Source organism: Rhinatrema bivittatum, chromosome 5 (assembly GCF_901001135.1).
Source record: "Rhinatrema bivittatum chromosome 5, aRhiBiv1.1, whole genome shotgun sequence".
Lineage (NCBI taxonomy): Eukaryota > Metazoa > Chordata > Amphibia > Gymnophiona > Rhinatrematidae > Rhinatrema > Rhinatrema bivittatum.
The window spans coordinates 1,481,346-1,949,923 of record NC_042619.1 but is presented as its reverse complement, the minus strand read 5'-3'; the positions used below and the strand labels follow the sequence as shown (position 1 = coordinate 1,949,923).

The window sequence follows — 468,578 nt, the reverse complement described above, 5'->3', positions numbered from 1 at the left end:
ACCCAGTCACCTCTCCCATTCACACCCGACGGGACACTCTCCCCACCACCCAGTCACCCTCTCCCATTCACACCCGACGGGACCCTCTCCCCACCATCCAGTCACCTCTCCCATTCACACCCAAGGGGAACCTCCCCCCACCACCCAGTCACCTCTCCCATTCACACCCGACGGGACCCTCTCCCCACCACCCAGTCACCACTCCCATTCACACCCAAGGGGAACCTCCCCCCACCACCCAATCACCTCTCCCATTCACACCCGACGGGACCCTCTCCCCACCACCCAGTCACCTCTCTCATTCACACCCGACGGGACCCTCTCCCCACCACCCAGTCACCTCTCCCATTCACACCCGACGGGACCCTCTCCCCACCACCCAGTCACCTCTCTCATTCACACCCGACGGGAACCTCCCCCCCACCACCCAGTCACCTCTCCCATTCACACCCGACGGGAACCTCCCCCCACCACCCAGTCACCTCTCCCATTCACACCCAAGGGGAGCCTCCCCCCACCACCCAGTCACCTCTCCCATTCACAGCCGACGGGAACCTCCCTCCACCACCCAGTCACCTCTCCCATTCACACCCGACGGGACCCTCTCCCCACCATCCAGTCACCTCTCCCATTCACACCCGACGGGACCCTCTCCCCACCACCCAGTCACCTCTCCCATTCACACCCGACGGGACCCTCACCCCACCATCCAGTCACCTCTCCCATTCACACCCAAGGGGAACCTCCCCCCACCACCCAGTCACCTCTCCCATTCACACCCGACGGGACCCTCTCCCCACCACCCAGTCACCACTCCCATTCACAGCCGACGGGAACCTCCCTCCACCACCCAGTCACCTCTCCCATTCACACCCAACGGGACCCTCTCCCCACCACCCAGTCACCACTCCCATTCACACCCGACGGGAACCTCCCCCCACCACCCAGTCACCTCTCCCATTCACACCCAACAGGACCCTCTCCCCACCACCCAGTCACCTCTCCCATGTTACACAGCACATTCACACCCAAAGGGAACCTCACCCCACCATCCAGTCACCTCTCCCATGTTACACAGAACATTCACACCCAACGGGAACCTCACCCCACCATCCAGTCACCTCTCCCATTCACACCCAACGGGAACCTCCCCCCACCACCCAGTCACCTCTCCCATTCACACCCAACGGGACCCTCTCCCCACCACCCTGTCACCTCTCCCATTCACACCCAAGGGGAACCTCCCCCCACCACCCAGTCACCTCTCCCATTCACACCCAAGGGGAACCTCTCCCCACCATCCAGTCACCTCTCCCATTCACACCCGACGGGAACCTCCCCCCACCACCCAGTCACCTCTCCCATTCACACCCGACGGGACCCTCTCCCCACCACCCAGTCACCTCTCCCATTCACACCCGACGGGACCCTCTCCCCACCATCCAGTCACCTCTCCCATTCACACCCAAGGGGAACCTCCCCCCACCACCCAGTCACCTCTCCCATTCACACCCAACGGGACCCTCTCCCCACCACCCAGTCACCACTCCCATTCACAGCCGACGGGAACCTCCCTCCACCACCCAGTCACCTCTCCCATTCACACCCAACGGGACCCTCTCCCCACCACCCAGTCACCACTCCCATTCACACCCAACAGGACCCTCTCCCCACCACCCAGTCACCTCTCCCATGTTACACAGCACATTCACACCCAAAGGGAACCTCACCCCACCATCCAGTCACCTCTCCCATGTTACACAGAACATTCACACCCAACGGGAACCTCACCCCACCATCCAGTCACCTCTCCCATTCACACCCAACGGGAACCTCCCCCCACCACCCAGTCACCTCTCCCATTCACACCCAAGGGGAACCTCTCCCCACCATCCAGTCACCTCTCCCACATTACACAGCACATTCACACCCAAAGGAACCTCTCCCCACCACCCAGTCACCTCTCCCATGTTACACAGCACATTCACACCCAACGGGACCCTCTCCCCACCACCCAGTCACCTCTCCCATGTTACACAGCACATTCACACCCAACGGGAACCTCTCCCCACCACCCAGTCACCTCTCCCATGTTACACAGCACATTCACACCCAACGGGAACCTCTCCCCACCACCCAGTCACCTCTCCCATGTTACACAGCACATTCACACCCAACGGGAACCTCTCCCCACCATCCAGTCACCTCTCCCATGTTACACAGCACATTCACACCCTACGGGAACCTCTCCCCACCACCCAGTCACCTCTCCCATGTTACACAGCACATTCACACCCAACGGGAACCTCTCCCCACCACCCAGTCACCTCTCCCATGTTACACAGCACATTCACACCCAACGGGAACCTCTCCCCACCACCCAGTCACCTCTCCCATGTTACACAGCACATTCACACCCAACGGGAACCTCTCCCCACCACCCAGTCACCTCTCCCATGTTACACAGCACATTCACACCCAACGGGAACCTCTCCCCACCCACCCAGTCACCTCTCCCATGTTACACAGCACATTCACACCCAACGGGAACCTCTCCCCACCACCCAGTCACCTCTCCCATGTTACACAGCACATTCACACTCAACGGGAACCTCTCCCCACCATACAGTCACCTCTCCCATGTTACACAGCACATTCACACCCAATGGGAACTTCACCCCACCATCCAGTCACCTCTGCCATGTTACACAGCACATTCACAACCTCTCCCCACCACCCAGTCACCTATCCCATGTTACACAGCACATTCACACCCAACGGGAACCTCTCCCCACCATCCAGTCACCTCTCCCATGTTACACAGCACATTCACACCCAACGGGAACCTCTCCCCACCACCCAGTCACCTCTCCCATGTTACACAGCACATTCACACCCAACGGGAACCTCTCCCCACCACCCAGTCACCTCTCCCATGTTACACAGCACATTCACACCCAACGGGAACCTCTCCCCACCACCCAGTCACCTCTCCCATGTTACACAACACATTCACACCCAACGGGAACCTCTCCCCACCACCCAGTCACCTCTCCCATGTTACACAGCACATTCACACTCAACAGGAACCTCTCCCCACCATACAGTCACCTCTCCCATGTTACACAGCACATTCACACCCAATGGGAACTTCACCCTACCATCCAGTCACCTCTGCCATGTTACACAGCACATTCACAACCTCTCCCCACCACCCAGTCACCTATCCCATGTTACACAGCACATTCACACCCAACGGGAACCTCTCCCCACCACCCAGTCACCTCTCCCATGTTACACAGCACATTCACACCCAACGGGAACCTCTCCCCACCATCCATTCACCTCTCCCATGTTACACAGCACATTCACACCCAATGGGAACCTCTCCCCACCATCCAGTCACCTCTCCCATGTTACACTGCACATTCACACCCAAAGGGAACCTTCCCCCACCATCCAGTCACCTCTCCCATGTTACACAGCACATTCACACCCAACGGGAACCTCTCCCCACCACCCAGTCACCTCTCCCATGTTACACAGCACATTCACACCCAACGGGAACCTCTCCCCACCACCCAGTCACCTCTCTCATGTTACACAGCACATTCACACCCAATGGGAACCTTTCCCCACCACCCAGTCACCTCTCTCATGTTACACTGCACACTCACACTCAACGGGAACCTCTCCCCACCATCCAGTCACCTCTCCCATGTTACACTGCACATTCACACCCAAAGGGAACCTCCCCCCACCATCCAGTCACCTCTCCCATGATACACAGCACATTCACACCAAATGGGAACCTCTCCCCACCACCCATTTACCCCTCCCATGTTATACAACACATTCACACCCAATGGGAAACTCTCCCCACCACCCAGTCATTTCTCCCATGTTACACAGCACATTCACACCCAATAGGAACCTCCCCCCACCATCCATTCACCTCTCCCATGTTACACAGCACATTCACACCCAATGGGAACCTCTCCCCACCATCCAGTCACCTCTCCCATGTTACACTGCACATTCACACCCAAAGGGAACCTTCCCCCACCATCCAGTCACCTCTCCCATGTTACACAGCACATTCACACCAAGTGGGAACCTCTCCCCACCACCCATGTTATACAACACATTCACACCCAATGGGAACCTCTCCCCACCACCCAGTCACCCTCTCCCCACCACCCAGTCACCTCTCCCATGTTACACAGCACATTCACACCCAATAGGAACCTCCCCCCACCATCCATTCACCTCTCCCATGTTTCACAGCGCATTCACACCCAATGGGAACCTCTCCTGCCAGCCAATCACCCGTTTTAAAGAGTACAGTCAAATCCAACTGGAACCTCTCTGTCATTGACATTGTAACCCCATTCATTATATAGCCACCTTTATGTCCAAAGAAGTTCTTCCCATATGATAATGAGGTTCATAGAATTTTCTACTTTAATTTTGACTAATTTTTGTCATAGAACTCTACCTGTCTCATCTACTGTGGAAGAACTCTTTTGCATATCACTGGAATCTGAGTCTTCTCTTTCTTCTCTTTCTTCTATTGTTTCTTTGCTTTCTTTTCCATTAGTAGATGGTACAAGCTACAAGTGACCAAGAAAGTGTTATAGTTCCATCTGCTACATATGTTATATGAAGATTTGTAGGCAGAATCATTGCTGGGTATGAAAAATTACTGTGTTGCCCCTATTTGTTTGTATATAGTGTATCTCCATACAATAATATGCACTGACCACAGTGCCAGCTGGCACCATCTTTGCATACTAGCAGGCAAGACAGGAGCATTTGGGGAATACTTATGCCCCATTCAGGAATTATGGACCTGTATATGGGAGTAAGATGAGCTTGGAGGATGAAGGGGGTGGGTGTAGGGCTGCTTCAGGGATATTAGGAACCTTAAGTAAACCTTACCCTTTCTCACATGACCCTTTCTACACATAATGAAATATCATGCATTTTACATAAAAAAGGAAATTCAAAAGTATAACCTTCTGAGGTAAAGATATCAATTAAACAACATGTATTTTAAGAACATAAGAACATGCCATACTGAGTCAGATCAAAAGTGCATCAAGCCCAGTATCCTGTTTCCAAAAGTGGCCAATCCAGGTCAGAAGTACCTGTCAGGATCCCAAGAGGTAGAGAGATCCCAAGCTGCTTATCCCAAGAATAAGCAGTGGATTTCTGCAACTCCATCTTAATAATGGTTTATGAACTTTTCTTCCAGGAAGTTGTACAAGCCTTTTTAAACCTAGTTACACTAACAATTTTCACTATATGCTCTGGCTAAAAATTCCAGAGTTTAATTATGCATTGAGTAAAAAAAAAATATTTTCTCCTATTTGACTTAATTGCATCACATAGTAACGTCACTGAATGTCCCCCAGTCTTTGCAGTTTTTGAAAGAGTAAACAACTGATTTACATTTACCCTTTCTACTCCAGACATGATTTTATAGACCTCTATTATATCTCCCCTCAGCAGTCTCTTGTCTAAGATGAAGAATACTAAATTCTTTAGCCTTGATTCATAGGGAGATCGTTCCATCTCCTTTATCAATTTGGTCATCCTTTTCTGTACCTTTGCTAATTCCACTGTATCTTTTTTTAGATGTGGTGACCAGAATTGCACACAAAACTCAAGGTGCAGCCATACCATGGTACAATACAGAGACATTATGATATTCTTTGTTTTATTCTCCATTCCTTTCCTAATAATCCCCAGCATTCTGTGTGTGTATGATATATGAACACAAGATGAGGATGCACCATGGAGTGATACAGAGACATTATGATATTCTCTGTTTTATTCTCCTTCCTTTCCTAATAATCCCCAGCATTCTGTTTGTGTATGATATATGAACACAAGATGAGGATGCACCATGGAGTGATACAGAGACATTATGATATTCTCTGTTTTATTCTCCATTCCTTCCCTAATAATCCCCAGCATTCTGTTTGTGTATGATATATGAACACAAGATGAGGATGCACCATGGAGTGATACAGAGACATTATGATATTCTCTGTTTTATTCTCCATTTCTTTCCTAATAATCCCCAGCATTCTGTTTGTGTATGATATATGAACACAAGATGAGGATGCACCATGGAGTGATACAGAGAGATTATGATATTCTCTGTTTTATTCTCCATTCCTTTCCTAATAATCCCCAGCATTCTGTTTGTGTATGATATATGAACACAAGATGAGGATGCACCATGGAGTGATACAGAGGCATTATGATATTCTCTGTTTTATTCTCCATTTCTTTCCTAATAATCCCCAGCATTCTGTTTGTGTATGATATATGAACACAAGATGAGGATGCACCATGGAGTGATACAGAGACATTATGATATTCTCTGTTTTATTCTCCATTCCTTTCCTAATAATCCCCAGCATTCTGTTTGTGTATGATATATGAACACAAGATGAGGATGCACCATGGAGTGATACAGAGGCATTATCATATTCTCTGTTTTATTCTCCATTCCTTTCCTAATAATCCCCAGCATTCTGTTTGTGTATGATATATGAACACAAGATGAGGATGCACCATGGAGTGATAAAGAGGCATTATGATATTCTCTGTTTTATTCTCCTTCCTTTCCTAATAATCCCCAGCATTCTGTTTGTGTATGATATATGAACACAAGATGAGGATGCACCATGGAGTGATACAGAGGCATTATGATATTCTCTGTTTTATTCTCCTTCCTTTCCTAATAATCCCCAGCATTCTGTTTGTGTATGATATATGAACACAAGATGAGGATGCACCATGGAGTGATACAGAGGCATTATGATATTCTCTGTTTTATTCTCCATTCCTTTCCTAATAAGCCCCAGCATTCTGTTTGTGTATGATATATGAACACAAGATGAGGATGCACCATGGAGTGATACAGAGGCATTATGATATTCTCTGTTTTATTCTCCATTCCTTTCCTAATAATCCCCAGCATTCTGTTTGTGTATGATATATGAACACAAGATGAGGATGCACCTTGGTTTGGGTACAGGTCAATACTGAGGGACTGCAGGTGGCACCTTGGGTTATGTACTGTGTCAGTGAAACTTTCTCTGTCTCCATCTGCCAGCAGGGAGGCAAAACCAAAGACTCTGGACTGATCTGTGGTACTAACAGGAATGAAAATTAGCAGGTAAGAATCAATTTTCCTATATTTCAAATACCTAACATTATCCCCAGGTTAGATAGACTATTTATCCCTAGTAAATGGCCTAATACAGCTTTGTGAATGAGCCCCTCTGGAAATAGGGAAATACTTGCAGTATCTGAATGTAATACACTTTGAAGTACTGGAAAGGTGGAATAAAAATGAAATAAATAAATAAACAAAAACCCAACAGCATCTTCATATAAGTTCCGAATCAAAGTTCAACTCAAGTTGCACATCCAGAATGTGCAAAGCTTCTACAGTCAAAGGAGAAAAGGGGTCACATGGGAGTAACTGTGCCTGCTTCGACAGCAAGGCTTGCCCAGGATGTAGCACTACTGGCTCTGCAGCAAGAGCAGCTTTCATCAGACCCTAACTTCAGAGCAGACCTTTATTTTTCTCCCTTGTGCACTGCCTGACTGCAGCCAGCCCGCAGACATAAGGCCTCATTTTCAAAAGCATTTCCATGCTTGAAATCGGGTTATACACGTAAACATGCACATTACTCAAGTAAGTGGGCTTTTGAGAATTGCTACAATATCTGTCCATAGGTTTTATCAACATAAAGTGCCTTTATTCGGGTAAATGGCTTTTGAAAATTGCTACAATGGTATGTTAAATTTACATGTGCAACTCCTTTGAAAATTCACCTGATAGTGTGCACAAGTAACATCACATAGCTCAGTCCTATCCTGATAAACACAGAGATGATCTGTCCTTGCGTTCCCTCAGCTACTCACCTGCACAACTGAGCGTAGCGCAGAGTCCAGAGCACTGCACAGGCAGTCTTGCACGAGCTGACCGGAGGGAACAAGGACCAACTGTCTGTCAGAGTCAAACACAAGACTCACTTTCAAGAAAGCTTCTCGTTCAGGGGATACTGTCTGAACAATGGAAGAGAAAAAGGAGAGCACTGCAGTCAGAATTGTGGAACAAGAGTTCACTAGAAAGACGAGGGAGAGAGAGGATAGACATAGAGAGCTAACACTGATGGATAGAAGAAAGAGAAGATCTCACCTGTATGACTTTGTAGACAAAAGTTGTAACCTCTTCTTGCATGATGCTGACCAAGCTCTGGCAGACCATGTGATTTACCAGGTGAGCTAGGTTTCCAAGTCTCTGCATGCAGAATTGGGCTTTACGTAGCTTCTTCTCCATTTCAACCTGCAGAATTCTCTGTAGATGAAGTGGCTCATTTACTACCAACGGCCTGGGATTTTGCACCTGCTTCTGTAGGATCTCTACTATCTTGTAACTGTCATCTCGGAGCTGTGGGTAAAACAGCAAAGGTTTAGTGAGCAAGTGGGCTTTCCATTCCCCTAAGTAAACCCACAGATTATAAAGGTAAAAGGAATAGTTAGCAACTGAATGTCCTGATGCCAGACCAGAACAAACAATGACAGAGAGCCAATAGGGGTGAAAGAAGCTACTTTTGCTCATCCTGTAGGTCAACCAGCCTGATCATGTGAATTTGTCCCATCTCACAACCCAACTCAGTGTTTCTCAACCTTTTCATGACCAAAGCATACCTATAATTAACCAAATGTTGTATGGCACACCTGCCTCCATGGCCCAGGTAGTGTGGACAAGGAGAGGACTCATATGGTCAAAAGAACTTGAGAAGTACAGAAAGCCTCACTAAGGGAAGGGACACAGTTACACCCATCACAGTGGCCCAGCTCACTCTATATACAAGTGCAGGAGAAAGGAGTGTGGTGCGGGCAGCTGGCTCAATTAGTTACCTTGGCTGCCAGAGCTCCTCCACAGCTAATGCTGCTACCAGCACTCACAGTGGGTCACATCCAATGCTCAGTGTATGCTCTCCTCATCTTACTCCGCCTGGGGATGAGAGAGAGGCTGGAAGGACTCACAGGAGGAAGTTCTGTGCGCAATGTGTGCTATTAAGTTCACCTAGAGAATAGCCACTGCCATTAGCAGTGGTAACATGGAATAGACTTAGTTTTTGGGTACTTGCCAGGTTCTTGTGGCCTGGATTGGCCACTGTTGGAAACAGGATGCTGGGCTTGATGGACCCTTGGTCTGACCCAGTATGGCATTTTCTTATTGCGCAAAGCAGGACCCAGTTATCTATGCCTTGCATACTTCCTATTAATTAGCACACTCTGGGACTGATGCTGTAGCTAGGAAGAAGATGCAAGCATGAATACACATTTTTCAGAAAGGAGCTTCTACAGCTTTAAGAGCTACTGCTGGTGTCTCTTGTTGCTGCACCTCAGCAGTAGGCAGTGGTGACTTTTTGATGGCTGGTCTAACCCTGAGAGTTTGCTCTCTTCCTAATTTGCTCTCACCAGTTTGAGTATTGCAGTGCAGAAGCTGAGGAATTTCTTCAGCGTGATTCTTGCTTGTTCATTCTGGCTCGTCAGTGCCTGCTGGAGCTCCAAGAAAGTGAAGCAGTGGGAGTGGATATGGGGGAACCAGTGCACAGAGCTTAGCTCTTGCAGGAGTCTGCAGATGTAGGACAGAAGAAGAAAGTGAGTGCAAAAAGGGAGAGTCCCTTCTATCCTGACTGTATTCTCACCATATTACAAGATCTCACGCCAAAGAGCACATCACAAGCCATGAACTTTCAATTCACAAGAAATACAGACCTGGAGAGACACTGCAGGAGTATACACTCAGTTACTCATCTTAATAACTGGTTTCTATTTGTATTGCTATGTTTGATGAATCTACACTGTTTTGGATGACTCTACCAAGGAGGCGATTTAGAAATTCAATAAATAAAAGAAATGGTGTGACTGAGAAATACCCACCGGGTACCCACCCAGGGCACATGCAGTGGCCACAGAAAGGACAGAAAGTGAGTGGGAGTTCTAGAGGGAAACAGAGAGGCGAAGGGATCAGCTATGCAGAGCAAAATGGCTGCTTCCTCTGCACTTAGGCAGGCCAATCCACACCAGTGGGTTATGCACTCCTACCAGCAGATGGAGACAGAGCAAACTAACGTCACAGTATATATACTCCTGCAGTGACATCAGCCCCCCAGTATTCTCCATCTCCAGCAGATGGTGGACATGCATCTTCCTACTGGGGATTGCTTGTAGTAAAAAAAAAAAAAAAATAGAACAGAGAAGACTAAAGGAAGATTCAGACGCACTGCTTGAGCTCCTGAGGTTAGGAGAGGATTCAGACGCACAGCTTGAGTGCCTGAGGTTAGGAAACGGTATGGTTTAATATCACAAAAAGGATACGGAAAAGAAGCACAAAGACCCAAGTTTTGCAGTTCAAAAACACGGACTTTGCTGAAATGGGGAAGTATCTGGAGGAAGAACGAGAGAGATGTGGATCAACAGTGGACCAATCTAAAAGGAGCAATTACCAAAGGCAACTAATCTATATGTTAGAAAAGTAAAGAAAAGCAAAAGAAAAATGAAACCTATCTGGTTCTCAAAGGAGGTGGCTGACAAAATAAAGGCTAAAAGAACAGCGTTCAAGAAATATAAAAGATCCCAAAGGGAAGAGCACAAAGAAGAATATCTGGTAGAACTGAGGGAGACGAAGAAATTAATCAAGACAGCAAAACGTCAAGCGGAAGAGAGGATTGCCAAGGAGGTAAAGAGAGGTAACAAAACATTTTTCAGATACATCAGTGAAAAGAGAAAAGTTCAAAGTGGTATAGTGAAATTGAAAGGTGGAAAGGATCAATGAGTGGAGAGAGACGAAGAAATGGCAGAAATATTAAACGAATATTTCAGTTCTGTGTTCACTAAAGAGGACCCTGGAGAAGGACGTCGCTAGTTAACAAGAAACTGGAGGGGTGTGGAGTAGATGTAACTCCATTTACAGTAGAAAATGTATGGGAAGAGCTGGAGAAACTGAAAGTGGACAAAGCCATGGGGCCTGATGAAGTTCATCCCAGGATACTGAGGGAGCTCAGAGATGTGCTGGAGGGTCTGCTGTGTGACCTGTTCCATAGATCCCTAGAAACAGGAGTGGTGCCGAGTGATTGGAGAAGAGCGGTGGTGGTCCTGCTTCACAAAAGTGGGAACAGAGAAGAGGCTGGTAACTACAGACCAGTTAGCCTCACTTTGGTGGTGGGAAAAGTAATGGAGTCACTGTTGAAAGAGAGAATAGTAAACTATCTACAGTCGGGAGAATTGCTGGACCAGAGACAGCATGGATTCACCAGGGGAAGATCCTGTCAGACAAATCTGATTGACTTTTTTGACTGGGTAACCAAGGAATTGGATCAAGGAAGAGCAGTCGATGTCATCTACTTGGATTTCAGCAAAGCTTTTGATACAGTCCCGCACAGGAAACTGGTGAATAAAATGAGAAGCTTAGGAGTGAGTGCCGAGTTAGTGGCCTGGATTGCAATGCAAACTGGTTGACAGACAGAAGACAAAGTGTGATGGTAAATGGAACTCTCTCTGAAGAGAGAGCAGTTTTAAGCGGTGTACCGCAAGGATCGGTGTTAGGACCGGTCCTGTTCAATATCTTTGTGAGCGACATTGTGGACGGGATAGAAGGTAAGGTTTGTCTTTTTGTGGAAGACACTAAGATCTGCAACAGAGTGGACATGCCAGAAGGAGTGGAGAGAATGAGATGGGATTTAAGGAAGCTGGAAGAGTGGTCGAAGATATGGCAGCTGAGATTCAATGCCAAGAAGTGCAGAGTCATACATATGGGGTGTGGAAATCCGAATGAACTGTATTCAATGGGGGGAGAAAGGCTGATGTGCACGGAACAGGAGAGAGACCTTAGGGTGATAGTGTCTAATGATCTGAAGTCAGCGAAACAATGTGACAAGGCGATAGCTAAAGCCAGGAGAATGCTGGGCTGCATAGAGAGAGGAATATCGAGTAAGAAAAGGTAAGTAATTATCCCCTTGTACAGGTCCTTGGTGAGGCCTCACCTGGAGTACTGTGTTCAGTTCTGGAGACCATATCTCCAAAGAGACAGAGACAAGATGGAGGCGGTCCAGAGAAGGGTGACCAAAAAGGTAGATGGTCTTCATCAAATGACTTATGAGGACAGATTGAAGAATCTAAATATGTATACCCTGGAGGAAAGGAGAAGCAGAGGTGATATGATACAGACTTTCAGATACCTGAAAGGTTTTAATGATCCAAAGATAACGACAAACCTTTTCTGTCAGAAAAAAATCAGCAGAACCGGGGGTCACGATTTGAAGCTCCAGGGAGGAAGACTCAAAATCAATGTCAGGAAGTATTTCTTCACGGAGAGGGTGGTGGATGCCTGGAATGCCCTTCCGGAGGAAGTGGTGAAGACCAGAACTGTGAAGGACTTCAAAGGGGCATGGGATAAACACTGTGGATCCATAAAGTCTAGAGGACGTGAATGAAGAGTGGGTGGCTCATGGGAACGACGGCTACTACCTGGTGATAATACCCTTATTCAATAAACATACACACGGTTAATGCAACTCCAACATTGCACTAAGCTTCAACGGCAAGTGGAAATGTTGAAAAAAGGATTTGCATTCACAAAAAAGTGGGGAGTAGCTTGCTTGTTACGGCGGTTACTACCCCAAACCAAATAAGCCTGATACTTCACTTTCAATGCATATCCAGCATAGCTCTCTGCTTCAACGGCAGGAGAGAAAGACTCATACTTCACGCATATCCAGCATAGCTCTCTGCTTCAACGGCAGGGGAGAAAATCTGATACTTCACTTTCAATGCATATCCAGCATAGCTCTCTGCTTCAACGGCAGGGGGAATGAAGAAAAGTGGATCTATATACAGACAACCACCAACAAGGACTGAATTACATAGTCTGGGTAAACAAATAAGCATGGGTGTAGCTTGCTTATTGCGGCGGTTACTACCCCTAACTAATTAAGCTGGATATTTCACTTAGATGCAGTTCCAACACTGCTCTCTACATTAATGGTGGGGGTGAAAGGGAAATAGAACCAAAAGATTACTAGTCTGGAAGCCTGACCAGGCATAGGCTTAAAAAAAAAGCAGGAAAAAGGACTAGGGAGTGCAGTGAAACGATTGTGCTCTCAGCCAGGGAGGGCAGAGCTCAGGTTAATATAAAAACAATAGTAGGGAAATTTTAAGTTCCCTCTTTTTCCTTACTCGTTCCTTCTTCCCTCTGAATTTTCCTCTGCGTCTCTTACCCCCTTTTCCCTCTCACTTCTCTTGAGAAATAATGTAGAATGGAGGTGGCTAGGCCTTGGCGGGTTGAGCAGCTTTTTTGCTAAGTCCTGCTTCTCAGACTCAATTCAGTCAGCCGTGGCAGCATTTTTTTCCTGTGTGCTTAGGCATGTGCGCGCGCATTCTCGCTTTGTGGCAGTGTCCTGATGTGGGCGTGCACATGTACGGGTACTTGTGCACGTAAGGCTGCAGCCTAAATTTGAGTGCATATTTGTGCGAGTATACCCAGGCATTGTTGAGTGCACACAGGAGGTCACCTAGAGCCAAGTGCAGGAAAACTATGATGCCGGGAACAAAAAAGTCTAAATGCCTTGCTATCTGTGAAGCTTGCCATATAAGGGCAATCCAGCCATCACTCTCTCTATGCTTGTGTCATAGCTGTTTAGATGCTCAAGGCAATTTGGCTACTACAGATTTTGCTGATGGGATATCCCTTAGCCTATGGTGGCTCTGGAGGGGAATGGGGCAGGAGGTGACACAGAGGTCAATTCCCCTCCCCCTTGTTCCCCTTCCCGAGAGAGGGGTCATAGACTGCCATGATTGGCCTTGGGCCCCGATATGGATCCATCCTACTTCTCCTGGGGAGAATTTTTCCAGGGCCTACAGGCTTTTCTGCAGTAATGCCCAGTGGAAGTGAAGCAACCTACTAAGACGGGATCACATGCTTGGGTCTCCCACTTGTCAGCCACTGCAGGCAAACATCACAGGGAGGCTATCCTTTGAGATGTTCATGAGAACGTGGATCATGAAACATCAGATGACTCCAATGGGGACTTGGTTTTCTCCCCCCTTCAAGAGAGAGAAATTACACTTAATTTGGAGCCACATCAGACTCTACTCTGGTTTTTTCACAAAGATGAGTTGCTGAGTCTGTTGACTCAGACCCTGAAGATACTCAGTGTGGTCAGGGGTGATGTTATGGACATACAAAAGAAAGATCCCATATTGGTCACTTTACGCAAAGTGTCCTGTTTCTTTTCTCTCCTGTGTCCAATTCAAGAGTTAACTGACCTTGAGTGGAATGCCCTGGAGGCAACTTTTAATGGGGAGGGGGTACGCTTTAGCGGGTTTGTACCGCTTGGATCTGAAGGCAAGGGAACAGTTGTGATTCCTGAAAGTGGATGTCTTTGTATGCACTGTTACCAAGCAAAGCACTATTTTAGTAGGAGGAGGGGCAGCAATGAAAGATGCTCAGGATAGGAGGATTGAGGCTATCCTTATACAGGCCTTTGAGGCCATGGCAATGAATTTGCAAATTGCTTTTTGCTGCTGCCTGGTGGCTCGGATTGGTTTGCTTCTCTTTCAAGAGATGCAAGGAGTGGGTCCAATGGTAGGTTGGTAATGGAACCGGGAGCTGCTTTCTTAGTCGATGTGGGCTGTGACTTGGTGCAGACAGCCGATAGAAGAGTGGCTTCCGTGATAGCAACTAGGTGCCACTTATGGATGCAAAATTGGTCAGCAGACACTATTTCCAATTCCAATCTCACAGAGTTACCCTTTAAGGGTTCTCTTTTATTTGGAAGTGAGATGGAGAAGATGGAAAATAGCTGGGACAAATCCAATGTTCCTCGATTGCCAAAGGACAAGAAGGCGGCATTGCATCCTTTTGGGGTGAAAGCCACTTCAGGGATTCCCATTAGTTTCATCCTTACAGAGGAGCAACTACTCAAAGGACTAGTCCCTTCAGAAGATCTCAATCCTTTTGGCCTAAGAAGCCTTGTAAGGATACAGGCTCCAGGGAGCACCTCGATCTTCACAATGAAAGTGTGAGGGCTCACCTATGGGATCAGGATATAAGTGGGCTCGCTCTGCGACGCATGTGGCCTCTTTGGCGAGCTACTGGGCAGAGGCGTGGAACATGGATATATCTACTTCTTATCTGCTTTCCTGTTTTAAGCTTATGCCCAAAAGCCTACCAGACCTCTCTCTTCAGGAATTACAATTCAAGATTTTGCACCACATCTTTTGTGATGATGTTCAGAGTAGTTAAATCACAAGCAGATTGTGATAAATTGCAGGAAGACCTTGTGAGACTGGAAAATTGGGCATCCAAATGGCAGATGAAATTTAATGTGGATAAGTGCAAGGTGATGCATATAGGGAAAAATAACCCATGCTATAATTACACAATGTTGGGTTCCATATTAGGTGCTACAACCCAAGAAAGAGATCTAGGTGTCATAGTGGATAACACATTGAAATCGTCGGTGCAGTGTGCTGCGGCAGTCAAAAAAGCAAACAGAATGTTGGGAATTATTAGAAAAGGAATGGTGAATAAAACGGAAAATGTCATAATGCCTCTGTATCGCTCCATGGTGAGACCGCACCTTGAATACTGTATACAAATCTGGTCGCCGCATCTCAAAAAAGATATAATTGCGATGGAGAAGGTACAGAGAAGGGCTACCAAAATGATAAGGGGAATGGAACAACTCCCCTATGAGGAAAGACTAAAGAGGTTAGGACTTTTCAGCTTGGAGAAGAGACGACTGAGGGGGGATATGATAGAGGTGTTTAAAATCATGAGAGGTCTAGAACGGGTAGATGTGAATCGGTTATTTACTCTTTCGGATAGTAGAAAGACTAGGGGGCACTCCATGAAGTTAGCATGGGGCACATTTAAAACTAATCGGAGAAAGTTCTTTTTTACTCAACGCACAATTAAACTCTGGAATTTGTTGCCAGAGAATGTGTTTAGTGCAGTTAGTATAGCTGTGTTTAAAAAAGGATTGGATAAGTTCTTGGAGGAGAAGTCCATTACCTGCTATTAAGTTCACTTAGAGAATAGCCACTGACATTAGCAATGGTAAAATGGAATAGACTTAGTTTTTGGGTACTTGCCAGGTTCTTATGGCCTGGATTGGCCACTGTTGGAAACATGCTGGGCTTGATGGACCCTTGGTCTGACCCAGTATGGCATTTTCTTATGTTCTTATGGAGTGAGACCCCTGTGGCAGGGAATATCATGGCATTCCGGGCATGCTCAGTAGCCTCAGGCAGCCAGTCAAAAGATTATAGAAACTTTGACAGAAGTTTTCCCGCGTTCGGGCTCCATCGGTGACGTCACCCATATGTGAGGACTAGCATCCTGCTTGTCCTGGGATAATGAGAAATACACACCTGGAAATATAGTGCAGGAGAAGAGTGTATACTTATGCAGTGCATTTAGCTACACATCTTAATAATAATGAGAAATACACTGCTGGAGATATGATGCAGGACAAGATTATATACTTGGGCAGTGTGTGTATAGTTACACATCTTAAAAACAATGAGAAATACACTGCTGGAGTTATAGTGCAGGACAAATGTGTATACTGATGCAATGCATACAGTTGCAAACTTAATAATAATGAGAAATACACTGCTGGAGATATGCTGCAGGACAAGATTGTATACTTATGCAGTGCATACAGTTACACATCTTAATAATAATGAGAAATACACTGCTGGAAATATGCTGCAGGACAAGAAAGTATATGTATGTAGTGCATACCGTTACACATCTTAATAATAATCTGAAGGCTGAGGGCTGAAGGCGGGTGGGCGCCTTTTCGGCGCCCACCCGCCTTCAGCCACCACCTTACTTCTGTCGGGGCTCGCGCGATCGGCGTGGCCTATTTGGGGCAAGAGCCCGCTCACCCCGCGTGAGCCGAGCAGAGACGAAAGCAGCGCAAATTCAATTAAATTGAGGCGGAAGGGAAGCAAAACTAAACAGAAAACAACCACCCCGAAGCAGAGAAACTACGCGGTGAGTCTGAAACCGCGCCCCTAGGTTAGTCGGCCTATCAGCACGCGGCTAGAGCCCTTTAAACTTTCGCGCTTCCCAGTGGCCTTCCCTTTTCGGCGCCCACCCGCCTTCAGCCACCACCTTACCTCTGTCGGGGCTCGCGCGATCGGCGTGGCCTATTCGGGGCAAGAGCCCGCTCACCCCGCGTGAGCCGAGCAGAGACGAAAGCAGCGCAAATTCAATTAAATTGAGGCGGAAGGGAAGCAAAACTAAACAGAAAACAACCACCCCAAAGCAGAGAAACTACGCGGTGAGTCTGAAACCGCGCCCCCAGAGCACCCGGCCAATCAGAGGGCAGAGGGAAGCCCTTTATATTTTAGACCGCACGGACGGCGTCGTGCGCCGGGCGTCGCGCGCCCAAAGGGGCGCGACCTGGACCCAAGACATTCAGCCTACCTCGATAATCCACACATCTCCTCTTCTCCAAGCCTAACCGAAGACCCCTAGCGAAAACAACAACCATCATCTCAACATTTACCCCAACATTCAGGTTCTCACTCAGCCAACCACCTCAGCATTCAACTTACAGCCTCAGCACTCAGCCAACCACCTCAGCATTCAACTTACAGCCTCAGCATTCAACCTACAGCCTCAGCACTCAGCCAACCACCTCAGCATTCAACCTACAGCCTCAGCACTCAGCCAACCACCTCAGCATTCAACTTACAGCCTCAGCACTCAGCCAACCACCTCAGCATTCAACCTACAGCCTCAGCACTCAGCCAACCACCTCAGCATTCAACCTACAGCCTCAGCACTCAGCCAACCACCTCAGCATTCATCTTACAGCCTCAGCACTCAGCCAACCACCTCAGCATTCAACCTACAGCCTCAGCACTCAGCCAACCACCTCAGCATTCAACCTACAGTCTCAGCACTCAGCCAACCACCTCAGCATTCAACTTACAGCCTCAGCATTCAACCTACAGCCTCAGCACTCAGCCAACCACCTCAGCATTCAACTTACAGCCTCAGCACTCAGCCAACCACCTCAGCATTCAACCTACAGTCTCAGCACTCAGCCAACCACCTCAGCATTCAACCTACAGCCTCAGCACTCAGCCAACCACCTCAGTATTCAACTTACAGCCTCAGCACTCAGCCAACCACCTCAGCATTCAACTTACAGCCTCAGCATTCAACCTACAGCCTCAGCACTCAGCCAACCACCTCAGCATTCAACTTACAGCCTCAGCACTCAGCCAACCACCTCAGCATTCAACCTACAGCCTCAGCACTCAGCCAACCACCTCAGCATTCAACTTACAGCCTCAGCATTCAACCTATAGCCTCAGCACTCAGCCAACCACCTCAGCATTCAACCTACAGCCTCAGCACTCAGCCAACCACCTCAGCATTCAACTTACAGCCTCAGCACTCAGCCAACCACCTCAGCATTCAACCTACAGCCTCAGCACTCAGCCAACCACCTCAGCATTCAACTTACAGCCTCAGCATTCAACCTACAGCCTCAGCACTCATCCAGCAAAAGATTAACACAACCAAACATAATAGTCAGACCTCCTCAAAGATCACTTCCACAATCCATTACCGACACAACTTCACAGGACACCTGGTACTGACAATCCCATCTAAAACCATCTCCCTAGTACAACCATGTTACTAGGGCACCCAATACATATTATACATCACAACTCCGGCCTCAAGATGAAGTCCACGCCTAGATACCAACCTATAACTCGTAGAAATCTAACCCCTGTAATGACCTCACCAGTTACACAACTACTTGGACTGGCTCTATTCACCTTATCACTCTTCAATGCCCAGTCAATCACAAAAAAAACCCACATCCTTAATGACCATTTGCTAGATACCGGACCTGACATCTGTGCCATCACAGAGACCTGGTTAAAACCCTCAGATACAGTCCTAATAAATCAATTGCCTACACAAACATATGATGTCTTCTCCTTACCCAGAAAGAAAAAAAAAGGAGGAGGTCTCCTAATAGCGGCAAAAAAACTTTTTAACCTCACGCAACAACATATCTATACTATACCCAAACTTGAGGTAGGCTTATTCAAGTCTAAGTCGCTTCAAATCCTCCTCACCTATGCTCCTCCCGGACTTTTAGATCAAGATGCCTCCCCTATGGTAGAAGTTATAGCCAAATACTTAAAACTAGATTCTCCTGCCATAATCATTGGAGATTTTAACCTCCACATTGATGCCAAACCTCGATCGACCAACTGTGATGCATTCTTATCAGCCCTCTCGGACATGGGCTTCAAACAGCATATTAATCAACCAACACATAAAGCAGGTCACACTCTTGACCTTATCTTTACAAATGCTATTCTCACTCCACTCTCTCCTCCCTTATGCCTCCCAGTCCCATGGTCTGATCATTTCATGATCAATTCCACCTTCAGGTCATCGACAGGATTGACCACACCTCATCATCCTACCACCCTACACTACAGGAAAACGTGTCCTTCAGAAGATCTTGGCAGATCCCTGATCAGAAAACTTCCTAACTTGGATCTTTCCAATCCTAACTCAGCTATCACCTCATGGCGCAACATTACTGAAATGATAGCCAACGATTTATGCCCACTGTCAAAAAAGAATATAAATCCTTCTCAAAAAAATAAGCAACCGTGGTTCTCAAATAAACTCCGCACTCAGAAGCAAAATCTAAGACGAAAAGAAAAAGAATGGAGGAAGAATCCCAATCCCCTCTCTCTTTCCATATACAAAACTACTCTCCACCAGTACAGATCAGCAACACTTCGAACAAAAAGAGATTTCTATGCACACCGCATCCATGATAGGCTGTATGATGCGAAGGCCCTCTTCTCTTATGTTTCAGAACTTACCAAAACGGTTCCTCCTAATATCCCGGACGATACAGCTCAATCGAAGGCCAACGACCTGGCCTTATTCTTTCAAAACAAAATCACCAATACCCTCGCCAGATTACCTACCAGCACAAACCCTCTTCTTCTGGACACAGTTCTGCTACCAAACACTGACATAAGATTGGACTCTTTTGATCCTACCCATACTTTAGAGGTAGAATCCTTGATAAAAAGAATGAAACCGTCGTCCCACCCGCTGGACCAAATTCCTTCCAAGTTACTGATTCTCATACCAGAATACATATCCAAATTTCTGGCTGATATCATCAATTGTTCCCTTTCACAAGGAACCTTCCCGGACGCTCTCAAATTGGCCACGCTCAAACCCATACTCAAAAAATCCAACCTGGACCCAGAAGACCTCAATAACTACCGCCCCATATCAAATCTCCCATTTGTAGCTAAAATCATGGAGAAAATTGTAAATAAGCAACTTTCAAATTACCTAGAAGACCACAATATACTTCACACGTCTCAATATGGTTTCCGAAAAGAACATAATACTGAAACCCTCCTCACCTCTCTCCTGGATCAACTATATATTGGTTTTGATAAAGGACAATCATTCCTCTTAGCTCTCCTCGACATCTCCGCAGCTTTTGATACGGTAAATCACAATATCCTTCTAAACCGGCTTTCAGACATAGGAATCACAGGTTCAGCCCTCAGATGGTTCGAATCCTTCCTTAGCAATAGAGGCTATAAGGTAAAAATTAAAAACAAGGAATCACCACATACTAATGCTCCCTTCGGCGTCCCCCAGGGCTCCTCCTTATCACCCACCCTGTTTAATATCTACATACTCCCCCTCTGTCATCTACTCTCAAACCTCAAACTCAAATTTTATATTTACGCAGATGACGTTCAAATTGTAATCCCTATATCCAACTCACTGGACTCAACACTCAGGTTATGGAACTCACATCTACAAACTATAAACCATTACTTATCCAGCCTCAACCTCGTGCTCAACACTTCTAAAACCGAACTCTTGCTAATTACTCCAGAAGGCAGTCCCATACTACTCCAATCACAAAATATTCTACATACATCACACGCCAGAGATCTAGGAGTCTTGATCGACAGTCACCTGAACCTAAAGCATTTTATAAAACACACTACCAAGGAGTGCTTCTACAAGTTACAAGTACTCAAAAAACTCAAACCGCTCTTATTCCACTACGACTTCAGATCCGTCATCCAAGCCATTCTATTCTCCAAGATCGACTATTGCAATTCCATTCTGCATGGTCTTCCAGCCTCAACTATTAAACCTCTCCAGTTGCTACAAAATGCAACGGCAAGAATTTTGACAAATACCAATCGGAGAGAGCATATCTCACCTATTCTAAAAGATCTCCACTGGCTCCCAGTAAACTTCCGGATCCTTCACAAATCTCTCACAATCATTCATAAAAATATCCACCATCAGACCCCTCTTGATCTGCTTCATCCTCTCAGATTGCATTCGACGGCCAGGCCTTTGAGAGATGCCTACAAGGGTTCCTTACACGTTCCTCCAATCAAATTAGTGCACCACGCAAATATCAGAGACAGGTCATTTTCTACAGCAGGCCCTTCCATTTGGAACGCCATGCCCCCAGACCTCAGACTGGAGACCTGTCTAACAACTTTTAAAAAGAAACTAAAGACATGGCTGTTTAGCCAAGCCTTCCCCACTACAAACCCCACTGCCTGATTTAGAATTGTCCACCACCCACATATGTAAATAAATTTTCAATTTTCTCATACATAGTATCTATTAAAGAGGTTGGCTCCTTGCCCCCTCTTCTGTATATAGTATTTATTTTAATTTAATTATTTACTTTCCGTTCACCCCTTCTTTATTTTCTTATTCCAAGTTAAGGCTTCCTTGTTATAATGTAACTGTATGCTCCGTACCTCTTGTTGATTGGTTAATTATATTTTTTGCTTAGTTCATTGTAAACCGAGTTGATTTGATTTGTATCAAGAAAGTCGGTATATAAAAGCCTTTAATAAATAAAATAATAAATAAATAATCAAAAATACATACCTGGAGATGTAGTGCAGGACAAGAGTATATACTTATGCAGTGCATACAGTTACACATCTTAATAATAATGAGAAATACACTGCTGGAGATATGCTGCAGGACAAGAAACTATATGTATGCAGTGCATACAGTTACACATCTTAATAATAATGAGAAATACACACCTGGAGATATAGTGCAGGACAAGAGTATATACTTATGCAGTGCATACAGTTACACATCTTAATAATAATGAGACATACACTGCTGGAGATATAGTGCAGGGCAAGAGTGTATACTGTAACTAAAAACTCACCTGAGCTAAAAAATTCTAACTTATCCATATCAACTAAAAAGCAGTATGAAAATACAAACAAAAAACAAACTTTGAAATGTTTGTATGCTAATGCCAGAAGTCTAAGAAGTAAGATGGGAGAATTAGAATGTATAGCAGTAAATGATGACAGACTTAATTGGCATCTCAGAGACATGGCGGAAAGAGGATAACCAATGGGACAGTGCTATACCGGGGTACAAATTATATCACAATGACAGAGAGGAGCACTCGGGAGGAGATGTGGCACTTTATGTCCGGGATGGCATAGAGTCCAACAGGATAAACATCCTGCATGAGACTAAATACAAAATTGAATCTTTATGGGTAGAAATCCCTTGTGTGTCGGGGAAGACTATAGTGATAGGGGTATACTACCATCTACCTGGTCAAGATGGTGAGACGGACAATGAAATGCTAAGAGAAATTAGGGAAGCTAACCAAATTGGTAATGCAGTAATAATGGGAGACTTCAATTACCCCAATATAGACTGGGTAAATGTATCATCAGGTCACGCTAGAGAGATAACGTTCCTGGATGGAATAAATGATAGCTTTATGGAGCAATTGGTTCAGGAACCGACGAGAGAGGGAGCAATTTTAGATCTAATTCTCAGTGGAGCACAGGACTTGTTGGGAGAGGTAACGGTGGTGGGGCCGCTTGGCAATAGTGATCATAATATGATCAAATTTGATTTAATGACTGGAAAAGGAACACTGTGCAAATCCAAGGCTCTTGTGCTAAACTTTCAAAAGGGAAACTTTGATAAAATGAGAAAAATTGTTAGAAAAAAACTGAAAGGAGCAGCTACAACAGTAAAAAAGGTCCAAGAGGCATGGTCATTGTTAAAAAATACCATTCTAGAAGCACAGTCCAGATGTATTCCACACATTAAGAAAGGTGGAAAGAAGGCAAAACGATTACCGGCATGGTTAAAAGGGGAGGTGAAAGAAGCTATTTTAGCCAAAAGATCTTCATTCAAAAATTGGAAGAAGGATCCAACAGAAGAAAATAGGATAATGCATAAACATTGGCAAGTTAAATGTAAGACATTGATAAGACAGGCTAAGAGAGAATTTGAAAAGAAGTTGGCTGTAGAGGCAAAAACTTTTTAAAATATATCCGAAGCAGAAAGCCTGTGAGGGAGTCAGTTGGACCGTTAGATGATCGAGGGGTTAAAGGGGCACTTAGAGAAGATAAGGTCATTGCGGAAAGATTAAATGATTTCTTTGCTTCGGTGTTTACTGAAGAGGATGTTGGGGAGGTACCCGTAATGGAGAAGGTTTTCATGGGTAATGATTCAGATGGACTGAATCAAATCATGGTGAACCTAGAAGATGTGGTAGGCCTGATTGACAAACTGAAGAGTAGAAAATCACCTGGACCGGATGGTATACACCCCAGAGTTCTGAAGGAACTAAAAAATGAAATTTCAGACCTATTAGTAAAAATGTGTAACTTATCATTAAAATCATCCATTGTACCTGAAGACTGGAGGATAGCAAATGTAACCCCAATATTTAAGAAGGGCTCCAGGGGCGATCCGGCAAACTACAGACCGGTTAGCCTGACTTCAGTGCCAGTAAAAATAGTGGAAAGTGTTCTAAACATCAAAATCACAGAACATATAGAAAGACATGGTTTAATGGAACAAAGTCAGCATGGCTTTACCCAGGGCAAGTCTTGCCTCACAAATCTGCTTCACTTTTTTGAAGGAGTTAATAAACATGTGGATAAAGGTGAACTGGTAGATATAGTATACTTGGATTTTCAGAAGGTGTTTGACAAAGTTCCTCATGAGAGGCTTCTAGGCAAAGTAAAAAGTCATGGGATAGGTGGCGATGTCCTTTTGTGGATTGCAAACTGGCTAAAAGACAGGAAACAGAGAGTAGGATTAAATGGGCAATTTTCTCAGTGGACGGGAGTGGACAGTGGAGTGCCTCAGGGATCTGTATTGGGACCCTTACTTTTCAATATATTTATAAATGATCTGGAAAGAAATACAAGTGAGATAATCAAATTTGCAGATGACACAAAATTGTTCAGAGTAGTTAAATCACAAGCAGATTGTGATAAATTGCAGGAAGACTTTGTGAGACGGGAAAATTGGGCATCCAAATGGCAGATGAAATTTAATGTGGATAAGTGCAAGGTGATGCATATAGGGAAAAATAACCCATGCATTAGTTACACAATGTTGGGTTCCATATTAGGTGCTACAACCCAAGAAAGAGATCTAGGTGTCATAGTCCCTACCATGAAGGTCGGTATAGAAAAAAAAAGTGTTAAATAGTAGATAACACATTGAAATCGTCGGTACAGTGTGCTGCGGCAGTCAAAAAAGCAAACAGAATGTTGGGAATTATTAGAAAGGGAATGGTGAATAAAACGGAAAATGTCATAATGCCTCTGTATCGCTCCATGGTGAGACCGCACCTTGAATACTGTGTACAATTCTGGTCGCCGCATCTCAAAAAATGCCTACAAGGGATCCTTACATGTTCCCCCAATCAAATTTGTACAACACGCTAACATCAGAGACAGGACATTCTCTACCGCAGGACCCTCCATCTGGAACGCTATACCCCCGGACCTCAGACAGGAAACCTGTCTACTAACTTTTAAAAAGAAACTGAAAACATGGCTATTCTGCCGAGCCTTCCCTGCCAATAGCCCAACAGCCTGATTTAGAATTATCATGCCTCCCTCCCTTTCTCCATTGTAAATAGTATTTTATTTATTGTATATAGTAATCTATCTTCGTTCTCCCCCTCTTTTTTTCCTTCTCCCAGTTAAGGCAACCTTGTTAGAATGTAACTTTTATGCTCCTTCAAATTGTCTCTTGTTATATGGTTGGTTATAGTTCTGCTTCGTTCGATGTAAACCGAGTTGATTTGATCTGTATCAAGAAAGTCGGTATATAAAAGCCTTAAATAAATAAATAAATAAATAAAAAAGATATAATTGCGATGGAGAAGGTACAGAGAAGGGCTACCAAAATGATAAGGGGAATGGAACAACTCCCCTATGAGGAAAGACTGAAGAGGTTAGGACTTTTCAGCTTGGAGAAGAGACGACTGAGGGGGGATATGATAGAGGTGTTTAAAATCATGAGAGGTCTAGAACGGGTAGATGTGAATCGGTTATTTACTCTTTCGGATAGTAGAAAGACTAGGGGGCACTCCATGAAGTTAGCATGGGGCACATTTAAAACTAATCGGAGAAAGTTCTTTTTTACTCAATGTACAATTAAACTCTGGAATTTGTTGCCAGAGGATGTGGTTAGTGCAGTTAGTATAGCTGTGTTTAAAAAAGGATTGGATAAGTTCTTGGAGGAGAAGTCCATTACCTGCTATTAAGTTCACTTAGAGAATAGCCACTGCCATTAGCAATGGTAACATGGAATAGACTTAGTTTTTGGGTACTTGCCAGGTTCTTATGGCCTGGATTGGCCACTGTTGGAAACAGGATGCTGGGCTTGAAGGACCCTTGGTCTGACCCAGTATGGCATTTTCTTATGTTCTTATGTTATACTTATGCAGTGCATACAGTTACACATCTTAATAATAATGAGAAATACACACCTGGAGATATAGTGCAGGACAAGATTGTATACTTATGCAGTGCATACAGTTACATATCTTAATAATAATGAGAAATACACACCTGGAGATATAGTGCAGGACAAGTGTGTATACTTATGCAGTGCATACAGTTACACATCTTAATAATAATGAGAAATACACACCTGGAGATATAGTGCAGGACAAGTGTGTATACTTATGCAGTTCATACAGTTACACATCTTAATAATAATGAGAAATACACACCTGGAGATATAGTGCAGGACAAGTGTGTATACTTATGCAGTGCATACAGTTACACAACTTAATAATAATGAGAAATGCACACCTGGAGATATAGTGCAGGACAAGAGTGTATACTTATGCAGTGCATACAGTTACATATCTTAATAATAATGAGAAATAGACACCTGGAGATATAGTGCAGGACAAGTGTGTATACTTATGCAGTGCATACAGTTACACATCTTAATAATAATGAGAAATACACACCTGGAGATATAGTGCAGGACAAGAGTGTATACTTATGCAGTGCATACGGTTACACATCTTAATAATAATGAGAAATAGACACCTGGAGATATAGTGCAGGACAAGTGTGTATACTTATGCAGTGCATACAGTTACACATCTTAATAATAATGAGAAATACACACCTGGAGATATAGTGCAGGACAAGAGTGTATACTTATGCAGTGCATACGGTTACACATCTTAATAATAATGAGAAATACACACCTGGACATATAGTGCAGGACAAGTGTGTATACTTATGCAGTGCATACGGTTACACATCTTAATAATAATGAGAAATACACACCTGGAGATATAGTGCAGGACAAGTGTGTATACTTATGCAGTGCATACGGTTACACATCTTAATAATAATGAGAAATACACACCTGGAGATATAGTTCAGGACAAGTGTGTATACTTATGCAGTGCATACAGTTACACATCTTAATAATAATGAGAAATACACACCTGGAGATATAGTGCAGGACAAGAGTGTATACTTATGCAGTGCATACAGTTACACATCTTACTAATAATGAGAAATACACACCTGGAGATATAGTGCAGGACAAGAGTGTATACTTATGCAGTGCATACAGTTACATATCTTAATAATAATGAGAAATACACACCTGGAGATATAGTGCAGGACAAGTGTGTATACTTATGCAGTGCATACAGTTACATATCTTAATAATAATGAGAAATACACACCTGGAGATATAGTGCAGGACAAGAGTGTATACTTATGCAGTGCATACGGTTACACATCTTAATAATAATGAGAAATACACACCTGGAGATATAGTGCAGGACAAGTGTGTATACTTATGCAGTGCATACAGTTACACATCTTAATAATAATGAGAAATACACACCTGGAGATGTGCTGCAGGATGGTCCCAAAGTGTGGAACTGCTGCAAGTAGATGGTTTCCAAGAACTTCCACCTTTCTAAGTATCTTCAGTTTTTTCACCTTCTTAAGCCAGCTGAGGAGAATGAATGAGGAAGTAAAAGTGCTTGTTAGAGGGCACTGATCAGTCAGTCAGAGGGTTCAGAGTGTGATCAGCCATTTGCAATCAGATGAATCCTCCATGCTCCTTAAATTCCTCTGCCGAGCTAGGAGAGGTGGCATTTCTTCTCACTGAGCAAGAAGGACTCTCTTGGAAAGCCTCTCTCACATTTGCATTTCTAGAAATACCATCAGAACATTTATTTTCTGACTCTTCCAGCTGAATACAATGCTACATGTCATCAAATAATTGGCTATGTTTGAAGATAACTGTTATAATGTACTTTCCACTCCTTTTGTTAAAATGTGAACCGGTATGATGTTTCTTACTAATACCGGTATATAAAAGCCTTTAAATAAATAAATAAATAAATAAATAAATTAGATGTTCAGCTTTGTGTAGTCGAATAACTTGCTACTTATCCAGGATAATTTTGAAAATATATCCGGGTTAGTAGTGCAGAAAAATAGAAAAAGAAGAAGTAATAAAGGGACCTTTCTCCATTTTTCTCAGTTTGTCAATCTGGCCTACTACATCTTCCAGGTTCACAGTGATTTCGTTCAGTTCGTCTGACTCATCACCCCTGAAAACCATCTCCGGAACTGGTATCTCCCCAACATCCTCATTAGTAAACACAGAAGTAAAGAATTCATTTAGTCTTTCTGCAATGGCCTTATCTTCCCTAAGAGCCCCTTTAACCCCTCGGTCATCTAATGGTCCAATCTACTCCCTCACAGGTTTCTTGCTTTGAATATATTTTAAAAGGTTTTTATTATGAGTTTTTGCCTCTATGGCCAACTTCAATTCAAATTCTCTCTTCGCCTGTCTTATCAATGTTTTACACTTAACTTGACAATGCTTATGTTTTATCCTATTTTCTTCAGATGGCTCCTTCTTCCAATTTTTGAAGGATGTTTTTTTGGCTAAAATATCCTCTTTCATTTCATCTTTTAACCATGATGGTAATCGTTTTGCCTTCCTTCCACCTTTCTTAATGCGCGGAATACATATGGACTGCGCCTCTAGGATTGTATTTTTAAACAATGTCCAAGCCTGTTGAACACTTTTAACCTTTGCAGCTGCACCTTTCAGTTTTTTTTCTAACTATTTTCCTCATTTTATCAAAGTTTCCCTTTTGAAAGTTTAGTGTTAGAGCTGCAGATTTACTTATTGTCCCCCTTCCAGTTATTAGTTTAAATTTGATCATGTTATGATCACTGTTGCCAAGTGGCCCCACCACCGTTACCTCTCTCACCAAATCCTGCGTTCCACTAAGAATTAAATCTAAAATAGCTCCCTCTCTTGTTGGTTCCTGAACCAATTGCTCCATGAAGCTATCATTTATTACATCCAGGAGCTTTATGTCTCTAGCAAGTCCTGATGTTACATTTACCCAGTCAATACTGGGGTAATTGAAATCTCCCATTATTATTGCACTGCCAAATTGGTTTGCTTCCCTGATTTCCCTTAGCATTTCATCATCTGTCTGACCATTTTGTCCAGGTGGATGGTAGTATACTCCTATCACTATACTCTTATCCAACACGCATGGGATTTCTACCCATATAGATTCTACTGAGCATTTAGTCTCTTGTATGATCTTTATCCTGTTGGACTCTATACCCTCCTGGACATAAAGTGCCATACCCCCACCAAGTTGATCGTCCCTATCATTGCGATATAATTTGTACCCTGATATAGCACTGTCCCATTGGTTATCCTCCTTCCACCAAGTCTCTGTGATGTCAATTATGTCAATCTCATCATTTGCTGCTATATACTCCTAACTCTCCCATCTTACTTCTTAGACTTCTGGCATTGGCATACAGACATTTCAAAGAGTGGTTTTTGTTTGTATTAACAACCTGCTTTTCAGTTACTAGGGATAATTCGGAAATCATTAGCTTCAGTGATTTTTTACATATAGGCCCATGGACTATGTTTGCTTTTAATGGAACCTTTCTGTTGGGATGCCCTAACTCTCTTGTTTCATTAGTATCCTTCAAGGATACATTTCTCCAAACCATGCACTGCTGAGTGATTGTCCGCTTTCCCCCTTGTTCTAGTTTAAAAGCTGCTCTATCTCCTTTTTGAAAGTTAGTGCCAGCAGCTTGGTTCCACTCTGGTTAAGGTGGAGCCCATCCTTTCGGAAAAGTCTCCCCTTTCCCCAAAAGTTTCCCCAGTTCCTATTAAAGCTGAATCCCTCTTCCCTGCACCATCGTCTCATCCACACATTGAAATTCTGGAGCTCTGCCTGCCTCTGGGGACCTGCACGTGGAACAGGAAGCATTTCAGAGAATGCCACCCTGGAGGTTCCGGATTTCAGCTTCCTACCTAAAATCCTAAATTTGGCTTTCAGAACCTCTCTCCCACATTTTCCTATGTCATTGGTGCCCACATGTACCACAACAGCCGGCTCCTCACCAGCACTGTCTATAATCCTATCTAGGTGACGTGTGAGGTCTGCCACCTTCGCACCAGGCGGCATGTTACCAGGCGGTCCTCACGTCCACCAGTCACCCTACTATCTACATTTCTAATAATCGAATCACCAACTATGATGGCCGACCTAACCTTTCCCTCCTGGGCAGTAGCCCTGGGAGACTTGTCCTCAGTAAGAGAGGACAATACATCACCTGGAGAGCAGGTCCTTGCTAAAGGATCACTTCCTGATACACCAGGGTGATGTTCTCCTATTGGGAGACATTTCTGATCTAAGGAAGGGGGCGGGACCTCTGGAAGCTGGGGCTGTGGACGTCAATACCTGGATCGCTTGCGGTGACTTCCGGACTCCTCTACTGCAAAACCACTACCCTGGTTTTTTTTATAATGATCCAGTTAAAAAGCTGTTTGTTTGTTTTTTTTTGTGTGTAAGAAATTTGAGATCAGGACCGCAGGTTATGCCTCTCAGTCTGCTGGTAGGGAGGCATAACCCAGCAGTCTGGACTGATCCTGGTATGTACAGGGAACTTTACCCTTCAATCCCCCACAGCTAAGGATCCTTTGTGCTTATCCCAGACTTTTCAGAAGGCGTTTGACAAAGTTCCTCATGAGAGGCTTCTAGGAAAAGTAAAAAGTCATGGGATAGGTGGCGATGTCCTTTCGTGGATTACAAACTGGCTAAAAGACAGGAAACAGAGAGTAGGATTAAATGGACAATTTTCTCAGTGGAAGGGAGTGGGCAGTGGAGTGCCTCAGGGATCTGTATTGGGACCCATACTTTTCAATATATTTATAAATGATCTGGAAAGAAATACGACAAGTGAGGTAATCAAATCTGCAGATGATACAAAATTGTTCAGAGTAGTTAAATCACAAGCAGATTGTGATAAATTGCAGGAAGACCTTCTGAGACTGGAAAATTGGGCATCCAAATAGTAGATGAAATTTAATGTGGATAAGTGCAAGGTGATGCAAATAGGGAAAAATAACCCATGCTATAGTTACACAATGTTAGCTCCTAATATGGAACCTATCACCCAAGAAAGAGATCTAGGCGTCATAGTGGATAACATTGAAATCGTCGGTGCAGTGTGCTGCGGCAGTCAAAAAAGCAAACACAATGTTGAGAATTATTAGAAAGGGAATGGTGGAGGAAGTGACGTCACCCCGTGGGTATGGTGGCTTGAATGCTCGGCTCGCGGTAGCAGAGGGAGGAAAACAACATGTAACCGTGGCGAAATTGAACCCCGAAGCCTGAAACGAGCAGGGGAAGCTGGGGGAACTGCTTGGCGGCAATTTGAAAAAATTCCGGGTTCCCAGCGAGTGTCAGCAGCCGGAGAACGGTGGGTGAAACGAGACGCCCTGGGGGGGGGGAGGAAGAGGACAACATGGCGCCGGAGCACGCGGTGGAGACCAAGTATACGGAGAAATAACTCCCCAGCACATCAAATGAGCAAAGAGCAAAAGGAGGACTTCCCTGGCCCCCGGTAACGCAATCTCGGGGGAAATCAGCGCTGGTGTACAGCGAGTGCGGGGTGACGGAGCAGGGAACCCCTTGAGAGGAGAAAGCAATTAAAATGGCGCTGGAGCAAGTTGCAGAGCCAGCGGCAGCGCTGAAACGGTGCCCCAGGGCATAACGGGAGCAGAATAGCACAAGGGAGGGGAATGGCTGCTAGAAGAAAAATATTGATTTATCGGAGTTTGCCTATAACGAGAGCTTGGGAGCAGAGAAGGGAGCCCCTCGGGGGGACGAAGAAGAGAGCATGGCAACAGAGATGGAAGCAGCCAGTAGCTCACACACAGCGAAGCACAGTGAGGCCAGCCCCACCAAGCAGGAGCTGCAGTCGTGGTTGCAGGACATGAAACAGGAAATTATTCAAACCTTAAAACTGGAGATAAAAGAAAATATGGGAGCGCTCAGAAGGGAGGTGGAAGAAATTGGTGAGCGAATCCACGTGGTGGAGCAGAGTGTGGATGAACAAGCCACAGCCATAGGACAGCAATCTAAGGACATTCAAATACTCCAACAAACCACGGAGGATTTATTGAATAAAATAGAAGATTTGGAAAATAGGCAAAGACGATGTAACATCAGGATCAGAGGCGTGCCAGAGGGAGAGGAAACTATAGATTATGGGAAGGTGGTGCAAAACATCTGCAAGGCCATATTAAGTATGGAAGCTGAGAAACCGTATGGGCAGCCAATTTTAATTGATAGAGCACACCGAGCGCTGGGCAAGCCCCTAAATAATAAACCGAGGGACATCGTGGCCTGCCTGCATAACTTTCCCACTAAAGAACTGATCATGAACAAAGCGCGAAGTCTGGGGCGCATAGAGTGGAAAGGCTCCGAGATACAAATATTTAATGACGTATCTGCAGTTACTCTACAAAAGAGAAGGGCGATGAAAAATATCACTGAGACTTTGAGAGCGGAGAATGTGCGATATCGGTGGCTGTATCCCTTCGGGATCATGTTTAATATAAGTGGGACTGCCTGTGTAGCAAAAAATCCGGAGGCTGCGGAAAAGTTTCTGCGGCAACAGGGTATAGAGGTGAAAACACACCCGGCAGGACCACCGCAAATGAGAGAGGGACTCACGCCTAGATGGCAACGCATGGGAAAAGGTGGAAAGCGGCTGCGGCGCCAGGAGACTGCCAAGGAGGGCATGGGACCCAACGAGAGATGAAGAATTAATTTAGATACCCTTGGATAACAGATGCATTCCAGAATGGGGTGGTAATCCCGGAGTAGGCTTGACGGGCCTGAGCTGGGAAAAGTATAAAGAATGAGGGAATTGGTATCACTAGGATACAGTGGGTATGAGACTAATACAGGGGTAAAAGTACAATGTGTTGGGTGTTAAATCTAAAGTTGGCTAAGTTGGGGGGTATTTGATGTTGTAATACTATATGTTACATGACAGAGTTAAAGTTTGTGCATGGTCGCTACATGGGATGAGGTCATTCCTCCTGAGAGGTGGGTGAGGATGGGTACCTCACGGATGAAAGTAGGGGAAGGGGAAGGTGGGGGGGGGGGGGGGGGGGGATGGGGGCTGAGGGAGAGTCACAATGGCGGCTAGGGAAAAAGGATGTCTGTAGTATTTGTCACATTCTCAACAGCGGTATTACTGAGGGCCATAATAATGGCTAATTTGAATATTGTATCCTTAAATGTGAAAGGTCTGAACCATCCCAGGAAGAGGCAATTGTTATTTAAGGATGCCAAGGCGCAGAGAGCGCAGATATACTTTGTACAAGAGACTCATCTATTGAAAAGAGACGAACGGCTGTTGAGGGACAAGGACTACCCGCATGTCTTTCTGGCTTCTAACTGTGAGGAGAGGAAGACATGTGGTGTGGGAATATTGCTAAGAAAAGAGTTGAGAGTCGAGATCTTGGCTCTTAAAAAAGATCGAAAGGGCAGATTTATTGCTATAGTATTGAAAATCGATAATACCTTGATGACATTAATTAATGTGTATGCACCAAATCAAAATCAAGGGATGTTTTTTGTGCAATTGGAGCAATCCCTGAGTGATTTCATACAGGGACCAGTATTAGTGGGTGGGGACTTCAATACTACCCTGAATGCCAATCTAGATCATAGTACTGGTCAGGGGGGAGGTAAAGGGCATCGAGAACGGCTAAAAATATTAATGGAACATTGGGGACTTTTTGATATTTGGCGTAAGCAATACCCCAGGGACAGAGATTATACTTTTTTCTCTAGAGTACATGGGATTTACTCTCGCATAGACATGTGGCTAGGGAGTAAACAATGGGTGGTGGATTGTGTAGAATCCAAGATAGGCCACATTGTGTGGTCTGACCATGCTCCCATTCAGGGGTCCTTTCGCTTGATGCAGGAAGACAGGGGGGTCACATACTGGCGGCGCAATAATAAAATATTGACGGACGCGCAAATGTGTGAGTCTTTACACTTAGATATCATGGATTATTTTGAGAGAAATGATAATGGGAAAGTCTCATCCCGAGTGGTATGGGACTGCTTTAAAGCAGTGATCCGGGGACGGGTGATAGCGAAAGAAGCGATGAGAGTGAGAGAGGCGAGGCAATATAAGCAGGAGTTGAATAAAATAATTGGGCAATTGGAAACGAAACATAAGCGGGGAGGGGGATGGCGTGTTTTGCGTGCCCTGGACCAGAAACGTACTGAACTGCGTACCTTGTTGGATGGGGAGATTTTGGATAAGCTGGATCATAGAAGGGGGATCCGCTTCTTAGAGGGTAATAAGCCGGGCAAGTGGTTGGCCGGACAATTGAAACAACAAATAGCACAAAGCACTATCCTAAAAATCAAAGACCCCACAGGCAATTTTATCATGGAAAATAAAGAAATTAGGAACAGGTTTGCTCAATTTTATCAAGGGCTATATACTGAGGAGCTCCACATCACAACAGAACAAATTGATGCTTTCCTGGGGGAGATAACCCTGCCATGCTTAGGGGACGATCAAGCTAGGATTCTGGATATGCCCATTACCAGGGGGGAGATTTCCGATGCTATCTCTACTTTGAAAATACATAAGGCCCCGGGGGTTGGACGGATTTACTGGGCTATTTTATAAAAAATATAAGGATCTACTCATTCCACACTTGCAAGGGGTCTATAACGATCTCTTAGAGACGTCTACCTTACCCGAGTCCATGAGCATGGCGGGAATTACGGTACTGCCCAAGCCGGGCAAGGATAAATCGCTCTGTGGATCATATAGGCCAATATCCTTGCTTAATGTAGACTTAAAGATCTTATCTAAAGTCTTGGCATGCAGATTAAATATGGTGTTGCCTTCCCTTATTCACCCTGATCAAGCGGGATTCATTCCGGGCAGACAGGCAGGGGACAATATAAGAAAAGTGGTGGATTTGATGTGGGCTGCTAGAGAAAAGAATGTTCCCTTGGTGTTAATGGCGGTAGATGCCGAAAAGGCTTTCAACAGGGTGCACTGGGGGTTTCTGTTTGGGGTTCTGCGAAAGGTGGGGTTAGGTCACAATTTTCAACAATGGCTTCGGACAATGTACTCCAAACCCACGGCCTGCATTAAAGTGAATGGCTCCTATTCCGATCCGTTCGAACTGGGGAGGGGAACCAGACAGGGGTGTCCCCTCTCACCCCTTTTATTTGCACTGTTTATGGAGCCCTTTGCGGCTATTATTCGCCAAAATGGGGAAATAAGGGGCATGGATATTGGGGGAGGCCAATCTAAGATCACACTATTTGCAGATGATCTTCTGTTTACTGTAGCATACCCACAGAGTACATTACCTGTTTTGGTTAAAGAAATGGACAGGTTCAGCTCGGTATCCGGGTTCAAGGTGAACTTAGCGAAAACCGAGATTCTGAATGTATCTCTGGCCAAATCGCAGATCCCCGAAGTGCAAGATAAATTTCCCTTTAAATGGGCTTTGAAGGGGATAAAATATTTGGGGATTAAGATGACAGCGAACTGGAGACAGCTCTTTAGCCTTATTTACACCCCACTGATGGAGCAAATGACTAGAGACCTAGACATCTGGTTTCCATATAAGCTATCATGGCTGGGGAGAATCGCAGTGATAAAAATGAATGTTTTACCAAGATGGTTGTATCTATTTCAGACGTTGCTGATAGAGGTGCCCTCTACATTCCTGCGCTCACTGCAGACCAAAGTATTTCATTTCATTTGGCGAAAGAGGCCTCCGCGCATAGCGAGGAGGGTGTTGTATAGACCTAGAGCGGAAGGGGGGCTTGCAATTCCCAATTTTCTTAAGTATTACCAAGCAGCTCAACTTCGGGTAATACCGGAATGGACAGCAGGGAGAATCTTGAAAAACCTTGGGCTCAATTGGAGCAAGAACTGGGGGGAGGAATGCCTTTATGTCACAGGGTATGGGGGCTATTGCCGAAAGGGACAAATAAGGAAGTAGAGAACCCCTTTACACAGGCAACGCTGAAAATTTGGCGTCAGTGTCGCATGAGGCTGACGGGGAGAGAGATGGTGACGCCCTTGTTACCTATTGGGCTTTACAAGCAACGACGCTGGGTTTATGAGGGGGGAACTGGTTTGGACAGGTGGAGTAAATGGGGGTTACTGAGGTATGGACAACTATTTCAGGACTCTCATATAGCTACATTTGAGGAATTGCAACGTAAATTTGGTCTCCCCAGTGGGGAGAACTTCCATTATCTGCAGATCAGACATTGTCTTCAAGATCCATACATTAAAGAGAATGTGAGCCGACAGAGCTCGGCTTTTGAAAGCTTGTGTTGCCACACAGACGAGTTGAAAGGTAAAATTTCCAATATTTATGTGTGGTTATCTGAACTGGACTTGACCCTACACCGTTTTCAGCAGGCGTGGGCAAAGGACTTACAATCAAAATGGACGGTGACACGTTGGAATACCTGTTTCCTTCAAGCATCCCAAGGAGTTATTTCCACAAGCATTATGGAAACCAATTATAAAGTGATGTCACGGTGGTACCTTACGCCAGCTAAATTACACGCCATGTACCCAGCACAGGATGAGAAATGTTGGAAGAACTGTACACAGACGGGTACATATTTGCATATCTGGTGGGAATGTACCAAGATAGTGCCGCTCTGGCAATGGGTTCGGCAGTTGGTTTCCCAAATGCTACATATTAAGGTGCCCTTTACTCCGGAGTTTTTTCTCCTGTCGGACTTTCCAGGGATGTGGCCAAAAAAGCTGAGGGCATTGGTGCATCATGTGCTTAGTGCGGCCCGACAGGAATTGGCGGCACACTGGAGACAGGACAGACCACCAGCAGCAGAGACTGTTATTCAGAGATTGTGGCTTATGCATTCGTGGTACTATATAATGGCTCAACAGCAGGACGCAGTGGCAAAACATGTTCTAATCTGGGAGCCCTTCTTGCATTGGTACAAAGAGCATTGAGAGGAGGGAGTTTACTTGCGCACAGAAAAATCACAAGGGATGTTAGCCTCGGACTGGATGCAATCCTAGGATTTCAAGAACCTTATAGGTTAGGAATCGGCGAAATGCAGACTGACAATTACTTGACTCACACAAACAAGAACAGTTATATCTCAAGGAGAAAGATAAGGGGAGGGGGGTGGGAAAGGGGAGGAAGGGGGGAAGGGGGGGGAAATGAAAAAGCATTTTATTGAAAGTATCATTTGTTTGTATTTGTGGCTGATATGGCTATGTTACTGTTGAGGTTGCCAATAAAATTTAACTAAAAAAAAAAAAAAAGAAAGGGAATGGTGAATAAAACGGAAAATGTCATAATGCCTCTGTATCGCTCCATGGTGAGACCACACCTTGAATACTGTACACAATTCTGGTCGCTGCATCTTAAAAAAGATATAGTTGCAATGGAGAAGGTACAGAGAAGAGTGACCAAAATGATAAAGGGAATGGAACAGCTCCCCTATGAGGAAAGACTAAAGAGGTTAGGACTTTTCAGCTTGGAGAAGAGATGGCTGGAGGGGATAAGATAGAGGTGTTTAAAATCATGAGAGGTCTAGAACGGGTTAATGTGAATCAGTTATTTATTCTTTCAGATAATAGAAAGACTAGGGGGCACTCCATGAAGTTAGCATGTGGCACATTTAAAACTAATCTATGCTTATAGTTATGTACCATATCTTATCATATTATGCAACCAATTGTTCCACTGTTACTTATTTATTTATTTATTTAACATTTTTATATACCGAGGTTCTGGTAACAATGTTACTAATCACTTCGGTTTACATATATAATTAGGATGACTAAACGTATGAGTCTTACATAGAACAGGCGAGTGAACTTGGACAAAATTGAATTAAAAATAAGGCATAATAAGACAACAAATAATTAACAACAATCTTATGGACAGGCAATAAGAAAGAATCAATTGAGTATCTAGTATTTGAAACTTGTCTAGATGGATATGCAATTGGTTCTAGTATTATTGAATAAAGTAGTATGAAATGAACTTGTCCAGGAAGGGGGATATTGTGAAGATCAGCTCAGATGTATGCTTGAGAGAAAAGCCAAGTTTTAAGTCTTTTTTTGAAAGTGATGGGGCATTGTTCAAGCCTAAGATCTGATGGTAGAGAGTTCCAGTGGAAAGGACCTGCTGTGGATAGGGCTCTTTTGTTTGACGAAATTTTGAGTGGAGGGGTTTTTAGAGAGCCTTTTTGCGCTGATCTCAATGGGCGGGAGGATGAATGTAGCTGGAATGGGATCCTGAGGTCGAGGTGTGAGACTTTGTAAATGGATTTATGGATGGATGAGAGGGTTTTGTAGAGGATCCTATATTTTATAGGGAGCCAGTGAAGATTCTTCAAGTTTGGAGTTATGTGGTCCCTTTTTTTTGCTTTGGTTAAAATCCTAGCAGTGGCATTTTGGAGCATTTGCAGAGGTTTTAGGGAGATAGCTGGGAGCCCAAGTAACAGAGAGTTGCAGTAATCAATTTTGGAAAATATGATTGCTTGCAAGACCGATCTGAAATCCTGGGGGTGTAGTAAAGGTCTGAGTCTTTTTAGAACCTGGAGTTTGAAGAAGCATTCTTTTACGGTGTTACTGATAAAGCTTTTGAAATTCAGATGGTTATCCATAGTGACTCCTAGGTTTCTGACCTGGGGAGATAGAGTAGGTGATGCCAAAGGAAGAGTGTTAGCGAGTTGGTAGTTGCCTTCTTGGGTGATTAGGAGGAATTCAGTTTTATTGGAATTGAGAATTAGGCAGAGATCAGCGAGGAGATTTGATATGGAGAGGAAGCATGAATTCCAAAAGTGAAGAGTTTCTTGCAAGGATTTGGTGATAGGGATGAGAATTTGGACATCGTCGGCGTAAAGGTAATGGATTAGGTTTAGCTTGGAAAGTAGGTTGCAGAGAGGGAGTAAGTATATGTTAAATAAGGTCGGAGACAATGAGGATCCTTGAGGGACACCAAGGTTAGAACTGATCGGTTGAGATTCATAGTTGTTGATCTTAACTTTATAGAACCTGTCTTGTAAGAAGGATTTAAACCAACTGAATGCGGTGTTTTTGATACCAATCTCTGCTAGTCGGTCTAAAAGGATATTGTGGTTTACAGTGTCAAATGCCGCTGATAGATCAAGGAGGATCAGAAGGCACGGTTGTTTTTTCTCTAGGTTGAAAAGAATGTTGTCGGATAGAGAGCAGAGAAGGGATTCAGTGCTTCAGGATTTGCGGAAGCCAAATTGTGCTGTGGCGAGAATGTTGTTGTCGTCTAAGAATTCGCAAAGTTGATGGTTGACTAATCTTTCCAAGATTTTAGCTATAAAAGAGAGATTGGCTATTGGCCGAAAGTTGGCTGGATTTTCCGGAGAGAGATTTGGCTTTTTTAGAAGGGGTTTTAGGATAGCGAGTTTGAGTGGAGATGGCACTAAGCCCTGTGTAAGGGAGGCATTGATGATTTGAGCAATAGGCTTTACAATAGCTTTGGCACAAGCTATGAGCAGATTAGCAGGAATCGAATCAAGTGGGTAGGATGCAGGTTTAAGTTTTTTTAGAATATTTTTAATCTCTAGAGAGGATGCTGGATCGAAGGCTTCCAGGCTTGAAGTCTGAAGATGTTGCGAGAGGTAGTTGGGTGGAAGTTTTTTTATGATTAAGGAGTGGTTTCAGAAGGTTGGATATTTTCTCCTTGAAGAAGATTGCAAGTTCCTCGGCTTTGTTTGCAGATTTTTCATCCGGAATGATGGTAGTGGGTGGTTTAGTGAGGGATGAGACCAGTGAGAAAAGGGCTTTTGGATCATAGATGAAGTGGTGGATTTTTTGAGAGTAGAAATCTTTTTTTTTTCTGTAGGATGGCGATCCGGTATTGGTGCATGCTGTTTTTGAATGCTAAGTTGTTTTCTGAAGTGGGATTTTTTCTCCAGGTGTGTTCTTTGTTTCTCAGTTCCCGTTTTAAATGTCTAAGTTCAGGGGTAAACCATGGCTTTTTCTTATCTTTATTAGAGTTGATGGATTTGGAAATAAGAGGGCATGTCTGATCTGCAACTTTTTTAGTTATAGAGGACCAGGATGCGAGGGCTGAGTCAGCGTCAGAAATGTTAATGTGTTTTAGTTCCTCAGATAGATGAGTAATGAGGGTTTCCTGGTTGCATAGTTTTCTGAATTGAACCGATGTTTTTATTATTTATTTACTTATTATTTATTTACTTATTATTATTTAACTACACTGTTCCATGTAAACCGATACGATGTGCAAATGGTTATCGATATATAAAAACCTTCAAATAAATAAATAGTCGGAGAAATTTTTTTTTCACTCAACGCACAATTAAACTCTGGAATTTGTTGCCAGAAGATGTGCTTAGTGCAGTTAGTGTAGCTGTTTTTAAAAAAGGATTGGATAAGTTCTTGGAGGAGAAATCCATTACCTGCTATTAATTAAGTTAACTTAGAAAATAGCCACTGCTATTACTAGCAACAGTAGCATGGAATAGACTTAGTTTTTGAGTACTTGCCATGTTCTTATTGCCTGGATTGGCCACTTTTGGAAACAGGATGCTGGGCTTGATGTACCCTTGGTCTGACCCAGTATGGCATTTTGTTATGTGAAATTCCTAGCCATGGGGTTCCGTAACCTCCAGATGTCTATCAGCCCATGATCGGCAGTAACGTTTTTAATGATCGCCTATGTTTTTCGATCCCCCAACCCCAGCCCCAGTGTTGTCTAGATATGGGGATCTCGAGAAGTTGTAATCACGCCCAACAATAAGGTGACCCTCCGCATGTCATCAGGAGTGTTGATATAGTGTCTAGTGGCCCTTGTTCCGAGTTTGGAGCATATAGGTTGAGCATAATATATAACACATCACCAATCAAAACTTTAAGAAGAATATATCTGCCCTCAACATCCCGCACAACAGCTCGCTCATCCACCACTAATGCTAGTGAGAACAGTATACCCACCCAGCAATATTTACTGCCCTTAGTGGTAGATGAAATATATTGCTGTGGGAAGGCTTTCTGCCACAACAGATGTTCTTTGCATTTGGGTAAATGGGTTTCCTGACAGAATATCAGATGTGCTCTAGTCGCATGCATATCTTGAATGAATAGTCTTCTTTTAATGGGAGAGTTCAGACCTTTGGTGTTAATAGACACAATCATCAAACCCCCCTGCCTTCGCATATAATCCCCTCCCTTCACTATCATTTATTTATTTATTTATTTTTAGATTTTTATATACCGGTGTTCCTATATGAAATAAAGATCACATCGGTTTACATTGAAACAGAACATGAAAATTGCCAAAAGGCATTACATAGAACAAGGTTATGAAACTTGGAACAGTGTACATAAGTTCAAAATTTAACAATAACGTTGTAACATTGATGACCAAAAGATAAAGGAGAAAAAAAAAAAAAAAAAAAAAGACTTAAACAATTAAGTTGACAGGTCTTATTGAGCAAAAAATTATAACGTATAAGTGAGAAAGTCTCAAGTGTCCTGCAGCAAGAGATTAGATACCGAAGTAGGTAGTGGTATGGAAAATGGGGGTTTGTGAAGAAGATATGTTCTCCCAGGAGAACCACACAACCAGTCACCATCCCCCACTATCCCATCCCAGAAAACTCGCCTCTCCCCTCCCACCCCCCCCAGCCCAAAACTCATCTACTGACACTCTTCATAGACACCCCCTCCAAGGAGTAGTGAAATCATCACCCCAGAATCCATCCCATCAATTCCCCTCCCAAATCTGCAACTTAAACAGATGTAGCAAAACAAAATGAAACTACTTCACCGATCCCAAACCATAGAAACAGCAATAAACTTAGATATGGCTAAGTTCCCAGCCAATCTTGAACCAAGTAGTACACATGTGAAACAACATAGTTCCATGTTGGATCCAACCGCTCAGCTTGGAGCCTCTTTGGATGAGGCCAGGCCACTCGATTGGTAACGCAGCTGTCTGCCACCTTTACGCACAGGTTGATATCTTGGTGGTGTTCCGCGTAACATGTCACTCTCAGGGACCTGTACCGCCATGCTGGTCTGCTGGACCTCTATCCCAGCTGCTCTCATAATTTACATTGCTTCTGAGACAGTCTTGACCATCGAGGTTACCCTGCTGATGGTAAAACTCAGACTGAAGGGGAATTCCCAACGGTATCTTATATTATGATTGTGAAACTGGCTGATTAGGTCCTGGAATTCCCTCCTCTTGAGGATAGTGGTGAGAGCCAGATCCTGATAAATCTCAATCTTATGGCCTTTCCAAGTTATGGACCCTAACTCTCTTGCAGCATTAGCCACTTTCTCTTTCTGCTGGAAACTGTGGAAACAAGCAATGATATCCTGCACATGACTGGGATGCACCTGGCCCAAAGAGTGATGAGCCCTCCACAATTTAATTACAGACGCTCTGCAGCCTCCTCACTCAGGCCCAGCACTGCCATACATATACTGATCACAACCTGAAAACAGTCTGTAAATTCTTCTGGCACGCCTCGGAATCACAAGTTTGTCCTCCTTAGCTTGCAGCAGTTCTTTCTGTAGCTCCCGCCACAGAGTGATATCAGCCACCTGCTCATACAGCTGTCCTTCGGACTCCTCAAGCCGACAGCCCAGATCAGCAACATCACTGCGGAGTTCTATCACGGGATCTCCTATTTCTCTCAAGTCCTGCCATATCGCTGCGTGTATCGGTACACCAAACATTGATGAGGAGTTGCAATCATGGCTTACCTCCACCTCCTCATGGTCTGCCAATTCTTCTTCAGGCCCAATCACTCCAGCCGCTGCCATGGTTGTGAAAGGAAACTGCTTCAAATTGATTCATTTCTTCTGCGTGACCATGCTGACCACTGATTCCGATAAAAGCAGCTGTCTGACACGCTGCAGGGTATGCGAACACACGATGGCAGATTCAGGAGGGGAGCCCCAGACTTAGGCAGCCATCCTAGCAGGGAAGCTAACCAATTTGGCAGTGCAATAATAATGGGAGATTTCAATTACCGAGGTACACTGGTGTAGGACAAAAACTTGTCACCACCAAAAAATTTTTTTATAAGGCACTTTATTATAATTCCAACAGGAAACAGTGTATCAATGTAGAAACGGCAACTCCGTGAATCAAATGGCAGAGTTGTTATAGCGGTCCCCCGACACGGTCCCGTGTTTCGCTAGGCTGCATCGGGAGGGACCAGAGGAACAAGTATAATCTAAAATATCAAACAAATACAAATCACTATACAGAAGTGGTGGAGAGGCTACAAAAATATACAACAGTACTACACATACCTTTAACAGTGGTAACCGGAGCGCAAAGCGCCCTCTCAATTGACAAACATTTAAAGGTGGAAAAAGGCGCGAAAGCAGTCAATCTCGCGAGAGCTGTCAAAGTGAATCACGGTGGCGAAGTCATCCAGTCAGTCAAAAAGATACCACTCGATATCCTTGTTGAGTCCTTTCGGAGAAACAGTGTCCAGGGTGAAAATCCATTTCTGTTCCTTCCGACCCAGGATCTCGGGGAAATCACCTCCCCGTGGTGGACGGTGAACCACCTCGATCACTGTGAAGGAGAGGTCAGAAATAGAATGGCCGCGGCAGGTTGGATGTAGAAGGAGCTGGGAATATATTGGAAACAAGTTCTGTAAGACAGATTGTCTAAAGGCCAAATCTTGTCATTCTTCTTTGCCCAAGCAATAATGAGCTGCAAAGATGTGAAGAGAACTCCATGTGGCTGCTCTGATATCCGGCCAGTTGGAAAACTGGGAGGTGTCCAACTGGAGGGGTTGATGTAATTTGGATATCAGGTAAGCTCCCATGGGAGTGAGAGCGGTAAAGTCTTACCCGCATTTCTGAGTGCTGTACAAGGAGACATCGAGACCTGTATCAGGCTTCGAGGTGGACTTGTAGTTGAGGCAGCATGTGCTGGATCTCGTGTTTAGCAGAACAGCGAATGCACCTGGAACTTTGGTACTGAAACAGGAACCAAAAGCTAGAGCATTAATCAGTACAGAGCCACATTGCTGAAAAGGGAGGAAGCCCTGATGCAATCCCAAAGAAAAGAAAGAGAGGTTCTCCTGGTATTGTGGCTGACACAGCTGGCATAGCAATATGTGACACTAATACAGTTCTTGGAAAGTACATGACCTAGAACTTTTCTAACCATGTGGCTAGAATTAGAGAACACATCTCAATGGGAATGCCGCAGAAGCGGGTGCTTACCATCCGACGTGAACCGTCGAAGGACGAGCCGGTGAAAATTGCTGGCTCCGTGGATTTCCGGAGTCCTCGAGGGGTAGCCTGTGGACGTCAACGTCCGTCTCAACTCTGATACCTGGTATGGTGGCACAGGTATAGAGGAGACAAGGCTGGGCATGGCTGGCGCTTAGACCGGAATGAGCGGAGGGTTTGAATCCATCACCGATGTCGGTGGGGCACGCCTGGGAACAGGGGAGCCGATTAACGAACTCATGAACCCAACCACTGTCGCAGCGGCTCGATGTCTCTTGACGCCAGTGCAGAATTCTGTGGATCTCGATCCGGTGTTTCTGGAGCAGGAAGGACTGCCAAAACTGTGCGGAACAGTGCCAATGGCAGTGGTGATGTTGCTCGGCCTGAGCATCGTCTAGCATCGAGAAGGATAGCAGCAATGTGTTGGATGGCGTCGGTGGCAGACGGTCATCGTGTCGATGACAATGAATGCCACGGTGCTCGACCTGGAAGCCCTTGCTGTCCTGGATGGTGATCGATGACGGACTGTCAGCATGCCTGCTCTGCTCCTGATACGGGGCTTTAATAAGGACCCAAAGCATGAAGCACTGTGTTCAGACGAGGGCATTATGTGGCGGTGTTATGTCGGCATTGACGGTAATCGAAAATATCGCTGGTTTCGTAAAAAATGATATGGGCATTGATGGAGTCAATGACCGCATCCATAAAAACATAGAAGATGCCGATGGGAACGACGTGGGTGTCGAGATCATCAAAGTATGGAGGCGGGCGCCGACAATATCTGCGGTATGGCCACGGGCATCGACGGTATCGAGTGGATCGACTCGGGCAACAATGACGTCCATGGCATTTATGCCACGGACATGGGCAGCAATGAAATCAATGTTGACATGGATTTCATCGATGGATTTGGCATTGGCATGGATGCCATGCAAGGAAATGGCATTGGCATCAATGTCATGCAAGGAAATGGCATTGGCATGGATGCCCATCAATGGAAAACAGCCTGGCATCGATGGAATAGCCTGGCATGGGTGCCCATCGATGGAAAACAGCCTGGCATTGATGGAAACAGCCTGGCATCGATGCCATGCATGGAAAAACAGCCTTGCATCGATGGAAACAGCCTGGCATCGATGGAAAAGCCTTGCACCGATGCCATGCATGGAAAACAGCCTGGCATCGATGGAAAACAGCCTAGCATCGATGGAAAACAGCCTGGCATCGATGCCATGCATGGAAAACAGCCTGGCATCGATGGCATCCATAATAAAAAGGGTGGCATTGATGGAAATGTGCCTCGGGTAGCGGTGGCATCGACCAGATTATGGATGTCAGCGACGAGACATGGTGTCCGTCGATGGCATCCACCCGGGCAACGATAGCACCGATAAAAGTTAAGGAAATAAATCAGTGCCATGGATAAAACATAGATGGCACTGCTAGATACTATGTAGAGAGGATGGCATCAGGGTACCGCAGGGGGAGGGGTACCTGTGGCATCTAAAAACGCAGGGTGGCCTGAAGGGGGTACCGATGGTAGCGATGGGGTATCTACTGCGCAAAGGTAGCGAGGAAAATAAAGGACCTGAATCTACTGGGGCAGTGACGGCACCGGCAATCGTGGAAGTCCCTGTCCCACTAGCGCTAATTGCCAAGCAGAGTGTCACAGAGGGACACTTGCAGGCTATGTGTGACTAACTGAAAAATAGGGGGAGGGGAGACTGCAGTCGGTTGGCAGCCAGAAAGGTGACAGGAACCGACCGAAAAAATATGACATAGTACTCACCGAACGTTGAATTTAGTCAACGTGGAGGGAGACCCGTGCAGGGAAAGGTGTTTGTGAAGAAAAAATGTAAATCTTTTATGAGGAAAAAAGTGTTAGGATTTCTCACAGAGCTCCAACCGCTATGCTTACAGCAGAGCGGAAAAAAGAAGACTGAAGGAAAACCCTTGTGGATGGCAGGGATCATAGCATGCTGAGCATGCTCAGTGCACTCAGTGTGCCAGTGTCAATCAAAGCTTTTTAGAAACTTTGACAGAAAGTTTTCCGTTTTACCGATGTCACCCATATGTGAGGACTACCATCCTGCTTGTCCTGGGATAAAACACAATTCTGACAAAAACACCAACTGATACTTCTAACTACACCAAGATTTAATTGAAAAGATTGCTTAGAATCACGGCATGCACAAATGAAAAGAAAATGATAAAACTTCCAAACATCGTAAAGGACTCTAATACCTAGAGCAGTCAAGAGAAGAAAGACTGAAAAGGGCCCATTTGACACCAAAACAAAAAACATGTGCATGAGAACTGAGAAGTATGCCTGAACAGAAAACCAACATGGAGAAGGAAATCCCCAGAAGCCTCTGCGTGTCTTTGGCCTGCCTGGGCTGAATGGACTGAGTGACTTTCTGAGCATGGATATCTGCAGGCAAGCTGGCACCAGACAGGTGATGTCTATTCATAGAGTCACCACAGGGGAGCTTCAGGCAATATTCTCAGGAGTTTGTAATCCACACAGTTACAGACGTGTTGATTGCCTTTACCAGTAAGAGTTTAACAGAACAAAGAAAGTCATGGGAAATGGGCTACACATCCTGGGAAGCCAATCACGGATAGTTAGGGATGATTTAATCATGCATTTGACATCACAACTTATGTAAATGATTCTTTGGGCAGTCACGCAAGTCTAGAAGCTTCCACAATATTGTATGTTATCTATAAAAGAAGGATCACTTCCTGTATACAAGGAGATGCTGGTCAGTTTGTAAGACTAAGGGCATCCAGTACCCAGCATCTCCCGAGAACACTTATATTGATTAATAAAAATACATTATACTTTTACTGAGTCTAAGTGTTCTTGTGTCCCTGGCCATAAGCATAGAGTAAGCTTTACATTATTGCATAGTGACTCCTAGGAACAGAGGTTTCTGATTTCTGGATGACTGGTTATTGAAACAGTAGTACCTGGAAGAAAACAAAAGTAGTACCCGGAAGATGTGAGTACACCCCATGGGAAGACAGATCTGTAAGTAGTTAATCATGCCTACATAATTAATTTGCAAATGTAATTTTCTAGGTAAGTAAAATATTTCTTTTTGGCCAATTGCAAACAACAGTGCACTATTTTTTTTTTTATCTACTTTGGGGACGCCTATTGTAGACCATTATATTTAAGGAGTACTTATTAAGAGTGATTGTGAATTATTTGTCTGTATATTTGTTAATAAAATGTGTACTGGAAAAATAACAATAGTATAAGTTGTAAGTCGAAGTGTTGGGAAAGTATAATTTGCCCTCTGGTTTTTTTATTTTATGTCTGATTGTTATGGCAGTTTCAGCACTTGAAAGGCCACTGGGAGCTGGAGAGTTAACTGGGTTGGCAGATAAAGAGAAAGCGGGAGGATGTAAAGCTCCAGGCCATTCATATGGGTAACAGGACACAGCGGGGGAAAACTGATTTACCTGACTGGCTTTTGTTTAAAAGGTGTAAACAGACAATGGAGGAATTAAAGTTGTGGACAGTAAGTGAATTTAATTTAGTAGATTCTTTTACAAAGTTTGGTTTCATCAGCTTTCTCTGGCTGGCTAACTTTGAATTTGGGTAGACGCTCATAATATTGGGTTTGCAAACACTAAACTTAAAAGATTTTAGAGCAGACATAAAAGATATATTGCACTTTTTTTCTTCCATTCGCTGATAGGGAGTCACCTAGTAGATAATAGAAAAGCTCATGGAAACCAACTCTCTTGTTAAATTGGTTTAAGTATGTGAAAGAACAGTCGTTAGATAAACATTTGCAAGTCTTTGATCTATGGTATAGACAAAGATTCTGTTTCTGATGATACTGAATAGAGTAAACTGCCCCACACTATGCTCCTGCTATGGCTGCTCTGAATTCCTATCTTTTCAGGTGACCCTAGTGCTGATATCCAGCTTTGCTGCATGCTTGTAGTCAGCTAGGTCAAATTACTTAGACATCTTAAAAGGCAGCCCTGCTAGTGGAAATGAATTGACATTAACTGCAGAAGACTCAGAAATCATACAGGATCTAGCACAGTCAGTATTGAATGCATATAGTTTGGCTCTTATTGAGGTAAGTTATGAGATTGATTTGTGGTTATATCATGGGTCTGAAGGATGGGCAGTGGCTGCTTCTCAGCATAACAATATAACCTCCATGACTTATTTCTCTGGTACTTTGGTGTGATAGAACAGGGGTTTTCAGAATTAGGGGTTGTGATATGTACGGAAGCTATCTGTAAATTGCAAGCACATGTACCAGGGATTTTAATTGTCTTACATACTTCCCATGAAGTTAGAATACTTTTATTTGGTAAATATTCAGCCATATTATTGACTTCCATAGTATCCTATTAGACAATTACAATTAATTCCAAATTTAATTTTCTTATGAGACATCAATATCCCTTAGCCAGAGAAGCACAGAAAGGTATTGCTTCACTGCATAATACAATCTAGTGGGTCACCTTACAAATACTCCCTTGTTCCCAGTTTTAAAACCTTCTGGGGAGTGGTGATTAGTGCAAGACTTAAGTGCACTAAGTGAATTGGTATTAGCTGAATACTATAATGTTACAAATCCAGCTACAATTCTTAAAACAGAGTCTTTGGGCAACTAGTGTACAGTTTTAGATTTGGCTAATGAATATTATTGTGTGCCTCTAGCTTTTCAGTATGATAAAAAACTAAAAAATACTTCTCACTTTCAATTGAAAAAATTGGAGTACATTTTTCCCCTGTAACATGCTTAGATTTATTTATTAGATACCAGTGATTCTGGGAGCTACATTTACCATTATAAGATTAAATCACACTTGCATAGAGCCTCACAATAATCTCATCTTAAAAATGCATGAGACCACTTGCACAACTTTAGCACTACTCACATTTGTGCTCCTTAATTGTAGAATAGGAAGAAGATGTGGCTCTAGGAAGCTGGAAGGCAGGAATGTATTTCTACTCCATGCTCTGTATTCTCAAAGTATGCTTACCACATACGAGAACAAGCTTTTAGTAATTAGAGTCATTTGTTTGGGTAGTGAAAGATAGTGCTTGTTTTAAGGTCCAGAGGTCTGAGGGTGGAACAAAAATATTAAGCGTCTCTTTTTCTAAGGACCTGGGCAGAGAGCTTATAAGAGAGAGACAACAAATGAATACGATATTGCAACCTGTGTTCATAGGTTTACAAATTGACATTGCCGCTAAAACCCATTTTGTCCTTTATTGGTACAGTATTTAAACATTTGGCGATCCTGCATTAAAAGATCTTTTGGTTTGGGATAATAGTATTTAAGACTTCCAGAGATGTAGGTGTGGTATTCTGTGGTAGCAGGAGTGACTCTGAGGCTGGTGGCATCTTCTAGACTAATGCCTCAATAAAAGTTTTTAAATAGATCAATAAATCAGTTTGTCTATAAGATGTCAGCTACCTTGGTATCATTTTTTGGTATTTAAGAAGTATTGTGCTGTGGCTTCTAATCCTGAGTACTACAGTTAGATTATGAAATACTCAATCAGGATATAAGCTTAATACATCAGGGACCCAATTATGTACCTGAACTAGTCAACCAAATTATCTGATATAGCCTTTTCTAACAAATAACATTAGAGCTGCATATTACCTGCATAAAATGTTTTAGTTGATCCCTAAAGATTTTTAAATTATAGATGTAAAGCAAGTTGAGGAAACTAACACATGCTGAGTAGGGCTTCATAGGAGTAATAAAATAATTGCCTTTAAGATTTTCAAATATGGCAGAAGGTAGGCTAGGTACTGTATAATGATTTCAGGTCAGGGTGTACACCTAAGAAAATGGAATAGGAGGAATATCCCTCTTACATTTGCAGACTTTGCAGCACAAGAGATTACTAAACAAGCTTGTTAATTAGCAGTTAAGGAATGTGTACAAACTAGAGCACAAAGGGTAACAAGATTATGAACAGTGCAGCAGCTGCATGAATTTGTGGGGAAATAGAAGCTGTGTACACCCAGCTGGTATTATCTGTTATGCTTTACATTTTTAAATTTGATATTGCATGGGTCTCATTGGCCTATGCCCAGCATGTGGGTTCCAAATCTACAGACATTTTGTTCTTTGTAATCAGGGCTGGTAAATAAACTATGGCTAGAAATGTTTCTCATTTTTTGCCATTGTATGCCAGAGAAAAGAGTAAAAGAGCTGAAGATTTAACTGAACTCCCAATTAAGTTATATTCTAGGCCAGTGATGGCCAACCTTTTGAGCTCAGTGTGTCAAAATTCATAAAAAAACCGAGCATAACTCGGGTGGTGTGTCACTTCTAGAAAAATCCATAATTGTGATATTTGTAGCTCTAATTAATAACAAGAAGTTAATTTTAATATATGTACTGTATTTATTAATAAAGCAAAAACAAATAATTCTTTACCTTGCCTGCTTAGTGACTTTTTTGTTGCTGAATTTCGTCGGCTAAATCTTCAATTAAAACACTCTCTCCCCCTCCACCCAAACTCTTACTCCCCTGGATTTTCTCATACACACTCATGCTCTCACACTCACTGGCTCCCTCACATACACACAAACACACACACCCAGGCAGGCTCCCATTCATTTTCACACCACTCCCGCTCCATCCTCCAGGCAGGCACCAATTCATTCTCACACACACAGACCCCCCAGGCAGGCACCCATTCATACACATGCACACACTAAAGGCAGACCCCCCTCTCTTTTGCCAGCAACCTCGGAACCTCTCTCATTCCTCTGCTGCCACTGTCACTGCTGCCACATGACTATTGGGGATGTTGCTATTCTTGCACATTCCCAAAGATTACATGTGCCAATCACTAAAAATATATATATTTTTTTAACCTTTGCTGTCTGATCTTAGTTTTCTAATTGGTTGGTCACAGGCTTTTTTTTTCCACCTTCCCTTTATTTTTTTTTGCCAATTCCTTTTATATTGTCTTTTTTTCTGTTTCTTTTCTCTCCATCTTCTTCCCTCAAACACACAGTCAGGTTCTCATTCTCACATGCATTTCTCTCTCTCACTCACACACACAGGCTCTCACTGGCACATACTCTCTCTCATACAATCATTCATACACACAGGCTCTCACTGTCACACGCTCTCTCTCATACAATCATTCATACACACAGGCTCTCACTGGCACACGCTCTCTCTCATACAATCATTCATACACACAGGCTCTCACTGGCACACGCTCTCTCTCATACAATCATTCATACACACAGGCTCTCACTGGCACACGCTCTCTCTCATACAATCATTCATACACACAGGCTCTCACTGGCACACGCTCTCTCTCATACAATCATTCATACACACAGGCTCTCACTGGCACACGCTCTCTCTCATACAATCATTCATACACACAGGCTCTCACTGGCACACGCTCTCTCTCATACAATCATTCATACACACAGGCTCTCAATGGCACACGCTCTCTCATACAATCATTCATACACACAGGCTCTCACTGGCACATGCTCTCTCTCAATCAATCATTCATACACACAGGCTCTCACTGGCACACGCTCTCTCTCAATCAATCATTCATACACACAGGCTCTCACTGGCACACGCTCTCTCTCATACAATCATTCATACACACAGGCTCTCACTGGCACATGCTCTCTCTCATACAATCATTCATACACACAGGCTCTCACTGGCACATGCTCTCTCAATCAATCATTCATACACACAGGCTCTCACTGTCACATGCTCTCTCTCATACAACCATTCATACACACAGTCTCTCACTAGCACATGCTGTCTGACTCTCACACACAGGCTCTCTCTCACTCCCACATGCTGTCTTGCTCAAGCACATGCAGTCTCTGCAAACATTCAGGTCCTCACACACAATCTCTCAACTCATCTCATACACTCGCGCACACACACACCCACCCACCCTCTACAGACCCTCAGCCTCTCTCTCACCTCTGGGCCTCCTCTTCGCGGGTCGCCGCAGGATGGGCTCTGCAGCGGCCCTGCTATCGGGCTTCTTCCTCTTCTCGGGCTGCTGCAATTTGAGATTTGCAGCGGCCCATAAGCGCAAGCGATGCTCCTCTTCTGCACGCGCTGATACTTCACCTCCTTCCTGCCCACGCGGCTCCGGCAACGTTTACTTCCGGGGCCGCACAGGCAGGAAGGAGGAGGAGCATCAGCGCGTTCAACAGGATCTTTTTCTTTGGGCTGTGGTGACGTGAGCCTCACCACGGCCCTGCCTATCTGCCTGTCGCTGCGCCGCATACGCCTCCCTGCGCCCGGGGGCATTGGGGGGGGGGGGGGGGGCTGGAGGGATACTAAAAAACTAAAAAACTAATTTTAAAGGGTTGGCGCAGCCGATAAAAAAAAAAAAAAGGCTCGGCACAGCCGATAAAAAAAACAAAAAAAAACAGATAGTCCCGAAACGCTACGCGTGTCAGCAAAAACAGCTCGGCGTGTCATAGGTTAGCCATCACTGTTCTAGGCAAATGGAGGAATTACATAAGCAGAAAGAGGGAAAAGTGTTTCTAGATAGAATAAATGCTGAGAAAGTATCTGGGGTAAACAGGTTTCAGATGATGTGGAATATAGAACCAGTGGAAGTGATGCTTGGTATTCCCAGAATTAATTAATAGGTGCAGTAATCTAGAAGGATGGGAAGTATTAGAAAAAGGATAAATGGCAGAGGTGTTTAGCCCTTCATAAGGAGTTAGTTTTGATCCTGACAGGAGCACAGGTATTGAATGTTGGTATTCATTTTGCACATAAATATAGAGCAAACCCTGAAAGAAACCCCCCATATAGCAGAATTGGTGGGAAAGGCAGACCAGGAAGATTTCCCGAGATTTGGAGATATAGAGCAGGGAATGGATATTCATGTCGTCTGTTGGGAGTGGTGCAAATCAGGGCAGGAGCAGAAGAACCCATATTGACTGTATATATTAATAAGCAACCTTGCACATTTTTTTGTATTCTGGGGCGACTTCTTCAGTGTTAACAACACTTCCAAAGGGAGTTGAATTATCAGATGAAACCATACAAACTATTGGATTTGAAGGACAGAATAAGCTGGTGCATAGGACAGCTAAGATAGCATACAGTTACAATGAAAAGAAGTAACAAGTCAGTTTTTATATATGCACCAGATTATCCAGTAAATTTGTTAGGCAGGGATTTGTTACAAGCCACAGAAATAGAGCTTTCTTTTGCATCAATCTCCAAAGTTGTGCATTCAGCCAGACAGTTTGTTACTTTCACATACAGACAGGAACAGTTTCTATAGGTGCCTGGTTAAATTGAAGCCCTTCTATTTTTTAAACCTTGTCCAAGACCTTCAGACTTCCAACTGATGCATCTGTGATTATCTAAACGATCTATTAAGTACAGTATTTACAGGATCTATGTGCAAGGCACCCTACAGAACTACTTATATAAACAGCATAGAAAGGAAATAAAATAAATTCTACCAAAGTACAAAATTGTCTGTCCCAGGTTTCATTTTTAGGAATTAAGCTAGGAGTTGATGGTACAAGTGTTGATGGTGCATTTGCAGGACCATTAACAAAGGTGGCAGATTTTCAATCTTTGAATTACAAAGCACTACCATTATCACCTTAAGAAAAGGAACACAAAGAGTTTTAAATCCCAGATGGAGAACAGTTCACTCACCACACCTTGTGTACTATTTCCCAGTTACTTAACAAAAGAAACAAGAAATTTGCTTGACTGCTATTTGCTAAATTAAGATATATCATAATGTTAATTTCAATAATTCTGCAATTTCACTTTAACTATAACCTTACTTTATTGTATGCCAGAGTTTATATCTTTTCAGATTGAAAAAGAAAACACCTTCCTTGCCATTTGAGCTGTAAAGCTTGAAGATTATATTTTTCCTCAGTTTGATTTTCTCATTTTTAAATAGATCATTTTAATTTTAATTTTTGTTTTATTCTGGATCGATACATATACTTTTTGGTCTACATTTTGAGCTCAAATATGTTACTTGTTATCTGTATTTTTTGTGTTATGTGTGTGTCATGACACCTGAAGAATGCAATGAATGAATCTGTGTGTCAGTTTAGTGAAATGCATGTGTCTGTGTAATGTCTGAGCACTTACGGTGTTTGTGGTCCTGACTATTGCATATTACCTAATTATAAAGAAGGATTATTATAGCAGATGTAGGGATTACCAGATAGAGGGAGCTAAGGCCATGACAGAATTTGTCTCATTGATTAATTTGAATTTGTTTTGCTTGTTATATTAGGCTTTAAATAACATATACATCTAATACTGATTTAAGAGGCTATGCTCGGATGTCAGAAATCCACCCAGCTGAGAGATCTGCATACGTCAAATGTCATTGATTTCAGAAATCATCCCATCCTATGCACAGAAATCATTGTGCACTTATCATATGGACATTAATTTCATATGTGATAACTGATTGTCAATAACAAAAAATATGAAATGATACACCTAGTCAATATTTTAGTTATGTACACATTTAAAATTGTCACTATTTTAGATTTTAAGTTAATACCAGAGTCTGAATTGAAGCAGTCTTTAGTAGCCTTACAGTTCCAGTATTTTGTAGCATTATGCAGTCCTACACCTTATAATGAGTATATGCATTTACTTGCTGAGTCAGTGACATGATTATTTGATATGTTCTTTTTTACTTTAATCTATGAAAGCTAATCTGATCACACTAACCAAACACCCAGACCCACTGCTGGCCAATTGACAGTGTGATATGTCTTGGTATAAATCAAATATTCCCTTGAGGTAAATTCTGCTCTGTTGCTGCTTCTGCACAAGTATTTTTCTGTACCCAATATACTGAATTTAGTGAGCCCCTTCTATTTTTCCCTATATACCTTTTTGAGCATTTCTTTCTACCTATTGGTTTCTTTACCTAGAGTTTAGTCACAAGCGCTCACAGATGTGCTCTTGTAGTGTGACACTTCTGTTCACCTAGGCCCATTTCTGTCTATGACCAGAACATGTCTTATTTTTTGCAACACTTTTATAACTTGTCCCACAGGATGTATGCACAACACAGTATGAGTCCTTATGCTGTCCTTCACATTTCTGGTAACGTGCATTGATTATATCCCTGCTTGCCATTGTAATGAATATTATCCTGGGTAGTTATTTATTTATTTTGGATTTTTATATACCGACCTTCTTGTAAAAATTACAAATCAGACCGGTTTACAATGAACACAACAATGCAAAAGAGCGTTACATGGAACATTGCAAGAGTACAAATGATTGAAAAGGAAAAACCGGGGCTATTAACTTGCCCAATGTAAAACCGAACTAACTCTAGATAGTTTAAAACATGGATAAATACATAAATAGATAAATAGATAGTTACATTCTAACAAGGCATTGATTAGACTTAATGATTTGAGGATACCAAGGAGCGACTATGGAATGGTTCGGGGGAGGACGGTTTGAGCATAGAGAGTTATGATTCTGGGAATGCTAGTTTAAACAGCCAGGTTTTCAGTTTTTTCTTGAATGACAGATGACATGGGTCTTGTCGGAGGTCTGGTGGGAGAGCATTCCATTGAGAGGGTCCTGCTATGGAGAGGGCTCGTTTTTTAAAAGATGTTTTTGCTAGGGGAATGTGAAGTTTACCTTTATAGGCTCCTCTGGTTGGTCTGATAGAGGTGTGTGGACGAAGCTGGATGGTAAGTTCGATAGGCGAGATGTGGTTTAAGGATTTATGGATTATAGTGAGGACTTTGTAGAGAATTCTGTATTTGATGGGAAGCCAGTGTAGATTGTAGAGGATAGGGGAGATGTGATCTCTTTTTTTAGTATTTGTCAGGATCCTGGCCGCTGAGTTCTGCAACATCTGAAGAGGTTTGATGGTGTTCGCTGGAAGGCCGAAAAGCAGGGAATTGCAGTAATCGATTAGTTGTTTACAATAACAGTATTCCTTGTAAAGACTTGCCCAGTATATCTAGTATTATATGAGAAACATAATATTTTCATACTAGTCTCTCTTTGTTTTCCTTACCTTTACCTGTTACACCACTATTGTATAATTAGTTGACTCTGAAAAATAACATATGTGGTCTTGCTATTATAAATTAGGTCCTTTTTATAACGCAGGTATCCTTATAGCTCAATCATAGAGCTAATGGCTACCTAGTGAAACTTAGTTATTCTGTTATTATTTGTCAATTAGAGAGTGCATGTCTGCCTATGAGTCTCATTTACTTTAGGGGGGGATCTAGAGGGATTACACACACAAGGTTAGCTTAGCTTACACATTTAGCCCATTTGCCATAATGACTTCATCAGTTCTGTCCTCCAAACTGGTACTTGGGTGTGCCACTTTGCCATTTGTAAGTGGCACAAGAGGGAAATGAGAAGTATGCCTGAACACAAAACCAACATGGAGAAGGAAATCCCCAGAAGCCTCTGCGTGTCTTTGGCCTGCCTGGGCTGAATGGACTGAGTGACTTTCTGAGCATGGATATCTGCAGGCAAGCTGGCACCAGACAGGTGATGTCTATTCATAGAGTCACCACAGGGGAGCTTCAGGCAATATTCTCAGGAGTTTGTAATCCACACAGTTACAGACGTGTTGATTGCCTTTACCAGTAAGAGTTTAACAGAACAAAGAAAGTCATGGGAAATGGGCTACACATCCTGGGAAGCCAATCAGGGATAGTTAGGGATGATTTAATCATGCATTTGACATCACAACTTATGTAAATGATTCTTTGGGCAGTCACGCAAGTCTAGAAGCTTCCACAATATTGTATGTTATCTATAAAAGAAGGATCACTTCCTGTATACAAGGAGATGCTGGTCAGTTTGTAAGACTAAGGGCATCCAGTACCCAGCATCTCCCGAGAACACTTATATTGACTAATAAAAATACATTATACTTTTACTGAGTCTAAGTGTTCTTGTGTCCCTGACCATAAGCATAGAGTAAGCTTTACAGAACCCTGGTGAAATGATTTCCATTCCTGGGATTGGCTATTCTGCTTGTCCTTGGAGAAATCGAAACTCTTCATCTTTGCGTCAGTTCTCCAGTTTTACAATGAATTTTGCTTGTACACCATAAACTGTCTTTCCCTTTGGCAGGCACAGGTAGCATCTCAGTAAAGGTCGCATTTCTCAACATCTAAGACCTCTGCCTAATTTGCAAAACTGCTCTGGTGTTACACTGACATGGTCCTCAGCCAGACTATTTGCACCCTTTCCTTCTCTCTGCTCCAGCAATCCTAAAAATACACTTTCTATCTTTGCTAGCTGTAGATCCTGGTCATTACTTAACTATTTTGGTGGTAATTTTCTAAGCCATTTATGAACATCAAATGGACAAACACAAAGTGTATAATTCTGTGCATGTATGGTGGCATTGGCTCTCCGCACACCTGCAAATTATTAGTGCAAAATCCACTTTGAAAATTCAGGCTAAAAAGTACCCGCAGACTTTAGCTTATGGGATGTTTGAAAATGACCCTCCCTATGTCCAATTATGTCCTGGGAACGTCAAGGCTGGGATGAGAGGCTGTAAGATCAGCGAGCATGAAGGACTTGCATGCAGCCTCAAACCTAGGCCTGCAAAACTCACCCTAAGGAACCAGATTGGTCTTCAGTACTTACATTGTTCCCAGCAAGTCAAAGGTTGGAGGGCCAAGCTGAGTGAACCTAGAGGAGACCAGCGAGTTCCTTAAACATAGAAATTAATGTGTTCTATGTCTGTGGCAGTGAAGTATGGAAGTGTTGTATAACTGGATAACCTGACTTAGACCACATTTTGGATTGTGATTATTATATCTGACTTTGAGTCTGAAACCTCTTATGGTTATTGAAGCAAATAACTGTGGTTGCCATCTGTCCTAGAAAGTCTCACGCGTAAGGACAAGGTTTCTCTGGCAAGAGAAGGTCTACCTCGATCCTGTTACCCAAGATGTCTCTTACCTGAAGAATACTCTCCTTATTTGGAACTGTTTGAAAAAGGGAATGTCCTGCAATAGCTCCCAAAGCACAGCCTCTCGATGCCACTCTTCTAGTCTCATGGCATCAGCACCCTGCTCCGGGTGCACATGGAGAATTCCAAACGGGGAGAAAATGTAGTGCTCTGCATCCAATAAGACTTTAGGGACAACCACTAAATCATATGGCCTGGAAAGCAAAGCATGTAAAACACATTAGAATGTCAAAATCATATCAAGTGTTCTCCACCCATAAACCACACCAACTCCAGTTAAAAGATCCCCTGCTCTCCCACACAGTTTCAGCAAACCACATCAATACAGCTACAATCCCTTTCTTTGATACGCTCTTCCCAAGCCACCCCAACCACAAGTATAAGCCCCCTCCACACCACACACTGACTTCAGGGAAATATCCCCCTCCTCCCACTGCCTGAAAAGATATAATGGTCACTTCCTAATCTTATAATCACATCTAGCCTGCCTGCTTCTTATCCAGCTCTTACATTAGTGGCCCTTCCCTACTACCAATGTCCTGATAAAGGGATGGTCCTTTCAACACCATTTCCATATATAAAACATGGGCTCATGCACATAAATGACTTGTAAAGAAAATTACTGTCCTAAAGGAAGCAATGCTAATGGCAGCCACAGTGGGCCTCTCGGGGTCCCAACAGATCTTTAGCAATACAAAGAGGAACTGCAGAAGTGCGGAATGCTGATCAAGTGAATACCTTTCCGTTCATTCTTATGCCTTTCTCAGACTCTCGTCTTGAAGAATATAAGGGAAGTGTTTTTATTTGCATAACAGAAAATTAAAAATGGGTAAGCCCAGAATACTAAAACTGTTGCTAATAAGCTGTTACGCCCACCGGCTGTGGACACTCACGGCTGGCTCAGCTCACCTCATGTCATGCTTGGCCCTTTACTCCCGGTACTCTCGCAACTGCAGCCAGTCACTGCCGCCGCGTTCCTCCTGGCTCCCTGTGCTCCACGTGGTGGCTGGGACGCCGCCGATAGCGTTCCGACCCTGGGCCTCCCTAGGCGCGCGCAACATCTGTCCTCCCTTTAAAGGACCAATGGCGGGAACTTCAGGCTCGTCCCCCGGCTGATGACATCACCGGCCCAGGATATTTAAGGACTACCTCCAGCCACCACTAACTGACTTGGCACGAGTTCCCTGGTTCCTAACTGGTCCTTGCTCCAGTTCTCCAGACCTGTTGTTCCTGTTCTACGGATCCCTGCTCTACTCGTCAGAATCCTGTCTCTGTGCTCCTGCTCCTCAGGTCCTGGCTCAGCACTTCCACATCTGGGACCCTGTCTCTGCGCTCCCGCTCCTCGGGTCCAGGCTCAGCCCTTCTACACCTGGGACTCTGTCTCTGCGCTTCCCGCTCCTCGGGGCCTGGCTCAGCACTTCTACACGTGGGACCCTGTCTCTGCACTCCTGCTCCTCGGGGCCTGGCTCAGCACTTCTACACCTGGGACCCTGCCTCTGCGCTCTCGCTCCTCGGGTCCTGGCTCAGCGCTTCCACACCTGGGACCCTGCCTCTGCACCCTGCTCCTCGGGGCCTGGCTCAGCGCTTCCACACCTGGGACCCTGCCTCTGCGCTCGCGCTCCTCAGGGCCTGGCTCAGCACTTCTACATGTGGGACCCTGTCTCTGCACCCTGCTCCTCGGGGCCTGGCTCAGCACTTCCACATCTGGGACCCTTTCTCTGCGCTCCCGCTCCTCAGGGCCTGGCTCAGCACTTCTACATGTGGGACCCTGTCTCTGCACCCTGCTCCTCGGGTCCTGGCTCAGCACTTCCACATCTGGGACCCTTTCTCTGCGCTCCCGCTCCTCAGGGCCTGGCTCAGCACTTCTACATGTGGGACCCTGCCTCTGCACTCCTGCTCCTCGGGGCCTGGCTCAGCACTTCTACATGTGGGACCCTGTCTCTGCACCCTGCTCCTCGGGGCCTGGCTCAGCACTTCCACATCTGGGACCCTTTCTCTGCGCTCCCGCTCCTCAGGGCCTGGCTCAGCACTTCTACATGTGGGACCCTGTCTCTGCACCCTGCTCCTCGGGTCCTGGCTCAGCACTTCCACATCTGGGACCCTTTCTCTGCGCTCCCGCTCCTCGGGGCCTGGCTCAGCATTTCGACATGTGGGACCCTGCCTCTGCACTCCTGCTCCTCGGGGCCTGGCTCAGCACTTCTACATGTGGGACCCTGTCTCTGCACCCTGCTCCTCGGGGCCTGGCTCAGCACTTCCACATCTGGGACCCTTTCTCTGCGCTCCCGCTCCTCAGGGCCTGGCTCAGCACTTCTACATGTGGGACCCTGTCTCTGCACCCTGCTCCTCGGGGCCTGGCTCAGCACTTCCACATCTGGGACCCTTTCTCTGCGCTCCCGCTCCTCGGGGCCTGGCTCAGCATTTCGACATGTGGGACCCTGTCTCTGCGCTTCCCGCTCCTCGGGGCCTGGCTCAGCACTTCTACATGTGGGACCCTGCCTCTGCACCCTGCTCCTCGGGGCCTGGCTCAGCGCTTCCACACCTGGGACCCTGCCTCTGCGCTCGCGCTCCTCGGGTCCTGGCTCAGCGCTTCCACACCTGGGACCCTGCCTCTGCGCTCGCGCTCCTCGGGTCCTGGCTCAGCACTTCTACATTTGGGACCCTGTCTCGGCACTTCCCGCTCCTCGGGGCCTGGCTCAGCACTTCTACATGTGGGACCCTGTCTCTGCACTCCCGCTCCTCGGGGCCTGGCTCAGCACTTCTACATGTGGGACCCTGTCTCTGCGCCAAAAGGTTACTAAGGGCCAAGAGTAACAGATAAGTATGAGAAAAAAAAAAGTGCGAAGGCTTGCTGGGCAGACTGGATGGGCCATTGGTCTTCTTCTGCCATCATTTCTATGTGGTCTTTATGATCTGCCCATGGAAGAGGAGGGAAATCCACAGACAGGAAAAAAAGAACCGTGGCGGCACAGTTTTGATGAAGTGCCCTCAGAATTGCCACCCCCCCCCCCCCCCAATGGGCAGAAGAACCGAAGTCACACAATTTTGATAATGTGCCTGTTCCCAACCCCATGGATAGGAAGAAGAGCTCAGCAAAGAGAAGGAGAGCCAAAGCATGCCAGTGAAAGGGAAGGGAAGGGGAAAGGGGTGAGTGAGAGGGAAGGGAAGGGAGGGGGGAGTGAGTGAAAGTACATGTCAGTGAGAGGGAGGGAAAAGAAAGAGGTGATGTGAGAGGGAAGAGAGAAGATGTGAATGAGAGGGAAGGCGGTTGAGCAAGAGGGAAGAGGTTAAGGGGAGGGGTGAGGGGGAAGGAAAGAGAAAAGGGGGAGGGGAAGGAAGAGAAGAGATGAGTGAAAGGGAAATGAGAGAGGGGAGAGAAAGAAAGGGAAGGAGTTATGAGTGAGGTGGAAGTGAGAGGAAAAGGGTGGGAAGTAGAGAGGGAGCAAAAATATATGGGGGAGTGTGGGTGGGAGAGAATGCAGGGCCAGTAGAAGAACTAGGTGGCTGCCTAGAATGCCACAGTTTTGGAGGTTACACACAGCACTGCAGGTCTGCGACAATTGTGACTCCTTGTTCTTCCCGCCAACATAGGCCCAGGGGAAGAAGTTGTGTTGCATGGGTGGGAAGAAGGAGGCGCAATCACTGCATCCAGAAGAAGGGGTGGCCCATGTGGCCAGAAGACAGGAGCAGGAGCCATGTCAGTCTTTGCTCCAAGAGGAAAGAGGAGTAGTCCCATTGGCTGCATGGGCTGAAGGTGAAGGATGCTGCAGAGAGGGAGAAGAGTGTGCATGTATGTGTGAGAATGAACATGTGTGTTTATGTGTGTATATGAGAGAAACAGAGGACAAGGTTGGGTGCAGCCCCCTTCCCCCCAGTAATGCACATCAATCTCAGGGTGACTGGAAATCAAAAGTTATCATTTATGAAGAGCAAGGAATTTCTTTTATCCTAATTACTTTTAGTTATTGGGCGTTATTTTGATGTGTCTGTTATTTTGAGATATTTTATTGATTTCTAGGAATTTAAACATTTTTATATGAGTTTAATTATTGAATGTGTTGCACTCAGCGGTCTGTGGACAAGCCCATGAACCACTGCCCCTACCTGCACCCCCAAGCTGCTCCAACTTAGCTCTGATGCTGGGGTCGAGCCCTAAAAGACCGCGGCTGACGGCTGAGTCCCATGGCCTGCCATGTCTGCTACTCCGACGCTGCCTCCAACACCACAAACACTCGGACTCTCCCTAGGCACACGCGTTCCTATCCCCTTTGAAGGGCCAGTGGCAGGAAGGAATGTGCAGCCCCTGCTGATGATGCCTCTACTAGGGGACTATATAAGGCCACAGCTCCAGTAGCCCAGTGCATCGGCAATAGGTTGACTCCATTGGAGAAGTGTGTTTCCTCCGCATGTTCTTGATCCTAGTTACTGATTTCTGATTCCTGTTGTCCTCTGTTCCTGTTTCCGGTTCCATGTGGCAGTCTGATCTGTGCTTTTGAGTTTTGCATTCTTCCTGGTCAGTTTTCCCCCTTATCTGCCTTCTGCATCTATACCTGCTTGTGTTCCTCCTCATCCTCCTTCCTCCTCCATCTCTCCGAATGGACCTCTAGCTTTGACCTTGATGCTGCTAGACCTCCGCCTACCACTGACCACTGCTTGCTTACCGTTTCTGACTGAACTCCATGCCTCCTACCTCTGCCTGAACCTAGACACTGCGTGAACTCCACTTGCCTCTGACCACAGCCTGAACTTGAACACTTACCGCCAGCCCTGACTGCTGCTAGAATCCGACTTTGCACCTCCTCCATACTGCTGGCCTGCAACATCTTCAACTCAACGGATCTTCATCTCCACAGAGGCCCATGCCTATGTCCAGCCAGCCCTGGTACTCAAGGGCTCAAGCTAAGGGGAATGTGGGCTGGTATTGGTGAAGCTCCAGTTGGGCCTCTGCTTCAGCCAGCTCTGCCTGCTGATGGTGGGGACCTCCAGGACTCCTCCCTGCAGGTTGCGCCTTCACCTCGGCCCAAGGGTCCATGCCTGCAACAGATTGCTGAGGCCATGGACCAGCAGATGCCTCAGGTTTCCAAGCCATTCCAGGCCTAGAACAGAGGATTCTAAAGAAGCAGTGCTTTCTGGAACTCCTGGCATATGGAGTGACTCAGCACTCACTTAGACGCGATGGCTGCTCCTGTACTACCTGCAGTTGTCACACCACCTCCAGCTGCACTAACTCAACCCACTCTGCGGATGCTGGCTTCAACCCAGTATACAGGGGATCCGTAACAGTGTCGAGGATTCCTGAACCAATGCTATACATATTTCTCTCTCCAATCGACACTGTTCCCCACTGATTCCATAAAGACCACTTTTGTGCTTTCCCTTCTGGATGGCTTTGACCTGGGCCTCCTCATTATAAGAACAAGCAGATCCCTTCCTGCAGGATCTACAGCAATTCATGAAGGCATTCATGCTTGTTTTCAGTGAACCCGGCTGGCTAGCCACAGTGGGCTCAGATCTCCTCCATTTGCACCACGGCAACCAAACTTTAATGGACTATGCAACTGAATTCCAGACCATGGATATGGAACTTAACTGGGGAGAGGATAGCCTCTGCAGCATCTTCCTGGAGGGTCTGTCCTTCCAAATCAAGAATGAACTGGCCATCCATGAGCTTCCAGAATCCCTGGATGCTCTCATCGACCTAGCAGGGAGGATCGACCGCCACCTCCAACAATGGGCAAGGGAGCTCCGCCTGCCGCGCAGGCCCATTGCACTGGCTCCCCATTTCCTACACTAACTCTCTCCCCCACAGACGTCATTGTCTACTCCCACACACCTCAAGGAACCTATGCAGCTCACCAGGGTCGCCTCACTGTTATGAATCAGCGCTGCCCGTGGGTTCCCCCGTGAGCAGGCCACTTACCCTCGCTGCCTGTCTTCGCCGACACGGCAGGACGCCGCCATCGGCCTGCCCACGCGGCCCGGAGGCCGCCTGCATCTCTCCTCCGTTCCGCGGCCGGAGCCACGGTCTCCCTCGGGGCTGGGAGTGCCCCTGTCATCATCCACATTTTCGCCGCTGGAGACCGCAAAAGCCACGGGCTGGAGTAGTGGCAGGAGCTGCCCCCGGGGCCTCCGGCAGCGGCTGGAGCCGCTGCCAATGTTGGAACCTGCGTTCAGGCCAGCCCTGCCTTCTCTGATGTCTTCTGCACAGACAATGTGCAGCCGCTGGCCATGGTCCTGCACAGCCCCTATTTCCTGCTTCCTAGGCGCGCGGCCGCGTCTTCTCTCAGGATTTAAAGGGCCAGACACAGGAAGTGTCTTGGCCCACCCTGGTGACTGTTTCCTGCTTCAGCCCTATAAAGGGCTGCTCCGTCTGTTGTTCTGGGCCTTGCATCGTCGTGAGTCTTCGCTCTGGAGGCTCCGGCCTGCCAGAGTCCATGTAAGGTCTGCCAGTCTTCAAGGAGCTCCTTGTTTCATCCAGCTGTTCTATGTCAAGTCTCCGTGCCTGAGGTCCATGTCCAGGTGTCTTCGTGATCCCCTTCGTCCTGGTGTTCCTGCCTTCCATGATGTTCTCTCCTTCATCTCGCCTCGTCTTCGCTCTCGAGCCTTCTGGTACTGGTAGGCCGGGGGTCCCTCAGATGCAGTATTCCTGGGTGGACTAGCCTGCCGGTGGGCGGTTGTCCTGTGCTCCTGAGCCGTCAAGTCCCGGATGTGTGTTCCTGTGCTGTCCCGCTCCCGTCGTGGTCCGTGACCAGTCTGCCAGGGCTGTGTAGGGCGTGTAAAGGACAGGGTGGTCCGTGACTCAGTCCTGCGGGTGGCCTGAGTAGGGCGCCCTGAGAGACAGTGCCAATGTCCATGCCTCGTGTTGCCTTTGTGGATGTCAAGAGTCTCGTCCCTGGATGCCGTTGCATCAGCCATGTGTCTCCGTCCCTGGATGCCGTTGCATCAGCCATGTGTCTTCGTCTGGATGCCATCGCATCACTCCATAGTCATGTCTTCATGTCAAGGCCCGTCTGCCCTCAACCTCAGGTCAGGCCTGCTGCTCCATGCTGCTCGCAGCAGGTCCGAAAGGGCCCGGAATGGTCGGAGGACCATTCACCTTCCAACATCCTTGGATGTTGGCCATGGGAGCTTGCCGGCCTGGCGGAGGGTAGACTGTCAGCCATGTGGGGCCACCATCAACCCTTGGCTCGGTTCCGAAGGTCGGGGTCGGGCTGAGGCCCATGGGCACACTAAACCACCAGAACATAACACTCGCCTGCAAGAAGAGGCTTTGCCAACGTCAGCTGGGACTTTGTCTTTACTGTGCCAGGAATGGGCATCGGCTCACACAATGTCCAGTGAAGCCGGGAAACTACAGAGCCTAGGATCAGGAGGAGAGGTGATCCTAGACTTCACAATTCCAGCTCCTCAACTAACACTCCTGGTGATTATTCCAGTAAATGATAAGGAATTTACCAACCAAGCCTTAATCAATTCCAGCTCTGGGGGGAACTTTGTGATGAAAGCCCTTGTTGACCATCTGCAGCTTCCTATGCTCCCCAGGAAAACTTGCAAATCATGACTTCTATTAATGGTGACCTGTTGCCTGGCCAAATCACTCTCTCCACAGCACCCTTGACTATTCGCACTGGCCTTCTGCATGTGGTGAGCCTGGTTTTCCATGTTATTGACAGAGTGGTTCATCCTATGATTACATAGAAACATATAGAAATGACGGCAGAAGAAGACCAAACGGCCCATCCAGTCTGCCCAGCAAGCTTCACACATTTTTTCTCTCATACTTATCTGTTTCTCTTAGCTCTTGGTTCTATTTACCTTCCTCCCCCACCATTGAAATATCTAGCTTAATTAGTTAGGGGTAGTAGGGGTAGTAACCGCCGCAATAAGCAAGCTACACCCATGCTTATTTGTTTTACCCAGACTATGTTATACAGTCCTTATTGGTTGTTTTTCTTCTCCCCTGCTGTTGAAGCAGGGAGCTATGCTGGAAATGCGTGATGTATCAGTCTTCTCCCATGCCGTTGAAGCAGAGAGCCATGCTGGATATGCATCGAAAGTGAAGTATCAGACACATTTGGTTGGGGTAGTAACCGCCGTAACAAGCCAGCTACTCCCCGCTTTGTGAGTGCGAACCCTTTTTTCTTCTCCCCTGTCGTTGAAGCAGAGAACTATGCTGTATATGCATTGATGGTGAAGTATCAGGCTTATTTGGTTTGGGGTAGTAACCGCCGTAACAAGCCAGCTACTCCCCTCTTTGTGAGTGTAAATCCATTTTTCCACATTTCCTCTTGCTGTTGAAGCTTAGAGCGATGTTGGAGTCACAGTAAGCATGTGTATGTTTATTGAATAAGGGTATTGTCTCCAGGCAGTAGCTGTCATTCTGGTGAGTCACCCACTCTTCATTGGCGGCCTCTTGACTTTATGGATCCACAGTGTTTATCCCACGCCCCTTTGAAGTCCTTCACAGTTCTGGTCTTCACCACATCCTCCGGAAGGGCATTCCAGGCGTCCACCACCCTCTCCGTGAAGAAATACTTCCTGACATTGGTTCTGAATCTTCCTCCCTGGAGCTTCAAATCGTGACCCCTGGTTACAACCCCACTCGCCACAATTCAACTGGCCCCTCACTGCTACAACTCCTGTTTGCAATGGGTGGCGCCACCGTGCATACCATTGGTGACCACTCTAGTGGGTCTTTCCTCACACTACATTGACTATGTCGATGTCTTCTCTAAGAAGAAAGCTGAGACCTGCCCTCTCATAGTGTGTATGACTGTGCCATTGACCTGTGGCCTGACGCAGAATCGCCAAATAGCAGGGCGTACCTTCTATCCATTCCCGAGACCAAGACGATGTCCAAATATATCAAGGAAAGCCTGGAACAAAGTTTTATCCAGCTTTCCACCTCTTCAGCTGGAGCAAGCTTCTTCTTTGATTCCAAAAATAACGGGTCACTAAGACCCTGCATTGACTATCAATGTTTAAATGCAATTACTAAAAAGGACAGATACCCCTTGCTGCTGATCGCCAAGTTATTTGACCGCCTCCAAGGGGCAAGATTATTCACGAAGCTGGACCTCTGGGAGGGCTAATAACCTAATTCACATTCGTTCTGGAGATGAATGGAAGATGGCATTCAATACAAAGGACGGGCACTATAGTTAAGAACTCCTTTCTCCTTAACTGAGTATCCTGGGCTATATCAGGAAATATACTGATACACTGGCCATGAAACTTTGATTTTTGATATTTAAAATAAAATCTAAGAACAGAATCTCTCTCGGAAGTAAATGCAAATTGAACTATCAATATAGCCCGAGTTTTAATATCAAGTTCAGAAGATTTTTCCAGAAAATCAGAAAGGTTCAAAACACGCTCTTTAGATGTTTCTTGCACTTGATCTACACTATTTCCAGATTTCTGAGTTTGAGAAATATAATAAATCCTGGATATAACAGGAATAGCAGTTTCTGTATATTTCAAAACATTAATTAAATAACTTTTAAATAACTCCTTAGGAGAAATTAAATGAGTCTTAGGAAAATTCAATACCCTTAAGTTAGATTTTCTAATTTGATTCTCCAATTGCTCTAATTTATCTGAGTATAGCCTTTCTGATTTAATTAAATTGAACTAAACTTTTTCAATATCATCCACTCTTTTTCCCAACATATTAACAAAAGCATCTACTTTTTCAACTTTCGTTTGCAAAATCTTATTATTATTCAAAGCATCCTGAACTGTTGTTGCCAGGCTATTTATAGATTTCTGCATGGAAATTATCATAGTTCCTATTTCTTCCAAGGTAAATTTCTTTGGTGTAATTTGAGGTATATCAATCATCGACCTTCCCTGAATTCCTTCCATTCCCTTCTTCATATGAGTGTTACCAGAATGAGCCTGAGGTAAAGCCAAATTACCAGAATGCTCTCCAGAACCCTGAATTTCAGATCTACAGAACAGATCAAAATTGAGATGAAGGCAGCAGTCCAGCAGCAAGAGGGGGGCTTCCTAGTCTTTTGCATAGAGTGTCACATGTATGATTTTTTACCCACCGGTGAGAAATTGTACATGTGCATGCGATGAAAAGAGCTCCTGGCTCTCAGAGAACGAGTCCGATCTCTGGCGGCTAGAGTGGCAGACCTGGAGGAGCTGAGGCAGACAGAGAGGTATATAGATGAGACCTTCAGGGACACAATAGTCAAGTCCCAACTTCAGACTGGCAGCCCTGGTGCTGCCTTGGAGGAAGAAGGTCTCATGATGGGAGAGCACCAACCAGGTGCAGCAGGAAAGGATCCTGTAGCAAGGACCTGCTCTCCAGGTGATGCATTGTCCTTTCGCACTGAGGATATCTCCCCAAGGCCTACTGCCCAGGAGGGAAGGGTTAGGTCGACCGTCATAGTTGATGATTCAATATTTAGGAATATAGATAGCTGGGTGGCTGGTGGGCGTGAGGATCACCTGGTAACATGCCTAACTGGTGCGAAGGTGGCGAACCTCACGCATCACCTAGATAGGATTTTAGACAGTGCTGGGGAGGAACCGGCTGTCGTGGTACATGTGGGCACCAATGACATAGGAAAATGTGGGAGGGAGGTTCTGGAAGCCAAATTTAGGCTCTTAGGTAGAAAGCTTAAATCCAGAACCTCCAGGGTAGCATTCTCTGAAATGCTCCCTGTTCCACGCGCAGGTCACCAGAGGCAGGCAGAGCTCCGGAGTCTCAATGCGTGGATGAGACGATGGTGCAAGGAAGAGGGATTCAGTTTTGTTAGGAACTGGGGAACCTTTTGGGGAAGGGGGAATCTCTTCCGAAGGGATGGGCTCCACCTTAACCAGGGTGGAACCAGACTGCTGGCGTTAACCTTATAAAGGAGATACAGCAGCTTTTAAACTAGAACAAAGGGGAAAGCAGACAGTCGCTCAGCAGCGCATGGTTCGGAGAGAGGTATCTTTAAAGGATACTAATGATGCATTAGAATTAGGGCATCCTGACAGTGAGGTTCCAATAATTAGAAAAGCAGTCCAAGTGCCTGTAACTAAAAACTCACCTGAGCTAAAAAATTCTAACTTATCCCTATCAATTAAAAAGCAGAATGAAAATACAAACAAAAAACAAACTTTGAAATGTTTGTATGCTAATGCCAGAAGTCTAAGAAGTAAGATGGGAGAATTAGAATGTATAGCAGTGAATGATGACATCGACTTAATTGGCATCTCAGAGACATGGTGGAAAGAGGATAATCAATGGTACAGTGCTATACCGGGGTACAAATTATATCGCAATGACAAAGAGGAGCACTCGGGAGGAGGTGTGGCACTTTATGTCCGGGATGGCATAGAGTCCAACAGGATAAACATCCTGCATGAGACTAAACACAAATTTGAATCTTTATGGGTAGAAATCCCTTGTGTGTCGGGGAAGACTATAGAGATAGGGGTATACTACCGACCACCTGGTCAAGATGGTGAGACGGACAGTGAAATGCTAAGAGAAATTAGGGAAGCTAACTAAATTGGTAGCACAGTAATAATGGGAGACTTCAATTACCACACACTAGAAACAGTTATGATGAAACACAATGAATACAAATCTTCTCTAAAAAGACGTCATGTAAATATAATTTTACTTAATGTGCTGATTACTTACAGAGCCATCATAACACCTGCAGGCATACCAGCGTTTTTTACTCTGAGGTCTTGCCACTTCAGGTCACATTTAATCATTGGCTCTAGTCCTTTATTCTACGACGTATTTTTTAAGTTTTTGCATTTTTCATAAAATTCTGTATCGGGGTTGAATCTTCCTTAAAGTGACTCAAAATGTCAAAATCACAAATCAGTCCGACGCGCGTTTCGCATCGCTGCATCAGGGACTGAAACACTCTCCGCTTCAATTTTTTACGGATTGCCCCGTTTTACTCAGATTACTTGCCGGCGTCTGGTCAGACGCCGGCAAGAGGAAATGGCGGCAAGGTTGGAAAATTAATAGCCAAGCAAGTAATCTGAGTAAAACGGGGCAATCCGTAAAAAATTTGAAGCGGAGAGTGTTTCAGTCCCTGATGCAGCGATGCGAAACGCGCGTCGGACTGATTTGTGATTTTGACATTTTGAGTCACTTTAAGGAAGATTCAACCCCGATACAGAATTTTATGAAAAATGCAAAAACTTAAAAAATACGTCGTAGAATAAAGGACTAGAGCCAATGATTAAATGTGACCTGAAGTGGCAAGACCTCAAAGCAAAAAACGCTGGTATGCCTGCAGGTGTTATGATGGCTCTGTAAGTAATCAGCACATTAAGTAAAATTATATTTACAAGACTTCAATTACCCCAATATTGACTGGGTAAATGTATCATCGGGTCATGCTAGAGAGATAACTGTCCTGGATGGAATAAATGATAGCTTTATGGAGCAATTGGTTCAGGAACCGACGAGAGAGGGAGCAATTTTAGATCTAATTCTCAGTGGAGCATAGGATTTGGTGAGAGAGGTAACGGTGGTGGGGCCGCTTGGCAATAGTGATCATAATATGATCCACTCATTAAATCAAATTTGAAGAGGACCAGTGTGCAAATCCACAGCTCTCGTGCTAAACTTTCAAAAGGGAAACTTTGATAAAATGAGAAAAATTGTTAGAAAAAAAACTGAAAGGAGCAGCTACAAAAGTAAAAAATGTCCAACAGGCGTGGTCATTGTTAAAAATACCATTCTAGAAGCACAGTCCAGATGTATTCCACACATTAAGAAAGGTGGAAAGAAGACAAAAACGATTACCGGCATGGTTAAAAGGGGAGGTGAAAGAAGCTATTTTAGCCAAAGATCTTCATTCAAAAATTGGAAGAAGGATCCAACAGAAGAAAATAGGATAAAGCATAAACATTGGCAAGTTAAATGTAAAACATTGATAAGACAGGCTAAGAGAGAATTTGAAAAGAAGTTGGCTGTAGAGGCAAAAACTCACAGTAAAAACTTTTTAAAATATATCCGAAGCAGAAAGCCTGTGAGGGAGTCAGTTGGACCGTTAGATGATCGAGGGGTTAAAGGGGCACTTAGAGAAGATAAGGCCATCGCGGAAAGATTAAATGATTTCTTTGCTTCGGTGTTTACTGAAGAGGATGTTGGGGAGGTACCCGTAATGGAGAAGGTTTTCATGGGTAAAGATTCAGATGGACTGAATCAAATCACGGTGAACCTAGAAGATGTGGTAGGTCTGATTGACAAACTGAAGAGTAGTAAATCACCCGGACCGGATGGTATACACCCCAGAGTTCTGAAGGAACTAAAAAATGAAATTTCAGACCTATTAGTAAAAATTTGTAACTTATCATTAAAATCATCCATTGTACCTGAAGACTGGAGGATAGCAAATGTAACCCCAATATTTAAAAAGGGCTCCAGGGGTGATCCGGGAAACTACAGACTGGTTAGCCTGACTTCAGTGCCAGGAAAAATAGTGAAAAGTGTTCTAAACATAAAAATCATAGAACATATAGAAAGACATGGTTTAATGGAACAAAGTTAGCATGGCTTTACCCAGGGCAAGTCTTGCCTCACAAATCTTGCGGGCACATAACTTCAAGAGACCGGGCTTTCTCGACCACAGGGCCCGCACTCTGGAACTCCATCCCCTCAAGTCTGCGCCAAGAACCCTGCCTACCAACGTTCCGGAAAAGATTGAAAACTTCGTTATTTAAGCAAGCCTTCCCAGACAACTCGTAACCACCTCCAGTTCCACCCAACAATGTAACCTCAATATATCCTCCTGGCACTGTAAATAATGCAGCCTCCTGGCATTGTAAATAATTAACTGATGTCAACCTGGCATTGTATATAATTAACTTATGTTAACCTACACTGCCCTCCTCTTCTTCTCCCAGTTTCTATTACCTTGTTCATTGTAACTGCAACCCTCATGCACCAGTTTATAGTTTTATTGTTACATGCAGCCCCTGTTCGAATGTAAACCGACATGATGTGACCTGTTCATGAATGCCGGTATAGTAAAAAAACCTAAATAAAATAAATAAATAAATAAATAAATCTGCTTCACTTTTTTGAAGGAGTTAATAAACATGTGGATAAAGGTGAACCGGTAGATATAGTATACTTGGATTTTCAGAAGGCGTTTGACAAGGTTCCTCATGAGAGGCTTCTAGGAAAAGTAAAAAGTCATGGGATAGGTGGCAATGTCCTTTCATAGATTGCAAACTGGCTAAAAGACAGGAAACAGAGAGTAGGATTAAATGGACAATTTTCTCAGTGGAAGGGAGTGGACAGTGGAGTGCCTCAGGGATCTGTATTGGGACCCTTACTGTTCAATATATTTATAAATGATCTGGAAAGAAATACGACGAGTGAGATAATCAAATTTGCAGATGACACAAAATTGTTCAGAGTAGTTAAATCACAAGCAGATTGTGATAAATTGCAGGAAGACCTTGTGAGACTGGAAAATTGGGCATCCAAATGGCAGATGAAATTTAATGTGGATAAGTGCAAGGTGATGCATATAGGGAAAAATAACCCATGCTATAATTTATTTATTTTTTTATTTTGCTATTTTGCTATTTTCTATACCGGCTTTCACGACCAGGGGTCGCATCAAACCGGTTTACATTTAACAAGTCGTGTGTTGAACAGAGAACTTAAGCAACTAAACAGGTGCAGGAATTGTAGTTACAATAAACAAGGAAGAATACAACTGGGAGAATAGGAAGAAGAAGAAGAAAGTGGGACAATTGATAAAAACACATTTACAAAGGATCTTTACATAATATACAATATAAAGCCAAGTTTAAATGAAGTCATGGGCTGAGTTAAGTCGAAGATGCATAAGATAATAAAGTGATGTCTTAATACTGGAATTATGGGATGCCGTTAACTAGGGATGACTAAATTAAGGGATGGTATTAACATGGGTCAGTCCTTAATCTGGAAGGCTTTTTTAAAAAGCCAGGTTTTTAGCCTTTTCCTAAAAGTTAGTAGGCACGGTTCCTGGCGCAGCTCGGATGGGATGGAGTTCCATAAACGTGGTCCTGCTGTTGATAGTGCTCTGTCTTAGAGTGATTTGTGTTGGAAGGTTTTTGCATGTGGAACCTGTAATGCTTCTTTGTAACATTCCCTAGTTGGTCTGACAGTGGTGTGTTTTTCGAGGGGAATTTGAAGAATTAATGGTGCGTGATGCTGGATGACTTTGAAAATGGTGGTAATGGACTTGTACATAATTCTGTATTGAATCGGTAGCCAGTGGAGAGTTTTCAGGATCGGGGTGATGTGGTTGAATCTCCTGGAGTTGGTCAGAATTCTGGCGGCTGTGTTCTGCACCATCTGTAAAGGTTTTGTATGAGAAGCAGGGAGGCCTAGTAGAATAGAATTACAATAATCCAGCTTAGAAAAAATAATTGCTTGAAGAATTGTTCTAAAGTCGTGGGAGTGGAAGAGTGGTCTGATTCTTTTGAGGATGTATAATTTGTGGAAACAGTCCTTGGTCGTTTGGTTAATAAATGGTTTTAGGTTTAGGCGGTTATCGATGATAGCACCTAGGTCTCTTACGTGTGTGGTTTGCAGGTTGGATGGTGGGTTTGTGGTGATACTGTTGTTTTCATGGGCTAAGATGAGGAATTCCGTTTTAGAAGCATTGAGAATTAAGTTCAGACTGTTAAGGAGGAGTTTAATCTCAGTTAGGCAGCTCTCCCAGAATTCTAATGTGTTTGTAATGGATTCTTTTATGGGGATTACGATCTGAACGTCGTCTGCAAATAGGAAGTGTTTCAAGTGTAGTTTAGTAAGAAGGTGGCAGAGTGGGAGCAGGTAAATATTAAAAAGGGTGGGTGAAAGGGAGGAGCCCTGTGGAACCCCTAGCGAAGATGGCTGGTAATGAGATTCTTTGTTATGGATTTTTACCTTGTATCCTCTGTTCTCCAGGAAGGTTTTGAACCAGGTATGTGCAGTGCCTGAAACTCCGATGTTTGCTAGTCGGTTTAGTAGGATGTGATGGTTGACCGTATCGAATGCCGCCGAAAAGTCAAGTAGAATTAGAAGGAATGCGTGTCCTTTGTCAATGCCGGCTAGGAGGAAGTCTGTGAGGGAGAGTAGTAGCGTTTCCGTGTTTGCTGCTCTGCGGAATCCAAATTGGTTGGGCGATAGTATTTGGTGATCCTCAAGGTAGTTAGCTAATTGTGTATTAACCAGTTTTTCCATGATTTTTGATATGAACGGGAGATTGGAGATGGGGCGGAAATTGCCTGGATCGTTGGTGTTAAGGTTTGGTTTTTTGAGTAGTGGTTTGATTGATGCCGTTTTCAGGTCATCTGGGTAGATACCCTGAGCTAGGGAGCAATTTATAATGTCGGCTAAAGTATTAGAAATGGTATCCGGAATTAGTAAGAGTATTTTGGTAGGGATTTGGTCGAATGGGTGTGATGATGGTTTCATTTTCTTCAGGATCGTTAGTATGTCAGCAGTAGAGATGGGTTCGAAAGAGTTGAGAGCGATGTCTTTGTTTGGATGAAGATATGTAGTGTAGGAGGATCCATTTGCGTTAGGTGTCAGCTTATTAAGGAGGTCAGAGATTTTTCTGTTGAAGTAGAGAGCCAGTTTATCTGCTTTAGACTGTGCTAGGTCCTCTGGGATGGCTGGAATGATGGTTCTTGTGAGACTAGACACGTAGTTGAATAGAGCTTTCGAGTCAAATATAAGGTGATGGATCTTGTGGGCGTAATAGTCTCTTTTACACAATGTTGGGTTCCATATTAGGTGCTACAACCCAAGAAAGAGATATAGGTGACATAGTGGATAACACATTGAAATCGTCAGTTCAGTGTGCTGCGGCAGTCAAAAAAGCAAACAGAATGTTGGGAATTATTAGAAAGGGAATGGTGAATAAAACGGAAAATGTCATAATGCCTCTGTATCGCTCCATGGTGAGACCGCACCTTGAATACTGTGTACAATTCTGGTCGCCGCATCTCAAAAAAGATATAATTGCGATGGAGAAGGTACAGAGAAGGGCTACCAAAATGATAAGGGGAATGGAACAACTTCCCTACGAGGAAAGACTAAAGAGGTTAGGACTTTTCAGCTTGGAGAAGAGACGACTGAGGGGCGATATGATAGAGGTGTTTAAAATCATGAGAGGTCTAGAACGGGTAGATGTGAATCGATTTACTCTTTCAGATAGTAGAAAGACTAGGGGGCACTCCATGAAGTTAGCATGGGGCACATTTAAAACTAATCGGAGAAAGTTCTTTTTTACTCAACGCACAATTAAACTCTGGAATTTGTTACCAGAGGATGTGGTCAGTGCAGTTAATATAACTGTGTTTAAAAAAGGATTGGATAAGTTCTTGGAGGAGAAGTCCATTACCTGCTATTAAGTTCACTTAGAGAATAGCCACTGACATTAGCAATGGTGACATGGAATAGACTTAGTTTTTGGGTACTTGCCAGGTTCTTATGGCCTGGATTGGCCACTGTTGGAAACAGGATGCTGGGCTTGATGGACCCTTGGTCTGACCCAGTATGGCATTTTCTTATGTTCTTACAGGATCTACCCCCATCTGATTGCAGACTGGCATAGAGACCATATCTAACTTGGGATCCTCAAACATAAGTTCTCCCCTTATCTTTCCGGTAGGGGGCTCGGGTGTTGCTGGGGCACCAGGGCTCAAGGATGTTTCATAAGTCTGGAGAATTTGGCCCTGCTCCTGGCCTATATCTCCTGCAACTTCACATCCCGGTATCATCATGGGGGCCCTTGCAAAACAGTCTTGGATGGATGGCTGATTAGTATTCAAAGTTGGAGTTGAAGAAATTACTCTCATTCCAGCTTTCCTCTTGGTATGTGGCATTACCAAGAGGAAAATAAGCCACGTAATAATCAGGAAAAAATATAAAAAGTACCTTTAATTATATGACTTCTTGCAAATGACACAAATGTTCCTTTGTCTTCCTAATTCCTTGGCCACCACAAACTCAGAAGCAAATATTCCTTCACAGGTCTCACAAAACCTGCCTCAGCCTGGCTAAGCCGGGCAAAGCTGCGCACCCCTTAGGCGCGCAGCTTTGGTGGTGCGCCGATGGCGGCAGTGTGCCGTAGAGATGCCGATTTTAAGGGCGTCAGGCGCAGCTCCTCCCTCCGACGTCAGGTCCGGCAGGAAATCCAAAGGCAAAGTTAGTGAAATGAGCTTATACCGGCAAAACTCTCAGGAAATGGTAGCGGCAATAATGCGCCGTAGAGATGCCAATTTTAAGGGCGGCAGGCGCAGCTCCTCCCTCCTCCCTCCGACGTTGGGTCCGGAGGGAAATCCAAAGGCAAAGTTAGTGAAATGAGCTTATACCGGCAAAACTCTCAGGAAATGGTAGCGACCGTCAGGCCTAGATCTGATAGGCTCCAGTGGTTCACCAGGAGCAGAAAGGCCTCATCCACCAGCTCCCATATTCCTAGGGCCAAGTTTTTCCTGAAAAGGAGATTGATTCTGAAGTTGTTCTTTCCAGCTATGAGAAGGCAGATATGCTTAGGAGAAGCTGCTCTAGCCACTTGGTTGAATCAGCGGCACGTCAACCAAACTGCTCGTGCTTCCACTACCACTCTGCTGCATTCCAGCACCCTTGCAGCTACAACTAACAGTGAGCCCCCTCGCAGGCCCAGAGGCTCGCATCTGTCATGAGCACCAAACAATCTGGTGTCATCAGGAAAATTCCTTTCCAAAGATGACCCACCTGTAACCACCAGTCCAACTGGGATCTCACCTTTAAGAGAAGAAAGAGTCTCACCGCATAGTTCTTCGACTGCTGACTCCAACAGGAGATCAATGGGCGCTGAAAAGGGCACATATGTGCCCTCTCCCCGGGAACCACTTCCAATGCGGAAGCCATCAACCCCCAGACCTGTAGATAAAACCCACAGTTGGACAAACAGGGCTCTGCAGGGATCGAACTTGTAGCATCAATGTGTGGAACAGAGACTGTAGCAGGAATACTCTACCCCGCCTTGAATCAAACCGAAACTCAAGATTCTCCAGGCTCTGAGGTGGCTGCAAATCACTCTAGGCCAGATTCACCCCCAAGCCTAGTTCCTGTGGCAAGGAATCACCCTGCGGGAAGTGGGAAGACTCACTTCCATGGTTTTGGTTTGAATCAACAAGTCATCCAGATAGGGGTGAACTAGAATGTCCTCCTTGTAGAGGACATTCTAGTTCCTCTACCGCCACCATGACCTAGTAAAAAGGTCCTGGGCACCGCAGCTAGCCCAAAAGGCAAGGCCTGAAACTGGTAAGGATAATCCGGAATAGCAAAACAGAATGCTGAAGTTCCCAATGGATGGGAATATGCATCCAGTATGGGCTGAAACAACCCTCTTTCTTGGGCATGACCAAATAATTGGAATAATGGTCCGTATATCTCTGAAATTCAGAAAAGGGAATCACCACTTTCAGGGTCAACCTCTGTTGTAATGTCACTTCCATTTCTGCCCTCTGCTGACAGGAATTAGAGAGAACATGAAGGCATCCGGAGGAATGTGAAAAAATTCTATAGCAAACCCGTCCCAAAAAGCTTCGAGAACATGAGCACTATCCAATGTAACTGCTGTGGAGCCTTTATTCTGAGGGAAAGCATCTGGAAACTTAGAGCTTGCCCAATCTGTGCACAACTCTCTTTGAAAAAGGAGCTGACTGAGGTTAAAGCTCAATTAGCTTCAATTAAAAGTATTACAACCACATTGCATTACTCAGAAAATAATTCCCCAATACCACAGAATAACCAGGAGTCAATAAAAAGAAATACAGTAGGCTCAGGTAGAATAACACATGTGTCCCACAGTCACCCATTCTTGACAGATGGGCAGTCAACAAGTACACCCCCCCCACTCAAACAGGTCATTAAGGAATTCATTAAAAACCAGGATTACAGTAGGCTCTGGTAGAATTAGACCTGTGACATGGAGACACACACAGTATCAAGTGCAACAAGAACAAAAAGCCTTCCCTATATTAATAACTGAAGAAGTTCTAGAGAAAAACATTGAAGTGTTACCAGAAAAGAGAAAAAAAACCAATGCATGCAGAACTTCAAAATCCATAACCAAAGAATAAAGCTAATTGAGATGGATGACTCTGTCATCAGTGGCAAAACTGCAAAAGGAAAGCGTGAAGTGAATAACAAATCTCAACTAAAGTCTCATAAGGAGTCCAGGAAAAGCAATAACCTTAAAGAGAGAACCTGGAAAGCTATGACCACAAATGCTCATAGTTTGGGAAATAAAATCCCAGATCTGCAGGCCCTAATGACAGAGGCAAATTTGGACATTGTTGCTATCACAGAAACATGGTTCACAGAATCTCATGATTGGGATACAGCAATACCAGGCTACAACTTGTTAAGGAAGGACAGAGTGGATAGAAAAGGGGGTGGTGTGGCTCTTTATGTCAGAAACAATATCCAAGCATCTGAGCTGCAAGGAAGCTGGGGCAATGAAGAAGCACTATGGGTCGACCTAAAAAAAAGATGACGGAGCATCCATTTATATTGGAGTGGTTTACAGGCCTCCAAACCAAAAGGAAGAGCTGGACAGAGACCTGGTTGAAGACATCCATAAGATAGGTAAGAAGGGAGAAGTGGTGATCGTTGGTGACTTTAATATGCCAGATGCAGACTAGAAAATCCCATCTGCAGAATCTAAAAATAGTAGAGCGATAGTGGATGCCATGCAAGTAACTTTGTTCAAACAAATGGTAATGGAACCCACGAGAGAAGGAGCTATACTCGACTTAGTGCTCACTAATGGAGATAATGTCTCTGATGTTCAGGTGGGCGCTCACCTCAGCACCAGTGATCAAACAGTATGGTTTAATATCACTAAAAGAATATGGAAAAGAAGCACAAAGACCCGAGTTTTACAGTTCAAAAACACGGACTTTGAAGAAATGGGGAAATACCTAGAGGAAGAACTAAAAGGCTGGGAGAACGAGAGAGATGTGGATCAGCAGTGGACCAATCTAAAAGGAGCAATTACCAAGGCAACCAATCTATATGTTAGAAAAGTAAAGAAATGCAAAAGAAAAATGAAACCTATCTGGTTCTCAAAGGAGGTGGCTGACAAAATTAAAGCTAAAAGAACAGCATTCAAGAATTATAAAAGATCCCAAAGGGAGGAGCACAAAGAACAATATTTGATTCAACTGAGGGAGACAAAGAAATTAATCAAGATAAAAAAAGTCAAGCAGAAGAGAGGATTGCCAAGGAGATAAAGAATGGTAACAAAACATTTTTCAGATACATCAGTGAAAAGAGAAAAGTTCAAAGTGGTATAGTGAAATTGAAAGGTGGAAATGATCAATGCGTGGAGAAAGATGAAGAAATGGCAGATATATTAAACGAATACTTCAGTTCTGTGTTCACTAAAGACGACCCTGGAGAAGGACCATCTCTACACAACAAGAAACTGGAAGGAAGTGGAACAGACGAAAACCCTTTTACAGTAGAAAATGTATGGGAAGAGCTAAAGAATCTGAAAGTGGACAAAGCCATGGGACCTGATGGGATTCATCCAAGGATACTGAGGGAGCTCAGAGATGTGCTGGCGGGTCCGATGTGTGACCTGTTCAATAGATCCCTAGAAACGGGAGTGGTGCCGAGTGATTGGAGAAGAGCGGTGGTGGTTCCGCTTCACAAGAGTGGGAACAGAGAGGAGGCTGGTAACTACAGACTGGTTAGCCTCACTTCAGTGGTGGGAAAAGTAATGGAGTCACTGTTGAAAGAGAGAATAGTGAACTATCTACAGTCCGGAGAATTGATGGACCAGCGGCAGCATGGATTCACCAGGGGAAGATCCTGTCAGACAAATCTGATTGACTTTTTTGACTGGGTAACCAAGGAATTGGATCGAGGAAGAGCGCTTGATGTCATCTACTTAGATTTCAGCAAAGCTTTTGATACGGTTCCACACAGGAGACTGGTGAATAAAACGAGAAGCTTAGGAGCGAGTGCCGAGTTGGTGACCTGGATTGCAAACTGGTTGACGGACAGAAGACAATGTGTGATGGTAAATGGAACTTTCTCTGAAGAGAGAGCGGTTTTAAGTGGTGTACCGCAAGGATCGGTGTTGGGACCGGTCCTGTTCAATATCTTTGTGAGCGACATTGTGGACGGGATAGAAGGTAAGGTTTGTCTTTTTGTGGACGACACTAAGATCTGCAACACAGTGGACACGCCGGAAGGAGTGGAGAGAATGAGACGGGATTTAAGGAAACTGGAAGAGTGGTCGAAGATATGGCAGCTGAGATTCAATGCCAAGAAGTGCAAAGTCATGCATATGGGGAGTGGAAATCCTAATGAACTGTATTCGATGGGGGGGGGGAAGGCTGATCTGCACGGAGCAGGAGAGAGACCTTGGGGTTATAGTGTCTAATGATATGAAGTGTGCGAAACAATGCGACAAGGCGATAGCAAAAGCCAGAAGAATGCTGGGCTGCATAGAGAGAGGCATATCGAGTAAGAAAAGGGAAGTGATTATCCCCTTGTACAGGTCCTTGGTGAGACCTCACCTGGAGTACTGTGTTCAGTTCTGGAGACCATATCTTCAAAGAGACAGAGACAAGATTGAAGCGGTACAGAGAAGGGCGACCAGAAAGGTGGAGGGTCTTCATCGGATGTCATACGAGGAGAGATTGAAGAATCTAAATATGTACACCCTGGAGGAAAGGAGGAGCAGGGGTGATATGATTCAGACTTTCAGATACTTGAAAAACTTTAACGATCCAAAGACAACAACAAACCTTTTCCGTCAGAAAAAAATCAGCAGAACCAGAGGTCACGAGCTGAGGCTCCAAGGAGGAAGACTAAGAACCAATGTCAGGAAGTATTTCTTCATGGAGAGAGTGGTGGATGCCTGGAATGCCCTTCTGGAGGAAGTGGTGAAGTCAAAGGGGCGTGGGACAAACATTGTGGATCCATCAGGTCTAGAGGACGTGTATAAAGAGTAGGCAACAAAACACTGCACGGAGCGGCAGTAGCCACAGAGGCATTCACGGAGCGGGATGCCAGTGGCCAGTGGTTGGTGTTCCACCTTCATGGAGCGGAAGGATGGAGGGCTGCCATCTCCCAATTAAAAAAAACAAAAAAAACCAAAACAAAACAGGGATGGGTTTATGGGCTATAGGTATTACCAATTATTAGGCTTATTCAATTACCAATTATTAAGCTTTTCAATATTTGATGATAGTTAATGTGACTTTCAAGGCATACTTCACTTTCAATGCATATCCAGCATAGCTCCCTGCTTCAACAGCAGGGGAGAAGAAAAACTAATACTTCACGCATATCCAGCATTGCTCTCTGCTTCAACGGCAGAGAGCTATGCTGCCGCTTACCCAACTAATCAAACTTAATATTTCACTTGGAAGCAGCTCCATCACTGCTCTCTACATTAATAGTGGGGGTGAAAGGGAAATAGAACCTAAGGTTATTAAGAGCCAAGAGAAACAGATAAGTTTGAGAAAAAATAGTGGGGGTGAAAGGGAAATAGAACCTAAGGTTAGCAAATGTTGCTTACCTGATGTAACAGGTGTTCTCACAGGACAGCAGGATGTTAGTCCTCACAAATGGGTGACATCGAGGATGGAGCCCACCACGGAAAACTTCTGTCAAAGTTTAAACAGAACTTTGACTGGCCCCTACTGGGCATGCCCAGCAAGGCACTGACCCTGCAGCCAGCAGGGGTCTCCCTTCAGTCTGATTTTCAAAGCTACAGGCAGTGCCTAGAAAGTAAAAACAAAACGAACCCAACACCGCGGGGTGGCGGGCGGGTTTCGTGAGGACTAACATCCTGCTGTCCTGTGAGAACACCTGTTACATCAGGTAAGCAACATTTGCTTTCTCACAGGACAAGCAGGATGGTTGTCCTCACAAATGGGTGAGTACCGAGCTGAGGATGTCCTGACTTGCACCAAATGCACCCAACGACGTGCAACAGGCACTACAAGTGGGGTGGAATTTGGGAAAGGGCATCCGCACCCTACCGGGAAGGTGGAAGGGTGTTGGTACATCAGGTTGGAAAAAGGTTACGCAAGACAGATTGGCCGAAGATGGAGTCCTGTCTTCCAGCTTTGTCCAAACAATAGTGGGCTGCAAAGGTATGGAGAGAACTCCAGGTTGCAGCCCTGCAGATGTCAGGAAGCGGCACCGATCGAAGGTGTGCCACTGACGTAGCCATGGCCCTCACAGAGTGTGCTTTGACACGGTCTTGGAAAGGAATGCCAGCCTGCTCATAGCAGAAAGAAATGCAGTCCGCCAACCAGGAGGAAAGAGCCTGCTTACCCACAGGTTGTCCTAACTTGTTAGGATGGAAAGAGACGAATAATTGAGTGCTCTTCCTGTGAGAAACTGTACGGTCTAGGTAAAAGGCTAGAGCTCGTTTACAGTCTAGGGTATGCAGGGTCTGTTCTCCAGAGTTGGAGTGGGGCCTGGGAAAAAAGATAGGTAGTATGATGGATTGATTAATATGAAACTCAGAAACTACCTTAGGTAAAAATTTAGGGTGAGTGCGGAGTACCGCCCTGTCTTGCAGGAGCTTAGTGTAAGGCGGATAGGTAACTAGGGCCTGTAACTCACTAACCCTGCGAGCTGAAGTGATAGCCAAAAGGAATAACACTTTCCATGTGAGATACTTTAACTCACAGGAGTGCAGAGGTTCGAAAGGAGGTTTCATTAGACGACCAAGAACCAGATTAAGGTCCCAGGATGGGGCCGGAGGTCGTAAGGGTGGCTTCAGATGGAGCAAGCCTTTAAGAAAACGTGTTACTAGAGGTTGTACTGAAATAGGGACACCCTGTACACCTTTGTGGAAGGCGGCTACCGCACTGACATGCATCCTAATGGAAGAGGTCTTTAGACCGGATTCTGATAGGTGCCATAAATAGTCCAAGAACTTAGAGATTGGACAGGAAAGGGGATCAAGGGACTGAGAAGTGCACCATGATGTGTACCTTTTCCATTTGTATGAGTAAGACTTTCTTGTGGAAGGCTTTCGTGAAGCTATCAGGACTCGAGAAACGGAATCTGAAAGGTTGAAAGGTTGAAGAACTAACCTTTCAACATCCATGCCGTCAGGGACAAGGCTTGGAGGTTGGGATGGAGGAGGCATCCGTCGTTTTGAGTGAGCAGATGCGGGTCCTTTCCCAGAGGAATGTGCCTGCGGATGGAGAGATCCTGGAGTATTGGAAACCATACTTGGCGTGGCCAGTAAGGTGCTATCAGGATCATGGTTCCTCCGTCCTGGCGTAGCTTCACGAGAGTCCTTGACACAAGAGGAAGTGGGGGGAATGCGTAGAGCAGACCGGTTGTCCACTTGAGGGAGAATGCATCTCTCGGCCGAGAGTGCTGGCTCCGAATGAGAGAGCAGTAATCGTCCACTTTGTGGTTCTGAGGGGACGCAAAGAGGTCTATGCGGGGAGAACCCCACTTGTGAAACAGAGAGGTCACTATCAGAGGATCGAGTGACCACTCGTGCGGTCGGAAGACACGGCTCAGCCGGTCTGCCAATACATTGTCTACTCCCGGCAGGTAAGTGGCCCTGAGGTACATAGAGTGGGAGAGGGCTTCCGCCCAGATCTGCGCAGCCTCCTGACACAGAAGGAAGGAGCCTGTGCCTCCCTGCTTGTTTATGTACCACATGGCCACTTGGTTGTCCGTCTGGATTAAGATTATCTGATGAGAGAGATGATCTTTGAAAGTGCGGAGCGCATAGCGGATTGCTCGAAGTTCCAGGAAATTGATCTGGTGTTCGGCTTCCTCGTTGGACCATAACCCTTGGGTTTGAAAATTGTCCACATGGGCCCCCCAACCGATGTGGGAAGCGTCGGTGGTTAGGATAACTTGCGGATCCGGTGGAAGAAAGGGTAAGCCCTGAAGGAGGTTGACCTGAGTCGTCCACCAAGTTAAGGATAGGCGCAGCGCTTGTGTGACTGTGATTATGGAGGACAGAGGCTGAAAAGCTTGAATCCATTGTTGTCGTAGAGTCCATTGTGTTACCCTCATGGCTAGTCTGGTCATGGGAGTGACTTGAACCGAGGATGCCATGTGTCCTAGGAGAATGAGGAACTGGCGCGCTGTGGCCGTGTCTTGAGACTGGAGCTGGTGAGCTAGGGACATGAGAGTTTGGACCCGTTGTAGCGGAAGGTAGGCCTTTGCCTGTAAGGTGTCCAAGTCTGCCCCAATGAAAGATAAGGTTTGAGATGGGACGAAGCAAGATTTCTCGTAATTGACAAGAAACCCTAAGGAAAGGAGTGTGTTGATTGTCAATTGTAGGGAGGACCGGGCAATCTGAGGGGTGGAGGCCCTGATCAGCCAGTCGTCCAGATAGGGGTATACGTGGACACCTTCCTTCCTGAGGAATGCTGCTACAACTACGAGGCATTTGGTGAAGACCCGTGGAGCAGATGCCAGACCGAAAGGCAGTACTCGGTATTGATAATGGTCGCGGCCTACGAGAAACCGCAGATATTTGCGATGGGATTGTGTTATCGCAATATGGGTATAAGCTTCCTTGAGGTCGAGGGAGCATAGCCAATCCCCTTTCTGCAGCAGAGGGAGTAACGTGCCCAGGGTTACCATCTTGAATTTTTCTTTTTGAAGGTACTTGTTGAGGGCTCGAAGGTCTAAAATTGGACGTAGCCCTCCTGATTTCTTTGGAATTAGGAAGTATCTGGAATAGAATCCCTTGCCTCGTTGAGAGGGAGGAACGGGTTCTATAGCATTTGATTGCAGAAGAAGAGATACTTCCTGTTGTAATTGAGCCAAATGGCTGGATAGACTCCACGCTTGAAGAGGCGGGGAGTCTGCCGGAAGAGTTATGAAATTGAGGTGGTAACCCTGTGCGATAATCGCCAGCACCCACTGGTCTGAGGTAATCCGTATCCAATGCTGTAGAAAGTGGCACAGACGACCCCCTACAGGGATGTGGGGGAGTGGGATATGGCATGTGCTCCGAGTCGGGAAGTCAAAGGCCTGCCGCAGGCCCGGGGGGTGGGGCTACAGCAGGTCTTTGTTTCCGAGGTTGGCGTGGCTGAGGTCTGGTGGAGGATCGAGCCGGACGAGGCCTAGTCGACGGAGGGTAATAACGACGTGGCCGAAAGAATGACTTTTTGGAGTCCTTCTTAGGTGGTGGTTTGGAGGATACCTCAGATGGAACAGACGAAAGTTGTTTCAACGTCTCGTGGTGATCCTTCAATTCCGCCACAATTTGTTGAATCTGTTCTCCGAACAGATTATCCCCTAAGCAGGGTAAATCGGCTAGACGATCCTGAACCTCTGGGCGAAGGTTGGATGATTTTAACCAAGCCCAACGTCTGGCTGAGATGGCAGTAGCTGAGACTTTCGTGGAAGCATCGAAGATATCGTAGGCCGTTCGGATCTCGTGCTTCCCAGCTTCAAATCCTTTGTGAAGGAGGGCTTGAAGCTGTGGCTGGTATTGGTCCGGTAAGGTGTCAGCGTAGTCCTGCATTTGTTTAAGGATAGCTCTGTTGTACTGAGTCATATAAAGTTGGTATGAAGCTATACGAGATATCAACATAGCCCCATGATACACTTTCCTTCCCACACTATCAAGAAATTGGTTGTCCTTGATAGGGGGAGTGGAAGAGTGTGGCTTTAAACGCTTGGCTTTCTTTTGCGCAGACTCAACTACAACAGAGCGATGATCCAGTTGAGACTTCTGAAATCCTGGTGCTGACTGAACGAGGTAGGTTGAGTCAGCTTTTTTATTGACTGGTGACACAGATGAAGGTGATTCCCAGTTTTTCTTTAAAAGATCCAGAAATACTTGGTGAATGGGGATGGAAGCGATGATCTTGGGGGCATCCAGAAATTGGAGCAGCTCCATCATTTGGTGCCTGTCATCGGTCTCAGATTGCAGCTGAAAAGGCACAACTTCTGACATCTCCTTTACAAAATTTATAAAGGAGAGATCTTCAGGAGGAGATCGTTTTCTACTCTCTGTAGGAGATGGTGGGGATGGTAAATCTGTATCTGAAGATGAATCATCACCCCAGGTATCATAAGGATCATGTAAGGTTTGCTGTCCTGAAGGACCTGGTAGAGGATCCAAAGGCATCGATGGAACCGGTGCTGCAAGCGGAACAGTGAACGGCATCGAGGGCTTCGGGGCCACCGATGGAATCGGTGCCGATCTTGGAATCGATGGAGCCGAAGGATAAATCGGTGGAAAGGTATGTGAAGGCACCGATGGAACGACACCGGACGGAGGAATCCGGAACGGTGTTTCTCCTGTCGATGAATGTCCTTCCGGAGATGATGGTGTAGTCGGTGCTAATGAAATCACCGATGGAAGGGCGCGCATAAGTGCCTCCATACGATTTAGTATCGGTGCCAACGCTTCCACTATAGGCTCGGTGGTCGGTTCCATCCTCGGTGGCAGAGTCGGTGCTGAGGTCGGTGCCTGAGGCGGTGCCGGAATCGGTGCCGGAGGCGGTGCCGGTGGAGGCTGGAATCTTCGCATCGCATTCTCGATGGCCTCCTGGACCAGCCGGTCCAGTTCTGCCCGGAGACCAGGGGTAAGCATACCCGGCTCGACGGGAGAGGGAGGCTGAGGCAGGGCCGGAGGGACCACCGTAACCGGTGGGATCACGGCCCCCGCACCCCGGGAGGGTGAGGGTTTCCTCGGTGCCTGCGAACGAGACGTGGACGGTGCCAGGTCCGACCGAGGCTTTTTCTTCGGTGGCTCGGCCTGTTCAGAGGTCGATGGTTGCGGATCCTCGACGGGCCGAGACTTGTGCCGTCGATGGCGATGCTTATCCTTTCGATCTCCTTGGTCATCCGGGGAGGGGACAGGAGTCGACGGCCGAGAAGTCATCGATGGTGGACGGTCACCGGCGGGTTGGCGATGGTGGTGCAACTTCGACGGTGCCGGTTCCGATGACGTCGATGCTATCGATGGCGTTGGGGTGGGTGCATGGAAGAGGAGCCCCATCTTCTCCATCCTGGCCTTGCGACCCTTAGGTGTCATTAAGGCACATTTGGTGCAAGTCAGGACATCATGCTCACTACCCAAACATAAAACACAAACCCTATGGGGGTCAGTGATGGACATAGTCCGGGTACAATCCGGACATCGACGGAACCCCGTCGCCATGGCTTAAGGCCAAATTTAGGTGCGGGCTCAGTAAGTTCCCACAGGCCTCAAGGGCCAAAATCGACGGCCGCCGATTAAAAAAGGGAAAAAACTTACCGGTTTCCGCGAAAGTGACAAAAATTTGTCGAAGGGAGACCCCTGAGGGGCAAATTTTCTTCGGATAGAAAAATACCGAATTCCTGTCAGGAACGTGGTAAGAGAGCTCCTTTCACCGCGTGGCAACTGCTGCGCGGAAAAAAGAAGACTGAAGGGAGACCCCTGCTGGCTGCAGGGTCAGTGCCTTGCTGGGCATGCCCAGTAGGGGCCAGTCAAAGTTCTGTTTAAACTTTGACAGAAGTTTTCCGTGGTGGGCTCCATCCTCGATGTCACCCATTTGTGAGGACAACCATCCTGCTTGTCCTGTGAGAAACTAAGAGCCAAGAGAAACAGATAAGTATGAGAAAAAAAGAAGTGTAAAGCTTGCTGGGCAGACTGGATGGACCGATTGGTCTTCTTCTGCCGTCATTTCTATGTTTCTATGTAACATTGATCCGAAGTAATCTGGCCCCACTTGGGGTAAAAACGGGATAGATGCCACCTATCTCCTGATCCAACAGGTGAGCCTGCCGGGCTTCACTGGCAGACTGAGGGGCTCCACCTCCAGAGTCCATATCCTTTCGAGGTCCTCGTGGGCGAAGGACTGAGATCTGCGGAAGGGATGGGACCTCTGGGAAGAACCTCCCCCATAAGCTCGAAAGCACCTCAAAGGCTTTGCTTTAGGATAGTCTTAATCCTCCAATCCTGAGCATCCTTCACTGACGCACCTCCCTATACCGGGATAGTGGTACGGTTCACGAAAGAACACACCAATGCATCCACCCTAGGAAAACGCAACCATTCTCTGGTCTGAAGATCCAAAGGGTATAAACCCACCAAGATGCGTTTTCCTTTAAAAAAAACCACCCCTGGTGCACTCCATTCCAGAAGATAACTCCTGGAATGTAACCTGGAGGGGAAAGAAGCAAGAAGCCTTGTGTACGGTGACCAAAATAGGAACTTTCTTCTTCCTTTCCAAGGAGTAAGTCCCAGCCGCTCCAAAGGTCTTCAGTGCCAAAGAGACCAAACTCGGCAACTCATCTCTAAGAAAAACATGGAGTAGAGTTCGATTAGTCTCCAAAGGTAGGGAAATGTTCCCCATCCCCATAGACATCATCAGTATCATTGAATGCAGGTGAATCATTTGATTCACCTGCATTCAAGCTTAGTCAGGCCGCATTGTGCCTCAGTGCTTGGCCGTGAAGCCAGGCATAGGAGCACTTGGAACGCACGGACCAACCTTAGTAGATACTGGCGATTCAGAAGACCAACCCTATAGAAACATTTACCAACCCTGGAAAAATCCTAGGATGGTTCCATTCCAGGTCCCACAGTAATAGCCACTGCTATTATTGGCATTAATATCATGGGATCTACTTAATGTTTTGGGTACTTGCCAGGTACTTGTAACCTGGATTGGCCATTGTTGGAAATAGGGTGCTGGACTTCATAGACTCTTGGTCTGGACCAGTATGGCAACTTCTTATGTTCACAGGGTCGAACCTGACATCCTAAGAGCTAGGAGCTCATGAGGACTTGGCATATAGATCAAGCAAAGGAGAGAATACCCTCGAGTCACCCTCGGTTCCAGTCCCCACAGACTGCAGAGATGGACTATCACCGGCAAAATCAGAAGGGGGTAAATCGCCCCAAGTATCCAGGCAGCACTGACACAGGCTTAAAGAAAGCTGCAGCTGAAAGACCCTGAAGTAGCATGCAGCACAATAGATAAGTGCTTAGACTTCCTCGCTGCAGGCACCATAGTTGTAAGCATGCAGAATGGTTAAACCTTGTGCCTGGAATATGTGCATATAAAACACGCACCCAAAATGGGCACCCAAAAAAGTGTGCGCACACGTATACATGCAAGTATACATGCCCAGGCTGCATGCCCAACTAGGCACCCAATTTGGGTGCCCAGTAAACCAAGGTGCCTAAGACAGGATGCACAAATGCATGCACAGACGCACGCTGAGTGACCCACAGCACAAAAATGCGTGCAAACACCTCGGGGCCTACCATGCACTCAAAAAGGAAGAAGCCCGAGAGTGGGGCTTAGCCAAAAGGCTGCTCAACCCATGTCTGAACTACCTCCTCAGCTCACGGAATTCCCCAGAGACATGAGCAGGCTAGCCTATGGGGGGTTTTTTTTCTTTTAAATGAGAAATATATTTACCTGAGCTCTGTCCTTCATGGCTGAGAGCAGGAATGGGTCCCAGCTATGCAGGGAGAGAGCTAAACCCTCACCACTGAGCCTCTCTTGGCCTGCAACTGCTAATCACATTTTAGGTCCAGGCCCCTCAAGGCTACCAGATTGAAGCACTCTACTGAGGGAGGGACCACATGGTATTCCTCAGGAGGCAAGCGGTGTCCCAAAAAAGATGTCAAACTTGGGTGCACAACTGGGAGCGCAGGAGCACACCGATGCCTACAGTGAAAAAGGTGCAAAATCACCTTGCGACCTATCACGTGCTACAGAAAGCTGGGTCCAGCCAAACGGCTGCTCAACGTGCTGCACCTGCACTACCTCCTCACCTCACCGAACTCCCCAGAGAAATGAGCGGGACAGGTGACCCTTTTCTCCTGCTTTCCTCTTGTTACTGTGTTATATTTTATAATGCAAAAAGCTTTTACATGAACTCAGCCTTCCCGGCCATGGGGCGAGAGGACTAAAGCCTTCACCACTTAGCTTCTCTTGGAAACAGGTTCCGGTAATGGGGGGAGAGGGCTAAGGCCTTCACCGCCGAGTCTTTCCCGGCTTGCAACCACTATTGGAATTTCTGGTCCATGGCAGGCAAGGGTACGGATTGAAGACACTCTACTGAGGGAGGGACCGCATGCTTTCACCTCAGGAAGCAAACGGTGCTATAGAGACATCTCATCTTTCTATTATCTCCTTTTGATTCCTTCTTTTCTTCTTTTTTTTATTCAGGCAGTCCCCTGAAGGGAAATGCATGTTCACCATCTGCTGGAGATGGAGAATACTGGCGGGCTGATGTCGAGGTGGGACTATATGGCCATGACGTCAGCTTTTTGCTCTGTCTCCATCTGCTGGCAAAGGTGCATAACCCACTCGTTGGGATTGACCTACTCGAATGCTAAGGAATTGTGATTAGTTGATGCAAGAGCAGTGTTTGAATTTTCTTTTTGATTATGTTTTCCTTGCTCTGTAATTTTGAACAATAAAACTTCTTTACAAAAAACTTCCTGTTTGTCTGGAACACAAACTGTCATGCACATTAGTTTTGTGATGGGTGTCCTCAGCCTGGTTTGGCCCTGCAAGTTTATCCAGCTCCTAGCCCATAGCCTAAGAGACTTGTGTGTTTCCGCACTTTGGAAGGGCTAGACAATAGCGCCCCAGGGCTTGGAAAGTGAGGGGGAAAAGGGTTTAGGTACTTGCCAGGTACTTGAGACTTGGATTGGCCACTGTTGGAAACAGGATACTGGACTTGATGGATCCTCGGTCTGACCCAGTATGGCATATCTTATGTTCTAATGGTTACACTCACATGCAAGCTTTTGAAAATTGCATTCGTGCTTATTTGATTATTGTTTAATTTGAATTGTACACCTTCCTGGGCTTCAGTAATGGGGATATATAAATGAATGAAATGAAATCTTAAAGTTCCCATCTCCAGAATTTGGTGGTACTTTCAGAATTTGTTCCTACACTTCCTGCCTCCCCTCTCTAGATCCTGAATCGAAGGTGTGGTTTACCTATAGTGCCTATTACGGGCAATATTGAGATATAAGAAAGTAATCTTCTGCTGATATCTGTATTTCATGCACAGTTCAATGGCACTCCTGCCTGTCATGGGCTCATACTCTGACCGTTCAGATATCCCATCTTTCGATGAAGGTGAAAGCTGCAGGTCTCTCTTTTTATCATCCGGAGCCCTGGAAGAAAAGGAACAGATAGGATGAGAGATAGGTTTTCCACCCCAACCCTTACTTCTTTAGAATGCATTCTCTTCTTCTGGATGCTGGCCTGCACTCTGGAATGCTTAGCTTCCTTCTGAATCTCATCCAACCCCACCTTTTTCTTCTCCTGGCAATGGCCTAGATGCTAGAATACTTGTCTTTTCTCTGTATGTCATTCAACCCTACTGCTTTCTTCTACTAGATGCTGGCCTGGACTCCGGAAGGCCTGTCTTTTTTATGTATCTCATGCTGATTCTTTGGCTCGTTACTTTTGGATGTCCCCCTATCCATTAGAGACAATCAAAATAATCTAGGTTCTGGAGATCTAAGGCCACCAGAAGTGCTTTAAATTTAGATGCTATGAGAAGTAATCAGAGAAGCTTCAAATATTTTTCACCTCTAGTGAAATCTAGATCACTTAAACACTCCTGGGGGGAATTTACATCCAATTAATACAATTCTGGGCATAGTAATTTTTTTTTTAATTAAAGCAAAATCAAACATCAAAATTGCTTACATATAACTGGTATTCTTTCTGGACATCAGGATACATCAGTCACATAGGTGGTAATGACACAACAATGCAGAGACAGAACATAATAACAAAGTAAAATTGTAAATGACCAAAATGGTCTATCCAGTCTGCCCCATGCCATTTAAGGTTGTAACCACCACTTTGTACAGGTCACCACAATGCGTTCCTAGCTCACAAAGCAGTCATACTACTGCTGTTATGGGCTGAACTGACATTCTGTGCAAGTTACCCAGTTTTCATTACCACCCTCTGTGCTTATCCCACTATTTCTTTTAATGTTTTCCTAGCTAGAACTAGAAAGATCTAAGCCTTTGAAGTTATGCATAGCTGACCATGCACAGCTGCAGGCCTTGAGACCTTTTTTTTGAACCCCAAGAGGAGGTGGAAGGGTATGTGTGACTGATTTGTCCAAGCAGAATACTAGCTACAGGTAAAAAAAACTTTGCTTTCTCCAAGGACAAGCAGGATGAAATCAGTCACACATGGGGACTCCCAAGCTAAGGGTTCGTTTTAAGGTCCCTTATCCATAATGGAGTAGTCGTCTAGTGGTTATAAATGCAGGCTGAGACCCGGGGAAATCAGAAGTCATATCCTTCTTCTCACTGACATTACTTGTGACTTTGAGCAAACCACTTCATCCTCCATTGTCACAGGGACAAACCGATCTGTAAGTCTTCTGGGGCAGAGCACAATCTACTCTACTGATACCTCACTTTCACCTTTAGGTTAGAAAGACAAACAATACAATTCAAAATCCACACTCTTTCAGCAACCCGTATAAATGGGAATTTGGCAGAAAGGAACTGAACAATTTTTAAAGACTTCTTAATGGAGACTGACTAAATTTACTGTCATGGCAAGCGTCAGTGTTAAGTAGTAGTGAGAGGACAATGCAAGCACTGAACTTCAATAGAGGTAGAACCAAGATGCTGCCATTGACCGTACACTGTGCACTTTTAGCTAGCATTTAAAGAGGAGCATTATTTGGCATAGCAAAAGATACAGTTCAAAATCCAATTTGCAATTAAATGTTTTGTGATTTCTAGTCAAGGTCTGTTAGGGTCAAATGAGACAAACTGCAGGGTGGATTTTTTAACATCTTCAGTTCTGTCAATGGAAAAAGATAGTGCTTTTTTTCAGTCTAAGGTATGTAAGGTTAATTTAGTTCTCTGAATGTGAGGACTGCAAAATATTGTGAGATCTATATTCAGACAAAGTCTGGAAAGCTAAGTTAGCTGGATAAACTTATCCAGCTAATTTTGCAGGCATACTCAACATTGCAGCCACACTAATGAATATAGCCGGCTGTCTTAATTAGTTAGCCAGCTAACTATAGGATAGCTCTTTGACTTGACCAGACTTAGCCAGCTAAATCATCTGGTTAACTCTGGAGTTAGCTGATTAAGGGCCTCATTTTCTAAAGTATCACAGGCCTGCGATACTTTAGAAGATGAGGGGCGGGGAGCCGAAACGGGGGGAGGGCCTGCGCTAGCCGGCAGCGATCGCACCATCGCGGTGCGATCGCTGCCGGTTTCGCACCCAATAGCGCCACCATAGGAGGTGTAGCTATTGGGAGCGAAAGCTGCCGCGAAAAGGCTCTTACCTTTTCGCTGTTCACAGCGTCGGCGCAGAGTCGGCCCCGGTGACGCCCCACCTCCTCCTCTTCCAAGGCCGACTCCGCCCCGACTCCACCCCCATCCTGGTATTGCACGCGATAAGGGACTTTTCTCGTGCGAAAGGTCCCTTATCGTGTGCGAGCGGCGTGGAAAATGAGGCCCTAAGTTAGCTAGCTAACTCAACTTCTCCCGGTTACGCCCCTGGACTGCCCCTAACTTATCCAGCTAAGTTCTAGCCCCCTAACTTATTAGCCAGATAAAGGCTGAATATAGCTGGGTAAACCATTTAGACGGTTAACTATTGAATTATCAGTCAAATAGGCTTCTGAATATGCACCTCAATAAATAGAACAACAGACATTAATATGGAATTCAGAGACTATTTTAGAAAAAAATCAGGTACTGGGAAGGATGCAGTACTTCTAAATACTTCTCTTAGCTCAGGGTGCGATAGTGGTCAAAAACCAATCAAAATGCTTGGAATTATTTGGCAAGGAATACCAACTAAAACTGAGAATCTTTTAATTGTTTGGATAGGTCTTTGAAGCAAATACATCTTAAATAGTGTGTTCAATTCTTGTCACCCCATCTCAAAAAAGATATTGCAGAATTAGAAAAGGTACAGAAAAAAAACCCAACAAAAATGCTGAAGGGAATGGAAAGGCTCTTTTATGAGAAAAGGCTAAACAGGGTAGGGCTCTTCAGCTTGGACAAGAGAAGACTGAAAGGAGATTTGATAGAGGTTTATAAAATCAAGAGCAGGATGGAAAAGATAAATGAGAAACAATATTTATCCTTTCAGATAATATTAGGACTAGGGTACAGTAACACGTGGTAGATTTCAAACAAATTGAAGAAATGTTTTTTTCACTCAACGTACAATTAAGCTACATAAGAACATGCCATACTGGGTCAGATCAAGGGTCCATCAAGCCCAGCATCCTGTTTCCAACAGAGGGCAAACCAGGCCATAAGAACCTGGCAAGTACCCAAAAACTAAGTCTATTCCATGTTACCGTTGCTAGTAATAGCAGTGGCTACTTTCTAAGTCAACTTAATTAATAGCAGGTAATGGACTTCTCTTCCAAGAACTTATCCAATCTTCTTAGTGTTTGGGTACTTGCCAGGTTCTTGTGGCCTGGATTGGCCACTGTTGGAAACAGGATGCTGGGCTTGATGGACCCTTGGTCTGACCCAGCATGGCAATTTCTTTTTTTTTTTTTCAATTTACTATTTATTAAGTTTTTCAATGATAATTACATACATTGAATGGAAAATATAGCATATTACAGAATAACATTCAAAACAAAATATTATATATAACTAACATTAATTATACTATAACAAGCCCTCAACTTGGGGGAGTCCAGCAATAAAAGACGACTTTGTTTTATAAAGGCAAAAAAAATACAATGATAAATCGCTGTTAAGAGGGATATTTTCACTTTTTAAACGGACTAGATCCTATATAAGGTCCAAACATACCCAGTTTAAAACTTTAACATCTACATTTTCTGCTTCCTTATTACTTAGAAATTGCCTCAACTGGGAGGGCAAAAAGAAAGTATATGTAACATCTCTAATTTTTATAATACATTTGCAAGGAAATTTGATAAAAATTTGTGCTCCCATTTTCAAAACCCTAGGCTTGAGCTCTAAAAACTCCTTTCTTTTCAACTGTATTTCCCTCGCCAAGTCTGGAAACACCTGAACTCTAAACCCTAAAAAGGGTTCCCGCTGGCTACGAAAGAAAGCTTTTAAAGCCCAGTCTCTATCCGAGTCTAAAAGAAATGATATAATCAAGGTTGCTGGTTGTGGAATTTCCTCTGAAGATGTTTCAAGAAACTCAGTTACATTTAAGTTTGCTGGGGAGAGCTGTTGCATTCCAGAATTTTCACAGGGAATTTTTTTTCTTATAGGTAAATAATATATGCGTGAAATCGGCGGTAAAACTTCTTTTACAATCTTCAAATTTTCCACTGCGCACTTATTCCATAGTTCAGTTGGAGACGTTGTCAGTTTCTTGGGAAAATTAATTAATCTGATATTTTCCCCCCTCTGTTGATTTTCCAAACTCTCTATTTTTCTAAGGAGGTATAGATTATCTTTCGCCATTTCTTGATATTGATTTTTCAAAGAAAATACATCTGTCTTAACAGATTTCATTTCTTTTTTCACTTCCATTTGCTTCCCTTTCATTTTTTAATCTGAACATTCATCTGTCCCATTTTACTTGCAACATCATCCAGCTGAATAGTCAAATTTTTATTAAGGGTTTCTATGGCAGTCCAAATAACTTCTAAAGTAAACTGCTCCGGTCTTACCAGTTGAAGTAATTCACATGGTTTCTCCTGTAACGGTTCTTCTTCATCTTCTTCGGATTGCCATTGCAAACGTTCATCTGGGAATTGTTCTTCTCCTCTTCGGTCTCTTTCCCCTTCTACCCGGCAATTCGCGTGCTCCACTCTGCATCTAGAATTCCTTCCACATGCCGTGCCGGCTCGTCCCTGGTGCCTTCCGGGGTCCTCTCCGTCAGGGCCTGGGTAGCTGTCCTCTCAATTGCCCGGTTTTCGGAGGGTGTCCGTTCCACCGGGGACAGAGAAGTTAACGAGTCAGGGAAGTTGTCCGATGTTAACGCGTCTCCTTGGGCAGCTTCCAGCGACTCTCCTCCCGGCTCCAAAATCCCTCAGCATGGCAATTTCTTATGTTCTTATATCACATCGGTTTACATAAAACTGAGTGAATAGGGCAAGGTCTGCCCTATTTTACATTGTAACAAGGTAACTTATCTATGATCTAAAGAAATGGGTGGAAATAGTAACAAATATGATATATTAAGAGGATAGCATTTAAAATAACATTAATATTACTTTGTAATGAGGTAATTTGTATCTTATAACTTTTTACATTGTAACGAGGTCACTTATATTAGGGCTAGGGAGAAACATTTCAAATTGATATGATGACATTGCTTGGGAGAGTAGGATTGGCTGGGGGATTTGGTAGAGGCTTCGGGAGGTTAGCTGGGGGAGGCAGGGGTGGGGAGGGACGAATAAAGAGAGGTAGTGGGGAGTTACCTAGGTGGGGTGTGGGCCAGTGTGAATGGGTGTGCCGGAATGAGTGAGGGTAGGGAGGGAGATTTAATTAGGGGTAAGGGTTGATACTGGGGAGGGAGCTAAGTGTCTGGCGGGGAGGTTTCCTTTTTTTAGGGAAGTGTTGAGCTCAGGGAGTGGGTTAAGTATCTGGTGGGAAGGCTTTTCTGAATAGCCATGTTTTGAGTTTTTTTTTGAATGCTTGAGTGGAAGGTTCATTTCTGAGAGGGGGTGGGAGTGAGTTCCACAGTGTTGGGCCTGCTACTGATATGGCTCGTTTGCGGGCCATATCAGTATCAATTGGCAGTCTAAAATATAATTACATAATTTCTACATGTCATAAAATCTTTTAAATAAACAACTAAAATCAATACTAAAATTAAATCATTAAAAACATATAAAAATAAAATCCAGAAGTCATTACTGAAAGGCTTGGTTAAAAAGCCACGTTTTAACTCCTTTTTTTTTTTTTTTTTTAAAGGCTTTAATGTCGGATTCCATCCTCAAATGCGGTGGCAGGGAATTCCGTAGGTTAGGCCCGGCGATGGATAATGCTGTTTCACGGACAGTGTTCAGGTGGGTGGATTTCAGTGACAGTATTGGAAGGAGACCAGTATTAGTTGATCTTGTCATTCATGATGGAATATAAAAGTCTAAGGCTGCATTTAGCCATTCGACCTTATCATTTTAGAGTGATTTATGGATTAGAAGAGTGCTTTATGCTGAGATCTTGTTATGATATAAGAACATAAGAAAATGCCATACTGTGTCAGACCAAGGGTCCATCAAGCCCAGCATCCTGTTTCCAACAGTGGCCAATCCAGGCCATAAGAACCTGGCAAGTACCCAAAAACTAAGTCTATTCCATGTTATCTCCGCCTCCTCTCAGTAGCCAATCACAAGGAAGGCGCCACTGTGACTATAATCAGCTGTGACAGCGCCGAGACTTAAATTGCTCACTTCCTCCCGGCGTCGCGCGCCGAGCGTCGCGCGCCGAAGGAGCGCGTCAAAGGGGCCTGCCCCTTTGAGCGCCCCTTCGAGCGGCCTGCAAGGCGGCACTGCTTCAAGCCACTAACTGCCCTCCGCAGGCCAGTTCCCTCAGCACCTACAAGAGTGCGAGACCCATACTCTGGACAGTCCCCTCGGCGTCGTTGCCCAGCCGTAAGCAAAGAACATAGTGGCACATTGTAGGAAGCATCTTTCCAGTATTTACCCCTCTTATCCTGGTGCGCTAGCTGCCACTCTCACAGGGAGCAAACGTCTGGTGTGCTTCCACCCTGTGCTATACCGTTTGTTCATGCCCTATCCCTGCCATCTCGACTACTGTACTTGACAATTGCTATATTCTTGATAACCACTGTATTTGATATTTGCTGGGCATTTGATATCTACCTGTACTGTAATTGATAATTACTGTGCACCTCTCTGTCCCCGGTGGAACGGACACCCTATCAACTGCTGTGTACCCATATATCTCCTCGTCCATGCCCTCTATACTTTGGAACTTGTTCCATTAAATATTTCCTTTCCCCTCTCACTCCCCCTTTTTACACACTCACCAGTTTCTCCCTTCTGCCTCAGTGCATTCCACAACCTGAATGACAAGAACCCCCTCTTATTTCTCTTATCACCCACACCCAATTCCATTCACACACTACATCCTAACACCCATTCAATATGCATCAACACCAGATCACCATTATCAAATACAACAAATGCAGGCCCAACTCGCCCCTTTACCCACGACACCACTCACATCTAAGAACCATCCTCCCTTCCATGATCTCCCCCCCACTCACCCAAATCATTGGTCTTACCGCTCTCTCTCTTATTCTCCTCAATGCCCAGTCACTAAATAAAAAAACCCCTCTACTCAGCGACCTACTCATAGACCAAAATCCGGATATCTGTGCCATAACAGAGTCCTGGCTAAAGGAATCTGATACAGTTCTCCTTAATCAGCTTCCATCCGATACATACGACATTTTTTCTATCCCCAGGCCAAAAAAGAAAGGAGGTGGTCTACTTTTAACCATCAAGAAAAAATTCAATATGATACTCCACCCCATCCCTCCCCCACCCAAAATTGAAATAGGACTTTTCAAGTCCCCATCTTTACAAATCTGTCTCGTCTATGCCCCCCCAGGAATCTTACATAGCAATCCGTCAACCCTTATAGAATACATCGCTAAGAACATCTCTATTGACACCCCAGCAATCATATTAGGTGATTTCAATTTGCATGTCGATAGCTCCCCCCGGACCCCATCATGTGACGCTATACTCGACTCCCTAAATGCTCTAGGATACAAACAATCCATTGATTTCCCTACACACAAGGCAGGCCATACCCTCGATCTCCTCTTCACTAATGCCCTCATTCAAATTGACCCTCCCTCCCACACACCCATCCCTTGGTCAGATCATCACCTTATCAATGCTTCTCTCTCCATCAACATTCCCACATGCCACGATAACATAAATAAAACTATCCACTACAGAAAAAATTGTACCAGAGATGACCTTATCTCAGCGGTTTCAAACAATCTTGATCACTTAGACCTCTCCAATGCAGACACAGCACTTGCCTCATGGTACGACATCACAAATAATATTGCCAATTCTACATGCCCCCTACAAGCCAAACTCATCTCCTCACAAAGCAACAACAAAAAGAAACCCTGGTATTCCCACGAACTAAAAAATCTTAAACAACAACTTCGAAAATCCGAAAAGATCTGGCGCTATGACCCATCACATAAACACTTGGCACAATTTAAATCCTCCCTACATCTGTATAAAGAAAAACTTAACAATACAAAACGAGATTTCTTCGCTAACAAAATACACCAATTCCAATACAATCCTAAAGTGCTATACGAGTACGTTAATTCTCTTACCAAGTCAGCAGCTTCTGACGTCCCAGATGACGTAGCCAAATCTAAATGTGAAGAACTTGCCACATTTTTCCAAACCAAAATAGACAAGTTGATATCCAAGTTCACCAATGCATCATCCACACCCATCCAACAATTTGAACCCGACTGCAATCAAATCAAGACTAGAAACAACACTAACATTCTATCTTCTCTAGAATGCACCTCTACACTAGAAATAGAAATTCCTATTAAAAAAGCCAAACCCTCCACCCATCCAACTGATACAATACCCACCAAATATCTTCTCTCAATACCTAACCTTATTGCCAAACCCTTAACAAACATCATCAACCTGTCCATTAATTCTGGACAGGTACCTGTCCCCCTCAAACAGGCAATCGTCAAACCTATTCTAAAAAAACCCAAACTAGACCCCTCTGATCTAGCCAATTACCGCCCCATCTCCAATCTCCCTTTCATCTCCAAACTCCTCGAAAAAACCATTAACAAACAACTCACTGAATACCTCGATGACAACCACATTCTTGCACCTGCTCAGTACGGTTTTCGGAAATCTCACAGCACTGAGACTCTTCTACTCTCTCTGTCAGACCATATACTCAAAGGCTTCGAGAAAGGACATTCTTATATTCTTGCCTTTCTTGATATCTCCTCTGCATTTGATACCATCAGCCACTCCATTCTCCTACAGCGATTAACTGAAATCGGCATCACAGGGGTTGCCCTCAATTGGTTCAACTCCTACCTCAGTAACAGAAATTTCAAAATTCAGCTAGGAAACCATGTTTCCAAGGCTATACCCCTCAAGCAAGGTGTCCCACAAGGTTCATCCCTCTCCTCAACCCTTTTCAATATCTACATCTTACCCCTCTGTCACCTCCTCTCCAGCCTCAACCTCCCTCACTATATATACGCTGACAATGTTCAGTTGCTCATCCCCATTACTGACTCTCTTTCGAAAACCATGGATATCTGGAAAGATACTCTCCAATCCATAAACAATCTCCTATCTTCCATCCACCTAGCTCTTAATACCACTAAAACCGAAATCATGCTTATCTCACCACAAAACCAACTTAACTCCTCCCCCCTACCACACATCCCATTTGCTCAACAAGTCCGTGATCTGGGAATCTTTCTCGATGGTCACTTCACACTGAAGAAATTCATCAGTAATATACTAAAGGATGGATTCTTTAAACTTCACACCCTTAAGAAACTTAAGCCTCTTCTTCATCCCCCTGACTTCCGTACGGTCCTACAAACTATTATCTTTGCCAAAACAGACTATTGTAATTCCCTCCTCCTCGGACTACCGAATAACGCCATCCACCCCCTCCAAATACTACAAAATACAACAGCCCGGATTTTGAACAACACACACAGACACGATCACATCACACCTGTCCTAAAAGATCTACATTGGCTCCCCATAGCCTCACGTATACAATATAAGGCTCTCTCTCTCGTTCATAAGGCCTTGTACAATCCCGAAATGAATTGGTTTAATGACACCTTCCGATTTCACCAATCTAATAAACCCACTAGACACATTCATCTTGCCACCATGCCCACCACCTCGCCCAAACTCTACAAATTAACCTCCACGAGAGCCCGTGCGCTATCGATCGCCGGGCCTATCCTCTGGAACACAATGCCAGTCGAACTTCGCCAAGAAGAATGCTCAAAAACATTCAAGCGAAAGCTTAAGACCTGGCTCTTCACCAAAGCATACACTTAAATTCTCCTTGCTCTCATCTATGTTCCCCCCTTCTCTGTTCCCCCCTCGACCTTGCTTTTACTAATAGTGGGTGAGTCTCCACTCTCGTCCTGGCTTTTCACTAAAGCATACACCCAACCTCCCCTCCCTCCCTTCTGTGTTACCCTACCCCCCCTCCTATCTCTCCTCCCCCCCCTTCTCCTCTCCTTCTCCCCCTCCCTGCACAATTGTTAAATTATGTTATTCCCTATAATTGTACATATTGTATATATCTGCAAACTTTGCCTACAATAATTTATTAACCTAACTTTTTTCTTCTGTCACTTTCCCCCCTCCTTGTTTCCTCTTTTACCCTTTTGTAAATATGTTATTTTAATTTTAGTTTAAATCTTTATTTCCCCTACCTTTCCTTTACTCCCTAGTTATAATGTTTCAATATGTTTCAATTGTATTATGTTAAACATGTTCGATGTAAAGCGCCGCCACAGGCACTAGTTTCATGTTACGCTGTGAACCGATGTGATATCATTGATGAATGTCGGTATATAAAACTTTTAAATAAATAAATAAATAATGGCAGTGGCTATTCTCTAAGTGAACTTAATAGCAGGTAATGGACTTCTCCTCCAAGAACTTATCCAATCCTTTTTTAAACACAGCTATACTAACTACACTAACCACATCCTCTGGCAACAAATTCCAGAGTTTAATTGTGCGTTGAGTAAAAAAGAACTTTCTCCGATTAGTTTTAAATGTGCCCCATGCTAACTTCATGGAGTGCCCCCTAGTCTTTCTACTCTCCGAAAGAGTAAATAACCGATTCACATCTATCCGTTCTAGACCTCTCATGATTTTAAACATCTCTATCATATCCCCTCTCAGTCGTCTCTTCTCCAAGCTGAAAAGTCCTAACCTCTTTAGTCTTTCCTCATAGGGGAGCTGTTCCATTTCCCTTATTTTGGTAGCCCTTCTCTGTACCTTCTCCATCGCAATTATATCTTTTTTGAGATGCGGCGACCAGAATTGTACACAGTATTCAAGGTGCGGTCTCACCATGGAGCGATACAGAGGCATTATGACATTTTCCAAGGTGTTTGGTGGATTCTCAGGGGCAACAGTGATGGTATCTCCTACGGGGAAAAGCCCCGAAGGGAACTGAAGCACCGGGCTAGACTCAGATGCACAAACACAGAGAATGTATCTTTTATTATACAGCTAGAGTGGTCCACCAGAGGTGGCAGTAGAGAGTAGATCAGATAGCAACAGTCTGTAATCCTTGGCGTAGGAGACCCGTCCCACAATGGTGGTGTAAGGCCCCAATGCAGATGTCCAGTAAGGCACTGTAGGAGAGACAGACTGGCAGATGTTATAACACACTCCCTGGTAGCTAAGTAGTTAGAGTTCCCAATGAGCACTAGAGAGAGGATAGGTATTAACAGACTGTAATCCTCGGCAGAGGAGACCCGTTCCACAATGGTGGTGTAGGGCCCGATATAGATGAGCAGCGAGGAGCTGTAGATGGACAGACTGAGAGAAGTTGTACTCACTCTCTGTAGCTGATAGTTAGTGTTCCAGCAGGTTGAAGAATTAGTAGCAGACACCAGGATAGACACACAGGCCCTCAAGGAGCGAGTACCTGTATATAGGATAGGCACCTGGAAATAAGCAAAGGGCCCTCAAGGAGCGGGAACCCAGGTTAGTAGAACCCTGGAGGGTGAAGGTGGCTTCCAGCAGAGTGAAGAGGCAGAGCAGCTTCAGACTGGAATGAATCCAATACATTGCTAACTCGGCGAGAGTCAGCAAATGGGCAATCTTTTGAATACGGAAGCAGTGAATTCACTTGAGGGGGGACGCCCCCGAGGTTCACGCCAACACTGCTACAAGACATGGGTCGTGTGCGCGAGCCCTAGGAGGCCTCAGGTCAACATGGTGGGACGCCCGCCAGAGCCGCTCCAGGGAAGCCAGAGGGTGCGGCAAGGAGACGCTACAGACGCCATTCTCCCGAGGCTGGTGGAGAAGGCTGAAATAGAGGTGAGGCATGTTGGGCAAAGCTGTCTGAGACCGATGGATGCAAAAGATCTATAACCAATGGGCAGCCAGTGAAGATCTTTCAGTATGGGCTTAATATGATCAGGTTTTCGTGTTAGTTAAAAGTCTGGCAGCCGGTTTATTGCAGTTGGGACATTGTCAAGTATCAGGGAGGTGTTAATGATATCAGCTAAAGGTTTGGCTAATAAATTTGGTATAGCTTTTAAGGATTTTACTGGGATTGCATCTGCTGGGTTTATCTTTTTTATGAGGGTCTCTATTTCTGTTAAGGAAGTACTTTCAAATGAATCCCAGATGGCGTCTGTATTTTTTGGGAGGTCGATGTTATTTGTGTTGGTCTTGGGGAATTTTGCCATTAGGTTTGCAATTTTATCTCTGAAGAAGTGTATGAGATCGTTGCACTTTGTTTCGGGATCTTTCTCGGATGTTGGTGGAGGAGATATCTGTTGCGACCATCGCTGCTCAATATCTCCACTCCACCCTCCTCACCTCTTTGGCGACTCCCTCTTGCTCAACTGGAAAGTTGGCTGCCGCGGCGTCCTTCGGCCATCTTCCTCTGGCGTCCCCGGAGCGGCTCGACGCTGCATTCCGCCATGATTCACAGGAGCCTAGGGGCGCGGCGTGGCCCCAACTAATGTACCAGCAGTGGCGCGAACCTCAGAGGCGTCCCCTTGAGATGACGTCATCCGTTCCAGATATATAAGGTCTCTGTAATTGCTAACTTATCGAGTTACCAAGAATTGTATTGGGTTACTATCCAAGCTACTCTGCCTCCTCGGACTTTCCAGGGGTACTCGCTCCTCGGGGGCCTCGCTCTCTCTCTGTTTTTCAGGTCAGTCAGGAACCGGTACTCGCTCCTCGAGGGCCCATGTTCCCGGACTGGTTACTGAACACCTCTTCTGCCTGGAAGTCATCGCTGCCTACAACACCAGTGAGTCACCATCTCTCTCTCTCAGAGCTTTCCCTGGAACCAGGAACTCGCTCCTCGAGGGCCTACATAATACATAATCGGAGAAAATTCGTTTTTTACTCAATGCACAATAAAGCTCTGGAATTTGTTGCCAGAGAATATGGTTAGTGCAGTTAGTGTAGCTGGGATCAAAAAAGGTTTGGATAAGTTCTTGGAGGAGAAGTCCATTAACTGCTGTTAATCAAGTTGACTTAGGGAATAGCCACTGCTATTAATTGCATCAGTAGTGTTGGTTCTTATTAGTGTTTGGGTAATTGCCAGGTTCTTGTGGCCTGGTTTGGCCTCTGTTGGAAACAGGATGCTGGGCTTGATGAACCCTTGGTCTGACCCAGCATGGCAATTTCTTATGTTCTTATGTTCTTATTCCAGCTACTGGGCTGCTTTATGAGACTAGTGTGAGTGTTACCATCAAGGTTCTGTTCCTGAACTCTGCATACTCTGCCTACTCACTATATTCAGTTTCTCTATAGCTCAGTATCCAGGATCGCAGTTCCAGTATCAGAGATACTACTGCCCAGCCAGGCACTTCCAGCTCACTACTGCCACCTCTGGCGGTTCAATATACTGTTTAATAAAAGAACTAGTGTATGCCTGTCTCCATACCCTGAGCCTAACCGGTGGTCCCTCTCGGGATCTTCCCCCGGGGGCGTGGTCATCTGCCACCGGCCCAAGGATCCACCCACAACTACACCAGAGTGCTAACTCCCACCACAGATACTACAATATCTTTGTTAAATCAATTACATAGGAGAAGAGTGCTTTTGAGTTGAATTTATAATCGTGAATTTTTTTTGAGAAAAAGTCATGTTTGGTTTTGAGAATTGTTTTTCTGTAATTGTGTAAGATATTTTTATAAGGGGTTAGAAGACTGGGAGTGCGGTTTATTCGCCATTTCTTTTCAGCATTTCTGAGGGCGTGTTTTAGTTTTTTTTAGTTCATGGGAGTACCATGGGTTTTTGTTTTTTTGGAATGAATTAAATTTTTTAGTTATTAAAGGGCAGCATTTGTTGGCTATGTCGTTTGTGATGGTGTTCCAGGTTGAAAAGGCAGATTCTGTGCTCGTTATATCTAAGTTATTTAGTGCATCTGGAAGTGTTTCAATCAGGTTTTCTGTTTTGCAAGCTTTTCTGAATTGAATTGTGGGGCAGGGGCTCGGTGGTGGGTTAACTGATTTTTTTTATGGAGAGAATGTCTTTTATCAGAGTGTGGTCAGACCATGGGACAGGTATACATGAGGGCGAGTCTGGGTTATGTATGTGTGAAATTATGAAGAAGATTAAATCCAGGATGTGGCCAGCTTTGTGGGTAGGGCGGTCTATGATTTGTTTAAATCCTATGGCGTTCAATGTGGTTAGAAAGGCTTCACAGTTAGGGGTTAGAGGAGAACATCATAAGACCATAAGAAAATGCCATACTGGGTCAGACCAATTGTCCATCAAGCTCAGCATCCTGTTTCCAACAGTGGCCAATCTAGGCCATAAGAACCTGGCAAGTACCCAAAAACTAAGTCTATTCCATGTTACCGTTGCTAGTAATAGCAGTGGCTATTTTCTAAGTCAACTTAATTAATAGCAGGTGATGGACTTCTCCTCCAAGAACTTATCCAATCCTTTTTTAAATACAGCTATACTAACTGCACTAACCTTTTGGGTAGGCGCTAATTTCTGAAAGTAAAAATGTGCGGCTTGGCTGCACATTTTACTTACTGAATCGCGCGGGAATACCTAATAGGGCCCTCAACATATATTTACATGTTGCGGGCGCTATTAGTTTCGGGGGGGTTGGCCACGCATTTTCGACGCGCTATTACCCCTTACTGAATAAGGGGTAAAGCTAGTGTGTCGAAAACGCGCGTCCAAGCGCGGGTTAACAGTGCGCTCCACCGGAGCGCACTATACTGTATCGGCCTGCAAGTGGGAATAGGCTCAAGATCTGAGGTGGGGGAACTTAGGAATGTCACAATTTTATTACTCTCAAGAGGATGTCTCCCTAAAGGAAATAAACCTACTCACAGGGACAATCTTGCCAGATTTAGAATAGCTGGAAACATCTTCCTCAGAAATTAGTCCCATTGACTTAGCCACCACAGGCCCCATTAGCCTCTTCGTTTCCTTCCCCTTCACCTCAGAGTGCCACTTTTGCAATTCCTCCTGTCTCTAACATATCTGAAAAAAGACTTGTCCCCCATTTTACCGTTTTGCTATTTTTTGTTGGTGCCTCTTTGCCTTCACTCAGTGCTCTGCATCAGTTTCCCTCAATGTTACTGAAGCAGAATCCTTTGCTTCTCTGATAGGTGGAGCTCGACAATGGCCTATCTCCTATGGCATCTATCACTGCTTGACATCAATGAAGTCCATTGCTTCCTCCATGTCAATGCAGCTCCTGGGTTCTTCAATGTCTATGCCTCCAATGCTAATGCAGTTGACCAGACTTATCTGACCCAAACCGCTTTTTCATAAACTCTAATTGGGATCAATAACCTGTGAGAATCATCTCTTTACACATGGAGCATCCTGAGATGTCGTGGTCAGCCCCCAGGCAAAGTACACATTTGTCATGGAAATCTGTAACAGATATGGAATGTTACCACTGGGGATACATTTAAAATGCTGCTGGTCTTCTCCTCCAAAGACATCAGATCAAAAATAGCTGTGAAATGAAATGACTCCATTTTGAACACAAATCTCCACAGCTGCCATTTGATGAACCAATTTCGATGCAATATACAGCTACACAAAAAATAAAATTAGAATCTTGATGATTTTTAAAACGCTGCTCGTGCAAAAATGCCGATATAAGTGACTATATGGGCCACCGTGAGAAATGCAGATTTTTAAAGCCGCAATTTACACATTTATATGTACGTGCATAAACTAAAAATAAGTGGGTAGAAAAGGGGTGGGGCATGGGCATTCCGGAGTAGGGCCAATTGTTATTCACATAACTTTGTATTTTAAAACTGGAGGCCGCAGCGTACGACAGTTTGTTAGCCGCATAAAACTTTACTGCTGCTCCTAATGAGGAGCAAGTTTGCAGATCTCACTTTTTAGGGCTTACATGACACGGGGTCCGGGTCAACTGGGGGGCAGAAGGGTCTGGATGACTTCAGATGGACTAACTGGAAAACTGGAAATGTGCCTCACGCAAGCATATTTTAAAATATGCTTAAATATGCGCGTTAAAGCTGGCAAAGTCCTATAGAAGATATGTGAAGTAGGTTTGCTCAATTAATCTCTTAAAATTAGGAGCATACTTACGTGTGATAGGTGTGTTTTAAATCATACATGTGCAAGGGCACACATGATTTTAAATTTAAGTGGGTCTCCACTTGTGCGCAGATGTACACATGAAGGGGCGCATGTGCACTTGTTTTAAAATTAGCCTGCTAGGATCTAAATAGGTTAGTGAGAGGCTCAACTGATGTGGAAAAAGCAGTTCTGAGGTGAGTTAACAAAAGTGTTTTCATCTGAAATGTTGTGACCACAGAAAAAAGTAGAAACTGAGGGCCCTGAGGGATGGCCTGCACATGCTCATTAAAGCCTTAGAAGCTATGCGATCACAGCAACCCAAGCTCTCTCGTAGGATGACGCCCCATCTTTGAAGACAGATTATCCTGTTCCTCAGAGAATGCTTGGGACAGATAGAGAGGGTGGTGCTAGGAGCAGGACTAAAAGACTAAGTAAAAGAGACGGTGGGAGCTGGCACTGGTTTTAGTACAGGAGAGGAAAGGAAATTGGGTAGTCTGGAGGAGCCCGCTGGTCCTCATCTGCCATTCTCTATTATATTACTGTGTCTCTAATGCACAGTGACAAGAGCTAATGCTTTCATGTTTCATCCCACTCACAAGTATAACATTGTGCCAATTTATTTCCTTGTCACGTGACTGTAAGCATATACCTTTAGACTCCTCCTCTTCTTAAAGACATTCCCTGGACATGCTGAGGGGGTGTTCCGGAGAAGGGGCTTAAATTTATCAAGGTAGCACTGATAGAAACATGGAAATGTGACAGCAGAAAAAGGCCATATGGCCTATCCAGTCTGCCCATTCACGCCTTACAATCCCTCCCATCCCTCAGAGATCCTCTGTGCTTACCCCATGCACCTGGTCTCCCGCACCTTCACAGGGAGACTGGACCTGGAATGGTTTAGAGTCTGAAGATTATGATGTGGAATTGACTGGATATTAAATTAAGAGCCTGAGGAGATATGACAAGGGCGAGTGGTTTACCCAGCTCCAATAAGTGATGTATGGTTTAAGTTTCTTTTTTTTCTGCTGCTGTGCTGGAAAACCCGATGGGGATATATTTTTATTGCAGTAACTTGAGTTTTGAAGCGAATCAATGGTAAATAATCTAGATGGACAACTGTTTTATATGCAATATTTGAAAACAAAAAAAAAATCTATGTTAGGTGGTTTACCTGGCTTCACTGGAGTGCCAGAATCACACCTGTTTCGATGCCAGCCTTCTAACAATTTAATCTTGTTTAATGGTGGTGGACTGTGAGTGAAGTGAAAAAAAAAAAGACTATAAGAAAAATCACTTACCACCTGTTTGTTGTGTGTGCCATGCATCTACCAGCTTCTCTGTAGATTTCTCCTCTTTCACCTTCATCCCATGACCCCTCGTCATGTTCAGCACCAGTCGGATAATTTTATCTGGAGAAGACTGGTCGTTTTCCAGAGTTTACCCAGATGACTTCAAGCACAACTGGGTTTATTCAGTATATAGCTGGTTGAGTTAAAAATCCACAGGCCAGCAGTGACCCAAGACTTCTCTCCCCTCCCCCACCAAGTTAAAAAAGAAAAAAAAAAGGACCCATGAGGCTGTAGTACCATTTTACCTTGTAACAAGTAAGCTGAAGAAATAGAATTCTTCAGCCATCTAGCTATCGAAGAATTTGAAGCCGATTCCCCCTTATGTGGACCACAAAAAAGAACAAATAACCTTTCAGACTTTTGAAAATTTTAGTATTCTCAAGGTAAAATCTTAAGCAAAAGCAAGTTTGCTTACCGTAAACGGTGTTTCCGTAGATAGCAGGATGAATTAGCCATGCTGTCATGGGAACTGCCATTCAGGGCCCAGGAGGCGGAGCTTTACCAAGCAGAGGCTAGAGTGTTGCTCTCTGCGGCTGCGCACTTGTTCCCGCGCAGGAAAGTAACAGATTCTCCTCAGTCTGTGATTAAGCTTCAACGTAGTCGAATAGGCAGCGACTGCCAAGGAGGAGGGAGGGTCAGCATGGCTAATTCATCCTATCTACGGAAACATTGTTTACGGTAAGCAAACTTGCTTTTTCCCCGTTGATAGCAGGGCTGAATTAGCCATGCTGTCATGAGAGTCCCAAGTTCCTGATCACACTGTCCGTGATGTGTATACGTTTGCGTGATCCATTTAGCGTGGCAGTCATCATGACAGGAGGATAGAGACTGCAGGATTGCTTGCCCTGTCTTTGGATCAGTGGCTGCTTGTTGATCAAGGCAGTAGTGGGACGTGAAGGTATGGAGCGATGGCCATGTAGCTGCTTTACAAATGTCTACAGGTTACACATTCTTGAGATGCGCCAAGGAGGCAGCAACTGCCCTGACTTGGTGAGCTTTTGGAACAGAATGTAGATGTAGTTCCTGTTTGTCGTAGCAGAATTTGATGCACTGTGCTATCTAGCTGGAGATGGTGCATTTAGCCACTGGTAGACCAGGTGCTTTCAGGTTGAAAGAGACAAATAGTTGAGAAACACGGGAGTCAGAATGTGTTCTCTCTTTGTAGTATGCTAACGCTCTTTTGCAGTCCAGTGTATGCAGTAGTTTTTCCCTATCATTAAAATGAGGTTTAGGGAAAAAGATGGGTAGTTTTATGGCTTGATTTAGATGGAATTGGGAAACCACCTTTGGGAGGAAGGATGGGTGAGTCCTGAGAACTACCTTTTGGTGATAAAAGTGTAAATATGGTGCATAGTGGACTAAGGCTTGCAATTCACTGACTCGGCGCGCGGATGTTACTGCTACCAGGAATACTACTTTCCATGTAAGGTATTTCATGTGTGCCGAGTCCATAGGTTCAAACGGGGAAAGCATGAGCTGTTCTAGAACTATGTTGAGGTTCCATGGAACTGGAGGTTTAGAGATCAAAGGACGAAGGTGAGTTAGCCCTTTAATGAAACGAGAGAGCAAGGGGTGATTGGAGATAGGAATATTGTTAACTGGCCTATGATATGCCCCTATGGCACAAAGATGAACCATAATGGATGACGTTGCTAGACCAGCTATGTATAGGGTATGAAGGTAGTCCATGAGTAGCTCTGGCGAGCAGTCCAATGGTGCTATGCCATTGGAAATGCACCAGGTAGAGTAGTGCTTCCATTTATAGCTATAATTCTTTCTAGTTGAGAGTTTCCTGGATTCTAACAAGATGAATTGTATTGAAATGGAAACTCCTTGTTCCGTTAATAGGAGCTGTTCAATCTCCATGCTGTCAAATGAAGAGATGAGTGCAGCGGATGCAGGAACGTCCCTTGTTCTTGGAACAGCAGATCTGGTCGATTTGGTAGTCGAATTGGACAGTCGTAGAAGGAAACTGTACCACGGCTGTCTGGGCCAGGCTGGGGCTATGAGTATCAGTTGAGCCCTGTCTGCTATGCACTTTTGAATTGTCCTGGTAATGAGTAGTATGGGAGGAAAGGCATACAGGAGGCCTTTTGTCCATGGAATGAGGAAGGCATCCTGAGTGGGCTGGGTCTTATTGAGCAGAAGCTGGAAACTTGAGCATTTATTTCTGTTGCAAAGAGATCTATCGAGGGTGTCCCTCATTGCATGAAGATGTTGTGGGCTACGTCCGAATTGAGTGCCCATTCATGGGGATAAAAGATGCGACTTAGCCTGTCCGCCCTTGTATTTGCTACTCCCAGTAGGTAAGTTGCTTGCAAATGTATGCAGTGTCGGTGAGCGTGTTTGAAGATTATCAGGGTATCCTTGCATAGGGACCATGAACCGGACCATCCTTGTTTGTTGATCTAAAACATCGCCACCTGACTATCAGTGTAGATCATGACTCTGCGGCCCTTCAGGTGGTCTTGAAATACTTGGAGTGCATTTCGAATCACTCTGAGTTCCAATAAATTTATTTGCAAGGTCTGTTCGGACACTGTCCATAAACCTTGTGTTTCGTAAATTTCAAGATGTTCTCCCCATCCCTTGCGGGATGCATTGGTGGTCAATACTGCATTGTGAGGAGGAGGGCTGAACAACGCTCCCTTGGAAAGGGTGGAGTCCAGGAGCCACCACGTTATGTCCCTCCTCATCTCGGATGTCAATGATAGATGTTGTGTCAATGATTGTTAGTGTTGCTTTCATTGACGTTTTAAGCCCCACTGCAGGCGTCGCATATGTAGCCTGGTATTTGGGACAGTGAAAATAGCTGATGCCATGTGCCCTAGTACAATTAAAACTTGTCTCGCCAAAGGTCTCAGTATGAGGTTCAGCGAATGAAGGAGTTTACACATTTGTATTGCCCTGTCTTTCAGAAGGTATGCTCGGTAGGGATGTGAATCGTGTGCCCTATCGTCTTAACGATCAAAATAGTCTGGCAGGAGAAGAAAATTGTGTTTGGCACGATTTTTTAGTTAAAAAATCGTTTTTTCCGATTAGTGCGCACTAACGGGAGTTAGTGCGCACTAACCGAAAATGATACAATTTGACACTTTTCAGGTCAGTTAAGGTCAGTTTAGGAATGAATATGTATTCCTATTGGCTGCCCTCTTATTTATTCATGTTACCAAGGTTCCCACTGACAGTATATGGGGGATGGGAAATGGAACAGTTGGTAGCTTGACAAAAAAAGTAATGTGATCAGTCAATGTGACTAGAACTTGTGCCCTAACCCTGATACCAGGGGTGTTGTGATCTTCCTGCACACAGTGCCCTAACCCTGGCACCAGGGGTGTTGTGATCTTCATGTACACAGTGCCCTATCCCTATTAATACCAGGAGTGTTGTGATCTTCCTGCACACAGTGCCCTAACCCTGACACCAGGGGTGTTGTGATCTTCCTGCACACAGTGCCCTATCCCTATTAATACCAGGAGTGTTGTGATCTTCCTGCACATAGTGCCCTAACCCTGATACCAGGGGTGTTGTGATCTTCCTGCACAATGTGTGCAGTAAAGGAGACCTGCCTTTTCCACATGCTGGAGTCAGTGTGTGCAGTAAAGGAGACCTGCCTTGTCCCCAAGCTGGAGTCAGTGTGCTGTAAAGGAGACCTGCCTTTTCCACAAGCTGGAGTCAATGTGTGCAGTAAAGGAGACCTGCCTTATCCCCAAGCTGGAATCAATGTGTGCAGTAAAGGAGACCTGCCTTGTCCCCAAGCTGGAGTCAATGTGTGCACATAATGCAATGCACAGGAAGCAATGATGTGACTGCTGGAGTGGTGCAGTGCCTGCCTACCTAGGCTTGAATATATTAATGCTGCAGTACTAATAAAAATAAATTATAATTCTGCTAAAATGCCACTAGCCTCACCAGTGACACTAGGCTAGTAGCCTAGTCAGACATTCACCACCACCTAATAATAATTAATTATTAATTCAGTGATATAATAAATCATTTAAAAAAAATTGAGTAGGTTAATATAATAGATGACTGTAGTAGATTGAATAAAGATCTGATGTTTCTGCTCTCCTCACACCAAACAAAAGCAACACACAAGCAGAGAAGCCCTTCTTATAAAGCTGAGCTAGTGAGTTAAGTAGGAGGAAAAGTAAACATACTGGTGGCCAGTGTGGCTACTTAAAAAATACACTTACCAACAATCAATTACCACATATATTTGAACTGTGTAGTTCCAGCCAGGACCACCTTTCTAAAATGCACAGTGATTGGCAAATTCAACATGCACTAGCATTTCACGTGCCTGCTAACAAAAATAATAAACAAACAAGTTCTAGTCACATGAGTGATGATCATCACATTACTTTTTTTGTCAAGCTTCCAACTGTTTCCATTTCACATCCCCCCAACCATTACCTCAGTGGGAACCTTGGTAACATCAATAGATAAGAGGGCAGCCAGCCAATAGGAATACATATTCATTCCTAACTGACCTTCACTGACCTGGAAAGTGTCAATTTGTATCATTTTCTGTTAGTGCGCACTAACTCCCATTAGTGCGCACTAACACGATTTAACGATTTTTAACGATAAATCGTTAGAATTTCTATTGTATTGTGTTCTATAACGATTTAAGACGATATTAAAATTATCGGACGATAATTTTAATCGTTGAAAAACGATTCACATCCCTAATGCTCAGTTCCATGTCGTGTCTAGACAAGCTCCGATGAATTGCAGAGTTTGTGTTGGCTGTAGATGCGATTTCTGGAAATTGATCACCAGCCCCAATTCTTGTAAGGACTCTATCACCCGTCGGAGGTGGTTGATCAAGATGTCCAGAGTCGAGGCTATTATCAACCAATCGTCCAGATATGGAAAGATTGTCATACCCTGTTGTCTGAGATGAGCCACCACCACTACCATGCATTTGGTGAAAACTCTGGGTGCAGCTAAGAGTCCAAAGGGGAGAACCTTGTACTGGTAGTGTTGATGCCTGTAGCAAAAGCATAGGTATCGCCAAGAGGATGGGTGGATTGGAATGTGTGTGTAAGCAACCTTCAGATCTATTGAGCACATCCAATTGTTGGGTTGAATCAGAGGTAGAATGGATTTCAATGATACCATTTTGAATGTCTCTTTCATCATGAATTTGTTCATCGCTCGAAGATCCAGTATGGGGCAAAGGCCTCCAGATGTCTTGGGAATGAAGAAAAATGGGGAATAAAACCCGGAGTTTCAGGCTTTCTGGGAAACTAGTTTTATTGCTTGTTGTTAGTGAAGTAAGGGAATCTCCTCCCCAAGTTGTGTTTGGGACCTCTGAGGCATTTGAATTGCAAGGTGGGGCAATGTGGGTTTCGTTGTAAATTGGAGTTGGTAACCGTGCCGTACGATCTCTAAAACCCATTGATCTGATGTTATACTCTTCCAGGTTGCTAGGCAAGAATGGATTCTGCTGGGTGGTGCTTGGTGCTGTGGTGGCGGCTGAGGTACTAAAAAGATTGTGTTGACCTTACCGGTGCTGCCAGTTGTTGGGCAGGTTGTCTCTGGTTTCGTGGTTTACCTCTTCGCTGATGTGGAATCTGCTGTTGCATTTGTGGACGCTGATATGACTGGTAGGAAGGTGTCCGGTATAATTGGTAAGACCTATATGGTCTGCGGGCATATGATTGCCTAGATTAGAGCCGAAATAACGGCGTGGGGACAAAAATCGTGATTGCGCTGTTAAGGATTGAACCGCATTAGCTTCCTCTTAATTTACTGTTTCTTGGAAGCGTTCTCCAAATAAATTGTCTCCTGTGCATGGGAGGTTAGCAAGTTTTTCATGTAAATCCTCCCTTATGGCACTGAATCGAAGGCATGCCATTCTGCGGGCTGCAATGGCCATAGCAGACGCCCTGGAATATGTCTCAAACCCTTCATATACAGCCCGTAAAAGGTGTCTAGAACACTCTTCCATATCATGGAGAGGTGGTGGTACCTGTTCTCCAGTCGATGTAAGAATATCTTTCGTTGCTTCTATGCACTCATACATATCCCAGAGTTCTGAAGGAACTAAAAAATGAAATTTCAGACCTATTAGTAAAAATTTATAAACTATCATTCAAATCATCCATTGTACCTGAAGACTGGAGGATGGCTAATGTAACCCCAATATTTAAAAAGGGCTCCAGGGGCAATCCAGGAAACTATAGACCGGTTAGCCTGACTTCAGTGCCAGGAAAAATAGTGGAAAGTGTTCTAAACATCAAAATCACAGAACATATAGAAAGGCATGGTTTAATGGAACAAAGTCAGCATGGCTTTACCCAAGGCAAGTCTTGCCTCACAAATCTGCTTCACTTTTTTGAAGGAGTTAATAAACATGTGGATAAAGGTGAACCAGTAGATGTAGTGTACTTGGATTTTCAGAAGGCGTTTGACAAAGTTCCTCATGAGAGGCTTCTAGGAAAAGTAAAAAGTCATAGGATAGGTGGCGATGTCCTTTCGTGGATTGCAAACTGGCTAAAAGACATTTATTTTATTTATTTATTTAACGGTTTTATATACCGACATTCATCAAAGATATCACATCGGTTCACAGCGTAACAAGAAACTAGTGCCAGTGACGGCGCTTTACATCGAACAGGTTTAACATAATACAATTAAAAAATATTGGAACATAATAACTAGAGCAAGAGGAAAGGAAGGGGAAATAAAACATTAAACTAAAATTAGAATAACATGATTACAAGATAGTAAAGGCAGAGAAAAAAGGGGGGAAGAAGTGACAGAAGAATAAAATTAGATTAGTAAATTATTGTAAGCGAAGATTGCAGGTATATACAAAATGTACAATTATAGGGAATAATATAAAATAACAATAGTTCAGAGAGAAACAGAGAGTAGGATTAAATGGACAATTTTCTCAGTGGAAGGGAGTGGGCAGTGGAGTGCCTCAGGGATCTGTATTGGGACCCTTTCTTTTCAATATATTTATAAATGATCTAGAAAGAAATATGACGAGTGAAATAATCAAATTTCCAGGATGATACAAAATTGTTCAGAGTAGTTAAATCACAAGCAGATTGTGTTAAATTGCAGGAAGACCTTGTGAGATGGAAAATTGGGCATCCAAATGGCAGATGAAATTTAATGTGGATAAGTGCAAGGTGATGCATATAAGGAAAAATAACCCATGCTATAATTACACAATGTTGGATTCCATATTAGGTGCTACAACCCAAGAAAGAGATCTAGGTGTCATAGTGGATAACACATTGAAATCGTCGGTTCAGTGTGCTGCGGCAGTCAAAAAAGCAAACAGAATGTTGGGAATTATTAGAAAGGGAATGGTGAATAAAACGGAAAATGTCATAATGCCTCTGTATCGCTCCATGGTGAGACCACACCTTGAATACTGTGTACAATTCTAGTCGCCGCATCTCAAAAAAGATATAATTGCGATGGAGAAAGTACAGAGAAGGGCTACCAAAATGATAAGGGGAATGGAACAACTTCCCTACGACGAAAGACTAAAGAGGTTAGGACTTTTCAGCTTGGAGAAGAGACGACTGAGGGGGGATATGATAGAGGTGTTTAAAATCATGAGAGGTCTAGAACGGGTAGATGTGAATCAGTTATTTACTCTTTCGGATAGTAGAAAGACTAGGGGGCACTCCATGAAGTTAGCATGGGGCACATTTAAAACTAATCGGAGAAAGTTCTTTTTTACTCAACGCACAATTAAACTATGGAATTTGTTACCAGAGGATGTGGTCAGTGCAGTTAGTATAGCTGTGTTTAAAAAAGGATTGGATAAGTTCTTGGAGGAGAAGTCCATTACGTGCTATTAATTAAGTTGACTTAGAAAATAGCCACTGCTATTACTAGCAACGGTAACTTGAAATAGACTTAGTTTTTGGGTACTTGCCAGGTTCTTCTGGCCTGGATTGGCCACTGTTGGAAACAGGATGCTGGGCTTGATGGACCCTTGGTCTGACCCAGTATGGCATGTTCTTATCCCCTACCCCTCGATGGTAAGCCGCAGTGGCATTCAGGTGAACCCGGATGAAGGTAATTTGCAGACCAGACTCCGAAAGGTGCCAGAGGTAGTCCAGGAGCCTCAGCGTGCAGCAGGAGAAGGGATCAAGACTTTTTTTGTGTGCATCACGAGAAGAAGGTAAAAATCCAGAATAAAGAATCATCACGCCATGACTCGACCATCGGAGTCCCACAAGGTTCCTCTTTATCCCCTACACTCTTTAATATTTACCTCCTACCACTATGTCAACTCCTCATCAACCTCAAGTTAATACACTTTCTCTATGCAGATGACATCCAGATCCTGATCCCCATCAAAGAATCATACGCAAAAACCCTTGAATACTGGGAATCCTGTCACCTAGAAATCAAAAACCTCCTCAACAGCCTCAATCTGGTACTAAACTCCGCCAAAACTGAAGTATTACTCATAACTCCTGATAACAATCTCACAACCTCTCTGCCAAACAACCTACAAACCACTCATGTAAGAGATCTAGGTGTGCTAATCGACAATAAACTAAACTTCAAAGCCCACATCAATAAAACCACCAAAGACTGTTTCTATAAACTGCAAGTTTTAAAAAGGATAAGACCACTCTTCCATGCCAAAGACTTCAGAACCATCCTCCAAGCCCTCATTTTCTCAAAATTGGACTACTGCTGCTCCACTTTACTTGGCCTCCCCTCCTCATACACAAAACCGCTCCAAATGGTCCAAAACGCAGCAGCCCGTCTACTGACAAACACTAAGAAAAGAGACCATATCTCCCCAGTGCTACAAGACCTCCACTGGTTACCAATTCATTTCAGAGTCATTTATAAATCCATCACCTTGATATACAAAATCATTCACCAACATACCACAATCGATCTACAAATTCCTCCCCGCTTCCACAAATCCACAAGACCGACCAGGGAAGCCTACAGAGGATGCCTCATTGTTCCACCCACGAAAACCACTAATCACAGCACCTTAAGAGACCGAGCCCTTTCCACCGCAGGCCCACAGTTATGGAACTCCATCCCTCCAGAACTCAGAAACGAACCATGTCTCCTAACCTTTAGGAAAAGACTCAAGACATGGCTTTTCAGGCAAGCCTTCTCGAACTCCACCTAAGATGCACCATAAACAAACTCTCTACTCAGAGACTGTACATATGAGACACCATATTTATATTGAACTTTTGTATATAATTATTCTCCTCTATCTCTTTCTATTTCTTACATTCCCAGTTCATTAGCCCTTGTTAATTGTAACTGCTTCTCTTCATCACGTTATTTATGTTTTTTGGTTGTATTATCCGCACCCCTGTTTTCTGTAAACCGACATGATGTGAACGAGTTCATGAATGCCGGTATAAAAAAACCTTAAATAAATAAATAAATAAGAATCTCTTCCACTTGGACCGATAAGACTTCTGCATAGAAGGCTTTCGTGAAGCTACTAGGACCTTTGAGACATTAGTAGAAAGATCGAGGGGTCGTAGAACTAACCTTTCAACTTCCAGGCTGTCAGGGACTGGAGGTTCAGATGGCGTAATTTTCCTTGATTTTGTGTGATGAGGTCGGGCGCCATGCCCAGGCAAATGGGCTCCTGGACAGAGAAGTCGCGGAGTATGGGAATCCAGATTTGACGCGGCCAGTATGGAGCTATGAGGATCATTGAGCCTCAGTCCTGTTGTAGCTTCACAAGAGTCTTGCTTATGAGTGGAATCGAAGGGTACGCACATAGCAGGCCCACACTCCAGGAGTGGGCAAAGGCATCCACAACTGGTTTCCCTTTGTCCTTTTGTAGGGAGCAGAATCGGTCCACTTTGCCGTTGTGGTAGGACACAAAGAGATCGATGTCCGGCTGACCCCACCAGTGGAAGATCCTGCTCGCTACAGAGGGATCTAGGGACCATTTGTGAGGCTGGAAAGTCCAGCTGAGGCGGTCCACCATCACATTCTTTGTGCCTGCCAAGAAGGTGGCTCGCAGTAGCATGGAATGCAACAGGGCCCAGGCCCAAATCTGTGCTGCCTCTTGGCAGAGCATGTAATAGCCCATGCTCCCCTGCTTGTTCAGATACCAATGGCTACCTGGTTGTCCGTCTGGATGAAAATGACCTTGTTGGACATTGGACAGGCAGTCCTAGAATACGTAGAGGGCATACCGCATCGCCCGGAGTTCCAGGAAATTGATCTGGCAGGCCGCTTCAGCACTGGACCACACCCCTTGCGTTTGCAGGTCGTTGACATGGGCTCCCCAGCCTAGATTGGAGGCATCCGTAGTCAAGGTCACCTGAGTAGCCGGTAGTTGGAAGGGAAGCCCCCTGGCAAGTTGGACTCGTGCGTCCACCAAGCGAAGGATAGTCAAAGCTGGTCGGTTATTTGGACAACTGCTGAGAGTTTCTGTGTGGCTTGATTCCACTGAAACCTCAGGGTCCACTATGTGACCCTCATGGCTAAGCGGGCCATTGGGGTGATGTGGACTGTTGATGCCATATGGCCTAACAATGTGAGGAACAGGCGAGCGGAAGCTGTCCGCTGGCGGCGGATGGAGCTGGCCAAGTTGGGTAGTGTGGTTGAGCGTTCGCTGGAGAGGAATGCCTTGGCCACGGTGGTTTTTAGGTCTGCTCCGATGAAGAAAAGTTGGTGGGACGGAGTCAAGTGGGATTTCGGGTAATTTACCAGAAAACCCAGTGACTGGATGAGCCAATCGTCCAGATACGGGAATACATGTACGCCCCTGTGGCGCAACTGTGCTACTACAACTGGCAGGCACTTGGTGAACACTTGGGGCGCCAAGGCAAGACTGAATGGCAGTACGCTGTACTGGAAGTGCCGGTATCCCACTACAAATCGCAGATATTTGCGATGGGGAGGAAAGATCGCGATAAGGGCGTAAGCGTCTTGTAGATCCAGAGAGCAGAGCCAATCCCCTTGTTGTAGAAGCAGCAGCATGGTGCCCAAGGACACCATTTTGAACCGCTCCCTGTGGAGGAACCTGTTTAAGGCTCAAAGATCGAGGATAGGACGGAGGCCGTCGATCTTCTTTGGGATAAGAAAATAGCAGGAGTAGAACCCCCTTCCCCACTTAGCCTTGGGAACCAGTTCTACGGCTCTGGCTTGCAGTAAGGCTGACTCAAGGAGTGCTGTGTAATCACTCAGGCTCCACGCCGGGGCGGCGGGAAGTCTGGGGGCACAGCGAGGAAATTTAGGTGGTAACCGTGGGTGATGATGGACAACACCCATTGGTCGGTGGTGATTGGGCACCAATTGACTGCAAAGTGGCACAGGCGGCTTCCCACTGGTGAATTGGGTGGTGTAGTCAAGGGGGGGTGGCTGCTGCACTCTGGATGCGAGTCAAAGACCCGCTGCAGGTCCAGCTTGGGGAGCTGGCTGCACTCTAGGGGCCGTCTGCTGACGAGGCTGGGGTCTCTGAGAGGGCCGGGCTGTATGAGCACGAGATGCAGGAGGGTAATACCTCCGTGGCCTGGAGAATTGTTTCCTGGTGTCCCTACAGGCTGCGGAAAGGGTGTCCAAGGTGGTAATGAATAGTTGACGCAGGGTTTCGTGATGGTCCTTGAGCTGGGCCACTGCATCTTGAATCTTGTCCCCAAACAGGTTTTCTCCTGTACAGGGGAGATCAGCCAATTTGTCCTGCACCTCTGGGTGTAGGTCCGAGGCCTTGAGCCAGGCCCAGCGACTGGCACTAATGCCCACTGCCAAGATTCTGGATGCTGTCTCGAAAGAGTCATAGGCTGCTCTGACCTCATATTTTCAAGCTTCTAATCCTTTCTGGAGGTTGGAGGCCAAACCATCCTGGAACTGCTGTGGCAGGGCCTCTGAGAATTCCTGGACTTGTTTCCAGAGATTCCTATTGTATTGGGTCATGTAAAGTTGGTATGCTGCTTTGCAAGCAATTAACACAGACCTTTGGAATACCCTGTGGCCTAAGGCATCCAACGCCTTCTGGTCCTTTCCAGGAGGGGCAGAGGAGTGAGGATGGGTCCTTTTAGCCTTCTTCTGGGCTGATTCCACAACCACAGATTGGTGGGGTAATTGGCTCTTTTGAAACCCCAAGGCTTGTTGTACGAGGTAGGTTGCATCGGTCTTCTTGTTGACTGAAGGCACCGTACCTGGGTGTTCCCAGAGGCGGTGCAAGAGGTTGAGGAGAACTTCGTGCACTGGGATTGGCATAACCTCTTTTGGGGCATCCACCAACTGTAGGACCTCTAACATTTTGTGTCTAGCGTCCTCCTGTGTTAGAAGTTTGAATGGAATAGTCTCAGACATCTCCCTGACAAACTGGTAAAGGAGAGGTCCTCTGGAGAGGAGCACCACCTCTCTTTATTGAGTTTTATATACCGTCGTTCAGTTTTGCCATCACAACAGTTTACAAGTTTCAATCTAGTAAACAGTCTTGGAAACATGGTACAAACATTGTAATAAAAGTGAAATAATGGTACAATTCACAATAAAATTAGCGTAACAAAATAAGCGTAAACAAATGTTGGAATGTACAGGTGCACACAGCTGAGCTAATTGAGAATGTTATGGTTCTGTAAAAGGAGTGAGGGGGAGATATTGGAGTGTCATTGTGTGTCTTGATAGGCTTTGGTAAACAGCCAGGTTTTCAAGTCCTTCTTAAATGTTTTCAGGTTGGGTTGTAGTCTTAATTTGGTTGGTAGTGTGTTCCAGAGTTCGGGGCTGGCGAGGGAGATTGCGCGTTCGCAGACTGAGGTAAAATGTGCGGAGCAACAGGAGGGAATTGTCAAGAGTCCTTTGTTGGCTGATCAAAGATTTCTGTTTGGTATGTGGTGTTTGATTGCCTCGCCTAACCAATCAGTTTGTTCCTCATGTATTAGTTTGTGTAAAATAGTCAGTATTTTGTAGTCTATTCAGAATTTTATTGGAAGACAGTGTAGGGATATAAGAATTGGGGTTATATGATCGAATTTTTTAGTACCTGTTAATATTCTGGTTGCCGTATTTTGTAGGATTTGAAGGGAACGAATAGTGGAGAGTGGTAATCCAAATAGTAAGGAATTGCAATAGTCCAGATTGGAGAAAATGAGCAGTTGTAATACTGTTCTGAAGTCCTCTGAGGTTAAAAATGGTTTCAGAAGTCTGTTAGTAATTTGTGGTATCCTTCTCTTATTTTTGTTGCGATATGATTTTTAAAAGATAATTCACTATCAATGATGACTCCTAAATTGCGTGCATGTGTGATCGGGGAGATTGCGGCTATATGATTCTCTAGTTTGAGGGGTGGTGGAGGTGATGGTCTGGTTTTTCTTTCAAGAATTATCATTTCTGTCTTTTCAATGTTTATTATAAGTTTCATCTTGGTTAACAGTTTTTTGATTGCAGTGAGATAGGTCGCTGTTTTCTTGTAAGTTTCAGCCAGTGATTTTTGAATTGGGATTAGTATTTGGATGTCGTCTGCGTAAAAAAAGTGTGTTAGGCCAAGTCTGGCTAGTAAATGACATATTGGGAGTAGGTAAATGTTAAAGAGGGTTGCGGATAAGCAGAGCCTTGAGAAACTCCGGTTTTTTGGTGTATTTTTTTTTAGAAAGAACGTTGTTAATTATTACTTGGCAGGTTCTGTTTGATAAATAGGATGAGAACCAGAGCAGGGTTTTGGCGGTTAACCCTATTTCTGTTAGATGATCAAGAAGAATTGAGTGGTTTACTGTGTCAAACTCTGCTGACAAGTCTAAAAGGATTAGTAGGAAGCTTTGTCCATTGTCGAAACCTTTGAGCACGGTGTCATTGAGGGAGAGAAGTAGTGATTCAGTGCTGAGGTGTTTCCTGAAGCCAAACTGTGTGGGATATAGTATGTTGTTCTTTTCTAAGTGATCAGTGAGTTGCAAGTGGACGACCTTTTCAATGATTTTGGCGATGAATGGTAGGTTTGAGATAGGACGATAGTTTGTAGGTTCTCTGGATCCAGGTTGTTCTTTTTTACGATGGGTTTAATTATTGCTGATTTTAGGCAGTTTGGCTTTAAAGAATTCCGCAAATTCACTGCATTTGTTTTTGGTTTGTGGTATTTTATATTCATTTGGGGTTTCAGTAAGGTTTTGTACAATGGTGAATAACATTCTAGGGTTATGTTGAAACTTATTGATTTTATTTGTGAAGAATTCTTTTTTTGGCGTTATTAATACGATTTTTGTAGTAGGATAAGTAGGTTCAATAGGCAGTTAGGGATGAGATTGATTTATTCTTACGCCATGTTTTTTCTTTTTTCCTGAGCTCTCATTTGGCAGATCTTATGTTGACATTGTACCATTGGTTCTGATGGTAGGGGGTAAAGGCTCCAACAGAAGTTCCTCAGAAGCCTGTGAGGATTGATCAGAGGCGGCATTGTCCCATGGATCATAGGAAGGCTCCCCTTCATCCACCGGACATCCAGATGGAGAGAAAGAGCCAAACCCGAGAGAATGGGAAGACAGCACCGATGGACGGTGAAGAGGCACCGAGGCAGCTGGCACAGGCACCAAAGCAGGCGGCGCTGGCACAGAGGGCACCAGGGTCAGGAAGGGGCACAGAGGCACTGGTACTCCTGACCATCGGTGGGTCCTGTGCAGGGGATGGGCCAGGGGCCACATCTTCTTCCTCCGAGGAACCCGGAATCGGAATTGAGACCGGGGGAGGCATCGGTGGTTGGCTCGGTATCAAAGGACCCGATGGAACAGGTTGCGATGGTAGGGCACTGATGAGGGTGTCCAAGCGCTAGGAGAGTGGTGCCAACACCGATGGCACTGGTTCCGGTGCCGGTATGGGAGCCGGTGCCGGTGGCAACTGGAAGCCTTGAAGAGCATTCAGCACTGCCTGTTGGACTACACAGTCCAACTCTTCCCTAAAGGCTACCTTCTACCCCAGGTGCCGTGGATAACACGGCACCTGGGGTAGAAGGCAGGCTAGGCATCACTGGAGCTTCCACGGGAGTCCGTGGAGGCTCAGTGCCTGGCACCGATGTCGGTGGGGAATGCCTCGGGGTCCCGGGTCCAGAGGAGGAAGGAGGCTCCTCTCCCCGGGCCCTTTTCGGAAGCGGCTCGGCCGAGGCTGATTCCGTTCCGGTGTTAGTGCCAAACCAGATGGCGAAGCACGTTGGTGCCGGTGGTGATGTTTTCCACAATGCTTTGCCTGGTCCTTCTCCAGCACCGAGGAAGATGATGCAGAGGCCTTGGAGTGGGTCGATGCCGGGGATGGGCGGTCTCCCGCTCCTGTCGCCACTACCGCTTCTGCTGCCGCATGTAGGAAGGAGGCCTGCGCGATCGGCGCCCAGACCCGTCGGGGTAAGGCCTTTTAATCCCTTCCCCCCGGCGAGCCTGGACCGCGATCACACAGAAAGATATAGTTACCATTTGACGCACGGCCTGAAAACACTCCCCGCAGTTTCACCAACCAATAGGGGAAAGGAGAGAGACATTTAAATTTAATCCCCTCCGGCGCCGCAGGAGCGCGACAAAGGGGCCTGCCCCTTTGTGCACCCCTTCGTGCGGCCTTCGAGGACGAGACAGATTGGAAATAGCTGATGCCTAAAGCTTCATCATTTATATAAAAAAAAACAAAAAAAAACATTGCAACAATAGACTGGAGGTAACAAAAAAACCAAATAATTTGAAATAAATTAAAAAGAAATCGTTGGCTAGTCAATCCCAATCCTAACCTAAACACACACTGCTCTTCTAATCTACAATCACATCACAACTCCCTCACAAGCTCATACTACATAACCTAACTTTACCAACTCTCTTTGGCACCTTCTTACACCTTCTTAAACCACCAGTGTACAGCAATCGATAAAATTTCGCAATCTCTACAATTATTCCCTTAGAAATCACTTTACATAATTTGACATACATCAAAATTCACTGAGATTTAAGCTTAAAATCCTTAAACCACAATGGATCACCACGACTCCTACAAAAAGTAAAAAAAAACCACCTAATAAATATCCCACTGCTCAAACAAGCCAAAAACCTTCTATACATCACTTTCCTCTTGATAAACGCTCAATCACTAACAAAGAAACTAATGATCATCTCAGACTTGATAAACAGAAAAAACCCTGACTTCTTTGCGATAACTGAATCGTGGCTTAAAGAAACAGACACGGTTCTCACAAACCAACTATCTAATAATGATTATGACTTATTCTCAATTCCACGAAAATCCCGCAGAGGCGGCAGATTACTACTCCTTATAAAAAAAACATTTTAATATGAAACTGATTCCTCAAAACCTCCCCTCAAAATTTGAAATTGCATTACTTGAATCTGATTTTCTTCAAATCTGTCTATTATATTGCCCCCCAAAACTACTTGACAATGAGATCTCCACACTGATTGAATTTCTTATAACCAACATAAATGTTAAAAAACCTTCAATTATACTTGGAGACTTCAACCTCCATAACAATAACTCACCTAGATCCCAAAATTATCAAACGCTACTTGACATGCTTTCCAGCCTCAACATGAACCAAATTATAAACAAACCCCACTCACAGAGCTGGTAACACCCTAGATCTAATTTTCACCAACCATTACTTTTATAATCCCACAATATCTACTAAACCTGTTCCTTGGTCTGATCACTTTCTTATTAAATGTAGTGCCCAAGTAATCACAGACAAAATTTATGAATACAAAACGCCACTATCTTTCAAATACAGACCCCTCTTAAACAAGAATTGGGTAAACAACTCACAAACCTAGATTTATCCAATATCCATAATGCTACCCAGTCCTGGTTTAATCTCACAAAACAAACTGCAAATAACATAAATCCAGAGAAAACAAAAATTATAAAACACAAGAGAGCAAAAAACAATCCCTGGTTCAACTTTGAACTTTATAATTTGAAATCTAACCTCAGAAAGTTAGAAAAAGAATGGCGCAAATCCAAATGCCAAGTAACCATTCAAAGATATCGCTCAAAACTCGCTGAATACAAGAAAGCAATCCTAAATGCCAAATGTGAATACTATAGTCTAAAGATCAAAAACGCCACAAATAAATCAAATTCCCTATTCAACATAGTGAAGAACCTAATAGAATGCAGCTACATAGGCAAACCAACCTCCAATACGAATAATCTGAGTCAAGACCTCGCAAAGTTCTTTAAAAACAAAATTGACAAAATCACAAACTCTTTTAACAACACTCCTACTTTTAATATACCTCAAACTACATCATCATCAACTTCCTGGTCAAAATTCGAATCAATTTCTAGCATTGAACTAGAAAAGATACTTAAAAAAATAAACCCAGCACGACATGAGCTCGACACTATTCCCACTCGAATTCTAAAGGAAATATCACATATTATTGCTCCTACGTTAGCCGCAATTATAAACAAGTCACTTGAAGAAGGCTTCCTCCCAACCAACCTGAAAACTGCAACCATTACTCCGATCCCTAAGAAAAAAAACCTTGATCCCAATGATCTAAATAACTATCGTCCAATTTCCAACCTTCCTTTACTAGCCAAACTGATTGAGAAAACTGCTCTGTTTCAATTAAATGAGCACCTTGAAAACAACATAATTCACCCCGCTCAACATGGTTTCAGAAAGAACCGCAGCACTGAAACCCTTCTGATAAATCTAACTAACAAATTAACAAGAGGATTTGATAACAAACTGAATCTCTTATTAATTCTGCTTGATCTATCCGCTGCCTTTGATACAGTAGACCATAATCTACTAATATCAAGCCTTGCCAACATAGGCCTAGCTGGAAATACCCTTGATTGGTTCACATCATTTCTAAAAGACAGGTTTTTCAAAGTCACCTTTAATAACTTCTCATTTGATCCCTACCCACTTGAAACAGGAGTGCCACAAGGATCTGCCCTGTCTGCCACCCTCTTTAATATTTATCTTCTACCACTCTGCCACTTCATTTCTAATCTAGGCATCACTTTCTTCCTCTATGTCGATGACATCCAACTACTAATCCCTATAACATCTACTATTGAAGAAGCCATATGCCTAACAGTAAAAATACCTCAAATCAATCCAAATTTTTCTCAACCAACTAAAACTATGTTTAAATATGAATAAAACCGAATGGATCCTAATAAAAAGAAACTCCTTAGTTCAACCCTCACAAATACCCTACATTCAAATTGATAACTCCAATATCCAAATGAAGAATCCAATAAAGGATCTTGGCATCTGGATAGATAATGACCTGAGCCTAAAGAATTGTATAGCTATAAAAACAAGAGAAGGCTTTCATAAACTCCAGATTCTCAAACACCTCAAACCTCTTTTGTACCCAAACAACTTCAGAACAATTCTTCAAACCCTCATTTTCTCAAGCCTGGATTATTGTAACGCAATTTTCTTAGGGCTACCCAAATCTACTCTAAAACCACTACAATTACTGCAAAATGCAGCTGCACGAATGCTCACTGGCAAAAGGAAGTTTGATCACATCTCTCCAACCCTAAAAAACCTTCATTGGCTACCTATTTCACAAAGAATTAAATACAAGTCATTAACCATTCTTCATAACGAAATTTACAAAGACAACAATTCCTCTCTGGACAACATGATCACAATTCACAAATCACCCCGTGTTTCAAGATCTTCTGACAAACTACTTCTAATCATTCCCCCCCTGTCATCTGCGAAACTATCTGCTACTAGAGATAGAGCCTTCTCGAAAGCAGGACCGATAGTATGGAACTCTATCCCAGGCTACCTAAGCTCTATCAGAGACTCCAAAACCTTCAAAAAAGAACTAAAAACATGGTTGTTTAGACAATCATTCACAGACTGATATGATAAATCTTAGTTTTCATCGTGAATCCTACTTCTTGCTTTCTTTAACAAGTATTTTCTAATTAAGTTATAATTTGTCTCCTGATAACTTGTTCTACTCTGCTCTTTGCCGAGATGTTATATTTATATTATCTGTAATTGCTTTCAACTTATAACTCGTTCTCTGTATGAAGTTGTTTCACTGTAAACCAGGGTGAAGGCACTCAGCTATACTTCGGTATATAAAAGAATATAAATAAATAAATAAATAAATAAGATGGACCCATACAACTCGGCGGACCCTGTACCGGGGTCGATGGAGCAGAGCGCTTGGATCCAAACAAGTGCTCCATCTTCTCCAGTCGGGCACGCCAGCCTTTGGGGGTCATCTGGGTGCAACTCGGACACCAACGGACGTCATGGGAAGGCCTGAGGCACAAGACACAAACGTTGTGCGGGTCCGTTATGGACATCGTCCGCAGGCACTTAGGGCACTTCCGAAAACCGGCTGCCATGTTTGAGAAAAAAGGGGCGGTGTGCGGTCAGTGTCAGTTGGTCACCGAAGGTAGATCACTGGGAACTGACCACAGAAAAACACGGAACAGACTTACCGAGCACTGGAGTCGTCGGTGCATGATGGGGGACCCCAGGATGGGGTAGGAATTGAAGATAAACTTCAAAAATTTCCGTGAAGGAAAGTGTGAGAAAAAACTCTCACAGAGCTCCAGTAACTGTGAGGCAACTGCTGCGTGGAAAAAAAAAAAAAAAAAGAGAGACTGAAGGGGGACCTCATGTGGCCACAGGATTAGTGGCATGCTGGGCATGCTCAGTGTGCCAGTCAAAGTTCTAGAAACTTTGACAAAAATGTTCCGTGACAGGGCTCCATCTGATAAGGTCACCCATCTGTGAGGACTAACATCCTGTTTGTCCTGGGAGAATCACTAGTCTCTGGTAATGTAGATCCACTTTTTGTGAAACAAACATTTGTTCTCCGTTTTCTGGCACTCTCTGTAAGCTCTAATATTTAACCTATCCTCAAGAAGCCTCTAGAGTTTGGATTCATCTTGACTCAAGACTAGTCTTTCACATATCTCACCAAATTCTCTCTCTTTGCAAGGCATTTGCAGAGAAGCAATTTGAAGTAAAAACCAGCAACCTAACGTAAAGGGCTAGTGATCTTGAAGAACTAACAAATTTATTACCTTGACAAAATGCTAGGCAACTGTGGAACCAAGCTGTGCAATCCATCAAAACGCTGTCATCCGCACAGAAAAAGAAAGTGAAGCATAATTTCTAACATGCAGCACCTCCTGCCACAAGGATAGATGATTTCCTGCTCAGTGGTGAGAATCTGGCAGCAACCTGTGTCTTTTAGAACTGAGTTACTTTACCTTAGGGAAGGTCATTCTGAAAGTAGTTTAATCTTCAGTTCTGCATAGAGTGGAATGGCTATGGATGCCTTCTGTGTCTCTCTCAGAACTGATTCTCAGTTGGCAGAATTTTTCATACCTAAATTTCAACTTAGTGAAACAGATTGTTGAGACCTCCTTTTTTTTTTTTTTTTAAGACTGAAAAGCTTTATTTAGAAATCAAAGATCTGGGGGCGAAACCCCCCAGCAGCAGGACTGCTGCAATAATCACTTTGTCCCAGTACTTGGAGAGTTAAACAGCAGAGTCCTTGTTTTAATCATATGTGGCTGTGCAGAGCTGTCAAGATGGCAGCATTGCAGACACAATGGGAGAAACTGCCCTTAGAAGCGCTCTCTGGGAATATCCCGGCACTGGAAGAGTTAAATCTGTGCAGCTGTACAGAGCCTGTAACTGCTGAGCACTCACAAGATGGCAGCATTGCAGACACAATGGGAGAAACTGCCCTTAGAAGCGCTCTCTGGGAATATCCCGGCACTGGAAGAGTTAAATCTGTGCAGCTGTACAGAGCCTGTAACTGCTGAGCGTTCACAAGATGGCAGCATTGCAGACACAATGGGAGAAACCCTTAGCTGCTCTCTCCTCTCTGGGAATGTCTCTGTGAGTTTAAAATATACTTATGCACTAGGTTCAGGCTGGGAGAACTCCAGATTGTAAGCTTACTCTGTAGTTTGCAAACTGAACACTGCTGCCTTTTACTGATCACAGAGAGTGCAGCACTCAGACATATGAACTAGCTCATGGAAATCCTCAGAAAATGTCTCCTAGCCTTACAAAACCATTCCCAATACAAACTTAAACTCTCTTCTTTTCCCTTTCCTTTTTCTATTATATTTTATTTTTAAATCACAGCCTATATGACTTACCTTAGCCAGCTGAAAGCTCTGGTTCTTTTTCTGCCTTGAAAAAGGTTAAAGGCAGTTTGAATAATAAGAGTGTTACCTTCTCTTATCAACTCTCTTTTATTGCTCAGTCTATCACGGATGGAAGCCCTGGGCTTGCTTTGACTCCTGACAAGAGGTGGTGAGCTTTCAAACTGTTAATGGCACACTTCACTGCAAGGCTTATCAATTGCAGTAGCTTGGCCTCCACAAGCATTTCACCTCAGACAGTAAGCAGACGGTCCCTTTTTTGAAAAGAGCTGCTCAAACTACACAGGTAGTGCTCTCCCAGAGAAAACAAACCCCATCAGATGAGTAGTGAGCTGCGCTGCTGTCCTGCAGAACATAATCCACAGGGGTTTGGCCCATTAAGATAAATCTGACTCAAAACAAGTTAAAGGGCTAAATCGCAACCATGAAATAACCATAAAAATTCTCTTCGTTTCTAGTTCAGGCATTTCAGCTTTATTGTGGCACAGAGAGCATAAGGATCCGTCAGCGGAATTACACTTTGCCCCAAAACCACTGCAAGGATGGACCTTCTCCGACACGCGACTCACTCTCAGCTGTGGCAGGACACCTGAATTCCCTGCTGAAGCGCAGGTAACTGGATCTAAATCCCCAAATAATGGCTGATTTAGATAGTAGAGACTTCTCCTCCTTACAATGCAAACAAAAAAGTAGTGAATAAATTAATCTCTAGGGCTCGCCTCCCTGCAGGAGAACGGTCCGCAGGAGCATGGCCACAATTTAAGGCACTTTGACACTAGTAAAGGTGCTAAAAGTAAAAAATAATAAATCCTCTTCTTAATCAGCTTCTTAATCATTCAAAAAATAAACCCAGCCATCCACCCCCTCAACCACATCCCCATCAAGATACTCAAACTCATCCCAGAACTCATCCCAAACCTATTGCTGGCATAATAAATACATCACTTGAACAAGGCATCTTCCCTGAAGCCCTGAAATGTGCCATAATCAAACCTATTCTCAAAAAAAAACAAAAACAACACATCTAAACCCCTCTAACCCTGCCAACTACAGACCCATCTCAAATCTCTCATTCATATCCAAGATCATAGAGAAACATGTGAACCTCCAAGTCTCGGAACATCTGGAAAACCACAATATTCTGTACCCCACCCAACACGGATTCAGGAAATCCCTCAGCATCGAGACTCTCCTCTAATCCCTCACAGACCCAGCCCTAAGAGGCATCGACACCGGTCACTCCTACCTTCTGATACTTCTGGACATCTCTGCTGCCTTCGACACCATAAACCATGACATTCTACTAACCCGATTAAAGGAGATTGAGCTAGGTGAAACACACCCTTAAATGGTTTAGCTCCTACCTAGCTAACAGATCCCACAAAGTTCACCTCAACAACTACGAATCAAAACAATTCCCACTCCCCCACGGTGTACCTCAAGGCTCCTCACTCTCTTCCACCCTGTTCAATATATATATGCTCCCCCTCTGCAAACTCCTCTCCAGCCTGGACTTCACATATTACATCTACGCAGACGACATCCAAATTCTACTCCCCATCAAAGAAAACATACCAAACACCATCTCATTATGGGAATCCCTCTCCATCCAAATAAAAAACCTCCTCAATCAAATTTCACTCACCCTCAACCACAACAAAACTGAAATACTACACATCTCAAACAAACCCACCACAAAGAACATCCAAAACATCACGTCCACACAATCAAACATCAAACTCTCCAACGAAGTAAAAGACCTTGGCATCACTCTGGACTCTGAACTCAGCATGAAGAAACATATCAACTTGACAATCAAAGAGGGCTATTACAAACTCCCAAGTCCTCAAAAAGCTCAAACCTCTACTATTCAACCAAGATTACCGCACTGTACTACAGTCCCTCATATTCTCCAAACTGGACTACTGTAACTCCCTCCTCCTCCACCAAACCTCTCCAACTTCTGAAAAACACAGCAGCCAGATCTCTTACAAACAGCAAGGGCTCCTCACACATCACCCCATACTAAAAGAACTCCATTGGCTCCCCATAACGTACAGGTCACAATACAAAGTCCTCACACTCCTGCACAAAACCAATAACAATGATAAACTCAAATGGCTAAAGGACTCTCCCCACCTTCATGACTACCAGAGAAACCTGCGGTCCCAAAACACAGGCCTGCTTGCCATACCTCACCCAAAACTAGCTCACCTCACCTCCGCGAAAGAACGCTCCATCTCAGTAGTGGGCCCCTCCCTCTGGAACAAGCTACCCACCCAACTAAGACTGGAACCCTCTACCCAATCATTCAAAAAATACTTGAAAACCTGGCTATTCCAAAAAGCCTACCAACACACAGACTAACTCTCCCCCCCATACCCCCCGCCCCTTTCAAACCCACCCAACCCCCCCCCCCCACATGCCCTCAAACACTTCCCTCACCCTTCCACTCAGCAAACACAGAAACCTTCTCATCCTGTTCTCTATTTTTCACTGTTCCGATGTTCTTCAATGTTTTTAAATGTTTTAAATGTTTTGCAATGAAGCAATGTTACTATGAATCAATAGTAAGCCACCTCACTCACAAGTTATAATGATTATATGTTATAATGTATTAATTCATAAGTCACCTTAGCCTTAAGTTTCTATGTCAAAAATGTTAAGATTATCAATAAGACAGTCTTATTATTCCACTAGTTATAATGTAAACCGATGTGATATACTCCAATGAATGTCGGTATATAAAAACAATTAAATAAATAAGTAAAATAAAGAGCAAAAACCCTAAACTCCCATCCAACGGCTGGAGGCAGAGAACACTATTTGAATGTATTCTAATTATCACGTATATTCTAACGATGTCATTAAAAAAAAAAAAAAAAAGTTGAAACTCTGCCTCCATTTGCGCTGGATTTGGGACTGGTGGAGCAGAAGGTAATGGAATGGTGCATTATCCATAGAACAGTGGGAATTATGATATAGGCAAAGAGCAGGACCTGAAAACGGTATTTTTTCTGACAGATTGGTAAAATTGTGTATAGAAGCATGGAAATGATTACCCGTCTCCTTCAGAAACTTGAGGCAGCTTGGAATCCATGCTCAGGAAATCCACAGGCAGATCAGTTCCGAGTGCTAACAATGTGAAACCAAGGCTGGACTTCCAGAGAGCCTCAAGCTGTACCAGCTCTGGTCCTACCACTGCCACGCCCTTCTGTAAATCCTTCAGCATCATGGGGGCAGGCTTGAAGACATCCTCTGGCTTTTCTGTGGGTCGTTCCAAGACAAATGGGTAAGGCTGTCCAGAGAAGGCTGGGCTAGGGTTAAGCTGGATGCTCTCCATCAAAGACTTTAACTGAGGAGGATGAGTTCTCAGGGACTGTTGAAAAGAGGAGTGGACATTTCCGTACAGAAAGGATAAGTCCTTTGGAAAAGCCTTGTCCATGGCCCCCAGTATGTCTAGATCAGATACTAAGGCCTGGTTATTCTGATACTGGGAATATATCTTTTCCAGGTATGGCAAGAGCTCCTTTTTGCCATACAGATGGCTTTGGTACGTGTGGAGAAGTTGAAAGACCTCATGTAGGAAGAGCCATGAGCTTCTGTTATTTTTCTGCAATACTGTTACAAAGACATTGATAAGTTCTGCTACCAAAAGCTCCAGGTCCTGCTGGTTGACCTTCCCTGTGTCCTTCAGCTGAGCGTTGATTCGTTGGCGAATGCTGCAGGCCCAGCTGTTAGCCTTCGACTTGCTCTCCTTTGTACCTAGGAAAGATCCAAATTTGATGAGCAGAATGAAGCTCGTAATTTCCATACATATTACAGTCTACTCTGGGGCAAAATGCACAGGGCCTTAGACCAAGTTACACAGACAGAAGGTGGTCAGTCTTTCCCTTTGACACTTGCAAAAGGTTGTGCCTGCTCTTTGTGTTGGTTTCGTTTGTACATCAAATAGGACATGTAAGGGCTTAATTAGTAAAGAAAACTCTCGCAATTTAGTAAATCCTGTGGGAGTTTTCCAACCATGTGTTTCTAGTTATGACAATGTGCGATGGTGGCCTCCCATTCCAGAGTCATCAACTTTTAAAGGGCCACAAGATCTTGAAAGAATCCTTCTCGCCCCTTTCTCCCACATAAAAAATTCCATGATGATCCATGGGGTAATTCCCCACATGCCAACTTGGCCCCTAAATACCCTCCAAAGAAAGTGCTGCCTCCTTCACCACCAGCGAGAAATCGCAGGCTTATCCAACAATTGCTGGTGGTCTTAAGGGTCAGGAGCCATCCCCACTTGCTCCTGTTATGCCAGCACCATCATGCAAACTGGCATGAGCTGTGCAAGGCAAAGGCGTGCCCAAGGTTAACCAGCTCCAATCTCCTAAAGACCACCAGCAATTGTGGGATAAGTTTATGGAGGGTCCAGGGGTAAGGAGTGCCCAAGGTTAACCAGCTCCAATCTCCTAAAGACCACCAGCAATTGTGGGATAAGTTTATGGAGGGTCCAGGGGTAAGGAGTGCCCAAGGTTAACCAGCTCCAATCTCCTAAAGACCACCAGCAATTGTGGGATAAGTTTATGGAGGGTCCAGGGGTAAGGAGTGGACTCTCAAAAGGGAGAGAGGGATGAGCCACTTTAAGGGGGTGGGGCTCAAAGCCTGAGGTTGGGGCCTAAGAGCATCTAAGGGAATAATATTCAGTCAATGGCTGGCTAACTTTGGAGATGCAGCACACTAGTGGACTTACCTCATGGACCACAAAGGAATGTTACACAGAGTTGGGGGGCACCTTGTGAGGCCCATTTAAATCAGCACCCCGTGAACATTGCCTAGTATCATAGTCTGGTGATATTCCTGGAGGGGAGGTTTACTTTCCTGTACTTATTTCACAAGCTATGCTATTGATTGACATGACAATGAGCTGCTTTACATGCAACTGAGTTCATTACAATGGCCACGTTGTGCCTGATTTAGGGGCTGGCAAATACAATCACAAATTCCATACATAACTTGCATTTACCTTGTGATAGTGCATTTTATCAAGATGAAACACTGTTTACCATGCACTAACACATTATCATAGTTTAGTAAACATGAAAATGCATTTTCCAGTCCTGCACAAAACACTCCCTGGGAATGCCTCCCCTGCACAGGAAAACACTTCATGCTTTTAGCTAAACTTTCAAAAGGGAAACTTTGATAAAATGAGAAAAATTGTTAGAAAAAAACTGAAAGGAACAAGTACAAAGGTAAAAAGTGTGCAAGAGGCGTGGTCATTGTTAAAAAATACAATCCTAGAAGCACAGTCCAGATGTATCCCACACATTAAGAAAGGTGGAAAGAAGGCAAAACAATTACCGGCATGGTTAAAAGGGGAGGTGAAAGAAGCTATTTTAGCCAAGATCTTCATTCAAAAATTGGAAGAAGGATCCAACACAAGAAAATAGGATAAAATAAATAAAATTATTTAGTGCTTTTTTATACCAGCATTCATGATACAATCATATCATGTCGGTTTACAAGGAACTGGGGTACAAAAACCTTAAACATTAACATAGCGAAGAGAGGCAAAAGTTACAATGAAAACAGGGGTAATGGAACTGGGGGAAGAAGACGACAAAGCAGAAAGTAACTCAATGACCATAACAATTATTTACAGTGTGCTGAATGATCTGTGATGATAGCTATGGCGGATCGGTGAATTTAGGGAAAGGCTTGTTTAAATAGCCAAGTCTTAAGCCTTTTTCTAAATGTCAACAGGCAAGGTTCAGGGGGGATAGCATTCCAAATGGTTGGTCCCACCGTAGAGAAGGCCCTTTCTTTGGTGGCTAGATGATGGGTGGATTTGGTTGGGGGGGGCATGCAGGGATCCTCTGTAGGCTTCTCTGATAGCTCTGGACGAGGTGTGTAGTCTGATTTGGAATTGAAGGTTAAGAGGGGCTTGTTATGGATGGTTTTGTGGATGATGCTGAGGGACTTGTGCAGAATTCTGAAACTTATTGGTAGCCAGTGTAGATTTCTGAGGATGGGTGTGATGTGGTCTCTTCTGCAAGTGTTTGTTAGGATTCTGGCCGCCGCATTTTGAAGCACCTGCAGAGGTTTGATGGAGGAGGCGGGGAGACCTAGCAAAATAGAATTGCAGTATATGTTGGAGAATAGAAAGGCTTGGAGGACAGTTCTGAAATCTTGAAGGCGTAGAAGTGGTTTAATTCTTTTTAGTACCTGCAGTTTATAGAAGCAGTCCTTGGTTGTGTGGTTGATGAATGTTTTTAAATTCAGACGGTTGTCAATTAATACTCCCAGGTCTCTTGCTTGGGTGACAAAGGTGTTAGTGAGTGACCTTTGAGGGGTATCGCTGTCATCCGGGGAAATGAGAAGGAGTTCAGTCTTAGCTGAATTGAGTATCAGGTTTAGGTTAGTGAGGAGGAGGTTGATCACTCAGAGGCAATTTTCACAGTACTTGAGTGTTTTTGTAATGGATTCTGTTATGGGGATCAGGATTTGCACGTCGTCAGCGTAAAGGAAGTGTTTTAGTTTTAGGTTAGTTAGCAGCTGGCACAGGGGAAGGAGGTATATATTGAAGAGAGAGTGGGGGACAAGGAGGAACCCTGTGGAACTCCTAGTGAGGAACTGATGCGAGGGGACTCTTTATTGTTGATTCTGACTTTATAGCCTCTGTTACTGAGGAATGATTTGAACCATCTGAAGGCAGTTCCTGTTATTCCGATGTCAGATAGTCAGTTGAGGAGGTTGGAATGGTTTATGGTGTCGAAAGCTGCCGAGAGGTCAAGAAGAATTAGTAAGAAGGATTGTCCTTTGTCCAATCCCATGATGAGGTGGTCTGTTAGAGAGATGAGGAGGGTTTCGGTGCTTAGTGCCTTACGGAATCCGTATTGGGAAGGGTGCAGTGTTTTGTGGTCTTCAAGATAATCTGAAAGTTGAGAGTTGACTAATTTTTCCATGATCTTGGCTACAAAAGGTAGATTAGAGATAGGACGGAAATTGTTGGGTTCCTTTGGATCTAAGTTCGGTTTTTTGAGAAGAGGTTTAAGAGAGGCGAGTTTTAGGGTGTCTAGAAGATTCCTTGTGATGCATAAGCGTTGGCAAGTTAAATGTAAGACGTTGATAAGACAGGCTAAGAGAAAATTTGAAAAGAAGTTAGCTGTAGAGGCAAAAACTCACAGTAAAAACATTCTTAAATATATGCAAAGCAGAAAGCCTGTGAGGGAGTCAGTTGGACTATTAGATGATAGAGGGGTTAAAGGGGCACTTAGAGAAGATAAGGCCATCGTGGAAAGCTTAAATGATTTCTTTGCTTCTGTGTTTACTGAAGAGGATGTTGGGGAGGTACCCGTACCAGAGAAGGTTTTCATGGGTAATGATTCAGATGGACTGAACCAAATCACAGTGAACCTAGAAGATGTGGTAGGCCTGATTGACAAACTGAAGAGTAGTAAGTCACCTGGACCGGATGGTATACACCCCAGAGTTCTGAAGGAACTGAAAAATGAGATTTCAGACCTATTAGTAAAAATTTGTAACCTATCATTACAATCATCCATTCTACCTGAAGACTAGAGGATAGCTAATGTAACCCCAATATTTAAAAAGGGCTCCAGGGGCGATCCGGGAAACTACAGACTGGTTAGCCTGACTTCAATGCCAGGAAAAATAGTGGAAAGTGTTCTAAATATCAAAATCACAGAACATATAGAAAGACATGGTTTAATGGAACAAAGTCAACATGGCTTTACCCAAGGCAAGCCTTGCCTCACAAATCTGCTTCATGTTTTTGAAGGAGTTAATAAACATGTGGATAAAGGTGAACCTGTAGATGTAGTGTACTTGGATTTTCAGAAGGCATTTGACAAAGTTCCTCATGAGAGGCTTCTGGGAAAAATAAAAAGTCATGGGATAGGTGGCGATGTCCTTTCGTGGAGTACAAACTGGCTAAAAGACAGGAAACAGAGAGTAGGATTAAATGGACAATTTTCTCAGTGGAAGGGTGTGGGCAGTGGAGTGCCTCAGGGATCTGTATTGGGACCCTTACTTTTCTATATATTTATAAATGATCTGGAAAGAAATATGACAAGTGAGGTAATCAAATTTACAGATGATACAAAATTGTTCAGAGTAGTTAAATCACAAGCAGATTGTGATAAATTGCAGGAAGACCTTCTGAGGCTGGAAAATTGGGCATCAAAATGGCAGATGAAATTTAATGTGGACAATTGCAAGGTGATGCATATAGGGAAAAATAACCCATGCTATAGTTACACAATGTTAGGTTCCATATTAGGTGCTACTACCCAAGAAAGATCTAGGCGTCATAGTGGATAACACATTGAAATCGTCGGTTCAGTGTGCTGCGGCAGTCAAAAATGCAAACAGAATGTTGGGAATTATTAGAAAGGGAATGGTGAATAAAACGGAAAATGTCATAATGCCTCTGTATCGCTCCATGGTGATACCGCACCTTGAATACTGTGTACAATTCTGGTTGCCGCATCTCAAAAAAGATATAATTGCGATGGAGAAGGTACAGAGAAGGGCGACCAAAATGATAAAGGGAATGGAACAGCTCCCCTATGAGGAAAGACTAAAGAAGTTATGACTTTTCAGCTTAGAGAAGAGACGGCTGAGGGGGGATATGATAGAGGTGTTTAATATCATGAGAGGTCTAGAACGGGTAGATGTGAATCAGTTTTTTACTCTTTCGGATAGTAGAAAGACTAGGGGGCACTCCATGAAGTTAGCATGTGGCACATTTAAAACTAATCGGAGAAAGTTCTTTTAAATTCAACGCATAATTAAACTCTGGAATTTGTTGCCAGAAGATGTGGTTAGTGCAGTTAGTATAGCTGTGTTTAAAAAAGGATTGGATAAGTTCTTGGAGGAGAAGTCCATTACCTGCTGTTAATTAAGTTGACTTAGAAAATAGCCACTGTTATTACTAGCAACAGTAAAATGGAATAGACTTAGTTTTGGGGTACTTGCCAGGTTCTTCTGGCCTGGATTGGCCACTGTTGGAAACAGGATGCTGGGCTTGATGGACCCTTGGTCCGACCCAGTATGGCATGTTCTTATGTTCTCTATAGCATGCGAGAGCTGCCACCTGCACGTTCAGGGTATTTAGGGCCAAGCCCTTAATCAATCCTTCCTGTAAAAATTCCAAAATTGGTGGGATCTCTACTCTGAGAGTGTGAGAACCTCTCACCCCACACTAGTTCTCAACTACTCTCCAAACCCTAATATAATTCAGAGATGTAGAAAACTTTGTAGAATGAAGCTATGGGGATATCACTGCTGAAGAATAACCACGCTTCAGCAGATGAGCCCTCTAAGGGCCAAACCATAAGAAAGAAGTGACCCAGATTTTCATGCACAATCAGCCCCTGATGCACAAGATCTTCCCTGACCAGCAATCTCATAGGATTGCCCACTAGGAGACCGTGAAGGTCAGTGTACCATGGTCTCCATGGCCAATCAAGAGCCACCAGAAGCACAATCTTCCGAAATACCCTGCTGATCATCGGCCAGGGAAGGAAAACATAACACCCCGTTCTGTGGTCACTGTTGGACAAGAGCATAGATTCCCAAAGCTCTTGGATCTTTTCTGTAGAACCAGGGCACTTTTGCATTGCTGTAACTTGCCATTAAATCCAGATACGGATGCCCCCATGGAGAAACTAGGAGCTGAAAGGCATTGTCTGCCAGCTCCCACTCTCCTGGGTCTAAGGCCTGCCTGCTGAGAAAACTGGCCCTCACATTGTCCTTCCCAGCAATGTGAAAGGCAGATAATGCCTGAAGATGGTGCTCTGTCCATATCATGAAAGCATCTATCTCCAATTACATCTGATGACTTCTGGTTCCACCCTGATGATTTATGTAGACAACTGTCATAGCATTGTCTGACATTACTCTCACCACTTGACCTGCCAAGCGCTCAGCAAAGCATAGATACGTCAAGCGAACTGCACGGGCTTCCATACAATTGATGGCCCACTGTCATTCCTCAGCATGCCACTAACCTTATGCCATCAATTCTTGACAGTGAGCACTCCAACCCAGGAGGCTCGCATCTGTCATGAGCACCAACCAATCCAGTATCTCCAAGGGCACTCCTTTCCTGAGGTGGTCCCTTTGCAACCACTGCAACTTTCATTCACTTCCATCAGCAAGTGGAGCTGTTGCGTCCGGTCTCAGATGGCTTTGACCTCTGTGCCTCACCTTTCCTCCTTCTCTTTCCTCAAGCCTTGGGAAGCTGGCTGCCACCGCGTCTACATGCCGCTCTCACCGGCGTCCCCGGGTCGGCAACGGCGACTGTGTTTGCCATGTTTTTGCTAAAGGCCTCCTAGGGTGCGCGTGCACACGCCACCCATGTCTTTATCTATGTCATGGCGGGAATCTCGGGGGCGTCCCTTCCGAGTGACGTCAGCACATCCTGGTATTAGCCTGCCCTTCATTTGCTAATAAACTGACTTAGCAAGGACTGGAATCGCTCCGGTCTAAGCTGCTCTGCTGCTTCTCAGCAGCCACTGGAAGCTCTCTCTCTGCCCTTCGGGGTAATTCATCGCTAACCTGGGTACCCGCTCCTCGGGGGCCCTTCTTCTCTCTTTCAGGTACCTATCTGGGAAACCGGGTACTCGCTCCTCGAGGACCTGCGTTCCATATTCTGGTGCCTGCCGGGATCTTCTTCAATACAGTCAACTACTCAGTGAGTATTAACACTCTCAGTCTGTCTCACCTTCAGCTTCAGCGCTTGGAGTCTACATCTGGGTCCTTCCTCTGCTATCCTGCGCTGCCTTTCATCTATCAAGTGTGGGACTGGTCTCCTCTGCCGAGGATCTCTGGACTGCTTCTACTGAGTACCTTCACTGCTGTCCAACCCGGGCAGTACCATCAAGCTGTATAATAAATACAAATTCTTTGTGTCTGCGTGTATAGAGTCTAGCCTAGTACTGTGGTTCCTCATGGGGCTCCTCCCTGTGGGAGTGGCAATCACCGCAGTACCCAAGAATCTACTTCAACACCTCAAAATGATAACAGGAGCCTTACTGTATAATCCTATGATTGCAGATTCCGCCATATAAACATCGCACACTGAAGTGGCCACATATGCACCCTTCCCAGCGTACTGCTGCCAACGTAGCCGCCACGGACCCCAAGACCTGCAGATAAGTCCACACCATTACCATCCTCAAAGAGTCACCAACTTCTGGATGTGTTTCTCTGGCAGGAACACTCTGCCCTGTTCTGTATCAAATCACACTGTGTCTGCTATAAACACAAGTTTATAGCAGACACAGACCCTGGAACAAGGTGTTCCAGGGTCTGTGTCTGCTATAAACTGCTTTTGGCTAAATTCATCAACCAGCCTAGTTCCTGAAGGAGGCATATCACTTTGCGAGATGCCAGTTGACTCTCTTCTGCATGCTTGGCTCAAATCAACCAGTCATCCAGGATGGACTAGAATGCCCTTCTTGCACAGAGATACGCTTCTACCACCATGGCATTGGAGAAGGTTCTGGGTGCCATAACCAGACCGAACAGTAGTGCTTGAAACTGATAATGATGCTCTAGAAAGGTAAAATGAAGAAACTGCTGATGCTCCAGTCAAATGGGGATATGTAGACAGGCTTCTATTAGATCGAGACATGAAGAACTCCCCTTTTTGTTCTGCCATAATTACAGAGTGTAAGGTTTGCATTCTAAAGTGAGTCATGAGCAAATGCCGGTTGACTCTCTTCAGATCCTATAATCGGTCGAAAGGAACCCTCTTCCTTCTTGGAATGACAAAATAAATAGAATATCACCCTATATTTTCCTGCGATCCAGGAACTGGAATTACAGCCCTGAGGTCTATCAGCCTTCTCAACATAGCCTCCACTGCTGCTCTTTTCGCTAGAGAGTTGCATGGAGAGATCAGAAAGGCATCCGAAGGAATTTAGAGAAATTCTGGAGTATAGCCATGTCTTATTACATCCAGGACCCACTGGTCCATTATGCTTTGGGCCCATCTGTGATAAAAGTGAGATGGACATCCACCTATCTCCGTAACTGTAGGTAAGCCCCTGCACCTTTATTGCAAAGATCAAGATCCTCCGGTCCCAGAGCCAGTTTCCTTATATGGCTTGTTAGGATGAAAGGAATGGGACCTTATTTATTTATTTTATTCTTTTCTATACTGACATTCATGATACCAATCATATATCGGTTTACAAGGAACAAGGGGGTTATAACATTAGCATTAACATTGAAGCTAGGTTTAACGAAGTAAGCTTAACAAGAGTATATTGGAAGTGCCTTGAGACATATATGGAGTGTTCTGTGTAAGTGGCACTTATAAATGAACCGTAAACAATTGCGAAAGCGACGCAGAGTCAAAAAGGGGGGGGGGGGATAGGAGGGAGGGAAGGGGAGGCTTGTTGAAACAGCCAGGTCTTGAGTTTTTTCTTAAATGTCAACAGGCAGGGTTCCAGTCTGAGATCTGGAGGAATGGCATTCCAGAAGACTGGTCCCACTGTCGAGAAGGCCCGTTTTCTGGTGGCTGTACGAAGGGTGGATTTGGTTATGGGGGTGTGCAAGGTTCCTTTGTAAGCTTCTTTGATGGGTCTTGTAGCGGTGTGGAGTCTAAACAGGATCTGAAGGTCGAGAGGGAGCTGACTGTGAATGGTTTTGTGGATGATAGTGAGGGACTTGTGTAGGATTCTAAAATTTATTGGGAGCCAATACAGGTTCCTGAGGATGGGTGTGATGTGATCTCCACGGTTGGTTTTTGTCAAGATTCTGGCAGCCGCGTTCTGGAGCATCTGAAGTGGTTTGGTGGTGGAGGCAGGGAGACCCAGTAGGAGGGCATTACAGTAGTCTATCTTGGCAAAAAGCGTGGCTTGGAGGACTGTCCTGAAGTCATGGAAATGGAAGAGTGGTTTAAGTCTTTTTACAACTTGTAATTTGTAGAAGCAGTCCTTGGTTGTGTGATTGACAAATTTCTTTAAATTCAGACAGTTGTCGAGTATCACTCCGAGGTCTCTTACTTGAGTGACCATGGTGTTGGGAGGGGTCTGCGGAGGCGGATCAGTGTGGTCAGAGGAGATGAGGAATTCCATCTTGGCTGAGTTGAGGACAAGATTTAGACTGGTGAGGAGATTGATAGACTGGAGGCAGTTTTCCCAGAACTTGAGTGTTTTCGTTAGAGATTCTGTTATAGGGATCAGAATCTGTACGTCATCGGCGTAAAGATAATGTTTTAATTTTAGGTTTGTTAGCAGCTGGCAAAGGGGTAGGAGGTAGATATTGAAGAGGGTGGGAGACAGTGATGAGCCTTGGGGTACTCCTAGTGATGATTTGATGCTAGGGGATTCTTTGTGAAGAGACGCTTCTTCTGATTCGCCATACCTCTGTAAGTGCGAAAATGATGGGAGTACCTGGAGCGGCTTCTCGCCCCAAAAGAATGCAATGCCGCTTTCTTGTCCTCCAGCAATCGTGGAATCTTGGATCCACCCCATCTATTTGCCATCTTCTCCATCTGACTTCCAAACAAGAGAGAACCCTTAAAGGGTAATCTTGTCAAATTTGATTTAGAAATTGTATCTGCTGATCATTTCCGCATCTTGCTGCTATCATGGAAGCTACACCTTTAGCTGCTGTATGCACGAAGTCACAGCCCACATACACTAAAAATGCAGCTTCTCGCTCCATCGCTGGCGCACTATCAGCTCCCACTCCTTGAGCCTCCTAAGAGAGACACATAATAAGAACATAAGAAGACACAAACTTGCTTAGACCACCAAGCAGCAGCAAGAAGCTATTTGCAAATTCATAGCCATCGCTTCAAATGCCTGCTTGAGGACAACCTCAATCCTTCTATCGTTGGCAACCTTCGGAGCTGCTCCCCCTTTGACTGGGATGGTGGTTCGCTTTGTGACAGCACATTCCAGAGCATCACCCTTTGGGAATCGCAACCTTTTCCTTGCCTTTGGATCCAAGGGGTACAAGTCTGTCAAGGAATGTCCACCTTTAAAACTTGCTTCCGGACATTCCACTCAAAGTCAATCATCTCCTGCACTGGTTCCAGGAGCAGAAAGAAACCGATCAACTTGCGCAAGGTGACAAGATGGGGTCTTTCCTCTGTACTCCCGTAGCATCACAGTCTACTCCGAGAGTTTTCAGAGTCTGAATGAACAGACCTGGTAACTCCATCCCCCGATTAAAAAAGAAAGGTGGAGGCATTCTCTTAGCCACCAACAAACGACTCAAACTCACACTCCAACCCATCCCCCCCCCAGCTAAATTAGAAATTGGCCTGTTCAAAGCCCCTTCTCTACAAATTTGCCTTATTTACGCTCCCCCTGGAACTCTTAACAATAACCCTTCGTCTCTCATCGAATATATAGCTAAAAATATTTCCATCGGCTCCCCAGCTATTATCCTAGGAGACTTTAATTTCCATGTCAACACAACACCCCTTACACCTAGTTGCTCCTCCTTCCTGGAAGCCATGAAATCACTAGGATTCAAGCAAATTATAAACATGCCCACACATAAAGCTGGTCACTCACTTGACCTCATTTTTACCAACCATCACATCGTAACTGATTCCTTATCATGCACACCTATCCCATGGTCTGACCACTATATCATAAGAACATCTAACACTCTACAAAGACCTCCATCCCCCCCAATTAGCTCTACTACTTTTCAATACCGAAAAACTTGCAATAGAGATGAGCTCACCACTGCTCTATCCAACACTCAGCTTAATCTTAATCTTTCAAATGCTGACACTGCTTTAACATCATGGAATGAATACACTCTCTCAGTTGCTAATACCATTTGCCCCCTCATTACAAAAAAACTCTCCTCTCAGAAAAATACAAAAAAACCCTGGTACACTCCCACACTAAAAGACTTAAAACAAGCCCTTAGAAAAGCTGAAAAAAATTGGCGTAAAGAACCCACACCAATTCTACTCGCACGATACAAAACTTCGCTGCAAAACTATAGTGAAATGATCAATAATGCTAAAAAGAACTACTACGCAGGTAAAATACACCAATATCAATTCAATCCAAAAGTGCTGTTCGAATATGTCACCTCACTTACTAACCTCACTCCAAACATCATTCCAGAAGAAGAAGCCAAAATAAAATGTGAACAGCTCGCTTCATATTTTCAGGACAAAATTAACAATATTATGTCACGCTTCCCACACAATTCCCACACGCCCCAATCCTATAATCTCTGTCACACAAAAGAATCTGCACCTCAGCTAACAACCTTTGAAAATACAGCAACAACTGAAATTGAATCCCTACTCAAAAAAGCCAGACCCTCATCTCATCCATCTGATACCATCCCCACAAAACTCCTCCTCACTGTCCCTGATCTAATATCCAGCCCTATCTCTAACATTATCAATGCATCCATCGAACTTGGGCAAGTGCCCAACTCTCTTAAATTTGCCATCCTTAAACCCACTTTAAAAAAACCTAAGCTAGACCCATTAGACCTTGCTAATTACCGCCCCATTTCTAACCTCCCATTTATTGCTAAAATCCTAGAAAAAACTATCAACCGTCAACTTAGTGACTATTTAGAAGAACACCATATCCTCTCTTCCTCACAATATGGATTTCGCAAATTACATAGCACTGAAACTCTTCTCCTATCCTTGAATGATTACCTTCTCAAAAGCCTAGATAGAAATCAACCTCAGCTGCTAGTAATTCTAGATATCTCAGCGGCTTTTGATACCGTTAACCACCAAGTTCTTCTCCAACGCCTACATGAGATTGGAATAACTGGTACTGCTCATAACTGGTTTACTTCCTACTTGTCCAACCGTAACTATAAAGTCAAAATTGGCAATCACTTATCTAAAGAAATCCCTTTAAAGCAAGGAGTCCCGCAAGGATCTTCACTCTCATCTACCCTTTTTAATATCTATCTTCTACCGCTTTGCCATCTCCTCGCCAACCTTAAGCTTCCACACTTTTTGTACGCTGATGATGTACAAATTCTTATTCCAGTAACGGAATCCATATCTAAAGCCCTTGAAATCTGGGACACTACTCTTGCTTCTATCAATAATCTCTTAACCTCCTTACAACTTGCCCTCAATTCCACTAAAACTGAACTCATGATCATTTCTCCTCCCACCCCATTACATGCTTCTCCCACCTCACCTATAACATCAACGCACATACATTTCTCCCACCAAGTCCGAGACCTAGGAGTCATTATTGATGACCAAATAACCCTCAAAAAATTTATCAGTACAATCCTTAAAGAGTGCTTTTTTCAAATTACATACACTCAAAAAATTGAAACCTTTGCTTCATGCATCTGATTTCCGGACAGTTCTACAAGCCATGCTGTTTTCCAAAACAGATTATTGTAATTCACTCCTCCTAGGCCTACCTAAAAATGCCATCCGCCCCTTACAAATCCTGCAAAACACTGCAGCCCGTATCCTTACTAACACAAACTCAAAGGAACATATTACGCCAGTTTTGAAGGAATTACACTGGCTCCCCATTCAATCCCGCATACACTACAAGACTCTAACACTTATCCATAAAGCCCTCCACAATCCTGAAATGAAATGGTTTAATAAATCAATACAACTTCAATCTTCTATTAAACCCACCAGAAATCAATACCTCGCCACATTACAAACCCCTTCACCTAAATTATATAACCATGTTTCCACCAAAGCACGAGCGTTCTCTTTTGCTGGCCCTTTGTTATGGAATACTATGCCCACTGAACTGCGCCTTGAGCCATCTCCCAAAACATTCAAGCAAAAACTCAAGACATGGTTATTCACACATGCCTATACGTGAAATATATATGTTGATCCTCTCCCATTTTCTCACTGCCTTCTCTACCCTTCTCCCCCTGTCTAGACACCATCTCTAATTCTCCTACCTCTGTTCCCACTGTAAATACCTCTCTTTACAATTGCTATTAACTACTTTTGAAATGCTTTCTCCCCCCTCTTACTACATCTAATGTAGAACTACATCTCCTCTTAACCCTTTTCCCTTACCTCAGCCCCAATTTACTAGAATCCCGTTGCTACATCTCCTCCTAACCCTTTTCCCTTACCTCAGCCCCAATTTACTAGAATCCCTTTGCTCCCTAGTTCTGTTTAACTTACCTCAACTAATATACCCCCAAAGTATAGTTCTGTGTTTTTTAATAGATTCTACTTTTATTATATTTAAATATTTATATACATACTTTCGTTTAATATATAACTTGTTAAATATATAATCTGTTAAATGTACAATCTGTTAAATGTATAACGCTCCGGCGTAAGTTAAATCTGTTAAATCTGTTAAATGTATAACGCTCCGGCGTAAGTTCCTGTTCATTGTACACCGACGTGATATCTTTGATGAGCGGCGGTATATAAAAAATTATAAATAAATAAATAAATAAAACTCATTCTTGTAAAAAAAAAAAAAAAAAAAAAAATGGAGTAGAGTCCTCTATGGCTCCAAGTCAGGTGGAATTTCCCCCTCTTCTAGAGGTTCCAAATCACCACCATAATCATCTGACAGTTCATGATCCTCATCCTCTACATGGTGCTTCACCAATTTGGTTGCCAAGTGGGAAGACCTATGACACGTCCCCTCCTTAAGACTGCATATCCTCCGCTGGACACCTTTTCAGAAAGGCCTGTAACCCATGGAAAAACTCCGCCCAGGAGAAGGAAGCCAAATCCATACCAGGACCCAAAGGACTGAACCTGGCATTCTCCAAGCCCTCCCCCAGAATGTCCTTCTCATTGGGAACAAGGGAGGGGGGGTGGGAACTGTCCATTGTGTCTTCTCCTTTGCCCCCGTCCACAGAGTCCTCCATAGGTAGGGGTGGATGCCCAACAGAGGCAAAATCCTTGGGAGGTAAATGGCCTTGACCCTCCAGACAGTACTGACATAGGCGAAGTGAGAGCAATGGCTGGATTGCCCTTAAATGGCAATCTGCGCAAATACAAAGATGCTTAGACTTTTTATTCTCCGGTGCTATTATCCTTCACCAAAAGACCACTCTCCTGCCCATGTGATCCCCTGCATAAACCCCAACGCGCACAGAGATGTACCTGAGCAATTACATGCTCAAGTCTAGATTGTGGGCTTGTACGCATATACGCATATACGCACCCATACGTGCACTACAATTCTAGGCTACAGCCCCACTATGCGTACTCGGCGCACATGCCTGAGCGCATGGGAAAAAATTGCACATTTCATAGCAGCCTAGGCACTCGCCACACGGCCAACAAAACCTGCAACATGGGGCCTAGGAGTGAACGCTGCACTATCGATCTGCGCTGCCAGACGCCGCTTACCTCTGCTCTCCACTAACTCTCTGGAGGTGTGGCTGGGGGGATTAGCACTGAGGGGAAGTAACAACCTGGCAGGAAAGAGATCCTTTCTTTTAACTGAGCTCAGCCCTCCCCAGCTGGAAGTATGATCAGCCAGCGGTTGTGAGGAAGAGGGCACAAGCCTTTACCCCTGAGTTCCCCCTTGTCCTCAGACAATCTTTAGAGCCTAAACCTGGCCAGGCATTTATTTAACATTTTTCTATACCGTCGTTCAGTGGGTACTGTCACAACGGTTTACATTAAAGCACATAAAAATAATGCTAAAGTATATTAAGTTACACAGGTGCCATTAAGGCTCAACCACTCAACTAAGGGAGGGGTCAGCCTGATGTCAACTCAGGAGCTCAACCTATTCTCTTTCCTTCTTTTTTTTTTTTTTTAAACATGAGCGATCCCCATTAGGGAGATGCATGTCTACCATTTGTTGGAGATGGAGAATACTGGAAGGCTGACGTAGGGGCAGGGCTATATGTTGGTGATGCCAGCAAGTCAGTTTACTCCGTCTCCATCTGTATAACCCACCGGTGTAAATTGGCCTGCCTGCATGCAGAGGAATAGTGGAATAGATTAAGAACAAACATGCACTTGCGATTCTTCGAAAAGCTTTTCTTCAGTGAGCAACCCAGGAAGAAAGGTGGAACAGTGAGTTGAGTTGAAGCCATCATATAAAGAAACTATTTAGAACCACCTTACTTGTCTTTTCTAGGGAAGTGAATGTGCATATGGAAACCCAAATTTCAGCATTCCAGATCTCCTCTATGGAAGCTGAATGGAGATGAGCCCCTGATATGCACTTTCACAATGCTCTTATGGGGAGGGGTGTAAACTGTATGTGTTAATTATGTACTGAGTAGACAGACCACTAATGTGCACTTTCACAATGCTCTTATGGGGAGGGGTGTAAACTGTATGTGTTAATTATGTACGGAGTAGACAGGCCACTAATGTGCACTTTCACAATGCTCTTATGGGGAGGGGTGTAAACTGTATGTGTTAATTATGTACGGAGTAGACAGACCACTAATGTGCACTTTCACAATGCTCTTATGGGGAGGGGTGTAAACTGTATGTGTTAATTATGTACTGAGTAGACAGACCACTAATGTGCATACTTTGCACTACTGTTGAACTGTAGAACATGCCAATATGGCACACTGTATTTGAATATCTTTTGGATTTGTGAGGGCTGAAAAGTACATTTGTACATTTCCAGCTAGTCACCCTGCTGAAAAGTTTTCCTGTATTTTTTTTTTTTTTTAAGTATAAAGACATAATTATATGCAACCTTAAAACACAATGTAACACATGAGGAGCCCCAGCAAGGCCTCTAGAACTGTGGGTATTGGCCATTTTAGAGTGCCAGAGTAGACGTGTGCTCTTCTGCTACTTGCAGGCACAACGGAGAGAAGCTCCTTGATTCACAGCCATGAAAGCATACTGCACTAGGACTGTATGAGAAAAGAAAACATTTAAACTGAGCTTTATCTATCATAGCGTTGGTTCTTCATGCCTTGTGTGAAAATAAAAGCGACAGTTTTTTTCCACTGCCAATGTAGAAGATGCTTTCCCAGATAGCAGATAAGAAAACATAGACCAGTCGATTAAGTTCTTGATGAATATTTATTAGGGAGATTTAATTCATAAAGAAAAAGTATTCAAATTGCCCAACTCTGGCCGAGTTTCGCCTATCACATGGGCTGCATCTGCCATGTTTATACATGTTCCACCATCAGTGGTCCATTTATGGTGCCAAAATAACTGATGAGTATGAGAAGTACATTCTACACTTTCAATTAATGGTGGTGCTTCATTATCACAGTCTCGAAAATTAGGGCATTTTATTAGTTTAGTTATCGTACTCAGCCAGAGTCGGGCAATTTGAATACTTTTTCTTTCTGCATGAATTAGATCTACCTAATAAATATTAAACAAGAACTTAATCGACTGATCTACATTTTCTTATCTGCTACCTGGCTTTCACAGACCGTCTTCCGTGTTGTCTTTTGGGAAGATGCTATCCCATACACACCGTATTCAGGAGAAGAGTAACCCTGAAACCTGCTCTCTCGTGTTACTTCAAGATGAGTTGGCTTAGTAGTCCAAAACATCTATGGATTCTCAGAAAGAAGGAGGTCCTCTAGTGCTGGGGCCTATCTGTCCCTTGGGCAGGTGAGTGGGATCTTACCTGAGGCAGCATCCACTGCATCTCCCACAATCACAAGGGCTGGAAGTCTCGGCTGGGAAGTAGTTGTAAAATTTTGGGATGAAGCCATGCTTAATTAGTAAGAGCTTGTCTTCTAGCCATCAGGATGAGCTGAAAAGAATACATTAGAGGGCATATGAAGACCAGTTTGTGTATTTCCTATATCATAGACAGATATATATCTAGAAAGAGAGAGAGAGAGAGAGACATACCAGTCCAGCTATAAAGATCAGTCTGCATGATTCCTATGCCAGATATATGGCTGAACCCTGGTCAGTCCAATTTCAGACAAGGCCATGGAACAGAAACAGTCTTTGTCACTCTACTGGACGATCTCTTTAGATACTGTGATAGAAGCCAGCCTGCGATGCTAGTGCTACTGGATTTCTCAGCAGTTTTTGACACCCCACATTACACTATCATGCTATCACAGCTAACAAAAGCCATCCTAAGTGACAAGGTCCTAAGCTGGTTTACCTCCTTTCTATCTGACAGTCAACAATCTACATTTTGCTGATAACTTATCAACACCCTGGGTTTTAACCAGTTCAACATTTACCTCAGATCTCTAGCACAGCTGATCCAAACTTTTGACCTGTTATAAATTAGTGAGGTTTGGGTGGACCCTTGGACACTGTGGCAGATGACCATGCCCACAGGGGGGACGTCCCGGGAGGGGCCACAGGTCAGGCTCAGCTCTGGGGACACACACACACACACACACACACACACTTCTTTATTTAGACAGTTTGAGGAGGCACCAGAGGTGGCAGTAGTGAGTAGAAGATGGAGCACGGCTGGGCTGGTATTCCCCAGGGCGCTGGAACAGCGGTTCCTCCGGTAGCAGTGCTGTGGTGGAAAGAACTGAGAAAGTGAGTACAATAGAACATTCACAGAGTCCCAAATATGGAGAAGCCCCGAGATAGGGAGATCTGGCCCTCGAGGAGGGAGTACCAGATCCCTGGGAGCAGAGAGACTCGTTGGCAAAGTACTCACACAGCGGTTCCACGTAGGAGATGGCACTGGCGCTGGAACGGAGGCAGGCCCTCGAGGAGCGAGTACCTGGTTCCAGGGAGACAGCTCTGAGGAGTGGATGATAGTAGTACTCACTGATGGTGCTGTAGCAAATTCTTCCAAGTAGAAGAGGAGATAGATGCAGGCAGCAGGTCAGGGAACATGGGCCCTTGAGGAGCGAGTACCGGTTAACTGATAGCGCCCTGAAAGAAGCAAAAAAGAGTCCCCCAAGGAGCGGGTACCCCGTTAACGAAAGAGTCCAATGGAGGTTGGAGAGGCAGAGTAGCTGGGTACGGACAGTGAATCCCATCTGTAAGAATTACCTTGCTAACTCCATGGCTAGCAATAAACAGTAGGCTTAAATATCCGGGCAGCGTGACGTCATCACAGGGGGACGCCCCTGAGGAACGCGCCAATGAGGAAATAAGAATGAGGGCAGTGCGGCGCGCGCACCCTAAGGTATCTGAAGAACATGGCGGGAGGCAGCGCCCAAGCCATGTCCAGGGACGCTGGAGAGGACGGCAGGTGGTCGCCACGGCAGCCAAGCGTCCGTGAAGAGCAGGAGGAGCCGCAAAAAAGGAAAAGTAGGCGGAGTGAAGCCGTCGGGAAGTGGCGGCCGCAACATGACCTAAAATATTACATCTATGCGGCTGGTGTTCAGTTCACACTACCAATGAACCCAGATACATCAACAATTATAAAAAGCTAACCACATGTGTCACAGCCATCCAACAGTGGACAAAAAAGAACAAAGTTCATTTAAACCCTAATAAAATGGAGATTCTCCGATACAAAATACGAGTGGGCTGGTCTATGATTTGAAAATCCCACTTGGAAAAAATGAGTTCCCTCTGAAAACACAGGACAAAAGCCCTGGAGTTCTGCTGGACCCAGAATCAGGACAGTCATCGTGGCTTCCCTCCTTCCACTGGTGCTTCAGCTGTTTTCTGCCACTGCCCCAGTCTTGTTTTCTTCCTGTCACTTCCCAGTTCCAGCACCTGTCCTCTTCCTTCACGCCTCTAGAGATACAGAGCCCCATGGTTCTCTCTGGAGGAGATAGGATACAGATCTTCAGATGCCTGAAAGGTTTTAATGATGCACAATCAACAACAAACCTTTTCCTCTGGAGAGAAAACAATAGAACTAGGGGTCACGAAATGAAACAGGGAGGATGACTCAGAACCAAATGTCAGGAAATATTTCTTCACGGAGAGGGTGGTGAATGCCTGGAATGCCCTTCCGGAGAAGGTGGGGAAGACTAAAACAGTAAAAGAATTTAAAGGAGCAAGAGATAAACACTGTGGGTCCCTAAAGGCTTGAGGAAAGGAATGAAGAAAAGAGCACATGGGGATAAATTGCTGGTACGGCAGTTACTACCCTTTGGATGCAACTCCAACACTGCTCTCTGCTTCAACTGCAAGAGTTGACAGAGAATTGGACTCAAACAGCAACCAACTAGAGCCCTGACTTTTACGGTCTGGGAAACTGATAAGTTAAGGGGGTGACCTGAAGGCACAGCAGATACTGCCAGAAGCTTGCTGAGCAAACTGAATGGACCATTTGGTCCTTTTCTGCCATCATTTCTATATTTTTATTCAACTGCACAGCCACACCTCAAAGGAAGTGGTATTGGCACCTGGACAGAATGACCTGCTTTACAAACACTGAACGAGCCACAGTAATAGAAAAGAGAGAGGTGCAGCTGCAGCCAAAGAAAAATGGCTTATCAAAATCCCAGGGGTGGAAAGGGAACAGACAAAGGACTTACGGGACCATGTCCCAGATCTTTTGTGTATCTAGCAACGCCTCTGCTCAGTACTAACCATGCTCTCACAAATCCAGGCACTGTTAACGAGCTGCCTTTCCAATTATGTAAACTGCATAGACTGTTACGCTCGCCGCCCGCAGCAGCCTCGCGGTGCAGCCCTCTCACCTTTCTACACAAGCTTCAGGCTCCAGCTCCTCGTCACTGGCGGCCCTGCTCCACTTACTGGGACCTCCAGCCAGGATGCCTCCATCTGTCAGGCCTCTCCGCGGGGTTTGCGAAGAGATGCCGCCGGCAGTGCCGTGCCCCTCCCTAGGCGCGCGCACACCAGGAAAAACTTTAATAGCCCTGCAGCAGGAACCTGGCCACAGACCCCGGATGCTGACATCAGATCCTTCAGCGTATAAAAGCTCAGGCAGCGCTCCTCAGTGTTGCCTTTACAACAGTTCTCCTTGGTCTCCTGTTCCATGTTTCCTTGTGCTAGTTGCTTCTCCGTGAGCCTTGATTGTCTTCCTGTGTTTCCAAGTTCCTGGTTCCTGTTCTGTGTTCATCTCGTCTTCATGCTGATTAACTTCCCAGTTCTGACCACTGCTACGCCTGACCTCGCCTGCCTTCTCCAAGCCTGACCACTGCTACGCCTGACCTTTCCTGCCTTCTCCAAGCCTGACCACTGCCACGCCTGAGCTCGCTTGCCTTCTCCAAGCCTGACCACTGCCACGCCTGACCACGCTTGCCTTCTCTGTGCCTTGACCACTGCTACGTCTGACCATGCCTCCCTTCTCCGTGCCTTAATCATTGCTATGAACGACCTCGCTTCAGACTCCTTGAGTCCAGAGTTCCACATTGCTTGCTACACCTTCCAAGTTCTGCCTGCTTCCATCCCAGTTTGACAGTGACGCCTCTGTCCCTATCCTCTGGACATGGACTATTAAGGCTTCGGCCTCTCTTTGCTCAAGCACCTTCAGTTCCCACTTGTTCTGTGGTGCTTGAGTTCCTGATCCGCATCCTGTCCGAGGTAGGACTACACTACCTGCTGGCTGCTGTCTCTGGGCTGAACCCACTACCACCTGTAATCAAACTTGAGGCCCGTTTGCCGGCCCCAGCACACAAAGGCTCAATCTGAGGGGAACGTGGGCTGATATAGGTGAAGCTCCAGTGGCCTCTAGCTTCAGCCCACTCCACCTGCTGATGGTGAGGACCCATAGGCCCTCGCCTAAGGGTTGCGTCAACCCCACCTCAGCCCAAGGATCCACCTCCTACACAACATAGACTTGGCCTTCTGTTGAAAAAATGAACCTACTCAGGGTAGTCCAGGCCATGGAAACCTCATGGTTAGACTACTGTAACACACTATATAAAGGATTACCAGAAAAGTCCCTTCATAAACTTCAGCCCAGATGATGGGTCATCCAGAATGGCACCGCTCTCTCTCAAAACAGACACAGCAGAACTAGAAAAGGTATAGAGAAGGGCAACAAAAATGATAAAGGGGATGGAAGTTCCCTTATGGATAAAGCCTATACAGTTTAGGACTCTAGCTTGCAGAAGAGATACGTGATTGAGATTTACAAAATCATGAGTGGGAAGGAATAGATAAATAGGGAAAGATTATTTACCCTTTCAGGGGACACGCCATTAAACCTGCAATTGGCATATTGAAAACAAATTGTAGGAAGTATTTTTTCACTCAGCGCACAATCATAAGAATATAAGAAAATGCCATACTGAGTCAGACCAAGGGTCCATCAAGCCCAGCATCCTGTTTCCAACAGTGGCCAATCCAGGCCATAAGAACCTGGCAAGTACCCAAAAACTAAGTCTATTCCATGTTACCATTGCTAATGGCAGTGGCTATTCTCTAAGGGGCGGATTCTAAAAGGCCCGCACGCGCCGGCGCGCCTATTTTGCATAGGCCGCCGGCGCGCGTAAAGCCCCGGGATGCGCGTAAGTCCCGGGGCTTTCGAAAAAGGGAGGGAGGGGACGTGTCCGGGGGCGTTCCCAAAACGATGCGGCATTTCGGGGGCAGGCCCCAGCATTTCGGGGGCGGGCCCGGGGGCGTGGTCGAGGCCTCCGGAGCAGCCCCCGGAACCGGAGGACGGAGCGGGGCTGCCGGCGACAGGCGTAACTTTGCCGACAAAGGTAAGGGGGGGGGGGTGGGCGAAGAAAAGTTCCCTCCGAGGCCGCTTCGAAATCGGAGCGGCCTTGGAGGGAACATGCAGCTCGCGCTGGGCTCGGCGTGCGCAGGTTGCACAAATGTGCACCCCCTTGCGCGCGCCGACCCCGGATTTTATAAGATACGTGCGGCTATGCACGTATCTTATAAAATCCAGCGTAATTTTTAAAAATCTGCCCCTAAGTGAACTTAATAGCAGGTAATGGACTTCTCCTAGAAGAACTTCTTCAATCCTTTTTTTAAACACCGCTATACTAACTGCACTAACCACATCCTCTGGCAACAAATTCCAGAGTTTATTGTGCGTTGAGTAAAAAAGAAATTTATCCGATTAGTTTTAAATGTGCCCCATGCTAACTTCATGGAGTGCTCCCTAGTCTTTCTACTATCCAAAAGAGTAAATAACCGATTCACATCTACCCGTTCTAGGCCTCTCATAATTTTAAACATCTCTATCATATCTCTTCTCCAAGCTGAAAAGTCCTAACCTCTTTAGTCTTTCCTCATAGGGGAGCTGTTCCATTCCCCTTATCATTTTGGTTGCCCTTCTCTGTACCTTCTCCATCGCAATTATATCTTTTTTGAGATGCGGCGACCAGAATTGTACACAGTATTCAAGGTGCGGTCTCACCATGGAGCGATACAGATGCATTATGACATTTTCCGTTTTATTCACCATTCCCTTCCTAATAATTCCTAACATTCTGTTTGCTTTTTTGACTGCCGCAGCACACGGAACAGACGATTTCAATGTGTTATCCACTATGACACCTAGATCTCTTTCTTGGGTTGTAGCACCTAATATGGAACCTAACATTGTGTTACTATAGCATGGGTTATTTTTCCCTATATGCATCACCTTGCACTTATCCACATTAAATTTCATCTGCCATTTGGATGCCCAATTTTCCAGTCTCACAAGGTCTTCCTGCAATTTATCACAATCTGCTTGTGATTTAACTACTCTGAACAATTTTGAGTCATCTGCAAATTTGATTATCTCACTCGTCGTATTTCTTTCCAGATCATTTATAAATATATTGAAAAGTAAGGGTCCCAATACAGATCCCTGAGGCTCTCCACTGTCCACTCTCTTCCACTGAGAAAATTGTCCATTTAATCCTACTCTTCCTGTCTTTTAGCGAGTTTGCAATCCACGAAAGGACATCGCCACCTATCCCATGACTTTTTACTTTTCCTAGAAGCCTCTCATGAGGAACTTTGTCAAACGCCTTCTGAAAATCCAAGTATACTATATCTACCGGTTCACCTTTATCCACTCCTTCAAAAAAGTGAAGCAGATTTGTGAGGCAAGACTTGCCCTGGGTAAAGCCATGCTGACTTTGTTCCATTAAACCATGTCTTTCTATATGTTCTGTGATTTTGAGGTTTAGAACACTTTCCACTATTTTTCCTGGCACTGAAGTCAGGCTAACCGGTCTGTAGTTTCCTGGTTTGCCCCTGGAGCCCTTTTTAAATATTGGGGTTACATTTGCTATCCTCCAGTCTTCAGGTACAATGGATGATTTTAATAATAGGTTACAAATTTTTACTAATAGATCTGAAATTTCGTTTTTTAGTTCCTTCAGAACTCTGGGGTGTATACCATCCGGTCCAGGTGATTTACTACTCTTCAGTTTGTCAATCAGGCCTACCACATCTTCTAGGTTCACCGTGATTTGATTCAGTCCATCTGAATCATTACCCATGAAAATCTATGGAAAGCTATGGAATATGTTGCACAGCATGTGGTGAAGGCAACTAATCCTCAAAAAAGAGTATTGGACAAGTTCCTGAAAGAAAAGTCCATAAACGATTGTTAGCCAGAAAATGGTTATTAGACAGGGAAAACCAGCGCCTATCCCTGGGAGAGAGATACAAGAAATAGATCAACTATTGGGGATCTGCAAGGTGTTTGCGATCCAGACTGGCCACTATTGGAGACATGCTGCTAAGCATGATGGATCTTGGACTGACCCATGATGGCACTTCTTATGTTCTTATAAAAGATACAAACCACATGACCATTTCACATCCACCCTAAAGAACTACACTGGCAAGCAACCTCCTATAGAACCAAATTCATAACTCTAGTGTTGATCTTCAAGTTTGTAAGAACAACTGGATCAAGTTACATACCTTCCAGACTCCCAAGATCAGAACTTCTCTGATCACTTTGGGCCCAATATTCAGAATTATTCAGCTATGTAAATTAACCAGAAAGGTCTTATCTGGCTAACTTACAAGGAATATACAGCAATACAGCTACGCTTCTGAATAACCTCGTATTTGGTGCTACTTAGTCAGATAAGTTATATCCGGATAAGTTAGACCTGCTCTATGGAGATCTAACTTATCTGATTAACGTAATCGGACAAGACTGAATATTGGCACTTATCTGGTTAAGCTATCTAGCTAATTAGTGCTGCTCCATTACGCCCCCTTGCCTGCCCACCGGATATCTACTGAGCTGGTTAAGAGGCTTATTCAGCTAAGTGGCAGCTGCTAAACAAACAGTCAGATATTCAGTGGTTGCCACTTAACTGGATAAGTCAATACTTATCTGGCAAATAGTGCTGAATATCGTCCTCTTTGTCAACAAAAGAAATCAAAAGAATGGATACCCATCAACAAACTTTCTCAGGAGTTGCACCTGCCCTCTGGAACTCTCTCCCAGAAGAGCTCTGCCAAACTTAGGAGTAAGTATATGCTAAATCCATAACTACCTCCACCCTGAAAACCAGATAAAAACTGCCTTCTCTCCATACCCCCAGGAATGATGTTTGCATGCTACTGATCTCTGCGTACGTGACCTCATGATGCAGTTATAAAGTGACCTCCCCTGACTCAAATGGACCACAAGAATGCCATCTGCATGCTACTGATCTCTGCGTACGTGACCTCATGATGCAGTTATAAAGTGACCTCCCCTTGCTCACATGGACCCCAGGAATGCATCTGCATGCTACTGATCTCTGCGTACGTGACCTCATGATGCAGTTATAAAGTGACCTCCCCTTGCTCACATGGACCCCAGGAATGCATCTGCATGCTACTGATCTCTGCGTACGTGACTTCATGATGCAGTTATAAAGTGACCTCCCCTTGCTCACATGGACCCCAGGAATGCATCTGCATGCTACTGATCTCTGCATACGTGACCTCATGATGCAGTTATAAAGTGACCTCCCCTGACTCACATGGACCCCAGGAATGCATCTGCATGCTACTGATCTCTGCGTACGTGACCTCATGATGCAGTTATAAAGTGACCTCCCCTTGCTCACATGGACCCCAGGAATGCATCTGCATGCTACTGATCTCTGCATACGTGACCTCATGATGCAGTTATAAAGTGACCTCCCCTGACTCACATGGACCCCAGGAATGCATCTGCATGCTACTGATCTCTGCGTACGTGACCTCATGATGCAGTTATAAAGTGACCTCCCCTGACTCACATGGACCCCAGGAATGCATCTGCATGCTACTGATCTCTGCGTACGTGACCTCATGATGCAGTTATAAAGTGACCTCCCCTTGCTCACATGGACCCCAGGAATGCATCTGCATGCTACTGATCTCTGCGTACGTGACCTCATGATGCAGTTATAAAGTGACCTCCCCCGACTCACATGGACCCCAGGAATGCATCTGCATGCTACTGATCTCTGCGTACGTGACCTCATGATGCAGTTATAAAGTGACCTCCCCTTGCTCACATGGACCCCAGGAATGCATCTGCATGCTACTGATCTCTGCGTACGTGACCTCATGATGCAGTTATAAAGTGACCTCCCCTGACTCACATGGACCCCAGGATTCTGACTGAGTGCTTTAGTTGGATGGATATGTTGTCGATTTGTATGGAGTGGTTGACGTTTAATCCTGTTTTTTCTCTCTCTCTATCAGTATGCACTCGGTTTTGCTCATGTTTAGACATAGCTTCAAGTGGTTTAGCATGTTTCTTATTGATTCGAGGTAGGAGGCTGCGAGTATCATTGTATCTTCGATGGTGGTAGTTATTGGTATGAGTAGTTGGATATCGTCGGCATACATGTAGTATGTGACGCCGAGGCCTGAGATGAGGTGGCAGAGAGGAAGTAGGTAAATTTTAAAGACTGTGGCCGAGAGTGCGGACCCTTGAGGTACTCCAGTTTCAAGGGGAATGGCTTCTGAGGAGTGGTTGTTGAAGTTAACTTTGACGTATCTGTTTTTGAGGAAGGATGTAAATCAGTCAAGTGTTTTGCCGGAGAGACCGATGTTGGCTAGTCTGGATATTAGACGTTTGTGGTCCACCGTGTTAAATGTGGCGGAGAGGTCTAGTAGTATGAGTATATGACTTAGGTTGTTGTCAAAACCTCTTAATATGTTGTTTGTTTAAAAAGGAGATAGAGCAGCTTTTAAACTAGAACAAAGGGGAAAGCCGACAGTCGCTCAGCAGCACATGGTTCGGAGAGAGGTATCTTTAAAGGATACTAATGATGCATTAGAATTAGGGCATCCCGACAGTGAGGTTCCAATAAATAGAAAAGTAGTCCAAGTGCCTGTAACTAAAAACTCACCTGAGCTAAAAAATTCTAACTTATCCCTATCAATTAAAAAGCAGAATAAAAATACAAAGAAAAAACAAACTTTGAAATGTTTGTATGCTAATGCCAGAAGTCTAAGAAGTAAGATGGGAGAATTAGAATGTATAGCAGTGAATGATGACAGACTTAATTGGCATCTCAGAGACATGGTGGAAAGAGGATAACCAAAGGGACAGTGCTATACCGGGGTACAAATTATATCGCAATGACAGAGAGGAGCAGTCGGGAGGAGGTGTGGCGCTTTATGTCCGGGAAGGCATAGAGTCCAACAGGATAAACATCCTGCATGAGACTAAATACAAAACTGAATCTTTATAGGTAGAAATCCCTTGTGTGTCAGGGAAGACTACAGTGATAGGGATATACTACCGTCCACCTGGTGAAGATGGTGAGACGGACAGTGAAATGCTAAGAGAAATTAGGGAAGCTAACCAAATTGGTAGTGCAGTAATAATGGGAGACTTCAATTACCAAACAAACAAAGCAAAGGCTGCACTACAGAATAATCAAAAACACAAAGTGCAGAACATAGAACTTTTAGTCCTGATCACAAGTAAGTTCCAATCAGTTCATGAAGAAATAAATTCAAATAAATTTTTATTGCGGCAACTCCACTGCATCAGTTCAATAAAGCACACATTTTACAAGGTGCCCCAACACGGAACCGTGTTTCGCCAAAGGCTGCATCGGGGGGACCAACAGGAGTTCAGTCAAATCTGCAATGTTAGAATAGTTTAAAATGCCTGGTTGTGCTAAGGGTAAATGCACTCCCTGTTACTTTTTGAATACTGCACCAAGGTATGTTCTATTTCACTGTTTTAATTATACATCGGTATTAGTCCATTATTTGTTGTCCTGATTTTTAAACTATTCTAACATTGCAGATTTGACTGAACTCCTGTTGGTCCCCCCGATGCAGCCTTTGGCGAAACACGGTTCCGTGTTGGGGCACCTTGTAAAATGTGTGCTTTATTGAACTGATGCAGTGGAGTTGCCGCAATAAAAATTTATTTGAATTTATTTCTTCATGAACTGATTGGAACTTACTTGTGATCAGGACTAAAAGTTCTATGTTCTGCACTTTGTGTTTTTGAGACTTCAATTACCCCAATATAGACTGGGTAAATGTATCATCGGGTCACACTAGAGAGATAACGTTCCTGGATGGAATAAATGATAGCTTTATGGAGCAATTGGTTCAGGAACCGACGAGAGAGGGAGCAATTTTAGATCTAATTCTCAGTGGAGCACAGGACTTGGTGAGAGAGGTAACGGTGGTGGGGCCGCTTGGCAATAGTGATCATAATATGATCAAATTTGATTTAATGACTGGAAAAGGAACAGTGTGCAAATCCAAGGCTCTCGTGCTAAACTTTCAAAAGGGAAACTTTGATAAAATGAGAAAAATTGTTAGAAAAAAACTGAAAGGAGCAGCTACAAAAGTAAAAAATGTCCAAGAGGCGTGGTCATTGTTAAAAAATACCATTCTAGAAGCACAGTCCAGATGTATTCCACACATTAAGAAAGGTGGAAAGAAGGCAAAACGATTACCGGCATGGTTAAAAGGGGAGGTGAAAGAAGCTATTTTAGCCAAAAGATCTTCATTCAAAAATTGGAAGAAGGATCCAACAGAAGAAAATAGGATAAAGCATAAACATTGGCAAGTTAAATGTAAGACATTGATAAGACAGGCTAAGAGAGAATTTGAAAAGAAGTTGGCTGTAGAGGCAAAAACTCACAGTAAAAACTTTTTTAAATATATCCGAAGCAGAAAGCCTGTGAGGGAGTCAGTTGGACAGTTAGATGATCGAGGGGTTAAAGGGACACTTAGAGAAGATAAGGCCATCGCGGAAAGATTAAATGATTTCTTTGCTTCGGTGTTTACTGAAGAGGATGTTGGGGAGGTACCCCTAATGGAGAAGGTTTTCATGGGTAATGATTCAGATGGACTGAATCAAATCACGGTGAACCTAGAAGATGTGGTAGGCCTGATTGACAAACTGAAGAGTAGTAAATCACCTGGACCGGATGGTATACACCCCAGAGTTAGAAGGAACTAAAAAATGAAATTTCAGACCTATTAGTAAAAATTTGTAACTTATCATTAAAATCATCCATTGTACCTGAAGACTGGAGGATAGCAAATGCAACCCCAATATTTAAAAAGGGCTCCAGGGGAGATCCGGGAAACTACAGACCGGTTAGCCTGACTTCAGTGCCAGGAAAAATAGTGGAAAGTGTTCTAAACATCAAAATCACAGAACATATAGAAAGACATGGTTTAATGGAACAAAGTCAGCATGGCTTTACCCAGGGCAAGTCTTGCCTCACAAATCTGCTTCACTTTTTTGAAGGAGTTAATAAACATGTGGATAAAGGTGAACCGGTAGATATAGTATACTTGGATTTTCAGAAGGCGTTTGACAAAGTTCCTCATGAGAGGCTTCTAGGAAAAGTAAAAAAGTCATGGGATAGGTGGCGATGTCCTTTCGTGGATTGCAAACTGGCTAAAAGACAGGAAACAGAGAGTAGGATTGAATGGGCAATTTTCTCAGTGGAAGGGAGTGGACAGTGGAGTGCCTCAGGGATCTGTATTGGGACCCTTACTTTTCAATATATTTATAAATGATCTGGAAAGAAATACGACGAGTGAGATAATCAAATTTGCAGATGACACAAAATTGTTCAGAGTAGTTAAATCACAAGCAGATTGTGATAAATTGCAGGAAGACCTTGTGAGACTGGAAAATTGGGCATCCAAATGGCAGATGAAATTTAATGTGGATAAGTGCAAGGTGATGCATATAGGGAAAAATAACCCATGCTATAATTACACAATGTTGGGTTCCATTTTAGGTGCTACAACCCAAGAAAGAGATCTAGGTGTCATAGTGGATAACACATTGAAATCGTCGGTGCAGTGTGCTGCGGCAGTCAAAAAAGCAAACAGAATGTTGGGAATTATTAGAAAAGGAATGATGAATAAAACGGAAAATGTCATAATGCCTCCGTATCGCTCCATGGTGAGACCGCACCTTGAATACTGTGTACAATTCTGGTCGCCGCATCTCAAAAAAGATATAATTGCGATGGAGAAGGTACAGAGAAGGGCTACCAAAATGATAAGGGGAATGGAACAACTTCCCTATGAGGAAAGACTAAAGAGGTTAGGACTTTTCAGCTTGGAGAAGAGACGACTGAGGGGGGATATGATAGAGGTGTTTAAAATCATGAGAGGTCTAGAATGGGTAGATGTGAATCGGTTATTTACTCTTTCGGATAGTAGAAAGACTAGGGGGCACTCCATGAAGTTAGCATGGGGCACATTTAAAACTAATCGGAGAAAGTTCTTTTTTACTCAACGCACAATTAAACTATGGAATTTGTTACCAGAGGATGTGGTCAGTGCAGTTAGTATAGCTGTGTTTAAAAAAGGATTGGATAAGTTCTTGGAGGAGAAGTCCATTACCTGCTATTAAGTTCACTTAGAGAATAGCCACTGCCATTAGCAATGGTTACATGGAATAGACTTAGTGTTTGGGTACTTGCCAGGTTCTTATGGCCTGGATTGGCCACTGTTGGAAACAGGATGCTGGGCTTGATGGACCCTTGGTCTGACCCAGTATGGCATTTTCTTATGTTCTTATGAGTAGCAGGGTTTCAGTGCTGTGATTTTTCCTGAAACCTTGTTGGGCAGGATGTAAGATGTTGTTGGTTTCGAGATGTTCATTGAGTTGCTTCAAGGCCGCTTTCTCTGTCATTTTAGCGAGTAGGGGTAGATTAGAGATTGGAAGGTAGTTGTTCAGATCATCTGGGTTGAGGTTCTTTTTTTTTTAAATTATTGGTTTGATCGCTGCAGTTTTTAATTTGTCTGGTACCTCACCTTCTTCGAGAGATTTATTTATGATTGCTGCGATGGTTGGAGCGACGGTATGAGCTATTTCCTTTAGATCACGTGTTGGGGATTGTGTCTAGATCATGGCGGGCTGGGTTGATTTTTCTTAGAAGTTTCCCTGTTTCGGTGGTTGAGATTGGATCGAATTTAGACCATGGTATTATGTTTTTGAACGATAGTTGGTCATCTGTGATCGTGGATTTATTGATGTTCCTGTTATTTTGTTGATTTTGTTTTTGAAGAACATGACGAGGTGTTAGCTTAAGTTTTTGGTTTGTGATGTGGGATTGTTGTTGTTTTCTGATATGAGGTTGTTTACTATGTGGTATAGGGATTTGGAGTTGTTAGTGGAGTTTTTAATTTTTTGACTATAGTAGTAGTCATGTTTGGTGTTATTGATCATTTTTTTTTATATGAAGCGAGTTGCATGCGGTACCTTTCCAGTGTCAAGGGACATTTGTTTTTTTGCCATTCCTTTTCTTTTTTCCTAAGGTTGGATTTTGTGACTTTTAGTTGGGTGTTGAACCATGGGTTATTTTTTTCTCTATTGTTCTTTATCTGTTTTGTTCTTTCCGGGTTTATGTTGTTGGCAGTATCTGCTGTAAGTTGGAACCAAGAATGTATGGCTTTGTTTATGTTGGAGAGATCCAGATTTATTAGTTGTTTTCTGAGTTCTTGTTGAAGGATGTTGGTTTGGAAGGGTAATCGGTATTTGAAGGCGAATGGTTCATTTGTTTTGGTCGTGTTGTTGATGTTTGCTTGTGTCTTGCAGTATAGGAGGTAGTGATCAGACCATGGGACTGGTTTATATTTATTTATTTATTTTTAATTTTTATATACCGACATTCTTACATCCGATGTAAATCATACCGGTTTACATTAAACAGAATAGCAGGAAATACATTTCCATAGTCTAATACAAAGAACATTTCTAATTAAAATTATTAACAAGCGAAAAAAAAGGTAAAGAATATATGATATTGATGTATCTGAAAAGAGGCGATTTGTGAAAATCAGATCCAGTGCGTGGCCAGCTTTGTGTGTTGGGTTGTTCACTTGTTGATTAAGGTTTAAGTTGATAGCACGTCAAGCATGGTTTGGCAGTTTTGAGATCGGGAGCTGGCGTCTATGTGGATGTTGAAGTCTCCAAGTATGATTGTGGGTTTTTTCATACTGATGTTTGTTATTAAAAATTCTAAAAGGGGGGATATTTTGTTGTCCAGAAGTTTGGGGGGCAGTATACTAAGCAAATTTGCAGATTTTCTGAGTCGAAGAGGGTTATTTCGTATTGTTGCAGGAGAGAGCGTGGGATCGGTTTCATTGTGAAATGTTTTTTTATGATTAATAGTAATCCCCCTCCTCTGCGGGACTTCCGGGAGATTGAGAATAGGTCGGATGCATTGTTATTTAGTTGGTTTGTTATTACATGGTCGGTATTTTTAAACCAGGTTTCGGTTATGGCAATGAAGTCGGGGGTTTTTTTTCCTGTATAATGTCTGATATCTAGGTAAATATATACAGAGGTTACTGGATAGCAAGGTAATTATATATAGAGTAAGACGTTATCAGGTTAGCCAGATTATATAAAGGTACTTGTATATAAAGTTATATATATATATAGATATCTATCTATCTATCTATATATATATATATATATATATAGGACTTGTTCTATTTTCCTAATAGGAGATGTATTGGTGACATATGATGGCTGGTTGGTATTTACTCTATGTGGTACATGTAAACTGAATGTGTAAGTTGTTTGTTTTTAATTTTTGTATTTGATATTTTATTATGTATGTTGGTATTGGAAATTGTCCTGGTGGCTTTGGCTAATTTGTACAGTATAATAAATTTTAAATAAAAAAATTAAGTAAATAAATAAATTGGTGTCTTAGGGCCTAGAGTAATATTTGCAGTACTGCCTTTTCATAGGTAGAGTTGTTAATGTTTTAGTCTGGCAATTAATATTATGGTATGACAGGTTTCCTATATGTTCTGAGTACATTTTTTGCAGGATTTTGTATTATATAATGTTCCTAGTAGTGGAGGGAATTTGTGTTGCTGTTACTGAGGTGACACCAGAATTTACATAAAGAAACATAGTATTGTCGCAGAAAAAGACCAAATGGTCCATCCAGTTTGCCCAGCAAGCTTCCCATTATAGCAATTGCAGGTTACCCCCAAGTGTCCACCAAGGGCAGTAACTGCGGCTCCATTTAGGTTACCCCCATGCTTTATGTGAAGGATAGTAATACTTACAAGCAAAACCAAGCAACTGACAAACCCATAACAAAATTCCTGCCACATTTTTATGTGGTGAGCAGCGAACGATGCTTGAATGTCCATTGCTTTTGGACTTGGCTGTAGAAGCTTTATCCCCAATTTCAGTGCTGGCTGCCTTCAGAATCCATTGCCCTTTATTTTTCCATTGTCCTAGTTCTGCTCTGCACCCTTTGTTGGGAGACTTACTGTGAACGCAGGGTACTGTGGAACTTGAGTTGCAAGCTTTATATTAGGATACTGTCCTATCCTATATAGAGCGCAAGAGAAGAACTTTACTGACTGCTGCTCTTGGATAATGATAGTGCTTGAAATTGGCCAGGAGTTTCTTTTTTGCATAGAAGAGCCTTCTGTCTAGAGCACTTTACGATAATGGTGTAAAATGTTTGCAGTGGTGCCTTCTCCTTTAAAAGTATGGGACGTCCTATCTCCTATGGAGGGAGATAAGAGACAGCTGTGGAGAGAGCCGCGGGAACAAACTGAGTGCTTTCCCTGTCAGGGGCCATATAGGATGATTCACTAGGCATGTGCATCATTTTGTTTTATTGGTTTAGGATTCATTTTCAGGCCTCCGTGGGAAATTTCAGAGTTGTGGTTTTTGTGGGGGGAGGTCCAATTTTTGTGTTAGTGTGCACTAACGGGAGTTAGCGTGCCCTAACATATATGCCAGGCACATAGCGTGCCTGGCATATATGTTATATATATTTAAACCCCTGCTTCTTTTCTCTGATCCAAGTTATATTACTCCCTTGTTTTATTGTAACTGCATTCCTTACCCTTCTCTTGTTTAACGTTTTTTACTACTATTACTATTATTTTATTATTATTATTACTTAGATCAATGTTATTTATTGCCTTTTGTTCCCTATCTACTTGTTAATTGTAAACCGACATGATGCGATATTTATCGCGAATGCCGGTATAGAAAAACTTTAAATAAATAAATAAATAAATAAATAAACATGAACTATGAATTTTTCCAAAATTTCAGAAAAATTCAGTTTGTTTTTCGGTGCCCCTGAACCATGACGGATAGTGTCTAATTCGTGAAAAACGAATGCTCATCTCTACAGTTGCATGGGAATGTAGATCATTTGAAATTTGAATATATAAAATTGTTATGTCCAATTATGTGTTTCGAATCCCAAAGTAATGTGTGGCACTACATTATAAACTATTCAATATATAAATTAATTGCTTTATTTGTTTGACGTCCAACAGGAAAGAAACACTCCGACATGGGCTTAAATAAGTGTTCTTCCTGTTGGCCTTCAAAAAAATAAAGCAATTAATTTATGTATTGAACACTTTATAATGTACTTTGGGATTCATATTTATGTGTATGTGTGTGCTATTTACTCCGCATTTCTGCTGCGCATCCGCCCAAATATGTTTTTACAGAATTCCGTTTTTTTTTGGGGGGGGGGGGGGGGAAAGCTGCTGAGCATGAGTGAGTTGATGATCATAGTTATACAGTAAGATGATAAGAACACAAGACCTATCCAGTCTGCCCAGCAATTATCAAAATGTCACCAGGAGTCATGGGAATGGGTCAGTACCCCAGGTCTTCTAGGTAGCACTGTCACTCCTGGTCCCTGCCCCGAATCTCACTCCCCGAGGGTCCCCCTCCCCTGCCCAGAATCTCACTCCCCCCGGGTCCCCCTCCCCCGCCCAGAATCTCACTCCCCCCGGGTCCCCCCTCCCCTGCCCAGAATCTCACTCCCCCCGGGTCCCCCCTCCCCTGCCCAGAATCTCACTCCCCCCGGGTCCCCCCTCCCCTGCCCAGAATCTCACTCCCCGAGGGTCCCCCTCCCCTGCCCAGAATCTCACTCCCCCCGGGTCCCCCCTCCCCTGCCCAGAATCTCACTCCCCCCGGGTCCCCCTCCCCTGCCCAGAATCTCACTCCCCCCGGGTCCCCCTCCCCTGCCCAGAATCTCACTCCCCCCGGGTCCCCCTCCCCTGCCCAGAATCTCACTCCCCCCGGGTCCCCCTCCCCCGCCCAGAATCTCACTCCCCCCGGGTCCCCCTCCCCCGCCCAGAATCTCACTCCCCCCCGGGTCCCCCTCCCCTGCCCAGAATCTCACTCCCCGTGGGTCCCCCTCCCCTGCCCAGAATCTCACTCCCCGAGGGTCCCCCTCCCCTCCCCAGCCCAGCCCAGAATCTCACTCCCCCTGGGTCCCCCTCCCCCGCCCAGAATCTCACTCCCCCTGGGTCCCCCTCCCCTGCCCAGAATCTCACTCCCCCTGGGTCCCCCCTCCCCTGCCCAGAATCTCACTCCCCGAGGGTCCCCCTCCCCTGCCCAGAATCTCACTCCCCCTGGGTCCCCCCTCCCCTGCCCAGAATCTCACTCCCCCCGGGTCCCCCTCCCCCGCCCAGAATCTCACTCCCCCCGGGTCCCCCCCCCCCGCCCAGAATCTCACCCCCCCCCGGGTCCCCCTCCCCTGCCCAGAATCTCACTCCCCGTGGGTCCCCCTCCCCTGCCCAGAATCTCACTCCCCGAGGGTCCCCCTCCCCTCCCCAGCCCAGCCCAGAATCTCACTCCCCCTGGGTCCCCCTCCCCTGCCCAGAATCTCCCTCCCCCTGGGTCCCCCTCCCCTGCCCAGAATCTCACTCCCCCTGGGTCCCCCTCCCCTGCCCAGAATCTCACTCCCCGAGGGTCCCCCTCCCCTGCCCAGAATCTCACTCCCCCTGGGTCCCCCCTCCCCTGCCCAGAATCTCACTCCCCCCGGGTCCCCCTCCCCTGCCCAGAATCTCACTCCCCCCGGGTCCCCCTCCCCTGCCCAGAATCTCACTCCCCCTGGGTCCCCCCTCCCCTGCCCAGAATCTCACTCCCCCTGGGTCCCCCTCCCCTGCCCAGAATCTCACTCCCCCTGGGTCCCCCTCCCCTGCCCAGAATCTCACTCCCCGTGGGTCCCCCTCCCCTGCCCAGAATCTCACTCCCCCTGGGTCCCCCTCCCCTGCCCAGAATCTCACTCCCCGAGGGTCCCCCTCCCCTCCCCAGCCCAGCCCAGAATCTCACTCCCCCCGGGTCCCCCTCCCCTGCCCAGAATCTCACTCCCCCTGGGTCCCCCCCTCCCCTGCCCAGAATCTCACTCCCCCTGGGTCCCCCTCCCCTGCCCAGAATCTCACTCCCCCTGGGTCCCCCTCCCCTCCCCAGCCCAGCCCAGAATCTCACTCCCCCCGGGTCCCCCTCCCCTGCCCAGAATCTCACTCCCCCTGGGTCCCCCTCCCCTGCCCAGAATCTCACTCCCCGTGGGTCCCCCTCCCCTGCCCAGAATCTCACTCCCCCTGGGTCCCCCTCCCCTCCCCAGCCCAGCCCAGAATCTCACTCCCCTGGGTCCCCCCCTCCCCTGCCCAGAATCTCCCTCCCCGTGGGCCCCCCTCCCCTGCCCAGAATCTCACTCCCCCTGGGTCCCCCTCCCCTGCCCAGAATCTCACTCCCCGAGGGTCCCCCTCCCCTCCCCAGCCCAGCCCAGAATCTCACTCCCCCTGGGTCCCCCCTCCCCTGCCCAGAATCTCACTCCCCCTGGGTCCCCCTCCCCTGCCCAGAATCTCACTCCCCGTGGGTCCCCCTCCCCTGCCCAGAATCTCACTCCCCCTGGGTCCCCCTCCCCTGCCCAGAATCTCACTCCCCGAGGGTCCCCCTCCCCTCCCCAGCCCAGAATCTCACTCCCCCCGGGTCCCCCTCCCCTGCCCAGAATCTCACTCCCCCTGGGTCCCCCCTCCCCTGCCCAGAATCTCACTCCCCGAGGGTCCCCCTCCCCTGCCCAGAATCTCACTCCCCCTGGGTCCCCCCTCCCCTGCCCAGAATCTCACTCCCCCCGGGTCCCCCTCCCCTGCCCAGAATCTCACTCCCCCTGGGTCCCACTCCCCTGCCCAGAATCTCACTCCCCGAGGGTCCCCCTCCCCTGCCCTGCCCAGCCCAGCCCAGCCCAGCCCAGAATCTCATCCCCGGTCGGTACTGGTGTCAGTCCCGGATCCCCTGCTCCGGCTCTCACCGCTTGCAGGTCCCTTCCTCTTGTCCGGGTTCCACCGCCTCCCTCTCGGGCTGTTTGCGTGGTTACCAAGGACTCGCACGGTTCCCATGCGACGGCGGGCAGCAGAGGCCAAACTAAGCTCAACGTCCGAGCGCGCGGAAGGGACAAGTGAGACGCACAGAGCTGCGCCTGCGTAGCCCTCCCGACGCACGTTGGAAAGCAGATTTTAAACTCCCTCCACTGCAGCAGAAGCAGTCGTCACTCACAGCCCACTTCCCGATGACGTCAAATTCTAGCCACCAATCAAATCAGAGAATGGCTCTGATGTGTACACAGAGGTGGAGCTCAGCAAATGGAGAATCGCCGTTGTCATCTTGCTCCTTTCGGAGGTCTCAAAAGTGGGCGCTGGTACTTAAAGGGACTGCGGCGGGAAACCACCTCACGGCACCCTTTGATGACATCACAGGCTCTCAACGTAGAAGGCTTCCCAAAACACTGCCTCGTGCCCTTAGCATCGTGGTTCCTATTGTCTTCTATGCCTGATTCCTGCCTCATCCAACCTTACCTTGTCCTATCCGTCCCTCTCGTCCACCCTTGGCCTGACTTCTGGATTCTTACCTCTTGCTTGGATCTGATCACAATTGCCTGTTGCCTGGCTTCTGGAACTGATCTCATCCCTGTACCTGACCTCCCCTGTCACCTAGCTCGAGCTTGCTCTGTCTCAGACTCCTTCAGTCTGCTGCCTGCCCTTGGAGTCTTATCTGAATGCCCTAGGGACCCACCTCAGCCCTGTTGGTCACCAGAACCCAGGGGCTCACTCTGCGGGCGAGGCAGCAGGTTTAAGTGAAGCTCCAGCCTGGCCTGGTACAGGATGCATTCACCAGCTGTCGCTTATGAGGTTGCATCGACTGCGCCACAGCAACAAGTGCTCCACTACTACTTTGAGGAGATCTGATTACATGTTGTCCTGTATAGTGCAGTGCAGAAAGGTAAGGTGGCTTCTAGAGCTACAGCAGGGCCGGTGCAAGGATATTAGGCACCCTAGGTGAAACTTCTGCTTGCGCCTACCTCCCTCCCTCCCCCTCCTCATTCCAGGGTCTGGCCCTGACCTTATTCATTCAAATAGGTCCCCTCTCTTACACACAGTTAGGTTTCTTGTCTCCTTCAAACACACACACACCCGCCCTCCCTCTCTCTCTCCCCCCTTCAGACACACACCCGCCCTCCCTCTCTCTCTCACTAACACTATTTTTCTCTCGTACACACACACAAACAGAAGCGCTGCTCATGGCCCAGCAAGACTCTTCTTCTCTCAGCCGCAAGCATAAGAACATAAGAAAATGCCATACTGGGTCAGACCAAGGGTCCATTAAGCCCAGCATCCTGTTTCCAACAGTGGCCAATCCAGGCCATAAGAACCTGGCAAGTACCCAAACACTAAGGAGCAGATTTTTTAAAAGTACACCGGATTTTAAAAGATACGCACGTAGCCGCGCGTATCTTAAAATCCGGGTTTGGTGCGTGCAAGGCTGCGCAAAATCGGCAGCCTGCACGCACCGAGCCGCGCAGCCTGCCTCGGAGGGAACTTTTTTTTTTTTTAACCCCCCCCTTTCACTCCTGTTGCGTACAGGCGGAGCTGTGGACCCTAGGGCCGGCCTGGAGGTTATAAAAAGGGAGGCCGGGAGGCGGAGCTGGGGAGGAGTAGCAAAAGACTTCACCCACGCGGTGCGGTACCCCCCAGGAGGCGCCCGTAGGGACCGACCGCAGGGACTAAGGCGTGAGAAGTTCAGGAGTGGCTCGTACAAAGTGGAACAAGAGCAAAGGACAACCAGCAACTGGAGTTCAGAGTAGTCCACGAGCAGGACCAGGGCCGGATGGAGAATCGGGCCCAGGCTGGCAGCGGAGGCAGGCGAGCGTGCCAAGCCTAGAACTCAAGGTCCAGCAGGCCCAGGGTAGCAGGAAAGTTAGGAGCAATCCGGGGTCGAAACCCAGGAATCAGCAGCAAGACTGGAGTCCAAAGTCAGTAGCCAGACTGAGGTCGGGGCAGGTAGCAAGCAGGAGTGTCAGGAAGAAGCCGGAGTCGAAAACCAAGAATCAGCAGCAGACTGGAGTCTACTCCTAAGTCTATCCCATGCTACTGATGCAATTAATAGCAGTGGCTATTTTCTAAGAAAACTTGATTAATAGCAGGTAATGGACTTCTCCTCCAAGAACTTATCCAATCCTTTTTTTAAACACAGCTACACTAACTGCACTAACCACATCCCCTGGCAACAAATTCCAGAGCTTTATTGTGCGTTGAGTGGAAAAGAATTTTCTCCTATTAGTTTTAAAATGTGCCCTATGCTAACTTCATGGAGTGCCCCCTAGTCTTTCTATTATCCAAAAGAGTAAATAACCGATTCACATTTACCCATTCCAGACCTCTCATGATTTTAAACACCTCTATCATATCCCCCCTCAGTCGTCTCTTTTTCAAGCTGAAAAGCCCTAACCTCTTCAGCCTTTCCTCATAAGGGAGCTGTTCCATCCCCTTTATCATGTTGGTCACCCTTCTCTGTACCTTCTCCATCGCAATTATATCTTTTTTGAGATGTGGCGACCAGAATTGTACATGGTATTCAAGTTGCGGTCTCACCATGAAGCGATACAGAGGCATTATGACATTTTCTGTTTTAGTCACCATTCCCTTCCTAATAATTCCTAACATTTTGTTTGCTTTTTTTGACTGCTGCGACACACTGAGCCGACGATTTCAATGTGTTATCCACTATGATGCCTAGATCTCTTTCTTGGGTGGTAGCTCCTAATATGGAACCTAACATCGTGTAACTATAGCATGGGTTATTTTTCTCTATATGCATCACCTTGCATTTATCCACATTAAATTTCATCTGCCATTAGGCTGCCCAATTTTCCAGTTTCACAAGGTCCTCCTGCAATTTATCACAATCCACTTGTGATTTAACTACTCTGAATAATTTTGTATCACCTGCAAATTTGATTATCTCACTCAGATTGGCGATGCTTGCAGCCCGCAGAGTGTGTGCATTTCTCAGCCGCGAGCAGGATGGGTGCCAGCAGATGGAGACAGAGCAAGCTGACATCACAGTATATATACTCCTGCAGTGACCCCACCATGCCAGTATTCTCCGTCTCCAGCAGATGGTGGACATGCATCTGCCTATGGGTATTGCTTCAGATTTTGGAAGGAGAATTTCAAATTTCCTAGCATATAGCCAGATGGACTCAGGACCAATGGGTATAGCAAATGGGAGACGGAGTCAGATTTCAAAGCTGACATCAGCCTACATACACCCGTGCAGGAAGCTTAGCTCTTCAGTATTTCTCTGTCTCCTAAGCAGCTAGGGACACTACACACACTAGAATAGTGTTAGAAATTTTAAAACAAAGAAGAAATAAAACTTACCTCTACAAGACGAGTCCCGCTCTCCTGCAGTGAAAGCTAAGGGTCCCTCCCCCAGTTGAGAATTCCTGAGGTGATTTCCGAGATCCCTCAGAGGCAAGCCTCGGTCTGGTAGCCGGTTCCTGGCATGGACCTAGCTCCCAGGGTGGCTGAGAGGCAGCGAGTGCAGAATCGAGCGTGGTGGTGAAGGTAATTCCCTCTTCCCCTGCAGCCGGAGACCGCCTGGCCCGAGACCAGGAAATGCTGAGACCAGGTAAGGTAGAAACCTCTCTTAAAGTCTCCGGTCTCCGAGGCTCAAATAGCTGCACAGATCGTCCCTTCTAGTGTCTGTTAAATCGAGTTGAGCAGCCCCATCGGGGCTAGACCCCGATCTGGTGCGAGAAGTGGCCTCCTCCCTATGCCAGCAGTGCGAAGAGCCTCAGGTGGAACCAAAGCAAGGTCCCTCACAGCCAATAGAGGGATCCGGATCCACTAATGATAGTACCCCAGACCTCTATCTCCAACTCGGCTTCTGCAGAGGAAGACACCTCCGGGGCCTCCACTATAACGCCCCCTGGAATCAACTTGGACCCAGGGACTTTTTCCTGGGTGGAATTCTTCAAAGGACTACAAACCTTTGTCCAAGCGCACTCAGTACCGACTGCGACCCAGTCCCAGTCACCACTAGAAACGCAATACATTCCAATCACCTCTCGCACGCATCAAGCCATGCCTTTCCTAAGCAAGAGCCTCTCTACCGGGGATACAGACACCTCGGAGGACGAGGGTGACTCGCTGGAGGAAGGCGAAAATCCCCCCAGGGATGGAACCATGCCGAACCATGCTGTGATTCTTCTCCAAAGACGAGTTACCAGCTCTCGTGTCCCAGACCCTGAAGACACTGGACATTCCAGGCACGGACACCACAGCGGAACCAAAGATAAACCCCATCTTGGTCTCCCTCCGTCAGGCCTCATGCTATTTTCCAATGTTGCAAGCGGTACAGCAACTGATTGACCTGGAATGGAATGCCCCAGAGGCCAGCTTCAAAGGAGGATGGGCCCTAGAAGCCCTATATCCCTTGGAACCTGCAGCTAAGGAACACCTGCGGTTCCCAAAGGTGGACGCCCTGGTCTGCGCAACCTCCAAGCGCACGACCATTTCCGTCGAGGGAGGAGCGGCACTAAAGGATGCCCAGGACAGGCGACTGGAATCCATTCTTAAACAGTCCTTTGATGTAGCAGCAATGACTCTTCAGATCACTTCCTGCTGTGCCGTGGTGGCACGTTCTTGCTTGCTCCTCTCCAGAGATGCAACCATGCCTGTTGAGACAATGGAACCTGCGGTATCATTCCTCACGGATGCGACCTCAGACCTAGTGCGCACCTCTAACAGGAACGTCGCCTCAGCAGTGGCAGCCAGAAGACATCTATGTTCCGAAACTGGTCAGCAGACACGACATCCAAAGCGAACCTCATGAGGATGCCCTTTAAAGGAGATCTCTTGTTCGAAAGCGAATTGGAGAAGCTAGCCAACAAATGGGGCAAATCTCCAGTACCTAGTCTACTGAAGGACAGGAACAAAAGAAACCAGCGCTCCTCCCCCCGAAGAACCAAGGGCAGAGGAGCTCATCGCTTTAGACCGTACAAGAACACACACTACCAAGCACCTCGCCCCACAGGCAGGGCTCATTCCTTTCGGAACAGACACAACTAGAGGGGAGCAGGCTCAGGGACAGGCCCTGGCTGCACCCCACAATGAGAATCAACAGACCCATCCACCGGAAGAAGTCATAGGGGGCAGACTTACCCTCTTCTACCAAAGATGGGTTGAGATAACGTCGGACATGTGGGTCCTAACCGTCATTCGAGAGGAATACTATCTGGACTTCCACAGCATCCTGCCAAATTTGTGAGATCACCGTGCCACACCCTCTCCAAGAGGATGGCAGTGGAAACCACACTGACGAAACTACTCAGCCTAAAGGCAATAACTCAGGTGCCCACGCACCAACAAAATACTGGTCACTATTCCATCTATTTTATTGTTCCCAAGAAAGAAGGAACGTTCTGGCCCATCCTGGACCTCAAGTCCATCAATTGTTATCTGAGGGTACCACACTTCCGCATGGAAACCCTGCGCTCAGTCATAAGGGCAGTACAGCTGGGAGAAATCCTGACCTCACTGGATCTATCCGAAGCCTATCTCCACATCCCGGTCCATTAAGACCATCAGCGCTTCCTACGCTTTGCGATACTGGACCATCATTACCAGTTCCGAGTGCTACCCTTCGGACTAGCCACCGCCCCTCGGACCTTCACCAAAATCATGGTGGTAGTGGCAGCAACACCGAGGAAAGAAGGAATCCTCATACATCCTTACCTGGACAATTGGCTAATCAGGGCAAAATCTCCAGAGGAAAGTCACCAGGCGACCACCAGAGTCAAGAATCTGCTGCAGAATCTCGGGTGGGTCGTCAACACAGCCAAGAGCTGCCTGCAGCCCTCCCAATCGCTAGAGTACCTGGGAGTCCAGTTCGACACCAAGCAAGAAAAGATTGTCCTTCCTCCTCCAAGGAGAAGGAAACTGATGGGTCAGCTGCGAAAACTGTTGAACTATGCTCGCCACAAGGTATGGGACTACCACCAAGTCCTCGGTAGTATGGTAGTATGGTAGTATGGGACTACCACCAAGTAGTATGGTACCATACTACTTGGTGGTACCATATGGTAGTATGGGACTCCCATACTACCATACTACCATACTACCGTCAGACCCATCAGGGAATACTACAAAGAGTCACTCCAAATTCCAAAACCTTCCAACATAAATCCTTGAGTCTCAGAGCCTTCTCTTCAGCAGGTCCAGCTCTCTGGAACTCTATCCCACCAGATTTGAGACAGGAGCCATGCTCTCTAACATTTAGGAAAAGACTAAAAACTTGGCTTTTCAAAAAAGCATTTCCAAGCCCTGAATAAAACCTTCACGCAACAGCACAATTGGATCTAAATTCTGTGTCATATTTATTCATATTCTGTGTCATACTTAGCCTTCTGGTTACGTATGTTCCATCTCACAGTGGTGTACCGCCACATTTATTCGCATAGTCTTATTTACTCATCTTGCTACTTTTTACTTTAATTGGCTGAAATGTAAATATTGCTCTGTTCTTTTCTCCCCTCTTCCAGTTCCAAGTTAATTTTTCCTTGTTTTATTGTAACTTTCTCACATCCTTTTTCTGATTCCCTGTATTTAAAGTTCAAGGTTTTTATTGAGAATATTGTTTACTACGCTACGTTATGCTTTCACACTTTGTTAATTGTAAACCGGGTTGATGTGATGCCTGTCATGAAACTCGGTATAACAATCAATCAATCAATCAATAAATAAATAAATAAATAAATGACATCAACTCTGGAAGTCGTTCCATGGGCAAGGGCCCACATGCGCCCACTACAACGTTCCCTACTGTCACGATGGAAACAGACGTCCCAGAACTACTCCATTCACCTCCAGCTACCAGCAGAGGTTCGGACCCAGCTCCAATGGTGGCTAAAGGAAGACCATCTGAGCAAGGAAGTAAAACTATCCCCACCGGACTGGATCTTGTTCACCACGGATGCGAGCCTGCGAGGGTGTGGAGCACACTGTCAGGAACTGACGGCCCAGGGACAATGGGACAAGGAAGAGACGAGATGGAACATAAACAGACTGGAAACCTGAGCAGTCAGACTAGCCTGCCTACGATTCATTCACAGACTCCGGGGTGAGTCCGTCAGAGTCATGTCGGACAACACCACAATAGTTGCCTACATCAATCGCCAGGGAGGAACCAGAAGCCAATAGGTGTCCCTGGAGATAGACCCCCTCATGCCGTGGGCGGAAACAAATCTGCAAGGGATCTCAGCCGCCCACATCGCGGGAAAAGACAACATCTCTGTGGACTACATCAGCAGAGTCTAGACCCAGAGGAATGGACGCTGTCATCCACAGCCTTCCAGTTGATAGTAAACCACTGGGGAACCCCAGCCATGGATCTCCTGGCAACCCGGTCCAAAGCCCAAGTTCCCATGTTCTTCAGCTGCAGACGAGAACCGCAATCCTGGGGAATATACGCCTTCGTCCAGAACTGGCCACAGGAAGACCTGCTGTACGCCTTTCCCCCATGGCCACTACTGGGCAGTATCATCCGCATGATAGAACACCACAGGGGACTAGTACTTCTAGTGGCCCCGGACTGGCCAAGAAGGCCATGGTACGCAGATATGCGAAGACTTCTTGCGGGGAACCCTCTGTGCCTACCTCCACACAGGGACCTTCTCTGGCAAGGACCGATCCTCCATGAAGACCTGACTTGATGCTATTTTACGGTCTGGCCCTTGAGAGGACTCGCCTGAAGAAAAGTGGATACTCTAAGGCAGTGATTGACACCTTGCTTCAAGCACGCAAGTTCTCCACATTACTAGCTTACATACGAATATGGAGAGTATTCGAAGCCTGGTGTGAGGATCACGAGAACCTTCCGCGGACAGTCAAAATCCCCATGATCCAGGAATTTCTGCAGGACGGCTTGAAGAAGGGATTGTCTCTCAACTCCCTCAAGGTTCAGGTGGCTGCTCTGGCCTGCTTTAGAGCCAAAGTGGACGGCATCAGCCTATCAACCCATCCAGATGTTTCCTGTGAGGGGTCAAACAAATCCGCCCACCCCTAAAGTGGCCGGTACCCCTATGGAATCTCAATCTAGTACTAGACTTCCTCACAGGAACTTCCTTCAGACCAACACGCGGTCTGTCACTAGGGCTCCTGACATTGAAGACTGCATCCCTAGTGGCAATATATTCAGCCCTTCGCATCTCCGAGCTTCAAGCACTATCCTGTCTGGAACCGTTCCTCAGGTTCACACCGGGAGCCATACAACTACGCACTGTCCGCTCCTTCCTACCGAAAGTGGTTTCTCAATTTAATCTAAACCAAACCATCTCACTACCATCTCCAGATGAACATAAGGACGCGGAAGACTCACGCCTTCTTCGCCATTTTAACGTCGGCAGACTCCTAGTCCAAAAGATCCTGGAAAGATCAGAATCTGTGCGAAAGACGGACCACCTATTAGCCCTTCACAGCGGGAAGAAACAGGGGGAAGCGGCCTCGCAGGCAACCATAGCCTGCTGGATCAAAGAAGTAATCAAGGCGGCCTACATAGAGGCAGGGAAGCCTCCACCTCTGCGAGTCAAGACCCATTCAACAAGGGCCCAGGCAGTGTCCTGGGTGGAAACCAAGATGCTGTCACCCGCCGAGATCTGTCAGGCGGCTACGTGGTCCTCCATACACACCTTCTCCAGGTTCTACCGCCTGGATGTCCAGGCCCGGGAGGACACAACCTTTGCAAGGGCAGTAACTAAGTGGGCCACAGGCAGCCTCGCACCCTGTTCGGGAGTAGCTTTTGTACATCCCATTGGTCCTGAGTCCAACTGGCTACACACTAGGAAATGGAGAAATTACTTACCTGATAATTTCGTTTTCCTTAGTGTATTTATTTTTATTTTATTTTATTTAAAAGTCTTATATACCGCAACAATGGGTAGGTAAACTATCCGTCTAGGCGGTTCACATATTTGAACATACATAATTTAGTCACATTTTAAAACATACTTACATAATTACAATACTTAATACGTAACAAGTTTTAACAAAGTGAAGCTATAAGTTGTGTAAAGATTTTAATATAAATTATATGCACTAGAAAAAAGATGAGTTTTTAATAACTTCTTAAATTCTGAGCGAGTGGCTGTCAGTCGAATCTGTTCTGGAAGTGAATTCCACATTTTTGGACCTGCTACAGAAAATGCTCGATTGCGGGTTAACGATAAGGCAGCAGATTTTATTGTTGGTATTTCTAAGATACATTTATCTAAGGAACGGAGTTGCCTAGTCGGTCTATAGATTCTTAAAAGTGAGCATAGCCAGATAGAATTAGGATTATAGAGCAGATTATGTATTGTGGATAGAACTTTGTACGTTATTCGATATGAAATAGGAAGCCAATGTAAATATTGCAAAACAGGTGAAATATGGTCTCGTCGAGAAACATTACACAACATTCGGGCTGCGGTATTCTGTATTAGCTGCAAAGGTTGAATAGTTGATTGTGGTAAGCCGAGATATAATGAATTGCAATAATCTAGTGAAGATAGAATTAAAGCTTGAGTAACCGAGCGGAAATCATTTGGAAGAAGAAGTGGTTTCAGTTTTTTTAACATAAATATTTTGTAGAATGATTTTTTTACAACATCCGATATATGATTTGTCATAGCGAGTCTGGAATCGATGAGTATGCCCAAATTTTTTGCATATGATTTTATAGCAATAGTTTGATTCTGAAAAATGAAATTTGAAGGTGGTTGAAGGGTTGAATCTGGTACAGTTGATAAGTAAATTAATTCTGTCTTACTTGTGTTTAATTTGAGTCTATTGTGTGAAAGCCATGTTTTTATAGTAGATAAATATAAATCTAGTAGTGAAAAGGTTTTGGACCAGGATTCCGTAAATGGTATAGTAAACTGTATATCGTCTGCGTAGATTTTAAAGTTGAGATTCAGTCCTGCAAGGAGACGACAAAGAGGTAACAAATAGAGGTTAAACAGTAAGGGTGACAGCGCTGAGCCTTGTGGAACACCTGTATCAGTGGCGTACCAATCCGAGTGGTATTGACCAACTGTGATTTTCTGTTTACGTTTTGATAAGAATGAAGAAAACCATTGTAAAACAGACCCTGTGATGCCAATCTGTGATAAAATTGAAAGATTTCATGATTTAGCGTATCAAACGCAGCGGAGATGTCAAGTAATACCAGTATATAATTTGTATTAGAATCAAAGCCTCTGATAACTGTGTCGAAGGATGATATGAGTAAAGATTCTGTACTATGTCCCTTTCTGAACCCATGTTGGTTATTGTGTAGAATGTTGTTTTCATCAATATATTCTGATAACTGGTGTAATGCTACGGATTCTATAATTTTCACAATAGATGGTATTGAAGCAATTGGACAATAATTTGTTAAATCAGTAGGGTCTTGATTTTTCTTTTTGGGAATTGGTAAAATAGAAGTTTGTTTTAGAACATCTGGAAAAGTGCCTTGTGTAGACAGATGGACTCAGCATCCCGCCCACGGCTGCCCTGGAATCCGGAAAACTTGGGTGACAAACACCGAGAACAAGACAAGCATGGGTATGCCAGGTATTACCCCTAGTTCAAGACACCCTAGTTGCCGGGTGTCGGTGTTATTCGGTTGAGTGCACTGGCAGTCTCCAATTTGGAAATCAGTTGAACCAGCCCTAGTTAACCAAGTTAATCAAGTTATTATAGCACTTGATTAAAAAGCAGCCATGGTTCTCTAAGGAGCTCCGTACCCTGAAGCAAAACCTAAGACGGAAAGAAAAAGAATGGAGGAAGAACCCCAATCCCCATTCTCTAACCATATACAAAGCCGCCCTCCACCATTACAGAACGACAACGCTTCAAACTAAAAGAGATTTCTATGCCCACCGTATCCACGATATGATATTAGACGCGAAGGCTCTTTTCTCGTACGTATCGGAACTCACCAAAACTGCTCCCTCTACTATCCCAGATGATACAGCCCAATCGAAAGCCAATGATCTGGCCTTATTCTTTCAGTCACTAGGGCTCCTGACGTTGAAGACTGCATCCCTGGCTAGATTACCTACCAGCCCAAACTCACTATCTCTGGATACCCTCCACCTACCGAACACAGACATAAGCTTGGAATCCTTTGATCCTACACACATTACAGAAGTGGAAAATCTGATAAAAAGAATGAAACCTTCCACCCACCCTCTGGACCAAATTCCCTCCAAATTTCTGATTCTCATACCAGAATACATCTCCAAATATCTAGCCGATATTATCAATTGTTCCCTTTCACAAGGAATATTCCCAGATGCTCTCAAATCGGCTACCCTCAAACCTATACTCAAAAAACCGAACCTTGACCCGAACGACCTCAATTACCGCCCCATTTCAAATCTGTCATTTGTAGCAAAGATCATGGAGAAAATCGTAAATAAGCAACTTTCAAATTACCTAGAAGACCATAACATTCTACACCAGTCACAATACGGTTTCCGTAAAGAACACAATACCGAAACCCTCCTCACCTCACTCCTTGATCAAATATACATTGGCTTTGATAAAGGACAATCATTCCTCCTAGCCCTTCTCGACATCTCTGCAGCTTTCGATACCGTAAATCATAATACCCTTCTAAACTGGCTATCAAATATAGGAATTACAGGATCAGCTCTCAGATGGTTCGACTCCTTCCTTAGCAATAGAGGCTATAAGGTTAAAATCAATAATAAGGAATCCTCTCACACTAACGCCCCATTCTGAGTCCCGCAGGGCTCCTCCTTATCGCCCACCCTGTTCAATATCTACATACTCCCTCTCTGCCACATACTCTCAAATCTAAAACTTAAGTTCTATATATTCGCAGACGATGTCCAAATTTTAATCCCCATATCCAAGTCACTGGACTCAACACTCAAATTATGGAACTCTCACCTGCAAACGATCAACCATCACCTGTCAAGCCTCAACCTGGTTCTCAACACTTCCAAGACAGAACTATTGCTAATTACCCCATCACCAATTGCAATCTAACATACAAATATCCCACGCTAGAGATCTTGGAGTCATAATTGATAGTCACTTGAACCTAAAGCAATTTATAAAACACACCACAAAGGAGTGCTTCCACAAGCTACAAGTACTTAAAAAACTCAAACCGCTCCTTTTCCATTACGATTTCAGATCTGTCCTTCAAGCCATTCTGTTCTCCAAGATTGACTACTGCAATTCCATCTTGCAAGGTTTCCCGGCTTCTATCACAAAACCCCTCCAGCTCCTCCAAAATGCAGCGGCGAGAATTTTGACGAATACTAATCGGAGAGTGCATATCTCTCCCATTTTAAAAGATCTTCACTGGCTCCCAGTAAACTTCAGGATTCTCCATAAATCATTGACAATTATCCACAAAAATATTCACCATCAGACCCCACTCAATTTTCTACACCCTCAAATTGCACTCGACGACCAGACCCTTAAGAGATGCCTACAAGGGATCCTTACATGTTCCTCCAATCAAAATTGTACACCACTCAAATATCAGAGACAGAACATTCTCTATCACAGGTCCCTCCATCTGGAACGCCATGCCTCTGGACCTCAGACAGGAAACTTGTCTTACAACTTTCAAAAAGAAACTAAAGACATGGCTGTTCTGCCGTGCCTTCCCCGCCACTAGCCCAACAGTCTGACCTAGATCTGTTTTATCTCTTATGTAAATAAACAAACGACCTAGAACTGTTTCATCACTTATGTAAATAAACAAACGCTAATTACGCTCACAAGTCATCATGAGGTCGGCCCCTTGCCTCCCTCCCATACTCCATTGTATTTAGTACTTTATCTTGTTCCCCCTCTTTTTTTCCTACTCCCAGTTAAGGCTTCCTTGTTATTATGTAACTTTATGCTCCTTTAATTTATCTCTTGTTGATTGGTTGGTTATAGTTACTGCTTTGTTCGATGTAAACCGAGTTGATTTGATTTGTATCAAGAAAGTCGGTATATAAAAGCCTTTAATAAATAAATAAATATATATATCCACGGTTGCTTTTCGAGAATACTGAAGAGCTAAGCTTCTTGCACGGGTATATGTAGGCTGATGTCAGCTTTGAAATCTGACTCCATCTCCCATCTGCTATCAGGAGTACACTATACCCATTGGTCCTGAGTCCATCTGTCTACACTAAGGTAATTTCTCCATTCAATAAAGAAAAGCCCCAGTCTCCTGTGGTGACACCAAGTGGTCCCTCCCCCATTTGAGAATTCCTGAGGTGATTTCTGTGGTCCCTCAGAGGTGTGCCTTGGTCTGGTAGCTGGGTTTCCCGGCATGGACTTAGCTGATTGTACATCTCAAAGGCAGAAGGTGCAATAGGCTGAGCACGATGGTGACAGCAGATGCCCTTTCCCCCCGCAGCCGGAGACTGTCTCTGTACTCAGCCGGTAAGCGCTGAGCTCAGGTAATTTATTCTGTAATAGGATTAGTACATAAGGCAGTATATATTCCAAAATTCTACCAGAAAACCCAAGAGCTCACAGACTCTCAAAGAGATTGGGCCATACCACTCAGTCAAGGGGCTTCTCGGCATCACAACTCACAAGCAACTGATCAGTAATAGCAGATGAATCCAGAACAAGTGGGTTATGCACTTCTACCAGCAGATGGAGACAGAGCAAACTGACTTCACACCCATGTAATAATTGTACTGTTTGTATATCTTCTATGACAATATCTAACAAACTTGTGTTACCTTCGGGTTATACAATTTTTTTGAAGTATGTGACTTCTTATTTGTCCACAATGGTTGTTTACCTTATTCGCTGTCCTTGCGATTTGATATATATTGGAAAGACTAAGCGGGTCCTGAAGACACATATGATCAAACATCAGTCTAACAATAAGAATGTACGCGTTGATGAACCCCTGGTGACACATTGTGCTGCATTTGCTCATTGTTTTGAAGATTTATCTTTTTGTGCCATTGATCACATACCGGAGCACTGGCACGGTGGTGATCGTGAACAACAGCTTTTACGATCTGAACAAAGATGGATTTACCGACTTGATACTGTGAGCCCCCCAAAGGGCTAAATACTGAGCTTGATTTGCGTGTCTTTCTCTGATACAATCTGACACACTGTTTTTTCATTTTGAAGGTAAATAATACATTGAAGATTTGCATTTTAGTGACATCACACCGTGAGTATATAACGAGACGTTTCACATCAGCCTCGTTTCCTCTCTCCTGAGAAGATGACTACAGAGACCTTGAGTCCATCTTGAAAGCCGTAGCCTCCGGTGTTCAGATAAGTAATCTTTTTGATTCTCCGAATTATAACAAATTTACTGAATGCACTATTCTTGGTCTTGCAGGCAAAGACTCTTGCAATAATATTCTCATATGCCCCTGAAGAAGCAATTTATTGCGAAACACCGGCCGTGTTGGGCTGTGTATTGTTTTATAAAAGAGACTGCCATTCATATATCTCTCTCATGGATGAGAGTTGAGTACTTTTTAAGAAAATTGAAAAAATATATAACAAAAAAATCTTTTCTGAAATTTAATAAAGAAAATAATGATAGTGAATGATTGAGAAGACCGGTTGGGTTTTTCGTCAAAACCACAACGACAGGCTTGCTGACACCGTCATTTAGGCTTGTGGTAAAAAGCAATTTTTTGGCCCCTTTTCTTGCTAAAGGTAATTGAAGTCTCCCATTATTACTGCACTACCAATTTGGTTAGCTTGTAATTCTGAAATTTGCCTGGCCAAGCAAATGGCAACCAAAAAGACAGTCTTCAAGGTAAGGACCTTTAAAGACGCGCGACCCAACGGTTCAAAGGGAGCCTCACCAAGAACCCGCAACACTGAATTGAGATTGCACTCCGGACACACATTCCATACAGGGGGATGCAGATGCTTATCGCCCTTCAGGAAATGACTGACGTCGGGATGAGAGGCCAAAGGCCTGTATCTTCCCTCAGAGACAACCCAAAGCGAGCTATAAGCCAACCCTTTGGGCAGGCCCTCATGTAGAAAAGACAAAATGTGCGGGACCAAAACCAGCAACGGATCTAAACCCTGTTGACCACACTAAGATTCAAAAACCTTCCACACCCTGGAATAAGGAATGGAAGTAGCAGGACGTCTAGCCTGAAGAAGAGTAGCAATAACTGGCTCCAAATAACCCTTCAGGGCAACTGCCGCCTCTCAAAAGCTAGGCTTTTGAGAGGCGGGAGTTGCCTGCCCGATCCTAAATATGGGTCGTTGGCAAAAGCAACCCCTGTAAGTGAGCCAGCCACAGATGCTTATCCACTGCCAGATAAAACAGGTCGGTGAACCACAGATGTTGCAGCCACTCCGGTGCCACAAGAATCACCGAACCTGGATGCACTTCTGAGGACTTGCACTATGAGGGGCCATGGAGGTAAATACATAGAGAAGGATCGCTGTTGGCCACAGGCACACTAGAGCATTGAGGCCCACCACCCCAGTCTCTCGCCTGTGACTGAAGAACCTGTCTTGGTATTGGCCTATGTCGCCTTGAAGTCCAGTTGAGGGGTCCCCCAGCGGGCACAAATGTGATTCCAGGCTTACAGGTACAGTTTCCACTCCCCTGGATCCAACTGTTGTTGGCTAAGATAGTCTGCTTATACTTTTGTGTACTCCTGTGACATGGGAGGTTGCATTGGCCTCAAGATGAAGCTCTGCCCATACAAACAAGAGCTGAGCCTTGCGAGCCTACCACGGGACTCTTGGTTCCTCCTTGGTGGTTGATGTATGCTACTGTTGTCGCATTATCCGAAAATACGCTCACCCTCCAACCATGAACCAAGGGTAGAAACACCTGAAGGGCCCTGCGCACCACCCTGGTCTCCAACAGATTGATGGACCAATTCTGCTCAGACGCTGACCAACGGCCCCGGGCTAACTTGCCTAGACACATCGGCTCCCAGTCTCTGAGACTGGCATCAGTGGTGACCACCACACTTTCTGGGACTTCGAGGGGCATTCCTTTCTCCAAACTGCTCCCCAAAACCACCATGCTAGAGTGGATCTGGCCTCTCGCAAAAGAGGCAGTAGAAGAATGTACTGTTCAGGCAGGGGGCTCCATCGGGACAATAACGCCTACTGCAGCGGGCACATATGAGCGAACGCCCAAGGAACCATCTCCAACGTCGAGGCCATTGAGCCCAGAACCTGCAAGTAAACCCAGATCTTTGGAATAGGGAGGCGGAGCAGGCGGGATATCTGAGGCTGGAGCTTGGCCACCCTGTCGGCTGTGAGAAATATTCTGCCCAGTCGAATATGGAACAGGGCCCCCCAAGTACTCCAGAGACTGAGAAGGCACCAGATGACTTAGCCAAATTGATGACCTAGCCCAGCAACTCCAGTAGAGACTGCATTCTGTGGAATGAATGCGAACACTTCTCCTGTCTTCGCCTGGATGAGCCAGCCATCTAGATAGGGGTGTAACAATACTCTGTCCCTTCGCAGGGCTGCAGCGACCATCATCCTCACCTTTGTGAAGGTTCGAGGAGCCATGGCTAGCCCAAAGTGCCCGAAACTAAAAATGCTGACCCAGCACCTTGAACTGAAGAAACATCTGGTGGTCCTGCCAAATAGGGATGAGAAGGTAGGCCTCAGTGAGGTCCAGAAACGCAAAAACTCTCCTTTTCAGACTACCAAAATCACGGTACACAAGATCTCCATCCGGAAGCGCGACACCTTCAAACTCTGATTCACCTTCTGTAGGTCCAAAATGGGGTGAAAGGTGCCCTCCCCTTCTTTGGAACCACAAAATAAACAGAGCACCTTCCCTGCCCTTACTCGGACAGCGGAACCGGGACTATAGCCTCTAGTTTTATCAATCTTTGTAACTTCTCCTTTATGGCCACTCGCTTGCTTTGGGAAAGACAGCGCGACTCCAGAAAGACCTGTGTGAGCCGATAAGAAAACTAAGTCATAACTTTCCCTGACAACCTCCAGAACCCACTGATTGGAGGTGATCTTGGTCCACTCATAAAAGCAAGACACCCTGCTTCAGATTGCTGACTGTGAGGAGTGGACCGACCTGACTTCATTGGGAAGATTTGGTTCCTCCCATTCCCTTAGCAGGCCCGCCTCTACGCTTTCCCGAACCCCTAAAGGACTGCTGTCTACCTGAGGTCTGCCTTGGCACTGAGGTCCAGTGCTCCTCCTGGAGCGAAACCTCCTCAGCTCATGAAACCAGGGCCGGGAAGAGAAGGATTTCTTCGGTGTTTTCTTATCCTCCGGTAGCCTGTTCCTTTGGTTTCTCCCAAGGACTTCATAAGCTGGTCAAGGTCCTCCAGGAACAGAAACTTGCCTTTGAAAGGAAGGTTGATTAAATGAGACTTGGATGAGAGATCTGCTGATCAGTTACACAACCACAACAGCCGTCTTGCTGCCACAGGAAACATACTCCATGCCATGGTAGGCACGAGATCATACAAGGCATCTGCCACCTATGCAAACCCCACCTCAAGACAGCAGGCCATCCAGAACCAGATTGACACCCTCGCTATCCAATTCCTCCAAGGAGATTTTGACCCCCAAATCCTCCAATACCTGGGGGATAAGAGGCCGCAATTCCTCCCTCTTGAAAAGGCAGTCTACCCTAGGATCATCGCCCTCCACCACAGGCCCCTCGACCAAGATCTGATCGTCCCTAGGTCCATGCGGATGCTGGGACTGCTCCTCATACATGTCCACATCTATATCCGCCGCTGGAGAGAAGCTACCCTCATTCTGAGGGTCAGAGTCCTCCAGATCCCTTGGGTCTAAATCCAGGATCCCAGAGACCGCCCCCCCATGGGCCCACAGGTCTCCCAAGGTCTTTTGGCAGAGTCCGAAGGACTATCCTTAAACCTATGCTTTCCTGCTTCTTGGGCCAGGAAAGCCTCGTGCAGGATGACAAATTCAGGCGAAAATCCCCTTGGGCCCCCCCCAGACTACTAAGTCCTGAGCCAGGTCCCTCCTCCTTGTGCTGCTGAATTGTGGGGGGTGAAGGTCCCCGGGTAGACTGTGCCCCCTTACTCAATTTTCCATTGGGTAGTGAAGCACTGCAGCCCCCAAAGGCCTGCAAGGCTTAACATTTTTGAGGGAGGCTCCCTCCCCCCCCCCCCCACAAGATGTACAGGGAGAGAGAATTGAGAAAGGCGGACCGCCGCAGGCCCAGCAGGGCTCCATACGTGGCTTATCTGCCCTCAGAGCTGAAACTGATCACACACAAGGGAAAAACTCTGAATTCTCAGGGGGAGGGGTTTACCATACACCCGCCCCTGCCAGGCTAATGAAAGGAGTACGCTGGCGCAAAAAAACAAAGCCAGCCGCCATGGGAAACGCACACACCGACCTCTGCTCCGAAACAGGCGCTCTGAGTCATTCTCCCCCCCCCCCCCCCCCCCGAAATCTCTTGCTCTGTGCCCAAAGCAGTTTTCCCCCCTGCACCTTCGGATACCTCCATATCCGACCGCTGTCGGCACTGCTGCACGTCTGGCTGCTTAGCACTACTCCTGTGCTCTCGCTACTGCACCCAGGAACCTGGCACCTCGGGGAGCAACTAATCTCCACAACTCCAGATCAGTCAGGACTGCAGGTTTTACACTTCTACCATCTGCTGGAGGCAGAGAAATACTGAGGGACTGCAGGTGGCAGTGTCTGGACTGATCGGGGTATGTTCAGGAACATTACTGTGCTGATTGTATTTCATACATAGGATTATACAACTAGGAGGAAAAGCGTGCGCTAATAATTTTCAATTAAAAAAAAAAGCAGCAGTGGTCCTAGAACAGATCCCTGGGGCACTCCACTTCACCTTTTTCCATTGGGAAAATTTACCATTTGGCCCTATTCTGTTCTCTATCTTTTAATCATTTAGCAATGCACAATAGGACCCTGCCACCTATCTCATGACTTTCTAATTACCTAAGAAATCTCACATGAGGGACTGTCAAATGCTTTCTGGTAATTCAAATTCCCTATAATCAACTGGCTCAACTTTATCAATGTTTATGTCCTCAAATTTTCTATTTTTTTTTTTTTTATGAGACAAACCCTCCCTTGGCTAAATCCATATTGACTTTGTCCCATTAAACTAAGCTTATCTATATGTTCAGGAATTTAGTTCTTTATGATAGTTTCTACCATTCTGCCTGGCACAGATCTCAGACTTGCTGTTCTGTAGTTTCCTCGTTCATCCCTTGATCCCGTTTTTAAAACTGGTGTTACATTGCCACCCTCCAGCCTTCAGGTCCCATAGAAGATATTGGTAGTTTACAAAATTTCCAATAGCAGGTGTGCAATTTCATTTCTCAGTTCTTTCAGCACTCTGGGGTGCATAGCATCTGGGCCAGGTGATTTGCCACACTTTAGTTCTCAATTTGCCTTAGTACATCTTCCAGGTTCACTGAGAGTGGTTTTAATTCATTGCTGTAGAAATGTTGAGTAGTAGCAGCAGCAGTAATATAAATAAAGTAGAGTTTCAATTCACTCATGCTGTTAAAGTATTATATGAACATCCAAAACAGAAGATTCATGCACTTAAAAAGGAAGAAGATAGGCAAACAATATAAAAAGTAAGCACTCATCTGATCTGTGCATGATCCTTTAACAACGAAGGATGGACATCAGAAAATGCAGCTTTCCATAAAACAATCCCTCCCCAGCCAAAGGCTGATACTATTTAAATATCTAATCTTGTAAAAAAAAAAAAAAAAACAACAAACAAACCAAAAAGCCAGCATTTAAAAGCAAAGAAATATTTTCCTTTCATGCATAATTTCAGTAAATAGCAATATACAGACATATAACACCCTGCAGCAGAATATGAAGCATGAATACAGGGCAGACATCTAAATGCATATAGTACTTGAATGTAATCCGCTTTCAAGTGCCGAAAAGCAGGAATATAAAAATCCAAAATAAATAAATAAATGAGCGCATCTTCATGAGAGCCCTGTGCAGGTGTCACAGATATGCACAGCAGAAGTACAACACAAACAGCTTAAGAAAAATAATGCTCAGAACTCCATGCAGGCGTCACGCCAATTCATGTAAAGCATGAATACAGCAGACAGCTGAAAACAGAGTTCAGAAGATGCTATAAAAAAAACAAAACAGGAAACAATTCTAAACATCTTTCCAGTAAAATGTTAGAAAAAAACCAAAAATAAAAGTAATTATTTGCAGCTGTGTGCTGCTGGCTTTGGCAGAGATTAGGTAGCAAATAGCAGAGCCGGCACTGTTCATGAGCCCTTCAGTCTCTACATAGCCCAGGTACTAAACACTCGTTCAGAACGTGCAGTGGGAGAGAAGGGGAGTGTAGAAGGCAGGATATTGGTTATTGGTATATGCCACACAGAATTGTAAAAAATTTGCAAGTATGTTAGGATAGGGCAGGGAGAGAACAGTAAGGAAGATGATGCAATCTTCTATCAGAATAAAACAGGGGGCAGGGTCAATAGGCAGGGGGGAAATAGAACAATGAGTTTTTCAATACATTTTTATTCTGATCCTAATTTAAAAGAAGAAGCCACAATCCTCTTAACACCCCTAGTCCAATGCTGGCTCTCAGTCCTTAGACAGGAGCTCGTTAGAAGGACCCGGACTGGCAGGGAGTGGTGATCAACTTCCATCACTGGCTGTATTTAGTGCCTATTGCCAGTAAGAGCCCGACTGAACTCGCTGCTGGAGCCTGGAATCCCTGCCTCGCACTGCTGTCAGCTCGCTAGGTGAGCCCTGCTGTTTTTGACTCGTAGTCCATGACCCTGCGCTGTACGATGGTTGGCATTAGTTCTACGTAGGCAGCCATCAGGCGGTGGTTGGAACGGATAAGCTTCACTGCACAGCTGTCCAGGCATTGCTCCTGCAACAGGACAACATAATCCAATAAGAACACGTGAGCAGGGCCCAGCAAAATTAAGACAAAGGCTACAGCAAGCTCACCACTGCCCACCAATAAACTTTCACAGATTTATTTGGAGTTAGAAAATGGGAAGATATGTAATAAAAAAAAATAAAATAAAAAGTTAAGCTGAACAGTGTTTGGGGACAGTTCTAATGATTACCAATTAAACACAGTGGGAAGATACGCCAACCTCCAATTCTTATTGGTAAAGAGATTATTAGTATTTTCTGATTTTCTCTTCAATACCATGTTATTCTTTACTAGAGAGGCAGAGAGATGAATGAGGAAGGCACACAAGGTCATCTCAGAAATTTGATTTGAAAAGCCCAACTTCTTCCTCAAACCGGACCACAACCGCATGCTGTAGTTCAATTTCTACCACAACCAATCAATCAATCTAGAAAAGGCTGCTAGCAAAAATATGAAGCAGTTAAGTCCTTCTTCCCTGACAGAATATCTTTTTCTAGGTATCAGAATCTAGTAATTGCCTCAGCAGCCCCTTCCAGAGCATCAGATAGGTAAACAGTAATCCAGTGCTATCAAGAATCATCAGAAATTTGGGAATAAGAACTGGAGAAATTACTTACCTGATAATTTCGTTTTCCTTAGTGTAGAAAGATGGACTCAGGACCAATGGGAATTGTGTACTCCTGCTAGCAGTTGGAGACGGATCAGATTTCAATCTGACGTCAGCCCTAGTACATATACTCCTGCAGGAAGTGCAGCTCTTCAGTATTTTCCTCGAAAAGCATTGTGGATATATTTATTTATTTATTTATTTATCTGCGGCCTGTCTCTATATGTGTGATTGACTAATTTGAATAACTTCATAACTTGAATAACTTGATTAATTTGAACTGGTTGAATTGGTTATAGCTGGAGACCGCCAATGCCCTCAACCGTGAAACGTCAAACACCTGGTAGGATGGGTGTCCTAGATGAAGGAAAGCATGGCTTACCCATGAATCACTCGCTCCCGGGGATGTCCCCCGAGAATTCCATGAGTAACGGCAGCCGTGGATGGAATGCTGAGTCCATCTGTCTACACTAAGGAAAACAAAATTATCAGGTAAGTAATTTCTCCATTTCTTAGCGTGTAGCAGATGGACTCAGGACCAATGGGATGTATAAAAGTTACTCCCGAACCGGGTGGAAGGCTGCCCGTGACCCACTTAGTACTGCCCTTGCAAATGTTGTGACCTCCCAAGCCTGAACATCCAGGCAGGAAAACCTGGAGAAGGTGTGGATGGAGGACCATGTCACCGCCCTGCAGATCTCGGCGGGTGACAGCAGCTTGGTTTCCACCCAGGACACTGCCTGGGCTCTAGTAGAATGGCCTTGACTTGTAGAGGCGGCAGCTTGCCTGCTTCTACGTAGGCCACCTTGATGACTTCTTTGATCCAGCGGGCTATGATTGCTCGCGAGGCCGCTTCCCTTTGCCTCTTCCCGCTGTGAAGGATGAATAGGTGGTCCATTTTTCATATGGGTTCCAACATTTCCAGGTATCTGGATAGGAGTCTGCCGATGTTGAGCTGGCGTAGACTTCGAGCCTCTTCCGCATTCTTATACTCATCTGGCGATGGTAGCGAGATGGTTTGGTTGAGATGGAAGTGAGACACCACTTTGGGGAGGAACGAGGGAACCGTGCGTTAACTGGATGGTTCCCGGGGCGAGCCTGAGAAACGGCTCACGGCAGGACAGTGCTTGTAGCTCGGATATATGACGGGCTGAACAAACTGCCAGCAGGAAGGCTGTCTTCAATGTTAATAGTCAGAGAGACAGGCCGCAGAGAGGTCTGAAGGAGGCTCCTGCTAAGAAATCTAGGACCAGGTTGAGGTTCCAAAGAGGTACCGGCCACTTTAGGAGTGGTCGGATTGCTTGACTCCTTTCAGGAAGCGGGAAACATCCGGGTGAGAGGCTATGCTGTCGCTCTCGCTCTTGGTTCTGTAGCATGACAATGCGGCCACCTGTACCTTGATGGAGTTGAGGGACAATCCCGTCTGTAGGCCATTCTGTAGGAATTCAAAGATCGCAGGAATTTTTTACTGAGCGTTGTATGATGTCATGGTCCTCGCACCAGGCTTAGAATACTCTCCAAATCCTTATGTATGTTAGAGATGTGGAGAACTTGCATGCTCGGAGTAGGGTGTCAATTACAGCCCCCGAGTATCCACTCTTCCTCAGGCGAGTCCTCTCAATGGCCAGACCGTAAGAGAGAATCGAGCTGGATCCTTGTGGAGGATGGGCTCTTGTTGGAGCAGGTCTCTGTGTGGAGGTAGTGGCAGGGGGGGCCCCTGTCAGAAGTCTTCGCATGTCTGCGTACCACGGTCTTCTTGGCCAGTCCGGGGCCACAAGAAGTACTGGTCCCCTGTGTTGTGCTATCTTGTGAATGATTGCGCCCAATAGGGGCCACAGCGGGAAGGCGTATAACAGAGTCTCCTGTGGCCAGGTCTGTACCAGGGTATCGATTCCCTGGGACTGAGGTTCCCGCCTGCGGCTGAAGAAACTGGGCACTTGGGCGTTGGACCGGTTTGCCAGAAGGTCCATGGTTGGTGTTCCCCAACGGTTCACTATCAGTTGGAACACTGCGGTCGACAGCTTCCATTCTCCTGGGTATAGACTTTCTCTGCTGAGGTAATCTGCCGTGATGTTGTCTTTCCCGGCGATGTGGACGGCCAAGATCTCCTGGAGATTCACTTCCACCCACGACATTAGGAGGTCTATTTCCAGAGATACCTGTTGGCTTCTGGTGCCTCCCTGATGGTTGATGTAGGCCACTGTTATGGCGTTGTCAGACATTACTCTGACCGCTTTGTCTCGGAGTCTGTGACCGAACCATAGGCAGGCTAGTCTGACTGCCCAGGCTTATAGGTGATTGATGTTCCAACCCGACTCTTCTGTGTTCCACTGCCCTTGGGCGGTTAGCTCTTCGCAGTGTGCTCCCCATCGTCGTAGGCTGGCATCCATGGTGAGTAGGATCCAGGTCGGTGAGGATAGTCTTGTTCCCTGGCTCAGGTGGCCATCTTGTAGCCACCATTGTAGTTGGGTCCAAATTCTGCCCGGGAGCTGTAGACGTTCGGTGTAGTTCTGGGACAGTGGATTCCATCGCGATAGAAGTGAGTGCTGTAGGGGTCTCATGTGAGCTTGTGCCCATGGCACTACTTCCAGTATGGATGCCATGAGACTGAGGACTTGAGGGTAATCCCATGCTGTGGGGCGAGGTTCGCTCAGCAAGGTTTACAACTGGGTAATCAGTTTTGATCTCCTTGTCGGTGTCAGGATGACCTTGTCTTGTTTGGTGTCGAATCGGACTCCTAAGTATTCTAGAGACTGTGAGGGTTGCAGACAGCTCTTGTTTGTGTTGACCACCCATCCGAGGCTCTCCAGTAGAGTTTTGGCTCTGTTGGTTGCCTGGTGACTTTCCTCTGGGGATTTCATCCTGATCAGCCAATCGTCTAGGTAAGGATGTACGAGGATCCCTTCCCTTCCTCAGTGTTGCCGCCACCACCATGATTTTGGTGAACGTCCGGGGTGCTGTGGCTAACCCAAAGGGTAGTGCCCGGAACTGGTAGTGACGGTCCAGGATTTTGAAGCGTAGGAAGTGCTGATGTTCCTGATGGATCGGAATGTGTAGGTAGGCTTCCGACAGATCCAGGGATGTGAGAAACTCTCCCAGTTGTATTGCCCTTATTATAGGGCGTAGGGTTTCCATGCAGGAGCGGGGAATCTTTAGGTGACGGTTGACCGACTTGAGGTCTAGGATGGGTCTGAACGTTCCCTCTTTCTTGAGGATGATAAAATAAATGGAATAATGCCCAGTATTTATTTGTTGTGGAGGCACTGGTATTATGGCCTCTAGGGCTAGCAATCTGGTCAGTGTAGCTTCCACTGCCACCCTCGAGGGGTCGTGGCAGGGGGATTCCACGAACTTGTCTGTGTTACTCCGATAAAGTGGAACCAGTTCGAAGTGCGCTTACCTCGTGCAGGAGTGTTCTCCGGGACAGGATATAGACAGTATGAGCCCAAGACAGTCCGAGTCAGGGTCGGCAGCAAGTGGGTTATCCAGGTAGACAGTCCCGAGTCAGGGCAGGCAGCAGACGCAGGAACCAAGCAGACAAGTCCAGTAGGCAGGCAGCACAGCAGGGTAATCCAATAAGCAGTCCAGGTCAGGGCAGGCAGCAGATGGAGGAATCAAGCAGATAAGTCCAGAAGGCAGGCAGCACAGCAGGGTAATCCGAAAGGCAGTCCAAGATCAGGGCAGGCAGCAGACGCAGGAACCAAGCAGACAAGTCCAGTAGGCCGGCAGCAGAGCAGGGTAATCCAATAGGCAGTCCAAGGTCAGGTAGGCAGAAGACACAAGAGAGTAAACTCAGCAGCAAGCACGAATCCAAACACTGTAGTGGCCGAAGCAGTGAGCGTGGGAGAAGGCTCTGAATAAGAAGCCAATCTCCCGCACAATCTGACCTCAGTCGGCGTCTGACATCCCGGGGGCGTGTCCAAGCCCCGATAGCGCGGGGAATCGCTGCCAGCATCGGGGAGGGAACCCCCGACGTCATTAGGAGCAAACCACTCCCTATTTGGCACGTCCGTGCGTCGACGTCGGGGGATGAAGCATGAGGCCCTCCGGAACGGCAACGCCCCGCTTCGCGCGGGGCCGGGCAGTCGACATCAGGGAAGGAGCCCCAACTCCATTGGCAAAGGTAACAGTCCGGAGGGGTTCAGAGGAAATCCAGGTAGTACCCCTCTCGAATGATGGTTAGGACCCACTTGTCCAGTTATCTCGACCCATCTTTGGTAGAATAGGGCAAGTCTGCCCCCTATGGCTTCTTCCTTTGGACGGGTCGGCTGATTCTCATTGTGGGGTGCGGCTGGGGCCTGGTCCCGAGCTGGTTCCCCTTTTGTTGTGCTTGTTCCGAAAGGACTGATTCCTGCCTGTAGGACGAGGTGCTTGATAAGTGTTTCTGTATGGGTTGAAGTGCTGTGAGCCTCTGTCCCTGGAAGATCGGAGGAAGGGTCGCTGGTTTCTCTTATTCCTGTCCTCCGGTAGCCGTGGCAGTGGGGACTTGCCCCATTTGTTAGCAAGTTTCTCTAGTTCGCTTCTGAACAGGAGGGATCCCTTGAAGGGCATCCTTGTGAGTCTCATTTTGGAAGATGCGTCAGCAGACAGCTTCAGAGCCAGTTGCCTCCTGGCTGCCACTGCTGATGACACTCCTCTAGCTGCGGTGCGCACCAGATCGGAAGCAGCATCCGCGAGGAATGATACTGCTGGTTCCACGGCTTCCCCAGGAGTGTTGCTCCTGGTCTGTGATAGGCAGGTGCGTGTCACTACAACACAGCAGGCCGCTATCTGTAGGGACATAGTGGCGACATCAAAGGACTGTTTGAGGATGGATTCCAGACATCTGTCTTGAGCATCTTTGAATGCTGCACCTCCCTCCACTGGGATAGTAGTGCCCTTTGAGACCGCACACACCATGGCATCCATTTTTGGGCATGTCAGAAGGTCTTTGGCCGCCAGATCCAGAGAGTACATGGCTGCCAGAGCCCGCCCCCTTTGAATGTAGACTCTGGGGCAATCCATTCCAGGTCAATTAGCTGTTGGACGGCTTGTAACAGAGGGAAATGGCAGGAAGTCTGACAGATTTCCTCTAGCAGGGGATTCGTCTTAGGTTCCCCCGAGGCACTTGTGCTCGGGATAGCAAGCTCCTTCAGGCTGTGGGTGACCAGGTCTGGAAGCTCGTCCTTGATGAAAAAGCGCCTCATGGTCCGGTGAGGCTCTGTCCCCAGAGGGAGTTCCCCCTCCTCCAGGGGCTCTGATTCCTCCTCAGATTTGTCCGTGTCCCCATAGGTGGGGCTTCTGGGCGGTGGATTCACTTCTCTGGACCTAGAGGAGCCCGGGGCATAAAGGTCCTCTGGTGGAGGCTGTGGCTGTGTTATCGGAGGCTCCGTCTGCATGTGAACAAAGGTGTGCAGGCCTTTGAAGAATTCCACCCAGGAGATAGACGCTGGGTCCAAGCTAGGAGGCGGTGTCCCTGGGGGGTCCCATTTGAGAGGGGGTCCCACTGGGGTTCACTAGGTCCGGGGTACTTATTGAGGAGCCCGAACCCAGACCCGGCTAGGGCTGGCCTCTTCGTGTTGTGCGGCTCTGATGTGGCATGCTGGGCAGAGGCAAAGAGTCTTGAGCTCCTTTTCCGGTGGTGCCATGGGTATAGGCGCATAAAATCTGTTATGCGCACTGGTGAGTCGAAGATGTGCGCATAGATTGGGTGTGCGCGCTGGTGTGCGTACAAATCGCAGTTATGCGCCCAGCAAGCGCGTGTTATGCGCGTATATTGTGCGCACGGTACTTGAACGTGTGATGTTGTGCGCACAAGGAATTTGTGCGCACGGATCGAAGCGGTGAACCGGGCAGCGAGCCGAGCAAAATGGTGCTGGCGACCACGCGGACAATATGGCGACCACCACAGGGGTCTCCATGTGGGAGGACCCTCGGATCTAACCGGGGTCTAGCCCTGCTAGGGCGGATCAACCTAGTGGCACTGGTCCCAGCCGGCGACCTGTGAGATTCCTCAAGCTTCGGAGACCGGATTCTTTAAGGAAGATTTCTACCTTACCTTGTCTCGGCGCTTCCCGGTTTTGTTCCAGGCGGTCTCCGGCTGTGGGGGGAGAGGAGAAATACCTTCACCGCCACGCTTGAGGTTGCACCCGCTGCCTCTCAGCCGTACCCGAAATCGGGGGCTAGGTCCCCGTCGAGGGTCGGCCGCCGGAGCGAGGCTTACCTCCGAGGGATCACGGAAATCACCTTGGGAATTCTCAACTGGGGGAGGGACCCGAGGTTGTCACCACAGGAGAGCGGAGCTCATCTGCAGAGGTAAGATTTCTTCTTATTTTGGGTTTTCTCCGGTAAATTTACTCTAACGCTGTGAGAGCGTGCAGGTAGTCCCTAACTGCTATGGAGACGAAAAATACTGAAGAGCTGCACTTCCTGCAGGGGTATATGTACTAGGAGCTGACGTCAGATTGAAATCTGATCCGTCTCCAACTGCTATCAGGAGTACACTATACCCATTGGTCCTGAGTCCATCTGCTACATGCTAGGAAATTTCCCTTTTCTTCCATCTGGACCAGAGCAGACGCCTGGGTTATGCTCACCAACCAGCAATTACAGACAGGGTTCAAAAGGTTTGCCTTTGTGATGACGTACACAGCATCACCTCAGTCTTCAGGAGATGGCAGGCGAGCATATCCTGTGCTGGCTCCTGAGGCCAGGCTCAGATTCCCTCCCTTGGTGAGCATTACCTGCAGCAGGGGGGGTCCCACTTCTTCTCAGGCTCTATTTGAATTGCCCTCCCCTTTCCCCACCTGCATTTCCTTCACCGCAGGCCCTCCTCCATGACTAATAGAGTAAAGAAATCATTTTCTGCAAGACTTCCTTCCTATGTTTTCCTTTTATCTTAGCCTTTTCCTATTTTGGGGAGAGATTTAATGTTAACAAAAAAAAAAAAAAAAAGCCATAAAAGAACAAGACAAGAGGAAGGAAATTCTTGTGTTCACAGGAGCTGGCTGCATTTTCTGCAGCGAACAACTGGAGTGGAAATTTCTCTTTAGATCTGGACTCCTGGCCAAGGTGCAGGACAGGAAGGAGAAGGGGTGGGGGGAGTTTGTTTGTAGGGTTATGGAAGAGAAGTGCTTTACGTACCATGTACAGTTCATGACAGCAGGAAGCCTCTGCAGCATGTATGGGGAGGAAGGGGAAGAGGGAACAGAGAGCAGATTTAGCCATCCTGGGGGGGGGGGGGTGTGTGTGCATGTGAGCAGGGTCAGCTAGCCAGCATGGAGACTGATCTGGACCCTGCAGCAGGACCCTCTGGGATTGTCCTTGCATTTGCAGAAAAGTGTCTCCATCCCGATCCTCTATAAAATCGACTGACCCATACAGAAATCCTGGTGAAGATACTTTAAAAATTCAGAGGATAGCACCTGGAGTTCTTCCTGCAGTACCCTCCCCACAGGAAATATTTCATGGGGGATCAGGTAGAGGTCAAGAAAATGAGGATGTGGACTTGAGAGAAGGGTCCTCTAGGTTGGATGGCTCCTTTTTAAACCAGAGAGATTGAAGAGGTAGTGTCAGTGATGGAAAATTAGAAGAGGGGGTGTTCTCCAGAGGACAAAGATGATTTTTCTATGGTTTAGCGGTTCCACAAGGAGGAGTTATCCTCAAGTTCCCAAACCTTGTGGATCCTCAAGTTTACTGAAGAAAAGGGAGATGAGGTTCTCAGCTCAGGGAGGATCCCATCATGACAAGCTTGAGAAACCATCTAGGTCCTCCCAATTGCAAAGGTCGGTCAAGGATTTGATCTCCTTGGAAAGGGCTTCTCCTGAGGCTAATTTTAAAGAAGGAAGGTCTTTGGTGAAACTATATCCTATTTTTGCCTAGGAGAGAGAAAAACTGAAATTTCTTAGGCTGGATACACTGGTTTGTGCAGTCAAGAAGAGGACCACTATTCCTGTGGAGGAGGGTGCTGCCTATAAGGATGCACAGGAGTTCATTCTTGATTAGGTTATTAAGAAGATGTAGTAGGCCAGATTGACAAACTAAAGAGTAGAAAATCACCTGGACCGGATGGTATGCATCCTAGGGTACTGAAGGAACTAAAAAAATGAAATTTCTGATCTATTAGTTAAAATGTGTAACCCCTCATTAAAATCATCTATTGTACCTGAAGACTGGAGAGTTGCCAATGTAACCCCAATATTTAAAAAGGGCTCTAGGGGCAATCCTGGAAACTATAGGCCAGTGAGCCTAACTTCAGTGCCAGGAAAAATAGAGGAAACTATTCACAAGATCAAAATCGTAGAGCATATAGAAAGACATGATTTAATGGAACATAGTCAACATAGATTTATTCATGGGAAGTCTTGCCTAACAAATCTACTTCATTTTTTTGAAGGGGTTAATAAACATGTGGATAAAGGTAAATCAGTAGATGTAGTGTATTTGGATTTTCAGAAGGCATTTGACAAAGTCCCTCATGAGAGGCTTCTAAGAAAACTAATGAGTCATGGGATAGGAGGAGATGTATTTTGTGGATTACAAACTGGTTAAAAGACAAGAAACAGAGAGTAGGATTAAATGGACAATTTTCTCAGTGGAAGGGTGTGGGCAGTGGAGTGCCTCAGGGATCTGCACTGGGACCCTTACTTTTCAATATATTTATAAATGATCTGGAAAGAAATAAGACAAGTGAGGTAATCAAATTTGCAGATGATACAAAATTGTTCAGAGTAATTAAATTGTTAATTTAAAAAAAATTGTTCAAAGTAATTAAATTGTTCAAAGTAAACAATACCACAAAGGACTGCTTTTACAAACTGCAAGTCCTCAAAAAACTTAAACCCCTCCTTTTCTTCTCCGACTTCAGGCTAGTACTACAATCCATCATTCTTTCTAAGCTTGACTATTGCAACTCCCTGCTTCTAGGTATACCCGCCAACACCATCAAACCATTACAGATGGTACAGAATTCAGCTGCTAGAATTCTAACTAGCACCAACAAAAAAGATCACATCACCCCAATCCTTCAGAACTTACATTGGCTTCCCATTAAACAAAGGATACTCTATAAGGTACTCACTACCATCCACAAAGTGACAAACAAACTAGCTCCCATCACATTAAGCTCTCAACTCCAACTGCACACTTCTTCCAGACCAATCAGAAGCGCATACAGAGGAACACTGCATGCTCCGCAATTAAAATCATCTCCCACCACCCTTTCCCTCCCTATCACTACCTTCCTCCCACACATCCCTTCCTCTCCCCTCCCCCCTCTACACTCCCTGCTCTCCTTACCATAATTTATCCTCATCAACAAGCCATTTATGTACATATGTTATATACTATAGTCTAATGTTCCATGTACTCCTGTTAGTTCTGTTACAACTTGTTATATTTATTACCATGTTATAATGTAAAATATTCTTGTTATATTTATTACCATGTTATAATGTAAAATATTCTTATATCTATTTAATACCATGTTATAATGTAAAATAGGGCTGTTACCACCCTATTCCTTTAGTTATCTGGAAACCGAGGTGATATCTCGATCGAATGTCGGTATACAAAAGAAATAAATAAATAAATAAAATAAATCATTGAGCAAACGAGCGCTATCCTCAGCAGGCCCACACCAGTGGAACACGCTTCCCCCAGATCTTAGACTAGAACCCAGCCATCAAGAATTCAAAAAGACTGAAGACTTTTCTCTTCCAACAAGCTTTCCCTGACTCTTAATCTTACTGTGACTGACAGACTTCCTTATCACTAGGTATCCCTTTAATTATGGACACTGTACCAAGTACAACTTTTAAGAACCTGCAACAGGACAACTATCTTTGAGTTCAAAATTCACTTTATCTCATATATATATCTGGCTTTGGTTAATATTTATTTCTACGTTAAATAGTTATACTGCTTATATTAAATAATATAATTCTTTATTTATTACCAGTTAAACTATTATTTTAAGTTATCATTATGTTAAATTGTCTACCAGTTATACTGTTCCATATGTTCTACAGTTCCATGTAAAGCTCCGCTCTCTGTTGAGCAGTTCTTTGTTCTATGTAAACCGGAGTGATTTGTAGTCCCTACAAGAACTTCGGTATATAAAAAATTAAAATAAATAAATAAATAAATAAATCACAAGCAGATTGTGATAAATTGCAGGAAGACCTTCTGAGACTGGAAAATTGGGCCTCCAAATGGCAGATGAAATTTAATGTGGATAAGTGCAAGGTGATGCATATAGGGAAAAATAACCCATGCTATAGTTACACAATGTTAGGTTCCATATTAGGTGCTACAACCCAAGAAAGAGATCTGGGTGTCATAGTGGATAACACATTGAAATCGTCGGTTCAGTGTGCTGCGGCAGTCAAAAAAGCAAACAGAGGAGGATCACGTGATGTGCTGAGCGGGTGAGACGCGTTCTCGCTGGCTCCGGGACCCACTCTGCCCATCGCGCTACATCGTACCGCGTCTAGCCTGTTAAATTTGGTTCGAGTTCCAGCCAGGGACAGAGCTCATGTTGGGCACCCGATCGCTACAAAAATCTGGTTTGGTGATGTCCGTGAAGGGAGGAAAGAAGGAAAAAGAAAAAACAAGAGCTCCCGATTCCAAGATGGCGGCCGCCGGTGACAACGATGCCCCTGCCTCCCCCACAGCTGTTACGATCGCGGACATCAAGGAAGTGATTCGCGAGGCACTGGACAAAAAACTAGCTCAAATCACTTCACAATTAGGGGAGGTAAGGGAGCACTTATCTACTCTACAACCCCGGCTTGAGCAGGTAGAATCGCGGATTTCCGGGTTGGAGGATGGTGCGGCCGCGTGTTCAGCGAGCATGGTTGCCCGGGATAAAAATATTCAAGCGCTCCAAAACAAAGTGGATGAGCTAGAAAACCGAGCCCGGCGAGACAACCTTAGATTTATGGGGTTCCCTGAAGATATTGAGGAACGCTCACTTTGTCGGTTATTATCTGATTGGCTACCGGAGGAATTGGCCCTCCCTCACTTACAGGGGACGCTCGTTGTTGAAAGGGCCCACCGGCTTGGGGCGCGGAACGCGGGTTCGGGGCGTCCTGGGCTAGTGATTGCAAAAATCCTCAACTCAGCACATAAGTCAGAAATCTGGCGAGCCTCGAGAACCAAACCAGACCTGCAATATCACGGCAAACCCATACGGGTCTTTCAAGACTTTTCTGCTGCCGTATCTGCGGCCCGGCGAAGCTTTGCTCCCCTCTGCACCACGTTACACAATAAGGGAGTAAAGTTCTCCCTGTTGTTTCCTGCACGCTTGCAGATCTGGCAGGGGGACAGGCCACATCTCTTCGAGTCTCCGGAGCTGGCGCAGGCATTCATGGATAAGATGGACAAGTGAGTGTCATAGCAAGTGCCACGGCTGTTTTCTTGCGCTCATCCGGGCCATGTGGTACCTTCGTTTGCCATGAGTTTAATTTTTCTTCTCTGCCCCTGGATTTGGAGGTGGGTTTGTTCGCAGCGGAGAGCGCGGTTTACTGAAGTTGGCAAGACCGTTGGTTTTTTTGGTCTCTTTGCAGTTCTCAATTGTGGGGCTTTTTGCTCTACAGGACCAATCTAGATTCCTTTATTTTTTCTAGGGCCAGGCTGCACTTCTAAAGCCTGGGTCTGTTATGACTGTGCACACCGTTCCCGGGCTATTTCTGCTCTCAAAGTTTATAATATTTGAGTGGAGCATGAAGCAATGATGAAGCGGGGAACTGCACTATATGGACACACAGGGATCCACTACCATGGCTTGAAGTTTCCCCCTGGGAGTTTCACTCCTTTCCTTTCCTTCAGTTTTTTTTCTTCTTATACCATAGTTGTGGACATGCTAACTTCACTTTTATTTTTTGGACTGGATTTTGTTTTTTGCTTCAGGGTTCTTGACAATGTTTTAGTCCTTGAATCCGGGGATAGCTGACTTGTTGCATTGGACCCTTTGCGGGGGAGTGCTTTATTTCTTGTTGGTTTGAGATACCCGATTCCTGAGGATATCTCAAATAGTGATGAACCATGTTGGTTTTTTTTTGCTATCACAACTCTCATACCTATCGTTAGAGTGGGGTCCTAGACACATCAATACTGGATCCTTCTGGCCTCCTTAGTAGGAGGACCACGTCAGAAGATTGAGGGGGGGGGGGAAGAGATGCGAGTGGGCGGGGATGGGGTTATAGGATGGTGAGAGGGAGGGTTAATGTTTGTATGGGACAGGAGTGGACGGATGGCTGGGTAAGGTTTGTTGTAGATCAAAAATGCAGGTTTAGGTCGTCTTGGGACATGTGGTGTGTAGTGGGGGCCTCAGCTGGGAGGGTCGCCACTGCCAATATCAGTTCAAAATGTGGCACTACTCCCTATTTTATCTTATGGTATGAGTAATTCTACAAGGCTTGTATCGTGGAATGTATGTGGCCTCAATTCCCCAATCAAGCGTACTAAAGTGCTTTCTCTCTTACGAAAGCAGTCGCCAGCAGTTGCTTTCTTACAAGAAACACACCTTACTGACAAAGAACATGAGAAGCTTAGACGCGCCTGGGTGGGGGAGGTGCGGTACGTGTCGGCAACCTCTAAATCTGCAGGGGTGGCGATTTTGCTCCGTAAACAACTCCCTATCACTATAAGCAAGGAAATCAAAGATCCTCAGGGGCGATATTTAATCTTGGTTACTAAACTTTTCAATCACACAGTAGTGTTTTGTAATGTGTATGCCCCCATTATTTATAACTCTCGTTTCTATCGGGGCTTGTACTCTCACTTATTGCCCTATCTGTCGGACATGTTAATTGTGGGGGGAGGCTTCAACACCATTAGGGACCCTCAACTGGACGCTTCCCAAAGCCGCAGCTGGGATGCGGGCAGGGGTAGGGGCCCGGCTATGCTGGAATCCCAACTACACTTACTTGATGTGTGGAGGACCTTGCACCCCACAGAATGTGACTTCACACATCTCTCTAGAGCTCATGCTTCCTTCTCGCGGATTGATTACTTTCTTATGAGTAACCATGCCTTTCACCAGGTATTGGATGCGGGTATTGACAATATTGTGATTTCTGACCACGCTCCGGTGTGGGTGGACATTGGGCTGTCGGCTCCCTCTGCTACACCAAAAATTTGGCGCTACCCCTATTTCCTGGTTCAGGATGAAAAATTTAAAGAATTCCTCATGGTAAAATGGAAAGAATATGTGGCCAATAATCAGAATCATGTCTTACAACCAATTTTATTTTGGAATGCTGCTAAGGCGGTATTACGGGGCGAAATAATTTCCTATGTTTCCCACCGGCAGAAAGCTTTGGATCATCGCATCCTGCTGTTGAGCTCTCAGGTGAGCCAGGCTCGGGCCCACTTATCTCGATTACGAACGAAGGAAGCACGAGACTCTTACATGTCCAAACACGCTCTCAACTCCCTCATACACCAACGGGCCAAAAAGAGTTACCTTTATTACCAATTCAAACTTTATCAGCACAGCAACAAGGCAGGGAAAATGCTGTCCAACCTAATTAAATCCTCCAGGACCAGTAGGTTCATCCCGGCGGTGCGTAGGTCCCCTACCGAGGTGGTTAGAGACACACCTTCTATTCTCAAAAGCTTTCGGGACTTCTACTCCTCTCGCTATGCTTCAGGGGGGTGGAATCCAGAGGGCTGCCAAAGGTTCTGCGAGAACTTGTCCCTCCCCCATTTGACACAGAGCCAGAGGGAAATGCTAAATGCTCCCATTTCGGAGACAGAGGTGTGTCTCACTATTCACCACTCTAAGAACTTTAAAGCCCCGGGGCCCGATGGCTTTACGGCGGAATTTTTCAAAGTATTAGAGGGCCAAGTGACACAGCCATTGGCCTCTATGTTTTCGGTGCTGGTGGCCCAAGGGTCCTTTCCTGATCATTCTAATCTGGCACACATCATTTTAATACCCAAGGCTGGTAGGGACCCCCACCTGCCAGAGTCCTACCGCCCAATTTCTCTTCTTAATTACGATCATAAGCTATTGGCCAAAATACTGGCGGACAGGTTGGCGGTTCAGTTGCCAACACTGATTGGGGCCCACCAGGCAGGCTTTGTCCGCCAACGCTACGCGCTCGCCAATATCTGAAAAATTCTAACGGCAATGACGATGAGCCAACAGATGTCTCATCCATACCTGGCCATCAGTTTCGACGCGGAGAAGGCGTTTGATAGGGTGGAGTGGAATTACCTTTTCTTTGTGTTGGGATGTTTGGGCTTCGAGGGTTTCTTTCTCCAGGCTCTCCAGCTCCTTTATTCCGCGCCGCGGGCGTGCATAGTAGCTAACGGCTCCCAATCAGACTCATTCCTAGTGGAACGAGGCACCCGACAGGGCTGTCCTCTTTCCCCCCTATTATTTCTACTACAATTGGAACCCCTGCTGCACGCTATAAATGACACCCCGGAGATTCGAGGTATTCGCATGGGCCCCGATATCTTTAAGTACGTCGCTTTTGCAGACGACTTACTAGTTTTTATCTCCAATCCCCACTCCTCATTACCTCCGCTCCTGCGATTAATCGGGACCTTTGGGACATTCTCAGGGCTGAAACTCAACGAATCCAAGTCCTCAGTGCTGGCCTATCCGCCGGCCTTGAGGGACGCTTGGCCGGCCCAGTTCCCCTTACAGTGGGCGGGCGACAGCCTTCGCTATCTGGGGGTTTACTTTCCAGCGGACCCGGAAGCTGTATACCAGGCCAATATACCACGCTTACTTCGTCAGACCCAGGAGACCTTGGCTCACTGGAGGTCCTTGCCACTTTCGGTCGCGGGGCGTGTCGCGCTATTTAAGATGACTTTGCTCCCGAAATGGCTATACCTCCTGCAAAACTTACCCTTACTGCTAAGAAGGAAGGATCTTGCTGCCCTAGAAGGCGCATTGCGCAGATTCTTGTGGCGGGGCGGGAGGGCTCGACTTCCCTTAAAATGGTTACAGAATAACTGGAGGACAGGAGTTTTGGGAGTCCCTGACCTCGTGCGCTATAATTTGGCCTGCAACATGCGGATTCTTCGTAACTGGCTCTTGGGTACCTCCCACTATGCTTCTTTGTCGGTAGACCAAGCCCTCATGTTTCCCATGACCCCTCCTTATGTGGTGCAGGCGGGCTCTAGTCACCTCTCTTCGTTCCTTACTCAAACAGCACTCATCAGACCCTTGCGACAGACCTGGGTGCGCCTCACAAAATTATTACAGGTCCCTCCAATATGTGCTTATTTCCTTCCGCTTCGGGGGAATACTGAATTTCCCTTGGGCTCCCAATCTGCCATGTTCTGGGGATGGGAGACCAAGGGCATCACACACTTGGGTCATTTGTGGACTCGGGAGGGGGTCTTCATGCAGTTTTCGGACTCCGCACCCTTTATCACTTAGGTGTTAATCAAGTCTTCCCCTATCTACAAGTGCGCCATTATGCACAAGCTCTGCCTGAGGCCTCTAAGAATATAACCCAGTTTCAATCATTGGACAGCATATTCCACTTTGCTAGTGCTCGTATCCCCTCCCTTTCAAGTTATTACAGGGCTCTGCAATGACGGACGGAGGTAGATGTTAATTCGTGCCTTGTAGCCCGCTGGAACCGGGATGGGGACTTTTGCCTTACCAGTCTTATCTTACGTACATGTTTTAGGCGCATAACCAGGATCTCTACTAACATGTACTTTCAGGAAATGCAATTTAAATTTTTGAGCCGGGCATACGTGTCTCCCCAATTGGCCTATAAACGGACTATTGCCCCCTCACCATTGTGTACCCGCTGCCTGGGGACCGTGGGCACTCTCTCACGTTTTTTGGACATGTCCCTTAGTTCATGGATTTTGGCACAGGGTGGTTGACTATATGGCAGACCTACTAGACATAGTGTTACCTGTCTCTCCCATGTGGTTCTTATTTGGCTGCATCTCCCCGATCAGAGTTCGAGATCGTGGTTCACGCCTGCTGTTACAGAAGGCGAGCCTCGTGGGGAAGAAAACTATTCTGCTGGTTTGGCGGTCCCCGGATGCCCCATCCTTTTGGGCTTGGAGGAACCATTTGCACACGATGATGACGATGGAGAGCATGGCGGCGCGAGGCTCTACACGTCGGCAACGTCTCTTCTTAAGTACCTGGAATCCATACCTTCAACAACTTTCCCACCGGGCGCGGAGTCTTGTGCTGAACGATTAAAAGGTCGCATGCACTAAATGACCTGGCTACCCTTGGTGCCCTACAGGAATGGCCTCTCTCATTTGTCTACTCATTACTGTGACTCATTATAAGAGGGGGAAGGGGGGAAAATGCTGTACTTGTTAAGGATCTGTTGTGGGGGAGGGATCTGAAACCACCCTCCCCACAAATGTTTTTTTTATGGAAAACCCAATAAAATTGTTTAAACATAAAAAAGCAAACAGAATGTTGGGAATTATTAGAAAGGAAATGGTGAATAAAATGGAAAATGTCATAATGCCTCTGTATCGCTCCATGGTGAGACCACACCTTGAATACTGCAATTCTGGTCGCCGCATCTCAAAAAAGATATAATTGCGATGGAGAAGGTACAGAGAAGGGCTACCAAAATGATAAGGGGAATGGAACAGCTCCCCTATGAGGAAAGACTAAAGAGGTTAGGACTTTTCAGCTTGGAGAAGAGACGACTGAGGGGGGATATGATAGAGGTGTTTAAAATCATGAGAGGTCTAGAACGGGTAGATGTGAATCGGTTATTTACTCTTTCAGATAATAGAAGGACTAGGGGGCACTCCATGAAGTTAGCATGGGGCACATTTAAAACTAATCGGAGAAAGTTCTTTTTCACTCAACGCACAATTAAACTCTGGAATTTGTTGCCAGAGGATGTGGTTAGTGCAGTTAGTATAGCTGTGTTTAAAAAAGGATTGGATAAGTTCTTGGAGGAGAAGTCCATTACCTGCTATTAAGTTCACTTAGAGAATAGCCACTGCCATTAAAAATGGTTACATGGAATAGACTTAGTGTTTGGGTAATTGCCAGGTTCTTATGGCCTGGATTGGCCACTGTTGGAAACAGGATGCTGGGCTTGATGGACCCTTGGTCTGACCCAGTATGGAAAAAAAAAAGGCTTCTATTATGGCTTTGCAAGCAGCAGAGTGCACCTGTATTGTGGCAAAGGCAGGTTTGCTTGTCTCAGCAAGTCCAGAAGACTGCTCTACAGAATGGACCAGTTAGACCAAGCCTCTCACCATGGAGCCGGGGGCAGCCTTTTTGGAAGATGCCTCCTTTGACATCGTTCGGTCATCTGCTAAGAGCATGGCTTCCATTGTGGCAGCTAGGCGTTTGCTTTGGTTGTGAAACTAGTCAGCAGATTCTATTTCCAAAACTAAGTTGACCTATTTACCTTTTAAAGGGACTCTACTGTTTGGGGAGGATCTCTAGAAGATGGCAAAGGTAGGGGAGAATCTAAGATTCCCAGACTAGCTGAAGACAAACTGAGGAGGATTTTACTTTTGGGGACCGCCTAGGAATACGTTTCAGGATTCTAAGCAGATTAAGTCAGGAAGGACTATGAGTGGTCAGCATTCTCAACCTTTTGGCAGATTCCAGTCCTTTCAGAATTACAAGAAAAGAGGTAAGGATGGAAACTCTGGCCACTCCGGGGCCTCCCACTGAATATGTAGGAAGCCATTCTCCAGTGCAGGAGAGAGGTGGCCACCAGTGGGCAGAGCCACTAGAGATCTGCAGAGCAGCAACCTGGTCACCCCTTTCAGTTTCAAAGTATTATTGACTAGGTTCCTGAGCTGGGGAAGAGGCTTCCTTTGGTTCAAGGGTACTGAGAGCAGGTTTGGCAGTGTCCTGCCTGTAAGAGGAGCAGCTTAGGTACATCCCATGTATCTGGACTGGTTGGCTTGCAAGAAGAAGAAGGAGAACATTTGTTTTTACCTGAATTTCCTTTCCTTGAAATCCAGCCAGACCATTCCAGGACCTCCCTATTCTGCCTATGGATTATCCTCAAATATTATTATTCCTTTAGGTAGAGTGTCGATGCTACTGTGCTTTATTATTAGGTAACATATTACTTGCTGTATTTTTTTTTTTAAGTAGTTTGTCATGAGTATCCTTTATAATTTTGTCCTGTAAGCCCTCTGGTGGGGAGGGGAGGGAGAGTATGGGTTTGTATTTTCTTAGCTTGTGGTGAGAGTCCAAGACTTCAGGAAAACTAACTTTCTTAAAATGAGGGGATTACCTCAAGGAGTCGTTAGCTGGATGGGAAAATCGAGGGGAAATAGAAGGGCAGTGGGCAAAACTAAACTAAAGGAGATAGGAGGGCAACAAAAATGTTTGTTAGGAAAGAGGCCATTACAGTTTTCTAGAGAAGTAGAGGAAAAGGTAGAGAGAAGACTTTAGCATTCATGAACTACAAGAGATCACAGAAAGAGGAAGACAGGTGAGAATGCAAACATTCAAAAAAAAAATATGTTAGTGATAGAAGGAAATGCAGAAGTGTTATTGTGAGACTCAGAGGTGAAGGGGAGGGATGTGTAGAGGCTGAAGAGGAAAAAGCAGAATTGCTTAAGAAATATTTCTGTTCAGTGTTCACTGTGGAAGGGCTTGGAGCAGGACCACATGAAATAAACAAATAAGATTGGAAGTCAGGTAAACCTCAATTGATTTTCAGAGCAGTGAGCTCGTAAGGAGGTAACTAAACTTGAAGTAGATCAGGTGATGGGGCCGGATGGGACACATCTGAGGGTACTAAGGGAACTTAGAGATGTCCTGGCAGCCCCACTGATGACCTTCTCACTGCTTCCTTAGAGCTGGAGCACTCCCAGAGGACTGGAAAAGGGAGGATGTGGATCCTGTTCATAAAAGTGGAGGTAAGGTGGAGGCTGGGAATCACAGGTCAGTTAATCTGACCTCTGTGGTGAGCAAACTAATGGAGTCGCTGCTAAAACAGAGGAATCCAATGGATTGCAAGCAGCCTGGATTTACCAGAGGTAAATCTTGTCAGATGAATCTGATCAATTTCTTCCATTGGGTGACCAAAGAGTTGGATCATGGGAGAGCGCTAGACGTAGTGCACTTGGATTTCAGTGAGGTCTTTGAAACGGTTCCGCACAGAAGACTTATAAATAATTTGTGCACCCTTGGTATGGATCCTAGGCTGACTGGCAACAAAGTATAGTGGTAAATGAAGATTTCTCTGAGGAGGGGGATGTTACTAGCGGTGTGCATCAGGGATTGGTCTTTAGACCAATTCTTTTCAACATTTTTGTGAGCAACATAACGCAAGGATTGTCAGGAAAAGTTTGTCATTTTGCCGATGATACAAACATTTGTAACAGGGTGGACAGATGGGAAGGTGTGGAAAACACAAGAAGGGATCCTGCAAAAAATCAAGGAATGGTCAAAGGTCTGGCAGTTCAGAATTAATGCTAAAAAATGCAGAGTAATAAGTTTAGGATGCAAAAAAAGGTACAGTATTAGAGGGGAAATTATTCTAAGCACAAAGGAAGAGCAGGATCTGGGGATGACTCTATCTGATGATCTTAAGGTAGATAAAGTGATGGTAAAAGCCAGAAAGCTGCTTGGCTGCACAGGGAGAGGACTTGTCAGCAGAGAAAGGGAGGTGATATTGCCCCTGTATAGGTCCCAGTATTCCCAGTGAGGTGAGACCTCACTGGGAATACTGAGTACAATTCTGGAGACCCCACCTTCAAAAGGATAGAAACAGGATGGAGTCGCTCCAGGGGGAGGCTGCTGACATGGTCAGTGGTCTTCATTCTGAAGCACATGGGGAGAGACTTAAAAATCTAAAGATGAATACCTAGAGGAAAGGGGAGATAGGATAGAGACAGTCAAATATCTCAAAAGGTTTCCATGCACAGGGGATGAGCCTTTTTCAAAGGAAAGGAGACTCTAGAATGAGGGGTCATGGGATGAGAGTGAAAGGGGGCAGACTCAGGAGTAATCTTAGGAAATATTTCTTTACAGAGAGGGTGGTGGATGTGTGAAACAGCCTCCCAGTGGAAGTGGTGGAGACAAAAATAGCATCTGAATTCAGGAGAGCACGGGATCTCTAAGAAGTGATGGGAATTATAATGCAGAATTAATTGGATGGGTAGACTGGATGGGCCATATGGTCTTTTTCTGCAGTCCTGTTTCTATGCTCTATAACCCTAATTTTAAAACGAGCACGTGTGCCCATACGCATATGGGTGTGTAAGCGGAGATACGCTGGAATCCCTAACACCCTCCCACCCCCCAAAAAAAAGCAGCTTACTTCAGCTTCCAATTTGAAGTAACATCCACCTGCCGGCTCGCTACCAGCATGCTCTTCCCCAGGACAACGTGTAATGGCGATGTCGCGGCCCGTCCCCGCCCCTTTCCGATGGCCTGGCACTTCTGCGCATACCGGGGTTACACTCATGGCCGGGCCCGGCCACAAATGTAACCTCTGGTATTTGCACGCTTGGGCCATCGAGAATTCAGCCATATGCCTTGCACAAGTATACTCCTAATTTTCAGAGGTCCTGGTAGATGCCCATCTGAGCACCCGTGATCAGATGCTATGGTTGATATTGCAAATAAGGTACAGACACAAGCCACACGAAGATCCGAGTTTTGAATTTAAAAAATGGGGGCTTTACCTGGAAGAAGAACTACTGGAATCCTAGGAGAAAGCGGGTGAGGTGGAAGAGTGGGCAGAGTTACAAAGGCAACAACTTTGAGTCAGGCAGATTCAGTAAAAGTTGCGGGAGAGTCGGCGAGCACCCGCTCTCCTGTGCACGCGATTCAGGAGGGAACAACATGCAAATGAGGGCCTGTGGTAAAAGGAGGCACTAGGGACACTAGCGCCTGCTTTTTGACAGCCGACGCTCAATTTTACCAGTGTCGGTTCTCGAACCCGCTGACAGCTACGGGTTCAGAAAATGGATGCTGGCAAAACTGAGCGTCCGTCTTCCGACCCGCGGGCAGATTTTTAATTTTTTTTTTAATTTTTACTTTTGGGGCCTCTGACTTAATATTGCTATGATATGGTTGGCCGCGCGTTTACAGTGTGCTCCGGCATGTATGTTAGAAAAAGGGGATTTAAATCGCGGCGAAGAGAACAGAGGCGCCGCGCGCCAGTGGCGCGCACCAAAGGGGCACAACAAAGGGGCATGCCCCTTCGTACACCCGGAGCAGGAAAGTACTGACTGACTGTACAAACAACTCTGGAGGAAACAAGACCTGAAACACACTCAATCCACGTGTGCCTCAAAGGAGGTAAATATGGCTACAACTCCATAAAGAAACCCAAAGAACACCACACTACAAGAAAGATAAGGCACCAGGATTTAAATAATAAGAACTCAAATAATCTCATTCAGACTGAAAGAACCAATTGCACAAATATGAATAAACTGTTATTGATTACATTCTTACTAGTCAATGCCCAATCAGTATCCAAGAAATTTCCCATCACAGATCTAATCTACGACACTAAACCTAGTTTCATTGCAATCACAGTATTATGGCTAAAAATCAGATACGGTACTAAAAAACCATATCGTGCATAAAAATGATGACTTTTTTCAATTCCAGAATAAATAGACGAGGTGGTAGTTTATACTAATAAAACTGAAAAAAAATTTAAATGCAAACTGTTAACAACCACACCTCCAAAAAATCATGAAATTGCAATATTCGAAACAAGCTAAATACAAATCTGTCTTATCTACTGCCCACCAAGTCTTCTCGAATTAAACAATTCCTTACAATACACATAAATACATCTAAACCTACCATCATACTCGGCGATTTCAACCTGCACATGGACACACAACCATTATCAAATACATGCCTGACACCAAAAGACATAATGAAGGCACTAGGTTTTAAACTAATAGACAGTGCATAAGTTATCCTAGGGACGAGTACCAACTTTATCGTATCAAGCGTTCCCCACCAGGTCAAATGTAAAAGGGACCGCTGTACAGTGGCAATCGCGAATTTGCTGCAGTATCGTTGATTCACATTGAGCTATCGTGGTTAGGGGATCCACATGAAATCTAATGCCCAAATACTTAAGGCCAGTAGTTACCTGTCGGAGAGACCCTAGAGAATTCAAAGGAAGCATCTCAGTTTTATGCCAATTGATCTTATAGAAGAGTAAGAAGAGATTACAGTAAATAAATGCAAGAGAGAGAACTCAGGATTAAACAACTCAGAACCAAGATCACAGAGAGGGTGGTGGCACACGTTTGGTTTTAGTATGTGGAGCACAATTACAGAATTTGGTGCCAGGAAAGAGGTGAAGGCCTGGGGTTTTTTCCACTGTGAGAGGGTCTTGTCGCCTGGGTTGGTAGAAGGTGCTCTTTCTGATGAATAAGTAATGGGAAGGACTTGATCTGAATGGGGAGTTTTAAAGGAATGCTTGTTACACTGATAGTAATTTTAAATTGTGTTGTATTTATGAACCACTCTGGCCAGATCTGGTATCCGTTGCGTGGTATATAGGAAACAAGCCGTTAAGCCCGTTAAAACGGGCTACATCCCTCTGTCTCTCACCTCCCCCTCATTCTCTCTCCCTCACTCTTCACCACCCCCCTCCCCCACCCACTCCTCTCCACCCTCCCTCTCCTCTCACTCAGTCCCTCCCTCCCTCTCTCCCCCCTCTCCCTCACTTCCTCCTCTCCCTCACTCCCCCCTCTCTCTCCCTCCCACTCACTCAGTCCCCCCTCTCCCTCCCACTCACTCAGTCCCCCCTCTCCCTCCCACTCACTCAGTCCCCCTCTCCCTCCCTCCCTCCCACTCAGTCCCTCCCTTCACCCGCCTCCATTTCCTTCCGACGCCGTACTCGCAACTCCTTGCAGCCCACCCCCACCTCCATTTCCTCCCGGCGCCGTAAGTGCGACTTCCCGCAACCCTCACCCGGCTCCATTAACTCCTCCCGCTCCTGCCGGCAGATCTCGGGGGGGGGGGGGGGGGTGTCACTCCCGCGCGCGCGGCAGTGACCCCCCCCCCCCCCAAGATCTGCCGGCAGATCTGGGGAGGAGATGTCACGTCTTCAGCGGCCAATTGTACTCTTTCCCCGTGCAGGCGGCCATCTTGTCGGGAGGAGCTATCGGAGCCAGATCTTCGCGTTCCTGCTCGTGGCTCATGGCTGCAAAACAGCAAGTTTTGCCGGTGTCCGGGCTGGGGGAAAGCTTCGCCGCTGTCAGTGTCCCCCCCCCCCCTCCCGGAGCAAGGCTGCTTTTCGCGCCCTGCTCCGAGAGGGGGGGGGGACACTGAAAAGTCGTTTGGCCGTTGCTTCTGCGTTGCTTCGCCGCCGTCAGTGTCCCCCCCCCCTCCCGGAGCAAGGCTGCTTTTCGCTCCCTGCTCCGAGAGGAGGGGGGGGGGGGGGACACTGACAGCGGCGAAGCAACTTACTTTTGCACCCGATCGGACCAGACTTCCTGGTATCTGTCATTTCAAATGACATTTGAAATGACAGATACCAGCGTGGCGTGAAGCCTTAGGCCCGCGCACCCAGGATCCTGTATAGACGCTCTATCCAGTATCCTGGGTTGCGCGGGACTAAGGCTTTTCGGACGCGGCTTACATTTACATATAATTAGGCTTCAGGATCGCGCGGTAGGTGAGCTGCACTGTGCGGGCAGTAACCGCGGGTGCCGTAGGCACTAACGCAGCTCTTCCTACCGCTCCGTACTGGATCACCCTGACTATAAGGCTTGCACAGCGTGGCAGTTACTACCATAAGAAGCTTGCAGGGCAGACTGGATGGACCATTTGGTCTTTTTCTGCCGTCATTTCTATGTTACATGCACGATGCCAGACATTTGTAATAAATCTTAATTGCCAAGCATTAGATCCTGTCACATGCTGTCTACTACTTGGGGGTTATCCACGCTGCAAAAAAGATAAACTTTTCATTCTAAGCCCTATGCCAAATTACTCACCAAGACAGTGAAAAGAGCCAGCGCCAGGACCGAGCACTGAGGCACTTTCTCTCCTGAGTGAATCCCATTTACCACCACCCTCGGCTGGGCCTCACCTTGCCCGGCTTCTTCCGCTGCAGGAGCTCCTTGTGTCCTCCATAGCTGAAGCCATGACCTCCCTTCTCTCCCTCTCAGATGAAGCTATGACCACCCCCCTTTTACCCTCTCAGCGCCACAGGGACTTCTTACCTCTTCCATGGTGAGGATCCTGTAGTTGAGGTTGCTGACACATCTGCTGAAGCAGATTTCTGTCATTTTGTTATAAACAAGCAAGAAATCTCGCAGCTGAAAAGAAAAAGAACATTTTAAACTGGCTATTAAAAAAAACCAAAACAAAACGCTACAAGAAAAAGTTTTAAAGGACCCTCATCCAGTGTTGAGCCTCCAGTGAAATTACTATTAGAAATATATCTTATAGTATCATTCAACTAAAATCCTCTTAATATGGGAGCAAGGTCTGGGATCTGTCATTAATCCTGAACTAGAGAGAATGGGAAAGAACCGTGACAGAAAGCCTGCACCTCCAGTTCTGTGAAGAGACACGGAGTTCAGACAAATTACAGCACGACTAAGAACATAAGAACATGCCATGCTGGGTCAGACCAAGGGTCCATCAAGCCCAGCATCCTGTTTCCAACAGTGGCCAAACCAGGCCATAAGAACCTGGCAAGTATCCAAAAACAGTAAATAGAAGCATCCCGGCTCTATTTTATTTCTTTAATTTATATTCCACCGTTCAGAACTTCAAAGCGGATTACATTCAGGTACTGTACGTAGGTCCCTCTCCCTGATGCACGAAGATTTTTTCACAGACACAGAATGCCCCTAGTTTGTACCTGAGACCATGGAGAGTAAATGACTTCCCAAGGTCACAAGGAGCTGCGCAAAAAATATCTTCAAATGTTTGTGTCATCTCAGTAATAGCAACACTAGCCCTCTCCACCTCTAGGCGATCTGCGATATAAGGAAAAACTGCAAGCCCACACCTAGGACCTATGTAAGAAACCTGCCGGACTGTGACAGCAGTAAATCTCCAGGTCTGAAACAGAAGAACATAAATGTCATGCTGAGCCAGATCACGTCCGTGGTTAGTCCAGGTCCCAAGAACTAGAGCAATTTCTTGTTGCTCACCCCCAGGAACAAGTGCTGGCTCTCCCAAATCTACCAGGCAAATAAGCGTTTAATATCTTTTCTTCCAGGTACCTGGCCAAGTCTCTTAAATCCTGCTCTGCTCGTCACCTTGACCAATTCCTCTGGCAACAGATTCCAGAGCTTGACTGCGCTCTGAATGTGTATTTGTGTGCGTGTGTAAGGGGAGAAACACCAGAGCGTGTATTTGTGTGTGTGGCATGGGATGCACACCAGAGCGTGTATTTGTGTGTGTGGCAGGGGAGAAACACCAGAGCGTGTATTTGTGTGTGTGGCATGGGATGCACACCAGAACGTGTATTTGTGTGTGTGGCAGGGGGTGCACAGTAAAGTGTGCATTTGTATGGATGTGTACGTGTGTCAGGCTGAGGAGGCTTATGCATAAGACAGACGGTGTTTACCTGCAGCCGCCGTCTCTCCTCCCGCTGTCTCTGTCTCTCATTGGTAAACATTTTTATTTTATTTTTTATTTATTATTTTTATTATTGATGTGATATGATTCTTCATGTTGATTTCACTGTCAATGAGTACACCGAGATCTCTGGCTGAGGAGGTTATTCTGTTGTCATTTGCAGGTGCCAGGTTGTGGTTTTTGAGAGTTGAGATGGTCTTGTTGTTGATGTGAAGTATTTCAGTTTTGTTGTGGTTGAGGGATATTTGAGATCGTAATTGTGTTATCTTCGAGAGGAGGTTGTCCCAGGTTTTTAGTGTGTTTGTGATAGTTTCTTTTATGGAGAGGAGAATCGGAACATCATCTGTGTATAGGAAGTAGGTTAGATTTAGTCCAGTTAGAAGTGTACAAAGGGGGAGGATGCAGATGTTGAAGAGGGTGGAGGAGAGGGATGAGCCTTGAGGTACGCCATGTGTAAGGGGGATTTGTTTGGATTCGGCAGAGTTAAGTCTGACTTTGTAAGACCGGTTTGTCAGGTATGATTTCAACCACTTGAGTGTGGTGTTGCATAGATCGATGTCACTTAGTCTGTTTAGTAGGGTTTCATGGCTAACAGCTTCAAAGGCGGCAGAGATGTCGAGTAGGATGAGGAGGTATGATTGGCCGCGGTCCAGGTCTCTGAGGATGTGGTCTGTGAGGGAAAGGAGGAGCATTTTGGTGTTGAAGTTGTTTTCTGAATCCGTGTTTGGATGGGGATAGGATGTTGTGATTTTCCAGGTGTGCTGAGAGTTGACGGTTGACGATTTTTTCAAGGATCTTGGCGAGGAAGGGAAGGTTGGAAATGGGTTGGTAATTGGATGGATTGGCTTTGTTGAGTTGTGGTTTTTTGAGGATTGGTTTGATGCTGGCATACTTGAGAGATTCAGGGAAAGTGCCTTGTTTGAGTGATATATTAACTATGTCTGCTATGGGTCTGGCTATGGTGTTTGCTTTAGGAGTTTTATAGGAATGGGGTCGATGGGGTGGGTAGCTGGGTTTAGTGTTTGAATTATCAATTCTACTTCGGTTGAGGCAATTGTTTCAAATTGGGTCCAAGATGGTGTGAAGAGATGTGCTAAGTTGGGTGCAGACTGGTTGGTGAGCGGATTGGTGGCGATTATTTTAGTAATTTTGTCGTTGAAGTAGTCGGCGAGTTCTTCACAATTTCTGGTGGAGTATTCTTGATGAGGTGTGTCGGTGGTAGGTTGTATCAGGTCTGAGACGTATGCATATAAGGTTTTGGGGTTAAATTGGTGGTCATGGATCTTTTTGGAGTAGTAATCTCTTTTGGCCTTTTCAATGTCTGTTCTGTAGATGTATAGTATGGTTCTGTATCTGTCTTTTAGTTGAGGGGATGGATCTTTTCTCGTCGTAAGGATCACATCGTAAGGATCACATCACACCAATCCTTAAAATCCTACACTGGCTACCCATCCAATACAGAATACTCTTCAAGGCTCTCACCATCATCCACAAATCCGTCTACCAACAATCCACACTCCAACTCGCCATCCCTCTCGAACTACATACTTCAGCAAGGCTGACCAGAACCGCCTACAAAGGTTCGCTCAAGGTCCCCCCCAAAACATCCTCGGTCCACAACTCTATTCACAAGCGAGCATTTTCAACAGCAGGTCCGCTCCATTGGAATTCGCTTCCCCCAGATATTCGCCAAGAACAATGCCATCTCTCCTTCAGAAAGAAACTGAAAACTTGGTTGTTCCTACAAGCTTACCGTTGAAGGAACCTCTATCCACCAACAATGACTCTCACACGTCGATTCTTCCCTAAACCCTCCCCCCTCCCCGTTTCCAGTCCCTGCCCTGACACCACCCCCCCTTCTCTCCTCCTCCCACAGGATTTATTATGTCATTAATCGCATAGGGCAAATCTCTGTTTAAGTCTCACTACCCTATAGTTTTAGTTGATTATTTAATTTTTTGTATTCGACTATTTTTTATCAATCTCCAGTTGTTATTGTTTAAAATCTTTTCCTGTCTTCCATCTCCCATGTTTTCACTTCCTGTTTAATGTAACTTTTCCTTCTACTTGTTAATTGGTTTCCCCTGTTTTATTGTAAACCGGTACGATAAGACCTCGTCTTGAGTATCGGTATAGTAAAAGAATTTAAATAAATAAAATAAATAAATTTTCTTTCTGATTGTCTTACAAAGTGCTTGATGTTTTTTAGTTCAGGCGTGTACCAGGGTGTTTTGTGTTTGTTAGCGGTCTTGATTACTTTTTTGATGGTTGGGCATTTGATCTTTGCAACTTCTGTGTTGATGGCTGTCCAAGAGTTTGTGGTGGTGTTTGCGTCGTTCATGTCGAGATCTTTTAGTTTAATTGGTAGGATTTCGGTGAGTGGGCATAGTTTGGTGAATTCGATGAGTTTATTGGTTCAGTTTGCTTCTGTGGGTGGGTGATTTAGTTGTAGGTTGGTGTGTATGAGTTTATGGTCTGACCAGGGGATGATGGTGGCTGATGGGGGCTGAGAGTGGTCTATGAGAGTCTATGAGAGTGGTTCTATGTTCTATGAGACCACTCTCATAGAACATAGAGAGTGGTCTATGAGAGTGGTTCTAAGTTCTATGAGAGTGGTTCTATGAGAGTCTATGAGAGTGGTTCCATGTAAACCGCCTCCCCGGCGATAGTTATTTCTGTTAAATGTGAACCGGAGTGATATGTATTGTATACAGGAACTTCCGGTATATAAAAACCAAAAATAAATAAATAAATAAATGAGATTATTGATGAATATTAGGTCAAGGGTGTGTCCAGAGTTATGGGTGGGGGTGTTGATTATTTATTGAAACCAATGGCTGTTATGGTTTCTAGGAGGAGTTCGCTGGTTGGTGAGAGTGGGGTAGATTGAAGTCCCCTAGAACAATAGCAGGTAAGGTCATGTTGATGCTGGTGGCGATGGTTTCAATTAGGGCGGATATATTGTGTTGAAGTGTTCCTGGAGGGGCATATAGTAGGATAATTTGTAGGGCTTTGGATTTGAAAAGGCTGATTTCAATGGGGGGTGGATGGTTGATGGTTTGACAGTATATAAAATGTCTAAATAAAGCACCCCAACACCTTCAGCCATCTTTTTTCCCAAGCTGAAGAACTTTAAACAGTATTATTTATTTATTATAGTCTCTCCTCATAGGGGAGCTGTTCCATCCCCTTTTGGAGACAGGGCGACCAGGTGTGCACACAATACTCAAACAGGCCAATACAGAACAGTGCGCTCAGCCAAGCACACCATTAGCCCCTGGACGTGCTATTACCCCTTATACAGTAAGGGGTAATAGCGCATGGAAAACGCACAGCCAACCCTCCCGAAACTAATAGCTCTCATCACATGCAAATGCATGTTGATGAGCCTATTAGGTATTCACCCACAATACAGAAAGCAAAATGTGTGGCCAAGCCACACATTTTACTCTCAGAAATTAACAAACCTAACGCCAGATTTTGAGAAAGGCTCCAGGGGTGAGCCAAGTAACTACACAGATGGTGGAGACTGATGTCAGGTATCATGGCAAAGTTATTGCTAAAAAGGAAATTACTAGACCAAAAGAAGATTTAATGGGGAAAAGGCAGCGTGGAGTCAGGAGAGCGATGTCCTCTCTTACTAACAGCCTAGGCCGTGTACAATTACTCAGCAAACCATGCCCAGGAAATCACCCTTGATTGATTGATTGATTAATTAATTGAGAACTCTTCGCCGGCTCAGCTCTCCTCTCCGTTACTCACGTTCCGCAGCTGCAGCTGCTGCTGCTCTCCGTCCATCGCTGTCCGTCCCTCAACACCAACCCCTGAGTGCCGCCATCTTACACAACTCGCTCACCTTTAACCTCCTGCTTCACCTTCACGGCTTCCGTCGACCTAACGGTGACGTCATTGAGAGGCGGGTCGAAGCCTGCAGGCGACTGACGGGATGAGGTCGCTGGCGCCATCTTAAATTAGGGAAGTGAAAAAAAAAAAAAGGGTAAACCACAAACAAATGATTCAATGGTGACCAATATAATGAAAGTGGGCAACGTAATATGCTTTATGGAAAGCTGGCTTTTAATAGCTGTACTGTTATGTATTTTAAAAGTTACGATGTTTGCCGCATGGGGCTCGCCTTGTCCTGGCAGCACTTAATACTCAGCGCCTCCCTCGATGTTCTACCGTTTTGTTGCTCTTTTAATGCTTTCTGCGCAGCTCACAGCCCCTATCAAAGATGGCCGCTGAAGCTTCGTAACCTAGTCAGTGCGCATGTCCTTAGCTGGAAGGCTTCGCGATTTGACACATGCGCTGTGCGGCCTCGAGCATGGATCGTTAGAGAGTGAGTCTTGCTACCAGCGCCAGTCATAAAATGGTGGAGGCGGCTTTCCTTCCTGTTGAGGCAGGACACGTCACTTCCGGTGCTCACTGCTTCCGCGGCCGTGTCCGAGCCTGTGAGAGACAGACACAGAGACAGCGAGGCAGCGGGAGGAGAGACGGCGGCTGCAGGTAAGCACCGTCTGTCTTATGCACAAGCCTCCTCAGCCTGACACACGTACACATCCGTACAAATGCACACTCTCTACTGTGCACCCCCTGCCACACACACACATACACGCTCTACTGTGCACCCCCCTGCCATACACGTTCTGGTGTGCATCCCCTGCCACACACACACACACATACACGCTCTACTGTGCACCCCCTGCCACACACACATACACGCTCTGGTGTGCATCCCCTGCCACACACACATACACGCTCTGGTGTGCATCCCCTGCCACACACACATACACGTTCTGGTGTGCATCCCCTGCCACACACACAAATACACGCTCTGGTGTGCATCCCCTGCCACACACACAAATACACGTTCTGGTGTGCATCCCCTGCCACACACACAAATACACGCTCTGGTGTGCATCCCCTGCCACACACACACAAATACACGCTCTGGTGTGCATCCCCTGCCACACACACAAATACACGCTCTGGTGTGCATCCCCTGCCACACACACAAATACACGTTCTGGTGTTTCTCCCCTGCCACACACACAAATACACGCTCTGGTGTTTCTCCCCTGCCACACACACAAATACACGTTCTGGTGTATTTGTGTGTGTGGCAGGGGGTGCACACCAGAACGTGTATTTGTGTGTGTGGCAGGGGATGCACACCAGAACGTGTATTTGTGTGTGTGTGGCAGGGGAGAAACACTAGAACGTGTATTTGTGTGTGTGTGGCAGGGGATGCACACCAGAACGTGTATTTGTGTGTGTGTGGCAGGGGATGCACACCAGAGCGTGTATTTTATGTGTGTGGCAGGGGATGCACACCAGAGCGTGTATTTGTATGTGTGTGGCAGGGGATGCCCACCAGAGCGTGTATTTGTATGTGTGTGGCAGGGGATGCACACCAGAACGTGTATTTGTGTGTGTGTGGCAGGGGAGAAACACCAGAACGTGTATTTGTGTGTGTGTGGCAGGGGATGCACACCAGAACGTGTATATCCCCTGCCACACACACACAAATACACGTTCTGGTGTGCATCCCCTGCCACACACACACAAATACACGTTCTGGTGTTTCTCCCCTGCCACACACACACAAATACACGTTCTGGTGTGCATCCCCTGCCACACACACAAATACACGTTCTGGTGTGCATCCCCTGCCACACACACAAATACACGCTCTGGTGTGCATCCCCTGCCACACACATACAAATATACGCTCTGGTGTGCATCCCCTGCCACACACATACAAATACACGCTCTGGTGTGCATCCCCTGCCACACACATACAAATACAAGCTCTGGTGTGCATCCCCTGCCACACACATACAAATACAAGCTCTGGTGTGCATCCCCTGCCACACACATACAAATACACGCTCTGGTGTGCATCCCCTGCCACACACATACAAATACACGCTCTGGTGTGCACCCCCTGCCACACACATACAAATACACGCTCTGGTGTGCACCCCCTGCCACACACATACAAATACACGCTCTGGTGTGCACCCCCTGCCACACACATACAAATACACGCTCTGGTGTGCATTCCTGCCCCCCCACGCACAAACACGCGCTCTGGTGTGCACCCCCCCCCCCCCCCCCGGCACACGCGCGTGCTCTGGTGTGCACCCCCACCACACACAAACACACACACTGTCTGGTATGCACCCCCCCTACACACACACACACACCCTCCTTCATATACACACAGGTATACATCCATTCTCCCATACATACACACATCACCTGCCCCACACACAGGGTATACATTCCCTGAATCACAAAGAAAAATGTGTGTGTGTGTGCGTGCATATGGCCCCCACTCTGTGCACACACAGGCATGTATATGCCCCTCCACTTTATGCACGTGTGTTTATATGCACCCTAGTTTTTCTCTCTCTCGTGTGCGCCCACACACACACACATGTATGTACGTTCTGGTATACATCTCTTGCCTGTCTCACGCAGACAAATACAACTGGTATATATCCCCTTTTCCATACATATATATGCCATCTGCCACACACATGCACATGGATATACACGTTCTGTGACCCCCCCCAGCTCTGCATATGCACAGACCTGTATACACCACCCCACTTCATGCATGTGTTTATATGCACCCCTAGTTTCTCACACACCATATATACGTATGCATATTTATTTATTTAAAGAGTTTTATATACCGTCATTTGGAAACGTCAAAATAACGCCATCATAACGGTTTACAAAATAAGGTTATAGGGATAAAAGGGTTGACAAGGGGTGTAAACATTTTATTTATTTATTTAAGAGTTTTTATATACCGTCATTAAGTTATTTACCATCATAACGGTTTACAATAGTGCACCAATATCAAAGTGAATATGGATCATAATTTACATAGGTGGTGCCAGTACTTATTCGGTAACAAACAATATAGACTAATATAATTTACTATAAGGATTATGCATATGAAGAAAATCAATTGGGGGATTGTATGTTTTATAGCGATGTATCCTGTGGTTTGACTACAGTTACAATTAGTGGTGAGCTAATTTCCAGTAGTAACTGGAATTTGTGAGCTTGGTGCTACGTGTCCGCTTATTCTTGTTTACATGCTTGCTTCACTCTCTTTGTTGAAGGCTAGTTTGAAAAGCCAGGTTTTGAGTTGTGTTTTGAAAAATTTATGGTTACTCTGGAGTCTAAGTTCAAGGGGCATGAAGTTCCATAAAATGGGGCCGGCCAGAGACAGTGCACGTTCCCTGACTTGGGTAAGTCTTGCAGTTTTCACGGTTGGAATGGTTAAAAGTGCTCTGTTTGCTGATCTTAAATTTCTGTGCGGAACGTGGACTCGAAGTGCTGTGTTCAGCCAGTCTGCTTTTTCGTCATGGATAAGTTTGTGTATTGTGCAGAGTGCTTTGAACTGTATTCTTTGTTCAATGGGTAGCCAGTGTAGGGTGGCGAGAGTATCTGTGATGTGATCCCTTTTACTTTTCCCAGTGAGAATTCTAGCTGCGGCGTTTTGTAAAATTTGCAGGGGTCTTACAGTAGTATAGGGTAGGCCGAGTAGTAAAGCATTACAGTAGTCAGTGCTTGCAAATATCAGTGATTGAAGCACTGTACGGAAGTTTGGCAGCGAGAGTAATGGTTTTAGCTTCCTGAGTACCATGAGTTTTGCATACCCTTCCTTCACCTTTAGTGATATGTGCTGTTTGAGGTTCATAACATGTTATTAGGCTTAGTAGTAAACAAATTGATGCTTAAGATCAAAACGAGTTCATTCTTATTTTAGAAAAGTATAGTTGTGCTGATATTCATTTAATCATGAGGTTGTAATGGAGGGCGGTGATGATTAGTTGATTCTTTGGGTGGTTTGATATGCTTTGTTGAACAACCAAGTTTTTAATTCTTTTTTGAATGTTTTTAGGTTTTCTTGAATTCTGAATTTAGTTGGGAGGGAGTTCCAAAGTTTTGGGCTACCAAGGGATATCGCTCTATTTTGAGTAGAGGAGTTGATTTGACTGCGTTGGTGGTGTTTTTAGGAGTCCTTTATTTGCTGACCTCAGGTTTCTACTTCGGGTATGGAGTTGAATGTAGGGGCTTAGCCAATTTTTCTGTTCTTCATATATAATTTTATGTAGGATGGAAAGGACTTTATATTCGATCCTGTATTTTATTGGCAGCCAATGAAGTGATATGAGGGTTGGGGTGATGTGGTCATGCTTTTTGGCACCTGAAAGGATTCTTGCAGCTGCATTCTGCAGGATTTGGAGAGGTTGAATGGTGTTTAGAGGTAAGTTTGAGTAGAGAGTTGCAGTAGTTTATATTGGAGAATATTAATGATTGCAAGACTGATCTGAAGTCATTATTTGAGAGAAACAGTTTTAGATAACGGAGTGTAAGTAGTTTATGATAACCGTCTTTAATTTTTGTTGATATATGGTTTTTAAATGAAAGTTCTTTGTTGATTATTACTCCAAGGTTGCGGGCATGGTTGGTTGGAGATAAGCTTGTATTTTGGTTCATGAGATTTAGAGTCTGTGTATGCAGAGAGTTGTTCTTTCTGTCAAGTACTATTAATTCTGTTTTGTCAAAGTTGAGGATGAGTTTTATGTTGTTTAGTAATTCCTTTATGCTGTTTAGGTAATAGGCAGTTAATTTATATGTTTTTTCAATTGATTTTTTTCTTGGAATTAAGATTTGAATATCATCAGCATAGATGAAATGGGTTAGATTCAGATTTGTAAGGAAGTGGCATAGTGGGAGAAGATAAATGTTAGTGTCGCTGAAAGGGCGGATCCCTGGAGAACTCCGGTGTTTAAGTTGATTATATACACACATAAGAACGTAAAACTTGCCATACTGGATCAGATCAAAGGTCCATCAAGCCCAGTATACTGTTTCCACCAATGATCAATCCAGGTCACAAGTACCTGGCAAGATTCCAAGATATTTATCCCAGGGATAGGCATTGGATTTCAGTAACTTCACCTTAATCATTGTTAATGGACTTTTCTTCCAGGAACTTCTCCAAACCTTTTTTAAACTCAGCTATACTAATAGTTTTCACCATATTCTCTGGCAAGAAATACTAGAGCTTAATTATGTATCGAGTTAAAAAAAAAAATATAATATATCATTCTAATTGCCTGTCTTTAAGATTGTTGTTAATTATTTGTTGTATTATTATGCATTACTTGTTGTATTATTATCCTTTATTTTTCATTCAATTTTTTCCAAGTTCACTCTCCTGTTCTATGTAAGACTCATATGTTTAGTCATCCTAATGTTATATGTAAACCGAAGTGATTGGTAACATTGTTACCAGAACCTCGGTATATAAAAAATGTTAAATAAAATAAATATATATTTTCTCTTATTATTTTTAAATGTATTACCCAGTAACTTCATTGTGTCCACACTGGTCTTTGTACTTTATGAAAGAATAAACAACTGATTAATGTTTACTCATTCCATTCCACTCATGATCTTAAAGACCTCTATCATATCCCCCCTCAGCCGTCTCTTCTCCAAGCTGAACAGCCCTAACCTCTTCAGCCTTTCCTCATAGGGGAGCTGTTCCATCCCCTTTATCATTTTGGTCGCCCTTCTCTGTACCTTTTCTAATTCTGCTCTATCTTTTTTGAGATGTGGTGACCAGAACTGCACACAGTACTCAGGATGAGGATGCACCATGGAGTGATACAGAGACATTATGATATTCTCTGTTTTATTCTCCATTCCTTTCCTAATAATCCCCAGCATTCTGTTTGTGTATGATATATGAACACAAGATGAGGTCACACCATGGAGTGATACAGAGACATTAGGATATTCTCTGTTTTATTCTCCATTCCTTTCCTAATAATCCCCAGCATTCTGTTTGTGTATGATATATGAACACAAGATGAGGATGCACCATGGAGTGATACAGAGACATTATGATATTCCCTGTTTTATTCTCCATTCCTTTCCTAATAATCCCAAGCATTCTGTTTGTGTATGATATATGAACACAAGATGAGGATGCACCATGGAGTGATACAGAGGCATTTGGATATTCTCTGTTTTATTCTCCATTCCTTTCCTAATAATCCCCAGCATTCTGTTTGTGTATCATATATGAACACAAGGTGAGGATGCGCCATGGAGTGATACAGAGACATTATGATATTCTCTGTTTTATTCTCCATTCCTTTCCTAATAATCCCCAGCATTCTGTTTGTGTATGATATATGAACACAAGGTGAGGATGCACCATGGAGTGATACAGAGACATTATGATATTCTCTGTTTTATTCTCCAGTCCTTTCCTAATAATCCCCAGCATTCTGTTTGTGTATGATATATGAACACAAGATGAGGATGCACCATGGAGTGATACAGAGGCATTATGATATTCTCTGTTTTATTCTCCATTCCTTTCCTAATAATCCCCAGCATTCTGTTTGTGTATGATATATGAACACAAGATGAGGATGCACCATGGAGTGATACAGAGGACATTATGATATTCTCTGTTTTATTCTCCATTCCTTTCCTAATAATCCCCAGCATTCTGTTTGTGTATGATATATGAACACAAGATGAGGATGCCCATGGAGTGATACAGAGGCATTATGATATTCTCTGTTTTATTCTCCATTCCTTTCCTAATAATCCCCAGCATTCTGTTTGTGTATGATATATGAACACAAGATGAGGATGCGCCATGGAGTGATACAGAGGCATTATGATATTCTCTGTTTTATTCTCCATTCCTTTCCTAATAATCCCCAGCATTCTGTTTGTGTATGATATATGAACACAAGATGAGGATGCACCATGGAGTGATACAGAGACATTATGATATTCTCTGTTTTATTCTCCATTCCTTTCCTAATAATCCCCAGCATTCTGTTTGTGTATGATATATGAACACAAGATGAGGATGCACCATGGAGTGATACAGAGGCATTATGATATTCTCTGTTTTATTCTCCATTCCTTTCCTAATAATCCCCAGCATTCTGTTTGTGTATGATATATGAACACAAGATGAGGTCTCACCATGGAGTGATACAGAGACATTATGATATTCTCTGTTTTATTCTCCATTCCTTTCCTAATAATCCCCAGCATTCTGTTTGTGTATGATATATGAACACAAGATGAGGATGCACCATGGAGTGATACAGAGGCATTATGATATTCTCTGTTTTATTCTCCATTCCTTTCCTAATAATCCCCAGCATTCTGTTTGTGTATGATATATGAACACAAGATGAGGATGCACCATGGAGTGATACAGAGACATTATGATATTCTCTGTTTTATTCTCCATTCCTTTCCTAATAATCCCCAGCATTCTGTTTGTGTATGATATATGAACACAAGATGAGGATGCACCATGGAGTGATACAGAGACATTATGATATTCTCTGTTTTATTCTCCATTCCTTTCCTAATAATCCCCAGCATTCTGTTTGTGTATGATATATGAACACAAGATGAGGATGCACCATGGAGTGATACAGAGGCATTATGATATTCTCTGTTTTATTCTCCATTCCTTTCCTAATAATCCCCAGCATTCTGTTTGTGTATGATATATGAACACAAGATGAGGTCGCACCATGGAGTGATACAGAGACATTATGATATTCTCTGTTTTATTCTCCATTCCTTTCCTAATAATCCCCAGCATTCTGTTTGTGTATGATATATGAACACAAGATGAGGATGCACCATGGAGTGATACAGAGGCATTATGATATTCTCTGTTTTATTCTCCATTCCTTTCCTAATAATCCCCAGCATTCTGTTTGTGTATGATATATGAACACAAGATGAGGATGCACCATGGAGTGATACAGAGACATTATGATATTCTCTGTTTTATTCTCCATTCCTTTCCTAATAATCCCCAGCATTCTGTTTGTGTATGATATATGAACACAAGATGAGGATGCACCATGGAGTGATACAGAGGCATTATGATATTCTCTGTTTTATTCTCCATTCCTTTCCTAATAATCCCCAGCATTCTGTTTGTGTATGATATATGAACACAAGGTGAGGATGCGCCATGGAGTGATACAGAGGCATTAGGATATTCTCTGTTTTATTCTCCATTCCTTTCCTAATAATCCCCAGCATTCTGTTTGTGTATGATATATGAACACAAGGTGAGGATGCGCCATGGAGTGATACAGAGACATTATGATATTCTCTGTTTTATTCTCCATTCCTTTCCTAATAATCCCCAGCATTCTGTTTGTGTATGATATATGAACACAAGATGAGGATGCACCATGGAGTGATACAGAGACATTATGATATTCTCTGTTTTATTCTACATTCCTTTCCTAATAATCCCTAGCGTTCTCTTTGCTTTCTTAGCTGCTACTGCTGCACACTGAGCTGACTATTTCAACGTATTATCGATGATGATATGTATATATGTATCCATGACCTCATGCATACATGTGGAGACATACCCCCAGCCACTTACGCACACATGTATTTGGTCCCCAGTTTCATACACACACATGTATGTACACCCCTAGCCTCATATACTTTGTCTCGAATGTAAGAAAGGTGGTTTAATAAATAAATTGATTGATACACATCAAAGTGTAGTCTCTTTATCACACACATTAACATATACATGCTCATAGATATGCATGTTCTATACACAATGAGAAACACCTCCAAATGAATGACACATGTGTAACACTTCACCTCCATTTGTATGTCAGTATGTGTGTATCTATACATCTGTACACACACCCCCATGATATGTACTTATCCCAACAGCGGCCATGCACAAGGGCTCTCTGGTGAGAATAATATGGGAGAGCCTGAGGAGAGACACCAGACATGAGGGCAGGAGTAGTAAAATAGAATTGGGGGGAGGGTGCCTTACACCCTAATGTGGCCCAATAGCAATTGTTCCTATTTCTTGTGCTTTGCTGGATGTCACTTGTATGATTTCTGTGTTATGGGTTTGCTACTGGCCTGCAGCACAACATTTTCCCTGCTACTCTGGCTTGCTATATTTTACTTGATGATTGCTTTGTACTTTTGGATTGCTTATATAGAAATGACGGCAGTCTGTTTATGCTTTTGGATTGCTTATAGACTATACTGTTTATGCTTTTGGATTGCTTATAGACTGTTTATATACTGTTTATTGGGAAGGTTTGTCTGTGATCTCTGCAGTAGTTTCATATGGTTTAAACTTTCCTAGCATGTAGACAGATGGACTCGGGATCAGTGGATTTATGCTCCCCTGCCAGCAGATGGAGTCACAGTGTATATATACTCCTGCAATGATCTCAGCCTGCCAGTATTCTCCATCTCCAGCAAATGGTGGACGTGCATCTCCCTATGGGGCTTGCTTTGAGCTTTTTGGAAGGAGAAATTTGAAATTCTAAATTAAAGCTCTCCTGCGGTGATATCTAAAGGTCCCTCCCCCAGCTGAGAATTCCTGAGGTGATTTTGTGGTCCCTCAGAGATGACCCTTGGTCCGGTTGCTGGATTTCCCAGCATGGACTTGGCTGTTAGTTCAGCTGAAAGGCAGCGGGTGCAGGAGGCTGAGTGCAGTGGTGATGGCAGATGTCTTCTCCCCCCATAGCCGGAGACCTTCGCTGTACTCAGCCGGTAAGTGCTGAGCTCAGGTAAGGTTACAAAAAGAAAAAAAAGGAGAAAGTTTTACCCTGAATCAGAGACAGGGGTTTCAGGACTTCCTCCTGGTCCCCGCTCTCGGCGCACCATACTGACATTTGTCCCCGGTCCCGTTGGAGTTGGGGAACTGGGCAGCCTGGCGGGTTGAGAGGCCCCTGGTGGGCTAGGCCCCATACTTAGGCTATTTTCTTGCACACTGCGTGGTAGACTGTGGCAGCTGTTTTCACGCACTCTTGTGTGTGTTCTGCTGCCCTCTATAGGCCCTCAGTGTGCACAGTGTGTTGGCTCTGTGCATGCGTTGTGCGTTTGGTTTTTGGGCGTGCTTTTTACATGCACAAACTTTTTTACACACTTAACTTGGTGCACAGGTTGTGTGTGCACCTTGCCGCGCTTTCTTTAAGGCATTTCATTTTTGAGCGTGAGCCATTCCTGATGCACGTGTATTGCAGCAATGGCGCCGGTAAGCAAGAAGCCTAAGCGTCTTCCTATTTGTGTTGCCTGTCATATTAGGGCTTCTCAGCCTGACCTGGCTTCTAACCTGTGTCAGCACTGCTCAGACACTGAGGGAGAGTTGTCTTCCTCGGATTTTGCTAAGCCTGTTTCCTCCCATTCTGATGATGGATTGGTCACGGCCTTGACTGGGTGGATGCCAGATCTTGGTTCTCCCTTGACTGGCTCCTCTGCTGGTGAGGGCAGTTCTGTGGGACCAGCTCCTGGGCTTGGTCTGGGTCCGGCTGCTTTTTCTTGGGTGGAATTTTTTTCAAGGCTTGCAAGCCTTTCTTCAGGCACAGTCCTCTGCTTCCCCCATTTCTGTCCGGTCAGACCCTCAGCCGGTGGCTCCTCCCTCTTCCATTTCTAAGCTTAAGCATTGGGGCTCGCCTCTGCTCCCTGCGGGTGTTCCTGACAGGAATCTGGATGGCACTGATTATGGAGGTTGATCCTGATTCCCTGAAAGATAGGAAATTCCTCCAGGGCTGGAACTGTATCAAACCATGTTGCGGTTCTTTCATAGAGATGAACTGCCGGCCCTGATTTCCCAGACCTTGAAACAGCTAGGTGTCCCTGGTTCGGATGCTATGTCAGAGCCGAGGAATAATCCCATTTTGGTTTCCTTATGTAAAGCCTCTTGTTTTTTCCCAGTGATGGATGCCATCCAGGAATTGATTTATCTGGAAAGGGATGCCCCAGAGGCAAATTTTAAATGGGGTTGGACATTGGAAGGCCTGTACTCCCTGTATCCGGCTGTGAGAGAGCATTTGGGTTTTCCCAAAGTTGAAGCTCTGGTGCAATGTCTAATTGGATGACTATCCCCATAGAGGAAGGAGCAGCCTTGAAGGATGTGCATGATAGAAGGACTGAGGCTATTCTTTAGCCTTTGAGGCAGTAGAGATGAGTTTACAGATTGCCTCCTGTTGCACCCTAGTGGCAAGATATTGTCTGCTTCTCTCTCAGGAGGTTGATGAGTCTGGAGGGAATTCCAGAGCAGTTATGGAGCCTGCTGCCACCTTTTTAGCAGATTCAGGTTGTGATTTGGTCCAGACCTCAGCCAGAGGAGTGGCTTCGGTGATAGCAGCCAGGCGTCAACTCTGGTTGTGAAATTGGTCAGCTGATGCAGCTTCCAAAGCCTTAAAGGCTCGCTCTTGTTTGGAAACGACTTGGAGAAACTGGCCATAAGTGGGACAAGTCTCCGATGTCTCAGTTGCTGGAGGATAAGAAATAGTTACAGCACTCTTTTTTAGTATGAGGGATAATTTTCGGGGTTCCAGGCATTTTCTTCCCTACAGAGAGATGATCTTTCAGCGGACTCAGTCTTTTGGTTGGTCTCAGTCCTTTCTTCCCTGAGCCAAAGAGAGGACTGGGCTTGGGTGGTGGACCTTCCCAATGAAGGTTTGCCGACCCACATTCCGGAACAGGAAATAGGGGACGTCGTTCTCTTTTTATTGGAGGTGGGTCGAGATCACGTCAGACCATGGGTCCTGGAGGTGATACGCGAAGGGTATGCACTGGAATTTTGCAGTATTCCTTGGGACTTGTTCATGGTGTCCTCTTGCCACTCCCCGCAAAAGAAGCAGGCAGTGGAGTTCACGTTTCAAAGCCTCTTCAAACTGAGGGCTGTGGTTCTGGTGCCCATGTCTCAAGAAAGTATTGGGCGATATTCCATTAATTTTGTTGTGCCCAAAAACAAGGGCTCCTTTCTTCCCATCCTGGATCCAAAGAAGGTCAACTATCACTTGAAGGTGACTCATTTTTTAATTCAAACCTTACACTCTGTGATAATATCGGTGCAGTCGGGGGTAATTTCTGACCTCCTTTGATCTGTCAGAGTACCTTCATATTCCCATCCGATTGGAACACCGTTTTCTACGCTTTGCGGTGTTTGGGTGCAATTATCAGTTTCGGGCGCTACCTTTTGATCTAGTCACTGCTCCCAGAACATTTTCCAAGATGATGGTGGTGGTAGTGGCAGCCTTGTGAAAAGAAGGAATCCTGGTGCCACCCGTTTTTGGACAACTGGCTGATTCGAGCCAAGTGTCAGGCAAAGAGCCACCTGGTGTCACACAAGGTGATCTCCTTATTGCAGGAGCTCGGTTGGGTGGTGAACCTGACCAAGCGCAATCTTCAGCCATCCCAGTATTCGGAGTATTGGGGTCTGGTTCGATAAGGGACAGGACAGAGTTTTCTTATTGGAAATTCAGATCCAGAGTTTGATGTCTCAAGTGCGTCAGTTAATATGCCAGACGGTGCTATCCTACCCACGGCTTTCGGCTTGATGGCAGCCGTAGGCAAGGATGCATATGCGTCCTCTTCAGCACTTTCAACTATCTTGTTGGAACCCGCAATCTCAAGATTATGTGGTTCGGCTCCACTTGCCGATGGAAATCTGCTCATATCTCCCATGATGGTTGCAGGAGAATCATCTGAGAAAGGGAGTTCCCTTATCTTCTCCAGCCTGGTTGGTACTTGCAACAGATGTGAGTGTCCATGGTTGGGGGGGGCTCACTGTCTGGAGTTAACAGCCCAGGGGCGCTGGAATGCTGAAGAGTCCTGCTGAAACATCAATTGCTTGGAGGCCCGGTGGTTATAGTTGGCATGCTTGCAGTTTAGCCACAGGCTGCAGAATCAAGCAGTTTGCGTAATGTCAGACAACGCGACGACTGTGGCCTATATCAGTCGCCAGGGAGGTACCAAGAGCCAGCAAGTGTCGCAGGAAATAGACCAGCTTTTGGATTGGGCAGAAAGTCATCTGTAGATGATCTCGGCCTTTCATATTGCAGGAAAAGACAATGTAAGAGCGGGCTTTCTCAGCAGGGAGAGTCTGGACCCAGGAGAGTGGGTGTTGTAAGCCGAGGCATTTCAGCTGATTGTGGATTGCTGGGGCCTTCTGTTTCTAGACCTGCTAGCAATTTCTCAAAATGCAAAAGTTCCTCACTTCCACAGTCTCAGGAGAGATCTGTGGTCCCTGGGAATAGACGCTCTCGTACAGGTCTGGCTGAAAACAGATTGCTTTATGCCTTTCCTCCGTGGCCCTTTCTGGGCAGGACACTCTGCAAGATCGAAAGCCACAGGGGGCTAGTACTCCTGGTGGCATTGGACTGGCTCAGGTGTCTGTGGTATGCGGATTTGCGATGACTCCTGGTGGAGGCCCCTCTTCATCTTCCGCCACACATGGATCTGCTACAGCATGGATGGGTTCTTCACCTGGATCTTTCAGTTAAGATCCCTCTCATTCTGGATTTTTTGCAGAAAGGATTGAATAAAGGATTGGCCCTTAATTCCGTGAAGGTGCAGGTTGCGGCTCTTGCCTGTTTCAAAGGCTTGGTGAATGGTGATTTTGTCGTCTCATCCTGATATGGCTCGTTTTTTAAAGGGAGTGAAGCATCATAGGCCTCCCTTGAGGTTACCGGTTCCATTGTGGAGTCTTAATTTGGTGCTGTGCGTTTTGGCAGGCCCTTCGTTCAGACCACTGCATAGCATTTTCTTATGGTTGTTGACCTTGAAGACTGTGTTCCTGGTGGCAATATGTTTTGCGTGTCAGATTTCTGAGCTGCAGGCCTTGTCTTGCCGGGAGCCATTCCTTCTGGTGTTTCCGGGGGCATTACAGCTGTGTACTGTTCCATCCTTCTTGCCCAAGGTAGTCTCAGACTTTCAATTGAATCAGCCTGTCACCTTGCCATCCGTGGATAAGGTCAGGGATGTGGAGGAGTATGTTAAGCGTCTTGTCGTGCGGTATCTCAAGGTCTCAGAGTCTTTTTGAAAGATGGATCGCCTGTTTGCTCTCCATGACGGGTAAGTAAGCAGGGTGCTCCGGCTTCACAGGCAACCATAGCTAGTTGGATTAAGGAGTTAGTCACAGCCACATATGTGGATGCTGGAAAGCCATTGCCTACTCAGGTTAGGGCTCATTTCACTAGGGCTCAGGCAGTGTCATGGGTGTAGGTTAGTCTGTTATCTCCCATCAATATCTACCGAGCTGCGACGTGATCCTCCTTACTCACATTTTCCAGGTTTCATTGTCTTGATGTGAAGGCCCGGAAGGATGCAGCCTTTGCTCGGGCGGTGTTGACTGGATCGTGGGTAGCTTCCCACCCTGTTGAGGAATAGCTTTGGTACATCCCACTGGTCCTGAGTCCATCTGTCTGCATGCTAGGAAATGGAGAAATTACTGACCTGATAATTTCGTTTTCCTTAATGTAGACAGATGGACTCAACTTCCCGCCCTTGCCTGCCACATGAATGTGTCAATGGTCCTCCTGTGGGGTTCTGGGTCCCAAGGATTACTGGTAAGTGTTCATCCAGTCCCTAGCTTGGGGTACCTAGAATCTTATGTGAGTTCAGTGTTTATGATTGATTGAGTACAGTTCTGGTTATCTGTTATTAATCATGATTTAATCAAGTTTTTTTGCTAGTCTGTCCAAAGTTGTTTTTGAAGAGAATACTGGCAGGCTGGGGTCACTGCAGGGTTATATATAAATACTGTGAGGTTAGCTTGCTCCATCTGCTGGCAGGGGAGCATAACCCACTGGTCCTGAGTCCATCTGTCTATACTATGGAGAAAACATTTAACCCTTGCCTTTTGTGTTGGTTTGTCTGTTGCCATGATGTTTTATTTATTTATAAACATTTGAAACTTCACCTTTACCAAGCTCATTTCAAGGTGGATTTTACGTGGTAGCCTGTACAGTGTTCTTTTCTACTTTTGATGGAGCCCTGGGGGCTTGTACCTTGGTGTGCTGCTCTGGGGCCTATAATACAGAAAACATTTCTTCACAAAGAGGGTGGTGGATGCATGTAGTAGCCTTCCAGGGGAGGTGGTAGAGAGAAAACCATTAACGGAGTTCAGGAAAGCACGAATTGAGCAGAGAGGATCTCTGGTTGCGAGGAGCTTCAGGGAAGGGTGGGGATCTCGACTGTGGTCTGTGAGATTGCACCATTAATGAGGTGGGGCAGACTTGTCTGCTGTCGTATTATAGCAGTGATAGAAAGAGGCTTGGGAGGTTGCAGTATTACAAATAACCCACCCTTTGGTCTCTGCAGAGGAGGGTGATAAGGATGAAAGATACTAGAGCTCTGGGGGATGCTGGGTTGGTCCCAGCCGGCTAAGCTCCCCAGAAACTAATTGGCTTGATGCTGGCAGCTTGGCGAATAGCCAGGGACCATCCGGCAAGGCTGGGAAGATCTGAATGTTCAGGCGACAGTTTTGCAGTTTAGATTTTTACAGTGCTTCATGTTAAGATATGGGGTAGAGGAAGGGGATAGGTGCTAGAGTAAGCATTGGATCCTGTGCAGGGCAGAGAACCAGAAACTGACTGGATAAGTATCGATATCCTGCAAGTGGTCATGCTTCTGTAGATGGCAGCTGGGATGTAGCCTTGCAGTGTAGACTGGAGTAACCCGGCAGACTGCATTCTCCTACTATAATGCTATCTAACCCAGAGATCCTTTTACTGGGGACCTAGGAGGCTGCATATGCAGGCAATAGCTGTGCTAGTTTTGGTAACTGTTAGTTTAGATTAATAAAAACTTTCTGGTAAGGCATGGGAGTGGGGGGAGGGGGTGATGTTGGATGGTAGAATACCGGGATCCAGCTTGGATGAGATGTGTGATCTTCCTAGTAGTCACTGCTTTATGGTTGGCAGCTATGCTGTATCCTTAGCACTTTGTTAAAGCTAGGCAGACTGGATGGGACAGTTGATCTTTTTCTGCTGTCATCTACAGTGTTACTGTGTGTGTTACAGTGCTGGCAGTATTGCTCTATACAGGCTTGTGCCTTAGTGTCGTACCCTGGCAACCATTGCCCATTGATTTCCTGTATATTGTGCATTGTTTGTGGCCTCAGCATTTTCAGGTTTGTTTCCCATGATCTGCTCATTTCTTTCGTGCCCAGTGGTATCTCTGTGGTTGTGCGAGAAGAGAGGCTCTTTGTTAGGCTGTTAATTGCAGGTGGGACTTGTGCTGAGTGCTGTGATTTATTAGGGCAGGTAATTTAGAAGATTAAAGGAAGCTGCGACATGCCAAGTCTTCAGGGATCTGGACTCTCTGCTCTGTCATGGGGGAAGTGTGGGATTGTCATAGATGGGTGCAAAAATTCTGGTTAACCCGGGGACTAAACATTTATTCTTGTGCCTGCTAGAAGTCTCGCAGCTGCTGCCTCACAGAGCATGGAAGAGGCAGCTGTGTCCAGCAGAGACTGCAAGATGAAATTAGCTGCAAAGGGAAAGAAGATTTGGAGGGGGGTAGGATGTGTGGAAGAGGACAGGAAGATGGAGAAACAAAGCAGCAAAAAAAAGCTCCTCAAACAAAACAAAAACCCCTAAGAGCAAAGAACTATCTCCTCCTCCACCCTAAAAAAAAAGCTGCCAGTGATGAGCACAAAGAACAGAACAATTCAAAAGGAAATAAAGAAAAAAGTAAATAAAAGCTAAAATATAAGGGAAAAAATAATTCTCCAAGTGCCCTAAATATTTTTACATCCTAAGTTATAGACTGTAGCGTGTGCTGCTCTTGAAAGTGATCATGTGGCAGAGACTACAATCTTTACTTTACTCTGTCTGAAGTCGCATGTGTAGTCCTGACGCCCATGGTTGGTCCCACAGCCAGTCGGAAAGGAGGCGTTGATCACTTGCCTTTCCTTATCATCCTGCCTGACCAGTCCAGACCAGTGGGCTTTACTCTGCCCCCCAGCTGATGGAGACGGAGGATACCCCCTTTTTCTCCATGAAATCATCACTGGATAAAGGGAGGTGCAGCCTGGCTTCTGCCAATAGTCTGTCTCCAGCAGATGGTGGAGACAAATCTATTATTCCAGTAGGCGGAGCAGAATTTGACGCTCCTTTCCCCAGCTCTCATTCTGGACCGACTTTCCCAGCAGAAACATTCTGAATCTCAGGGAGTGAGAACTCGGCTGGAAGACTTTCCAGTGGATGTTGCCTTTATGGACCCGATGACAACCCACAGGCATTCATTGGAAGGAATGGGGCTCCGGTGGAACAGTTCTTTTCATTCTGCCCTGGCCAGAGGACAGGCCTCTTTTTTTATGTCTTTCCACATTTGCCCTTCATAAGCAGTTATGAAAAGGATAGAGGATCTCCAGATTGGCCAAGAAGACCCTGCTGTGACGTACCCGACATATGTGGCCTATTATTGCAGGACCCAGTTCCGATGGAGGATCCATCTCCACTTTATCTAATGGCCTGGCCCAGGAGAGGGCTTACTTGTGCAGGAAGTGACACTCCCCTTTAGTTATTGCAACCATGCTAAGGGCCCATAACAACTCAACTTTCTGGATATGTGTTGTGTTTTTTTTTTATTTTATTTAGATTTTTTATATTCCACTTTTTGCACTTTTTTAGAGCTTCAAAGTGGATACATGACGCTTCCCTGGCAGCTTTAGGAGCTGATGCAGTACAGTGTGCTCAGCCGAGTGCACTGATTAACCCGCTGTCAGACGCGAGTTAAACAGGCGCTAATCCACCCTCTAATCCAATAGCAAATGCATGTGAATGAGGCTATTACTCATTCACTCCAAATGCAAAAAACTAAATGTGCATCTCAGATACACATTTATCGCTCAGCTATTAACCCCTGCCTGGAGCAGGGGTTAATAGCTGAGCGCACGGAAAAAAAGTACAGAAAAGCAGAAAAAACTGCTTTTATGTACTTTTTTAAGTTAAAAAAAAAGGAAAAAAAATTCTCTGCTGGCCGCTTTGAAGACTGACGCCGATGTGCTCGCGTTTCCATAACCGGCCGGCTGCAGTAATGAAAATGACGCCGCGTTTATTGGTGTCGGTGTTCATAACTGGCAGACCGCTGGTAACCGCGGGGTCACATTAGCAAGGAGGCGCTAAGTTCTCGCAAGCGACCCTAGCACCTCCTTGCTAGTGCGACCCCCTCCCCCCTAATTTGCATATTGCATGGCGCACCCCTTGTGGGCACCATGCGTTCGTTAAGAAATCGGGTGCTGAAAAGTCAGCGCCTGCTTTCCATGAATAATATTGCTTTGCCCCCTTTGTGAGTGGCTGTCGGTTTCACTGTATAGGGCAGACATGACTATCGTGGCCACCTTCAGAGAGGCCTAGACAAGACATTAAGCATGTGAAATGTAAAGGTGCATGGCGCAGCCATTTCCTGCTACAGAGGTGGAATCTTTCCTTGAAGATGGTTTTTCTGGTGACCACCTGTTCCGCCAGTTGTACTTCAGAATTACAAGTTTTACCTTTAGAGACGCCTACCTGGTGTTCTCTGAAAAAGCAGTTCTCCCAAAAGTGATTTTTCCCTTTTCATTTGAATCAGTTTATCTCACTGCCAGCCTTACGGGGAAGCGAATCTCACAGTAAGGAGCAGGCTCCGACTTTTAATTGTCTGATGCATACTTCTCAGTTATCAGATTGTGATGAAGCCCCTGCAGGCTCCTCTATCTCATGCTATTCCTACCTATGCCATTCTCCTCTTCTGCCAATTTCCCCCTCCAGACTTCAGGCTCCCTCTCTTGCTTTATTTAAATCCAGTCTAAAAACCTCCTTTTTTAGGCTACTTTTAAATCTTATCCCCTCATTATCCTGCTTACAGCCTTATTGATTTTAACTATTAACAAATGAAATTCCCCAATCTCTCTTGCCCTGTGTGCTTGTCAGGATTAGATTGTAAGTTGCTTCTTGATTTTTGTACAGTGCTGTTCTAGTAGTAATAGCATATCCCACGTCTCCCTGATAGCAGCAGTGTCAGGTCCTCCTGAACTATGAGGTCTTGCACATCTGGAATTTTATTACCTAGATTACAAGCATTTATGCTCATGGCTGCCTAGTTATTTTTCCATGGCTTGTCCTGCTTCTCTCACCTTCTCACGTTTGTGATTTTTCCCACAACCTTCATTTGTTTGTCAGAGGCGGCAACCTGAATCTATCAACTTCTGTTTGCCACCCCCTTTCTAGTTTAAACACCTGTCAACATATAATCTGAATTTTCCACTTAGGATTTTTTTTCCTCTAACAGAACGATGAACACCATCATTATTATTCCATACGCAGTTCCAGACTCCAGTGTATGTAATGTACTCTTCCTTCACCAGGTTTTGAGCCGCTCATTGAAGTTAGTGATACAGCTCAGCCTTTCCTCTCCCTATGAACAAGCAGTAACTGTGACAATGTTCTGGTCTTTCCCAAAGCCTGAGCACATTTCCTAAATTCCCTTTGTACTTTGCACTGACTTTTATTGCTAGGTCATTACTCCTCAAATGGACTATAAGATGAATGTCAGAATTCCTTCTTTTTTCTGCAGTTTGCATTGTTACTAGCCAAGGCATGGGATGAAGTAAGCCTTTCATTAAATAACTTACTAAGGATGTGAAGAAATCTGTTTTCTTTCTCATGAGTACAGCAAGTGCCTGTTGCACTAAGATGAACCTGAATGCAATCTGGATTCGAAAAGGTGGAGGAGGTAGTCAGTAGCTTTGGTAGAAGGTATTTAAACCCTTGCGAAGTCTATGAGGTTCTGGTTGAGCTAAAAGATATGTCTGAAGCAGAATGCCTGCAAGGGAGTCAGTTGGACCGTTAGATGATCGAGGGGTTAAAGGGGCACTTAGAGAAGATAAGGCCATCGCAGAAAGATTAAACGATTTCTTTGCTTCAGTGTTTATAGTTGCTTTCTTTCTTTCTCTCTTAATGTTAATGGCAGTAATGTAATATAGTAATGTAATATAGTTGCTTTCTTTCTTTCTCTCTTAACGTTAACTCTATCCCTCATTAAACTCTGCTTCTCTTCTTCGACATCCCGTTCCTTTGGAATTTACCTTGTTAGATGTAACTATTATTTTCCTCCTACTGATGTTAATTGTTACCCCTGTTATAATGTAAACCGATGTGATATCCATTTGAACGTCGGTATAAAAAAGTTTTAAATAAATAAATAAATAAATTAGAGAAACCCGTTCCAGAGAAGGTTTTCATGGATGATGATTCAGATCAACTGAACCAAATCACAGTGAACCTAGAAGATGTGGTAGGCCTGATTGACAAACTGAAGAGTAGTAAATCACCTGGACCAGACGGTATACACCCCAGAGTTCTGAAGGAACTAAAAAATGAAATTTCAGACCTATCATTAAAATCATCTGAAGTACTTGAAGATTGGAAGATAGCCAATGTAACCTCAGTATTTAAAAAGGGATCCAAGGGTGATCCAGGAAACTATAGACCAGTGAGCCTGACTTCAGTGCCGGGAAAAATCATGGAAACTGTTATAAAGAATAAAATCACAAAACATTTAGAAAGACATGGTTTAATGAAACAGTCAACATGGATTTACCCAAGGCAAGTCTTGCCTCACAAATCTCCTACATTTTTTTGAAGGGGTGAATAAACATATAGACAGAAGTAAACTGGTAGATGTGGTGTATTTGGATTTTCAAAAAACGTTCAACAAAGTCCCACATGAGAGGCTTCTAAGAAAACTAAAAAGTCATGGGATAGGAGGCGATGTCCTTTCGTGGATTGCAAGCTGGTTAAAAGACAGGAAACAAGAGAGTAGGATTAAATGGTCAGTTTTCACAGTGGAAAAAGCTATCAGTGGAGTGCCTCAGGGATCTGTACTTGGACTAATGCTTTTTAATATATTTATAAATTATGTTCTTATGATCTGGAAAGTGGTACGACGAGTGAGGTGATCAAATTTGCGGCTGACACAAAATTATGCAGAGTAGTTAAATCTCAAGTGGATTGTGATGAATTGCAGGAGGATCTTGCGAGACTGGAAGATTGGGCTTCCAAATGGAGATGAAATGTAATGTGGACAAGTGCAAAGCAATGCATATAGGGAAAAATAAACCATGCTATAATTACACAATGTTGGATTCCATATTAGGTGCTACAACCCAAGAAAGAGATCTAGGCGTCATAGTGGATAACACATTGAAATCATCGGTTCAGTGTGCTGCGGCAGTCAAAAAAGCAAATAGAATGTTGGGAATTATTAGAAAGGGAATGGTGAATAAAACGGAAAATGTCATAATGCCTCTGTATCGCTACATGGTGAGACCGCACCTTGAATACTGTGTACAATTCTGGTAGCCTCATCTCAAAAAAGATATAATTGCGATGGAGAATGTACAGAGAAGGGCTACCAAAATGATAAGGGGAATGGAACAGCTCCTCTATGAGGAAAGACTAAAGAGGTTAGGACTTTTCAGCTTGGAGAAGAGACGACTGAGGGGGGATATGATAGAGGTGTTTAAAATCATGAGAGGTCTAGAATGGGTAGATGTGAATCGGTTATTTACTCTTTCGGATAATAGAAAGACTAGGGGGCACTCCATGAAGTTAGCATGGGGCACATTTAAAACTAATCGGAGAAAGTTCTTTTTTACTCAACGCACAATTAAACTCTGGAATTTGTTGCCAGAGGATGTGGTTAGTGCAGTTAGTATAGCGGTGTTTAAAAATGGATTGGATAAGTTCTTGGTGGAGAAGTCCATTACCTGCTATTAAGTTCACTTAGAGAATAGCCACTGCCATTAGCAATGGCAGTGGCTATTTTTGGGTACTTGCCAGGTTCTTATGGCCTGGATTGGCCACTGTTGGAAACAGGATGCTGGGCTTGATGGACCCTTGGGCTGACCCAGTATGACATTTTCTTATGTTCTTACTGGTATCTAAGGTGCTCGGAGAATGGATGCATGACCCATTGCCCATTTCCAAATCCTGATGGACTCTAAACATAGAGGAAGATAATTTTTTCCCCCTTGTTTGCTGATGTACAACATTATCTTAATTCAGTCCAGCAATCAGATGGTAATCTTGTTGGATATTTGGGTATTAGGAATGTGCACTCTGAATTCCCAGCAAGGCCTGGAGGCCATATGAGATGAAATTTAAGGACCTGGGGGGTCTGTTCTATCAAATTGTACAAGGCTCATTGCTAGCCAGTAGGACTCTTTCAGAGGAATGCTTGTTTAATTTTCATGTTTTTTTTTAAGCTGTATTTGTATGCTGTCTTTCTGTATAGCATTCAAGGTGACTTAAAACATTACATCATAAATCAACAGGATCAGCATAAAAAAATCTCATTCCAGTAGACGTAGCTAAAACCTCAAACTTAGTCTGAAATCCCTATTAGCAAATATAACTCAAATGTCTACCAAACAGTTATGAACACTTTTCCTCTAAGTTGTGCGCATTTTCAGAGATCATGAACTCATCATGCCCATGACAAAACATAGCACGCAGAAGAAATCCCAATATTATTTGTATTATACTGGCTCCTACTGCACAAATTTGAACTTGGCTATTAAAAAGTTGCACAAAAAGAAAATATTTATGCACACAGTCTTAAAAATTTGAGGGAACATTGGTTGCAGACTGTCCAGGTCTCAAATTTTTTCAAATGACTAGGCTTTCTGATCAAGTCCGAGGCCCATTAATGAATCAGATAACATAAGAACATACTGAGTGAGACCAAAGATCCATCAAGCCCAGTATCCTGTTTCCAACACTGCTCAAGCCAGGTCATAAGTACCTGGCAGGATCCCAAGGGGTAGAGAGATCTCCAGAATAAGCAGAGTATTTCTGCAACTCTACCTTATCACTGAAACAGAATTATTCCTTAATCTAAATAAACTTTAATGCTATTGGCGAAAGGAATTCCAGAAAAGCTTGGTGTTGAGCATCTGATTTCAGTTTAGTGGCCAAATATTTAGGCTTGGAATTTTTGCAGAATCTTATATGGCATGGACAGCATTCTTAGCACAGCTGGTACATAAACCCAAGAATTGCCATACTGGGTCAGGCCAAGGGTCCATTAAGACCAGTATCCTGTTTCCAATAGTGGTCAATCCAGACCACAAGCACTTGGCAGGATCCCAAACAGTAGATACACCCCTTTGCTGCTAATGCCCAGGGATAAGTAGTGATTTTCTCTAAGTCTACCTGGTTAATAGCGGTTTACAGACTCTTCCTCCAGGGACTTTCCCAGGCCTCTTTTTGAATCCAGCTGTGCTGCCTGTTTTTACTACATCCTCTGGCGGTGAATTCCAGGCTCGGTTGTGCATTGAGTGTAAAAGAATGTTCTCCAGTTAGTTTTAAACGCGCTATTAACTAATTTCATGGAGTGTTCCTAGTTTTGGATTCTTTGAAAGAGTAAATAACCAATTTTCCTAGCGTGTAGCAGATGGACTCGGGACCAATGGGTATAGTGCGCCCCTGATAGCAGTTGGAGACGGCATCAGATTTCAATAGACCATTCTGATGTTTATTTGTGGAGATTTATGTATTGCCTCTTCACGGAATAACCAGCTTTTCATACCCCTATGTTCAACAACAGTTTGAATCCCCCTTAACATTGTAACCTTCATATTTGTTGTAAAAGGTTATGATGGATTTATGAGGATGAATCCGAATGACGTTATATAAAACTCGATAAATAAATAAATAGAGAGGTTGTTTATGATTTGACAATATTGTAATAGCTGTTTATTTTGTTACCTCATTATGTATGTGTAGTTATAAACCGCTTTGATCTCCTTTCCTGTTTGGAACAGTGGTGTACAAAAGTATTTAAAATAAATGATTTTTACTTTTTATGGAATAAGTTGGAATAAGTGACATGAAATAGTCTAAAACCAACCTGATAGTCATCCAATAACCAAGATTCTGAACAAAAATCCTGTAATTATACTAAAACTGCTTTCTTTATTCATTTTACCAAGAAAGGCAAGTTTAAGACGGGATGAAAATTCAGTAACTCTGTAAGGCCTGGCTTTTTCAATAAAGGTCTAATAACAGCAGTGGCCAGCCCAAGTCACAAGTACCTGGCAAGTGCCCAAACATTAGATAAATCACAAGCTATTGCTTATTAATTACTGTAATAGCAGTTTATGGATTTATCCTCTAGGAACTTATCCAAACCTTTTTTAAACCCAGGCTACACTAACTGCTGTAACCTCATCCTCTGGCAATGAATTCCAGAGCCTAATTCTGCTCTGAGTGAAAAATAATTTTCTTTGATTTGTTTTAAATGAGCTACTTGCTAACTTCATGGAGTGCCCCCTGGACCTTCTGTTATCTGAGAGAGTAAATAACCGATTTACATTAACTTGTATGTCCTTTCATGATTTTGTAGACTATCATCCCCCCTTCAGTCATCTCTTCTCCAAACTGAACAGCCCTAACTTCTTGAGCCTTTCCTCATAGGGGAGCCATTCCATGCCCCTTATTTTGGTTTCCCTTCTCTGCACTTTCTCCAGTGCACCTATATCCTTTTTCAGATGCGGTGACCAGAATTGCACACAATATTCAGGGTCTCACCATGGAGCGTTAGAGGCATTATGACATCTTCTGCTTTATTAACCATTCCCTTCCTAATAATTCCTAACATTCTATTTGCTTTTTTGACTGCTGCAGCACACTGAACCGACGATTTCAATGTGTTATCCACTATGATGCCTAGATCTTTTTCCGGGGTAGTAGCTCCTAATATGGAACCTAACATCGTGTAACTACAGCAAGGGTTATTTTTCCCTATATGCATCACTTTACACTTGTCCACATTAAATTTCATTTGCCATTTAGATGCCCAATTTTCCAGTCTTACAAGGTCCTCCTGCAATTTATCACAATCCTCTTATGATTTAACTACTCTGAATAATTTTGTATAATCTCACTCATCGTATTCCTTTCCAGATCATTTATAAATATATTGAAAAGCACCGGTCCAAGTACAGATCCCTGAGGCACTCCACTGTTTACCCTTTTCCACTGAGTAAATTGACCATTTAATCATACTTTCTGTTTCCTGTCTTTTAACCAGTTTGTAATCCTTGAAAGGACATCGCCTCCTATCCCATGACTTTTTAGTTTTCTTAGAAGTCTCTCATGACGTACTTTGCCAAACGCCTTCTGAAAATCCAAATACACAACATTTACCGGTTCATCTTTATCCACGTTTATTAATCCCTTCAAAAAATGAAGCAGATTTGTAGGTAAAACTTCCCTTGGGTAAATCCATGTTGACTGTTACATTAAACCATGTCTTTCTATATGCTCTATGATTTTGATCTTTAGAATAGTTTCCAATATTTTTCCCAGCAGTGAAGTCAGTCTCACTGGTCTATAGTTTCCCAGATCACCTCTGGATCCCTTTTTAAATATTGGGGTTACATTGGCCACCCTCCAGTCTTCAGGTACAATGGATGATTTTAATGATAGATCACACATTTTAACTAATAGATCATTAATTTCTTTTTTGAGTTCCTTCAGTACCCTAGGATGCATACCATCCAGTGCAGGTGATTTGCTACTCTTTTGTCAATCTGGCCTACTACATCTTCCAGGTTCACAGTGATTTCGTTCAGTTCGCCTGACTCATCACCCTTGAAAACCATCTCCGGAACTGGTATCTCCCCAACATCCTCATTAGTAAACACGGAAGCAAAGAATTAATTTAGTATTTCTGCAATGGCCTTATCTTCCCTAAGAGCCCCTTTAACCCCTCAGTCATCTAACGGTCCAACTGACTCTCTCACAGGTTTCTTGCTTCGGCTATATTTTAAAAAGTTTTTGCCTCTATGGCCAACTTCATTTCAAATTCTCTCTTCGCCTGTCTTATCAATGTTTTACACTTAGCTTGACAACGCTTATGTTTTATCCTATTTTCTTCAGATGGATCCTTCTTCCAATTTTTGAAAGATGCTTTTTTGGCTAAAATAACCTCTTTCACCTCACCTTTTAACCACGACGGTAATCGTTTTGCCTTCCTTCCACCTTTCTTAATGTGTGAAATACATATGGACTACGCATCTAGGATTGTATTTTTAAACAATGTCCATGCCTATTGAACACTTAACCTTTGCAGTTGCACCTTTCAGTTTATTTCTAACTATTTTCCTCATTTTATCAAAGTTTCCCTTTTGAAAATTTAGGGGCCGATTTTTTAAAATTTTGCGCACGCGGGGTACATTTGTGCGCGCTACCTGGTGCGCACAAATATACACCCAATTTTATAACATGCGTGCGCTGCCGCGTGCATGTTATAAAATCCAGGGTCGGCGTGCGCAAGGGGGTGTACACTTGTGCACCTTGCGCGCGCCGAGCTCTAGGGGAGGCCCAATGGCTTTCCTCGTTCCCTCCAAGGCCGCTCCGAAATTTGAGCGGCCTTAGCGAGAACTTTTTTTGGTCCCCCACACCTTTCCCTGCCATCCCCCCCTACCTTGTTTCGTAGAGTTACGCCTGCCGGCTTGCTGCCGGCTATCCAGGCCCCGACACAGGCTGCTGTGTCAGGGCCCCCGGACCATGGCCACGCCCCTGGACCGCCCATTTTTCAAAGCCCCTGGACATACGCTCATCCCGGGGCTTGCGTGTGCCGCCAAGCCTATGCAAAATAGGCTTGGCGAGCGCAGGGGTAGGTTTTCGGGGGTTACACGCGTATCCCTTTGAAAATCTACCCCTTAGTGTTAAAGCTGTAGATATACTTATGTCCCCCTTCCAGTTATTAGTTTAAATTTGATCATGTTATGATCACTATTGCCAAGTGGCCCCACCATCATTACCTCTCTCACCAAATCCTGCGTTCCACTAAGAATTAAATTTAAAAAAGCTCGCTCTCTCGTTCGTTCCTGAACCAATTGCTCCATGAAGCAGTCGTTTATTACATCCAGGAACTTTGTCTCTAGCAAGTCCTGATGTTACATTTATCCAGTCAATATTGAGGTAATTGAAATCTCCCATTAATACTGCACTGCCAAATTGGTTAGCTTCCCTGATTTCTCTTAGCATTTCATCATCTGTGTGACCATTTTGTCCAGGTGGACGGTAGTATACTCCTATCACCATCGCTCTTACCCAACACACATGGGATTTCTACCCATTTAGATTCTACTGAGCATTTAGTCTCTCGTATGATCTTTACCCTGTTGGACTCTATACCCTCCCGGACATAAAGTGCCACACCCACACCAAGTTGATCCTCCCTATCATTGCGTTATAATTTGTACCCTGATATAGCACTGTCCCATTGGTTATCCTCCTTCCACCAGGTCTCGGTGATGCCATATATGTCAATCTCATCATTTGCTGCTATACACTCGTAACTCTCCCATCTTACTTCTTAGACTTCTGGCATTGGCATACAGACATTTCAAAGTGTGTTTTTTGTTTGTAGTATTTATTTATTTATTATTTTGCTATACCGGCTTTCATGACAGGAATCACATCAAACCGGTTTACATTTAACAATGTGTGTAAAGTAGAGAGTATTAACTAATTAATGTGTGTAAAGTAGAAAGTATTAACAACCTGCTTTTCAGTTGATAGAGATAATTTGGAAATCTTTAGCTCAGGTGATTTGTTACATACAGGATATTAACCTCCTTGTGAAACTCAGCAATCAGATAATGGAAAGTCTGGTTTAATATGTCACATTATTTAATTGGGACAACACTTCCCTATCATAGCTGTCTGTATCTAAAACAGTCATTCCCCCCCCCCCCCCCCCCTTGTCCGCAGGGACAACTAACAAGGGGTCTTCACACAAAACTACAATAGCTACCTGTTCCTGTTTTTTGTCAAATTGAAATTTAATCCCTCTGTTTTTTTCTCCAGTAAGTCCAAGTCCCTTAACACCAGTGTTGAAATGCCTATATTAACCTGTCCAGAGGTTCCGGTGGAACCCATTTCGAGGGTTTATATAATTTAGATCTAGTGCTTATACCGGAGCTTGAACTAAAAATATGAGCTATATGTAAACGTCTAAAAAATTTAAATCGACATGAGTATCAAAAGCATCATATCTACTGGTAGGGGACAAAAGAAAACCCTTTATCCAATACTGACATCATCGCTGGGGTTAGGGACTTGGAAGACAAGTTAAACACTGTTCATTGACGATCGAATCAACAGATCCTATTGATACACAGTGAACTGTATCAGATTCTTCTATCGATGAGGATTGTAATTGCCTTGGGCTGAAATGCCCCTTTGTGACCATGCATTTCGATTCCCTCTCGAATTTCGAGATCGAAGACCCAAAAAAGGGGGATTCGTATCATGAGTAGGGCCCCACCCCCTCCGAAGATCGAATAGTAGAAAATGAGACATGTTTACCACCAACAACCGGTGGTTTAGAAGAATTATCATTAGAAGATGAAAAATCACCTCGTTGTCGCAACTTGACAAGTCTTTTTTTTTCTGCATCCATGGGTACATATAGGGGTAGATTTTATAACATTCGTGCACTTGTCCTTGTTAAAAAAAAAAAAAAAAAAATTTTGTGGGCTGCGCGCATATGCGCACCGGATTTTAAAAACTGTGCGCATGTATGGGCGGTGCACGCAGGGGGAGTGATTTTAGTAGATTATGCGTGGCGACGAAATCTGGCCTTCCCCCATTCCCTCCCAGTCTGCTTCAATTAGACCCATATCCAACTTGTCTTTTATATCTAAAGTACTGTAAAAGTCTGTGCTTTCTCAACTTATGGAGTCATTTGAAAGATCAAGATATACATTTCCCAAATCGATTTGAATTTAGGAAACATCGTTCAACTGAGACTTTACTCCTCTCCTTATTGGTCTCTGTTCTACGAGGGTTTGATGCTGATGAATCCTATTTTCTTGTGCTAATCGATTTAACATCCATCTTTGACACAGTGGACCATACCCTGCTATGCCATCAGCTGAGCAACATTGGGATTCATGGTAGAGTTCCCAGATGGTTCTCTTCCTTTCTATCTAACAGAACATTCCAAGTCAAATTGGACCATCACATATCTGATACCTTCCATATTGATACAGCCCTCTTAGCAACACGATTCAATATTTATCTGCTCCCATTGTGTAAATTACTGGTGGATTTAGGAATCATTTTCTTCTTGTATGCTGACAACAGAGTTCTACATTCCGTTCTCCAAATCATTGGAAAAAACAGAATCCACAATTTCAACCTATATGAAAGCAATACAACAAGAACTATCTAAACTCAGATTAACATTAAACCCTAAAAAGACTGAAATCATTTGGTTAAGTAGAAACTCTTTGACAGTTAAACCACTGGCTCTAGACCTGGGTAATTTTTAAATTACTCCCTCAAATCATTTATTTATTTTATTTATATACCGTCGATCTGTAGACAATCTAGACGGTGTACAATTAGTCACATAAATAAAAGCACACAAGTCATACATCATAAAAGAATCCAAACAAGGTTAAAATTAATCAAAACTATCTGTAAAATACATTGTAATTAATAAAATATAATCAAATTAAAACTTAAAAATCTAATAAACAACCTGAAGAGTAGAAAAAATAAAATTACAACACAAGATAAAACAAACCTCAAATAAAACCAGGATTTAGGTATTCAGCTAGATGAGAACCTTACCATGAAAACGCACATCAATAAATTAATACAGACTACGCCAAGTTGCGTATTCTACATTGGTTAAAACCTCTTAAAACCCCTTAGGCTTGAAGGAGTTTCACTTTATGTGCATAGTTCAATATTTTTGCCACCACAACTCTGTTTTTCTGTCCGATAATCCAGCCCCGACTCTATGGGCCCATTCGAATTTCAGGTTCCTCCACTAATTCTGGTAAACTGAGTTCTGCCGGAAGCTAGGTCTCAATTAAATTCGGTAGGTTTGCCTCTACAATCTGCTCGACGAACCCCACAAACCTTAAATTTGTCCTCCTTGACTGGTTCTCCAGATCTTCTATTTTAGAGTCTTGTGCCGCCACTGATTTTTCCAAAGTTGCCATCTTGACTTGCAGGGCCAAAGTATCGTCCTCCACGATGCTCGCCTGTCCTTCCACAATGTCCATGCGAGATTTGTAGTCTGCTAGCAAGCTTTTGACTTCAGCTAGCTGTGAAGAAATCTCATCGAAACAAGAGTTTAACACTGCCACGACTGCGGTGGTAATCATCGCTACCGCTGATTCGTTCCAGGCGCCGTGTGGTGAAGCTGGTTGTGTGGTGGACATTTTGACTTCAGGTTTACACAGCTTGTCTTTTTCTTTTCTGGTTGGGCATGTAGACCTATCGTTGCATAAATAGATACAATATCACCCAATCCAACTCTTTGTTCAACCTTGATTGAAGTATGATGTTCAGGGGAGTAAAAATCTCAAGATCTCAGTTTTAGAGACGTTTTCAGAGGGAAGGCACCCAGAGCGCGAGGCATTCACGTCCTCTCTGCTCACCGCATCACGTGATGTCCAGTTTACAGTAGCTTTTATTATCAGACATATGAATATAAATATTATTGGACATTTATATTTTGTATAACTACATCGCTGGAGGAGTGACCCAATATACCCCATAAAGAACCCATGTTGTTTGCACAAGACGATAATTTCATTGTGAAATGGAATGCTGTGCTTAATAAATGTGCGTATGATTTAATGTTATTGATCATAGAGACCACTAAAGAAAAGATTGAGGTGGCTGAAAGAGATTGTTGTTGAACTTGTCATTACAGCATATGCTCCCTAAAGAGGTGCTGGATGCTCAGATTGGTGAGCTCCAAAAACAATTAGATGAATTCACTATGGAAACTAAGAAGATTAAACAAATTTTACTGGGATGAGAGAGATTATAGTAAAGGTTATCGGCTGAATTTTGAATCTGCCATGTGTGCAAATATCGCCACTTACATGTGTGGCCATGCACTGCGTGCATTTTCAAAAGTAGTGAAACAAAAACATTGTAACCCTGAATCTTATCATCAACTCAGTCAATTATCAGAAGTTCCTTATACACCACTGAAGAACCTAAATCCATCGATTTCACAAATCTGCACCCTTTAACAGAGAGAAATCAGTCTGAACAAGGTCCAAGAACATTTAAATACTAAACCACACCCCTTTCCCCTTCCAGCTCTGCTAACAGTAGGAACTACAAAAACTCTAGGGCAAATATCTGCTAAGCAACCTCCAACCCATCCTCTGGCCAGGGCTCCATGTGGGCACAGTTTGATAAATAGGCCCCAGAATAAGTTCACCCTAAATGAGGAGAGAAGTCTGGGGGAAGGGATATGATAGCGATATTCAGGTATCTCAAAGACATACACAGTACACAGGGAACAAATGGTTTTCAGTGGAGAGGCAGTTCCAGAATAAGAGGTCACAGGATACAACATTACAAATTATTATTTTCTTTATGTATTCACTCTTCTATTTATCAATTTCCAAACAATTGTTTAATGTGAATTACAAAATATATTCAGACACAGAGGATCTTTAACTGGGGAATAGTGAGGGGTAAAGCCTGGGATAAGCACAGAGGATCCTTAGCTGTGGGGGAGTGAGAGGTAAAGCCTGGGATAAGCACAGAGGATCCTTAGCTGTGGGGGAGTAGGGGTAAAGCCTGGGATAAGCACAGAGGATCCTTAGCTGTGAGGGAGTGAGAGGTAAAGCCTGGGATAAGCACAGAGGATCCTTAGCTGTGAGGGAGTGAGGGGTAAAGCCTGGGATAAGCACAGAGGATCCTTAGCTGTGGGGGAGTGAGGGGTAAAGCCTGGGATAAGCACAGAGGATCCTTAGCTGTGGGGGAGTGAGAGGTAAAGCCTGGGATAAGCATAGAGGATCCTTAGCTGTGGGGGAGTGAGAGGTAAAGCCTGGGATAAGCACAGAGGATCCTTAGCTGTGAGGGAGTGAGGGATAAAGCCTGGGATAAGCACAGAGGATCCTTAGCTGTGAGGGAGTGAGGGGTAAAGCCTGGGATAAGCACAGAGGATCCTTAGCTGTGAGGGAGTGAGGGGTAAAGCCTGGGATAAGCACAGAGGATCCTTAGCTGTGAGGGAGTGAGAGGATAAAGCCTGGGATAAGCACAGAGGATCCTTAGCTGTGGGGGAGTGAGGGGTAAAGCCTGGGATAAGCACAGAGGATCCTTAGCTGTGAGGGAGTGAGGGATAAAGCCTGGGATAAGCACAGAGGATCCTTAGCTGTGAGGGAGTGAGGGGTAAAGCCTGGGATAAGCACAGAGGATCCTTAGCTGTGGGGGAGTGAGAGGTAAAGCCTGGGATAAGCACAGAGGATCCTTAGCTGTGAGGGAGTGAGAGGTAAAGCCTGGGATAAGCACAGAGGATCCTTAGCTGTGAGGGAGTGAGGGGTAAAGCCTGGGATAAGCACAGAGGATCCTTAGCTGTGAGGGAGTGAGAGGTAAAGCCTGGGATAAGCACAGAGGATCCTTAGCTGTGAGGGAGTGAGAGGTAAAGCCTGGGATAAGCACAGAGGATCCTTAGCTGTGAGGGAGTGAGGGGTAAAGCCTGGGATAAGCACAGAGGATCCTTAGCTGTGAGGGAGTGAGAGGTAAAGCCTGGGATAAGCACAGAGGATCCTTATCTGTGAGGGAGTGAGAGGTAAAGCCTGGGATAAGCACAGAGGATCCTTAGCTGTGGGGGAGTGAGAGGTAAAGCCTGGGATAAGCACAGAGGATCCTTAGCTGTGGGGGAGTGAGGGGTAAAGCCTGGGATAAGCACAGAGGATCCTTAGCTGTGAGGGAGTGAGGGGTAAAGCCTGGGATAAGCACAGAGGATCCTTAGCTGTGAGGGAGTGAGGGGTAAAGCCTGGGATAAGCACAGAGGATCCTTAGCTGTGAGGGAGTGAGAGGTAAAGCCTGGGATAAGCACAGAGGATCCTTAGCTGTGAGGGAGTGAGGGGTAAAGCCTGGGATAAGCACAGAGGATCCTTAGCTGTGGGGGAGTGAGAGGTAAAGCCTGGGATAAGCACAGAGGATCCTTAGCTGTGGGGGAGTGAGGGATAAAGCCTGGGATAAGCACAGAGGATCCTTAGCTGTGAGGGAGTGAGAGGTAAAGCCTGGGATAAGCACAGAGGATCCTTAGCTGTGAGGGAGTGAGGGGTAAAGCCTGGGATAAGCACAGAGGATCCTTAGCTGTGAGGGGTAAAGCCTGGGATAAGCACAGAGGATCCTTAGCTGTGGGGGAGTGAGAGGTAAAGCCTGGGATAAGCACAGAGGATCCTTAGCTGTGGGGGAGTGAGGGGTAAAGCCTGGGATAAGCACAGAGGATCCTTAGCTGTGGGGGAGTGAGGGGTAAAGCCTGGGATAAGCACAGAGGATCCTTAGCTGTGAGGGAGTGAGGGATAAAGCCTGGGATAAGCACAGAGGATCCTTAGCTGTGGGGGAGTGAGGGGTAAAGCCTGGGATAAGCACAGAGGATCCTTAGCTGTGGGGGAGTGAGGGGTAAAGCCTGGGATAAGCACAGAGGATCCTTAGCTGTGAGGGAGTGAGAGGTAAAGCCTGGGATAAGCACAGAGGATCCTTAGCTGTGAGGGAGTGAGGGGTAAAGCCTGGGATAAGCACAGAGGATCCTTAGCTGTGTGGGAGTGAGAGGTAAAGCCTGGGATAAGCACAGAGGATCCTTAGCTGTGAGGGAGTGAGGGGTAAAGCCTGGGATAAGCACAGAGGATCCTTAGCTGTGGGGGAATGAGGGTGAAACTGGAGATTAATAGTTAGATCTTTGTTATTGCATCAGAAACAGAATGGGCAGGTAGGCTGTATCTTGTGGTTGTTCCTTGCAATCTGATTCTATATTTCTGTATAATCCCTCAGCAAATAATTGACTGACTCCCTGGGAAGCAGCTGGCTTTGCCCTGAGGGGAGAGTGCTCCTTACATTGCAGCTTAACCTGCAAAACCAGTCTGTGTGTGTCTGAGCCCTAAGCTGAGCTCTGCTGCTTCAGCTGTTATTTAATGCTTTCTCCTTATAGAGCTGAAAGCTTTCTGACATTCATTTGTCTCCTCGTTCTTTAAGGGCGTAGGGACTGCATGAGGACCTCTGATTCCTGAGGTTAGGGGGTAGAGGGTGTGATTGCTTGGTACAGATTGGGCAGTGTTGTAAAGTCTCACACCAGCCTACATGATATGAAGCTGCGTGCCCTCAAGCTCCTTTCCCTGTTTATTTTGAGACTGTTTTGTCTCATGCATGAATTAATTCCTGTTTTTCCACCTGGGAAACTACCAAGGAAAGTTTCTATAAGTGGAGTGAAACCTGTGCAGTAGGAAAATCAAACAGAAAACCGCAAAGGCCGGGCTGAGTGAGCCCTTGGAGCCCTGCATTCCTGTGAGACATTCAAGGAAGGAGCTTCTCCCCTAGCGTGAGAAGGGGAGAGGTGCTGGGACCTGCTTCAGGGTCCCGTGTGCGCTGTGCTTCATAAAGTGCTTGCTAGATACACGTGAATTTCTCATGTGCTAAGCTGATGCTACAGAGATCCATCAAGAGTTTATAAAATCATATAAATCCAAAAATAGGTGCAAACAATTCATAGCAGGCATAGAAAGTAGAGGTGTTTGAGAGAGTCACTCATGAGAGGCTCCCCAGGAGAGATACCAGGAGGCTCCTCTTATGCATTGGGAATAGACTATAGGATAGAAACAGAGAATAAGACTAAATGGTCAGATTTCCAAACAGAGAAGAGTTAAAGTGCCCTAGGGATTTATACTGGGACTTGTGCTGTTTTAACATATTTATAAATTATCTGGAAAAAGGAATGACGAATGAGCTGATCAAACTTACAGACAACGCTAACGGGCCCATACAGTAAAGTCCGCGGGAGAGGGGGGCGATTCACTATGCAAATTAGGCCCAGCGGTAAAAACAGGCAAAAGGAGGCGCTAGGGACACTAGCGCGTCCCTAGCGCCTCCTTTTGGACCAGAGCGGTGGCTGTCAGCGGGTCTGACAGCCGATGCTCAATTTTGCCGGCGTCTGTTCTCGAGCCCGCTGACAGCCTCGGATTTGGAAACCGGACGCCGGCAAAATTGAGCGTCCGGTTTTCGAGCCACGGGCCGACTTCAAATTTTTTTTTTTTTTTTTTTTTTTTACTTTAAAATTTCGGGACCTCCGACTTAATGTCACCATGATCTTAAGTCGGAGGGTGCCCAGAAAAGCAGTTTTTACTGCTTTTCTGTGCACTTTCCCGGTGCTCGAAGAAATTAGCGCCGACCTTTGGGCAGGCGCTAATTTCTGAAAGCAAAATGTGTGGCTTGGCTGCACATTTTGTTTTCTGAATTGCACGGGAATAACTAATAGGGACATCAACATGCATTTGCATGTTGGGGCGCTATTAAGTTCGGGGGGTTTGGACGCATGTTTTCGGTCCCTTACTGAATAAAGGGTAACGCTAGCGCGTCAGAAACGCGCGTCCAATAGAGGGTTAACTGTACTGTATCGGCCCGTAAGTTATTCAAAGTTGTGATAGATTGCAGGAGGGCCTTTTGAGACTGGAGGATTGGGTATCCAAATGGCAGATGACATGTAGTGTGGATTTATGCAAAGTACTGCATTTTGGGAAGAATAATCCAAACTATAGTTACATAATGCTGGGGTCCATGTTAGAATAGGATCTTAGCGTCACTGTGGACAATATTTTAGATCCTTGGCTCAGGGTACAGAGATGGTCAAAAAAGCAAATAGAATGTTAGGTGCTAGTAGTAAAGGAATGGAAAATAAAATATAAAATATCATAATGCCTCTGTATCGCTCCATTGTTAATTTGTTGATTTGACTCAACACCTTTTCAGTAGTAGGTATTTCCCTGTCTCCAGAGGTCTTATTATCAGTTTGTACCTGAGGCAATTGAGGGTAAAGTAATTGTTCAAGCTCACAAGGAGCATTGGTGGGATTTGAACCCAGGCTTCCCTAGTTCTCAGTCTATTGCTCTATCATTAGAGTGCTCCACCACTCTTTGCATGTACCTTGAATACTGAGTGCAGTTCTGTTCACCCCATCTCAGAAAAACATAGTGGAAATAGAAAAGGTACAGAGAAGGATGACCAAAATGATAAAGGGGATGGAACAGCTCCTTTATCAGGAAAGGCTAAAGAGGCTCTTCAGCCTGGAGAAATCAGCTGAGAGAATATATGATAGAGGTCTACAAAACCATGAGGGGGGTGGAATGAGTAATTAAGGAACAGTTATTTATCCTTTCCAGTAATGCTAAAACTAGGGTACCCTCCATGAACCTAATGGGTAGCACTTTTAAAACAATTGGAGAAATTGGAATCTATTGCCAGAGGAAATGCTGAAAGAATTTAGTTTAGCAGGGTTTAAAAAGGATTTAGACAAGTTCCTGGAGGTAAAATCCATAAACCACTATTGGTAATGTAGACTTGGGGGAAGGCCACTGTTTTGTTTTTTTTCTTCTTTATGAGCAAGAAGAATTGAACTTATTCCTTGGGATCCTACTGGGTACTTGTAATGTAGCTTAAGAGTAGCATGCTCAGAAATGCTCCCCGTTCTATATGCAGGACCCCAGAGGCAGGCAGAGCTCCAGTGTCTCAATGCATGGAACAGGGTTTTAGGTTTGTTAGGAACTGGGTATCATTTTGAGGAGGGGGGCTCTTTTTGCAAAAGGATAAGCTCCACCTTAACCAAAGTAGAACCAAGCAGTTGGCACTAACTTTTAAAAAGGAGATAGCACAACTTTTAAACTATATGATGGGGGAAAGCTGACAATTGCTCAGAAGTGCATGGTTCGGAATGATGTATCTTTGAGAGAACAGAGAAATTAGGGCATCCCAGTAGAGAGGTTGCAATAAATGCCAAAGTGAACCAGGTTTCTTTTAAGTAAAGACCAGAAAGATTCCAAATTACTCTGGTCAACTGATGAGCAAGTTGTTAATACAAACAAACAAAAAACATACCCTTAAATGTCTGCATACAAATGCTAGAAGTCTAAAAAAAAAAAATAAGGGAGAGTTAGTGTGTTGTACTGAATGAAGAGGTAGATATAACTGGCATCTCAGAGACCTGGTAGAAGCAGGATAACTAATGGGACACTGTGATACTAGGGTACACATTGGATCAAAATGGTGGAGGGATGGTACCTTAATACCACACTGGCCCCCCTATTTACCACTTTGTATACATTTCTTCCTGCGCTCCTGTGTAGGACGGACTATGTCCAGATACACCCAAACTTGTTGCCCGTGATATTGGGCCGCTCTGTTTCTAAAGAAAAACTTTAGAAGAGTTCCTATCCTGCTTGAACGCAAATGAGACCAGTAAAGTGCCTCTCGTGTATTTCTGTCTGTAAAGACAGCTCAATCATATCTGAAATATTTAATGACCCCTCATTTACAGGCAAAGATTTCCTGGACACAAAAAAGGCTTTGCTAATCACAGGTGCAATTTCCTTTGGTATTTTGATACTCTCTCATGTGTTCTTTAAACATTTCAAGAGGAGACATTTTCTTAATAATAGGAAAACTAACCACCCGCAGATTTAAATAGCAAAGTGAATTTTCAATACTTTCACATTTTCTCTCAGTTAAACTTGCTGATTTAATTAAGTTAACTTGAATATTTTCCATTTTCAATGATTCCTCCAGTTGCTCAATTTTCTTTTTCTGTAAACTCACATTTTTTTCAATATTTAATCCCCTTTTATTAGTCTCAAGGACTACTTGTGTCAAATTTGATATGGCAGACTGAATAGAAACTAAAGCGTTCCATAACGATTCCAATGTGGTTTTTGTCGTGAAAAAACTGTTCCGGGTATTAACGTTACCAATTCTTGTGCTGTGAAGCTCTCCTCGTTGTCCTGTGCCTGTGCCGACAAAGGGGGCTTAGGAATCGAGGTAATTCCTCCGACCGAAGCTCCCCAATCTCCCTCTTTTAAGAACATAAGAAAATGCCATACTGGATCAGGTCCATCAAGCCCAGCATCCTGCTTCCAACAGTGGCCAATCCAGGCCACAAGAACCTGGCAAGTACCCAAAAACTAAGTCTATTCCATGTAACCATTGCTAATGGCAGTGGCCACTCTCCAGGTGAACTCAATAGCAGGCAATGGACTTCTCCTCCAAGAACTTATCCAATCCTTTTTTAAACACAGCTATACTAACTGCACTAACCACATCCTCTGGCAACAAACTCCAGAGTCTAATTGTGCGTTGAGTAAAAAAGAACTTTCTCCGATTAGTTTTAAATGTGCCCCATGCTAACTTCATGGAGTTGCTCCTAGTCCTTCTACTATCTGAAAGAGTAAATAACCAATTCACATCTACCCGTTCTAGATCTCTCATGATTTTAAACACCTCTATCATATCCCCCCTCAGTCGTCTCTTCTCCAAGCTGAAAAGTCCTAACCTCTTTAGTCTTTCCTCATAGGGGAGCTGTTCCATTCCCCTTATCATTTTGGTTGCCCTTCTCTGTACCTTCTCCATCGCAATTATATCTTTTTTGAGATGTGGCGACCAGAATTGTACACAGTATTCAAGGTGCGGTCTCACCATGGAGCGATACAGAGGCATTATGACATTTTCTGTTTATTAACCATTCCCTTCCTAATAATTCCCAACATTCTGTTTGCTTTTTTGACTGCTGCAGCACACTGAGCCGACGATTTCAATGTGTTATCCACTATGACACGCTCTCTCCTCCTCCTCCGTCAGAATCCCGGGTCGGTGTCTCTCTGCTCCTCTCTCCCAGAGATCGTGATGTTTACCTCTATTCGACCCGCATCTGACCTCGGGGAGGTGTCGGCATCTCAGGAGCCCCCGGGCGTAGCGAGATCATCTCGGCCCTGGCTAGAGAGCCGAGCTCCTGGCTCTCTTCCAATGTGGCCCTCGCTTCCGGTGTTTTTGGGGTTACCTCGAAGAAGCTCTAAATCTTTGTTTGTTTGGGTTCCTTCATCTTTATCAGGTAAATGGTTTTTTAACTTAGCTTTACGCTTAGTATGCGACATCTTAGTAGAAATCCAGCAACAGCAAATATTTCCAAGGAAACTCAGTAACAAGTATAGGAGAGCTGAGCTTCTTTGGCGTGTCTCATGCAGTGGCCATCTTGGCTCCTATTTATTTATTTTAAAGCATTTCTTGTCTGCCCTTCTCTGTTCAGGGCAGGGTACAGCATTACATTCATAGTTAATTAACATAAAATAACAAATAAAGATGTCAAAGCAGAAGTAAAAGTTACATAAATTATAAGACCACATTAAAAAATCATGAAAAAATCAAAAAACAAATAACAAAATAAAACAGAATAAGAACATAAGATCAAATTAGCCTTCATAGGCTTGTTTAAAGAGGTGGGACTTTAGGGCTTTTTTGAAAAATGCTATCGCACGTTTTAACGCTGGAAATAACCACACCTTTTTTTCAAATTGCAAATTGCATTTCGGCAATTTCTGGGTTTGGAGATGGGAGAGTGGAGAGGCCTTCACAGTATTCAACTATTTATATCACTCTGGAAGGGCCAGCTAACAACTCGAGGTGAGGTTTTTGTGGTGGTTTAAGGTTTTGGGGCCATTTTGACATGCAGAGTGAGACATACAAACAGCACAGTAGACCTCAGAGAAGATTTGATGTTATATGGAGTGAGGAAAGTCTCCACAAGATGAGATTTGTACAATGTTCCCTGGCCCTAGCTTGATAGTCTCTTCCTCCCTCCAGGGTGGCATTAATGATATCCACCCTAGACACATAGTCCCCTGGGCAGCAGACGACATCTTTTGCAACATCAGGCTAGCCCTATTGCATTTTCTCCCAATAGTAAAGGGAAGTTTGATCAAGGTCCTATCCGACAGCACAACAGTGGTGGAGTATATGGGGGCATCGCAATCCTACATTGGCAGAAGAGGGTGAAAGGGGGTCAATCTAAGGAAATGTTTCGTTACAGAAAGGGTGATGGATGGATGGGGCAGCCTCTCTTTTGGAGGTGGTGGAGACAAGGAGAATATCTGATTTCAGATTAGGATAGGACAAGCATAGGGGACCTCTGTAAAGAGGTCATAGGGTCTTTTTTTGCCGTCACACTTTATATAATAGGTTGGAATAATTACAGCGAGACCATCCACCCCCAGACACTGCCATCAGCAGTTCCTGTGACCCCCCCCCAATCGCTGTCAGCAGCACTCCCGTGATTCATTGCCTGGATTAGGAATGCACTTCTCAGGTTTTATAAGACGCACCTGTCTTTGGAGGATGTAACTTTTACACAGGAACAATCCTGCAGGTAATTGTGACCTTGAAAATGTATTTTCTCCTGCAGTTTTAGGTTGTTAGTGTGGTGGTCGTGTTATTCCAGTTGTATATGCAGAGAGAAAGTTCAGTAAACAAACTGTAGGGGAGACCTTTGTTCGGTCTGTACTTGCATGTTTAGTGTAATAACAAAGTCTCATAAGAGCAGAGGTCCATCAAGCCCGGCATCCGCTTTCCGACAGTGGCCAAGGACCTGGCAGATCCATTCCTAGCTGCACACTGTCAGGGTGCAGTGTGGCTTTCCCCAGGCTTTGTAGCTAATGATGGCTGATGGCCTTTTCCTCACTTATGACTGGTTATTTTCAGGTTTATATTAAATAAGGCCTTTATAGAGATGGCAGTCATCACAGTTTTATACAGAAGAAATGCGGTCGCAGCTCCTGATGTATGGAACTTATTCCCATTAAACTTCACAGTGAATTAAATTAGACACTTAGGTTTAGAAAACAGGCAGAGGCCTGGCTTTTATCCAGTTCTGCCTTCTGTTGGGGTTTAGCAGTAGATGTTCAGTTTTGTTAGATTATTTATTTATAGTACTTTATATTCTTCCTATTGCAACTTTTAAGGTTTCAGAGAAGCTGGGCTATTTTGTTTTGGCTGCTTGTGTCTTGTTTGATTACTTATATTTGTTGTTGTTTTATCCTATTATAACTACGTGTTCTGAAATTATGTATGCCAGTGGTCCCCAACCAGTCGGGTTTCCAGGATATCCACAATGAATATGCATAAGAGAAAATTTGCATGCACTGCCTCCATAACATGCACATTTTCTCTCATGCATATTCATTGTGGATATCCTGAAAAATGACTGGCTGGTGGGGCCACTGGTGTATGCAATTGATTTTATATTTATTATTTTATCAATGTTTTCTGAAATTATGTTTGTGCTTTTATTTGTAAACTGCTTGGCTCATTCTGCAGCCCGAATTTTGTCAGGCGCAAGGAAAAGAGACCACATATCCCCCGTCCTGAAAGAGCTTCACTGGTTACCCGTATACTTCCGCATCATGTATAAAGCCATAACTACCACCTACAAAACTATACATCAACTCACCACTCTCGATCTTCAATTCCCCCTCCTAGTACATAATTCTACTAGACCTACTAGAGATGCTTATAGAGGCTCCCTCCAAGTTCCCCCAGCGAAAACGACCAGACACATTACCACAAGAGATCGCGCCACCTCCACAGCTGGCCCTCTTCTGTGGAATTCCATTCCCACAGACCTCAGACAGGAGCCCTGCCTCCTAACTTTTAGGAAAAAACTCAAGACTTGGTTATTCAAGCAAGCTTTTCCGGACACAACCCAATGACACAATCCAATGACTCCAAAAACACCATTCTCTTGTATTTAACATCTATTTTGTATATTAGTTTGTACACTATATTTAATTTGTATATTGTTTAACTATTTCTCTTCTCTCCTTTCTCTTCCTTCTCCAAGTTCGGCTTCCCTTGTTAAATGTAACTGTACCTTCCGTCACCACAGTTCTAGTTTTTGTATATAATGCACTCCTGTTCTATGTAAACCAGCAAGATATGTCTTCATGATTGCCGGTATATAAAAATCCTAAATAAATAAATAAATAAAATAAATCCCCTGTGCATGGAAACCTTTGAGATATTTGAATGTCTCTATCCTATCTCCTCTCTCACCTTTCCTCTAGGGTATGAATGTTTACGTCTTTAAGTCTATCCCCGTATGCTTTAGAACAAAGACCACTGACCATTTTAGTAGCCTCCCTCTAAACCGACTCCATCCTGTTTATGGAGCAACACTGCAGTAGATGCAGATCACCTCATATATTTTGTCTGCATCTGATATAGTGAACAACTTTTAGACTGTAGGTAAACATGTTTTTGGTCAAATTATTGACCAGCATTCCTCCCTAAAATCTATAAGCTGTTCACTGCAGTAGATGCAGATTGAATGTATGATTATATAGCATTGAATAAAATCATGGCAGTAGAATAGAAGGGAAACAAAAGGGCATATACAGTAAAACCAAGGATCAGTTGGTGATGAATAAAGACATCATGACAAGCTGGAAGACAAGATGAAACCTTCGTACAGCATAGATTGACTAACAAAAAAAAAAGCTTTTGATAGTATCCCACATTCTTGGATGATGATTTGCCTTGATATGTGCAGAGTGAATTTTAGATTAATTATATATAGGCTAATTTTAAAATGAACGCATATGTACTCATACACGTGTGTATCGGAGTGAACAAAAATATGCTGGGATTTTATATCATGCATGCATTTGCGTGCATATGTTTTAAAATATACCAACCATGGTAAGGATGCTTCTAATTTAAGCGGTTACTCAAGCACAATTAGCACCCTGTCTTCCATAGGACTTTGTCGGCTTTTCCGCACATATGTAGGCAGATTTTAAAACATGCGTGAGGGACACCCCAGTTTTTCCAATTAGTCCATCAGTTTGCCAAGTTAAAATCCAAGGTCTTCCAGACCCTCTGGTTCTTCATCCTGCATGCCCCCCAGTTGACCCAGAACCCTCACTATGTCCTGTAAGCCCTAAAACTCGAACTACAGACTCGCTCCTCATCTGAAGCAGTAGTAAAGTTACGCAGATAACAAGCCTACGCGCGCCATGGTCTCTACGGAGAGGGCGAGTGGGAGCAGTGCAGGGCCTGCGCGATCGGCGCCGGAGGCCCGCCGGGGTAAGGCCTACTTGATTTCACTTACCCACGACCGCCTCCGACCCCGACCACGAGGCAGCCCCTGCCTTCCGCCGAGAAACGCTGACGTCATCGGGCCGACCTTCCTCCGCCTCCGAGGGACACGCTGCCGGCGCACAGCCAATCAGGGGACAACCTTGTTTAGCCCTTTAATTTCAAATGTAACAGACTCCCAGGCGCCGCGCGCCTAGCGTCGCGCGCCTAAGGAGCACGCCAAAGGAGCCTGCTCCTTTGTGCGCTCCTTAGTGCACTCCCTTTGTGTACCCCGTATACTCCTCTGTCTTCACTGCTCTCCCCTCCAATCCCTCCACAGCCCCCAGCAACTGCCAGCCCCCATATATTCCTTCCAACACTCAACACATGAATCTCTAAAACAAAAAAAACAAAAAAACCATCCAACACTCAACAACCTGACAACCCCTGCCACCACTCAAAACCCACACAATGGCCTCAGACCAATACATCCCCAAACTAATCCATCGCCACAACCACCACCACACTCCTAAAGCCACACCCACCACTAGACGCCTCACCAAAATTCACACCAACCCTAACATACCCTATACCACAATCACTCTCATCACCCTCCTCCTCATTAATGCACAGTCGATCACCAAAAAAATCCCAGTCATCCATGACATACTCACAGATGACCAACCAGACATATTCTGTATAACCGAATCCTGGCTGAAACATTCTGATACAGTCCTACTCAATCAACTGCCCAGAAACACATACAATATTTTCTCCATTCCCAGAAGCAAAAGAAAGGGAGGTGGCCTACTATTCCTAGCACACAAAAAACTTAAATTCTCTTCCCACTCCCTTAACTTACCACCTCCTATCGAGACCAACCTATTCAAATCAAAACATCTCCAAATACTCCTCCTATATGCCCCACCTGGTTGCCTACAACATAACCTTTCCCCCCTGATTGAATCCATCACAACCCACATAAACTTACAAGAGCCAGCCATCATACTAGGAGACTTCAATCTCCATATCGACACCCACCCTCCCTCCCCCACAAGCGAACTACTCCTTTCCACCATGTCTGCCATTGGATTCACCCAAATCATCAACACGCCCACTCAAAAATCGGGCCATACCCTGGACTTAATATTCATAAACAACAAAATATCTGCAACTGGACCACCCTCTACAACCCCCACCCCATGGTCCGACCACAGCCTCATCCAAGCCAAGCTTCAACTCCAATCCAACCCAATACAAACAAACAACCGAATCATCGAATTCACCAAACCATGCTCCAGTGAAGACATCGCCGAAGTGCTACCTGAGGCACTAAAAACAATCAACTTAAATGATGCCAACTCAGCCACAAACTCCTGGATAACCATCAACACAGACATAGCCAATACATTATGTCCCACGATAAGGAAGGAAATCAAGCAATCTACAAAGCAAAGAGCTCCATGGTACACCCCAGAACTGAAAACCTCAAAGCGAACACTGAGACAAACTGAAAAACAATGGAGACGAACCCCCACCTCAAACCTGAAAGACAAATTCAGAACACTACTACATAACTATACAACAGACCTCAACACAGCAAAGCGCAATTTCTACACATCAAGAATTCATGATTACCAATATAACCCGAGGACCCTCTTCGCCTATGTCAAAGACCTAACCAACCCCATCCAAAATGACAATAAGCCAAACTCCAGCAACATCTCAAGTGAAAAACTAGCACAATTCTTCAAGGACAAAGTTAACAACATCATCGCCAAAATTCCCCAAAACTACAACGACCCAGTTGACATCCCCCCTCCCATCCACACATGGTCACAATTCACACCCGTTGCTTCCACAGAAATCGAACCTATCATCAGAAAAACCAACCCTGCATCACACCCTCTAGACCCCATCCCCATCAAAACCCTAAAACTCATCAGAGAGATTATTGTCAAACCAATAACCTACATCATCAACTTATCCCTAGAACAAGGAATCTTCCCAGAAAAACTCAAAAACGCCATCATCAAACCAATCATCAAAAAACCTCAACTCGACAAATCCGACCCAGCAAATTACAGACCAGTCTCCAACCTCCCATTCCTAGCAAAAATCATCGAAAAAACAGTCAACAATCAACTCACAGAACACCTTGAAACCTATAATGTTCTACAGCCCGCACAACATGGTTTCAGAAAATTCTTCAGCACTGAAACCCTCCTCCTCTCTCTCACTGATACCATCCTTAGAGGACGCGACAAAGGCAAATCTTTCCTCCTGATACTTCTTGATATATCCGCCGCCTTTGACACCATCAATCACAGAACTCTCCTCACTAGACTTAAAGAAATTGGTCTCCAAGACACCACAATCAAATGGTTCAACTCCTACCTCTCAAACAGATCCTACATCGTCAAGACAAACTCATCTGAATCCTCTCAAGTGCCCCTCACTCATGGAGTCCCTCAAGGTTCTTCCCTATCCTCAACCCTATTTAACATTTACCTCATCCCACTATGCAAATACCTTTCAGAGGCAAACCTCACCTACTTCATCTATGCAGACGACATACAAATATTACTCCCCATAAACAAGTCCATCCAACTAACCATGGAAAAATGGAACAAACTCAGCTCAAATCTATCCCACTTGCTATCTCAATTATCTCTATGCCTCAACCAAGCCAAAACAGAAATCATTCACATCCACGATGACCGACCCTCTCTTCCACTCAAGTGCACCCCCTCCGACCACCCAGGAAGCTCAACCAACCCGGGAGTGCCCCAAATCTCACTCACGCCGTCCACAAGAAACCTAGGCGTAACAATCGACAGCCATCTCAACTTTAAACGACACATCTCCAATACAATCAAGGATGGATTCTTCAAACTCCAGACACTAAAAAAACTCAAACCCCTTCTCCAAGAGCACGATTTCCGAACAGTCCTTCAATCAATTATCTTCGCAAAACTTGATTACTGCAACTCCCTCCTCCTTGGCCTACCAGAAATTCACATCAAACCCCTCCAAGTGCTACAGAACGCTGCCGCCAGAATCATCACTAACAACAAAAAATCCTCACACATCACACCCACTCTCAAAGAACTCCACTGGCTACCCATTACCCAAAGAATCCAGTATAAAACCCTCACCCTCATGCACAAAAAAATAAACAACAACAACATGAACTGGCTAAACAACGGAATACAACCTTACCCTACTCAAAGAACTCTCAGATCCACCAACACTGGCCTCCTAGCCGTACCCAATCTCAAATCTGCACACCTCAACGTCACCCGCAAACGAGCCATAACAATTGCGGGCCCCTCCTTATGGAACTCCCTCCCCACCTGTCTCAGAAATGAACCTTCATTGCAAGTCTTCAAAAAACACCTCAAAACATGGCTGTTCCTAAAAGCATTCCCACCTGACACGTAACCTACCCAAATTCAACTGCAACACACCACGCCCCCCCTACACAAGCACCTCGCATCACCATCTTCCCTCCCTTGCACCACCTTCCCCCCTCCTATCCCCCCCATTCCCCCCTTCAACCCTCCCTGCCAACCTAACCTTAATATATCCTCATCAACAAGTCATTTATGTACATATGTTATATACTACATCAAATGTTCAACGTAATCCTGTTATTCCTGTTATAATTTGTATAATTTGTTATATTTATTACAATGTTACAATTTATTATTTTTATTACAATGTTATAATGTAAAATAGGGCTGTTACTACCCTATTCTTTGAGTTATCTGGAAACCGATGTGATATCTCGATCGAACGTCGGTATATAAAAGAAATAAATAAATAAATAAATAAAATAATTTTAAAATACAGAGTTATGCATGTAACTGCTGGCCATACTCTAGAACGCCCATGCTCCCATCCATATCCCGCCCCTTTTCTGCCCTCTTTTGACACGCTCACCAATATATGCCCAAGTACTTCACGGCTTTTTTAAAATTCATGTTGTTTGTTTGAGGTAACACTTTTAATATCTACCTCAGTAAGTTTAGCTTGAAAATATGATAGACTACATTCCATTTGAATTATGAAAGTGGACAATATTTTATCCCCAGCATTAAGATCCAGTGAGAAATATTTCAGGGATGTTGACTAGGGCTGGATCTCTTGGTTCAAGAGCTAGATGCAGCTGAATGAAGGTCACTCTTAGAGTACCGTGCTCCACACAATATAGAATGGCCACTTTGTCTGGGCACTGTTGCCAAACACCCCCTGTTAGGGTCCTGGAATTTTGTGGATTATTACAAACTCTGATGCTAAGTTCCTATCAAAGTTTGGAACCTAACATGAGCTTGCCACCCTTGTTATGGACCAGCAAAGTACGTGAAAAATTTTATAAAAGAAATGTAAGGCCTACTTTGACTCCTCATTGCACCTGATATATTCTTTGATTCAGGCCATAACTGGATCAGTAGACGTGGCCCATGACGTACATCTAGCATTTTCACTAGGAGGCTTTGCAGCCAACTGGAAGGAAATATATATTTACATAAAGACATGTCACCTTTTTATGCAAATTTTTGCCATTTTTTGGGTGCAAATATCTCTACTGTGTAGTTTTTTTGGGGGGGGGGGTTTCCTAATGGCATTTTTTTGCTACAAAAATCACCTTGTTTTTTCTTGGACCTAGCCTTGCTTTGGTCAGAATTTCAGTCCCAAAGATGAGCATCATTTGCATGCGTGAATGCACTATGTTAAAAAGAGCCATCTTTGGAGCCCAACTGTGAAACATGCAAATGAGCTAGAGCTATGAAATGTTACAATGCAGCTCAGTTTACAGTGATTCCCACACTTTTAGCTTTTGACACATTTGTTTAGACAAATTTTTATAAATTGGTCATTAAAGTCAGTGCAAAACTTTGAATGCTGATTAGCTACCTTGCATTGGTCAGTGGTGGCTAAGCTACTGCCCTTTCAGCAAAATTGACAACCCCATTGCCTAGGTGCCACTCCAGATAGCCAGACAAGGTACCATCCACAGGTTTCCAAGCTTTTATTTAAGCACAAAACAAGAAAAGGCAAGACCCTACATTCGAGAATTACTTAAACTGCAGATTTCACAAAAATTCACTTAGTAAATTTTCCTACCTTGCACATGCTTTTGAATGTCCCATTAATGCGTGTCAAAGTGGCTTGTGAATAAACGTACTGCCTGCCTGATGAAGTTGTTATGGTTGCATCAAGGGTAGCAATAATGTGCTCTTCTGGAATCCAACAGGTGTCTCTACGGGGCGGCCAATAAAATGACCTGGCAGGACCTTGGGGGTGCAAGAAATTGACCAAGACATCATGTTCCTCAACTGAGACTTTGCCACCAGGATTTATCATAGATGCAAGCTAAATACTGACCAGGTTGGAAGCTGGATACTTAAAGAGCAGGAAAATATTTACGTTCATGTTCTAGAATACTTACAATGAATGAGGACATCCTTCAAAATTTTGCTAATGCAAATTTTAGTTTATTTATTATTTAAATGCTTTTATACACCAGTATTTGTCAAAACATCATATCGGTTTACATGGAACTAAACAGCGAAAGTACATTAAACAGGGTGTTAAGAACTTGGGGGATATAACTTGTACAGAATTAGCGGAATAAGGTATATACAGTATATACAAGGGTACAGTAATGTATAGGGAAGGGGGGTTAATAATTTGGGGGGTTTAACTTGTAAAGTAATTAGGGAGGTAGGATGGCAAGAATAGCTACATGGGTACAGTAATAATATAATGGAGGGGGAGGAAAATTACGGAAGTATCTACATAGGTCTGGAGGTAAGAAAATAAGGTGGGAGAATTTACGGAGCAGTATTTTTACAAGTATGGGGCAGATAAAGAAAGGGAATATAGGGTACAGTAGAGAGGGTGGGTGGGCGATTTACAGGAGTACTAATACAAGTACAGTGTAGGGGGAGATTTTACAGAAATAATAAAACAAGAACATTAAAGGGGAAAGGTTTCAAGTCTTCTACAAGGGTCCAGTGTAGAGGTGGGGGGGGCAGGAGGGGTAGTACTATTCAGGGAAACCTTGTTTGAATAGCCACGTCTTGAATTTTTTCTTGAATGCTTGTGTACTTGGCTCTAGTCAAAGATCAGTCGGCATGGAGTTCCAGAGGGTGGGTCCAGCAAGAGAGAAGGCGTGGTCTTTTGTGGTGCAGAGGTGCGTGGACTTGGGGGAGGGGGTATGAAGGGTTCCCTTATAGGCGAATCTGGTAGGGCGGCTGGATGTGTGTAGGCGGAGGGAATTGTCAAGCCAGTGAATGTTGTTGTTGTGGATGGTTTTGTGAATAATAGAGAGGCTTTTGTAGGTGATACGAAAGGCAATTGTGAGCCAATGAAGTTCCTTGAGAACAGGAGTAATATGGTCTGTTTTACGGGTGCTTGTTAGAATTCTTGTAGTTGCATTCTGTAGCATTTGGAGGGGTTTAAGAGTTGAGGCGGGGAGGCCTAGTAACAAGGCGTTACAGTAATCGATTTTTGAAAATATAGTGGATTGGAGGATTGTGCGATAGTCATTAAGGTGAAGGAGTGGTTTGAGCTTTTTGAGTACATGGAGCTTGTAGTAGCATTCTTTTATGGTTGTATTGATGAAGGTTTTTAGGTTGAATTGGTTGTCGATAATGACACCAAGGTTTCGTACATTTTGCTGGAGGGAGGTAGAAGTGGGATGGGGGTTGTCATTGGGAGGGGGTGAGGGGTCATTGAGGGTGGAGGAGATGATTTCCATTTTCGCAGTGTTAAGAGCGAGTTGGAGGTTGGTGAGGAGGCAGTTTTCCCAGGTTTTAAGAGATTTGTGTAGGGATTCTTGTATAGGGATGAGGATTTGTACATCGTCTGCTTCGATATAATGGGTGAGGCTGAGGTCAGAGAGGAGTTGGCAGAGGGGCAGGAGGTATATGTTAAAGAGGGTAGATGAAAGGGACGATCCTTGGGGGACTCCTTGGGAGAGATGGATGTGTTTAGATTCTGTGTTGGCGATTTGGACTGTGTATTGCCTGTTTTCCAGGTAGGATTTGAACCAGTGTAAGACAGCTCCTGAGATCCTGATTTCTGCGAGACGTTTGATTAGAATGTTGTGGTTAATAGTGTCAAAGGCGGCGGAGATATCTAATATGGCGAATAAGTAGGAGTGTCCTTGGTCAAGACCTTTAAGGAGGGTATCTGAGAGAGAGATGAGGAGGGTTTCCTTACTGAAAAACTTATGGAAACCGAATTGGGATGGGGATAGGATGTTGTGGTTCTCCAAGTGTTCAGTGAGTTGCGTGTTGACAATGTTTTCCATGACTTTTGCCAGGAAGGGGAGGTTAGAGATTGGTCTGTAGTTGGCTGGGTCCGTAGGGTCGAAGTTGTGTCTTTTTAGAATGGGTTTCACTATCGCGTGTTTTAAGGAATCTGGAACTATGCCATGGGAGAGTGAGCAATTGATTATCTCGGCCAAAGGTTTGGCAATTGTGCTTGCAATGAGTAGTAGGGCTTTGCTGGGGATGGTGTCCAACCGGGTGTGAAGAGGGGTGTAGTCTCTTTAGAATGGTTTCTATTTCTGAAGCCGTAGTAGTGTCGAGGGATTCTAGCATGGCATTTGTGTATTTAAAGGAGGAGTGCATGGAGGGGGTGGGAGTGGTGAACTGTTGAAGGATGTTTGCAATTTTGTCTTTGAAGAAGCCGGCGATCTGTTCACATTTGGCTTTCGTGTCCTCTTCTGATATATGGGGGAGTGATGATTTGGTAAGTTAGGCTACAAATGTAAAGAGGGCTTTGGGGTTGTATAGGTAATTGTGAATTTTGGTTGCATAATAATCTCGTTTGGTCTTAAATATGGTGGTTCTATAGTAATGTAAGGAGGTTTTGTAGGCAGCTTGAGTAATGTGGGAAGGTTCTTTGCACCACTTTCTTTTTGTCTGAGATCATGTTTAGTTCGGGGGTATACCAGGGTTTTTTTTGCGTGGAGTGAGTGATTAATTTTTTTGGATGTAAGGGGGCACAGGTTGTTGGCGCTGATGTTTGTGAGGTTGTTCCAGGAGGTGAGTGCTGAGTCGGGGTTTGTTAGATCGAGGTTGTGGAGGGAGTCAGTGAGAGCGGCGATTAAGTCTTCCTTGTTGCAGGGTTTCCTGAAGTGAATGGTGTTATTGTTTTTAAGGGGGGATGTGTGATTTGCTTCACAGTTAGGTGTGCTTTTATGACCGAGTGGTCAGACCATGGTACTGGGGTGCAGGTTGGAGTGTTGAGGGAGAGTATACAATTGTTTACAAATATTAGATCAAGAGTGTGTCCAGCTCTTTGGGTAGGGGAATTAATGAGTTGTTGAAAGCCTAAGGCGTGAAAGGCGTTTAGGAAGGATTCGCAGGATGATGAGAAGGGAGTGGAGTCCACGTGGAGGTTAAAGTCTCCCAGAATGATGGCTGGGATGTCTATGTTAAGGTTTTCAGATATAATTTCAATGATAGGTGAGGGGTTAAGCTCCAGTAGGCCTGGAGGTGCTAGATAAGGCAGAGCTGCAGATGTTGAGACTTAAAAAGGCCTATTTCTAGACAGGGTGGGGTGTTGGTGTTTCTAGGTCTTAGGTTTAGGTCTTTCTTGGCGGCTAGGAGAAGGCCTCCGCCTCTTTTCTTGGGCCTTGGAATTGAGAAGAGGTCGTATGTTTGGTTAGGGAGCTGGTTCAGTGTGTTTAAGCCAGGTCTCTGTGACAGCACAGATGTCTGGTTTGCAGTCTATGAGAAGGTTGTTCAGGATGGGTGCTTTTTTCCCTAATGATTGGGAGTTGAATAGTATGATGGAGAGAGCGGTGAGGCCAAGGAGTTGGGTAAATGGGGTGATCATGATGGGTATCAGTGATTTGGGGTGAGTGGTGGGGATGGAGGGATTGTGAAGTTTGTGGCGGTGTGTGCGGTACTGTAGGATGGGGACACGTTAGTTTGGTTGCATGGAGGTGACGGAGGTTCCATTGCTGGGCCGACCTGTTGAGATGTTGGCGGGTGGTATGGTAAAGAGGGGGAGTAAATGTCAGGAGGGGGTATGAAAGACTTTCTTGGGGCAGGTTGCAGGTGTAGGTGAGGGGGGATAACGCTGAAAAGGGGAGGAGGAAGTGGATTCGGGCTTCTATGGTGATCTAGGAGGTATGGTTAGGTTAGCAGTCTGACGGGGAGTTGAATCAATGGGCTTGAATTGATGATTTTTTCTTGTGCCAGTAACTGTCTGACCTTTAAAAACCACATCCTGAACAGGTCTGATTGCTTCAATGGCTTTCTTTGGGTCAAAGAAAAATTTGATACCAGGGACACTTTTATCTCAAGTCAAATAGATCCTTTGGTGTCAAAATGTGTTTTTTGAGGGGGTGTTGTAGACTAGCACGGGCAACTAAACGTTTTGTGGTTCTTCCAGTCCCATCACAGGGTGATTTTCCATGGCTGTAGCACGAAAGTTGTTACTGTGATTACAAGGATTAATGACATTTTTTAAAGTTTTTGTATTGAGTAGCACAGCCATTGCTAAAGTAGTGAATATGCTCCAAAACAGGTAAAACGCCCTTCAAATGCTCAATGAATGTTCTCAAAAATGTGTGCACAGCTATTGTGTCACGGCACAAGCAGTCGCTGATCGTGCACATACAGAGACATTGCACATCAGGGTCGCAATGGTAAACAACAAAAGGGTGTTGCCGGACTGTTTTCCCAATGAAATCCTTGCACTGCATCCTGAACAATAGAGGAATAATTTTTGCTGGTTTCATCAAAATACATAAAACATCAGGATGGGCCAGGACTTATCTGTCATGGCAGTCATTATACCACAAAGAGCACAATGGGGTCACAGGCCAGGGCATGTTCCCCAAATCTCTTGCCACAACGCTCTGCTAACATGACATTACCGCAGCTCCTTGTGAAGGGGATAATCTTGCATGCAGTAAATAACCCAGCACAATAAAATGCCCATTTATAAACACGTCGAAGCAAGATCTGTCATAAGCCACAAGCCTGGTAAGCACAACAGTCTTTGTCGCACGGTAGAATTTCACATCTCTTGCTCATTTGCGTGTTACGCAGCAGGGCGCCAAAGATGCCTCTTATTAACGTAGTGCGCCCTCGCATGCAAATGATGCATATCGTTGGGGCCTTAATTCTGACCAAAGCAAGATCGGGTCCAAAATGAAACAGGGTGATTTTTGTAGGAAAAAAGATGCACTTTTTCAAATGACATAAAAAGGAAAAGATTTAAAAACCAGACAGAGATTTGCACCTGAAAACTGGCAAAAAATTGCATAAAAAAGTGACGAATCTTTATGTAATTATATCTTAGCTTCCGGTTGCCTGTAAGTGCAAATCTTACACGTATATGCCATACGTCCTGGTCCTGTCAGGGCCTGAATCCAAAGACAGGTCAGGAGCAATGAGGAGTCAAAATAGGCCTTATATTTCTTTTGTAACATTTTTCATGTACTTTGCTGGCCCATAATAATGGAGGCAAGCTCGTGTTATATCCCAGACTTTGCACTGGCATTTCCCACCAGGGTTTGTACTAATGCACAAAATTTCAGACCCCTGAGAAGGGTTTTTGGTCTGCACGGAGCATGGTACTCAGAGGAGACCTCCATTCAGCTGCCTCTAACTCTCCAGCCAATGGAGTTCAGGCAAAAAAATTAGTACGGTTTTGTTTGAGGCCCTAGAGAACATCCGTGCAAATTTCTGTTCGATTTGGAGGAGGTTAAGCCTGGACCCCTGGTCCACTTGATATGGAATGACCCTAAAGCTTTTCTCTCATTCTGTGTCTATGAGATAAATGCTTAGCAAGTGAGGCCCTGTGCCTGAAGATCATCTTACTAATCAGATAAAAAGTATGTGCAACACCGTGCACCCTCTGAAATGAGGACATAGTACACACACACATACCATGCATCCTCTGAAATGAGGACGAAAACTATACACATACTGTATGCCCTCTGAAATTAGAACAAAAAGTATACACATACCGTATGCCCTCTGAAATGAGGACATAGTACACACACATACCATGCAGCCTCTGAAATGAGGACATAGTACACACACATACCATGCATCCTCTGAAATGAGGACGAAAACTATACACATACTGTATGCCCTCTGAAATTAGAACAAAAAGTATACACATACCGTATGCCCTCTGAAATGAGGACATAGTACACACACATACCATGCAGCCTCTGAAATGAGGACGAAAACTATACACATACTGTATGCCCTCTGAAATTAGAACAAAAAGTATACACATACCGTATGCCCTCTGAAATGAGGACATAGTACACACACATACCGTACGCCCTCTGAAATGAGGACGAAAACTATACACATACTGTATGCCCTCTGAAATTAGAACAAAAAGTATACACATACCGTATGCCCTCTGAAATGAGGACATAGTACACACACATACCATGCAGCCTCTGAAATGAGGACGAAAACTATACACATACTGTATGCCCTCTGAAATGAGGACATAGTACACACACATACCATGCAGCCTCTGAAATGAGGACGAAAACTATACACATACTGTATGCCCTCTGAAATGAGGACATAGTACACACACATACCATGCAGCCTCTGAAATGAGGACGAAAACTATACACATACTGTATGCCCTCTGAAATGAGGACATAGTACACACACATACCATGCAGCCTCTGAAATGAGGACGAAAACTATACACATACTGTATGCCCTCTGAAATGAGGACATAGTACACACACATACCGTACGCCCTCTGAAATGAGGACATAGTACACACACATATACCGTGCACCCTCTGAAATGAGAACATAGTGCACATATACTGTACGCCCTCTGAAATGACACAAAGAATACGCATTCTCTATGCCCTCTGAAATGAGGATGAGAAGTATACGCATACCGTACACACTGAAATGAGGACGAAAAATATACGCATACCATATGCCTCTGAAATGTGGATGCAAAATATACACATACCGTACGCCCTCTGAAATGAGGACATAGTACACACACATACCATGCACCCTCTGAAATGAGGACATAGTGCACACACATACCGTATGCCCTCTGAAATGAGGACATAGTGCACATATACCGTACGCTCTCTGAAATGACACAAAGAATACGCATTCTCTATGCCCTCTGAAATGAGGACGAGAAGTATATGCATACCGTACACACTCTGAAATGAGGGCGAAAAATATACGCATACCATATGCCTCTGAAATGTGGACGCAAAGTATACACATACCGTACGCCCTCTGAAATGAGGACATAGTACACACACATACCATGCACCCTCTGAAATGAGGACATAGTGCACACACATACCGTACGCCCTCTGAAATGAGGACATAGTGCACATATACCATACGCCCTCTGAAATGACACAAAGAATACGCATTCTCTATGCCCTCTGAAATGAGGACAAGAAGTATACGCATACCATACACACTCTGAAATGTGGACGCAAAGTATACACATACTGTACGCCCTCTGAAATAAGGACACACATATCATACACCCTCTGAAATTTGGACACACATGGGATTGCTACCCATTTAGATTCTACTGAGCATTTAGTCTCTTGTATGATCTTTATCCTGTTGGACTCTATACCCTCCCGGACATAAAGTGCCACACCCCCCACCAAGTTGATCCTCCCTATCATTGTGATATAATTTGTACCCTGATATAGCACTGTCTCAGTTGTTATCTTCCTTCCACAAGGTCTCTGGAATGCCAATTATGTAAATTTCATCATTTGCTGCTATACACTCTAACTCTCCCATCTTACTTCTTAGACTTCTGGCATTGGCATACAGACATTTCAAACTGTGTTTTTTGTTTGTATTAACAACCTGCTTTTCAGTTGATAGGGATAATTTGGAAATCTTTAGCTCAGGTGATTTTTTTATATATAAGCACATGAACTATGTTTGCTTTTATTGGAACCTCTCTGTTGGGATGCCCTAACTCTCCTGTTTCATTAGTATTCTTCAAAGATATATTCCTCTGAACCATGCGCTGCTGAGCGACTGTCGACTTTCCCCTTTGTTCTAGTTTAAAAGCTGCTCTATCTCCTTTTTGAAAGTTAGTGCCAGCAGTTTGGTTCCACCCCCTTCTCCAAACGTTTCACAAGTTCCTTACAAAACTGAATCCCTCTTCCTTGCACCATCGTCTCATCCACGCATTGAGACTCCGGAGCTCTGCCTGCCTCTGGTGACCTGCGCGTGGAACAGGGAGCATTTCAGAGAAAGCTACCCTGGAGGTTCTGGATTTCAGCTTTCTACCTAAGAGTCTAAATTTGGCTTCCAGAACCTCTCTCCCACAATTTTCCTATGTCGTTGGTGCCCACATGTACCACATCAGCCAGCTGCTCCCCAGTACTGTCTATAATCCTATCTAGGTGACGCGTGAGGTCTGCCACCTTCGCACCAGGCAGGCAAGTTACCAGGCGGTCCTCACGCCCACCAGCCACCCAGCTATCTACATTCCTAATAATTGAATCACCAACTATGACGGCCGACCTAACCCTTCCCTCCTGGGCAGAAGCCCTGGGAGACTTGTCCTCAGTGCGAGAGGACAATGCATCACCTGGAGAGCAGGTCCTTGCTACAGGATCACTTCCTGCTACACCAGGGTGATGTTCTCCAACCGGGAGACCTTTCTGATCCAAGGCAGCACTGGGGCTGCCCGACTGGATTTGGGACTTGGCTACTATGTCCCTGAAGGTCTTATGAATGTACCTCTCTGTCTGCCTCAGCTCCTCCAAATCTGCCACTCTAGCCTCCAGAGATCAGACTCGTTCCTTGAGAGCCAGGAGCTCTTTGCACCGAGTGCACACATATAATCTCTCACCCAGAGTATTTGAAGATTGGGCATCCAAATGGCAGATGAAATTTAATGTGGACAAGTGCAAGGTGTTGCATATAGGGAAAAATAACCTTTGCTGTAGTTACACGATGTTAGGTTCCATATTAGGAGCTACCACCCAAGAAAGAGATCTAGGTGTCATAGTGGATAATTGAAATCGTCGGCTCAGTGTGCTGCAGCAGTCAAAAAAGCAAACAGAATTTTAGGAATTACTAGGAAGGGAATGGTTAATAAAACGGAAAATGTCATAATGCCTCTGTATCGCTCCATGGTGAGACCGCACCTTGAATACTGTGTACAATTCTGGTCGCCGCATCTCAAAAAAGATATAATTGCGATGGAGAAGGTACAGAGAAGGGCAACCAAAATGATAAGGGGAATGGAACAGCTTCCCTATGAGGAAAGGCTAAAGAGGTTAGGGCTGTTCAGCTTGGAGAAGAGACGACTGAGGGGGGATATGATAGAGGTCTTTAAGCTCATGAGAGGTCTAGAACGGGTAGATGGTTATTTTCACTTTCCAATAATAGAAGGACTAGGGGGCACTCCATGAAGTTAGCATGTGGCACATTTAAAACTAATCGGAGAAAACTCTTTTTCACTCAACGCACAATAAAGCTCTGGAATTTGTTGCCAGAGGATGTGGTTAGTGCAGTTAGTGTAGCTGGGTTCAAAAAAGGTTTGGATAAGTTCTTGGAGGAGAAGTCCATTAACTGCTATTAATCAAGTTTACTTAGGGAACAGCCACTGCTATTAATTGCATCAGTAGCATGGGATCTTCTTAGTGTTTGGGTAATTGCCAGGTTCTTGTGGCCTGGATTGGCCTCTGCTGGAAACAGGATGCTGGGCTTGATGGACCCTTGGTCTGACCCAGCATGGCAATTTCTTATGTTCTTATCTTTTCGTCAGGAAGTCACTTCTCTAGGTTTTTTCTTTGTTCTCTGTTTTCCATGCAAATGTGTTGTTAAAAAAAGAAACAAATGCTTTATTTTTTCCTTCCTGAGCAACTTAAATCTTTTATTGAGTCCCATAGACCACTCACTTGTTCCCCAGTGCCTCATCCTTCCTCAGCTATGTGTAGTTTATGCTGGCTTAAACTATGCTAATGCCTTTTCCTTAATAATGGTTACTTCAGTTTGCTCCCATATGTATTTCTCCTCTCTCCTTTAATTTTTCTGCTTGGAGTGGACATTTTATTGTAGTTTTTTATATTTCTTTTTTTTTTTTTGTATTGATTGAGATCCACATATTTATTTATTTATTTATTTATTATTTTTGTTATACCGAGTTTCATGATAGGGATCACATCAACCCGGTTTACAAATAACAATGTGTGCAAAATATAGCGTAACGTAATACAAATTTCCAATAAAAATTTGAACTTTAAATACAGAGAATCAATTGAAAGGTGTGAGAAAGTTACAATGAAACAGGGAAAATAAACTTGGAACTGGAAGAGGGGAGAGAGGTTAAACAATGCAATATTTACATTTAATACAATTCAAGTGATAGTGTATCAGAGTAGGTAAATAAGCCTATTTGAGAGAATGTGACGGTACATAAATATGAGCGATAATATAAATAAGAGAATAAATATGACATTGTAGTGAATGGTGATGATATGATAAAACTCAAAAGGTAATAGTGAGAAGTTTGTGATGGGAGGATTCTTATTTGATATTTCTTATCTTATTTTGATATTTTTTATTTCTTATAAAATAAGATATTTCTTATTCTTATTTTGATATTTCTGTCACAAATAAGATATTTGTGACAGAATAAGATATTTGTGACAAAGATATTTGTGACAAAGATATTTGTGACAAAATAAGATATTTCTTATTCTTATTTTGATATTTCTGTCACAAACAATGTATCTTGTTTCTAACTTTGAAACTTTTATAAATAAAGAATTAAAAAAAATTGCATGTTTTAAATTAGATTGTTTTCTTACTCTTCATATAACTTTAAATACATTTAACAATATTGAAATGCAGACAGAAGTCCAGCAGCAGGATGGGGGCCATCCAGTGTCTTGCACCAATTGCCACATGCTTATGGTACCTCTTGTGGAGAGGTTGTATCTGTGCTCCTGGCTCAGAGAACGGGTCCAATCTCTAGATACTAAAGCGGCAGACCTGGAAGAACTCAGGCAGATGGTGAGGTATATGGAGGAAATCTTCAGGGATTAGAAGAGCAGTCCCACCTCCAGTCTATCAGCCCATGAGCTGCTTTGGAGTAGCAAGGTCACCTGGAAGGAACGCAGGAAGAGATCTTTAGCTAGGACCTTCCTTTCAGGTGATGCATTATCCTCTGGAGTAGATCCAGCTGTCGTACATGTGGGTACCAGTGACATAGGAAGGTGCAGGAGAGAGGTTTTGCAAAAATTTAGGATTTTAGGTGGGAGATTGAAATGCAGAAGCTCCAGGATTGTATGTTCAGATACGCTCCCCAAGGACGGGCTGAGTTTTGGAGTCTCAATATGTGGATGAAACGATGGTGCATGGACAAGGATTTATAGATTTGTAAGGAACTAGGGAACTTTTGGTAAAGGGAAGCCTATTCTGATGGGATGGGCTCCATTTTAACCAGGGTGGACCAGTCTTCTGACGCTAGTATTTTAAAAAATAGAGAGAGCAACTTTTAAACTATATAATGGGGGAAAGCCTATAGTCTCTCAAGTGCATGGTTCGGAGAGAGGTATTTGCTAAGGTTACTGGTATAACAGGAAAGCTTGAATACCCCTATGATGAGTTTGTGATAAAGGCTGAAGTAATAGATAATATGAAGGATTCCAAATTACTCGTGTCAATTTGCTAATATGCAGGTAATGAAGAAAACATAATAATGACAGCAGTCTACCCAGCAATTTGCTTTTGATAGTAACTGCTGCTCCTTTCAGATTACCCCCATGCAGAAATGTTATGCCATCCCTTTCTTTGTCTTTAGGGATTCGCAGTGTTTGTCCCATGCTGTTTTGAATTCATTAACTCTTTTTTTTTGTTTTCACCACCTCTTGTGGGAAGGCATGCCAGGCATCCACCACCCTCTCTGTGAAGAAATATTTTCTGATATTGGTTCTTAGTCATCTCCCCCTGGAGTTTCATGTTATGACCCCTAGTTCTACTTTTTCCTTTCCAGCAGAAAAGGTTTGAAGTTTGTGCATCATTGATACCTGTCAGGTATCTGAACTTCTGTATCAAATCTCCCCTGCCCCTCCTCTCCTCCAGAGTATACATATTTAGATCCTTCATCCTCTCCTCAGTTTTATGAAAAAACCCCCACACCATTTTGGTCGCCTTCCTCTCGACGGCCTCCATCCTGTCTCTATCCTTTGAGATATGGTCTTCAGGACTTGAACACAGTACTCCAGGTGAGGCCTCACCAAAGAGCTGTGTAAGGGCATTATCATTTCCCTTTTCCTGCTAGTTATACCTCTCTCTATGCAGCCCAGTATCTTTCTGGCTTTAGCTACTGCCTTGTCACATGGCTTTGCAACCTTCAGCTTGCCATACACAATCACCCCAAGGTCCCTCTCCTGGTCCGTACCCGATAGTCTTTCACCCCCAACAAATACAGCTCTTTTGGATTTCCACACACCAGGTGTATGACTCTGCACTTCTTGGCATTGATTCGTAGCTGCCAAATCTTTGTCCACTCTTCAGTTTTTCTTAAAACACTTTTCATTCTCTCTATTCTTTCAGGCAGTGCCCACTCTGTTGCAGATCTTAGTATCATCCACAAAAAGGCTAACGTTTCCTTCTGACTCCTCCGCAATATTGCATATGAAGATATTGAACAGAACTGATTTTGAGGCATAAGAACATGCCTATACTGGGTCAGACCAAGAGTCCATCAAGCCCAGCATCCTGTGTCCAACAGAGGCCAAAACCAGGCCATAAGAACCTGGCAATTACCCAAAAACTAAGTATATTCCATGCTACTGTTGTTAGTAATAACAGTGGCTATTTTCTAAGTCAACTTAATTAATAGCAGGTAATGGACTTCCCCTCCAAGAACTTATCCAATCCTTTTTTAAACTCAGCTATACTAACTGCACTGACCACATCCTCTGGCAACAAATTCCAGAGTTTATGTGCGTTGAGTGAAAAAGAACTTTCTCTGATTAGTTTTAAATGTGCCCCATGCTAACTTCATGGCGTGCCCCCTAGTCTTTCTATTATCCGAAAGAGTAAATAACCGATTCACATCTACCCGTTCTAGACCTCTCATGATTTTAAACACCTCTATCATATCCCCCCTCAGCCGTCTCTTCTCCAAGCTGAAAAGTCCTAACCTCTTCAGCCTTTCCTCATAGGGGAGCTCTTCCATTCCCCTTATCATTTTGGTAGCCCTTCTCTGTACCTTCTCCATCGCAACTATATCTTTTTTGAGATGCGGCGACCAGAATTGTACACAGTATTCAAGGTGCGGTCTCACCATGGAGCGATACAGAGGCACTCCATTTAAAACCATTCTCTCATCAGAGCGGGTTCCATTTACCATTACACATTGTTTCCTCTCTGCCAGCCAGTTAGTAATCCACTCTACCACCTTCACGCCCACATCCAAGCTTCTCATTTTATTCATGAACCTCCTATGTAGGACTGTATCAAAAGCTTTGCTGAAATCCAAGTAAATCACATCAGCGCTCTTCTTTGATCTAGTTCTCTCATCACCCAATCAAGAAAGTCAATCATATTTGTCTGGCAGGACCTTCCCCTGATAAATCCACGCTGCCTAGGGTCCCACAACCCATCAGATTTTAAATAGTTCACTATAATTTCCTTTAGCAGAGCTTCCATTAATTTTCCCACCACCTGTAGTTTCCAGCCTCCTCTCTGCTCCCACCCTTGTGAAGCTGGACCACCACCGCTCTTCTCCAGTCACGTGGCACCCATTTCCCATTTCCTAGGATCTATCGAACAGGTATTTCAGCTGACCCTCCAGCACATTCCTCATCTGCCTCAGTATCTTGGTATGCACCTCATCTGGCCCTATGACCATGTCCACTTTCAGGTTTCTTAGCTCTTTCCATACATTCTCTTCTGTAAAGGGGGTTGCATCAACTCCACTCCCATCCACGGTCTTGTCAAACAGCGGTCCTTCTCCAGGGTCATCTTTAGTGAACACTGAACTGAAGTATTGGTTTAATATTTCTGCCATCTTTCTCTCATTCTCCATAAACATGATGTAAATTGTCTTATACAAATGCCAGAAATCTAAACTTATAAGATTAGATTTGGCACTTAATGAAGCTACAGACTTAATGTGCATCTCAGAAATCTGGTGGAAGGAGGATAACCAATGGGACACTGATACCAGGGTACAAATTGTATTGACCTGCCAATATTAGTGGGGGTGTGGCATTATATGCTCAGGAAACCTTAGAGTAAAGCAGGATAAGTCCTGCAGAAAACAAAACGCCCTGTGAAATCTTTATGGATCTTTATGTGATAGCTCACAACTTATTACATTTTTAGTTATCAGTCTTGATAATTCATCTATTTTTTTTTTAAACGTTTTTTGGTTGCAAGTAAAAATATTCAACCAAAAAAATCCAACTTAGCTTAAAACCGATTCTTGTCCAGTTAGTGTATCCTAAAAGCATTCAAGTGAAAAAATCCTGTTAGATACACTGGATAAATATGTTTTAAGCTAAGTTGGATTTTTTCGGTTGAATGCTACCAAAAAATGCAACCAAAAAATGCTAAAAAATTAAATAAATAAAATAAAAAATCATGAGCTATCAGGATTGATGATTATACATGGGCACATGCAAGAGAGACATTTGCTACAAAAAACCATGAGGCAAGGTGCACAGCTCATTTGTATGAGGGTATTTTGATCATAATATATCTGTGTTAAGTGCATTAGTGTTTTCCATAATTTAAACACACATAAATAAGGTAAGAGAAAGTCTTTAGTTTTTTGAGTATTTTACATACCCTCTTAGTAGGACTCAAATGTTTGACAATTGTCTAAAAATACCATATTGGAAGTCCAAATAAAATGTATTTCACACACTAAACAAGATCAAAGGAAGATGAAACGATTGCCAGCATGGTTAAACAGTGACATAAAAGAGTAATTAAAGCCAAAAGGACATCTTTCAAGAAAATGGAGTGTGCTGAATCACATCCATTTCCTCCAGTCACGTCTGGTTTTTCCGCAAAACACTGTCTACTCATAAACTCTTATAGCAATAACGTAACATTACTATTTAGATATGCTGAATATGCAAAAAGATAATGAGCAGAAGACATCCTGAATATGCAATCGGTATAACCAATAGGAAGACTGCTTATTAAACAGTTTAAAACTGCTGACATTGGCATTTAATAAGTCCCAGATCCCCTCAAACTTGCCGTTGTCAAGCCCCTCCTTAAAAAACCTACCCTCAACCCCACTGACCCAGCAAACTACCGACCTATATCTAACCTGCCTTTCCTCACCAAAATCCTCGAAGGTAGTCAATACTCAACTTACTGACTTCCTTGAGGACCACAATATCCTACACCCATCCCAATTTGGCTTCCGTAAAGGTTGTAATACTGAGAATCTCCTGTTAGCAATCACAGACTCTATCCTCATAGGCATGGACCAAGGGAAATCGTTTCTACTTGCTATCCTAGATATATCAGCAGCCTTTGATACGGTCAACCACCAAATCCTTCTTTCCCGGCTGGCAGAGATTGGTATTACTGACACAGCATTATCATGGTTTTCCTCCTACCTTACCCATAGAGAATACTTAGTAAAAATTGACAAATCTGAATCGGCTCACATTCCACTCACGCAAGGCATTCCCCAAGGATCCTCCCTATCCTCCACCCTTTTCAATATCTACCTACTGCCCCTCTGCCACCTCCTCTCTGACCTAGGCCTGAATTTCTTCCTTTATGCTGACGATGTGCAAATTCTTATCCCCATTCAAAATATGCTTAAAGAATCACTACAATTCTGGGAATCTTGCCTAGTCTCCATTAACTCCCTATTATCCAACCTCCACCTTGCACTTAATGCAGCAAAAACCGAGATACTCAACATATCTAATCAACCAGAACACACATCTCCCTCCACCTCTCCTCCCCCCACTTTAACTCACTCCCCATCACCCTCTGTAAGAGACCTAGGAGTCGAACTAGACCAGCACCTCAACTTTAAACCTCACATTAAGTCTTTGCTAAAGGGGGGCTTTTAAAACTCCACATCCGTAAAAAGCTGAAGCCACTACTCCATACTCAGGATTTCCGCCTAGTCTTGCAGTCAACCATTCTCTCTCAATTGGATTACTGCAACTCCCTGCTCCTAGGCCTCCCATACTCTACCATTAAACCCTTCAAATCCTACAGAACGCCATGGCAAGAATCATAACAGACACCCGGAAAAGAGAGCATATCACCCCTATATTAAAGGACCTGCACTGGCTACCCATCCCTTTCCGTATTCAATATAAAACCCTTACCATCCTTCATAACGTGCTCCATAAAAACAACTCCGATTGCCTCAAGGTAATGCCCCATTTCCGCTCCTCTAATCGCCCTGCCAGATCCTCCCTTGCGGGCACCCTGCATACTCCACCCCTCAAAATCGCACACCTTACCACCACCAGAGAAAGGGCATTCACCATTGCGGGCCCCACCCTCTGGAACTTGCTTCCCACTCATCTCTGTCTTGAACCTTGCTTGCTCACCTTCAAAAAAGGCATTCAAGACTTGGCTGTTCAGCAGGCCTACCCAGAAGCTAATCAAACCTAGTCTCCCTCCCTCCCCCGTCCACCCAGAATCCATCCTCTATTCCCCCTCTGCGCGTTATATGTTGTAGAATTTGTAGCCGTACGTGTCCAATACTTTTATTCCATGTACCCCGCCCTGGTTGATGTAACATAATGAAATGTTGTAAATAAGTTCCCTCTGCTGTTATGGTTGTTCCTCTCTCCTCGCTCATTTCTGCCCTGTTCTCCTTCATCTCTGCTGTCTCTCCCGACCCCCCCCCCCCCCCCCTTCTCGCCTGCTCCATCCCCCGGCTCCCTGTTCATTGTAATTTTCCATCCTTGAGTTAATTGTAAACCGGCGTGATGTGACCTACGAACGTCGGTATATTAAAAAGTTATTAAAAAAATAAATAAATTTTATGGCTACATAAGCAGCGTGAAAACCGACGGCAGCACTCAGTCATCCAAGAGGCTTAGAAGTCGCAGAAAATTTAACTCTGTTAAATCTGTTTTTGTTGAATATGTCATCCAACACTCAAATAGTTCGTGGACAGTGCTGGAATGATCCTGATATATTCTGTTTCATTTGTGGTTGTTTTACAATACCCAAATTGCATTTCCTTGATAGCCACCTGAACTACTTCCCCTCAAATCTTGGAGCTATGAGTGAAGAACAAGGAGAACGCTGACATCAAGACCATAGAACATAGAAATCAAGGCAGATGGAACACAAACATGATGGCAGACTACTGCTGGTGTTCACAGCATGACAACCCTGATCATAACTATTCCAGAGCATCCAAAAAGAGAGAATTTCTTCCTAACAATTAAAATTTACACAACTATTGCTCTCTTGGTTAGACAATAGACTTGTTTTTTGCATGAAACAAATATTACGTGCTATTGCTTCTTCAGAATGTCTTATTACCCTTGTATTCAACTTTATAATCTTTAATCAAACGTTTCTCATTTGTGAAAAAATTTGATGTATTGCATATTTTTTGAATTCATATTTGGAATCAGCACCTTTCATTTGGGTAAAATCAGCAAAAATAATTAGATCAGCAGAAAATATTTTTTTTCAGATGTAGACCAGTGTTATCTGGAAAAGGGAAGGACAAGTGAGATAATCTGTAAATGATACAAAATTATTCAAAGTTGTTAAAACACAAGCAGGTTGTAAGGATCTGGTGAGGCTGGGGGCCTGGGCTTCAAAATGACAGATGTGATTTAACATGACTAAGTGCAAAGTGATAGGGAAAAATAATTTCAGTTATAGGTACAAGGTGTTGGGTTCCATATTAGGAGTCACCACCCAGGAAAAAGATTTTGGAGTCATTGTGGACAAATTTTAAATAGGGAAGTTGTGGAATGTAAGTATTTTTAAATAAAATAAATACATTGAAATCTTCAGCTCAGTGTGTGGTAGCGGTCAAAAAAGCAAATAGAACATAAGGAATGGAGCATAAAACCGGAGTACATCATAATGCCTCTGTGTCAATCCATGGTGCAGCCACACTTTGAGTATTGTGTGCTGCCCCATCTCAAGAAAGAGAACGGAGCTAGAAAGGTTGCAGAGAAGGGCAACAAACTTGGTAAAGGATATGGAATGGCTCCCTTATGAAGAGAGGTTGAACAGGGAGATGACCGAGTTGGGGTATGACAGAAGTTTTTATAAAGTTCAGTGGTGTGGAACAGATAAGTAAGGGACAATTACATAGTAACATAGTTAATGACGATAGGTAAAGACCAAATTGGTCCATCCAGTCTGCCCAGCAAGTTGCTTAGGTAATAACTGCCACTTTGAGCAGTCGACTCCCATCTCTTCTTTTATAGGTAGTAACTGCTGCTATGTGCAAGTACTCCTATGCAGAGATTTTAACTTTAGGTGTAACACAGTTACCCCATTTCTTCATTTCTGTTATTTAGCCACTAGGTCTCCTCTGTATTTGCCCAATGAACTTTTGAATTCCATTACCATTCTTGTCTCCACTTCCTTGTCTGGGATGGCATTTCATGCATCCACCTCCTTTTCCATGACGAAATATTTCCCAATATTGTTCCTGAGCCTTCCTAATTGGAATTTCCAGTCATGACCCCTAGTTTTACTCTTTCAAATAGTACTAAGACTAGGGGACTGGGCATCGTGAGTGGTTGTATAGTAGCCAGAGGACAGATTCATGCTGGACTCTGCCAGAAATCTTGCATAAACCTCTTTGTTAGTGACAATAAAATAAAAGCAGCTCTGCTGTTCTTCAAAGTTCAGCAACAGAAATTTAGTTTTACAACTTACAATTCAGTAGTAACATAGTAATGAGCAAATGATCCATCCAGTCTGCCCAGCAAGCTTCTTATGGTAGTATCTGCCGCGCCGTGCAGATTGCCTCTGTGTTTTTCTTAAGGGTAGCAACTTCTGCTTTATGCAGTTATCCTCAAGTCTTATGATAATCCATAAACAATTTACTGCTAGCAACATTTTTATGGAGTGAGCAGCCTCCTTAAAATTCAGACAGTGCTGCTTGACAGCACTTTGCTTATGGACTTGGCCACAGACGCAGTCCTGTGCTTTTCCCCTTCTGTTTTCTTTCTCTAGACTTCCTTCTGTCCTCTGGGCCTCCTGTTCCCTCCTGAGCCTAGCTCGATTTAATCCTTCCCAGGGACCTTTGCCCGGACCTGGATTCCCTGCTGTCTTAGGTTTAAGGTGGATCAGGCCAGATCTCTGGATCTGGTCCTATAAGGTGTTTTGGGGTTTTCTACTGTATACTCCTTCACAGGAATATGCCACAAAACTCACATTTAGCAGATTTAAAACAAATTGGATGAAGCATTTTTCACTCGGCAAACAATCAAGCTATAGAATTTGTTGCCAGAGAATATAGTCAAGGCATCTAGCATAGCTGAATTTAAAAGGGGTTTAGATAAGTATTTAGGTAAAGTACTGACTCTAATTTTCAATATCATCAACAATCTCCATGCTTATTAGGAGTGACACTACAACATTACATACCACGGAGAGCCCTAAGATCACAAAACAAAGGACTTCTAATGGTGCCTTCTACTCGGAACACACACCTAACACGCAAATAAGAGACTGAGTGTTTTCCATACCAGGCCCCAAGCTGTGGAACTCACTTCCAGAGTCGTCATGTCTGATAACAGAAAGAAAGAGTTTCACGCGTGAACTGAAAACATGCCCTTGGTGGAGGTAGATGAGGAGGGGTCTCTCTGGCAGTGAAGGGTAATGACTTTCGGGCTTTGTCTGTCAGGGAATGGTGACTTTGTGGGTGGGATGTGCCTCTAGTAGTGTAAGGGGGTCTCTGGTTGTGACTGTGTTTTGAGCTTACTTACGTTTCTTTTTCTTTCCCATTTCTTTTGTAAGTGTAACAATGACGGACGGGATAATGAGTAAAGCAGCCACGATGGAAATCCCTATCAATGGGAATGGAGACACAGGAACGCTTACTGAGGATGAGAGTCTAGAGCAGGTAATATTATGGTGGTGTTATTTCTAACTTTCTTAATCCACTCTGGACTTGTATACTGGAACAAATATTAATTTTTAATAAATGTAAATGTACCTGCTCGTTCTCTTATTCTACCTTTCTTCTCACCATCATTCCTGTCCCTTCTCTAACTTAGGGCTTCCTAATCCTGTCCTGGTGAATTCCATGGCCTTCAGACTATCAACAATGAATATGTTTGAGATAAATGTGCCTATACTAGATATCCAGCATATGCAAATTTATCTTATAGATTATTTGGACTTGTTTCTCTCTTTTCCAAGAGATTTGCTCAAGGTGAAGGACAAGCATAGAAGAAGATTAAACAGAAATAAACCATCTAATAGCCATAAAATCACAATGATCCTGATATTCACCACCAACGCTAATGCTTGATGTTACATTGCTTGAAAGCTAACAGCAAGTATGGATTTTAGGGATGATTGGAGATTAAGAGGAATCACTGAATTTGCAAATCTCCTTAGTTGCTCTAACTTCCTTTGGCATTTTCGACACTTTCTCTCAGAAGGATATGGTATTTTACACATGGAGACCTTGGTAGCATCACATTACGATTATTGTAATGCCCTTTATTTAGGTTTAAACCCCAGTATCTGTTCCTCCCCAGCTCTGTATTCTCCTCACAGATGAATCTTTAAATACTGTATATAGTATGAACATCACACAGAGCGGCAAATTGCTGGGAAGACTGGATTCATCATCTGCTCTTTATCTGCCATCATTACTTTCTTACTGTGTTAGACATCATCAAAAAATGTTTTTCACATTTTAATCTCTGCCTTATATATAATTATTGGTTGCTGTATGCTTATTTTATCCCAGGACAAGCAGGATGCTTGCTAGTCCTCACATATGGGTGACGTCACTGACTGAGCCCTATTGCGGGAAAACTTTCTAGAAACTTTTGACTGGCACTGTGAGGCCACTGAGCATGCCCAGCATGCCATGATATTCTCTGCCACAGGGGTCTCTCTTCAGTCTTCGTTTTTCTGCGCTGCTGTAAGCATCGTGGAGATAGGAGTCCTGTGAGTTTTCTCACAGAATTACTGACTGAAAAGTCATTGATTTTTCAAAATATTTTTCTCCCAATCGGGATCTCTCTCTCATTTCCACCGGATGGTGAGAAATTATAGTCTCATTTTTACTTTAAGTAAAAACTCTCTCTCTCAAAATGTTTTCCCTTTTTTCATCGACGGCTTTTGGTGAAAAGATGACTTCAGGTTTTAAAAAATGTCCGATGTGTAATCGGACTATGTCCATAACAGACCCACACCTTGAGTGTGTTCTCTGCTTAGGTGACAAACATGATGTCTCAACCTGCCCTCAATGTGTAGAGATGACTCCCAAAGGAAGAAAACTTAGACAGGGGAAAATGGAACACCTTTTTCACCTTCAGCTTCTTCCTTCTCCTTCAACATTGACGAAATCGTCCTCAGCAGGAGTTTCCAAAAACATTTTCTTGAGAAAACATCGTCTGGAAGGATCGGGAGATCAAGCATCGCCATAGACTTCGATAAGGTCGGTAGTCGAGCATAGGCCCAAACATGGGCACCGACATCGACACACACCGACGTCAGCGTTAACTCTCTCCCCGGGAGAACCGGCAAAAGCATCAGGAAACTGCGCTACCAGCGTTGGGGCCTACATCATCGATCGAACCTACACAGGGATCGGTGTAGGTATTATCAACACCCACACCGCCACCGCATACAGCTACTCCATCTACCCCAGCTGTATTGCAGGAATTGTCGATTTTTATGAGACAAGCGGTGATCGAGGCCTTGAAGGAACAGATACCTATTCTGGTGACTGCCGATGCCGGTGACGTCGCCGGTTCATGAGCTGATGCCGGTATCTATGCCAATGTTGGTGACCTCACTAACACCGGTCACCATACTGATGACGACACTGTCGATGTGTCTAAATATTAGACTTTGCCAGCACTGATGCCGATGTCCATAATTGCACCAATGCCGGGGACTAAATCGATAACAACTACGGTGACTTCAAAGCGACCACCGAAGACAACAACCCCATCTTCGGTTCCAAAGCCGTCACCATCGGCTGGGGATCCAGGACGCCCAGAGTCAGCACTATATCAGATCTTAATGAAAAAATATCAGGATCTGCTCGATTCTCTTCCCTCTAATCCACAGGAAGAGCACATTGAGGAGTCACCTATTGAGGATCCATTACCAGGACCTTCAGGAATTCCTCCACCACCTAAGACTTCAACAATTTCTCCACAAGTACACGAATATGATACTTGGAGTGATACACAATCAGATACTTCATCTGAAGTCTTTATGTCAGATCCATCTCCACCAGATCCCAGGAAAAAATCTCCTCCAGAAGATACCATACAAATTAGTGACAGAACAAGACACCAGACAGCAAACCCTAGAGGTACTTCAATTTGTAGACCCTCCAAAGCAAGTGGTAGCTATACCAGTGCATGATGTTCTCCTAGATTTGCAACATCGTATTTGGGAACATCCCTGCTCAGTGCCAGCTGTCAACAAACAAATGGACAGTACATATTTTCTCTTTTCTCTCCTCTCTTCTGTGCACCTCTCCTCTCTTCTTCCTTCTCCAAGTTCGGCTACCCTTGTTAAATGTAACTGTACTTTCGGACACCACAGTTCTAGTTTTTTGTTTATAATGCACTCCTGTTCGATGTAAACCAGCAAGATATGTTTTCATGATTGCCGGTATATAAAAACTCTAAATAAATAAATAAATAAATATTTAGTGCAGTCTGCTCCGGGATACCAAAAATCACAGCTCCCTCACCAATCAGTAGTGGTGGAGTCTGCACATAGGTAGGCGCTAATTTCTTTGGGCACCGGGAAAGTGCACAGAAAAGCAGTAAAAACTGCTTTTCTGTATACCCTCCAACTTAATATCATGGCGATATTAAGTCTGAAGTCCCGAAAGTTTCCAAAAGTAAAAAAAAAATAAATAAATTGAAGTCGGCCCACAACTGTCGGGTCGAAAACCGGATGCTCAATTTTGCCGGCGTCCGGTTTCCGAGCCCGGACGCCGGCAAAATTGAGCGTCGGCTGTCAAACCCGCTGACAGTTGCCGCTCCGGTCCAAAAGGAGGCGCTAGGGACACGTTAGTGTCCCTGCATCTCCTTTTGCCTGTTTTTACCGCCGGGCCTAATTTGAATAGTGAATCGCGCACACAAGAGAGCGGGCGAATGCGGACTTTACTGTATCGGCCTGAATGTTATTGAGGGCTCAACTATCTGCAGCACCATATGCAAACTTCCAGGCTGAACCTTCGCTTTGAAACCTTCAGAATCGGCCTCACTTCCTCCCTCGTTGGTGCAGAGGAGAATACAGCACTTCAGCTCCTACATGATAAATAACTTTGAGAACTGATCCTCCACCTACATCTTCTACCTCTCCCAAAGAAGCAGGGGAAAATGTGACTAGACTTTCAAGGTGAATTATCTCCAGGAAAAGGTGGAAGGACTCAGGAGACCATCGGGGATCTAGCGGAAACTGGCGCAGAGACAAGCCCAATGCGAAAAGAGTTCCAAACTTGGTTTAATGACATAAAAACAGAGATTATCGCAGCTCTTAAAATGGAGATACAAGAAGTACCTGCGAAAGGAGGTGGAAGACTTGGAAGACAGAGTCCAAGAACTGGAACAGGTCACAGAGGACCAGGCCTCAATGATGACGCAGCAATCAAAAGAAGTACAAATTCTAAAGCAAACGGCTGAGGGCTTATCATCCAAATTAGAGGATTTGGAAAACAGGAATAGAAGAAATAACCTCAGAATCAGAGGGGTGCCAGAAGAAGAGGGCACTACGAATTATGTTTTGTTGGTTCAGGATATATGTCATCTTGAATTCTGTCTCCACCAAACTCTATGACAAAAGGGATCACGATCAATCGCGCCCACCGATAGCTGGAGAAACCTAATAATAAACAACCCAGAGATATAATTGCGTGCCTGTACAATTACCCAGTAAAGGAGGCAATCATGAATAAAGGAAGGTCATTGGGGAATATCTTATGGAAAGGTGCAAAAATACAAATTTACAACAATCTCTCCGCTACAACCTTGCAGAGACGTAAAACCATGAAATGTATTACACACTCGCTAAGGGCAGAAAATGTCCAATACAAGTGGCTGTATCCATTTGGTCTTTCTTTTAACATCCGTGACCATTCTTGCATTGCAAGATCTAACAAAGTGGCGGAAAAATTCCTCCGGTAGAAAGGTATCGAACTTTAAGACAAATCAGGAATCGGGGCTATCCACCACGAGAAAAGAGACAACACGCTGGCAGAGGGCCGAAAAAGGAGGCAAAAGGCTGAGAAGACATTCAGGAAGCAGTGCCCAGGACGGGGGCAGTAACACCTGAGATAGACGGGATATTTTTCGCTATTGGTTTTGTGTTTGATAAACCCTGGACATGAAGCTATTGGGTCTGCTGGGACATTTATATATCCAAAATCACCAAAGAGGGCTGTTGCTGTCACAACTCTATTAATCTAATGGCTAGGTCAATATTGGAAAATACGGGATGTTATGCTATGATTTCTCGGAGGTAAACAGGATTTGGATTACTGGGCACACACTATTTGGCAATCATCAGGTTGTAGATCTGTCTTCAGGGTATACGATATGTTTTATAAACTGTATCATCGATGGCTGAGATAACATTAGTATCTCTTAATGTCAAGGGTCTTAACCATCCATGTAAGCAGCAGCTATTGTTTGAGGAAGCTAAAGTGCTTTGAGCCTCTATATTCTTTATACAAGAGACACATTTACTCAGAAAAGATGAGCGCTTACTACGTGATAGGAATTATCCACAGATTTTTCTAGCCTCAAATTCTGAGGAAAAGAAAAAAGGAGGGGTGGTTATTATGTTCTCCAAAGATCTTAGAGCAGATGTAATAGCCTGTAAGAAGGATAAAAGAGGGCGCTATTTAGCTGTGGTGGTCCAGTTAGATACCGTACTAGTGACGCTACTCAATGTCCATGCTCCCAATGTTAATCAGGGAGAATTTTTCACACAACTTGAACAATCACTGAGTGATTTTATACAGGGACAGGTACTGATGGGTGGGGATTTTAATATCACTCTGCACCCCAAAGTAGATCATAGCAACCTGCTCAAGGGTGGCCTAAAAGGGCATAGACAACATTTAAATGTTCTCATGGATACATGGGGAGTGCAAGATATCTGGCGCCTCCAAAATCCAACAGAGAAAGATTTCACTTTTTATTCCAGGTACATGGATCATATTCCCGCATTGATATGTGGTTAGGCAGTAAGCTATGGTCCTTGGGATATGAGAGTGAAGATAGGCTCAATCACGTGGTCTGACCACGCTCCCATAGTAGGCTCCTTCTGTCTTCAATCAGAAAAACAGAGGATAAAGTATTGAAGATTGAACAACACACTGCTCTCGGATAAGCAGATTCAGTGAGGCTATACGGGAGAATATTAAGGAATATTTTTTTTATAAATGATAACGGGGAAGTGACACCTGGTACAGTATGAGACTGCTTTAAAGCAGTCATACGTGGGAAGCTGATAGCCAAAGCAGTAGCACATAAAAAGCAATCACAACAGTCTCGCTTGGATTTGATGAGGGATATAGGCCATTTGGAACAGAAACATAAAGGAAACATGGGGGAGGTAAAACTCTACGGGAGCTAGATAGGAAAAGGAATGAACTCAGAGTTATTCTTGACTGAAACAATTACAGTCAATTGGATAGTTCCAGGCGAACTTATTTTGCCAAGGGAAACAGGCCAGGTAAACTGTTGGCACACTAATTGAAACAGATTTCCCAGAGCCATGTTTTAAAGATCAGGGATATTAAAGGGACATATGTGATGGATAATACAAGCATAAGGGACAGATTTGTCCAGTTTTATCAGGTCGTTATACTAACGACCATCCTATATCGGATAATGATATTGATACTTATTTGATGGAAATCTCATTGTCTGTTGTAACTGAATTTATTTTATTTATTTATTTAACAGCTTTTTTATACCGACATTAAAATACACATCATATCGGTTTACATCTTAACAGAAGGTGGAAATTACAAATAACAGGGCGAGGGGGGGGGGGGGGGAACAACCTAAAAAACAAAAGGTAAGAGTCTCTAACGGGGAGCCTGAAAGAGAGGAACTAAAACGGAGAGAATAAGTAGGCAAGGGAGCATATTTACAGAGATTACGGGGTGCGTGTTGCTAGGCGAGGTTTGGTGGCGAACAGGGATAGGTGAAATTAATCTGGAAAAGCCTGGTGGAAGAGCCAGGTCTTTAGCATTTTCCTGAATTTGAATGGGCAAGGCTTCAGGCGGAGGTTGGAAGGTAAAGCATTCCAGTGCGTCAGGCCTGCAATTGAGAGAGCACTGTCCCTTGTTGCTGTGAGGCAGGCCTTTTTGAGGGCTGGGACTTGTAGTGTGGATTTGAGGTTTGCTCTGGTGGGGCTGGCAGATTGTGTGAGTTGGAAAGGTTCGCTGAGCCAGGATGAGTTATTTTTGTGGATAGATTTGTGTATGATAGTAAGAGTTTTGAAAAGGATGCGTGATGAGGTAGGGAGCCAGTGTAGTTCTTTGAGGATGGGGGTTATGTGGTCAGCTTTGTGTGCGTTGCTGATTATCCTTTCTGTCGCATTTTGTAGTATCTGTAGGGGTTTGATGGTGGAGTAGGGGAGGCCTAGGTACAGGGAGTTGCAGTAATCGAGCTTAGAAGTTAGGGTGGTTTGGATGACTGAAGAACAATCACTAGCACTAGATGAGCTGGTGTCACAGGGGGAGATATTTAATGCCATATCCTCTCTTAAGACTTACAAAGCCCCAGGGTTGGATGGTTTTTCTGGACTCTTTTATAAGAAATACAGTGACCTGCTTATATTCCACACCTGCAAAGGGTATACAATGAGCTCTTAAAAAAAACAGTTTTACCACCTTCAATGGACCTGGCAGGCATCATGGTGTTATTGAAGCCCGGGAAGGACAAATCCCTCTGTGGCTCTTATAGGTCTATATCTCTCTTAAATTTAGATTTATAAATATTAGCAAAAATACTGGCTAGTAGATTGAATAGAGTACTTCCATTATTGATTCATAGCGATCAATCGGGATTTATACCAGGGAGACATGTGGGGGATAATATTCACAAAATTGTCAATCTAATGTGGAAGACCCCTAAGAACAAGACCCTCTCTCCCAATGGCCACATCTCAAAAAAGATATAGTTGCGATGGAGAAGGAACAGAGAAGGGCAACCAAAATAATAAAGAGGATGAAACAGCTCCCCTATGAGGAAAGGCTGAAGAGCTTAGGGCTGTTCAGCTTGGAGAAGAGACGGCTGAGGGGGGATATGATAGAGGTCTTTAAAATCATGAGAGATCTTGAACGAGTAGATGTGAATCAGTTATTTACACTTTCGAATAATAGAAGGACTAGGGGGCATTCCATGAAGTTAGCAAATAGCACATTTAAGACTAATTGGAGAAAATTATTTTTCACTCAACGCGCAATAAAGCTCTGGAATTTGTTACCAGAGGATGTGGTTAGTACATTTAGCGTAGCTGGGTTCAAAAAAGGTTTGGATAAGTTCTTGGAGGAGAAGTCCATTAATGGCTATTAATCAAGTTTACTTAGGGAATAGCCACTGCTATTAATTGCATCAGTAGCATGGGATCTTCTTAGTGTTTGGGTAATTGCCAGGTTCTTGTGGCCTGGATTGGCCTCTGCTGGAAACAGGATGCTGGGCTTGATGGACCCTTGGTCTGACCCAGCATTGTAATTTCTTATGTTCTTAGATGCAGAGAAAGCCTTTGACAGAGTCCATTGGGGCTTTATGTTTAAGGTCTTACAAAAAGTAGGCTAAGGGGAGAATTTTCGGACCTGGTTGAAGGCGATGTATGCCTCGCCTAGAGCCTGCATTAAGGTCAATAGCTCGTACTCTACTATTTTTGAGCTAGGTAGAGAGGTACCCATCGGAGGTGCCCACTCTCCCCCCTACTTTTTGCTCTGTTCGTGGAACCACTGGCAACCATGATAAGGAATAATGGTGATATTAAGGGGATTAAAGTTGGTTAATCTCAATATAAAATATCCTTATTTGCAGATGATATCCTCTTCTCGGTAGCCTATCCGCAATTAACCCTGCCAGTGCTGGTGCGGGAACTCGACTGCTTTAGTGCCATATCGGACTTTAAAGTGAATTTGACCAAATCAGAAATTCTAAATATTTCACTCGCTGAAGAACAGGCTCATAGTCTAAAGGCCCATTTCCCCTTCAAATGGGCCTCTCTCAGTATCAGATATTTAGGGATTCAGCTGGGTGCAGATTGGACGCAGCTATTTAATTTATCTTCCATTATTTGTAAAAACCTTTAAGGACCTGGATATATGGGGCCCCTACACCCTCTCCTGGTTAGGGAGGGTGGCAGTTATTAAGATGAATGTGCTTCCTAAATGGCTTTATCTTTTCCAGACTCTCCAATTAGAGGTTCTAGCCAAATTCTTGAAATCTCTGCATACAAAGGTCTTTAATTTCATATGGCGAAAACGTCTGCCTAGAGTGGCGAGGAGGGTTCTATTTAGACCCAAGAGATTGGGGGGCTTGGCAGTGCCCAATTTTTTTTACATTACTACAATGCGGCCATTTGAGAGCAGTATTTGAATGGTCCTCATGATCTTACCAGAAACAGTGGATAAAAATTGAGCAAATAGAAGCTCAGGAAATGCCCCTGTACACTGGGCTGTGAGGACTCCCATCGAAAGGTGGATTTAGCCCAGTTTCTAATCCCTTTACTATGTTGACATTGAAAATCTGGAAATGATGGAGACTAACTTTGACAGGGCAATAAGCTATATCCCTGCTACTGCCATTAGATATATATAAAGGGGGGTATCTGGTGACCAACCTGGGAAATACATTCCAAAAATGGGCTCAATATGGCATATGGTGTTGTGGGCAATTGATAGATAATTTAAAGATGATCTCTTTCTCAGACCTACAATTGCAATATAATCTTCCAGACACTGAATATTTCCATTGCCTCCAGGTACAACATTGTCTTAATGATAGATCTTTAAGGCACCAGGTGGTTAACGGAATGACTGAATTTGAAGAATTGTGTTTAATTATCTTTACGTATGCAGTTTGTAATAAGGATGTTGAGGTCTATAAAGATGTTATAGTCCCTTGATTGAGAGATAATTAAGTTTCCATTCTAGCATCTAAATTTGCTAGTTTAGTAGCTGTTCCCTCTGAAAAAGTAGAGATCATTCACAGATTTTACTAGAGCTAACAGTTCTCTTGACAATCCTCCAAATAGCCGTTAAGGTGATTTCATCTGGTTCTCCAGCCATTGAATTTCTAAGCTCTGTATGTCCAGAAGAATAAGGGATTACAGGGACAGGAACTACTACCACTAATCTCTGAGGATTAGTTAAAGAAGAGTTACTAGTATCATTTGGTAACAAAATAGTTTCCAATATTGGAGTACTCACGTTCTCAGGAGCAGTAATGGGTACAACTGATTCAAGTCCAGATGATGATAAAGATGGTTCAAAGCTTCCTGCTGTTATTGCAACCTCCAAATGCTGATTTATAAAGAGCATCGGCGGGGGCATTCAAGGTACCGATGTGAAAATCCATGGGCCTCTTCCAGAGCAAAGCTGGTGTCACAGCAATTGAAGGGGAGGGATTTCCCCTTCCTTTTTTGTCCCATTATGGCATAGAATAAATCTACAAGGGGCATGCCCATTTTGGCGTGTGGCTTGGGCGCACCGGCAGCAGCCGTGCACCACCGCACACTGGCTCTTATCTTTCTCGGGGGACTTTGCAGCTGCACCCTCTGGAAACGGGCTGCCGCATGACATCCTTACAGAGCCTCCGGTTACCTGGTAGATGGTAAGCTACCCCCTCTTGCAGATTTCATTGTCATTTATTTATTTATTTATTTGAAAACTTTTATATACCGGTATTAGTATGCAAACATCATACCGGTTCACATTGTAACTAAAGGCAGAAATTACAATCAACAGGGAGGGGAAAACAAGGAGGATTATACATAGAGCAGGGGGCATAGAAATTAAAGCATTAAAACTGTAACGAGCTATTTAGAGGACTATATACAAGTTTAGGCAGATTATTTACAAGAGTTGAGGCTGTAACGTGCTATTTACAGGAAAGAATACAAATTTAAGTGGGTTACTTATAGGAAAGTATAGGAGAGGGTTCAGGAGGGCGGGGGTTGGTAGGGGAGGGGGAGGAGCAATAAGTTGGGGTCAAGGGGGGGGGGAGGGGGAGGTTAGTCAGGGTAGGCTTGTCATCTGCAAAAAGACACTTTACCTTCCTACTCCTCCGCAATATCATATGCAAAGATATTGAACAGAAGCGGTCCCAGGACCAATCCTTGAGGCGCACCACCTATTGCTCTTCTCTCTTCAGAGGAAGTTCCGTTTACCATTGCTCACTGTTGTCAGTCAGCCAGTCTGTAATCCATTCCACTACCTTGGTACCCATTCCCAGGCTTCTCCTATGCAATACCATATCAAAAGCCTTGCTGAAATCGAAGTAAACTACATAAAGTGATCTTCCTTGATCTGCTTCTCTAGTCACCCAATCAAAAAGATTCATAAAAACATTGCCATACTGGGTCAGACCAAGGGTCCATCAAGTCCAATATCCTGTTTCCAACAATGGCCAGTCCAGGTTACAAGAACCTGCAAGTATCCAAACATTAAATCCCATGCTACTAATGCCAGTAATAAGCAGTGGCTATTCCCTAAGTCAACTTGATTAATAGCAGTTTATGGACTGCTCCAGGAACTTATCCAAACCATTTTTAAACCCAGCTACACTAACTGCCTTAACTACATCCTCTGGCAATTAATTGTGCATTGAGTGAAAGAATTTTCTCTGATTTGTTTTAAGTGTGCTACTTGTTGACTTCATAGAGTGCCCCCCTAGTCCTCCTATTTTCTGAAAGAATAAATAACCGATTCACATTTACCCGTTCTAGTCCTCTCATGATTTTATAGACCTCTATCATATTCCTTGACTATTCCTTACTCTAGTAAAATCATGATGACTTGTATCCTGCAACCCATTTGATTTTAGATTGTTAAAGGAAAGGATACTAAACTGAGTCTCCATTCATTTTCCTACCACCAAGGTCAAGCTAACTGGCCTATAGCTTCTTCCCTTCTACCACTTTTGTGAAGAGGGTCCACAACCACCTTTTTCCAAACTTGCAGTCTCCAAAGATCTATATTTTACTTACCTAAGGACTTTGTTCACCTATCCTTGACAAAATAAATCAGTGGCAATAGCTGAATGGCTGTAAATTGTGTTTCCTAGCAGATGGGGGATTTATTTATTTAAGCAATTTTTTAATTCCATCAATCCACAAATCTTGGTGGATTACAAGTCTACATACACAATCATAGATTGACAAACAATTTAATGCCTTACACACACACATATATATAAGATAAATACCAGGAAGTGAGCAGTGGCTACCTATGTCACCAGAGATGCCTAGTTTGCATTACACCTTGGGAGAGGCCCGGGAAGGGAATGCTAGTGTGAACAAATAAGTTTTTAAGATCTTTCCTGAAATGGAGCAGAATCTTCTCTGCCTTGACATCTGGTAAGCAAGCCATGTGATCCCTCAAGACAATTGGAGCATGCAGAAAGTATATTGGGTTAAATTCTTGAAACTGTATGTGTCCTTATGAGATAGTTATGCTTAGTAAGAGTGTTTCCAAAATCGTGGCCATGGAAGATAAAATATTCTGTCCTAATCAGCTGGACTTTTGTGGGAATCTGGTAGTGTTGAACAAATGTTAGAATAGCGAACTCTGATGAGTTTCCAGGATCAACAAGAACTTCTTGACATAGTCATGGGAACACTGCAGACAAATGGGACAGGTGCCAAGAGATAAACTGGGGCCTGGACCTCTTCGCTAAGACTACTAATGCGGGTTTCTCACTGGTAGCTTGTTTTGAGGAATGACAGCACAGGTTGTCATCTACATATCCCATGCCCAATATAGCCCTCTCATGAGGCCTTCTCCACTTCTCTCCCCTCCCTGCTGCAGTCCTATCCTCCTCCCCCTACCTACCTACTTATTTATTTATTTTGTTTTGTGTTGTGTACAGATATTCCAAATCAATCATACCAGTTCACAACAATAGGAAAATAAATCATATTAAAACATACTTTCCTAACGTGTAGCAGATGGACTCAGGACCAATGGGTATAGTGTACTCCTGATAGCAGTTGGAGACGGATGAGATTTCAATCTGACGTCAGCCCCTAGTACATATACCCCTGCAGGAAGTGCAGCTCTTCAGTATTTTCTGTCTCTATAGCAGTTAGAGACTATCTGCACGCTCTCGCAGCGTTTGAACAAATCCAAAGAAGAAAACCAAAATTAAAGGGGAAAACCTACCTGAAGACGAGCCCCGCTCTCCTGCGGTGATACCCTAGGGTCCCTCCCCCAATTGAGATTCCCGAGGTGATTTCCGTGGTCTCTCGGAGGTGAACCTTGGTCCGGCGGCCAAATCGCGGTGAGGACCTAGCCCCGATCCTCTGGCGCGGCTGAGAGGCAGCGGGTGCACCCCTCAAGCGCGGCGGTGAAGGTATTGGCCCTCGCCCCCCGCAGCCGGAGACCGCCCGGAACGAAACCGGGAAGTGCCGAAGACAAGGTAAGGTAGAAATCTGCTGTTTGAATCTGGTCTCCGAAGATCGAGGAGGAGTACAGGTCACCGACGGAATCAGTGCCACCGGGTTGATCCGCCCTAGCAGGGCCAGGCCCCAGCCATTTCCAAGGGTCTGCCCACGTGGAGACCCTCCGAGGAGGTCGCCATATTACCCGCATGCTCGCCATCGCCATCTTGGCCCTATTCGCCGCGCCGCCCGCCATTCGATCGGAGCGCACAAATCGAGCTAAGCGCACAAAAATCCTTGTGCGCATAAACTTACGCACACATAAAACCTTGCGCGCATAAGTTGCACGCACACAGCCGGGCGCATATCTACGGCTAGGCGCATATCTGCGCGCACATCTCAGGCGCACTGGAGTGCACAAGAGCTTACGCACCTCCAGAAACAGGAATAAAAGCTCAAGGCATCTGCCCTGCATGCCACATCAGAGCCGCACAGAGCGAGGAGGCCGATGCCCTGTGCGCACACTGTGAGGAGGCCCTGGGAGATCCAGGTCAGGGTCAGGGCCAGTCCCACCCAGGGCTCAGTGCTAGCTCCTCAGGGGGTACCCCGGACCTAGCAGGCCCCAGTGGGTCCCCCCCACAGACAGGGACCCCCAGAGATCCTGCGCCCCTCAACTTAGACCCAGCGTCGATATCTTGGGTGGAGTTATTCAAGGGGATTCACGCCTTTGTCAAGATGCAAACTGCACCTCTGGCTGATCAGCCACATGCTCCACCGGAGGACCCTCATGCCCCAGGACCCTCGAGGCCTAGGCATAGGCTCCCACCACCCAGAAGCCCCACCTACGGGGACACAGATTTTTCCGAAGAGGAAGTTGAGCCCCTGGAGGAGGGGGAACTTCCCTCGGGGACAGAGCCACACCAAACCATGAGACGCTTCTTCACAAAGGATGAGCTCCCGGACCTCGTATCCCAATGTCTAACGGAACTTGCTATCCCGGGCCAAGGGAGACGTCTCACCATTTTCCTCTCTTACAGGCGGCACAACAGCTAATTGACCTGGAATGGAATGTCCCGGAGTCCACATTGAAAGGGGGACGAGCCTTGTCAGCCATGTACCCCCTGGACCCAGCGACCAAGGAGCTTCTGGCATGCCTTAGAGTAGACGCCATAGTCTGCGCAGTCGCCAAGCGCACTACCATCCCAGTGGAGGGAGGAGCGGCGCTCAAGGATGCACATGACCGGCGCCTGGAAGCCAACCTAAAACAGTCATTTGAAGTTGCAGCCATGTCACTGCAGATTGCGGCCTGCTGCACCGTGGTGACACGTGCCTGCCTATCACAAGCCAGGAACAACACTCCGGGAGAAGACATGGAACTAGCAGTATCATTCCTCACTGACGCTGCTTCCGATCTAGTGCATATAGCAGCTAGAGGAGTTTCGTCCGCAGTGGCAGCCAGGAGACAACTCTGGCTTCGAAGTTGGTTGGCTGACGCCTCTTCCAAGACGCGTTTCACAAGGATACCCTTCAAAGGATCCCTCCTGTTCGGCAGCGAACTAGAGAAACTGGCCAACAAATGGGGCGACTCCCCATTGCCACGCCTGCCGGAGACAAGACGAAGAGAAACCAGCGTCCCTTCCACAGGTCCGCCAGGGGCAGAAGCTCGCAGTGCTTCAACCCTTACAAGAGCAACTATCAAGCACCCCGCCCTACAGGCAGGAATCAGTCCTTTCAGACCAAGCACAACAAGAGAGGAGCCAGCTCGGGGACAGGCCACAGTCGCGCCCCACAATGAGAATCAGCCGACCCATCCAAGGGAAGAAGCCATAGGGGCAGGCCAGTCCTATTCTACCTCAGATGGGTCGAGATAACTTCGGACAAGTGGGTCCTAGCCATCATCCGGGAGGGGTACTACCTGGATTTCCTTCGAACCCCTCCGGACAGGTTCGTAGAATCCCCCTGCCACGACCTCAAGAGGGTGGCAGTGGAAGCTACTCTATCCAGACTTCTGGACCTCGAGGCCATAACCCCGGTGCCTACACAGGAAATGAATACTGGACATTATTCCATCTACTTCGTCGTACCCAAGAAAGAGGGTACATTCAGACCTATCCTGGACATCAAGTTGGTCAACCGCCACCTAAGGATCCCCCGCTTCCGCATGGAAACCCTATGATCCGTCATAGGCGCAATACAACCAGGAGAGTTCCTCACAACCCTGGATCTTTCGGAGGCCTACTTACACATCCCAATTCATCAGGAGCACCAGCGCTACCTACGCTTCAAGGTCCTGGATCGTCACTATCCGTTCCGGGCACTACCCTTCGGGTTAGCCACAGCACCCCGGATGTTCACCAAGGTAATAGTAGTGGTGGCGGCAACATTGAGGAAGGAAGGAATCCTCGTTCACCCTTACCTAGATGATTGGCTGATCTGGGCAAAGTCACTGGAGGAAAACCACCAAGCGACCAGCAGAGTGATAACACTACTGGAAAGCCTAGGATTGGTGGTCAACACAAACAAAAGCTCCCTACAGCCCTCACAGTCGCTGGAATACCTAGGAGTCCGATTTGACACCAAGGAAGACAAGGTCAGCTTGACCCCCACAAAGAGATCAAAACTGCGGAACCGACTGCAGACCCTGCTGAGCATTCCTCGTCCCACAGCATGGGACTACCTGCAAGTCCTCGGACTGATGGCATCCACACTGGAAGTGGTGCCATGGGCGCGAGCCCATATGAGGCCCCCTACAACGCTCACTTCTATCACGGTGGAGCCCACCGTCCCCGAACTACACCGTACGCCTACCACTCCCGGGCAGAATCCGGACCCAGCTACGGTGGTGGCTGCAGACCAGCCACATGAGCCGGGGATCAAGACTATCCTCCCCAACCTGGACCCTGCTCACCACAGATGCCAGTCTACACGGATGGGGAGCCCACTGCGAAGAGTTAACCGCCCAAGGACGGTGGAACGCAGAAGAGGCGGGATGGAACATCAACTGCCTAGAAGTGCGGGCTGTCAGACTAGCCTGCCTGCGGTTTGCCCACAGACTCCAAGACAAAGCGGTCAGGGTGATGTTGGACAATGCCACGACTGTGGCCTACATCAACCGACAGGGCGGGACCAGAAGCCAACAGATGTCCCTAGAAATAGACCCCCTGATGGCGTGGGCGGAAGGAAACCTCAAGGAGATCTCCGCCGTCCACATCACCGGGAAAGACAACATAACGGCAGACTTCCTCAGCAGGGAAAGTCTAAACCCAGGAGAATGGAAGCTGTTGTCCACAGCCTTCCAGATGATAGTGAATCGGTGGGGGACCCCAGACATCGATCTTCTAGCAAACAGATCCAACACTCAAGTACCCACATACTTCAGCCGCAGGCGAGATCCGCAGTCCCAGGGGATCGATGCCCTGGTACAGACCTGGCCACCGGGAACCCTGCTATACGCCTTCCTGCTGTGGCCCTTGCTGGGAGCAATCATACACAAGATACAGCAACACAGGGGTCTAGTTCTTCTGGTGGCTCCAGATTGGCCAAGAAGACCCTGGTACGCAGACATGAGAAGACTACTGGCAGGGAATCCACTACCCCTGCCCCCACACAGAGACCTACTACAACAAGGTCCGATCCTTCACGAGGACCTAGCTCAATTCTCTCTTACGGTCTGGCCATTGACAGGGCCCGCCTGAGAAAGAGCGGATACTCGGGGGCAGTAATAGATACTCTCCTCCGAGCACGCAAGTTCTCCACATCTCTAACGTACATAAGGATCTGGAGAGTTTTTGAGGCCTGGTGCGAAGACCACAACGTCAAGCCACGCTCCTCCAATGTCCCCGTGATCCTGGAATTCTTACAGAATGGACTACAGAAGGGTCTGTCCCTCAACTCCATCAAGGTACAAGCGGCAGCATTGTCATGCTACGGCTCTGGGAGCGAGGGCAACAGCATAGCCTCGCAGCCAGATGTATCGCGCTTCCTGAAAGGAGTCAAACACATTCGCCCACCACTAAAGTGGCCAGTACCTCTATGGAACCTCAACTTCGTCCTGGAGTTCCTAGCGGGATCCGCCTTCAGACCCCTCCAAGGTCTATCCCTCCGTCTGTTAACCTTAAAGACGGTGTTCTTGCTGGCCGTGTGTTCGGCCCACCGCATCTCGGAACTACAAGCACTGTCCTGCCGTGAGCCGTTCTTCAGACTCACCCTGGGGTCCATCCAACTATGCACGGTGCCCTCATTCCTTCCCAAAGTGGTCTCACACTTCCACCTTAACCAAACCATCTCACTACCAACGATGGATGGCTTGAAGAATTCGGAAGAAGCCCGTAGTCTACGCCACCTCAACATTGGCAGACTCCTATCCAGATACCAGGAAATGGCGGAACCAGTACGAAAGACGGACCACCTTTTCGTCCTTCACAGCGGAAAGAGGCAAGGAGAAGCGGCCTCGCGGGCAACCATTGCCCGCTTGATCAAAGAAGTCATCAAGGCGGCCTACGTAGAAGCTGGAAAACCCCCACCTCTACAGGTCAAGGCCCATTCTACCAGAGCCCAGGCGGTATCCTGGACAGAAACTAGAATGTTGTCACCTGCCGAGATTACAGGGTGGCAATGTGGTCCTCCATCCACACCTTCTCCAGATTCTACCGTCTGGATGTGCAGGCTCGGGAGGACACGGCATTTGCAAGGGCAATTCTAAATGGACCACGGGCAGCCTCCCATCCGGTTCGGGAGTAGCTTTTATACATCCCATTGGTCCTGAGTCCATCTGCTACACGCTAGGAAATGGAGAAATTACTTACCTGATAATTTCGTTTTCTTTAGTGTAGACAGATGGACTCAGCACCCCACCCTTGGCTGCTGTCATACATGGCTTTTTGTAAATGAATCAAGGGTAAGCCATGTTTTCATCTACCTAAGACATCCACCCTGCCGGGTGTTGACGCTTTCCGGTTGAGCACACTGGCGGTCTCCAGCTATAGTCAATCAACCAGTTCAAGTTAATCAAGTTAATCATGTTTTAAACGTTCTAACAAATTATGAAGTTATTAAGGTTAATCAATCAGTTAGTCACACATATATCCACAATGCTTTTCGAGGAGAATACTGAAGTGCTGCACTTCCTGCAGGGGTATATGTACTAGGAGCTGACGTCAGATTGAAATCTAATCCGTCTCCAACTGCTAACAGGAGTACACTATACCCATTGGTCCTGAGTCCATCTGTCTACACTAAGGAAAATGAAATTATCAGGTAAGTAATTTCTCCAATAAATAACATACAAGATGATATCAAATGCATCTGTATCTGTATTGGGACCCTTACTGTTCAATATATTTATAAATGATCTGGAAAGAAATACAACGAGTGAGATAATCAAATTTGCAGATGACACAAAATTGTTCAGAATAGTTAAATCACAAGCAGATTGTGATAAATTGCAGGAAGACCTTGTGAGACTGGAAAATTGGGCATCCAAATGGCAGATGAAATTTAATGTGGATAAGTGCAAGGTGATGCATATAGGGAAAAATAACCCATGCTATAATTATAAGTTGGGCAGTTCATTGTTTTATGTAAACCGGAGTGATTTGTAGTCCCTACAAGAACTTCGGTATATAAAAATTAAAAATAAATAAAATAAATAAATGACACAATGTTTGGTTCCATATTAGGTGCTACAACCCAAGAAAGAGATCTAGGTGTCATAGTGGATAACACATTGAAATCGTCGGTGCAGTGTGCTGCGGCAGTCAAAAAAGCAAACAGAATGTTGGGAATTATTAGAAAAGGAATGGTGAATAAAACGGAAAATGTCATAATGCCTCTGTATCGCTCCATGGTGAGACCGCACCTTGAATACTGTGTACAATTCTGGTCGCCGCATCTCAAAAAAGATATAATTGCGATGGAGAAGGTACAGAGAAGGGCTACCAAAATGATAAGGGGAATGGAACAACTCCCCTATGAGGAAAGACTAAAGAGGTTAGGACTTTTCAGCTTGGAGAAGAGACGACTGAGGGGGGATATGATAGAGGTGTTTAAAATCATGAGAGGTCTAGATTGGGTAGATGTGAATCGGTTATTTACTCTTTCGGATAGTAGAAAGACTAGGGGGCACTCCATGAAGTTAGCATGGGGCACATTTAAAACTAATCGGAGAAAGTTCTTTTTTACTCAACGCACAATTAAACTCTGGAATTTGTTGCCAGAGGATGTGGTTAGTGCAGTTAGTATAGCTGGGTTTAAAAAAGGATTGGATAAGTTCTTGGAGGAGAAGTCCATTACCTGCTATTAAGTTCACTTAGAGAATAGCCACTGCCATTAGCAATGGTAACATGGAATAGACTTAGTTTTTGGGTACTTGCCAGGTTCTTATGGCCTGGATTGGCCACTGTTGGAAACAGGATGCTGGGCTTGATGGACCCTTGGTCTGACCCAGTATGGCATTTTCTTATGTTCTTATAAAACTAAAGATAAAGTATATAAAATCAAATTACCTAAAATTCATATAATAAAAAAAATAAAAGTAAAAATAGGTTTCATTTTCACTATATCAAATATGAGGAAAACCTCTCCTAAGAACGAGTATAAAATTGTTTCTCCTAAATCTATTTAAGAATAAGATTGACATGCTTACTCCCCGAATGCCTGTTTTAAATAATCAGGTTTTCCAATTCTTAAAAGTTTGAAAGTTAACTTTAATCTTAGTTCCATCGGTAGCGAATTCCATAGTTTCAGTCCAGCCAATGATAAAGGGCACTCTCTCACTCTATTCAAATGTGCTGATCTGGGAGATGGAATAGTTAGCAAGCCCTTTATTACCTGACTGCAGGTTACGCTGAGGAGTATGAATGTGTAGCGATGCATTTTATCGTTATATAATGATTCGTGAATTAGACATAAAACTTTGTATTGAATTCTATATGTAATCGGCAACCGATGCAGATTCATCAGCACTGGAGTGATATGATCCTACGTTTTAATTCCAGTTAAAAGCCTTGCCGCTGCACTCTGAAGTAGTTGCAGGGGTCTAAGGGTACTGGACGGAAGGCCTAACAAGAGGGCATTACAGTAATTCAAGTTAGAATAGATCTCTAGTTTAGAAACTACTGTGGGCTTAATAACTTCTAAACATCAGTTAATTCAAAATTCACAAAGTATGTATGTTAAAGATATTTAATTTTACCTAGTGAAATTAATAATATTGAAAACTTGAAACGTTAAAAAAATTTCGCTTAGTAAATTTTCCACAAACTCGTTTGTCACCGTATGAAATGATCATGATATTCCTCAAATTTCAAATATCTTTTATTTCCCTAAACGATCTGTAGCTATGGGGGAAGTACAGAATGGGGATGTTAATAATGTATTTAGTCTAGGAGTGCCCACCTTCCTAGAGGAATCGATAGATATCATTAATAATAGAACAACTTTATTTGTTTCCTTTTTGCTCGAATCGGATAAGGAACAGGTGTTTAAGAATTTTTTCAAGAACAGAGCTGTTAAATTTTGTGGTCAGAAAAGAAGAGAGAAATGTTGATCATTGGAGAATTTAATCTGCTGGGTATGGATTGCAGCATCCCTTCTGCGGATTGTGCAAGAAGCAGAGAGACAGTGGATGCCCTTTAAGGGGCTCTGCTCATACAAAAAGTAATGGAAGCTACGAGGGAGGGAGTTATACTCGACCTGGTGCTCACTTACGGGGATAATGTCTCTAATTCAACCTGAGCCTAGGGCCTGTTCTTTCTTTACAGGCTGCCCTCCTTGTTACCAAAAAAACGTATTGTGCCTGTTGGCACCAGTTTTGGTGTTTTGTTGGTCCCCTTGATTGGGGAGGGGCAGCTGTAGCTAAGGATTCACCCATGTGTGAGGACTCCCATCCTGCTTGTCCTCAGAGAAAGCAGAGTTGCTTACCTGTAACAGGTGTTCTCCGAGGGCAGTAGGATGTCAGTCCTCATGAAATTCATCCGCCAGCCCTTGGAGTTGAGTTTCCACTTCGAGGGTTTCATTCTTATTTTAATTTTTTGTTCCTCAATTTTCTGTTATAAGACTGAGGGGACCCCATGTGGATGCATGCTATAATGCATGCTGAGCATGCTCAGAGAGGCTCAATCAAAGTCCTTTGACATAAGTTTTCCATGCTGGACTCCATCCTATGATGCCACACATGTGTAAGGACTAACATCCTGCTGTCCTCCGAGAGCACCTGTTACAGGTAAGCAACTCTTGCTTTGCCTCTCCATAATAGGACACTGCCTCCCATTCCATGACTTTTTAATTTCTTGTTGATATATCTTGCTTATCCTACTATACCAGTCCAGACTAGTGGGCTGTCTCTGCCTACTAACAGTGATGTGATATCACTTGGTATGTAGGCTTTTGCAGCACTGGCAATAGTCAGTTTTTCTCTGTCACCAATAGGTGATGGACACATGCGAGATTGGTGCAGTAGGTTTTCTTCACTCCCAGGTCCCTGGGGACCTGGTGGCACTTGCTTCCAGTGCCACAGCTTACGTGAGGTTTTCCCTGATAGAACAGGATCTTGGCTCTTAGGGCAAACAATTTTTGAGATTGTTCCCCCTAGTGGAGCAGGCCTGGATCATAGCTCTTAGGGTTCCTTTCAGGACCTGGTTGAGCAGAAACCTGGATTGTGAATCTTGGGGTCTCTTGCAAGGAGATACCAAGGAGCTTTATACCTCGGGGCTTCTCCAGTACATCAACAAACATGTACACATACACTGAGTTAGTGCACCAGGATCCAGGGATTTAGATGGAAAGTTTATTTGAGCACTTACTAAGCAAGAGGTTAATAATACAAATCATAAACAGGAAGCCAGCAAGCACTGGAGAGATGATTGCAAGCAAATAGTAATAATAATAATTAGAAAGATATTAAAAGATACATACAAAGATAGCAAATCTTACGTTCCTAATGACAGATGAAATGGGCCCAAGAAAAATCTGTTCAGTTCCGGAATGTCTGAAATAAGTAGCAGGCGATGCTCTCTGCTATTCTCTGTCCCTGCTTACTTTTATCCTAATTTGCAAAAAGCAGGAGCGGAGTCCCCCTCCCCCCTACTGTTTTATCACCCTTCAGTACATCTGCTTGGTACTGTCTGGTGTTCACTGCCTCCCCCTGTTACTCCCAGGTTTCTGGTCTGACCTTGGGCTAACAGTTCTCATGGTTTCAGCACATAAGCATTTTTAGTATCTGCACAGCCTTTGGTAAAAATAATAACTTTTAGTTCCCAGATACATCTAGAAAGGACTCTTTAAAAATAACAGCATTTGCAACAGGTGTTTATAGACGACTTCCTTCTCTACGGCCTTTCTTTCACTTGAGAGTTCTTTCACTAACTGAGGTTGGCTAATTGTGGCCAGCAATTAGACAAACCCCTAACACCCTCCATGTTAGAGTTTAATTCCCTTACCTCTGGACTAGCTAAGCTAGGCAGCAACAGCAAAGCTGCTTTTATCAAATAAAAATATAAAATAAATAGTATAGCCAGCTACAGTCCTTCAGCGACTGCCACAACAGAGTTTACAGAGCTGTGAGCGGAGAAAGATCTTCTCCTGTCTGTACACCCTCTGTGCTAGGTGTAAGTATTCACTGCTATGGCAGGACCCAAAGCTGTTGGAGCTCTGCCTGTACTTATAAAGGGGATCACGTGATGTGATACGAGATTGAAGATGTGATTTCTTCTCGTCTCCGGGGCCCTACTTCATAATTCAAGCACATCTTGATCCTAAATTCAGCAGTATACTCACCATAGACATCATCAAGAACTTTGATGCTCAAAGATTCTACTTTTGAGACTGCATTGGAACATAGGTACACCTTTTAAAATCTCAACGATGAATTTACGGGAGAAAAGGAAGCCGGCGGTTGGCAAAATGGCAGACGGCACCAGTAATCCTTCCTCCCCCAGTGCTCCAATTGAAGGGGTAAGCAATATTGTGGCACAAGTCGTTGCAGCTTTAGATGACAGGTTTGAAAAGATTTATGAAAACTTTGCTGAAATACAAAAGTTATTTACTGAGAATTCTAAGTGCTTTCAGGAGGTGGAAGAGCATCTCACGGGTGTAGATGAAAGGGTGCAGACCCTCGAAACAGAATTAACACAAAATCTGTGATAACAAAGGCTAAAATAAAAATTGACTATCTCGAAAATAGATCTTGCCATGGAAATGTCAGAATAATTGATCTCCCTGAAACGATAAAAAACAGGACGTTACAGACTTTCTAGAAACATGGCTCAGCAAGGCCTTTAACGTCGCTGAGGCTCTCACCACGTTACAAATAGGGCGCATAGGCTGGGAGGAAAGATACCAGCATAATCAAAGCCCCGGCCAATAATAGTAAATCTTTGAATTATTACCATAAAGAAGAAGTGGAGCAGCTGTATAGACAAACAAGAAAGCTGGAATATGAGGGGCACTAGATGCTACCATTTACGGATTATTCGCCGATTGTCTCAGTTAAAAGAAAAGTGTTCATTCCCAGTCTGTGCTAGATTGATAGAACAGCAAGTTCTCTTTGTGCTCCAATTTCCTGCAAAATTAAAAATAATGCACCAAAATAAAACCTATGTCTATGAAACAGTTGAGGGGGCAAAAGACTTTGTCGATAACCAGTGATGCTTGCCTTCATCCTTCAAGATCATTAAAGCCTGAAGCAGCAGAATTTTGAATGCTTCAATATGAATTCATTGAATTTGGCCAGAGTTTTGTTAATTCACTGCATGTGGATAGATTTTCAGTGAGAGATGGTCGGCAAAGATATTCTCAAGCTGAATGGGAGCTGGAGGAGGCATTGAAATGAGTCTTCATTTCTTGTGGATATCAACTTCTACAACCTGAATTTTATGAAACCTGATGGTCTCTCCCCAATATATATGTGTAAATATGTATGGGTATTTGTGTCAGTATGCATGTTTATTGTGCTGGCTCAGTAAGAAACACCCAGGTTTCCCTCTTCCAGACAGCTAACTTTCCTTCCCAATCAGTCTTCAGGCAAGATCTTTTAAGTTTGAAATTATTTATTGTACAGATAATTTTCTATTACTTACAATTGTCGCATTCCAAACATGTAGCCCCAGGCAGAGATCTTGTAGCTGGAGTAGGTAGGAGGGAAAAGAATGGAGCTTCTTGTGATTCAGGGTGAGAAGACAAAGAGTTCTGAAGCTGATTTAATCTTTAGAATTAAAGCGATAGGAAGAAATGTAAAAAAGCTAATTGCATTACAGAGGTTGCAGGCATTTCTAGCTTTGAAGCAGCATGACTGAGACTGAGTAACAGTCTTGGAGAGTGATTACAGGAAACTTCCCCACAAGCTGGGGCTAGAGGGTGAGATCCAATGGTAGCAAGCCTAGGATCTATGTGACACGGGGGGGGGGGGAATGAAGGGCAGTCCCTTGAGCCAATAAGGCACTTAAGAAGACTCAAGTTAGATTGAGAGGGCATATGTGTTCTAAACATCAAAATCGCAGAACTACAGACCGGTTAACCTGACTTCAGTGCCAGGGAAAATAATGGAAAGTGTTCTAAACATCAAAATCACAGAACATATAGAAAGACATGGTTTAATGGAACAAAGTCAGCATGGCTTTACCCAGGGCAAGTCTTGCCTCACAAATCTGCTTCACTTTTTTGACAGAGTTAATAAACACGTGGATAAAGGTGAACCGGTAGATGTAGTATACTTGGATTTTCAGAAGGCGTTTGACAAAGTTCCTCATGAGAGGCTTCTAGGAAAAGTAAAAAGTCATGGGATAGGTGGCGATGTCCTTTCGTGGATTGCAAACTGGCTAAAAGACAGGAAACAGAGTAGGATTAAATGGACAATTTTCTCAGTGGAGAGGGGAGTGGGCAGTGGAATGCCTCAGGGATCTGTATTGGGACCCTTACTTTGCAATATTTTTATAAATGATCTGGAAAGAAATAAGACGAGTGAGGTAATCAAGTTTGCAGATGATACAAAATTGTTCAGAGTAGTTAAATAACAAGCAGATTGTGATAAATTGCAGGAAGACCTTGTGAGACTGGAAAATTGGGCATCGAAATGGCAGATGAAATTTAATGTGGATAAGTGCAAGGTGATGCATATAGGGAAAAATAACCCATGCTTTAGTTACACAATGTTAGGTTCCATATTAGGTGCTACCACCCAAGAAAGAGATCTAGGCGTCATAGCGGATAACACATTGAAATCGTCGGTTCAGTGTGCTGCGGCAGTCAATAAAGCAAACAATGTTGGAAAATATTAGAAAGGGAATGGTGAATAAAATGGAAAATGTCATAATGCCTCTGTATTGCTCCATGGTGAGACCGCACCTTGAATACTGTGTACAATTCTGGTCGCCACATCTCAAAAAAGATATAATTGCGATGGAGAAGGTACAGAGAAGGGCGACCAAAATGATAAGGGGAATGGAACAGCTCCCCTATGAGGAAAGACTAAAGAGGTTAAGACTTTTCAGCTTGGAGAAGAGACGACTGAAGGGGGATATGATAGAGGTGTTTAAAATCATGAGAGGTCTAGAACGGGTAGATGTGAATCGGTTATTTACTCTTTCGGATAGTAGAAAGACTAGGGGGCACTCCATGAAGTTAGCATGGGGCACGTTTAAAACTAATCGGAGAAAGTTCTTTTTTACTCAACGCACAATTAAACTCTGGAATTTGTTGTCAGAGGATGTGGTTAGTGCAGTTAGTATAGCTGTGTTTAAAAAAGGATTGGATAAGTTCTTGGAGGAGAAGTCCATTACCTGCTATTAAGTTCACTTAGAGAATAGCCACTGCCATTAGCAATGGTAACATGGAATAGACTTAGTTTTTGGGTACTTGCCAGGTTCTTATGGCCTGGATTGGCCACTGTTGAAAACAGGATGCTGGGCTTGATGGACCCTTGGTCTGACCTAGTATGGCATTTTCTTATGTTCTTATTTGCCCAGGGAAAAGAGTCTTAAGGCCAGAAGGTTGTTGACCAACGATAAAAAATTTGTACATAGTAATGATAGCCGAAAAGGACCAAAATGGTCCATCCAGTCTGCCCAACAAGCTTCCCATGGTAGTATCTGCCACACCGTGGAGGTTCCCCCATGTTTCTCTTAAGAGTAGTAACTGTGCTCCATGCAGTTATCCCCAAACCTTATGATAATACATAAATATTTACTGTTAGCAACATTTTTACTGATTGATGAGCTTTTTTGAAAATTCAGACAGTGCTGCTTCATGTGCTTAGTTAATGGACTTGGCCAAAGAGGCAGTCCTGTGGATTTTTTTCCCCTTATGTCTGCGCATCAGTTCCCCAGACCATAAGTCGCGGCCCTCAGTTGTTTTCTGAATCCAAATTCCCCTTTTCCCATTGCCGTTGAAGCATAGAGCAATGTTGGAGTTGTATCAAAAGTATCAAGGCTTATTGGTTAAAGGTAGTAACAGCTGCACCTGCAAATTATCCACTTTTACAGTCAGTTCCCCAGACTGTAAAAGTCTGGGCCTTCGGTTGCTGTCTGAATCCAATTCCCGTTTTCCCCCTGCCATTGAAGCCGAGAGCAATCTTGTAGTTGTTCCTGACACGTGATTGCACTGGTAGCCAATGTAATTCCTGAAGCACAGGAGAAATGTGATCCCATAATGAAAGGGCTGAGACCAATCTCATGGTGACATTTTGCAACATTTGTAGAGCTTTAAGAGATGAAGCTGATAGGCCAATATATACAATGTATTGCAGTAATCTAACAAAGGCATTAGTGAAGCCTGGGTGATGGTACTAAAGTCTGCAGGGAACAATAAAGGCTTAATTTTATGTAACACCCATAATTTTAAAAAATCCGGGGCGGATGGCAGATGAAATTAGAATTTTTAAAAGAAAGACTATCTGTAAGATTGCCTGCGGGGAAACTGGAATTGTAAAGTTTTCAATATAGGTGGAATGCTGAGGGTTGACTCTCTGAATTTATTTATTTATTTATTTATTTATTTATAACTTTTATATACCGGCATTCGTAAAAAAAAAAACATCATGTCGGTTTACAGACAACTGAGAAAGGAAATTACAATGATAGATGGAGGAAGGATAGGAAGTTAAAAGGTGACAACTTTACTGTAGAGCCAACGGGCGCCACAGTTATTAAATGAGATTACATGTGGTTAACCAGGTTGGACATAAATTAATTATATACAAGAGGCGACAGAGTGGGGGGTAGCGCGGGGTGGGGGATGAAGCGCATAGGGGAGGCGGGGTGGGGTAGGAACTGTACAAGGGGGCAGGTGGTGGCGATGGGAAGGAGAGGTGGTGACTGAATATCAGGAAGCCATAAAATGGATGGGGTGGTGAGGGAGGGAGGGTGTGTAGGGGGGGCGGGGGGACACTGTACTAGGGAGAGGGAAATAATGAGTGTTGAGGAGAAGTCAAATGCTAGGGTTGAGAGGCGTTGGGATAGGCCTGTTTAAATAACCAGGTCTTGATTCCTTTTTTGAATTGATTAAGTGAAGGTTCTAGTCGGAGCTCGGTGGGGAGGGAGTTCCAAAGGGTGGGGCCGGCGATGGAGAAGGCTCTCGCTCTGGTGTTTGTGAGGTGAGCAATTTTGAGTGAAGGGGTGTGGAGGGTGCCCGCAAGGGAGTTTCTGGTAGGACGGTTGGCCTGGTGGAAGTGTGGCATATCTTCGATCCAGGGGGAGTTATTTTTATATAGCGTGTTATGTATGATAGTAAGTGTTTTGTATTGAGAGCGATAGGTGATTGGTAGCCAGTGGAGGTTTTGTAATATGGGAGTAATATGATCAGTCTTTCTTGAGTTTGTAAGGATGCGAGCCATGGCATTTTGTAAGATTTGGAGGGGTTTGATTGTGGAAGCTGGAAGGCCTATTAGCAGTGAGTTGCAATAGTCAAGTTTTGATAGTATAGTGGTTTGCATAACGGTACGGAAGTCATGTGCGTGGAGGAGAGGCTTAAGTTTTTTGAGGGTTTGGAGTTTATAGAAGCCCCCTTTTAGGAGTGATTTGATGTGGGATTTGAAGCTAAGTTGTATATCTAAGAGAACTCCTAGATCTCTGACAGTGGACGGAGGTGTGAGATTTTGTGAAGTGTTCTGTTGCAGTTGGTGAATGGATAAGCTGGGTTGATTAGTAATAATTAGGATTTCAGTTTTTGAAGTATTGAGTGCAAGGTGTAGGTTGGAAAGGAGGGCGTTGATAGATGTGAGGCATGTCTCCCAGAAGTGCAGGGTTTCGTTGAGGGAGTTTTGGATGGGGATAAGTATTTGTACGTCGTCAGCGTACAAGAAGAATTTTAGTCCCAGTTTGGATAATAAGTGGCAAAGAGGGAGAAGGTAGATGTTAAAGAGGGTGGAGGAAAGGGAGGAGCCCTGGGGTACGCCTTGTGAAAGAGGAATGTGTGTGGATTCGGATTTATCAAGTTTGACTAAGTACTTTCTGTGGTCAAGGTAGGAGGAGAACCATGATAGGGCTGTGTTAGAGATGCCTATCTCTGCTAAGCGTGATATTAAGATTTTGTGGTTCACCGTATCAAAAGCTGCTGAGATATCTAAGAGGGCTAGAATGTATGATTGGCCGTGGTCCATGCCTTTTAGGATGGTGTCTGTTATTGCAAGTAGGAGCTTTTCCGTGCTTCGGTTTTTGCGAAAGCCGTACTGGGCGGGGTGGAGGATATTGTTATCTTCTAGGAAGTCGGTAAGTTGTGTGTTGACCACTTTCTCCAGAATTTTAGAAATAAAAGGTAGGTTGGAGATGGGCCTGTAGTTTGCTGGATCATTTTGGTCGAGGGTGGGCTTTTTTAGTAGGGGCTTTACGATGGCGAGTTTAAGCGGGTCGGGAACCGTCCCGAAGGTAAGGGAGCAGTTTATGATATCCGCTAACGGTCTTGCTATGACGGAAGGGATAGTGAGGAGGAGTTTAGATGGGATGTTGTCGGCGATGTGGGTGGCTGGCCGCATCTTTTTTAGGATGGCGTTGACTTCCATCGTAGTGGTGAGATCAAGGGATGTGAGGTTAATGTTGTTGGTGGTGGGTGGGAGGTCGATGTGAGTGGGTTTGGGGGGGAGACGATTGAGAATGTTGGTGATTTACACTTTAAATGTTGGTGAATTACACTTTAAAACTAAAATTTCAGTTTTATTTATTTATTTATTTATTTATTTAATATCTTTTATATACCGACGAACGTTGGGAACATCTCGTCGGTTTACAGAGAACAGAACTTAGCAACAGGCTTTACAATTATCACATGATTATAAGAGGAACAGTAGTTATAATAATTATAATAACAATAACATATAAATAAGAGGGTGGATTATACAAGTAATAATTAACTAGGTGGGATACAGGATAGGGGTTACCTAAAAAGGGGGGGGGGGGGGGGCAAGGAGGTTCTGATAATTTGGGATGGACATCAACATTTGTAGGACGTAGATATTTGTATTTACAATTATTGTCAAGGGATATATACACGTTTGTGAATAAAATGTTCTTATTTACAATCTGCTGTCCTGATAAATTGGCTTTACGGGATGCATGGTGGGTGGCTGCTTGTTAAGTAAAGTGGGAAGGGGGTGGTTGGGAGGTGGGATGGAAGGGGGGGAGAGAGGGGGGGGAGGTTAGAGAATGGTAAGGGGGGTGCTGGTATTTTAGTATTATTTAAAGCTAATTTATTATGGGTCAACCATTGACCAACTGTGGAAACACAACAGGAAATTAATGCAGACGTTTCCTTCTGTGATGATCCCATGTGGATATGAGATTTTATGTCATCAGCATGCAACCAGTATCCCGAACAGAGCCTGGCCAAGAATCTGCAGACTGGAGGCATCTGCTGTAGATGTTGCATAATAAAGCAGAGAGCTGAGCCTTATGGGACACCGGTTTCTAAGGGATACCATGGAGAGGAATCTGTTTCTGAACATGCCTGCTATCAAAGCCCCAGGAGATAGGAGCAGAACCATTGTAGGACATTACCACCAATTCCACATTCCTTTAGGTGAGGTAATAAAATCTTATGGTTAATGATATCGAACTGGAAGAGATATTCAGGGACACGAGAACATACTTATTTCCAGCATCAAGAAAGCATTTAAAAACATCAGTTAGACCAATAAAATCTCTGTGCTCAGAGCCTTCCTAAATCCCAACTGTAAATGGGACCACGTGATGCTGTGAGGGAGGTCAGACATTCCCACTGAGCTCTCCAAGGGTTTCTCTCCTCCTTATTCATTTTTTGCAGCGGTTCCTGTTTCTAACGGCTTGCAGCGACAGACTTCTTGTTGCTCCATGGTGTAGTACTTACCAGGCGAAAGTGCTCCTTCCAGCATAATGACGACAAAATTGACAAAAAAGGAGAGAGAGAAGGTAAAGGGAAGTGATTTCAAGATGGCTTACGTGCCCAACCTTCCTCCTTCCTCCGAAGGAACAGATCTGATAAGAACATAAGAAATTGCCATGCTGGGTCAGACCAAGGGTCCATCAAGCCCAGTATCCTGTTTCCAACAGAGGCCAAACCAGGCCACAAGAACCTGGCAATTACCCAAACATGGTGGCATCTGTGCTGGTAGCATTGGAAGATATTCACCCAGCTTTCCTCGCAGCTATCTAGGGTGAGCACGCAGTTAACTTTAATTCAGCAGCAAATGCAAACCGCAGAACAAGGTATCTCTGCTGTGGAGGATACCAACCTCTATGCAGACTCAAATAACGCAGCTGAAAACCCAATGTGGTTTATTGCATTCAAACGTGGAAAATAGGTCACGTAGAAATAATCTAAGGATCACTGGATGCCTGAGTCAGTACCAGAACATACTTTGGGCACCATTTGGAAACCTGGCTCAAACAAGCTTTAAGCTTGGAAGACAAACACGGCTCATTATTGACTGAGAGAGCCCATTGCTTAGGGCCTATAACAACTGGGGATAATGCAAATTCCAAGCCCTGAGCAGTTATATTGCGGGTACTTAATTTCGCCCATAAGCTTGAAATTCTATGAGCATATCATCGTCAGAGAGAGTTATACTTTGAAGGTGCCAAAGTTCTGCTTTTCCAAGACTATTAAGCAGCAGTTGCAATGAGGAGAAGGGCATTCAACCCTACTTGTACCCGGTTGGCACAACTGAATATTAGATCCACGTTGCTCTTTCCAGCAAAGTTGAATGTCTTCTATGATGGCTAAATGTTTTCTTTAACTCAGCTGAAGAGGCGCAGAATTTTTTACAAGGATTGAATTCTGGCTGAAGGACTTTTTCTTTCATTTGTATACAGTGGCATGATTTCGCTATCTAAGCTGCTTGACTGGTTTCAAGTTTACAGATGGAGGGGAGGGCCCTCACGGCACCCATGGTTTATCTGCTTTGGCTACGTTTTTCAGCTTTGGTTGGCAGATGAGGGTAAAAGATTCCTTTTTTTTTACCTTTTTCCCATTGCACACCTATATTGGGGTTTTTGCGGAGATTGCTGCTGAGAAGACATGTTATCAATATTTGTATAATGCTCTTTCTGTTTTTGCTTTTTCATTCCTTATGGACTGTTTTCCTTTTTTACTGCATAGGGCTCATAAATTGCTTTGGCATAGACACATTGCTTCTCTCTTTTGTTCTTTGGGGATGGTGGGCCTAGGCTGGGTAACCTACCACCAGTTTGAAGGAAGGGTTTATTTACTACACTATGGTTTCTTGATACTTAGGCTCCCTTGGTAGCTATTTGATGGAATGTCTGTGGGATAGGTTCGGTTGTTAATCGTTACAAGATTTTGTAAGACATGCTTGGGCCCATGTAGACATAGCTATGTTACAGGAAACAAAGCTCTCAGAAGTGGAACACCAGAAATGGCAGAAACAATGGATGGGTAAGGTTTTGTCTGCCTCTTCTGACCAGCGGAGAGCAGGAGTAGCCATACTCGTTCATAAATCTCTGCTGGTCACAGTGAGACATTAAATAGTGAATCCAGTGTGCAGATATTTATTTTTGGTGACTGAGCTTTTTGGCAAGCAGATATTGTTGGGTAATATTTATGCTCCCAATACCTTTCGCAATCTTTTTTCAATAAATTATTAAATATACTTCTAGCTTACTCCCATCTTCTGCTTATTCTGGGCGATGACTTTAATCTGGTTTTTGATAGCACGATCAATAGGAAGCCAAATCGGCCAGCTTTACGTGCTGATCTAACACGTGGCCTCCCATATTTATGCAATTATTTAGATCTAAGAACATAGAACATAGAACATAGAACATAAGAACATAAGAACAAGCAACTCACAGAATACCTAGAAGAAAATCATATCCTGGCCTCCGCACAATACGGTTTTCGAAAATCTCATAGCACTGAAACTCTTTTACTTTCCCTGACAGACCACATTATCAAAGGATTTGAGAAAGGGCAATCATACATTCTTGCCTTCCTTGACATCTCCTCCGCATTCGACACCGTTAGCCATCCCATTCTCCTACAGCGGCTAACTGAAATCGGTATTACAGGTGTTGCCCACAATTGGTTCAACTCCTACCTTAGTAATAGAGATTACAAAATCCAGCTAGGAAATCACGTATCCAAGGCCATCCCCCTCAACCGAGGTGTCCCTCAGGGATCCTCCCTATCCTCAACCCTATTCAATATTTACATTCTGCCCCTCTGTCACTTCCTCTCCAGTCTAAACCTCCCTCATTACATATATGCTGATGATGTTCAGCTGCTTATACCCATCACTGACTCCCTAGCAAAAACCATGGACTTCTGGAATGAAACCCTCCAGTCCATTAACAATCTCCTTTCCTCCATCCACCTTGCTCTTAATACCAATAAAACTGAAATTATGCTCATCTCACCCCAAAGCCAACCGATCCTCCCCCCTTTTCCTCAGTTCCAATTTACTCAACAAGTCCGTGATCTGGGTATCATTCTTGATGGTCACGTCACACTAAAGAAATTCATAAATAACATTCTAAAAGACGGCTTCTTTAAACTCCACACACTAAAAAAACTCAAACCCTTATTACATCCCCCCGATTTCCGTACAGTTCTCCAAACCACAATCTTCGCCAAAACCGACTACTGCAATTCCCTACTCCTCGGCCTACCTAATAATGCCATCCATCCCATTCAAATCTTACAAAACACCACAGCCCGGATCTTGACCAATTTACGTAGACATGACCATATTACACCTGTTCTAAAAGACCTACATTGGCTTCCAATCGCCTCCCGCATACAATATAAGGCTCTCTCTCTCATCCACAAAGCCCTATACAATCCCGAAATGAACTGGTTCAATGAATCCTTCCGTTTACACCAGTCTAATAAGCCCACCAGACTAGCACATCTAGCAACCATGCCTATCCCCTCTCCTAAACTCTATAAACTCACTTCCACAAGAGCCCGTGCACTATCGATAGCCGGGCCGACCCTCTGGAACAAAATGCCTGTTGAACTACGGCAAGAAGAATGCCTCAAATCTTTCAAGCGGAAGCTCAAGACCTGGCTCTTTGCAAAAGCATACACTTAATTTTTCACTATACCTCACCACTGTTCCCACTCTCCACACTCCTCCCCTGTTTCCCTTTCTTCCGCCCCACTCTCCCCTCCCTTTTCTCCCCCACCTTCTTTTCTTTCTCTCTGCCCCCCTCTTTCCTTGCTCTCCTCCCTTCTCTTCCCCATCTTATCTCCTAGCCTGATTAAAATTAACCTCATAATTTTCTTTCTTTTGTACATATGTATATAATTGCAATTCTTGTATATAATTTTATTGCAAAACTTCCCATATTATTGTTCCCCCCTCTCGTTAATGCCTTGTTATCATGTTTTTTACTGTTCAATGTAAAGCGCCATGCCGTGCGTTTGTTTTTGCGTTACAATGTGAACCGATATGATATCCTGGATGAATGTCGGTATATAAAAATTTTAAATAAATAAATAAATAAAATAAATAAGATATGCCATACTGGGTCAGACCAAGGGACCATCCTGTTTCTAACAGTGGCCAATCCAAGTCACAAGTACGTGGCAAGTACCCAAACATTAGACAGATCCCAGGCTACTTTTGCTTCTTAATTACCGTCATAGCAGTTTATGGATTTACCCTCTAGGAGAGTCCTTCATCCTTTGGAGGAGGACTATACACATGTATCTCAGGCCCATTGGTCGAAATCCTGCTTGGATTATTTATTGGTGAGCAAGGCTTATTTTTCAAAGGTGGTGGGCTCTAAAATTGGCCCCCTTGCCATATCTGACCATGCCCCGGTGTGGTTGGACATAGAAGAGATCTCCCCTCTACCGGTTAATCAGCGTTGGCGGTTTCCTACTTATCTTTATTATGATACTAACTTCCATGCCTATATCTGGGACAAATGGATGGAGTATGCCTATTTTAATGCAGATCACCAAATTACCCTTGTTATTTTTTGGGAAGCAGCTAAAACTGTGCTACGGGGTGAGGTGATTGCATATGTTAAAAAGAAAAGGGAGCTTACCAGTGGCATTTTACATTTAGAAAAACAATTATCCATAGCTATGCGAAGGTATTGCCAAAATCCCTCAGAGCGGACTCGTACCCAAATCTTTGCAAATCAAAGTACCTTAAATTAACTCATACACCAGAAAATTAAAAAGAGCTTTCTTTATTACAAATACAAGTTTTTTCACTATGGCAATAAGACAGGGAAGTTTCTGACCAATATTGTAAAATCTTGGGAAGGCAAGATATATTTGGGCTTTAAAAGATAAATCAGGCAGGTGAAACATTCTTCTAAAGAGGTAAGTGATATATTTTATCATCATTATCAGGATCTTTATAGTGATGAACCTTGTGAAATCCCATCCACCCAGGCTTACCTATCCAAGACTAATTTACCTCAAGTGATGGAGGGTGATTTACAGTGTTTAAATGCCCCAATCATACTTCAAGAATTGCAATTAGTGATTAAATCTTCTGCCCTTTGCAAATCTCCTGGCCCAGATGGTTTGCCCAATGAATTTTATAAGATTCTCACTGATCATGTCTGTTTGCCTATGGTAAAATATTTGAAACACTTTAGGATCCAATGTTCACAGGTTGGTCTGCCAATAATGCCACTATAGTGTTTCTACTTAAGCTGGGATGAGACCCTACTCTGCCTAGTTCCTATCGGCCAATCTTACTCCTGAATTGTGATGTGAAACTTTTGGCTAAGAATATGGCAGATCAACTGTCTCTCTTCTTACCTAAATTAATGTTGCCTATTCAAGTGGGATTTGTTAAGGGCAGACAAGCGGTGGTGAACATTAGATGGGTTTTAGCCTCCATGGATTTCTCTATTAAGAATCATTTAAACTCCCTTTTAGTTCATTTTGATGCGGAAAAAGCTTTTGGCAGGGTGAATTGGCTTTTTCTCTTTGAAGTTCTTTAAAAATATGACTTTCATGGTCAATTTACATCCTTTTTCACCACACTCTGTTCTAATCCATGGACTGCTGTTCTGATTAATGGGGAGTTTTCTAGAGATTTTGTGTTATCCAGAAGGACCCGTCAAGAGTGCCCTCTATCGCCTTTATTTTTTGTTTTATCTTTAGATCCACTTCTCAGGATTTTGAATTCTTCCCCGGTTATATATGGGATAAACTTTGGAACACCATTTTCAAAGTGGCAGCCTTTGCTGATGATTTGTTGATCCATGTCACGGATCCTATCAGATCTCTATCAATAGCCTTACAAGAAATCGAAGAATATAGCCCCCTTGCAGGTTTTAAACTGAATCTGGACAAATCAGAGACCATGCCACTTGGTATTTGGAATACTAATGTTTGGGGAGACTGCTTCCCATTAAAATTGGCTGGGAAACAAATTCAATACTTGGGTGTGTGGCTTCCCCAGGATATTTCTACTCTCTGTTCTATAAATATAACTAAACTACAAGAGAAAACTGAACAGTCGGTGCTCTCTTGGATGCATCTCCCTTTGTCATTAGTGGGACAAATCCATTTATTTAAGATGACGATTGTCCCTCGATGGTTGTATGTTTTGGGCGTACTCCCTCTGTCTCTCGCTGGATGTACTCTTAAGCTGCACAGAGTATTTACTAATTTCATTTGGCGGTGCAAAAAGCCTAGATTGGCTTTACAGATCCTGATGAAGCCTTTTCTAAGGGAGGGTTTGGTTTACCTGACATGAGATTGTATAATCATGTGATTAACCTTAGACATACTGGAGATTGACTTCTGAACATGAAATTCTATTCAGATACAGAATTGTAAGCAAAGCTGATTTCTTCCATATCCCTGAGGTTTATACTGCAGGCCAATTACTCTCATGTTTCAAATTATCTACGGTCTGCAATTTTTCGTCTCTCCTCTACGTAAAACATGGCAATGACTTATGTTTAGATTTCTTCAGGGGGGAGGAGGAATAGCCTAGTGATTAGAGCAGGGGGCTACAAACCAGAAGACCAGGGTTCGAGTCCTGCTGTCACTCCTTGTAACCTTGGGCAAGTCACTTTACCCTCCATTGCCTCAGGTACAAACTTAGATTGTAAGCCCTCTGGGGATAGGGAAATACCTACAGTACCTGAATGTAAACCGATGTGATATCTCAGATCAAATGTCGGTATATAAAAATAATAAATAAATAAATATTCTCCTTTTTTTCCTAAGAACATAAGAACATAAGAACATAAGAAAATGCCATACTGGGTCAGACCAAGGGTCCATCAAGCCCAGCATCCTGTTTCCAACAGTGGCCAATCCAGGCCATAAGAACCTGGCAAGTACCCAAAAACTAAGTCTATTCCATGTAACCATTGCTAATGGCAGTGGCTATTCTCTAAGTGAACCTAATAGCAGGTAATGGACTTCTCCTCCAAGAACTTATCCAATCCTTTTTTAAACACAGCTATACTACCTGCACGAACCACATTCTCTGGCAACAAATTCCAGAGTTTAATTGTGCGTTGAGTAAAAAAGAACTTTCTCCGATTAGTTTTAAATGTGCCCCATGCTAACTTCATGGAGTGTCCCCTAGTCCTTCTACTATCTGAAAGAGTAAATAACCGATTCACATCTACCCGTTCTAGACCTCTCATGATTTTAAACACCTCTATCATATCCCCCCTCAGTCGTCTCTTCTCCAAGCTGAAAAGTCCTAATCTCTTTAGTCTTTCCTCATAGGGGAGTTGTTCCATTCCCCTTATCATTTTGGTAGCCCTTCTCTGTACCTTCTCCATCGCAATTATATCTTTTTTGAGATGCGGCGACCAGAATTGCACACAGTATTCAAGGTGCGGTCTCACCATGGAGCGATACAGAGGCATTATGACATTTTCCGTTTTATTCATCATTCCTTTTCTAATAATTCCCAACATTCTGTTTGCTTTTTTGACTGCCGCAGCACACTGAACCGACGATTTCAATGTGTTATCCACTATGACACCTAGATCTCTTTCTTGGGTTGTAGCACCTAATATGGAACCCAACATCGTGTAATTATAGCATGGGTTATTTTTCCCTACATGCATCACCTTGCACTTTTCCACATTAAATTTCATCTGCCATTTGGATGCCCAATTTTCCAGTCTCACAAGGTCTTCCTGCAATTTATCACAATCTGCTTGTGATTTAACTACTCTGCACAATTTTGTGTCATCTGCAAATTTGATTATCTCACTCGTCGTATTTCTTTCCAGATCATTTATAAATATATTGAACAGTAAGGGTCCCAATACAGATCCCTGAGGCACTCCACTGTCCACTCCCTTCCACTGAGAAAATTGCCCATTTAATCCTACTCTCTGTTTCCTGTCTTTTAGCCAGTTTGCAATCCACGAAAGGACATCGCCACCTATCCCATGACTTTTTACTTTTCCTAGAAGCCTCTCATGAGGAACTTTGTCAAACGCCTTCTGAAAATCCAAGTATACTATATCTACCGGTTCACCTTTATCCACATGTTTATTAACTCCTTCAAAAAAGTGAAGCAGATTTGTGAGGCAAGACTTGCCCTGGGTAAAGCCATGCTGACTTTGTTCCATTAAACCATGTCTTTCTATATGTTCTGTGATTTTGATGTTTAGAACACTTTCCACTATTTTTCCTGGCACTGAAGTCAGGCTAACCGGTCTGTAGTTTCCCGGATCGCCCCTGGAGCCCTTTTTAAATATTGGGGTTACATTTGCTATCCTCCAGTCTTCAGGTACAATGGATGATTTTAATGATAAGTTACAAATTTTTACTAATAGGTCTGAAATTTCATTTTTTAGTTCCTTCAGAACTCTGGGGTGTATACCATCCGGTCCAGGTGATTTACTACTCTTCAGTTTGTCAATCAGGCCTACCACATCTTCTAGGTTCACCGTGATTTGATTCAGTCCATCTGAATCATTACCCATGAAAACCTTCTCCATTACGGGTACCTCCCCAACATCCTCTTCAGTAAACACCGAAGCAAAGAAATCATTTAATCTTTCCGCGATGGCCTTATCTTCTCTAAGTGCCCCTTTAACCCCTCGATCATCTATGAGGAAATGCAGTCTTTCTCCCGGGCTTAGGGTTATCCTATTTTCAAGGTTGGGAAACGAAGGGGTTAATATTTCTTTATCAATTGTTTAACATGAATGGATCCATCATTGCTTTACCTGACTTGTCAGCAGTTCACCCTGTCCTCAAAAGATCTCTTCTTTTATTATCCGGTTCTTCATTACGCACAGACTCTCAATGTCACTGACTTACAAAATTTGAACTGGCAATTTCTATTAGATTGGTTAAATATGGAGGACCTTGAATGATATTCTATATGGTTTTTTTTATAAAGCTCTGGAGAACAAACATAAGATTTGAACCTTGGACAATGCATGTGCTAAGTGGCAACATGAATTGAGGACTCATTTTCCACTTTCTGCATATATTGTAAGTTTTTCAGCAGGGGGGTGGGTTAGGTAGGGGAAGGGAAGGGAAGGTGCGATTTCGGAGCGGCCTCGGAGGGAACAGAGGCAGGCTGCGTGGCTCAGCGTGCACAGGCTGCCGAGTTTGGGCAGTCTTGCGCGCGCCGTCCCCGGATTTTAAAGGATACGCGCCTATCTATTAAAATCCGGCGTACTCTTGTTCACGCCTAGTGCGAGAACAAAAGTACGCGCGGACATACTTTATTAAAATCTACCCCAATATGTATCATATGTTTGACTCATTGTGTTAACTTTTGCAAACTTGCTAATAAACAGATTTAAACACAAACTGTAAATGGTTGAGTACTTGATGGTCCTCCATAAAGTTCTTACCCCTAGATTCATCAAAATGCATTGGTAATTGCCAGGTTCATGTGGCCTGATTTGGCCTCTGTTGGAAACAGGATGCTGGGCTTGAAGGACCCTTGGTCTGACCCAGCATGGCAATTTCTTATGTTCTTATGTTGTTAAAGCATTGATAACACCTGTGTTAAGAAAAAGGGGCATGTTTAGAGAAATTGTAGAATTACCACACCACGCAGTAACTTACCACTTCGCATTGGTAGTATTGCGTGGTGCGGTAAGGTGAGAGAGACACACACTATCTACAAGTCCCTCAGTAGTGAAGCATTTATATCTCTATAAGAGGGCCATCTACTAGGGTGAGGTGGTGGTAGTGGTTTAGGGGCCAGTTTTGCATGTAGAGTTAGATGTACGAACAGCACAGGTCACCTTGGTGAAGATTTGACGTCATTTGGAGTGAGGAAAGTCTCACAAAGATGAAATTTCTACTATATTCTCTCACCCTAGCTTGATGGACTCTATAACAGATGCCATCAAGCTAGGATGAGATAAAATAGACAAAATGTCATCTTTGTGAGACTTTCCTCATTCCAAATTATGTCAAATCTTCACCAAGGTGTGTACTGTGCTGTTCTTATGTCTCACTCTACATGTTAAACTGGCCCCTAAACCACGACCTATTAGATGGCCCTCCTATAGAGATATAAATAGTTGCACACTGTGAGGCCCTCCCCAGAGGCTCTCTCTCTCTCTCATTCTCTACTCCACTCCACTCCACCCCTTCCCCAAAAATGTCTGAAATGCAATTCTAAAAATTTATTGTGAATTGTTATAGCTATTTCAAGCATTTCGCACAGCCTAACGCCAGGAAAAAAAAGTGTAGTTATTTCCGGCATTAAAACCATGCAATAGCATGCATTATGCTATCACATAGTGTGATACTGCCCCTCATTTTACGAAAATCCCGGCCAAACACCTCCCTCATCCTGCCCCTCTTAAAAAAAAAAAAAGTGCATTCTCACCATGCGTTATTGTTCTTAATGCATGCGTTAACATGTTATCGCCATAACGCATTTTGATGAAAGACCGTATGAAATTGCTGCAGGACCACATCTTCAAGAAATTTTAGAAATAAATGAAAAGGAAGAAATTGTTTGATAATTTGACATCTGATGTGGATCCAAATTTGGCTTTTTTGATTAATGGCCTTACTGGTCTGCTTTAAGGCTAGAGGAACATGCCCTCCCCTTAAGGAAAAATTACTTAATGTTGTCATTGAAGGAGTGATGGTATGGTTGATTATTTTTAATAGGTTCACATTATATGTATTTAGAGGGCAATATGCAGGATTCAAGGCAGAGATTGCATTCAAGACTTCAAGCTCTGAAACTAATTCAAATGAGCCCCAAGCAATTTGATGTCTTCAACTGGAGTTAAAAACCAGGCTGGAACCGATGTAAAATTAGCTAAAATGCTTGCTGATTTTAGTGCCAAAAAGGTAATAAAATTAGTGCTGTGACATCTTATTGATCAGAGTTAATGCTGAGCTTTCCCAGTGATCAGAGTTAATGCCAAGCCGAGCTTTCCCAGTGATCAGAGTTAATGCCGAGCTTCCCAGTGATCAGAGTCAATGCCGAGCTTTCCCAGTGATCAGAGTTAATGCCGAGCTTTCTCAGTGATCAGAGTCATTGCCGAGCTTTCTCAGTGATCAGAGTTAATGCCGAGCTTTCCCAGTGATCAGAGTTAATGCCGAGCTTTCTCAGTGATCAGAGTTAATGCCGAGGTTTCTCAGTGATCAGAGTTAATGCCGAGCTTTCTCAGTGATCAGAGTCAATGCCGAGCTTTCCCAGTGATCAGAGTTAATGCCGAGCTTTCTCAGTGATCAGAGTTAATGCCGAGCTTTCTCAGTGATCAGAGTCAATGCCGAGCTTTCTCAGTGATCAGAGTCAATGCCGAGCTTTCTCAGTGATCAGAGTCAATGCCGAGCTTTCTCAGTGATCAGAGTCAATGCCGAGCTTTCCCAGTGATCAGAGTTAATGCCGAGCTTTCCCAGTGATCAGAGTTAATGCCGAGCTTTCCCAGTGATCAGAGTTAATGCCGAGCTTTCCCAGTGATCAGAGTCAATGCCGAGCTTTCCCAGTGGTCAGAGTCAATGCCGAGCTTTCTCAGTGATCAGAGTCAATGCCGAGCTTTCTCAGTGATCAGAGTCAATGCCGAGCTTTCTCAGTGATCAGAGTCAATGCCGAGGTTTCTCAGTGATCAGAGTCAATGCCGAGCTTTCTCAGTGATCAGAGTCAATGCCGAGCTTTCTCAGTGATCAGAGTCAATGCCGAGCTTTCTCAGTGATCAGAGTCAATGCCGAGCTTTCCCAGTGATCAGAGTCAATGCCGAGCTTTCCCAGTGATCAGAGTCAATGCCGAGCTTTCTCAGTGATCAGAGTCAATGCCGAGCTTTCTCAGTGATCAGAGTCAATGCCGAGCTTTCTCAGTGATCAGAGTCAATGCCGAGCTTTCTCAGTGATCAGAGTCAATGCCGAGCTTTCCCAGTGGTCAGAGTCAATGCCGAGCTTTCTCAGTGATCAGAGTCAATGCCGAGCTTTCCCAGTGATCAGAGTCAATGCCGAGCTTTCCCAGTGATCAGAGTCAATGCCGAGCTTTCCCAGTGATCAGAGTCAATGCCGAGCTTTCCCAGTGATCAGAGTTAATGCCGAGCTTTCCCAGTGATCAGAGTCAATGCCGAGCTTTCCCAGTGGTCAGAGTCAATGCCGAGCTTTCCCAGTGGTCAGAGTCAATGCCGAGCTTTCCCAGTGGTCAGAGTCAATGCCGAGCTTTCCCAGTGGTCAGAGTCAATGCCGAGCTTTCCCAGTGGTCAGAGTCAATGCCGAGCTTTCCCAGTGGTCAGAGTCAATGCCGAGCTTTCTCAGTGATCAGAGTCAATGCCGAGCTTTCCCAGTGATCAGAGTCAATGCCGAGCTTTCTCAGTGATCAGAGTCAATGCCGAGCTTTCTCAGTGATCAGAGTCAATGCCGAGCTTTCCCAGTGATCAGAGTCAATGCCGAGCTTTCCCAGTGATCAGAGTCAATGCCGAGCTTTCCCAGTGATCAGAGTCAATGCCGAGCTTTCCCAGTGATCAGAGTCAATGCCGAGCTTTCCCAGTGATCAGAGTCAATGCCGAGCTTTCCCAGTGATCAGAGTTAATGCCGAGCTTTCCCAGTGATCAGAGTTAATGCCGAGCTTTCTCAGTGATCAGAGTCAATGCCGAGCTTTCCCAGTGATCAGAGTCAATGCCGAGCTTTCTCAGTGATCAGAGTCAATGCCGAGCTTTCTCAGTGATCAGAGTCAATGCCGAGCTTTCTCAGTGATCAGAGTTAATGCCGAGCTTTCTCAGTGATCAGAGTTAATGCCGAGCTTTCTCAGTGGTCAGAGTCAATGCCGAGCTTTCTCAGTGATCAGAGTCAATGCCGAGCTTTCCCAGTGATCAGAGTCAATGCCGAGCTTTCCCAGTGATCAGAGTTAATGCCGAGCTTTCCCAGTGATCAGAGTCAATGCCGAGCTTTCCCAGTGATCAGAGTCAATGCCGAGCTTTCTCAGTGATCAGAGTCAATGCCGAGCTTTCTCAGTGATCAGAGTCAATGCCGAGCTTTCCCAGTGATCAGAGTCAATGCCGAGCTTTCTCAGTGATCAGAGTTAATGCCGAGCTTTCTCAGTGATCAGAGTCAATGCCGAGCTTTCTCAGTGATCAGAGTCAATGCCGAGCTTTCCCAGTGATCAGAGTTAATGCCGAGCTTTCCCAGTGATCAGAGTTAATGCCGAGCTTTCTCAGTGATCAGAGTTAATGCCGAGCTTTCCCAGTGATCAGAGTTAATGCTGAGCTCTCTTCCCTCCACTCTCTGAACATTTAATGCCTGCTTCTTCTTGTGTGCTTGTTTTCCAGGATCTGCAGCAGGTAATGGTGTCTGGGCCAAACCTGAACGAAACCAGCATTGTTTCTGGTGGTTATGGGGGCACGACAGAGGGAATCATACCTACCAGCACAATTAAAGGTAAAAGACTGTATCCAGTGCGATTTGCAACTTAAAAACTCCCATAGACATGGACTTGAATAATTGCTTTAGACCTCTTTGTAGCACTGAAAGGAGCTAGTGCTGTATCAGATACAGAACTATGAGAATTCTGTTCATATTTTTCTCTTAAACTCAGCAATACCAGTTGCTCCTCCTTAATTGCCATGCCAGTACCCCTTCTGTATGCCTGTGCTCTACTAATACCCCCTTTCTGTGTTCCTGTGTCATGCCAACACCTCCTCTGTGTGTGTGTGTGGGGGGGGGGGGGGTTCTGTGCCCTGTGCCGGTTCCCCACTCTTTAACTATGTGCCATGCCAGGATACCTGAGTATTTTTATGCCATGCAAAACAGGCAGTGTAAGCAGCACACACAGAAATTATATATACTACAAAGAAATAATGTGTGGCAAACTATTTACTGGTCAATATCATTTACTGTAAATTTTGTAGTAAGTACGAGGAAATGTAGATGGATCATATGCAGTTAGAAAGAATGTTGGGCTTGCAGGCCACTGAATCTGAGAAAGTTTAAAGATGGTACACGATCCTGTTAGGATCTGCTGACTTCTGAGACAGACTGGCCTCTGTCTGCGGCGGGATTCTGGGCTCAGTGGACCATTGGTGTGTCCCAGCTTGGCATTTCTTTTATTCTAACTCAGAACCAGTAGCACTGCTTAAAACCTTTTTCTGAAGAGGCTTTCTGAGAGTGTTTGTGGTGTTTCTTGCACACCACATTTCAGCAAGGTGACTACAACCCACAAAAGTAAAAATATAAATACATTTTTCTCACTTGGATACAAAGATTGACACCCTCCACCTTTCTACTAGGACTGACAGTAGTGGGGATAGTGCAGGTCCTTAGATGAAGTTAACACCCGTGCTGCAGTGGTTAATCTGTGTATAGATTCAGTGCAGCAGGAAACAGACCAAGGAATTTAATGGAAGGAAACTGGAGGAAGGATATAGTCATATGCACTACTCAGGATATCAATTTTTGGTCATATACATCGTACCCTAGTTTAAGAATCTGTTTCATTCTTCTTGTTACGTGGTGCAAAATAAACCCATTTGAAGGAACTAACCAGAAGCTTTGTGATACAAGTATGACCTAAGATAGTAAGAGCTAATGATGACAGATAAAGATCAAAATAGTGCATCCAGTCTGTCCAGCAAGGCGTTCAGGGTTGTAACTGCCACTCTGTGTGGGTTACCACCTCACCTTCTGTTTAGGATTAAAATTGCCATGCCATGCAGGGTATCCCCATACAGAAACATTACACCCAAAGGTACCACATATTAACCTGTTTCTTAGCATTTAGATAGGTGGATCCACGACCAGTGGGTTATGCACCTCTACCAGCAGATGGAGATGGAGCAAAGAGGACATCACAGTATATATACCCCTGCAGTGACATCAGCCCACCAGTATTCTCCGTCTCCAGCAGATGGATGTGCATCTCCCTACTGGGGATTACGTTAAAAGATTTTTAGAGAAGGAGAAAAGAAGAAAAGTTTATTGCCTCACTCTCCTGTGGTGATACATTATGTCCCTCCCTTAGTCAAGTTCCTGAGATGATTTCTTTGGATCCTTCCCTTAGATGAATGCCTTGCTCCGGTAGCTGGTTTTTACTAGCCTGGACTTAGCTTTAAAAAAAATTTTAAAAAGCTGAAAAGCAAGCAGATGCAGGAAGCCAAGTGCAGTGGTGAAGGTATATGCCCTCTCCCCATGCAGCTGGAGTTCGACTCTGTATTCGGCCAGGACGGGCTGAGCTCAGGTAAAGAGTAATTTAAAAAATATAAAAATAAAAAGAGGGGGGGGTTACATACATAGTAACACAGTAATGACGGCAGAAAAAGGCCAAAATGGTCCATCTAGTCTGCCCTGCAAGCTTCCCAAAGTAGTAAATGTTGCTCAGTGGAGGTTACCCCCATGTTTCTGTTAAGGGCAGTAACTGCTGCTCCGTGACGGTTAAGCTTTTTTATTTATTCCCATCCTCTAGCATTTAGGGATCCACAGTGTTTATCCCATGCCTCTTTGAAATCCTTCACAGTTTTAGTCTTCACCACTTCCTCCGGAAGAGCATTCCAGGCATCCACCACCCTCTCAGTGAAGAAATATTTCCTGACATTTGGTTCTGAGTCTTTCTCCCTGGAGTTTCAAATCGTGATCCCTAGTTCTACTAAATTGTTTCCAATGGAAAAGGTTTGTTGACAACCATGGATCATTAAAACCTTTCAAATATCTGAAGGTCTGTATCATATCACCCCTGCTCCTCCTCTACTCCAGGGTGTACATATTCAGGTTCTTCAATCTCTCCTCATAAGTCATTTGATGAAGACCATTCACCTTTTTGGTCGCCCTTCTCTGGACCGCCTCCATCTTGTCTCTGACTCTTTGGAGATATGGTTTCCAGAACTGATCACAGTACTCCAGGTGGGGCCCCACAAAGGACTTGTACAAGGGGATTACCCCCTCCCTTTTCTTACTAGATATTCCTCTCTCTAGGGATCCCTCTCCCCTCTGGTCTTTGTGTTCGGCGCACCGATTCGACATCCGTTCCCGCCTCCAGGAGAACTTGGGAGACTCTGGCAACCTGGTGGGTTGAGCAGCCTTCTGGGCTAGGCCTCATTCTCTGGGTTATATTGTTTCGCCACGTGGTAGGCCATGGCGGCATTCGCACACTTTTCTCTGTGCATAAAGGCTGTCCTCTTCAGGTACGTCGGTTCGCACTTACACACCTGACTGTGTCTAGTTGTGCACCTAGCTGGGCGCTCAGTTGGGCGCATAGGGACGCTTACCTGGGTGCTCAGTTGTACGCCTAAGGGTGCCTAGTTGGACGCAGAATAGTGTGCTTCAGGGTGCCTAGATGGATGCACAAGTTGGGCGTCTACCTGAATAAATGCATTAGGCTCCTAATTTTTGAGCACCTATTTTTTTTTTTACAAGCAACTATTATGAGCACAGCTGGGGGCGCAGTTCTCTGTCGCTTGTTTAGAGCGTGTTGTCAAATGACTATGGCGCTGATATCGAAGAAGGCTAAGCGCCTTACCCTTTGTGCTGCTTGCTGTATTCGGGCATCTCAGCCTGGCGTCCCCTCTAACTTGTATTAGCACTGTTTGGAGGCCCTTAATTCATTGAAGGTACAGGTGGTGGCTCTTGCCTGTTTCCAAGATCAGGTGAATGGTGGACTCTTGTCGCCTCATCCAGATGTGGCTCGTTTAAGCATCTTCGTCCTCCCCTGGGGTTGCCAGTACCCTTGTGGAGTCTTAATCTGGTTTTGGATTTCCTGGCGGGTCCCACCTTTTGACTGCTGTATAGCCTTTCCTTAAAGTTACTTACATTGAAAACAGCGTTTCTTGTGGCAATTTGTTCTGCACTTAGAGTCTCTGAACTGCAGGCGTTGTCTTGCTGGGAACCATTTCTGTGGGTGACTCGATACAGTTGCATACTGTTCCATCTTTTTTGCCAAAGGTAGTCTCAGATTTTCACTTGAATCAATCAATTTCCCTGCTGATTCTAGTCAGAGAGAGAGATAGGACTGAATATCGCCTTTTACGATCCTTGGATGTCAAGAGGCATATCTTGAAGTATTTAGAGGTTTCCGAACTTCTCAGGAAGATGGACCAACTGTTTATTTTCCATGGTGGGAGTAAACAGGGCCATCCAGCGTCACGGGCTACAGTAGCCCGCTGGATTAAGGAGGTTGTCATGACTGCGTATGTGGATGCTGTAGCCATTGCCTACTCAGGTTAGGGTCTTTCCACTAGGGCTCAGGCAGTGTCATGGGCAGAGATTACATTGCTGTCTCCCATCGAGATTTGCCAAGCTGTGCCGTGGTCCTCCTTACATACCTTTTTCAGACATTACTGCCTGCATGTGCAGGCCCGAGTTTGCAGCCTTCACATGTGCAGTATTGACTGAACTGCGGGGCAGCCTCCCATCGTGTTTGGGAGTAGTTTTAGTATATCCCACTGGTCGTGGATCCACCTATCCAAATCCTAAGAGAGGAGAAATGACTACTTACCTGATAATTTCCTTTTCTTTAAGGATGATAGGTGGATCTATCTTCCAGCCCTCGGCTGCCGGTTGTTGGTGCTATTTTCCTCCTGCATGGGTGCATGTTCAAGGGGTTACTGGTAACTGTCAAACCAATCCCTAGACTAGTGTTATTACACCCCTTGTCTGAGTTTAATGGTTTCCTGTTAGCTAAGATCTGGAGTGGTTGTCTGTTAATAATCAAGGTTTTGCTCGTTTGTCCACAGTTGGCTTTTACAGAGAATACTGGCAAGCTGATGTCAGTGCAGAGGTATATATACACCGTATGTCAGCTTTGCTCTGTCTCCATCTGCTGGTAGAGGTGCATAACCAACTGGTCGTGGATCCACCTATCCTCCTTAAAGAAAAGGAAATTATCAGGTAAGTAGTAATTTCTCCTTTCTTATTTCCATCCTCTTCCCACAAGGGATTCTCCAGGCTTATCCCACGCCTTTTTGAATTCCATTTCTTGTCTTACCATGTGTTCCGAGAAAATATTCCATGCATCCACTACCCTTTCTGTAAATAAATACTTCCTGGTGATGCTCCTGAATCTACCCCCTTGGAGTTTCATATCATGACCCCTAGGTCTACAGCTTCCTTTCTATTGGAAAAGCTTTGCCTCTCATGCATTATTTTATCTTTCAGGAATTTAAAGGTCTGTATCATGTCATCCCTGTCTGTCCTCTTCTCTTGGGTTTTCATATTTAGGTCCTCAAGTCTCTCATCTGATATGTCTTTTGGTACAGACACTGCAACATTTTGGTTGCCTTTCTCTCGGCTGTTTCTATCTTTTCTCTATCCTTTTTTAGATGAGGTCTCCAGGACTGAACACAGTACTCCAGGTGAGGCCTCATCAATGGACCTGAACAGCAGTATTATCATCTCCATTTTCCTGCTGGTTATGCCTCTCTCTATGCAGCCCAGCATTTCTCTGGCCTTAGCCACCACCTTGTCACATTGCTTTGCTGCTCTCACATCATCAGACATTATTACCCTGCATCTCTCCCGATCTGTGCACAGTGTCTCACCCTCCCCACCCAACACATAACAGCTCTTTTGAATTACTGCACTTCTTGGCATTGAATCCTAGCTGCCAACCCTTCAACCACTCTTCAAGCTTTCTTTGATCACTTTTCATTCTATCTGCTCCTTCTGGTATCTTATTGTCAACCTCAAAAAGACAAACTTTTCTTTCTAACCTCGCGACAATATTACTCACAAAGCTAATGACCAGAATCCCCCCCAGAACCAATCCCTGAGGCATTGCACTTATCACTCTTCTCTCCTCAGAGCGAGCTCCGTTTCCCAGTGTGTGCTGTCATCTGTTCGTCAGTCAGTTAGTAATCCATCCCAGCACCACCACCTTAGGATCCACTCCCAGTCTTTCATTTTATTCACAAGCCTCCTATATGGGACCACACCTAAATCTCTGTTGAAATTCAAGTAAATCACATCATGTGCTCCTTCTTGAACTAATTCTCAAGTCACCCAATCAAGAAAATCATTCAGGTGCGTTTGAGATGAATTTCCCCAGTAAAACCATGTGGCCTTGGATCCTGCAGCAGTTCACTGTTCTTTGCTTGATTTTCCCCCCACCGAGGTGATGTTAAGTGGCCTGTAATTTCCAGCCTTTTCTTTGCTACCACCACCTTTCTCCAGTCTTGTGTTGACCACTTCCGTCTCCAAGGATCTGCTGAACGAGTCCTTTCAGGGAACCTGCCTGCACCTCTACGAGCTCCTTCAGTGTTCTGGGATGTGGCCCTGCTAGTTCCCCCAAACACTTTCCTTTTTAAATGGGATGGTATTGACCCCACACCCACACGTGCTCTTCCCAACCAGAAGCAATCCTCCTCCAAGGTTAACACCAATTTCAAGTATGTGTTTAATATTTCTGCTTTTTCCTCATCGTTCTGCATCTTTTCAGTTTTACAGTACTGTCTCGATCCTTCCTCCTTTCTCTGATATATCCAAAGAATGTTTTATCTCCTTTCTAGCAATCCTTTCTTCCACTTGAGCTTTTGCTCTTTTGATTTCGTTCCTCTTTTTATGTACTCTTCCCTGTATTCGTTCTGAGATCCTTTATACTTTTTGACTACTTCTCTCTTTTGCATTCATTTTTCAGCCACTTCTTTGGACAAGCATACTGGTTTCCTTTTCTCTGACTTTTATTCACTTTTCTTTCATAAAGATGTGTTGACTTTATTATAGCTCCTTTTACTTTGATCCACTGCTGTGCCACTTCACCCATATTGTCCCAGCCTTCCTCAAGGTATCTCCCCATTTTATCAGTCAGTATTTTGGAAATCCAGGATTTTGACATTTGTGTGACTTTCTCTGCCTCTGCTGTTATATCAGAATCGTCTGATCCCTGGTGCTCAGGTGGGACACGTATAGGAACACCAGAGATACTGTACCCATTCGTGAGTGCTAGGTCAAGTGTCGCGCCTCCCTTCGTGGGGTCCGTCTCCATTTATTTGAACAGAGTCCCTTGATGGCAGAAACGTGGATGAACAATAAAACTGACATTCTGTTTTTCTAGACATTCTGTCTACTAAGCCCTGAATGAATCACTTACCACTTGCATGGTATTATGGGACCTTAGTAGATCTTTTCCCAGTTGATGGATGTTGGGGACTCTGCTGCATATCCTCCTACTTTTTAGATGTTGAGGAGATGCTGAAGGTTGTGTATAGGATCTTGCAGAATTGGGAACTGGGCATTTAAGTGACAGATGAAATTTAATGTGGACAAATGCAAAATGATGCACATGGGGAAAAATGCTGTGGACCTAATTTACTAAGGCTTTTTTCCCACTGTGTATATGGGAAAAAAGTTTAGTAAGTGAAACCCTATATGTACACAATGCTGGGTTTCACATTAGGAGTTACCACTTAGGAAAAGGAATTTGGAGTCCTTGTGGATGATACATCGAAATCCTTGGCTTAGTGAACAACAGCAGCAGCCAAAAAAGCAAATAGAAAGTTAGGAATTATTTGTAAAGTAATAGAAAATAAAACTGGAATATTGTAATGCCTCTCCTTGCTCCATGGTACGACCACACCTGGAGTACTGTGTGCAGTTCTGGTCGCCCCATCTCAAGAAAGATATAGCAGAACTAGAAAAGGTGCAGAGAAGGGCAACAAAAATGATCAAGGGAATATAAAAGCTCCCATACGAAGAGAGACTAAACAAGTTAGGGCTCTTCATCTTGGAGAAAGAGTGCTGAGAAGGGAACATGACAGAAGCTTATAAGCTCATGAGTAATGTGGAAAGGGTTGATAGGGAATGGCTTTCAGATAGTGCTAGAGCTAGGGTACATGCCATAAAATAACTGGTAACGAGTTTAAGAAGATATATTTTCAGGCAACATGCAATAAAGTTGTGGAATTTATCAGAAGACGCATTCAAGGTCAAGATCACTGAATTTAAATAGTTTGCACAAGATTCGGGAGGAGAGATCCACTAACAGTTTTTAGCCAGATAGACTTTGGGGATAGCTACCTAATCCTTCTGGGAGTGGGCAACATGAAATGGGCTTCCCCATTAGGATCTGCCAAAACTGGGATTGCTGGACGTTGATCTGACTCATCATGGCACTTCTTATGGTTGATTGTCTGGTGACTGAGTCTTGTAGTTGAGCAGTCCATAGTGTGTGCATCATGATGAGACTTTTGCTTGATATCTGGATTCCTAGACAACTTATGTATTGAGGAAGGCCATGAAATATTCTATGGATGGGCTCTGATGTTGGAGGTTTGCGTGCAGATATGATGTACACAGAAACTTGATTTTATTTTCTTCCCTTTGGGATCTGCTTTGATGATGTTCTGTGATTCTGTTTAGGGCCAGCGGTGCAGTATAACCCGTCCTTCCTTGGGCTGCGAGTCTTCTGCGCACAGGGACAAGGTGGCAAGCCCTTTCAGTTTATATCTCCTTATTCTTTTTTATTAATTGCCGGTGTCCTCTTGGGGCTTCACTAACAATGATTAAGCATGTCACATTCTCTTTCCCAATTTCTCCTCTGGGACACTTTTGCTCTATCTTGTAAAGAACACCCTCTTGCATTTCCTCTGTCTTCCACTTCTCCCCGAAACAAAGCATTATGTTTTCAAATGGGATTGTCCCATTCTTTGAAAAGGGGATCCTAGAACACTGCTCAGTCTGTCAGTCTCTGTTCCTATCTCTGTGTTGCATGTATAGAGATACAGGCATGTGCACATAACTACAGATATGTAGAAAATATATCATTATACGAAGCAAAGAATTCTGGTTGCTATTAGTCCAATTGGATATAAAGAATTAAAGGACAACAAACAAATTGTAGGTGAGATCTTTTTATTGGATTAATGTAATACATTTCTAGCTTTCAAGAGTTTCCTTTCTTCATGAGTCAGTGTAGAAACTGTGCAGTTACTTTTGGTTAAATAGTATTTAGTCACCTAGGTCTTAGACTGTCCGCTTCTGCATAAAGAGAAGCGGCTAGGAAGGGTTTGACAGAGGCAATGGGACAGTGAAACTGGACCGTGGACAGAACCTGTGTCTGGAATTGGTACGATCATACAAGGCCTATATCCATGACTACTGTACGATGAATTACTGAAATAAATATTCCCTGCTTCCCCAGTTCTAGATTTCCAGCAACCACCTTAGCTGAGACGAAAGCTTATAAGGAGAAAGCTCCATTAGAGAAACCCAAAGTGAAGAAAATGGCACAAAATTCTACAAGACACCACGATGCAAGTTATGGCCCCACAGCTACCCCCATAGGAAAGGCAGTGCCATTCATGCTTCTGTATGAATGTTATAGATATGATGCAGTGCAAAAAATGTGAACGGGTGCTACATCGATGGAACACACCAAAATTAAGGACACGAATCAATCCTGGAGCATAAAGCATTCCAGAGAACATCAGGATGACAGCTCAGTAGGTATGGAATTGGTAAATAGGGAAGGGTTATTTACACAGTCAGTACTGCCATAAAGGACCCTCTCTGCTACAGGAGGCAGATTTAAAACAAATTTAAGCAAGTATTTTTCAATCAGCACAGAAAATGGTTAAGGCTATTAGTATAACTTGAGTTTTAAGACCTTTTGGACACATTTCTGAAGGACACGTCTATAAATAATTTTTAGCCAGAGAGTCTTTGGTTTTTCCACCTCTCAATTCTTTGCAAGAACAACCTCAAATAGACTTCCCTGGGATCTGCTTTGTACTTCCAGGTGATCTGGACTGGCCACTGCTGGAGACGGGATGCTGGGCTCGATGGGCCTAATCCAGCCTGGTATTTTTAATGTTCTTATCAGATGTTGGCCCTTTCATAAGAACATGCCATACTGGGTCAGACCAAGGGTCCATCGAGCCCAGCATCCTGTTTCCAACAGTGGCCAATCCAGGCCATAAGAACCTGGCAATTACCCAAACATTAAATAGTTCCCAAGTTGCTAGTGCTAGTAACAAGCATTGGCTATTCCTTATTGATTTTTAGCAGTTTATAGATTTCTCCTTCAGGAATTTATCCAAACCTTTTTCAAACCCAACTACACCAACTGCCTTAACCACATCAGTTGTACAGTGCGAGTGTCTCATCTACTTTGTCAGCCCCTTCCTTTTACTGAGCTGTAATGGTATATGGAGATAGCCTAAGACTATATAAATCACAACAAAATCGGCCCAACCTAGTACTCCAGAAACCTTAAGTACAAGTACAGAATATTTAAACAATTGGTTTCTTGGTCAATCTTTATTATAATTTTAATGCACCATATATATATAACTCAATACTAAAATAATTTTGTGGGACCAATACCAACCGAGTCTGTATGTCAATCAGACCCAACATGGGAAGGTCACATTACTTTATTATTATGTCCTCAAATATTTCTTTGAATTTTTTGATATTTCTAATAAAAACAATAAATATTGCCACGGGAAAGTGAAGTGTCTCAATAGAGAATTCTCTGAAAACTTAATTTATTCAGACATCAGCAGCTCTTAGCGCCGAGTAAAATCCCAATAGGATCACATGAAAATCAGCAACGCTGTAATACTTAGCGGGGACTTCACTATGACTCCATTTTGAGCTAAGTATTACAGCGTTGCTGATTTTCATGTGATCCTATTGGGATTTTACTAGGCGCTAAGAGCTGCTGATGTCTGCATAAATTAAGTTTTCAGAGAATTCTCTATTGAGACACTTCACTTTCCCGTGGCAATATTTATTGTTTTTATTAGAAATATCAAAAAATTTGAAGAAATATTTGAAACAAATTGTTTAAATATTCTGTACTGATAGCCTAAGACTGACAGTACTTTACTCTATGCTGTATGCGAGTCAGACATGATATTAAGTTCAATAAAAAGGTATCACCTGCAGCTTGCTTGTTCACCCTGAATTTATTTTTACAAATGCATAATCTGTATTTGTATAAATCTGCAAAGACATATCTGTAAATAGATAAATATGTTCCTGATAGTGAATTACAGTTTAAACGTGTGCATGGTGCTTGATGCGTTGCACAGTGATGGGAGAGGGAGCTTGACACAGGACTTTATAAGCCATGGAGGAGAAGTTTAGGGCAGGAAACTTATAACAGAAGGACTAATTCAAAGTCAGCTTTGGGAATCTGGGGAGTATGGCTCCTACAATCCATGTCACTCTGAAGACTCTTGTAAAACCCTCAAATCCCAGTGCTATTAAGTCATTTGGGGAATGTAGGAGAGCATCTGTGTCGCACAAGAGCACAGAGCTCCCTATCTTGATGGTTCTTGCATTCCAGTTTAACTTGGGGTTCACCCTTCTAAAATCCTGTTAGCTAAATTGTTCTTAATACCCATGCATCCTGCCTGGATTGGGGAGCTCAGTTTCCCGTAGAAAGCAATGGGGATTCCTTTTGGAGGCTTTGTTCTCTGAAAATACTGACCCATTGTTTCTCGTTTTCAAACTCATCTTAAGATATTCACTTTTTCTTCATGAATTTGGTTAAATTCTGTCCCTTTTTTGGAAAGTTACTCTGCCGATGTACAGATGAACTTCAATTCCTATAATATAAATCTGTCCAATATTCCATTTGTTGAAACATACAAACATAATTCTCTATTTTGGTGTCTCATGCAGATTCTTAATTAGTACACATATCACTCTCCAAAGAGTGTTAATAAAAACTGCCAAAATCAGAAAGAATAGTCACCTGATGTTTTTTTTATTCATTTATTCTGTCTTAAATTCTAAAAATAAGCCAGTGACAAACCTCAGTGCAACTTATAATATAAAATAGTGAAATAGCCTTTAATTGTGATGTCAGTCTCCAATAAAAAATCTTCTGCAGTACATCCATCAATGGTCCAAAAACAGAGGAATCGTCTTATATAATCCTGTTTGCACGTCTCTACATAGAAAGTATGATTATTCCTTCTGAATTTGGCACTTGTCTTTAGCACTGCTTGGAGTGTGATTATTGTGATAATTAAGAACCTGCATTAGACACCAAAACAGAGAATTATATTTAAGCATAAGATGAATTAATTTGATATTTCATATCTTTTCATTTGGATTTCCATCTTAACTAGTCAGTCATTTTTTCAGCATTTTTCCCAAGCCACTTCTCCAATAAAGGTGAAAAGCCCTTTGCCCTTTGCTCTTTGGACTGCAGGAGAGCTATTCCTGTCCACCTGGGGCAGACAAAAGCCCACACAATGTGCCTGGGATTATGATGACCAAATGTGCCATTGTGACCTGGATAGCAGATCGTATGCCTGTTTTTAGAAGGGCTTGTTAGGGCTATGGCAATGTTGATTACCCACCTAAAGTATGCGTCCATTGAAGAGTTTTGCAAGGCTGCAGTGTTGAATTCAGTCCACATATTTACTTCTCATTTTTTTTAAATTTTATGTATTATATTTCACTTTTCTGCACTTCAAAGCGGATTATATTCAGGTACTGTGAGTATTTCCCTAACCCCAGAGGGCATACAATCTAACAGATCAATTCAGTAAGGGTCGTGGGAGAACAGGTGCTCCATGTTGAAAGCCCACTTTCCCAACGCGGGCCCTGCCATCCAAACTGTAATGTTTAGTAAAAGTGTGCAAAGAGGTCCAAGTCACTGCATGACAAATCTCCTGAAGAGCAACCAACTGACACGCCACCCAGGAGGCTGCCTGCACCCTAGTAGAATGTGCTCGCAATCCCTCTGGGACCGATCAACCTTTACAGATATAGGCTGAAACAATCACCTCTTTTAACCATCTTGCAATCATGCTCTTCACCACTTTGCAAACTTTTGGTCCATTGAATAACACAAAGAGATGGTCCGACCTCCGAAGGTCATTTGGCACCTTGAGATACTGCAATAGAACTTGACGCACATCCAAAAGGAGAAGCTCTCTTGCATGGGATGAATCGGACATCAGGCGTGGAAAGCCCTGCAATTTCACCGTCTGGCTAAGATGAAAAGCCAACACAACCTTGGGCAAAAAGGAAGGCACCGCCCGCAACGAGACTCCGTCGTCTGAAATCCACAAAAATGGATCTCTACATGATAAGGCTTGTATTTCCGAAATTCATCTAGCCAAACAAATTGCCATCAGGAACAGGGCACGAACGCACGCGATAAAGCTTTTGAAAATAACCCCCAAAGACATGAACTGTAGGGTCTGGGAAAACGCATGAGCATGGGGGTAACTTGCTTGATACAGCGGTTAGTACCCTTAACCAAAAGCCTGTTACTACATTTCTGATGCAACTCCAAAATTGCACATTGCTCTCTGATTCAATGGCAGGGGGGAAGGGAAATTGGTTTCAAACAGTAACCAAAAAGAGCCCTGACCTTGGCGTTCTGAGTGACTGATAGGTATGGGAAAACTAATAACTTTGGGAGCTTGCTGGGCAGACTGGATGGGCTGTAGAGTCCTTTTCTGCCATCACTTTCTGTGTTTCTATCAAACCAATCCTAAAAAATAAAACTGGCAGAATTGACGATTGGGACAATTGTAGACCAATATCCTACTTGCCATTTATCGCAAACGTTCTGCAAAAAGTGTTATCACTATTGGAAAATCACTTAGAAGACAAGGATATTCTATACCCAAACCAATTCGGATTCAGAAAAGAGCGCTTAACAGAAACTTTACTCTTATCTTTATTCAACCCTGTGCTACAGGGGTTTGACATTAGAACATAAGAAATTGCCATGCTGGGTCAGACCAAGGGTCCATCAAGCCCAGCATCCTGTTTCCAACAGAGGCCAAACCAGACCACAAGAACCTGGCAAGTACCCAAACACCTACAAAGATCCCATGCTACTGATGCAATTAATAGCAGAAGCTATTCCCTAAGTAAACTTGATTAATAGCAGTTAATAGACTTCTCCAAGAATTTATCCAAACCTTTTTTGAACCCAGCTACATTAACTGCACTAACCACATCCTCTGGCAACAAATTCCAGAGCTTAATAATGCGTTGAGTGGGCTGGCTTGCTGGAATGTTTACTACCTGGTGATTAATACCCTTACTCCAAAAAATCCCTTGCAACCCCAACATTGCTCTCTGCTTCAACGGCAAAGGGAAATGTGGAAAAGAGGATTTGCATTCAGATAACAACCAAAAAGGACTGAACTTCATAATCTGGGTAAACAAATAAGCATGGGGGTAGCTTGCTTATTACAGCGGTTACTACCCTAAACCAATTAAGCCTGATACATCACTTTGTATACATTACAGTGCTGCTCTCTGCTTCTACGGCAGGGGGAAAAAAGTAGAAAACAGGATTTACATTCAAGCAACAACCAACAAGGGCTGAACTTCACAATCTGGGTAAACAATCGTGGGGGTAGCTGCTTATTACGGTGGTTATACCCTAAACCAATTAAGCCTGTTACATCACTTTGAAAGCATATACAGCGTTGCTATCTGCTTCAACAGTAGGGGGAAGTGAGGAAAAAAGGATTTGCATTCAGATATCATCCAACAAGGCATCGATCTGTGCAGTCTGGGTGAACAAGCTTCAGGGTAGCTTGCTTGATGTGGCAGTTACAACACTTAACCATAAGCCTTATGCTCACCTTTGATGCAACCCCAGCATTACTCTCTGCATCAATAACAGGAGATGGCAGGAAATTTGAATCAAACAGTTACCAAAAAGAGCCCTGAAGTTGGTGGATGGTGAAACAGATAAGTATGGGAAAAAAGCTTGCTGGGCAGACTAGATGGGCCAATTGGTCTTTTTCTGCCGTCATTTCTATGTTTCTATATTACCATCTCTACAGAGGACTTCATCGGTGTACCCCGCTCTGCGGACCATCACCATCTATGCTGAGTTATCTTCCTTGGGTATCCCCTGTTCCACTGACCAGTGATACCTCAGTAGTGTCTGTGAGACTTTCTCTGGCACCCCCCACTCCGTCGGTAGTGCTGCTCTTTCTCTTTAATAAAGACTCTAGACTTGTACTGTGTCTGACGTCAGCTGAGACCTCGCCTCCCAACGGTGAGGCTCACGGGGCTCCTTCCTGTGGGCGGTACCATCTCACCTTGGCCCAGGGCCCACACACCCACTAATCCTAACACTGGCATTCTTTATCATGGGGGTTGAGAATTGATTGGCAGTGTATGCTGATGATGATCTTTTATTTCTCAGCTGCCTCTTAGCTACAATCTCGAGAATCATAGAATTCATTTCTGCTTTTTCTTGCATTTATTTTATTTATTTATTTATTTATTGGCTTTTATATATCAACATTCGTAGGTACATCATGCCGGTTTTCAATATAACTGAAGGAGGAAATTACAAAAAAAAACAGGGTGGGGGAGAGGGAGCAGATAGGAAGAGAGACGGGGTGAGAGAAGAGAGGAAAAAACAGGAAGAGGAGAAAAGGAACAGTACCTGATGGAAAACAGAAGAACATAATAAGTAGCATTGCAAATTATACACTCAATAAGGGACTGTGTATAACCTTATACACTGTAGATAACCTTATATAAATTATAAACTCCAAAAAGTATTATATAAAATAATAACAAAAAGTGTTATATACAATGATATACATTATCTTTAACTAGTACATTGTTAAATAACTGACCAAAAAGGAACGTATGTTTGAGAGAACCACTCTGAGTTTTATTCTACAACATCATCTTCATTCTACATTATCATATACTGCGTACAAACAAATATAATGTATACACAGGAAGCAAAAAACATACTTACATAATAGACATAGCACAGCGCTGGCTATTTTGCTTAGCTCTACTATCTACCAGCTCTGCTTATATATGTTGAAAAACTACAAATGTCAGCATGGCATCTGGTTTCTGCTTTCATGTTTCACACCATAAGTTTTATGGTCTGTGTGTTTTGACTCCCCTTATCTCTCTGTCTCTTTCCCACAGACTATATGCTCGTACCCTTGGTGATATCTCTTTGCCCCATCCTGTGGCTTATTTATTGCTTCTCCGGTGTCTGTGAGTTCCTGCAAAAACAGTTTTATGGCTTTCTTTCTCCACATCTGGCATTCAAGGCCTCTGACTTGTTTTTCTGGTATTTTTCCTTAGCAGACATACCAGTAGTTTATTCAGCACTGATGGAGAGGCCTCAGTGATAGAGGAGAGGCCGGGGTTTGAACCCAGGCATAATCAACAACATATAAGAGACAACCAATTTGGCAGTGCAATAATTATGGGAGATTTCAATTACACCAATATTGAGTGGGTAAATGTAACATCAGGACTTGCTAGAGACATAAAGCTCCTGGATGTAATAAATGATTGCTTCATGGAGCAATTAGTTCAGGAACCAACAAGAGAGGGAGCTATTTTAGGTTTAATTCTTAGTGGAACACAGGATTTGGTGAGAGAGGTAACAGTGGTGGGGCCACTTGGCAACAGTGATCATAACATGATCAAATTTAAACTAATAACTGGAAGGGGGACAATAAGTAAATCTGCAGCTCTAACACTAAACTTTCAGAAGGGAAACTTTGATAAAATGAGGAAAATAGTTAGAAAAAAACTGAAAGGTGCAGCAGAAAAGGTTAAAAGTGTTCAACAGGCATGGACATTGATTAAAAATACAATCCTAGAGGCGCAGTCCATATGTATTCCACGCATTAAGAAAGGTGGAAGGAAGGCAAAATGATTACCGCCATGGTTAAAAGGTGAGGTGAAAGAGGCTATTTTAGCCAAAAAAAATCCTTCAAAAATTGGAAGAAGGATCCATCTCAAGAAAATAGGATAAAACATAAGCATTGTCAAGTTAAGTGTAAAACATTGATAAGACAGGCGAAGAGAGAATTTGAAATGAAGTTGGCCATAGAAGCAAAAACTCATAATAAAAGCTTTTTAAAATATATCCAAAGCAAGAAACCAGTGAGGGAGTCGGTTGGATCATTAGATGACCGAGGGGATAAAGGGGCTCTTAGGGAAGATAAGGCCATTGCAGAAAGACTAAATTAATTCTTTGCTTCCTTGTTTACTAATGAGGATGTTGGGGAGATACCAGTTCCGGAGATGGTTTTCAGGGGTGGTGAGTCAGATGAACTGAACAAAATCACTGTGAACCTGGAAGATGTAGTAGGCCAGATTGACAAACTAAAGAATAGCAAATCACCTGGACCGGATGGTATACATCCTAGGGTACTGAAGGAACTCAAAAATGAAATTTCTGATCTATTAGTTAAAATTTGTAACCTATCATTAAAATCATCCATTGTACCTGAAGACTGGAGGATGGCCAATGTAACCCCAATATTTAAAAAAGGCTCCAGGGGAGATCCGGTTAACTATAGACCAGTGAGCCTAACTTCAGTGCCGGGAAAAATAGTGGAAACTATTCTCAAGATCAAAATCGTAGAGCATATAGAAAGACATGATTTAATGGAACACAGTCAACATGGATTTACCCAAGGGAAGTCTTGCCTAACAAATCTGCTTCATTTTTTTTGAAGGGGTTAATAAACATGTGGATAAAGGTGAACCGGCAGATGTAGTGTATTTGGATTTTCAGAAGACTTTTGACAAAGTCCCTCATTAGAGGCTTCTACGAAAACTAAAAAGTCATGGGATAGGATGCGATGTCCTTTCGTGGATTACAAACTGGTTAAAAGACAGGAAACAGAGAGTAGGATTAAATGGTCAATTTTCTCAGTGGAAAAGGGTAAACAGTGGAGTGCCTCAGGAATCTGTACTTGGACCGGTGCTTTTCAATATATATATAAATGATCTGGAAAGGAATACGACGAGTGAGGTTATCATATTTGCGGATGATACAAAATTATTCAGAGTAGTTAAATCACAAGCAGACTGTGATACATTACAGGAGGAACTTGCAAGACTGGAAGATTGGGCATCCAAATGGCAGATGAGATTTAATGTGGACAAGTGCAAGGTGTTGCATATAGGGAAAAATAACCCTTGCTGTAGTTACACGATGTTAGGTTCTATATTAGGAGCTTCCACCCAGGAAAAAGATCTAGGCATCACAGTGGATAATATTTTAAAATTATCAGCTCAGTGTGCTGTAGCAGTCAAAAAAGCAAACAGAATGTTAGGAATTATTAGGAAAGGAATGGTTAATAAAACGGAAAATGTCATAATGCCGCTATATCACTCCATGGTGAGACCACACCTTGAATACTGTGTACAATTCTGGTCGCCGCATCTCAGAAAAGATATAGTTGCGATGGAGAAGGTACAGAGAAGGAAACCAAAATGATAAAGGGGATGGAACAGGTCCCCTTTGAAGAAAGGCTGAAGAGGTTAGGGCTGTTCAGCTTGGAGAAGAGATAGCTGAGGGGGGATATGATAGAGGTCTTTAAGATCATGAGTGGTCTTGAACGAGTAGATGTGACTCGGTTATTTACACTTTTGAATAATAGAAGGACTAGGGGGCATTCCATGAAGTTAGCAAGTAGCACATTTAAGACTAATCGGAGAAAATTCTTTTTCACTCAACGCACGGTAAAGCTCTGGAATTTGTTGCCAGAGGATGTGGTTAGTGCAGTTAGTGTAGCTGGATTCAAAAAAGGATTGGATAAGTTCTTGGAGGAGAAGCCCATTAATTGCTATTAATCAAGTTGACTTAGGGAATAGCCACTGCTATTAATTGCATCAGTAGCATGGGTTCTTCTTAGTGTTTGGGTAATTGCCAGGTTCTTATGGCCTGGTTTGACCTCTGTTGGAAACAGGATGCTGGGCTTGATGGACCCTTGGTCTGACCCAGCATGGCAATTTCTTATGTTCTTATATGACATTACAATTTATGGGGCGGATTTTCAGAGCCCTGCTCGCGTAAATCCGCCCAAAACCGGGCGGATTTACTCGAGCAGGGCCCTGCGCGCCGGGAAGCCTATTTTACATAGGCCTCCCGGCGCGCGCAGAGCCCCGGGACTCGCGTACGTCCCGGGGTTCTCGGAGGGGGGCGTGTCGGGGGGCGGGGCCGGAGCGCGCGGCGTTGCGGGGGCGTGTCGGCAGCGTTTTGGGGGCGGGTACGGGGCGTGGCTACGGCCCGGGGGCGTGGCCGCGCCCTCCGTACCCGCCCCCAGGTCGCGGCCCGGCGCGCAGCAGGCCCGCTGGCGCACGGGGATTTACGTCTCCCTCCGGGAGGCGTAAATCCCCCGACAAAGGTAAGGGGGGGGTGTAGACAGGGCCGGGGGGGTGGGTTAGGTAGGGGAAGGGAGGGTAAGGTGAGGGGAGGGCAAAGGAAAGTTCCCTCCAAGGCCGCTCCGATTTCGGAGCGGCCTTGGAGGGAACGGGGGGAGGCAGCGCGGCTCGGCGCGCGCAGGCTATACAAAATCGATAGCCTTGCGCGTGCCGATCCAGGATTTTAGTGGATACGCGCGGCTCCGCGCGTATCTACTAAAATCCAGCGTACTTTTGCTTGAGTCTGATGCGCAAGCAAAAGTAGGCTGATCGCGCTTCTTTTAAAATCTACCCCTATGCGTTCAGAAAGGCAACTATATATAGACTAGCAGGGTTGCTATAGGAAAAAGTAAGATTTAAAGGATAGCGGGGGGGGGGGTAAATAAAAGGGGTCTAAAAGGGTTACTATAGGGAAAAAAGTGGGGTTTAAGGACAGGAGAAGGGGAAAGGGGTATATAAGGAGGTGCAGAGAAATGGGAGACAAAACCGAGTATAATTAAAGGAATAAAAGAGAAGGCTATGAGTACATTAATGACAAGAAAATGGCATTTCCAGTTATTGAGTTAACTGGAGTAAATCTGAGCTTATGCCCCTTAATGGCCCCATGGTATACGTTGCGTCTCATCTTTCTCAGTTTTGCTGGCTTTCTGATGGTCTGAAATATCTTTATTTATTTCTGCACTTCTTTGCCCCTTACTTTCTCTAAAGCTACAAAAAGGATCCTTTCTTTTATGACCGATAACATTAGTAGGTGGTCTCCCTTGCTTCTCTCATGGTGAGGGTGTTTGGATACAATTAAAATGGTGCTTGTTCCACCAAATCAACTTCATTCTTAGTATGTTACCAATGTTATTTCCTAGTCCCTTTTACCGTAAGATAGATTCTTTGGTGTCTCGATTTCTGTGGAACTCCAACCCCCAACCCCTCCTCCTCCCCCCTTATTGCCCTGTGTACCCTTAAATTACCCAGGGAATCAGGTGGGGTTAATTTTCCTGATTTTTGTTTCTATCATCTCTTCTTTATACTTTAACAGGGCTTAGCCTGGCTTTCGGAGTCCTTTCCTTCTTCCTCCTTCCAGTTTGGCTCCCATTAGAGCAAGCTATCGTTGCTCCCCTTCCTTTATCTTATATTCCTGGCCTAGCAACTATGACTCCTTTTCGCAACCACCCTGTTTTATTATCCACTTATACAGCCTTTCATACCTTGGAACGAATTATTCCTCAACTCACTGTCCCCTGGAAATCATCTACTTTGGTACCCTTATGGTTAAACTCCCGATTTCAGGTAGCTCATCAACCTATTTGCTGGCCTCTGTGGTATTCGGCTGGTGTATATTCTCTCCTTCTCAATTGTATTCTGATAGGCTCCTCCTTTCTTTTTCCCAATTATGCACCAAATTTTGTCTCGCTTCTACTCAATTTTCTCATTGGGTATGACTTCCTTGGATCTCTCTTCGATTTCTCAGTTGCCTCAGGTAGTCTCGATTCTGTGCACTCTGAGTATTTACGGCCATAGCGCTTCCCATATTTATAAGTATTTTAAACTTCATTCCTTCTCCTGTGGTTTTGGTTTAGAAGAGGTGTGGTCCCATGATTTGTCTCTTATTGCTGACTTTCCATGGTCTGTATATTGGAACACTTCTATACGGGTTTCCATTTCGGCCCATCTTAATCAATCCTTTTTGGCTCACTGTGTGGTTTGGATGTCCTGGGCCAAGTTCAAAGCAGGCCCATCTCCTTTTCATCACTGCTGGTCCTTTCAGGCCCCTAAGGCTGCTCTCTCTCACCTTCTTTACCACTGTCCGGCCACCCATCATTTTTGGTGTGATGTTTGGGGAGTGATTACCCATATGCTTAGTTTGTCTTGTCATAGTAACATAGTAATGGCAGAAAAAGACCAAATGATCCATCCAGTCTGCCCAGCAAGATTCTCACGGCAGTAAATGTCACTCTGTGTAGGTTACCCCCAGGCCCATTAGCCCCATGCTTTTTTTCATTCTTTCCCATTCTCTAGCCTTTAGTTATCCACAGTGTTTATCCCATGCCCCTTTGAAATCCTCTAGTCTTTAGTGAATCCTCTAGTCTTTAGTGAAAGCCATGGTATACCGATGAACTTAGAAAACTAAAACAAGACCTCAGAACCAAAGAACGTACCTGGCGTAAACAGCCTACACCCACACACAAAATGTCCTACAAACACACATTGCATTCTTACCGACAAGCAACCATCCACGCCAAACGCGACTTCTACGCAGCAAAAATCCACAGTTATAAATTCAATCCAAACGCCTTATTTTGCCTTGTTACGGAACTCACAAAGTCCCCCTTTCCATCCTCACAAGAAACAAACAGCATAGAGAAATGTGAGAATCTAGCCGACTACTTTCAAAATAAAATCTCCAAAATTCTAACACGCCTACCCCCTAACCCCGTACCCACAGACCCACTACCAATCGACAACAACACTAACCTCAACTCCCTTGACACTACCTCCGTAACGGAAGTGGAATCCATACTAAAAAAGATGCGACCATCCACTCATAGCGCAGACATCATCCCATCAAAAATCCTACTCTCCATTCCCTCCGCCATTGCAAGACCTATAGCAGATATCGTAAACTGCTCCATCACTTCCGGGAAAGTCCCCGACCCACTTAAACTCGCCATCGTGAAGCCACTACTAAAGAAAACCCACCCTTGACCACAATGACCCTGCAAATTACAGACCCATTTCCAATCTGCCCTTCTTATCTAAAATCATGGAGAAAGTGGTTAACACCCAACTCTCCGATTTCCTAGAAGAAAACAATATCCTACACCCCACCCAATATGGTTTTCGTAAAGACCGCAGCACCGAAAAACTCCTACTCGCACTAACGGATACCGTTCTCAAAGGCATGGACCACGGACAATCATATATACTCGCCCTCCTCGATATCTCAGCCGCGTTCGATACCGTAAATCATCAAATCCTCTTATCACGATTAGCAGAGATAGGCATCTCAAACACAGCCTTATCCTGGTTCTCCTCATACCTAGAACATCGCAAATACTTAGTCAAGCTCGACGATTTTGAATCCACACACATTCCCCTCACACAAGGGGTACCCCAAGGCTCCTCTCTATCCTCCACCCTCTTCAATATATACTTACTCCCCCTCTGCCACCTCCTCTCTAAACTAGGACTAAAATTCTTTCTGTACGCTGACGACGTACAAATACTTATTCCAATTCAAAAATCCATCAGCGAAACCCTTCAATACTGGGAAACATGCTTGACATCCATTAACTCTCTCCTCTCCAATCTCCATCTAGCACTTAACACATCGAAAACAGAAATCCTCATCCTAGCTAACCAACCCCTCAACTCAATCCACCAAATGACCCTCGACGCCTCACAATATCACACACTACCGCCCTGTGTCAGAGATTTAGGAGTAAGCCTAGACAATCAACTCTGCTTCAAATCCCACATTAAATCACTCCTAAAAGGAGGCTTCTACAAACTACAAATCCTCAAAAAACTTAAGCCCCTTCTCCATGCCCATGACTTCCGCACAGTTATGCAAACCACCATACTTACCAAACTCGACTATTGCAACTCCCTCCTCTTAGGACTCCCCGCCTCTACCATTAAACCACTCCAAATTCTCCAAAATGCCATGGCAAGAATCTTAACAAACACCAGAAAAACTGACCACATCACTCCCATACTCCAAGACCTCCATTGGCTCCCCATCACCTTCCGTTCCCAATATAAAACACTTACCATCCTCCACAACACACTACACAACAACAATTCACCCTGGCTTGAAGACATGCCACAATTCCGTCAATCTAACCGCCCCACCAGAAACTCCCTTGCTGGCACTCTCCAAACTCCCTCACTTAAAATTGGACACCTCACCGCCACTAGGGATAGAGCCTTCTCCATTGCGGGCCCTACCCTCTGGAATTCCCTACCCGTCACACTCCGCTTAGAACCATCCCTGAGCCATTTCAAAAAAGGAATCAAGACATGGCTCTTTAAACAAGCATACCCTAATTCCACCCAATCCTAGCCGATGTTTACCCATTTTTCACCTTAATCCCAACCTAGCCTATACCCTTACCTGATACTTTTCAACCACCCCAGAACTTCCCCCCCCCCCACCCCCCCCTCCCCTGCAACCTTCCCCCCCCCCCCACACCCCCCCCCCCTCTGTAACCGTCACTGTGTATCAAGTGCACAAGCCCCGCGCTACTGCAATCAAGTTCCACATGCTAAATATGTCAAGTGCACATGCCATGTAACATTGTATATTAGTTCATTTGCATATATAACCCTAACCGAATGCAAATAGTTGTATCGCTGCTTGTTAAATATCCTCTCTTTCACTTGTGTACTCACCCAGTTACCCCCTCCCCTGTTCATTGTAATTTCCTTTCCTTCTCAGTTTTTTGTAAACCGACATGATGTGTCCTACGAATGCCGGTATAAAAAAGTTATTAAATAAATAAAATAAATAAAATCTGTTTCTGTTCCTACTAATGCTCAGTTACAAGATAATGTATACTTTTGTAAACCGTTATGATGGCTCAACCGAATAACGGTATATAAAACTCATCAAATAAATAAATAAATCTGCAATGTTTATCCCATGCCCCTTTGAAATCCTCTAGCCTTTAGTGATCCACAGTGTTTATCTCATGCCCCTTTGAAATCCTTCACGGTTTTAGTCTTCACTTCCTCCAGAAGGTCATTCCAGGCATCCACCACACTCTCCGTGAAGAAATATTTTCTGACATTGGTTCTAAGTCTTCCTCCCTGGAGTTTCAGATCATGACCCCTAGTTCTACTAAATTGTTTCCTATGGAAAAGGTCTGTTGACCATGGATCATTTAAACCTTTCAAGTATCTGAAAATTTGTATCATATATGTTTCTTTATACCATATGTTTATTGCTTGTTACCTTTCTTAAAGCTCCCTAATGCATTTCCATGGTTGTTCCCTGTTCCTCCCACACTGTTCTATGTATTTCATTTAGTTCTCTGTAAACCGATATGATGTACCCACGAATACCGGTATACAAAAAGCTTTTAAATAAATAAATATCACCCCTGCTCCTCCTTTCCTCCAGAGTATATATATTCAGGTTCTTCAACCTCTCCTCATAAGGCATTCAATGGAGACCACCCACCATTTGGTTGCCCTTCTCTGGACCGCCTCCATCCTGTCTCTGTCCCTTTTGAGATACGGTCTCCAGAACTGAACACAGTACTCCAGGTGAGGCCTTACCAAGGACTTGTACAAGGGGATTATTACTTCCCTTTTCTTACTAGATATTCCTCTCTCTATTCAGCCCAGCATTCTTCTGGCTTTAGCTATCGCCCTGTCGCATTACATCGCCTACTTCAGATCATTAGACACTACCACCCTAAGGTCCCTCTCCTGTTCTGTGCATATCAGCCCTTCACCCCCAACACATACAGTTCTTTTGGATTACCACACTCCAAATGCATGACTCTGTTCTTCTTGGCATTGAAACTCAACTGCCATATCTTCGACCACTCTTCCAACTTCCTTAAATCCCGTCATTCTCTCTACTCCTTCCGGCATGTCCAGTCTGTTGCAGATCTTAGTATCATCCGCAAAACTTTACCTTCTATCCCTTCCGCAGTGTCGCTTACAAAAATGTTGAACAGAGCTGGTCCCAACACTGATCCCTGCGACTCTCCACTTAATACCATTCTGTCAGCTGAAAAAAGTTTGAAAAACGGAATATAAATAAATACAAATTCAGAGTAGGTTCCATTTATTATTACACTTTGTCTTCTATCCATCAACCAGTTTGTAATCCATACCACCACCTTATTTATTTATTTATTTTGTGTTTTTCTATGCCGGCATTCGCGATAGGTATCACATCATGCCGGTTTACAATTAACAAAGGGGTGTAAAAAAAGGATACAATAGCTCACCCCCAAGCTTCTCATTTTGTTGATGAGTCTTCTATGTGGGACCGTATCAAAAGCTTTACTAAAATCCAAATAAATTACATCAAGTGCTCTTCCCTGATCCAGCTCTCTAGTCACCCAATCAATCAGATTTGACTGACAGGGCCTTCCCCTGGTGCAAACTATGCTGTCTTGGGTCCAGCAATCCTCCTGACTGTAGATAATTCACTATCCTTTCTTTCAGCAGAGTCTCCATTACTTTTCCCACCACCGAGGTGATGCTAACCAGCCTGTAGTTTCCAGCCTCTTCTCTGTTCCCACTCTTGTGAAGCGGGACCACCACCGCTCTTCTCCAATCTCTCGGTACCACACCCTTATCCAGGGATCTACTGAACAGGTCACGCAGCAGACCCGCCAGCACATCTGAACTCCCTCAGTGGGATGAACCTCATCAGGCCCCATGGCTTTGTCCACTTTCAGTTTTCCTAGCTCTTCCCGTACATTCTCTTCCATAAATGGAGTTTCATCTACTCCACCTCCTTCTACAGCTATGTTAACAAGTGACGGTCCTTCTCCAGGGTCTTCCTTAGTGAACACTGAACTGAAATATTTGTTTAGTATTTCTGCCATTTCTTCGTCTCTCTCCACACATTGATCCTTATCACCTTTCAGTTTCACTAAACCACTATGGACCTTTCTCCTATCTCTGGTGTATCTGAAAAATGTTTTGCCACCTCGCTTTACCTCCTTGGCAATCCTTTCCTCTGCCTGACTTTTTGCTTTCTTGATTACTTTTTTGTCTCCCTCAGTTTCACCAGATAATCCTCCCTGTGTTCCACTTTTTGGGATCATTTATATTTCTTAAAAGCTGCTTCTTTTGCTTTTATTATAATCAGCCACCTCCTTTGTGAACCAGATTGGTTTCTTATTTCTCTTACTTTTGTTTACTTTTCTAACTTATAGATTTGTTGCTTTTGTAATTGCTCCTTTTAGTTTGGCCCACTGTTGTCCTATGCTTTAATTATTCTCCGATCCTCTATTGTTCGGCCCCCTCTATCACCATCTCAAGGGAAATTGCTTGATTTTTTACTTTCTGTTGCTGTTAAGTTGGTTTTGCTCAATTGGCAGAATCCTACTAATTTAAGTGTTACTTTCTAATAGCATATGGTCTGCCTCTATTATCACTATGAGAGAGAAGCAGCCTGGAGATATCAATGTATTCGCAGTTGGCTTCTTATTATATGGAGGCTGCTTGACCATTATTTTCAGCGTTTGCCTTCTCCATAGTACGATATTTTTACACTCTGCTATCAAGTCTCTTACTGCTCTCTTTCTACCATGTTGAATGTCTGTGTTAGGTTTCTTGTCTTTTTTGGATCTCATATCCTGTGTTTTTTTGGTAGCTCCTCTCGCTCTCCCCTCCACCCCTCTCCTCCACTGCTAGGTATCCCCTGACTCCCCTCCCCCCTCCTTTTCCTTATTTGTCTTTCTTTCTTTTTCCTTTTTCTTTTTATATTTTGGTTTCTTTTTTTTTTTCAAAATAGTTTTGTTTTGCAATTTTTGAACAGAGGTTTACAACAGAGAAGCCGAACAAAATACAACCGGATCAGATCACATAACCACCAGTGATATGACACAACAAATGCAGTAAATTAGAAAACCTAGGAGGTAGCTGGACCGATACATAGTTTATCAGTACCCATTATATGTTCAGAATCTGAACTGCAAACCCCTGCAATTATGAGAACATTCGCAAACAAACATTACAGCGGGGCAGAAGCCCTGATGATCTGACCACCATCTACACCTCTCTCAAACCGACTTTGCAGCCATACAAACAATCCTCACGCACACATACACTCAAACACTCCATGATTGTACCCCCACCTGCCACCCAGGAGACCAAGTTAGAGCTAGGCATGCACATAAACCATTCCAATAATGCATATTGGTACATTGGTACCTAGAATAACCCGTCTTACTATACAAGGTAATACTGCTTAGAAAAGCGTCCCCAAAGCAATGCTGCAAATAGGCTGCCAGGGATGGGGGACTAAATAAACAGTGCCTAGAGCAGGTCAGCTCATGGGCTCTAGAACCATTGCAATATCCAGCAGCGAGCAGGCTGTTCTGTATGTCCAAAGGCTATTAATTAAGTTGACTTAGAAAATAGCCACTGCTATTACTAGCAACAGTAACATGGAATAGACTTAGTGTTTGGGTACTTGCCAGGTTCTTATGACCTGGATTGGCCACTGTTGGAAACAGGATGCTGGGCTTGATGGACCCTTGGTCTGACCCAGTATGGTATATCTTATGTTCATTTGCAGTATACTTTATCCGATTTGCGATTCCCCACAGCGATGTCCAGTCATTCCATTTGCATGGCCGACGCCATCCGCTGATGTCACACCTTAATGGAGAGTGATGATAAAGGCTGAGTCCAAGTGGATAAAATGGTGTGGCAAGCCAGAAGAACAGCGAAACGCCCAAAACAGTCCTTAGAGGTACTATGCTGCTGCTTAACGTTAAGCAAGCCGCATAGTAGAGACAGGCCTGATCTTTTACCTGGCACTCCAGTACATTTGTGAATAGCATCGAGTATCGCTGACCAAAACCCATCCAGCATCGTACATTCTATAAGCCGATGCAGTAAAGTGCCCTCCGCCCTACCGCATTTGATGCTCACTGGAGAATTTATGTGGCCCAAGCGGAACCTCCAACCATCATCAGAGATGGTGTGGTGTAAGATTCGAAACTGCAGTTCTCATAGGCCTTGGGCCGAATTATGAGAGTACAATGTTTTGAAGCAATTCAATAAAAAATTAACCATCAGGGGTTCTCCTAGAGAGATAGACCAATGCGTGACTAATGTATCCAAGTGACCATTTCACTGAAAGCTTTTTCCCAGCTTACTCCAGCCAGCGATCGAGTTAGATACACTTGACGTGTCAAAGAGCACTGTTGCAAATGAGAGTTCTGATGTACCATATTTTTCGCTCCATAAGACGCACCTGACCATAAGATGTACCTAGGATTCAGAGGGGGAAAATTTAAAAAAAAAAAAATGGTGTGCTAAACCGGCTCTGTTCCTGGGCGTCTGTGCATCTTATGGAGCAAATTAGGGGAGTGCATAAAATATTTTTTTGTCCCCATTTCGTTTTCGGGTCTGGGGAGGGCCATTTCGGACCACTCCCCATATCAAAAAACTTTTATCGTTCTCTTTCTGTGGGGAACTCCCCCCCCCCCCCCCCCCGAAGACCTGCCAAAAGTCCCTGGTGGTCCAGCGGGGGCCCGGAAGCGATCTCCTGCACTTGGGCCGTCGGCTGCCAGTAATCAAAATGGCGCTGACGGCCCTTTGCCCTTACTATGTCACAGGGGCTGACCAATGGCTCTGGTAGCCCCTGTGACATAGTAAGGGCAAAGGGCCATTGGCACCATTTTGATTACTGGCAGCCAATGACCCAAGTGCAGGAGATCACTCCCGGACCCCCGCTGGACCACCAGGGACTTTTGGCAGGTTTTGGGGAGGTCAGGAGGGTGGGAGGTTGTAGTTAGGTTTTTTTTGGGGGGAGGGGGGGGTATATTCGCTCCATAAGTCGCACAGACATTTTCCACCCACTTTTGGAGGGAAAAAAGTATGTCTTATGGAGCGAAAAATACGGTAAATGTTTCCTCTGTCCACTGACGAGATTGTAGATAGGGCCGTGCTTGCAAATAGGCAAAGAAGTGTCCAGAAAAAATTTGAAAGGTATGAGTTATTAATTGAAATGTCTGCACTACCTGCGAGTCCTTCTCGAATAGATGGAAGATGAAAGCGATACCTTTCTGTTCCCATTGCTTAAAAATTGTGCTGCAGTCTTGTCATGGAGGAAAGTCAGCATCACCCACCAAAGGGAGCAGCAGGGATGTCGGGCCGCTCAGGCCTTGGATAGAATACATCCACCGCCAGGCGTGTATGCACGGATAAAGCAACACCCTAGGGAACTCCAAAGTTCGTAGCACTGCCAGGCTCGCCTGTAAGAGAACATCGGCGACCATGCAGCTGACATATTAGTGATTAACTTAGCTTCACAATAAGAATAAGAGTCAGTGAGCCACGGGGAGACCTAGGCCACCATTCTCCCGTGAACATTCGAGAGCGGTATATTTTATCCTCTCTCTCTTTCCAGCCCAAATAAACTGTGAAAAAGAGGATCTGAGTTTCTGAAGGTCACTAGCTGTGAGCCAGCAGGGTAGCATATGTAGCTTATAGACTAATTTAGGAACAATCATCATTTTCAGAAGGGCACAACAGCCAAAAAATGGCAATGGGAGGGGTCACCATGCTGCCAGTTGCGACTGTATGGCCACATGTCTCCTTAATATTCAAAGCAGATAGACATTTTAAGTCCCTAGGGACCCAAACTCCCAAGGACTTGATTTTGTCTGAGGCCCAGGAGAAAAGGAAGTCACCCACCCAGGTGTGTCGGAGTTGTGGATCCAGGGCTAACGCCTCAGATTTTGAGAAGTTGATTGTCAACCCCGCAATGTCTTGAAATTGGGGAAAAAAGCTGTTTTATGACAGGGATACTGTTGCGAGGACACCCCACAAACAGGAGAATGTCATTCGCAAACATAGCCACTTTCAAAGAGTGGCTCCCAACACTGAGGCCCCAGAAATTTCTATTGCGATGTAGTCATGTCACCAGGGGTTCAATCGCCAGAACAAACAAAAGTGACGAAAGTGGGCACCCCACAGTGGAGAGGGAAAGTGATCCATTGATTAGGATGCGTGTGCTGGGGGCATTGTATAAGACTTCCAGCCATGTCACAAAGGTGCCAGAAAAACCATATTGTTGCAAGGTCCAAAACAGGTAGTCCCAAGATAGAGAGTCAAACGCTTTGCTTCTACCGGGGGATGATAACTAAGGGCCGCTATAAGATGGCGGACATTTCTTACCCCCTGCCTGCCTTTAACAAACCCCGTTTGCTCCGGGTCGATCATGCAGGGGGAGTATGGTGTTCAATCTGTAGCTTGTGCTGACCGGTGTGATCACCCCTGTTCTAGAGAGTCCTTTCTTTTGACAAAGGCTCACGTCTTGTGCAAGAAAACCTTGGAGGTATTTAAATATCTCTATCATATTTCTCCTATCCTGCTTTTCCTGTAAGGTATCCATGTTTAGATCTTTGTCTGTCTCCATATACTTTAGAACGAAGACCACTGACTATTTAGTAGTCGCCCTATTTTAGACCAACTGCAACTGGTTTATCTCCTTCTGAAATTGTGTGGCAGTGGTGAATTTATTATTGTGGTGCTGAGATTGGGGATAAATGTCACTTTTGTACACTCATGACTCAGTAACAAAATACTTATCAATACTGACAATAAATAACATGTAAACAAATAGGGATTTTGCCCTTTACTAATCTCATTTAAATAGGGTACCTCTGTCTTCATCACTCATTCAAATTGCTCTAAATTAGGGGGATAACTAATAGAGCGAGTGGTCATAGTTTTATTACAAACCACCTGGGGCGTAGACTTCATCTACCCCTATTCAAAACTATGAAAATCTGAAATGCTGTAATCCTCATCGCACCTTCAACGCAAGTAAAAGAGTCAAGAGTAAGTTAAACAATTGATCTTTATGTAAGAACTTGTCAACTTTTGGAGTATTGGGTCCGATCCTCTGCGAGATTGGTACTGATCAGAAGTAATTCCCATGTCATGACCATTAAGTGACCTGTAAAAGGGACTGGTCCCAGCACACCTTTTCTATCAGCGCTAGCGCACATTATACCCTCAGCAGGGAGCTGGAGGTGTGGTTGGAAGGCGCTGCAGCATCCCCGCTCGCTTCTTACAGAATGGAGATTAGGTACATTACTGGAATAGTGTCTGGGGGGAGCTGCACAGCCATTGTCTGCTCTCAGTCTGATTTTTCCACCAGAAATGAATATTACAGTAATTTGGATTTCTGTAGTTCTCATCATTTTGTAGGATCCCAGCTTGCCTTTTTCAGTTTTATACTTCAAAAATATGCATGCAAGCAGTTCGGAACAAATTTCCCAGTATTGTATCACAAAAAATGAGGCAAAGCTGGTTGTGTTGTGCTACGGTATCTGGTTGTCATCACTTTAATAGCAGGGCCTTGCAGACAGTAAAGATAACTGATGTGAAGAACCATGACTTCCACTTACCGGGCCTGCAGAGCTGTGCTGGCTGCCAGAGTGAGGGCTAAGGGGCAGCTGGTGGCCAAAATAGGTGGTAGAAGAGAAGAGAGGGTGTGCAGGGGGAGGAAGGGACTGGAAATGAGATGTTCCATGAAGGGAAGGGTTGCTTCAAGGAAAGGAATAACAGAAACAGCAAAACAAGGACAAATGAGTATGAAGAGAAAAAACTAAGGTAAAGAGGAAAAAGCTGCCTGCTTTATTTAATAATTTCCTTGCATATACAATTTGCTAGAAAGCTTTTGATTCACTACTACAGTGATTCCCTTGCAGCCACTTTTGGGGTGGGGAGGGGTGCGGCTGCCATGCTTCTGACCCCTGTCCTACATGGCAGCCCCCTATGGGGATTTTGCTAGGCTGACACTGAACTTGAGTTCTGCCTTGTATTTGAGGACACTCGGCGCTAGCTGGCATCGTCTTTCACCAGTGAGACAGGAATATAACAGCAGAATGTTCTTACAACTTCATCTTGTCTTTACTCATTCAGCTTTGTGATGTTAATGACTCATCTGTTTCTCTTCCTTTTTCCCTTTCCCATTCTTCATTGCTGTCATATCCTCCTTCCTCGCTCTCTGATCCATCTCTTCCTTTTACTGCACCTTTTTCTCTCTGTCCCCCATTTCCTCCTCTTGCGCCCTACATTTGCTGACCCCTGTCTCCTTCGTTTCTCTCCTCTGCTCTCCTCTACCCATTCCCTTGCTTTGCTGACCTTTTTGACCTTTTCCTCATCTCTCGGACTCCCACTTTCTGATCTCTTCTCACTTTCTCTCCTCCTCCTTTTCCTTCTTTCACACCATCTTTGTTCTCTGACCTCAATCTCTTCTTCCCTTTCCTCTCATATCCTTTGCTTTCTGACCATCTTTCCACTCTGACCATCATCTTCTCCTCCTCCCTTTATTTTTCAACCTCGCTCCTGCTTCTCACTTTCTCAACATTGACTATTTTGGCTTCTCTCCCCCACATGTGGTCTTCTCTTTTGATCTTGATTGTTTGTATCCTCCTAATACACTCTCTTGCTTTCTGCTTCCCCTGTGTTTGGGATGGATATATTTTATTTTTTTTAAGTGGATTCCTTCCCTTCCCCCCCCCCCCCCCCCCCCCCCCGTCTCTCTTCCTAATTTGTCCCTCGCTCTTGTCCAATTTGTTCATCTTTTCAGGCTTTCATGTCAAATATCACTCACCCCGAAGACCATTTATCTCACCCAGCAAATCAGCTGCAAGCAGAATCGCCAGCCAGGCGGACATGTCATCAGGTATCACCCGCAGCATAAGAAGCAATACAATATGCCTCATTACCTTCCTTCTGGTGCATTCTTCCTTTTGCTGATCCTTGAAATATTAACGATGGTAACTGGTTTATGCGGCACCCATTTGCTGTGTAACTACAGAATTATTTACATAGTTCAGTGTAGTTAGTTGTTAGAGAAGGATCCTTGAAGCTTGACACTCCTAGACTTCATACTGCATCTGTGATATTGCTTATTTTGTGATCTTGAGTAACTCATTTAATCTTCATGTGCTCAGTCGAGGCCACACTTGACAGAAGGTATGAATTTTAATTGTAACTCCAGGTGCAAAGGTGAAAAACCTACATTGTGGCAATAACACATTACAAGATTGCACTCCTTGGTTATAGAGAAGATTCTTTCTCTCTGAGATATGTTGAATGGTCTTTTTCCTAGTGAAGGTCCTCTCATACTCTTCCACCTGACACTGGCAAGGTGTGTTGAACAGCCTTGTCCCTAGTGAGGATCTTCACAACTTCTGATCCTGGTGCTGATGAGATATGTTGAATCATCATATTCCTGGTGATGGTCTTCAAATTGTCTCTGAAGTTGGTATTCATAAAATTTGTTGAATTTTCCTATTCTTGGTGAGGATTCTCTTGCTCTCTCTTCCTGGTGCTGATGAGATGTGTTGAGGCCACTTATTCCTAGTGAATTGAATAGATTTTGGGTTGAATGAGACATTTTATGGAAAAACTGCCATGACAATGCATTACAAATGTCACATACATAAATTCAAAATAGAAACATAGAACATGAAAGCAGATAGACTGTACAGCTATCCAATCTGCCCATCCACAGCTCCTGCTTAGCTTCATAGTCCCTTCCTATCCCTCAGTTATCCTCTGTACTTAGCGCATTTTTTGTTGAGTTCTGATATTGTTCTTGTCTCTACCACTTCTACAGGAATGCTGTTTCATGTGCCCCCCACCCTTTTTGTAAAAAAAAAAATATATTTATTTCCTTAGATTGCTCCTGAGACTAGATTCTTCTCCATTGACAAACGGACTGAATTAGCCAAGACACATGAGTGACATCATCCCTTGGCACCAAAAAGACCCACCTCTCCTTGCTCATACAGCTTTTGTTCTACTGAGTAATCGCAGGACTTCAGATACAGGCACGGCCTCATGTTTCGGAGAGAATTTCTCCTTCCTCAGGGATATCTCTTACAGATTATACTTCAGCGTCCTTGTTTGTGGACTCATGCGATATTATCTGTAAACACATTAAAAACAATCTGTTGGATGCGCTCTTTGTAAAGTGAATGCTAATGTCTATTCACTAGAGCAAAGACATTCAAGCAATAAAAAGACACTTATTTGGTCAGAGGTAATGCAAAACAGGCTAACTACTCGATCTTTACTATCTTCATTGCTGTGAGAATAAAGATAGCTTCAAATGAAAACCAATCTATTTCTTTTTATCTTCAACATCTGAATACAACATCAAAGACACTTACTGTAATTCCGTGATGCTGTGAGCTATGCGCTATCACAATGTGTCTTGGCCGCTACTGACAAGAGACGCGCTGAGAAACCACCATTTTTAAAGGGATTTCACCGAGGCAAATGGATGATTGACATCCGGAAATGACGTTAGACTACCGCCATTTTGAAAAGGGAATTTCCAAAACTGTCAAGTTGGTTGGCTTCCAGGGATGACGAATAATTCAAATGAAGGAATACCATTCTATTTTATCATTGAGACCGTTCGGTTCCATACTTTGTAAACGGTGAATCCACTGATTCTCTTTAAAATTAAGTGTAGCAGTGCAATCTCCTCCACGCCACGATTCAGGAACATGCTCCAAAATCGTCCATTTAAAATCTTCAAATCTATGTCCCTCCTGAATGCAGTGTTCTACAGTGGGTGCTTTTAAGTCATTATTAATTCGACTTTTGTGTTCGATTAATCTAATACGAATCTTATGTTTAGTACGGCCCACATAGGTTTTTAGACAGGAACATTGTAGCGCATAAATGACGTGATCTGAGTCACAATTAACATCATGTTTATGAAATATCTTGACTCCTGTGCGTGAATCTTGCCATTCTGTACCTATTCGTATTAGATTAATCGAACACAAAAGTCGAATTAATAATGACTTAAAAGCACCCACTGTAGAACATTGCATTCAGGAGGGACATAGATTTGAAGATTTTAAATGGACTATTTTGGAGCATGTTCCTGAATCGTGGCATGGAGGAGATTGCACTGCTACACTTAATTTTAAAGAGAATCAGTGGATTCACCGTTTACAAAGTATGGAACCGAACGGTCTCAATGATAAAATAGAATGGTATTCCTTCATTTGAATTATTCGTAATCCCTGGAAGCCAACCAACTTGACAGTTTTGGAAATTCCCTTTTCAAAATGGCGGTAGTCTAACGTCATTTCCGGATGTCAATCATCCATTTGCCTCGGTGAAATCCCTTTAAAAATGGTGGTTTCTCAGCGCGTCTCTTGTCAGTAGCGGCCAAGACACATTGTGATAGCGCATAGCTCACAGCATCACGGAATTACAGTAAGTGTCTTTGATGTTGTATTCAGATGTTGAAGATAAAACGAAATTGATTTTCATTTGAAGCTATCTTTATTCTCACAGCAACGAAGATAGTTAAGATCGAGTAGTTAGCCTGTTTTGCATTACCTCTGACCAAATAAGTGTCTTTTTATTGCTTGAATGTCTTTGCTCTAGTGAATAGACATTAGCATTCACTTTACAAAGAGCGCATCCAACAGATTGTTTTTAATGTGTTTACAGATAATATCGCATACGTCCACAAACAAGGACGCTGAAGTATAATCTGTAAGAGATATCCCTGAGGAAGGAGAAATTCTCTCCAAAACATTGCAGTGTTGGAGGTCAACAAGTGGTTCTAATACACGGTGGACTTTAATATAAGTTCCCTGTACGTACCTGGATCAGTCCAGACAGTGGGTTATGTCCCCAATCCAGCAGATGGAGTCAGCAATATAAGATAAGTACAGGATATCTTTTATATTAAGAATCCTGTTATAGAGTGACTGTTGATTAAGACGTCCTAGCACTATATCAGGGATCACATAAAATAAGCCCAAAGTGCTATATGATGGTCACTCTACATTCCAACAACGAGATTTGGAGCATGCTCTCATAATAATAACAAGATTTATACTTTTGATTGTTCGTAGTTTCATGCTATTTGGGTTTTCTCGCTTATTGTACAGTATCATAAAGCTGAGCATGAGAGAACCAGGAAAATATAATGCTAGCAAATCTGTAGGCCTTATAGTCAGTTCTTGTCAGTGGTTGTAGAACTGTTGTCCAAATTTCCACGCAGCCTTCTTCCCCCTTTCCCCTCTCTTTGCCATCGAGATTCCTCTTTCTGTAGAGCTGGAGGGGGGGATGTACGCTGCGGACCCTCCTGTACGGTAAAGCCAGCTTCTTTTAAGATTGCTAAGGCTTCGCTCAGGCATTGCACGCTATATGATGTTCCTTTAATAGAGAACCAGAGCCCGAAAGGGTATAGCTACCGATACCGTATGTGCTCATTGCGTAAGACCGATGTCACTGGTCTCATATCCTGGCGTTTCTTAAGAGTGATGGGAGATATTTATTTATTTAGTTAGTTTTTTTCTATACCGATATTTGTTTTTCACATCATATCGGTTTACACGGATCGGTTTAACAAAGTAAGAGAAATATCGAGGCCAACTAGTTGCAATGCTGTTCGTTTGCTTGCCAAGGAAAAGATGTGTTCCTTAACAGTAAATTCATGAAAACACACAACGATATTGTGTGATCTGTTGGCTGGTTTAGGTCTAAAGCCTGGTGGGCTCTCTCAAGCTTAATGCAGATCTCCGACGCGGTGGGGGTCGAGTCTTCACTGTCGTCCAAGCTTAAGATGTCTCTGCATATCTGAGTTACCACCATGGTGCAGTCAGAATATTCCGGTGTATCTGGGACTCCATGGAATCACAGGTTAATTCTGCAATTTCTATTTTCCAAATCTTCCAACTTTGTGGCAAGCAGATTTATTCCTGCAGATAAGATCTTGTTGTCATTTTACAGGGTGCACAATTTTTGGCCTGCGATTCTGTTAAGGTTTCATATTCAAAAAGGCGCTGGCCCATGTCATTTTCTTTTATTTCTCCCACCTACTGCATGATCTCGGTCTTATAACTTTTTATGTCCTGTCGTAGGTCTTGGAACCAAGCTCAGAATTTGCCCCAAGTTATTTATTTATTTATTTATTTTTAATTTTTATATACCGGAATTCCTGTATGCAATACAAATCAATCCGGTTTACAAGTAACGAAAAGGTTGCCCTGGTCTGGGAGGTTAGACCGGGGTTTTTTTTTTACATAGAACATTGAACAATAACAATCAACCATTGAACATTATTACAAGGAACATTGAAAGTAACAATAATATTTAACCAAATAACAAATAACCTTATTCGTGTATTGAATAGTATGTGTGTGTTCACCTTTTTTCAAGCAACTTTAGTAGCGTATACGGTCTGCAGTAAGCGGTTTTATAAAGGTGAATAATATCCGAGTCGGAGGCAATTGGCAGCAACTCCTGAGGTTCATCAGAGTCTGCTCCGGGTTCCTCCGCCATCTTGTCCTGCTCGGTTAAAAGGCCTCTGTCTGCTTTCTTATATGAAAACTTACGAAAGTCGATAGGTTTTCATCAGGTCGACATCTAGTCAGGGTCAGTATTTGAATAGAATAAGTAGCGCCGAGGCTTACCCCTGGATGCTTAAGATATTTGCTGATTTATTACGGCGTGGTGCAGAACCCAGGATTACTCGTCCAAGAGCTCAGATGACGTCATATCCTCCCCTCATAACATCCTTCTGCAGTTTTTCACAATCCGCTGCTGCTTTAACAACTTTGAATAATTTTGTATCATCTACAAATCTGATCAACTTGTTCATTGTTCCCTTTTCTAGATCATTTATGAATGTTAAGCAGCACAGTTCACTGGGGCACTCCACTAATCACCTTTCTCCATTTGGAAAACTGACCACTGTTTCCAGTCTTTTAACCAGTTGCCAGTCCACAATGAGACACTGCCTCCTGTCTCATGAGTTTTAATTTCCTGAGGAGTTTCCCCTTAAGCAGACTTTTGTCAGATGCTTTCTGAAAGTCCAAGTGCTCTATATCAACTGGCAGACCTTTATCTACATGGTTTATTACACCATGTGCATTTATATCAGCATTTCGCAGCCAGCGTGCCGCAGAAAAAGTCACCTCTGCCTGATGTTCAGATCCAGGCCAGCACCTGGGCTCTGATCTCAGCACCTTGCAGCAACAAGACGCACTAGCAGTAGGGCTTAAATGTGTTGATGCTTTCTTTCTCAGACCATGGGTAATGATGTATGCCCCTTCTTCCTAGCTACAACATGATCGTTGAGCGTGACAGTTAATGGGCAGCATGTGGGACATGGATAGCTAGGTCCTTCCTTGAGCAGCACACTCATTGCACACAGCATCTCCTCATCTTCCCCATCCTGAGCCTCCTTTTAAGTTCTTGAAACATGGAAAGCGAGCACTGTAGGATCCTCACGCTCAGAGTGAAGGAGCTCTAGCAGCCAAGATAACCGATCCTGCTGCCCACACCACTCTAACATCTCCCTTTCCTGCACTTGACTATAGAGGGAGCTGGTCCATCATGAGGGAGTGGGGCACAAATTTGTTTTAAAATTTTGAAGAAATGGCTGGGGGTGTCAGTGCTTCTTTAGTTCTTGTTTTGACTATATGAATCCTCTCCATGTCAGCACTGCCTGCTTGGTGGAGGTCATCGTGCCACACAACATTTGTTGTTAATGTAAGTGTGCTTTGGGCTTGGAAAGGTTGGGAAACACTGGTCAGTAATTTGTTTTTAAGAATAGCGTCTATCGTTTTGCCCAACGCTGATATCAAGCTCACTGGTCTATAACTTCCTGGATCACTCTGGAACCCCTTTTTGAAAAAAATACGTGTGATATTGGCCAGTCTACAGGCTGTTTTAAATGATAGGCTACAGATTCCTAGTAACAAGTGTGCAATTTTGTGTGTGTGATCTTTCAGAAATCTGGGGTGAGCACCTTCTGATCCTGGTGATTTGTTGCTCAGAATCCTTATGTCATTTTATATGGTGTCTAGTTCAATGTGCATAGCCAGGCATTTCTAAAGTCCAACTATCACTGCTGTAAAATGGAACAAATTCTTTCGTCCCATGTACTTCTTTTTCCAGCCCTTGGGCATATAGACTCCATGGGTTTCAGAGACCTAAGATTATCTCTCTTGGGATAGTGTGTGATGTGCCAATGAGAAGGCAGCGACTGACCTCAGCCTTGGTGACCCTTCGGAGCTTCTTTCCATGAGCCTCTTTCTGGTAAAACATGAAAAGCGACTGACGTTAGCCTTTCTAGGGGAAAATAGTTTCTTCGGGCAGAGCAGGTCCGTAGGACTTTACACACAATCTATTTCAAGATACTGTGTAATCCTTTGTCATGCCTCAAGCTTTAAAAGTACATTTATTATTATTGAGAGGTTTATTTATTGTATATTTAGCTTACATCTTTTCATTGGTAGCTCAAGGCACGTTACCTTCAGGAACAGTAAGTATTTTCCCCTCCCTAGAGGGCTTACAATCTAAGGGACTCATTCTCTAAGGCCTTTCTCCCATTCTGTGACTATGGGAAAAAATGCTTAGTGAATTATTATGTATTGTACAGGGTATAGATTATGCCTAACATACCCATTTTATTGCTCCTCCTTTCACGTTATATATAGTTTGTTTTCCTGTTTGCTATTGTTCCATGTAAGGGCCTTGCCCAATAGTTCTTAGTTGTATGTAAACCGATACGATGTGCAAACGGTTATCGGTATAGAAGAAATTCGAAATAAATAAAATAAATAAAATCAGGCACCAAGCTTGGTCATTTGATGTGAAAATCTAGTGAGCTAAACATTACAGTTGAATGTAAATGTCCTTTCAGGTTGCAGCCCTCACTCGACCAGGTTATTACAGGATAGACCCAGATAATCCTTGGTGGCAGGATTTTCTCCCCATGTAAACTCTGTAACCGCCCTATGTGACTCTGCAAACAAAGTGTCGTACATCTTAAAGGCAACATGTCAGGATTTTGGCACTCCGGGTTAAGAAGATTCCAAGTTTATTTCTGTTGAAATGAGGCAATTACCTCATTTGCCTCAGTATCACAGTGGCCCTGAAAACAGGAAAAACATTCTGAGCAAAATATAGATTTTGTTACATTTATTCTACTAGTTCCAGAAGTAGAGAGAAACTTCCAATAATCCTACACTGAAATGTTTGGAAAATTTATTTATTTATTTAACACTTTTCTATACCGACCTTCATGGTGGAGACCATATCAGGTCGGTTCACATCGAATAGGGGAACTGAACCAAGAACAGTAACCAAAAACAAAAGGTTGAACATGAAAAAGCAAAGTTACATTTAACAGGGAAATTAAACTCCTTTACTTTCCAAGGTTTTGCTGGATGTTTTAAAGGCAAGATATGTTGAGACTTGATCCACTTCAGTGAAAATGTTTGCCTTATCCTGGTCTCTAACTCCTGGGGCATGACCAGATCATGACCACGGATGTCTCATCTACTTGAGCAAAGTATAGTGGTCACTATTTTAGTCCACTTGAATATGTAGAAATAAGGATCAACAAAAAAGACTTTTTTTTTTTATTGGACTCAATGCATCTATGACTGGCTTACGCAAAAGATCCTCTCTTCATCAGAACTGTGAAGAAACACCGGGCTTAAATACCACAGAGTCAGCCATAACGGGAAATAGTGTTTAACAGAGGCCCATGCTAACCATGGTTGTCCTTATTAATTCCTTTTCTATTTCTTTCAAACACAAAGGGACTTAATAAAGACATTGGCTTTCTCATCCACTATCAAATGTAAAGTTTTACTGTGGCAGTCACCTCTATGAAACACCCCTTTACCCCCGTTACTGAGCTGTAGCTGCATAAGCAGGATAGATTCATGCCTGCCTGACTTTGTACTCATTAAATCCAGTGGAATTGTGCTGTTTCTTCACTGACCTGATGAAGGGAACAGAGCTCTCAAAAGCTGCTCACAGATGTATTTATTTATTTTAAATTTATTTTTATTTATTTAAAAAATTTGTAGCCTGCCTATCTACAACCTAGGTGGATAACAGGATAAACATTCATAATAAAAATTACAAAACACAGAGACAGACTGGACACTCTGCTGTTTTATTTTTATAAAAGTCTTTAGTTTTATCTTCAAACTTTTAAAGGATTGCTCCCCTCTCACATATTCAGGAAGGGTGTTCCAATACATTTTATTTGTTATTATTTTTACATTCAGGTACTGTAGGTATTTTCCTATCCCCAGAGGGCTTACAATCAAAGGTTTTTTTGTACCTGAGGCAATGGAGGGTAAAGTGACTTGCCCAAGGTCACAAGGAGCGACAGCAGGACTCAAACCCTGGTCTCCTAGTTCATAGCCCACTGCTCTAACCACTAGGCTATTCCTCCTCCCATTTACTGACATCAGCCAATCACGGGACTCAGTCAAGTGAACTGTCCGCAGAGGGGACACGTCTAAGAAGCCTTTTCCCTCAGATCTTGATGATGAACAGTGAGGTTTATATTGAGTAAACATAAAAAGGTCTCACAACTTGTTCATTGACTCGTTTCTACATCTTCATTTACTTTAAATCATTAATACGCACCAAACTTACTAGCAGATGTCTAACATTTACAATGAACGCAAAGGTGTTGTAAGGTATTCCAGGTCATCGAGCACATTTAACTCAGGTTTATGATCTGTGAAGCCTGCAGTAACCTCTGACACCCAGGTTATTTCGGATCATTTGAGAAAAGATTCTAACAAGATGGTAAACAGCAATATTGAAAAAAGGAAACAGTAGCTCCACCTTGTTCCCCTACTCAAGAGAAACCTTTCATTGAGGACTTCATTGATCTGGACTCTGGAGCTAAGAATATTGTAAAGAGCAGGCATACAATCGAAGAAAGACGAGTTAGCTGGGGATATCTGATTGTCTCATCTAGAACTAAAAGAGGTCCCAGCTTGGGTTTGGGGAGGGAGCTCCTGATTTAGTGTCTGGCAGAGATGAGGGAGAAGGGGAAAAGGTGGAGGGAATTCTTGGCTTGGCCTCTAGCAGAAGATTGTAGAAGAACGACTTGCTTTAATCTTTTGCCTCAAACTTAGACTGGAAATATTTATGATTTATGTTCTTGGTCTGTATTGGTCTTAGGCTCCAGTATGCACCAGTGTCACAGTAACTCCTCAATGACATCAGAAGAGCTGTCACGTGGCCTCGCCATAGAGAAGTTCGACAGTGTAAAGAAGTGGGGGATAAATACGTACAAGGTGAATCCCTATGGCTGCTCTCTTTGTTGACCTTCATGTGTCTACTCACCCTCCTCTTCCTCCCCCATAACTACCTTCCTTCTCTCTATAATGGCTGCTCTCTTCCAGATCTCTGGGTGTCACTATCCTCCTCCTCCGTATGTGTGTGTTTTGTACATTATAACACATTTACATCAGGGATGCAAAGTGGAAATGTTTAATGTGGAATGCTTACCCTTTGGTTTTGCCTTCTATTCTCTTTACTCTCCTTTTCTCTTCCTGTGCCCCACCATCCCTTCTTCTGTCTCATGCATTCCTCTTTCCTCATCACCTGTTCAATTCTGTTTCCCATTTTTCCTTCCACTTTCCTCTGCCCCCTCACCCTCCACTCAGCCCTATTACTTGTTTCTCAGCATCTTCTTCCCTTCCTCCAATTTAATCTTCCTCTTTTGCCAGATGTCCATCCTTTCAGGGTCCTTTTCTTCCCCATTTCCTTCCTTTTAGATTTCTCGCCACTCCTTTCCCTATTTTAGGTTCCCCTCTTTTATCTTTCTACTCCCTCTCCAAGCCCTTCAGGTTCGCCTTCTTCCCCACCTCATCCTTGTACTTCAGGTTAATCTCTTTCTTCCTGTCTCCCTCACCCTTCAGGCTTCTCCTTTCTTCCTCTTCATCATTAAGGTTCCTATCTTTCTTTTTGCTCCATATCTCTTAGGTTCTTCCCTTCCCCCTCTCTCCCTTCCTTCTTTTGCCCTCCCTCTGCAGGTTCTTGTTTGTTCCCCATTTCTCCAGGCCTCCAAGTTCTCAGTTGACAAGTAGGCATAAATTGTCAATAATGCACAGGTGATGTCATCCGACGCCAACATGAACCCAGCCTTCAGAGCTCAGATGCACAAGAGTTCTTGTGCTCAGTCACTGCCTTGTGAGCTTCTCAGTCTTTCTTTAACTGAGATAGCACACAAGCATATTTTCCCAGTCTCTGTTTTTTGACTTTCTATTTTTTTGCCTCAGATTTTCAAGACCCTCTTTTCACCGCTACCTTGGCATTCCCTTAATAGAATTTTTAAGTTCTGCTTAAAAAGATATAAAGAAGATGATAAATTTAAAAATTGGAGAAATCCAAAGCCAAGCCCGCTCTTATTTGGCTTAAGATCTTTGGTTGTGGGCATCATATGTCCCACTCTTGTCTGTTGTTGCTGTCTGGGCTCAAACCATGATGCAATCAACCGCTTTGGTTCTGGCTGAATGTCCCCAGGGGTGCTGTAGTACTGCACCTCGAAGAAGAAAGCTCTGCAAAAGGTGTCATTGGGTAAGACCCCAAAGCCTCGGCATGAGGACAGGCACTATAGCCGCTCCACCTCATTGAACAAGGCCTATTCACACTTGGAATCCTTGTACTCCCAGGAATCTGCTGGGAAGCTTCCTTCCCCATGACACTGGCTTCTGGGTCTGTCATAGGTCAGGGTTTGACCAGGGTACAGAAGCAAAAGGTGCCAAAAGAGGAGTCAAGAAGAGCATCTAACTGGTACAAGGGATCCCCTCCAGAGCTGTCTTCCTCTGTGCCAAAGAAGCAAGTGCCATCAGCATAAAGCTCCACTAGAGCAGATCCATCCTCAATATCAAGAAGAGCAACCTTGGAGCAGGTCACTTCGTTCTTCCTGGCATAGAAGATCCCAATGGCATCGAGTAACTTGTTCCCAGATGTTCCAGTTCTGGTGTATTCAAGGTACTATGTCTCATTTGCCTAGGCATGTTGGCACACTTCAGACACAGTCTCCTCGGTGTGGAGCATCAGGGCTCAATCTGTTTTGTCAGAGAGGTACGCAGAGGGGCAGGTGTCTAGCTACTTTGGAAAATAGAGTTTTTGTGCAAAAGCTATCTTTTCCAACACCAAAAGTGAGATCTGGTGCCAGCCAGCAAGATACATTGGCACAGAGTGTGCCAGAACCAGAAGCATCTGAGGTTGTGATTGCACCCCTGAGCTCTTATTTGATGCCACCACTACTGCAACAATCAGTGAGGACAAGCCCATATGAGTGTCAGGGGAAAATGTCTCTCCACCCACTTCAGCGCAGAAGGGTCTTCAGCCAATGGGAGCCCAGCTGTCAGAAACTGGATAATTTTTTTGCCTCTTTAAGCCCAGAAGACCAGAGAGGGAAGTTGGAACCTCTCCTGTCTAGAATGGAGGAATTTTCCTGCACAGTGGAATCTAAGGGAGAAATCAGCAGTCCATGCTACTCCCCCGCCAGCAGTGGAAGTGCATCTGTTTCCTGACACCTAGGGAGTTACCCCCATGAGTTGGAAGGGGAAGAAGTGGAATCAGTTCATTTGGAGTTCCTATCTGCCCTCTCTTCTTCAGACCATCAGAGATTCTCCCTTGAGATTTCTGGCTGTGTGTCCCACCATGGTTAGATGAGGAGGACTCTACAGGGATTTCTTCTGATCCCCTGCCAGCTTGTTACAGCATACATCTCCTTCAGAAGATCTGTTCTTTTTTTCTGGACAAGCTAGCAAAGACATTGCCTATTAATCTTAGAATGAATGTTTTGGTTTGTTGAAAATTCTACAGCCTCCACTGTACAGTCTGCACCTGTTCATGGCCTTCTGCTCTTGGGTACAAGAATATTGATCCAAATGGATAATCAGGTGGACATGGTCTATATAAATCAGTAAAGGGGCAAGGGCTGATATTGCCATCTGCAAGGAAGTTCTCCAAATTGCTCATGAGCTGGTCATCACAGCCCATATCTTCATGTGACCTTCCTGCCAGGTGTTTAGAATACACTGATGGACCATCTCAGCAGAGGTCTATAGCCTCTCAGTTCCTTAGATCAGAAGGTTGCAAACAATATGTTCCTTCAATGGGGGATCACCAAACGTTGACCTATTCATCTTAGAAGTCCCGTGGAAGATTAAGAATTTTTGCTCTGTGCATCTGAGCAGTTACAGATCAGTTCCTGATGCTTTTGTGCTAAACTGGAGTGACGGTCTACTCTTATGCTTATCTTCCAGTTCTAGTCATTGCCAGTACTGTTCAGAAAGTGCTTCCGGACAAGGCAAAAGTGACTCTCGTAGTCCAGGCTTGGCCTGCACCTCCTCCATCTATCAGTTCAGCTTGTGATGCACTTGGGGGTATCTCAGATTCTCATTATCCAGAAGGGTAGAACATTCTGCCACCTGAATCTGCCATCACCATTCCTCACGACATGGATGTTGAACTTGTTAATCGGCCTCAGGAAAGTAGAATATGTGCTGATTTCAGCCAGGAAAACTTCAACCAGAAAATCATATAGGTTCAAGTGGGAGAGGTTCTCCATTCAAAACCTCCTTTAGTAAAAGAGCCTTCTCCACTGCAGGCCCCAAACAGTGGAACCTGCTCCCACTGGACCTTAGGCTGGAACAATGCCCAATTACATTCAAGAAGAGACTTAAGACGCTACTATTCAGACAAGCCTTCCCATAACACTCGTCCTTGCCTCATCCTCCACGGACCTTCTCTTCCTAAGCTCAGATGCCTAAGCACTTTTTCTTCCGCTGCCTAAGCTATTTAATATATGTATATTAGTTTAATTAAATCTATGGTAACCCTCCGCTACCCTCCCCCCCCCCATCTTCCAACCCCCCTTCCAACCCCCTTCCAATCCCTCATTCCTACCCCCTCCCTCGGAATACTTTGTTACCCCAAAAAGCCAACTCTTATCAGTTCTTACCAGTTTTGACACATTACTCCCCATGCTTAAGCTGTATCCACGTTTTTCTCTCCCCCTGTTCTGTGTAAGACAACTTTGTCACTGTTTTTTTATGGTTGCAATGTAAACCGGAGTGATAATTAACTCTGTTGTTTGAACTTCGGTATAGAAAAGTTATAAATAAATAAATACGTGGTTTGGGCCAGCTTGCTGGGCTTCTTCTTTTGTGCTTAAGTGTTTCTTCTTCTTCTTTCGGACTCAGCACTTCTTCATTGAAGGAACACCTCAATGTTATCGCAGCATACCATCGGTGAGTGGATGGGCTTTCCATCTCCCTCCATCCTTTGGTATCAAACTTGATGAAGGGACTGTAGCAAACCAACCTTCCATTCAGTAAAGTACCAGTGCTGTGGGACCTCACTGTGGTTTTAACACAACTCATTAAACCTCACTTTGAACCACTCAAATTGGTGGATTTGAATTTTCTCACCTGGAAATATTTCCTGTGGCTGTCACTTCAGCATGAAAAGTAAGTGAATTATAGGCTCTGGTTTCTTATTTACCATACCTGCAGTTTTTCCATAACAGGGTTCTACAGACTACCCTAAATTCCTTCTAAAAGTGTTATTTGTATTCTATATCGACACAACAGCTGTGCTGTCGACATTCTTCCTGACACTAATTTATTTATTTATTTATTTATTTAAAGACTTTTATATACCGAAGATCATGTACTGGTACATATCCTTATTGTAAGGAATAGTATTTTGTTCCAAGGTTACATCGTTATGGTTTTACTTTTATTTTATTCTTTGTACATTGTTTTTTGTTTTATTGTTTTATTGTATCACCCACCTGAGTTCTTTGTAAACCGGCATAATGTGCTGCACGAATGTCGGTAAATAAAAGTAAATAAATAAATAAAAAAATAAATAAATATCGCTTCGGTTTACATATAACCAGATTGTTAATTACCATAGATATGGTGTACATAGAACAAAGATTAATAATCAGAAATCAATAAATAATAAATAAATAATAATCAGAAATCAATAAAACAATAATGCACATAAAGGCAAGCTCTAGCATTTTACTTGCTGAGAACTAGGCCTCACCGTCAGGTGTATCAACTGTTCATGTCCTTTGATCCCAACAAGTTGGGAAGAGAAGTGAGTTGCCAAAAATATTCTTTCAGATTGGCTATAGGATTGTATAGCACCGGGTTTCATGCTGGCTGGATTACAGATCACAGACTATGAAGGCTCATTAAAGGCCTAATTTTAAATCACCGGCGCGCGTAAAAACCAGGAGATACGCGTGTGGCCGCGCATGCGCCATGAGAATTTTTAAAGGCCCGTGGCCACACGCGTATCTCCTGATACATCCCGAAAACTGGTGGCCTAAAAAAGGGGTGGGGCTGGGGCATGGGCGGGCCGGGACAGCGCCATTAGCACGCACCGGCAGCCGGCCAGCCTGGAGAGCAGGTAAGCTGCAAAATAAAAAAAAGTTAGGTTGGGGGGTGCTTTTAGGGTTTGGGGTGGATGGGGAAAAGGGAGGAAGTTTAGTTAGGGGGTTTAGGAAGTTCCCTCCACGTTATAAAATCGGCGCGGACCGGGAACCTCCCGTACATGGACGCCCATGCGCAGCTTTTAAAATGTACCCGTAAGTGAGGGCTATGGCAACTTCAGTCGCTCGTCTGAGGGCCACTTCCATTGACAGCATATGCATAGCTGCTACTTTATCATCCGTGGGCATCCTCGCGTCCTGTTGCTATCTGGCGAGCATGTCTCAAAGAGACAGTAGCTGTGGACAAGCAGCCTTGCACAGCCTGTTCTCCCAGAAGTCCACAAGGCAACCCTTAGCTTGAAATCCCCACATTATGGCTTATTTTTGCCTGCCTGTTGATAAGGGAAATCAAGTTTACTTACCTGTAAAGAAGGTTCTTTGTAGATGATAAATTAGCCCCTGCTTCCCTGGAGAGTTGACTACGTTGCTAAAGCATGAGCTCTGGAAGAGACTGAGGGGCTGACCAAGGCATCGACAGAAAGAGTTTAACTAAGCTCTGAGAGCCGGATGGATGACATCACTCACACATTATGGCTGATTTATCCTGCTCTCTAAGGAGAACCCTGTTACTTTCCTTTCTTCCTCCTCTCCACCATCCCTCGTGATTCATTTTTTCTTGTGCTCCTCTGCACCAGGGGCCTTTAGGGGATACAATCAGTGTGGCTTTCTCTTCCCACCATCATGAGTGCCTCTCCAGATAGGAAACGTGTTGGGGAAGAGCAGCCCTGCAGGCCAGGAGTGCATGCTGCCTATTTCCATGCACTGCTACCTGCATAGAGCTGGTGCTGCTGCCACAGGAGTGGGGAAGGAGGAAGAGCAGGGCTGGTTCTGCACATCTGCAGATGCTCTTCCATCTCTCCCCTGCTGGATTGTTACATAAAATGTGCTGGAATAATGAATGCATTACGCTTAAAGTGTGCATCTCTCTGTCCCTGTTTGTGCATGCACGTGTGCTTCATTGTGTTTCTTTACTGCTGTGTGTGTGAGCAATGCTTTATAGGGCACTTTGCAATGCATTGAGAAACTTTTAGTTGCCAGATTTCACAAGCCATTTACCTATGCAGTAGTATCTGATATACATTACATCTGTCAGCAGTGTGTGAGCAGTATGTATTATACATTATATACATCACATCTGTCTGCAGTGGTGTGATAATGCATTATATACATCTGCAGCAGTATCTGATATACATTACATCTGATTTAATGACTAGAAGAGGAACAGTGTGCAAATCCAAGGCTCTCATGCTAAACTTTCAAAAGGGAAACTTTGATAAAATGAGAAAAATTGTTAGAAAAAAACTGAAAGGAGCAGCTACAAAAGTCATTGTCAAAAAATACTATTCTAGAAGCACAGTCCAGATGTATTCCACACATTAAGAAAGGTGGAAAGAAGGCAAAATGATTACCGCCATGGTTAAAAGGGGAGGTGAAAGAGGCTATTTTAGCCAAAAGATCTTCATTCAAAAATTGGAAGAAGGATCCAACAGAAGAAAATAGGATAAAGCATAAACGTTGGTAAATTAAATGTAAGACATTGATAAGACAGGCTAAGAGAGAATTTGAAAAGAAGTTGGCTGTAGAGGCAAAAACTAACAGTAAAAACTTTTTAAAATATATCCGAAGCAGAAAGCCTGTGAAGGAGTCAGTTGGACCGTTAGATGATCGAGGGGTTAAAGGGGCACTTAGAGAAGATAAGGCCATCGCGGAAAGATTGAATGATTTCTTTGCTTCGGTGTTTACTGAAGAGGATGTTGGGGAGGTACCCGTAATGGAGAAGGTTTTCATGGGTAATGATTCAGATGGACTGAATCAAATCACGGTGAACCTAGAAGATGTGGTAGGCCTGATTGACAAACTGAAGAGTAGTAAATCACCTGGACCGGATGGTATACACCCCAGAGTTCTGAAGGAACTAAAAAATGAAATTTCAGACCTATTAGTAATAATTTGTAACTTATCATTAAAATGATCCATTGTACCTGAAGACTGGAGGATAGCAAATGTAATCCCAATATTTAAAAAGGGCTCCAGGGGCGATCCAGGAAACTACAGACCGGTTAGCCTGACTTCAGTGCCAGGAAAAATAGTGGAAAGTGTACTAAACATCAAAATCACAGAACATATAGAAAGACATGGTTTAATGGAACAAAGTCAGCATGGCTTTACCCAAGGCAAGTCTTACCTCACAAATCTGCTTCACTTTTTTGAAGGAGTTAATAAACATGTGGATAAAGGTGAACCTGTAGATATAGTATACTTGGATTTTCAGAAGAGAAGACTGAGGGGGGATATGATAGAGATGTTTAAAATCATGAGAGGTCTAGAACGGGTAGATGTGTATCGGATAGTAGAAAGACTAGGGGGCACTCCATGAAGTTAGCATGGGGCACATTTAAGACTAATCGCAGAAAATTCTTTTTTACTCAACGTACAATTAAACTCTGGAATTTGTTGCCAGAGGATGTGGTTAGTGCAGTTAGTATAGCTGTGTTTAAAAAAGGATTGGATAAGTTCTTGGAGGAGAAATCCATTACCTGCTATTAAGTTCACTTAGGGGCGGATTTTAAGAGCCCTGCTTGCCTAAATATATATAGAAACATAGAAATGACGGCAGAAGAAGACCAAATGGCCCATCCAGTCTGCCCAGCAAGCTTCACACATTTTTTCTCTCATACTTATCTGTTTCTCTTAGCTCTTGGTTCTATTTCCCTTCCACCCCCACCATTAATGTAGAGAGCGGTGATGGAGCTGCATCCAAGTGAAATATCAAGCTTGATTAGTTAGAGGTAGTAGGGGTAGTAACCGCCGCAATAAGCAAGCTACACCCGTGCTTATTTGTTTTTACCCAGATTATGTTATTCAGCCCTTATTGGTTGTTTTTCTTCTCCCCTGCCGTTGAAGCAGAGAACTATGCTGGATATGCATTGAAAGTGAAGTATAAGAATGGAGTGATCAAGCTAGTTGAAAGGCATCAGGAATAGAGGAAGGTGGAGGTAGTAATTTGGTTATTTGGTTTGGGGTAGTAACCGTCGTAACAAGCAAGCTACTCCCGTCTTTGTGAGTGCAAATCCTTTTTTCCACATTTCCTCTTGCTGTTGAAGCTTAGAGTGATGTTGGAGTCACAGTAACCATGTGTATGTTTATTGAATAAGGGTATTGTCTCCAGGCAGTAGCCTAAATCCGGGCGGATTTAGGCAAGCAGGGCCCTGCGCGCCGGTAGGCCTATTTTACATAGGCCTACCGGCGCGCGCAGAGCCCCGGGACTCGCGTAAGTCCCGGGGTTTTCTGAGGGGGGCGTGTCGGAGGCGGGCCCGAACCGCGCGGCGTTTTCGGGGCGTGTCGGGAGCGTTCCGGGGGCGGGCCCGGGGCGTGGCCGCACCCTCCGGACCCACCCCCAGGTTGCGTCCCAGCGCGCTAGCGGCCCGCTGGGATTTACGTCTCCCTCCGGGAGGCGTAAATCCCCCGACAAAGGTAAGGGGGGGGGTTTAGACAGGGCCAGGCAGGTGGGTTAGGTAGGGGAAGGGAGGGGAAGGTGAGGGGAGGGCAAAAGAAAGTTCCCTCCGAGGCCGCTCTGATTTCGGAGCGGCCTCGGAGGGAACGGGGGTAGGCTGCGCGGCTCGGTGCACGCCGGCTATACAGAATCGATAGCCTTGCGCGCGCCGATCCAGGATTTTAGCGGATACGCGCAGATACGCGCGTATCCGCTAAAATCCCGCGTACTTTTGCTTGCGCCTGATGCGCCAGCAAAAGTACGCCAAATCGCGCGGTTTGAAAATCTACCCCTTAGAGAATAGTCACTGCCATTAGCAATGGTTACATGGAATAGACTTAGTTTTTGGGTACTTGCCAGGTTCTTATGGCCTGGATAGGCCTCTGTTGGAAACAGGATGCTGGGCTTGATGGACCCTGGGTCTGACCCAGTATGGCATTTTCTTATGTTCTTATGTCAGCAGTGTGTGAGCAGTATGTATTATATATTATATACATTACATCTGTCTGCAGTTGTGTGATAATACATTATATACATCTGCAGCAGTATCTGATATACATTACATCTGTCAGCAGTGTGTGAGCAGTATGTATTATACATTATATTCATTACATCTGTCTGCAGTGGTGTGATAATACATTATATACATCTGCAGCAGTATCTGATATACATTACATCTGTCAGCAGTGGTGTGATAATACATTATATACATCTGCAGCAGTATGTGATGTACATTACATGTGTGTGTGAGCAGTGTGTAATATATATTATATCTGTGTGTCTACAGCAGTATGTGATATACATTATATACATAATATCTCTGTGCAGCACTGTGTGATATACATTATATCTTTGTCTGCAGTAGTGTGTGTGAGTAGTATGTGATATACCTTATATACATATCTGTGTCTCTGCAGCAGTGTGTGATACATGTAATATATATCGTAATATATATCTGCAGCAGTGTGTGTGTGAGCAGTATGTGATATACCTTATATACATATCTGTGTGTCTGCAGCAGTATGTGATATACATTACATGTGTGTGTGAGCAGTATGTAATATACATTATATCTGTGTGCCTGCAGCAGTATGTGATATACAATACATGTGTGTGTGAGCAGTGTGTAATATACATTATATCTGTGTGTCTGCAGCAGTATGTGATATACATTACGTGTGTGTGAGATATACATTATATCTTTGTCTGCAGCAGTGTGTGTGAGTAATATATATCTTACATACATATCTGTGTGTCTGCAGCAGTGTGTGATATATATTACATGTCTGCAGCAGTGTGTGTGTGAGTAGTATGTGATATACCTTATATACATATCTGTGAGTCTGCAGCAGTGTGTGATATATATTACATGTCTGCAGCAGTGTGTGTGAGCAGTATGTGATATACCTTATATACATATCTGTGAGTCTGCAGCAGTGTGTGATATATATTACATGTGTCTGCAGCAGTGTGTGTGAGTAGTATGTGATATACCTTATATACATATCTGTGTGTCTGCAGCAGTGTGTGATATATATTACATGTCTGCAGCAGTGTGTGATATATATTACTTGTCTGCAGCAGTGTGTGTGAGTAGTATGTGATATACCTTATATACATATCTGTGTGTCTGCAGCAGTGTGTGATATATATTACATGTCTGCAGCAGTGTGTGTGAGTAGTATGTGATATACCTTATATACATATCTGTGTGTCTGCAGCAGTGTGTGATATATATTACATGTCTGCAGCAGTGTGTGTGAGCAGTATGTGATATACCTTATATACATATCTGTGAGTCTGCAGCAGTGTGTGATATATATTACATGTCTGCAGCAGTGTGTGTGAGTAGAATGTGATATAGCTTATATACATATCTGTGTGTCTGCAGCAGTGTGTGATATATATTACATGTCTGCAGCAGTGTGTGTGAGCAGTATGTGATATACCTTATATACATATCTGTGTGTCTGCAGCAGTGTGTGATATATATTACATGTGTCTGCAGCAGTGTGTGTGAGTAGTATGTGATATAGCTTATATACATATCTGTGAGTCTGCAGCAGTGTGTGATATATATTACATGTGTCTGCAGCAGTGTGTGTGAGTAGTATGTGATATAGCTTATATACATATCTGTGTGTCTGCAGCAGTGTGTGATATATATTACATGTGTCTGCAGCAGTGTGTGTGAGTAGTATGTGATATAGCTTATATACATATCTGTGTGTCTGCAGCAGTGTGTGATATATATTACATGTCTGCAGCAGTGTGTGTGAGTAGTATGTGATATAACTTATATACATATCTGTGAGTCTGCAGCAGTGTGTGATATATATTACATGTCTGCAGCAGTGTGTGTGAGTAGAATGTGATATAGCTTATATACATATCTGTGTGTCTGCAGCAGTGTGTGATATATATTACATGTCTGCAGCAGTGTGTGTGAGTAGTATGTGATATACCTTATATACATATCTGTGTGTCTGCAGCAGTGTGTGATATATATTACATGTCTGCAGCAGTGTGTGATATATATTACATGTGTCTGCAGCAGTGTGTGTGAGTAGTATGTGATATAGCTTATATACATATCTGTGTGTCTGCAGCAGTGTGTGATATATATTACTTGTCTGCAGCAGTGTGTGTGAGTAGTATGTGATATACCTTATATACATATCTGTGTGTCTGCAGCAGTGTGTGATATATATTACATGTCTGCAGCAGTGTGTGTGAGTAGTATGTGATATAGCTTATATACATATCTGTGTGTCTGCAGCAGTGTGTGATATATATTACATGTCTGCAGCAGTGTGTGTGAGCAGTATGTGATATAGCTTATATACATATCTGTGTGTCTGCAGCAGTGTGTGATATATATTACATGTCTGCAGCAGTGTGAGTAGTATGTGATATAGCTTATATACATATCTGTGAGTCTGCAGCAGTGTGTGATATATATTACATGTCTGCAGCAGTGTGTGTGAGTAGTATGTGATATACCTTATATACATATCTGTGAGTCTGCAGCAGTGTGTGATATATATTACATGTCTGCAGCAGTGTGTGTGAGTAGTATGTGATATACCTTATATACATATCTGTGTGTCTGCAGCAGTGTGTGATATATATTACATGTCTGCAGCAGTGTGTGATATATATTACATGTGTCTGCAGCAGTGTGTGTGAGTAGTATGTGATATAGCTTATATACATATCTGTGTGTCTGCAGCAGTGTGTGATATATATTACATGTGTCTGCAGCAGTGTGTGTGAGTAGTATGTGATATAGCTTATATACATATCTGTGTGTCTGCAGCAGTGTGTGATATATATTACATGTCTGCAGCAGTGTGTGTGAGTAGTATGTGATATAGCTTATATACATATCTGTGAGTCTGCAGCAGTGTGTGATATATATTACATGTCTGCAGCAGTGTGTGTGAGTAGTATGTGATATAGCTTATATACATATCTGTGTGTCTGCAGCAGTGTGTGATATATATTACATGTCTGCAGCAGTGTGTGTGAGTAGTATGTGATATAGCTTATATACATATCTGTGTGTCTGCAGCAGTGTGTGATATATATTACATGTCTGCAGCAGTGTGTGTGAGTAGTATGTGATATAGCTTATATATATATCTGTGTGTCTGCAGCAGTGTGTGATATATATTACATGTCTGCAGCAGTGTGTGTGAGTAGTATGTGATATAGCTTATATACATATCTGTGTGTCTGCAGCAGTGTGTGATATATATTACATGTCTGCAGCAGTGTGTGTGAGTAGTATGTGATATAGCTTATATGCATATCTGTGTGTCTGCAGTAGTATGTGATATAAATTATATACATAATATCTCTGTGCAGCACTGTGTGATATACATTATATGCCTGTCACTGTCTATAAAACCCCCCAGAAAGACAAGACATTAATAAAGCATTTTTGAGCCTCTTCGTAGCACTGCTACTAATATGATTGACATGACATAGTCTTTCCTTTCCCTTTCTATGAACAGGCTTCTTGAGACCATTTCTGTCAAGGAGTTATCTTCCATCTGGGGACCAGTGGAAAGGGGAAGGAAAAGCTGAGTCAGAGAGATAATTATAATTCCTGCTATAAAGAAAGTGGTTTGGGATACATTGGAGGCTGGGGCCATGTATGGAGCAGTACAAGGTTATATTTTTATTTATTTTGATGTTTTATGTACCATTGATCACAACGGTTTACAAAATTAACATACATAATTTTGGGAACAGGATTAGCATACATCCATGAGATGCTCTAGTACAAGTTCAACTGCTTACTAAAAAAAAACAAACCTCCAAATAACAGAAGATACAGGAAATATCAGCTAATATCTCGCAATAATCAACACATTGTCAGTCATGTTTCATTGCATCTCTCCTTCATGCTTTCATTCTAAAGAGCTCTCGTCATTTTTAGTATTGAATTCCCTCGCTCTCTCGTTATGCTTCAAATTAAAATCTACTTTCTTGTTTTGAAATTTCCCTTGTTCTCTCATTACATTATATTGCTCATGTTTCAAATTAAAACCATCGTCTTTCTTTATACAGTAGTTCTCTTATTGTTGTTTTAAGTAATGTTGTTATGCATTTTTAAACAGCCGTGTTTTTAGCTCACATTTACATCTCTAACATTACCGGTAGTGAATTACAAGGCTTTGGAGCTGCTTTAGAAAATACTTGGTCTCTTATTTGGCTCAGATGTGTACTCTGTATTGTTGGAGCAATCAGTGGTCCTTAATAACTTTGTAATAGATTCAGGACTGTACTGGTAGCCAGTGCAGTGGGATCAGAGTGGCTGTAATGTGATAACATTTCTTAGTTCCTAATTAGAGTCTAGCTGAGGCATTTTGTAATAATTGTAAAGGTTTTAAAAGACATGCGGGAAGACCCAGTATTAGTGACTTACATTACTCTAGGTTTGAGAAAATAAGTGCTTGTAATACGTTACCAAAATCCTCGAAAGTTATTAAAGGTTTAAGCTGTTGTAGTATATACAATTTGGCATAACCTATTTTGACTAATTTATTGATATGCTTTTTCAAAGTGAGATTTTCATCTAACTGGATACCTAAATCACGTACTTGATTTAAGGGTGTAATTTGAAAAGTCCCCAAGTTCAGAGCCGGTTGTTTAACCATAGACGGATTTCGATTTAGCCAGATTATTTCAGTCCTATTAGGGTTTAATGTTAGTTTAAGCTGAGAAAGGGTTTGCTGAATAGCTTTCATATAGGCTGCCAGTGTCGACACTGTGTGTTCAATGATTTAGAAAATGAAATATGGTAAAGATGGCCTACATTTGTCTGTTTGATTAACCTTCCAAGAGTGGCATTATGTGACTTTCATATGCTCGCATTTGCCCCAGGAGCACATGGTCTGATTGTATGACTTATGTCCTTTTGGGTGCTGTTGTAGTTATACTCATTGGTCATAAGTTATAAATGTGTACAATGCTATCCTCTCAATTTTTGAGAAATGTTTCATTGCAATTTAAAAGAACACATGTATTTTTGATTGCTAGTCCTTATTCATAAACGGACTGATACAGAAAAATCCACAGGAGAGCCGGCAAGCGCCCGCTCTCCTGACGCGCACCGAGGCCACTCTCCTGGGCACGCGATTCAGTAAGAAAAAATATGTAAATGAGGGCCCGCGGTAAAAGGAGGTTCTAGGGACACTAGTGCATCCCTAGCACCTCCTTTTTGACAGAAGCGGTGGCTGTCAGCGGGTTTGACAGCAGACGCTCAATTTTACCGGCGTCTGTTCTCGAACCCGCTGACAGCCACGGGTTGGGAAAACAGACGCCGGCAAAATTGAGCGTCTGTCTTCCGGGCCGCAGGCAGATTTAAAATATATATTTTTTTTAATTTAAAATTTTTTTTACTTTTGGGTCCTCTGACTTAATATTGCTATGATATTAAGTCGGAGGGTGCACAGAAAAGCAGTTTTTTCTGCTTTTCTGTGCACTGTCCTGGTGCACTTTCCTGGTGCCAAAGGCAGGAGTTAATTTCTGAAAGTAAAATGTGTGGCTTGGCTGCACATTTTGCTTTCTGGATCTCGCGGGAATGACTAATAGCGCCCGCAACATGCATTTGCATGTTGCGGGCGCTATTAGTTTCGGGGGGGGTTGGCGCAAAAACGTGCAGCCAAACGGGGCTAACAGTGTGCTCAGCCTGAAAATGAATTATATATCTTTTGCTTTATCAATTTACACTATTCAGGATTCCTTAATCCAATGCTATACTGACAATAGTTGTAATTTTAATTTGTAATTGCTCAGAACAAAACCCAGCATTACCAGCATTTTGAATGGCGTATTCTTCTTCAGGGGTAATACAGCTGTAAGATGTTACTCTTTCATTGGTACTTCCAACAGTAAAAACAATTGTTCATATGCCTGATGGTGACAAATAGCAAAAGTTACAAAGGTGTTCATCTGCTTAACATGAAGACCTGGTAAAGCTCATCATATTTAACATGTTTGAATCATTGGAAAACTGAGCATTAAAACTACTGTAAAATTATTCTTTGTTAGAAAATTACAACAGAAAGAGTTATTACTCACTAAATCCAATACTTAGTCGATAGCTAATGTCAGTGGTTAGCTTATGTAGTTCATGGCTACCATGCATTGCCATTTTTAAAGAGACAGAATGTGGTAATTCAGTCTGTCAATCAAAAAGACTGCCCGAGAAAGTAAAATTCAAAAGGTAAACACCATGTAAAAATTAATTTACAGTGTATACCAATCCAGGATCCTGGTGCAAATGCAAGTATATGAAGGTCATATAATGCCACTCTTGGAAGGTTAATCAAACAGTAAACTAATAAATAAAGCAAAAAAACAGATTCATGGAGTCTTATTTAATTCCAAATTACTTTTCAAAGCTGTAAAAAACCTAATCAAAGACCCATCCTCCTCAATCACAAACAACCTCAACTTCTCAAAGAACGCATGTAATGAATATGCAACCTCATTACTAAATAAAATCAATAGACTAAAAATACAGTTTACCAACAGCACACAAACAGAAGAATCAGATGAAAATCATGAACAAGCCAATTGGACCACATATGACAGAATAACTAAAATTGAAGTCAGTCAAATCATTTAAAAAATCAAGCCTGTAACACATCCTCTTGACCCAATCCCAGCAAATTCTTTGAAACTTGTAAACAGTATAATCACCCCGACAATAACAACCATTATCTATCTTTCGCTCTCAGAAGGTCTGATCCCAGATGGGGCAAAACAAGCCTCAACAGCAGCAAGGAACCCTCATGTTGCTGGTGCACAAAGGTCTGGAGTGTGGAAAACTTGAGGTCCTTTCGACCTACAATATTTTCAAAACTGCATCGAGAGTCTCTGTAGCAAGAATCGGTGCCTGCAGAATGGCATGGCTGCGGGCCTCAGATCTCTGACCAGATCGCTGACATGCTGGGTACTGGAGAGAATCTCTTCGGAGATGGGGTGAAGAATGCTGTGGGCCCAACTCCGGGACCACCATGAGAACCTCCAACAACTCTCCGCCAGTACTCCAGACTCATCTTCCTCATCCAGGAGGCCATCGAGTCCGGGGCCAAGGAAGTCTTTCTTTAGCCAGAGGAGCCTCCACCTCCTCACTTCTGTCAACACCATCACGGCTGCCGCTGCTGTCTCACACAGCAGAGAGATCCCAAATTCCAGCTGGTTCCTCAGTCAACTCCGAGAACGGGGTTTTGACTGGCCAGTTATCCATACTCGGGATATTGGATCCTCTGGTCAGAGGCCGGCTGCAGTTCTTTGCAAACCAGTGGCCCAGTGTAACCTCTGACCAGTGGATTCTATTCATCGTCCGCCAAGGGTACCAATTGAATCTATTGGGTGTCCCTTCAAATTGCCCTCCATGCCCACATTAGGGGCCAGTAGCGCATCAGGAGGTACTACAAGCGAGCTCTCCTCCCTCTAAATGGTCAGAGCTGTCCAGCCTGTGCTACCAGGGTAAAGAAGGTGGGGATTCTACTTCAGGTACTTCCTGATTCCAAAGAGAACAGGAGGACTTTGTCCCATTCTAGACCTAAGGGCCTTGAGCAAGTTTCTAAAAAAAGAAACATTCAAGATGATTTCCCTGGGCACCTTGATAACCCTTTTGCAAAAAAGAGGACTGGCTATGCTCCCTCGACCTAAAGGATGCTTACATGCATATCACAGGTTACAGAAAGTATCTCCAATTTGTGGTGAGAACACAATACTTCCAGTACCGCATATTGCCATTCGGAATCGCATCCATCCCATGGGTCTTCACAAAATGCTTTGCCCTGGTGTTGGTGCATCTCCACAGACTGGGAGTGCATGTCAAGAGCTGGTCAAGTCCATGCGCTTGACCATTCAGGTACTGGAGTCACTAGGGTTCGTTCTCAATTACCCAAAGTCTCATCTCAGGCTAACGCCTCAGTTGGACTTCATAGGAGCCCTGCTAGACACTGCTCAGGCCAAGGCCTTTCTGCTCCGCCAGAGGGCTGTCGCCATGGTGACCATTGCACAGAGATTCAACAGGGCCAGCAGGTGTTGGCCTGGCATATGTTGAGGCTGTTGGGCCAACACCCTTGGCACGTTTACACATGTGCAGAGCCCAGTGGACCCGGAGGTCACAATGGCACCAGGCCACTCAGAGCCTCCAGGATTGCATCCGAGTCACTCCCTCTCTCCAAGACTCATTGTCCTGGTGACAGGTACTTTCCAGTCTCGTTTTGGAGTCTCCCCCCTCAAATTGTCCTAACCACTTTTGCCTCTACCCTGGAATGGGGAGCTCATGTAGATGGGCTTGGTACCCAGGGTCTTTTGTCTGCTGAGGAACATTCTTGTCAAAGCAACTTCCTGGTGCTTTGAGGGGATCAGGTTCATGCTATGTTCTTTCAGAGATCAGCTGTCCAACAAAGTTGTCCATATCCATACCGACAACCATATAGCCATGTGGTATGTCAACAAGTAGGGAGGCACGGGATCATACCTCCTGTGTCATGAAGCAGTCCAGATCTGGTCATGGGCCTTGTCCCAAGGGATGGTGCTCTTGGCCATGTACCTGGCCAGGATAGGGTCAATCGAGCCTTCACATCCCACAAGTGGTCCCTGGACCAGAAGTTAACAAATCGGATATTCCACCTCTGGGGAGCCCAGATTTAGATCTGTTTGCGTCCCTTCAACAAGAAGGTGCCTCGGTTCTGCTCCCTGTACAGGTCAGATGGCAAACCAAGCTCTGATACCATTCCCGTCATTGGGGCAAGGGTCTTCTGTATGCATATCCTCCAATTCCCTTAATGGTGAAGACTATCTTGAAGCTTCTTGAGGACAGAGGGACTATGATCCTCATTGGCCGAGTCATGTCTGTTTTCCACTCCTGCAGAAGTTGTCCATCCGGAAACCGATCAGTCTGAGGACTGCCCCAGATCTCATCATGCAGGGTCAGGGCAAGCTACAGCATCCCAACCTCCATACCCTGTTGCTCACAGCCTTGATGTGGAAAGGTTGATTCTGCAGCTGTTTGATCTTTCAGAAGATGTCTCGGGTACTGATGGCTTCTAGAAAGTCATCCACTAGAAAGACCTATGGACTGAAATGGAGGAGGTTTTTCATATGGTGTGAGCAAAAGGCCCTAGATCCAATCCATTCTCCTGCCCCACACAAAAACTGCTTGATTACCTTCTACACCTATCGGAGGCTGGCTTGAAAACCAACTCTGTTGGAGTTCATCTGAGTGCAATTGATGCATACCATCATGGTGTAGATGGTATGCCCATCTCTGTACAGCCTATAGTTGTACGTTTCATGCATGGCCTGCTTCAGTTGAAGCCTCCCCTAAGGCCTCCCGCTGTGTCTTAGGACCTCAACGTGGTGTTAGCTCAGCTGATGAATGCTCTTTTTGAGCTGCTGTGCACCTGAGAGCTGAAGTACCTGACCTGGAAAGTCATATTTTTGGTGGTGGTCACTTTAGCGTGCAGTGTCAGTGAGCTCCAGACCTTAGTGACTTATCTACCTTATAATAAGTTTTATCATGCCAGAGTGGTCTTGCATAAGTTCCTGCCTAAGGTGATAATGGATTTCCATCTTAACCAGTCAATCGTCCTGCCAGTATTCTTTCCTAGACCCCATTTGCACCAAGGTAAACAAGCACTGCATAGTTGGACTGCAAGCAAGCCTTAGCCTTATATCTGGAGCGGACAAAAGTCCATAGGCAAGCCACCCAACTTTTTGTCTTTTTTGATAAGAATAGGTTGGGCGTTGCCATTGCTAGAGAGACAATATCCAATTGGCTAGCAAATTGCATCTTCTGTTATGCCCAGGCAGGACTGCATCTTGGGGGGGGGGTCATGTTAGAAACTTTGACATAAGTTTTCTGCATCAGATCTCCATCTGGTGATGTCAACTATGTGTGAGGAATAACATCCTGATGTCCTTGAGAACATCTGTTACTGGCAATTTCCAAGAAGTTGTATTGAATAGCTGACTTTGTCCCTGGGAGCAAATAACAGACATGTTAAGTCGCCACCTACAGCCACATGAATGGTAATTGAACTATCAGGTAGTACAGGAATTAGTTATTTTTTAGGGCACTACACAAATGGATCTCTTTTCAATGCTATTCAACAAGGCACAGTCTACTGAAGGATGTCTTTTCAAACCCATGGAATTAAGGGCTTCTTTATTTCCACTTATATCCAGGACAATTCAAAGTTAAGACGACAAAAAGATCTAATGATTTTGATAGCCCATTTTTGGCCACATAAAATTTGATTTCCATGGCTTCAATGAGCAGCCTATAAAACAGAAAATATTCCCAGCACTGATCACTCAGTGCAACCTGAAACTTCTTCATCCCAACCTTCACTCTTTAACTCTGATTACATGGATGTTGAACATCAGCTAATATCTTCTTCGCAATTGCCTGCTGAAATGAATTGTTATTCTAGTATCAAGAAAATGTTCTACCAGAAACTCTTGACTTGCAAGGTTCTAAATAACGATGACTAGCCATAAAGGTATTCAACTGTCCTAAAACTACTTATTCCACCGTTTTTGACAGAACTACAAGATTAGTGATTGGTCTATAATTGTTCACCTTGGTCATATCCAAGGAGATTTTTTTCAGAGAAGGTTCAATCAACATAGGAAAAAAAGCATTGGTCAAAGATGTATTAACAAGAGAGGTTACACACCAAAAATTACTACATTTAAATAGCACCCCGAACACAGAGATAATGTCTTTTAGGTGGAAAAATACCTCAGAGCATTCAAGGAAATGTAGCACGATGTCAAAGCCCAATTGCTCCAGTCATTGGTCAAAAATCCTTCTTAAATACAATTTTTCCATAACTGTAATGTTCTTATTCTCCAAATAATAACATAAAGTACCCATTGTTTCCAAAGTGCATTAATCAAAAGTTTTTGTATTTATCTTATCTAGGTGTCTTAAAAAGCATCCAAAAAGTGCCAAATGCCAACATGTTCACATTTCGCTGTCAGCTGCATCAGGATGTCATTTTGCTTATATTCTACAAACAAAAAGAAGGCAACTGGAACAAATTAGAATAGTGCTCAAATTTTTTCTCCTAATTTTTGTTTTTCAGCCTTTCCTACATTGTATGTATTGTATCGTGATTTTGAATCGTTGGATCATTTGGCTTCTAGGCTTGATGAAATTTCCTGTCCTGGTGGGCTTACAAAACTTGTAGCTCACAGAATCTGATTGCTCAGACGAGGATGTGGTTTGGCCATATTTCTGGAGCTCCTCATTGCATGTTTCTCTTTCTTCCAGTTTGACGCAATCTTTTTTTTATTGCACACAGAGTGGTATGGACTCCCTGGAAGTTATATAGAGCAGGCTTAATTACACAACTATATCTCTTTTGAGATGTGGCGAACAGAATTGTACACAGAATTCAAGGTGCGGTCTCACCATGGAGCGATACAGAGGCATTATGACATTTTCCGTTCTATTAACCTTAACCTTCCTAATAATTCTTAACATTCTATTTGCTTTTTTGACTGCTGCAGCACATTGAGCCGACAATTTTAAAGTATTATCCACTATGATACCTAGATCTTTTTCTTGGGTGGTAGCTCCTAATATGGAACCTAACATCGTGTAACTGCAGCAAGGGTTATTTTTCCCTATATGCAACACCTTGCACTTGTCCACATTAAATTTTATCTGCCATTTGGATGCCCAATCTTCCAGCCTTGCAAGTTCCTCCTGTAATGTATCACAATCCGCTTGTGATTTAACTACTCTGAATAATTTTGTATCATCCGCAAATTTGATAATCTCACGCATTGTATTCCTTTCCAGATCATTTATAAATATATTGAAAAGCACCAGTCCAAGTACAGATCCCTGAGGCACTCCACTGTATATGCTCTACGATTTTGATCTTGATAATAATTTCCACTATTTTTCCCAGCACTGAAGTCAGGCTCATTGGTCTATAATTATCTGGATCGCCCCTGGAACCCTTTTTAAATATTGGGGTTACATTGGCCACCCTCCAGTCTTCAGATACAATGGATGATTTTAATGATAGGTTATAAATTTTAACTAATAGATCAGAAATTTCATTTTTGAGTTCCTTCAGTACCCTAGGATGCATACCATCTGGTCCAGGTGATTTACTACTCTTTAGTTTGTCAATCTGGCCTACTACATCTTCCAGGTTCACAGTGATTTGGTTTAGTTCGTCTGACTCATCACCCCTGAAAATCTTCTCTGGAAATGGTATCTCCTCAACATCCTCATTAGTAAACACGGAAGCAAAGAATTAATTTAGTCCTTCTGCAATGGCTTTATCTTCCCTAAGAGCCCCTTTAAACCCCTCGGTCATCTAATGATCCAGCTGGCTCCCTCACAGGTTTCTTGTTTTGGATATATTTTAAAAAATGTTTTCATTATGAGTTTTTGCCTCTATGGCCAATTTCATTTCAAATCTTTCTTCTCCTGTCTTATCAATGTCTTACCCATTATTTGACAATGCTTATGTTTTATCCTATTTTCTTCAGATGGATCCTTCTTCCAATTTTTCAAGGATTTTTTTGGCTAAAATAGCCTCTTTCACCTTACCTTTTAACCATGGCGATAATCATTTTGCCTTCCTTCCACCTTTCTTAATGCGTGGAATACATATGGACTGCGCCTCTAGGATTGTATTTTAACAAACGTCCATGCCTGTTGAACACTTTTTAACCTTTGCAGCTGCAACTATAGAGGTGGAGGGCAGATTTGTAAGCAGACAGTGTGCTGGGGGATGGGGCCTTGCGCCATTTATTTTCTTTCTGCCTGAGTCTTTGAGTTTTCGGAGTTCATTGGTGAACCACGGTTGTTTCCTGTGCGATGTAGGATTGATTTTTTCAGTTGATAGTGGACATAATTTATTTGCTATTGACTCTGTAATGTTGCTCCAGGAGAATAGAGCTGAGTTGGGATTTGAGAGGTCTATGTTAGGAAGTTCTTTAGCCAGATGATTGCTGAGGATCTCTGAAGGGCATGATCTCCTGTAGTGAAAAGAGGATTGAAGGGAGTGTGTAATAGGAGTTTCTTCCATTGTGAAGTTGGCCGAGATTAATGAGTGGTCCGATCATGGGATTGGAGTGCATTTGGGAGGGGAAGAGTGCGTAAGGCCAGAATTTATGAAAATAAGGTCCAGGGTGTGGCCAGCTTTGTGGGTGGGCTTGTTGACGATCTGCTTGAAGCCCATGGCCATGAAGGAGGTGAGAAATGCCTCACAGTTGGTTGTGCATGGGGTATTATCGACATGGAGGTTGAAATCCCCAAGGATCATAACAGGGGAGTCCAGATTTACATGTTTTGGTATGGTTTCTATAATGGGAGAGGTGTCTGAGTCGAGTAGTCCTGGAGGAGCGTAAATGAGGAGGATTTGGAGTTTGTCGGTTTTTGAAGAGGCCTAGTTTCAATTTTGGAGTCTGATTTGGCTGAGAGTTGGGATAGTCTCAACTCTTTTTTTGGCTGCTATGAGAAGGCCCCCGCCTCTTTTCCTATGTCGGGGAAGTGAAAAAAAGTCATAAAGATGTGTGGGGAGTTGATTAATCAGGGCTACATCAGTCGGTTTAAGCCATGTTTCCGTTATGGCGCAGATGTCCGGCTTTGAGTCTAGGAGATAATCGTTGAGGATAAGTGATTTTCTTAGTGAGAAGATTGGGCATTGAAGAGTGTTAAGGAAAATAATGCGAGGCCTAGTAGTGAGTAAATGGTGATGTCAAGATTGGGATGAGAGTTTTGATGGAGCGTGATCGAAGTTGCATGGTTGGTTTTTCAGTGGTGAAGAGACTGTGGTGTAGAATGGGTATTTGGAATCCTGGTGTCATTTTGATTTGTTGTGAGGAAGAAGCTAGGTGAGAATGCTGGAAGAGGTTGGATGAATGTTGGGTGAATGCTGGATGAAGGATCGGATATAGAAGTGTTAGGGAGTGGTTGCAGGCGAGGGGGCCCCTGCCCTGGGTCCTGGGGCTCATGAAGGGGCGCACTAAGGGGCGGGCCCCTTGGTTGTGCGATGCCAGCGCGCGGCGCCTGAGGCGCGCGTTAGGGGCCTTTAAACGGTCCAATGATGTCCCACGTTGCCGCCTGGGGAGCGTCGGTGGGCGGGGTCAGGATGAGATCAGCGTAGGAGAGGGCCTGGATCCCCGGCGTGGAGTCTCGGCGGTATGGGGCTCACTGTGGAGGTGGGTCCCAGTGAAAGAAGGCCCGGGTCCTACCGTGGAGGTAGGGGTTCAGTTGTTGCACTGTGGTTTGTGTCCTGTCTTTGGCCAGGCTCCTCTCGGGACATTGACCCACGTTTTGGTCCGAGGTCCGGGTCCGCGGTCGTCGCGGGTCCAGTTGGGGTCTGATGGGTCAGACGGGTTCGGCCGAGGTCAGCGCGGGTCGAAGGGCGCCGTAACAAGTGTTGGGAGGCGCGCGTTAGGGGCCTTTAAACAGCCCAATGATGTCCCACATTGCCAATGATGTCCCGTCCCCCCCAAGCAATGAAAGTAGGAGTGAAGTGACGCAGTCGAGTGCACGTTTATTGAAAGCCGAGGGCATGGTCCCAGTGAGAAAAAGGGAGAAACCAAGGAAGTTGGAAGTGGTCTTTATGAGCAGTGTGACGTGTGATGCAAGCCCCTTTAGAGGCATTTTTGTTGGCATATTTTTAAACAGGGAACCTTTTGGGGCATAATTTTAGCCAACTTAAACTGGTGGACAATTTAACAAACTGTTTCATATATTTGGTCAATTTCATTGTTTGCCTCCTGCCTGCATTGTAGAGTGCAGTAGATTAAAATCCTCCCATAAACTAAGGAAGAAGTTCCAGAAGACCAAGAAACAATGTTTAACTGCAAAAAATATTATCATAAAATCCAAAAACTCTGCCATTTGAATGATAAATGTTTTGCAGTTAGACATTGTATGTGGCCAAACAGGTCACGGATATTATAGCTTGTACTAATCCTACTTTTGCACACAACTGTATATTATATATCTTACATCTATGTGTCTGCAGTAGGATAATGTATACAGTATATCTGCAGCAGTGTGTGATATATACAGTACATCTGTGTCTGCGGCAGCATATGTGCCTTATATATGAGATATATATAACATTTGCGGCAGTATGTGTGTTACATTATATTCATTATGTTTGTATGTCTGGTAATGTGAGTGTGTGTGCATGTTACATTATTTACATTACGTCTGTGTGTGTCTGTAAATGTTACATTTACATTTTGGCAGTTACATTATTTACATTGAGGATGTATCTGCCAGTGTATTACACATTTAATGTACGTCTGTGCAGCAGTGTGTTAAATTTACATTGTCTGTTGGCAGCACTGTTACATTATTTATCCCAGGACAAGCAGGATGCTAGTCCTCACATATGGGTAACGTCACTGATGGAGCCCTATTCCGGAAAAACTTCTGTCAAAGTTTCTAGAAACTTTTGACTGGCACAGTGTGCCCACTGAGCATGCTCGGCATGCTATGATATTCTCAGCCACAGGGGTCTCCCTTCAGTCTTCTTTTTTCTGCGAAGCTGTTAGCCTCACGGTTATTAGGAGACCTGTATGGTGATTTTCACCATATTAAAAAAGTTTGTTAAAAACCCGAAAAACTTCAACACCGCAGGGGTCTCCCGTTTTTTACCATCGCGGTAAGTTTTTCTCTTTTTCCTGTCTGTTCCGTACCGTATATATATCAGCCTAGAAGTCGTCGACGACTGTCTGACTTTCACAGTGGCTTCGGGTTTTAAAAATGCCCGATTTGTTGCCGTACCATGTCCATTACGGACCCACACTTAGAGTGTGTATTTTGTCTTGGTGAAAGACACGACGTTTTGACGTGCCCGAAGTGCGCCGAGATGACGCCGAAAGGCAGACGACTCCAGATGGAGAAAATGGAGCACCTGTTCCATTTACAGCTAATGCCATCGACATCGACGTCCACGCAGCCATCTCCGGCTGGAGCGATACGTAAGGTCGTCCTCAAAAAACAAAGACCGGATGAAGTGGGAGATCGGCCGTTGCCAACCCCATCGAAGTCTTCGATAAAATCGACATCGATCATCGAAAAGGGCACCGAGCACAAGCAGAAGCATCGACATCGGAGGCCTCACGATCCCAAGACCGATCCGATAACCAGTGGTCCATCGATGGATCCTGAATCAGCATCAAAGAAACCTCAGAGAGATGATGTGACGCCGACACCTTCCACCCTGAGGCGATCCCCACCGATATCGGTGCGGGAACTGTACCTCCACAGGGCCCTGCGGAGGTACCTGTATCGCCTTCGCTGCCTCCCCCCATAACTGCTCTGGTCTCACCAGCTATGCTGGTGGAACTGGACAGGTAAATCCGCCAGGCAGTTAGGGATGTGCTCCTCGACATGCCTCCAATGCCAGCACAGAGTCTGCTAACGAGGCCAGTGCCATCGCCGGTTCCATCAATGCCAGTACCAATGCTCTCACCATTTCCACCACCGGTTCCATCGATGCCATTACCGATGCCGCCGATTCATCGATGCCGATGCCAGATACATCTTTTTTTGCGCCGATTTTACCAAAATTAGATACTCTCATCGGTGCCATCCCAGTGAAACCTCAAGAAGTGCCAATGCCAACACCGAGGGGAGAGGATATTGTAGGAGAATCTCAGATTCCGGATCCACTCCCAGGTCTATCAGGGGTTCCACGTCCATTTCCACCACTTTCCCCATTGTTCCCGTCGAAACCTAGGGAACAACCATCGATGTTATCGAAACCAAAGGTGCCTATGCCATCTACGCCTCTTCGACCGCATACACCTGACACATGGGATGATCCTGGCACTGATACCTCTTCAGAGGACGTCCTCTCGGAATCATTTCCTGAGGATCTATCCTTCTCCAACTTTATCAAGGATATGGCTGACACCATTCCCTTTCAGCTACATTCTGAGAAAGACACCAGACAAAAGACCCTGGAAGTGCTGCAGTTCGTGGACCCACCTAAGGATGTGTTAGCAATACCAGTTCACGAAGTCCTCGTGGAATTGTTGCACAGATTATGGGAGCATCCCTGCTCCATACCTCCAGTAAATAAGAGGACCAACGCAACATACCTGGTCCAACACATCCCAGGCTTCCAGAAGACTCAACTACCTCACCAGTCAGTAGTAGTTGAGTCAGCACAAAAGAAATCAAAAAGAATAAAGACTCATTCTTCGACTCCACCAGGCAAAGACAATAGGTTCTTGGACAACATAGGCAGGAAGATGTTTCAGGGATCTATGTTAGTTTCCAGGATTGCGTCTTATCAATTATATATGACACAATACCAGCGTAACTTGTGGAAACAGATGCAAGAACTCTCTGAAACTCTCCCTCAGCAGGTCCAGGATTCTTTCTCTTCTATAATACATAAAGGCCTAGAGGCGGGCAAACACGAAGTTTGTGCAGCATACGACAGTTTTGAGACTGCATCAAGACTGTCGGTCACAGGTATAAGTGCTAGAAGATGGGCCTGGCTCAAGGCCTCAGACCTGAAACCGGAAATACAAGAGAAACTGGCAGATCTCCCTTACGTAGGAGACAATCTCTTCAGAGATAAAATTAAGGAAGCGGTTTCTCTGCTAAAGGAGCATTCAGAAACTCTAAAACAACTATCCTCTGTACCTCAAGAGTCTCAAGCACCATCAAGAAGACTCCCAAGAAAAGATTCCAAACATCCATACTACCGGCCGAGGCGTTATTATCCACCTCCTGGCCATGGACGTTCATCCAGACCAACTCAAAGAGCACAGTCTAGACAACCAAGAGCGCCTAGAGCTCAACCCCCTCCGCAAACGGGAACAACATCAGGATTTTGAAGTACTACCAGGGAACAGCAGCCTCTCTACCAATCCGACCCAAATTTGCCGGTAGGAGGTCGGATTACTTTCTTCCAACACAATTGGTCTCGCATTACCACAGACCAATGGGTACTCTCCATCACAATTCAAGGGTACCACTTGGACTTTCTCACTGTACCAAACGATACTCCACCCACCTCGTCTTGGACAGTAAACAACCAATCCACACTCTTACAAACAGAATTATCCACCCTTCTGAGAGCCAGGCCCGTGGAACCAGTTCCCCGGCCTCAGCAGGGCAGAGGATTCTACTCCCGTTATTTCCTCATTCCAAAGAAAACAGGAGGCCTGCGTCCCATCCTAGACCTCAGAAATCTCAACAAATTTCTGAGAAGAAAATTTCAGGATGGTATCATTGGGCATAATGCTACCTCTACTTCAAAAAGGAGATTGGCTCTGTTCTCTGGATCTTCAAGATGCTTACGCTCACATTCCCATATTTCATCGCAAATATCTGCGATTCCTAGTAGGAACTCAACACTTCCAGTACAGGGTGCTACCATTCGGTCTTGCCTCAGCACTTCGAGTATTCACAAAGTGCCTAGCAGTGGCAACTGCCCACTTACACAAGGAAGGCGTGCATGTGTTTCCTTACCTGGACAATTGGCTCATCAGAAGCCAAACAAGACAAGGAGCTCTCAACTCTCTCAAGCTCATAATAACTCTACTCCATTCCTTGGGATTCCTCATCAACTACCAGAAATCCCACTTTACACCATCTCACCTGTTACAATTCATCGGAGCAGAATTAAACACCATAACAGCAAAAGCTTTCCTTCCAAAAGACCGTGCACAGACACTAGCCTCGTTAGCAGGCTCTATACGTGCACGCACACAAATAACAGTTCATCAATGTCTCACTCTGTTGGGTCACATGGCCTCCACAGTTCATGTCACTCCTATGGCCAGATTAGCCATGAGACTCACTCAATGGACATTCAGAAGCCAATGGATACAAGCCATTCAACCACTATCTTATCCATTTCAAGTAACTCAGAAACTACAGTCCTCGCTCTTATGGTGGACAAACATGGACAACTTGCTGAAAGGCCTACCTTTCCAACAACCAATTACGCAAGTGACATTAACTACAGATGCATCCACCTTAGGGTGGGGAGCACACATTGGCCATATGCAGACCCAAGGTACTTGGACAAAACTCAAAGCTACGTTTCAGATAAACTTCCTAGAGCTTCGAGCTATACGTTATGTGCTGCATGCGTTCAAGGACTGTTCTGATACAAACAGACAACACAGTAGCCATGTGGTTCATCAACAAACAGGGAGGTATGGGCTTGTATCTCCTTTGTCAAGAAGCAGCACAGATTTGGGACTGGGCCTTAACACACTCAATGCTTTTACGGGCCAATTATCTAGCAGGAATTCACAATGTAGTGGTGGGTCGCCTCAGTCGTCAATTCCAACCTCACGAGTGGTCTCTGGATCCAGAAGTGGCGACCAAGATCTTTCAACGTTGGGACCAACCAACAGTAGACCTCTTTGCATCACAAGTGAATTACAAAGTGGAGAATTATTGCTCCCTGTTCAAGCAGAGAAACCGCTTACCCAGGGACACCTTTGCTTGCCACTGGAATTCAGGCCTTCTGAATGCGTATCCTCCGCTACCGCTAATAACCAAAACTCTAGTGAAGCTACAACAGGACAAGGGGTCCATGATACTCATAGCCCCGTATTGGCCTCAACAAGTATGGTTTCCAATACTTCTCAATCTCTTGATCAGAGACCCAATTCGCCTGGGCATAGCACGCACTCTCGTAACTCAGGATCAGGGCAGGTTGCGCCATCCCAACCTTCAGGATGTAGTCCTCATGAAACCCACCCCCACCCCATGGAGTTGGGTCCGATACGATTTATTATTTTATTTTTGGCTAGCGCTCATTGCAACAAACGAGACTGAAGGGTGACCCCTGTGGCTGAGAATATCATAGCATGCCGAGCATATTCAGTGGGCACACTGTGCCAGTCAAAAGTTTCTAGAAACTTTGACAAGTTTTTCCGGAGTAGGGCTCCATCAGTGACGTCACCCATATGTGAGGACTACATCCTGCTGTCCTGGGATAACACCTATTACAAGGTAAGCAATTTTGCTTTACATTATGTCTGTGTGTGTCTGTGGCAGTGTGTTATATTTACATTTGTCAGTGTGTTACATTATTTACATTATATCTGTGTGTCTGCAGCAGTGTGACATTATTTGCATTACGGTTGTGCTTGCAGCAGGGCTACATTTACATTATGCCTCTGCGGCAGTGTGTGCATTACATTTATTTGCATTATGCCTGTATCTGTGGCAGTGAAACATTATTTGCTTTGTGTCTGTGTCTGCGGCAGTGTGTGTTATTTACATTATATTTATCTATTTATTTATTTATTTAGCATTTTTATATACCGACTTTCCAATAACAGAGTTACTGATCAATTCGGTTTACATTTTAACAGTAACATTGACAAGTAAATGTCTTACAATGAACAGGTCGATATAACTTGGATAAGTATATATGGGGTTAATAACATTTTAAAAGATACATTGCCTAATGTAGGCATAAGTAAGGGATACAGAGCCTAATGTAGGTTAAATAAACAGTTGGTAATTATAAGACTGGGTTATGATCTTGGCAAGTTGTGCTACATTTATATTAAATTATATTAAATTTATATTATTTTTTTTCACAAAAAAGCGGGGTGTAGCTTGCTTGTTACAGCGGTTACTACCCCCAAACCAAATAAGCCTGATACTTTACTTTCAATGCATATCTAGCATAGCTCTCTGCTTCAATGGCAGGGGGAAAAGTCTGATACTTCACTTTCAATGCATATCCAGCATAGCTCTCTGCTTCAACAGCAGGGAAGAAAGTCTGATACTTCACTTTCAACGCATAGCTCTCTGCTTCAATGGCAGGGGAGAAAGTCTGTTACTTCACTTTCAATGCATAGTTCTCTGCTTCAATGGCAGGGGAGAAAGTCTGATACTTCACTTTCAACGCATAGTTCTCTGCTTCAATGGCAGGGGAGAAAGTCTGATACTTCACTTCCAACGCATAGCCAGCATAGCTCTCTGTTTCAACAGCAGGGAAGAAAGTCTGATACTTCACTTTCAACGCATAGCCAGCATAGCTCTCTGCTTCAACGGCAGGGGAGAAAATCTGATACTGATACTTCACTTTCAACGCATATCCAGCATAGCTCTCTGCTTCAACAGCAGGGAAGAAAGTCTGATACTTCACTTTCAACGCATAGCTCTCTGCTTCAATGGCAGGGGAGAAAGTCTGTTACTTCACTTTCAATGCATAGTTCTCTGCTTCAATGGCAGGGGAGAAAGTCTGATACTTCACTTTCAACGCATAGTTCTCTGCTTCAATGGCAGGGGAGAAAGTCTGATACTTCACTTTCAATGCATAGTTCTCTGCTTCAATGGCAGGGGAGAAAGTCTGTTACTTCACTTTCAATGCATAGCTCTCTGCTTCAACGGCAGGGGAGAAAGTCTGATACTTCACTTCCAACACATAGCCAGCATAGCTCTCTGCTTCAATGGCAGGGGGAAAAGTCTGATACTTCACTTCCAACGCATAGCCAGCATAGCTCTCTGCTTCAACAGCAGGGGAGAAAGTCTGATACTTCACTTTCAACACATAGTTCTCTGCTTCAGTGGCAGGGGAGAAAGTCTGTTACTTCACTTTCAACGCATAGCTCTCTGCTTCAATGGCAGGGGAGAAAGTCTGTTACTTCACTTTCAATGCATAGTTCTCTGCTTCAATGGCAGGGGAGAAAGTCTGTTACTTCACTTTCAACGCATAGCCAGCATAGCTCTCTGCTTCAATGGCAGGGGAGAAAGTCTGTTACTTCACTTCCAATGCATAGCCAGCATAGCTCTCTGCTTCAATGGCAGGGGAGAACGTCTGTTACTTCACTTTCAACGCATAGCCAGCATAGCTCTCTGCTTCAACGGCAGGGGAGAAAGTCTGATACTTCACTTTCAACGCATAGCCAGCATAGCTCTCTGCTTCAATGGCAGGGGAGAAAGTCTGATACTTCACTTTCAACGCATAGCCAGCATAGCTCTCTGCTTCAACGGCAGGGGAGAAAGTCTGTTACTTCACTTTCAACGCATAGCCAGCATAGCTCTCTGCTTCAGAGGCAGGGGAGAAAGTCTGATACTTCACTTTCAACGCATAGCTCTCTGCTTCAATGGCAGGGGAGAAAGTCTGTTACTTCACTTTCAACGCATAGCCAGCATAGCTCTCTGCTTCAACGGCAGGGAGAAAGTCTGTTACTTCACCTTCAATGCATAGCCAGCATAGCTCTCTGCTTCAACGGCAGGGGCAATGTAGAAAAAAGTATCTATAAATATAGACAACAACCAACAAGGACTAAATTACATAGTCAAGTAAACAAAAGCATGGGTGTAGCTTGCTTATTGAGGCGGTTACTACCCCTAACTAAGCTACATATTCAATTAGATGCAGTTCCAACACTGCTCTCTACATTAATGGTGGGGTGGAAGGGAAATAAAACTAAAAGGTTACTAAGAGCCAAGCGCAACAAGTAAGAGGAAAAAAAAAAGTGCATAGCTTGATGGGCAGACTGGATGGGCCGTTTGGTCTTCTTCTGCCGTCATTTCTATGTTTCTATGTTTCTATAAATGTCTGTGGCAGCGTTTGTTTTAAATTATTTATATTATATCTGTGGCAGTGTTTTACATTATTTACATTAGGTGTGTGTCTGTGGCAATATATATGTTACATTATGTCTATGTCTAGCAGTGTATATGTTGCACAGATATAATGTAAATGTATCTGCAGCAATGTTACATTATATCTGTGTGACTATGGCAGTGTGTGTTATTTTATTTACATTACATCTCTGGAGCAGTGTATGTTAAATTGTTTATATATCTGTCTGTGGCAGGGTTACATTACTTATATTACATCTGTGACTGCAGCAGTGTATGTTACATTATTTGCATTACGTGTGTGACAGTTGTTGCCTATGCGTTGTCCTGGAAATAGATGGCCTAGCATCTAGAGAGTAAAATCCAGGCCACTGATGATATGTCTTCCACCTAGGCCAGCCACCTTCAATTCTAGTTGAGCCCTTCAGTACTGGTAGCCTATGAGGCAAGAGAACTAGTGTTAGCTCTTGATACAAACAAGAAACAAGGTCCAGAATGGAATAAGAAGATGGAACAAAGCAAGAATCCAAGAACCCAGGAAGGATAACAGGAGCATCTGTAGAATTCACAGACTAAGTCTTCTGGATACAGGAATGGAGTCAGAGTATGAGAGCTGGTCCAAGCTCTGGCATGAACCAAGCGACTGGACCAGTGCTTTTTAATATATTTATAAATGATCTGGAAAGGGGAATGATGAGTGAGGTGATCAAATTTGCAGATGACACAATTATTCAGAATAGTTCAATTACAAGCAGATAGTGATAAATTGCAGGAGGACCTTGCAAGACTGGAAGGCTGGGCGTCCAAATGACAGATGAATGTTAATGTGGACAAGTGCAAGGTTGATACATATAAGGAAAAATAACCTACTCTGTAGTTACACAATGTTAGGATTCATGTTAGGAGTTACCCTGGAAAAAGATCTAGATGTCATAGTGGATAATACATTGAAATTGTTGACTTAGTTTGCTGCGGCAGTCAAAAAAGCAAACAATGTTAGGAATTATTAGGAAGGGAATGGTGAATAAAACAGAGAATATCATAATGCCTCTATATCGCTCCATGCTGAGAGACACCTTGAGTACTGTATTCAATTCTAGTCACCTTATCTCATAAAATATATAGAAGTACTGGAGAATCAGGGTGACCAACATGATAAAGGGGATGAAACTGCTCCCCTATAAGGAAAGGCTAAATAGTTTAGGTCTGTTCAGATTGGAGAGATGGATGAGGGGGAATATAATGGAGGTTTGCAAAATCACGAGAGGATTAGAATGGGTAACTGTGAATCCGTTGTTTACTCTTTCAGATAATACAAAGACAAGGGGGCACTCCATGAAGTTGGCAAGTAACAAATTTAAAACAAATCACAGAAAATTCTTTTTCACTCAGTACACAATTAAGCTCTGGAATTCTTTGCCAGAGGATGTGGTTAGGGAAGTTAGCTTACCTAGGTTTAAAAAAGATTTGGACAAGTTTTTGGAGAAGTCCATAAACTGCTTTAGTGAAGTTGACTTAGGGAATAGCCACTGCTTATTACTGGCATTAGTAGCATGGGATCTATTTAATGTTTGGGTACTTGCCAGGATCTTGTATCCTTGACTGAACACTGTTGAAAACAGAATGCTGGGCTTAATGGACCCTCTGACCCAGTATGGCAAATTCTTCTGTTCCTAGATCAATACATACTAAGAGAGAAGATCTCGAGAGACATTGACAAAGTCTTGGAATACAGCAGGATCTTTACATAGTCCAAAGGACATGACCATATACTCAGTGTCCATTCTTGGTATTGAAGTCAGTCTTCCATTCATAATCCTAATTGGCCGATACCTTAGGGTCTCAAGGTGCTCCAGTGGACCTGACAGGGGGTATATTCAGCCACATAGCAGCATGTTTTCGGGAAGCAGTACAATGGCGTAATCGTATTCTTGATGCCAAAGGAGCATTACCACATCTAAAAGAAAAATTCAAGAATTTGAAATAGTACAGAGAAGGGTGACCAAAATGATATAGGGGATGGAAAGGCTAAAAAAGTTAGAGCTCTTTAGTCTAGAGAAGAGACTGCTGAGGAGAGATATGATGGAGGTCTATAAAATAATGAGTGGAGTAGAATGGGTAAAATGGAATAGTTGTTTACTGTTTTAAAAAGTACAAAGCCTAGGGGACATTCAATGAATTTACTAGATGATACATTTTAAAAAATTAGGAGAAAATATTTTTTTACTCAGCACATAATTAAACTCTGGAATACATTGTCAGAGCATGTGGTGAAAGCCGTTAATGTTGCTGGGTTTAAAAAAGATTTAAACAAGTTCCTGGAAGAAAAGTCCATAAACCATTAAAAGGAGGACTTGGGGAAATCCACTGCTTATCCCTAGGATAAGTAGCATGGAAATCTATCGACCTTTTAGGAACTTGCCAGGTACTTCAGACCAATTAAGTACTGCAGATATCTTATCTGGGTGCATTTCAAATCCTTGAGCCGAGACTGCATATCCCAAGAAATGGCCATTGTTGGAAACTGGGTACTGGGCTTGATGGACCTTTGGTCTGACCCGGTATGGCAAATGTTATGTTCTTGTTCTTACTTGTTAAAAACATCTGTGCAAATATGATACTGCTTTGGAAGTCCCAGGGGTATTTCCACTACAGATGCTGCTATAGATCTCAGATCAGGAAAACAAGAAGAGAAGCAACAAGGAGACCAAGAGACAATTTGTCCTGAACACCAGTCAGTGAGTGGGTTACGTAACTGAAGTCATGGTAAACCCAGAAGAACCAGGTGATTCAAGGACCCAGAATGAAATGATTTCAGAGTGTCATGTAGCCACAAGAAGATTTAGATCCACTGTGACTTGTTGCACCCTCTGTGGTTTAAGGGTCGAATATCAATTGCAACAATGGAGTTCAGGATTGGATTGAATAGGAATTCCATGCAGATGGACAAAATCCAAATTAAGGAAATTGCTCACTACCCCGAGGTCACCAAGGACAAGGGTCTCCACTGATCCTGATAGCCAATGCAAGGAGACTGAGTATGAGAGATGCTGGGCCACATGATTGAGATACACCCCAACAAGGTCCAAAGGAATCTCCTCCTTTGAGGTCTGAGATAACATTGACTAGACCTGGGTTTATGTGAACAATTTCTTACCAAGTGTCCAAGGTCAGCACAATAGAAACAAAGCCCCAGCCACTTTCTGTGATCTTTCTCTGGGAAAGACAAGTGCCAATACTGCCTAGATCCATAGACTCCTTGAGTGGCAGAACACTGTTGGCCCATGGGACTGCATGGTGTGCAGGATTGTGCCAGAAGGCATATGGACATACAGGCATAGACATAAGAGAATCAAGGCATCAGCTCTAAATGTAGCTCCTGGCAGGTCAGTTAATCCTAGATCCAATCTGCTAATCCATTCCAGAAGACCATGACGAGGGCCTCATTATTCCAATCTGTTTCTGCTGCGACCGTACAGAACTCCACAGCATACTGCCCCAAGGTACGGATCCTTTGCTTCATGCGGAGAAGAGAGGTAGAAACTGAAATCAAGTGGCCTCGGTCATCAAAAATAAGTTTAAACGTCATGACAAAAGTATCACAATCAGAAATCAAGGAGTCCTGTTTTTCCCAAGGTGGTGAGGCCCAGGCCAGAGCCTCCCCAGTCAGTAGCGATATTATATATGCCACTTTAGACGTATAGTCAGGAAAATGGGATGCATGCAGAGTGAAGACTATAGATTCAGAAATCCCTGGCAGGCTTTTGGATCTCCAGAAAAGGGCAAGGGGATTTGCACTTGAGGTTCCTTATGCATACACTCCACTACTGCAAGGATCGTAGAAGTGGGAGGTTCCTTATGCATACACTCCACTACCGCAAGGAGAGTAGAAGTGGGAGATTCCTTATGCATACACTCCACTACCGCAAGGAGCGTGGAAGTGGAAGGTTCCTTATGCATACACTCCACTACTGCAAGGATCGTAGAAGTGGGAGGTTCCTTATGCATACACTCCACTACTGCAAGGATCGTAGAAGTGGGAGGTTCCTTATGCATACACTCCACTACTGCAAGGATCGTAGAAGTGGGAGGTTCCTTATGCATACACTTCACTACCGCAAGGAGCGTGGAAGTGGAAGGTTCCTTATGCATACACTCCACTACTGCAAGGATCGTAGAAGTGGGAGGTTCCTTATGCATACACTGCACTACCGCAAGGAGGGTGGAAGTGGGAGGTTCCTTATGCATGCACTTCACTACCGCAAGGAGAGTGGAAGTGGGAGGTTCCTTGTGCATACACTCCACTACCGCAAGGAGCAAAGAAGTGGGAGGTTCCTTATGCATACACTCCACTACCGCAAGGAGTATAGAAGCGGGAGGTTCCTTATGCATACACTCCACTTCCGCAAGGAGCGTAAAAGCGGGAGGTTCCTTATGCATACACTCCACTTCCGCAAGGAGCGTAAAAGCGGGAGGTTCCTTTTGTATACACTCCACTTCCGCAAGGAGCGTAAAAGCGGGAGGTTCCTTATGCATACACTCCACTTCCGCAAGGAGCGTAGAAGCGGGAGGTTCCTTATGCATACACTCCACTACTGCAAGGAGTGTAGAGGTGGAAGGAGATAATTGCTGTGACTGCAATCCAGATGTCCTAGGGAAAGGGGTTTGAGCAAGCATATTAACTTGATCCTGCAAGCTTTCCAGACATTTGTTCAGCAACCCCATGAGCTTACCTTGGGCTGCCAAACACATGGCCAGCTTGGTGGGGTCCATATTGACAGAGCTTGATGTGACAGTTGTCGTCTGTGCGTTGCCCTGGAAATGAGCATCCTAGTGACTGGAGAGTCAAACCAAGGCCACTGATAAAAAGTCTTGTGCCTGTGTCTAGCCCCCTTCCCTTTGGGTTGAGCTGTCCAGTGCCAGTGGCCGGTGAAGCCAGAGAAGCATACAAGAGGCCCAGAATAGAATGAGGAGCTGGAAAAAAAAGCAGGAATCCAGGAATGACAACAGACAAGAGCAATGATTACAGAATCCTCAGACGAAGTCTTCTGAATACAGGAATGGAGCCAGAGTACGAGGACCAAGGTAGGACCAAGCTCTAGCAATTGACTGATGAAACTGCCTCAGTATAAATACAAGTCTTTACTGGAAACAAGATGGCCACCAAGAGGAATTGAGGGGCATTGGATTGGAATGACTGGATAGGTAGTCCAAAACACAGCGCCTCCTGCGGACTGGAGGATCCAGCAATGGATTCTTGCAGCTTCTGTGTGTCTGCAGCAGTGTATTCATGTTACATTTATATTACGTCTCCGTGAGTCTGTGACAGAGTATGTGTGTTGCACTATTTACATAATATATGTCTGCCTGAGGCAGTGTTAGAATATTTACATTAAGTTTGTCTGTGGCAGTCTGTGTGTTACATTTTTTATGACTTTCTGTCTGCTGCAAAGTGAGTATGTTACACAGATGTGATGTAAATGTATCTCGGCAGTAGGTGTGTTACATCATTTACATTGTCTGTGTGTGTCTGCAGCAGTGTGCTCCATTTACATTATATCTTCCTGCTGCAGTGTGTGTTACATTATTTATATTGTCTGTGTCTGGCAGTGTGTGTGTTACCTTATTTACGTCTGTGTGTCTGCAGCAGTGTGTGTTACATCTGTGTCTCTATGGAAGTAGGTATGTTACTATCTGCAGCAATATGAGCGTTAACATTATTTATATTACATTTATGTGTGTCTGCGGCAGTGTGTATATGTGTGTGACATTATTTCTCTGAGAACAATAGGACAGCTGTCTTCTCACATGTGACATTATCAGATAGAGAGAACACTTGTTACAGGTAAGCCACTCTGCTATACATTACATTTCTGTATGTCTCTCTCTGTGGCAGTGCACGAAGCAGATGATTTCTGAACGCTTTGGCCGAGGATCTCGCACTGTGGATCTCGAGCTGGAGACACAAATTGAGTTGTTACGAGACACAAAGCGAAAATATGAGAGTATTCTGCAGCTGGCCCGGTCTCTTACAAACCACTTCTACAACATGGTACAGACACAGCGTGCTCTTGGGGATGCTTTCTCAGACCTCAGCCAGAAATCTCCAGAGCTTCAGGTATCGGTTATCCCTATTCCATGTCGTCCTCATTTCAGCTCTTTGGTGCAAAGTTTGGGTATTGGTGCTGCCCCTAATCTCTGCAGAGGGATTTTGAGTTTGATGCTGCCTCTGTTTTTGTTTGCAATTATTTTGATTTTCATGCAGGCTGTGTTCTCTGTGGGAGATGTTAGGGCTCTGACTCAGGCCCTGTTGTCTGTATGAGGTATTTGGGTCATGATGCAGGTTCTATTCTGTTCTCTGTGGGTAATTTTGGGGTTCTAGAGCCAGGCACAGGTCTCTGTGGGAGATGTTTGCTTTCTGATGCAGGTCCTGTTTTGTGCTCTATGTCAATTTTGTCTGTATGAGTTTTGATGCTGGCTCTGTTGTGTATGGGAGGTGTTTTGGGTTCTTTTGCAAACCCTTTTCTGTGCTATGCGGGTGATGTTTGGGTTCTGGAGCCAGGCACAGTATTCTGTGGGAGATGGTTAGGTTCTGGTGCCGGGCCGTGTTCTCTGTGATAGATGTTTGGGTTCTGATGCTGCTCTTGTTTTTTGCAGGAAGAATTCGGATATAATGCAGAGACCCAGAAATTGCTGTGTAAGAATGGTGAGACACTGCTGGGTGCTGTAAACTTCTTTGTCTCCAGTATAAACACACTCGTAAACAAGACCATGGAGGATACTCTGATGACAGTGAAGCTGTATGAGACTGCCAGGTTGGTATTTCCTATGCACGGCTGGAAGTCCTGGGAGGGAGCAGGAGCTCCATAGGGCAGGAATCCAGGGGGGAACACACAGATCTCACGGCGTTGCCTTTGCTATGCTCCTGGTACAGTCATTGACTAACTGACATAGTCTCTCTTCCATTGCTGGGGGAGACCAGTGAGGATGCCAGATCTGCCTGGTTGATACCACTCCTATACCTCTAAGTCTTCCTTGTGAATAAATAGATGTGCAGCGCTTCCTTGGACCTTTAATCTGGAAAGAAGAGTCTGCATTCCATGGCAAGAGCAGCATGGAGTGATATGGTCTCTCCTTTGCTATGCACATTCTTCATCTATAGAAACAGAGGATATGATGGCAAAAGGATTCATAAGGCCCATCTAGTTGTATTTATTTATTTATTTAATTTATTTATTTATTTGATTTTATATACCGGCAACCGTTTGCACATCGTGCCGGTTTACAGATAACTTACAACCAAAAGATATATAGGCGAAAGCCTTTACAAGGAACAGTGTGTAACATAAACGCAAAAAAAAAACAAAGCGAATAAAGCGAATAACTATATAGCTTAGGGAGGGGGGGTGGGGTGGTCGAGACAGAGGAGGGGGTAAGGGGGGGTGATTACAGGTACATAAGGAAAAAAAAAATATGTACATGGGGTCAGGGGGCAATAGATATGTACAGGTGGTGTGAGTACGTAGTAATTGGTACTTGAGGTGAGGGGAAGTGTGCGATTGTGCTAGGGGTGTGATTGTGCTGTGAGGCCTATGTTATGTGCTGGAGGTTAGGTGAGGGGTTTGTTGTTCTTTAGAGGGGGGGGGTGTTGGTACGAGGAGGTGTGGGGTTTGTTGTTTTTTTTTTTTTGGTTTTATATACCGACATTCATCAATGATATCATATCGGTTAACAGTAAACAATAAACCACACTTTCCTAGTGTGTAGCCAGATGGACTCAGAACAAGTGGGTATTGTGTGCTCGTGCTAGCAGTTGGAGACGGATCTGACGTCAGCACGGGTACATATACCCCCACAGGAAGTGAAGCAACTCAGTAATTTCCGTCTCCAAAGCAGTTTGGAGCTCCTGCACGCTCGCTGAGCGTGTTTTCCAAATCTACTTTCTACTTTACAAATTTCTCAGAAGACGAGCCCCGCACTCCTGCGCTGATACCCTCGGGTCCCTTCCCCCAGTTGAGTTTCCCGAGGTGATTTTCGCGATCCCTCGAAGGTCTACGCCTCGGTCCGGTGGCCGAATCGCGGCAGGGATCTAGCCCCCGAGCGAGAAGGGCTCAGGCCTGGCTGAGAGGCGCCTCAGTCCCGACGTGGACTTAGCCCCGAGCGAGACGAGTTCGGCGGCTTAGAGGCAGCGGGTGCATTTCCTCGAGTGCGGCGGTGATGGTATTTCCCCTCTCCCCCCGCAGCCGGAGACCTCCCGGGTTACAGCCGGGAAGCGTCAAGGATCAGGTATGGTGTACATCTCTTACTTTTTGGTCTCCGAGGTACGAGGATCGGCGGCGTGGCCTGCAGGTGGCATGCCGTGGAGGTCGCCATTTTGTCTGCCTTGTTCAGGTATTGAGCGCCCATGTTAGACGCCTGTTGATGGGCGCATAGCGCATATTGTATATTATTGAGCGCATATTGCTGACTGCATATTATTGAGTGCATATTGTATATTGAGCGCATATTGTATATTATTGAGCGCATATTGCTGACCGCATATTATTGAGCGCATATTGTTTATTGAGCGCATATTATTATTGAGCGCATATTGCTGATATTGGCAGCATAAGCGCCGGCGCTCAGCATTCGCAAGCCGCGATGGAACATTTAAACGCCCCGGCGTCCCCAGAGGCGGCACCTCCTGATTCCGGCGTGAAAGCTCTCGGCCTCTGCTCAGCGTGCCAGCTTAGAGCCACGCAGAGCGAGGAGCCAGACTCCCTTTGTGCCCAATGTGAGGAGGCGGTGGGAGCCTCGGGCCAGGACCCGTCTCAACCGAGGTTTACCGATAGTTCCCCAGGGGCCACCCCGGATCTAGCGGGCCGTCTCGAACAACCAGGAATCCCGGGGCACCTGGTACCCCGACGGCTAGAAACCACTTCCATTTCCTGGGTGGATTTATTTAAGGGGATCCATGCCTTTGTACAGATGCAGTCAGCTTCTCGTCCAGGCCCTGCAGCCGCTCCGGCTGACCCTGCCCCTGGACCTTCTTGCCCTTATCGCGGGCCCCCGCCTCCGGGCAGTCCGGCTCCTGCGGACCCTGATGTCTCGGAGGACGAGTCCGAATCTCCCGAGGAGGGGGAGCTTCCCTCGGGGATCGAGCCATAACGAACTATGAGGCGGTTCTTTCCCAAGGAGGATCTCTCCGACCTGGTCTCTCAGTGCCTGATGGAGTTGGCTATTCCAGGCCCCAGTACCATGGAGGCATCTACGCAGAACCCCCTGCTGGAGGGTCTTTGTCCCACAGCCCTCCATTTCCCCTTCCTGCAAGCGGCGCAACAGCTGATCGATCTGGAGTGGAATGCACCGGAGGCCTCATTCAAAGGGGGTCGGGCCCTGTCCGGCATGTACCCCCTGGACCCGGCAATCAAGGATATGCTGGCGTGCCCTCAGGTGGACGCCTTGGTTAGCGCTGTGGTCAAGCGCACTACCATTCCAGTGGAGGGGGGGGCGGCCCTCAAGGAGGCTCATGACCGACGCCTGGACGCCATCCTGAAACAAACCTTTGAGGTGGCAGCTCTGTCTCTGTGAATCGCAACCTGCTGCACAGTGGTAACGCGTTCCTGTTTGTCACAGGTCAGGAACAATGCTCCGGCAGCTGACATGGAGTCAGCTCTCTCGTTCCTTACGGATGCCACCTCCGACCTAGTCCGTACGACAGCCAAGGGGTCTCATCCTCAGTAGCAGCCAGGAGGCAGCTCTGGATATGGAACTGGTCAGCCAACGCCCCTTCTAAGACACGTCTCACTAGAATGCCGTTCAAGGGGTCTCTTCTGTTCGGCAGCGACCTAGATAAACTGGCCAGCACATGGGGCACCTCTCCAGTACCTTGACTGCCGGAAGACAGGTCAAAGAGGAACCAACGCATCTTTCCGAGGCCCTCCAGAGGTAGAAGCTCCCAACGCTTCACTCCCTATAGGGGTCGCTACCAGGCACCTTGTCCTCAGGCCAGGAACCAGTCCTTTCGGACCAAGCAGCACAAGAGGGGAGCCGGCTCGGGTTCGGGTCCTGGCCGCACCCCACAATGAGAATCAGCCGATCCATCCAGGGGCCGAAGCCATAGGGGGCAGGTTAACCCTCTTCTACCCCAGATGGGTCGAGATTACGTCGGACCAGTGGGTCCTCGCCATCATCCGAGAGGGGTATTATCTGGACTTCCATCACATCCCCCGGACAGGTTTGTGGAATCTCCGTGTCCAATCCACAAGAAGGCAGCATTGGAAGCTACCCTGGCGAGGCTCCTGTCCTTGAAAGCCATAATCCCAGTACCTGCATGGGAAATGGATTCTGGGCACTATTCCATTTATTTCATGGTACCCAAGAAAGAGGGCACTTTCCAGCCCGTATTGGACCTCAAGTCAGTCAACCGATACTTAAGGGTCCCGAGGTTTCGCATGGAAACTCTGCGCTCAGTCAAGACCGCAGTACAGCCAGGGGAATTCCTCACGGCCTTAGACTTGTCAGAAGCCTACCTGCATATCCCGATCCATCGGGATCATCAGCGCTACCTACGCTTCAAGGTTCTGGGACAACACTTCTAATTCCGGGCTTTGCCCTTCGGGTTAGCCACGGCACCGCGGACCTTCACCAAGGTGTTCGTAGCAGTAGCAGCGGCGCTCAGATGGGAAGGAATCCTTGTCCATCCCTACCTAGACGATTGGCTAATCAGAGCGAAATCACGAGAGGGAGAGCCATCGGGCGACCAACAGAGTGATCGCCCTTCTGGAAAGCCTGGGATGGGTAGTCAACCTAAGCAAGAGTTGCCTACAGCCTTCCCAATCACTGGAATACCTGGGAGTCCGGTTCGACACCCAGGTGGACAAAGTCAGCCTAACCACCAAGAGAAGGTTAAAGCTCCAGACCAGTCTACGGTCCTTGATGGGAGCCAGCCAGCCCATAGCCTGGAATTACCTGCAGGTTCTCGGTCTCATGGCAACCACCCTGGAGGTGGTACCATGAGCAAGGGCCCATATGAGACCATTACAACACTCGCTCCTCTCTCGGTGGAGCCCACGTGTACAGAACTACACCGTGCATCTACCTCTACCCGCCAGAGTGCGGACCCAGCTACGGTGGTGGTTGCAGTCCGACCACACGAGCAGGGGGTCGAAGATGTCCTCCCCCACGTGGACTCTGCTCACCACAGATGCCAGCCTGAGCGGATGGGGAGCACACTGCGAAGAGCTCACCGCCCAAGGGCGGTGGAACAGAGAAGAGTCGGGGTGGAACATCAATCGCCTAGAGGCACGGGCAGTCCGATTAGCCTGCCTGCGATTTGCTCACAGATTGCAGAACAGAGCAGTCAGAGTGATGTCCGACAACGCCACCACGGTGGCATACATCAACCGACAGGGCGGAACCAGAAGCCAACAAGTGTCCCTAGAGATAGCCCCGCTGATGGCTTGGGCAGAAGCGAATCTCCAGGACATCTCCACCGTCCACATTGCCGGAAGGGACAACACCGCGGCAGACTTCCTCAGCAGGGAAAGCCTAAATCCGGGAGAATGGCAGCTGTCCCCCACAGCCTTCCAGATGATTGTGGATCAGTGGGGGACTCCGGACATGGACCTCTTAGCGGACAGATCCAATGCTCAAGTACCCAGACACTTCAGCCGCAAGCAGGATCCGTTCTCTCACGGGATTAACGCCCTGGTTCAGCCATGGCCTCCAGGGACTCTGCTATACGCCTTTCCTCCGTGGCCCCTGCTGGGCGCCCTTATACACAAGATTCAGAGGCACAGAGGCCTAGTTCTTCTAGTGGCACCAGACTGGCCAAGAAGACCCTGGTACGCGGACATGAGAAGACTACTGACAGGGGAGCCTCTTCCCCTGCCTCCTCTCAGGGACCTGCTACGTCAAGATCCCATCCTCCACGAGGATCCAGCTCAATTCTCTCTTACGGTCTGGCCATTGAGAGGGCTAGACTGAAGAAAAGAGGTTACTCTGAGCCGGTGATAGATACGCTCCTCCGAGCTCGCAAGTTTTCCACATCCCTCACCTACATAAGGATCTGGAGAGTATTTGAAGCCTGGTGCGACACTCATGGCACCAATCCACATGCGGCCACAATTCCTATTGTTCTGGATTTCCTGCAGGATGGGCTTCAGAAGGGTCTCTCCCTAAGCTCCATCAAGGTTCAGGTGGCTGCGCTGTCTTGCTACGGTCCCAGGAGGGATGACAAGACCATTGCCACGCACCCAGATGTTTCCCGCTTCCTGAAAGGAGTCAAGCACATTCGTCCACCACTGAGGTGGCCAGTGCCCCTGTGGAACCTCAACCTAGTTTTGGATTTCCTCGTGGGATCCACCTTCAGACCCCTTCAGAGCCTGTCTCTCCGTTCGCTAACTTTGAAGATGGTGTTCTTGCTGGCTGTGTGTTCCGCACGCCGCATCTCAGAGCTACAAGCACTGTCCTGCCGTGATCCCTTTCTCAGAATTACTCCAGAGGCTATCCATCTTCGCACGGTTCCCTCTTTCTTACCTAAAGTAGTCTCACAATTTCACCTCAACCAAACCATATCTTTGCCAACTACGGCGGGTTTGAAGAAATCAGAAGAAGGGCGTTTGCTACGCCATCTCGACATCGGCAGATTGCTGCCCAGATACCTGGAAAAGACAGAAGCAGCACGAAAGACGGACCATCTGTTCGTCCTTCACAGCAGGAAGAAGCAAGGGGAAGCAGCCTCTCGGCCCACCATCGCCCGCTGGATCAAAGAAGTTATCGGAGCGGCCTACGTAGAGGCCGGGAAGTCACCACCTCTGCAGGTCAAGACTCATTCCACCCGAGCGCAGGCGGCCTCTTGGGCAGAATCTAGGATGCTGTCGCCCACAGAAATATGTAAGGCGGCGACATGGTCCTCCCTCCATACCTTTTCCAGATTTTACCGTCTGGATGTTCAGGCCAGGGAGGACACAGCATTTGCGAGGTCAGTCCTACGCAGTCCTCAGGCAGCCTCCCGCCCAGGCTGGGAGTAAAGCTTTTGTACATCCCACTTGTTCTGAGTCCATCTGGCTACATGCTAGGAAATGTTGAGATTACTTACCTGATAATCTCCTTTTCCTTAGTGTAGACAGATGGACTCAGCATCCCGCCCGGCTGCCGGTGTACATGGGTTTCACGGATTCAAGGTACGCCATGTCATTTTCTTATATACGAGCGTCCACTCTACCAGGTGTCGACGCCTTCCGGTTGGAAGCGCTGGCGGTCTCCAGCTACTATCAATCGGTCAGGGGAATCCTGTTTCACTAATTCATTGATCGTCAGTACACATATATCCATAACAGCTTTTGCAAGGAAGATTACTGAGTTGCTTCACTTCCTGTGGGGGTATATGTACCCGTGCTGATGTCAGATCCGTCTCCAACTGCTAGCACGAGCACACTATACCCACTTGTTCTGAGTCCATCTATCTACACTAAGGAAAAGGAGATTATCAGGTAAGTAATCTCAACATTAAGTTGCGTTTCACAAGAAACAGGAGAACAAATATATGCAATGCCATGAATAATATATATGACAGAATGATTAACTATATAAGAATATATGAAGGTTCAAGTTAACTATATATGGAAATATGAGTACAAGGAAACCTTCAGTAAGGAAGATTAATTAAAGATGGAAATATGAATACATGAGGTGGGGACTATATACACAGCACAAAAATTTCTAACAAGATTGCTTCATGTATATAAAGATTCTTCAAGTATAAGGGGAAGGTTATCAAATACTTGCAAGGTTGCTTGCATTATACTGAGGAATTTGGGAAAGTTGAACATGTATCAAGGAAATAGGATCTAGGAAATGTAAGGGAATATTGAACAAGTATCAAGGATATATTATCAAGGATATGTAACAAGGAAATAGAGAAAGTAAAAAGTAGACAGAAGGAGGAAGGAACAGAGGGTGGGTTGGGTGCACAAGGTGTAGTGTGGCTAGACTGGTAGTGTTAGGTGTAAGCTTGTGTGGCTAGACTGGGTAGTGTTTGGTGTAAGCTTGTGTGAACAGCCACGTCTTTAGGTATGCTTGAACATTTTTTGGCAGTCCTCCTGGTGTAGATCTACTGGCATTGTGTTCCATAAGGCAGGGCCGGCTATGGAGAGAGCACATGCTCTTGTGGAGGCCAGGTTGGTGTTTTTGGGGGAGGGTGTACGGATGGTGGCGAGGTATTGGTTTCTGGTTGGTTTAGTTGACTCGTGGAATATCAGTGAGTCGCTGAACCAATTCATCTCAGGATTATGAAGAGCCTTATGTATGATAGAGAGGGTCTTATGTTGGATTCTGGATGCAGTTGGGAGCCAGTGTAATTCCTTTAGTACGGGTGTTATGTGTTCATTTCTGCGCGTGTTAGTAAGGATCCGGGCAGCTGTGTTTTGTAGTATTTGGAGTGGGTGGATGGAGTTCTTGGGTAAGCCTAGGAGGAGTGAATTACAGTAATCGATTTTAGAAAATATTGTAGTTTGAAGTACTGTATGAAAATCAGGAGGGTGGAGTAAAGGTTTTAATTTCTTAAGGGTGTGCAATTTATAGAAACACTCTTTCAATGTGGCATTAATGAATTTCTTGAGGTTAATTTGATTATCAAGGATGACCCCTAGATCTCGTACCTGTTGAGAGAATGAGATTGGTGGTGAAAGGGAGTGAAGCAGGGGAAGGGTGTTGGGGTGACTTTGAGGTGAAATAAGCATGATTTCAGTTTTTGCCGTGTTAAGGGCAAGGTGAATGTTGGTTAGGAGCTTGTTGATTGAAAGTAGTGTGGATTTCCAGATGTTCATGGCTTTAGGAAGTGTGTCAAATACTGGAATAAGTATCTGCACGTCATCTACATAAATATAGTGGGGAAGCTTGAGGTTGGATAGGAAGTGACAGTGGTAGGATGTAAATGTTGAAGAGGGTGGAAGACAAGGAGGAACCTTGTGGGACTCCTTGGTCGAGGGGTATTGCTTTGGACTCATGTTTCCGATTTTGACTTTGAAGTTTCGATTACTAAGATAGGAATTAAACCAGTTGTGGGCAACATCTGTTATTCCAATTTCATTCAGTCGCTGCAGGAGGATATTGTGTCTGATGTGTCAAAAGCTGAGGATATGTCTAAGAAGGCTAGGATATACGCTTGTCCTTTATCAAGGCCTTTAATAAGTTGGTCTGACAGGGAAAGGAGGAGGGTTTCCGTGCTATGGAGTTTCCGGAATCCATACTGTGAAGGAGCAAGGAGTTGATGGTCATCAAGGTATTCTGTGAGTTGCTTATTGATTGTTTTTTCAAGGATTTTTTAGATGAACGGAAGGTTTGAGATAGGGCAGTAATTAGACAGGTCGTTGGGGGTCGAGCTTCGGTTTCTTCAGTATTGGCTTGACAATAGCTTGTTTGAGGGGGTTGGGTACAAGGCCCGAAGTGATGAAGGCATTTATGATGTTGGCTATGGGTTGGGTGATTAAATTAGGGATAGAGAGGAGGTGTTTTGTAGGGATTGTGTCTGAGGGGTGGGAGGAAGGTCTGGTTTTCTTAATAAATGATTCAATTTCAAGCGCAGTGGTGTATTCTAAGGAGTTAAGGCCTTTGGGGAGGTTTTTTGGGAAGGCCGAGTCGACTTCTTGTGAGGTTTGGATTGGTGAAGAGGTGGGGTGGAATCGGGTAAGCAGTTTGTTGATTTTGTCTTGGAAGTAAGTAGCAAGTTCTTCACATTTGGTTTTGGCTATTTCTTCCAGAATATCTGGGGGTGCTGATCTGGTTAGCGAGGCAACGTAAAAATAGAGGGCTCGTGGATTATATTGAAATTGGTTTATTCTAGAAAAATAGAAATCCCTTCTGACATTGTTTAACCTTTCTCTGTGGCAGTGTAGAGAGGATTTAAATCGTGCCAGGAGAGTGTGGGTCGGATCTTTGCGCCAAGCCTTTTCTATTTTTCTAAGGTTGTGTTTCAAGTCTTTTAGTTCTTTGTGTACCAAGGGTTTTTTTTTTTGTTATCCTGTGGGTTTAATTGTCTTGATTGTAAAGGGCAGATCTTGTTGGCTACAATATTTGTAATGTTGTTCCATGATGACAGGGCAGCATCTGCATTTGAAAGATCTTGGTTGTCTAGTGTGTTAGAGAGTGCCGAGATGAGATCGTCTCTTTTACATGTTTTTCTGTAGTGTATGGTGTTGCCTGAGTTGGGGAGGCTGGGGTGTTTCTTTAAGGAGCAGGAGGTTCTAATGAGGTAGTGGTCAGACTAGGAGAAGGGTGTGCCAGTTGGGAGGTCTACCTGAATCTGGGAATTGGAAAAATTAGGTCAAGGGTAGTATGATCCGATTTGTGTGTTGGGAAGTTGATGGTCTGCTTGAAGCCTAATGCGTTCAAGGATTCAAGAATGACATTGCATGAGGGAGTTTGAGGTGAACTGTCAACATGTAGATTCAGATCACCTAGAATGATTGCTGGAGTATCTATGGAAATGTTTTTGCTAATATATTCAATAAAGGACGAGGGGTTTGAGCAAGCATATTAACTTGATTCTGCAAGCTTTCCAGACATTTGTTCAGCTCCCCCATGAGCTTACCTTGGGCTGCCAAACACATGGCCAGCTTGGTGGGGTCCATATTGACAGAGCTTGATGTGACAGTTGTCGTCTGTGCGTTGCCCTGGAAATGAGCATCCTAGTGACTGGAGAGTCAAACCAAGGCCACTGATAATAAGTCTTGTGCCTGTGTCCAGCCCCCTTCTCTTTGGGTTGAGCTGTCCAGTGCCAGTGGCCGGTGACGCCTTTGGGCAGGCGTTAATTTCTGAAAGTAAAATGTGTGGCTTCGCTGCACATTTTGCTTTCTGGATCGCACAGGAATAACTAATAGGGCCATCAACATGCATTTGCATATTGCAGGCGCTATTAGTTTCAGGGGGGTTGGCTGCGTGTTTTCGACGCGCTATTACCCCTTACTGAATAAGGGGTAAAGCTAGTGCGTCAAAAACGCACAGCCAAACCTGGGCTGTATTGGCCCACATAGGCACTTTTTAGTTGAATTGGATTTTGTAGCCTTTTTTTCCCTCATTGTTGCTAATGTATTGCAAAGCTACGTTTTGATCTATTGGAGTCTGCTTCTATCTGATTTCTTACATGGAAAGTTTTATTCTTTGTTGCAGTGAGCTTCATTCTTTAGTAGAGATGTGAATCGGAACTGAAATCGGATCCGATTCTGGTTCCGATTCACATCTATAGAGATGTGAATCGGAACTGAAATCGGATCCGATTCTGGTTCCGATTCACATCTCTATTCTTTAGTTCATTACTCTCCTTCTTACACAACAGAGTGAATGGTGCTTCACAGCCACCCAAAGTTTCTATCAAATAATGAAGCCATTTTGTTACCTTCGTTCTTCTCAAGACCACACGTAGAGGAAGGTGAAAAGACCTTCGTTCCTTACAGAAAAAGAACTCAGCACATTGTCTCTTACAGTCCTAACTGACTGGGAAAGCACATTATTATGCCCTAGCAGGCCTCCAAATCAAGTGAGGGCCATGGCTGTATGAGTGGCTCACCTGAGGGCGGTTCCTATTTGAAGAACTTTCACGTCCAAGTACTGTCTGGAGAACTTACCCAAAAGTTAAATTAATTTTGGAGGAGCAGTTTTGCTATTCCTGCGTTGCTTCCAGTGCTTCTCCTCACAATAGCAGAGCAGGAGCACCCAGAGTGGCAAGTGTTACGCTCCCGGGAGGGGTTAAGTGTTAGCGGGGTCATCGGGAGGGTTCCGCAGAGGTGGGAGTGGGGAAAGGGGGCAGCCTTACTTTAAATATATGGAGAGAACAGGGACAGAATGGGGAGTGGGGGAGGAGGTGCGATCTGCAAACGGGACATGATTTCTAATTTTGAAGGGGTTTGGGGGAGGGAGCACAGCCTGTCAGGGCCTTATAGGAAATTTTAAGAGTAAGGGAAAAGATCAGGCTGCAGGCCCATTGGCATTTTTTCTTTTTTGTTTTTTCTCTTGGTCTATACAGTGCTACTTAACTTTCTACTTCAAAAGAAATTTGGTTATTTGGCGACACCTGGCCAGATAAATTAAAAACCTAACTGGCTGTATTGAAACATAGATTAGGTTTTTAAGTTACCGGTATATGGCCACATGTTCTCGGATAACTTTAGGATGATATATTCAGCAGGACGTTTATCCTGCTGAGTACATGGGACACATTTTCCAGCCGCAGTACTTGTCCACTAACCAGCTTACTCAGTATTGGACTCAGAGTTTCTTAGTAAGATCATTTAATCTTTTTGTTTCATATGACAACAGTTGATCATATCTAACTATGACATCATCAGATGGAGCCCTGTCACGGAACACTTTTTTCAAAGTTTCTAGAACTTTGACTGGCACACTGAGCATGCCCAGCATGCCACTAATCCTGTAGCCACCAGGGGTCCCCCTTCAATCTCTTTTTTTTTCTGTGCAGCAGTTGTCTTGCAGTTTAGGAGCTCTGTGAGAAATTTCTTACAACTTTCCTCACGGAACTTTTTGAAGTTTATTTTCTTAAAAATCCCTCACTGGGGTCCCCCATCGCGCCCTGTTCCCTCCGACGCTCGGTAAATGCTTTTTCCGGTACTTGAGGTCGGTTCCCGGCAGCTTACCGCTTCGGTGCTTGACGGTCACTGACCGCGCGCCCGCAAAAACATTTTGTCATGGCGACCAGGTTTAGAAAATGCCCCGAGTGTCCGAGGACTATGTCCATAATGGACCCGCATGAAGTCCGTGTTTTGTGCTTAGGCCCCTCGCATGACATTTGTTGATGCCCTAGTTGTACACAAATGACCCCCAAAGGCCGTAACGCTCACCTGGACAAAATGGAGCAGTTATTTCCTTCAAAACGCACTGCTCCATTGATGCCAGTTCAAACACCATCGACCGTGGAGGGTCCATCGGCCTCGGAGACGATTCACCACGAGCATCATGGTCAGGGTGACCGGCCGTCATCTACTCCATCGAGGACATCGGCGTCATCATCCTCAGTGCCGGGGAAAGACCGGACCAAGCACCGAGGGGAAACAACGATACCGGCACTGACAGCCGTCCCCGACCGGGTCTGGCACCGATACCGCAGTGGCATCAACTTCCATCGAGCCGCCTGCGAAGAGGGCCCGGGGAGAGGAGCCCCCATCCTCCTCTGGACCCGGGACCCCTAGGCGTCCCCAACCGATACCGATGCTGAACACCGAGCCTCCACGGGCCTCCGTGGAAGCTCCGGTGACGCCTAGCCTGCCTCCTACCCTGATTGTCATGCCACCATTGCTGGCTTCCCGGAAGGAATTGGACTGCATGGTCCAAGAACCAGTGCTGAAAGCCATACGAGGCTTCCAATCGCCGCCGGCCCCCATACCGGCCCCGGAACTGGCTCCCTCGATGTTTGCATCGCTCCTCAAGTGCCTCGATATGCTCATCAGTGCCTTACCGACTCCTCTGCCACCAGTCAAGCTGGCATCGAGTCGTCCATCGAGGCCTCCACAGGCCTTGATTCCAGTACTGGGTTCCTCGGAGGAGGAAGGATTGATTCCCGGCCATGTCCCTCCACGGGTACTGTCAATGCCGGAGTCCATGCCAGGGCCATCGGGGCTACCGGTACCCAAGCGCACCTCATCTGCCTCGATGCCAGCACAGATTCCATCGATGCCACTACTGCATCCATCGATGCCTTCCCGCTCTCTCGGATTTTCCATGCTTCCTCCATCGGGACCTCCACCGGGAGAAGGGGAAAGTCCCTATAATCCATGGGACGATGCAGCCACAGATGATTCATCACGGACATCCGAGGACTTGCTCTCAGATCCTTCACCACCGGAGGAAAGGCAAAGATCTCCTCCAGAAGACCTCTCCTTTGCCAGTTTTGTCAAAGAGATGTCTGAGACTATACCATTTTCACTGGTTAGGGAGGAAGATGCTCGCCATAAGATGTTGAAGATCTTACAATTTGTAGATTCTCCAAAAGAAATAATGGCAATACCGGTGCATGAAGTTCTTTTGGACCTCATGCACAACCTGTGGGAACATCCAAGTACGGTACCCCCAGTCAATAGAAAGACAGATGCTACCTACCTGGTTCAACAAGTCCCAGGTTTTCAAAAGAGTCAGCTGCCCCACCACTCTGTAGTTGTGGAATCAGCTCAGAAAAAAGCTAAACGATCGCGTCCACATTCCTCTGCTCCTCCTGGTAAGGAACAGAAGGCATTGGATGCATCGGGACGAAGAGTTTTCCAAGGGTCCATGTTCATATCACGAATTGCAGCATATCAATTATACATGACCCAATATACCAGAAATCTCTGGAAACAAGTCCAGGAATTTGTGGAGACGTTGCCTCAACAACACAACAGGAAACTTTGTCCTCCATCTTACAAAAAGGACTGGAAGCAGGCAAGCATGAAGTCAGAGCTGCCTACAATTCTTTTGAAACAGCATCCAGAGTCTCGGCAGCGGGCATCAGTAGACGCTGGGCCTGGCTTAAGGCCTCAGACCTATGCCCAGAAGTGCAGGCCAAACTGGCAGATCTACCCTGTACCGGAGATAACCTGTTCGGGGATAAGATCCAGGACGTAGTGGCCTAGTTAAAGGATCATCCTGAGACCCTGCTCCAGTTTTTAACTGTCTCCCCAGATGTTTCCTCCGAAGCCCGCAGGGTCACGCGTAGAGAACCCAAGAAGCAATTCTACAGGCCATGCAGATATTACCCTCCTGCAGCCCGTGCACAACCGGTTCAGGCACCTCAGAGGGGACATACGCGCCAAGCGAGAACATCTAGACCACAGCCAGTTCCACAAGATGGCCCTGCGTCTGGATTTTGACTCTTTTCCAGAGAGCAGCAGCCATATTCCAGTTGGGGGCCGCCTGCGCCACTTTGCAACAAATTGACATCAAATCACTATGGACCAGTGGGTATTGTCCATCGTAACCCACGGTTACGTCTGCATTTTTCAAAAATACCCCTGGACTTCCCACCCAATCCATCCTAGAGTTGGGACGACAATACAAGAAAACTCGAGTCAGAGCTCTCAACCCTTCTGTCGGTCAAAGCCGTGGAACTGGTTCCACTGATTCAGCAGGGGACAGGGTTCTACTCCAGATATTTCCTAATTCCAAAAAAGATCAGCGGCCTCCGGCCTATTCTGGACCTCCCTGCTTTGAATACATTTCTTCACAAGGAACAGTCCAGAATGGTATCCCTGGGCACCATGCTTCCTCTGCTTCAACAAGAGGATTGGCTCTGCTCTCTGGACCTTCAAGACGCATACGCCCATATTGCGATCCCCCCTCCTCATCGCAAATATCTGCGATTCATGGTGGGTCACAGTCACCATCAATACAAGGTACTACCATTCAGCCTAGCCTCTGCGCCTCGAGTCTTTACGAAGTGCCTGGCAGTCGTGGCTGCGCAGTTACACAGCAGAGGTGTATACGTTTTTCCCTACCTGGACGACTGGCTCATAAAAAGCCAGTCAAAACAAGGAGCCTTCGACTCTCGGTCTCACCATAAGGCTCCTAAACTCATTGGTATTTCTAATCAATTACTACCCCAAATCCCAGTTGACACCATCTCATCTTCTCTCCTTTATAGGAGCAGACCTAGACACGACACTGTCCAGAGCATTCTTACCCAATGACCGTGCGACTACGCTGTCCAACCTTGCCAGCTTTATCCGCCATCGGAAAAGAGCCTCAGCTGGCCAGCTATTCAGGTTGCTCGGGCCACATGGCATCAACAGTCCGTCACCCCTATGGCACGCCTTGCCATGAGAGTGACCCAATGGACTCTAAAATCCCAGTGACGACAAGCTACTCAACCGCCGTCATCTCTGCTACACATCATAACCAGTCAGCTTCGTCTGTCCCTTGCCTGGTGGACACACAAAGCCAACTTACAGGTGGGTCTTCCTTTCCAGCAACTGGCTCCTCAGGTTGCTGGAAAGGACGCCTCCAACCTAGGTTGGGAAGCCTATGTCCAAGGCCTTCAAACTCAAGGGACTTGGACAACAGCCGAAGCAACCCATCAAATCAACTTTTTGGAGCTTCAAGCGATGCGATATGCCCTTTATGCATGTCAGGACTGCCTCTCCAACAAAGTTGTCCTGATTCAAACAGACAACCAAGTTGCAATGTGTTACCTGAACAAACAGGGGGGCACGAGTTCTTATCTTCTCTGCCAGGAGACGGCGCAGATTTGGGCCTGGGCCCTGTCGTATTGCATTCTTCTGCGAGACACTTATCTAGCGAGCCCTCAGAATGCACTGGCAGACTGCCTCAGCCGACGTTTCCAGCTCCACGAATGGTCTCTAGATCCCTAAGTTGCGAGCAGAATCTTCCACCGGTGGGGTCATCTGACCACTGACCTCTTTGCGTCCAGTCAGAAGCATAGAGTGGAACGCTTCTACTTTCGGCACAGGGAACGGCAATCACCAGCCAGGGATGCTTTCGCTTGTCCCTGGAACAAAGGCCTGCTTTATGCGTATCCTCCGATTCTGCTAATAGGCAAGACTCTCATGAAGCTACAACAGGACTGGGGCTTAATGATTCTCATAGCCCCGTATTGGCCACGCCAAATTTGGTTTCCCATATTTCTCGACCTTTCTGTCCAGGACCCCATTTGCCTGGGCATGTTGCCCAACCTCATAACACAGAATCACGGCAAGTTACGCCACCTGAACCTCCAGACCCTCTCTCTGATGGCCTGAATGTTGAAAGGCTGATATTACAACCACTCAACCTTTCAAGTGACGTATCTCAAGTCCTTGAGCTTCAAGGAAGCCTTCCATGCGGAAATCCTACCGCTCTAAATGGAAGAGATTTACCTTGTGGTGCACACACAAGTGCTTGGATCCCTTTTCTTGCCCCACATCGAGTCTGTTAGATTATCTCTGGCACCTCTCGGAATCTGGTCTCCAGACATCATCTATCCGAGTGCACCTTAGTGCCATCTCTGCTTACCATCAAGGAATTGGGGATGCCCCAATAACGGTTCAACCCCTGGTGAGTCTCTTTATGAGAGGAATTTACAGCTTAAGCCTCCTTTACGGCTATCGGTCGCAGCATGGGACCTCAATGTGGTACTTGCACAGCTCATGCACACTCCCTTTGAGCTCTCGCACTCCTGCGAACTCAGATATCTTACATGGAAAGTTCTTTTCCTAGTAACCATCCCATCTGCTTGCAGGGTAAGTGAGTTACAGGCCCTTGTGACCTACTCACCCTACACAAGGTTCCTCCATGACCGGGTGGTTCTTCGCACTCACCCTAAATTCCTTCCTAAGGTGGTAACTGATTTCCATTTAAATCAGTCCATAGTCTTGCCCACTTTCTTTCCAAGACATCACGCTCACCCAGGTGTCTGCACACCTGGACTGTAAGCGTGCTCTTCCGTTTTACTTTGACCACACTACAGCCCACAGGAAGTCCACCCAACTCTTTGTATCTTCTGATAAGAACAAACTTGAGAATGTGGTGGGCAAGCAAACGCTGTCAAATTGTTGGCAGACTGCATTGCATTCTGTTACCAGCAAGCAGGCCTTCCACTACAGAGATGAGTGAAGGCACACTCAGTCAGAGCAGTGGCAACGTCAGTAGCACACTTCCATTCAGTACCAATTGCTGACATTTGTAGGGCTGCGACATGGAGCTCTCTCCACACCTTCGCAGCTCATTACTGCTTGGACAAGGCTGGGCGACAGGATTCCGTCTTTGGCCAGTCTTTCCTAAGAAATTTGTTCCCAATGCAGGAACCCAACTCATCCTGCCTCAACCTGCTGTGAATTTCAGGCTGCCGCATCCTTGCCAGCAGCACCCCAGTTGTTGTGCATGTTGTACATGTTGTGTGCTGCTTGGCCTCATACGTATGACTCAGCCTGTAGCTTGCTATTCACCCATATGTGAGGACTACCATCCTGCTTGTCCTGGGAGAAAGCAGAGTTGCTTACCTGTAACACAAAACCCACCCACCACCCCGCGGAGTTGGGTTCACTTCTGTTTTATTATTCTATTTTTCACTCATACTTTTGCTATAAATGAGACTGAAGGGGGCCCCTGGTGGCCACAGGGTTAGTGGCATTCTGGGCATGCTCAGTAGGGGCCAGTCAAAGTTCTAGAAACTTTCAAGTGACGTATCTCCTGCTGTGCTGGGAGAACACCTGTTACAGGTGTTACAGGTGTTACAGGGAGATACGTCACTTTCAAGTGACGTATCTCCCTGCTGTGCTGGGAGAACACCTGTTACAGGTAAGCAACTCTGCTTTCTGTGTACGGTTTTAATGCTCAGTTTATTACGTGGGCCCCAATGTTAGTGCAAGGCATTTAGTTGCTGACCTGTGGTCATCCCCATTTGATGTGACTTGCAAGACTTGAATATAAAATTCTTTCCTTACATTCACAAAATGTTATTTTTTTGGCATGGAATTTTCCTGCCATCAGCATCCTATCTCCTCCTCCCTATGTCTTCACCCATCACAGCTTAATGTCCATTCCACTGTATCCTAATCTCTGAGATGGCTTGATCTACTTCTTCCAACCCAGTATAGCTGGTGTCTGTCTCGCTCCTCTACCCCCTCCTACAGACATGACTCGGTATCAGACCCACTCCTGCTTCCCCAACATCTAATCCACTCTTCTCCCTTCTCTTTTTCCGGCATTACGCTAACTATACATACTCCCGAGCATGACTTGCCGTCTGTGTTGTCCCTTTCCAACAGGTTTGGCACAATAACCTTCTGTCCCCCCCCTTTTCCCAGCATTCCTTGACATCTTACCCATTCTCTACTGCTTTGCATGGCTTAATGTCTGTTCCACTCTATCCAGTCATTGTGGCCTTCTCTCGTATAGTTTAACTGTCCTTTCTCAGCCTGACGTGGCATCTCACTCGCCAGTCTCTCTCACCTCCAGCATGGCTCAGTGCCTGTGCTGCTGTTTACCCCTTCCTGTGTGATTTGTCCTGCCTTTTGATGGAGCTTCTGTTCTGTCTCAGACTAGAGTATGATGCCTATCGCAGCGACCTGGAAGAGTTGAACCTGTGTCCCCGTGATGCTACCACCCTCTCACGGATAGACCTAGCACAGCAGAACTTTCATACTCACAAAGAGAAATATGAGAAGCTTCGGGCAGATGTCGCCATCAAACTGAAGTTTTTGGAGGAGAACAAAGTAAGAAACATGGGATGTGAGTTCAGAAGGAATGGTGCAAGTTATGAGGAACACGGGGGTTCTTATATTGGGAGAGTGTGTCCTATGAATAAGTGATGCCTGTTGATATTTTTCTGTATTTCTGTTCTCTGCTTATCTCTTGCACACATTCCCCCTCCATATCTTCATCTTCCTCCCTGCTAATCATTCTCATTCCTTGTATCTTTTTGCATTACCTATCTTTGACTTGCTCTGTAGTCTGACCTTCATCCCGTCTCTAGAGCGAATTCTCACATTAAATAGTAACAAATCGCCAGGACTGAAGGAATTCAGATATGAAATTGTACACCTGCTACTACTAATCTGTCATTCAAGTCTGCCACTGCACATGAGGTCTGGAGAGCAGCCAATGAAACACCATTGCTTAAAAAGGACTCCGGGGTGATCCAGGAACATACAGACCAGTGAGCCAGATGTTTGTGCTGTTTAAAATGATGGAAGCTAGTGTTAAGAAAAAAAGGGGAATTGAATTCTGAAGGCAACCAACGCAGACCCCAACTTTTGCGGTTTGGGGTACTGATGTGCAGACTTAGGGAAAAAGCACAGGACTGTTTCCACGGCCAAGTCCTAAAGCAAAGCAAGTCAGCATTGCTGGAATTTTCTGGAAGACTCCTCACCCAGTAGAAATATTGCTAGCAGTAATTTTTTATGGTTTTGACAGTTGCTTGTTTTTTAATTGCAAATATTTCTATGCTTTTCATAAGTATTTGGGATAACTGCACTGACTTCCCTTAAGAGAAACCTGGGGTGACCTACACGGCGTGGTAGATATTACCAAGAAAAGCTTGCTGGGCAGACTGGATGAACCATTTGATCCTTTTCTGCCATCATTACTAAGCTACTACCGTGTTTCCCCGAAAATAAATACTAATTTTTGCTCTAAAAGATGCATTAGGGCTTATTTTCAGGGGATGTCTTATTTTTCCATGAACAACAATCCACATTTATTCTTGAACAAAAAATCAACATTTATTCAAATATAGTCATGTCATCACATTCTGGAACATCAGAACTCTCCAAACCCTGACCCTTCACCAAGAAAAGCAGACACCCCCAAAAGAATCGCACTCAAAAGAGCCCACGAGACCCAAAACAATAAGAATTAGCAAGTGCCGGGCTCTCACACACAGATCGGGTAGTCCTGCTGGCGTCACTCTCCCGTCACAGGCGTGCTGTCAGGTGCCTTGGCGTTCCAGCTGCTCTCTTCCGCGTTCCACTGCAGCCAAGTGTAGCAGTTGGCTCCCCCTGGTGACCGGAAGCAGCCACAACGCTCTAATATAATGGGCTCAGGAGTAGCCAGAGGGACTACCCGATCTGTGTGTGGGAGCTCAGCCCTTGCTAATCCTTATTGTTTTGGGTCTCGTGGGGTCTTTTGAGTGCGATTCTTTTGGGGGTGTCTGCTTTCCTTGGTGAAGGATCTATCTGTCCTGCTGCATTCTATTGTCAGTTGATTTTACTTTTTCACATATATAGCTGCCTGGACACTATTTAAATTTACTTTTTTTATGAACTGTAACTAGAGCTTATTTTTGGATTAGGGCTTATATTTCGAGCATCCTCAAAAATCATGCTAGGGCTTATTTTCTGGGTAGGTCTTATTTTTGGGGAAAAACGGTATGTTAATTACTGAACATATGACTAAACAGGGCTTAATGGGAAAGATCCATCTTAGATTTAGCAAAGGGACACTGCGCCTTGTATTAATATACTTTGGAGCTTTAAATAAATTTGTAGATAAAGGTGAGTCGGGTGATGTAGTATATTTAGATTCTCCTAGGACAGCAGGATGTTAGTCCTCACATGTGGGTGACATCATCCAATGGAGCCTGGCACAGAAAACACAGATAGTAGCAGACTGAGCTCGCCCAGCCTGCTACTATCCACGCGTCCATATGAGGTCCTCCTTCAGTCTCTTGTTTTCCTTGGACCAGCTGCCTCACGGTTCCTGGAACTCCAACCTTTTTGAATATTTTCCTCGATTTCTCAGGTTGCTTTTCAGATCCTCATCGGGTCTCTCTTCATGGTTAGTGCCCCCTCGGTATGGTAGGTTCTTTTTCGGCTACTTTTTTCAAACTTGCAGTCGATTCACGACTCTCCACCCCAAGGTGTCCGTCTGTCAATGACCGAATGCTGGGTGTTTTTCATGGCATCAACCGGTTTTCGTCTGTGTCCCCCAGTGCTTGAGGACCATGTCCATCATGGATCCGCATGAGGTTTGCATTCTCTGCCTGGGGGCCTCGTACCATGTCCGGGGGGTGCCGTCTGTGTGACCAGATGACACCCAGAGGGCACCGAGTACGCCTTGATAAAATGGAGAAATTATTTGGGACCTCTAAGCCCTCCACGCCTGCATCAGTCTGTTCGTCACCTAAAGATCGTTGGGAGCCGTCTGACCCGCTTCCCTTCGCGGTCCCTCTACCTAGTACTTCCAAGGATCGGGGGGAGGGGGATTGATCTTCGATGATCTCCCCATTCTCTAAGACTTCAGGATCATCGGCCTCCTCGGCGCCAGGGAAAGACCGGGCCGAGCACCGGAAACAATCCCACAAGCATTGCCACCAGTCACCATCGATGCATAGTTTTGGTTCCGGAACAACAGTAGCGGCTGCCAAGCCACCATCGAAGTGGTATCGGCCATTGGAGGCCCCATCCTTCGGTACTCCAGGTACCCCGAAGCGTTCCCCACCATCACTGCTGCAGGACACTGCCATCTTGAAAACGTGAGGAAGAGCCGGTAACGCCTCAACCTGGCTACCTTGGATTTCCAGGAGGAGTTAGACAACAAATGCAATCAGCAGTGCTCAAAGAGCTGCAAAGTGCTGAGTTGCCAGTGCCACTGGCCCCCATACCCGGTGCCCGAGCCTCCACATCTATGTTAGCACCACTCCTGGAGCATCTGGAAGTCCTTCTGGGTGCCCTACTGATGCATCCGGTGTCCAAAGGGCCCTCGATGCCCCATCGGCCACCAATGCCCTCCATTGGAGCAATCCTGATTCTCGGGTCCTCCAAGGAGGATTATATGGCCGGTACCGTGTTTCCTCACCCATGGTTCCCTGAGCCTTTGCCGGATCCTTCCTTCTTACCTCGGCCAGTGATCCCCTCCATGCCAGGGGAGCCATCGATGCCGCTGGTGCCCTCGAGGCCTCCGAAGCCTTTGGAGCTCTTGCCCCTCATGGACCTCGCCCATACATGCTGGTTGCAGCGAGGAGGAGAGGCCCTATTACCCCAGGGGTGATGACTCCACAGACTCATACTTAGACGACCCCTTTCAGAGCCCTCCCCTCCGGAGGAGTGGCGCTGATCACCACCCGAGGACTTGTCCTTTACAGAGTTTGTCAGAGCCATGGCCAAAGCCATTACCTTTCATCTTACGGAGGAACATGCACATCATAAGATGCTGGAAGTTCTCCAGTTCATCGACGCTCCTAAGGAAATCGTGGTGGTTCTGTTCCACGATATTTTCAAAGAACTCTTCCTTCGCATGTGGGAACACCACATTTTGGTCTCCCCCGTTAACAGAGAGGCTGATTCCACCTACCTGGTGCAACAGGCAGTGGGATTCGATAGGAGACAGCTCCCCAACCAGTCGGTGGTAGTGGAGTCTGCCTTAAAAAAGGCCCGGCACTCTTGTACCCATGTTTCCGCTCCTCCGGGGCATGAACATAGGGAGCTGGATGCCCTGAGCAGGAAAATCTTTCAAGACGCCATGCTGGTTGCCCACATCGCCACCTAGCAACTGTATATGACCCAGTACAACCGCAATCTCTCCAAACTAGTCCAAGATTTTGCAGAGAGTCTTCTCTAGCAACACCAGGAAGGCCCTTTCTGCCATTGCTTCGTTGGGTCTGGAGGTAGGTAAACACGAGATGCGTTCCACCTATGATGTTTTTGACATGGCTGCCTGCTTGGCCGCCGTGGGCATCAGCACCAGGAGAATGGCTTGGCTCCGAGCCTCTGATCTCCGACCAGAGGTCCAGGACCGGCTTGCCGACCTTCCCTATATAGGAGACAATCTGTTTGGGGATAAAATTCTGGGATGCAGTGGCACAGTTGAAGGACCACCATGATACACTTCAGCAGCTGTCCGCTAGTGCCTCGGAAGGACCATCCTCAGCCAGGAAATCCTCCAGGCAGGGCTCTTGGAAACCCTTTTATCGGCAGAGGACATATCCTCTGGCTGCCCGAACTCGCCCATCTCACACCAGTTCCAGGGGTCGTCCCTGCCAACAAAGGGCGCCTAGATCCCAACCAGCTCCCCAGCAAGCCCCAGCCATGGGCTTTTGACTGGCGATGAAGGAACAAGTCAGCTGGCCGTACCCCTGGCATCAGATCCCCCAGTCGGCAGCAGGCTCCTCAGCTTCGCCTGTCATTGGGAAGCTGGGTCCTCTCCATTGTTCGCCAGGGGTACCATCTGCACTTCAGCCTGCTCCCAGAGACCTCTCCCCCATGTCCATCGTGGAGCTTATCCACCCATTTGGTCATCCTTCAAATGGAACTCTCCATCCTCCTTGCTGCAGGCATAGTGGAACCGGTCCCTCGCTCTCAGCAGGCCCAAGAGTTCTAGTTGAGATATTTCCTCATTCCGAAGAGGAATGGCGGCTTACGCCCCATTCTCGACCTCAGGGTGTTGAACAAGTTTCTCATAAGAGAAAAATTCAAGATGGTCTCTCTGGGCATGCTGAGCCTGCTCCTCCAAAGAGGAGACTTGCTTTGTTCCCTCGATCTCAAAGAGGCGTATGCACACATTGTAATTGTCCCCGGTCACCGGAGGTACCTTCGCTTCATGGTGGGGAGTGCACATTACCAGTACAAAGTGCTGCTCTTTGGGCTGGCATCGGCCCCCTATGTCTTCACCAAATGCTTAGCGGTGGTGGCCGCCTACCTCAGGCATCGCTTAGTCCTTGTGTTTCCATACCTGGATGACTGGCTGGTCAAGAGCGACTCTTGCTCTGGTGCCTTGCAAGCTCTGGCCTTGACGGTGCACACCCTGCAGACGGTGGGGTTCGTCATAAACTTCCCCAAGTCACACCTCTGTCTGTCCCTTCAGCTGGACTTCATCGGCACCAGGCTGGACACAACACAAGCAAAAGCTTTCCTGCACCGGGACTGAGCGATCGCCCTCACCTCGCTGGTTACCCTCACCACAACAGCCAGAAGGTGCCAGCCCGCCTTCTGCTCTGCCTACTGCACCATTTGGCAGCCTCCGTCCATGTAATTCCATTGGCCCGCCTCCGCATGAGGAGCCCCCAGTGGGCCTTGCAGTCCCAGTGGCAGCAGGCATCTCAGGATCTGGAGGCTTCAATCACTGTAACGGACCCTCTAAGGTTATCTCTAGCCTGGTGGGAAGACCTTTCCGTCCTGGAATGAGGACTTCCCTTCCAGCTCGCTTCACCCAGGTACTCTCACCACTGATGCTTCCCCCCAGGGATAGGGAGCCCACACAAACGGCCTCTGCATGCAAGGCCTCTGGACCACCACCGAAGCTCGCTGTCAGATAAACTTTCTGGAGCTTCAGGCGATACGGTATGCCCTGTGGGTGTTCAGAGATCAGTTGTCGTCCAAGGCAGTTCTGATCAGGAGGGACAACCAGGTCGCAATGTGGTACATTAACAAACAGGCCGGCACAGACTCATTTTTCCACTACCAAGAAGCGGTGCAGGTCCGGGACTGGGCCCTCTCTCGAGGGATGTATCTGCTGGCGACCTACCTGCGAGGTCACTTCATTGTGTTGGTGGACCGCCTCAGCCAGTCTTTCCAACCACACGACTGGTCTCTCCATCCAGCGGTGGCGGCCAATCTGTTCCGCCAGTGGGGCTGTCTGGAGCTTTTAAACTAGAATAAGGGGGAAAGCCGAAAGTCACTCAGCAGTGCATGGTTCGGAGGAATGTATCCTTGAAGGGTACTAATGAAACAGGAGAGTTAGGGCATCCCAACAGAGGTTCCAATAAAAGCAAATGTAGTCCATGTGCCTATATGTAAAAAAATCACCTGAGCTAAAGATTTCCAAATTATCCCTAACAACTGAAAAGCAGGTTGTTAATACAAACAAAAACCACACTTTGAAATGTCTGTATGCCAATGCCAGAAGTCTAAGAAGTAAGATGGGAGAGTTAGAGAGTATAGCAGTAAATGATGAGATTGACATAATTGGCATCACAGAGACCTGGTGGAAGGAGGATAACCAATGGGACAGTGCTATATCAGGGTACAAATTATATCACAATGATAGGGAGGATCAACTTGGTGGGTGAGTGGCACTTTATGTCCGGGAGGGTATAGAGTCCAACAGGATAAAGATCATACAAGAGACTAAATGCTCAGTAGAATCTATATGGGTAGAAATCCCATGTGTGTTGGGTAAGAGTATAGTGATAGGAGTACACTACCGTCCACCTGGACAAAATGGTCAGACAGATGATGAAATGCTTAGAGAAATCAGGGCAGGTAACCAATTTGGCAGTGCAATAATAATGGGAGATTTCAATTACCCCAATATTGACTGGGTAAATGTAACATCAGGACTTGCTAGAGACATAAAGTTCCTGGATGTAATAAATGATTGCTTCATGGAGCAATTGGTTCAGGAACCAACAAGAGAGGGAGCTATTTTAGATTTAATTCTTAGTGGGACGCAGGATTTGGTGAGAGAGGTAACGGTGGTGGGGCCACTTGGCAACAGTGATCATAACATGATCAAATTTAAACTAATAACTGGAAGGGGGACAATAAGTAAATCTGCAGCTCTAACACCAAACTTTCAAAAGGGAAACTTTGATAAAATGAGGAAAATAGTTAGAAATAAACTGAAAGGAGCAGCTGCAAAGGTTAAAAGTGTTCAACAGGCTTGGACATTGTTTAAAAATACAATCCTAGAGGCGCAGTCCATATGTATTCACACATTAAGAAAGGTGGAAGGAAGGCAAAACGATTACAGTCATGGTTAAAAGGTGAGGTGAAAGAAGCTATTTTAGCCAAAAAAAACATCCTTCAAAAATTGGAAGAAGGATCCATCTGAAGAAAATAGGATAAAGCATAAGCATTGTCAAGTTAAGTGTAAAACATTGATAAGACAGGTGAAGAGAGAATTTGAAATGAAGTTGGCCATAGAGGCAAAAACTCATAATAAAAACTTTTTAAAATATATCCAAAGCAAGAAACCTGTGAGGGAGTCGGTTGGACCATTAGATGACAGAGGGGTTAAAGGGGCTCTTAGGGAAGATAAGAGCATTGCAGAAAGACTAAATGAATTCTTTACTTCTGTGTATAGTAATGAGGTTCTTGTAGCCTGGTTTGGACCCTTGCTCTGACCCAGCAAGGCAATTTCTTATGTGGACCTGTTCGCCTCCACTGTCGCCCACAAGGTGAGCAGGTGTCCATTCCCTAGTAGCTGGGAATGGCCATCCAGCCTGTGAAGGGTAAGGGCTCCTTCTGACATCTCCCTCTCCCTCTCTCTTGCAGATTAAGGTGATGCACAAGCAGTTACTTCTCTTCCACAATGCCATCTCTGCATACTTTGCAGGGAACCAGCAGCAGCTTGAGCAAACCCTAAAGCAGTTCAACATCAAGCTGAAGAGCCCTGGCTCAGACAAGCCGTCCTGGCTGGAGGAACAGTGAGGAGTAGGACTGCCAGTGGAAACACGACGGAACCAAAACGCTATGCGACGAGTCCAATGGACTTCAGGATCTGGAGCGGGGATCAGCCTGTGTTTGTGGATGAGTGAGAGTCTGCATGTTTGTGTGCAGCTGTATGCGTGCATGGATGAGTTTATGCTCCTGTACATGTGACTGTTAGAAGGTGTGTGCGTGTGTGTGTGTGAGAGAGAATGATGTGTGCATACAGGTATGTCCGTGCTCTGTGGGAGTATGTCTGTAAGTGTGTATGAATATCATTGAAATAAACAAACGTGCACAGTGTGTTGGGTTGCACATTCACACAATGAGGCACTACATACAGTACGTGCAATGCATACATGGGCCGGCAAGCGTGCATATATACATACATTGCATCCTGTGCTATATGTCCATTGCAATGTATATATATGCCGCTGCCTGAGCCATGGACATTGCATTTCAGATATTTTTGCAAAGCAGATTGTCTATTAGATCTGAGACTCGGCATTCAGAGCCTGAGCAAGCAGCTGGTCTACTGTATTCCTGCATAAAGGAGACTTGTGAGCACCCGTTTTTCAGTGTGACTGTTAGAGAGTTCATTCCTGGACCCGTTCTTGCTCATGGCACTGTGTGGTGCTTTAACCTTCAGATATGCATCCTGGCATTGCATGCTTGGGTCGATCATGGTGACAATCGAGGCCTCCCGGTGTTAGTCCTCTGATTTGTTCTCTCGCACATTCCTGATCTCAGTCACTGCTCTGTGCAATCTCAGTTGTATATAAAAGTGCTCCTGCTCTATCTGAGGCACACACTCCTCTCCTGTAATTGTTTTGAACTTCCAAGCTGCTGCTGCTGCCAGCTCTTCTGTTCCACAGCTAGCGCTAGGGCAGTAAATATTAAGAGTAAGATTGTATGTGAGCCTGCATGACACGGACAGCAGGGGGAAGGTACGGTTACCTGGTCACGCCAGGGTCCACGGTCATAAGAACATTCCAGGGAGAAAGGGTCATGGCGAGGTCCTTTTGTGAGTGCTAATGACTTGAATATGAGGCTTGAAGAGATGGGATGGGAGGCGAGGCATGGGTATAGCAATGACGCATGCACTTCTTGCTGTCTGCCAAGGATAGAAGAGAGAGACATCCTCCTCCTGCCCCAGTCTGAGCAGGACAGCTCATCCTTGCCTCTGCAGTTTGTGGAGGTGAAGGAGAGAGGCAGTTCCTTCTCCCCTGCCAGTTAGTGTGAGGTGATGGGGAGGAGAGAGATCGGTAGGAGAACTCATCCTCACGTCTTCAGCATGCATGGGAGGCTAGGAGATGAAGGAGAGAGACGGCTCTGCAGAAAGAAGGGAGAGACAGCTTATCCACCCCCCTGATCCACGGGTAGATGGGGAGGAGAGGCAGGTCCTTCTCCCCTGCCAGTTTGTGTGAGGTGATGGGGAGGAGAGAGATCGGTAGGAGAACTCATCCTCACGTCTTCAGCCTGCATGGGAGGCTAGGAGATGAAGGAGAGAGACGGCTCTGCAGAAAGAAGGGAGAAACAGCTTATCCACCCCCCTGATCCACGGGTAGATGGGGAGGAGAGGCAGGTCCTTCTCCCCTGCCAGTTTGTGTGAGGTGATGGGGAGGAGAGAGATCGGTAGGAGAACTCATCCTCACGTCTTCAGCCTGCATGGGAGGCTAGGAGATGAAGGAGAGAGACGGCTCTGCAGAAAGAAGGGAGAAACAGCTTATCCACCCCCCTGATCCACGGGTAGATGGGGAGGAGAGGCAGGTCCTTCTCCCCTGCCAGTTTGTGTGAGGTGATGGGGAGGAGAGAGATCGGTAGGAGAACTCATCCTCACGTCTTCAGCCTGCATGGGAGGCTAGGAGATGAGGGAGAGAGACTGCTCTGCAGAGAGAAGGGAGAGACAGCTTATCCACCCCCCTGATCCACGGGTAGATGGGGAGGAGAGGCAGGTCCTTCTCCCCTCCCAGTTTGTGTGAGGTGATGGGGAGGAGAGAGATCGGTAGGAGAACTCATCCTCACGTCTTCAGCCTGCATGGGAGGCTAGGAGATGAGGGAGAGAGACTGCTCTGCAGAGAGAAGGGAGAGACAGCTTATCCACCCCCCTGATCCACGGGTAGATGGGGAGGGGAGGCAGGTCATTCCCCCCTGCCAGTTAGTGTGAGGTGATGGGGAGGAGAGAGATCGGTAGGAGAACTCATCCTCGCGTCTTCAGCCTGCATGGGAGGCTAGGAGATGAAGGAGAGAGACGGCTCTGTAGAGATGAGGGAGAGACAGCTTATCCACTCCCTTCAGTCTAGGGGTAGATGGGGAGGAGAGGCAGGTCCTTCTCCCCTGCCAGTTAGTGTGAGGTGATGGGGAGGAGAGAGATCGGTAGGAGAACTCATCCTCACGTCTTCAGCCTGCATGGGAGGCTAGGAGATGAAGGAGAGAGACGGCTCTGCAGAGAGAAGGGAGAGACAGCTTATCCACCCCCCTGATCCACGGGTAGATGGGGAGGAGAGGCAGGTCCTTCTCCCCTGCCAGTTTGTGTGAGGCGATGGGGAGGAGAGAGATCGGTAGGAGAACTCATCCTCGCGTCTTCAGCCTGCATGGGAGGCTAGGAGATGAAGGAGAGAGACGGCTCTGCAGAGATGAGGGAGAGACAGCTTATCCACCCCCCTGATCCACGGGTAGATGGGGAGGAGAGGCAGGTCCTTCTCCCCTGCCAGTTTGTGTGAGGCGATGGGGAGGAGAGAGATCGGTAGGAGAACTCATCCTCACGTCTTCAGCCTGCATGGGAGGCTAGGAGATGAAGGAGAGAGACGGCTCTGCAGAAAGAAGGGAGAGACAGCTTATCCACCCCCCTGATCCACGGGTAGATGGGGAGGAGAGGCAGGCCATTCCAGTATGCAAATCAGAGTGGAGGGGCAGCTCGTGCAGCACTGCCCCCGCAGCAAGTGACAAAATGTTCATGTTGGTAGGTAAGGAACAATTAACCGGGCAGGGTGTCCCCTTCCCCCTACCCTGAACTTGCTGAAGATATCTCCCAGCTGCCAGCCATACAGGCTTCACTGACTTCAGGATATCGCTCCTTATCCAAGTCAGTTTTGTTGTCCTGGGTAGATGAGGGTACAGGTTCCCTCCATGCAGGCCCCAAGTTTAATTTACACAAACTTTCTTCTTGGCACTGCCCTCTGTATCTGACCATGTACCAGCTGTACCTCCTACAGCTTTCCATGTGATCCTAATTATCCCTTAGAGGGGTCTCACCCACGCAGAGGCAGATGCTGTGACGGAACAGGACTCCCCCTGAGATGTAATCTATTCAGGGACAAGGAGCCTCGGGTCTCACCCACGCAGAGGCAGATGCTGTGACGGAACAGGACTCCCCCTGAGATGTAATCTATTCAGGGACACGAGGCCTCGGGTCTCACCCACGCAGAGGCAGATGCTGTGACGGAACAGGACTCCCCCTGAGATGTAATCTATTCAGGGACAAGGAGCCTCGGGTCTCACCCACGCAGAGGCAGATCCTGTGACGGAACAGGACTCCCCTGAGATGTAATCTATTCAGGGACAAGGAGCCTCGGGTCTCACCCACGCAGAGGCAGATGCTGTGACGGAACAGGACTCCCCCTGAGATGTAATCTATTCAGGGACACGAGGCCTCGGGTCTCACCCACGCAGAGGCAGATCCTGTGACGGAACAGGACTCCCCCTGAGATGTAATCTATTCAGGGACACGAGGCCTCGGGTCTCACCCACGCAGAGGCAGATGCTGTGACGGAACAGGACTCCCCCTGAGATGTAATCTATTCAGGGACACGAGGCCTCGGGTCTCACCCACGCAGAGGCAGATGCTGTGACGGAACAGGACTCCCCCTGAGATGTAATCTATTCAGGGACACGAGGCCTCGGGTCTCACCCACGCAGAGGCAGATGCTGTTATGGAACAGGACTCCCCCTGAGATGTAATCTATTCAGGGACAAGGAGCCTCGGGTCTCACCCACGCAGAGGCAGATGCTGTTATGGAACAGGACTCCCCCTGAGATGTAATCTATTCAGGGACAAGGAGCCTCGGGTCTCACCCACGCAGAGGCAGATGCTGTGACGGAACAGGACTCCCCCTGAGATGTAATCTATTCAGGGACACGAGGCCTCGGGTCTCACCCACGCAGAGGCAGATGCTGTTATGGAACAGGACTCCCCCTGAGATGTAATCTATTCAGGGACAAGGAGCCTCGGGTCTCACCCACGCAGAGGCAGATGCTGTTATGGAACAGGACTCCCCCTGAGATGTAATCTATTCAGGGACAAGGAGCCTCGGGTCTCACCCACGCAGAGGCAGATCCTGTGACGGAACAGGACTCCCCCTGAGATGTAATCTATTCAGGGACACGAGGCCTCGGGTCTCACCCACCCAGAGGCAGATGCTGTGAAGGAACAGGACTCCCCCTGAGATGTAATCTATTCAGGGACACGAGGCCTCGGGTCTCACCCACGCAGAGGCAGATCCTGTGACGGAACAGGACTCCCCCTGAGATGTAATCTATTCAGGGACACGAGGCCTCGGGTCTCACCCACGCAGAGGCAGATCCTGTGACGGAACAGGACTCCCCCTGAGATGTAATCTATTCAGGGACAAGGAGCCTCGGGTCTCACCCACGCAGAGGCAGATGCTGTGAAGGAACAGGACTCCCCCTGAGATGTAATCTATTCAGGGACAAGGAGCCTCGGGTCTCACCCACGCAGAGGCAGATGCTGTGACGGAACAGGACTCCCCCTGAGATGTAATCTATTCAGGGACAAGGAGCCTCGGGTCTCACCCACGCAGAGGCAGATGCTGTGAAGGAACAGGACTCCCCCTGAGATGTAATCTATTCAGGGACAAGGAGCCTCGGGTCTCACCCACGCAGAGGCAGATGCTGTGACGGAACAGGTCTCCCCCTGAGATGTAATCTATTCAGGGACACGAGGCCTCGGGTCTCACCCACGCAGAGGCAGATGCTGTGACGGAACAGGACTCCCCCTGAGATGTAGTCTATTCAGGGACACGAGGCCTCGGGTCTCACCCACGCAGAGGCAGATGCTGTGACGGAACAGGACTCCCCCTGAGATGTAGTCTATTCAGGGACACGAGGCCTCGGGTCTCACCCACGCAGAGGCAGATGCTGTGACGGAACAGGACTCCCCCTGAGATGTAATCTATTCAGGGACACGAGGCCTCGGGTCTCACCCACGCAGAGGCAGATGCTGTGACGGAACAGGACTCCCCCTGAGATGTAATCTATTCAGGGACACGAGGCCTCGGGTCTCACCCACGCAGAGGCAGATGCTGTGACGGAACAGGACTCCCCCTGAGATGTAATCTATTCAGGGACACGAGGCCTCGGGTCTCACCCACGCAGAGGCAGATGCTGTGACGGAACAGGACTCCCCTGAGATGTAATCTATTCAGGGACACGAGGCCTCGGGTCTCACCCACGCAGAGGCAGATGCTGTGACGGAACAGGACTCCCCCTGAGATGTAATCTATTCAGGGACACGAGGCCTCGGGTCTCACCCACCCAGAGGCAGATGCTGTGACGGAACAGGACTCCCCCTGAGATGTAATCTATTCAGGGACACGAGGCCTCGGGTCTCACCCACACAGAGGCAGATGCTGTGATGGAACAGGACTCCCCCTGAGATGTAATCTATTCAGGGACAAGGAGCCTCGGGTCTCACCCACGCAGAGGCAGATGCTGTGACGGAACAGGACTCCCCCTGAGATGTAATCTATTCAGGGACATGAGGCCTCGGGTCTCACCCACGCAGAGGCAGATGCTGTGACGGAACAGGACTCCCCCTGAGATGTAATCTATTCAGGGACACGAGGCCTCGGGTCTCACCCACGCAGAGGCAGATGCTGTGAAGGAACAGGACTCCCCCTGAGATGTAATCTATTCAGGGACAAGGAGCCTCGGGTCTCACCCACGCAGAGGCAGATCCTGTGACGGAACAGGACTCCCCCTGAGATGTAATCTATTCAGGGACACGAGGCCTCGGGTCTCACCCACGCAGAGGCAGATGCTGTGACGGAACAGGACTCCCCCTGAGATGTAATCTATTCAGGGACACGAGGCCTCGGGTCTCACCCACACAGAGGCAGATGCTGTGACGGAACAGGACTCCCCCTGAGATGTAATCTATTCAGGGACACGAGGCCTCGGGTCTCACCCACGCAGAGGCAGATGCTGTGACGGAACAGGACTCCCCCTGAGATGTAATCTATTCAGGGACACGAGGCCTCGGGTCTCACCCACGCAGAGGCAGATGCTGTGACGGAACAGGACTCCCCCTGAGATGTAATCTATTCAGGGACACGAGGCCTCGGGTCTCACCCACACAGAGGCAGATGCTGTGACGGAACAGGACTCCCCCTGAGATGTAATCTATTCAGGGACACGAGGCCTCGGGTCTCACCCACACAGAGGCAGATGCTGTGACGGAACAGGACTCCCCCTGAGATGTAATCTATTCAGGGACACGAGGCCTCGGGTCTCACCCACCCAGAGGCAGATGCTGTGACGGAACAGGACTCCCCCTGAGATGTAATCTATTCAGGGACACGAGGCCTCGGGTCTCACCCACGCAGAGGCAGATGCTGTGACGGAACAGGACTCCCCCTGAGATGTAATCTATTCAGGGACAAGGAGCCTCGGGTCTCACCCACCCAGAGGCAGATGCTGTGACGGAACAGGACTCCCCCTGAGATGTAATCTATTCAGGGACACGAGGCCTCGGGTCTCACCCACGCAGAGGCAGATGCTGTGACGGAACAGGACTCCCCCTGAGATGTAATCTATTCAGGGACAAGGAGCCTCGGGTCTCACCCACCCAGAGGCAGATGCTGTGACGGAACAGGACTCCCCCTGAGATGTAATCTATTCAGGGACACGAGGCCTCGGGTCTCACCCACGCAGAGGCAGATGCTGTGACGGAACAGGACTCCCCCTGAGATGTAATCTATTCAGGGACACGAGGCCTCGGGTCTCACCCACGCAGAGGCAGATGCTGTGACGGAACAGGACTCCCCCTGAGATGTAATCTATTCAGGGACAAGGAGCCTCGGGTCTCACCCACCCAGAGGCAGATGCTGTGACGGAACAGGACTCCCCCTGAGATGTAATCTATTCAGGGACACGAGGCCTCGGGTCTCACCCACACAGAGGCAGATGCTGTGACGGAACAGGACTCCCCCTGAGATGTAATCTATTCAGGGACAAGGAGCCTCGGGTCTCACCCACCCAGAGGCAGATGCTGTGACGGAACAGGACTCCCCCTGAGATGTAATCTATTCAGGGACAAGGAGCCTCGGGTCTCACCCACGCAGAGGCAGATGCTGTGACGGAACAGGACTCCCCCTGAGATGTAGGGGCCTCTGCCTCCTCCCTGTGTCTGTTTTACAGAGTGGGGCCCCAGCTATGTAGAAAACTAGGTCCCCTGAACCCCCTCACCCTGCCTTTCTCAGAGAAATGGGATCCTGAGCCTTGGAAATGCAGGAGCAGAACAGAAACCCTTCTGATAGCAGCAAAAAGAAAATAGCTAAGCATTATAAAAGGGACCAACCTATTAATTTCCATCTCATAGCAAGGGAGCCATAGACCCGTTCATGATTCCCAAGTCCATGGTCGTAACTGACTGATTTAACTCCTATGTGTGCATGTGCATACTAACATACACAGATATGTGTGCATGTGTATATCTCTGTACATACATGTGCATACTGACACATGTGTGCAAATATATACTGTACATGCATGTGCATACTGACTTATGCACAGATATGTGTGTATATCTCTGTACATGTGCATACTGACACGTGTGCAAATATATACTGTACATGCATGTGCATACTGACTTATGCACAGATATGTGCGTGTGTATATCTCTGTACATACATGTGCATACTGACATACACATGTGTGCAAATATATACTGTACATGCATGTGCATACTGACTTATGCACAGATGTGTGCATGTGTATATCTGTGTGCATGCATGTGCATACTGCCATACACAGATATGTGTGCGTGTGTATATCTGTGTGCATGCATGTGCATACTGACATACAGATATGTGTGCAAATATATACCTGTACATGCATGTGCATACTGACTTATGCACAGATGTGTGCATGTGTATATCTGTGTGCATGCATGTGCATACTGACATACACGGATATGTGTGCGTGTATATATCTGTGTGCATGCATGTGCATACTGACACACAGATATGTGTGCAAATATATAACTGTACATGCATGTGCATACTGACTTATGCACAGATGTGTGTATATTGTGTGTTCATGTGCATACTGACATAGAGATGTGTGCCTGTATATGTACATGCATGTGCATACTGACTTATGCACAGGTGTGTGTATATCCGTGTGTTCATGTGCATACTGACATACAGAGATGTGTTTGTGTATATATCTGTACATGCTTGTGCACACTGACATACACAGATATGTGTGCGTGTATATACCTGTACATGCATGTGCATACTGATTATGCACAGATGTGTGTATATCGTGTGTTCATGTGCATACTGACATACACAGATATGTGTGCATGTGTATATCTGTGTGCATACTGACATACACAGATATGTGCGCATGTGTATATCTGTGTGCAAACTGACATACACATATATGTGTGCGTGTATATATCTGTACATGCATGTATATACTGATTATGCACAGATGTGTGTATTCCGTGTGTTCATGTGCATACTGACATACAGATATGTGTGTGTGTATATACCTGTACATGCATGTACATACTGACTTATGCACCGATGTGTGTGTGTGTAGTAAAATCTGTTCAAATGGGAGAAAAACGGTTTTTATTTATAACTTAATATTTAGATCTGCATTACTAGTAGAAAAGCCCTCAACATTTCTGTAAAAATACAATAAGAAAATTGTAAAAGGATACAATAAAGATGAAATTGTCACTAAAACTAAAAAATTATATTAAAAAGCAGTGTGTGATTCTGTTACTTTACCGATTGGACCCTATGGAGTTTCTATCGCTAACATAGGCGCTGTGTGGCTGCTATGGAGAGAGAGAAGAATCTTTTCCAGCTCCAATCGATGGATTCCCTTGTGATGGAAAGTTATATAGACATTGTACTATAAACAAGCTTTTGAGACCAGCAACGGGGCAGACAGGTCCTCCCAAGAGCTTCCTTCAGCTTTGCTGTCATATCTGAAGGAGGGAATCATTGGGTTTTGAATACTCATGGACATCGTCATCGATGCATGGTTCTTATATAGATTCAATAATAAGATCATCCAGTCGTCTCCAGGCACAATGCAACCACAGTGTATCTGAGCTAGCTCCTAAAGTCCCACTGTACAGGATATTTATTTATAGATGTGAAATTCTGCCTTTTCCCATGAGTAGCCTCAAGGCAGATTACATAAGTTTAACTAAGCAGTTACCGTACATTGGTCAAAGTTAATTTACAATCACAGCTGAATCAAATTTACAGTGGGTAGCATTGAGAGCCCAGGGTGTATAACTTATAGTCCTTACTATATGGGCCAGAAAGACTGTAAGGGAAGGTGCAAGGAAAGAGCCATTTCATAGCTTCTTTCCTACAACTGAGATAATCCAGCTCAAGGCATAGGGTTAGTGGTATCTTGTTGCAGATTTTTGGACCATTACAGTCTTGCTGAAACGAGAGTAAGGCAGGAGAGAAGAGCCATTTGGGAAAACTGGAGCTCACTAGTAGAGAGTATGGGGGAAAAGAAGTTGGAGGAGATACTCGAGGACTTGTTTATTCCAACACTTGTAGTCAAAGCAGAAGGTTTTCAATTGTAACCTGCTTTTGACCGAGCCAGTGCAGCTGGTGTAATATTTGTGTTATGGGGTTAGTTGCATTGGCTCCTACCAAAATTCTAGCACTGTACTGTGTAGAAGCTGGAGGTGTTTCAGGCTGTATTGTGAGATGCTGTTAGCTGGGAGTTGTAATGGCTGATTCAGCTGAGAAACTTTCTCTGTATAGCACTGGCCATTCTCTTTCACCTTCAGAGAGAGATTCTGGAGAAGAGATGTGATAGAAGTCTATAAAATCATGAGTGGGTTGGAATGAATGCTTATTCATCCTTTCAAATAGGACTAAGGGACACTCCATGAAGCCAACAGGTAGCACATATGAAACAAAGCAGAGAAAATATTTTTTCATTCATTCAGCACCCAATTAAACCTTGGAATTTGTTGCCAAAGATGGGGGTGAAAGCAGTTAGCATATCTAAGTTTAAAAAGATTTAGACAAGTTACAGGAGGTAGAGTCCATAAACTGTTATTAGCCAGGTACACATGGGAAAAATAACCCATGCTATAATTACACAATGTTGGGTTCCATATTAGGTGCTACAACCCAAGAAAGAGATCTAGGTGTCATAGTGGATAACACATTGAAATCGTCGGTTCAGGGTGCTGCGGCAGTCAAAAAAGCAAACAGAATGCTAGGAATTATTAGAAAGGGAATGGTGAATAAAACGAAAAATGTCATAATGCCTCTGTATTGCTCCATGGTGATACCGACTTGAATACTGTGTACAATTCTGGTCGCCGCATCTCAAAAAAGATATAATTGCGATGGAGAAGGTACAGAGAAGGGCTACCAAAATGATAAGGGGAATGGAACAACTCCCCTATGAGGAAAGACTAAATAGGTTAGGACTTTTCAGCTTGGAGAAGAGATGGCTGAGGGGGGATATGATAGAGGTGTTTAAAATCATGAGAGGTCTAGAACGGGTAGATGTGAATCAGTTATTTACTCTTTCGGATAGTAGAAAGACTAGGGGGCACATGAAGTTAGCATGGGGCACATTTAAAACTAATCGGAGAAAGTTCTTTTTTACTCAACGCACAATTAAACTCTGGAATGTGGTTAGTATAGCTGTGTTTAAAAAAGGTTTGGATAAGTTCTTGGAGGAGAAGTCCATTACCTGCTATTAATTAAGTTGACTTAGAGAATAGCCACTGCTATTACTAGCAACGATAACATGGAATAGACTTAGTTTTTGGGTACTTGCCAGGTTCCTATGGCCTGGATTGGCCACTGTTGGAAGCAGGATGCTGGGCTTGTTGGACCCTTGGTCTGACCCATTATGGCATTTTCTTATGTTCTTATGGGAAAGCCTCTGCTTATCCCCTGGTATTGAACAAAAAGGATGGGATCTGTTCCTTGGGATCTTGCCAGGTACCTGTGACTTGGACTGGCCACTGTTGGAAACAGGATACTGGGCTTGATAGACCTTTGATCTGACCCTGTATGGCACTTATGTATTTATTCTCATTATGTACATGCCTTTTAGAAAACATTTTTTTTAAAGATTTGTTTATTGGGGCCCTTTAGTAACCTATATAAACAGAACAGCCAACACTATATAACGATACATAGAAGTGAAGATGTTCACAACAAAGTGATTTATAATCCCCTATTCATCCACACAACCCCTAACCATTCATGCACACTCAACCAGATAGCTTCCCAGTAAAATACCAGTAATGAGGCTGACCATAAATAGATATACAAGCAACATATAAAAAGATCTAATCTAGACCATAGTTTTAGATCAGCCCTAGGACACTGCATATTTTGTTACACCCTTTGAAAGGCCAATTTCAATTTTTCTGTTGATTCACATTATTTCATTAATGAAACCCACTGTGAAAATGATGGTATTTCTCCCTGCTTCCACAATAATTAAAATAACCACCTTGGCTATAAGCAGGACTATAGAGACAAAATGTTTACCTCCCTTCAGTAGAACTATCCTGCAGTCCCTCAATCCCAGATATGTTTGGTAGACCAATCCAACACCTTGTTCATAAAATATTTTGTTCCAATAAAAGTGCAATTTGCGACAGCCTGAAAGCATATGACAAAGCGTACCTTTCTAATGACTGCATACATCACAAGTCTGAAAGATGAAGCTTGGCCCCTTCCTAGTTTTAGTTAAATAAGCTCTATGCAAAAGTTTAAATTGTATTTCACGTATTGCTGCAGCTTTCGCATCCATCACAGATATGGGGACTCCCAGATCAGTGGTCCAGAGTTGGACCAGGTGTGAAAAACAATGAAGACACTCATCTTTGAACAATAAGCAGTACCAGTTTGCAATTTATGGTGACGAGTTGTAAGATCGTAAAAATCATCCTCAATATCCAATTTATCTAATATCAATGCACTGCGAGCAGTAGTGATGTGCCTGCAAAATAGCATCAGAGTGAGTAGCTGGGATCTTCAGACATCCCTGTTCATCAGGTGAGAGATTATTTAGGTTAGGCAGTCCTAGGTTTGCCCAGGTCTAAAATACTGCAGGGAAAGGGATTGCCCCTAAACAAGATTTAAGGAGAATGTGAGATTTCCTAGCCAGATGTCTTCTCCACCTCTTACCAGCCTTTTTAACTGAGCAGAACCAAAAATTGGTTCTAAGACATAAGGGACTTTTATTCCCAGTCATGTGTAATAAGTGGCCAGATCAGTTCTTCCATTAATAGTTCAATGTCACGTTTATATTGCATCATCACCCACTCATGGACTAAGGACAGGAGGCAGGCTATGTTAGAAGAACGTAATTCGGGCAGGGCTGAACCTCCTCATTCTCTAGAATATGTCAGTTTGGTAAAGCTGCTTTATAAAAACAGATGCCCTTGGTCTTCACCCACAATGGAAGTATTTGCACAAAATATAACACTTTAGGTAAAATTACCATTTAGACGAGCCACTCCAGCCAAAAGAAATAATGGGCGGGACTTCCACTTTTCTAGAATCACTTGGAATTTAACTGCCACAAAGTTAAACTTATTCATATCTACAATGAATTGGTTTAATATGATCCCCAAGTAATAAAGCTTCCTCTGCACTCAGGCCAATAAACACCGGAGGGTTATGCACTGCTACCAGCAGATGGAGACAGAGTAAAACTGACTCGCTGACGTCACTGACCTATAGCCCTGCCCCGACATCAGACCCCCCAGTGTTCTCCATCTCCAGCAGATGGTGCATGTGTATCTCCCTTCTGGGGAATGCTCTTGTTTAAGAAGAAGTAAAAAAAAGAATAGAATGAAGAGGTTTGACTCCTGAGCTGACACCCGACTGGTCCCTTCCTCATCTGAGCAGTGAGACTTGATGCCTGGCCAGGCTTAGACGTAGGAAGAATGAGGGAGTGCTCAGTGGTGAAGGCTTGTGCTCTCTCCTCCCATAGCTGGTGACCCGATCATGCTCTCAGCCAGGGAAGGGCTGAGCTCAGGTGAAAAAGAGGAAGGAGGGAAGTGATAGGCCCCCCTTTTTTCCTTACCAAATCGTGTTTCTCCCTCGACGTTTACTACCCTTCCCCCCCCACCTCCGGGGAGTTACTGGAGAGTGGAGGCAGCAGAGGTCTGCGAGTAGAGCAGCTTTCTCTAGGCCCCGCATCACGGGCTCGGCTAGTCAGCTGTGAGATAGGCCGCGGTGGGCATTTTGTTTCCCCATACGCTCAGGCACATGTGTGCGTACACACAATACAGTGGTGGCTTCATGGAGGGGCACACGTGCACGCGTGTCTATTCATGCAAGCCTGCAGCCTGGATTGAGGCGTGTAATTTTGCAGGTACACCCATGTGCACGATGGTGTGTGTGCAGGGGACCACATGGAAAGAGAATGACCTTTTTGATAAAGGATAATGGCGCCGGGGACAAAATAGGCTTAAACAACTTGCTATTTGTGTGACTTTATATAAAGGCAATTCAGCCGTCACGCTCGCTTTGCCTGTGCCAGTGCTGTCAGGAGGCTGAAGGCAATTTGACTCCCAAGGATTTTGCCGCCAGTGGAGTATCCCCTCCACCGATGAGGTACTTTATGGGAGGAGGTGCAGCAGGGGTTATGATGGGAGGGACATCCCCGGGGGAGTGCCACGTTCGGTCCTATGGACCTGGTATGGATTCATCCTGGGGTTACAGGCATTTCTGAAAGAGCATCCAGCGCAGGTGAAGCAGCCAAGTAAGAAGGGGGCTCAACACATCCAAGTCAGGCAAGCGATGTAGAGGATGATGACCCATCGGATGAATCTTGTGGAAATTCAGATGTCGCATTTCTAGAAGAGGGGTAAATTCCACCTGACTTGACTCCGCTTCTTGTATAAAGTCGAGTTGCCAGATCTGTAGACTCAGACCCTGAAAACATTTGGAATAGATGGAGGTAACGCTACCAGGTCATCTTGGTTACCTTGTGTAAGGCATCTTATTTCTTTCCCCACCTGGATCTGTTGCATTTACGATACAAACAAACAAAAAAAACCCCTCCCAGCCTAATCAGAGCTGTGCGAGGACCTGGCTATTAAACATCTCCATCGAGCACCTGAAAGTTTGTCCTTTACAGAGGAGAAAAATAAAATGATATGCATCACTTCATCTTCAGTTCTGTTTATTAGAGAGAAACTTCTGCATGGCAATGGCACAGCCCTAGCCCCCAGGGGCTCATCCCTAGGGGGGGGGTCACTCTGGCTGACTAACTGAAGTTAGACTGTTTGTATTTCCCAGCCCTCCCACCACTAGCTCATCCTTTAATTTTTATTTAATTTTACATTTATTCTTTATTCAGATTTTTTAACAAAGTTTTTACATTTGCAAAAAATCAGGAAAATACCTTTAGTACATAGAAATACAAAAGAAAAATGTATCAGCAATATTTACTGTACCTCAGCAATAAAGTCCCCAATTATGGGAGGATGTACAGGAAAATATATAACCAAAGGTTAATTAAAGGAAACAGTATATGAAATATACATCTGAGACTTTTTCATTCTTTTCCTACAATATCTCACCTCTGCTCTTTGTCATTCAAAAATACCTCAAGATGGGTAGGATCTAAAAATATAAATTTATTTTTTTGAAGAACAACTAGGCATTTACATGGATATTTTAAATAAAAGGATGCACCTATTGCCAGGACCCTTGGTTTAAATACCAAGAATTGTTTGCGCCGTAACTGCGTGTTACGGGCAACATCCGGAAAGACTTGGACTTTGTGTCCACAAAAGGAAATATCTTTATTTCTAAAGAATTTTTGTAGTATTAAACTCTTGTCCTGTTCTCTGCAGAAAGAGACTACTAAAGTAGCTCTACAAGGAATGTCATCTAGCGATGCCTCTAAAAAAAGTTAAATTTGGAGATTCCTGTTGTATAATGTCTAGTTCTTCTACTCCATTTTGAGGCTGAATCTTTGATTTAGGAATATAGTACAACTTTGAAATACTTTTTTCATCAATATTTGAAATAGACAGAATTTCAATTAAATATTTCTTAAGTAATTCAAATGCAGATAACAATCTAGTCATCGGGAAATTAAGAAACCTTAAGTTTCTAATACGGTTTTCATTTTCTAACATTTCTAAATGTCTATGAATTACTAAACTATCTTTGATAAATGAGTTACTAGCTGCTTGTATTGTTGTTATCTGAACGTTTATAATCTTAACGTTTTCATCTAAGATATTTAATCGACTCGTATGTTCTATTTTATTATTCATTTTTTCAATATCTTCTTTAAATTGCAATGTAGAAATAGTTAACGTTTTCTTAACATCAATAAGCACCTTCCAAATATCACTTAGTGTAACAATTCCATATTCATATTCATATCTCCCCTTGATGTCAGTTCTTGAGTTAGTAACACTCCCATCCTATCTTGTGTACCTGCTATTTCTAAATTCCCGGGTGACACAGTACTTACTGTCTCCCCAGTCCCCTGTACCATACATTGCAAGTTCGAACTTGATGTTTCCATCACCGGCTGAGGTGATTGTAGAATGGACGGACTCTCTGGCGAACCTGATGAGAAAGAAATTTCTGGAATAGAATGTCTTTCAAATTGACCTACACGCCTTACCACATGGGAGTCCATGGGGCCTCTTGTTGGTACTGATGGCCCTTTGCCCTTACCATGTGACAGGGCAAAGGTAGCGCCGGTGCCATTTTGAATACTGGCAATACGGCCTGCGTGCAGGAGATCGCTCCCGGACCCCCGCTGGACCCCCAGGGACTTTTGGCCAGCTTGGGGGGGCCTCCTGACCCCCACAAGACTTGCCAAAAGTCCAGCGGGGGTCCAGGAGCCACCTCCTGCACTCGGGCTGTATTGCCAGTATTCAAAATGGCACCGGCGCTACCTTTGCCCTGTCACATGGTAAGGGCAAAGGGCCATCGGCGCCATTTTTTTTAGCGCAGCTGATAGCGTGGGAACGGGAGATCGCTGCCCGCGGCCCCCCTGGACCACCAGGTATGAGTAAAAAGTTTTTGGGGGGGTCGGGAGAGTGGGGGCGGCTAAGGGGGTAATTTTAAAGAGTCGGGTGGGGGGTTTTTTTATCGGCGCGGGCCTCACTAAAAACAATTAGTGATGTGAATTGGAATCGGAACCGATTCCAATTCACATCTCGTAATGATCAGATTTCCCACCCCCACCCCCCAGCCGAACCCGATCGTTAAAACGATCGGGCACACGATTCACATCCCTAATATACTCGATACATCAAATATAGAGACCTTTAAGAACCCAGGAAAAGGTAAGCAAGTCAAGAGTTAATTGACCTTGAGTGGAACGCCCCGGAAGGAAGCTTTGAAAGGGGGCAAACCTTGGCAGGCGCGCGGGCTATGAAATTTCAGGTTGGTGCGCACAAGGGGGCGGGGTATAAATGTGCAATTAAGGAGGGGACTGGGAGGGAACTTCCCAACCCCCTACCCTAACCTCCCTTCCCCTTCCCCTATCCTGCCCTCCCCCTATCACTATCCTAACTACCCCTAATTTTTTTAACTAACCTTTTGCTCCTGCAGAGGAGCAGGAGCAAGTTGCGCCCGCTAGCACAGCGGTGAATAATGTACCGGGCGCTTCTAGCCCCGCCCAGAAAACGCTCCGCAGCCTGCCCCTTTCAGAAAGGCCCGCGCTTATGCACGCGCGTGGCCTGTATTAATGCAATGGGCAATTTGCCCAGAATTATCTACATAAGCCCAATAGGAAACATTCATCACCTTACATTCCCCTCCTTTTTCTGCCAGTAAAATATCTAAAGCCATTCTATTGTTAAAAACTATCCCAGCAAGGGCTTTAAATCCTTCTTGTAACCCTAACCCTGTAAGGGAAGCACAGTGGCAGATAGGGCTCCCACATTTCCTCTACATTAACAGTGACCACACCAAGATTAGGCACGAAGAACCCTAACATAGCTCCCCAAATGGATCTTTTTATTGTATGATTTGGGTGATAGTTGATTAGTGATGTTTGTGGTGTTGAATCATGAGGGTTAATAAGATTTTGGATTTTAGAAACAGAAAAATGTGGCATGGTGTACCCCACAGTAATACAGAAATAATCTGTACATTTAAATGCTTCAATGACTGGTGTGGATGTCCTGGTTCAGCATAAACTCTAGCATTTTGTGTCTGTTTTCTATTGTCTGGGTAAAGAACATAAGAATGATTGGCTTTCTGAGCATATTTGGGTCCCCGTTCTAATGAGAAAACTCAAGCACTGTGACAGTAGGTTTAGGTTTGTCAGAAGCTACAGAGGTCTTTGGTGAAGCTATGAAATTCCCTATACTTTCATTGTTTTTCACATACCCAGATAAGCTGCAAAATCATTATCCCTCACCTCATTATAAAATACATCTGTGGTGGCCAATACTCGGAACGCTCCTCACTCAACACACAACATGATTCTTCAAATTCCCACCCATCCGGAAGTTTATAACTTCCATTTGCAAAGAGTAGGAAAGTGTTTTCACACACAGTATACTCTTTTTCATGAACATAATCAGGTGCTTGGCCTACAGGGAGGGCTCGAAAACACCATACTTGGCCTGCGTGCAAAATTAATCAATGTCATAGATGCAGGCAGAATTACTACTACATTTGCTTTCTGTATTTCTGGTTTCCACCCATCTGTGAGTTTTATTGGCACTGCCTGAAACATAGAAGTTGCCATGAACAGAGAAACAGAAGTTGCTATATAAGAGCAGATCCAACAATCTGTTAGATTATAAACTTCTTCATAGCCTTAGTGAGAAGCACATAACCATTATCTTCTGGAAGGATTAGTGGGCCAGCGACTGCCACCACAAGCAGGGAAAACATCCTCATTTTCAATTCTATTTTTTAAACAGCCACGGACAAAGACTTTACTTAAGTTTAAAACAAATTCAGATGTAGAAGACAGTTCACTTTCTTGAAACTCCAATGAAGCAGCACCTGACTCCAGGGAAGACCTGGCTGTGTCAGGGTACAAGTGAGCTAATTTAAAATGTCTGCAGGGCTGAGTGTGCCTCACCATCATTGATGATGTTCTCTATGCTTCCGTTGGACTGCAAACAGTATATCGGTCTTACGTGTTTTATACAAGAATGGCTAGGACAAGCACGGTCTCCAAAGGCCCAACCTCACTTGGAGGACTCTGAACCCGCGTGGCTGGGTGTCTTAGGTTGTTCACTAGCTTTAGCAACAGTCTTGGTGAACTGCCACCTAGTCTCCTGCTGATCAAAAACTATCGTTGTGGAGGGTTCATAAGCTTTCTTACAATGGCTGACGTGCACCCAAGGGTCAAGACCTTGTAGTTTCAATGCAGAGTGATTGACCAATAGTACTTGAGAAGGTCCTTTCCACTTTGGCCGTAACTAAGCAGTGCTTTCTTTTAAAGGCTTTGCAGCATACAGAGCCACCTGGTTGGAAATCGAGAAAGTCTGTGTTTGGCGTTCTTTGAAATACCAGAGAAATCTGCTGAGCAATCTTTTTGTTCTGTAGATGCAATTGGAACACAAAATGTAGAATTAACTCAAGAACTTTGTGCAAGATATCTATTGGCAACTTTAGCGTAGTGGGCACAGGCATAGGCCTACCAAACAGTATCTCATGTGGAGTGAGTCCATGTTTACGGTCAGGCATATTTCTTATACACATTAAAGCCAAAGGCAAAGCATCAGGCCACTTTAAAGAGGTTTCATGAGTAATCTTTCCCACATGATTATATCTCTCCACAAATCCACTGGCTCGTGAGCTGCATAGTGTATGGAAATGTAATTTTATACCTAGGGCAGTCCCCAAGTCTTGCATTATCTGTCCAATGAAATGGGGGCCGCTGCACGTTCAATCACTTCTGGGATTCCAAATCTTGCAATCAATGCTTTCAACGGTTTTGTTCTACTGTCTGTGAGTCCAGCTTAGCAGTAGGAAACGCCTCTAACCATCCACTAAAAAGTCACACTACTGTTAAAATTCATTACCTGTGGCGTGTTTATGAAATCCGTTTGCAGTCGCACAAATGGGCTCCAAGGGGCAATCAAATGTGAGTGTGCAACCCACAATCCCTTTCCCACATTATAAAGAGCAGAAGTGGAACATCTCTGTATTATTGCTTGAACTATTTTTCCTATCCTTGATCCTATCCCCCCAATCATCCAGAATTTCTTCCATCACCCCCAGTTTTCCAGAGTGAGAAGTGGCAAGAACTTCTCGGGCAAGGTAAGGGACAATGGAGGCAGAGGCAGCAGGGAGTTGATTTGGTCCAAGCCAAAGTCTAATGGGAGTGCAAGGGCGTCCCTGGCGTTGTCAGAAAAGATGTTCTTGGGGGGAGACCAAGATGGCCGCTGAGATGTGAGGTCGTGAGGGCAGCGCTCCCGGGAGAAAGAGATTTCAAGCGAGCGATTTCTATATCAACTTTTCTTTTTTGGAAGCATAATGCCTCATTCTAAAAGGAAAGCTCGCATTCGCAAAATTACCTCAACACCCGAATATTCCCTTCAACCGAGGATAGATGAAGCCTTTACGAGGACGCCGATATCAAACCCGGAAGTGTTGGTCGCAGGGGCAGACAGAGAGCAGCTGCCGAGCCCCTTGACCTCAGAGATCTCGTTTAGCCCGGGGTTTCCAACGTTGCCGGAGCCACCAGGGAAACGTTCTGTGAGTGCTGAGGCACTCGGGCAGTTTTCGGAGATGGCGAGTGGTAACCAGAGAGGGGTGGAAGGAATCCCCTCGGAGGACCTGAATTCGACAGGTTCCAGGAACCACTTGGAGCTGGCACAACAACGCCCGGAACAGCAGAAAATTGGCGAAGGACTCCTGGAGGTAGGAAACAAGATGGACAATCTAATCCCACTAACCACCTCAGCTTTGGTCCCCTCGTTGGAGGAAATTAAAAATATTTTAATTACTATGCAGAAATCTATAATTGCCTTAACCTCAACTGTCCAAGAAGCAATGCTTAAGACACAGAAATTAGAGGATTCGCTGGCATCAGCTGAAGAGAAAATAAATACTTTAGAAGGGAAAGTTAAGAAAATTGAAGAGGTTCAATTAAATCTTATAAAATCTGAAAAGATGGTGGAAAACAAAATAGAATTCTTTGAAAATCAAGTTAAAAGAGCGAACTTAAGGTTTCTTAACTTTCCAAAAACGAAATTACAGTCTCCGGTAGACTTATTGAAAAGTTATTTTACAAATATTCTAAAGTATCCTACAGAAAAGATCCCAGCTATAATATCTACTTATTATTTAATACAGAAAAACCCTATTGGGAACAGTACCAACTATCAAGGGAAAGGAGAAGAAGAATCGTTAGATTTGACGGATTTTCTGGAAAAATCTTTCGAAATGGAGATAAAACTGAGGGCAACGCTGCTGGTGCAGTTTGCCTCTAAAACGGACAGAGATGAAGTGTTAAAACATTACTTCAGGTTTCAAAAATTAAAATTCTTTGGACACTGTATACAGATTTTCCCAGACATTGCTAGATTGTCTCAGTTGAAACGTAAAAAATTTCTGGAAATGAGGGGGGAGGTGGTGGGAAGGGGGGCACGTTTTATGTTGCGGTTCCCTTGTCATTGCTTTATATATTATGGAAATGCAAAATATATTTTCACAGAGCCAATACAGTTACGTAACTATTTAGATAGACCATCATGTACCTAAGTGAATCTAGGAGTAGTTGGACAAGAGTAATTATGGGTATTGGCTAACCTCTAATCTCAGTATTCTATTTTCAAATTATTTAGATTACTTATGATCTGCTTAATATAATTTTGGTCTTCCCTGATTTCCTAAATATATTACAATGTGTACCAGTCCAGGATCTAATATTTCCTTTTGTTGTTAAATGGAATATATCTATGTTTACATTGTTTTTTCTTTTCTGGAATATGGATAACGCATTGAAATATTTTCTTGTAATTGAAATTAAAAAATTAATAAAGTATAAAAAAAAAAAAGAAAAAAAGAAAAGATGTTCTTCAGTAGCTTATTTTTGTAATCTAATAAGATGCTTTCAGTGATCTGCTCTGGAATCTGTAAAAAAAAAAAGTTGTGTTATTTTGGAAAGAGGTAAAGAAGCTCCTCCTATTAACAGCACTTGATGAGCCACCGTATCAGCCGGTGCATTTCCTTTCACTTCAAACGGGTCTTCCTTGGAACGTCTAACACACGTCACTACAGCTGTTTGGGAAGAAATTAAGCCATTAATAGAGATTTAACATAAGTGCCATTTTTAATATGGCTTCCTGAAGAATTTAGAAATCCTCTACTTTTCCAAATAGCCCCAAAATTATGAATAACTCCAAAAGCATATTGAGATTCAGTATAAATCGTGGCCACAAGATCTTTTGCCATCATACATGTTCTAGTGAAGTCAATGCTACTAATTCAGCAATTTGTGCTGAGTTGTTTTCCCCTGGAATTAGTGCACATTCGATAACTTTGAATGCTGAACAAACTGCATAACTGGCAATCGATTTCCCGAAGATGTCTCAGCTGCAAGATCCATCTACAAAATAAATACCATCAGAGTTAGGAATATCTAGTACATCAGGACAGAACTGGGTATCCTGATCCACTACTTCTTCACAAATGTGAGGATCCCCATCTTCAGGCAAAGCTAGGAAAGTTGCGGGATTAAGAGGAGGTGATCTAAAAATTGGACAGCAAAATATTACAGTCAATAAAAGTTCATAATGCATTTGACAATAATTGAGTTTTAGAATGATTTAACAATGTTGCTACAGCATGTGGTACATATACATGCAATATATGCCTTAAAACGAAAAGTTGAGACAAGTGCACACGATCTGCGGTTACCGCAACTGCTTTTAAATATCCAGGAAGAGCCTGAGGAACTGGGTCTAAGGCATGAGAGAGAGATGCTATTGGTCTCTGTCTCCCTCATGTGGCTGTGTCAATACCCTTGAGGCAAAGCCACGTTGTTCATGACAAAACAATGAAAATGGTAGAGAATAATTAGGTAAGCCTAGAGCTGGAGCTGTGGTCAGAGATTGTTTCAACATTGTAAATGGAGCTTCAGCTTCTGGTGTCCAAGTAAGAGTTTTACCATTCTCCCAGGACAGCAGGATGTTAGTCCTCACATGTGGGTGACATCATCCGATGCAGCCCGGCACGAAAAACCTTTGTCAAAGTTTCTAGAAACTTTAGCCAGCAGACTGAGCATGCCCAGCCCGCTACTATCCACGTGTCCACGCGAGGTCCCCCTCAGTCTCTTCTTTTCTGCAGTGCAGTTGCCTCGCAATCATGGAGCTCTTCTCCTTTTTCTTATTTTCCTCAATCAAGTTTGATTTCTGGCATTTTTCCTCATCGGATCCCCCTTCGTGGTCGGTGCCCCCTTGACATGGTAGGTTTTCTTACTTATTTTTCCCATCTTGCGGTCGATTCTCGACTCTCACCTCATAGTAACCGCCGGTCATCAACTGCACGCCGCATATTTTTATGGCATCGACCGGCTTTCATTGGTGCCCCCAGTGCCTGCGGACCAGGAGTTTTGCATCCTCTGTCTGGGGGCCTCCCACGACGTCCATGGGTGCCGTCTGTGTGTGCCTCAATAAGATGGAGAAACTATTTGGGGCTCCAAAATCTTCTCCTTCTTCTCCTGCATTGGTTTCATCAATGCCGAGAGGTCGTGGGGAGCCTTCGGACACACTTCCCCTGGCAATCCCCCTCACTAGTACCTCTAAGGATAGAGGAGATGGTGATCGATCCTCGATGGTCTCACCACTCTCCCGGGCATTGGGGTCTTCTACTTCGTTGGTGCTGGGGAAAGACTGGGCCAAGCACCGGAGGAGGTCCTGGCGCTGCCTCCTCCCCTCCTGGTCTCTGATGGGCTGTGAGCAGGTAATGAAGGCATGGGAGCTACCTCGAGGTGTCCTGGCGCTGCCTCCTCCCCTCCTGGTCTCTGATGGGCTGTGAGCAGGTAATGGAGGCAGGGAGCTACCTCGAGGTGTCCTGGCGCTGCCTCCTCCCCTCCTGGTCTCTGATGGGCTGTGAGCAGGTAATGGAGGCAGGGAGCTACCTCGAGGTGTCCTGGCGCTGCCTCCTCCCCTCCTGGTCTCTGATGGGCTGTGAGCAGGTAATGGAGGCAGGGAGCTACCTCGAGGTGTCCTGGCGCTGCCTCCTCCCCTCCTGGTCTCTGATGGGCTGTGAGCAGGTAATGGAGGCAGGGAGCTACCTCGAGGTGTCCTGGTGCTGCCTCCTCCCCTCCTGGTCTCTGATGGGCTGTGAGCAGGTAATGGAGGCAGGGAGCTACCTCAAGGTGTCCTGGCGCTGCCTCCTCCCCTCCTGGTCTCTGATGGGCTGTGAGCAGGTAATGGAGGCAGGGGAGCTACCTCGAGGTGTCCTGGCGCTGCCTCCTCCCCTCCTGGTCTCTGATGGGCTGTGAGCAGGTAATGGAGGCAGGGAGCTACCTCGAGGTGTCCTGGCGCTGCCTCCTCCCCTCCTGGTCTCTGATGGGCTGTGAGCAGGTAATGGAGGCAGGAAGCTACCTCGAGGTGTCCTGGTGCTGCCTCCTCCCCTCCTGGTCTCTGATGGGCTGTGAGCAGGTAATGGAGGCAGGGAGCTACCTCGAGGTGTCCTGGCGCTGCCTCCTCCCCTCCTGGTCTCTGATGGGCTGTGAGCAGGTAATGGAGGCAGGGAGCTACCTCGAGGTGTCCTGGCGCTGCCTCCTCCCCTCCTGGTCTCTGATGGGCTGTGAGCAGGTAGTGGAGGCAGGGAGCTACCTCGAGGTGTCCTGGCGCTGCCTCCTCCCTCCTGGTCTCTGATGGGCTGTGAGCAGGTAATGGAGGCAGGGAGCTACCTCGAGGTGTCCTGGCGCTGCCTCCTCCCCTCCTGGTCTCTGATGGGCTGTGAGCAGGTAATGGAGGCAGGGAGCTACCTCGAGGTGTCCTGGCGCTGCCTCCTCCCCTCCTGGTCTCTGATGGGCTGTGAGCAGGTAATGGAGGCAGGAAGCTACCTCGAGGTGTCCTGTTGCTGCTCCCTAACCTCCTGGTCTCTGATGAGCTGTGAGCAGGGTGCGTTAATAGCAATTCCCCCGATTTATCGTCAAAAAATCGTAAATCGGGGGAGGGGGAGGGCAGGAAAACCGGCACACCAAAACAACCCTAAAACCCACCCGACCCTTTAAAACAAATCCCCCACTCTCCCGACCCCCCCCCCAAAATGTTTTAAATTACCTGGGGTCCAGTGGGGGGGTCCCGGCGTGATCTCCCGCTCTCGGGCCACGGCTGCGTTAATAGAAATGGCGCCGGTGGCCCTTTGCCCTTACCATATGACAGGGCAAAGGTAGCGCCGGCGCCATTTTGGTTCCTGTCACCCGATGTCACGAGTGCAGGAGGTTGCTCCCGGACCCCCGCTGGACCCCCAGGGACTTTTGGCCAGCTTGGGGGGGGCCTCCTGACCCCCACAAGACTTGCCAAAAGTCCAGTTGGGGTCCGGGAGCAACCTCCTGCACTCGGGCCGTATTGCCAATATTCAAAATGGCACCGGCACTACCTTTGCCCTCACTATGTCATAGTGAGGGCAAAGGTACCGGCGCCGGTGCCCTCACTATGACATAGTGAGTGCGCTGGCGCTACCTTGACGATCAGATTTCCCTCCCCCTCAGCGTGTGATTGTTAAGACGATCGATCACACAATTCACATCCCTAATGCACAGTTGCTTACCTGTAACAGGTGTTCTCCTAGGAAAGCAGGATGTTAGTCCTCAAGAATCCCACCCGCCTCCCCACGGAGTTATGTTCTCCTCCGGTTTGTTTAATTTTCTGCTCATATTTCTTTCTCTGTCTTACAAGACTGAAGGGGGATCTCACGTGGACACGCAGATAGCGGCAGGCTGGGCATGCTCAGTCTACTGGTCAAAGCTTCTAGAAACTTTGACAAATGTTTTCCGAGCTGAGCTCCATTGATGATGTCACCCACTTGCGAGGACTAACATCCTGCTGTCCTGGGAGAACACTTGTTACAGATAAGCAACTGTGCTTTCTGTTTCTGGGATTCTTCTAACATGTCATATAAGGAACGAGTTTTAAATGGAATATCCATAATCTACAAAAGTTCATTGAGCCCGAAAGCAGCGTAGCTGTTTCACTGTTTCTGATTTTGGTATATTAAGAACAGCTTGTATTCTCTCATGTGTTAAAGCTCGAGAACCTTGAGAAATACAGATACCTAAATAAATGACTCAGAGCACAATTATAATTTACTTTTGGACACTTTTAATCCAGTTCCAGCCAACTGTAGGAGAAGCTGTCGAGTATCAGAATGAGGGAGCAAAGAAGCAAATCATCAATATTTCAAAAGAATGGATTTACATGGAAAATGCAAAGTTTCCAATACAGCGTATAAAGCTTGTGCAAATATAGATGAGGAATGAACAAATCCCTGCTCACAGCCCATCAGAGACCAGGAGGTTAGGGAGCAGCGCCAGGACACCTCGAAGTAGCTCCCTGCCTCCATTCCATGCTCACAGCCCATCAGAGACCAGGAGGATAGGGAGCAGCGCCAGGACACCTCGAGGTAGCTCCCTGCCTCCAGTACCTGCTCACAGCCCATCAGAGACCAGGAGGTTAGGGAGCAGCACCAGGACACCTCGAGGTAGCTCCCTGCCTCCATTACCTGCTCACAGCCCATCAGGGACCAGGAGGTTAGGGAGCAGCGCCAGGACACCTCGAGGTAGCTCCCTGCATCCATTACCTGCTCGCAGCCCATCAGAGACCAGGAGGTTAGGGAGCAGCACCAGGACACCTCGAGGTAGCTCCCTGCCTCCATTACCTGCTCACAGCCCATCAGGGACCAGGAGGTTAGGGAGCAGCGCCAGGACACCTCGAGGTAGCTCCCTGCCTCCAGTACCTGCTCACAGCCCATCAGAGACCAGGAGGGGAGGAGGCAGCGCCAGGACACCTCGAGGTAGCTCCCTGCCTCCAGTACCTGCTCACAGCCCATCAGAGACCAGGAGGGGAGGAGGCAGCGCCAGGACACCTCGAGGTAGCTCCCTGCCTCCAGTACCTGCTCACAGCCCATCAGAGACCAGGAGGGGAGGAGGCAGTGCCAGGACACCTCGAGGTAGCTCCCTGCATCCATTACCTGCTCACAGCCCATCAGAGACCAGGAGGGGAGGAGGCAGCGCCAGGACACCTCGACGTAGCTCCCTGCATCCATTACCTGCTCACAGCCCATCAGAGACCAGGAGGATAGGGAGCAGCTCCAGGACACCTCGAGGTAGCTCCCTGCATCCATTACCTGCTCACAGCCCATCAGAGACCAGGAGGATAGGGAGCAGCACCAGGACACCTCGAGGTAGCTCCCTGCCTCCATTCCATGCTCACAGCCCATCAGAGACCAGAAGGTTAGGGAGCAGCACCAGGGCACCTCGAGGTAGCTCTCTGCCTCCATTACCTGCTCACAGCCCATCAGGGACCAGGAGGATAGGGAGCAGCGCCAGGACACCTCGAGGTAGCTCCCTGCCTCCATTACCTGCTCACAGCCCATCAGGGACCAGGAGGATAGGGAGCAGCGCCAGGACACCTCGAGGTAGCTCCCTGCCTCCATTACCTGCTCACAGCCCATCAGAGACCAGGAGGGGAGGAGGCAGCGCCAGGACACCTCGAGGTAGCTCCCTGCATCCATTACCTGCTCACAGCCCATCAGAGACCAGGAGGGGAGGAGGCAGCGCCAGGACACCTCGAGGTAGCTCCCTGCCTCCATTACCTGCTCACAGCTCATCAGGGACCAGGAGGTTAGGGAGCAGCACCAGGACACCTCGAGGTAGCTCCCTGCCTCCATTCCATGCTCACAGCCCATCAGGGACCAGGAGGTTAGGGAGCAGCACCAGGACACCTCGAGGTAGCTCCCTGCCTCCATTACCTGCTCACAGCCCATCAGAGACCAGGAGGGGAGGAGGCAGCGCCAGGACACCTCGAGGTAGCTCCCTGCCTCCATTACCTGCTCACAGCCCATCAGAGACCAGGAGGGGAGGAGGCAGCGCCAGGACACCTCGAGGTAGCTCCCTGCCTCCATTACCTGCTCACAGCCCATCAGGGACCAGGAGGGGAGGAGGCAGCACCAGGACACCTCGAGGTAGCTCCCTGCATCCATTACCTGCTCACAGCCCATCAGAGACCAGGAGGATAGGGAGCAGCACCAGGACACCTCGAGGTAGCTCCCTGCCTCCATTCCATGCTCACAGCCCATCAGAGACCAGGAGGGGAGGAGGCAGCGCCAGGACACCTCAAGGTAGCTCCCTGCCTCCATTACCTGCTCACAGCCCATCAGGGACCAGGAGGGGAGGAGGCAGTGCCAGGACACCTCGAGGTAGCTCCCTGCCCCCAGTACCTGCTCACAGCCCATCAGAGACCAGGAGTGGAGGAGGCAGCACCAGGACACCTCGAGGTAGCTCCCTGCCCCCAGTACCTGCTCACAGCCCATCAGAGACCAGGAGGGGAGGAGGCAGTGCCAGGACACCTCGAGGTAGCTCCCTGCCCCCAGGACCTGCTCACAGCCCATCAGAGACCAGGAGGGGAGGAGGCAGTGCCAGGACACCTCGAGGTAGCTCCCTGCCCCCAGTACCTTTTCATGGCCCATCAGAGACCAGGAGTGGAGGAGGCAGCGCCAGGACACCTCGAGGTAGCTCCCTGCCTCCAGTACCTGCTCACAGCCCATCAGAGACCAGGAGGGGAGGAGGCAACACCAGGACACCTCGAGGTAGCTCCCTGCCTCCATTACCTGCTCACAGCCCATCAGAGACCAGGAGGGTAGGGAGCAGCACCAGGGCACCTCGAGGTAGCTCCCTGCCTCCATTACCTGCTCACAGCCCATCAGAGACCAGGAGGTTAGGGAGCAGCACCAGGACACCTCAAGGTAGCTCCCTGCCTCCATTCCCTGCTCACAGCCCATCAGAGACCAGGAGAGGAGGAGGCAGCGCCAGGACACCTCGAGGTAGCTCCCTGCCTCCATTCCCTGCTCACAGCCCATCAGAGACCAGGAGAGGAGGAGGCAGCGCCAAGACACCTCGAGGTAGCTCCCTGCCTCCATTACCTGCTCACAGCCCATCAGAGACCAGGAGGGGAGGAGGCAGCGCCAGGACACCTCGAGGTAGCTCCCTGCCTCCATTACCTGCTCACAGCCCATCAGGGACCAGGAGGGGAGGAGGCAGCACCAGGACACCTCGAGGTAGCTCCCTGCCTCCATTACCTGCTCACAGCCCATCAGAGACCAGGAGGATAGGGAGCAGCACCAGGACACCTCGAGGTAGCTCCCTGCCTCCATTCCATGCTCACAGCCCATCAGAGACCAGGAGGATAGGGAGCAGCGCCAGGACACCTCGAGGTAGCTCCCTGCCTCCAATCCCTGCTCACAGCCCATCAGAGACCAGGAGGTTAGGGAGCAGCACCAGGACACCTCGAGGTAGCTCCCTGCCTCCATTCCCTGCTCACAGCCCATCAGAGACCAGGAGGGGAGGAGGCAGCGCCAGGACACCTCAAGGTAGCTCCCTGCCTCCATTACCTGCTCACAGCCCATCAGGGACCAGGAGGGGAGGAGGCAGTGCCAGGACACCTCGAGGTAGCTCCCTGCCCCCAGTACCTGCTCACAGCCCATCAGAGACCAGGAGTGGAGGAGGCAGCACCAGGACACCTCGAGGTAGCTCCCTGCCCCCAGTACCTGCTCACAGCCCATCAGAGACCAGGAGGGGAGGAGGCAGTGCCAGGACACCTCGAGGTAGCTCCCTGCCCCCAGGACCTGCTCACAGCCCATCAGAGACCAGGAGGGGAGGAGGCAGTGCCAGGACACCTCGAGGTAGCTCCCTGCCCCCAGTACCTTTTCATGGCCCATCAGAGACCAGGAGGGGAGGAGGCAGTGCCAGGACACCTCGAGGTAGCTCCCTGCCTCCAGTACCTGCTCACAGCCCATCAGAGACCAGGAGGGGAGGAGCCAACACCAGGACACCTCGAGGTAGCTCCCTGCCTCCATTACCTGCTCACAGCCCATCAGAGACCAGGAGGTTAGGGAGCAGCACCAGGGCACCTCGAGGTAGCTCCCTGCCTCCATTACCTGCTCACAGCCCATCAGAGACCAGGAGGTTAGGGAGCAGCACCAGGACACCTCAAGGTAGCTCCCTGCCTCCATTCCCTGCTCACAGCCCATCAGAGACCAGGAGAGGAGGAGGCAGCGCCAGGACACCTCGAGGTAGCTCCCTGCCTCCATTCCCTGCTCACAGCCCATCAGAGACGAGGAGAGGAGGAGGCAGCGCCAAGACACCTCGAGGTAGCTCCCTGCCTCCATTCCCTGCTCACAGCCCATCAGGGACCAGAAGAGGAGGAGGCAGCGCCAGGACACCTCGAGGTAGCTCCCTGCCTCCATTCCCTGCTCACAGCCCATCAGAGACCAGGAGGATAGGGAGCAGCACCAGGACACCTCGAGGTAGCTCCCTGCCTCCATTCCCTGCTCACAGCCCATCAGAGACCAGGAGAGGAGGAGGCAGCGCCAGGACACCTCGAGGTAGCTCCCTGCCTCCAGTACCTGCTCACAGCCCATCAGAGACCAGGAGGGGAGGAGGCAGCGCCAGGCCACCTCGAGGTAGCTCCCTGCCTCCAGTACCTGCTCACATCCCATCAGACTGCCCATGTTAAAAGTGGATTGTGGTACAGAAAGTGATTAATATGTATAGAAGATTTATACTAATTAGAGAAGGGACCTTGGATTCCCACTATAAATGGTCAAATATAAAAATGTGATGACTGAAAAAGACCACATGGCCCCTCCACTCTGCCCATCTGTCCAATTAATTTAGCTTTATAATTCACATCACTCCCTCAGAGATCCCCCCTGTATTTACCCCGTGCTGTCCTCAATTCAGATCCTGTGCTTGCCTCCACCGTCTCCACGGGGAGGCCATTCCATGCATCCACCACTTTCTCTGTAAAGAAATATTTCCTCAGATTACTCCGAGTCTGCCCCCTTTCACCCTCATCTCATGA

At 44.9% G+C, this 468,578-nt stretch overlaps 3 protein-coding genes across 9 annotated transcripts in view; 1 reads left to right on the top strand and 2 right to left on the bottom strand.

The window, feature by feature from the left end:
- DNHD1 (dynein heavy chain domain 1) overlaps positions 1-170,242 on the bottom strand; it is a 792,986-nt gene extending 622,744 nt beyond the window's left edge. The window contains exons 1-10 of the mRNA XM_029601740.1: positions 170,147-170,242; positions 150,409-150,537; positions 132,898-133,600; positions 91,060-91,239; positions 58,114-58,317; positions 27,356-27,466; positions 9,520-9,676; positions 8,228-8,479; positions 7,951-8,094; positions 4,499-4,613 (exon numbers count right to left, since the gene is read on the bottom strand). Of these exons, the coding sequence (XP_029457600.1) occupies positions 4,499-4,613; positions 7,951-8,094; positions 8,228-8,479; positions 9,520-9,676; positions 27,356-27,466; positions 58,114-58,317; positions 91,060-91,239; positions 132,898-133,600; positions 150,409-150,496 (1,954 nt within the window). The 5' untranslated portion in view covers positions 150,497-150,537; positions 170,147-170,242. The remainder of the gene's footprint in view (positions 1-4,498; positions 4,614-7,950; positions 8,095-8,227; positions 8,480-9,519; positions 9,677-27,355; positions 27,467-58,113; positions 58,318-91,059; positions 91,240-132,897; positions 133,601-150,408; positions 150,538-170,146) is intronic.
- Positions 170,243-189,791: 19,549 nt separating this feature from the next.
- TIMM10B (translocase of inner mitochondrial membrane 10B) lies at positions 189,792-221,087 on the bottom strand. The gene is made up of 3 exons (XM_029601895.1): positions 220,950-221,087; positions 215,816-215,911; positions 189,792-191,064 (listed from the first exon to the last, which is right to left on the bottom strand). The coding sequence occupies exons 1-3, from the start codon at positions 220,983-220,985 to the stop codon at positions 190,927-190,929; spliced, it is 270 nt and encodes an 89-aa protein (XP_029457755.1). The 5' UTR covers positions 220,986-221,087; the 3' UTR covers positions 189,792-190,926.
- Positions 221,088-221,563: 476 nt separating this feature from the next.
- On the top strand, positions 221,564-444,162 carry ARFIP2 (ADP ribosylation factor interacting protein 2). 7 transcript variants are annotated; one of them, XR_003856805.1, is made up of 11 exons: positions 221,564-221,693; positions 288,999-289,104; positions 331,976-332,084; positions 339,987-340,049; positions 364,075-364,170; positions 373,476-373,591; positions 411,334-411,555; positions 412,095-412,252; positions 430,438-430,612; positions 438,110-440,773; positions 441,144-444,162. XR_003856805.1 is itself a non-coding variant. In XM_029601891.1 (11 exons), the coding sequence occupies exons 3-11, from the start codon at positions 289,006-289,008 to the stop codon at positions 438,263-438,265; spliced, it is 1,194 nt and encodes a 397-aa protein (XP_029457751.1). In that variant the 5' UTR covers positions 221,602-221,693; positions 269,268-269,401; positions 288,999-289,005; the 3' UTR covers positions 438,266-444,162. The 7 variants fall into 7 exon arrangements, 6 of the variants coding, with proteins under 6 accessions (XP_029457748.1, XP_029457749.1, XP_029457750.1 ...); XM_029601891.1 differs by adding an exon at positions 269,268-269,401 and having other exon boundaries at positions 221,602-221,693; positions 438,110-444,162; XM_029601888.1 differs by having other exon boundaries at positions 438,110-444,162.
- Positions 444,163-468,578: the final 24,416 nt, after the last annotated feature.

What these genes read in the sequence shown, in the direction of transcription:
- ARFIP2 (XM_029601888.1), top strand. Translation starts at nt 289,006, where the DNA reads ATGACGGACGGGATAATGAGTAAAGCAGCCACGATGGAAATCCCTATC. An exon ending in GGGGGATAAATACGTACAAG is followed by an intron (nt 373,592 to 411,333) that starts GTGAATCCCTAT and finishes TCTCTGTGGCAG; the next exon opens with TGCACGAAGCAGATGATTTC. An exon ending in AAGCTGTATGAGACTGCCAG is followed by an intron (nt 412,253 to 430,437) that starts GTTGGTATTTCC and finishes GTTCTGTCTCAG; the next exon opens with ACTAGAGTATGATGCCTATC.
- TIMM10B (XM_029601895.1), bottom strand. Translation starts at nt 220,985, where the DNA reads ATGGACGGAGAGCAGCAGCAGCTGCAGCTGCGGAAC. An exon ending in AGCAGCTGCAGCTGCGGAAC is followed by an intron (nt 215,912 to 220,949) that starts GTGAGTAACGGA and finishes TTTTCTTTTCAG; the next exon opens with CTGCGAGATTTCTTGCTTGT. An exon ending in GGATCCTCACCATGGAAGAG is followed by an intron (nt 191,065 to 215,815) that starts GTAAGAAGTCCC and finishes GTCCTGTTGCAG; the next exon opens with GAGCAATGCCTGGACAGCTG.